Below are 462,761 nucleotides of genomic sequence, written 5' to 3'. Positions count from 1 at the left end.
ACAAAGAATGGTGTGCAAAGGGAAAAACATCCAGTATGCGGCAGTCCTGTGGGCGAAAATGCCTTGTTGATGCTAGAGGTCAGAGGAGAATGGGCCGACTGATTCAAGCTGATAGAAGAGCAACTTTGACTGAAATAACCACTCGTTACAACCGAGGTATGCAGCAAAGCATTTGTGAAGCCACAACACGCACAACCTTGAGGCGGATGGGCTACTACAGCAGAAGACCCCACCGGGTACCACTCATCTCCACTACAAATAGGAAAAAGAGGCTACAATTTGCACGAGCTCACCAAAATTGGACAGTTGAAGACTGGAAAAATGTTGCCTGGTCTGATGAGTCTCGATTTCTGTTGAGATTTCTGTAGAGTCAGAATTTGGCGTAAATAGAATAAGAACATGGATCCATCATGCCTTGTTACCACTGTGCAGGCTGGTGGTGGTGGTGTAATGGTATGGGGGATGTTTTCTTGGCACACTTTAGGCCCCTTAGTGCCAATTGGGCATCGTTTAAATGCCACGGCCTACCTGAGCATTGTTTCTGACCATGTCCATCCCTTTATGACCACCATGTACCCATCCTCTGATGGCTACTTCCAGCAGGATAATGCACCATGTCACAAAGCTCGAATCATTTCAAATTGGTTTCTTGAACATGACAATGAGTTCACTGTACTAAAATGGCCCCCACAGTCACCAGATCTCAACCCAATAGAGCATCTTTGGGATGTGGTGGAACGGGAGCTTCGTGCCCTGGATGTGCATCCCACAAATCTCCATCAACTGCAAGATGCTATCCCATCAATATGGGCCAACATTTCTAAAGAATGCTTTCAGCACCTTGTTGAATCAATGCCACGTAGAATTAAGGCAGTTCTGAAGGCGAAAGGGGGTCAAACACCGTATTAGTATGGTGTTCCTAATAATCCTTTAGGTGAGTGTATTTTCATTATGTGTTGACTAATGATCTGTCAGAAAATGGAATTTTAAAACAATTTATTTGTATTTTATTTTATGATTATTCTCATCATTGAAGTGTAGGCTACATGCGCGACTGTTCTTTGCTGTTTGGGTATGCCTCTGATCTTTATAGGATACCAGGCACACTCAGAACAACAGCCTGCTGTCACATGTACTGAACCCATTTGTGACCCATATGCAATCCCAATTCCAAGAAAGCCGGCTCAGTATGGAAAATGCTAATAAAAACAAAAAGGAGTGATTTTCAAATTCCATATTCTCCCTGTAAAATATTAAAAACACTACAGCACATTATTTGATGTTTTTCCATATAAATGTAATTGTTTTTTGTAAATATGCACTCGTGTAAAAATCTGCATGACTGCAACATGCTCCAAAAAAGTTGGGACAGTGGAGTGTTTACCTCTGTCTAGCATCACCACTTCTTTCCATATCACTTACTAAGCGTTTGGGCACTGATGACACCAGCTTAGCAAGCAGAATTATTCGCCACTCATCCATTATGCTGGTCTTCAGCTGTAGAATTGTAAGAGGGAAATAATTATTGTATTTTGCACTTCTTATAATCAGCTATTCTCAATTTGTGACAGGTCAGGACTGCAAGTAGGACAGTCTAATACCTACCGTCTCTGCTTACACAGCCATGCTCTGGTAATCCTGGCAGAACATGGGTTGGCGTTGTCCTGCAGGGTGCCTCTGAAAAAGTATCTGGATGGCAGCATATGTGGCTCCAAAACCGGTAGATATCTTTGTGTTTAAATGGTGCCCTCACAGATTAGCAAATTGCCCATGCCATGCCACTATAACAGATGCTGGCTTAGGACCTGACGCTGATAACATCTCAGATGAGGCCAATATGTGGTTGGCCTGATATGACCTACTGTATATGGGCCCTACCCAGGTAACCCATATGGGCCTGCCACTATGTAACCCAAATGTGATTGCCCTGATAAAACCTATATGGGCCCTACCCAGGTAACCCATATGGACCTGCCACTATGTAACCCAAATGTGATTGCCCTGATAAAACCTACAGTATATGGGCCCTACCCAGGTAACCCATATGGGCCTGCCACTATGTAACCCAAATGTGATTGCCCTGATAAAACCTATATGGGCCCTACCCAGGTAACCCATATGGGCCTGCCACTATGTAACCCAAATGTGATTGCCCTGATAAAACCTATATGGGCCCTACCCAGGTAACCCATATGGGCCTGCCACTATGTAACCCAAATGTGATTGCCCTGATAAAACCTACAGTATATGGGCCCTACCCAGGTAACCCATATGGGCCTGCCACTATGTAACCCAAATGTGATTGCCCTGATAAAACCTATATGGGCCCTACCCAGGTAACCCATATGGGCCTGCCACTATGTAACCAAAATGTGATTGCCCTGATAAAACCTACAGTATATGGGCCCTACCCAGGTAACCCATATGGGCCTGCCACTATGTAACCCAAATGTGATTGCCCTGATAAAACCTATATGGGCCCTACCCAGGTAACCCATATGGGCCTGCCACTATGTAACCCAAATGTGATTGCCCTGATAAAACCTATATGGGTCCTACACAGGAAACCCAAATGGGCCAACCCATATGTGACCCGGATGACTAACACTAATGGGTCCCAATTGAATTGCGCAGTCTAAACCAATGCTCAGTTACAACCCATAAAGCCCACATGGACATGTTAGCTGGGAAAGGGTTAATGCGTGGCCTATTTTAACTGGTAGCAGGGTTTAGGCTATGCAGCGAATACGTGGATAAATGTTTAATTTGTGCACCAACTTATTTTCCCATTCGGTATTGCTTTTTTTCTTTTCACAGTATTATTGAAGCAAAGTACATTTCCCATGGTACAATAAGCCCAACACTGTATTCGCTAACAAAGTTTAATCAGTTCAGTTACAGACCCAAGTAGGACGGGCTCCCCCTTTGAGTCTGGTTTATCCTAAGATTTTTTCCTTCTAAGTTTTTCCTTGCCATTGTCGCCTCTGGCTTGCTGTATATTGCAAATGTTGGGATTGGGCAGGAATAATGTGAAGTGTTTTGAGGCAATGTAATGTTTAAAATGTGCTATACGAATTGAATTGAATTGGATCCTGGATATGGCATTTAATTAGTCTCAAAACCCACGCACATAAAAACCATGTGCACGTATGCACTGGGGAGCAGAGAACCCATCCTCTGTATGCGCTCGCGCTGCAAAACACTCGGGCACTCAGCAATAATGTATGGCTGCAGCCACCTTTCTCAGGCCCTGCTGCTCTCAGGGCTGCTCTCAGACCCCTTCCGGTTGTGTTGACGCATCTGCAGACAACAGAGAAACATGTTCTTCATCCGTTTCACGAGTTTTCAAAGTGAAGTTTATCTGTTTAATGTGTTTGGAATAAAATGTCCTACACATATATTTGTGCATAATCTGTTTCATGATTGTCAATGTATTATAAATCTAAACATTTTATATCTTCATTTTATTTTTTTAGTTGTCTGCGATAACTTGTCAAAGTCGTGCCTAGATATTTATTGATCACTTAAAATCAAGCATTAGTTTAATTCTAACATTCTCAGTGTTATAATGATTTGGAAACATCTACATGAAATACGTTTACATCAGGATTAAAATAGTACTGAAACTTTGTTACTGAAATGTTGTTACATGATGAACATTTAATTCATTTATTTTATTCTGTTTTGCACATGTGGGGACATAAGAGTAGCGAGGCTTGAGAATGGCAAATTATTCTGTGGATCCATAAACTGGAACGGGCTTGAGAGCGCTCGCTCAACATCGCACATACAGTATAATGCATCGCGAGCAGAAAACCCACCCTCTCTTTGTGCTTGTACTCTACATGCTCACACAACACTCTCGGCAGGTTGGGTTTTGAGACTTTGAAGTGATTTCTCCACTTCATTTATCTGTAACTTTGAATCATGTGACTGGCTGTTTCCTTTGGAAGAAGACAAAGAAAATAATCACTGACCAGTCGATGACAAAACACCCAGTTTCACGCTCTGTCATGGTGTCAGAGCAAGAAAAACTAAGTTAACATTTTTCAGAGATCCTGTTTTAATATTTCATGTTGATACGCACGTGTGGATCAGGTTTTGAGACTAATTTAACACCAAGTGGGCGAGCGAGTGTGGTGCAGACGCGCGCGCATAGAAAGTTTGGGTTCTCTGCTCGCAAGCGCTTACGGGTGCATGGTTTTTATGTGCGCAGGTATTGAGAAAACTTAAACGCCATATCTGGATTACAGTTGAAAACAAAAGAAGAGTGACCTGTTATGTACTTTGTAATTTGTTGCTTTGTAAAATTACATCTGCCAGTCTACAGCAAAATATGTATGTATGATACCAAAGCCATTTTCCATGACATTTTGCCACACTGTTCTTAGTGCTACTGGAAATGTGGTATCTTGTTAAATTTTGCGAGAGAAATTGATGAATTGATGAACATGAATGCCATTAGGGCATCATTTCTGCTCCTTTTTAAATGGTCCAACAGTGCTTCAAGTTATAAAGAGTATTAATGATCGATTTCAGTGTTGTAAAGGTGATGCGTAGACATATTAATGAAAAAAATTACCAGGTTTTTTGCAGACATGAATAAGTAACTTTATTGACAATTTTTGCAGGACAATTCACAAGAAAGTCATATTATATGGTTTCTCGTTATTTTGTCTCATGTTATTTTCATCCCTCATTCGGCCTCCTTGCCCTTAAAAGAAATAAGACAATCAGTTAGAATGCTTTCGATTCTTTATACAGTATTTGCTTTCACAGTTATAGTAACACAGTTTATTATGCAGTAAAAGTTAAAAAATCTCTGGTAAATACCTCTAATATATTCAATATTATAATGATATAGAGTATGTGGAGTTAGCACAGTCCATGAGCACTGTAACCTCCCGCCTCCAGGGTTTAAATCCCTCCCCTGACTGTGTGTATGAAGTTTATAGGTCCTCCCAGTGTCTGTGTGGGTCCAGTCATTTGGTGGATTGATGTCTCTAAATTGCTGATAGTCAGTGTGGCAGACGAATATCCATCCGGGACGTACATTGCCTTTTACCTGACATCATTAACCATTGGGTGCAGTGTGATAGGCATGACTGGAACTTATTATACCTTTCCAGCTTCGCGGCTCTTGACTCTCAGCTTGTTGACCTGAGACTCAGCGATGTCGGCACGCTCCTGGGCTTCCTCCATCTCATGCTGCACCTTCCTGAACCTGGACAGGTGAGTGTTGGCCTGCTCCTCCTGTGCAGCAGTCAAAGACCTCATCAGTGAGTCAACTTTCCCTTTTAATATAATTATACAATTTTAAACTTTAAATCTTTTAAGACAGCCTGGATAAGAAAAAACTAACAAGCTGAACATTGAATAAATTCTACTCTTTAAAGACTCAAAATATAAAACATTTTAGAGATAATGTCTTGGTTCAAGATGCAGGTCATACAGTCATAATATTTCATCAGATGATCAGTGTTGTGTTGGACGGGACGAAGGACACAGGAATAGGGATCAGGGCAAAAACAAGATGGGTTTATTCTAAATCAAGATGCAGGAAAACACAAGGAAGCTCAAAACTGGGACTCACAACTAAACTAATAGAGATAGCAACATCAGTGTCAGAACTGGGGAGTTCAGGACTGGGAGGCACTTATAACAGGGACTAACGAGGGAGCACAACGAGAGGCAGGTGTAGTAAATCACAGAATGGTAGAAACGAGAGGTAAGACAAATGCGGAATAGGCGTGGCTCAAAACAAAAGAATCGGCTTGACAGGGCATGAATATGATCAGAATTCAACTTTTATGGAAATCATATTATTGCTCAGCTTTGGAATTAGGAAATTAGCATCTTATATAGAAAATGATACTTACAGCTTCCTCAGCCTGTCTCTTGTAGGACTTCACTTTCAGCTGCAGCTTGTCCACCAGATCCTGCAGTCTGTTCACATTCTTCTTGTCCTCCTCAGTCTACAGTAAGTATAGATTATTAGATACCTGCAGTCCTCACTTTAATTTTTGCCATGTTTCTGTAAACATTAACATAAACATTTATTGAAACATTTTGTAAAATCTACCTGGTAGGTAAGCTCCTTGACCCTCCTCTCGTATTTTCGGACACCTTTAACAGCATCGGCTCCACGTCTCTGTTCAGCTTCAACCTCAGATTCCAGCTCACGTACCTTAAATGTAAAAATTTAGATTTTTTTCCTCTGGCTTTCTCAAACATTTGTCAAATGGTAAGGCAGTAATATGCTAATAATATGCAAAATATGGATAATGTAAGTCCATCCATTTTTTTCACTTTAAAGTTACCAAATGATAAAAGATTAGTAGCCTTCTGATAAGCGCAGTTTATCAGTTGTACTGCTCACCCTGGCTTCCAGTTTCTGTAGCTGTTTCTTTCCACCCTTCATGGCCAGGCTCTCAGCTTCATCCAGACGGTGCTGCAGGTCCTTCACTGTGACCTCAAGGTTCTTCTTCATCCTCTCCAGGTGGGCGCTGGTGTCCTGCTCCTTCTTCAGCTCCTCTGCCATCATGGCAGCCTGAAAGGTTCATTCGCAATTTTTGTTTATACGAATGATGTTGGTCCTGGATATTCTACTTTGAGATCAGTACGATCTCAAAATAATTTTTGTTTTAATACATGACTCACATCAGTAATGGCCTTCTTGGCCTTCTCCTCTGCATTTCTGGCTTCCTGAATGGCATCGTCCACCTCACCCTGGACCTGAACAAGGTCACCTTCAAGCTTCTTCTTGGTGTTAATCAGGCTGGTGTTCTGAAAGACATTGATGTATTTTCAATATTATAACAAATACATTCAATTGCAGCAATGACTCCAGGGAGATCATACATAACTTTTGATATTTTAAACATACCTGGGAGTGCAGCAGTCCAACACGCTCACTGGCATCGACCAGCTCCTGCTCGGCCACTTTGCGGCCTCTCTCTGTCTGCTCCAGAGCAGCCCTCAGCTCCTCAATCTCAGCCAGCATCAGAGTGTTCCTGCGCTCTACCATGACAACCTGCTCCTTCATGTCCTCCTGTCCCCTAACTGCTTCATCAAGGTGCAGTTGGGCATCCTGTAGAATAACATGACTTCCATTATCTTCTTATTGAGAGATACACTCTTCCCTTTTATTGTCAGGATAACTGTATACATACCTTAAGCTGTCCCTGGACATTTCTCAGTTGTTTCTGGGACTCTGCAGCCTGACGGTTGGCGTGGCTGAGCTGAATCTCCATTTCATTGAGGTCTCCCTCCATCTTCTTCTTGACCCTCAGAGCATCATTTCTGCTCCTGACTTCTGCATCCAAAGTGGTCTGCATGGAATCAATGACCCTCTGGCTGTTCCTCTTGATCTGCTCCATCTCCTCATCTTTCTCAGCCAGCTTCCTGTCAATTTCACCCTTGACCTGGTTGAGCTCCAGCTGGACACGTAGAATCTTGGACTCCTCATGCTCCAGTGTACCCTGTGAAAATAAATGATAAAAAGATGCATGTAATGCCCAATGTACCCAAGCATTATTTTTTGTGGTGTTGCTGTATTATGGGTTTGATCAGGATACTGCTGGAGATTTTGTGCCCATAAAGCGTGTTGTATTGGGCCCCCAACCCAGACCAATCCAATTATGTTTGAAAATTTTTAGGGACCTGGTCAGCCAGGGGCCCTAGGAATGGGTGTAACTCCCCCCCACACACCTTTATGCCCCCCCTGGGTGTAATTACCTCAGCTTCCTCTAGAGCAGTCTGGATTTCTGACTTTTCTGTCTCTACTGACTTCTTGGCCTTCTCAAGCTCATGGATGGTCTTTCCAGTCTCACCGATTTGTTCAGTCAGGTCTGAGATCTCCTCTGAATAGTAAATAAATAGGTATTATCATGGAAGAAAATGAATCTAATTAATAAGGTTCAGTAATAGGGCATAATTAATGTAATATTAATGGAGATTTAATCTATCAGAATCAATATTGAAACATACGCTGCAGGTTCTTGTTCTCTCTCTTCATGGTCTCCAGGTGGTCCAGAGTTTCCTCATAGGAGTTCTTCATCTTGAACAGTTCAGTACTGAGAGAACGAGCCTCTTTCAGAGCCCCTTCCAGCTCTGCCTGACTTTCTTCATACTTCTGTTTCCATTCTGCCAGGACCTAGAAAATTTCAAACATAAAATCAAGATGAAGGCAGGTAGTTAGCATTAGAAGTAAATTTCTCCTTCATGTCTATGCTGGCAAACTGGCCAGGAATTCTCTCAATATATTTCTTTACCTTGTCAAAGTTTCTCTGCTTCTTATCCAGATTAGCAGCCAAAGAGTTTGCCCTCTCTACATCGATCATGAGGTCCTCCACCTCACCCTGCAGTCTCTGTTTGGTCTTCTCCAGAGAAGCACATTTGGCATTGACAGCCTCAATAGATTCCTCTGCATCCTGGAGACGCTGAGCAAGCTTTTTCCTGTGGAGAGTGAAATTTTAGTTTCACTGGAATTATCTTTACATAAATTTATGCAGTTAAGTGAATATATAGAATCAGTGTAGTTACTTGGCCTCCTCGAGCTCCTCAGTACGTTGGATGGCATCAGTCTCATATTTGGTCCTCCACTGAGCCACCTCACTGTTGGCCTTGGACATTCCACGCTGCAGTTCAGCCTTGGCCTCCTGCTCTTCCTCATATTGCTCTCTGAGGAGGTCACAGTCATGACGAGCTGATTGCACAGCGTGGGCCAGAGCGTTCTTGGCCTTAAAATGGAAAAAACAGTATGAATACATTGTTTCTTGGGCCGTCACTATCAATTATACCAAATATCTAGTGAATAATCTGATGATTACACCATGTACCCATAGTGCCACTGTGCCGTCCTCAATTAGGTTTGCACAAAGCACAATGTTAAAATATTGATTTGGCATTTCATGCTTAAGTAATTGTTACATTGCAGAGACTGCAATAGTCTGCTGGGTTCAAACCATGTGTAAGTTCCATTAAAAAACATTTCCTCAGTCACAAGAAACATAACTTAGCAAGCTTTGCAAATTTAATCATGGTTTCTTGTGAAAATGATGTAGTAGATGTTAAAAAGGAAAATCAGTCTAATGTTTTGCGACACTGCTTGTTATATGTGCCCTGCACGCACTCTCCGAGACAATCATAATCATTCTCGTCCTTGTTGTTGTACTCACTCATGGACCATGTGGCGAGTTTGTGAGAGATTAAACAAACATGAGTAAAATGGAAAAAGGGAAACAAAAACTGGCTGTGAAAAGACATTCATCTTCAGGTGTTTGGAAATATTCTGTATACCACAGAATCAATATTGAGGAAAAGCAAGTGATTTGTCTGGATTGCTTTGTGTCTTCTGGCACAGTCCAATGACAACACCACTCTGTTGGTCGATAATAATTTCTGCTTGATACAGTAGTTAACTTTTATCACTTCAATATCACAAAAACTTCACGATACAGCCCTAATACACAATACATTTACAAAACATGATTAATATTATGTGGCTATTATGTACTGTATTATATGAGATGATGCTGCTAAGGTATGGGACTAACCTTTGTTTAAAAGATATTATTTTGGCAAATTAGAATGATTTAGGTAAATTTTAGGACTAAGACAAGCTAGGCTACTCTCAGTGGCTAAATGGCACATCTATAGTTAACCTCATATCAGTGGGTGAGTCCTTCAACCTGAGTGCCTTATTTTAAGATATAATTGTATTGCAGTCCTGCTGTGGTGATATTTAATGTTTGCTTTGCAATATTGAGAGTCAACTGCATTTTCATTGACTTTTAATATGAAATGCTTCCACACATCTGATGCTTTCACTCTTTATTTGGACCCTCCTGCTCTACGCCGTCTTCCATCTACCATATTTCTTAGTATCTGAGAAAGAAATTTAGAATCGATACCTTTTAGTAATTGACTTAAATCGAGTAATCATGATGGCTCTTATAGCTTTTAAATCAGTATTGATTTGAAGGAATGCCTCTTACTCATCTTTCTTATTGGTAAATTTTAGAACTACAGTTCTAGTTACCTTGACTTCCTCTTCAACATGCCTCTTGAGCTCCTCAATCTGCTGTGTGTAGGCCTGTTTACCTCTAGTCAGCTGGGAAACAAGAGCTTCTTTCTCCTCAAGCTGACGACCAAATTCACCTAAATATACAAATGAAACAAAATCATAATACTTAGATATTACTCCTATTGATATTTATAAAAGTACCTAAAAGTAATCTATATTTTACCTACCATTCTCGGTCTGGAGTCTTGCTTTCTGTGCACTCATGTCATTTAGCTGACGAACGTTTTCATCATTCTTTGACTTAAGTTCACTTAGTTGATCTTCAACGGTGCGGCACATTTTCTCCAGATTGGCCTGTCAGAATTTTAATTTGTTTTTGTAAAAAAGTGTGATGTCCACAAATCGGCTTTAATCGGCTCAAACATCCTAGTTTCCTCATACCTTTGATTTTGCAACAGCCTCCATGTTGCTGCTCAGGTCATCGATTTCCATTTTGTATTCACTCTTCTCCTTCTCCAGCTTCTGCTTGACACGCTGAAGGTTGTCGATTTGTTCCCCCAGCTCTGCTACGCTGTCAGCCTGCTTCTTACGGAGGGCAGCAGCTGTAGCCTCGTGCTGCAGGGTGGACTCTTCAAGATCACGGCGCAGTTTCTGGAACTCAGCCTCACGTTTCTTGTTCATCTCGATCTGAGCAGATGTTGCACCACCAGCTTCCTCAAGCCTCTCACTGATCTCCTCAAGTTCCCTGGACAGATCAGCCCTCTGTTTCTCAACCTTGGCCCTGGCAGCACGTTCAGCCTCAATCTCTTCCTCCAGCTCCTCAATACGAGCCTAAAATACATGACAGTGTGTAAGTCATAGTACTAGATTGCTCCACATTGTTCATTTGAAGTACCAAGAGTTTACCTGCAGCTCTTTAATCTTCTTCTGAAGCTGAGCACCCAGTGTCTGTTCATCCTCAATTTTGCTCAGAAGCTGGCTAGTCTCAAAGTCCTTCCTGTGGACAGTAATCACACATTCCTAATATTCAGTATCATTTTTAAACTTGGGGACTTCTTGCAGTTCTATTTGATCAATATTCTTACTTCTTTATCTTCTCCTCTGACTGCTGCTTATCATTCTCCAGGTCCATTATAGATTCCTGGGCAAGTTTCAGGTCCCCCTCAAGCTTTCTCTTGGCTCTCTCAAGATCCATGCGTAGCTTTTTCTCTTGTTCCAGAGAGCCTTCAAGCTACAGGTAAAATCAAGTTATTGATCTGAAACATATTTTTTTCTGGTATTGGGAGGCATAATACATTTAACGGTTATTTTCCTTACGTCATCCACTTGCTGTTCAAGCTTGGTCTTGGCTTTGGTCAGAGTGTTGACTTTGTCTTCTTCTGCTTGGAGATCATCCAGGGTCTGCTGGTGTGACTCTTGGAGGGCTTTCTTTTCCTTGGTCAGCTTGGCAATGCTCTCATCTTGAGTGGCCATCTCCTCAGTAAGGTTTTTAACCTGAGAGGAAAGCATTCCATACTTGGTTACATAGAGTTAAGGAAATAGTCAAAATGTATAAGATTTTTCATGATTTAACATTAACCTTGTTTTCTGTGGCATGTTTCTCCTTCTCCACTTTAGCCAAGGTCAGCTCCAAGTCATCTATGTCTTTCTTTAGCTCAGAACATTCATCCTCCAGTTTCCTCTTCTTGGCAGTCAACTCAGCATTGATTTCCTCCTCATCCTCCAGCCTCTCATTTGTCTCTTTGAGTTTTGCTTCAAGCTGGATTTTACTTTTGATGAGTCCCTCACACCTCTCCTCTGCGTCTGAGAGATTCTCAGTTTCCTAAATGTAAAACAAATTAACCATTTTTTCAAATTGCAAGATCAAAATTCCTCTATACTAAACAGTTTTTACCAGTCATTATGGTTGGTTGAGTATTTTAATATCTCTATCCTGCAATCAGATTATTTACATACCGACTGCACTTGTAACAGCAGGTCATTCTTCTCCTGCAGCAGGGAAACCATTTTCTCCTCCAGCTCCTTCTTCTTGGCCAGTGCTTTCGTCAGCTCTTCTTTGGTCTTCTCAAAGTCCTCCTTCATGTTGGCCATTTCCTTCTCAGCTTCTGCGCTCTTCAGGAGTGGCTTGATCTTGAAGTACACTTTCATCCAAGGCCAGGTTTTAACATTCATGAATGAGCGGATGTTGTATTGGATGCTGTAAATGGACTCTCTGAAGCAAGAGCACAAGAGAACTTGGTCTACAAAATTTGTACAGATTGTCCATGTGTTGTTCAAAATGACACATTGTAATAATTGCTAAAATAACTGACAACAATTCACAGTAATTAAATGAAACTGAATTTAAAAATTGCATGCTACTCAATACAGCATTTTGCTACGTATACATCCATCTATGCATCTTCTTATGGCTTTTCCCAGCCAAGGTTTCCTAGGGATCCTTGAGGCTGGTAAGCATGGGCACATGACTGAGGTACACCCAGAATGGGATGCCACTCCATACAAGGGCACGTCAACATGGAAATTCACATACACAGTCATGCACTGCAGGCATTTTAGAGACTCTCCTATCTACATGTGTTTGAACTGTGAGAGGAAAAGTACCCAGAAGAAAACCACGAGACACAGGGTACAAACGTTCTAATGTCTTTAACAATTTACCTCCTCTCCATCATCTTTACAAACTCCCGTCTCATGAGGAAACCACGGCACAGGGCCTGAGTCATGGTGACCAAAGAGGCCAGTTTCTCATCTCGCATCTCCTCCAGTTGACCCAACAGACCGGCTTTGAAGAACACCTGGTAACAGATGTAGTAGATATTAGGCAAATAACAGGTTATGAATCCTGTAATGTGTGTTAGAAATAGCACGACACAGGTATCTTCAGCCTTTTACCTTGGTGTGGCCAAACTTGTACTGAGTGTGGTCAACATCTATTGAACCCAAGAGTTTCTCTGAAGCCTTCTTGTTATCAATGAACTGTCCTTCCGGAATCACACTGGCATTCAGGACTTTGTATCTGTGATTTATGTTTAGCTGTTATTAGTTATGCATCTATTTACCAATATTTAATTAAGAAAGATATTCTGTTTATAGAATAATTCATGAAAGAGAAGTGTGTGAAATGACCTCTGCTTGAAGTCACCGTAGATGATTCTGCTGGGGAAACCCTTTCTGCAGATCCTGATACCTTCCAGCACACCGTTACACCTCAGCTGATGGATAACCAGGAAGTTCTCCATCAGACCTGGAGGAAATAAAGGAATTATACATAAAATCAGATTATACAGCTCCAGCCAACAAATCCGATTAGACAAGAGGTGAGTGCTGTAATCAGAGTATACCTGTCTTCAAGGTATACTGTACCAAAGTATACCTGTCCTCAAGCATTTCAAATGAGATGTATCACTGCACTTTACAGATGTATCTAAGAACCATTATTTAATCTTAAATGATGCAAAGTAGTTGAGAGCGAGTGACCAGTGTTGTGTTGGAATGTAATCCAACAAAGTATTATCTGTTGTGACTAATTACTATTCGCTTCTAAATGTTACTCAGTGAACCATTGAATAAAAGCAATAACATACTGAAAGTCAAGCGGTTGTATTCCATGTCTGTGATTTGGTCGTAGGCACCAGGCCACAGGCCGAGATTTTTTGGGGTACAACCACACTCCTTCTCGTATGTTATTTCTTAAATAAACCTGGTGAAACTCCTTTAATCCTGATGTTTATGCACTTGATGTAATGTGCAGTGCTGGTCAAACCTGGTGTCTTTGATTCATTTGGAATCAGGCAGCGCACAAAGTGAGGGTGAGTGCTTCTCAGGTTGGTCATCAGCTTGCCCAGGTTCTCCTGTAGGATGACAGGATGCATGTCATTGACATAAGATGGAGGCATGTATAGATATTGCAGACAGTAACTGATTACAATATGTACTGTACCCTGAACAGAGCAGACACAGTCTGGAAGGAGCCACCCTTCTTCTTGCCTCCCTTCTTGCCACCACCACCCTCTGTTTACGTATAAAAGGTTTTTCATCATGATCTAATTTATTGATGTATATATCATTATGATTATCAGTCTTCCTGATCCTGTTATCTAAATCCTTTCTACAGTATATATATATAAATCTGAAATTATAAATACCGTCTCCTGCACCATGTGCTGCATACAAAAAGGCCAGTAATTTCAGCGCAGACTTCTGGTAGAGTTGCACTACAGAGTCATTCAGAGGATCCTTGTTCTTGTCCAGCCAGCCGGCGATGTTGTAATCCACAGTGCCAGCATAGTGCACCAGGGAGAAGTGGGCCTCAGCTTTGCCTTTGGCAGGTTTGGGCTTCTGGAAGGCGTTATTTTTGCCCAGATGCTGGTCATACAGCTTGTTTTTGAAGCTTGTGTCTGTAGCCTTGGGGAACATGCACTCCTCTTCAAGGATGGAGAAGATGCCCATTGGCTGTTGGAGACACAACAGATTATTGATGCCTAATGATGAGATAAGGGAGGAAGTTATTCACATACATCAATGTCCATTTTACAAACCTTCTCAATAAGCTCAATGCAGGCAGCCAAGTCCATACCAAAGTCAATGAACTCCCACTCAATCCCCTCTTTCTTGTACTCCTCTTGTTCCAGCACAAACATGGTATGGTTGAAGAACTGTTGCAGTTTCTCATTGGTGAAGTTGATGCACAGCTGCTCCAATGTGTTGAACTGATGAGAAAAACAGTACATATTATTCTACAAAGCAAATAAATAATATAATAATAAATGGAATGTCATTATTGTAAATAATAGATGAAAACACTGAAAACATTCACTCACATCAAAGATTTCAAAGCCGGCGATATCCAGCACACCAATGAAGAACTGTCTCTGCTGCTTGGTGTCCAACATCTCATTGATGCGAATCACCATCCACAAGAACATTTTCTCGTAGACTGATTTGCAGAGGGCGCTAACGGAATTGTTCACCTAATCATTGCAAAAAGAATATATTTTTTCTCTAAACTCTCATATATGGATTTACACATTAACATAGTAGCACTGTTAACCTTGTTTATAAAGAGAAGAATGTTTCTATGAGATATAATATTAATAATATAATTAAAATGAAATTTAACTCTTGTAGTGCCAAGTTTGTAGCAGTAGTAAGTGCAAATTATTCCAAACCTATTAAATATTTAGTGAATGTATACAATGTTAACGCTGCATTCCTTACCTGAGGTACAGTCTGCCCCTTGGTCACAAACTCATTCCCGACCTTCACTCTGGGGTAGCACAGAGCCTTCAGCATGTCAGCTGAGTTCAGGCCCATGAGGTAGGCGATTTTATCAGCCACTGAAATATGAATAACATGTTTGGTTAATGATCTATAACTCTGGGTAGATTATTGTATGGTTGAGGTTATCATATCAGTTACCCTCAGTGCCATCAGGTTCTGCCTGCTCCTCTCTCTGCTTCTGCTTGAACGACATGCTCCCATGATGTATCACTGCTCCAGTCAGTTTGTAGATGCCTATTTTCTCCTCAGCAGTAAAGCCCAAGATATCAATGGCAGTCTGCATAATTCAGAACAGAAACATGAATTTAACTCCAATAATGCTAAGACAGATTGCTGTTGTTACTGTGTGGTTAGAAGAACATGATGTGCATTAACCATTTACTCACATCTGTGGCTATAAATTCATCAACGTCATTGATACTTTTAACGGTAATCTCCCCTTGACTGATCATGGGGTAGTCGTATGGATTGGTGGTGATCAGAAGTGCCTCTGTAAAGATGAAGAAAATATTTGCAGATGTAAACTGCAGATACAAAACCCCAGTTTACCCCAGACACTCGGTACATACCAAGCAGCTCTGGTTTGTGGCCTGTCATAAGTTGATAGAAGATGTGGTAGCTTCTCTCAGCTGACAGCTGGAAAGTGACTCTTGACTTTTCTAGCAAATCTGTCAATAGGAGTTTGCAACATTGATTTGTCTTTCTGTGCTGAATTAAATAGAAGTAAATCATTTGGTAGATGAGAACTTACAAGTTTCAATATCAGCAGAAGCCAGTTTCCCTGTTGGCCCAAAATGGATTCTGATGAATTTACCCTATAATATAATGAAAGTATTAGAACTTTAAAACAGTAATTTTGCAGCTAATTCTGGGAGTGAAATTTAAGGAAAAATTTGATTAAATAACTTACAAAACGAGAGGAGTTGTCATTCCTCACAGTCTTGGCATTACCATAAGCCTCCAGCAGAGGGTTCGCTGCAACAATTTGATCTTCCAGGGAACCCTACAGGAGACACTGGAGCATTGAGACTCTTGCTTCTGTATATATGTTCCTTATTAATAGTCCTTGTTTTTCTCTCTCACCTGCATTTTTCCAGGAACAGGTTCAGCTTTTTTCTTGTCTGAAGAGCCGACTGTGGCAAAATACTGGATGACACGTTTGGTGTTCACAGTCTTTCCTGCACCGGATTCTCCGCTATGGGTGAGTATGGGAAATAGACTCAGGTGTAATGCGCGTTTTGGTTTTCAAGCTGGTCTTTTTTTGTTAAGGTTAGATAGCACTGAGATACTTACGTAATCAAGACTGACTGGTTCTCACGATCTGTAAGAATGATAAGGAAATGTGTTGTTTTATGTTTTGTAACCATGCATAGTTTTCACCCCTAAATAAACACATTGCATTACTGGCAAATCTGTTCATGTAAAATGTCCAATGTCGAATGACTGCTTATTGTACTAAAAATCATTAGATTCTCATTTTGGGTTATTCATACCTGTGTGCATGAACTGAAAGGCATTGTCAGAGATGGAGAAGATATGGGGAGGAGCTTCAATTCTCTTCTTGCCCCTGTAGCCGGCCACAACAACTGCATCGTACACTGGGAGCCACTTGTAGGGGTTCACAGTGACACAGAACAGCCCGGAGTAGGTCTGTAATACAGAAAGTGAACATTTATTCATACATGTACTTTTTTATATGAAAGGACGCATAAAACAGATTTAATGTAAAAACCTACATAGATCATCCATGCTGCGTAACGCTCTTTGAGGTTGAACAGCACAGCGGGCTCATTGAGGTGGGTCATCATGGCCATGTCCTCCATTTTATCGTACTTTGGAGGGTTCATGGGGTGAATATCATCCTCCTTAACTGTAATGGTCTGGTTTAAGAAGACACAGAGATTTGTCCCAAAAAAGTCACAAAAAAGACCTTTTAAATAAAAATGAATACATGAATTGCTTTATATACAAAACTGGTAGTGATTCCCATACTTCAAGTAGGACATATTTTAAAATGAAAAGCCTAATAATTTGTACTAATGATCTGTAATTAATCTGTTAGGTACACAGTTGTACTTACTTGCCCACACAAAGTCTTAACAGTGGCTTTGCCCCCTTCTCTACTTTGAAGAACCCCTTTGAGGTACATCTCCTTCGGTTCAGCCACAAAATAGGCCGTTTTGGCATCAAAGGGTTTGCTCTGGGCTTCAATCCTCTCTCTCTCTGGCTTCCGGAGGTAAATGGACGCCGGGCCAAAACACTCCATTTCTCCATCCCCCATGATGGCGGTTTACTGCAGAAGAAGATGGTCGAAGTTAGTACAGATTAAAAAACTTCAGTGCTTTAGCTGTATAGTCGATGATTATGTTTGGCAGTTTGAAATGGATATTTGACAGTAGGCTTCAGCATAGTTATACTGTACTTACTAAATTGATTTATTTATATATATTTTTAAGACTAATATTTAATAGATGACTACTGGTTGAAATCTATTTTCTTTACCTGCTTATCTAATGCATGGTCATGTTCAACTAAATCCTTTCTGTAAAACCCATTTGTAACTTTAAGAATGTTTTCCCTCTCGTCAATCGACAAAATATTTAGTCTTACCCTTCCTATCGAAGTCTTTTAGGTCTGAATTCCCATATGTCTTTATTTTGTTTTCAGCTACTTCTTGTAGTTTTTGATACTATTTTGACTTGCAGGTTTCTATAACTAGAGAATGTGTTTTTAGAAATAAAAAAATAAGGATTTTCAGTTGGTGTCTGATTTGCCACATGCTGTACTGTTCTCTTCCTTTTTATCACGGCTGTTAATAAAGGGAGCAGCTGTTATTTACCTCCTTGGACGACAACACAGAAGAGTAGAATCTAGGCTGGAATCTGAAATATATTATTGATAATTTTCTTATCACAGCTAGCATTAGTAGTATTGCATTTTACAGAAGGATGGCATCATTTAGTTATTAAGAGAACTACCCATACCAATCAATTTAGGGCTTTTACTAAGAATCCGATTAAAAAAAAAAAAGCATAACTGTGCTCTGGCCCAAATTTAGGATTGGATTGGATGCAGCTTCACATTAAGATTCACTCACCTGTGCTGGATGCCTAACAGTTCAGAGAAGATTCTGGAGCTGCTGCTTTTATAGAGACATGAGTGGTTGCTCAGCAAAAGGTTCCTGCTGTATTTGGTCATGTGTTTTCACACACTAACTGTAACTGCTATCCTTACTGCTGTACGAAGAGAAGAGAAATTATTTTTAGCTCTTAAACATAAGGATTTTATTATAAGGAAGTCATAAGGAAGTCTTGAATGGTGTATTAGATAATTTTTAGTGGATTAAATATGGATTCATTATCGATTAATTAATATTTATGTGTCTGATCCTTTTTGCAGTTTCTCTTAGTAATTTATGTTAATATTTTTATGGAAGTTTTGTTTGCTCATTTAACTATTCCTGTAAATATTTTATTTGCATTAATAATATTAATGTCATTACATCTTGTGTTTTAATTATAGTTTTATATGTGTTCTCTTGATTCTGAGCCATCTCATTAACAGCTTTGGCACAGGCAGAGCAGAGTGCCTAATGTCACATGCCATTGCAGGGAAACTGTGCAACTGTTCAGCGTTCTACATTTTACACAAATTTCCTGGCTATAATAAGTACACAGGCATGCAATTTAAAACAAGTTAAAATAATTACTTAAATAAAGCAATAAAAACAGCACAGCATTCACGCCAGTTTTTTTTGGTTAATAAACGTGTTGAATAATGAAGAATAGGTTTGTCACACCACAACAGAGCTTGTGGAATCTTAAGTAATTTAAATTGTGCTTCCTATGCCTTATAAACACTTTCATTTATATTTTTCCTTTATCATCTAATCAGCAAATGTGTGGAAACTCACAAATTCATACAGTTTTGATGTGTTTTTAAAGACATTTAATATTTTTATAATCTCGCGTTTAATCTGTTTCTCTCATAAGACATAGTTTGTATGAGACATATTGCAGTTATTAGTTATTGCTTGTGTCAAAGTCCCTGCATTGATGCTGTTTGTTTATAGCTGTCAGCACTCGTTATTTTCACTGACTTGCAAGCTAGAGTTTAGAGAAACATTTCCGCCATACTGTATATGTCAATATGAATATCACTGTTACCTTCAAACTTCTATTAATAATACTGCTAAGATATTTGAAATTTTCATTCATTATACAGAATCAGAATAATGGCACGTTAGAAATTGCTTTGCTGAGATTCATTCTTAAATTCAGTCTTTAAGGGGAATGTCAGCAATAGCATTACTCTACTTTCTATAAACCAGATGGGAAACATGGTGAACTTTATCATTTGTACTTCAGAAGTAGCACTGCAGCATGACCTTATTTTTCAGGCAAGTATATATGGCAGCAGGGGATCTGATTATACAATCCTGTTATAGGATTTATCCTCTGGTGGGGCAGTTTTTCTTCAGAGTGGTGATATGATACGGGCAAATGAAGACGGGGGAGTATTAAAAATTCTGGAGTGATTACACATGTGATAAAGTGGGATCAGGTCATATACCCCATAAAATGTAACACCTAATATCTTACTCATTGCTGTATGTTCTTATTAGGACAAAATACAAATATAGCTGCTTGATCAGGTTGGCTGTCAAAGCACCTCTGTCACTGTGTTGTGATGTTTATTGTGAATTTGCTTCAATCCTACAGTACTTTGATATTCGGCAGTGTGGAAGCTCGGGTCGTTTAGATGTTGAGTTTAGAGGAAAATCATGCTGAAAAGTAAGTGACCTTTACGGCTGAAATTTCTTTGAAATAGAAAATGAACTACATAAAAGATTGTGTTTTTTGTTTGTTGTAGAAAGATTGTGTAATGTTAATATGACTAATGCAGTTCTTTAATATGATACTATGTCCTTGCTGTATTGCTTTGGTTTTCAGATTATATCAATTAACAAATTAACCCCCAGTATCCATCCAGCTTTGCATCCATCCTCCATCCTCTTAGTCAGGATTTCAGGGATCCTGGTGCCTTTACCAGGCAGCAGAGGGTACAGAGGAAGGGACATCCCTGATGGAATGCCAGTGCCATCCAGGACTTACACATGCATGCACAATCACACACTGCAAGCGGCTTTGGACTGCAGGAGGAAACCCGTACAACATAGTGAGAATACATACACACACACATACATGCATAGCAAGAATCATGACAACCTTAACCCCTACCCAGCCCTAACCCTTGTAACCAAACAAAATACAAGATTTTTGGCATTTTTAGTTTTTTGATTCCTCTCAGATTTTTATAAAACTGAGTTTTCCCATTTTTTTCTAAAACAATGGTCCCCATGATGTCAAAACAGGTTTTATCACATTATGGGGACATTTGGTCCCCTCCCCAAACCAGATATCAAGCTTTTCTCCGGAGTAATTAAAGAGCATTGAACATTTAATTATTCACATGAAGCATGAACAGTTTCTTCTGGGTCTATTTTAAAAATGTGTAAAGAAATTCACTCAGGAAAATGGTAATTGTGCCATGCAATAGAAATGTGTTGGTAAAATTTAAGACTACATATATCTGTTGTCTGGTGTTATATTTGAAAAGTGTATCTTTCTGATGAAACTGAGTACAATATGTTTGAGTGGCAATCTTTTTTTCCAGTAGAAATCCAGGTTGTCAGGTACCATCCTATCCATAACTTTGAAGCAAATAAATCAGGACTTTGTTAATTCGACTTCCTCTGCTGACCTAGGGAAGATGGGTTCCCCCTTCTCCCTGTGTCTGTGGGGATCCAGTCGTTCGGTAGATTGGTGTCTCTAAGGGTGCTTTCCCACAGCACCAGGTACCATACTTTTGGTACTTCAAGAACATAACAAACATAACATAACGAGCACTGCATACATTCTCTAACACAGTCATAATCATTTTCATCCTTGCTTTTTAAATCACTTCTGGATGGGATCCTAAGAAATTTATGTTGAACTCCTTTTTTTGCTTTATAAACATCCCAATATTTATTACAACAAAGTCACATTGCGATGCTTTCTAATATAGTGCTGTCCTAGATTATTATACTTCATATTTTACGTCTTGTCATGCCATCCTGATCTTGTTGTTCCGACCACATCACAATTTAAGCTTTGATAACTTCATTTGTCCTCACATCCATTATTTTTTCTTTTATTTTGTTTACTTCATTTATTACGGAGCCCCTAAAGTCCCATAAGGTGAATTTCATTTTATCTTGTGTGCACAAGTTATCTCATTTTTGTGAAAAAAATACATTCTGTGCCGCAAAAAGCATTTAATAATGAAATCAAGTAATGCCTTGCTGCATTTTGTCCACATAGAGAGATTCTTAATGATGTAACTCCAGTTACATTTTATCCATGAAACCATAAAGACTTCACTTTCTTTCATGCACCGAAATCAAAAGGAATGTTTCATTTTGTGAACAGAATTGACAGCAGCAATTTGCATTTAATGGACAGAAGAAAGTTATTTCATTCACAAAATGCATTTTATTAACTAAATAAATAATTTTTTTGTACAAAATGCATTTTGAGAGTGAAATTTTGTGGATAAAATATATTTTGTTGACTAAACAAATTCTTTTTCTGTTAAAAATGCATTTCGTGAGTGATACTACTTCATTTTGTAGACGAAATGTACGTCATGAATCATTTTGTGGATGAAACTGATTCTGTGGAATTGCGCAATGCTTTTGTGGAACTATGAAATGCGTCTTCGTCTTTTGCCGAGTCACGAAAGGCCACGAGAGGCAGGCTGTTTGCATAACCAATCAAGAAAGAAAGCGTTTCAAGTCCCACCACAAAGTACCAAAGGTCCTGCAACTGGTACTTTTCATAGTGGAACTTTTAGGACTGGAACTTGATTCTGTGTCAATGGAAAAGGGAAAATACCAAAACTACCATAATACCTGGTGCAGTGGAAAAGCACCATAAAGTGTTGTGGGTGACAGACGATTATCCATCTGGGACGTACCCTGCCTTTTACCTGACATCCTAGACCACTGGGTGCAGTGTGATAGGCATTATTATACCTTTCCAGCTTCGCGGCTCTTGGCTCTCAGCTTGTTGACCTGAGACTCAGCGATGTCGGCATGCTCCTGGGCTTCCTCCATCTCATGCTGCACCTTCCTGAACCTGGACAGGTGAGTATTGGTCTGCTCCTCCTGTACAACTGTCAAAGACCTCATCATTTCATGTTGCCATTTTCATAGATCGACTCAATGATAATTCACGTTGAGAAATTCACCATCATCTGGACCATATTTTTGTTGTTACTGTATATAAGTGACGATTTTTAGGAAATATTAGAAACTGAAGCTGATTCAACTTTCCCTTTTAATATAATTATACAAATATAATCTTTTTACCTTTTAAGAGAGCCTGGATAATAAAAAACTAACAATCTGAAGATTAAATAAATTCTACTCTAAAGACTCAAAATGTAAAATATTTCAGAGATAATGTCTCAGTTCAAGATGCAGGTCATACCGTCTTAATATTTCATCAGATGGTTAGAAGAATGGGGACGGCATGGTAGTGCAGTGGTTAGCACTGTTGCCTCACACCTCTGAGACCTGGGGTCAAGTCTCTGCCAAGATTCCATGTGTGTGGAGTTTGTCATCCCCATGTCATCATGGGGTTTCCTCTGAGTACTGCAGTCCCCCCCCCCCACAGTCCAAAAACATGCTAAGGCTGAAATTGCCTCTAAGTGTGAGAGGATTGCGTGCATGCCCACCCTGCAGTGGGTTGGCACCCCATCCTGGGTTGTTCTCTGCCTTGCACCGATAGCCCCTGGGATGGGCTCCAGACCCCTTGTGACCCTGAATAGGTTGGGTGGTTTCAGAAAATTAATTGATTAGCAGGATGAGTTTAATACAGCTTTTGTGGAATTTATATTATGGTTCAGCTGTGGAAGTAGGAAATTAGCATCTTATATAGAAAATCATACTTACAGCTTCCTCAGCCTGTCTCTTGTAGGCCTTCACTTTCAGCTGCAGCTTGTCCACCAGATCCTTTAGTCTGTTCACATTCTTCTTGTCCTTCTCAGTCTGCAAAAAGAATAGATTATTAGATTTCTCATTTCCCATTTTCACGGGACTGTATGTCATGGTTACATAAACAATAATAAAAACGCTTATATAAATAATTGTAGAAATCTACCTGGTAGGTAAGCTCCTTGACCCTCCTCTTGTACTTACAGACACCTGTTCAGCTTCAACCTTGGATTCCAGCTTGCGTACCTTAAATATAGAAATTCAGATTTTTTTCCTGTAGATTTTTAAAATATTTGTCAAATGGAAGAGCAATAATTTGCTAATAATGTACAAGTGTCTATAATCCATTTTTTCTCCATTTTATATCCTTATATTTTCTTCAAGTCCACAAAGCACATGTAGACTGGTTGGCCAAACTCCCACGCACCCTCTAGGACCCTGCTGAGAGTATAGAGCTGGTCCACTGTTCCACCGCCAGTGTGAAAACACTGATCCTCCTGAATCTAAGGTTGGACAATCCGGCGGACCCTCCTCTCCAGGACCCCTGAATAGACCTTACCAGGGAGGCTGAGGAGTGTGATCCCCCTATAGTTGGAACACACCCTCCAGTCCCCTTTCTTGAAGAGGGGAACCACCACCCCGGTCTGCCAATCCAGAGGTACTGCCCCCAATGTCCACATGATGCTCCAGATGCGTGTCATCCAGGACAGCCCTGCAACATCCAGAGCCTGGAGGAACTCTGGGGGGATCTCATCCACCCCCAAGGCCCGGCCACCGATGACCTTTTTAACTACCTCAGTGACCTCCGCCCCAGAGATAGGGCAGTCCACCCCCAGGTCCCCAGACTCTGCTTCCTCATTGGAAGGCGTTTCAGTAGGATTGAGGGGGTCTTCGAAGTATTCTTTCCACCGACCCACAACGTCCCGAGCTGTGGTCAGCAGCGCCCTATCCCCACCATAAACAGTGTTCATGCTGCACCGCTTTCCCACCCTGAGCCGCCGGGTGGTGGACCAGAATCTCCTCGAAGTCGTCTGGAATTTGTTCTCCATGGCCTCGCCAAACTCCTCCCATACCCGAGTTTTTGCCACATTCCGCTTGACCTGCCAGTACTCATCAGCTGCCTCCTGAGTCCCACAGGCCAAAAAGGCCCGATAGGACTCCTTCCTCAGCTTGACGGCATCCCTCACCACCGGTGTCCACCAATGGGTTCGGGGATTGCCACCGCGACAGGCACCAGTCACCTTACGGCCACAGCTCCAGTCAGCCGTCTCCACAATGGAGGCGCAGAACATGGCCCATTCGGACTCAATGTCACCTGCCTCCCCTGGGACTTGGGCGAAGTTCTGCTGTAGGTATGAGTTGAAGTTCCTTCTGACATGGGATTTCGCCAGACATTCCCAGCAGACCCTCACTATACGCTTGGGCCTGCCAGGCCTGACCGGCTTCCTCCCCCACCAGCGGAGCCAACCCACCACCAGGTGGTGATTGGTTGACAGCTCCGCCCCCCTCCTCACCCAAGTGTCCAATACATGTGGTCTCAAGTACAATGACACAACCAAAAAGTCGATCATTGAACTGCAGCCTTGGGTGTTCTGGTGCCAGGTGCACATATGGACACCCTTATGTTTGAACATGGTGTTCATTATGGACAATCCGTGACGAGCACAGAAGTCCAATAACAAAACACCACTCGGGATCTATACCTTACATCTATATGCCTATATCTGGTCGGAACCTCACAACTTCGCACACCAGCTCAGGCTCCTTCCCTGCCAGAGAGGTGACATTCCATATCCCTAGAGCTAGCTTCTGCAGCCAAGGATCGGATCGCCAAGGTCCCCGCCTTCGGCCACTGCCCAACTCACACTGCACCCGACCCCTATGGCCCCTCCTACAGGTGGTGAGCCCATTGGAGGGGGGACCTACGTGCCTTCTTCGGGCTGTGCCCAACCAGGCCTCGCCATTGAGCCTCACCCCCAGGCCTGTCTCCGGGGGGGGGGGCACGTCCAGGCGAGGGAAAACGTGAATCAGTGTTGTTAGTCATCATGAGTGATCTAATGAGCCGCACTTCGTCTGGTTCCTCAACCAGGACCTGTTCACCTTGGGTGACCCTACCAGGGGCATAAAGCCCTGGGCAACTTAGCTCCTGGGATCATTGGAACACGCAAACCCCTCCACCACGATAAGGTGTCAGCTCCAGGACAGGCCTCTGCCATCATGTCAGCATGGTATGCTTTTCGTTGGCTCACATGTTAAGTGTCTTTGATCATAGATTCAGTTTGTGTTACTCCTTTGGAAGTGTCTAAACTATATTGGGTGGCTTTAGATCACTTGTTGAATCAAGTCTTCTACAAATGATGTTGGTTTGGGTTTCAGAAACTCTCTTCGAATGTCCAATAATAGGGCAGCTGCTGGATCTTCCATCCATCCATTTTCCAACCCACCTATCCTACTGGGTCGTGTGGGGTCTGGAGCCTAACCCGGAAGCAATGGGCACGAGGCAGGGAACAATGCTGGATGGGGGGCCAGCCCATCGCAGGGCACATTCACACACCAGTCACACACACATGCACACCTACAGTATGGGCAATTTAGGAACTCCAATCAGTCTCAGCATGTCTTTGGATTGTGGGGGGAAACCAGAGTACCCGGAGGAAACCCCACAACGACATGGGGAGAACATGCAAACTCCACACACGTAACCCAGGTGGGGACTTGAACCCAGGTCCCAGAGGTGTGAGGCACCAGTGCTAACCACCGCACCGTCCCTGCTGCTGGATCTTCTTGAAATCAAAAGCTCTATTTGATAGCCACTGTACCAGTTATATCTGGCAAAGTGCTTCATTCAGCAGTAGACTGAAGCAGTGTGCTGTGACTGGCCTGCAGGCATTCCCTTTGGGCTTTGGCAAAGAGATGGGATCTGAGGAGTTTGGCGACACTGTATATTTCTATATAAATAGGATTTCCTGCCATAGAACTGGAGCCCAGAAAGTGCTGACACCTGCTGCCGCTATGTTGGTAAGCCTGCCCTGCACATCCACTGCATGGTTTCTCCCATTGCTTTTTGGTTTTTGGAAAATTCCCCAGAAGACGGAAAACTACAGTGAAATCATAAATCCCTCTGTTTCAAAGCAAACAGTTGTCTGATTTTGCTTCTTGGGAATCATTTTCAATCATACAGAAGCCTCAGCTGAATCTAAAAAAAAAGTACAACAAATAGAGTACATTGACTCCACTCAGAATATCTTGGGACATCTTAATAAAAAACCATTATTTGTATAAATGTACCATTATTTTTGACAAAAAAGGAAAAACATTCTCTCCACAGTAGCTATCAAGTTTTTCTCTTAAGTAAGAAAAGATCATTGAGCATTTAAACATTCCTTCAAAGTGAGAACAGTTTCTTTTGGGTCTATTTTAAAGATGATGCAAAAAAATGAGGAGAAATTGATTTAGGAAAATGGTAATTGTGCCAAGTAATTGAAATGTGTTAATACCATGAACCTGAAAGGAATTTAAGACTACGTATATGTGTTGTCTGGTATTATATTTGAGAAGTGTATTTTTATGATGAAATCGATATGAATACAATATGTATGAGTGATGATTTTTTTTCTCCAAGAGAAATCCAGGTTGCCAGTTATCCTCCTGGATCACACCACTGTGGTGTTAATCCACAGCTTTGGAGCATATAAGTCAAGACTTTGTTATTTCGACTTCCTCTGCTGACCCTGGGAGGACGAGCTCCCCTATTAAGTCTGGTTCCTTCCAAGATTTCTTCCTACTTTTTTCTTGCCATTGTCACCTCTGGCTTGCTGTATATTACAAATGTTTGGCATTGGGGCACCGGCAAGAAATAATGTATAGTGTTTTGTGGCAATGTAATGTTTAAGTGGTGCTATAAAAGGGCAATCTGGTCTAATCTTTAGAGAAGCGCCTTTCTAATTGAAAGATTGCTGGTTCAAATCCCCGACCAGTGAGGTACTGCCCCCAAGCACTGCTCCCTGGGCGCTGAATTAGCAGCCCACTGCTCTGTCACATAGGGGTTAAATGCACAGAACACGTTGTGTTGTTGTGTACTGTGGTGTGTCAACAATGATCACTGATCAACAAATTCTACAAATTAAGTTGAACTGAATCTTTAATTACAGTTGAAAACAAAAGATGAGTGACCTGTTATGCACTCCAATTTGTTGCTTTGTAAAATTACATCTGCCAGTCTACAGCAAAATATGTATGTATGATACCAAAGCCATTTTCCATGACATTTTGCCACATTGTTCTTAGTGCTACTGGAAATGTGGTATCTTGTTAAATTTTGCGAGAGAAATTGATGAATTGATGAACATGAATGCCATTAGGGCATCATTTCTGCTCCTTTTTAAAGTCCAACAGTGCTTCAAGTTCTAAAGAGTATTAATGATCAATTTCAGTATTGTAAAGGTGATGCATAGACATATTAATGAAAAAAATTACCAGGTTTTTTGCAGACATGAATAAGTAACTTTATTGACAATTTTTTGCAGAAGGACAATTCACAAGAAAGTCATATTATATGGTTTCTCGTTATTTTGTCTCATGTTGTTTTCATCCTTCATTCGGCCTCCTTGCCCTTAAAAGAAATAAGACAATCAGTTAGAATGCTTTCGATTCTTTATATTTGCTTTCACAGTTATAGTAACACAGTTTATTATGCAGTAAAGGTAAGAATCTCTGGTAATGCTAAAGTATGTGGAGTTAGCACAGTCGATGAGCACTGTAGCCTCCCGCCTCCAGGGTTTAAATCCCTCCCCTCACTGTGTGTATGAAGTTTATAGGTCCTCCCAGTGTCTGTGTGGGTCCAGTCATTTGGTGGATTGATGTCTCTAAATTGATGATAGTCAGTGTGGCAGACGGATATCCATCCGGGACGTACATTGCCTTTTACCTGACATCATTAACCATTGGGTGCAGTGTGATAGGCATGACTGGAATTTATTATACCTTTCCAGCTTCACGGCTCTTGGCTCTCAGCTTGTTGACCTGAGACTCAGCGATGTCAGCACGCTCCTGGGCTTCCTCCATCTCATGCTGCACCTTCCTGAGCCTGGACAGGTGAGTGTTGGCCTGCTCCTCCTGTGCAGCAATCAAAGACCTCATCAGTTCAAGGTGGCATTTTCATAGATCGATTCACAGATAATCCATGTTGAGAATTTCAGTATTATCTGGACCATATTGTTACCTTTTTCTAAGTAAAGATTTTTGGGAAATATTAGAAATTGTACTGATTCAGGGTAACTTTCCCTTTTAATGTACTTATACTGTACAAATAAAAACTTTTTAAGACAGCCTGGATGAGAATAAACTAAGTAGTTCAAGATAAAAACAATTTGACTCTTTAAAGAAGTAAAATGTAAATCATTTTGGAGATAATGTCTCAGCTCAAGATGCACAATGATCAGAATGAGTTTAATGCAACTTTTGTGGAAATCATATTATGGCTCAGCTCTGGAATTAGGAAATTAGCATCTTATATAGAAAATCATACTTACAGCTTCCTCAGCCTGTCTCTTGTAGGACTTCACTTTCAGTTGCAGCTTGTCCACCAGATCCTGCAATCTATAGTAAGTATAGATTATTAGATACCTGCAGTCCTCACTTTAATTTTTACCATGTTTCTGTAAACATTAACATAAACATTTATTGAAACATTTTGTAAAATCTACCTGGTAGGTAAGCTCCTTCACCCTCCTCTCGTATTTTCGGACACCTTTGACAGCATCGGCTCCACATCTCTGTTCAGCTTCAACCTCAGATTCCAGCTCATGTACCTTAAATGTAAAAATTTTGATTTTTTTTCCTGTGGCTTTCTCAAACATTTGTCAAATGGTAAGGCAGTAATATGCTAATAATATACAAAATATGAACAATGTAAGTCCATCCATTTCTTTCTCCATTTCATTTTAAAGTTACCAAATGATTAGAGATTAGTAGCCTTCTCATAAACTCAGTTTAACAGTTGTACTGCTCACCCTGACTTCCAGTTTCTGGAGCTGTTTCTTTCCACCCTTCATGGCCAGGCTCTCAGCCTCATCAAGACGGTGCTGCAGGTCCTTCACTGTGACCTCGAGGTTCTTCTTCATCCTCTCCAGGTGGGCGCTGGTGTCCTGCTCCTTCTTCAGCTCCTCTGCCATCATGGCAGCCTGAAAGGTTCATTCGCAATTTTTGTTTATACGAATGATGTTGGTTCTGGATATTCTACTTGGAGATCGGTACGATCTCAAAGAAATTTTTTTTTAATACATGACTCACATCAGTAATGGCCTTCTTGGCCTTCTCCTCTGCATTTCTGGCTTCCTGAATGGCATCGTCCACCCCACCCTGGACCTGAACAAGGTCACCTTCAAGCTTCTTCTTGGTGTTAATCAGGCTGGTGTTCTGAAAGACATTGAAGTATATTAATTATTATATCAAATCAATTGAATTGAAGCGATAACTCCAGGGAGATCATAGATAACGTTTGATATATTCAACATACCTGGGAGTGCAGCAGTCCAACACGCTCACTGGCATCGACCAGCTCCTGCTCGGCCACTTTGCGGCCTCTCTCTGTCTGCTCCAGGGCAACTCTCAGCTCCTCAATCTCAGCCAGCATCAGAGTGTTCCTGCGCTCCACCATGGCAACCTACTCCTTCATGTCCTCCTGTCCCCTTATAACTTCATCAAGGTGCAGTTGGGCATCCTGTAGGATAACACATCTTCCATTATCTTCTTATTGAGAGATACACTCTTCCCTTTTATTGTCAGGATAACTGTATACATACCTTAAGCTGTCCCTGGATATTTCTCAGTTGTTTCTGGGCCTCTGCAGCCTGACGGTTGGCATGGCTGAGCTGAATCTCCCACCATCTTCTTCTTGACCCTCAGAGCATCATTTCTGCTCCTGACTTCTGCATCCAAAGTGGTCTGCATGGAATCAATGACCCTCTGGCTGTTCCTCTTGATCTGCTCCATCTCCTCATCTTTCTCAGCCAGCTTCCTGTCAATTTCACCCTTGACTTGGCTGAGCTCCAGATGGACACGTAGGATCTTGGACTCCTCATGCTCCAGTGTGCCCTGTGAAAGAAAATGATGAAAAATGCATGTAATGCCCAATGTATCCCAGCATTATTTTTGTTATTTCATGGTACTACTGAGAAAGCACTTCTTTACACAGCGTGTTGTTAGAGTATAGAATAGTTGTCATTTTAGTGTAGTTTGAGCTAAAACTTTGGGTTCCTTTTAATCATAGCGAGATAAGATTTTTCTACCTTTAAGCTAATAGTTGAATTCTCCCAAGTGAGCTTGATGGGCTGAATGGCCTCCTCTCGTTTGTAAACTTCTTGACTTCTTATGTGCTTATGTTTTATGGGTGTGATCAGGGGTACTGCTGGAGATTTTGTGCCTCATGAAAGCATGTCGTATTGGGCCCTTAACCCAGACCAATCCAATTATGTTTGAATATTTTTAGGGTCCTGGTCAGCCAGGGGCCCTAGGAATGGGTGTAACTCCCCCCCCCTACCTTTATGCCCCCCCTGGGTGTGATTACCTCAGCTTCCTCTAGAGCAGTCTGGATTTCTGACTTTTCTGTCTCTACTGACTTCTTGGCCTTCTCAAGCTCATGGATGGTCTTTCCAGTCTCACCAATTTGTTCAGTCAGGTCTGAGATCTCCTCTGAAGAGTAAATAAATAGGTATTATTATGGAAGAAAATGAATCTAATTAATAAGGTTCAGTAATAGGATATAATTAATGTAATATTAATGGAGTTTGAATCTATCAGAATCAATATGGAAACATACGCTGCAGGTTCTTGTTCTCTCTCTTCATGGTCTCCAGGTGGTCCAGAGTTTCCTCATAGGAGTTCTTCATCTTGAACAGTTCAGTACTGAGAGAACGAGCCTCTTTCTGAGCCCCTTCCAGCTCTGCCTGACTTTCTTCATACTTCTGTTTCCATTCTGCCAGGACCTAGAAAATTTCAAACATAAAATCAAGATGAAGGCAGGTAGTTAGCATTAGAAGTAAATTTCTCCTTCATGTCTATGCTGGCAAACTGGCCAGGAATTCTCTCGATATATTTGTTTACCTTGTCAAAGTTTCTCTGCTTCTTATCCAGATTAGCAGCCAAAGAGTTTGCCCTCTCTACATCGATCATGAGGTCCTCCACCTCACCCTGCAGTCTCTGTTTGGTCTTCTCCAGAGAAGCACATTTGGCATTGACAGCCTCAATAGATTCCTCTGCATCCTGGAGACGCTGAGCAAGCTTTTTCCTGTGGAGAGTGAAATTTTAGTTCACTGGAATTATCTTTACATAAATTTATGCAGTTAAGTGAATATATAGAATCAGTGTAGTTACTTGGCCTCCTAAAGCTCCTCAGTACGCTGGATGGCATCAGTCTCATATTTGGTCCTCCACTGAGCCACCTCACTGTTGGCCTTGGACATTCCACGCTGCAGTTCAGCCTTGGCCTCCTGCTCCTCCTCATATTGCTCTCTGAGGAGGTCACAGTCATGACGAGCTGATTGCGCAGCGTGGGCCAGAGCGTTCTTGGCCTGAAAAGGGAAAAAAACAGTATGAATACATTGTTTCTTGGGTCGTCACTATCAATTATACCAAATATCTAGTGAGTAATCTGATGATTACACCAAGTATCCATAGTGACACTGTGCCGTCCTCAATTAGGTTTGCACAAAGCACAATGTTAAAATATTGATTTGGCATTTCATGCTTACGTAATTGTTACATTGCAGAGACTGCAATAGTCTGCTGGGTTCAAACCATGTGTAAGTTCCATTAAAAAACATTTCCTCAGTCACAAGAAACATAACTTAGCAAGCTTTGCAAATTTAATCATGGTTTCTTGTGAAAATGATGTAGTAGATGTTAAAAAGGAAAATCAGTCTAATGTTTTGCGACACTGCTTGTTATATGTGCCCTGCACGCACTCTCCGAGACAATCATAATCATTCTCGTCCTTGTTGTTGTACTCACTCATGGACCATGTGACGAATTTGTGAGAGATTAAACAAACATGAGTAAAATGGAAAAAGGGAAACAAAAACTGGCTGTGAAAAGACATTCAAAGATATTCATCTTCAGGTGTTTGGAAATATTCTGTATCCCACAGAATCAATATTGAGGAAAAGCAAGTGATTTGTCAGGATTGCTTTGTGTCTGCTGTTGGTCGATAATAATTTCTGCTTGATAGTTAACTTTTATCACTTCAATATCACAAAAACTTCAGATGTGAACTTTTTCCACTATACAGCCCTAATACACAATACATTCACAAAACATGATTAATATTATGTGGCTATTATGTACTGTATTATATGAGATGATTCTGCTAAGTTATGGCACTAACCTTTGTATAGGAGATAATATTTTGGCACATTAAAATGATTTAAGTCAATTTTAGGACTAAAACAAACTAAGCTACTCTCAGTGGCTAAATGGCACATCTATAGCTAACCTCGCATTAGTGGGTGAGCCCTTTAACCCGAGTGCCTTATTTTAAGATATAATTGTATTGCAGTCCTGCTGTGGTGATACTGTATTTAACTTTTGCATTGCAATACTGAGAGTCAACTGCATTTTCATTGACTTTTAATATGAAATGCTTCCACACATCTGATGCTTTCACTCTTTATTTGGACCCTCCTGCTCTACGTCGTCTTCCTTCTACCATATTTCTGAGAATCTGAGAAAGAAATTTAGAATCGATGCCTTTTAATAATTGAGTTTAATTGAGTAATCATGATGGCTCTTATAGCTTTTAAATCAGTATTTATATGAAGGGATGCGTCATACTTGTCTTGCTTATTGGTAAAATTTAGAACTACAGTTCTAGTTACCTTGACTTCCTCTTCAACGTGTCTCTTGAGCTCCTCAATCTGCTGTGTGTAGGCCTGTTTACCTCTAGTCAGCTGGGAAACAAGAGCTTCTTTCTCCTCCAGCTGACGACAGAATTCACCTAAATATACAAATGAAACAAAATCATAATACTTAGGTATTACCCCTATTGATATTTATTACCTAAAAGTAATCTATATTTTACCTACCATTCTCTGTCTGGAGTCTTGCTCTCTGTGCACTCATGTCATTTAGCTGACGAACGTTTTCATCATTCTTTGACTTAAGTTCACTTAGTTGATCTTCAACGGTGCGGCACATTTTCTCCAGGTTGGCCTGTCAGAATTTTAATTTTTTTTGTAAAAAAGTGTGATGTCCACAAATCGGCTTTAATTGCCTCAAACATCCTAGTTTCCTCATACCTTTGATTTTGCAACAGCCTCCATGTTGCTGCTCAGGTCATCGATTTCCATTTTGTATTCACTCTTCTCCTTCTCCAGCTTCTGCTTGACACGCTGAAGGTTGTCGATTTGTTCTCCCAGCTCTGCTACGCTGTCAGCCTGCTTCTTACGGAGGGCAGCAGCTGTAGCCTCGTGCTGCAGGGTGGACTCTTCAAGATCACGGCGCAGCTTCTGGAACTCAGCCTCACGCTTCTTGTTCATCTCGATCTGAGCAGAGGTTGCACCACCAGCTTCCTCAAGCCTCTCACTGATCTCCTCAAGTTCCCTGGACAGATCAGCCCTCTGTTTCTCAACCTTGGCCCTGGCAGCACGTTCAGCCTCAATCTCTTCCTCCAGCTCCTCAATACGAGCCTAAAATACATGAGAGTGTGTAAGTCATAGTACTAGATATCTCCACATTCTTCATTTGAACTACCAAGTGCGTACCTGCAACTCTTTAATCTTCTTCTGAAGCTGAGCACCCAGTGACTGTTCATCCTCAATTTTGCTCAGAAGCTGGCTAGTCTCAAAGTCCTTCCTGTGGACAGTAATCACACATTCCTAATATTCAGTATCATTTTTAAACTTGGGGACTTCTTGCAGTTCTATTTGATCAATATTCTTACTTCTTTATCTTCTCCTGTGACTGCTGCTTGTCATTCTTCAGGTCCATTATAGATTCCTGGGCAAGTTTCAGGTCTCCCTCAAGCTTTCTCTTGGCTCTCTCAAGATCCATGCGTAGCTTTTTCTCTTGTTCCAGAGAGCCTTCAAGCTACAGATAAAATCAAGTTATCAAGTTATTTTTCTGAAAAATATTTTTTCTGGTATTGAGAGCCATAAAACACTTAATGATTATTTCCTTACATCATCCCCTTGCTGTTCAAGTTTGGTCTTGGCTTTGGTCAGAGTGTTGACTTTGTCTTCTTCTGCTTGGAGATCATCCAGTGTCTGCTGATGTGATTCTTGGAGGGCTTTCTTCTCCTTGGTCAACTTGGCAATGCTCTCATCCTGAGAGGCCATCTCCTCAGTCAGTTTTTTAACCTGAGAGGAAAGCATTCCATACTTAGTTACAAAGAGTTAAGGAAATAGTCAAAATGTATAAGATTTTTCATGATTTAACATTAACCTTGTTTTCTGTGGCATGTTTCTCCTTCTCCACTTTAGCCAAGGTCAGCTCCATGTCATCTATGTCTTTCTTTAGCTCAGAACATTCATCCTCCAGTTTTCTCTTCTTGGCAGTCAACTCAGCATTGATTTCCTCCTCATCCTCCAGCCTCTCATTTGTCTCTTTGAGTTTTGCTTCAAGCTGGATTTTACTTTTGATGAGTCCCTCACACCTCTCCTCTGCATCTGAGAGATTCTCAGTTTCCTAAATGTAAAACAAATTAGCCATTTTTTCAAATTGTAAGATCAAAATTCCTCTATACTAAACAGTTTTTACCAGTCATTATGGTTGGTTGAGTATTTTCATATCTCTATCATGCAATCAGATTATTTACATACCGCCTGTACTTGTAACTGCAGGTCATTCTTCTCCTGCAGCAGGGCAACCATTTTCTCCTCCAGCTCCTTCTTCTTGGCCAGTGCTTTCGTCAGGTCTTCTTTGGTCTTCCCAAACTCCTCCTTCATGTTGGCCATTTCCTTCTCAGCCTCTGCGCTCTTCAGGAGTGGCTTGATCTTGAAGTACACTTTCATCCATGGCCAGTGTTTCACATTCATGAATGAACGAATGTTGTATTGAATGGTGTAAATGGACTCTCTGAAGGAAGATCATAAGAGAACTTAGTCTGCCGAATTTGTACAGATTGTCCATATCTAGTTCAGAAAGGCATATTGTAGTAATTGCTAAGATAATAATTAATAATATGCTGTAATTAAATGAAACTGAATTTTAAATATTCATGCCACTCAATGCAGAATGTTGTTACGTATCCATCCATCTATACATCTTATAGCTTATCCCAGTTTCCTTGGGGACCTTGAGGCTGGTAAGCGTAGGGCACTCTAAACAAGAGCATGTCAACATACACAGTCATGCATTGTAGGCCTTTTAGAGACTCTATCCTACCTGCATGTGTTTGTACTGTGAGAAGAAAAGTACCCAAAAGAAAACCAAGAACACAGCGTGCAAACATTCTAATGTATTTAATAATTTACCTCCTCTCCATCATCTTTACAAACTCCCGTCTCATAAGGTACCCACGGCACAGGGCCTGAGTCATGGTGACCAGAATGGCCAGTTTTTCATCTCGCATCTCCTCTAGCTGCCCCAGCAGACCAGCCTTGAAGAACACCTGGTAACAAATGTAATAGATATTAGGTACATTACAGGATTATGAATCCTGCAATGTGTGTTAGAAATGGCACGACACAGATGTAAACATATAACCTTTAGATATACATAAATGTCCAGCCTTTTACCTTGGTGTGGCCAAACTTGTACTGAGTGTGGTCGACATCAATTGAACCCAAGAGCTTCTCTGAAGCCTTCTTGTTATCAATGAACTGTCCTTCCGGAATCACACTGGCATTCAGGACTTTGTATCTGTGATTTATGTTTAGCTGTTATTTGTTGCTTCTATTTACCAATGATATTTTATAAGGACTTTTTTTGATACATAGAATAATCAGTGAAAGAGAAGTGTGAGAAATGACCTCTGCTTGAAGTCACCATAGAGGATTCTGCTGGGGAAACCCTTTCTGCAGATCCTGATACCTTCCAGCACACCATTACACCTCAGCTGATGGATAACCAGGAAGTTCTCCATTAGACCTGGAGGACAAATGAAAGTAAAGGAATTATACATAAAATCAGATTATACAGTTCCAGCCAACGAATCTGACTGGACAAGAGGTGTTCTTTTAGTGCCATTATCAGAGTATACCCATCTTCGAGCATTTCACATGAGGTATATCTAAGAACCATTATTTAATCTTAAATGATGCAAAGTAGTTGAGAGCGAGTGACCAGTGTTGTATTGGAGTGTAATCCAGCAAATTATTATTTGTTTTAGCTTATTACTGTTACCTTCTAAATGTTACTCAATGAAACGCTGCATAAAAGCAAAGACATATATTATAAGTGATGCATTTGAACTCCATGGCTGTGATTTGGTCATAGGCAATAGGCCACAGGCTGAGATTTATTGGAGTACAACCACACTCCTTCTCGTATGTTATTGCTTAAATAAACCTGGTGAAACTCCTTTAATATTGAAGTTTACACAGTTGATGTAATGTGCAGTGCTGGTCAAACCTGGTGTCTTTGATTCGTTTGGAATCAGGCAGCGCACAAAGTGAGGGTGAGTGCTTCTCAGGTTGATCATCAGCTTGCCCAGGTTCTCCTGTAGGATGACAGGATGCATGTCATTGACATAAGATGGAGGCATGTATAGGTATTGCAGACAGTAACTGATTACAATATGTACTGTACCCTGAACAGAGCAGACACAGTCTGGAAGGAGCCACCCTTCTTCTTGCCTCCCTTCTTGCCACCACCACCCTCTGTTTACGTATAAAAGGTTTTTCATCATGATCTAATTTATTGATGTATATATCATTATGATTATCAGTCTTCCTGATCCTGTTATCTAAATCCTTTCTACAGTATATATATATAAATCTGAAATTATAAATACCGTCTGCTGAAGCATGAGCTGCATACAAAAAGGCCAGTAATTTAAGCACAGACTTCTGGTAGAGTTGCACTACAGAGTCATTCAGAGGATCCTTGTTCTTGTCCAGCCAGCCGCCGATGTTGTAATCCACAGTGCCAGCATAGTACACCAGGGAGAAGTGGGCCTCAGCTTTGCCTTTGGCAGGTTTGGGCTTTTGGAAGGCGTTATTTTTGCCCAGATGCTGGTCATACAGCTTGTTTTTGAAGCTTGTGTCTGTAGCCTTGGGGAACATGCACTCCTCTTCAAGGATGGAGAAGATGCCCATTGGCTGTTGGAGACACAACAGATTATTGATGCCTTATGATGAGATAAGGGAGGAATTTATTCACATAGAATAATGTCCATATCACATACCTTCTCAATAAGCTCAAATAAAGCAGCCAAGTCCATTCCAAAGTCAATGAACTCCCACTCAATCCCCTCTTTCTTGTACTCCTCTTGTTCCAGCACAAACATGTGATGGTTGAAGATCTGTTGCAGTTTCTCATTGGTAAAGTTTATACACAGCTGCTCCAATGTGTTGAACTGATGTGAGAATACATTAACATTTTTAATTGTGATTAATCACACAACTGTCCATAGTTAATCACAAATTAATCGCAAATTAAATTATGAATTCAACATTTACTATTAAGTGGTTTTTTTCAGGTGTTAATTTTCTCATCATGGCAAGACAAGATGCAAATGTATGCATTTATTATTGGAAATCAATTACCAAAAATAAACAGCAACAAAGATTGTCCAAAGGTCATCAGAAACCCTTCATCACTTAAGAAAAACTAATGCCTAACATCAGATCAGTACGTTGACCTGCTAAATTTTACATTTTACTTAGTCATATAAGCATGTATAGATCAGAGGTCGGCAACGTTTTTAAAGCAAAAAGCCATTTTATCGTAAATGTCTGACCCAAGATTTGCAAAGAACCGCAATGGATAGAGAAGAGGATTTGAGATACGATTTTTTATATGATATTGGTATATATGCATTTAACACAAAAACAAAACTTCAATTACAGTAGTACCTCAGAACTCGAACTTAATCCGTTCAGAGCTCTGGATCGAATCTTAAAAAATTTGAGTTCTGATCGAATTTTCCCCATAAGAAATAATGGAAAACCAATTAATTGGTTCCCGGCCCCAAAAAATTACACCTACATATGTTTTTTTTTTAGCATTTAAACACAAAATGAACAGGAAAAAAACAAGACCATATACTGTACTAAACATATCGAAGCACATTTATCAAAACAGTAATTTGTAAAGTAAGAAAATAAATGTATCCAAACAATGTGTAAAATAAAAAAAAAACAATGTGTCCTGCCCCGATCGTCCGCTCCTTCCATGTGCCACGCCCCCTCGTTAACCTTGTGTTTCAGTTTGTTTCACCAGTCCGGTCATTGTATTGTCCGTCTGCATTTTGCCTGCCTTACCTGTAATTAAACTTCGTATGCGCCTTTGTCTCCGTTCCGTCCCAGCTCCGCATGACAATATTATTATTATTAAATGTATTAATGGTTTATTATTAATATTAAAATAATTAATAATAAATTTTTGTTTTAAAATGTATTTTATTATATAATTATATAATTACTGTTATTGTCTAAATTCATTTTTACTGTCTATATAAATATATATATATATGTATTCAGCTAGTGTAAACATGCACGATGCAATCACAGTGAATGCAAGGCTGAGACTGAAGCGTTACCCTTTGTTTCCGCTGAGAGACGTGCCGCGTGACTCATTTCCCTGCGCGTACAAGTTATCTTAGATCGGCGTTCACGGTTCGACTTCTGAGATTCAGATCAAGTTCTAGGTAATTATTTTCAAAATGGTTGGTTTCACTTTTAAGAAATTTGAGTTCTAATGAGTTCGAGAACTGAGGTACCACTGTACTTACAAAAAATAAAGAAAAACAATTTCGGGGGGGGGGGGGTGGTTCTCAGTTTTAAATCACTCGGATGCATAAAAGCACAAAGGTGACTAATATCACAATATTGTTCAGTTCTGTAGCACTAGTCTTCACCCTCACCCAAGTTCATTTGGCTCTGCAGTTGTCTGCCCTTCACTCTCCACTTCACTACTGACCGAGCAGTACAAAATGTCCTCACCACTCCGAAATCAGCTGGCTATAATATGAAAATTGGAGAAAATATAATAATTTTACGAAGATCTGGGAAGATGTGGTGACGATTTACTACGAAAAGTATATGAAAGAATAAGGAATCCCAATAAACTTAATAAGCCTACATCCAGTTTCGGACATTGAAGAAAACTCTGGAAGGCATACCATTTGACCGGAGACATACTCTCGTAGAGAATGACTTTGAGGAGGATGTAAATTATGCAGTTAAGACATAACAAAAGCGTGCAACAGACCGCCTCATTTACATATAGCTAAAGAAATACCTAAATGAAAAATAATAATATTAACACATAAATAAATTATTTATATTTACGGAAGTATTATCATAATATGTTAAGACATGAAAATGTGAATGCGTCTGTTGTTCTGAGAAGAGCTGCAACCTGGTATGGTATTTAAGACTAGATTTCACATCGACAGTAACTGCAAATATCTTTGGTCTTGTCGATGAATTTTGAAGCTGAACCTGCCATTCAAAATACATTTTTCTTTGTTCATTATTTTTCCCGAGCTGCCATCCGACTCAACACATGTTAATGGCATCAAAAAAATTTGTCACGTTATAATGAATTCCTGTTGACACGCTATTAGTGTCACGCCTCGGTGGGCGGGGCCACATAACTAAGCCTCATTACGATCGCCTATTTAACTAGCACTCTGACTAACCACGGTTACGAAGTATTGTTGCTCTCATGTGCCCTACTAAGCATTCTACCTCTCTTGTCTTCTGTGCCAGCCTGCTCTGTTCCTCCCGGACGTGACAATTATCACGTTAACTTTGACAGCCCTAATTATTATATACAGCAAATAACAAATATCATAAAAATAAATGGAATGTGATCACAGTAAATAATAGATAACACTGATAACATTCACTCACGTCAAAGATTTCAAAGCCGGCGATATCCAGCACACCAATGAAGAACTGTCTCTGCTGCTTGGTGTCCAACATCTCATTGATGCGAATCACCATCCACAAGAACATTTTCTCGTAGACTGATTTGCAGAGGGCACTAACGGAATTGTTCACCTAATCATTGCAAAAAGAATATATTTTTTCTCTAAACTCTCATATATGGATATACACATTAACATAGTAGCATTGTTAACCTTGTTTACAAAAAAGAGAAGTTGAGCAGTAGGAAGTGCAAGTTATACCAAACCTATTAAATATTCAGTGAATACATACAATGTTAATGCTGCATTCCTTACCTGAGGTACAGTCTGCCCCTTGGTCACAAACTCATTCCCGACCTTCACTCTGGGGTAGCACAGAGCCTTCAGCATGTCAGCTGAGTTCAGGCCCATGAGGTAGGCGATTTTATCGGCCACTGAAATATGAATAACATGTTTGGTTAATGATCTATAACTCTGGGTAGATTATTGTATGGTTGAGGTTATCATATCAGTTACCCTCAGTGCCATCAGGTTCTGCCTGCTCCTCTCTCTGCTTCTGCTTGAACGACATGCTCCCATGATGTATCACTGCTCCAGTCAGTTTGTAGATGCCTATTTTCTCCTCAGCATTAAAGCCCAAGATATCAATGGCAGTCTGCATAATTCAGAACAGAAACATGAATTTAATTCCAATACTGCTAAGACAGATTGCTGTTGTTACTGTGTTGTTAGAAGAACATGATGTGCATTAACCATTTACTCACATCTGTGGCTATAAATTCTTCAACGTCATTGATACTTTTAACAGTAATCTCCCCTTGATTAATCATGGGGTAGTCGTATGGATTGGTGGTGATCAGAAGTGCTTCTGTAAAGATGAAGAAAATATTTGCAGATGTAAACTGCAGGTACAAAACCCCAGTTTACCCCAGACACTGGGAACATACTGTACCAAGCAGCTCTGGTTTGTGGCCTGTCATAAGTTGATAGAAGATGTGGTAGCTTCTCTCAGCTGACAGCTGGAAAGTGACTCGACTTTTCTAGCAAATCTGTCAATAGGAGTTTGCAACATATTGATTTGTCTTTCTGTGCTGAATTAAATAGAAGTAAATCATTTGGTAGATGAGAACTTACAAGTTTCAATATCAGCAGAAGCCAGTTTCCCTGTTGGCCCAAAATGGATTCTGATGAATTTACCCTATAATATAATTAAAGTATTAGAACTTTAAAACAGTAATTTTGCAGCTAATTCTGGGAGTGAAATTTAAGGGAAAATTAGATTAATTAACTTACAAAACGAGAGGAGTTGTCATTCCTCACAGTCTTGGCATTACCATAAGCCTCCAGCAGAGGATTCGCTGCAACAATTTGATCTTCCAGGGAACCCTACAGGAGACACTGGAGCATTGAGACTCTTGCTTCTGTATATATGTTCCTTATTAATAGTCCTTGTTTTTCTCTCTCACCTGCATTTTTCCAGGAACAGGCTCAGCTTTTTTCTTGTCTGAAGAGCCGACTGTGGCAAAATACTGGATGACACGTTTGGTGTTCACAGTCTTTCCTGCACCGGATTCTCCACTATGGGTGAGTATGGGATATAGACTCAGGTGTAATGCACGTTTTGGTTTTCAAGCTGCTCTTTTTTTGTTAAGGTTAGATAGCACTGAGATACTTACGTAATCAAGACTGACTGGTTCTCACGATCTGTAAGAATGATAAGGAAATGTGTTGTTTTATGTTTTGTAACCATGCATAGTTTTCACCCCTAAATAAACACATTGCATTACTGGCAAATCTGTTCATGTAAAATGTCCAATGTCGAATGACTGCTTATTGTACTAAAAATCATTAGATTCTCATTTTGGGTTATTCATACCTGTGTGCATGAACTGAAAGGCATTGTCAGAGATGGAGAAGATGTGAGGAGGAGCTTCAATTCTCTTCTTGCCCCTGTAGCCGGACACAACAACAGCATCGTACACTGGGAGCCACTTGTAGGGGTTCACAGTGACACAGAACAGCCCGGAGTAGGTCTGTAATACAGAAAGTAAACATTTATTCATACATGTACTTTTTTATATGAAAGGACGCATAAAACAGATTTAATGTAAAAACCTACGTAGATCATCCATGCTGCGTAACGCTCTTTGAGGTTGAACAGCACAGCGGGCTCATTGAGGTGGGTCATCAAGGCCATGTCCTCCATTTTATCGTACTTTGGAGGGTTCATGGGATGAATGTCATCCTCCTTAACTGTGATGGTCCGGTTTAAAGAGACACAATGATTTGTTCTGAGATATGGGCAAAGTCACAAAAAAATGACATTTAAAATAAAATTGCTTTGTAATTGATTGATTACCATAGTTCACGTAGGACATATTTTAAAATGAAAAGCTTAATAAAGTTTGTACTAATGATCTGTAATTAATCTGTTAGGTACACAGTCGTACTTACTTGCCCACACAAAGTCTTAACAGTGGCTTTGCCCCCCTCTCTACTTTGAAGAACCCCTTTGAGGTACATCTCCTTTGGTTCAGCCACAAAATAGGATGTTTTGGCATCAAAGGGTTTGCTCTGGGCCTCAATCCTCTCTTTCTCTGGCTTCCGGAGGTAAATGGACGCCGGGCCAAAACACTCCATTTCTCCATCCCCCATGATGGCGGTTTACTGCAGAAGAAGATGGTCGAAGTTAGTACAGATTAAAAAACTTAAGTGCTTTAGCTGTATAGTCGATGATTATGTTTGGCAGTTTGAAATGGATATTTGACAGTAGGCTTCAGCATAGTTATACTTACTAAACTGATTTATTTATATATATTTTTCAGACTAATATTTAATAGATGACTACTGGTTGAAATCTATTTTCTTTACCTGCTTATCTAATGCATGGTCATGTTCAACTAAATCCTTTCTGTCAAACCCATTTGTAACTTAAAGAATGTTTTCCCTCTCATCAATCGACAAAATATTTAGTCTTACCCTTCCTATAGAAGTTTTTTAGGTCTAAATTCCCATATGTGTTTGTTTTGTTTTCAGCTACTTCTTGTAGTTTTTGATGCTACTTTGATACTATTTTAACTCCTACTTTCAGGTTTGTATAACTAGACAATGGTGTTTTAGAAATAAGTAAATGATGGATTTTCAGCTGGTGTCTTTTGTGTGGTTTACCTGTATGAATTAGGGATCTGCTCAGTTAGAGTGGCAGATAATTCTACGGTGGGTCTATTGACTGAATTGACCTCAGATGTAATTGTGTGATTGTGATTTGCCACATGCTGTACTGTTCTCTTCCTTATTATCACGGCTGTTAATAAAGGGAGCAGCTGTTATTTACCTCCTTGGACGACAACACAGAAGAGTAGTATGTAGACTGGAATCTGAAAAACATTATTGGTAATTTTCTTATCACAGCTATCATTAGTAGTATTGCATTTTACAGAAGGATGGTATCATTTAGTTATTAAGAGAGCTACCCATACCAATCAATTTAGGACTTTTACTAAGAGTCCGGTTAAAAAACAAAGCATAACTGTGCTCTGGCCCAAATTTATGATTGGATTGGATGCAGCATCACATTAAGATTCACTCACCTGTGCTGGATGCCTAACAGTTCAGAGAAGATTCTGGAGCTGCTGCTTTTATAGAGACATGAGTGGTTGCTCAGCAAAAGGTTCCTGCTGTATTTCGTCATGTGTTTTCACACACTAACTGCTATCCTTACTGCTGTACGAAGAGAAGAGAAATTATTTTTAGCTCTTAAACATAAAGATTTTATTATAAGGAAGTTACCTCTTTTGAATTGTGTATTAGATACAATTGTTAGTGGGTTAAATATGGATTCACTATCGATTAATTTATATCTGTGTGTCTGATCCATTTACAGTTTCTCTTAGTAAATCATGTTAGCATTTTTAAAGAAGTTTTGTTTGCTCATTTAAGTATTCCTGTTAATATATTTTTTGCAATAATAATATAACTATTATAGTATCTTGTACTTTACAGTTCTACATGTGTTCTCTTGATTCTGAGCCATCTCATTAACAGCTTTGGCACAGGCAGAGCAGAGTGCCTAATGTCACATGCCATTGCAGGGAAACTGTGCAACTGTTCAGCGTTCTACATTTTACACAAATTTCCTGGCTATAATAATTACACTGGCATGCAATTTAAAACAAGTTAAAATAATTATAGAAATAAATCTATAAAATCAGCACAGCTTTCACCATCAATTTGGTGAATAAACATGTTGAATAATGAAGAATAGGTTTGTCACACCACAACAGAGGTTGTGGAATCTAAGTAATTTAAATTGTGCTTCCTATGCCTTATAAACACTTTCATTTATATTTTTCCTTTATCATCACATCAGAAAATGTGCAGGAACTCACAAATTCATCCAGTTTTGACGTGTTTTGCATACCTTTAATATTTTTTTTAATTCTCAGGTTTAATCTGTTTCTCTCATAAGACATAGTGTGTATGAGACATATTGCAGTTATTAGTTATTGCTTGTGTCAAAGTCCCTGCATTGATGCTGTTTGTTTATAGCTGTCAGCACTCGTTATTTTCACTGACTTGCAAGCTAGAGCTTCAGAGAAACATGTCAGTCGTATAAGTCAATATGAATATCACTGTTACCGTCAAACTACTATTAATAATACTATTAAGATATTTAAAATTAGCATTCAATATGTAGAGTCCGAATAATGGCAAGTTATACATTGCTTTGCTAAGATCTAACTCTTAAATTCAGCCTTTAAGGGGAATGTGAACAAGCATAGCATTGCCCTACTTTCTATGAACCAGATGGGAAACAGGGTGAACTTTATCATTTGTACTTCAGAAGTAGCACTGCAATGTGATCTCATTCTTTCCGACAAGTATATATGGCAACAGGGGATCTGATTATACAATCCTGTTATACGATTTGTCCTCTGGTGGGACGGTTTTCCTTCAGAGTGGTGATATGATACGGGCAAATGAAGACGTGGGAATATAAAAAATTCTGGAGTGATTACACATGCGACAAAGTGGGATCAGGCCATATACCCCATAAAATGTAACACCTGATATCTTACCCATAGCTGTATGTTCTTATTAGGACAAAATATAAATATAGCTGCATGATCAGCTTGGCTGTCAAAGCACCTCTGTCACTGTGTTGTGATGTTTATTGTGAATTTGTATCAAATCTACTTTGATATTCGGCAGTGTGGAAGCTTGGGTCACTTAGAGGTTGGGTTTAGAGGAAAATCATGCAGAAAAGTAAATGACCTTTAACGCTGAAACTTCTTTAAAATGTAATATAAACTATTAGATAAAGGATTGTGTTTTTCAGCAGATCTACAGGATGCAGTTTATCTGAAAGTGTTTATCTGCTTCATGTTTTTTGTTTGTTTTAAAATGATTATGCAATGTTATGTGACTAATGCAGTTCTTTCATATGATTCTATGTCCTTGCTGTATTGCTGTTGTTTTTGGATTATATTAATTGAATAATTCACCCCTATATCCATCCACGCATGTCTCCATCATCCATCCACTAAGTCAGGGCTACAGCTATCCTATACCAGGCAGCAGAGGGTGCAAAGATAGGGACAGAATGCCGGTATAACCCAGGACTGAGACATACAGTCATAGGCAAAAGTTTTAAGAATGACACAAGTATTGGTTTTGACAAAGTTTGCTGTTTCAGTGTTTGTAGATCTTTTTTCAGATGTTTCTATTGTATACTGAAATATAATTACAAGCATTTCATAAGTGTCAAATTCAATTTTATTTATCCCCGAGGGGCAATTAAGGATCAAAGGCTTTTATTGACAATTACATTAAGTTTATGCAAAGAGTCAATATTTGCAGTGTTGGCCCTTCTTTAACAAGACCTCTGCAATTCGCCCTGGCATGCTGTCAATCAACTTCTGGAATTTGTGGGTTTTTGGTTGTCTACCCACCTCTTGAAGATTGACCACAAGTTCTCAATGGGATTAAGGTCTGGGGAGTTGCCTGGCCATGGACCTATAATGTTGATGTTTTGTTCGCCAGGCCACTTAGTTATCACTTTTTCCTTATGGCACGGTGCTCCATCATGCTGGAAAAGGCATTGTTCATCACCAAACTGTTCTTGGATGGTTGGAAGAAGTTGCTCTCGGAGGACATTTTGGTATCATTCTGTATTCATGGCTTTGTATGAGTGAGCCCACTCCCTTGGCTGAGAAGCAACCCCACACATGAATGGTCTCAGGATTCTTTAGTGTTGGCATGACACAGGACTGATGGTAGCACCGATGGTAGTTTCTTGGGTGCCCTGAAGCCTACTTCACAACAATTGAACCTCTCTCCTTGAAGTTCTTGATGATCCGATAAATGGTTGATTTAGGTGCAGCAATATTCTTGCTTGTGAAGCCTTTATTGTGTAAAGCAGTGATGACTGCACATGTTTCCTTACAGGTAAGCATGGTTAACAGAGGAAGAACAATGATTTCAATCACCACCTCCTTGTAAAGCATCCAGTCTGCTATTCTAACTCAATCAGCATTACAGAGTGATCTCCGGCCTTGTCCTTGTCAACACTCTTACCTTGGTTAACAAGAGAATTACTGAAATTATGTCAGCAGGTCATTTTCTGGCAGGGCAGAAATGCAGTGGAAATGGGATTTTTGGGATTAAGTTCATTTTCATTGTAAAGAGGGACTATGCATCTGTTCACTCTTCATACCGTTCTGAAGTATATGCAAATTATCATCATAAAAACTGAGACAACAGACTTTGTGAAAACCAATACTTGTGTCATTCTCAAAAGTTTTGACCACAACTGTACACACACAGTCACACACTTTGGACTGTGGGAGGAAACCTATACAACATAGGGAGAATATTCACACAAGGACATTAATAGTGCAAGCGAAGATTAGTAATATCCAGTGCTTAATCTGTGCCAGGAACTTGCCAGAGCTCAGCTGAGGGACCTCTGGTTCAGAGCAGTCTGCATTCCAGCACCTCTCAGGTACGCTCTGCCACCTCACACACTACACCCAATATAATTACACTTAAAATTAGAGTTAAGATTTGGAATGTATATTTATAAAATCGGTTGTATTGTATGATTTTTTTACATGTCTATGCAGAAATTAGTATGTTTTGCTTATTTGACTTTTCATTTGACAGGGAAAAACCGCATCAAGCACACAGACAAAATCCACATTTTGGCCACCAAAATAGATGTAGTTACATTCTGGACCATTGAACTCTAATAGGGTTAGTCTGGGGTAAGATTCAGTTTAACGTAGCTAACAGGTATCGAAGAAAATATTGCATTGTTACGTGTACTACAGTGAAATCATAGATATTTTTGTTCAAAGCAAACTGTTGTCTAGGTTTGCTTCTGGGAAATCATTTTCAATCATACAGAAGTCTCAGCTGAATCTAAAAAAACTGTGCACAAAAATAGAGTACATTGACTCCACTCAGAATATCTTGGATCTTGCATCTTAATGAAAAATGCCAATGCGCCATTATTTAGTCAAAAAAAGAAAGAAAACTTTCTCTCTCCACACTAGATATCAAGTTTTTCCTCTAGAGTAGTAAAAGATTATTGAGCATTTAAGCATTCCTTCAAAGTGTGAACATCTGGGTCCATTTTAAAGAACATGTTAGAACATGTAAAGAAATTCACTCAGGAAATTGGTAATTGTGTCAAGTAATTGAAATGTGTTAATACCATGAATCTGAAATGAATTTAAGGCTATGTATATGTGTTGTATGATATTTCAAAAGTGTATTTTCATTATGAAATTGATAAGAGAACAATATATATGAGTACCGGTCTTTTTCTCCAAGAGAAATCCAGGTTGCCAGTTATCCTCCTGTCTGGACCGCACCACTGCGGCCTTAAACCACTTTTGAAGTTTGGAGCATATATATATCAGGACTTTGTTCATTCAAATTCCTCTGCTGACCCTAGGAGAACAAGCTCCTCCTTTGAGTCTGGTTCCTCCCAAGATTTCTTCCTGCTAGGGAGTTTTCACTTGTCGTTGTCGCTTCTGGTTTGCTGTATATTACAAATGTTTGGCACTGGGCAGGAATAATGTAAAGCTCTTTGAAGCAATGTAATGTTATTAAAATGCACTATGCAAATTGAATTGAATTGAATCCTAGGTTATATGTGAAAAAGAAACATGAATGACCTGTTATAGACTGTAATTTATTGCTTTATAAAACTATATCTAAGAGTCTACAACAAAATTTTGACAAGGGGTTTTTGGAAATCTGTATGATTCAAAAGCCATTTCCATGACATTTTACCTGTTTTAGTGCTATTGGAAATGTGGTCTTTTGTTAAATTTTGGGAGAGAAATTAATGTCATACACATATTAATGCCACACAATGCCATAAAAATTTTAGTTGCTTTTAAAATAGTCTGACAGTGCTTTAAGATCTGTAGAGTATTAATGATCGATTTCAGTGTAATAAAACTGATGCATAGACATATTAATGAAAAAAATTACCAGGTTTTTTGCAGACATGAATAAGTAACTTTATTGACAATTTTTTGCAGAAGGACAATTCACAAGAAAGTCATATTATATGGTTTCTCGTTACTTTGTCTCATGTTGTTTTCATCCCTCATTCGGCCTCCTTGCCCTTAAAAGAAATAAGAAAACCAGTTAGAATGCTTTCGATTCTTTATATTTGCTTTCACAGTTATAGTAACACAATTTATTATGCAGTAAAAGTTAAAAATCTCTGGTAAATACCTCTCTAATATATTCAGTATTATAATGATATAGAGTATGTGGAGTTAGCACAGTCGATGAGCACTGTAGCCTCCCGCCTCCAGGGTTTAAATCCCTCCCCTCACTGTGTGTATGAAGTTTATAGGTCCTCCCAGTGTCTGTGGGTCCAGTCATTAGGTGGATTGATGTCTCTAAATTGCTGATAGTCAGTGTGGCAGACGGATATCCATCCGGGACGTACGTTGCCTTTTACCTGACATCATTAACCATTGGGTGCAGTGTGATAGGCATGACTGGAGCTTATTATACCTTTCCAGCTTCACGGCTCTTGACTCTCAGCTTGTTGACCTGAGACTCAGCGATGTCGGCACGCTCCTGGGCTTCCTCCATCTCATGCTGCACCTTCCTGAACCTGGACAGGTGAGTGTTGGCCTGCTCCTCCTGTGCAGCAATCAAAGACCTCATCAGTTCAAGTTGGCATTTTCATAGATCGATTTACAGATAATTCATGTTGAGAATTTCACCATTATCTGGACCATATTCTTAATTTTTTATAGGTAAAGAATTTTTGGGAAATATTAGAAATTGGAACTGTTGAAGATATAAATAAATTCTACTCTTTAAAGACTCAAAATGTAAAACATTTTAAAGATAATCTCTTCCTTCAATATGCAGTTCATACAGTCATAATATTTCATCAGATAATCAGTGTTGTGTCGGACGGGACAAAGGACACAGGAATAGGGATCAGGGCAAAAACAAGATGGGTTTAGTCTAAATCATTAGGAAATTAGCATCTTATATACTGTAGGAAATGATACTTACAGCTTCCTCAGCCTGTCTCTTGTAGGACTTCACTTTCAGCTGTAGCTTGTCCACCAGATCCTGCAGTCTGTTCACATTCTTCTTGTCCTCCTCAGTCTACAGTAAGTATAGATTATTAGATACTTGCAGTCCTCACTTTACTTTTTACCATGTTTCTGTAAACATTAACATAAACATTTATTGAAACATTTTGTAAAATCTACCTGGTAGGTAAGCTCCTTCACCCTCCTCTCGTATTTTCGGACACCTTTAACAGCATCGGCTCCACGTCTCTGTTCAGCTTCAACCTCAGATTCCAGCTCGCGTACCTTAAATGTAAAAATTTTGATTTTTTTTCCTGTGGCTTTCTCAAACATTTGTCAAATGGTAAGGCAGTAATATGCTAATAATATGCAAAATATGGATAATGTAAGTCCATCCATTTTTTTCACTTTAAAGTTACCAAATGATAAGAGATTAGTAGCCTTCTCATAAACACAGTTTATCAGTTGTACTGCTCACCCTGGCTTCCAGTTTCTGGAGCTGTTTCTTTCCACCCTTCATGGCCAGGCTCTCAGCTTCATCCAGACGGTGCTGCAGGTCCTTCACTGTGACCTCGAGGTTCTTCTTCATCCTCTCCAGGTGGGCGCTGGTGTCCTGCTCCTTCTTCAGCTCCTCTGCCATCATGGCAGCCTGAAAGGTTCATTCGCAATTTTTGTTTATACGAATGATGTTGGTCCTGGATATTCTACTGTTTTACGATCTCAAAGTAATTTTTGTTTTAATACGTGACTCACATCAGTAATGGCCTTCTTGGCCTTCTCCTCTGCATTTCTGGCTTCCTGAATGGCATCGTCCACCTCACCCTGGACCTGAACAAGGTCACCTTCAAGCTTCTTCTTGGTGTTAATCAGGCTGGTATTCTGAAAGACATTGACGGGTCATGGAAAACCTAGAAAAATGTTGGAATTTTGAAATAATTTTTCCAGGCCCTGGATAAGTTTTGGAATTGTTGGATAGAGAGGAAAAGTTTTGGAAACTAGTCTTGTTCATTTTTGTTTCCCGCTTCGTGAATATATATGCATATGCATTAACGGAAATATGTGACTGGAAGTCAGTAGTTAACTACCTTGGTAAACATCCGTTTCCGCACAGATTTCGTGTATTTCAGATCGCTGCTTTTTTGCTCACTAATCCAGTTTTTATTGTTTTATTTATTTATTTTTTTGCACGTATTTGAATTTTATTGATCACAGTTTCCTGTCTTTGACTCCATTTGCCTCTACCAATCATAAGGTATGTATAATTATTTTAATATTTTCTTAATAATTGAATAATTTGCACATTGGTGAAGGTTGTCCACCATCTGTGTTTATTTGGTAAGCAGATTGACTATTATTATACCGGAAATTGAAATATTATTATCTGAAACTGCATGATCATTAAAGCAAAGTTGTGGGTTTTGGAAAATTTTCTTATGGTACTGGAAAAGTTTAGGAAAAGTCATGGAAAATTATTCTGCCAGAATTGGGGGAACCCTGCATTGATGTATTTTCATTATTATAACAAATACATTCAATTGGAGCAATGGAGCAGGAGATCATGCATAACTTTTGACGTTTCAAACATACCTGGGAGTGCAGCAGTCCAACACGCTCACTGGCATCGACCAGCTCCTGCTCGGCCACTTTGCGGCCTCTCTCTGTCTGCTCCAGAGCAGCCCTCAGCTCCTCTGTCTCAGCCAGCATCAGAGTGTTCCTGCGCTCCACCATGGCAACCTGCTCCTTCATGTCCTCCTGTCCCCTGACTGCTTCATCAAGATGCAGTTGGGCATCCTGTAGGATAACACATCTTCCATTATCTTCTTATTCAGAGATACACTCTCCCCTTTTATTGTCAGGATAACTGTATACATACCTTAAGCTGTCCCTGGATATTTCTCAGTTGTTTCTGGGCCTCAGCAGCCTGACGGTTGGCATGGCTGAGCTGAATCTCCATTTCATTGAGGTCTCCCTCCATCTTCTTCTTGACCCTCAGAGCATCATTTCTGCTCCTGACTTCTGCATCCAAAGTGGTCTGCATGGAATCAATGACCCTCTGGCTGTTCCTCTTGATCTGCTCCATCTCCTCATCTTTCTCAGCCAGCTTCCTGTCAATTTCACCCTTGACCTGGTTGAGCTCCAGCTGGACACGTAGGATCTTAGACTCCTCATGCTCCAGTGTACCCTGTGAAAATAAATGATAAAAAGATGCATGTAATGCCCAATGTATCTCAGCATTATTTTATGTGGTGTTGCTGTTTTATGGGTGTGATCAGGGTACTGCTGGAGATTTTGTGCCCCATAAAGCGTGTTGTATTGGGCCCCCAACCCAGACCAATCCAATTATGTTTGAAAATTTTTAGGGACCTGGTCAGCCAGGGGCCCTAGGAATGGTTGTAACTCCCCCCCACACACCTTTTTGACCCCCCCTGGGTGTAATTACCTCAGCTTCCTCTAGAGCAGTCTGGATTTCTGACTTTTCTGTCTCTACAGTCTTCTTGGCCTTCTCAAGCTCATGGATGGTCTTTCCAGTCTCACCGATTTGTTCAGTCAGGTCTGAGATCTCCTCTGAAGAGTGAATAAATAGGTATTATTATGGAAGGAAATTAATCTAATTAATATTGTTTAGTAATAGGGTATAATGAATGTAATATTAATGGAGTTTGAATCTATCAGAATCAATATGGAAACATACGCTGCAGGTTCTTGTTCTCTCTCTTCATGGTCTCCAGGTGGTCCAGAGTTTCCTCATAGGAGTTCTTCATCTTGAACAGTTCAGTACTGAGAGAACGAGCCTCTTTCTGAGCCCCTTCCAGCTCTGCCTGACTTTCCTCACACTTCTGTTTCCATTCTGCCAGGACCTAGAAAATATTGAACACAAAATCAAGATGAAGGCAGGTAGTTAGCATTAGAAGTAAATTTCTCCTTCATGTCTATGCTGGCAAACTGGCCAGGAATTCTCTCAATATATTTCTTTACCTTGTCAAAGTTTCTCTGCTTCTTATCCAGATTAGCAGCCAAAGAGTTTGCCCTCTCTACATCGATCATGAGGTCCTCCACCTCACCCTGCAGTCTCTGTTTGGTCTTCTCCAGAGAAGCACATTTGGCATTGACAGCCTCAATAGATTCCTCTGCATCCTGCAGACGCTGAGCAAGCTTTTTCCTGTGGAGAGTGAAATTTTAGTTTCACTGGAATTATCTTTACATAAATTTATGCAGTTAAGTGAATATATACTGTAGAATCAGTGTAGTTACTTGGCCTCCTCAAGCTCCTCAGTACGCTGGATGGCATCAGTCTCATATTTGGTCCTCCACTGAGCCACCTCACTATTGGCCTTGGACATTCCACGCTGCAGTTCAGCCTTGGCCTCCTGCTCCTCCTCATATTGCTCTCTGAGGAGGTCACAGTCATGGCGAGCTGATTGCACAGCGTGGGCCAGAGCGTTCTTGGCCTATGAATGAAAAAAGAAAAAACTGTTTGACTATGTTTCTAGGGCTGTCACTATCAGTAATATCAATAATATATGCATTGCAATTGGTGGGTGACAAGAACCGACCACCCAGTCACTGTCAGGTGCACACTCAGTCAGACATACAGTCAATTCAGACACTCCAATTCATTCTTGTTGCATGTTTTTGAAGGAGGAACAAAGTGAACGAGAACGGGTCACAAAAAGACATTCATCTTCCACTGTTTGAAAATATTATGTATACCATAGAGATGATATTGCTCTAAATCAATATTGACATGAAAACATGTATCATACTCGTTGATATTTTGAACTACAGTTCTAGTTACCTTGACTTCCTCTTCAACATGCCTCTTGAGCTCCTCAATCTGCTGTGTGTAGGCCTGTTTACCTCTAGTCAGCTGGGAAACAAGAGCTTCTTTCTCCTCAAGCTGACGACCAAATTCACCTAAAGAAGTGAAACAAAATCATATTATGTTGCACTTCTCTTGATATTTATTGCATAAAAGTAGTCTGTATTTTACTTACCATTCTCTGTCTGGAGTCTTGCTCTCTGTGCACTCATATCATTCAACTGACGAATATTTTCATCACTCTTTGACTTAAGTTCACTTAGTTGATCTTCAAGGGTGCGGCACATTTTCTCCAGGTTGGCCTGTCAGAATTTAATTTTTTTTTTTGTAAAGAAGTGTGATGTCCACAAATCAGCTTTAATCGCCTCAAACATCTTAATTTCCTCATACCTTTGATTTTGCAACAGCCTCCATGTTGCTGCTCAGGTCATCGATTTCCATTTTGTATTCACTCTTCTCCTTCTCCAGCTTCTGCTTGACACGCTGAAGGTTGTCGATTTGTTCTCCCAGCTCTGCTACGCTGTCAGCCTGCTTCTTACGGAGGGCAGCAGCTGTAGCCTCATGCTGCAGGGTGGACTCTTCAAGATCACGGCGCAGCTTCTGGAACTCAGCCTCACGCTTCTTGTTCATCTCGATCTGAGCAGACGTTGCACCACCAGCTTCCTCAAGCCTCTCACTGATCTCCTCAAGTTCCCTGGACAGATCAGCCCTCTGTTTCTCAACCTTGGCCCTGGCAGCACGTTCAGCCTCAATCTCTTCCTCCAGCTCCTCAATACGAGCCTAAAATACATGACAGTGTGTAAGTCATAGTACTAGATAGCTCCACATTGTTCATTTGAAGTACCAAGAGTTTACCTGCAGCTCTTTAATCTTCTTCTGAAGCTGAGCACCCAGTGTCTGTTCATCCTCAATTTTGCTCAGAAGCTGGCTAGTCTCAAAGTCCTTCCTGTGGACAGGAATCACACATTCTCAGTATTCAGTATCAGTTTTAAACTTGTGGATAAACTAGGGACTGAGGTTTTCTCACAGTTTTATTTTAACAATATTCTTACTTCTTTATCTTCTCCTCTGACTGCTGCTTATCATTCTCCAGGTCCATTATAGATTCCTGGGCAAGTTTCAGGTCCCCCTCAAGCTTTCTCTTGGCTCTCTCAAGATCCATGCGTAGCTTTTTCTCTTGTTCCAAAGAGCCTTCAAGCTACAGATAAAATCAAGTTATTGATCTGAAACATATTTTTTGGTATTTAGAGCCATAAAACAATGATTATTTTCCTTACATCATCCACTTGCTGTTCAAGCTTGGTCTTGGCTTTGGTCAGAGTGTTGACTTTGTCTTCTTCTGCTTGGAGATCATCCAGGGTCTGCTGGTGTGATTCTTGGAGGGCTTTCTTTTCCTTGGTCAGCTTGGCAATGCTCTCATCTTGAGTGGCCATCTCCTCAGTAAGGTTTTTAACCTGAGAGGAAAGCATTCCATACTTGGTTACATAGAGTTAAGGAAATAGTCAAAATGTATAAGATTTTTCATGATTTAACATTAACCTTGTTTTCTGTGGCATGTTTCTCCTTCTCCACTTTAGCCAAGGTCAGCTCCAAGTCATCTATGTCTTTCTTTAGCTCAGAACATTCATCCTCCAGTTTCCTCTTCTTGGCAGTCAACTCAGCATTGATTTCCTCCTCATCCTCCAGCCTCTCATTTGTCTCTTTGAGTTTTGCTTCAAGCTGGATTTTACTTTTGATGAGTCCCTCACACCTCTCCTCTGCGTCTGAGAGATTCTCAGTTTCCTAAATGTAAAACAAATTAACCATCCATCCATCCATTTTCTCCCGCTTATCCGAGGTCGGGTCGCGGGGGCAGCAGTCTCAGCAGGGAAACCCAGACTTCCCTCTCCCCGGCCACTTCCTCCAGCTCCTCTGGGGGAATCCCGAGGCGTTCCCAGGCCAGCCGAGAGACATAGTCCCTCCAGCGTGTCCTGGGTCTTCCCCGGGGCCTCCTCCCAGTGGGACATGCCCGGAACACCTCACCAGGGAGGCGCCCAGGAGGCATCCTAATCAGATGCCCGAGCCACCTCATCTGACTCCTCTCAATGCGGAGGAGCAGCGGCTCTACTCTGAGTCCCTCCCGAATGACCGAGCTCCTCACCCTATCTCTAAGGGAGAGCCCAGCCACCCTGCGGAGGAAACTCATTTCGGCCGCTTGCACTCGCGATCTCGTTCTTTCGGTCACTACCCACAGCTCGTGACCATAGGTGAGGGTAGGAACGTAGATCGACTGGTAAATCGAGAGCTTCGCCTTTTGGCTCAGCTCCTTCTTCACCATGACAGACCGATGCAGCGCCCGCATCACTGCGGACGCCGCACCGATCCGCCTGTCGACCTCCCGCTCCATCGTCCCCCCACTCGTGAACAAGACCCCGAGATACTTAAACTCCTCCACTTGGGGAAGGATCCCATCCCCGACCCGGAGAGAGCATTCTACCCTTTTCCGGCTGAGGACCATGGTCTCGGATTTGGAGGTGCTGATTCTCATCCCAGCCGCTTCACACTCGGCTGCGAACTGTCCCAGCGAGAGCCGAAGGTCAAGGTCTGATGAGGCCAACAGGACCACATCATCTGCAAAAAGCAGAGACCTAATCCTGAGGTCACCAAACCGGACACCCTCAACGCCCTGGCTGCGCCTAGAAATTCTGTCCATAAAAGTTATGAACAGAATCGGTGACAAAGGACAGCCCTGACGGAGTCCAACCCTCACCGGAAACAAGTCCGACTTATTGCCGCTCATGCGGACCAGACTCTGGCACCGGTCATACAGGGACCGAACAGCCCTTAAAAGGAAGCCCGGCACCCCATACTCCCGGAGCACCCCCCACAGGACTGCCCGAGGGACACGGTCGAATGCCTTCTCCAAGTCCACAAAACACATGTAGACTGGTTGGGCAAACTCCCATGAACCCTCCAGAACCCTGCGGAGAGTATAGAGCTGGTCCACTGTTCCACGGCCGGGGCGAAAACCACACTGCTCCTCCTGAATCCGAGGTTCGACAATCCGGCGGACCCTCCTCTCCAGAACCCCCGAATAGACCTTACCAGGGAGGCTGAGGAGTGTGATCCCCCTATAGTTGGAGCACACCCTCTGGTCCCCTTTCTTGAAGAGGGGGACCACCACCCTGGTCTGCCAGTCCAGAGGCACTGCCCCCGATGTCCACGCGATGCTGCAGATGCGTGTCAACCAAGACTGCCCTACAGCATCCAGAGCCTTCAGGAACTCTGGGCGGATCTCATCCACCCCCGGGGCTCAGCCACCGAGGAGCTTTTTAACCACCTCAGCGACCTCCGCCCCCGAGATAGGGGAGTCCACACCCAAGTCCCCATACTCTGCTTCCACATTGGAAGGCGTGTCGGTGGGATTGAGGAGGTCTTCGAAGTATTCCTTCCACCGACCCAAAACGTCCCGGGTTGAGGTCAGCAGCACCCCATCCCCACCATAAACAGTGTTGATGTTGCACCGCTTTCCCACCCGGAGCCGCCGGATGGTGGACCAGAATCGCCTCGAAGCCGTCCGGAAGTCGTTTTCCATGGCCTCACCAAACTCCTCCCAAACCCGAGTTTTTGCCTCAGCGACCGCCGAAGCCGCATCCCGCTTGGCCTGCCGGTACCCGTCAGCTGCCTCTGGAGTCCCACAGGCTAAATAGGCCCGATAGGACTCCTTCTTCAGCTTGACGGCATCCCTCACCACTGGTGTCCACCAGCGGGTTCGCGGATTGCCGCCGCGACAGGCACCGACTACCTTACGGCCACAGCTCCGGTCAGCCGCCTCCACAATGGAGGCACGGAACATGGCCCATTCGGACTCAATGTCCCCCGCCTCCCCCGGGACATGGGAAAAGTTCTGCCGGAGGTAGGAGTTGAAACTCCTCCTGACAGGGGATTCAGCCAGACGTTCCCAGCAGACCCTCACTATACGCTTGGGCCTCCCCACCAGCGGAGCCAACCCACCACCAGGTAGTGATCAGTTGACAGCTCCGCCCCTCTCTTCACCCGAGTGTCCAAGACATGCGGCCGCAAGTCCGACAACACGACTACAAAGTCGATCATCGAACTGCGGCCTAGGGTGTCCTGGTGCCAAGTGCACATATGAACACCCTTATGCCTGAACATGGTGTTCATTATGGACAATCCGTGACGAGCACAGAAGTCCAACAACAGAACACCACTCGGGTTCAGATCGGGGGGGCCGTTCCTCCCAATCACGCCACTCCAGGTCTCACTGTTATTGCCCACGTGAGCATTGAAGTCCCCTAGCAGAACAAGAGAGTCCCCAGAAGGAATGCTCTCCAACACCCCTTCCAGAGACAAATTAACCATTTTTTCAAATTGCAAGATCAAAATTCCTCTATACTAAACAGTTTTTACCAGTCATTATGGTTGGTTGAGTATTTTAATATCTCTATCCTGCAATCAGATTATTTACATACCGACTGCACTTGTAACAGCAGGTCATTCTTCTCCTGCAGCAGGGAAACCATTTTCTCCTCCAGCTCCTTCTTCTTGGCCAGTGCTTTCGTCAGCTCTTCTTTGGTCTTCTCAAAGTCCTCCTTCATGTTGGCCATTTCCTTCTCAGCTTCTGCGCTCTTCAGGAGTGGCTTGATCTTGAAGTACACTTTCATCCATGGCCAGGTTTTAACATTCATGAATGAGCGGATGTTGTATTGGATGCTGTAAATGGACTCTCTGAAGCAAGAGCACAAGAGAACTTGGTCTACAAAATTTGTACAGATTGTCCATGTGTTGTTCAAAATGACACATTGTAATAATTGCTAAAATAACTGACAACAATTCACAGTAATTAAATGAAACTGAATTTAAAAATTGCATGCTACTCAATACAGCATTTTGCTACGTATACATCCATCTATGCATCTTCTTATGGCTTTTCCCAGCCAAGGTTTCCTAGGGATCCTTGAGGCTGGTAAGCATGGGCACATGACTGAGGTACACCCAGAATGGGATGCCACTCCATACAAGGGCACGTCAACATGGAAATTCACATACACAGTCATGCACTGCAGGCATTTTAGAGACTCTCCTATCTACATGTGTTTGAACTGTGAGAGGAAAAGTACCCAGAAGAAAACCACGAGACACAGGGTACAAACATTCTAATGTCTTTAACAATTTACCTCCTCTCCATCATCTTTACAAACTCCCGTCTCATGAGGAAACCACGGCACAGGGCCTGAGTCATGGTGACCAAAGAGGCCAGTTTCTCATCTCGCATCTCCTCCAGTTGACCCAACAGACCGGCTTTGAAGAACACCTGGTAACAGATGTAGTAGATATTAGGTAAATAACAGGGTTATGAATCCTGTAATGTGTGTTAGAAATAGCACGACACAGGTATCTTCAGCCTTTTACCTTGGTGTGGCCAAACTTGTACTGAGTGTGGTCAACATCTATTGAACCCAAGAGTTTCTCTGAAGCCTTCTTGTTATCAATGAACTGTCCTTCCGGAATCACACTGGCATTCAGGACTTTGTATCTGTGATTTATGTTTAGCTGTTATTAGTTATGCATCTATTTACCAATGATATTTAATTAAGAAAGATATTCTGTTTATAGAATAATTCATGAAAGAGAAGTGTGTGAAATGACCTCTGCTTGAAGTCACCGTAGATGATTCTGCTGGGGAAACCCTTTCTGCAGATCCTGATACCTTCCAGCACACCGTTACACCTCAGCTGATGGATAACCAGGAAGTTCTCCATCAGACCTGGAGGAAATAAAGGAATTATACATAAAATCAGATTATACAGCTCCAGCCAACAAATCCGATTAGACAAGAGGTGAATGCTGTAATCAGAGTATACCTGTCTTCAAGGTATACCAAAGTATACCTGTCCTCAAGCATTTCAAATGAGATGTATCACTGCACTTTACAGATGTATCTAAGAACCATTATTTAATCTTAAATGATGCAAAGTAGTTGAGAGCGAGTGACCAGTGTTGTGTTGGAATGTAATCCAACAAAGTATTATCTGTTGTGACTAATTACTATTCGCTTCTAAATGGTACTCAGTGAACCATTGAATAAAAGCAATAACATACTGAAAGTCAAGCGGTTGTATTCCATGTCTGTGATTTGGTCGTAGGCACCAGGCCACAGGCCGAGATTTATTGGGGTACAACCACACTCCTTCTCGTATGTTATTTCTTAAATAAACCTGGTGAAACTCCTTTAATCCTGATGTTTATGCACTTGATGTAATGTGCAGTGCTGGTCAAACCTGGTGTCTTTGATTCGTTTGGAATCAGGCAGCGCACAAAGTGAGGGTGAGTGCTTCTCAGGTTGGTCATCAGCTTGCCCAGGTTCTCCTGTAGGATGACAGGATGCATGTCATTGACATAAGATGGAGGCATGTATAGATATTGCAGACAGTAACTGATTACAATATGTACTGTACCCTGAACAGAGCAGACACAGTCTGGAAGGAGCCACCCTTCTTCTTGCCTCCCTTCTTGCCACCACCACCCTCTGTTTACATATAAAAAGTTTTTCATCATGATCTAATTTATTGATGTATATATAATTATGATTATCACTCTTCCTGATCCTGTTATCTAAATCCTTTCTACAGTATATATATATAAATCTGAAATTATAAATACCGTCTCCTGCACCATGTGTTGCATACAAAAAGGCCAGTAATTTCAGCGCAGACTTCTGGTAGAGTTGCACAACAGATTCATTCAGAGGATCCTTGTTCTTGTCCAGCCAGCCGGCGATGTTGTAATCCACAGTGCCAGCATAGTGCACCAGGGAGAAGTGGGCCTCAGCTTTGCCTTTGGCAGGTTTGGGCTTCTGGAAGGCGTTATTTTTGCCCAGATGCTGGTCATACAGCTTGTTTTTGAAGCTTGTGTCTGTAGCCTTGGGGAACATGCACTCCTCTTCAAGGATGGAGAAGATGCCCATTGGCTGTTGGAGACACAACAGATTATTGATGCCTAATGATGAGATAAGGGAGGAAGTTATTCACATACATCAATGTCCATTTTACAAACCTTCTCAATAAGCTCAATGCAGGCAGCCAAGTCCATACCAAAGTCAATGAACTCCCAATCAATCCCCTCTTTCTTGTACTCCTCTTGTTCCAGCACAAACATGGTATGGTTGAAGAACTGTTGTAGTTTCTCATTGGTGAAGTTGATGCACAGCTGCTCCAATGTGTTGAACTGATGAGAAAAACAGTACATATTATTCTACAAAGCAAATAAATAATATAATAATAAATGGAATGTCATTATTGTAAATAATAGATAACACTGAAAACATTCACTCACATCAAAGATTTCAAAGCCGGCGATATCCAGCACACCAATGAAGTACTGTCTCTGCTGCTTGGTGTCCAACATCTCATTGATGCGAATCACCATCCACAAGAACATTTTCTCGTAGACTGATTTGCAGAGGGCGCTAACGGAATTGTTCACCTAATCATTGCAAAAAGAATATATTTTTTCTCTAAACTCTCATATATGGATTTACACATTAACATAGTAGCACTGTTAACCTTGTTTATAAAGAGAAGAATGTTTCTATGAGATATAATATTAATAATATAATTAAAATGAAATTGAACTCTTGTAGTGCCAAGTTTGTAGCAGTAGTAAGTGCAAATTATTCCAAACCTATTAAATATTTAGTGAATGCATACAATGTTAACGCTGCATTCCTTACCTGAGGTACAGTCTGCCCCTTGGTCACAAACTCATTCCCGACCTTCACTCTGGGGTAGCACAGAGCCTTCAGCATGTCAGCTGAGTTCAGGCCCATGAGGTAGGCGATTTTATCGGCCACTGAAATATGAATAACATGTTTGGTTAATGATCTATAACTCTGGGTAGATTATTGTATGGTTGAGGTTATCATATCAGTTACCCTCAGTGCCATCAGGTTCTGCCTGCTCCTCTCTCTGCTTCTGCTTGAACGACATGCTCCCATGATGTATCACTGCTCCAGTCAGTTTGTAGATGCCTATTTTCTCCTCAGCATTAAAGCCCAAGATATCAATGGCAGTCTGCATAATTCAGAACAGAAACATGAATTTAATTCCAATACTGCTAAGACAGATTGCTGTTGTTACTGTGTGGTTAGAAGAACATGATGTGCATTAACCATTTACTCACATCTGTGGCTATAAATTCATCAACGTCATTGATACTTTTAACGGTAATCTCCCCTTGACTGATCATGGGGTAGTCGTATGGATTGGTGGTGATCAGAAGTGCCTCTGTAAAGATGAAGAAAATATTTGCAGATGTAAACTGCAGATACAAAACCCCAGTTTACCCCAGACACTGGGTACATACCAAGCAGCTCTGGTTTGTGGCCTGTCATAAGTTGATAGAAGATGTGGTAGCTTCTCTCAGCTGACAGCTGGAAAGTGACTCTTGACTTTTCTAGCAAATCTGTCAATAGGAGTTTGCAACATTGATTTGTCTTTCTGTGCTGAATTAAATAGAAGTAAATCATTTGGTAGATGAGAACTTACAAGTTTCAATATCAGCAGAAGCCAGTTTCCCTGTTGGCCCAAAATGGATTCTGATGAATTTACCCTATAATATAATGAAAGTATTAGAACTTTAAAACAGTAATTTTGCAGCTAATTCTGGGAGTGAAATTTAAGGAAAAATTAGATTAAATAACTTACAAAACGAGAGGAGTTGTCATTCCTCACAGTCTTGGCATTACCATAAGCCTCCAGCAGAGGGTTCGCTGCAACAATTTGATCTTCCAGGGAACCCTACAGGAGACACTGGAGCATTGAGACTCTTGCTTCTGTATATATGTTCCTTATTAATAGTCTTTGTTTTTCTCTCTCACCTGCATTTTTCCAGGAACAGGCTCAGCTTTTTTCTTGTCTGACGAGCCGACTGTGGCAAAATACTGGATGACACGTTTGGTGTTCACAGTCTTTCCTGCACCGGATTCTCCACTATGGGTGAGTATGGGAAATAGACTCAGGTGTAATGCGCGTTTTGGTTTTCAAGCTGCTCTTTTTTTGTTAAGGTTAGATAGCATTGAGATACTTACGTAATCAAGACTGACTGGTTCTCACGATCTGTAAGAATGATAAGGAAATGTGTTGTTTTATGTTTTGTAACCATGCATAGTTTTCACCCCTAAATAAACACATTGCATTACTGGCAAATCTGTTCATGTAAAATGTCCAATGTCGAATGACTGCTTATTGTACTAAAAATCATTAGATTCTCATTTTGGGTTATTCATACCTGTGTGCATGAACTGAAAGGCATTGTCAGAGATGGAGAAGATATGGGGAGGAGCTTCAATTCTCTTCTTGCCCCTGTAGCCGGCCACAACAACAGTATCGTACACTGGGAGCCACTTGTAGGGGTTCACAGTGACACAGAACAGCCCAGAGTAGGTCTGTAATACAGAAAGTAAACATTTATTCATACATGTACTTTTTTATATGAAAGGACGCATAAAACAGATTTAATGTAAAAACCTACATAGATCATCCATGCTGCGTAACGCTCTTTGAGGTTGAACAGCACAGCGGGCTCATTGAGGTGGGTCATCATGGCCATATCCTCCATTTTATCGTACTTTGGAGGGTTCATGGGGTGAATATCATCCTCCTTAACTGTAATGGTCTGGTTTAAGAAGACACAGAGATTTGTCCCAAAAAAGTCACAAAAAAGACCTTTTAAATAAAAATGAATACATGAATTGCTTTATATACAAAACTGGTAGTGATTCCCATACTTCAAGTAGGACATATTTTAAAATGAAAAGCCTAATAATTTGTACTAATGATCTGTAATTAATCTGTTAGGTACACAGTTGTACTTACTTGCCCACACAAAGTCTTAACAGTGGCTTTGCCCCCCTCTCTACTTTGAAGAACCCCTTTGAGGTACATCTCCTTTGGTTCAGCCACAAAATAGGCCGTTTTGGCATCAAAGGGTTTGCTCTGGGCTTCAATCCTCTCTCTCTCTGGCTTCCGGAGGTAAATGGACGCCGGGCCAAAACACTCCATTTCTCCATCCCCCATGATGGCGGTTTACTGCAGAAGAAGATGGTCGAAGTTAGTACAGATTAAAAAACTTCAGTGCTTTAGCTGTATAGTCGATGATTATGTTTGGCAGTTTGAAATGGATATTTGACAGTAGGCTTCAGCATAGTTATACTTACTAAATTGATTTATTTATATATATTTTTAAGACTAATATTTAATAGATGACTACTGGTTGAAATCTATTTTCTTTACCTGCTTATCTAATGCATGGTCATGTTCAACTAAATCCTGTCAAACCCATTTGTAACTTTAAGAATGTTTTCCCTCTCATCAATCGACAAAATATTTAGTCTTACTCTTCTTATAGAAGTCTTTCCTCACCTATAAATCATACCCTCCTCGACTTTTAGGTCTGAATTCTCATATGTCTTTATTTTGTTTTCAGTTACGTAACGTCTTGTAGTTGTTATCCCGGTTTTGAAATTTACATGCACTCTGCTGGAAATTTCCTATTAAACTATATTTTACTAATTTTATGACTCCTACTTTCAGGTTTCTACAACTAGACAATGGTGTTTTAGAAACAAGTCAATTAAGGATTTTCAGCTGGTGTCTTTTGTGTGGTTTACCTGTATGAATTAGGGATCTGCTCAGTTAGAGTGTCAGATAATTCTACGGTGGGTCTATTGACTGAATTAACCTCAGATGTAATTGTGTGATTGTGATTTGCCACATGCTGTACTGTTCTCTTCCTTATTATCACGGCTGTTAATAAAGGGAGCAGCTGTTATTTACCTCCTTGGACGACAACACAGAAGAGTAGTATGTAGACTGGAATCTGAAAAACATTATTGGTAATTTTCTTATCACAGCTATCATTAGTAGTATTGCATTTTACAGAAGGATGGCATCATTTACTTATTAAGAGAACTACCCATACCTAACAATTTAGGGCTTTCACTAAGAATCCTATTAAAAAAAAGCATAATTGTGCTCTGGATAATGAATTGTCTCAATGGCCCAAATTTATGATTGGATTGGATGCAGCATCACATTAAGATTCACTCACCTGTGCTGGATGCCTAACAGTTCAGAGAAGATTCTGGAGCTGCTGCTTTTATAGAGACATGAGTGGTTGCTCAGCAAAAGGTTCCTGCTGTATTTGGTCATGTGTTTTCACACTCTAACTGCTATCCTTACTGCTGTACGAAGAGAAGATAAATTATTTTTAGCTCTTAAACATAAGGATTTTTTTAAATAAAGAAATCACCTGTTTTGAATTGTGCATTTGATAAAACTGTTAGTAGATTATATATGGATTAAATAATAACTGTGTTTCTGATTCTTTTACAGTTTCTCTTAGTAAATTGTTATCATTATTAAAGAAGTTTTGTTTGCTCATTTAACTATTCCTGATAATATTTTTTTGCAATAATAATATAACTATTATAGTATCTTGTACTTTACAGTTCTACATGTGTTCTCTTGATTCTGAGCCATCATATTAACAGCTTTGGCACAGGCAGAGCAGAGTGCCTAATGTCACATACTGTACCATTGCAGGGTAACTGCGCAACTGTTCAGCGTTCTACATTTTATAAGACATTTCCTGCCTGTATTAATTGCACAGGCATGAAATTTTAAAAATGTCAAAGTAATTATGTAGATAAAGCAATAAAACATCGCAGCTTTCACACCAGTCTTTAATTTGGTGAATAAACGTGTTGAATAATGAAGAATAGGTTTGTCACACCACAACAGAGGTTGTGGAATCTAAGTAATTTAAATTGTGCTTCCTATGCCTTATAAACACTTTCATTTATATTTTTCCTTTATCATCACATCAGAAAATGTGCAGGAACTCACAAATTCATCCAGTTTTGACATGTTTTACACACCTTTAATGTATATATATATATTAATCTCAGGTTTAATCTGTTTCTCTCATAAGACATAGTGTGTATGAGACATATTGCAGTTATTAGTTATTGCTTGTGTCAAAGTCCCTGCATTGATGCTGTTTGTTTATAGCTGTCAGCACTCGTTATTTTCACTGACTTGCAAGCTAGAGCTTTAGAGAAACATGTCAGTCGTATAAGTCAATATGAATATCACTGTTACCGTCAAACTACTATTAATAATACTATTAAGATATTTAAAATTAGCATTCAATATGTAGAGTCCGAATAATGGCAAGTTATACATTGCTTTGCTAAGATCTAACTCTTAAATTCAGCCTTTAAGGATTACGTCAACAATAGCATTGCCTTACTTTCGATAAACCAGATGGGAAACATGGTGAGGCAGCATAACCTTATTTTTTTCTGAAGAGTATATATGGCAACGAGGGATCTGATTATACAATCCAGTTGTAGGATTTATAATCTAGTGAAACAGTTTTCCTTCAGAGTGGTGATATGATACTGACAATTGATGACAGGGGAATATTAAAAATTCTGGAGTGATTACACATGCGACAAAGTGGGATCAGGCCATATACCCCATAAAATGTAACACCTGATATCTTACCCATAGCTGTATGTTCTTATTAGGACAAAATATAAATATAGCTGCATGATCAGCTTGGCTGTCAAAGCATCGCTGTCACTGTGTTGTGATGTTATTGGGAATTTGTATCAAATCTACTTTGATATTCGGCAGTGTGGAAGCTCGGGTCGCTTAGATGTTGGGTTTAGAGGAAAATCATGCAGAAAAGTAAGTGACCTTTACCGCTGAAACTTCTTTAAAATGTAATATAAACTATTAGATAAAGGATTGTGTTTTTCAGCAGATCTACAGGATGCAGTTTATCTGAAAGTGTTTATCTGCTTCATGTTTTTTGTTTGTTTTAAAATGATTATGCAATGTTATGTGACTAATGCAGTTCTTTCATATGATTCTATGTCCTTGCTGTATTGCTGTTGTTTTTGGATTATATTAATTGAATAATTCACCCCTATATCCATCCACGCCTGCATCCATCATCCATCCACTAAGTCAGGGCTACAGGTATCCTATACCAGGCAGCAGAGGGTGCAAAGATAGGGACAGAATGCCAGTATAACCCAGGACTGAGACATACAGTCATAGGCAAAAGTTTTAAGAATGACACAAGTATTGGTTTTGACAAAGTTTGCTGTTTCAGTGTTTGTAGATCTTTTTTCAGATGTTTCTATTGTATACTGAAATATAATTACAAGCATTTCATAAGTGTCAAATTCAATTTTATTTATCCCCGAGGGGCAATTAAGGATCAAAGGCTTTTATTGACAATTACATTAAGTTTATGCAAAGAGTCAATATTTGCAGTGTTGGCCCTTCTTTTACAAGACCTCTGCAATTCGCCCTGGCATGCTGTCAATCAACTTCTGGAATTTGTGGGTTTTTGGTTGTCTACCCACCTCTTGAAGATTGACCACAAGTTCTCAATGGGATTAAGGTCTGGGGAGTTGCCTGGCCATGGACCTATAATGTTGATGTTTTGTTCGCCAGGCCACTTAGTTATCACTTTTGCCTTATGGCACGGTGCTCCATCATGCTGGAAAAGGCATTGTTCATCACCAAACTGTTCTTGGATGGTTGGAAGAAGTTGTTCTCGGAGGACATTTTGGTATCATTCTGTATTCATGGCTGTGTATGAGTGAGCCCACTCCCTTGGCTGAGAAGCAACCCCACACATGAATGGTCTCAGGATTCTTTAGTGTTGGCATGACACAGGACTGATGGTAGCACCGATGGTAGTTTCTTGGGTGCCCTGAAGCCTACTTCACAACAATTGAACCTCTCTCCTTGAAGTTCTTGATGATCCGATAAATGGTTGATTTAAGTGCAGCAATATTCTTGCTTGTGAAGCCTTTATTGTGTAAAGCAGTGATGACTGCACATGTTTCCTTACAGGTAAGCATGGTTAACAGAGGAAGAACAATGATTTCAATCACCACCTCCTTGTAAAGCATCCAGTCTGCTATTCTAACTCAATCAGCATGACAGAGTGATCTCCGGCCTTGTCCTTGTCAACACTCTTACCTTGGTTAACAAGAGAATTACTGAAATGATGTCAGCAGGTCATTTTCTGGCAGGGCAGAAATGCAGTGGAAATGGGATTTTTGGGATTAAGTTCATTTTCATTGTAAAGAGGGACTATGCATCTGTTCACTCTTCATACCGTTCTGAAGTATATGCAAATTATCATCATAAAAACTGAGACAACAGACTTTGTGAAAACCAATACTTGTGTCATTCTCAAAAGTTTTGACCACAACTGTACACACACAGTCACACACTTTGGACTGTGGGAGGAAACCTATACAACATAGGGAGAATATTCACACAAGGACATTAATAGTGCAAGCGAAGATTAGTAATATCCAGTGCTTAATCTGTGCCAGGAACTTGCCAGAGCTCAGCTGAGGGACCTCTGGTTCAGAGCAGTCTGCACTCCAGCACCTCTCAGGTACGCTCTGCCACCTCACACACTACACCCAATATAATTACACTTAAAATTAGAGTTAAGATTTGGAATGTATATTTATAAAATCGGTTGTATTGTATGATTTTTTTACATGTCTATGCAGAAATTAGTATGTTTTGCTTATTTGACTTTTCATTTGACAGGGAAAAACCGCATCAAGCACACAGACAAAATCCACATTTTGGCCACCACAAATGTATTTTCAAATGTATTTGTATATATGCTAATAATATACAAATGTAGTTACATTCTGGACCGTTGAACTCTAATAGGGTTAGTCTGGGGTAAGATTCAGTTTAACGTAGCTAACAGGTATCGAAGAAAATATTGCATTGTTACGTGTACTACAGTGAAATCATAGATATTTTTGTTCAAAGCAAACTGTTGTCTAGGTTTGCTTCTGGGAAATCATTTTCAATCATACAGTACAGAAGTCTCAGCTGAATCTAAAAAACTGTGCACAAAAATAGAGTACATTGACTCCACTCAGAATATCTTGGATCTTGCATCTTAATGAAAAATGCCAATGCGCCATTATTTAGTCAAAAAAAGAAAGAAAACTTTCTCTCTCCACACTAGATATCAAGTTTTTCCTCTAGAGTAGTAAAAGATTATTGAGCATTTAAGCATTCCTTCAAAGTGTGAACATCTGGGTCCATTTTAAAGAACATGTTAGAACATGTAAAGAAATTCACTCAGGAAATTGGTAATTGTGTCAAGTAATTGAAATGTGTTAATACCATGAATCTGAAATGAATTTAAGGCTATGTATATGTGTTGTATGATATTTCAAAAGTGTATTTTCATTATGAAATTGATAAGAGAACAATATATATGAGTACCGGTCTTTTTCTCCAAGAGAAATCCAGGTTGCCAGTTATCCTCCTGTCTGGACCGCACCACTGCGGCCTTAAACCACTTTTGAAGTTTGGAGCATATATATATCAGGACTTTGTTCATTCAAATTCCTCTGCTGACCCTAGGAGAACAAGCTCCTCCTTTGAGTCTGGTTCCTCCCAAGATTTCTTCCTGCTAGGGAGTTTTCACTTGTCATTGTCGCTTCTGGTTTGCTGTATATTACAAATGTTTGGCACTGGGCAGGAATAATGTAAAGCTCTTTGAAGCAATGTAATGTTATTAAAATGCACTATGCAAATTGAATTGAATTGAATCCTAGGTTATATGTGAAAAAGAAACATGAATGACCTGTTATAGACTGTAATTTATTGCTTTATAAAACTATATCTAAGAGTCTACAACAAAATTTTGACAAGGGGTTTTTGGAAATCTGTATGATTCAAAAGCCATTTCCATGACATTTTACCTGTTTTAGTGCTATTGGAAATGTGGTCTTTTGTAAAATTTTGGGAGAGAAATTAATGTCATACACATATTAATGCCACACAATGCCATAAAAATTTTAGTTGCTTTTAAAATAGTCTGACAGTGCTTTAAGATCTGTAGAGTATTAATGATCGATTTCAGTGTAATAAAACTGATGCATAGACATATTAATGAAAAAAATTACCAGGTTTTTTGCAGACATGAATAAGTAACTTTATTGACAATTTTTTGCAGAAGGACAATTCACAAGAAAGTCATATTATATGGTTTCTCGTTACTTTGTCTCATGTTGTTTTCATCCCTCATTCGGCCTCCTTGCCCTTAAAAGAAATAAGAAAACCAGTTAGAATGCTTTCGATTCTTTATATTTGCTTTCACAGTTATAGTAACACAATTTATTATGCAGTAAAAGTTAAAAATCTCTGGTAAATACCTCTCTAATATATTCAGTATTATAATGATATAGAGTATGTGGAGTTAGCACAGTCCATGAGCACTGTAGCCTCCCGCCTCCAGGGTTTAAATCCCTCCCCTCACTGTATGTATGAAGTTTATAGGTCCTCCCAGTGTCTGTGGGTCCAGTCATTAGGTGGATTGATGTCTCTAAATTGCTGATAGTCAGTGTGGCAGACGGATATCCATCCCGGACGTACGTTGCCTTTTACCTGACATCATTAACCATTGGGTGCAGTGTGATAGGCATGACTGGAGCTTATTATACCTTTCCAGCTTCACGGCTCTTGACTCTCAGCTTGTTGACCTGAGACTCAGCGATGTCGGCACGCTCCTGGGCTTCCTCCATCTCATGCTGCACCTTCCTGAACCTGGACAGGTGAGTGTTGGCCTGCTCCTCCTGTGCAGCAATCAAAGACCTCATCAGTTCAAGTTGGCATTTTCATAGATCGATTTACAGATAATTCATGTTGAGAATTTCACCATTATCTGGACCATATTCTTAATTTTTTATAGGTAAAGAATTTTTGGGAAATATTAGAAATTGGCACTGTTGAAGATATAAATAAATTCTACTCTTTAAAGACTCAAAATGTAAAACATTTTAAAGATAATCTCTTGCTTCAATATGCAGTTCATACAGTCATAATATTTCATCAGATAATCAGTGTTGTGTCGGACGGGACAAAGGACACAGGAATAGGGATCAGGGCAAAAACAAGATGGGTTTAGTCTAAATCAAAAGACAGGGAAGCTCAAAACTGGGACTCACAACTAAACTAAACTAACAGAGATAGAAACGTCAATGTCAGGCTTGGGGAGCACAGGACTGGGAGGCACTTATAACAGTGACTAACAAGGGAGCACAACGAGAGACAGTTGTAGTGAATCACAGTAGGGTAGAAATGAGAAGTAAGACAGATGCGGAATAGACGTGGCTCAAAACAGAAGGATCAGCTTGGCAGGGCTTGACAATGGTCAGAATGAGTTTAATGCAAATTGTGTGGAAATCATGTTATGGCTCATCTCTGGAATTAGGAAATTAGAATCTTACTGTATATAGGAAATGATACTTACAGCTTCCTCAGCCTGTCTCTTGTAGGACTTCACTTTCAGCTGCAGCTTGTCCACCAGATCCTGCAGTCTGTTCACATTCTTCTTGTCCTCCTCAGTCTACAGTAAGTATAGATTATTAGATACCTGCAGTCCTCACTTTAATTTTTGCCATGTTTCTGTAAACATTATCATAAACATTTATTGAAACATTTTGTAAAATCTACCTGGTAGGTAAGCTCCTTCACCCTCCTCTCGTATTTTCGGACACCTTTGACAGCATCGGCTCCACGTCTCTGTTCAGCTTCAACCTCAGATTCCAGCTCGCGTACCTTAAATGTAAAAATTTTGATTTTTTTTCCTGTGGCTTTCTCAAACATTTGTCAAATGGTAAGGCAGTAATATGCTAATAATATACAAAATATGGATAATGTAAGTCCATCCATTTTTTTCACTTTAAAGTTACCAAATGATAAGAGATTAGTAGCCTTCTCATAAACACAGTTTATCAGTTGTACTGCTCACCCTGGCTTCCAGTTTCTGGAGCTGTTTCTTTCCACCCTTCATGGCCAGGCTCTCAGCTTCATCCAGACGGTGCTGCAGGTCCTTCACTGTGACCTCGAGGTTCTTCTTCATCCTCTCCAGGTGGGCGCTGGTGTCCTGCTCCTTCTTCAGCTCCTCTGCCATCATGGCAGCCTGAAAGGTTCATTCGCAATTTTTGTTTATACGAATGATGTTGGTCCTGGATATTCTACTGTTTTACGATCTCAAAGTAATTTTTGTTTTAATACGTGACTCACATCAGTAATGGCCTTCTTGGCCTTCTCCTCTGCATTTCTGGCTTCCTGAATGGCATCGTCCACCTCACCCTGGACCTGAACAAGGTCACCTTCAAGCTTCTTCTTGGTGTTAATCAGGCTGGTATTCTGAAAGACATTGACGGGTCATGGAAAACCTAGAAAAATTTTGGAATTTTGAAATAATTTTTCCAGGCCCTGGATAAGTTTTGGAATTGTTGGATAGAGAGGAAAAGTTTTGGAAACTAGCCTTGTTCATTTTTGTTTCCCGCTTCGTTAATATATATGCATATGCATTAACGGAAATATGTGACTGGAAATCAGTAGTTAACTACCTTGGTAAACATCCGTTTCCGCACAGATTTCGTGTATTTCAGATCGCTGCTTTTTTGCTCACTAATCCAGTTTTTATTGTTTTATTTATTTATTTTTTTGCACGTATTTGAATTTTATTGATCACAGTTTCCTGTCTTTGACTCCATTTGCCTCTACCAATCATAAGGTATGTATAATTATTTTAATATTTTCTTAATAATTGAATTATTTGCACATTGGTGAAGGTTGTCCACCATCTGTGTTTATTTGGTAAGCAGATTGACTATTATTATACCGGAAATTGAAATATTATTATCTGAAACTGCATGATCATCAAAGCAAAGTTGTGGGTTTTGGAAAATTTTCTTATGGTACTGGAAAAGTTTAGGAAAAGTCATGGAAAATTATTCTGCCAGAATTGGGGGAACCCTGCATTGATGTATTTTCATTATTATAACAAATACATTCAATTGGAGCAATGGAGCAGGAGATCATGCATAACTTTTGACGTTTCAAACATACCTGGGAGTGCAGCAGTCCAACACGCTCACTGGCATCAACCAGCTCCTGCTCGGCCACTTTGCGGCCTCTCTCTGTCTGCTCCAGAGCAGCCCTCAGCTCCTCTGTCTCAGCCAGCATCAGAGTGTTCCTGCGCTCCACCATGGCAACCTGCTCCTTCATGTCCTCCTGTCCCCTGACTGCTTCATCAAGATGCAGTTGGGCATCCTTTAGGATAACACATCTTCCATTATCTTCTTATTCAGAGATACACTCTCCCCTTTTATTGTCAGGATAACTGTATACATACCTTAAGCTGTCCCTGGATATTTCTCAGTTGTTTCTGGGCCTCAGCAGCCTGACGGTTGGCATGGCTGAGCTGAATCTCCATTTCATTGAGGTCTCCCTCCATCTTCTTCTTGACCCTCAGAGCATCATTTCTGCTCCTGACTTCTGCATCCAAAGTGGTCTGCATGGAATCAATGACCCTCTGGCTGTTCCTCTTGATCTGCTCCATCTCCTCATCTTTCTCAGCCAGCTTCCTGTCAATTTCACCCTTGACCTGGTTGAGCTCCAGCTGGACACGTAGGATCTTAGACTCCTCATGCTCCAGTGTACCCTGTGAAAATAAATGATAAAAAGATGCATGTAATGCCCAATGTATCTCAGCATTATTTTATGTGGTGTTGCTGTTTTATGGGTGTGATCAGGGTACTGCTGGAGATTTTGTGCCCCATAAAGCGTGTTGTATTGGGCCCCCAACCCAGACCAATCCAATTATGTTTGAAAATTTTTAGGGACCTGGTCAGCCAGGGGCCCTAGGAATGGGTGTAACTCCCCCCCACACACCTTTTTGCCCCCCCCTGGGTGTAATTACCTCAGCTTCCTCTAGAGCAGTCTGGATTTCTGACTTTTCTGTCTCTACAGTCTTCTTGGCCTTCTCAAGCTCATGGATGGTCTTTCCAGTCTCACCGATTTGTTCAGTCAGGTCTGAGATCTCCTCTGAAGAGTGAATAAATAGGTATTATTATGGAAGGAAATGAATCTAATTAATATTGTTTAGTAATAGGGTATAATGAATGTAATATTAATGGAGTTTGAATCTATCAGAATCAATATGGAAACATACGCTGCAGGTTCTTGTTCTCTCTCTTCATGGTCTCCAGGTGGTCCAGAGTTTCCTCATAGGAGTTCTTCATCTTGAACAGTTCAGTACTGAGAGAACGAGCCTCTTTCTGAGCCCCTTCCAGCTCTGCCTGACTTTCCTCACACTTCTGTTTCCATTCTGCCAGGACCTAGAAAATATTGAACACAAAATCAAGATGAAGGCAGGTAGTTAGCATTAGAAGTAAATTTCTCCTTCATGTCTATGCTGGCAAACTGGCCAGGAATTCTCTCAATATATTTCTTTACCTTGTCAAAGTTTCTCTGCTTCTTATCCAGATTAGCAGCCAAAGAGTTTGCCCTCTCTACATCGATCATGAGGTCCTCCACCTCACCCTGCAGTCTCTGTTTGGTCTTCTCCAGAGAAGCACATTTGGCATTGACAGCCTCAATAGATTCCTCTGCATCCTGCAGACGCTGAGCAAGCTTTTTCCTGTGGAGAGTGAAATTTTAGTTTCACTGGAATTATCTTTACATAAATTTATGCAGTTAAGTGAATATATACTGTAGAATCAGTGTAGTTACTTGGCCTCCTCAAGCTCCTCAGTACGCTGGATGGCATCAGTCTCATATTTGGTCCTCCACTGAGCCACCTCACTGTTAGCCTTGGACATTCCACGCTGCAGTTCAGCCTTGGCCTCCTGCTCCTCCTCATATTGCTCTCTGAGGAGGTCACAGTCATGGCGAGCTGATTGCACAGCGTGGGCCAGAGCATTCTTGGCCTATGAATGAAAAAAGAAAAAACAGTTTGACTATGTTTCTAGGGCTGTCACTATCAGTAATATCAATAATATATGCATTGCAATTGGTGGGTGACAAGAACCGACCACCCAGTCACTGTCAGGTGCACACTCAGTCAGACATACAGTCAATTCAGACACTCCAATTCATTCTTGTTGCATGTTTTTGAAGGAGGAACAAAGTGAACGAGAACGGGTCACAAAAAGACATTCATCTTCCACTGTTTGAAAATATTATGTATACCATAGAGATGATATTGCTCTAAATCAATATTGACATGAAAACATGTATCATACTCGTTGATATTTTGAACTACAGTTCTAGTTACCTTGACTTCCTCTTCAACATGCCTCTTGAGCTCCTCAATCTGCTGTGTGTAGGCCTGTTTACCTCTAGTCAGCTGGGAAACAAGAGCTTCTTTCTCCTCAAGCTGACGACCAAATTCACCTAAAGAAGTGAAACAAAATCATATTATGTTGCACTTCTCTTGATATTTATTGCATAAAAGTAGTCTGTATTTTACTTACCATTCTCTGTCTGGAGTCTTGCTCTCTGTGCACTCATATCATTCAACTGACGAATATTTTCATCACTCTTTGACTTAAGTTCACTTAGTTGATCTTCAAGGGTGCGGCACATTTTCTCCAGGTTGGCCTGTCAGAATTTAATTTATTTTTTTTGTAAAGAAGTATGATGTCCACAAATCGGCTTTAATCGCCTCAAACATCCTAGTTTCCTCATACCTTTGATTTTGCAACAGCCTCCATGTTGCTGCTCAGGTCATCGATTTCCATTTTGTATTCACTCTTCTCCTTCTCCAGCTTCTGCTTGACACGCTGAAGGTTGTCGATTTGTTCTCCCAGCTCTGCTACACTGTCAGCCTGCTTCTTACGGAGGGCAGCAGCTGTAGCCTCATGCTGCAGGGTGGACTCTTCAAGATCACGCCGCAGCTTCTGGAACTCAGCCTCACGCTTCTTGTTCATCTCGATCTGAGCAGCAGTTGCACCACCAGCTTCCTCAAGCCTCTCACTGATCTCCTCAAGTTCCCTGGACAGATCAGCCCTCTGTTTCTCAACCTTGGCCCTGGCAGCACGTTCAGCCTCAATCTCTTCCTCCAGCTCCTCAATACGAGCCTAAAATACATGACAGTGTGTAAGTCATAGTACTAGATAGCTCCACATTGTTCATTTGAAGTACCAAGAGTTTACCTGCAGCTCTTTAATCTTCTTCTGAAGCTGAGCACCCAGTGTCTGTTCATCCTCAATTTTGCTCAGAAGCTGGCTAGTCTCAAAGTCCTTCCTGTGGACAGGAATCACACATTCTCAGTATTCAGTATCAGTTTTAAACTTGTGGATAAACTAGGGACTGAGGTTTTCTCACAGTTTTATTTTAACAATATTCTTACTTCTTTATCTTCTCCTCTGACTGCTGCTTATCATTCTCCAGGTCCATTATAGATTCCTGGGCAAGTTTCAGGTCTCCCTCAAGCTTTCTCTTGGCTCTCTCAAGATCCATGCGTAGCTTTTTCTCTTGTTCCAAAGAGCCTTCAAGCTATAGATAAAATCAAGTTATTGATCTGAAACATATTTTTCGGTATTTAGAGCCATAATACAATGATTATTTTCCTTACATCATCCACTTGCTGTTCAAGCTTGGTCTTGGCTTTGGTCAGAGTGTTGACTTTGTCTTCTTCTGCTTGGAGATCATCCAGGGTCTGCTGGTGTGACTCTTGGAGGGCTTTCTTTTCCTTGGTCAGCTTGGCAATGCTCTCATCTTGAGTGGCCATCTCCTCAGTAAGGTTTTTAACCTGAGAGGAAAGCATTCCATACTTGGTTACATAGAGTTAAGGAAATAGTCAAAATGTATAAGATTTTTCATGATTTAACATTAACCTTGTTTTCCGTGGCATGTTTCTCCTTCTCCACTTTAGCCAAGGTCAGCTCCAAGTCATCAATGTCTTTCTTTAGCTCAGAACATTCATCCTCCAGTTTCCTCTTCTTGGCAGTCAACTCAGCATTGATTTCCTCCTCATCCTCCAGCCTCTCATTTGTCTCTTTGAGTTTTGCTTCAAGCTGGATTTTACTTTTGATGAGTCCCTCACACCTCTCCTCTGCGTCTGAGAGATTCTCAGTTTCCTAAATGTAAAACAAATTAACCATTTTTTCAAATTGCAAGATCAAAATTCCTCTATACTAAACAGTTTTTAGCAGTCATTATGGTTGGTTGAGTATTTTAATATCTCTATCCTGCAATCAGATTATTTACATACCGACTGCACTTGTAACAGCAGGTCATTCTTCTCCTGCAGCAGGGAAACCATTTTCTCCTCCAGCTCCTTCTTCTTGGCCAGTGCTTTCGTCAGCTCTTCTTTGGTCTTCTCAAAGTCCTCCTTCATGTTGGCCATTTCCTTCTCAGCTTCTGCGCTCTTCAGGAGTGGCTTGATCTTGAAGTACACTTTCATCCATGGCCAGGTTTTAACATTCATGAATGAGCGGATGTTGTATTGGATGCTGTAAATGGACTCTCTGAAGCAAGAGCACAAGAGAACTTGGTCTACAAAATTTGTACAGATTGTCCATTTGTTGTTCAAAATGACACATTGTAATAATTGCTAAAATAACTGACAACAATTCACAGTAATTAAATGAAACTGAATTTAAAAATTGCATGCTACTCAATACAGCATTTTGCTACATATCCATCCATCTATGCATCTTCTTATGGCTTTTCCCAGCCAAGGTTTCCTAGGGATCCTTGAGGCTGGTAAGCATGGGCACATGACTGAGGTACACCCAGAATGGGATGCCACTCCATACAAGGGCACGTCAACATGGAAATTCACATACACAGTCATGCACTGCAGGCATTTTAGAGACTCTCCTATCTACATGTGTTTGAACTGTGAGAGGAAAAGTACCCAGAAGAAAACCACGAGACACAGGGTACAAACATTCTAATGTCTTTAACAATTTACCTCCTCTCCATCATCTTTACAAACTCCCGTCTCATGAGGAAACCACGGCACAGGGCCTGAGTCATGGTGACCAAAGAGGCCAGTTTCTCATCTCGCATCTCCTCCAGTTGACCCAACAGACCGGCTTTGAAGAACACCTGGTAACAGATGTAGTAGATATTAGGTAAATAACAGGGTTATGAATCCTGTAATGTGTGTTAGAAATAGCACGACACAGGTATCTTCAGCCTTTTACCTTGGTGTGGCCAAACTTGTACTGAGTGTGGTCAACATCTATTGAACCCAAGAGTTTCTCTGAAGCCTTCTTGTTATCAATGAACTGTCCTTCCGGAATCACACTGGCATTCAGGACTTTGTATCTGTGATTTATGTTTAGCTGTTATTAGTTATGCATCTATTTACCAATGATATTTAATTAAGAAAGATATTCTGTTTATAGAATAATTCATGAAAGAGAAGTGTGTGAAATGACCTCTGCTTGAAGTCACCGTAGATGATTCTGCTGGGGAAACCCTTTCTGCAGATCCTGATACCTTCCAGCACACCGTTACACCTCAGCTGATGGATAACCAGGAAGTTCTCCATCAGACCTGGAGGAAATAAAGGAATTATACATAAAATCAGATTATACACTCCAGCCAACAAATCCGATTAGACAAGAGGTGAATGCTGTAATCAGAGTATACCTGTCTTCAAGGTATACCAAAGTATACCTGTCCTCAAGCATTTCAAATGAGATGTATCACTGCACTTTACAGATGTATCTAAGAACCATTATTTAATCTTAAATGATGCAAAGTAGTTGAGAGCGAGTGACCAGTGTTGTGTTGGAATGTAATCCAACAAAGTATTATCTGTTGTGACTAATTACTATTCGCTTCTAAATGTTACTCAGTGAACCATTGAATAAAAGCAATAACATACTGAAAGTCAAGCGGTTGTATTCCATGTCTATGATTTGGTCGTAGGCACCAGGCCACAGGCCGAGATTTATTGGGGTACAACCACACTCCTTCTCGTATGTTATTTCTTAAATAAACCTGGTGAAACTCCTTTAATCCTGATGTTTATGCACTTGATGTAATGTGCAGTGCTGGTCAAACCTGGTGTCTTTGATTCGTTTGGAATCAGGCAGCGCACAAAGTGAGGGTGAGTGCTTCTCAGGTTGGTCATCAGCTTGCCCAGGTTCTCCTGTAGGATGACAGGATGCATGTCATTGACATAAGATGGAGGCATGTATAGATATTGCAGACAGTAACCGATTACAATATGTACTGTACCCTGAACAGAGCAGACACAGTCTGGAAGGAGCCACCCTTCTTCTTGCCTCCCTTCTTGCCACCACCACCCTCTGTTTACATATAAAAAGTTTTTCATCATGATCTAATTTATTGATGTATATATAATTATGATTATCAGTCTTCCTGATCCTGTTATCTAAATCCTTTCTACAGTACATATACAAATCTGAAATTATAAATACCGTCTCCTGCACCATGTGTTGCATACAAAAAGGCCAGTAATTTCAGTGCAGACTTCTGGTAGAGTTGCACAACAGATTCATTCAGAGGATCCTTGTTCTTGTCCAGCCAGCCGGCGATGTTGTAATCCACAGTGCCAGCATAGTGCACCAGGGAGAAGTGGGCCTCAGCTTTGCCTTTGGCAGGTTTGGGCTTCTGGAAGGCGTTATTTTTGCCCATATGTTGGTCATACAGCTTGTTTTTGAAGCTTGTGTCTGTAGCCTTGGGGAACATGCACTCCTCTTCAAGGATGGAGAAGATGCCCATTGGCTGTTGGAGACACAACAGATTATTGATGCCTAATGATGAGATAATGGAGGAAGTTATTCACATACATCAATGTCCATTTTACAAACCTTCTCAATAAGCTCAATGCAGGCAGCCAAGTCCATACCAAAGTCAATGAACTCCCAATCAATCCCCTCTTTCTTGTACTCCTCTTGTTCCAGCACAAACATGGTATGGTTGAAGAACTGTTGTAGTTTCTCATTGGTGAAGTTGATGCACAGCTGCTCCAATGTGTTGAACTGATGAGAAAAACAGTACATATTATTCTACAAAGCAAATAAATAATATAATAATAAATGGAATGTCATTATTGTAAATAATAGATAACACTGAAAACATTCACTCACATCAAAGATTTCAAAGCCGGCGATATCCAGCACACCAATGAAGTACTGTCTCTGCTGCTTGGTGTCCAACATCTCATTGATGCGAATCACCATCCACAAGAACATTTTCTCGTAGACTGATTTGCAGAGGGCACTAACGGAATTGTTCACCTAATCATTGCAAAAAGAATATATTTTTTCTCTAAACTCTCATATATGGATTTACACATTAACATAGTAGCACTGTTAACCTTGTTTATAAAGAGTAGAATGTTTCTATGAGATATAATATTAATAATATAATTAAAATGAAATTTAACTCTTGTAGTGCCAAGTTTGTAGCAGTAGTAAGTGCAAATTATTCCAAACCTATTAAATATTCAGTGAATACATACAATGTTAACGCTGCATTCCTTACCTGAGGTACAGTCTGCCCCTTGGTCACAAACTCATTCCCGACCTTCACTCTGGGGTAGCACAGAGCCTTCAGCATGTCAGCTGAGTTCAGGCCCATGAGGTAGGCGATTTTATCGGCCACTGAAATATGAATAACATGTTTGGTTAATGATCTATAACTCTGGGTAGATTATTGTATGGTTGAGGTTATCATATCAGTTACCCTCAGTGCCATCAGGTTCTGCCTGCTCCTCTCTCTGCTTCTGCTTGAACGACATGCTCCCATGATGTATCACTGCTCCAGTCAGTTTGTAGATGCCTATTTTCTCCTCAGCATTAAAGCCCAAGATATCAATGGCAGTCTGCATAATTCAGAACAGAAACATGAATTTAATTCCAATACTGCTAAGACAGATTGCTGTTGTTACTGTGTGGTTAGAAGAACATGATGTGCATTAACCATTTACTCACATCTGTGGCTATAAATTCATCAACGTCATTGATACTTTTAACGGTAATCTCCCCTTGACTGATCATGGGGTAGTCGTATGGATTGGTGGTGATCAGAAGTGCCTCTGTAAAGATGAAGAAAATATTTGCAGATGTAAACTGCAGATACAAAACCCCAGTTTACCCCAGACACTCGGTACATACCAAGCAGCTCTGGTTTGTGGCCTGTCATAAGTTGATAGAAGATGTGGTAGCTTCTCTCAGCTGACAGCTGGAAAGTGACTCTTGACTTTTCTAGCAAATCTGTCAATAGGAGTTTGCAACATATTGATTTGTCTTTCTGTGCTGAATTAAATAGAAGTAAATCATTTGGTAGATGAGAACTTACAAGTTTCAATATCAGCAGAAGCCAGTTTCCCTGTTGGCCCAAAATGGATTCTGATGAATTTACCCTATAATATAATGAAAGTATTAGAACTTTAAAACAGTAATTTTGCAGCTAATTCTGGGAGTGAAATTTAAGGAAAAATTTGATTAAATAACTTACAAAACGAGAGGAGTTGTCATTCCTCACAGTCTTGGCATTACCATAAGCCTCCAGCAGAGGGTTCGCTGCAACAATTTGATCTTCCAGGGAACCCTACAGGAGACACTGGAACATTGAGACTCTTGCTTCTGTATATATGTTCCTTATTAATAGTCTTTGTTTTAATCTCTCACCTGCATTTTTCCAGGAACAGGCTCAGCTTTTTTCTTGTCTGAAGAGCCGACTGTGGCAAAATACTGGATGACACGTTTGGTGTTCACAGTCTTTCCTGCACCGGATTCTCCACTATGGGTGAGTATGGGAAATAGACTCAGGTGTAATGCGCGTTTTGGTTTTCAAGCTGCTCTTTTTTTGTTAAGGTTAGATAGCACTGAGATACTTACGTAATCAAGACTGACTGGTTCTCACGATCTGTAAGAATGATAAGGAAATGTGTTGTTTTATGTTTTGTAACCATGCATAGTTTTCACCCCTAAATAAACACATTGCATTACTGGCAAATCTGTTCATGTAAAATGTCCAATGTCGAATGACTGCTTATTGTACTAAAAATCATTAGATTCTCATTTTGGGTTATTCATACCTGTGTGCATGAACTGAAAGGCATTGTCAGAGATGGAGAAGATATGGGGAGGAGCTTCAATTCTCTTCTTGCCCCTGTAGCCGGCCACAACAACAGCATCGTACACTGGGAGCCACTTGTAGGGGTTCACAGTGACACAGAACAGCCCAGAGTAGGTCTGTAATACAGAAAGTAAACATTTATTCATACATGTACTTTTTTATATGAAAGGACGCATAAAACAGATTTAATGTAAAAACCTACATAGATCATCCATGCTGCGTAACGCTCTTTGAGGTTGAACAGCACAGCAGGCTCATTGAGGTGGGTCATCATGGCCATGTCCTCCATTTTATCGTACTTTGGAGGGTTCATGGGGTGAATATCATCCTCCTTAACTGTAATGGTCTGGTTTAAGAAGACACAGAGATTTGTCCCAAAAAAGTCACAAAAAAGACCTTTTAAATAAAAATGAATACATGAATTGCTTTATATACAAAACTGGTAGTGATTCCCATACTTCAAGTAGGACATATTTTAAAATGAAAAGCCTAATAATTTGTACTAATGATCTGTAATTAATCTGTTAGGTACACAGTTGTACTTACTTGCCCACACAAAGTCTTAACAGTGGCTTTGCCCCCCTCTCTACTTTGAAGAACCCCTTTGAGGTACATCTCCTTTGGTTCAGCCACAAAATAGGCCGTTTTGGCATCAAAGGGTTTGCTCTGGGCTTCAATCCTCTCTTTCTCTGGCTTCCGGAGGTAAATGGACGCCGGGCCAAAACACTCCATTTCTCCATCCCCCATGATGGCGGTTTACTGCAGAAGAAGATGGTCGAAGTTAGTACAGATTAAAAAACTTCAGTGCTTTAGCTGTATAGTCGATGATTATGTTTGGCAGTTTGAAATGGATATTTGACAGTAGGCTTCAGCATAGTTATACTTACTAAACTGATTTATTTATATATATTTTTCAGACTAATATTTAATAGATGACTACTGGTTGAAATCTATTTTCTTTACCTGCTTATCTAATGCATGGTCATGTTCAACTAAATCCTGTCAAACCCATTTGTAACTTTAAGAATGTTTTCCCTCTCATCAATCAACAAAATATTTAGTCTTACTCTTCTTATAGAAGTCTTTCCTCACCTATAAATCATACCCTCCTCGACTTTTAGGTCTGAATTCTCATATGTCTTTATTTTGTTTTCAGTTACGTAACGTCTTGTAGTTGTTATCCCGGTTTTGAAATTTACATGCACTCTGCTGGAAATTTCCTATTAAACTATATTTTACTAATTTTATGACTCCTACTTTCAGGTTTCTACAACTAGACAATGGTGTTTTAGAAACAAGTAAATTAAGGATTTTCAGCTGGTGTCTTTTGTGTGGTTTACCTGTATGAATTAGGGATCTGCTCAGTTAGAGTGGCAGATAATTCTACGGTGGGTCTATTGACTGAATTAACCTCAGATGTAATTGTGTGATTGTGATTTGCCACATGCTGTACTGTTCTCTTCCTTTTTATCACGGCTGTTAATAAAGGGAGCAGCTGTTATTTACCTCCTTGGATGACAACACAGAAGAGTAGTATGTAGACTGGAATCTGAAAAACATTATTGGTAATTTTCTTATCACAGCTATCATTAGTAGTATTGCATTTTACAGAAGGATGGCATCATTTACTTATTAAGAGAACTACCCATACCTAACAATTTAGGACTTTCACTAAGAATCCGATTTAAAAAAAAGCATAATTGTGCTCTGGATAATGAATTGTCTCAATGGCCCAAATTTAGGATTGGATTGGATGCAGCATCACATTAAGATTCACTCACCTGTGCTGGATGCCTAACAGTTCAGAGAAGATTCTGGAGCTGCTGCTTTTATAGAGACATGAGTGGTTGCTCAGCAAAAGGTTCCTGCTGTATTTGGTCATGTGCTTTGACACACTAACTGCTATCCTTACTGCTGTACGAAGAGAAGAGAAATTATTTTTAGCTCTTAAACATAAGGATTTTTTTAAATAAAGAAATCACCTGTTTTGAATTGTGCATTTGATAAAACTGTTAGTAGATTATATATGGATTAAATAATAACTGTGTTTCTGATTCTTTTACAGTTTCTCTTAGTAAATTGTTATCATTATTAAGAAGTTTTGTTTGCTCATTTAACTATTCCTGATAATATTTTTTTGCAATAATAATATAACTATTATAGTATCTTGTACTTTACAGTTCTACATGTGTTCTCTTGATTCTGAGCCATCATATTAACAGCTTTGGCACAGGCAGAGCAGAGTGCCTAATGTCACATGCCATTGCAGGGAAACTGCGCAACTGTTCAGTGTTCTACATTTTATAAGACATTTCCTGCCTGTATTAATTGCACAGGCATGAAATTTTAAAAATGTCAAAGTAATTATGTAGATAAAGCAATAAAACATCGCAGCTTTCACACCAGTCTTTAATTTGGTGAATAAACATGTTGAATAATGAAGAATAGGTTTGTCACACCACAACAGAGGTTGTGGAATCTAAGTAATTTAAATTGTGCTTCCTATGCCTTATAAACACTTTCATTTATATTTTTCCTTTATCATCACATCAGAAAATGTGCAGGAACTCACAAATTCATCCAGTTTTGACATGTTTTGCACACCTTTAATGTATATATATATTTTAATCTCAGGTTTAATCTGTTTCTCTCATAAGACATAGTGTGTATGAGACATATTGCAGTTATTAGTTATTGCTTGTGTCAAAGTCCCTGCATTGATGCTGTTTGTTTATAGCTGTCAGCACTCGTTATTTTCACTGACTTGCAAGCTAGAGCTTTAGAGAAACATGTCAGCCATATAAGTCAATATGAATATCACTGTTACCGTCAAACTACTATTAATAATACTATTAAGATATTTAAAATTAGCATTCAATATGTAGAGTCTGAATAATGGCAAGTTATACATTGCTTTGCTAAGATCTAACTCTTAAATTCAGTCTTTAAGGATTACGTCAACAATAGCATTGCCTTACTTTCGATAAACCAGATGGGAAACATGGTGAGGCAGCATAACCTTATTTTTTTCTGAAGAGTATATATGGCAACGAGGGATCTGATTATACAATCCAGTTGTAGGATTTATACTCTAGTGAAACAGTTTTCCTTCAGAGTGGTGATATGATACTGACAATTGATGACAGGGGAATATTAAAAATTCTGGAGTGATTACACATGCGACAAAGTGGGATCAGGCCATATACCCCATAAAATGTAACACCTGATATCTTACCCATAGCTGTATGTTCTTATTAGGACAAAATATAAATATAGCTGCATGATCAGCTTGGCTGTCAAAGCATCGCTGTCACTGTGTTGTGATGTTATTGGGAATTTGTATCAAATCTACTTTGATATTCGGCAGTGTGGAAGCTTGGGTCACTTAGAGGTTGGGTTTAGAGGAAAATCATGCAGAAAAGTAAGTGACCTTTACCGCTGAAACTTCTTTAAAATGTAATATAAACTATTAGATAAAGGATTGTGTTTTTCAGCAGATCTACAGGATGCAGTTTATCTGAAAGTGTTTATCTGCTTCATGTTTTTTGTTTGTTTTAAAATGATTATGCAATGTTATGTGACTAATGCAGTTCTTTCATATGATTCTATGTCCTTGCTGTATTGCTGTTGTTTTTGGATTATATTAATTGAATAATTCACCCCTATATCCATCCACGCATGTCTCCATCATCCAACCACTAAGTCAGGGCTACAGCTATCCTATACCAGGCAGCAGAGGGTGCAAAGATAGGGACAGAATGCCGGTATAACCCAGGACTGAGACATACAGTCATAGGCAAAAGTTTTAAGAATGACACAAGTATTGGTTTTGACAAAGTTTGCTGTTTCAGTGTTTGTAGATCTTTTTTCAGATGTTTCTATTGTATACTGAAATATAATTACAAGCATTTCATAAGTGTCAAATTCAATTTTATTTATCCCCGAGGGGCAATTAAGGATCAAAGGCTTTTATTGACAATTACATTAAGTTTATGCAAAGAGTCAATATTTGCAGTGTTGGCCCTTCTTTTACAAGACCTCTGCAATTCGCCCTGGCATGCTGTCAATCAACTTCTGGAATTTGTGGGTTTTTGGTTGTCTACCCACCTCTTGAAGATTGACCACAAGTTCTCAATGGGATTAAGGTCTGGGGAGTTGCCTGGCCATGGACCTATAATGTTGATGTTTTGTTCTCCAGGCCACTTAGTTATCACTTTTGCCTTATGGCACGGTGCTCCATCATGCTGGAAAAGGCATTGTTCATCACCAAACTGTTCTTGGATGGTTGGAAGAAGTTGTTCTTGGAGGACATTTTGGTATCATTCTGTATTCATGGCTGTGTATGAGTGAGCCCACTCCCTTGGCTGAGAAGCAACCCCACACATGAATGGTCTCAGGATTCTTTAGTGTTGGCATGACACAGGACTGATGGTAGCACCGATGGTAGTTTCTTGGGCGCCCTGAAGCCTTCTTCACAACAATTGAACCTCTCTCATTGAAGTTCTTGATGATCCGATAAATGGTTGATTTAGGTGCAGCAATATTCTTGCTTGTGAAGCCTTTATTGTGTAAAGCAGTGATGACTGCACATGTTTCCTTACAGGTAAGCATGGTTAACAGAGGAAGAACAATGATTTCAATCACCACCTCCTTGTAAAGCATCCAGTCTGCTATTCTAACTCAATCAGCATGACAGAGTGATCTCCGGCCTTGTCCTTGTCAACACTCTTACCTTGGTTAACAAGAGAATTACTGAAATAATGTCAGCAGGTCATTTTCTGGCAGGGCAGAAATGCAGTGGAAATGGGATTTTTGGGATTAAGTTCATTTTCATTGTAAAGAGGGACTATGCATCTGTTCACTCTTCATACCGTTCTGAAGTATATGCAAATTATCATCATAAAAACTGAGACAACAGACTTTGTGAAAACCAATACTTGTGTCATTCTCAAAAGTTTTGACCACAACTGTACACACACAGTCACACACTTTGGACTGTGGGAGGAAACCTATACAACATAGGGAGAATATTCACACAAGGACATTAATAGTGCAAGCGAAGATTAGTAATATCCAGTGCTTAATCTGTGCCAGGAACTTGCCAGAGCTCAGCTGAGGGACCTCTGGTTCAGAGCAGTCTGCACTCCAGCACCTCTCAGGTACGCTCTGCCACCTCACACACTACACCCAATATAATTACACTTAAAATTAGAGTTAAGATTTGGAATGTATATTTATAAAATCGGTTGTATTGTATGATTTTTTTACATGTCTATGCAGAAATTAGTATGTTTTGCTTATTTGACTTTTCATTTGACAGGGAAAAACCGCATCAAGCACACAGACAAAATCCACATTTTGGCCACCAAAATAGATGTAGTTACATTCTGGACCGTTGAACTCTAATAGGGTTAGTCTGGGGTAAGATTCAGTTTAACGTAGCTAACAGGTATCGAAGAAAATATTGCATTGTTACGTGTACTACAGTGAAATCATAGATATTTTTGTTCAAAGCAAACTGTTGTCTAGGTTTGCTTCTGGGAAATCATTTTCAATCATACAGAAGTCTCAGCTGAATCTAAAAAACTGTGCACAAAAATAGAGTACATTGACTCCACTCAGAATATCTTGGATCTTGCATCTTAATGAAAAATGCCAATGCGCCATTATTTAGTCAAAAAAAGAAAGAAAACTTTCTCTCTCCACACTAGATATCAAGTTTTTCCTCTAGAGTAGTAAAAGATTATTGAGCATTTAAGCATTCCTTCAAAGTGTGAACATCTGGGTCCTTTTTAAAGAACATGTTAGAACATGTAAAGAAATTCACTCAGGAAATTGGTAATTGTGTCAAGTAATTGAAATGTGTTAATACCATGAATCTGAAATGAATTTAAGGCTATGTATATGTGTTGTATGATATTTCAAAAGTGTATTTTCATTATGAAATTGATAAGAGAACAATATATATGAGTACCGGTCTTTTTCTCCAAGAGAAATCCAGGTTGCCAGTTATCCTCCTGTCTGGACCGCACCACTGCGGCCTTAAACCACTTTTGAAGTTTGGAGCATATATATATCAGGACTTTGTTCATTCAAATTCCTCTGCTGACCCTAGGAGAACAAGCTCCTCCTTTGAGTCTGGTTCCTCCCAAGATTTCTTCCTGCTAGGGAGTTTTCACTTGTCGTTGTCGCTTCTGGTTTGCTGTATATTACAAATGTTTGGCACTGGGCAGGAATAATGTAAAGCTCTTTGAAGCAATGTAATGTTATTAAAATGCACTATGCAAATTGAATTGAATTGAATCCTAGGTTATATGTGAAAAAGAAACATGAATGACCTGTTATAGACTGTAATTTATTGCTTTATAAAACTATATCTAAGAGTCTACAACAAAATTTTGACAAGGGGTTTTTGGAAATCTGTATGATTCAAAAGCCATTTCCATGACATTTTACCTGTTTTAGTGCTATTGGAAATGTGGTCTTTTGTTAAATTTTGGGAGAGAAATTAATGTCATACACATATTAATGCCACACAATGCCATAAAAATTTTAGTTGCTTTTAAAATAGTCTGACAGTGCTTTAAGATCTGTAGAGTATTAATGATCGATTTCAGTGTAATAAAACTGATGCATAGACATACAGTATTAATGAAAAAAATTACCAGGTTTTTTGCAGACATGAATAAGTAACTTTATTGACAATTTTTTGCAGAAGGACAATTCACAAGAAAGTCATATTATATGGTTTCTCGTTACTTTGTCTCATGTTGTTTTCATCCCTCATTCGGCCTCCTTGCCCTTAAAAGAAATAAGAAAACCAGTTAGAATGCTTTCGATTCTTTATATTTGCTTTCACAGTTATAGTAACACAATTTATTATGCAGTAAAAGTTAAAAATCTCTGGTAAATACCTCTCTAATATATTCAGTATTATAATGATATAGAGTATGTGGAGTTAGCACAGTCCATGAGCACTGTAGCCTCCCGCCTCCAGGGTTTAAATCCCTCCCCTCACTGTGTGTATGAAGTTTATAGGTCCTCCCAGTGTCTGTGGGTCCAGTCATTAGGTGGATTGATGTCTCTAAATTGCTGATAGTCAGTGTGGCAGACGGATATCCATCCCGGACGTACGCTGCCTTTTACCTGACATCATTAACCATTGGGTGCAGTGTGATAGGCATGACTGGAGCTTATTATACCTTTCCAGCTTCACGGCTCTTGACTCTCAGCTTGTTGACCTGAGACTCAGCGATGTCGGCACGCTCCTGGGCTTCCTCCATCTCATGCTGCACCTTCCTGAACCTGGACAGGTGAGTGTTGGCCTGCTCCTCCTGTGCAGCAATCAAAGACCTCATCAGTTCAAGTTGGCATTTTCATAGATCGATTTACAGATAATTCATGTTGAGAATTTCACCATTATCTGGACCATATTCTTAATTTTTTATAGGTAAAGAATTTTTGGGAAATATTAGAAATTGGAACTGTTGAAGATATAAATAAATTCTACTCTTTAAAGACTCAAAATGTAAAACATTTTAAAGATAATCTCTTGCTTCAATATGCAGTTCATACAGTCATAATATTTCATCAGATAATCAGTGTTGTGTCGGACGGGACAAAGGACACAGGAATAGGGATCAGGGCAAAAACAAGATGGGTTTAGTCTAAATCAAAAGACAGGAAAAGACAGGGAAGCTCAAAACTGGGACTCACAACTAAACTAAACTAACAGAGATAGAAACGTCAATGTCAGGCTTGGGGAGCACAGGACTGGGAGGCACTTATAACAGTGACTAACAAGGGAGCACAACGAGAGACAGTTGTAGTGAATCACAGTAGGGTAGAAATGAGAAGTAAGACAGATGCGGAATAGACGTGGCTCAAAACAGAAGGATCAGCTTGGCAGGGCTTGACAATGGTCAGAATGAGTTTAATGCAAATTGTGTGGAAATCATGTTATGGCTCATCTCTGGAATTAGGAAATTAGAATCTTACTGTATATAGGAAATGATACTTACAGCTTCCTCAGCCTGTCTCTTGTAGGACTTCACTTTCAGCTGCAGCTTGTCCACCAGATCCTGCAGTCTGTTCACATTCTTCTTGTCCTCCTCAGTCTACAGTAAGTATAGATTATTAGATACCTGCAGTCCTCACTTTAATTTTTGCCATGTTTCTGTAAACATTAACATAAACATTTATTGAAACATTTTGTAAAATCTACCTGGTAGGTAAGCTCCTTGACCCTCCTCTCGTATTTTCGGACACCTTTGACAGCATCGGCTCCACGTCTCTGTTCAGCTTCAACCTCAGATTCCAGCTCGCGTACCTTAAATGTAAAAATTTAGATTTTTTTTCCTGTGGCTTTCTCAAACATTTGTCAAATGGTAAGGCAGTAATATGCTAATAATATGCAAAATATGGATAATGTAAGTCCATCCATTTTTTTCACTTTAAAGTTACCAAATGATAAGAGATTAGTAGCCTTCTCATAAACACAGTTTATCAGTTGTACTGCTCACCCTGGCTTCCAGTTTCTGGAGCTGTTTCTTTCCACCCTTCATGGCCAGGCTCTCAGCTTCATCCAGACGGTGCTGCAGGTCCTTCACTGTGACCTCGAGGTTCTTCTTCATCCTCTCCAGGTGGGCGCTGGTGTCCTGCTCCTTCTTCAGCTCCTCTGCCATCATGGCAGCCTGAAAGGTTCATTCGCAATTTTTGTTTATACGAATGATGTTGGTCCTGGATATTCTACTGTTTTACGATCTCAAAGTAATTTTTGTTTTAATACGTGACTCACATCAGTAATGGCCTTCTTGGCCTTCTCCTCTGCATTTCTGGCTTCCTGAATGGCATCGTCCACCTCACCCTGGACCTGAACAAGGTCACCTTCAAGCTTCTTCTTGGTGTTAATCAGGCTGGTATTCTGAAAGACATTGACGGGTCATGGAAAACCTAGAAAAATTTTGGAATTTTGAAATAATTTTTCCAGGCCCTGGATAAGTTTTGGAATTGTTGGATAGAGAGGAAAAGTTTTGGAAACTAGCCTTGTTCATTTTTGTTTCCCGCTTCGTTAATATATATGCATATGCATTAACGGAAATATGTGACTGGAAGTCAGTAGTTAACTACCTTGGTAAACATCCGTTTCCGCACAGATTTCGTGTATTTCAGATCGCTGCTTTTTTGCTCACTAATCCAGTTTTTATTGTTTTATTTATTTATTTTTTTGCACGTATTTGAATTTTATTGATCACAGTTTCCTGTCTTTGACTCCATTTGCCTCTACCAATCATAAGGTATGTATAATTATTTTAATATTTTCTTAATAATTGAATTATTTGCACATTGGTGAAGGTTGTCCACCATCTGTGTTTATTTGGTAAGCAGATTGACTATTATTATACCGGAAATTGAAATATTATTATCTGAAACTGCATGATCATCAAAGCAAAGTTGTGGGTTTTGGAAAATTTTCTTATGGTACTGGAAAAGTTTAGGAAAAGTCATGGAAAATTATTCTGCCAGAATTGGGGGAACCCTGCATTGATGTATTTTCATTATTATAACAAATACATTCAATTGGAGCAATGGAGCAGGAGATCATGCATAACTTTTGACGTTTCAAACATACCTGGGAGTGCAGCAGTCCAACACGCTCACTGGCATCAACCAGCTCCTGCTCGGCCACTTTGCGGCCTCTCTCTGTCTGCTCCAGAGCAGCCCTCAGCTCCTCTGTCTCAGCCAGCATCAGAGTGTTCCTGCGCTCCACCATGGCAACCTGCTCCTTCATGTCCTCCTGTCCCCTGACTGCTTCATCAAGATGCAGTTGGGCATCCTGTAGGATAACACATCTTCCATTATCTTCTTATTCAGAGATACACTCTCCCCTTTTATTGTCAGGATAACTGTATACATACCTTAAGCTGTCCCTGGACATTTCTCAGTTGTTTCTGGGCCTCAGCAGCCTGACGGTTGGCATGGCTGAGCTGAATCTCCATTTCATTGAGGTCTCCCTCCATCTTCTTCTTGACCCTCAGAGCATCATTTCTGCTCCTGACTTCTGCATCCAAAGTGGTCTGCATGGAATCAATGACCCTCTGGCTGTTCCTCTTGATCTGCTCCATCTCCTCATCTTTCTCAGCCAGCTTCCTGTCAATTTCACCCTTGACCTGGTTGAGCTCCAGCTGGACACGTAGGATCTTAGACTCCTCATGCTCCAGTGTACCCTGTGAAAATAAATGATAAAAAGATGCATGTAATGCCCAATGTATCTCAGCATTATTTTATGTGGTGTTGCTGTATTATGGGTGTGATCAGGGTACTGCTGGAGATTTTGTGCCCCATAAAGCGTGTTGTATTGGGCCCCCAACCCAGACCAATCCAATTATGTTTGAAAATTTTTAGGGACCTGGTCAGCCAGGGGCCCTAGGAATGGGTGTAACTCCCCCCCACACACCTTTTTGCCCCCCCCCCCTTGGTGTAATTACCTCAGCTTCCTCTAGAGCAGTCTGGATTTCTGACTTTTCTGTCTCTACAGTCTTCTTGGCCTTCTCAAGCTCATGGATGGTCTTTCCAGTCTCACCGATTTGTTCAGTCAGGTCTGAGATCTCCTCTGAAGAGTGAATAAATAGGTATTATTATGGAAGGAAATGAATCTAATTAATATTGTTTAGTAATAGGGTATAATGAATGTAATATTAATGGAGTTTGAATCTATCAGAATCAATATGGAAACATACGCTGCAGGTTCTTGTTCTCTCTCTTCAAGGTCTCCAGGTGGTCCAGAGTTTCCTCATAGGAGTTCTTCATCTTGAACAGTTCAGTACTGAGAGAACGAGCCTCTTTCTGAGCCCCTTCCAGCTCTGCCTGACTTTCCTCACACTTCTGTTTCCATTCTGCCAGGACCTAGAAAATATTGAACACAAAATCAAGATGAAGGCAGGTAGTTAGCATTAGAAGTAAATTTCTCCTTCATGTCTATGCTGGCAAACTGGCCAGGAATTCTCTCAATATATTTCTTTACCTTGTCAAAGTTTCTCTGCTTCTTATCCAGATTAGCAGCCAAAGAGTTTGCCCTCTCTACATCGATCATGAGGTCCTCCACCTCACCCTGCAGTCTCTGTTTGGTCTTCTCCAGAGAAGCACATTTGGCATTGACAGCCTCAATAGATTCCTCTGCATCCTGCAGACGCTGAGCAAGCTTTTTCCTGTGGAGAGTGAAATTTTAGTTTCACTGGAATTATCTTTACATAAATTTATGCAGTTAAGTGAATATATAGAATCAGTGTAGTTACTTGGCCTCCTCAAGCTCCTCAGTACGCTGGATGGCATCAGTCTCATATTTGGTCCTCCACTGAGCCACCTCACTGTTAGCCTTGGACATTCCACGCTGCAGTTCAGCCTTGGCCTCCTGCTCCTCCTCATATTGCTCTCTGAGGAGGTCACAGTCATGGCGAGCTGATTGCACAGCGTGGGCCAGAGCATTCTTGGCCTATGAATGAAAAAAGAAAAAACAGTTTGACTATGTTTCTAGGGCTGTCACTATCAGTAATATCAATAATATATGCATTGCAATTGGTGGGTGACAAGAACCGACCACCCAGTCACTGTCAGGTGCACACTCAGTCAGACATACAGTCAATTCAGACACTCCAATTCATTCTTGTTGCATGTTTTTGAAGGAGGAACAAAGTGAACGAGAACGGGTCACAAAAAGACATTCATCTTCCACTGTTTGAAAATATTATGTATACCATAGAGATGATATTGCTCTAAATCAATATTGACATGAAAACATGTATCATACTCGTTGATATTTTGAACTACAGTTCTAGTTACCTTGACTTCCTCTTCAACATGCCTCTTGAGCTCCTCAATCTGCTGTGTGTAGGCCTGTTTACCTCTAGTCAGCTGGGAAACAAGAGCTTCTTTCTCCTCAAGCTGACGACCAAATTCACCTAAAGAAGTGAAACAAAATCATATTATGTTGCACTTCTCTTGATATTTATTGCATAAAAGTAGTCTGTATTTTACTTACCATTCTCTGTCTGGAGTCTTGCTCTCTGTGCACTCATATCATTCAACTGACGAATATTTTCATCACTCTTTGACTTAAGTTCACTTAGTTGATCTTCAAGGGTGCGGCACATTTTCTCCAGGTTGGCCTGTCAGAATTTAATTTTTTTTTTTGTAAAGAAGTGTGATGTCCACAAATCAGCTTTAATCGCCTCAAACATCTTAATTTCCTCATACCTTTGATTTTGCAACAGCCTCCATGTTGCTGCTCAGGTCATCGATTTCCATTTTGTATTCACTCTTCTCCTTCTCCAGCTTCTGCTTGACACGCTGAAGGTTGTCGATTTGTTCTCCCAGCTCTGCTACACTGTCAGCCTGCTTCTTACGGAGGGCAGCAGCTGTAGCCTCATGCTGCAGGGTGGACTCTTCAAGATCACGCCGCAGCTTCTGGAACTCAGCCTCACGCTTCTTGTTCATCTCGATCTGAGCAGCAGTTGCACCACCAGCTTCCTCAAGCCTCTCACTGATCTCCTCAAGTTCCCTGGACAGATCAGCCCTCTGTTTCTCAACCTTGGCCCTGGCAGCACGTTCAGCCTCAATCTCTTCCTCCAGCTCCTCAATACGAGCCTAAAATACATGACAGTGTGTAAGTCATAGTACTAGATAGCTCCACATTGTTCATTTGAAGTACCAAGAGTTTACCTGCAGCTCTTTAATCTTCTTCTGAAGCTGAGCACCCAGTGTCTGTTCATCCTCAATTTTGCTCAGAAGCTGGCTAGTCTCAAAGTCCTTCCTGTGGACAGGAATCACACATTCTCAATATTCAGTATCAGTTTTAAACTTGTGGATAAACTAGGGACTGAGGTTTTCTCACAGTTTTATTTTAACAATATTCTTACTTCTTTATCTTCTCCTCTGACTGCTGCTTATCATTCTCCAGGTCCATTATAGATTCCTGGGCAAGTTTCAGGTCTCCCTCAAGCTTTCTCTTGGCTCTCTCAAGATCCATGCGTAGCTTTTTCTCTTGTTCCAAAGAGCCTTCAAGCTACAGATAAAATCAAGTTATTGATCTGAAACATATTTTTTGGTATTTAGAGCCATAAAACAATGATTATTTTCCTTACATCATCCACTTGCTGTTCAAGCTTGGTCTTGGCTTTGGTCAGAGTGTTGACTTTGTCTTCTTCTGCTTGGAGATCATCCAGGGTCTGCTGGTGTGACTCTTGGAGGGCTTTCTTTTCCTTGGTCAGCTTGGCAATGCTCTCATCTTGAGTGGCCATCTCCTCAGTAAGGTTTTTAACCTGAGAGGAAAGCATTCCATACTTGGTTACATAGAGTTAAGGAAATAGTCAAAATGTATAAGATTTTTCATGATTTAACATTAACCTTGTTTTCTGTGGCATGTTTCTCCTTCTCCACTTTAGCCAAGGTCAGCTCCAAGTCATCTATGTCTTTCTTTAGCTCAGAACATTCATCCTCCAGTTTCCTCTTCTTGGCAGTCAACTCAGCATTGATTTCCTCCTCATCCTCCAGCCTCTCATTTGTCTCTTTGAGTTTTGCTTCAAGCTGGATTTTACTTTTGATGAGTCCCTCACACCTCTCCTCTGCGTCTGAGAGATTCTCAGTTTCCTAAATGTAAAACAAATTAACCATTTTTTCAAATTGCAAGATCAAAATTCCTCTATACTAAACAGTTTTTACCAGTCATTATGGTTGGTTGAGTATTTTAATATCTCTATCCTGCAATCAAATTATTTACATACCGACTGCACTTGTAACAGCAGGTCATTCTTCTCCTGCAGCAGGGAAACCATTTTCTCCTCCAGCTCCTTCTTCTTGGCCAGTGCTTTCGTCAGCTCTTCTTTGGTCTTCTCAAAGTCCTCCTTCATGTTGGCCATTTCCTTCTCAGCTTCTGCGCTCTTCAGGAGTGGCTTGATCTTGAAGTACACTTTCATCCATGGCCAGTGTTTCACATTCATGAATGAACGAATGTTGTATTGAATGGTGTAAATGGACTCTCTGAAGGAATATCATAAGAGAACTTAGATAGTCTGCCGAATTTGTACAGATTGTCCATGTGTTGTTCAAAATGACACATTGTAATAATTGCTAAAATAACTGACAACAATTCACAGTAATTAAATGAAACTGAATTTAAAAATTGCATGCTACTCAATACAGCATTTTGCTACATATACATCCATCTATGCATCTTCTTATGGCTTTTCCCAGCCAAGGTTTCCTAGGGATCCTTGAGGCTGGTAAGCATGGGCACATGACTGAGGTACACCCAGAATGGGATGCCACTCCATACAAGGGCACGTCAACATGGAAATTCACATACACAGTCACGCACTGCAGGCATTTTAGAGACTCTCCTATCTACATGTGTTTGAACTGTGAGAGGAAAAGTACCCAGAAGAAAACCACGAGACACAGGGTGCAAACATTCTAATGTCTTTAAAAATTTACCTCCTCTCCATCATCTTTACAAACTCCCGTCTCATGAGGAAACCACGGCACAGGGCCTGAGTCATGGTGACCAAAGAGGCCAGTTTCTCATCTCGCATCTCCTCCAGTTGACCCAACAGACCGGCTTTGAAGAACACCTGGTAACAGATGTAGTAGATATTAGGTAAATAACAGGGTTATGAATCCTGTAATGTGTGTTAGAAATAGCACGACACAGGTATCTTCAGCCTTTTACCTTGGTGTGGCCAAACTTGTACTGAGTGTGGTCAACATCTATTGAACCCAAGAGTTTCTCTGAAGCCTTCTTGTTATCAATGAACTGTCCTTCCGGAATCACACTGGCATTCAGGACTTTGTATCTGTGATTTATGTTTAGCTGTTATTAGTTATGCATCTATTTACCAATGATATTTAATTAAGAAAGATATTCTGTTTATAGAATAATTCATGAAAGAGAAGTGTGTGAAATGACCTCTGCTTGAAGTCACCGTAGATGATTCTGCTGGGAAAACCCTTTCTGCAGATCCTGATACCTTCCAGCACACCGTTACACCTCAGCTGATGGATAACCAGGAAGTTCTCCATCAGACCTGGAGGAAATAAAGGAATTATACATAAAATCAGATTATACAGCTCCAGCCAACAAATCCGATTAGACAAGAGGTGAGTGCTGTAATCAGAGTATACCTGTCTTCAAGGTATACCAAAGTATACAGTACCTGTCCTCAAGCATTTCAAATGAGATGTATCACTGCACTTTACAGATGTATCTAAGAACCATTATTTAGTCTTAAATGATGCAAAGTAGTTGAGAGCGAGTGACCAGTGTTGTGTTGGAATGTAATCCAACAAAGTATTATCTGTTGTGACTAATTACTATTCGCTTCTAAATGTTACTAAGTGAACCATTGAATAAAAGCAATAACATACTGAAAGTCAAGCGGTTGTATTCCATGTCTGTGATTTGGTCGTAGGCACCAGGCCACAGGCCGAGATTTATTGGGGTACAACCACACTCCTTCTCGTATGTTATTTCTTAAATAAACCTGGTGAAACTCCTTTAATCCTGATGTTTATGCACTTGATGTAATGTGCAGTGCTGGTCAAACCTGGTGTCTTTGATTCGTTTGGAATCAGGCAGCGCACAAAGTGAGGGTGAGTGCTTCTCAGGTTGGTCATCAGCTTGCCCAGGTTCTCCTGTAGGATGACAGGATGCATGTCATTGACATAAGATGGAGGCATGTATAGATATTGCAGACAGTAACTGATTACAATATGTACTGTACCCTGAACAGAGCAGACACAGTCTGGAAGGAGCCGCCCTTCTTCTTGCCTCCCTTCTTGCCACCACCACCCTCTGTTTACATATAAAAAGTTTTTCATCATGATCTAATTTATTGATGTATATATAATTATGATTATCACTCTTCCTGATCCTGTTATCTAAATCCTTTCTACAGTATATATATATATAAATCTGAAATTATAAATACCGTCTCCTGCACCATGTGTTGCATACAAAAAGGCCAGTAATTTCAGCGCAGACTTCTGGTAGAGTTGCACAACAGATTCATTCAGAGGATCCTTGTTCTTGTCCAGCCAGCCGGCGATGTTGTAATCCACAGTGCCAGCATAGTGCACCAGGGAGAAGTGGGCCTCAGCTTTGCCTTTGGCAGGTTTGGGCTTCTGGAAGGCGTTATTTTTGCCCATATGTTGGTCATACAGCTTGTTTTTGAAGCTTGTGTCTGTAGCCTTGGGGAACATGCACTCCTCTTCAAGGATGGAGAAGATGCCCATTGGCTGTTGGAGACACAACAGATTATTGATGCCTAATGATGAGATAAGGGAGGAAGTTATTCACATACATCAATGTCCATTTTACAAACCTTCTCAATAAGCTCAATGCAGGCAGCCAAGTCCATACCAAAGTCAATGAACTCCCAATCAATCCCCTCTTTCTTGTACTCCTCTTGTTCCAGCACAAACATGGTATGGTTGAAGAACTGTTGTAGTTTCTCATTGGTGAAGTTGATGCACAGCTGCTCCAATGTGTTGAACTGATGAGAAAAACAGTACATATTATTCTACAAAGCAAATAAATAATATAATAATAAATGGAATGTCATTATTGTAAATAATAGATAACACTGAAAACATTCACTCACATCAAAGATTTCAAAGCCGGCGATATCCAGCACACCAATGAAGTACTGTCTCTGCTGCTTGGTGTCCAACATCTCATTGATGCGAATCACCATCCACAAGAACATTTTCTCGTAGACTGATTTGCAGAGGGCGCTAACGGAATTGTTCACCTAATCATTGCAAAAAGAATATATTTTTTCTCTAAACTCTCATATATGGATTTACACATTAACATAGTAGCACTGTTAACCTTGTTTATAAAGAGAAGAATGTTTCTATGAGATATAATATTAATAATATAATTAAAATGAAATTTAACTCTTGTAGTGCCAAGTTTGTAGCAGTAGTAAGTGCAAATTATTCCAAACCTATTACATATTTAGTGAATGTATACAATGTTAACGCTGCATTCCTTACCTGAGGTACAGTCTGCCCCTTGGTCACAAACTCATTCCCGACCTTCACTCTGGGGTAGCACAGAGCCTTCAGCATGTCAGCTGAGTTCAGGCCCATGAGGTAGGCGATTTTATCGGCCACTGAAATATGAATAACATGTTTGGTTAATGATCTATAACTCTGGGTAGATTATTGTATGGTTGAGGTTATCATATCAGTTACCCTCAGTGCCATCAGGTTCTGCCTGCTCCTCTCTCTGCTTCTGCTTGAACGCCAAGCTCCCATGATGTATCACTGCTCCAGTCAGTTTGTAGATGCCTATTTTCTCCTCAGCATTAAAGCCCAAGATATCAATGGCAGTCTGCATAATTCAGAACAGAAACATGAATTTAATTCCAATACTGCTAAGACAGATTGCTGTTGTTACTGTGTGGTTAGAAGAACATGATGTGCATTAACCATTTACTCACATCTGTGGCTATAAATTCATCAACGTCATTGATACTTTTAACGGTAATCTCCCCTTGACTGATCATGGGGTAGTCGTATGGATTGGTGGTGATCAGAAGTGCCTCTGTAAAGATGAAGAAAATATTTGCAGATGTAAACTGCAGATACAAAACCCCAGTTTACCCCAGACACTCGGTACATACCAAGCAGCTCTGGTTTGTGGCCTGTCATAAGTTGATAGAAGATGTGGTAGCTTCTCTCAGCTGACAGCTGGAAAGTGACTCTTGACTTTTCTAGCAAATCTGTCAATAGGAGTTTGCAACATATTGATTTGTCTTTCTGTGCTGAATTAAATAGAAGTAAATCATTTGGTAGATGAGAACTTACAAGTTTCAATATCAGCAGAAGCCAGTTTCCCTGTTGGCCCAAAATGGATTCTGATGAATTTACCCTATAATATAATGAAAGTATTAGAACTTTAAAACAGTAATTTTGCAGCTAATTCTGGGAGTGAAATTTAAGGAAAAATTAGATTAAATAACTTACAAAACGAGAGGAGTTGTCATTCCTCACAGTCTTGGCATTACCATAAGCCTCCAGCAGAGGGTTCGCTGCAACAATTTGATCTTCCAGGGAACCCTACAGGAGACACTGGAGCATTGAGACCCTTGCTTCTGTATATATGTTCCTTATTAATAGTCCTTGTTTTTCTCCCTCACCTGCATTTTTCCAGGAACAGGTTCAGCTTTTTTCTTGTCTGAAGAGCCGACTGTGGCAAAATACTGGATGACACGTTTGGTGTTCACAGTCTTTCCTGCACCGGATTCTCCACTATGGGTGAGTATGGGAAATAGTCTCAGGTGTAATGCGCGTTTTGGTTTTCAAGCTGGTCTTTTTTTGTAAAGGTTAGATAGCACTGAGATACTTACGTAATCAAGACTGACTGGTTCTCACGATCTGTAAGAATGATAAGGAAATGTGTTGTTTTATGTTTTGTAACCATGCATAGTTTTCACCCCTAAATAAACACATTGCATTACTGGCAAATCTGTTCATGTAAAATGTCCAATGTCGAATGACTGCTTATTGTACTAAAAATCATTAGATTCTCATTTTGGGTTATTCATACCTGTGTGCATGAACTGAAAGGCATTGTCAGAGATGGAGAAGATATGGGGAGGAGCTTCAATTCTCTTCTTGCCCCTGTAGCCGGCCACAACAACAGCATCGTACACTGGGAGCCACTTGTAGGGGTTCACAGTGACACAGAACAGCCCGGAGTAGGTCTGTAATACAGAAAGTAAACATTTATTCATACATGTACTTTTTTATATGAAAGGACGCATAAAACAGATTTAATGTAAAAACCTACATAGATCATCCATGCTGCGTAACGCTCTTTGAGGTTGAACAGCACAGCGGGCTCATTGAGGTGGGTCATCATGGCCATGTCCTCCATTTTATCGTACTTTGGAGGGTTCATGGCGTGAATGTCATCCTCCTTAACTGTAATGGTCTGGTTTAAGAAGACACAGAGATCTGTCCAGAGATGTAGGCAAAGTAACTTAAAAAAAGACATAGCTTACAGTAAAACTTATTACATTAAATGGTTCCATGTGCAAAACTGGCAGTGACACAAAAAAGTCACAAAAAAGACCTTTAAAATAAAAATGAATGCATGAATTGCTTTATATGCAAAACTGGTAGTGATTCCCATACCTCAAGTAGGACATATTTTAAAATGAAAAGCCTAATAATTTTGTTCTAATGATCTGTAATTAATCTGTTAGGTACACAGTTGTACTTACTTGCCCACACAAAGTCTTAACAGTGGCTTTACCCCCCTCTCTACTTTGAAGAACCCCTTTGAGGTACATCTCCTTCGGTTCAGCCACAAAATAGGCCGTTTTGGCATCAAAGGGTTTGTTCTGGGCTTCAATCCTCTCTTTCTCTGGCTTCCGGAGGTAAATGGCCGCCGGGCCAAAACACTCCATTTCTCCATCCCCCATGATGGCGGTTTACTGCAGAAGAAGATGGTCGAAGTTAGTACAGATTAAAAAACTTCAGTGCTTTAGCTGTATAGTCGATGATTATGTTTGGCAGTTTGAAATGGATATTTGACAGTAGGCTTCAGCATAGTTATACTTACTAAATTGATTTATTTATATATATTTTTAAGACTAATATTTAATAGATGACTACTGGTTGAAATCTATTTTCTTTACCTGCTTATCTAATGCATGGTCATGTTCAACTAAATCCTTTCTGTAAAACCCATTTGTAACTTAAAGAATGTTTTCCCTCTCATCAATCGACAAAATATTTAGTCTTACCCTTCCTATCGAAGTCTTTTAGGTCTGAATTCCCATATGTCTTTATTTTGTTTTCAGCTACTTCTTGTAGTTTTTGATACTACTTTGATACTATTTTGACTTGCAGGTTTCTATAACTAGAGAATGTGTTTTTAGAAATAAAAAAATAAGGATTTTCAGTTGGTGTCTGATTTGCCACATGCTGTACTGTTCTCTTCCTTTTTATCACGGCTGTTAATAAAGCTGTTATTTACCTCCTTGGATGACAACACAGAAGAGTAGAATCTAGGCTGGAATCTGAAATATATTATTGGTAATTTTCTTATCACAGCTAGCATTAGTAGTATTGCATTTTACAGAAGGATGGCATCATTTACTTATTAAGAGAGCTACCCATACCAATCAATTTAGGGCTTTTACTAAGAATCCGATTTAAAAAAAAAAAAGCATAACTGTGCTCTGGCCCAAATTTAGGATTGGATTGGATGCAGCATCACATTAAGATTCACTCACCTGTGCTGGATGCCTAACAGTTCAGAGAAGATTCTGGAGCTGCTGCTTTTATAGTGACATGAGTGGTTGCTCAGCAAAAGGTTCCTGCTGTATTTGGTCATGTGCTTTGACACACTAACTGCTATCCTTACTGCTGTACGAAGAGAAGAGAAATTATTTTTAGCTCTTAAACATAAGGATTTTTTAAAATAAAGAAATCACCTGTTTTGAATTGTGCATTTGATAAAACTGTTAGTAGATTATATATGGATTAAATAATAACTGTGTTTCTGATTCTTTTACAGTTTCTCTTAGTAAATTGTTATCATTATTAAAGAAGTTTTGTTTGCTCATTTAACTATTCCTGATAATATTTTTTTGCAATAATAATATAACTATTATAGTATCTTGTACTTTACAGTTCTACATGTGTTCTCTTGATTCTGAGCCATCATATTAACAGCTTTGGCACAGGCAGAGCAGAGTGCCTAATGTCACATGCCATTGCAGGGTTACTGCACAACTGTTCAGCGTTCTACATTTTATAAGACATTTCCTGCCTGTATTAATTGCACAGGCATGAAATTTTAAAAATGTCAAAGTAATTATGTAGATAAAGCAATAAAACATCGCAGCTTTCACACCAGTCTTTAATTTGGTGAATAAACATGTTGAATAATGAAGAATAGGTTTGTCACACCACAACAGAGGTTGTGGAATCTAAGTAATTTAAATTGTGCTTCCTATGCCTTATAAACACTTTCATTTATATTTTTCCTTTATCATCACATCAGAAAATGTGCAGGAACTCACAAATTCATCCAGTTTTGACATGTTTTGCACACCTTTAATGTATATATATATTTTAATCTCAGGTTTAATCTGTTTCTCTCATAAGACATAGTGTGTATGAGACATATTGCAGTTATTAGTTATTGCTTGTGTCAAAGTCCCTGCATTGATGCTGTTTGTTTATAGCTGTCAGCACTCGTTATTTTCACTGACTTGCAAGCTAGAGCTTTAGAGAAACATGTCAGCCATATAAGTCAATATAAATATCACTGTTACCGTCAAACTACTATTAATAATACTATTAAGATATTTAAAATTAGCATTCAATATGTAGAGTCCGAATAATGGCAAGTTATACATTGCTTTGCTAAGATCTAACTCTTAAATTCAGTCTTTAAGGATTACGTCAACAATAGCATTGCCTTACTTTCGATAAACCAGATGGGAAACATGGTGAGGCAGCATAACCTTATTTTTTTCTGAAGAGTATATATGGCAACGAGGGATCTGATTATACAATCCAGTTGTAGGATTTATAATCTAGTGAAACAGTTTTCCTTCAGAGTGGTGATATGATACTGACAATTGATGACAGGGGAATATTAAAAATTCTGGAGTGATTACACATGTGACAAAGTGGGATCAGGTCATATACCCCATAAAATGTAACACCTGATATCTTACCCATAGCTGTATGTTCTTATTAGGACAAAATATAAATATAGCTGCATGATCAGCTTGGCTGTCAAAGCATCGCTGTCACTGTGTTGTGATGTTATTGGGAATTTGTATCAAATCTACTTTGATATTCGGCAGTGTGGAAGCTTGGGTCACTTAGAGGTTGGGTTTAGAGGAAAATCATGCAGAAAAGTAAGTGACCTTTAACGCTAAAACTTCTTTAAAATGTAATATAAACTATTAGATAAAGGATTGTGTTTTTCAGCAGATCTACAGGATGCAGTTTATCTGAAAGTGTTTATCTGCTTCATGTTTTTTGTTTGTTTTAAAATGATTATGCAATGTTATGTGACTAATGCAGTTCTTTCATATGATTCTTTGTCCTTGCTGTATTGCTTTTGTTTTTGGATTATATTAATTGAATAATTCACCCCTATATCCATCCACGCATGTCTCCATCATCCAACCACTAAGTCAGGGCTACAGGTATCCTATACCAGGCAGCAGAGGGTGCAAAGATAGGGACAGAATGCCGGTATAATCCAGGACTGAGACATACAGTCATAGGCAAAAGTTTTAAGAATGACACAAGTATTGGTTTTGACAAAGTTTGCTGTTTCAGTGTTTGTAGATCTTTTTTAAGATGTTTCTATTGTATACTGAAATATAATTACAAGCATTTCATAAGTGTCAAATTCAATTTTATTTATCCCCGAGGGGCAATTAAGGATCAAAGGCTTTTATTGACAATTACATTAAGTTTATGCAAAGAGTCAATATTTGCAGTGTTGACCCTTCTCTTACAAGACCTCTGCAATTCGCCCTGGTATGCTGTCAATCAACTTCTGGAATTTGTGGGTTTTTGTTTGTCTACCCACCTCTTGAAGATTGACCACAAGTTCTCAATGGGATTAAGGTCTGGGGAGTTGCCTGGCCATGGACCTATAATGTTGATGTTTTGTTCTCCAGGCCACTTAGTTATCACTTTTGCCTTATAACACGGTGCTCCATCATGCTGGAAAAGGCATTGTTCATCACCAAACTGTTCTTGGATGGCTGGGAGAAGTTTCTCTCGGAGGATGTTTTGGTAACATTCTGTATTCATGGCTGTGTATGAGTGAGCCCACTCCCTTGGCTGAGAAGCAACCCCACACATGAATGGTCTTAGGATGCTTTAGTGTTGGCATGACACAGGGCCGATGGTAGCACCGATTGTAGTTTTTTGGGCGCCCTGAAGCCTTCTTCACAACAATTGAACCTCTCTCATTGAAGTTCTTGATGATCCGATAAATGGTTGATTTAGGTGCAGCAATATTCTTGCTTGTGAAGCCTTTATTGTGTAAAGCAGTGATGACTGCACATGTTTCCTTACAGGTAAGCATGGTTAACAGAGGAAGAACAATGATTTCAAGCACCACCTCCTTATAAAGCATCCAGTCTGCTATTCTAACTCAGTCAGCATGACAGAGTGATCTCCAGTCTTGTCCTCATCAACACTCTTACCTCGGTTAACAAGAGAGTCACTGAAATGATGTCAGCAGGTCCTTTTCTGGCAGGGCAGAAATGCAGTGGAAATGGGATTTTTGGGATTAAGTTAATTCTCATCGTAAAGACGGACTTTGCATCTGATCACTCTTCATACCGTTCTGGAGTACAGTATATGCAAATTATCATCATAAAAACTGAGGCAACAGACTTTGTGAAAACCAATACTTACATCACCAAGTGCAATGCAAAGCATCGGATGCAGTGATGTACTGTAAAGTACGCCACCACTGGACTCTAAAGCAGTGGAGACGTGTTCTCTGGAGTGACAAATCACGTTTCTCTGTCTGGCAATCCGATGGATGAGTCTGGGTTTGGTGGTACTTGCCTGACTTCATTGTGCCAAGTGTAAAGTTTGGTGGAGGGGGGATTATGGTGTGGGGTTGTTTTTCAGGGATTGGGCTTGGCCCCTTAGTTCCAGTGAGAGGAACTCTTAATGCTGCAGCCATTTTGGATAATTTCATGCTCCCAACTTTGTGGGAAGAGTTTGGGGATGGCCCCTTCCTGTTCTAGCATGACTGAACACCAAGGTCCATAAGGACATGGATGAGTGAGTCTGGTGTGGAAGGACTTGTCTGGCCTGTACAGAGCCTTGACCTCAACCCAACAGAACACCTTTGGGATGAATTACAGCAGAGATTGCGTGCCAGGCCTTCTCATCCTTACAAATGCTCTCCTAGAAGAATGGTCAAAAATTCTCATAAACACACTCCTAAACCTTGTGGACAGCCTTCCCAGATGAGTTGAAGTTGTTATAGTTGCAAAGGGTGGGCCAACTCCATATTAAAGCCTTTGTATTAAGAATGGGATGCCATTAAAGTTTATGTGTGTGTGAAGGCAGGTGTCCAAATACTTTTGTCAATATACAGTAGTGTATATAGATCAATACATATAAAAATATATATTCCCTTAATTGTATATAAGAACATAAGAAATTTACAAACGAGAGGAAGCCATTTGGGTTGCTTAACTAATAGCTTAACTAATATATGCATGATATATTTGCAATATTCACTACTGTTCAAAGGTTTGGGGTCACTTAGAAGTTTCCTTGTTTCCCAAAGAAAAGCAATTTTTTTGTCCATTAAAATAAAATCGGTTAAACAGAAATACAACGCAGACATTGTTAATGTTGTAAATGACTGTTGAAGCTGGAAATGGCTGATTTTTATGTAATATCTACATTGGCATAGTTTATCATTTTAAAAGGCAAATCTTATCATTAGAAATCCCTTTTGAAATTATATTAGCACAGCTGTAAACTGTTGTGGTAGTTAAAGAAGCAATAAAACTGGCCTTTTTTATATTATACTCAGTGACAAAAAAGGTTAAGTTAATTACAATATCAGGTCAAATGGATAACAGAGTTGGCAGTATGGGCACACTGCTGGTCCCATATCAGTATGGTGTGGCACCCCCCCAGGCCTGAATATATGCGGCAATACGGTGTGGAAGAGAGTACAGCCGTTGTATCCTCTCCTGTGGCATGTCGGCCCATAGCTATTGTAACTGGCCCTTGAGATCCTGCAGACTGGCACTGGGTCTGAGTTGATGTTCAAGCTGATACCCCAATGTTAGATTGGGGAAAGATCGAGAGTCCTGGCTGGCCACTGGAGGACCTCAACATGACGCAGGCGGTCCATAGACACACATAGGTCCATAGTGTGTGGATGGGCGTTGTCTTGTTGAAATACTGTACCAGGATGTCACTGATGAAGCGCTGTGCTTTTAGGGTTCCCCAAATCACTACCAGAGATGACTTGAAGTCATACCCTATGGCTTCCCACACCATGATGCCAGGATTAACACCGGTGCGCCTCTCCACAGCATTGGCAGGATTGGTCCTCTCCCCTTCGGCGCTGCCACACGATGGTCATCCATGGTAATACAGAACTGAGATTCATCGCTGAACATGGTACGATGCCACTCGTCATCAGTCCATGCCTCCCGGTTATGGCAGGACTTGAAACGCAACCGTCTCTGCGCTGGTGTTAACAGCAGCCTTCGCATGGGACGGTGAATCCATAGTCCAGCTGATGCCAGTCATCGAGACATGGTGCAGGATGACACAGAGTGTTGTAGAGAGTCCAATACCTGTGTCCAGATGGCAGGCACAGATGTCACGGGGTTCTGTAATGCTTGGCGCACATTACAACGATCCTCTCTTGGCGTGGTCTGTCTTGGGCGACGAGTGTGGGTGCCCTCACATGCCCATTGGTTCCAACATCGGGTGACTGTGATGTCTGCATTCCCCACAGGCCGGGCAATTGCACAATACGACCACCTGACCTCATGCAAACCCAAAATGTGACCCCTATCAAACTCAACATCAAGAGCTGGTAATACTGTGTAATGCATCTACGAGACATACTCTGTGTCTGGTGACTAGACATGCCAGCTCTTTGCAAATCGAATCATTTACATATCCACTGCTGGTCTGCATGTGTACCAAATTACATTCAAATCGGACCATTACTTCTGGGTGTTTAACTTTTTTTGTCACTGAGCATACATGAGTATCTGGAGCATCAGCAGTTGTGGGTTTGATTAAAGGCATCAAATGGCCAGAAACAAGAAACTTTTGAAACTCATCAGTATTTTCTTGTTCAGAGAAATGACAATTATTCCATGGGCAATTTCTAAGTGACCCCAAACTTTTGAATGGTAGTGTATATAATTTTATTTATACTCGTAAATATACAATATATTACAGTATACATAAGTTATTGCTGGTTTTCATGTATGGTATATGAATATGAATGTGGCAAAATATTATATATGTACTAGGGGTGGAGCCGAACCCGAATACGGTATTCGGAAAGGCACAAATAATGTGTTTTTTACGAATACTTATTTCGAACAAATACTTTAAAAAATATTTGTATTCGGGAACAAGAAAAACTTTATATTAAAAAGCTGCGTTTCCTCTTGAGACCGCAGAGCATGCCCGGATGAGTGAGTGAGTGAGTGAGTGAGTGAGTTCAGGAGTCGGGGGGGAGTAAAAGAGGTGACTGACACAGGCTGCTCCACAGAGCAACAGAGAAGGCTCGGCTGAGCGAAAAACAGACTTAACTGTATCACTGTTTTTGTTGAATAGATTTTTGTACCTTAACTGGGTTCCGGAGGCAGTTTATAACTTTCGGGAAGCGGAGTTTGATCGGGAGATTATTCCATTACGCTGCATTATTGACGTCTGCAGTCAGGTGTTCTCATGTTCGCTCTGTTAGCTCGGTAATTTAGACAATAGGCTGTTGACAGAGTAACGTTAACGTTTGGTTAAAAAGGTTAAAACAATGCTTGTGTAGTTGTGTCGAATTGTATGCACTTAAGAACATAAGAACATAAGAACATAAGAACATAAGAACACTTGTAGGAGTTATATGGTACGTTTAAGTTACTCTGTCTACTGCATATCCATAATTATAATTAAAGAATACTTACACTATAACGTAAATTAGAAGTGCAACGCAAAAAAACTGGATTTTTACGCCTATTTTGAATTTTACTCCAATACGAATACAAATACAAATACTTTTCCCCCCTCAACAAATACAAATACAGATACAAATACCGGCTGCTTTGCACACCCCTAATATGTACACACATTTGTGATGTAATATGATGATGAATGAAGTGTGTGTGTGTGTGTGTGTGTGTGTGTGTTTGTCATTTCACATTTCACATTTATATGGGGACATGTACAGTATGTGCAATACATGTACACAATTAAAATGAATATATTACCATATATTACCACAGAGAAATGGTTAATCAATTAAGAAAATACTTTAATTCTGTTCTGAAACATACAAAATTATTTTCCATCTATGCATAATGGTTATAAAATACAGTATTTCAAAGCCATGCTGTCAGACTTATTATTTGGCGATCAGCCGTCAAACTTTAAATATGAGCTAGAGGCTCAGAACAAGGAAAGAAAAGAAAAAAGGACCCAAAAGAACAGTCTGTTATCCTATTTAAAAGTCCATCTTGTTTCTTAACTTATTAAAACAAATTGCAGAACATGTGAAGAAATCAAGAAATGAAGAACAGTCTGTAATCCTATTGAACTTGCTCCTGTTTGTCCATGCTTCTTTTTCACTAACTTCAATATTTTGGCCCCTGGACAGTTATGTAAAACAGCATCTGTGGAAGAGAACAATAACAAATAGACATTCACAAAAGACAGCAGGAAATACAAGGACATCCATAATATCTACATTAAATCATGAGCAAGCAGTCATGATGTGACTAAAGTATACAAACACAATTCAAGAACCAGATAATGCCATATTAATGTTGAAAAGATGTTTTTACTGCCTCGGGCAGCTGATTCTAAATCAAAAATAGTCTGGATTTTTTGAAGTGGGGTTGTAAGGGGTAGGGTTGGCCAATATGGAAAAATATTTTATCGTGATAATTTTTTTTAATACAGTGGTATCTCAGTACTCGAACTCATTAGAACTCGAATTTCTTAAAAGTCGAACCAACCAGTTCAAAAAAAAGACCTAAAACTCGATCTGAATCTCAGAAGTCAAACCATGAACGCCGACCTAAAATAACATGTATGCATGAGGAAATGAGTCATGCAGCACGTCTTTCAGCGGAAACAAATGGTGACGCTTCAGTGTCAGCCTCGCATTCGCTGTGATAGCATCGTGCATGTTTACACTAGCTGAATACATATATTTTGACAGTAAAAATACATTTAGACAATGATAAACAGTAACAATACTTATTATAATATAATACATTTAAAAATAAAGATTTCTTATTAATTATTTTAATATCATTAATAATAAACTATTAATACGCTTAATTATAATGATATTGTCATGCCGAGCGGGGACGGAATGGAGACAAAGGCGCAGACGTCAGGGTATCGGGGAATATGGGGTTTAATTACAGGTAAGGCAGGCAAAACGCAGACGGACAATACAATGACCGGACTGGGGAAACAAACTGAAACGCGGACTAAATACAGAGGACTAATGACAACAACCAGAAACAGCTGATCACACGGGGATTCCACATGGGGTTAACGAGGGGGCCTGGCACACGGAAAGAGCGGACGATCGGGGCAGGACACATTGTTTTTTTTTAACTTTACACATTGTTTGGATACATTTATTTTCTTACTTTACAAAATACTGTTTTGATAAATGTGCTTAGATTTGTTTAGTACATTATATGCTCTTCTTGTTTTATCCCGTTCATTTTGTGTTTAAGTGCTAAAAAAAAAAAAAAAAAAAAAAAAAAAACATATATAGGTGTAATTTTTTTGGGGCCCCAATTAATTGGTTTTCCATTATTTTTTATGGGGAAAATTCGATCAGAACTCGAACTTTTTAGGATTTGAACCCGAGTTCTGAACGGATTAAGTTCGAGTTCTCAGGTACCACTGTATATAAAACGATATCGATAACTTTTTGCTTTCGTGTCCCTTAGAATTGTCCTTGAACAGTTTCAGAACATGAAAGAGATGACAGATTGATTAAACTACGAACTGAAATCTAATTTAAATAAATAAATCATATAAAAATAAACTTTAGTTGTTGGGTATAACACTAACAAAATGCCCACAGTACATTTCTTTGATTAAAGAAAAATCTCCTAGAAGAATGGTTTGGTCTGCTAGGAGCAAAACAATAATCTCTTTTCCATAATTTTTTTAATACAGTGGTATCTTTTTTAATACAGTGCGCCAAGGGGCCATCTTAGGCGTGTCGATGCAGCAAAATCAGCAGTGTTAAAAATAGCACTCTGAATGTTTATTTATGTCTTGCTGGACTCACGTAAACACTATCAGTGTTAATATATCCAGTTCTGCTGTTTGGTCTCCCAGGATCTAAGACCAGCAGGGTCAGTAGCCCTCAATTTACAGCCAGACATCCTGATGAGGTGGCAGTTTAAGTTAAATTAATTTATATTATTAAAATATGAAAAAGTTACAGAGATCTAAAAATGTAGATAACAAGCTTTCTGCTTTGTAGAGTGAATGGCATAATTTTTCCTGAATTTTCCTCCAAGAATGAATAAAGTCTGTCTGCCTGTCTGTCTGCCTGCCTCTCTGCCTGCCTGCCTGCCTCTCTGTCTGCCTGTCTGTCTGCCTGCATCTCTGTCTGCCTGCCTGTCTGTCTGCCTGCCTCTCTGCCTGCCTCTCTGTCTGCCTGCCTGTCTGTCTGTCTGCCTCTCTGTCTGCCTGCCTGTCTGTCTGCCTGCCTCTCTGTCTGCCTGTCTGTCTGTTTGCCTGTCTGCCTGCCTCTCTGTCTGGCCTAGCTAGCTGCCTGGCTGCCTGCCTGATGTAGTCTATATGATGCATGCACAAAAAAAAGTAGGATGCAAGAGGAGATGGGGTCTCTGTCATCTAAGCTCCAGGAAGTCAGGTGACAACTAGTCACAATCTCAGTTAAACCCAGGCCTGGGTTGATCAAATGCAGTTTTGATCAAAATGTTGATCAAATGCAGGTTTTTTTTTGGTGATTGTAAACAGGCAGGAAGCTAGTCATTTTTTTAATGACATGATTTTTGAATTTAAATTATTTGTTTGCTTATTTTGAAAAAAAAATGTAACTAGTAATCATTGACATTCAGCCACTAGAGGGAGTTCTAATATTTCAGTTTCCCACAAGAGACTGATTGGTTTACCAGAGACATAAGGTTGACATTTTAGGAGGGCATTGGGCTTCTCCCAAAATTTGGGGTTTGGTAAATGACAGGAACATTTGTTAACGAAGTGCAAAATGTCACAGCTGACACTCCCAAGAGGGATATATATAGCATAATAAGTGAAGGAGGCCTGGATTTGGCCATGCATCTACTAAAAGCTAAAGCAAATAAGTAAATACTGTATTGTGTAGTGTATAAGCAAATTAATATGTCAGTCAATAAAACCGAAGAACAGGCCTGTGGCATAAGCAGTATCCTTATAACGACTTATAAGCATAATGAATTTTATATAACAGTTATTTATATAACAGTTTATATATTTTAAACAGTAACCAGTGCTCAGTTTGTGCCGGATCCTGCTGGAATGCATTTGTGCAGAACCAGGAGCTCAATGGTTAAAAACAACAAAAACATAAAAAAAACTCCAGCACCTTCGGATTAAGAAATTAAGCACTGGGAGTAACATAATTAGAAATATAATGCAAAAGCATTCGCTTATATTTTTGTCCACCAACATTATATAGAGAACCCAAACAAAAATCAGAGCACAAATTTTTATTCATCCATTAAATCCTGATTTTTAACTTTTTTTGTCAATAACCGCTATTAAGTTTTAATTTGTTATTCTCAGTTGAAAGGTCACCATAACTAAATTATGAGAAAAAAGTTTCATTGTCATAGTTGCTGAGTTATTGACTTTCTATCCATTGAAGTAATGTTGGCAACAGCTTAAGATCTAGATTTGTCAGTTATACCTTTATTTTTTACCAGACTTTATATACATTAAGTGATTTGTTATATAATGATGCAATATTATGATGAATGAAACATTTATTTTAATTAAAAACTGAAGGTTAAATTGTACTTGTTGGGACCTCTGCTTGACAATGTGTACTGATTGACCTACTTTACAGGTTAGATGTCTGTTATGTATGAATACACACACACACACACATATTATATATATATATATATATATATATATATATATATATATATATATATATACACACACACACACACACACACACACACACACACACTATACATTCATACAGTACAGTATGCCTCTGGTTATGTATTACAAGCTTTGTACAGATACACTTTGTTAGATTGTGACTGTAACTATTTGGAAAAGACTATAGCAATCCATAGTGATTTGTTAAAATATTTTGCATTTCACTAATTTCCATGAAAATATTGTGGTGTCATGGTGCAGTAAATCAAAGTGTGTATCCATTACAGTAAAATAGTATCTGTTCTAATGATGAAAGTGTTTTTTACCTGAGTCGTTCTTGATGGTTTATAATAATCAGATTTTGAAATATTGTCAAAGTTTAGTTTTTGATCATTTTCTGGTATGTAGTTACCTTGCATGGCAGCCTCCACCACCGGCGTGTGGACGTGTGTGTGGATGGCTGAATGTGAGGCATAAATTGTAAAGCGCTTTGAGTATTCGTAAGAGTAGAAAAGCGCTATATAAATGCAGTCCATTTACTTCTAACAATATCACTTACACTTATAACTGGGAATTCGCTTGAGGCACAGTCTCACTGGCACTGGCTTTGCCTGTCTACTGTCTACAGCTGCTGAGTGTTATGTGTCAGTCCTTTGGGAACCTGACTCTAATATCCTCACATTACCAGCATGGCTGGTAACTCTAGGACAGGCAACAGGTGAGGAACTGATAGTCTATCCAAATCAGTCTTTTTTGAACAACAGTATTGTGGGGTGACTCAGTGGTGTGGTGGCTGTGCCTGTGATTGTGATCAGAATGTTACTGATTCAGTTTCCAGGGTCAGCGGAGTGATGTCACCATTGCGCCCCTGAGCAAAGTCCGTAACCCCCCAGCTGGTCCAGGGACCCTGCTGTCTCTAATGATCCTTATAACCAAGTAACCCTGTAATGCCCTTTAAAACTACTTTTCTTTGTGCCAGTGGGTTTTGAAGGGGAGTGTACAGTAATTAACTAGACATTTTTCTGTTTTCACTCCCTCATTGCTTACCCCTCACCTCAGCACCGACAAGAGAAGCATACAGACAGACATAATGATCAGTCAGACTCATCGTTTTATTTAACATTTTCACAAACATTTTCATTTAAACATTTCCATGAGAATTAAAATAGTCTGAGATGCCATGTATTTACAACACCAGCATACTCACATGTTCAGGTATTTAAAAGACAAACAGACAGGAATATTAAAGCCATAGGAAAAAAAAGTGAATATGAAAAAAAGTGACATATTAATGAGCAACGTTGTCACTTAGGATAGTTTTACTATGGTTATTGTAGGGATATACAGTTAGCAGAATATACAAAAAAACAGCCAATCAGAATTCAGACTGTAAATACACATCATATACATTTTAACATGCATGTCAATGCATCAGATAACTAATTTTAATATTTTATAATATATATGATACAAATATACAAATATATATATAAAGAATACGTAATAAATTTTTAAATCTTGTTAGTAGATAATTATAGTGAGAATTTTTTCGATACCTTACCTGAATTCATGAAAAGTTCCTGTAAATGCCGTTCAATCAAACACGTACTCATGGAGCGTTCAGTTTTGAAGGTGGTTCTTGGTCTACTTCAGTTTAAGACTTACAGCACTGTCACTGGAGCTGAACAAGCAGATGTATTTATATTCTGACAACAAACCCTGTCAGGGATCATGTTACCATCATTCCCCCTAGATTTCTAAGTGCTGCTCTGTATCACCAGCATTATGTCTTTCAAATGGAAAACAACCAAGCATTCATTTATTTTGCATTTTATATTATATAATAGGTATCTGAGATATAGCACAGGAACAAACCAAATGTTTTAAAATCAAGCAAACATTTCAGCGGGTGATATATACTGTAACTGGAATGGAAAGTGGATGGATTCTGTGATTACTTTTAGTTATTTATTACTAAGGAATAAGGATTTCCAAGTACAAAAAAGTTGTTTGAGGGCATTTTTCTGAGTAAAAGAGTACTTCTCCAAACCCCCAAGAAATATATTTAGTCACTGACTAGATTATGGATTACCTGGAGTCATCATACATGACTGTACTCAATGGAGACTAACGCAACTGTTTCATGTGGACATTTTTTTCTTTTCTTTTTTTTGATTCTCTTGAAAAACCATTATACTTGTATCATGCTTACCCTGGATACCAATGTAATGGAACCTGAGATTGTGCCCTTGTGGCGGCTCTGACCTGGCCATGTTTGGGTACTGTAACACAACAGCTGTGTACAGTTCACAGTCCTCATGAACCATGGCAGAGTGGCCCCTCTGGCTATCATCTGAATATTACATGACATATTTTTACAAGCAAAGTACCTCTTGGGTAGCCCCATCAAGCATAGGATGCAGAAGCAATTAAATTTGCTTAGATTTTCATGTATTATATATTTTGGTTTGGCACATTCTAAGTTTACTTCTTTCTCAAGAGTTTTTCAGATCCCCATCCATATGGATAAAATGACTGATTGCTAGATAGATCAAGTTTTAAATTAACAAAATTTGATAGCATTCCATTTTGTAAACTATCCTCTTCTTCGTTCCTTTAACTTTTAAGTTCCTGCTTTGAATGTAACTTAACCCTGTAACATTCTTTCATTGTAAGTTCCCCATTCCTTTCATGGTCAGATCCCCTCCCTCTCAGCTGCTCCCACCACATTTTAGCTCACAGTCTAGTCCCAGCTATCTCCTTTACCTTCTTTATTGCAGTCTTGCAAATTATTTATATTTCCTTTTTCTTCTAAACATAACCCCTAAATTTTGACTGTCTACAGCAGAGTGGTACAGTCCTGACCTTTCCTTGCCATCTTCAGAAAAATACGCTTCACACCTTTCTTTAAAAACAAAGGCTGGTCAAAGATTGTTGTACCAAAAAACCAGCCAGTAATCTTTCTCTCATCTGTCAAAAACAGGAGCTTGTACCATTAAATGAAAAATGTAATGTGCTATAACAGAATGATATTCCACACCATAACTATCCAGGCCACTATCAAGAGACAACTCTCAAAAGCTCCATGCATTGCTGAAGAATTTATTTGGTGGTGGGAAAAAACTTGAGCTGTTTATACTACCCCTCATTAAAGGCAGGACTACAGTGAATGAGTGTATATTTAGGATATGTAATGTCTGGTTGTTCTCGTTGTCTCATAATCCATGTTAATAAAATTTGTGCTAAAAAAAGAAGAAGCAAGTTTTGACCCGCCATCTCCCACAATGAAAGCAGGATCCTTACCAGCCCAAGGAGGAGGCATCAACCCGTTAACGATGCGCCGAGAAACATGGACCTCCTTCCATCTATTATCACCATCATAATCTAGAAACATGGATATGGGGATACAAACCTATGGTTCTGCAAAATGTAGTTCCTTTCCCAAGTTCTGCAAGAAGAACCCTGTGGCTAGACACAAAGCTTGGTTTCGCATGCTGAAGACACAGATCTTAACCGTGTTACCTATTGCTTGGCTGTTGCTGCTCAATGTTACAATATTCAAAATAAAGTTTATAGTCATGAAAACGTTGATGGCTACACATCACACAACACAATAAAACTATACTAGAACTATATCACAGTGAGAAGCTGATCGTTTTACCTGGAGATATTTGACAACGGTATTTTAATTATTAGGTAACACTTATACGTTACCTGACTGGGCACAAATACTTAGTAATAACTCAGTTTCTTTTCAAGTACAAATTATGAACAAATCAATATAGTCACTACTTGAAATAAAAGATTCATCACACTTCATTAATGATGAACAAACATGAGGTTAGTATTTCACTACTTGTTCCTTTAGTAGTACCTTCGGTAGTTTACAGAATTAACAGATATATTGCCAATATAGTAACTGTTTGGGATGAAAGAGGCATCATGATTCATTAATGATGAATGAACATGAAATCACTATTTAACTTATCACGACTTGTTCCTTTAGTAGTTCCTTAATTAGTTCACAGAGGTTTTCAGAATTAACAGATATTGTAACAAATATAGTAACTGCCTAAGATAAAACATGCGTCACAAGGCATTAATGCTGAATGAACATGAGATCAGACTTAGTTAATGGTTAATTAATACATACAGAATAGTATTTTATTTGTGCCCCGTCAAGTAAAGTGTTACCAATTATGAATTATAACACATACTGTGTAAAAATTTGTTGCAAATAATTCCCATTTTTAGTTACTCATCATACCTTTCTATAATATGCCTGGTTGTGGCAGAAACCATAAACTAAAATTTGGAAAAGATTCTTTATTTGTCTCAAGAAAATGTTAATTTGTAAGAGAAAACTCCTTGCTACACCTGCACAACAGATCCAAGAACTAGTCATTGAGGATTGGAATGAGGTTCCATATCGGCCCCAATACTGGTGCTAGTGACTCCTTCCCATTTCTAGGCAGGACATCCTGGAGTCTTTATGAGGAGTTTTAAATGAAAAGATGACAAGGGAGAGTTTTAATGTTTTAATGCAGTGTACATGGGGTGTAATGATTTAATGCAGTGTAGGTGGGGTTTAATGTTTTAATGCAGTGTAGGTGGGGTTGCACTGAGGTGTAACTATCACTTCTACAATTTGTGTAATTGTTTTTTTTGTTGAAGTATAAAACTTACATAACTCTTTATATCCCATATGAGAGTGGGACAGTGCGAATGTACTGTGCCTTTAAATTAGCATTTAATAGACTCATTAATTATGAGAAACCCCTTAAAGTTTCATCATCAATCTTAAAGTTCAAATTCCAAATGACTTGTCACCCATATGAACTATGATATACAAATCAAAACTGTTGACTATCATGTGAGTATTTTTGGTTTTGTATAGATTTTGCTCTTTTAATGGCACTGAAGTCTTTGAAAACTTGTCTGGGTTTTTACTGTTAAAGTCAAGACATAGCCAAGAATAAAAATTCTGATTATAGATGCTCAAGTAAGACATTAAAATACATCATATAACTCGTTTTATTTGAACAATTATAAATATTCAAATGTACACACGCTCAGTAAACATTTGACTGAAGTTTCTCACTCTATGAATTTTAATAATAATGAAATATTGGATCATGTGATTCTGGTTAATATCATTTAATTAAGTGATAGAGGAATTCAGATATTTGCTTCCCTGCATGTGTCTGGTTTGCTCATGAATATCTAATGATCAGATGTGTTTTTGCTATGAGCAATTTGTAAAACCCTGATCATCAGCTAACCACTTGGTAAAGTGTTTCAGACGGTTACAGCGTGGTATCTGCCATTCCTGGTTTTACCTATTAATAAAAATGCAAGACTAGCAGGAGTCTTGCAACAGTATACCAATGACATCTGTGTGCTGCAACAGAGATAAACTAGATCCTAACCACAGGACCTAATTTTAATTGTCAGTCACATTGTTTTAATGAACAGTTTGGATTAGTCTAATTCAATTAAACTGTTATGACACTGAAGCATGTGCAGTCATCTTTAGAGAGAGAAAAGAACCTACCTTTATCATTGAATAACTGATAAACACACACTTTTCCAGTGAAATACAATTTCATTTAATAATGTTTAATCTTATCAGTCTTGCTATTATGTATCTTAATCTTACTATATATATGTAAGATGTATATTAATAAGGATATATTAATGATTGACATTATAATATTGCTAATATAGAGTAATTACATTTTTAAAATAAATTATTGATATTGCAAAGTGGATTGATGTTCAGTTTATTATGTTCTGCAGGTCTTGTGCAGAATTAAATCTCATCACATTTTTTTGTAATTCGATTTCATTGTCTCTTTATTTCAATAATTGTTGTGTTAATGTCTCAGTTGTAGATGCCTTATTTGAAGTTAATATCATTTAGTTATTGGTATTTACAATTCTTTTAATAACTAATAATATTAAGCTCAATTAAGGCATGTACGCTTGAGACTTTCTTTATGATAAAAATAATGCAACTGTGAGCAATATAGGAGGCTCAGTGTAACATACCAGAGTAAGGGGCTGACTGACATGACCAAATAGAGCAGAGTGTTTTTGCTGAGCAACCACAAAGCTTCCTATAAAAGCAGCACCTTCAGACCAAGAAGCGAAAACCATCCAGCACAGGTATGTACTGTATGTGGTCATGTCAAGCTGTAACGTGTCCAAATCAAACTCACCTACAGGAAAGGCATCCTGTATTTTAACTGCTTAATTTTTCTTTTTCAGCGCCCAACACCGAAACCTCAGCCGGCATCAAAGAAGGTAAACTGCTGCTTGTAGCCAGTCATAAGATTCACTTTAATAGTAGCCAAATTGTGAAATGTGCCATGAATTTGCAAATTCTATGCAGCCAGGACTTGACATGCAGTTAAGATAAAGTTCCTGTTTCATGTGAAATTTATAATGTGTTTATATTTATTTTAAAAAAAAAACATTCAGATATTTCATTGAAACAAGGTTCAGCCTCGAATCCCAAACATCCAACTTATTTTCTTAACATTTTAGCAATATTAAATGAAACAACAACTGAAAAGGATGCATTGTTTAGGTTGCTAATTGTTAGATTTTTTTTTTTAATTGTTCTGCATTTTAAACTTTAATGTTAAATGATTATTATATGAAACTCTCATGGAGGAAATAACTAGCAATTATCTAAGGTCCATGAGAGTAATTTCTGAGATATATGTCTGACTTTAAATGGGCACTGAGAAGAATATTTTACTATTCCTATATCGGAATAGTATCAGAAATCCAGCTGTTTTATATTTGTGATCAATTGATCACATAATAGAGATACAAAATACATAGCTATCTATGACGTTAACAACAACAAAAAAACCCTGCAACATTGATTAAAGCCAAGGACATGTCCCAACCAATATTGTGGAGAACTGTGTGTATGAAGGGGACGGGGGGACTAATTTGGTTAATACCAATGACAAAAACAAACCTACACCTTTGATTAAAACAATCAAGATATTACATTGTCACAATCATTCTACAGATAATTCAGAATAATATCTTCACTAATTTCAACTGTCTAATTTGTCAGGAAACTGTCATCATGGGGGATGGAGAAATGGAGTGTTTTGGCCCGGCGGCCATTTACCTCCGGAAGCCAGAGAAAGAGAGGATTGAGGCCCAGAACAAACCCTTTGATGCCAAAACGGCCTATTTTGTGGCTGAACCAAAGGAGATGTACCTCAAAGGGGTTCTTCAAAGTAGAGAGGGGGGCAAAGCCACTGTTAAGACTTTGTGTGGGCAAGTAAGTACAACTGTGTACCTAACAGATTAATTACAGATCATTAGTACAAATTATTAGGCTTTTCATTTTAAAATATGTCCTACTTGAACTATGGTAATCAATTATAAAGCAATTCATGTACAGTCGAACCTCGTTACAACGTACCCCGTTTATAACGTTTACACCAATACAACGTTCAAATTTCGATGTCCCGAATTCGCGTAATGCATTATTCCATTTGCCGGTATCGCTTAGAACGTACACCTTTACAGCGTAAACTTCGATATAACGTATGATTTTCAGAGGAAAATAGGCAAACTGACCTTCGTTACAACGTACAGCCTCATCTTCCGAGCGCGCGCACAATTCAGAATCGGCTGTTGCCGGCCATCTACATCGCTTAGCAACGCCTAACTGTATGAACCTATCCTCACGAAGCATTCCACGCCGGCCGGACTCCTTGCATGCAGCCCCCGTTTTTTCATGGTTTTGCATGGTGTCATGCTGCCGCATATCAAGCAAGATGCCTGCTAAAAGCAAACGGATTTCGCTGACCGACAAGGTGGAAATAATTCAGAATTATACATGGCAGCCTTATACTGCCGACGCGAACTAAGTTCTGAAACTGTGTGGTTATTGGGGTAATTGTGTGACATATAGTGAAAGAAATTAACAAAAGACAGATGTCTAACACATGTATCGAAATTTATTTCAGCCAATTGAATCATATACAGGTGCATAATTTTGGTTTGACATTAGGTTACAGTAAGGCGATTTGAACGATAAGCCGGCAGTGGATTTTGCGTTATGTCGGCTGTCTATGAGTAACTGATATTAACCTAGTTTGAAGAATAAAGTTCCTATTATATTCTTCAAACTACACAACCTGTATGTCATAGTGTCTACTTGAGGGGTGTTTTCTAAAAGTTTTTTTATATACATTTTGTGTTCTATCATTCATTTTGAGGGACTTGGTTACAACGTACTATGGTTATAACGTACAAATTCTTAATTCCCCCGAGGTACGTTGTAACGAAGTTCGACTGTATTCATTTTTATTTTGAATGTCATTTTTTTGTGACTTTGCCTATATCTTGGGACAAATCTCTGTGTCTTCTTAAACCAGACCATTACAGTTAAGGAGGATGACATTCACCCCATGAACCCTCCAAAGTACGATAAAATGGAGGACATGGCCATGATGACCCACCTCAATGAGCCAGCTGTGCTGTTCAACCTCAAAGAGCGTTACGCAGCATGGATGATCTACGTAGGTTTTTCCATTACATCTGTTTTATGCGTCCTTTCATATAAAAAAGTACATGTATGAATAAATGTTTACTTTCTGTATTACAGACCTACTCCGGGCTGTTCTGTGTCACTGTGAACCCCTACAAGTGGCTCCCAGTGTACGATGCTGTTGTTGTGTCCGGCTACAGGGGCAAGAAGAGAATTGAAGCTCCTCCCCACATCTTCTCCATCTCTGACAATGCCTTTCAGTTCATGCACACAGGTATGAATAACCCAAAATGAGAATCTAGTGGTTTTTATTTAAATAAGTAGTCATTTGGCATATTGGACATATTATCTCTTGAAAACTGCTAGTTATGCAATGTGGGTATTTAGGGGTGAAAACTATGCATGGTTACAAAACATAAAACAACACATTTCCTTATCATCCTTACAGATCGTGAGAACCAGTCAGTCTTGATTACGTAAGTATCTCAGTGCTATCTAACCTTAACAAAAAAAGACCAGCTTGAAAACCAAAATGTGCATTACACCTGAGTCTATATCCCATACTCACCCATAGTGGAGAATCCGGTGCAGGAAAGACTGTGAACACCAAACGTGTCATCCAGTATTTTGCCACAGTCGGCTCTTCAGACAAGAAAAAAGCTGAGCCTGTTCCTGGAAAAATGCAGGTGAGAGAGAAAAACAAAGACTATTAATAAGGAACATATATACAGAAGCAAGAGTCTCAATGCTCCAGTGTCTCCTGTAGGGTTCCCTGGAAGATCAAATCGTTGCAGCGAACCCTCTGCTGGAGGCTTATGGTAATGCCAAGACTGTGAGGAATGACAACTCCTCTCGTTTTGTAAGTTATTTAATCTATTTTTTCCTTAAATTTCACTCCCAGAATTAGCTGCAAAATTACTGTTTTAAAGTTCTAATACTTTCATTATATTATAGGGTAAATTCATCAGAATCCATTTTGGGCCAACAGGGAAACTGGCTTCTGCTGATATTGAAACTTGTAAGTTCTCATCTACCAAATGATTTACTTCTATTTAATTCAGCACAGAAAGACAAATCAATATGTTGCAAACTCCTATTGACAGATTTGCTAGAAAAGTCAAGAGTCACTTTCCAGCTGTCAGCTGAGAGAAGCTACCACATCTTCTATCAACTTATGACAGGCCACAAACCAGAGCTGCTTGGTATGTACCGAGTGTCTGGGGTAAACTGGGGTTTTGTATCTGCAGTTTACATCTGCGAATATTTTCTTTATCTTTACAGAGGCACTTCTGATCACCACCAATCCATACGACTACCCCATGATCAGTCAAGGGGAGATTACCGTTAAAAGTATCAATGACGTTGATGAATTTATAGCCACAGATGTGAGTAAATGGTTAATGCACATCATGTTCTTCTAACCACACAGTAACAACAGCAATCTGTCTTAGCAGTATTGGAATTAAATTCATGTTTCTGTTCTGAATTATGCAGACTGCCATTGATATCTTGGGCTTTAATGCTGAGGAGAAAATAGGCATCTACAAACTGACTGGAGCAGTGATACATCATGGGAGCATGGCGTTCAAGCAGAAGCAGAGAGAGGAGCAGGCAGAACCTGATGGCACTGAGGGTAACTGATATGATAACCTCAACCATACAATAATCTACCCAGAGTTATAGATCATTAACCAAACATGTTATTCATATTTCAGTGCCCGATAAAATCGCCTACCTCATGGGCCTGAACTCAGCTGACATGCTGAAGGCTCTGTGCTACCCCAGAGTGAAGGTCGGGAATGAGTTTGTGACCAAGGGGCAGACTGTACCTCAGGTAAGGAATGCAGCGTTAACATTGTATGCATTCACTAAATATTTAATAGGTTTGGAATAATTTGCACTTACTACTGCTACAAACTTGGCACTACAAGAGTTAAATTTCATTTTAATTATATTATTAATATTATATCTCATAGAAACATTCTTCTCTTTATAAACAAGGTTAACAGTGCTACTATGTTAATGTGTAAATCCATATATGAGAGTTTAGAGAAAAAATATATTCTTTTTGCAATGATTAGGTGAACAATTCCGTTAGTGCCCTCTGCAAATCAGTCTACGAGAAAATGTTCTTGTGGATGGTGATTCGCATCAATGAGATGTTGGACACCAAGCAGCAGAGACAGTTCTTCATTGGTGTGCTGGATATCGCCGGCTTTGAAATCTTTGATGTGAGTGAATGTTTTCAGTGTTATCTATTATTTACAATAATGAGATTCCATTTATTATTATATTATTTATTTGCTTTGTATAATAATATGTACTGTTTTTCTCATCAGTTCAACACATTGGAGCAGCTGTGCATCAACTTCACCAATGAGAAACTACAACAGTTCTTCAACCATACCATGTTTGTGCTGGAACAAGAGGAGTACAAGAAAGAGGGGATTGATTGGGAGTTCATTGACTTTGGTATGGACTTGGCTGCCTGCATTGAGCTTATTGAGAAGGTTTGTAAAATGGACATTGATGTATGTGAATAACTTCCTCCATTATCTCATCATTAGGCATAAATAATCTGTTGTGTCTCCAACAGCCAATGGGCATCTTCTCCATCCTTGAAGAGGAGTGCATGTTCCCCAAGGCTACAGACACAAGCTTCAAAAACAAGCTGTATGACCAACATATGGGCAAAAATAACGCCTTCCAGAAGCCCAAACCTGCCAAAGGCAAAGCTGAGGCCCACTTCTCCCTGGTGCACTATGCTGGCACTGTGGATTACAACATCGCCGGCTGGCTGGACAAGAACAAGGATCCTCTGAATGAATCTGTTGTGCAACTCTACCAGAAGTCTTCGCTGAAATTACTGGCCTTTTTGTATTCAACACATGGTGCAGGAGACGGTATTTATAATTTCAGATTTGTATATGTACTGTAGAAAGGATTTAGATAACAGGATCAGGAAGAGTGATAATCATAATTATATATACATCAATAAATTAGATCATGATGAAAAACTTTTTATATGTAAACAGAGGCTGGTGGTGGCAAGAAGGGAGGCAAGAAGAAGGGTGGCTCCTTCCAGACTGTGTCTGCTCTGTTCAGGGTACAGTACATATTGTAATCAGTTACTGTCTGCAATATCTATACATGCCTCCATCTTACAGGTATGTCAATGGCATGCATCCTGTCATCCTACAGGAGAACCTGGGCAAGCTGATGACCAACCTGAGAAGCACTCACCCTCACTTTGTGCGCTGCCTGATTCCAAACGAATCAAAGACACCAGGTTTGACCAGCACTGCACATTACATCAAGTGCATAAACATCAGGATTAAAGGAGTTTCACCAGGTTTATTTAAGAAATAACATACGAGAAGGAGTGTGGTTGTACCCCAATAAATCTCGGCCTGTGGCCTGGTGCCTACGACCAAATCACAGACATGGAATACAACCGCTTGACTTTCAGTATGTTATTGCTTTTATTCAATGGTTCACTGAGTAACATTTAGAAGCGAATAGTAATTAGTCACAACAGATAATACTTTGTTGGATTACATTCCAACACAACACTGGTCACTCGCTCTCAACTACTTTGCATCATTTAAGATTAAATAATGGTTCTTAGATACATCTGTAAAGTGCAGTGATACATCTCATGTGAAATGCTTGAGGACAGGTATACTCTGATTACAGCACTCATAAAACACCTCTTGTCTAATCGGATTTGTTGGCTGGAGCTGTATAATCTGATTTTATGTATAATTCCTTTATTTCCTCCAGGTCTGATGGAGAACTTCCTGGTTATCCATCAGCTGAGGTGTAACGGTGTGCTGGAAGGTATCAGGATCTGCAGAAAGGGTTTCCCCAGCAGAATCATCTACGGTGACTTCAAGCAGAGGTCATTTCACACACTTCTCTTTCATGAATTATTCTATAAACAGAATATCTTTCTTAATTAAATATCATTGGTAAATAGATGCATAACTAATAACAGCTAAACATAAATCACAGATACAAAGTCTTGAATGCCAGTGTGATTCCGGAAGGACAGTTCATTGATAACAAGAAGGCTTCAGAGAAACTCTTGGGTTCAATAGATGTTGACCACACTCAGTACAAGTTTGGCCACACCAAGGTAAAAGGCTGAAGATACCTGTGTCGTGCTATTTCTAACACACATTACAGGATTCATAACCCTGTTATTTACCTAATATCTACTACATCTGTTACCAGGTGTTCTTCAAAGCCGGTCTGTTGGGTCAACTGGAGGAGATGCGAGATGAGAAACTGGCCTCTTTGGTCACCATGACTCAGGCCCTGTGCCGTGGTTTCCTCATGAGACGGGAGTTTGTAAAGATGATGGAGAGGAGGTAAATTGTTAAAGACATTAGAATGTTTGCACCCTGTGTCTCGTGGTTTTCTTCTGGGTACTTTTCCTCTCACAGTTCAAACACATGTAGATAGGAGAGTCTCTAAAATGCCTGCAGTGCGTGACTGTGTATGTGAATTTCCATGTTGACGTGCCCTTGTATGGAGTGGCATCCCATTCTGGGTGTACCTCAGTCATGTGCCCATGCTTACCAGCCTCAAGGATCCCTAGGAAACCTTGGCTGGGAAAAGCCATAAGAAGATGCATAGATGGATGTATATGTAGCAAAATGCTGTATTGAGTAGCATGCAATTTTTAAATTCAGTTTCATTTAATTACTGTGAATTGTTGTCAGTTATTTTAGCAATTATTACAATGTGTCATTTTGAACAACACATGGACAATCTGTACAAATTTTGTAGACCAAGTTCTCTTGTGCTCTTGCTTCAGAGAGTCCATTTACAGCATCCAATACAACATCCGCTCATTCATGAATGTGAAACACTGGCCATGGATGAAAGTGTACTTCAAGATCAAGCCACTCCTGAAGAGCGCAGAAGCTGAGAAGGAAATGGCCAACATGAAGGAGGACTTTGAGAAGACCAAAGAAGAGCTGACGAAAGCACTGGCCAAGAAGAAGGAGCTGGAGGAGAAAATGGTTTCCCTGCTGCAGGAGAAGAATGACCTGCTGTTACAAGTGCAGTCGGTATGTAAATAATCTGATTGCGTGATAGAGATATGAAAATACTCAACCAACCATAATGACTGGTAAAAACTGTTTAGTACAGATAAATTTTGATCTTGCAATTTGAAAAAATGGTTAATTTGTTTTACATTTAGGAAACTGAGAATCTCTCAGATGCAGAGGAGAGGTGTGAGGGACTCATCAAAAGTAAAATCCAGCTTGAAGCAAAACTCAAAGAGACAAATGAGAGGCTGGAGGATGAGGAGGAAATCAATGCTGAGTTGACTGCCAAGAAGAGGAAACTGGAGGATGAATGTTCTGAGCTAAAGAAAGACATAGATGACTTGGAGCTGACCTTGGCTAAAGTGGAGAAGGAGAAACATGCCACAGAAAACAAGGTTAATGTTAAATCATGAAAAATCTTATACATTTTGACTATTTCCTTAACTCTATGTAACCAAGTATGGAATGCTTTCCTCTCAGGTTAAAAACCTTACTGAGGAGATGGCCACTCAAGATGAGAGCATTGCCAAGCTGACCAAGGAAAAGAAAGCCCTCCAAGAATCACACCAGCAGACCCTGGATGATCTCCAAGCAGAAGAAGACAAAGTCAACACTCTGACCAAAGCCAAGACCAAGCTTGAACAGCAAGTGGATGATGTAAGGAAAATAATCATTGTTTTATGGCTCTAAATACCAAAAAATATGTTTCAGATCAATAACTTGATTTTATCTGTAGCTTGAAGGCTCTTTGGAACAAGAGAAAAAGCTACGCATGGATCTTGAGAGAGCCAAGAGAAAGCTTGAGGGGGACCTGAAACTTGCCCAGGAATCTATAATGGACCTGGAGAATGATAAGCAGCAGTCAGAGGAGAAGATAAAGAAGTAAGAATATTGTTAAAATAAAACTGTGAGAAAACCTCAGTCCCTAGTTTATCCACAAGTTTAAAACTGATACTGAATACTGAGAATGTGTGATTACTGTCCACAGGAAGGACTTTGAGACTAGCCAGCTTCTGAGCAAAATTGAGGATGAACAGACACTGGGTGCTCAGCTTCAGAAGAAGATTAAAGAGCTGCAGGTAAACTCTTGGTACTTCAAATGAACAATGTGGAGCTATCTAGTACTATGACTTACACACTGTCATGTATTTTAGGCTCGTATTGAGGAGCTGGAGGAAGAGATTGAGGCTGAACGTGCTGCCAGGGCCAAGGTTGAGAAACAGAGGGCTGATCTGTCCAGGGAACTTGAGGAGATCAGTGAGAGGCTTGAGGAAGCTGGTGGTGCAACCTCTGCTCAGATCGAGATGAACAAGAAGCGTGAGGCTGAGTTCCAGAAGCTGCGCCGTGATCTTGAAGAGTCCACCCTGCAGCACGAGGCTACAGCTGCTGCCCTCCGTAAGAAGCAGGCTGACAGTGTAGCAGAGCTGGGAGAACAAATCGACAACCTTCAGCGTGTCAAGCAGAAGCTGGAGAAGGAGAAGAGTGAATACAAAATGGAAATCGATGACCTGAGCAGCAACATGGAAGCTGTCTCAAAATCAAAGGTATGTGAAGCCTGTACTCTAAAAATTTTCAAGTTACACTGTCCATATGGTTACGATATTCACATGCATTTTTTTTTGCAGGCTAATTTGGAGAAAATGTGCCGCACCCTTGAAGATCAGCTAAGTGAACTCAAGACCAAAAATGAAGAAAACGTTCGCCAAGTGAATGACATGAGCACTCAGAAAGCAAGACTCCAAACAGAGAATGGCAAGCTGATTAGCTAATTCATATATGACAATTTTACCTATTTTGCTATAAATTTAACCTTGTTATTGAACTATTTTAAAAATTGTCATGCTTTAACTTCTTTAGGTGAGCTTAGTCGCCAGCTTGAGGAGAAAGAAGCTCTTGTTTCCCAGCTGACTAGAGGTAAACAGGCCTACACACAGCAGATTGAGGAGCTCAAGAGGCATGTTGAAGAGGAAGTCAAGGTAACTAGAATTACAGTTCTAGAGTTTACAAATAAAGGATTCATCCTTTCATATTAACTCTGAGAAAAATGAAACAGGGTAGCAACAACTATTTAATATTGATTCAATACTAATGGAATCACATTGTTTTTTTTCTAGGCCAAGAACGCTCTGGCCCATGCTGTACAGTCAGCCCGCCATGACTGTGACCTCCTCCGGGAACAGTTTGAGGAGGAGCAGGAGGCCAAGGCTGAACTGCAGCGTGGAATGTCCAAGGCCAACAGTGAGGTGGCTCAGTGGAGGACCAAATATGAGACTGATGCCATCCAACGTACTGAGGAGCTCGAGGAGGCCAAGTAACTACACTGACTCTATATATTCACTTAACTCCATAAATAAATGTACAAATAATTCAGCTGAAACTAAAATTTCACTCTCCACAGGAAAAAGCTTGCTCAGCGTCTACAAGATGCAGAAGAATCAATTGAGGCTGTTAACTCTAAATGTGCTTCTCTGGAGAAGACCAAACAGAGACTGCAGGGTGAGGTGGAGGACCTCATGATCGATGTAGAGAGAGCAAACTCTGTGGCTGCTAATCTGGATAAGAAGCAAAGAAACTTCGACAAGGTAAATAAATGAAAACACACTCTCACAGAGTCACCTTATACACCAGGAACAACCAAACAACCTTCACTCATCAGACAAAACTGTTTGTTATTAACATGCCTTCACCTTTGTTTCAATAAATAACATTTTATGTTTCATTTTTCTAGGTCCTGTCAGAATGGAAGCAGAAGTATGAGGAAAGTCAGGCAGAGCTGGAAGGGGCTCAGAAAGAGGCTCGTTCTCTCAGTACTGAACTGTTCAAGATGAAGAACTCCTATGAGGAAACTCTGGACCACCTGGAGACCTTGAAGAGAGAGAACAAGAACCTGCAGCGTATGTCCCTCAATCAGCTGAGATTCGTTATAATAGCATTACAGAACCACAGACGAAATCATGATTATTTTTAAACATATTGATGTTTTCTTGCTTTGTTTATTGACAATTCAGAGGAGATCTCTGACCTGACTGAACAAATTGGTGAGACTGGAAAGACCATCCATGAGCTTGAGAAGGCCAAGAAGACAGTAGAGACAGAAAAGTCTGAAATCCAGACTGCTCTAGAGGAAGCCGAGGTAATTACACCCATAAAACAGTAATAACAGGAAATAAAAATAATGCTGGGGTACATGGGGTATTACATGTATTATTTATCATTTACCTTCACAGGGTACACTGGAGCATGAGGAGTCTAAGATCCTACGTGTCCAGCTGGAGCTCAATCAGGTCAAGGGTGAAATTGACAGGAAGCTGGCTGAGAAAGATGAGGAGATGGAGCAGATCAAGAGGAACAGCCAGAGGGTCATTGATTCCATGCAGAGCACTTTGGATGCAGAAGTCAGGAGCAGAAATGATGCTCTGAGGGTCAAGAAGAAGATGGAGGGAGACCTCAATGAAATGGAGATTCAGCTCAGCCATGCCAACCGTCAGGCTGCAGAGGCCCAGAAACAACTGAGAAATGTCCAGGGACAGCTTAAGGTATGTAAACAGTTATCCTGACAATAAAAGGGAAGAGTGTATCTCTGAATAAGAAGATAATGGAAGATGTGTTATCCTACAGGATGCCCAACTGCATCTTGATGAAGCAGTCAGGGGACAGGAGGACATGAAGGAGCAGGTTGCCATGGTGGAGCGCAGGAACACTCTGATGCTGGCTGAGATTGAGGAACTGAGGGCTGCTCTGGAGCAGACAGAGAGAGGCCGCAAAGTGGCCGAGCAGGAGCTGGTCGATGCCAGTGAGCGTGTTGGACTGCTGCACTCCCAGGTATGTTTGAAACATCAAAAGTTATGTATGATCTTCCTGGAGACATTCCTCTAATTAAGTTATATATGTTATACTGAAAACACATCAATGTCTTTCAGAACACCAGCCTGATTAACACTAAGAAGAAGCTTGAAGCAGACCTTGTTCAGGTCCAGGGTGAGGTGGACGATGCCATTCAGGAAGCCAGAAATGCAGAGGAGAAGGCCAAGAAGGCCATTACTGATGTGAGTCACATATTAAAACAAAAATTACTTTGAGACTGTAAAACAGTAAAATATCCAGGACCAACATCATTCGTATAAACAACAATTGCGAATGAACCTTTCAGGCTGCCATGATGGCAGAGGAGCTGAAGAAGGAGCAGGACACCAGCGCCCACCTGGAGAGGATGAAGAAGAACCTTGAGGTCACAGTGAAGGACCTGCAGCACCGTCTTGATGAGGCTGAGAGCCTGGCCATGAAGGGTGGAAAGAAACAGCTCCAGAAACTGGAAACCAGGGTGAGCAGTACAACTGTTAAACTGTGTTTATGAGAAGGCTAATAACCTCTTATCATTTGGTAACTTTAAAGTGAAAAAAATGGATGGATTGACATTCGCGCATTTTATGTAGTTTTATATTTCACATTATTAGCATATAATTGCTTTACCACTTGACAAGTATTTGATAAATCCACTGGAAAAAAAATCTGAATTTTTACATTGAAGGTACGCGAGCTGGAGTCTGAGGTTGAAGCTGAACAGAGACGTGGAGCCGATGCTGTGAAAGGTGTCCGTAAATACGAGAGGAGGGTCAAGGAGCTTACCTACCAGGTAGATTTTTACAAATATTTATATAAACATAAGAAACATACACTGGAAACTGCTGGTATCTAACAATCCATACTTGTTGCAGACTGAGGAGGACAAGAAAAATGTGACCAGGCTGCAGGATCTGGTGGACAAGCTGCAGCTGAAAGTGAAGGCCTACAAAAGACAGGCTGAGGAAGCTGTAAGCATGAGTTTCTGTTCTATTCATTCACATTGCAAATACATAGAATTTTGTCAGCATTATTAATCCATAATCAAACAGACAGACTTTTATGGAAGACTACAAATTTTCTGCAGATTTTAAAGACAACTGATAATTGCCGTTATGGATGTGACATTTTTTGTTATGGATTTGACCAGTCTTCTGCAGACTATAGAAACCACATGCTTGCATGGTTAACTTTTATATGAAACAATTGAAATACTAATTGTGAAAAAAATGAAAATATATGACATATACACATATGTACATTTTGATGATTAGATTAGATTAAATTAGATTACATATTGGGTTCCTGTATTTGAATAGACTGGGATCTTGAATTTACTTGTAGGTATGGTGTGATCTACAAATGTAGGCATGTTGAAATACAAATAATGTTTTGTAGCAAATAACCACCACCATTGTCTGATTATGAATATGATATTTTTTACTCCACATATACAAAATACACCATAAAACTTCTTGCTATCTCTCAGTAGTAGCCTGTTGCAATTAAAGCTCTTGGTCCAACAATGATTCTGCATGACTCTCATGGTTTGATCTTTGATTGCTGTACAGGAGGAGCAGGCCAACACTCACCTGTCCAGGTTCAGGAAGGTGCAGCATGAGATGGAGGAAGCCCAGGAGCGTGCCGACATCGCTGAGTCTCAGGTCAACAAGCTGAGAGCCAAGAGCCGCGATAGTGGAAAGGTAATTTAATTTTGTTACCTGTTGTTTAGATTTTAAAAACATTACAATTTTTATGCTGTAAATTATTTTTCCTATTCTATATTAAAATAACGTAAGAAATTAATAAAACAATATTGTAATAAAAGTACAAAAATACTGAAAAGACATAAAGGATGAAAGCATGAGTATAAAATAGGGAGGGGAAGGAGGGGTTGTAACCCCTCCTGCAATTAAAACCAGCCAATACACGCCCTTGGACCCCCCTTAATGGGTGGAGACCTTAACACCCCCATTGAATGAAAGCGTAGTTATTACAGGACAATGCTCTAAATCTTTCTATTTCATTTGTAGGCTAAGGACGATGCAGAGTAAGGAATAAAAACCCAACTGGAGCCACTAACAAGCTATCATACAATATGAATTTCTTGTAAAATGCTTCCAACACAATAAAGAATCCAGTCTTGTGATCCATTTGTCTTGTGTGTTTTTGATCATTTGTTGAAGTAATATCAGCAAGTAAAATGTCAAATTACATGAACTGAAGAGACATCAATGATTGGTTGTTAATAGCATATTCATGAGATTCAGAATAAGGCTTATATATAGAATCTTGGCATTAACCACAGAAGCACTGCTTTGCAGCACAATGATATATTTAAGAAAATACAGCGGATTTCATAATTATGTGAACCAATTCTACCTATAAGTACACATTAAACTTTCCTTTAGTTATCTTCTAATTAGGGAGTAGCAGAAGGGACCCATCTAAGATAATAATAATTACACTTAACCCAATAAAAACTAATTGCATTATCCAAGTAGAATTAAGAAGGGTTCTAACACATGAACTACAGAAAAATAAAACTAACTCTGGATTATCATGCTAAAAAGCTAAATTTATTATTATTTATAAATACATCTTACATCACAAAGCAGGAACCTTTTACGAAGTGACTATTGTATGTGTGCCTATCAGCCATGGTGAACCAATAGCCTATTTTTGTACCAATATAGCCTATTTTTGTAGCTGCAAACAGGATTAAGCACGGATGGTGAAAGGGCTCGAACCTTAAGAATGATCGGTGTGCATGGCTGCCTGTGTACTGGACATCAATTTGAAACCACCTGGCTTGCTTTTGTTAAAAAGATATTTCAGCTGGAGAACCAAATATCGAATAAGAGGCTAACTTTACCTCGGTGCAAGCTGTGTATATAAAGTAATGTGATTGGTATAGGTTATATCATAATTTTGACTTAGCACCTAAGAACATAAGAAATTTACAAACAAGAGGAGGCTATTCGGCCCATCAATCTCGTTTGGAGAGAACTTAACTAATAGCTCAGAGTTGTTAAAATCTTATCTAGCTCTGATTTAAAGGAACTCAGGGTTTTAGCTTCCACTACACTAGCAGGAAGACTATTCCATACTCTAACTACACGCTGTGCAAAGAAGTGCTTCCTCAAATTCATTTTAAAATGTTCTCCCGCTAATTTCCACTTATGGCCATGAGTTCTAGTATTTAAACTAATATTGAAATAGCCATTTGGCTGAACAGCATCCAGACCTGATCAGCTCAGCTAACCTCTCCTCATAAGACATTCCTCTAAGACCAGGAATCATTCTCGTAGCCCTACGTTTCACCATTTCTAAGGCAGCAATGTCCTTCTTAAGGTATGGTGACCAAATCTGCACACAATATTCTAGGTGGGGTCTTACCAAGGAATTATATAATCGTAGCATCACCTCCCTTGACTTAAACTCCACACACCTAGAGATGTATCCCAACATTTTATTGGCCTTTTTTATTGCTTCCCCACACTGGCGAGAGTGGGACATGGAAGCATCAACATACACACCGAGATCTTTCTCGTAATCAGCTACCTTTATTTCAGTGGAACCCATAAAATATCTGTACTTTATATTTCTGCTCCCTGCATGGATTACCTTACATTTGTCTGTGTTAAATTTCATTTGCCAGGTATCAGCACAGTCCCTAATTAAATCCAGATCCCGTTGTAGCCTCTCTGCTGCTAGATCAGTATCTGCTACACCACCCACCTTGGTGTCGTCTGCAAATTTAACCAGTTTACTGTATGTATTGGTGTCAATAACATTAATGTAAATTAGGAACAATAGTGCTCCTAAAATTGAACCCTGCGGTACCCCACTATGAATGAAGGCCCAATATGATATTGTGTCTCTAATAACTACTCGCTGCTTCCTGTCAGTTAACCAGTTTTTGATCCAAGCTGCCACAGTTCCTAAAATCCCTGCAGCTTTGAGCTTAAGCAAGAGCCGTTTGTGGGGGACAACATCAAAGGCCTTCTGGAAATCTAAGTAGATCACATCGTAGGCCTTTTGTGATCAATTTCTCAACATCAGAAACATCAGAAAAACTGTTATCACTGGAACATTGATTCTGAAATTAAACTGTATTTGTCCCAGCCTGCAATTACTGCTGATGCTGATCCACTGGTTTGGTGGAAATTTCTCACCTCATAATTATGAGCCCCTGAAAGGTGTAGGTCCCCTGAATCTGCCAGGGTATACATACCCCTCTGACACCTCTGCATATGAATATATTTTTTTGATATACTGGACCCTGGCATACTACTTAAAATGTTAGTAAACTTAGCTCTTACCAAATTCAGATTTTTTTCCAAGAGGGAGTTTGAAGGGAGAAACTATGTTTATAAAACTTATTGTAAATGCAAAAGTACAGCTTCATTTCTGATCAAGCCAAATAGTAACTGAGTCAGTGTACCACAATAATAACATACATACTGGAAGAACTGCACATGGCTACTGGTTTCTTTCTAAGCTAATTTACTGACAGTGCTGGTCTAGCCAACAGAGGAAAGCAGAGTAGACCACACCCTTCCCAAACACTGCCTGTATGCTAGCAGCCTAATTACTATTATATTTACAATGTGATTACAATGTTTGAATGTATTCTGCATAGTATTATAGTTAATAATAATAATAATTATAATAATAATAATAATAATACATTTTATTTGTATTGCACTTTATATTTTAGCAATCTCAAAGTGCTACGGAGATAAAATAAAAATAAATAAATAAATAAAACAGGAGAATCTATAAGTAGTTTCTATATTCTATAATCAAACTTGCAGCTTGACTAAAATTAATTTATTTACCTGTATTTTACCAGGAAGTTCCATTGAGATAAAAAATCTTTTACAAGCGAGAATTGGCCAAGGTAGCAGCCGTACATATTTATGACACGTTAAAAATACAACACATTACCGTTATTTAAACACACTGACCTCTCAGGAAGCACAACATGTCTCCTTCACCAAATTCTTTATGACGCCCTTAATTTAATTTGGTTAATTTTAGGTTGTTCTGCAGATTATTCAGTGTCCATGTGCATAGTAAGAAAAAGCAGTTTTCGTCACACTGGTCAAAACTGGGGTACAGTGTAAAGTAACCACTAGGAGGAGTGTAGTTGGTAACTACCAGAGCTGAGACAGAATAGGGTACAGAGGTAAGCTGCCAATTTACCCAGACTCTTCATAGACAGAGTTGGGTAATTCAGGTCCAGAGAGCAGAAGTCCAGACCGGGATTTTGTTTAAATCAACCAGTTGAGTACTGACTCTTTTGGTTGAAACAAAATCTTGGTCTGGACTTTTACTCTCTGGACCTGAATTACCCAACTCTGTCTATAGATAAAAATATACCAGTGCTGTTTTCTGCAAGTGGTCAATAAAGGTACGGCTCCTTCCACAATTATTGGCACCCCATGTAAATATTTGTAAAAAGGGTTAGAAAAAATCCACCTTTTAGTGAAGCAGCTTCATGTCAGAAAAATTCAGAAAAATCCAACCTTTTATTAACATAAATTTATTCCAAGGAAAAAAAATCCTTCATCAAGAAATAATTATCTTTAACAAAAACACATGAGTGACAGGGCTGCCAATAATTGTGGATGGCACTGTGCTTGGCAGCATTCGTCTTTCAATTTGCCCTCTGATCAACTGGCACATTGTGTTTTTATGTAAAAAGCTTGCAAAAAATCACCATGCAAAAAAGATAGAAGTACCCACAAAAATGCTTTTACCCATTAAGAAATTGCCTTTGCAAAACTATACTCAGATATGAAAGCAAAATTAGACTGCCAACATAACACACACTTCATAAAAAAAACCCGAAGGCTATATTTATGTTTTAAACCTAATGTACGAATATGCAATATTAAAAATCAAAATCACAATTTTAAAAAACAAAACTTTTCAACTTCACATTCCTTCAATACACAATTAAATCAGTGAGTTACCCTTGAAGCCAAATATCCTTCTTATAAATCTGTCACGGTACTTCTAATCCAGCCACTGAAGTGCACAGATGAAAGTAAAGTTGTCTCACCAAAGACATTCCAGAAACACTGAACACTGTGACCCTGCGGCTATCACTGAGCTAGCAGCTATACTTGTATTTAATGCAACACAGAGAACACAGTGGTAATTTTCCACCGTGACATTGTTCTGAATGTCTCAGCTTTTGTATCACATGGATAACAGAGTTAGAATTTAATCATAATAACTGATATCTTTATTGATCCCAGAGGGGAAATCGTCTTTATGCCTCCCTCAACTTGCTCTTTGCAGAGTAAGCTGTCTGTGAAGGGCAGCCACCTGTTGTGGTGCCCAGGGAGCTGAGGATTAAGGGCCTTGCTCAAGGAACTGCAGATGTATTAAGGCTGAGTTGGAACTGGTGACCTTCTGATTACAGGCACACAGGCTTAGCCCACTGAGCCACATGCTGACCACACATCACTGCCCTTTCCTCCATATAATATTTCCTGGGCAAAAAATCTGGGTTGCTACCAGAGGCAGAGCTAGACTTTTATGTAAGGGGTGGCCAAAGGGTGAGCAAGGGTTTCTCAGAGCGGTCCATATAAATATGATAAATGAAGGAAAAAAATATTTTTCTCGTACACACTCATAATAAACAACGAGTTTGTAAATGTTTGTTGAATAAACACAACATTTACAAAATCATAAACACCAATCATAAAGTCCAAGCCTAATCTAATTAATTAAATGCTGCTATTTTTTATGTACTGCAAGTGTGAGACCACCTCTCATTAGGAAGGTAATACAGTGTAATATGTTATAAATACCTGCTTAACTGTTATCAATACCGCGGGTGTGTTTTGGATCATGTAGGAACGCGTACCACTGGCAGAGCTTTTAGCCAGTGACATGTCAGTAAGCAGCACGCACAGGGTACTGCTGCGTCGGGATGCCTTCAGGACCACTCGGAAATTACAGTTTTCCGCTCAAATCTTTGCCCGATCTCCTCATTGGTATATTTTAATGTTTACCATTTCCAGCGGGGTGGCACTGGGGGTGGCAAGGGTACTGTTGGGGGTGGCAATTGCCACCTCTGCTACCCCTTTTTCTCCGCACCTAGTTGCTATGTGATAATCCAGAAAATTTAACTGTATAACCTGCTCTGATTGGGTAATTTTTAAACCATACCATAAAAAGTTTTAAAAATCCAGGTCACATGCATATCAGTATATGCTAATTTGGAATATAAATCATGGTATATATTAGAACAAAGAGCATTAGTTGTGGTTTGTTCACTGGACAACACTATAGGCCTGAATCATTAACTTCTTTAGGTTCAAATTTAAAGCATATTGAATGTTTTTGTAATATTCACAATCTAGAAACCATTTAACAACATTAACTACTTTTCATGCATAATTAATATAATGTATCCAAAGTACAAATATACAACAACGTGCTTTCAGAGCATCTCTGTCCAGGGAGCTATTTTTGAATCGGCTTACTTTGGATAAAGTGTGCTGCTAGATCTTGCTTTTGGATCATTTAATTTGATCCCTAGATGACTATTATAAATAGTTCAAGGAAGTTAATACTTGAAATTAAGCTATAGTAAAACCCAAAATGAATTAACCCGTACCGCAAGCTTTCTATATGACTACGTAAGTTACCTTCACAAGCCAGGTTATCATACAGCATAGAATCTGGACTTTGGTGGTACCTGGGACATTACCTGCTTTTTCAGAGCGAAAAGTATCAAGTAACCATGAAATTCTCACACAAGCTTGTACAGGTCTTGATTTTAAAATTCCTAGAACAGGTAAAACAGCAATAAAAGCACAATTTTTGATATAGTAAATGCACCTACTGATTTGCATAAGTCTGATCTGTCCTGGTATACAGAACATAGGGTTACTAAACATAAATGAGGCTACTAAGGATACCTAATACCAGCCCTAAATTTTCTACAAAAACAAAATGATTTGTGTGGTATATTATGTCACACATTCCAGTGTGGTGTACACTTTTGTCAATACCACAGAAAAATAATGCTAAAACGATAACTGGACACAATTCTATCAATTTCTGCATGAACATATTAAAGGGGATATTAACAAACAGAAACCAATTATTCTGTTTTTGTTTAAAACACCATCTTTTCAATCACCTATAACCCAATTGCCATATCAAAAATATCAACAATTGCAATTACTAATTAACTGCAATTGGTATGCCACTAATTTCCATGTTATTTCTTTTTAAGACTTATGTCTAAAAGATGTGTTGAATGAATCATTTGGGGTTAACAAGCACCTCTATAAAAAGTGTTCCAGGTTTGTAACCAGCACGTTTAAGCAGTTTAATGTAGAGCCACAGATATATAAACTCTACTAATATTTATACTGCTTCTAATACTACTATTAGTATGACTACTATTACTAATACTATTTCTACTAATGATAATAACAGATAATTAATTATAGTTAAATTATGTACCGTTTTATGTTCCATGTTTCTCAAACACTACTACAGCAAGCCATACCTGCTTCTCCTGTGAAAACTACTAATATCTTTAGTCTTTACTGGAACAGGGGATATTTACTGTAGTTTATGATGTCTTGAGCAGCTTATCTACCTTTCATAACATAAGTTTTTTGCTGAGGTTATTAATGATAAGAGAAATGGCTGCTGTTGCCAATGTTACCTATTGTTACCTATTATTAAAAATGCAAGACTGGCAGCTCTTTGGATACAGTATACCAAATGACATCTGAGCAGTTCTTTGCAGACACATGATGCTTCTCCTTTGTGCATCATAACATTTTCACAATTTGACTTACATTTACTGAACATTTAAAATAAAATTTAATTTAATTACAAACTATTATCATATTCCAAATCATGTACTGTAAGACCATTCACAAACATGCTTCAAGTTAATCTTTTCAAATCCCATCCTGTGAATTCTTCAACAATTTTGCACAAACATGGAGATGGTGCTATTATATGTCTCAATGATAAAAAAGCAAGCTCATCATACAGAATAAATGGCTCATTAATGTGGGATGACACAGGCCCATATAGAGCAGTGTCCTTCTGCTGAGCAGCCAGCTTTGCTTCTATAAAAGCAGCAGCTCCAGACCGCTCCCTAAACTGGCAGGCATCGAGCACAGGTAAGTCAGTTTTTCTTGATTGCTTTGGAGCATTTCTCAAATGAAAATTAACATTTGTAAAACAACAAGTGTAATACCCGCACCATAATGTCACTTCTGCGCACAATGAATGTATCAGAATGTCTCATTCTGAAACAATGAGAACATCATTTCTCATAGTTTCACACAAATGTCCAAATGTTTTACTTCATATATGCAAATGGTTTTGTACAATTGTTAATATTTGGTACAAATTTCGGTTGCTTTAATCTTGTTGGTCAAATTAGATGACAGTGGTACCTCAGTACTCGAACTCATTAGTATGAATTTCTTAAAAGTTGAACAAACCAGTCCGATGAAAATGACCTAGAAATTGATCTGAATCTCAGAAGTCGAACCGTGAACGCCGACCTAACTTTTATGCGCGAGGAAATGAGTCACGCAGCACATCTCTCAGCGGAAACAAAGGGTAACGCTTCAGTCTCAGCCTCGCATTCGCTGTGATAGCATCGTGTATGTTTACACTAGCTAAATACATATACTTAGACAGTAAAAATACATGTAGACAATGATAAACAGTAACAGTAATTATTATTATATAATAAAATACATTTAAAAATTAAGAGTTCTTATTAATTATTTTAATATCATTAATAATAAACTATTAATACATTTAATTATAATAATATTGTCATGCCCAGCGGGGACGGAAAGAAACAAAGGCGCAGATGTCGGGGTATCGGGGAATACGAGGTTTAATTACAGGTAAGGCAGGCAAAACGCAGACGGACAATACAATGACCGGACTAGGGAAACAAACTGAAACGCGGACGAAATACAGAGGGTTAATGACAACAACCAGAAACAGCTGATCACACGGGATTCCACAAGAGGTTAACGAGGGGGTGTGGCACACGCGGAGCGGACGATCGGGGCAGGATATATTGGGGTTTTTTTTAACTTTACACATTGTTTGGATACATTTATTTTCTTACTGTTTTGATAAATGTGCTTAGATGTGTTTAGTACAGTATATGCTCTTCTTGTTTAACCCTGTTCATTTTGTGTTTAAATGCTAAAAAAACATATTTAGATGTAATTTTTTGGGGCCGGGAACCAATTAATTGGTTTTCCATTATTTCCTATGGGGAAAATTCGATCAGAACTCAAACTTATTAGGATTCGAACCTGAGTTCTGAACGGATTAAGTTTGAGTTCTGAGGTACCACTGTATGTAGTTTCCCTGTATTAAATTTTCACCCAGAACAATATATGCATCGTGTTAACCACCCCATGCAAAACAGTTAACCAAGCTGTCAAAATGATTCCATAAATTGCAGTGACACAGCATTATTGTGTTTTTGCTTCCTACAGTACAACATTCTGTTGTCATTTCGTTGTTCTAGTATTGTGATTTTGCTGATTTGATGTTATAAAGTACTGTGTGATTTTTTTGTTTGCTATCATACTATGTCTTGAGATCTGAAGTTGTTACCTTTTGATATGCCATGGTTAAAACTGTGCTGACTGTACTTTTCATTTTGGTGGCAATGACTAATTCATTGGTGGAATTATTTGCTTTTGAGACATAAATTAATTGTTCTTGGTAAGTTACAGGCTTTAGCAGATAAATAATACTGTTGTACTATATGCATGAATTGTTTTGAGAAATCCTCTTATAATGTTGAAGAATTAAGTATGTTTCATGAAATGTGCCAAAGCAACTATTTACATTTACAGCATTTAGCAGACGCTCTTTTCCAGAGCGACTTACAACAGTGCTTTGTAGTCCATGACTGTTCTTCGATCTATAAAGCTAGATCTGAAATCAGCAATTGTCATTAAAACCAAGTTAACGCTACGTACGTTGTATAAAAACCTTATTAGGGAAAAACAGTGCACAGACAAACATTGTTAGTGGGATTTTTATTTATTTATTTTAAATTGAGAAAAATTGTAATCTCACAGTACTGGATCTGTTTTATTGGCTTTGTGAAGGTGTTATTGCAAAAGCTATTCAGCCATAGGCTCCTTATAGCTTCGTATTTTGTCACTAGCAATGTATCTATTGTTCGATATAAGGTATAATAATGCATAGCATCTTTCAAAAGCAGTCATATTTTATTACTCATATTTTGTAAAAATGGACATTTTTATCCAGAAAAAAACACAGGGGTGATATTGGTAAAATATTTTTCACCAAATATAGCAAAATAAAATTAAATAAAAGTGGAATACATTTGGCTGATTTGGTATCCATTTCAAATCAGAATGGTTCTTAACTGACTTTTAATTTGAAATAAATAAATTAATTATTCTATCCCTGTCTCCCTTTCATACTTAATTTGTGACCATGAAAACATGTTAGGGTAACTAGTACCAGTAAATTAGGGTTAGGGTAAAGTTATTATACTGATAAATTAATGTTTGGAAGCTTATGTAGTCATGCCTTTTCCATTTTCCTTTTATTGAAATAATCAGATTAGTTTAATTTTTATTATGTAGAAGATTGTTGGTATAACGGCTTTCTAAAATATATTTTGTTTTATTCCACTATAAGCATTTAAGATTTAAATCATGAAATTAAATTTCAATGCATAAAATTTACAGGTCTGACCTTGTAATTGAAAAGCATTCAATCAACATGCTTTTCCCTACAATTCACATTTAAAATTCTTTTTGTCTTTTGTAACCAAAGACGATCCACTTCCACCTTGTGTGTTAGCGATAAAGAAGGTAAATTAGCAATACTTTAAGTAAAATGTATTGATCCTAAACCATGCTAATATACATTTACAATTATATACAATTAGACACTATCAAGTTCACTGTGGTGGCTTAGCATTTGATTCCTGCCCTTGTCTAAGCCCATTTATCAATCTATAGTAAAATATTAGTATTAATATGGAGGGATTTATAATAAAGAAATACAATATTATGTAGTGCTGAAAATGCATGAAATCTCAATATGAATGAAAAACCTGATAGATGGCTGGTTATATTCACTTATTAAAATCCATTAAATAAAGGCGTAACGGACATAAGAGATTTGCGTGATGTATGACAAATGATTTTCCCATTGCTCAGTAAACCGCCATCATGGGGGATTCGGAAATGGAGTGTTTTGGCCCGGCGGCCATTTACCTCCGGAAGCCAGAGAAAGAGAGGATTGAGGCCCAGAGCAAACCCTTTGATGCCAAAACGGCCTTTTTTGTGGCTGAACCAAAGGAGATGTACCTCAAAGGGGTTCTTCAAAGTACAGAGGGGGGCAAAGCCACTGTTAAGACTTTGTGTGGGCAAGTAAGTACAACTGTGTACCTAACAAATTAATTACATATCATTAGTACAAAATTATTAAGCTTTTCTTATTATAGGAATCCATATCAGGATTATAATAATGGTATAACTACCACTTTTACACATACGATGGTGCTTTAAAGTTGGAAGTGAATTTTCCATATTGCTGCATAAATTTGACATAAAGCATCATCAGATCTTCACACAAGTCCTAAAAGTAGGTGAAGAGAACACAACTGAACAAATGAGACAAAAAATATCATACTTGGTTATTTATTTATACAATGTCACTAATCTGTGAGTGGCAAATGTATGTGAACCTTGCAGGTAATTCGAAGGTGAGATTAGAGTCAGGTGTTGTCAATGTGATGACAATCAGGTGTGAATGGGCGCCCTCTTCGTATTAACAGAACAGGCTTCTACCAAGGGCTTCATCTTCAAACATGTTTGTGCAGTATCAGCGTATCATGCCACATTCAAAGTACAGTTTGCAGGCCCTCAGAAAAAGAATTGTTGATGCTCATTGTGCTGAGAAAGGCTAAAATTCCTGCAAGCTGATGAGCAGGACAGATCAAGACCGACTGAAAATGTTTAGTTGCAGTTATTGCTGCAAAAGGTGATCATACCAAATAGTAAAAGCAAAGGTTCCCATACTTTTGCCACTCACAGATTTGTGACATTGGAATATTTTGCTCGATAAATGAATGACCAAGCATGATATTTTTGTCTCATTTCTTGAACTGTGTTCCTTTCGCCTACCTTTAGGACTTGGGTGAAAAACTAATGATGTTTTAAGTCATATTTATGAGAATATGAAAAATTCTTAAGTCTTCTGAACTTTCAAGCACCACTGTAAAGCAAAAAAAACAACAACATTGTTATTATAAGGTCTTTTGTTGTAAGTTACATTTTTTACATCTCGGGACAAATCTCTGTGTCTCTTTAATACAGACCATTACAGTTACGGAGGATGACATTTACCCAGTGAACCCTCCAAAGTTTGATAAAATGGAGGACATGGTCATGATGGCCCACCTCAATGAGCCCGCTGTGCTGTTCAACCTCAAAGAGCGTTACGCAGCATGGATGATCTATGTAGGTTTTTCCATTAAATCTGTTTTATGCGTCCTTTCATATAAAAAAGTACATGTATGAATAAATGTTTACTTTCTGTATTACAGACCTACTCTGGGCTGTTCTGTATCACTGTGAACCCCTACAAGTGGCTCCCAGTGTACGATGCTGTTGTTGTGGCCGGCTACAGGGGCAAGAAGAGAGTTGAAGCTCCTCCCCACATCTTCTCCATCTCTGACAATGCCTATCAGTTCATGCTCATGGGTATAAATAACCCAAAATATGGATTTGTTTTGTAAATTTGACGTACTACCTCACCAAAATTTCCAGTTATGCATTATTTGTATTGTAGGGGGTATTATTGGCTGAGAATTACAAAACAATATATTTCCTTATCATTCTTCTTGCAGATCATGAGAACCAATCCCTCCTGATAACGCAAGTATCTGGATGCAGAATACAGATCTTAATAACCAATGTTGAAAACCAAACAAAAAACTGAAAACTAAATGCCAAAATAATTAACTTGAAAGCCGAATACAAAATAAGTCACATGCATGTCTTATACCTGAATCTATTTTCCATACTCACCCATAGTGGAGAATCCGGTGCAGGAAAGACTGTGAACACCAAACGTGTCATCCAGTATTTTGCCACAGTCGGCTCTTCAGACAAGAAAAAAGCTGAGCCTGTTCCTGGAAAAATGCAGGTGAGAGAGAAAAACAAGGACTATGAATAGGGAACATATATACAGAAGCAAGAGTCTCAATGCTCCAGTGTCTCCTGTAGGGTTCCCTGGAAGATCAAATTGTTGCAGCGAGCCCTCTGCTGGAGGCTTATGGTAATGCCAAGACTATGAGGAATGACAACTCCTCTCGTTTTGTAAGTTATTTAATCTAATTTTTCCTAAAATTTCACTCCCAGAATTATCTGCAAAATTACTGTTTTAAAGTTCTAATACTTTAATTATATTATAGGGTAAATTCATCAGAATCCATTTTGGGCCAACAGGGAAACTGGCTTCTGCTGATATTGAAACTTGTAAGTTCTCATCTACCAAATGATTTACTTCTATTTAATTCAGCACAAAATGATAAACGTAACATGTTGCAAACTCCTAATGACAGATTTGCTGGAAAAGTCAAGAGTCACTTTCCAGCTGTTAGCTGAGAGAAGCTACCACATCTTCTATCAACTTACGACAGGCCACAAACCAGAGCTGCTTGGTATGTATCCAGTGCCTGGGGTAAACTGGGGTTTTGTACCTACAGATTACATCTCAAATATCTTCTTCATCTGTACAGACGCACTTCTGATCACCACCAATCCATACGACTACCCCATGATCAGTCAAGGGGAGATTACCGTTAAAAGTATCAATGACGTTGAAGAATTTATAGCCACAGACGTGAGTAAATGATTAATGAAACATCACGTTCATTTAATCATAGTATTACAACATAAATTTGTCTTAGCATTCAGTAAATTATAAATCATGTTTTTCTTTTGAATCATGCAGACTGCAATTGACATCTTGGGTTTTAATGCTGAGGAGAAAATGGGCATCTACAAACTGACTGGAGCAGTGATGCATCATGGGAACATGAAGTTCAAGCAGAAGCAGAGAGAGGAGCAGGCAGAACCTGATGGCACTGAGGGTAACTGATATGATAGCCTCAACCATAAAATAATTTACCCAGAGTTATAGATCATTAACCAAAAATATTGTTCGTATTTCAGTGGCCGATAAAATCGCCTACCTCATGGGCCTGAACTCAGCTGACATGCTGAAGGCTCTGTGCTACCCCAGAGTGAAGGTCGGGAATGAGTTTGTGACCAAGGGACAGACTGTACCTCAGGTAGAAATTAAGCCACATTCTATTCTGATTAGAGTGATTAAAGAATAATTCAACAGTATCTGTCATGAGACAGATCGGGCACAGGGGTCCCAAACATTGTGCAACCAAAATCCAGAAGAAAAGAATCAAAATCATGGTCGAGAGCAGAAGTTGTAAAGCCAAATAATCTATCCTGGAGAGTGAGGGGACAAGCAAACACCTGTTATGACATGGGGAAAGTGGAACTCTCAGGCACACCTAGACAGGGGTCCTAATCAACACTTGCATGGGGAACAGGGTCCTGGAGAACAGGCACATAAAATAACACAGGAGTATACTCACGCAACCTGGGAAGAACAGTGCGGAGAAGCACTCGGTTGTCAGGCATATAAAGATGAAACCTTGCAATGTGTAAACCGGTTCTCCTGGTTTAATACTACTGATTAGATTTAAAACAGGGCAGCTTTCAATACTTCAGTGAGTTAGATAGGGCTATGGGACGTGGTTGCAGCAAGCAGTCCAAGCTCCTACACATAGTATGATTGTGAAATTTAACTGAATATATGGTACTTAATATTAACAGCAAATCTCATGAAACATACATTTCTCTTTTCATTTTTGTAAACCAGGTTAACAGTACTGCTATGGCTTTGTGGTGATTGGTCTATGAGGACATAAAGAAAATTTGTATTTCCTTTTCGCAATGATTAGGTGAACAATGCTGTTAGCGCCCTCTGCAAATCAGTCTATGAGAAAATGTTCTTATGGATGGTGGTGCGTATCAATGAGATGTTGGACACCAAGCAGTCAAGACAATTATTCATTGGTGTGCTGGACATTGCTGGATTTGAAATCTTTGATGTGAGTGGATGCTGCTAATACAATTAAATATTGTTTGGAATATGTCATTTCCATCTTAATGAGGCATTAAAAGTTTACTTCAACAATAGCTCAACAGTTTGGAGCAGCTGTGCATTAACTTTACCAATGAGAAACTGCAACAGTTCTTCAACCATCACATGTTTGTGCTGGAACAAGAGGAGTACAAGAAAGAGGGGATTGAGTGGGAGTTCATTGACTTTGGTATGGACTTGGCTGCCTGCATTGAGCTTATTGAGAAGGTATGTGACATGAACATTGCTCTATATGAAAAGATTCTCCCTTTATTGTCATTTTTAAAGATTCTGCTTATTTGTGCTTATTTAATTTTTTGTGTCTCCAACAGCCAATGGGCATCTTCTCTATCCTTGAAGAGGAGTGCATGTTCCCCAAGGCTACAGACACAAGCTTCAAAAAGAAGCTGTATGACCAACATATGGGCAAAAATAAAGCCTTCCAGAAGCCCACGGCTGTCAAAGGCAAAGCTGAGGCCCACTTCTCCCTGGTGCACTATGCTGGCACTGTGGATTACAACCTCACCGGCTGGCTGGACAAGAACAAGGATCCTCTGAATGAATCTGTTGTGCAACTCTACCAGAAGTCATCTGTCAAACTGCTGGTTCACCTCTGTGCATCACATGGTTCAGCTGAAGGTATTTACAATTTTAGACTTTTGCTTATGTCCATTGAAAAAGAAGAGAGTGCTTTCATCAGGAAGACGAATAATGGCATATCACTATATACTCACAAATACATTGGTGTGTGATGTAAAGACAATTCATTTCTAAACAGATGCTAGCGGTGGCAAAAAGGGAGGCAAGAAGAAGGGTGGCTCCTTCCAGACTGTGTCTGCTCTGTTCAGGGTACAGTACATATTGTAATCAGTTACTGTCTGCAATATCTACAGTCATGTGAAAAAATTAGGACACCCCATTAAATGTTTAGTTCTTTATTAAGAAATATCAACATATCACTATTAAATCTTCTTTCAAATCATATGTGTAGATAAAGGTGATGTAACTGTATCACTTATGCAAAAAAAGAAACAAATTCACTTATTTAATAGAAATAATGCCAATTTCCATTTAGGAAAAAGTTAGGACACCTTCACATCCATTATTATTTAAAATGCCTAGAGTTAGATTCTGGTACACCACATCAGGTGAAAATGATTAGAACATTATTACAGAGCTTTATTTTGTGGAGCCTGTCTTATTTAAACCATAGACATTTAATTTGGTTTACTCTTGATTGTTGAAATGAGTGGGATTACCATGGTGAGATCCAAAGAGCTCTCTGAGGCCTTCAGAAAGAAGCATGTAGATGCATATGAGTCTGGAAAGGATATAAAAACATCTCAAGAGAGTTTGGAATCAGCCATTCCACTGTCTGGAGAATAATTTACAAGTGGAGAATAGGGTGACCACCTAATCCATGTCAGGAGGGACACTATGAGCTACTTCAGCTTTTACGAACTACTTTAAAGCTGAAAGGATTCTGTGCTCTGCTAAAATGTTTGGTTAGTTCCTAGATTGAAAGACTCATCCAGCTGTTTCGCATTAACATTACTGACACATATGCATGATTATAGGAGACTGACCAATCAGCATACGGCAAGAACCCAGTGCTTAAGTGAAATCCTGGTCCTTTTAATTGAAATGTATGAAATGGTAGTTTACAAATCCTGTTGTAGCTCATAGTGTCCCTCCTGACATGGATTAGGTGGTCACCCTAGTGGAGAACATTTAAAACAACTGCCAGTATGGCCAGGGCAGGCTGTCCTAGCAAGTTCAGTCCAAGAGCAGACCCCAACATGCTGAAATAAGTCTCCAAAAATCCTAAAATGTCATCACAGGTTATACAGGAAGCTCTTGCCACAGTTGATGTCAAGGTACATGCATCTACCATCAGAAAGAGACTGTGCAAGTTTGGTTTAAAAGGAGGAAACCCTTGCTGTCAAAAAAATACCAGGGCAAGACTGAAGTTTGCCAGAGACCCACCTAGACAAAGACCAGGACTTTTGGAACAATGTGTTTTGGATAGATGAATCTTAAATTCAGTTATTTGGACATAGTAACAGAGGACAGTTTGGTGTGAAACAAAGACATATTTTGAGCAAAAGAACCTCATGCTAGCTGTGAAGCATGGGGTGGAAATGTCATGGTTTGGGGCTGCTTTGCTGTTTTCCTGGCTCATCATCATAGACTCTACTATGAATTCTTCATCATATCAGAGGATGCTTGAGGACAATGTGAGATCATCTGTCCAAAAGTTGAAGCTGAAGTTGGGGTGGATCATGCAAATGACAATGACTCAAAACATTCCAGTAAATCTACCAAGGAATGGCTTACAAGAAAGAGTTCTGGAATAGTAAAGTCAAAGCCCGGATCTGAATCCTACTGAGATGCTGTGAGGTGATTTGAAGAGGAACTGTATGCAAGACACCCTTCAAACATCACACAGCTTAAGGAATTCTGCATTGGAGAGTGGGGAAAACTTTCTGCCAGTCAATGTCAGAGATTGATAGATGGTTATAGGAAACATCTCATTGAAGTTATTTCAGCCAAAGGGGGAAATACTAGCTATTAGGGCACAGGGTGTCCTAACTTTTTCTTCAGTAGGCATTGGCATCTTAGTTAATTTTTTTTGTGAAACAAGTGAATTTGTTTCTTGTTTTTTCAAGATTTAGTATTGATATGTTGATATTTCTTAATCAAGTACTAAATATTTAATGGGTGTCCTAATTTTTTCACATAACTGTATATATGCCTCCATCCTATGTTAATGACACACATCCTTTCATCCTACAGGAGAACCTGGGCAAGCTGATGACCAACCTGAGAAGCACTCACCCTCACTTTGTGCGCTGCCTGATTCCAAACGAATCAAAGACACCAGGTTTGTACAGCACTGCACATTATATCAACTGCATAAACATTAGTATTAAAGGAGTTTCACTAGGTTTATTCAGATTTTACGTATAATTCCTTTACTTTCATTTGTCCTCCAGGTCTGATGGAGAACTTCCTGGTTATCCATCAGCTGAGGTGTAACGGTGTGCTGGAAGGTATCAGGATCTGCAGAAAGGGTTTCCCCAGCAGAATCCTCTATGGTGACTTCAAACAGAGGTCATTTTAAACACTTCTGTTTCATGGATTTCTCTATCAATATAATAGCTTTTCAAATGAAATATCCTTGGTTTTTTCATCTATAAATAATTGCAGTGAAATATGAATCAGTGTCATGCCTCCCCCTTGTGGGAATGTCGGCATGATCAGGATCTCACATTCAGTGCGAGATATTGTTGCTCCCATGTGGTCACGTACTAAGCGCTTTCTGTTTTTCTGTTGTACAGCCCTAACCTGACCTACCCTGCATTTTCGTGTCCATGCTCGTCTGCCCCGCATCCCTGCTCCGTGTTACTTCCTGTCCAGAGTCCCCGTCAGTGTAGGATTGATCTCTTCTGGCTTCCAGACCCCTCTTCACTTCATGAACCCGACAGCATCCAAGTCTTGTGTTTCTGTTTTTGGCTGCCTCAGTTTAAATAAAACCTGTCTTTCTTTGCCTTTCACATCTGTTGGAGTTTCTGTCATGACAGAATGCCTTACTGAAGACATGACGGGCCTGGCTGATCTCCAGAAATAGCTCCAGGATGCCCTGGCACCGAATGATGATTTTACAACCTTAGTCAATCAGTTATAGCAAGGCATCGCTGATGTTTGTCCCGTTCCTGAACACACCTCCGTGGGGGGCCTCAGTGATTCCCGTTGCAGTGCCAGAGTAGTAAACTGGAGATCCCAATCGCTGCCGGGCATTTTTAATGCAGTGTGGGCTTTACATTGATCATCACCCTGATATATTTCAGGGAGATACTGATCGGGTGCATTTCGTAACCTCCCTGTTATCGGGAAGAGCCCTTCAGTGGGCTATCACCCTGTGAATGGAGAAGAGCCCCTTCTTGCTATCTTCAGTGCCTTTCCAATGAATGTTCAGTGCAGTCTTTGATGACCCAGAGGTGTGACATAATCTTGGCGATCGCATAGCAAATCTTTGCCAGGCGGCTTGATCAGTGACAAATTTCACGCTGGAATTCCGCATGCTCGCTGGGTGGCTGGATTGGCCACCCTTCTGCCTCCAAGTGCTGTTCAGGCAAGCTCTGCGCCCCGATCTACAGATGGAGCTGGCACGTAAAGGGATAGCCCGGACCTTCAAGGAGTATGTCCAGTGGGCCATGACCCTCGATAACACCATGCGAGAGTGCCAGTGATCCTGGCCACATCCAAAGAGCCCTCGGAATCTGCCCTCTCTCCCTGCCCCAAAGCCAGAGCCCATGCAGTTGGGAAGAACCCCACTGACCCCATAGGAGTGTCACAGTCAGTTACAGCAGGGACTCTGCTTCTACTGTCGTGAGCCAAGGCACATCCTTCATTCCTGCTCAGTCCATCCTAGGAGAGCACCAGTGCTCTCCACCCAGGTATGGGTCCTAAATCCACTTGCCATTTCCCACAGCTAGATGTTTGTTTTGTGTCTGCTTGTCCTGAGCTCAGGGGCGCTTGGTGGAGAGCGCCCTAACTGACTCCACTGTCACGGAGAATTTTACTGACTGTCAGCAGGCCCTGCGGTGTGTGGTACCTCTAGAACCGCTCTCTGCTCCCCTTGCAGTTCAAGGGATGGATGGGGCTCCCCTCGCCGACGAGAAGGTGATCTAACTTATCACCATACTGCAGATGCAAGTAGGGGTTATCCATAAAGAGGACATCCAGTTTCTTGTCCTTCTAAGAGTCAGTGACAGGATTATCTTGGGGTACCTGTGGTTGCACCTCCACAATCTACAATGAGACTGGGCCACAGGGGACCTGAACACATGGTCTCAGTCTTGTTTTTCCACCTGCGTCTCCGGTCCCCGAAAGTAAGTCCTCAGTTTCCCGTGTATATGAAGCCTTCAGGGATAACCTGGTAAATCCCAGATTTTTCCTCATCGGGAGTCAGACTGTTCGATTGAGCTGGCGGATGGGGCATTGGTGCCAAAAGTACATCCTCGCACTGTCCCAGCCACAAGAAGAAGCCATGAAATCCAACGAAGTCTCTGGCTCAAGGCATTAGCCATCCATCTACCTCTCCTATCTCTTCTGGTTTCTTTTTTGCAAAGAAAAAGGATGGAGGTCTCCATCTATTCATTGACTGTCAGGCACTGAACGCCATTACTCTCAAGTTTCGAGTACTGCTACCTCTGCTACGCACTTCTGTGTGAACGTCAGACCCAGTAGACATCCTCGACCCAGTCATAGTGGTTGTCCTCCACCAGTATCACCCTGACAAGCCTGCTTGCATCCCCAGGGTCAACCACGTTGCCAATCTCAGCCTCCTGGAGGCAGCGGTCTTGGAGGGGGTTCTGTCACGCCCCCCCTCAAAGGAATGCTGGCATGATCAGGAAGAGAGCCGCACTTGTCTAGCTCCCTTTAAAACCACAAGTGATCTCGCAAGATATTGTTGCTCCCATGTGGCTACGTACTAAGTGCTTTCTGCTTGTCTCTTGTGCAGCCCTAACCCAACCTGCCGTGCGTGTTCCTGTCACCACTCGTCTGCCCCAGATCCTCTCTACATTTAACTCCTGTGCAGAGTCCCCTTCAGTGTAGGATTGATCCCTGACAACATCCAAGTATTGCGTTTCTGATTTTGGCTGCTTCGGTTTAAATAAATCCCGGTTTTCGCTGTCATTCAGATCTGCTGGAGTGTTTTCTGATGTAATTATCATAAATATAATGTGCAACATAAATAATTTTTTAAAAATGTACTACCTCAGATACAAAATACTGAATGCCAGCATGATTCCAGAAGGACAGTTTATTGATAACAAGAAGGCTTCAGAGAAGCTCTTGGGTTCAATAGATGTGGACCACACTCAGTACAAGCTTGGCCACACCAAGGTAAAAGCCTGGAGATCTGGAGAATTTGTGTCATGTTATTTGAGACACATAATACAGGACTTATAATCCTGTTATTTACCTAATATCTACTACATCTGTTGCCAGGTGTTCTTCAAAGCTACTCTGCTGGGTCAACTAGAAGAGATGCGGGATGAGAAACTGATCTTCTTGGTCACCAAGACTCAGGCCATGTGCCGTGGGTACCTTATGAGACAAGAGTTTGTAAAGATGATGGAGAGGAGGTAAAAAGTTAAATATATCAGAATGCATTTTATTTATTTTCTTCTGGGTACTTTTCCTCTCACAGTCCAAACACATGCAGATAGGATATAGTCTCTAAAATGCCTGCAGTGCGTGACTGTGTGAATTTCCATGTGCCCTTGTGTGAAGTGGCATCCCATTCAGGGTGTACCTGAGCCATGTGTCCTATGCTTAACAGCTTCAAAGTCCCCTGGACAACCTCAATGCCCCCGGGATAAAGCATAAGAATACAGTATGTTTAGATGAATGGATATGTAACAAACTTCTGCACTGAAAATTTTAAATTCAGTTTCATTTAATAACTGTGAATTATTACCAATTATTTATTTCAACAAATGATTACTATACCTTGTCATTTTGAACTATACAGTAAGTCCCCAAGATATGAACCCTAGGCATCCAGCTGATGCTCCAACCCCCAACTCCAATTAAAAATATGTACATGTGCAGCTATCTGTGCATAAGAAAATATTTTTAAAAGTTAATATTTGTATTTTTTGTTATACATTTGTGGTGTATTTTAACAAGAAACTGTCATGCCCAGCTCATCTGATCCTTCCGTGTGCCACGCCCCCCTCATTTATCACGTGTGGAATCTCGGTGCTCCCAGCTTTTTCTAGTTGTTGTTAATTAGTCCTGTATATTTAAGTCCGCGTTCAAGTATGTTTCCCCATCCGGTCATTAACGTTGGTTGTTCTGCGTCTGTTTGTCCGCTATTAAATCCCGTGTTTACCGACTTCCCGACTCCTGCGCCTGATACCCCGAAGACAAGAGGACACACCAAGTGTTTTCCTGGGAGCCGTCTCAGTCTCCGCTTCTTGCCCTGCAGCATGTCGGGAGGAGCCCCTCCCGAGTCTTGACACAGAGGTGTTCACGTCACTGTGATTCCCTGCGGCTTCGCTGCCTGCGCCCGAAGCCCGTCTGCCCGCTTCTTCGCTGCCTGTGCCCACAGCTCACCCCTTAAAGAGGACGCACCTGGCCTTAAAGGGGGCCATGTCTATTGGGGATGCCATCCCGCGGGTCCCCAAGCCCCCTAAAATGGTGGCGCCTGCTGCCGAGGCGCAAACCCCAGCTCCGCCCCCCATGGTTCCGCCCCCCGGCGGTTCTTGCACCGGCACCCCTGGTTCTTGTCCTGGCGGTTCCTGCTCTGGCGCCCCTGGTTCCTGTCCCGGCTCCTGAACCCCTGAGCCTTGCTCCAGTTCCTGCTCCCATGCCCCCGGCTCCTGATCCCTCAGACCCTGCTCCTGCGCCAGTTTCCATGACCCCTGTCCTCGAGGAGGTCCCGGACCATCGGACCACCACTCCTCCCCCCATGGAGATGGAGCAGGAGCTTCAGTGGGACCCCTCAGGGATTTCCCTGATGACTGCCCCAGTGCACCCCTCCGGTGGGTCACCCCAGCCACCACCCCAGCGTGGCAGATCCCAGCCAGGACCCCGTCTTTCGGTGTCCCAAAGAGGGAAAGGACACCTACGCAGGCTTGCCTTCAGTCCCCCTGGCTTTGGCTCAGCGGTCACCTGTGGTCCCCCTGGCTCCTGCTCGGCGGGCACCTGTGATCCCCCTGGCTCCTGCTCGGCAGTCGCCTGTGGCTCCACCTGCGGTGCCTCGTCGGGCGGCTGCAGTCCCGCCTTCAATGCCTCGTCGATCGCCTGCAGGTCCCCCTGTTCTGACTTGTTGTTCGCCTGTGCCTTCGCCAGCTGTGGCTGCGCCTTCGCCTGCCATGGCTTTTGCTCCCTCCTCGCCTCCTCCAGTGCCCCCTTCTCCTCCCTCCTTGCCTCCTCCATCTGTCCCTCCGCCTTCCTCCTGCCTTGCAGTCGCCGAGGGTCCCTCCTGCTCCTGCTCTCTGCCTGCCGGGGTTCCCTCCGGCTGCCTGCTTCCCCCATGCTTTGCTTCCTTTACCCTGGTTTTGTGCCCCCTGTGTTTGCTCCTCGTCCATTTGCTCTGCTCTTGTTCCTCCTGTGGGTTTGTCCCCTGGTGTTGTCCCCCTCCTTGGGTTCTGTTTCCATCGTTGGTGCCTCTGTGTCTGTCTGCATTCCCTGTAGTGTGTCAGTTGGTGTCTTGGTTGCTGCCCCTGAGCCTGTTCTGTGTGTATGGGCTGTTTTCCCAGATCTTGTTTTGTCCCTCCAGTCCCTTTAGGCGCGTCTGGAGTGCGCACCTTTGGGGGGAGGGTTCTGTCATGCCCTGCTTGTCTGATCCTTCCGTGTGCCACACCCTCCTCATTTACCACGTGTGGAATCCCGGTGTTCCCAGCTGTGTCTAGTTGTTGTTAATTAGTCCTGTATATTTAAGTCCACGTTCGAGTATGTTTCCCTGTCCGGTCATTAATGTTGGTTGTTCTGAGTGTGTTTGTCCGCTATTAAATCCCGTGTTTACTGACTTCCCGACTCCTGCGCCAGATTCCCCGATTTGTGCCTGAGCGAGTTCGTAACAGACACTGAGAAATTTTTTCCATTACTTTCTATCAGCTGATCTCGCTGTTCACAATTATCAAGCTAGCCTACACTACAGATACACACCTTGCCTACCTCTCTCTCCTCAACTCCTATCAAAAACATTCACATAAGAAAATGCTTTTAAAAGTTAATATTTGTATTTTTGATTCTGGGTGCATTTTAACAACCAACAAATGAGAGTTATTTTTTCCATTGTTTTCAGTCAGTTGATCTTTCTTAGCACTAGGGAGTGAGCCTACGTTACTGTGTCAAGAATATTCATGCACGTCGATCTATCTCTCTTCCCCATACCCCCTCAACTCTGAAAACACACTAGTTGTACTGTACAGAAGAAAATGCTTTTAGAAATTAATGTTCGTGTTATTTATTTATTTATTTAAAATTCTGGCACAATTTTTATTTTGCCATTATTTAAGCAATTTTTAATTTATTTGACACGCACATTCACATCTTTGAAAGTCCGCATCTTGAAGATTCATATGTAGAGGATTTTCGGTATATGAACAATCTAATATCTCGTGTTCTTGCTTCAGAGAGTCTATGAACACCATCCAATACAACATTCGTTCATTCATGAATGTGAAACACTGGCCATGGATGAAGCTGTACTTCAAGATCAAGCCACTCCTGAAGAGCGCAGAGGCTGAGAAAGAAATGGCCAACATGAAAGAGGAGTTTGAGAAGATCAAAGAAGAACTGGCAAAAGCACTGGCCAAGAAAAAAGAGCAGGAGGAGAAAATGGTTTCTCTTCTACAGGAGAAGAATGACCTGCACTTACAAGTACAAGCGGTATGCAAATACTCTAACTGAATGATAGGGATATGAAAGTACTCAACTAACCACAATGAATGGTAAAAACTCTTTAATTCATTTTGATTTTACACCTTGAAAAATAACTTTGTAATGTGTTTTATATTTAGGTAACTGAAAATCTTGCAGATGCAGAGGAGAGGTGTGAGGGACTCATCAAGGCTAAAATCCAGCTTGAAGCAAAACTCAAAGAGACAAATGAGAGGCTGGAGGATGAGGAGGAAATCAATGCTGAGTTGACTGCCAAGAAGAGAAAACTGGAGGATGAGTGCTCTGAGCTAAAGAAAGACATAGATGACTTGGAGCTGACCTTGGCTAAAGTGGAGAAGGAGAAACATGCCACAGAAAACAAGGTTAATGTCAAATCATTTAACAATGTGCATGTTTGACTAATTTTCATAACTCTTTGTAACCAAATATGGAATGCTTTCCCCTCAGGTTAAAAACCTGACTGAGGAGATGGCCTCTCAGGATGAGAGTATTGCCAAGTTGACCAAGGAGAAGAAAGCTCTCCAAGAGGCACATCAGCAGACCCTGGATGATCTCCAAGCAGAAGAAGACAAAGTCAACACTCTGACCAAAGCCAAGACCAAGCTTGAACAGCAAGTGGATGATGTAAGAAAAATAATCATTATTTTATGCCTCTCAATACCAGAAAAATCAATCAGAAAAGATCAATAACTTGATTTTATCTGTAGCTTGAAGGCTCTTTGGAACAAGAGAAAAAGCTACGCATGGATCTTGAGAGAGCCAAGAGAAAGCTTGAGGGAGACCTGAAACTTGCCCAGGAATTTATAATGGACCTGGAGAATGATAAGCAGCAGTCAGAGGAGAAGATAAAGAAGTAAGAATATTGTTAAAATAAAACTGTGAGAAAACCTCAGTTCCTAGTTTATTCCCAAGTTTAAAATTGATACTGAATATTGAGTATGCGTAATTGATGTCCACAGGAAGGACTTTGAGACTAGCCAGCTTCTGAGCAAAATTGAGGATGAACTGTCATTGGGTGCTCAGCTTCAGAAGAAGATTAAAGAGCTCCAGGTAACCACTTGGTACTTCAAATGAACAATGTGGAACAATCTAGTACTATGACTTACACACTTTCATGTATTTTAGACTCGTATTGAGGAGCTGGAGGAAGAGATTGAGGCTGAACGTGCTGCCAGGGCCAAGGTTGAGAAACAGAGGGCTGATCTGTCCAGGGAACTTGAGGAGATCAGTGAGAGGCTTGAGGAAGCTGGTGGTGCAACGTCTACTCAGATCGAGATGAACAAGAAACGTGAGGCTGAGTTCCAGAAGCTGCGGCATGATCTTGAAGAGTCCACCCTGCAGCATGAGGCTACAGCTGCTGCCCTCCGTAAGAAGCAGGCTGACAGCGTAGCAGAGCTGGGAGAACAAATCGACAACCTTCAGCGTGTCAAGCAGAAGCTGGAGAAGGAGAAGAGTGAATACAAAATGGAAATCGATGACCTGAGCAGCAACATGGAGGCTGTTGCAAAATCAAAGGTATGAGGAAACTAGGATGTTTGAGGCGATTAAAGCTGATTTGTGGACATCATACTTCTTTACAAAAAAAAAAAATTAAATTCTGACAGGCCAACCTGGAGAAAATGTGCCGCACCCTTGAAGATCAACTAAGTGAACTTAAGTCAAAGAATGATGAAAATATTCGTCAGTTGAATGATATGAGTGCACAGAGAGCAAGACTCCAGACAGAGAATGGTAAGTAAAATACAGACATCTTTTAAGCAATAAATATCAAGAGAAGTGCAACATAATATGATTTTGTTTCATTTACTTATTTAGGTGAATTTGGTCGTCAGCTTGAGGAGAAAGAAGCTCTTGTTTCCCAGCTGACTAGAGGTAAACAGGCCTACACACAGCAGATTGAGGAACTCAAGAGGCATGTTGAAGAGGAAGTCAAGGTAACTAGAACTGTAGTTCAAAATATCAACGAGTATGATACATGTTTTCATGTCAATATTGATTTAGAGCAATATCATCTCTATGGTATACATAATATTTTCAAACAGTGGAAGATGAATGTCTTTTTGTGACCCGTTCTCATTCACTTTGTTCCTCCTTCAAAAACATGCAACATGAATGAATTGGAGTGTCTGAATTGACTGTATGTCTGACTGAGTGTGCACCTGACAGTGACTGGCTGGTCGGTTCTTGTCACCCACCAATTGCAATGCATATATTATTGATATTACTGATAGTGACAGCCCTAGAAACATAGTCAAACTGTTTTATCTTTTTTTCACTAATAGGCCAAGAACGCTCTGGCCCACGCTGTGCAATCAGCTCGCCATGACTGTGACCTCCTCCGGGAACAGTTTGAGGAGGAGCAGGAGGCCAAGGCTGAACTGCAGCGTGGAATGTCCAAGGCCAACAGTGAGGTGGCTCAGTGGAGGACCAAATATGAGACTGATGCCATCCAACGTACTGAGGAGCTTGAGGAGGCCAAGTAACTACACTGATTCTATATATTCACTTAACTCCATAAATAAATGTCAAAATAATTCAGCTGGAACTAAAATTTCACTCTCCACAGGAAAAAGCTTGCTCAGCGTCTGCAAGATGCAGAGGAATCTATTGAGGCTGTCAATGCCAAATGTGCTTCTCTGGAGAAGACCAAACAGAGACTGCAGGGTGAGGTGGAGGACCTCATGATCACTGTAGAGAGAGCAAACTCTTTGGCTGCTAATCTGGATAAGAAGCAGAGAAACTTTGACAAGGTAAACAAATATATTGAATGAATTCCCAGCCAGTTTGCCAGCATAGACATGAAGGAGAAATTAACTTCTAATGCTAACTACCTGCCTTCATCTTCATTTTGTGTTCAATATTTTCTAGGTCCTGGCAGAATGGAAACAGAAGTATGAGGAAAGTCAGGCAGAGCTGGACGGGGCTCAGAAAGAGGCTCGTTCTCTCAGTACTGAACTGTTCAAGATGAAGAACTCCTATGAGGAAACTCTGGACCACCTGGAGACCATGAAGAGAGAGAACAAGAACCTGCAGCGTATGTTTTGAGACTGACACTGATAGACTCAAACGCCATGAAAATTTATTTAGCAACACTCCATTCATGGACCTGAGACTGTTGATTTGTTAAAATGAAAGCATAATGATCATGAAATAGATACATTTTTGATATAATATGTATTTCATTAATATTCAGAGGAGATCTCAGACCTGACTGAACAAATCGGGGAGACTGGAAAGACCATTCATGAGCTTGAGAAGACCAAGAAGACCGCAGAAGCAGAAAAGTCAGAAATCCAGACTGCTCTAGAGGAAGCCGAAGTAATCACACCCATAAAACAGTAATAACAGGAAATAACAAAAATAATGCTGGGATACATGGGATGTTACATGCATTATTTATCATTTACCTTCATAGGGCACACTGGAGCATGAGGAGTCTAAGATCCTACGTGTCCAGCTGGAGCTCAACCAGGTCAAGGGTGAAATTGACAGGAAGCTGGCTGAGAAAGATGAGGAGATGGAGCAGATCAAGAGGAACAGCCAGAGGGTCATTGATTCCATGCAGAGCACTTTGAATGCAGAAGTCAGGAGCAGAAATGAAGCCCTAAGGGTTAAGAAGAAGATGGAGGGAGACCTCAATGAAATGGAGATTCAGCTCAGCCATGCCAACCGTCAGGCTGCAGAGTCCCAGAAACAATTGAGAAATATCCAGGGACAGCTTAAGGTATGTATACAGTTATCTTGAAAATAAAAGGGAAGAGTGTATCTCTCAATAAGAAGATAATGGAAGATGTGTTATCCTACAGGATGCCCAACTGCACCTTGATGAAGCCATAAGGGGACAGGAGGACATGAAGGAGCAGGTTGTCATGGTAGAGCGCAGGAACACTCTGATGCTGGCTGAGATTGAGGAGCTGAGGGCTGCTCTGGAGCAGACAGAGAGAGGCCGCAAAGTGGCCGAGCAGGAGCTGGTCGATGCCAGTGAGCGTGTTGGACTGCTGCACTCCCAGGTATGTTTGAAACATCAAAAGTTATGCATGATCTTCCTGGAGTCATTGCTCCAATTATTAGCATTTGTATTAATATTAAAAATAAATCAATGTCTTTCAGAACACCAGCCTGATTAACACCAAGAAGAAGCTTGAAGGTGACCTTGTTCAGGTCCAGGGTGAGGTGGACGATGCCATTCAGGAAGCCAGAAATGCAGAGGAGAAGGCCAAGAAGGCCATTACTGATGTGAGTAATCATAATTTGCATAATTCTGAAACATTTTTCCATAACGGAACCCAAAACAATCCAATTTTTACCACAGTCAATGGCCTCTAGTATTGTTTATGTACTTCCCAATAAGACTAATAAAATCTATGATCAGAGATACCACAACATTGTGGCCAATGTAGAACATGCCATGTACACATTTTAGGCAGCCATGATGGCAGAGGAGCTGAAGAAGGAGCACGACACCAGCGCCCACCTGGAGAGGATGAAGAAGAACCTCGAGGTCACAGTGAAGGACCTGCAGCACCGTCTGGACGAGGCTGAGAGCCTGGCCATGAAGGGTAGAAAGAAACAGCTCCAGAAACTGGAAACCAGGGTGAGCTGCCTGATATGTACTTAGATGTTTAATCACAACAGAAAATGAATACTGACACTTCACTTTTTGTAAAATTTCCAAAACAAATTTTTTACATTTTTCAATTTCTGTATTGAAGGTACACGAGCTACAATCTGAGGTTGAAGCTGAACGGAGACATGGAGCCGATGCTGTTAAAGGTGTCCGTAAATACGAGAGGAGGGTCAAGGAGCTTACCTACCAGGTAGATTTTTTACAAATAACTATATAAATGTTTATATTAATGTTAATATGGACACAACAAACATGCAATGAAGATTGCTGGTATCTAATAATCTATACTTGTTGCAGACTGAGGAGGACAAGAAGAATGTGACCAGACTGCAGGATCTGGTGGACAAGCTACAGGTGAAAGTGAAGTCCTACAAGAGACAGGCTGAGGAAGCTGTAAGTATGATTTTCTGTAATTTGTGTATATGTCTCATAACTTTATTATTTGACAAATTACACCATAAAATAAATGAAAATGTCGATCAATCTAAAAACTCGGTACATTGCCCAGCCCTACCTTACAGCATGGACAAGTTTAGTTTCAATGAGTCATTTTGCATATATGTCCATCAAACCTCTTGAGCTGATCCTCAAAATTCTTATATCAATTTTGATTAGGGGTGGGACTCGATTAAAAGAAATAATCTAATTAATTAGAGGCTTTGTAATTAATCTTGATTAATCACATTTAATCGCACAAGAAAATTTGCCACAAAGCGCAAAGGGTTTTAGTGGGCGACAGAATGAAATCATAGACATGGACACGAATATTGTAAACTCAAGCTCTTTTAATTTCTGAAAAAAAATGCATTTAAATTGCATTTCAATTCAAAACAGAGAACAAAAATAATATCCCTGGCCAAAATTGGGCAGACTTATAAAGTGCTATTTTAAGTATTTTAAGTGCATTTTCAGAATGGTATTGCAGGATTTAAATAATAATAATAAAAATTTCAACATAAAATGCCTTGACATTTTAAAATATTTCACCTATCTAAAAAACATTTATCCCAAAGTGTTACATTTGCTTTTATTCAGCACAAACTCAGCACCAATAATCTGAGACCACTTAGAATGTTATTCTATTTTTTGTTAAAATCAACTTCAAACATATGCTTTTCAAAAACCTATTTTCAGACATTCTGAGAAATTGTAAAAAATCACATTATAGACATTTCTAGCCAACACTTTTGAGCTCTGAAGCTTATAGACACAGGGGTTGGCTACACATAGGTGAAAGAGACATTCTGAAATTTTATGTGGTTTGATAACTAAAGTGTTAGAACTTTAGAGTGACACTCTTTTTCTCAAAGTCAGTGGCCTGCACAATGAATATTGATGGGATAGGTGTCCCCACATCTGTAGTAGTTTGCATACTGTCAATGGCCCATCAGTCTGGAATGTCACTTCACCCCACACCCATCATTTTGGAAAGGTAGTTTGAAACGCAAGAAAAGTAGCAACAATCCTTTTCACAGTTTATTGGTAGATGGAATGAAAAATGAAAAACTGTGACCATATAAATATGATGCAGTGCCTATGCAGAGTTGACAGAAATAAAATAATTAACTATTATTAACACTCTGGAGACGAGGGCATCGTGGACCGCGTATCTTTCTCGTGTATTTCAGTTTATATCTCGCTGAAATCATTATGTAGAATCATGAAAAAAACACTGACTAAATCCATAATCTATCTTATTTTCAAAACTTCCATTGTCGGAAGTATTTAAGTTTTTAAAATTAGGTTAAATTGGCAAAAAACACAAACCACATCACCTTTCTTTGTTTTATCTGCATCGGGGGCATATAGTACCCAGATGAAGATCACTATTCACGTTCTAAATAGGCTGGGTTTGAACTGCCAACCATATGATTACAGGCATACAGGCTTAGCCCACTGAGCAATGAACACAGGTATGAGAATCGCTGCTGAAAGTGGCAACACTGGCGCAAAGCTTCAACGGCAGCGACGTATCTGTGTGCCATTTTGTAGCCGGTCAGTGTAAACACTACCCAGACATGTGCTCTTGTTTATTTCAATCACAATGGGCGTATTCATATATTTCTTTACCCAATACTAACTGTCGGATTATCATGTTATTATCATGCGAATAGCGTGATTTGCAAGTGGGTGGGCGATCAGAGCTGCTTCGAGACGCAGACGCTTAAGTCAGTCACTGGTTATTTCTATTCGTATCACGATGCTGTAAAAATATATTTAGTTTCTACCTATATATATTTGAAAAGTAGACCGTCCAAGGTTTCTGAGGGTGTTTTTAAAATGTGTATATGACAAAAACTCACAGAGTTATTTAAATGGTTTCTGTCAAATAAATTTCTGTCATATCCCGCCAACAGGATAGCGACTCCAGAGGGTTAAATGCGTTATTTTTTTAAACGCATTATTTTTTTCAAATTAATTAATCGTAATTAACGTGTTAAATTCCCCTAATTTAGATGTTACAAATACATAGCAACTGAAATAGTAATGATGAAAAAAAGTATGATACGAGAAATATACTCATAAGTGAACATTTTAAAGATTAGATTAGATTAGGTATTGGGTTTCTGTATTTGGATCTTGAACAAATGCTTGTAGGCATGGTGTGATCTACAAATGTAAATATGTTAATGATGATTAAGATGTTTGAAGCAAAGAACCACCACCATTGTCTGATCATGAATATATTTAAAAACTCACATATACAATATATACAGATAAAACTTTTGTAATCTCTCAGTAGTAGCCTGTTGCAATTAAAGCTCTTAGTCTGACAATGAGTCAGCATGACTCTCATGGTTTGCTCTTTGACTGCTGTACAGGAGGAGCAGGCCAACACTCACCTGTCCAGGTTCAGGAAGGTGCAGCACGAGCTGGAGGAAGCCCAGGAGCGTGCCGACATCGCTGAGTCTCAGGTCAACAAGCTGAGAGGCAAGAGCCGCGAAGCTGGAAAGGTAATTTATTTTTTGTTTTGTTACCTGTTGTTTAGAAATTGCATTTCACCAAAGTAAACCTGTTCTGGCAGATCATATACCTGTAGATGCAGATTACAAGAATAGCATTTTTTTAAATGTCAAGTTTAATAACAGATGTTTAAATATACTGAAAAGGATTAAGGTACAGGAATTAAATGCTATGAATGCTTCTGTTTTTATTGTAGTACGAGGACGAAGAATAAGGAATGAAAATCCAATAGAAGATTAAAACAAGCAATCATACAATATGAACTTCCTGTGAAATGCTCCCCAGGAAAATAAAGAGAACTGTAATGCACTCACCTTTTTTATTCAATGGCCTCTAGTAGTTAATGGAATTTTTATTTGGATGTTTCAAAACAATATGGTAAAAAAAACAAATCTAATTAGTTTTTCTTGATTGCTTTGGAGTATTTCTCAAATGTCAATTAGCATTTGTAAATCAACAAGTGTAATCCCCACACCATAATGTCACTTCTGCACAGCAGAACATCATTTCTGATTGTTTCACACAAATTTCCAAATGCATATGGAAATGATTTTGTACAATTGTCATCATTTGGCACAATTTCCAGTTGCTTTAATCTTGTTGATCAAAATAAATTATGTAGTTTCCCACTGTAATAATTTTACACCCAAAACTATATATGTATGTGATCATCATGTTAGCCACCCCATGCAAAACAGTTAACCAAACATGCAAAATGATTTCAAAATATATTCCATAAATTGCAGTGATACAGCATTGTTTTCATTTCTGGTTCCCGCAGTACATGGTTTTGTTGTCATTTTGCTGATTTTGTGTTATACAGTGGAATGTGAAATTTCTTGTTTGCTATTGTACTGTGTCTTGAAATCTGAAGAAGTTACATGTGCATGCGAGTGCTTTCTCTTGCCAGAGAATGTTACATACCACAATTGCTTTGCCGCATTTTGTGAAACTTACTTAACATTCTCTATAAGAGCATTTCTCAAAACAATTCATGCATATAGCACAACATGGATTAGCTGCAAAAGCTTGTAACTTACCCAAAAGAATTACGTCATATCTCGAAAGCAAATATTTCAACCCGTGCATTAGTCAGCGCCACCAAAATGAAACGTAAAACCAGCTTCATTTTAACCATGAGTCAAAATGCTTAGATATATTGTCAAAACGTCAGTGTAAGTTTGCCCCTGAGCTCCAAAATTCTGAATAGTAGACCACTTCCTCATTGTCACTGACTGATCATTGTTCTTTAGCAAACTGTTACTTATTCATGTCAAATACACCAGTTTCACACATTTCTCACATTTGCAAGGCTCTGCATTACAGTATATAAAGTTCACAGCCAAGAGAAAGGACTCACATGTACAGGTAACGCCTTCAGATCTCAACAGTACAATACCAAACAAAAAAGTCACACAGCACTGTAGAACACAATAACAGCAAAATGGCAATACAAGAACAACAAAGGAGCAACAAAATCAAGTAGGCCTACTATGGGAACCAAAATCACAACAATGTAGTATCATTGAATTTTAAGAAATATATTTTTAAATCATTTTGAAAGCTTGGTTAACTGTATTGCATGTGGTGGCTAACACGACGATCATATACATACACACTTTTGGGTGTAAAATAATTACAATGGGAAACTACATAATCTATTTTGACCAACAAAACTAAAGCAACTGAAAATTGTGCCAAACTATGACAATTATAAAATCATATGTATAAAATCATTTGCATCTGTGTGAAATCTGTGTGAAGCAATGAGAAATGATGTTCTGCCGTGCAGAAGTGACATGATGGTGTGGGGATTACATTTGTTTTGCAAATTTTGTCACTTGAGAAATGCTTCAAAGCAATCGAGGAAAAACTGTAATACAGTGCTTTTTACACAGAATGATTTCCTCGTAAATATGACCACAAAATAAAATACTGCAATCCATATATGCACTGTAATTCGGCATATGTAGTTTCGCAATAAAAGTTCAATGATTTCCTCGACTCGGCGTTTCTCAGACAAATATACGAACAAAACTCGATGTTTCAACATTTCGACACAGCTAATAGTTAGTCTATGTACCAAAAATAACGTATTCCGTGGCACAGTGAGTGAATTTAGCAGACTAAATTAAATAATGTATTAGTTAAATTTAACAGACTAAATTATTTCAGTTTCTCATATAGGCTTTTTCGGGTTTGGGTTAAGCTGGAAACGCCTTTAAAATAATGAAATTTACGGTTGACGGTGACGGAAATACATGGAAGGTATTACAATACAGGGAAGGAATCTTACAAATTATTATTAGGAACTTTTCGCATTACAATTAAATTAAATATATATATATATATATATATATATATATATATATATATATATATACATATATATACATATATATAGTTATTATAGGCTACTATAGTGACGAAATCTAGACCCTATATATCACTTTCCCCCTCTATATACTTCTATAAAAATTAAGATCTGCAATATATTATCACAGAAGATTTCACATTAAATCAGTTTTCATTAGATCATTCAATGTTTCATCTCACATAAAATATCAACAGCTACATACCCCGAGAAATGTAACATACCCCGCATCTGCATCCCCGGCTTTGATCGCGCTACTGTCTCAGACCCCTTCAAAGAAACGAGCTACCGTGCACTGCTGCAAGGAAGGACCAATAGGGGAGCTTTCATGCAGCGACGCATAGTTGGCTGAAGAAGGCTGTTTTGCATTTTGTTCCTATATGAAAAACCGTGGGGAGTTAAGTTTCACATGTGACATTTGAATTGAATGTGTGAGCCCATTTTATCACATGTGTAAACTCTTCAGAATTTAACTGCCCTGTCCAATTTTACCCATCATATCAACTTTCAGATAGATGCAATATATGCAGGAAAGTTATAAATCTTTCATTTAATTGTTTAATTTGATACTCTCTTTACATATATGCAGTAACTGAAATATATTGTCCTAGATTTTAAAAGGAGGACTAGGTACATTTTAAAGGTTGCCCTCTACATTTAATTATATCATTTATATCCTTCACATCTCACCGAGTTATATCCTTATATCATATGACTCATGTGACTAACTACATATAGACAAACATAAACTTCACTGAGAAGCTCCGCTGGTTTATCACAAGAAAAAGTCTTAAAAATCCACCATAAAGCTTTATGTCACTATGACTGTTTTTTAAAAAGTACTATGCCTGTATGATGATCACTTCGTAATAATACATGAAATGGTTTTTAAAAAATACTACCTAATTTCTTTAATTCTTTTCAAACATCACCACAGCCCCATAGTGGGCAAGCAGTTAAGGGAGATGAATGGCATGAGGGATTTCCAAAGGATTTTACACTATACACCATTTATTTTTTAAGGAGATGCCCATAAGAGTGCTTGTCAGCATAGCTGTCAGATGGTCCTGTCACCATTCTGGCAAAAGTCCTCAAAGCTGTGAATAACAGGACAGCTGGAACAAGACCAGGATATCACATGCTGGGGAGATGAACAACTGTAGGATGAAGGCTGAACTGCATAAGCATTTTTAGCAAACACTATGACATTAAAGAAACATGTTAAAGTCCGTGCACCTTCCTATGGTTTAGGAAACCCAGGTAGCATAGCACAGCACAAGGCTATGTTAAAGTTGAAAAGGACAAAAAAATTGCCTTTGAGCTCCGAAGTTATGGGTTAGAATCTAACAACATCTCTGAGAAGAGTTTGTATTTCCCCATTTACAGTGTGCAAAAAAGGACAAAGTGTACTCTGATGAGGCCAGGACCCATCGTTACACGTACATGAAGCACTGCTGAGCTCTGTGTGCTGCTGGAGTAACTAATCTCACTAATAAGTCTATAGATGTCAGAAGTCAATATTTTATATCCAATAATATAAACGGAAAACAAGGAAAATATCTGTAACTATACAGCATGGATATCTGAGATGTTTCCTGTGTGCAGCCATGATCCTTTAAAATGATTGATTTGACACTAGAAAAATGTATCAGTTTTATTATGGCCCAATTTGCACAATTATATTTAGATAGTGTTAAACATGCCTTAAAAGCAAAGTTTAAATTTTTATTACCCATAATGAAAGTAGCATTAATACTAAAATAAAAGGCAGTTTGAGCTCTTAAAATGTTACTTGTTTCACCAGTTGCATATTCCACAAACCTGAATTGGCTCACACCTTGTTTAACAGATAATTAACAAAGTTTGAGTATGTTGAACATAAACTTTCATCCATCAGATCCACTGATCCATTTTCCATTACTGTTTATCTACTGCAGAGTCACAAAGCACATTGAGCTTTTTGCTAACAAACACATGACAAAATCTGAACAAGATGATGATCCACCACAATGGCACACACATGCAAAAGCAGTATCGGTTAGACATGTCCAGCCAAACAGGAAATTGAAATTCCCATACATACAACTGCAGGAGGAATCAAACAAACCATCCCAGAGGTGTGAGACCAATAAGCCATCATTTAATTACTAAATCATCCCATATAAAGCAAACAAAAATCACCATAAGCTTAACTTACGAAATAAATATGTGCAAATAAACACAATTAAAAAGGAAATATTAATACTGACAGATTTTCCAGCCAATGTATCAGCATCCAGTGATTCAAATGCAAACAATGAACTTAATTTAAATAATTTCAAAACATTACATATTGAAATTAACTTCAAGGAAATCTGCTGACACCAAATTTGTTGAAATGTCACAGGGGGCTGTACTGGAACACCACGAGGAGCACGTTTCTCATGCTCAAAGAATGACAGCTGTCAGTCCCAAATGTGCTTATTTATAAAGATTTACAAGTAGCAGAAGCTCAGCAGTAGCATGCCAGCAACAGGTGTAGCCTTCTCCACAGCTAAATTGACTCTTTGCTGAAGTGTGCATAAACCCAATATTACCTGATTGTACGTTCATCTAAAAAAAAAAAGTGAACAACACACAATGTTTTAAAAAGGCTTGAAAACTATTATAGATCATACATCCCATAGCTAAATGATTCGGTGATCTGTGTACTTAACATGTATCAAAAACATTTTCCAAAATGTACGACATTCCTAATGTGTATAGATGTAAGTCTTTTGGCATATCTAATGTCACGATACATTAAATACAGTATATTGAAATCATTAAACTTTACAGCACAAGACATTAATACAAAGACATTCTTCATAATATTTTATTATATAACATCTACCAGTTTCAAATTGAAGTTTTAAATGCCCAGGGTGTAACATAAGATAAAAATAAGTCTAGGGGTCCGTGATATAGAACTGTTGTTTAAAGGGCCTAAATACATGACCAAATAGAGCAGGGTCTTTCTGCTGAGCAACCACAAAGCTCCCTATAAAATCAGCAGCTCCAGACTCCTCCAACAGCTGACAGACACCCAGCACAGGTATGTGCATGAAAACACTGTTTCTGTATCATCTTAGTTATTTGTTACATTGAATAATTACTTTTAAATAATAACTTTAATATTATGTATTCTAACTGTCAATACCATGGCACAATAATAATAATAATAAATACATACATACCTCACATTCAGGTTTCATACATTAACATTCATTCATTACATAAGTACATATGTATGTGTGTTTATGTATATATATACATATATGTAGATTCTGAGACTAGTAATTTCTTGCCACATTAAGATAAAATTGATTCTTTTTGAACAAAAGCATGTAATGATTATATCTTTCAATTTTCAGCATCAAAAGAAACTAACTTCCCTTCTCTTGTTTTGGAACCAGAAAAGGTAAATTCTGTATCTTACATATAAAACATCATTTGAAAACAGCGCTGATCTGAAAATCCACAGCTATGTTAAAAGCCATGTGGCTACCTGTCTAGTTGTAATGCCATTTTAAATTTCTTTTTTTTCTATTTTGGCTTATAATATTTATTCTTATCACCATATCCAAAAAAAAATATATCAAAGGTTGTTGAATCAATCAACTAAATGTCAAACATGTTACATTTCAGATAGGCTTCATGAAACTATCATGAAAATAGTTTTGAATGAATCAAAAAAAAAATCAGATATTTAATATGAATGCAACACATATTTCATTAACAGAATTATGTGACTCGTGATTGTGCCTAATCATAGATTATTGATAATTGCTTTTTAAATTCCTCAGTAAACTGTCATCATGGGGGATGGAGAAATGGAGTGTTTTGGCCCGGCGGCCATTTACCTCCGGAAGCCAGAGAAAGAGAGGATTGAAGCCCAGAGCAAACCCTTTGATGCCAAAACGGCCTATTTCGTGACTGAACCGAAGGAGATGTACCTCAAAGGGGTTCTTCAAAGTAGAGAGGGGGGCAAAGCCACTGTTAAGACTTTGTGTGGGCAAGTAAGTACAACTGTGTACCTAACAGATTAATTACAGATCATTAGTACTAAATTATTAAGCTTTTCATTTTTAAATGTCTTATTTGCATTATGGTCATGGTAATCACTACCAGTTTTGCACATAAAGCAATTAATGTATTCAGTTTTATTTGAAAGGTCTTTTTGTGACTTTGCTTACATCTCTGGACATATCTCTGTGTCTTCTTAAACCAGACCATTACAGTTAAGGAGGATGACATTCACCCCATGAACCCTCCAAAGTACGATAAAATTGAGGACATGGCCATGATGACCCACCTCAATGAGCCTGCTGTGCTGTACAACCTCAAAGAGCGTTACGCAGCCTGGATGATCTACGTAGGTTTTTCCATTAAATCTGTTTTATGCGTCCTTTCATATAAAAAACTACATGTATGAATAAATGTTTACTTTCTGTATTACAGACATACTCCGGGCTGTTCTGTGTCACTGTGAACCCCTACAAGTGGCTCCCAGTGTACGATACTGTTGTTGTGACCGGCTACAGGGGCAAGAAGAGAATTGAAGCTCCTCCCCACATCTTCTCCATCTCTGACAATGCCTATCAGTTCATGCTCACAGGTATGAATAACCCAAAATACGGATTTGTTTTCGTGAATTTAGAATATTACCTCTCCAAAATTTCCAGGCTGAGAATTATTGGCTGAGAATTGTAAAACAATACATTTCCTTATCATTCGTCTTACAGATCGAGAGAACCAGTCAGTCTTGATTACGTAAGTATCTGATTGCAAAATAGAGATATAAATAACCAATGTTGAAATCTGACGAGAAAACTAAATAGAAAATAAGTTATATATGCATGACCTACATCTGAGTCTTTTTCCCATACTCTCCAATAGTGGAGAATCCGGTGCAGGAAAGACTGTGAACACCAAACGTGTCATCCAGTATTTTGCTACAGTCGCCATTTCAGGGCCGAAGAAAGCAGAACCTGTTGCTGGAAAAATGCAGGTCAGAGAGAATAATAATTATACTGAATAAGTAACAAACATATAGTAGCAAGAGTCTTAATACTCCAGTGTCTCCTGTAGGGTTCCCTGGAAGATCAAATCATTGCAGCGAACCCGCTGCTGGAGGCTTATGGTAATGCCAAGACTGTGAGGAATGACAACTCCTCTCGTTTTGTAAGTTCATCTAACTTTATGTCAAATGTTACTCCCAAAATTAGTTGCAAATATTACTGTGTTTTAATATTCTAATTCTTCCACTATATTATAGGGTAAATTCATCAGAATCCATTTTGGGCAAACTGGAAAACTGGCTTCTGCTGATATTGAAACTTGTAAGTCCTCATCTCCCAAACTGCTAGCTTTAAGATTGATGAAAAAATTATAAATGTAACATGTTGCAAACTCCTATTGACAGATTTGCTGGAAAAGTCAAGAGTCACTTTCCAGCTGTCAGCTGAGAGAAGCTACCACATCTTCTATCAACTTATGACAGGCCACAAACCAGAGCTGCTTGGTATGTACCCAGTGTCTGGGGTAAACTGGGGTTTTGTACCTGCAGTTTACATCTGTGAATGTTTTCTTCATCTTTACAGAGGCACTTCTGATCACCACCAATCCATACGACTACCCCATGATCAGTCAAGGGGAGATTGTGGTGAAAAGTATCAATGATGTTGAAGAATTTATAGCCACAGATGTGAGTAAATGATTAATGAAACATCACGTTCATTTAATCACAGTATTACAACAGAAATTTGTCTTAGCATTCAGTAAATTATAAATCATGTTTTTCTTTTGAATCACGAAGACTGCAATTGACATCTTGGGCTTCAGTGCTGAAGAGAAAATAGGCATCTACAAACTGACTGGAGCAGTGATGCATCATGGGAACATGAAGTTCAAGCAGAAGCAGAGAGAGGAGCAGGCAGAACCTGATGGCACTGAGGGTAACTGATGAGATTCCCTTAACCACAAAATGATTTACTCTGGGTTAAAGAGCATGAACCAACATATTGTTTGTATTTCAGTGGCCGATAAAATTGCCTACCTCTTGGGCCTGAACTCAGCTGACATGCTGAAGGCTCTGTGCTACCCCAGAGTGAAGGTCGGGAATGAGTTTGTGACCAAGGGGCAGACTGTACCTCAGGTGAATTATATACATTTATAATGATTTCTTGTGCAGCAACACAGAAAATATGATTATATCTCATGTTGTTATGTAAGTGTGCAAATGCAGCAGTTTTATACATTAAGGAATTTTAAAAACTGTTCGAACGGTTTAAGTGAAAGGCTGAAGAGTCAAGAAAAATATCTTTTTTTCGCTTTGCAATTATCAGGTTAACAATTCCGTAAGTGCCCTCTGCAAATCAGTCTATGAGAAAATGTTCTTATGGATGGTGGTGCGTATCAATGAGATGTTGGACACCAAGCAGCCGAGACAGTTCTTCATTGGTGTGCTGGATATCGCCGGCTTTGAAATCTTTGATGTGAGTTGATATTCCCAATGCCATTAAATATTCAGTTCCCTTATAAGATGAAATATTAAATCTATTTACTCTGAAAATCAGTTCAACAGCCTGGAACAGCTGTGTATCAACTTTACCAATGAGAAACTGCAACAGTTCTTTAACCATCACATGTTTGTGCTGGAACAAGAGGAGTACAAGAAAGAGGGGATTGAGTGGGAGTTCATTGACTTTGGTATGGACTTGGCTGCCTGCATTGAGCTTATTGAGAAGGTATGTGACATGAACATTGCTCTATATAAATAGATTCTTCCTTTATTGTCATTTTTAAAGATTCTGTTTATTTGTACTTATTTTATTTGTGTCTCCAACAGCCAATGGGCATCTTCTCCATCCTTGAAGAGGAGTGCATGTTCCCCAAGGCTACAGACACAAGCTTTAAAAACAAGCTGTATGACCAGCATCTGGGCAAAAATAACGCCTTCCAGAAGCCCAAACCTGCCAAAGGCAAAGCTGAGGCCCACTTCTCCCTGGTGCACTATGCTGGCACTGTGGATTACAACATCTCCGGCTGGCTGGACAAGAACAAGGATCCTCTGAACGACTCCGTAGTGCAACTCTATCAGAAGTCATCTGTCAAACTGCTGGTTCACCTCTATGCATCACATTCTTCAGGAGACGGTATTTACAATTTTAGACTTTTGTGTATGTGCCATGAAAAAGAGAGTGATTTCATCAGGAAGACTAATAATGGCATATCACTATATACTCACAAATACAATTAATTTCTAAACAGATAGCGGTGGCAAAAAGGGAGGCAAGAAGAAGGGTGGCTCCTTCCAGACTGTGTCTGCTCTGTTCAGGGTACAGTACATATTGTAATCAGTTACTGTCTGCAATATCAATACATGCCTCCATCTTATGTCAATGACATACATCCTGTCATCCTACAGGAGAACCTGGGCAAGCTGATGACCAACCTGAGAAGCACTCACCCTCACTTTGTGCGCTGCCTGATTCCAAACGAATCAAAGACACCAGGTTTGTACAGGACTGTACATTATATCAACTGTGTAAACTTCAATATTACAGGAGTTTCACTAGGTTTATTCAGATTTTATGTATAATTCCTTCATTTCCTCCAGGTCTGATGGAGAACTTCCTGGTTATCCATCAGCTGAGGTGTAATGGTGTGCTGGAAGGTATCAGGATCTGCAGAAAGGGTTTCCCCAGCAGAATCCTCTATGGTGACTTCAAGCAGAGGTCATTTTACACACTTCTCTTTCATGGATTACTCTATCAAAAGCACTTTTCATAAATGGAATATATGTACTGTATGTGTGTGTGTGTGTGTGTATACATATATGCACATACTGTATAATATGGCATATTTATGTGATATTACTTGAAAATATTGTAAAATTATGTACATCTATTACATAAATTAAAAGTCGGATACATTATTTTAAATGGTTTTAAATTTAAAATATGGTTTTAAATGTATTTCACCTCAGATACAAAGTACTGAATGCCAGCGTGATTCCAGAAGGACAGTTCATTGACAACAAGAAGGCTTCAGAGAAGCTCTTGGGTTCAATAGATGTGGACCACACTCAGTACAAGTTTGGCCACACCAAGGTAAAAGCCTGGAGATATAATCTGTGTCATGATTTTTGTGACACACATTACACTGCTATTTACCTAATATCTACTACCTCTGTTACCAGGTGTTCTTCAAAGCTGGTCTGTTGGGTACTCTAGAGGAGATGCGAGATGACAAACTGGCCACTTTAGTCACCATGACTCAGGCCCTGTGCCGTGGTTTCCTCATGAGAAGGGAGTTTGTGAAGATGATGGAGAGGAGGTAAATACTCAGCATATTATTTCTACAACTAATAATTCCAATTTACTATTAATTAAATAACTATTTAGATTTAATTTCACTGGGATGAACTTAAAATGCATGTAAAACTTACATTGTTTTCCAGTTTCTAATTGTTTATATGGGTATTTTGTCATTTAGTAAATCTTTTTTTTTATTTAAATGCTGACTATTTCTATTCATATTGATTAGCTGAATAGCTGTTTAATAACTGGTGTGTTTTTCCTTTAAAAAGGGAGTCTGTATTTAGCATCCAATACAACATCCGGTCATTCATGAATGTGAAACACTGGCCATGGATGAAGCTGTACTTCAAGATCAAGCCACTCCTGAAGAGCGCAGAAACTGAGAAGGAAATGGCCAACATGAAGGAGGAGTTTGAGAAGACCAAAGAAGAGCTGGCGAAAGCACTGGCCAAGAAGAAGGAGCTGGAGGAGAAAATGGTTTCTCTTCTACAGGAGAAGAATGACCTGCAGCTACAAGTACAGTCTGTAAGTAAATCATGTAAATAAATGGCAAGAGTGAACATCATGATATAAATACAAGAAGTTATTTTTATAACTTCAGTGATTTATTTTCCAGGAAACTGAAAATCTCACAGATGCAGAGGAAAGGTGTGAGGGTCTCATCAAAAGCAAAATACAGCTTGAAGCAAAACTCAAAGAGACAAATGAGAGGCTGGAGGATGAGGAGGAAATCAATGCTGAGTTAACTGCCAAGAAGAGGAAACTGGAGGATGAATGTTCTGAGCTGAAGAAAGACATTGATGACTTGGAGCTGACCTTGGCTAAAGTAGAGAAGGAGAAACATGCCACAGAAAACAAGGTTAATGTTAAATCATTTACAAATGTGCATGTTTGACTAATTTTCGTAACTCTTTGTAACCAAATATGGAATGCTTTCTCCTTAGGTTAAAAACCTGACTGAGGAGATGGCCTCTCAGGATGAGAGTATTGCCAAGTTGACCAAGGAGAAGAAAGCCCTCCAGGAGGCACATCAGCAGATCCTGGATGATCTCCAAGCAGAAGAAGACAAAGTCAACACTCTGACCAAAGCCAAAACCAAACTTGAACAGCAAGTGGATGATGTAAGGAAAATAATCATTATTTTATGCCTCTCAATACCAGAAAAAATATGTTTCAGATCAATAACTTGATTTTATCTGTAGCTTGAAGGCTCTTTGGAACAAGAGAAAAAGCTACGCATGGATCTTGAGAGAGCCAAGAGAAAGCTTGAGGGAGACCTGAAACTTGCCCAGGAATCTATAATGGACCTGGAGAATGACAAGCAGCAGTCAGAGGAGAAGCTGAAGAAGTATGAGTGTTGTTAAAATAAAACAGCAAAAAATCCACAGTCCCTAGTTTATTCCCAAGTTTAAAATTGATGCTGAATATTGAGTATGCGCAATTGATGTCCACAGGAAGGACTTTGAGACTAGCCAGCTTCTGAGCAAAATTGAGGATGAACAGACACTGGGTGCTCAGCTTCAGAAGAAGATTAAAGAGCTGCAGGTAAACTCTTGGTACTTCAAATGAACAATGTGGAGCAATCTACTACTATGACTTACACACTGTCATGTATTTTAGGCTCGTATTGAGGAGCTGGAGGAAGAAATTGAGGCTGAACGTGCTGCCAGGGCCAAGGTTGAGAAACAGAGGGCTGATCTGTCCAGGGAACTTGAGGAGATCAGTGAGAGGCTTGAGGAAGCTGGTGGTGCAACCTCTGCTCAGATCGAGATGAACAAGAAGCGTGAGGCTGAGTTCCAGAAGCTGCGTCGTGATCTTGAAGAGTCCACCCTGCAGCATGAGGCTACAGCTGCTGCCCTCCGTAAGAAGCAGGCTGACACCGTGGCAGAGCTGGGAGAACAAATCGACAACCTTCAACGTGTCAAGCAGAAGCTGGAGAAAGAGAAGAGTGAATACAAAATGGAAATCGATGACCTGAGCAGCAACATGGAGGCTGTTGCAAAATCAAAGGTATGAGGAAATTAAGATGTTTGAGGCGATTAAAGCTAATTTGAGGACATTCCCCATTTTTTAAAACAATAATTTCTGACAGGCAAACCTGGAGAAAATGTGCCGCACTCTTGAAGATCAACTAAGTGAACTTAAATCAAAGAATGATGAAAACGTTCGTCACCTAAATGACTTCAGTACACAGAAAGCAAGACTTCAGACCGAGAATGGTTAGTAAAATACAGACTACATTTTAAGCAATAAATATCGCAGAAAAAAGTGAAACATAAGTACTATGCTCTTTTTATTTATTTAGGTGAACTTGGTCGTCAGCTTGAGGAGAAAGAAGCTCTTGTTTCCCAGCTGACTAGAGGTAAACAGGCCTACACACAGCAGATTGAGGAGCTCAAGAGGCATGTTGAAGAGGAAGTCAAGGTAACTAGAATTGTAGTTCTAATGTTTGCCACTAAGCAAGATGAGTCAGATGCATACTTTCATATGAAAACTGATTCAAAAGCAAATTCTTTAAACTAATTTTTTTTTTTAAGGCCAAGAACGCTCTGGCCCACGCTGTGCAATCAGCTCGCCATGACTGTGACCTCCTCCGAGAGCAATATGAGGAGGAGCAGGAGGCCAAGGCTGAACTGCAGCGTGGAATGTCCAAGGCCAACAGTGAGGTGGCTCAGTGGAGGACCAAATATGAGACTGATGCCATCCAACGTACTGAGGAGCTTGAGGAGGCCAAGTAACTACACTGACTCTACATCTTCACTTAACTCCATAAATTTATGTAAAGATAATTCCAGTGAAACTAAAATTTCACTCTCCACAGGAAAAAGCTTGCTCAGCGTCTCCAGGATGCAGAGGAATCTATTGAGGCTGTCAATGCCAAATGTGCTTCTCTGGAGAAGACCAAACAGAGACTGCAGGGTGAGGTGGAGGACCTCATGATCGATGTAGAGAGGGCAAACTCTTTGGCTGCTAATCTGGATAAGAAGCAGAGAAACTTTGACAAGGTAAACAAATATATCGAGAGAATTCCCGTCCAGTTTGCCAGCATAGACATGAAGGAGAAATTTACTTCTAATGCTAACTACCTGCCTTCATCTTGATTTTGTGTTCAATATTTTCTAGGTCCTGGCAGAATGGAAACAGAAATATGAGGAAAGTCAGGCAGAGCTGGAAGGGGCTCAGAAAGAGGCTCGTTCTCTCAGTACTGAACTGTTCAAGATGAAGAACTCCTATGAGGAAACTCTGGACCACCTGGAGACCATGAAGAGAGAGAACAAGAACCTGCAGCGTATGTCCACAAACTGATCCTGATAGATTATAAGATTAATTCCTTCCTTATTGAATCTCAGACTGACAATGAAGTCATAATTTTTTAATTAAATACATTTCTAACCAGCATGAAACAGATTCATGCTGTTCTATTTTAAAATGTATCTGTGTAATATTCAGAGGAGATCTCAGACCTGACTGAACAAATCGGTGAGACTGGAAAGACCATTCATGAGCTGGAGAAGGCCAAGAAGACAGTAGAGACAGAAAAGTCAGAAATCCAGACTGCTCTAGAGGAAGCCGAGGTAATTACACCCATAAAACAGTAATAACAGGAAATAAAAATAATGCTGGGGTACGGGAGGAATTATTATTTATCATTTATCTTCACAGGGCACACTGGAGCATGAGGAGTCTAAGATCCTACGTATCCAGCTGGAACTCAACCAGGTCAAGGGTGAAATTGACAGGAAGCTGGCTGAGAAAGATGAAGAGATGGAGCAGATCAAGAGGAACAGCCAGAGGGTCATTGATTCCATGCAGACCACTTTGGATGCAGAAGTCAGGAGCAGAAATGATGCTCTAAGGGTCAAGAAGAAGATGGAGGGAGACCTCAATGAAATGGAGATTCAGCTCAGCCATGCCAACCGTCAGGCTGCAGAAGCCCAGAAACAACTGAGAAATGTCCAGGGACAGCTTAAGGTATGTACAGTATACAGTTATCTTGACAGTAAAAGGGAAGAGTGTATCTCTGAATAAGAAGATAATAGAAGATGTGTTATCCTACAGGATGCCCAACTGCATCTTGATGAAGCAGTCAGGGGACAGGAGGACATGAAGGAGCAGGTTGCCATGGTGGAGCGCAGAAACACTCTGATGCTGGCTGAGATTGAGGAGCTGAGGGCCGCTCTGGAGCACACAGAGAGAGGCCGCAAAGTGGCTGAGCAGGAGCTGGTCGATGCCAGTGAGCGTGTTGGACTGCTGCACTCCCAGGTATGTTTAAAATATCAAAAGTTATGCATGATCTCCCTGGAGACATTGCTCCAATTATTTGCCCCTGTATTAATATTAAAAATAAATCAATGTTTTTCAGAACACCAGCCTGATTAACACTAAGAAGAAGCTTGAAGGTGACCTTGTTCAGGTCCAGGGTGAGGTGGACGATGCCATTCAGGAAGCCAGAAATGCAGAGGAGAAGGCCAAGAAGGCCATTACTGATGTGAGTCATGTATTAAAACAAAAATTACTTTGAGACCGTACTGATCTCAAAGTAGAATATCCAGGACCAACATCATTCGTATAAACAAAAATTGCGAATGAACCTTTCAGGCTGCCATGATGGCAGAGGAGCTGAAGAAGGAGCAGGACACCAGCGCCCACCTGGAGAGGATGAAGAAGAACCTCGAGGTCACAGTGAAGGACCTGCAGCACCGTCTTGATGAGGCTGAGAGCCTGGCCATGAAGGGTGGAAAGAAACAGCTCCAGAAACTGGAAGCCAGGGTGAGCAATACAACCGATAAACTGTGTTTATGAGAAGGCTACTAATCTCTTATCATTTGGTAACTTTAAAGTGACTCTGAAATGGATGGATTGACATTTGTGCATTTTATGTAGTTTTATATTTCACATTATTAGCATATAATTGCTTTACCATTTGACAATCATTTGATAAATCCACAGGAAAAAAAATCTTAATTTCTATATTTAAGGTACGCGAGCTGGAGTCTGAAGTGGAAGCTGAACAGAGACGTGGAGCCGATGCTGTGAAAGGTGTCCGAAAATACGAGAGGAGGCTCAAGGAGCTTACCTACCAGGTAGATTTTTACAAATATTTATATAAACATAAGAAACATACACTGAAGACTGCAGGTATCTAATAATCTATACTTGTTGCAGACTGAGGAGGACAAGAAGAATGTGACCAGGCTGCAGGATCTGGTGGACAAGCTGCAACTGAAAGTGAAGGCCTACAAGAGACAGGCTGAGGAAGCTGTAAGTTCTGTAATTTGTGTATATATCTCATAACTTTGGCATTTAATTACACCGTAAAATTAATGAAAAATGACAGATTATTCTCATATTCATCCCCTGCTTATCAGTCAAGTAAAGGGTGACTTACACGTACAACAAATTCATACAAGACAATTTCAGAATTATGGATGTGACATATAGACTCATAGTGGCATAACAAAATGCCTCAGAGCATGGACAAGCTTAGTGTCAATGAGTCAATCTGCATGTATTTTTATCTTACCTCTTGGGTTGAATATAGAATATATGAATCCTCAAAATTCATATATTAATTCACACTGTAAATACATAGAATTTTGTCAGCATTATTAATCCATAATCAAACAGACAGACTTTTATGGAAGACTACAAATTTTCTGCAGATTTTACAGACAACTGAAAATTGCCATTATGGATGTGACATTTTTTGTTATGGATTTGACCAGTCTTCTGCAGACTATAGAAACCACATGCTTGCATGGTTAACTTTTATATGAAACAATTGAAATACTAATTATGAAAAAATTATGAGATGAGACATATACACATTTTACAGTGTATATGAGTATTAGTGTACATTTTAAGGATTAGATTAAATAACCACCACCATTGTCTGATTAGGACACTAATACTCAACATATACAATATGAACTATAAAGATTTTTGTAATCTCTCAGTAGTAGCCTGTTGCATTTAGAGCGCTTGGTCTAACAATGATTCAGCATGACTCTCATGATGAGCTCTTTGACTGCTGTACAGGAGGAGCAGGCCAACACTCACCTGTCCAGGTTCAGGAAGGTGCAGCATGAGATGGAGGAAGCCCAGGAGCGTGCCGACATCGCTGAGTCTCAGGTCAACAAGTTGAGAGCCAAGAGCCGCGAAGCTGGAAAGGTATTTGACAGTTCAATACCACTGTTACATTTATATTTATTTTTGAAAAAGAAAAATAATGTTATGAGACATTATTTGATTAGGTTACATAAACTTTATTGATCCCAGGGGAAGCAAGACTCATTTTACAGTATTGGGATTTTTAAATTACACTTCAACATAAACATGTGGGGTGGAGAGGTGGCTCCAAGATTAGGACTCTGTGCCAGAAGGTAGACAGTTTGAATCCCATGAATGCCAGGAATGATTCTACTTTGTTGGGCTCTTGAGCAAGGCCCTTAACGTGCAAATGCTTCATCCTGGGTATGACATTGATCTGCAACCAGGTCCACCAACTTTCAGGGAAAACTTGGTGGTAGGATTGGCTTTCCATTTGCCAGAAAAAAACTTCAAACATCTCAATTCTATTTGAACTAGTGTGGTGCTGATGCACTGCGCTCTGGTTCTTATCCCTGAGGTGGTTAGTCGTGCGGTTGGTGCAGCAAAACACAGTAACAGAACACGTTCCTTATCTCTCTCTCTAAAACATAACCCAATGATTAGCCAAACTGCTAAAATGTGTATGCCTTATTGTATTTTATGGATAAGGTGTTTTACTTTAATTTATTTTCCTCTCTATTTTAAAGGGCAAGGATGACGCAGAATAAGGAACATCATTTGAAACACAATTGCAAGTTATCATAAAATATGAACTTGTGAAATGTCTGCATATACATTTACTAAATAAAGTTTGTTCATTTGAGTACTCCAATGTCTGTTTTTTATGCCTTTAAACCATACAAAATAAATTATGTACAAAGCAAGACAAAAATGGGACATTTCACTTTCAAAACTCCAGCAACTGGTCTCCTCAGTTCCCAAACATTTACAGAGTGTTATTAAAAGAAGAGCCAATCCAACACAGTAGTAAACATGCCCCTGGCCCAACTTTTTTGGAAATGGGGTTGTATATATTACAGAAGAAATTAAAAATTCTTGAGAATATCCTTGTGAGGGTCATGGTGGAAGCATGAACAAACCTCTCCTTCCCAGACTATTTGCTCATGCTGGTGGATCACCAGGCATTCCCAAGCCGTTTGGGAGATATAGTCCCTCCGGCATGTTCTGGGTCTGCCCTAGAGTATCCACCCAACAGGGACAGCCCACCAGGTGGTTTCCTTAAAAGATGTCTGAACCCCATCAGCTGGCTCCTCCTGAACCGAAGGAGCAGTGGCTCTTTTTCAAGATCCTTCCAGATCTACTAACTCCTCTCCGTCTCCGTCAGCTAGCCTAGACACCCTTCACAGAAACCTTGCTTTTTCTACTCATAATTGAAATTATGTTCTCTCGGTCATTACCTATAACTCATGACCATAGGTGATGTCAGAAAAGTAGATTGACCAAAATATTAACTACATACCAATTATTAATAACTGCTGAAATGTGAACCCACATGAATACCTTGATGCAGGAACAATCACAGACCAGTGTTACTTCCTGACTTATGTAAGAGCTTGAATTGTTATGGAAGGCTTGCAAAGAATCATCGAAAAAACTGATGTTGTCATTCCTGAAAAGCACTAATAATGCTTAAAAACCATCATATAAAGCTACCATTTAATGTTACCGATACTGAGACAAAATAGCCTAATTCTGGGTGGTCTGTATACGTTACTAATACATATCATAGGCGCCGAGCGGACCGAGACATCGCGAGTGAATCGAAGGACAAGGAGACTTGCTTGCCGGTGTTCCGGACAATTCAGTTTCCCTATGTTTCCCCTGTCGCGCGCTGATTTGTACACGGTTTCACTGTTGTTTTCATGTCTTTTTACGAAGCTCTTGAGTTAAACAAGCCGTATATTTTAAAACATCACATGCCTTTTCGATGTTTTTTGTTTTTACAGATAATAAATGAAAGTATTTAATTCGCTGGATAGACATATTTCTTGATGAAAACGGTATAGTATTGCTTATAAGACTATATTATGCGTGACGATCTACTTTATTCACATGTAATAATGTACCTGAGTGATTTTCAGACATCTCACATACATATTTGCCTAAATATTAGGGGAAACATTATTTCCTGACATCCAGGATATTTGGTTCCCCCCTGTTAAAACAGGTAGGCTATAGGCTACAGCAACTCTGGGCCTCGGTACTAATAACAATACAGTATATTCACATGTAATAATGTACCTGAGTGATTTTCAGACATTTCACATACCTCTTTGGTTTAATATTAGGGGAAATATTATTTCCTGATAGACAGGGGAAACATAGGGAAACCGAATTGCCCGGAAAACCGGGATATGCTGACCCCCGTCGGCGCTACAATATAATAAAATGAAACAGTACTAACTTATTTTTTAATCCATTTGCCAAAAGTTGTTGAATGTTTCTTCAGGAAAAATGCTAAGAAAAACACTGTTATAGATCTGAGAGCATATGAATATTAGCTTTCCAAAACTCACTCAGTCCACGGGATACATTTTCCAGAAATATTCTGTGGACTTTCTGAGTTGGAATGATCAAGAAATCAAGAGGCTCGCCAATTTTATTACGCAGCCTTTAATTTAAATTTAATACCCCTGGTATATATTTACTGGTCGCATAATGTATTGTATAGCTGTAATATAACATTTACATGTGCCAATTTTCTCACCTCTTTAAATTTTATCAGCAATAATTAACAGAACCATCTTACGGACAATAACAAATTTTAAATTCTCATTTTTTACTACATCTGAAAAACTGCACTGAAGGTCCGGCTTCAAGGTTCCCATAGTTACTGACTCACCTCCAATTTAGTCCAGGGAAGCTGCCAAACCTAAATACCCTTTTTATCGCTATAACCAAACAACCTAAAAACCGTTACATCAACCCATGTAATGTGAATTCAGTCATCTAAATTTCCGAGAACAAAGCTTGACTAAATAATTTTTTAATTTAAAGTAGATTACTATAACTAATTAATTGTTCTTCTATATTGCCGACAAGATAATTATTTGCTTTTTCAAACAATTTTAGTTGAACTGCATCCCTACAGACAGTTGCCAGAGTATCCCCGGATCGGCTTTCTCGGGTTTAAACTACTCCCAGTCAAAGATCGCCATCTACTGTTTATTACACGTATCAAAGGAAGAACGCAATAGGCGGATTCAAAGCCCGCCAAAAAGACTGCCGTTTAGAAAAACCCAAATATTTTAAGTACTTCATATTTTATTATGTTACAATATTGCTAATATTATTCCATACGCCACCACGTGCAGGAGAAGCAGTTGACATTTAAGGTAATTTCTAGAAACGGGTATTTTTGCCTTCGTGTGAGAACGAAATATTTTCTTCACATAAATAGCTGAACAATGTTTTACTAGGCTAGCACCCAAACAGATAAAAGACACGCAAATATAACCGATAAAACTTAAACTTTACGGCAGCCGTATAGACTGTGGAAACCTAAATATTTAAGGGTTTTTAAATTAAATGTTCTTCGGTATTCCGAAGAATAGCATCAATTGGTATCAAACAACGCTAAACTAAAGCAGTTTATACTGAAGTAAAATGAACACAGTTGCCAACTCACATATGGCGTAAATATAAACATCTGTATAAATTTTACATCTGACAAGTAAAATATACCTCCCTTTAGTGTTACCACATTCAATTGAAAGTCGCTAAATGACGCACCAATCAGCGCATTGGTTGCTTTCTGTCTATAGTGTCAAACGGTGTCAGCTTTAACACAGAGGAGTATAATAAGTCCTTAAACACTACGACCTACTCCTTTTCTCACTATAGTATTATCATTAGTTTGTCAATTTTGCGCAGGGACCTCAACACTTTGGGTTGGCTTAGGCGCAAAGCCCATTCCGACCTGCTTCACATTGAAGTATTTCTCCTGGACCAGATGAAACAGTATGACATGCTTCGCGGAAATAAGCTTGAGGATGTCATTAATTCGGAAAAACAGAAGTGATTTTTTTCCAGACGAATGCAATACGCACCCAGATTAGCGATTGATCCTTGGCAGCGGTGTATTCATTAACACTTATTCACATCTAGTGGATTGACTGTGCTGCTCCCGTCGCTCACTGAACAGGGCAGACGAAAGGACTGGTGTCCCTTGACTATTTTCTGGAACGTATCTATTTTTTCCGAAAAGTCTCTAGATTTGTCGCTAGAGGTTTTTTTTGGGGGGGGGGAAGGTCACCAAAGGGTTCTGGAAAGTTGCTAAATTTAGCCACAAATTCGCCAAATTGGCAACAATACCTTTCTGATTCTAATGCTGCTAGTCAGGTTTTAAGTCAAGTGCTAGTATTCCCATAGGCAGTTGCACCTAAGTTTATAACATAGACAAAACCCAGAGGAAAAAGGGAAACCATAAAATAATGAGAATAGTAATAATCATCCTATTGCCTTTTTCTAAATTAAGATAAAGGTTAATTTGGATTTTAAAACATTTTAATTGATGACTACTCAGATATTTAAAAATAAATCTGTACTACACAGTCACTCCTGCTCTGTAGCTTAACAAAACTTACAGCTATAACTGATCCTGATCCTGGTCCAGTATTTAACAGCTGTTGTCCTGCCAAGGCTCTTGAGTAAAAAGTTGAGGTTGGGATTGGTTCCCTAAGACAAAATACAAAGATGGATGTATATATTTTATATAAATAACCATGTATAAAATCATAAAGCATGGATAAATATCCTCACTTTTGTAGAACTGTAGAATTCAGTAAAACTGCATCTAAGAGTTCTAAAATGCAATAAACAATCATGCCTAAGTATTCAGAAATACTATAAAGTATATTGTAGAATAAATAAATCAATGTCATATTTAAAAATATATATATATAATAAATCAAAACACCATTACTTGCCCCCGCGACCCTGACCAGGATAAGCAGTTAGAAGATGGCTGGCTGGCTGGATGGATGGGTGGATAAGTACTTGCTTTGTATAAAGTTCAATTTGGACTGTCTTCATATATATGAAAAACCTAATGCAACTCTGCTTCTGACAGTCACATATAGGTTTTAGCCTCAAGTTCATTTCAGTGAGATGGAAGGTTGACTTTGACATCAACCCTTCACAATAAACCTTAAAGCGCAATGTGACAAATACCAGTACCCTTAAAACAGAGCTGAGCAAGCATCTATTTTTGTATTTTCTCCTAATAAGAACATACTGCAACAGCAAGGTTATCTAGTGTTACATTTTATTAAACATATAAACCCATTCTCTTACGTGTGACTACCTCAGAATGCTCATCAGCATTTTCTAGTATCGTCTTTCAACTGGAAGACAGTAAGCATCTTGACAATGCCATTTAAATTCCTTAATGTTATTATTAAACTAGAAGAGAACAGATGTGAATGAGATGCATAGGCTCTTTGTTTACATTAAACACTGACTACTATGCAGTATATGGTGGATGATAACTATAACTTAAATAAACAAGGAAAACACTATAAAACAATGAAATTGTGTGATGGTAAGTATTTATTTGGTTTTAAATATTTGTCTGGAAATAAGCTGGCTACTAACATACATTATATATCATATCTACAAATAACTTTAAATGATTAAGTTTAGACTACTCACATTGCTTATAAACAACAGACCAAAAATACCTGTTATGAAATTATGATATTAGTCACCTAGGGCAGTCCTCCGTTTCACAAATTAAATGGAAATCAGCCATTAAAATCATGCTCAGGTTGACATTTTAATGTTATTCTGAATGAGGTGATTATCCTGAGATTTTTCATAAAACACATTTCAACTGCCTGGATTAAAATGGACCTCTACACCATCTGGGTTCAGAAAATACCGACTGTCACCCCTGATTTTTCAAGTGAAAAGACAAGCAGGGGTGCTGCAACAGTATACCAGTGGCATCTGTGAGCTTCCCCACAGCCAAACCACACCTCCATTTAGTGCCAGTTTCCATTACAAAGATGGACTGGTCTCCAAATGTTGCTGTCACATTGTCTGACCTTGAGTACTGCATACTGCTAAATATATTCAGTGAAGTATCCTGTGAACATAAAAATACCACACTTTCATTATGATAAAGGTTTATAACAAACACAAAACCTTTATAATTTTTTATTTCTTTCCCTTATTGGCCTTAAAGACATCATTGTTAAAAAAAAAAAAAAGTTTTTTGGGGACAAAAGCAATAAAAAGGTACAGACTAGCTCCAAAATACTCATTTTTGAGAGATACAAAGCTTTTACAGCAGCTGGACATCCATGTAGTACTGCTTAGATGTTTGACCAAACATGTAAAAAGTGCTATAAAGTACTTGCAACTAATGATCAATGTAGCACCACATATCATCACAGCAGTTACACAACAAACGGTATCATCAAGCTTTCCCCAATCCATTAAAGGTTTAAAATAAGAGTTAAGCTGTGATTAGTAGGATGGATAACTCCAACTAACTAAGCAATGCCCAAGAATTACTCGCATTAAAAATAATTTTCTTGTGGGCAAGCGAGTGAAATATATCAGGGTAGGGGGCAAAATGCATGTCCAAATAGAGCAGGGTCTTTCTGCTGAGCAACAACAAATGTTTCTATAAAAGCAGCAGCTCCAGACTTATTCAAGGACTGCAAGACATCCAGAGAAGGTGAGTGAGTCTTAACATCATTTGGCAATGGAACTCATGTTTAAAGCCCTAGTTTGATGCCTATAAGATGTCTCTCTTAAAAAGTACATTTCAATAAGCTGTAAACTGTACAAAGTAATATTTAGGAATTAATTTTAAAATGAAAAACATTTCTATTAACAAATGATATATTGTAATGACAATGCACTATCAATTCTGATAATTTTATTGAAATTTTAATTTTATTGCTTTGTCATTAGTTAAAAAGTCTATAGATTAGACAGTATCTGCACTACCTAACTAATCACAGTGAATTTCTCCATATACTTGACACTTCTCTTCCAGCATCCAAAAGGTTGCCATCCACTGCCATTCTCTCTCGGCATCACATCAGGTAAAGAACTTCTGCATGTTGGAAATCCACATATTCACAAAGACAAGCTGCTTTCCTAATGCAGAGGCAAAGAAAGAGTGGTGTGATAATACCTAAGCTGATGATAGCATGATACCACCCATCTTCTAGCTACTTATCCTGGCAGGTTAGCAGGGGAGGCTGGAGACTATCCCAGGAAGCAAAGGGTAAAAGGGATGCCAGTCCATCTCAGGGCACATACCTACACATTTAATCACACACTACAGGTAGTTCAACAAGAGTTCAACACTCAGCTCTAGAGGGGTGAGGCAATAGTGGTACAGTTTTCTGGTAAATTTTTATAAAAATTGCTATTTCTGACAAAAATAATTAATGTCCTTTGGGTTGAAAGAAATACTTGTCAATAATTAGCAAAACCCTCATGGACACAAATTCTATAATTTCTTCGATTACTAATGGTTCACTTTCGTTGTTATCTCATTGTACTTAAAATACTCTCCTTGACAACAACCAAGCCATCTAACCAGTTTCTATGTATCAGTTCATTTCTGATGCAAAGTTATTTCATGGAGCATTTATAAAGGAAGGTTTGTCTGCCAAAACACACAAAATCATGTTCTATTTGAATGAAACAGAGCAGAATACACTTTTTTACAATGTAGAAACCATTTAAACAAAGCATTTCAGAGCTAATATGGATCAAAAGATCACTATACTAAATCGAGTCTAAATCAGGTGATGGACTTTAAATGAAGGCACAGCAATTGTTTAACTTACCAAGTGTAATATATGCTTTATATTGAAGAAGTAACAGATTTGATAAATGATTTCTTATCCCTCAGTAAACTGTCATCATGGGGGATGGAGAAATGGAGTGTTTTGGCCCAGCGGCCATTTTTCTCCGGAAGCCCGAGAAAGAGAGGATTGAAGCCCAGAACAAACCATTTGATGCCAAAACATCATATTTTGTGGCTGAACCAAAGGAGATGTACCTCAAAGGGGTTCTTCAAAGTAGAGAGGGGGGCAAAGCCACTGTTAAGACTTTGTGTGGGCAAGTAAGTACAACTGTGTACCTAACAGATTAATTACAGATCATTAATACAAAATTATTAAGCTTTTCATTTTTAAATGTCTTATTTGCATTATGGTCATGGTAATCGCTACCAGTTTTGCACATAAAGCAATTAATGTATTCAGTTTTATTTGAAAGGTCTTTTTGTGACATTGCTTACATCTCTGGACATATCTCTGTGTCTTCTTAAACCAGACCATTACAGTTAAGGAGGATGACATTCACCCCATGAACCCTCCAAAGTACGATAAAATTGAGGACATGGCCATGATGACCCACCTCAGTGAGCCCACTGTGCTGTACAACCTCAAAGAGCGTTACGCAGCATGGATGATCTACGTAGGTTTTTCCATTAAATCTGTTTGATGCGTCCTTTCATATAAAAATATGTACATGTATGAATAAATGTTTACTTTCTGTATTACAGACCTACTCCGGGCTGTTCTGTGTCACTGTGAACCCCTACAAGTGGCTCCCAGTGTACGATGCTTCTGTTGTAACTGCCTATAGGGGCAAGAAGAGAGTTGAAGCTCCTCCCCACATCTTCTCCATCTCTGACAATGCCTATCAGTTCATGCTAACTGGTAAAGAAAACTTAAAATGATAATAATCTTTATAATTATGTTGCTTTTCAAATGAATTTAGGACAAAATGCATTGTGCTTTCCATAAAAAATTCTTAGAATTAATCTTAATACCCAAAATTAACTAAATGAATGCCCAATTTTTCCTTGCAGACCGTGAAAACCAGTCAATTCTGATTACGTACGTATTAATATTTTTACACACAAAATATACTAAATTAAATCAGAATAAGCACTATAATAGGGACATTTCCTAATAGTAAAACAAAAACAATATTAAGGAATGAAATATGATTCATTAGATTTACAGCAAAATTCAAAACAGCAAATTCAAGGTAAATACAGACAAACAGAACTCTCTGTCTTTCCTCAGTGGAGAATCCGGTGCAGGAAAGACTGTGAACACCAAACGTGTCATCCAGTATTTTGCAACAATTGCAGTTTCTGGACCAAAGAAAGCTGAGCCTGTTGCTGGAAAAATGCAGGTCAGAGAGAATAATAATTATACTGAATAAGTAACAAACATATAGTAGCAAGAGTCTCAATGCTCCAGTGTCTCCTGTAGGGTTCCCTGGAAGATCAAATCATTGCAGCGAACCCTCTGCTGGAGGCTTATGGTAATGCCAAGACTGTGAGGAATGACAACTCCTCTCGTTTTGTAAGTTTATCTAAACTGATGTTAAATTTTACTCTCAGAATTACCTGCTAAAATCAATGTTTTAATAAATGTTTTGATGATCAAATACTTTCATTAAATTATAGGGTAAATTCATCAGAATCCATTTCGGGCAAACAGGGAAACTGGCTTCTGCTGATATTGAAACTTGTAAGTCCTCATCTCCCAAATGATTTACTTCTATTTAATTCAGCACAAAATGATAAATTAACATGTTGCAAACTCCTAATGACAGATTTGCTGGAAAAGTCAAGAGTCACTTTCCAGCTGTCAGCTGAGAGAAGCTACCACATCTTCTATCAACTTATGACAGGCCACAAACCAGAGCTGCTTGGTATGTACCGAGTGTCTGGGGTAAACTGGGGTTTTGTACCTGCAGTTTACATCTGTGAATGTTTTCTTCATCTTTACAGAGGCACTTCTGATCACCACCAATCCATACGACTACCCCATGATCAGTCAAGGGGAGATTGTGGTGAAAAGTATCAATGATGTTGAAGAATTTATAGCCACAGATGTGAGTAAATGATTAATGAAACATCACGTTCATTTAATCACAGTATTACAACAGAAATTTGTCTTAGCATTCAGTAAATTATAAATCATGTTTTTCTTTTGAATCACGCAGACTGCAATTGACATCTTGGGCTTCAGTGCTGAGGAGAAAATAGGCATCTACAAACTGACTGGAGCAGTGATGCATCATGGGAACATGAAGTTCAAGCAGAAGCAGAGAGAGGAGCAGGCAGAACCTGATGGCACTGAGGGTAACTGATGAGATTCCCTTAACCACAAAATGATTTACCCTGGGTTAAAGAGCATGAATCAACATATTGTTTGTATTTCAGTGGCCGATAAAATTGCCTACCTCTTGGGCCTGAACTCAGCTGACATGCTGAAGGCTCTGTGCTACCCCAGAGTGAAGGTCGGGAATGAGTTTGTGACCAAGGGGCAGACTGTACCTCAGGTGAATTATATACATTTATAATGATTTCTTGTGCAGCAACACAGAAAATATATGATTATATCTCATGTTGTTATGTAAGTGTGCAAATGCAGCAGTTTTATACATTAAGGAATTTTAAAAACTGTTCGAACGGTTTAAGTGAAAGGCTGAAGAGTCAAGAAAAATATATTTTTTTCGCTTTGCAATTATCAGGTTAACAATTCCGTAAGTGCCCTCTGCAAATCAGTCTATGAGAAAATGTTCTTATGGATGGTGGTGCGTATCAATGAGATGTTGGACACCAAGCAGCCGAGACAGTTCTTCATTGGTGTGCTGGATATCGCCGGCTTTGAAATCTTTGATGTGAGTTGATATTCCCAATGCCATTAAATATTCAGTTCCCTTATAAGATGAAATATTAAATCTATTTACTCTGAAAATCAGTTCAACAGCCTGGAACAGCTGTGTATCAACTTTACCAATGAGAAACTGCAACAGTTCTTCAACCATCACATGTTTGTGCTGGAACAAGAGGAGTACAAGAAAGAGGGGATTGAGTGGGAGTTCATTGACTTTGGTATGGACTTGGCTGCCTGCATTGAGCTTATTGAGAAGGTATGTGACATGAACATTGCTCTATATAAATAGATTCTTCCTTTATTGTCATTTTTAAAGATTCTGTTTATTTGTACTTATTTTATTTGTGTCTCCAACAGCCAATGGGCATCTTCTCCATCCTTGAAGAGGAGTGCATGTTCCCCAAGGCTACAGACACAAGCTTCAAAAACAAGCTGTATGACCAGCATCTGGGCAAAAATAACGCCTTCCAGAAGCCCAAACCTGCCAAAGGCAAAGCTGAGGCCCACTTCTCCCTGGTGCACTATGCTGGCACTGTGGATTACAACATCTCCGGCTGGCTGGACAAGAACAAGGATCCTCTGAACGACTCCGTAGTGCAACTCTATCAGAAGTCATCTGTCAAACTGCTGGTTCACCTCTATGCATCACATTCTTCAGGAGAAGGTATTTACAATTTTAGACTTTTGTGTATGTGCCATGAAAAAGAGAGTGATTTCATCAGGAAGACTAATAATGGCATATCACTATATACTCACAAATACAATTAATTTCTAAACAGATAGCGGTGGCAAAAAGGGAGGCAAGAAGAAGGGTGGCTCCTTCCAGACTGTGTCTGCTCTGTTCAGGGTACAGTACATATTGTAATCAGTTACTGTCTGCAATATCTATACATGCCTCCATCTTATGTCAATGACATACATCCTGTCATCCTACAGGAGAACCTGGGCAAGCTGATGACCAACCTGAGAAGCACTCACCCACACTTTGTGCGCTGCCTGATTCCAAATGAATCAAAGACACCAGGTTTGTACAGGACTGTACATTATATCAACTGCATAAACATTAGTATTAAAGGAGTTTCACTAGGTTTATTCAGATTTTATGTATAATTCATTTACTTTAATTTGTCCTCCAGGTCTGATGGAGAACTTCCTGGTTATCCATCAGCTGAGGTGTAATGGTGTGCTGGAAGGTATCAGGATCTGCAGAAAGGGTTTCCCCAGCAGAATCCTCTATGGTGACTTCAAGCAGAGGTTATTTTGAACGCTTCTCTTTCATGGATTACTCTATCAATAGAAGAAATTTCCTAATGAAATATCCTTGATTTATACAGCTATAAATGATAACAGCTAAATAGGAATCATAAATATAATAATAATAATCTTAATTTAAATAGCACTTTTCATATATGGATTTTCACATATGAGATTAAAGTAAAACCAAAGACAAAGAAGCAACTACAGTACAGTACAGGTCAGTGAAATTATAGAAGGATGGAATAAATGTAAAGTGAAATAAAGCTAAACAAACAAATATAATGAAATAAGATTAAAATGTTGACGTTAGAAAAGTATATTTTAGTAAAAAAAAAATGGAAACAAGCAGCATAAATAATTTTTTTAAATGAACTATTTCAGATACAAAGTCCTGAATGCCAGCGTGATTCCGGAAGGACAGTTCATTGATAACAAGAAGGCTTCAGAGAAGCTCTTGGGTTCAATTGATGTGGACCACACTCAGTACAAGTTTGGCCACACCAAGGTAAAAGCCTGGAGATATAATCTGTATCATGCAATTTCTAACACACATTGCTGGACTCATTATCCTGTTATTTATCTAATATCTACCACATCTGTCGCCAGGTGTTCTTCAAAGCTGGTCTGCTGGGGCAGCTAGAGGAGATGCGAGATGACAAACTGGCCACTTTAGTCACCATGACTCAGGCCCTGTGCCGTGGTTTCCTCATGAGAAGGGAATTTGTGAAGATGATGGAAAGAAGGTACATCAGTGATACAATAAAATAATTTGTGTTTCTTGAGATGTAGAATAATCTCACCAATATTTTCTAAGATAGTCAACATGTACTTTTGCACTGACGTGAGGAAGTATAAAAGCACCTTGTTATGAAATTCCTTAGAAGTTGGGATCTTGTATGTACAACTATCATTTTCCAAACTATGTACTACGCTCCACAAAAAAATGAGATTACTCCAACAAATCAAATTAACAATAACAAAATATGCCACTGTTTTTGAGAGTCACTGTGCAGTTAATTTGGATAACATGCAAAATTTTAATTGATCCACTGCTTAATCCAAATTAATCTACTGATTCCCAAATTCTAATAAACTGTATAATTTTATTCTGACAGAGAGTCTGTTTTTACCATCCAATACAACATCCGCTCATTCATGAATGTGAAACACTGGCCATGGATGAAGCTGTACTTCAAGATCAAGCCACTCCTGAAGAGCGCAGAAACTGAGAAGGAAATGGCCAACATGAAGGAGGAGTTTGAGAAGACCAAAGAAGAGCTGACGAAAGCACTGGCCAAGAAGAAGGAGCTGGAGGAGAAAATGGTGTCTCTTCTACAGGAGAAGAATGACCTGCAGTTACAAGTGCAATCAGTATGTAAATAATCTGATTAAGTAACAGAGATATTCAAATACTGAACTAACCACTATGACTTGTTAAAACTTATTGAAGTTTGTAATGACTTAATGAAGAGTCATTTTGATCTTACAGCTTGAAAAATAACTTTAATTTTATTTATACTTAGGAAACTGAAAATCTCACAGACGCGGAGGAAAGGTGTGAGGGTCTCATCAAAAGTAAAATCCAGCTTGAAGCAAAACTCAAAGAGACAAATGAGAGGCTGGAGGATGAGGAGGAAATCAATGCTGAGTTGACTGCCAAGAAGAGGAAACTGGAAGATGAATGTTCTGAGCTGAAGAAAGACATTGATGACTTGGAGCTGACCTTGGCTAAAGTGGAGAAGGAGAAACATGCCACAGAAAACAAGGTTAATCTTCATTCATTAATCACTATATATCTATGAATAATTTACTTAACTCTCTGTAACCAAATATGGAATGCTTTCTGCTCAGGTTAAAAACCTGACTGAGGAGATGGCCTCTCAGGATGAGAGTATTGCCAAGTTGACCAAGGAGAAGAAAGCCCTCCAAGAGGCACATCAGCAGATCCTGGATGATCTCCAAGCAGAAGAAGACAAAGTCAACACTCTGACCAAAGCCAAGACCAAGCTTGAACAACAAGTTGATGATGTAATTATGATCAGCTGATCATCAGTGCTTCAATTATCACATATAAATATACATGCCAAGAATGAATAAAATGAGCTGTTCCAATCATGATATGCTACTATCGAAGTCATGGTCAAATGTGGTAAAATATGAATTTGCTTACTAAACCTCTTTTGTTGAGACTTCACTTTTATGGTAGATTCACTGAAGCACTGGAAGATTCCAGTGAAAGCTTCTCCAGTTTTGATTTAATGCTTGTAATGTCACTCATAAACAAAATATGACACCCGAAAGCTTGTCAAAGGCAGGGCAAAAATTTACGTGTTGCAGTTAGATAGGTGGCAGAAATGACAAAAATCTTACTAAAATTACAATGTAACCAGATACTTTTCAAATGTAACAGCTAGAAGGGTCACTGGAACAAGAAAAGAAGCTACGCATGGATCTTGAGAGAGCCAAGAGAAAGCTTGAGGGAGACCTGAAACTTGCCCAGGAATCTATAATGGACCTGGAGAATGACAAGCAGCAGTCAGAAGAGAAGCTAAAGAAGTAAGAGTATTATACACAATGCCATTTGAAAAATATCAAGTCTGCAAAATATATCAAAGTTTCATACCTTCTTAGTTTCTGATGCTCATCTGACTGACATCCACAGGAAGGACTTTGAGACTAGCCAGCTTCTGAGCAAAATTGAGGATGAACAGACACTGGGTGCTCAGCTTCAGAAGAAGATTAAAGAGTTGCAGGTACGCACTTGGTACTTCAAATGAAGAATGTGGAGATATCTAGTACTATGACTTACACACTCTCATGTATTTTAGGCTCGTATTGAGGAGCTGGAGGAAGAAATTGAGGCTGAACGTGCTGCCAGGGCCAAGGTTGAGAAACAGAGGGCTGATCTGTCCAGGGAACTTGAGGAGATCAGTGAGAGGCTTGAGGAAGCTGGTGGTGCAACCTCTGCTCAGATCGAGATGAACAAGAAGCGTGAGGCTGAGTTCCAGAAGCTGCGCCGTGATCTTGAAGAGTCCACCCTGCAGCATGAGGCTACAGCTGCTGCCCTCCGTAAGAAGCAGGCTGACAGCGTAGCAGAGCTGGGAGAACAAATCGACAACCTTCAGCGTGTCAAGCAGAAGCTGGAGAAGGAGAAGAGTGAATACAAAATGGAAATCGATGACCTGAGCAGCAACATGGAGGCTGTTGCAAAATCAAAGGTATGAGGAAACTAGGATGTTTGAGGCGATTAAAGCTGATTTGTGGACATCACACTTTTTTACAAAAAAAAAAAAATTAATTCTGACAGGCCAACCTGGAGAAAATGTGCCGCACCGTTGAAGATCAACTAAGTGAACTCAAGTCGAAGAATGATGAAAACGTTCGTCACCTAAATGACTTAAGTGCACAGAAAGCAAGACTCCAGACAGAGAATGGTAAGTAAAATACAGACTACTTTTAAGCAATAAATACCACAAAAGTGAAACATAAGTACTATGCTCTTTTTATTTATTTAGGTGAACTTGGTCGTCAACTTGAGGAGAAAGAAGCTCTTGTTTCCCAGCTGACTAGAGGTAAACAGGCCTACACACAGCAGATTGAGGAGCTCAAAAGACACGTTGAAGAGGAAGTCAAGGTAACTAGAACTGTAGTTCTAAAGTTTGCCAATAAATAGGTTGAGTGAAATGCATCCTTTCATATCAAAACTGATTCAAAAGCAATTTATTCAAACTGATTTTTTTTAAGGCCAAGAACGCCTTGGCCCATGCTCTACAGTCAGCCCGCCATGACAGTGACCTCCTCAGAGAGCAATATGAGGAGGAGCAGGAGGCCAAGGCTGAACTGCAGCGTGGAATGTCCAAGGCCAACAGTGAGGTGGCTCAGTGGAGGACCAAATATGAGACTGATGCCATCCAGCGTACTGAGGAGCTTGAGGAGGCCAAGTAACTACACTGATTCTATATCTTCACTTACCTCCATAAATTAATTTCAAAATAATTCAACCAAAACTAAAATTTCACTCTCCACAGGAAAAAGCTTGCTCAGCGTCTGCAGGATGCAGAGGAATCTATTGAGGCTGTCAATGCCAAATGTGCTTCTCTGGAGAAAACCAAACAGAGACTGCAGGGTGAAGTGGAAGATCTAATGATTGATGTAGAACGTGCAAATGCATTAGCTGCCAATCTAGACAAGAAACAAAGGAATTTTGACAAGGTAAATACATATGATACAAATTCTAAAAAAAATACTTTGATAAAATAAAAATAAAAACTGTAGTTCTTTCTCTATAATGCACCAGATAGCTTGCAGCAGCACAAAATTTCTGAGTAATAATTAGTGTGTTTTAGAACCCTTTTTTTTACAATCTTAATCACTATAATTTACTTTCTCTCTACCTGAGATCATAAGGCTTATAAGGATTCTAAAAGGTTTATCGTCATTTATACTAATACAAGCACTGAGTACGATGAGATGCTTACTTGCGTGTTTCCTGCAGACAGACACTGGGTATCAACACATAGGAAAAACACAAATCTGTTCAAAATAATAGCAGTCCAACATCACTAACCTGATCAAACACTGTTTTTGGTAAAAATTATATTTCTACATGGCAAATAATTTACTAGTAGGTGTAGTTGAGTAATGGAAAACCAACAGACTCAATAGTCATGACATGCATGCTGCTGATTCTGTGTAACAGAATCATTACTTGAAAGGGGCGTGTTCAAAATAATAACAGTGTGAAGTTCAATTAGTGAGGTCATTCATTCTGTGAAAAAGTAGGTGCCAATTATGGGCCTTATTTAAGGAAGGAAGGCAGCAAATGTTGTACATGCTGGTTGTAGTGCATTTCTCTCTGAAATTCTGAGTAAAATGGGTAGTTCCAGACATTGTTCAGAAGAACAGCGTACCTTGATTAAAAAGTTGTTTGGAGAGGGGAAAACATATAAAGAAGTGCAGAAAATGATAGGCTGCTCAGCTAAAATGATTGCAAATGCTTTAAAATGGCAACCAAAACCTAAAAGACGTGGAAGAAAACCAAAAACTACCATTCGAAAGGATCGAAGAATAGCCAAGATGGCGAAGCTCCAGGAAGATCAAAGAAGGACTAAAGTTACCTGTGAGTTCTGTTACAATCAGATGACGCCTATGTGAAGCCAAGCTATCAGCAAGAAGCCCCTGCAAAATCCCATTGCTGAAAAAAAGACATGCTGAAGAGGTTACAGTTTGCCAAAGAATATATTGACTGGCCTAAAGAGAAACGGCCACATTTTGTGGGCTGATGAAGACAAGATTGTTCTTTTTGGGTCTAGTGGCCACAGGAAGTTTGTCAGACGACCCCCAAACGCTGAATTCAAGCCACAGTACACTGTGAAGACAGTGAAGCATGGTGGCGCAAGCATCATGATATGGGGATGTTTCTCATACTATGTATTTATCACATACCAGGGATTATGGATCAGTTTGAATACCTCAAAATACTTGAAGAGGTCATGTCATCTTATGCCGAGGAGAAAATGCCCTTGAAATGGGTGTTTCAACAAGACAACGACCCCGAACATACCAGTAAACCAGCAACATCTTGGTTCCAGACCAACAAGATTGACGTTATGGAGTGGCTAGCCCAATCCACGGACCTTAATCCAAAAGAAAACTTGTGGGGTGACATCAAAAATGCTGTTTCTGAGGCAAAACCAAGAAATGCCGAAGAAGTGTAGAATGTAGTCCAATCATCCTGGGCTGGAATACCTGTTCACAGGTGCCAGAAGTTGGTCAACTCCCTACAACACAGATGTGCAGCAGTTCTGAGAAGCAGTGGTTATACAACTAAATATTAGCTCAAAGATTCAAAGGAATTCAAAATCTTAAAACATTTTTCAGTTCATACTTTACAGTTTGTAAAGAAGAATGTGGACACTTCTATTTTTTTGAACAGCCTAATATTCCCTTCCCTTCCCTTTCTGTAAAAGAATAACACAAATGTGATGAATTTCTCTTCTTGTTTTGATTTGGAATAGAATTTGTCGTGTTCCCGATGCATTTGCTTGTATGGAAATAAAAACTATTATAAGGATTTTCAGCTTTATTAACTTTTTTAGACACACTGCTATTATTCTGAACAGAACTGTATGTTTTGTTTTTTCAGGTCCTAGCAGAATGGAAGCAGAAGTATGAGGAAAGTCAGGCAGAGCTGGAAGGGGCTCAGAAAGAGGCTCGTTCTCTCAGTACTGAACTGTTCAAGATGAAGAACTCCTATGAGGAAACTCTGGATCACCTGGAGACCATGAAGAGAGAGAACAAGAACCTGCAGCGTATGTTTCCATATTGATTGATAGATTCGGATTTCAGGAACATGAGATTAGCCTCCATTAGACTCAAGATCAAGTCATAATCATTAAATTACCCTGCTCTATAATAATGAGTATTTGTTTAATCCTCAGAGGAGATCTCAGACCTGACTGAACAAATTGGTGAGTCTGGAAAGACCATTCATGAGCTGGAGAAGTCCAAAAAGACAGTGGAGATAGAGAAGTCAGAAATCCAGACTGCTCTAGAGGAAGCTGAGGTAATCACACCCATAAAACAGTAATAACAGGAAATAACAAAAATAATGCTGGGGTACGGGAGGAATTATTATTTATCATTTATCTTCACAGGGCACACTGGAGCATGAGGAGTCTAAGATCCTACGTATTCAGTTGGAACTCAACCAGGTCAAGGGTGAAATTGACAGGAAGCTGGCTGAGAAAGATGAGGAGATGGAGCAGATCAAGAGGAACAGCCAGAGGATCATTGATTCCATGCAGACCACTTTGGATGCAGAAGTCAGGAGCAGAAATGATGCTCTGAGGGTCAAGAAGAAGATGGAGGGAGACCTCAATGAAATGGAGATTCAGCTCAGCCATGCCAACCGTCAGGCTGCAGAGGCCCAGAAACAACTGAGAAATGTCCAGGGACAGCTTAAGGTATGTATACAGTTATCTTGAAAATAAAAGGGAAGAGTGTATCTCTCAATAAGAAGATAATGGAAGATGTGTTATCCTACAGGATGCCCAACTGCATCTTGATGAAGCCATAAGGGGACAGGAGGACATGAAGGAGCAGGTTGCCATGGTGGAGCGCAGGAATACTCTGATGCTGGCTGAGATTGAGGAGCTGAGGGCTGCTCTGGAGCAGACAGAGAGAGGCCGCAAAGTGGCCGAGCAGGAGCTGGTCGATGCCAGTGAGCGTGTTGGACTGCTGCACTCCCAGGTATGTTTGAAATATCAAAAGTTATGTATGATCTCCCTGGAGACATTGCTCCAAATATTTGCACCTGTATTAATATTAAAAATAAATCAATGTCTTTCAGAACACCAGCCTGATTAACACCAAGAAGAAGCTTGAAGGTGACCTTGTTCAGGTCCAGGGTGAGGTGGACGATGCCATTCAGGAAGCCAGAAATGCAGAGGAGAAGGCCAAGAAGGCCATTACTGATGTGAGTCATTTATTTTATTAATTAAGTTCTCCCCAAATGAGCTTGATGGGCCGAATGGCCCCCTCTCGTTTGTAAATTTCTTATGTTCTTATGTTCATTGAAAATATGACATATTTAAACCCAGAACCAATGTCATTTGAATAAACAACTTCATCATATGATCCTTTCAGGCTGCCATGATGGCAGAGGAGCTGAAGAAGGAGCAGGACACCAGCGCCCACCTGGAGAGGATGAAGAAGAACCTTGAGGTCACAGTGAAGGACCTGCAGCACCGTCTTGATGAGGCTGAGAGCCTGGCCATGAAAGGTGGAAAGAAACAGCTCCAGAAACTAGAAGCCAGGGTGGGTTTGTGTTGGCATTTGAAATGCGAAATGACAGTAATCAACATAATGGCCATCAAAAGCATTAATAAAAGCAAAAAAAATATATAGTGATATATGCCCAAAATAACACAAAGCCATTTCCAGTTAACAAACAAGCATGAAATATTAAGATGACAGGGTCTTTTCTACCATAACACTTGGTAAAAACCTGTTTTCCAGGTGCGTGAGCTGGAGTCTGAGGTTGAAGCTGAACAGAGACGTGGAGCCGATGCTGTTAAAGGTGTCCGTAAATACGAGAGGAGGCTCAAGGAGCTTACCTACCAGGTAGATTTGGAGTATTCTTTTAAAATCAACTGCAATGAAGACAGTTAAAAAATCTATTCATTATCTTTACTATTCATAGGCTGAGGAGGACAAGAAGAATGTGACCAGACTGCAGGATCTGGTGGACAAGCTGCAACTGAAAGTGAAGTCCTACAAGAGACAGGCTGAGGAAGCTGTAAGTATCATTTTCTAAACAAGATGCTAATTTTCTAATTCCAGAGCTGAGCAATAATATGATTTCCACAAAATTTCATTCTGTAATCATCTGATTAGATATCTACATTGCATAACCTGCACCTTGAACTGAGACATTATTTCTGAAAGATTGAGTCTTTAGAATGATTGAGAATTTATTATTATTATTATTATTATTATTATTATTATTATCCAGGCTGTCTTAAAACATTAAAAAAAAGTTTATACGGGGGTATCTTGGAACAGAATCTTGGTTGAGGTTCAAGTTAAATTTCCCAATAAGAAATAATGTAAATGAACTTAATCCATTCCAGACCCCCAAATTGCCTGTTTAAATCAATCTACCTACCTAACTAATGATAAAAAGCATTAACAATCAATATAAAACTAATACTCACATGAAAAAGCACACATACAAAAGCAATAAACATGAAATATAAATGACAATTTATGAGTACTTTATCTGTATTGATGTGAGCTGATGGCATACTGGAAGTGGCAGGTGGAGAGAAGGAGGGATGGGTGGTTATTGTTTGGAAGGGGAGACGCGTCTTGATCCATACCAGTTTTAGCAGCTCTGTTTTGTTTTGTCATGTTGCAAGTTTTCAGTTGAGTTGCGCCTAGATTTTTCTCGACCGACCTGTTCGAGGTCCGAATTGGTAGAGTTGAACGCGTCTCGACCCATACAAGTTTTAACCTGTTTATAGTTTAGTACAACATGTTCATACGTAAATTGGATATTTATTTTTAATATCATGTCTAATTGTTGCTAATTATTTTTTCATGTTATGACACATATGAAGAAGTGGACTGTTTACAGTCTTGACGTGAAAGCTTATATAAAAGCTTCCGGAAACACCCTGTAGGCAACAGGATGTGGAAAATTAAATGATGCTCACAACCTGGAGCGCCGGAATGAAACGGAGCCTGTCACTAGCTCCATCACTGGGTCTGCCACCAGGACAACCTGCTGCACTTGCAGGCCATTTAAACCCTCTGGACAACAATTATAGCCTACATATTCTAAAACCCAACGTTCCTTTTTAATCAATATTAATAATTAAGTACAAAAGCATTTAAAATACTGTCATTTGATTTGTGGATGGTTCAGTACTATTAAATATGCTATGTATATAAATATTTTGTAAGATGCAATGTATTAAATTGAAATTAAATATTGTATTGTGTTAGGGCTAATAGTGTATTTCAGCTCAGTATCTCTAGAGTATCCCACATTTTTGACCGAGTTACAGCTAGATTTTCGACTGACCCATTCAAGTTGAAGGCGTCTTAACCCATATAAGTTTTAGCAGTAACGCTCTATTCCAAGATTTCAGTCAAGGAGTCGAAGTCGAAAAAAAATTGACAAACCCGTTCGACGTCTGATGCCAACTGATGAGGTCTTTGACTGCTGTACAGGAGGAGCAGGCCAACACTCACCTGTCCAGGTTCAGGAAGGTGCAGCATGAGATGGAGGAAGCCCAGGAGCGTGCCGACATCGCTGAGTCTCAGGTCAACAAGCTGAGAGCCAAGAGCCGCGAAGCTGGAAAGGTCATTTTTCGCATGTAGTATCTTGCTAATCATTCACATCTACATTATTAAATTACTGCTAATTGAATTGCATAGTATTTCTATATTAATATACTTAATTTAATGTAAAAAGAACATAAGTTTTAAAATAGTTTTCCAAATACAAAAATATTGCCTATATTCATCCTGCAAGTTATGAAATTATCATTTGCTTTTCATTTTAAGGGCAAGGATGATGCCGAATGAGGAACGAAAGAAATCATACAATGAATCTAATTTAATTGTGAAACCTAATTAATGCAATTAGTCAATAAAGCTGACTAATGGAATTTTTACTTTGCATATTGTTTTATTTCCGCCTTACCATCCTTTTTATTACACGGACTATGCACAACAGTAACCAAGTAATTTTTAGATCTGCATATAAATTAATGTTTATTCACATATAATAGTTTTATATATCTTTTGTTTGTTTCAGACTTGATGCTTTTAATCTGTATACATTGTATTTATTGGAAACATGCCTACCCAAATTCTTTTTGCTATTTTAAAGGATCTTTCTTATCATAAACATATACTAGTTTTCTAAACTTTAATTACGATCCATCATATGATTCCCTTTTTAATGTGGAATTCTGATGGTAAACTATGATTTTTGTTTTCCCCACTAATCACAATGCAGCTCCATACCAGTCTGGCACCTGCCCAGTCCTCACATCCTTTTAGCCTGATGTAGAGCTACATGATTTATAACTGTGCTCAAGTTCAGTGATACCTTCTAAAGCTCTGACACTCATTTCTGTATTTAGTCCTGAGAACATCGCATCGTGGGTAAGATATCAGGTGTCATATTTTTATTGAATGTACTAGATTATTCTGTCACATGTCTAACATCTGTAGAATTTAACTACCCCATCTTCCTTTGCCAGTAGAATATTACCTTTCTACTAGGAGAAACTATAAATCCTAGACACAAAATCCATAAATTGATCTGACTATCCATCCAAAACCTGGAAGAAGGTCATGTTTAAAGGTTACCTCTAAACGCTAAACCTTTACTATTTCGGTACACAAAACACAGTTTTTGATTCTATTGATGCAAAATCTATTTTCAGATTCTGCCATGGTCATTCAGTAGCTGAATAAAATTTTGAATATTACTCCCATGTTATTTGTATATATTTCGATAATATGCCTCAGGAGACATGACTTCTGATACAAGATAATGTTAGAAATAAATGTTGATTTTTCCCAAAATATGATATGCATTATTCAACGTGTCATGCAAATCAGGTGGAAATTCCTTGAAAAGATCAGGACAAGAAACAGCTAAAGAGAAATACATTGGATTAAATAATCTCAGTCTGATTGAAAAGGTATCTATTGTAAAAATGTGTATGAATTTGAAGATTATTAAAGAAAAATCAACTGACAGATATCAACTAAATCTCAAGCTAAAAAGAACAAACCTACCATTTGATGGATCACTAGACACCGCAAAATGCATTAAGTGAAATGTATTAGATTACAGGATCAATTCTGATCACTAAAATTGAACTTGAATAAATAAATGAAGAACGTTAACAAAAATCACTAAAGCGATGCACTCAGACTCACCTCAGGCAAACTTGCCATGTAAATTTACAAGCATTGTATTTCTCACTGCATTTTACCATTGGTTTAAGAAATCCACACTAAATTTTCAGGCTAGAAAACATCATCTAGTAATAGATATTTTGTCAAAATGTTGTTCTGGGAACAAAAAGCTGCCACTCACCTTGTTTTGGTCAATCTCATATCATGACATGCCTTAGGAACCCTTAGGAACTTATGAATTGAATTATATTCACATGCTGGACAAAGGAACACAAGATTCACTCCACCTGGTAAACGCACAACAACCTAACATCTCTGACATAAGGCAATGTCAGACCTGTGTAAGTAGCTATTTTTGCATTTAGTCCTAATAAGACCATACTGCTGTGGATGTGATCAAGTTTCACATTTTTATTGAGTGTATGAACCCACTTTGTGACATGTGTAACCACTTCAGAATGTGATTTAGCAGCCAATTACTTTTATACCCCTATCAGATGATCCCACTCAGGGAAATCCAGGCTCCTAGAATATACATGCAACATTGAAATTTTATAATGCGATCTCATGTTTACCACACATTGATATTGCAATGAGGGCCTGAACCACCACTATTCTATAGGATAGGAAAATATATCCTTATATCCATAAATCTGATGAAGATAAACATTGTTTATAAATGGAAATTAGATTTTGGTTCAAGTTAAATCATTCCTGCTGCTCAAACCAAAACTAGATGAATACATTTATATGAAAGATTGTAACTTAATGAATCTATCTGACCTTGCTTACTCTGGCATGCATCTTTTGCATCATAAATTTATTCCATTTTCACAGCCAGGTATATAATGAAACATCACTAAATAACCAAATATAAAAGCAGTTAGGTACCTCTTGAACAGCCTACCTCCTGCAGTATCCACTGAGAGTCCAGACAGTCATTAAAAGGTGTTGTGTTACACCCAATACCACATGCTCATCTAAATTATTCTTCCTCCCATTTCCAAGACTGTGCCAATAATTACAAGACCAGAAGTCATCAGCATGATCTTCCCTCTCTTCATATGAACTAGCATCACATGTTCATCCGTATCCTCATCTGCAGCAGAACAGTGAACTACTCAACACATCTGTGTAATTATTGTACTGTGCTAGTACTGACAGAATAGCTGGATGAGTTTTAACTTAAAGGTTGATGTAACTTAAAGTGTTTCATCATCTACTTTACTAGAATTTCTCAGCATTATTCACTAAACTCTTTTTTGTATCATGAGCTAATATGGCTATACTAGACAATATTGCTTTATTCATTCCACAAAAGATCAATAATGAATAATGATGTATGTGTGTGTGTGGCATGTTTAGGAATGTTTACCTCTTTTTTTTATATTCTAAATATAAATACGTTCTCAATGCTCTAAAATTCATAAAGGAGCCAAAACCATAAAAATGATTTTTAAATTGCAAAATTAATTACATCGTAAAATTAATCAAAATTACATTCTTCCACTTCCTTCCATTTTTAAGGTCACATAAAATTGTCTGCACTTGATTAATAAAGCTGCCATTTAAAAACAGCTATAGTTACATTTATTTATAGAAACACAAGTACATGTTCCTGGGTGACCACAGTGCCTTATGGGAGCCCTTTCCGGCTGCGCTAGTCACCATCATTTCTGCAGCCAGCATAAGTACCTTTTGTGTCTCACCGCAGAGGCCCGCTATACATGAGCAAAAGTTGTGGGAAGTCAAAGAAAATTATCCTTGAATGTTGCTGTATAACTATGACATTACAGTTTGTTGGTCAAAATGTGTCAACTTAGTCATTTCAAAACCTCTCTTAAGTCACCCCAGTATTTGCACCAACCATCCAATACACCACTGCATTTTTGACCTCTACCATACCAGATCTGGCTAATCAATACCTCATTGAGTTATATAACAACTGTGATTAATTAATTGAACTAGTAGTGAAATTTAATGAATACATAGAATGGCTGAGGTGTCCCTGAGGTCTGGGAACTCAAGTGTTCTACTAGACATCCAGCAACATATCAGTAAGACATTTTTGTGCTGCATATTTTCTAATATTCAATTGTTTTTTTCTGAGCAAATATACACTTACTACCCAGAAAAATAGCTTTAAACATTTTCTTTGACTGCCTAATACTATTGCATAGTACTGTATGTACATGCATGCATACATGCATGCATACATGCATGAATATATACACATGCTTGTATCACTGGATATCTAGCTTTTTATCATAAATAATACACCAAAAAAATCATAAATTATCTGGGTCACTTTCACAGCATGTTGCACATCACTAAACATTTGCATTAAAGTATGTAAAGCTAGGAGGATTTGGTTATGCTTTACATTAACTGTATCTTCATAATGCCTTTATAATGGATTAATACAACATTCAGTGCACCTTCATAGTGCATTTATAAAACATTTCAAAGCAGCATGTACGTACACCTTAACATCCTAATATACCTAATCAGCTGTAATATACATTAATAACAAACATTATACAATAATAAATATTATACTCATATAATGCTTATTTAATGTATATTAAAGTTGTTAAAGAATGTTAGGATGTTAAGCGTTATGAAGGCATAATGAAGGTGCAGTCAATGTGAAGTGTTACCCAAGATTTTCATCATAATATTTTATCATTTTCACCATGTACCAAAAAATACACCTCACACCAATATGAAGTGAAAAATATTAACAATATTTAATAATCAATTCTGTAAACAATTTGAAAATATTTAATATTTTACTAGAGGCAGACAATATCTTACAAATCTATCCTTTAGTCTTGTAATTGCCATCTATACAAAAGATGATTTGGAGATTCAAGGAGTTAAAATGTTGCGAAAAAAACAATTTATCTGAAATTAATAAATATTAATACTCTTCATTTGCAGTCTTTTTTGTCGTGCTTTTTTAAGTCGTAGCACATATCTCAAACACTAGAGGCAATTTTCGTACGAGCCATTGTAGCTTGAGGCCAAGCTCCTGCAGAATCATGCTTGGGTAAATGCTTACAGGTTTCTTCACAAACATTGTTCTCTCTCCTTGAGAAGTATTAATCACCAACTGCTCCAAGCCAACTAACAGTTTTGTTCCCAGACTCCTGTGCCTATTTCACACCTGATCCTGCATGTAGGTGAAAATGACACTCAGATTTAACAAAATAAAATACAAAAATCCATGAGTGCACTTAAACTCCATTGAGTGCACTTTATTAGGGAAAAAATTTCATGAAAATGCACAAGATCAACAGTATGTGTCATTTACTCGCTCCTCCCCGCCACTTGCAACCTCCCACACCCTGATTCAGCAGCCACCCCCCCCCCCAATCCCACAAATGCTGCAAACTCCAACACATATCTTCTGCAGGTCCTCATCAGAGGCACCAGCGGTTAGCCAAACTTTATCATGTAGGTTTCAGTTGCATTTCAGTCTTGCTGATGAACACTGTATCTCATAGGAATCTGGGAATGCATACATAATTGGAGCTGAACTTTATACAACAAAAGAAAAGCGTTTGGACATATAAGCTTCACAAAAACTACACAAGGCATAAAACTCAAAGGTCTATCTAAAATCCCAGGCAAAGGAATAGCAGTCATTGTCACACGTTCTGTTCTAATACTTGAATCCCTCAATTGGCCCTTTTTGACTGGGTGGTACAGTAGAATGGAACTCAGCTGGAGGCATGATGGCAGTGTGGCAGTTTCCATTCCCCAACAGTGAGGGCGGTGCTGACTTAGCTTTCAGGAGCAGGACTGAGGGATACGTCAGGGTAGCAGAATCAAGAGTCAAGACCCTGTGGTTTCATCTGCATCTCTCCAGAATGAGAATGGGCGAGGGGGTTGGAAAACAGTAAATACAGGTAAACAGACTTCCTGCTACGAACAACTGGTGGTTCCTTCACTTGAGTCAAGCAGTCAGAAAGGTACCTCTGATTAGCAAATAGCCTTGTCTTGGTTAACTTCCGACTCTACAGGTTACATGTTCCATGACGACGCTCGCGACAGTTAAAGCAGCTATGTCAAGGGTACAAGGGTAAAATGTCCCAAGAGGACTTAAAAGTGTACAGCGCTGTAAGCCCTTACAAGGGCTGTTCGGCTGGTGGCGTGCACCAAGGCACTATTGGGTGGGACAAAGGGTGTGTGAGTCATGTTCTCTCTACTGTCTTTCTATATACTTAGACACACACACATACACATACACACATTTTAAAAGACATGTAAAAGTCATTTTAAATGTTAAAAACCTTTCAGTCATTCGCTCGTAAATATCAAACTATATTTAGAAAATCCACATTATACTGCAACACCAGGGAAGCTGCGGAGTTGGATACTAATGTTATTTTCGGCTCCTTTTAGTTTGTCTTTCATGCAGGAACTAAAGCAAGCCAACAACCACCCCCCCCCCCTCCCCCCCCCCGCCCAGGATAAGCTAAAGCAAATGCATGCACCCTTACATTAAAGTCGGCAGTTCCCCGTTTTTATTTCCTTCCTTTAGAAAAACGGTTTAAAAAGCAGATTAGTGGCCAGAGGTCTCATGATCTATATTTATTTGTTTGGCCAACACCATTGTGCTATGTAGCTAGAAGCTGGAAAACCTGGGCGTCACAGGCCAGAGTGACGCGGGTACGAACTACACACGGATGGAGCACTCAGTGACACGCACAGACACGCTTAGTCACCACATGTCGCAGGGCTGCTGAATTTCACGATTATTACTCTTGTGCCATGGTAGAATAGGATCTGTTGACTCTCTGTCCCTTAATTCTGGAGGTAATGTCCAGACCACAGGAAGGGTCACATTTTAGAGAGAAGTATATGCATAATTTGCGTTCTCACTGTTAAAGACATTCTTTGCAAATTATCATGGCTACTTGTGGCAGATTCAGAGGTGTGCTGTTCTGTATCTATATCACTCATAAATTAACCTCCACGGGGGAGGGAGGTAGTGAATTATGGCAGGGAGGCTGGAGGAGAAGGAGGAGGAGGAGGAGGAGGAGGAGGGAAAGCTGTTGCTAGGCATCGACAAAACCCAGCGAGACCCTTCGGTAATGACTCACAGAAGGGGGTGGGGTGATAATGGAAGATGTTGAACCACAGAGGGAGAGTCAGAAAGGATGTGGTGGGCGAACAAATGGGTGTAAACCAGAACCAAGATGGAATCAGGTGAAGCCTAGAGAGATGCTGACAGATACAGGAGAAGTAACTGGAAATACAGGAGGACTCCTAGCGTCGGTGTAATGGAGAGGCCCCTGCCACATTCTGAGGTGTTTTCCTGGGGTAAAAAGGGGAGAAATAGAGACGTGTATGAGTGCAATCACTCCAGCCAGGCAAGTGTTAATGTACAGCCACAGTACGGAGTGATCCCACAGCTCTAATCTGCTTAGTACTGCGTCTCACCTGGATGTTGTAGTCGAAGCAGGTGGCCGGGCCTTTCCGGTAGCGCGCCAAACTCAGCAGTTCACATGGGTTCTCTTCTTGGTCTGGATGGCTCGGCTGAGGATGCTTAACTGGCAAAACTCCCCATGCACTAAGTTGGCATACGATAAACTTTGATCCAATGCTGTGGATACAGCTTAAATTTCACCTACTCCATACACTGAAGAAACTGGTGCAGAACACAAAAAAATATCTGGAACTTTTTAGAGACAGTGTGCATATCAAGTTTAAATTGGAAAAACTGACTGAGCAACTATTATGTAACTGAGGGTTAGGATGTCTGCAGCTGAAACTGCACCTTCATTATGAATAGTTAAGAATACTTCCTACATAATGCTTAAAATGAATATTTTAGATGCAGTTGACACACTGGAACAGAGTGTAATGTTATTAGGATACTGCTATTGAGATGTGTTTATTCAATGAGGTGTGTGTTAAACTCTTTCTGGTTGCTGCATATGGCTAATGTGAAATTAAGCGTGGCAGTTTGTTCTGATGTGACTGCTGTATCAAACAGAAATTATTTCAGTTACTAATGTTTAATAGTTTTGTAGTTAATTGTCGTATCATTTTGGGGAATGGGGGCCTATGGAAAATGTAGCCTAGGGGCCCCTGAACTGGTTAATCCGCCACTGGGGAAGGCACTTTGTCACTTTCAGTTGTAGGTACCAGAAGGATACACTGTGTCTTAACCCGAACCAGCTTCTCCATCTCGCAAAACTTGCAGGGAATGTCTGCCACCACAAAAAGCAAGTTGGTCTTCTCTATCCTCTTCGCATGGAACAACCTCCAGTGGAAAGGCACAGATTACACCCAGTTTAGCAATCACACTCACAATGACGATGATGCATGTTCATAAAGGCTGCCCCAAGTTGTCTCACACAAACACGCACCTGGAACAGTTGCCGCAGTCCTGCAAGGTGTTGTAAGAGTTTGTGGTATTGGTGAAATAGAACTGGCTATAAGTGGTCATACAGCTGCTATCCCGGAAGTCTATCCCCTCGGCCTCCACGTCACCTAGCAGAGTAATGAAAATCCGCTAGCTGGGCCTCCATAGTGATATTCCAGAACTGCCTGAAGGCTGAACTGGCCAACTGGATCAAACTGACCATCAATTATACGTTACAGTATCTCTAAAGATGAATTTTAACAGTTACGTTCTTCTTTGCCTAGTGATGCAAAAGGGCCACAGTCATTTTTAAAGAACGACCTATGAATACACAATGGTTGTGACTAACTAAAGACTAGTAAGCAGCTAAAGTTTGTTAGATGGGTTTGTACACACTTACCACTGTTGAACCAGCTATGGTACACCAGTCCATGCAAGAGGTGCTGAAGCAGAGACCTGAGTAAAAACAGAGATACGAGTAATTAACCCATGAGCTCTCATGATATACTGTATCCCTAACTTCCACTGCGTTCCCAAGTCTGTTGTGTTCTGCTAAAACTGACAGGCATGATTGACAGAATCCAAACTGACTCCTAATAACCATGACTGCTCTCACAGTCAATTACAGTATTATACTGTCAAAGAAAGTACCATTTTGTACCTTTGAGGTTACAATTACTTGTGAGTGGGGCTGTACCCTCCAATTGTACCCTAGCTGTAGATAAATGTTTGGTCTAATTTATGGTACAGAAATGGATTGTGAGGAACATTTTTGCACCACTGGGGTTACATTAATGTTGTTTGTACCTTGGAGAACAAAACTCTACCAGGGCTGTACCCTTTGTCTGACAATATACAGCTTTGAAAAGGCAAGCACTGTTTGAGGATGCAAAACTTTACAGCCGGTCCGCCGAGGCAAACCCCTGAAGTCTTACCAGGTTGCGGTTGACGTCCACCAGGCAACACTGAGGATATCTGTGATGGTCGGCTTAAAAAAACGACACAAGACATGAAAACGTTGTGCTTTCTCAACCGAGTCACCTGGGAGGGGCAACATAGCAAGCAAGGGAGAGAGGGATCATATTGGAAGGGTGAACAATGCTACTCACCACGAAGACTCCCCGTCGGGCTGCCCCCGTGTGGCTGCTTGCTGTCGGTTCACATGCTGACTGGTAGTCAAAGGACTGCTTACGGGCATAGATGGAGCTGGTGTACAGAGCATACATAAGGGACGGATCTACATCTCCAAAGAAGTGTCCCACCTAGTTTAGAGATGGATGAATGGACAGTCAGATACCCAGGCAGAAGAAGACAGACACCAGACTTTTCAAGTATAACATGCAGTTCATTTGGAAAAAAAACACAACATATTAAAATGTTCAAAGCTTGAAAAAGGCTTAATTAGATTTTACTCTTGTAACTCCCATTCTCCATGGCTAAATGTATGGTTTCAAGTCAGCTACAGAGGTGAGAAACGACTTAATTCCAGCTCTAACATGTTGATCTTTGCTGCATTGTCACCCATTGAAAGTCAACAGAGAGCCAATAACAAATAATGATTGCGGCTTTTCATCTGGGTCCTTCCTATGGTGACCAGATTTTCAAAGTCCCAAACCAGGATACTTGTGTAGCACATATGTATGTGTCCAGCCATATCAATACATTTCCAAGTGACCAAAGGGAGGTAGGTTTGAATCCATAATTTTGTTTAATGACTGATCCCCACACCAGATGGGCAGCTTGTTAAAGCCGGGACATATTGTTTTATTTCAGTTATTTCTTGGGGCAACAGGACACATAAGCTGATATCGGGACCATGCCAGTCAAACCGGGACGCCTAGTCACCATATTCCTGTCCCCAACAATCCTTCCTTATGATTACTCCAGTAGGTTTAGACAAATTACTAACTAGGGAACCTATAGCAGATCCCTGTAACAATATAAACATTCATGTACCTTTTTCCAGTGGTCTTTCTGGTTGGACATAATTAGGAATCCTCCATCGTCTATCAGGTAACAGAGTAGATCCTACAGAGAAGGGCTATCATAGGTAAAATGACCAAACAGATGACTACATCCCTAACCCCACTACCATTCCCCAAAGCCATAAGATGCCTGAAAAAATATGTACTATTGACCAAAGGTACAAATAAATCATACCAGGCACAAAGATATATGGCCATGCTCTGTATAAATTGGTTTCTGTTTATTGTAAACAGTTGGGTAACAGCAGGTTGTATAGAGATTAGGACATCGACCAAAATGCTGCCCAATCCTTGAAGGGCTCTGGCTGTCAAATCAAGTACCAAAGATAATTCAACTGCATAAACAACAAAAGTGCAAAACTGCGATGCATGCAAATTCCTTGGGGCAGAAAGCCTGTCATACAAACTATACATAACACTAGAGTACACCAAACACCATATACCAAACACCATATACCAAACAAAAACAAGCATTAGATCTCAAATTTTCAAAACAAATGTTTCCAGATAAATCTGAATCTGTTCTGTTGCTGCATTTTCTATGTTCAAGTGTTGTAAAAGAAGGAAATTTGGTCTTACATCACTGTTGACTTCACAGTCCATCTCACAGCTGCTGGATGGCCCACACTGGTCCGAGACAAAAGACCATCACCATCAATCAGCACAGCAATGCTGCTAGTGTGTGTGGGAGGGGAGAGTTCTCATATATATATATATATATATAAATAAATTACACTAATTACCTAATCTGTGTGTGTGTGTGTTATGTTATGTTATGTTATTTTGATGTTGTGGGAACCAGTTTTTGGTCTCTTTTTTTTTTTGCTTGGTTACTGGTGGTGAAGGTTAAGTAGGGGTTAAGGTTGTCATTGTTGGGGTTATATTCCCATAGAAATTAATGCATTCGTGTCTTTGTAGGGACTGCCCAAACACGTGTGTGTATGTGTGTCTGATTAACACAATGTTATTATCATTAAGGAATATTGAAATACTGAAACGAAAATGATTCGAAAAAAAATTAAATACTAAGGACAGAAACATTAGGAGAAAACTGGAATATATATGAAACAGTACATAACTACAAAACTCACATAGGCAGGAATAACCAGAAACAGAGATACAAAAAGCAAGGACCAATAAAAGAACATAATTAACATGGAAAAACAAAACTAATCACTAACAAATATAAAACATAGTCAAAGTCTGGCCAGCCTCAACCCTACAACAGCAGTAATGCATGGTTCTTAGCTCACAGCTACACAGCAGCCTGAGGAACAAGGGAACACACTGGGGACTGTAAAAGGTACCAAACACAGGAAAGAAGGGAATGGCCACAACACCTACATATTGGTTAAAATATCAGTACTGGACAATATTTGTTAAAAATGAAGATATTGATGTGTGTCAATATTGGCTGATATTTAAATTATCAATATTCAAAGTTAGGATCACCAGAGCTAAGACATAACTACTACAGTAATGCAGCTGATTGCATTGGACAATCAGCCATTTTCCATACTGAAGGACGAGGGACTTCATAGGCTCATTCACCACGTAGATGATGTCACAGAGTACCAGCCCATAATGCGTTCATAATTCATTATTAAATCTGGTCAGCTGATCGATTTTTTATTTTCCACAGAATAAAAAACTATGTACGGTAATTTCACTAATCTGCGCCGGTATGATTGATAAGTTCCATTGTTGGAAACCATAAGGGTTAATATGCACCCAGGGTAAACCACAGAATATGTATCTGCAAAGATTTGACCCAGACCAATCCCCCTTGAAATATATTTTAACTTAACCACCGGGGATGACAAGCAGGTTGTGTAAAATGTTGACTTTCATACTGCAGGCCACTGCTAGAGTTAACAATCTGTACCCTGAACAGATACACTACAACACGACTGAGAACTGCTAGAAATATATATTTTTATGGCTATGTTGTAAGGCAGGGGTACTCAGTTGGTGTTCGGAGTGAAACACAATGTAATCCAGACCCCCCCCCCCCCCCCACCCCGTCGGCAAAATCTACCAAGGGCCTCTAATACAAAACTAAAACTTAAATGAAAACTAAATTATGAAACACAAATTATGAAATATAAACGGAAATAAAAATGGATAAAAACTAATAAAACCAAGCTTGAACAAAACTGCAAAGGAAAGAAAACTAAAAAAAACATACTAAAATAAAAACTAATAAAAAAAAAATTCTTCACAATTACCTTCATTAAAAGGCATGTGATTCTTTGTCAATTTCTGAGTGTAAAAAGGTGAACATTAACATGTTGAATAGTGTACAGTCGTCCCTCGCCACTTTGTGCTTCGACTTTCGCGGCTTCACTCTATCGCGCTTTTTTGTCTCGATTAAAAAGTTGATCGAGACAATGAAAATGATACACCGCTACGCATCGGAAGCATCTTTGCTCTTCGTAATTAAATGTACAATAATAACAATATGATATTTATAACGTCTAATATTTCTTATTTTCTATTAGTTTTTCTAATATTTTGGGTAATATGAGTGTAATTGTCATGACCTGCCTGTCCGATCCTCTTATACATGTGTGTCACGCCCCCTTATTAACCACATATGCAACCCCGATTGTGATCAGCTGGTTTGTCAATTTGATTCAGTTTGAAGTCCACGTCAGTGTCTAAAACCCCAGGTCTGTCATTGACGTTTTGATGCTACATGTTTCTGTGTCCTGCATTTGGAGTGATTCCAAATAAACCCTTCAATCCTGATTCCTCGTCTCCCCGTTCCTGCTTCCGTGTCCAACAGTCATAAAGTAATGGTGACTAAAGGGTGTTATTTCATGTCTAGAGGGCTCTAATAATGTTAAAAACCGTATTTAGAAGGTCGTAAACAGGTTTCCAATGCTCTAACTACGAAAATATTCGATTTATAAATAAAGAATCATACTTCGCGGATTTCGCCTATTGCGGGTTATTTTTAGAACGTAACTCCCGCAATTAACGAGGGACCACTGTATATGTTTTTGTGTGTTCATAAAAGCACAAGTCCCCTCTATAAGTGATTACAGAAAGTATGCATGTGTTTAATCAAGTGACTGTGTATGGGGCACCTTATGTGAACCCTGCCGATTGTCGGACTGGTTGCTGGCCAAAATCTTGAACTTGTCCACCCAGGCTTCCAGGTCCAGTTTCACACCCACAACTGGTCCGACATAGCACAAGAAAAAAAAAATGAAACAAACGCATATATTTTTTTACATTGCTTAGTCATACATTCCAATAAAATTCCTCAAGACACAGCATGTTCCCATACCTGCAGGTTTAATAGTCTTGCCACCTACAGATACTTCCACCGCAGTGCTGACCAGAACACTGGCAGTGCCATTGTCCAAGTTTGTGTCCTCAGTAGCTGGGGAGAAAGTCATCTGTCATTGGTACTATAAAGTGTACAAGCTGTGAAGATACTTTTCGGCTGCCCAAATTTAGGCTGCAAATAAGACTGTTTAAACAGGAAATTACATCCTCTAGTCATGCACTAACACTGTACCACAACCTGAAATAGACTGGAGCCATTTTGGAAAAGGAACTGGTCTTTTTTCCAAGCTAATGCTGCCACCTAGTGTTAGTTATTATTATTGGGCTCACTCACGCTTTTTCCGAGGTACATGAAAGATGAATCCTTTGTTGTCCATGGTGCGGTGGTAGTAGTTGGCATTGTAGGGCTCTGGGTCCTCAGCCCATGAGTCAGCAGCCCTGAGAAACAGAAAAGCCAATAATCATTAGATAAAAAAACACATTAAAGAAATTACCGAAGCAGAAGGTGTAAGACCACCGTAATATCCTCAGCTCTACGCAAAGGCCAGTTTATGAACACAGTGGACTATTTATCTGTCTCAAAAAATAACACGTCTAAAATCTTTAACACAAATTATTATAAGAACATGCAAGTGTCATTCGACATTAACTAATAGTGCAGTGACTGCTTTCCCATTCCGCTGGGAGACTCACGTATTGGGGAATATCCGAGTGACACCACCGTCTGTGGACACGAAGAATGCCAGAAAGCCATATCTGCAGGCCAAGAAGGGAAGAAAGCAGTGGAGATGGAACCATGGCTAATCGAAGCCCATATAGTGCTCTAAGCCATACCTGTCAAGTTTTGGATTTGAAAATAAGGGAAATTTTCCGGCACCCACCGCGAGCCATCCCACCACCCCAACCAAGCTCCAGTATCCAGTATATTTTAAGACAGGTGTACAAGAAATCTAAAATAACCACCTGTCATTTACATTTTATTTTCATTACACATTTTCTTTTAACTTCTCATGTTCACTCACTAATGACTTATTATACAGATTTGTTGCAGACTTTGTATCCTTGTTGAAGTCGTCACAGAAGGTGAAAGTAACGTTGTTTTTGGCACACAGCATTGCCATTTTAACCTCCGCATTTACGACCTGGTTAATGTTGTAAATGACCTGCAGACTACTGCAGGTGGCAGTTCTCGTGAGGCTACTGACAGTTCAGTTTGGAGAGGCAGAGGAATTATTTTTTTTTAAATGATATTATAATACGGGAGATTTACGGGAAAATACTAATATGGGAGGACGGCGGGAAAGAGGGGCAAAATACGGTAGTTTCCCGGCCAAAACGGGAGACTTGACAGCTATGCTCTAAGCTTCACCAATGACCCCCTAAGCCCCAACCGCCCCTAGATTTGTGGGGTCTTTGATGGCCACCCATGCTGTCTATAGTATCGACTGGCCCTGCGTGGGACAAGCGAATGAATCCGGGCCATCCCTGCCTGCTAATATGCTCTTCTTTCTATGTAGGAAAAAATGTCATTCATAACTAGCAGATTGGAGTCATTAAAAAGCTAGTAGTTCACATATTCTTGTATCAGATTTAAAGTCATCTGTCAATCAACCTGTACATCTTACCAGTAATTTATACTCCAAACTCCACTATCTTACGAGACAAATTGCATGTGTGACGCTAGCAAAGGACTGCTAGAGGAGAAATATTAATGCAACCAGATGAAAAATGCATCCCTCACATTATGAGATGCTGATATCGCGTGGGTGTGTTAGTGTGATTGTCATCCTCATCAGTGTGCTTATACACCCATGCAGCTGCGAGGGAAAGAAAAAGCCTTCAAGCCTGTTTGCATGCAGTTTTAACGCAGAGGAATCTTAGACCATCACTTCTGAGTGTCAAAAGGCAAGGATTCCCCAACCCAGGTACTGCAATTGAGCTCACAAATGCAGCATTTAATCATCCTGCTTTTTTTTACTTGTGTCAAAAAGAATTCTGTCAAGACCTATATTTGGTGAAGGGGTAGTACAGTATGTTGTGAGTCTTGCTGTACTTACGTGGTCAGATCTTTGTTCTTCCATACTCTTGCTGCCAACTGCCAGGTTATGTCAGCTTCCAGGATGAGGTTGTGAATGAGAACTTGATTACCTGATTTACACACACACAAACACACACACACGCACACACACACACAGATTAGGTATGTATATCTTTGTGGGGACTCTCAGTTCATTTCTCTAGGCAAATCCCTAATCTCATCTATGACAACATTAACCCCTACTCAGCCCTAACCTTAACCATAAGTAATCAAACAAAATCACTCAAATCACGAGACGCAGAGATTGTTCAGTAGCACCTCGATAGAGGCGCAGGGATTGCTGGGATTGCTGCGAGGATTGCTGGGATTGCTGCGAGAGAGTGGTGTTGAGCTGCAGCGATTGTTTGGGATTGTTTTTTTGGAGTGTTTTGAGTGTTTGTGTGCTTTACCTGTTTACGTGGGTGGCTGTTTATTTCTATTTATTGTTCTTATTTCGGTCAGCGTGAGTGCTTGTCTGTCCTGTCTGTTAATCAACAGCGCGATTATTACCGACGGAGAGCTGCGGGTGTCGCGTGCGCGGCGTTTTTCTGTCCGCGTTTAAACTCCGTAACGAACACCCGCGGGGCGATTATAACTAACAACATCTAACGTCGGTATCGCTACCAAGCGTCGGAAAAGGACAGTTGCTCCTGAGCTTTGCTCGGTCGCCAGTCGGGGCCGGGAGGACATTTTCCACTTTTTTCCCGCTCCGGCAGTAGCCTGCTGTGAGGGGGTTTTTGTGGTTTTTCGACCTCCCAAGAGCAACTTCGATTTCGCCTTGTTTTTAGTTCATACTTGGTTCAGGCAGAAGTTCTTCTGGTAAGTAGTAGTAAGTTTATCAGGTTTAAAATTTTTAATAAAATAATAATTAAGTTCCGTTTTAACACAAGTAATAACTTATTTTAGTGTACTCCGCACGTTACTGCATTTATTGTTACGCAAATTAATCTTTATAGTTAAATACACTATATAAATTTACTGGGCTGGGAGTACGGGGTCATAGTGAGTTAGTTAATTATGGGGCCAGCTCAGTGTTGCGTTTGCAAGATGTTTGCCCTTCTGGACGTTAGTGTCCAGTCGGACTTCATCTGCGAGCGATGTAAGCTAGTGGACTCACTCATGGTCAAGGTTCGCGACCTTGAGGAGCAACTGGCTCGCATCCAATGCAACAGTGAGTTAGATGAGCTAGTTGATACGCCGTTTAGGGAGACGGTGTGTACGCCACTAACGGGGGGGAGGGAGAATGAAGAGCAGAGAGGTCGAGAGAGCTGGGTGACCGTAGGTCGTAGACGCAGGAAAAGGCGTACACACGTTACAGAGGCGGCATCACCTGAGGTGTCTGTGTCTAACAGGTTTCAGGTGCTTCCAGCTTTAGAGCCGGAAGGGACTGGGGAAGCAGGTGGGCCCTTGGGCACTGAGGAGCCCCCTCCCCCCAGAAAGAGGGAGGTTGTGGTAGTGGGGGATTCAATTATTAGGGGAGTAGACAGTTATGTGTGCACGCGTGATAGAGGGTCCCGTACGGTGTCTTGCCTGCCTGGTGCCCAGGTAGGAGACCTTCCAGATCGTGTGGACAAGCTTTTGGCCCCAGCTGGGGTGGATCCAGTTGTCGTGGTGCATGTTGGCACCAACGACATAGGCAAGGGTAGAAGGGCTGTTCTGCAGGATAAATTTATAGAAGTCGCCAATAAGCTTAGAAGCAGAACGTCCATGGTGGTATTTTCCGAAATACTCCCCGTGCCACGCGCAAGTGAGGCTAAGTTAGCTGAGATAAGGAGATTAAATGCGTGGCTAAAAGGATGGTGTAGGAAAGAGGGGTTTAGGTTTATGGGGCACTGGAGGACCTTCTGGAACAGGTGGGACCTGTTCAAGCCGGATGGGTTGCATCTGAACCGGAGGGGAACCAGTGTACTGGGAAGGCGTATTTGTAGAGTAGTTGAGGAATGTTTAAACTAGGGACTGGGGGGGCAGGGAGGTTAGTTAAGTATGTAACTGGGGGGAAACGGAAAGCCCAAAAAAATCATATTATAAGTAGGCACTGTAATAAGCCTACCCTTTGTTGTCTGTATTTAAACGCCAGGAGTATTAGGAATAAAATTCATGATTTAGAGGCTCTTATCTCATTGGACTCTTATGATATTATAGCAATAACTGAAACGTGGTTGAGTGATAAGGATGGACAAGAATATAATATGGATGGTTACACATTGTTCCGTAAAGACCGTATAGGTAAGAAGGGAGGTGGTGTTGCAGTATATGTAAAGGAAATCTTGCAGGCAAGGGAGCTTACTGATATAAGTAAAAGTACGGAAGCTATATGGGTAAAATTAGATGCTACAAACTCAAATAGCCTAATTGTCGGTGTTTGTTACAGAGCACCCAATGTAGCTGCTGAGGAAAGCAGATTGTTATACAGTGATATTAGGATTATGAGCAATAAAAATGATGTGGTAGTTATGGGTGATTTTAATCTACCGGGGATACAGTGGGACATTGTTGCTGGCTCTTCTGAAAATGAACTTGAGATGGTGGAATTAGTACAGGATTGTTTTTTTACTCAGTTTGTTAACACCCCTACCAGGGGAGATGCCATTCTTGATCTTGTTTTGTCTAATAACCAGGACAGGATTGGTAAATTAGATGTTTTAGAACCACTTGACAGTAGCGATCATAACATGGTTAAATTTGAGGTTAAGTTTAGTGCCCGAAGAGCAAAGTCCAAATCAAAAATATATAATGTTAGGAAGGCTAACTTCAATTGTATGAGATTAAAACTAGAAACCGTGAACTGGATGGAGTTAAATAACAAAACTGTTGAAGAGGCATGGGAATTTTTTAAAAGCACATTATTGCAAGTACAAGAGGACTTCATACCTGTTTCTAGCAAGAATAAATCTAGGAAATTGCAACCTAGGTGGTTTAATAGGGACATAAAGTATAAAGTAAGGAGGAAAAGGGCTTTGTTCCAGAGATGGAAAATAACTGATGATGACATAATAAAGCAAGAGTATCTAAATCTACAGGCTGAATTAAAAAATGACATTAGACGAGCTAAAAGGAATGTCGAAAGGAAGATCGCATTGGAGGCTAAGGATGACGTTAAAAGTTTCTTCCAGTATTTTAACTCTAAAAGAGCTCTAAAAGCTGAAATTACTAATCTGCAGGATAGTAAGGGTCTTATAATTGAAAACGACATTGACATAGTAAATGAGTTCAATGATAGTTTTGCACGGGTATTCACTGTCGAGGACACTAGTAACTTACCAGTTCTTATTACTAATTCAACATCGTCTATAACTAATATATATATAACTGAAGCTGATGTTTTGCAAAGCCTAGCTAAGCTCAAAATAAATAAATCACAGGGCCCTGATGGCATCTTACCTATAGTGTTAAAAGAGATGAGGGATATTATTTGCCGACCCTTAACATTACTGTTTCAAAAATCCTTATCTGAAGGTGTGGTACCTTCTGATTGGAAGCATGCCAACATAACGCCCATTTTCAAAAAAGGGGATAGAAGTAATTTGTCAAACTATAGGCCAATCAGTCTAACTTGTATAACTGGTAAAGTTATGGAGGCTATAATCAAAGAGAAAATGGTAGATTACCTGGACTCAAATAACATTTTGAGGGATAGCCAGCATGGATTTAGGAGAGGTAGATCCTGTTTAACAAATCTGTTGGAGTTTTTTGAGGAAGCTACTCAGGAAGTTGATGATAAGAAGGCCTATGATGTCATCTATTTAGATTTCCAAAAGGCTTTTGATGTTGTTCCCCACAAGAGGCTCTCACTTAAACTCAAAGCGACAGGTATTTTAGGAACTGTAGCGACTTGGATTGATAACTGGTTAACGGATAGGAAGCAGCGAGTAGTTATAAGAGGCTCGATGTCACAGTGGGCCTGCGTTCATAGTGGGGTACCGCAGGGTTCAATTTTAGGACCACTTTTGTTCCTAATTTACATAAATGATATAGACACCAATATATACAGTAAACTGGTGAAATTTGCAGATGACACCAAGGTGGGTGGTGTAGCAGATACTGAACTAGCGGCTCAGCAGCTACAGCGGGATCTTAATTTAATTAGTGACTGGGCTGACACCTGGCAGATGAAATTTAACATAGACAAATGTAAGGTACTCCATGTAGGGAGCAGAAATATAAAGTACAGGTATTTTATGGGACCTACTGAAATAAAGGTAGCTGATTATGAGAAAGACCTTGGTGTGTATGTTGATGCTTCCATGTCTCATTCTCGCCAGTGTGGGGAAGCAATAAAAAAGGCCAATAGGATGTTGGGGTACATCTCCAGGTGTGTGGAGTTTAAGTCAAGGGAGGTAATGCTAAGATTATACAATTCCTTGGTGAGACCTCACCTAGAATATTGTGTACAGGTTTGGTCACCATATCTTAAAAAGGACATAGCGGCCTTAGAAAAGGTGCAGCGTAGGGCCACAAGAATGATTCCTGGTCTTAGAGGAATGTCATACGAGGAAAGGTTATTTGAGCTAAATCTGTTCAGCCTCAAGCAAAGGAGACTGAGGGGGGACATGATCCAGGTCTATAAGATTCTAACAGGTTTGGATGCTGTTCAACCGAATAGTTACTTCAGCATTAGTTCAAATACAAGAACTCGTGGCCATAGGTGGAAATTAGCGGGAGAACATTTCAAACTGGATTTAAGGAAGCACTTCTTTACACAGCGTGTAGTCAGAGTATGGAATAGTCTTCCTGATAACGTAGTGCAAGCTGAATCCTTGGGTTCCTTTAAATCAGAGCTAGATAAGATTTTAACAACTCTGAGCTATTAGTTAAGTTCTCCCCAAGCGAGCTCGATGGGCCGAATGGCCTCCTCTCGTTTGTATAGTTCTTATGTTCTTATGTTCTAAATTAATACTTTCAGTACTACAAGGTAATTACAACAAGTTCAGTCCAGAATAAACAATTATTACCATGAACATTTACTTTGTTTACACATATCTAAGTGGTACAGTAGCACTCACAGTCCTTGGACTCTGCTGTGATCTCCACCATAAGCGAAATGAAGTTCTCCAGGAAGAGGGTGTTGTTCTCAGTGATGCGCAGTTGTGTGCAGTAATCCCTGAAGAGGCAGCGTCACCAGCCAGAGAAAGACAAGCAACCTCAATCTCTACAAACACTAATGAGACTCGCATTAAGACAAAGGCTCACCCCCCATATTCAGCTACAAGAACACATGGACAAGGTTAGCAAAATGTTACGGAGAGATGACAATGACTGTCAAATTAGAAGCACAACCTCCAGTTGTGTCGAAATAACTACAGAAAATCAATTCTGCATGCACATACCAGCATTATTTTGGAACGTAACTTTCATCTTTTATATAGAACTTAAAAAAAAATAAAAATCTCATAACAAGTATTCACACTGTCAACAACATTGTACAATAAACAGAAGTTATTTACGCAGAATCTGCCTTTTCTAAATCCTTTTGTATATGCTAAACTCCCTTACATGCTTATTAAGATCAGAGATGGAATTTTCAGGTGCAGAAAGTTAAAATCCAGACCAAGATTTTGTTTCAACCAACCTGTTGGATATTCTATGAATGTGAGGCTTGGTTCAAACCAGTGGCTTTTCAGTGTAAAAATCTGTGGAGAAACAGCAAAGCAAACTAACCCCATGACTCTGCGTACCTGGGAGCAATGAAGACGTGTCCCTCAGACTCAAAGGAGCTTGGAAGCATGGACTCCAGATCTGAAAGTGAAGGGGTCACACAGAAGAAGCAGTGCCTCAGATATGCCACGAGAGGCCAGAGAATGGTACAGAGACCAGGCACGGGACATATTTAGGGATATTCAGTTAGACAGGGTGTTTTAACCAATGCATTCCATATGTTTTAATTGTAAATCATAACAGGCTATTACAATATCAATGTAGATGTTACATCAACAAAGAGTCAAGCTACGTAAAATATGTTACTTGATTTAAATTCATCACCCATGTCCTTTTCCAAGACTGTATTATATTCAGGTTTATTGTCACATCACAATTTACACAGAGTAAAAATGGAGTGAAATTCTTACGTTAAATTTTTATATGTAACATTAACATATGCTGAAGTATTTGGTAATATATCTCCACAATTTATGCTGCTTGAATGAGGAAAAAAATAAAGCAATACCAGCATATCAATAAATCATTACATATCAGTATCAATAAATCAAGACGTGCTTTTCCTGCATGTACACTGATTGTGCTTTAAAATGCCGAAGCAGTTCCACCCACAGTCAGGTGGAAACTGACAGGAAGCAGGACAGGATGGGGACATGAGTGTCATACTCACACTGCAGCTGGAGCATCTCATCGCTGAGGTCTGCGCGGAGATAGTATTCATTGTATGGAGGCAAAACTAGACCCAGACTGGCGGACGGGGGGGGGGCACAAGATGAAAAAACAAGCTGATTCTCAAAAAATAATTTAAGAAGCATACATGGCAATAATTCATCAGGATACATCACCGGCAAAGATGCCTGTGTCATCCTAAAACAACTCTGAATGCACCCTCTCACCATAATCTATACCCTAAACATAAAAGTACCAGCTCCTATGATGTAAAAATAATCTGATATTTCAGAACACACATGCACAATCAAATTCAACAGAACTTCCTTTTTGCCATTTACTTTTGACAACAATTACTGCTAAAGTAATGTAAGTTGATATTATATATATAAAGAATATATATATATATATATATATATATACACACAGCAACTAGAGTTTACCATAAGCCTTCTCAACACCTCCTACCTATACCTCAGTTTTTATTTATACTGTCGATCTCACCTTATAATATAAAGTAACACCACCTAAACACAGCGACTCCCACCAAAGAGAGCAATACACTTTTTTCCTCCCACCTGTAGTCAGTGCCATTAATGGGCATCCAGGTGTACGTCCGTCTGACTTCATCAATGTATCGCTGAAGATCAGAGAGGAGGCCTCAAAACTCACATCACTCATAGCAAGTTTTATTAAGGACAAATGCGGGTCACGTGACCAGCATCAGTTTGGTGAACCAGAACAGAAATGGGGACTTGCCTCATCAATCGACTTGACGAGAGTTGTGATTGTCGCCTGGCCAGGCCGCCCGTCGATCATCTGCCGACGGATCTGGAGGGAAGAACAGAGCAGAAGATATGGAGTATAAAGATGGTCAGTCTGAAGGTGATGGTGTTGGACCCACAACCAAGACAGAGATGTCCTGCTATCTAAGCAAGGAGCTTCATCAAAAAAAAAATCAGATATAAGCTTACAAGGCTATATAAGATGCAACATCACATACAAGTTTGTGGTTTATGTGAAGCAATTTTTTGGGTATACTACAGTGACTAAACTGTTCCCAGCAGTGTGGAGGAAAAAGCCCGGAAAATTCTGAGACCACAGGTTCCAGATCCTCACCTCCTGTTTGCTGGCATCCTCAAGCTCAGCATCCAGGAAATCCAGGGTTACAGGTTCGGGCAGGTTCACCATCTGGGGTGGGGGTGGAGGGGAGGACACCATCAAGTGTCAGAGATGCTGATGTAGGCTTCTTCCTCTACTCTGACTATGCCTGCCAGCACTGGGATTCACTCCTGTGTCGGACTGGGTTAGACCCCTACGAGGACAAACCTACATGCACATCCTGAATGTAGAAATATTACAAGCTATGCATTCCTTAAAAATCACATGGCTGGGAAGCAGGCTAAATACACCCCATTTTTATAGATAAAAACTTACCAAAGACTCCACCCCCCCGACCCCCCACAGCCCTGACCAGGAAGATGGATAAAGTTACCTAATCAAAACATAATATACTTCATACTTTATATTTTACTAGTTTGAAATATTAAGCATAAAAATCATAAATTCTTAATCACGATCTTGCAAATCATCTTTAGTCATATCTCAGTTATTTTCTTTTACAAAATGATTTGTCTAATGATGGAAAACACACAGTAAATTCTGACAATATATTAATTAAAGATCTCTTTACGAAATCCATTATGGCAATTAAAGGAGGTGGAAAAAATGGATCCGAATGCAAATATTTTAAGAAGCTCAATGAAACGCTGATAAAAGTCCAGGCAAGTGCCCTAAAATGGCTCATCTCATTGGCTGCTGTGTCATCATCCTTGTTTTATTCATCGTTTTCCCTAAGGTCAATAAATTACCGTCACTCTTTCAGGAGTTCTTAAAACCTCTTACTTTTTTGCATAAGGACTTTAATTGAGCACCCATTTGATGGGCCTAATTTGTAAATAAAATGAGTATCTAAGTATATAAATAAACTTCCTTGTGTGTTAGGGGTATAACGCTTCATTCTGTATTCAGAATCACACATTTCATTACAGGTACTGACTCGTGAATTAGCAGCACAGTGAGAAACAAAGTGTGCGATACTTCAAAAAAGCAGGTCCATCTTGGACAGGCCCGCAGCGAATCACCACTGTCACTGTGACTCTGCGGCCCGGGGAGAGTCACTCACCTTCGGATGCAAGTTGGGGTGCAGGAGGACGTATCCGTTCGGGTCAATGGCGAAGATGTATCCATTCGCACCCAGCTACAAGAGAACAGGATTGTTTTGGAACATATACAAATACATCATCATTCAAGGTACGGTGCAGCAAGAGAACATAGTACACATCTGTCTGGGCCACAAACAACATTCAGCAGGTTAGGATACTGTGCTTGTAATCAGAAGGTCACCAGTTGAAATCCTAGAATCAGCAGAATGATTTCACTTTTAGGCCCTTGAGTAAGGCCCCTAACCCCCCAGTTGATCTTCCTTATGTTGCTTTGGATTAAAAATGTCTGCTAAATAAAGAAAATGTATATGGAATTCTGGGCTACACGTTCCTCATGATCACAGCTGCTTGTAAGGAATGTTTCGGACTGAACATTGAGGCGATACATCTATCTGTGCGGAAGCAGACATGTCCGCTTCATTCAGGGCTCTGTGCGCACACATTCAACCTGGCCAGCATGAGTCCTACACATGCTGAACTGACACTTCCTGGCTCGGGGCCAAGGCCTGGCATCTTAGCAGTGTGACACGTGTGTCTCCAAGTTCCCACAGAAGTTCCTGGCAAGGTGGGGGGATAGGGAGGCTAATTCGCCAGCTGCTTTTCGTGCAGCTGTCAGCACAGCCCTGGGGGCAGGGCGAGCGGTCGAGAGGTCACTCCGTACTGCTGTCAGACCTTCCTACTCTGTTATGACAGAGTGGAGGGGGGCACAGACAAGGAGATGATCTGTCAACCCCAAGACGCAGCCCACCCTGGACATTTCTCTGGGCGCTCGGTACACCTACATTGTAGCGCGGGGTAAGCTTCTTGATCTCGTCAAGGTGGACATCCACACCCATCACCCCCAGAATGAGCTGGTTCTACAAAGGATAAAATGTCGGAGAAAACACATGAACATAAGGTCAGGTCTAGAGGAGTCAGACTCTTTTGTTATGGACTTAATAATACACATATTAACCATTTAAATAGACAGCACGGATTGGCCAACTCTACCTGTGAGTTTCCCTCCATAGTGAGGTTGAAGACGGGCATTGTTCCAGTCACTACCAGTCCCAAACCCTAAAAAGTGCCCAGAGAAACTGAAAATCAGGGGGCTGATCTAACACCAGGTATGCGGAGGTTTGCTGGTACACAATGCAATGCAGCAACCGAAACAGAACCTTCCTCTAACCAAAGAGTTTAACCAAATTTTGGAGGTGCTCTCCAGGACAACAGGCTGCACTGGCCCAGGGTTCCCTGGCTTACCAAAGCATCCTGGTATACATTGGTCCACTGGACCTGCTTTGCCCGGTTCCCTGCCAACACCATGGGCCGTCCCAGAACATCCAAGTATTCCTGGCCAGAGGGACAGAGTCATTAGTCTTCACAGTTGTGCTCTGTGCTTGCCAAGAAAGTGTTTTTATCAAAACCAAGCTGAACTGTGCTACAGGTCAGCAGTTAACATAACCCATAAAGAACTGAGGATTTATTCAACGGCCAATGGAGGACCTTTTCTGCACGATCCTGCGCAGTAAACCAGATGCTGCATATCAGCCCCCTCAAGCACAGCAAGCCACCTTCGTTATACTAACCTGTGTGTTGGTTCTAATGGCGCAGATGGAGCGGATCTCAAAGTAATACCCTGTAAGACAGATGGAGGGAGGGGGACAGGCCAAGAGAGAATGTGAGTAGTGGAACTTGAAATAATAGCCAGGCACTGACAGGCGCCTGACATAGTTCCAAACCCGTATCTAATAGCCAACTTCAAAGCTCAGCTGTCGCAGATTCCAGGGACAGAATATGAAGAGAGGTGACGGGTCATATTCTCACTTGACCTTTGATTCTGCAAGCCTGAAACTAAAGGAGGTGCAAGGGGGGAGTGAGAAGACAAAGGCATCCCGCCTGAGATTTTTCTCCCCATAGGGGTTGAGGGAAACGTCGGTCACCAGCAAGCCCACACACACACATAAATGCACAATTGGTCCCCACAATATAATATATACAGTGGTACCTCAGAATTCAAATTTAATCCGTTCAGAACTCCGGATCGAATCCTAAAAAGTTTGAGTTGTGATCAAATTTTCCCCATAAGAAATAATGGAAAACCAATTAATTGGTTCCCGGCCCCAAAAAATTACACCTAAATATGTTTTTTTAGCATTTAAACACAAAATGAACCGGATAAAACAAGAAGAGCATACACTGTACTAAACACATCTAAGCACATTTATCAAAACAGAAAATAAATGTATCCAAACAATGTGTAAATTTAAAAAAAAAACAATGTGTCCTGCCCCGATCGTCCTCTCCTTCCACGTGCCACGCCCCCTCGTTAACCCCGTGTGGAACCCGTAGTTGTTTTCATTAGCCCTCTGTATTTCGTCCGCATTTCAGTTTGTTTCCCCTGTCCGGTCATTGTATTGTCCGTCTGCGTTTTGCCTGCCTTACCTGTAATTAAACCCCATATTCCCCGATACCCTGATGTCTGCGCCTTTGTCTCCGTTCCGTCCCCGCTGGGCACAACAATATTATTATAATTAAACATATTAATGGTTTATTATTAATATTAAAATAATGAATAAGAAATCTTTATTTTTAAATGTATTTTATTATATAATAATAATTACTATTACTGTCTATCATTGTCTTAATGTATTTTTACTGTCTAAATATATGTATTCAGCTAGTGTAAACACGCACGATGCTATCACAGCGAATGTGAGGCTGAGACTGAAGCATTACCCTTTGTTTCCGCTGAGAGACGTGCTGCGTGACTCATTTCCCTGCACGTACAAGTTATCTTAGGTCGGTGTTCACGGTTTGACTTCTGAGATTCAGATCGAGCTCTAGGTCATTTTTTTCGAACTGGTTGGTTCGACTTTTAAGAAATTCGAGTTCTAATGAGTTCGAGAACTGAGGTACCACTGTACATGCTCACACGCACACACACCCATGCACACACTAGTGGTGGGCGATATGGCCTAATATTATCATCACAGTATTTTTCACTCTTTGGAGTATTATATCATGGTATTTTTTCCAAGTTTTGGGAGAAGCAGCAAGTCCTGTCCCTTTGTGTAAATAAAAAAATGTTTCATAATATATTAAGTACACTTAAATTGCTATTACAGTTGGGTATGGGTGGTCTTATTTAGAAAAGATATAAAAAGTGACATAGGTAATGTTCTCATATTTGTTTTATAGTTGTTGGATTCACAACGCAATGGAATGACAAGCTGCTTCAGCTGAAAACAGTGCATTTTACAGTTCATTTCAAATAAAACAGCGTTGCCAACTTTGGTCAGCTGGCTGGAGTGAGATTTTCAATACAAGACGAATCACAAGGCACACACACTTACTTGTATGTAAGATTTTTTATCTTGTAAACAGTCTGTAGGGTTTGCAAACTACCCCAATGATTTTGATGTTGCTGATTTTAGGTTTATAATGGAATAATATAGATTTGCCGTAAGATTCCTTCCGTGAGTCAGACAGTATGAGAGTCACGCCAGATGCGTGAGAGTTGGAAACCTTGAGCATACGTTATTTAATTGTTGATTTTATTAAAAAAAACATTACATTATACAGTTTGTTAAAAATGTGAACTTTACCGAACTTTGATGAACATGAAATCACCAATAAACTACTTCAATTTATCCAACATTTTATAAAATACATACTGTGTTTGAAGACTTTTCACTAATGGCACATTGGCTCAAACCAAAGGGCTGCATATGCAGAAGTACATCTTGCTTGGAGGTTAAAGGAGTTTAATGTTCATTGGCGTGGTAAACAGGTGGCTCTAGTGTTAATTGGGCAGTCGTGCCTTCTGCCATGAACCTCGCGTGAAAGCAGCAGCGTGTATATATGCTGATCTAGCAAATATATTTTACTTTTTCATTTGCTACTATATAAGTAACCAGCTTATTTCTGTCTGATGTATACGCTGTGTATAATTGCACCAGATCTGTTTATTTTGAATTTGATAATTTGCTATCATGACACAGCGTCAGAATGTGTTTCATAGAAATTTCACACAACACAGATACACCGGTTACATACACTATATAAGGACAAGTATTCAGTTTACGACTGAAGCTTTGAACGGAATAACATGGTTTATTTTTATAAACAGGCTGTTGTATATTTAGGCTGTTAACTTCTCGTGGTGTTAACGGTATAGTGCAAAATCATGGTGCACAATCAGACCGGTAATGACTGTGGCACCAGTGTACCACGCTCACACACATTAGTAACAGGTTTGAGACGGAGCGACTGACCTTTATTGGCACAAGCTATCCACTGCAGGGGAGTGACATCATAATTGTGTTGCCCGACAGAAAAGGTAAACACCCGTACCTGGAAAAAAATAAGAACAGGGGAGTGTGCATTTTAGCTTTGATGCTCCTACTTCAAAAACAGTTTACAGTGTAATTGCATGTACTGTGTTGTACCTTCTTGACACCGTCTATTTACCAGCTAAATAAATGAAACACTGCGACCACTCAGGAACTCTGAGAATTGACTTCAAGTCTAACAAACAAAAAGGCCAGTTCCGGATGCCCTTGATGCTCAGACATTTATGTGGTTCTGGTTTGATTTAATATAATGACCACAACAAAACTAGAAAGTGTTTTTACCATCAATGCTACAGAAATTTTCCTTCTCTTGATATAAACATATATGCCCAAGTAATTTCTGTTTGAGGCCTTGAGCTCTTGAATGAACACCGTTTAGTCAACAGACTCGTGATTTTGTGTTGTTAGATATAGCAAAAAAAAAAAAAAAGACATAGCAGCTCTTTAAAGAGACAATTTTGTAAGTGTTTCCTCATTCTTATTGAGAATGCAAACAGAATTCAGTACTAAAAGTAAAAACATATTAACCCAATAAATAAAAAAAATTTTTTTTCTTTTCTTTCATTTTCTGGTGTGAATATCACAAACTGTTTGGCACAACATTAAACCCACAGAATTGTTTGTAATGGTTTGAAAATGTTTAAGATAACATTAGATGAGATAACCGTATTATCTTCCAGGGGGGGAAATTTGTCATCTATTTGCGTTAAAAAATAATTCCCAGAACAATAGTCTCCCCTAAAAAGAAAACCGAATCATTAGTTAAAATACAAGAAAATGAATCATAGTGCAGAGGTGTACAAATGGGGCAGAAATAGATTTGCAAACATGGAAGATGCTTAATTTAGTGCAAGTCAGTACTGTGACAGGTCAGAGTTGGGTTGTGTCCTCCAAGCTGGGTGGAGTTAGGATCATGGAGACTGGAAGCGCCGAACAAACAAATGACAGCGAACACAAAAGAAGGCCCAAAGGACTCACTCGTGCATTTCGGGGAACACAATCATTGTGCAAATTTCACAGAATTGGTGAGCTGGGATAACAGAGACACAAACCGTCTTGTTGGGCCAGTTGTACTGCTCGAAGACGTCCTGGGCACGGTCCTCGCCTCCATCTGTGAACAGCATGATCACTTTGTTGCAGTTGGCCCTCGGCACATTTGTCACCTGCAGGGAAGAAAAGGAGAAGGAGGAGGAGCAGGGGGAGTGAAAGCAGATACCAGGAAAACCAGGGAAGTAGCAGTTTTATGTCACCATCACCAGCATGACTCCCATTCAAACACACAGCATTACACTCAATAAAACAGAAACACACACACACTCACTAATGCAAACCCATACAAACATGAACACACGGACACTTCATAAATGCGTCTTCAAGGGCAGTGCCCATGTCTTACATTCAGCAGCTGTTGGAATGCAAAGTGGAAGCCCGACTTGTAGTCAGTGGTGCCCTTAGCTTGCATGAGCTGCACGGCCTGCTTGAAAGTCCTCTTATTTCGGACGTTGGCCTGGACGAGATGCTTGAAGCAGGGCACCACCGGATCTGCCTTTTCGCTGAACTGCCAAAGACACCATTACACACACCCTCAGGCTCTAAACTCACTCTCCTATTCCCAAAAGGCATCAGAGCAAAAACGGTGTGCTTCACTGAAATGTCACATTCGCAATCAAAACGTCCAGAAAATCCAAATTTTCTTTCTAACTAATTGTTGCAACTGAGTACATAATGCACTGTGGGAACTGAATTGAGATTGTAATTATGTGATACATTCACAATGAGACCCTGCCGTAGTAAATGCCTGGGAAAATGGTAGTAAATGGCGCCAGAACGTGCTACTAACCAACCAACCAGAAACTGTGCCAAACGGGCACAGGAGGAATAGTGTTGACTTATTAATTCTGGCCCTAAGAGGATAAAGTTCTTGAAATAGAAGAGAAAGGCCTGCCAGACGTCAGTGATTGACTAAAAGACTATCTCCTAGCGATCGGCCACTACTTGACCCACTTACACTGTTAGGGTATTGTAGGTTACTCCCAACTGAGGAGCATCCCACACTGAGGCAATGTGAGAAGCAGACAAAAGCACATCCTCTCCATGTCACACTGTGAGAGGTTATTGGAATTCTGTTTCGGTCAGGGATTTCCATTTGCAGGTTTGTGTGCTTCTAGTTTATTGGGCTACTTTGGTGCACCGCTTAGTGACAAGACAGAAGCATGGGCAGAACAAGAAAATGGGGTCACTCAGTGGTTCAGAGAGGGAGGCAGATCAAGGATTTGAATCAGCAGTCTTTCTGCAAAAACCCCAGTCCTTAACCTCCACTGACCAACCGCCTATCAATATCATGGAAAACTAGTCTCCCCCTGGGAAAAATCAGCCAAGAACAAAAAACACCTTGTAATTGAGAAGAGCTTGGGAGGCATTTAGCAAGTCACTTGTAAAGGGCAGAGCAGAGCCCTTGTTGGCTTTAACAGCTCCCCAAACTGCATACTCACCCGGGCCACGTTGACGTAGTCGTCATCTGATAGCGTGTCTAGCATCTCTATTACAGAGGCCTTGATGAGCTTAAGAGTCAAGCCACTTACGCTGCCACTCCTGCAAGAGGACAATGTGTATGGATCACACAGACTTACCAATTACATTTGAAAACCTCATAAACCCCTGATTCAGGGACCTGCATCTCACATCCACTCCTGATGACAAAATAGAGAATGCGAGCCAAGGTCGAAAATTAGTTTGTCAGTTTTGACATATGACATTAAAAACAGCTAGGCTGCTACAGGTTCTAGCTATAAATAATAAGACATATTTTCAGGCAGTAAGACCAATATTTCAGAACACCTTTTTAGAGTCATGCCTGTTATGTAGTCTTCCAGCCAATAGAGGGAGAACTTACACATCCACCAGAATAACCATGTCTTTCGGTGAAGATGCTCCCTGGATGTACCTAGGTTAGGAAAACAATCCCTATATTAATTGTAAATTGTTTCATACATTTTAATGTATATTGTAAAATAATACAACAACACCACAGCCAGTTTCTAAAACATTGAGAGTTCTTTTATTGCATTGAACAGGTTTAAAATGCTGCAGTATCAAACTTATTTGTCAAAAATTATTTGTCAATCTGTATAAACTCAATTGCTTAACAACAAGAAACATATGCACACAAAACTGGTAACTGAAGAATAATAATGTGCTTACCATGAACGCCTCCGCACATCATATAGGTCAATCTTGTCTGGGGCTCTCCACGGGGTGGCTAGAGGAGAAGGATGAGGAACATGAGTCTACATGCCAAGTTCTACTAAATTTCAGATGAATTATCTTTGAACTCACAGATAATACAAAGGTGGAAAAACCCCAGATTTTCCTTATACGTCTCCTTTGGGAGTTTTTGCTTTTAAAATCGTTGAAGGCTAAATAGTCTTCAGTTCATTTGTAAAGCTACATTAATTCTATTGGTTTTGCATTTATTATTCTGCAGCAATTCTTTGGGGTGGCTGTGTTGGGAAATTGCTAAACGAAAATGTATTGAATTTAATCATGGAAAACTAGTCAGTGGGCTCCAGATGGAGCAGCAGTCTTGTTGTGTTGACAAAAAAAAACAGCCAAGACTGTGTGGCAAACCTGGGTAATATCTGGTGACACCCGTGGCACTTCCAAACACCTGCCACAGCAGCGACGGGTCATCACGGCTGTTTTCAATGAAGGTCTTTTCCAGTGCTTGGGTCCAGTTCAGCTCATTCAAAATCACTGGAGCTGAAGGCAATTGGAAGTCGAGTCATTCTGAGCATCTGTGCACAGGCTTTTATTTCAGTTGAGCCCAAAGATCTAAACTTTTCACAGTTTTTTTTAATAAAACTGTTCATTTCCTATAAATTCTCACAACCACACAGATGTGTCACTAACAACCACAGACACGTAACTCACAGCCCTTGTAGATGTCAGTTGGGATCTGCACAGCAGTGTAGGAGTAGTTGACGTTATTTTTGAAGTTGGGGTCATAAACAAACTCCAGCTTCAGGGATGATGAATGCGCTGAATTTCCATCCCCATCGCTGTCCTGCAGAGCATACTACACAGAAGAGCAGCACAGAGGCTGTAGGTAATTACAGCAATCATCTTCCACGGAGTTATTTTGCAAACCATCATCATGAACTACTCATGGAAGAGCGCAACCAAAATGCTGTAAGTGTAGGACTTAGCAGTGATTAAAACATTATTCCACATGGTTACTTTTGTAGCTGGGTTATTTCAGTCCCAGCAATGACTGTGTTTTCAAACGGCATTTGAAATGCATTTAGATGAGTTAGGTGCAACCTCAGCCAAATCACACCAACAACTACCATTTAACTAGGGACAGATGATCACTTCATTTAGCTAGAAAAACCTAAAAGCATTCCTTCAACCTCATATTTTAATTATTTGACATATTTTTTGGCCACCAACACAGAGACATTTTTTCAGATGGCCGGTTGTATTCATAACAAGCCGCCATTTATGTTGTACGACTACAAACATTCAGCCACATGATGGATTAATGTGGTCTGCTCTATTATGTGATTTGGTGACCTCGCCTGACCTCAGCTGACTTACATAATCCATGTCAGCTTTGGAGTCGTAGTATTCCATATCCCATTCCTGTGAAAAAACAAGGAAAAATGTAATTACTGACCGACAAAAAGACTAATAGAAGCTGCCCTTTGGAATGCTGGGAGACAGTATAGAGTACCAAATACCTTAAGACTGTCTTTCCAGGTGTGCTCCTTCTGTAACCGCTCAGCTTCTCTGGTCAGTTTCTACAGAAGACATAAAATAAGTTTGTCAAGGTATTGTAACCCAACGTGTTGCTGAGACTGAGAGGAACTTATGCCGTCATGTTGTTCAGAGTATGTCACACACATAAGCCTTCAGGAGTCTGACTCCGTAGTTTAGCACAATTTTCATGCAGGGCAATTAACCGAAAACTAATCAAAACCGACATGCAGAAGCTCTAATCAACATAATCTTGCCCATGTCAATAACTTTGGTTTTTTTTAAAATTCTGTTAATACTTAAAAAACAATCGTTAATACTTTCCCCAGTGTGTGTTCATGTACTGTCCCCTTAAAAACACATGTGTGGTCATGTGACTCCGCCCCGTCCAGTCTGTGACATGGAAGACCCATAGAGGGGAACTCAAATACCGAGCTGACTGAGCAACTCCAGCAACCTGTACCAAAGAAAAATGCCATGCCCGTCGTGTGGACGCATTGTGGCATTAGTGAAGAGGACACCGAACAAAAAGAGGTCAAGTGTAAACACTGCAGAAAAACAGTTTCAGCTACCAAAGATAATACCACCAATTGGTTTCAACACTAACAATATTTAAAATACAGTGGAAATCGCTTATAGTGTTCAACTACTTAAATGGATCGAAAAGCTTGGGACAGAATCCTTCCTGCACAAATACTGCTTAAATAATTAACTTATAGTAATCAAGTAGTGTGCTGACAGTATTCATTTAGGGTCTTTTTATACATAAAATACGTAAAAAATTTAAATTATGATGATCCTTTTTTTTTTTTTAACTTGGCTACTCTGCCTTGCGGTAATCCGTCTACTAGCTACCTGAAGCTAATGCTGCATGAACAGACACCACGACGGGAAAAAGAAAGTAATTTTCTCTCAATTATGAATATAGATTCACCAAAGTTTATCATAAACTGCCAAAAAACGAGCCAACGAGATGTAATATCGAAACAACAATAAGCTTTATTTCATGTACAGTACTGTACTGTATTATAGCCTATTTGAATTGTGCACAGTTCAGTCATTTAATTTGTGCAGTACTGTAATTTATAAAGAATTTGAAACAACTATCCTATATTTTGAGTCAGTAAAATTCTGTAAATACTGACGCTGTCTGATTTATTACCTTATGCTCTTGTAATAAATATACAGATGGTAATCTACCTGAGACATAAGGAAAAGGGAGAAAAATGGTTATAATAATCATCCACTTATTGTGATCAATTTCAACCACACAGACGTGATCACTATAAACAGTTTATTTTGTTTGCAAGAAATGCACACTATTTATTTTCTACTTTTTTTTAAGGAATTTGCTTTTATTTAAATATGACCTTTTTCATAAGATGCTTTAATTTCAAGCGATCTGTGCTTTGATATCAGTTGTTCAAAATATTTGATAAATAACCAATAATTGATGAGAAATGGTTCATCTGTGTTTTTCCTTCAATTATTTTATAATCATAAAGATAAGATATAGTCTTTCATCAGAAATATCCCAGCTTCAATAGTTCAGTATATTTACAGTACAACCCTTGTCAATGAAATATGAGAGCAAAACAAAAAAACAAACCTAAAAAAATTAGGTAATCGAGGTAAAATCTTCAAATAATGGTGATATTGATTTGAGGTTATATCGCCCAGCCCTACATCAGCACACGCTGACTGACATAAAAAATTTAGCATAGTGCTCTAATTAGTCTCTCCAAACTATGTCTGCATTGATGAGCAAATCGAGGCATTTACTCCAGCATAGCACAGCTAACACGGTAGAATCCAGCCGTGTTGTCAGAGGAAAAGCACAGAAAAGTCGTGTTACATGGGAAAGTCACTGAAATGCTGAACAAGTTCAGGACAGGAACATGGGATACCCGGAGAACCTGTTAACCTTTGTGTGTGGGTTTTTATTTTTTCCTTTCCGTGAGTGACTTAAAATGCCCCAACCAATCGTAAAATGAAGAACTGCACCAAATCTAAATCCTAAAAAAAAACATGTATCAAAGTTAAATATAAGCACCATTAGGGACTAATGACTGCAAAAACATTATCTTGCATTCTGACCCAGAACCCATAAGATATTGAACTACTGCTCCAGATAAAGCTTATACACACACGCGCACACACACACATACATATCTTACACATTGAACATCTATTGAAACGATGTTCAGACAGCTGTCTTTAGTTTGGTTACCTTACCATTCAGAAGAAAGCAATAATCAGCAATAATACAGGATACAGCCTATGTTTTAGTACTCAATCGTTGTTATGTCACGTCAACCACCTGAAAAGCAGACACAAATACCTGAGTTTTTTTAAACGCTCCCAGGGTAATGAATACGTTTCACAATGGGATTTTCTGCTTTAAACTATCACTATTTTAAGCTATCAGCTATCACTTTTAAAGCCTAACAGTTAATGTATTTGCAGGCCAAGGCAAACATCCGCAATAGGCTGCAGGGAGACCATCTTGCAGCCTGCATGCGGATCTCAGTAAATGGGCCAGACGTTTCTGACTTCCCATATCAAGAGGCTCTAGAAATGTTCTTCCAGAATCCCAGAAAGATACAATGCAGTGACAAAAGCTGCACACTTTGTGGATAATTGTCATAAAAAGAAATGTTCTGATGTTTAGTTCAGTTGTTATATTGACTGCTGTCAGAACACCATAAATCCTGTTGGTGTTAGTCTGCCCCCCCCCAACACTAACAGGTCTATGTATGTTTATGTTTTGTTGACAGTTTTTTTTACTCTTACAAGCATACGGGAACCTATCAGCAGTAACTTCCCCCATTTTGCTCACCCACCTCCTCAATCAAAACTTATATCCTAGGAAGTCTCCTCCTCTACTTATAACCCCATGTTGCTTCATTCCTTTTCTCAACCTTTCTTCTGTCTAATCTAATTCCAATATTTAATAATTTAATACGTATGGGCGGGGCACAGTGGTTAGTGCTGCTGCCTCACAGCAAGAAGGTCCCAGGTTCGGTCCCGGGTCCTTTCTGTGTGGAGCTTGCATGCTCTCCCCATGTAGTTCCCAGGATAGGCTCCGGTCCCCACAATGACCCCAGTTGGGATTAAGCAGTTTCAGGAAATGGATGGATAGATGGAATAATGCCTATTCCATACTCCATGCCTATTATTTAAGTCTCATTGTAAAACTGTTTACAATGACATTTCCAAAGAATATATCCTCACCAAACCCCATTTAACCCAGTGCTCCTAACCCTTAATGTTTTCCCTTTATGTTCAATACATTTGTTTGATTTTATTTATTTGCTTTTATGTTCTTATAGCACATTGTGTAAGTTCATGTCTCTGACTACAATACAAATTTCCTTGGTACTGCCTGTAAATATTACTATATAGGAGGAGTTGGATCCTCTGCTAAAAAAAACAAAGATATTAAATCACCTAAACAAATTAAGATATGACATTGACTTTATTCAAGAAATAGATTAGCCTGACAGATATGTTCCATTATCCACAACTTGTACATCATTCCCAGCAGTGATTTTATTGCATTCTCATGAACAGGGTATGCGCAAGACATCACAGTAGGCGGAAGTCACTGCGGTGACACCCACTAAGTAGCAGAAACACTGAGTGGAAGTGTTAGTGTTCTGTTTGAATATCGCTACAACACATCACATTGATTGTACAAATAGATCTAAGAAGAAATCAGACAAATATTTTCACAGACTGCAGAAAACTAAAGAAAAGAAAAGCAAATTGATAGGGTACCGAAATGTGGATTTGAGCTTGTCGGTTTGTGTCACTTAGGCCTATGTTGGATTTTTGGTAAAATCCTACCTTAAAGGGGCAGTTCACCCCAAAAGTGAAACAGTCATGTTTTAGAGGGGCTTTAGTGCTATCTATCCATCTAAGTTATTCTGCTGGGAGTTGCCTAGTTTTGGAGATACCGACCATAGAAATGTCAGGCTTCTCTCAAATATGATTGGACTGAAAGGCGTTCTTTCCGTGGTGATCAAAGCACCAAAAAATAGATTTGAAAAATTCCTCAGCAATGTCTCTTACCAGAAATCTTGACCCGATTACAGCAGATAATCCACAGACTTTGTAGTGAGCAGTTTAATGTAGGAACTGTTTTCTACTACTGAACTTCATACACCAATCATATCACTGCGCAGAAGATATCGCCGGGGTGCTCGTATTGACTACTCATCAATTAAATATGTAGCATCATTCATTTATATTCTGTGTAATGTACAGGATGATGAGTCTTGTATTCTACAAACAAAGTGGGGGATTATTAAACAGTGTTAGCTAGCCAAGATGAACCTTTTCCTGTAGTGGTCAATGTAATAGCTGCCAATAATGTAATATTTTTTCCATTCTAAATGTAATAGAAGCTGATAACGTAATAACTTCCCAGCAACAAGGGATGCTGACGTCCCCATAAGCGTGTTTTTATAAGGTTCACTATCAAACATTTAGAGGATATTATTAATGTTTTCAACAGGTATCAATTATGTCCTAGCAGAACGTTCCAAAAAGGATTATAGATCATTTAAAGGAACTCAGGCTGCAAGAATTTGCTGGAATAAGTAACATGGATTGATCTTTTGTTTTTATTTCGGTGAATTGGTACTTATTTTATTGATAAATTCCATTTGTCCTTCATAAATTCTGGAAAATGGTATGATGATCACCAGGAAATGTGAAGATCCTCAGCTCACTTGAGAAAGAAAGGTAAGGCACTCTACACGGTTTGAGGTAATGGGCTTTCATAATTGTCTGTTGAGGATTCTGGTGTTATATATATAATATAGTTAATGATTCAGTTAAAACCATACCAGTGCTACAGTACATCGCTTCATATTTAATGTAATGTATTGTTACATCCAATGAATGAATGAACATATAAATAAATAGGCCATGCCATGATTCTTTGGATTCTGAGAATCAGAATAAAGCGTGCACATGGTCCTTTAAATGCTGACGGAGTAAAGGAATCAGGTTTGCGGGAAGTGGAAGTGTTTAGAGCTGAACAAAGTGGACATCGATAATGTTATAGACCTACCTAATAATTTCAATGTAACTTTAACTAATTCACTGCAACCGTATTTAATAAAGAATAGCAATTCTTTTGGCTAAGCTAAGGAAGTTTAGCTTACGTTACATGTACGTAAAGGCAATTCCACCTTTTTGATGAAGCCACCATCTAGCTATTCGTTATGACTAAGCTAGGAACTCGTTACATGATTGTGGTAATTGTAGAAAGGTAATTTTGCCTTTTTTCGATAAGGCCATCATCTAGATCTTCATTATGACTGAGCTAGGTGTTGGTTACATTTATGTAAAGGCAACTCTGTCTGAGGGGCTTTATCAATACAGACAATTAAAAGTAAGCAGCCATTTTATGATGGGCCTCAACTTTCTACAATTAGTAAGGATGCATGTTTAGCAGATGGTCTAAAGTCCTTCATTACTTGAATACTTTAATAGTTTAACACAGTTAACTCACATTGGTAAAGCATACACGACTCAAATCCACGGTTGACTCATCCTGCAGTGATAACCTCCACCAAAAAGTCCAAACACTTTCTTAAATAGTATGTTGGATATTAGACTGATAGATATTTGGAAACTGAATAACCCCAATGATGAATATTCATAATGCTTTCCCTACTATAAAATATTATCCTGAATCAATTTCTTCCTGGATAATTATCACACGTAAAGTAATCCATCCAATAATCCATTACTATCTCAGATCATGGCCCCATCAGTATTGTGTTGCCTGCACCAATATAACTCCCTCTCCAGATGCTGTTTTAATATCTCATTATTTAAAGAATTTTGACTACTTTAAACAAGAATGGACAACCTTTTTGAAGACCAATAATACATCCGGGATAACAGCATACACACTTTGGGAAACCACAAGAGCAATTATGAGAGGAGTAATAATATACTGTCCACATAAAAGGAAATGAGAAACAGTAAGACACACTGGCAGCTGAGGTCAAGACTGGACCTTCTGGCCACTGGAACAGCTACTGATTCATTCATTGAAGACCTTCTAAAAGCATGAACTCAGTAACACAATGAATAAAAAACTGAATAAACACTTCTCAGACTCACGTAGCAGCACTTGGAAAAAAACAGGTTGATTAATTTCTATCAACTTATTTAGGGTTAAAAGCCTTGCTCAAGGACCCGAAGGTGATATCACTCTGCCAGCATCAGGATTTGAACCAATACCCTTATGATCATAACTCCTAACTGATAGCGCCACACACCACCCTTACCAAGTCAATTTAAACAACAAACAGAAACCCATCTAGTAATAAATACATCCCAGAACCCTTCCATAATCAATGACTCTTTTAGAAATTTCTATTGAACTCTTCATACTCCGCATCAGAACACTTCCACAGGGGAAGTCATTTCTTAGGAGGCTCTTCCTTCGAAAAACGAACCAAAACTCAAATTTATGAAGAAAACTCTTCACCCTAGCAGAAATTTCTGAACTGCTCCATTATCTCCCCAGCAATGAATCACCTGCCCCAGCTGGTTATCCAGCAGGATTCTATAAAAAAAATTCCCTCTGATTTCACCACTATTTCCCCAATTGATATCTGAAATGCATTAAACATTCCCATATACACCATCACATGAACAATGCCTATGTCACACTCAACCCAAAACCAAACACTACACTCATTGTCTGAGTACCACTGTATATCACAATTGACACTAGAAAAATCATTAGCAAAGTTTTCAATTAGAGTAGAATCCATAATTTTGTTACTAATACACATGGACCAAACCAGTTTCATTAATGTGAGACATTCCTCAAATAATACAAGATGAATCAATTTAATTCTTTCCCATAATAATACTCCCTCCCCAGACAACATATCCATTATTAAAGCTTCCCTTTTTGCTGAAAAGGTGCTGGATAGGACTGAGTGGTCTTTCCTCTTCACCTCTCTCAACCATTTTGATTCAAGGCATACTTCATCAAGTAGATTAAAATGTCACACATATCAGCATCATTTCAACTACAAAGAGGTACTCAACAAGGATTTCCATGATATCCTTTCCTGTTTGCATCTTTTATTGAAGCCTTCTCCTTCAATAAGGCAGTGTGACAGTATCCAATCAAAATCATGCCACCACAGAATCAGCTTGTATGCTAATGATACCTTACTATATTGTAGCGCCGGTGAGATCTGCACATCCCAATATGCCTCATGAGTGCTCATGTATATAGCCCTGTGTCTGTGTAATTGTAAATTGCCCTTGTATTGTTCTTATGGCTATAGTTACCACCCCGATAGTGGCGTGTATGTTTACCCGTGTCTTGCATGCACCTTGTCCGATCCTCCCGTGTTCCTAGCTTGTATAACTCTTCCACCGTGTGTGCACCTTACAGTTTGGCGTCTGACCGCCTTGGGTTTCGGCTGTGTGTATTTGGGTTTGGTGCTCATTGAGTGCCTGCTACAGTCCAGCTAAGGACAATAATAAAGACCTTATTCTTCTCCGGCAAGTAAGCCTCCTCGTCCTATGCAATGCTCGTGATGTCCTGGTCTGTCCAGCACTACAATATTTTATGAATCCTTTATCATATCTCCCATCAGCCCTTAATCTGATTAGTAAGTACAGCAGGGAGTCTGGCTACTCCATCAACTGGATGAACTCTAAGATTCTGCCTATATCCACATTCAACTAGGATGCTGCAATCAAAGGACTTCCCTTTCAAGAAAGTACACAAATGCATCAAATACTTAAGTATCTGTATTTCATCAATCCGGAATGAAATAAATAAAAGATGATAATGAAATATGAAATAAATTACCTCTCTACTAGGCAGAATATCTGCAGTAAAAATTAACATCCTCCTAAAAACAAATAACATTTAACCTTTTTTCCATGATCCCAAGTAAATAGAAACTGCTGTCAGCTCCTCTATATCTAAGGCACTCAGCATCATGTTTTTTTCTGCAAAACGGATGAGAGTCCATTCTTCAAAGTCTTAGTTCAAGTCTTAGTTGCTGACCACAATTAAAATTCAACAATACCAGAACAATAAAAATATGATTGGGATATTACCAATGGAATACCACAGACACGTTGAAAAGAAAGCAATTATTTTTAAGTCTACCATTAATTCAGATCAAAAAACAGAACAAAAAAAAAAGGATTTTTTTTTATAATTAATGGAATTGCAAAATGAATTGGCAATATAACACAAAAAGGAACAAGTTTTCATGTGTCAGTTGTGCTCACAAAAGACGTCATTGAAGGGTTTGCCCATGATAGCTCTCATTAGAGTGCTTTCACCTAGCAGCTAGTTGTCCATGGACTAACTTTAATTGAGCCACCACTATGACTACTTACATTAAAACACTAGAACTCACTCACTAGATCTTAGTTCTGGCTCCACCACAGCCACAAAATGACATCAATTGGCAAACTATATACGATAACATTTTCACTATCCAGCTACAGTACAATGTCCTTCATGTAACATTTATTACTAATCATAAACTCTACCACACGGATTTCACTGAAAATAACATATCCACACTGTCAAGCCTCTGTAGGCAATCCTACATGCCCCATCATTACATTATATGGGGACAATGTCACGTTACATCTGAAACAATTTCACAAACATCTGAAACCCCTCATTTTCCATCGCAAAAAAACTATATCAAACTGAGAAGACAAGAAAAAAAACATAAATCAGCGACTCAGTTGCTAATTAATCACTATAACTTGGGGAAACTCACACCATTCCTGAATGATGACAAAAAAATCCTTTGATACCTGGTTTCATGCGAGCTGAGAAGGGGGAGCTTCAAAGTCCTGAGTGCCAGGGGGCCTAAAAATTTGGAACATAATAAGATTGGTCTGGGTTGGGGGCCCAATATGATTCGCTTTCATGGTGCCCAAAATCTCTGCTGACACCCCTGCCTGGTTTCCCTTTTTACAAAACCTGATTCCTCTTTCCTCTTGTATGTAACAGTAATATATCCACACAATGTGATACCCTTTTCCTCATTTGAAAATGTTTTGGATTTGTCTTGTCTCATATCTCATATTGTGTTGCATTTGTGTATAGTAAAAAAAAATAAAAAATTTCACAAACCTCAGCACAACGCACAACACTCAAATCATGACAGGATAAAATAATTTGTTCACTGAAAAGAGAAAATCATCTTATATATTAACACTGTCACGCCCAGCTCTGCATTCCTCAAACACATCTCCCAGCATTGTGCTAGGTTGACACTTTTTCATATTTAAAATTAATGTTACAAAAGAAAGTATCCGTTGAATAAGACCAGTGTTTCTGCCACACAAGAAGGGACCTGGTGACAAATGACTGTGACTTAAATAATTAATTTTGCAGAACATTGTTCCTATTTCTCAATTTTGATGTTATCATTGATTAAAACTATTTTGTATTATGGAAAAACAATGTCACACTCAAAATATGCCACAAAGCTCAAAAATAGAAACCTGCATATTGTCCTTCTTACTTACAAATGTTTAAAATCCGGCCCAGTTTGGCATAAAGAACCACAGACATGGCAAATCTGTACCCAGCCACCTGCTCCACAGCTTGACACCTATACTGTGACTGGGGGAGCTTACCAATTGGTGAATGATGAATGGGGCCAGATACTGGTATGTATGGCACTCAAGGCCAGTTGGGGAGGGGTTTAAAATGAGGTATCATCCAATATAATGTACCAGGGACAAGTTTTTATGCTATACTGTAGAAGGACATGAAGTATCACATTTTAAAGGAAAAATATTGGAGGCCTAGGTATCTTTGTACCATTGTATCACATTTTTTCCTGTTTTTTAGAATGCCCAGTGTCTGTTATATTCACAGCAGACGTTTGATTTTTTACATATTTACACTATACTCTTGAATCATCTTCAAAGCCTCTCATTCCGACATTCTCAGAAACACCTCGTAAAGTTCTGCACCATTCTTCCAAGTGTCTTGAATGGGACCATCCTACTTACCTCAAGCGCCTTGCGCTTCTTTCCCAAGAGCCTCTCAATGTCTGAGGAGACCTTCTGCACCACGTCGCTGGGCGTGTTCTTCACCAGGCCGAACTGACGCCTCTTCTCATTGTAAATCTGCAAAGGGAACATCTCTTCAGACTGCCATATACCGCTCCATAACTCCTCATTCATAATTTATGAGCTACTGCAATCCATAAGATAACAAAATCCATTCTGCAGCCTCAATATATCTTGTACAAAATAACCAGAATGAAGCCCAGGTATCTGACTCAACCAACCACTGCTCCAAGTGCTGACCAAAGGCCTGTGTTTTGGTAAAAGGCCTCCATTCTAGCTCCCATGTCATCACGCAGGGTCAGGCATGGTGTTCCCAGATCATGAACCAATACAGGACACAAATGACAAATCCCTGGTAGACACATCAACTCTAGAAGTCTATATCAAGCAAGTCAATAAGCCAACCAATAGGCAGTGGGCCAGAATATGGTAAAGGCACTATCACTATTAAAATACATTATCATAGGCATGATACCAAAAAATGCACGACTAAATCCAACAATGGTGTGTTATGAAATCTGACTATAAATCCAAAATGAGAAAATTAGGAACACATCACAAACATCAACATTAAAAAACCCTTTGGAGTTCTATATGAATTTAAAAATATGTAAACATCAAATTTTATTAAAGTAATTAAACAAAGGTGATTAAGCTCAGGAGTCTCTACAGTTTGTGTGTGACAGTTTGGTTCACATGTACATGGGTATTTTTTAAAACATAGCTTTTTCTATGCGTTTTGGCCTTTTGTCCATACGCAAAGGGTGTTTTAGGTTACTCAAAAGAGAGCTTTTGCAAAACTCCATCCAGGGTGAAGATCAACATGTCACTGAAAACAGAGTTTTTGGCTTGTGACATCAGAAGGAGCACCATTATCTACTTCATTTGACACCAGAATGTGCGCCGTTCGCTGTTTACATTAGCTGTTTTTAGCCTAGCATAACTGGTATTAAGGCTTATGATTGGCCAACACAGTTTGAGGGATAGAGTTATATTGCCCCCTGTTGATTTGGCATGCTCTTGACAGCGTGGTTTAGCATTTTTGTGTGGACGGAGATTATTTTTTAATAACAGAGAAGGAAAAACACAGTTTTTAAAAACACCTGTTTACATGTGGACAAGGCCTAAGACAAAGCAGAAGTTATGCAAAAACATAACAGTGAATTAATTTAATGAGTATTTTGCATGGAATTTTAATGAAGAAAAATGCAAAAGATCTGCTTTAATTCCACTTCTGTCGAGGTATCAGAACACATCTTAATCTAATGAACTAACGGACCGAGACAGTCTTTATAAAGTTCCCACAGACTGGCAGTTGGCAAATACAGCATCTGTCTTCAAACCAGTCATCCAACATAGCAGGGGTTTTCAAGCTGGGGTGTGTATCACAGTTCCAGGGGGTCCGCAATGCAGTATTCACACACCCACTCACCCACCTCCAGACTCAGAGTCAAAGTTTCATTAAGAAATACTAAAAGCGCCTGTCTTTAATCGTTAGTTATGTGATTCTGTCCGTAGCTCTGGTCTGTTTTCATTTGGGTGGTCTCTGGTTTAAAAAAGGCTGAAAAGCCCTGCACTATAGAATGACGCACAAACACTAAATGAAACTTACAGATACCAACTGACATAGATGCAAGTTTTTGAACTGAAGAAACCCACACAATTCAAGGAATACATACAAGCTCTACCCATACACAGAAGGGGGGGGAAACAGGATTCAAACCCAAACCCTGGAGCTATAAGGTAACAGTGCAACCCCATAACCACCATGTCTTCCTATTCACAGCAGCTACAAGCGCTATGCCTCATTGAAAACAAATACCGATCAAGTTCCTTATAGTATCTATACTGATATGAAGGCTATCAAGTTGGAAACCATTTACAAACTATAGTACTGTTTATGTAGAGGCAATTCTAACCATGGCCAGGATTATTTTAAAATGAAAGGAAAATGTGATTTATTTTAACTTCCATCTGTCAAAGCTGATCCTGGTAAAATGAAAAGTAAAATGTAAAGTTAAATAACCGAATGTGCACACGTGGATATAGACCAGGTATTTTTTAAAACAGTGGTACCTCGGTTCTCGAACTCACTAGAACTAGTTTGACCTAGAACTCGATCTGAATATCAGAAGTCAAACCGTGAACGCTGACCTAATATAAATTGTATGCGCCACGAAATGAGTCATACTACAAAGCAATTCTTACTTGAATGCCTTCTTCACAGACTGGACGATTAACCAAATAAAGCAGCGCAACATTACAGTAACTAACAATAAATAAACCACTAACTTACGTGTACTATTAGAGCATTTATGTCATTTATTTAAACTTTATTTGACCAGGTAAATTAACTGAAAACCAGTTCTCACTGCTTTACGTGATATTCGGGAGAAATAGCAGATTACGTATCGGAAGTTCGGAACTGCCTGGGATACAAACGTCATGCGTGTAACTCTTCAACCAATAAGGGCAAAGGTGTGTAGTCACGGAGGCGGTTCCAGTTTGTGCAGCCGGGTGAGAGGTCGCAATGCATCTAACCGTAATGCATTGCGTCAGGATCAGAATGCGTTGCTTTAAGCCAGCGTTGTAAGCAAGTCGAACGCGCCCAGTGACCGGACTGGGGAAACAAACTGAAACGCGGACGAAATACAGAGGACTAATGATAACAACCAGAAACAGCTGATCACATGGGGATCCCACACGAGGTTAACGAGGGAGCGTGGCACACGGAAGGAGCGGACGATCGGGGCAGGACAGGGGTAATGTTGGGATAAGATCTTTATCGTTTTGGAAGCCATTAAGAAAAAAATGCTGCTCTTGTTTTATCCTGTCATCCTTTTCATTTTGTGTTTAAATGCTTAAAAAAAGAAAGAAAACGGATTAAGTTCGAGAACCGAGGTACCACTGTATAAGGCAGATATGATTTCTAGTTGACTTTATTTATATGTATACTGCCACGATAACAGCGCAGAGTTAAAGAAATCCGAACTATATGAACAAGGACCTGTGCATCGTGCACTGTCTGAATATAAAGGCCACGCCCCAACCTGTCAGTAATTTCCTCATTGGCAGGAGAGCCTTCTAACACCCAGTGTTTACAGGACGTGAGCTACTGACTAAGAGGAACGCAGCCAAGATGGCAGGGAACTCAAAATGCCGAATGCAAACAGGTCAGGCAAAAGATGAAGTCATACAATTAAGCAAAATCAGCTAGCCTACAAACAGTAACCGACACGTGAAAGATAATGAGGAACAGAATAAATAAAACAAATCCCAGTCACAGAAACAAATAAAACCAGAAAGCCAGGCCATGAGAACAGACTACTAAAAGTGAACTGGAAAAACTAAAGACTGAGACGCTGACCAGAATGAGCTTAAATAAACTTATTTCAGGTGGAGGTGATTATACACCAGGATCACTTGGAGGTGGGTGTAGCCTGTGGCCGATAAGTTTTGCACTTGATTCAGGGCTGGGTGTGATATGTAGTACAGTGGTTAAATTCACTAAGGAGTTAAGTAGCAGACACAAAATAAGCAGCCTAATAAAAAAAAGTGGAGTGGGTGGGAACTTTCTCAATTATATTCAGTGAGAATAAAATCAAGAAATCTTCTCCAGAAAAAGAAATTCACCCTACAGGAGCTTACATACTATGATAGCTTCAGATCAGGCTCCTGGAAAAAGCTTGAGCATTTACACAGATGATTGCCTGGATGCTTCTCATTGCAAAATAAGGTCAAGAAAAACAAGTCACAAAAAATGCAAAAGTATAATCAAAACAGAAACGATAACTACACAGAGAAATCACAATGAGAAGATCACGGCAGATGAAGGATAATGTACCTCCTTTCGGGCACTCCTGTGACATATGGAGGACTGTGTCATGTGAGGGATCATGAGAACTTCCCTGGAGAGACACTGCTGGTACCAATGCCACGGGGCAAACCATTTTATACCATAAGAGGGGTTCCCACTTGCTTAATAACTGCAGCATTCCAGCTACAGCAACAATGCTAATGTCATTTAAAAAAAAAGACAAACCGTTCTTGAACAAAAACAGGGAAAGCCCAGTGTGTATTGAGACTGAAATACTCCTATATTTTTCCTAGTGGAGACAATGCTATTCAAGCGCAAGAGGAAGGAACCATTATAAATGGCACAGGGGTACACCAATGCAAATGGACGCTGTTTGAGAGATTACAGTATACAACAACATCAGCTAGGTTCATTTTTACTGGGTATTACATATGGGTGGAAATGTTTAAAGATGGAAACTGAAATCTCATGAATATCATGTGCCGTGCCATGCTGCTCATTTTAGTTATCGAGCAGAGCATGCTGGCTCAGTAAGTAGTGTTGTTGCCTCACACCTCCTGAGTTACGGCTGTGACTTCAGTGTTAGCTTCAGTTATATACGATCTGCCGATACACATGTGAGTCTGCTCCATGTCGCCTGCGTCCCTGTTAAGCTGCTTGGTGGCTGATAATTGATTCATGTGTATATGTGTGAGGGGACCGGCATCTTGCCCCCGCCCTGTTCACTATGCACACAGGGGTTGGCTCACTGTGGCCCTGACTTGATAATATGAAGCCAAATTATCAACATTCCTACTAAAGCCATGAGCACTTTGAAGCTGCTATACTCGAGGACACTGAAGCCCCAGTATTTACAAATGAGACACTGAAGCTATTTAAATACCATCATCATTGGTCTCCCTGTTTGACATAAAACAAACCATAATTCAGCTGGCTGAAAAAAAACTGAACACTCTATACACATTGTGCAATCTAAATTGTGTTTTTTGGAAACTGAAGGAGGAGGCTGCACTTTGACGGAGCGGCTCCTTATCTAGAGTGTCCCCTGCTTAGCGCCCTGTGCTTCCTGGGATAAGCTTCAGGGTGGCTGTGGCCCTGTACTGCACAAATGGTTATGGAAGATGGATGGATGGAAATAAGAGGCAAAGATAAAGCAACCTGCCCAAAAGGTAAAAATGCATCAGTACTGAGAAAAGGTGCCAGTAAACTGTGGAAAGTCCTCCAGCTCTATCACATGTATATAAATGAATTGTTCTCAGCTTTGGAATAATGAGAATGACACAGGGCGAAATAACAGGCTTGAACAACAACAAGACATGGTTGGGCTGGCCCTGTCTCCTAATAGCAGAGCAGATACTATAATAAAGCCTGTCACTATTTGAACCAAACTGTCACACACAAACTTGAAAAATGAGTGTGCTTTCCCTAAGCTGTTCCCACATCTCCCAGAACAATATATCAAATGGAAATGGCTCTTGGTCAAGGAGTCTTTTGATGGAGTGCTAGTCCCACCTGGTGGTCAAATGGGGTCTTGGCAGCTGGATATCACTTGCCATTAGCAGCTGTTGTCTGCCTCTAACTAGGACCAGGGCTATAAATACTAGTGGTGAAGACAGGAGGTGGCATAACCGTGACCTTAACATATGCTGTCAAGCATCCACTTCCTGGTGTCCAGCAACAAGCTCGCCACTAGGCCTCTCTCAATGTCTCTCACACTTCAACTCCGCCCACTACTCTTTTCGTATTGTCATATTTCTATCATTATCATATTTTTCACAATCATGTTTCATGAGCATAAGAAAAACATATATTTCTGAAGTGGGAAGCAGTTAACCAACCAGTAACAAGACTTTTCCTTCCTGTTTTTCAACAGCGTTCAGTTTGATAGTGAAGGGTGCACCTGGGTGGCAAGGCCTGAGTTACACATACTGCACGCTTCATTTCCCAACTACAAGACCACTCTGGTTTAGTAAGATGCATTTTTTTGGTATGACAATCCTTTTGAGGACCACTGGTGGCTCTGTGGTTAGTGTTGATGCCTCATATCTCTAGGATTGGGGGTTTAAATCCCACTTCTAGTCTGCATGTATATGTATGTTCTCCTGATATCATATAGGTTTCCTCCTGCAATCCAGAGACATACAGCTAGGCATACTGGTGTCTAGCCATTATGTGAGTGGATGTGGTATGTGATGGGCTGTCAAACCAGCCTTGTCCCCTCTACTGATCCAGGTAACCCTGTCCTGCATAACATGGACGGTTTTCAATCTCTATGTCTGTGTGAGAGATGAGGTTGTTGCTCTGTCGCTGCTAGAGAGCCGGAGAGGAGGTGGAGAAAACAGACAGGCAGACTACGGGAATTTCAGACTGAGCAGTGATTATCCGACTTCACCGCAGGGATTTAGAGTAATTAGAGAACCCAGGTCAGAGGCACTGACATGACGGGCAGTGGAGGTGGAGTGCCAGGATTTCATTAAGACACAAGGATGCAAATATCCGACTGAGCAGAACAGCCACGCGCTCCAAGGCTTTCAGGTCTTCTCTCACCCGTGTCCATCCCAGACGCCGCAGCCCTCCTTCTGACATGGCCGGTCCAGATGGCCGCTCGCCCCGGGCAGGAGCACGTCCTGTGCAACCACCACAAAGGACACGATCTTCCCCAAAACCACTCACACTGGCAGTCCACACACAAGCCCATACAAGCTTTGTGACGTAGGCAGACTGTGTGCACACCTTCCCCCACAAACAATGCTGCCTGTGCTTTCTTACACAAACTCCATACTTCCATGCACAATGAATAAAGGCATCTGGGCTTTGTGTTATTCAACGCATCTCCTTCCAACAACAAACAGGTAAATGACTATAGTGAAACGTGGGCTGTGTGGTGCAGGGTGGATTACAGATGGAGGAGGATGAGTGTGGTAGTTGCTAGCTTGTTATACACTGTAGGGTATAGCTGGCATATATGTGGCAAAAACTGGCAGACTGACTGATTATATGCTGGGCTGTGATTGGTGGATAACAGATGATGCGTGTTAGGGGCTGGAGATGGAGAGTGGCTGTGACTTTCTTACCCAAAACATATGGCATGCTCTCCCGCAAGAACTACACACAAATGTGGAAAGCCTTCCTGCAAAGACAAACTGTGCATGCACTCCCATACCTTGCAATACAAACCGGGCCACTCCTGCTATACCACTGGGACTTGCATGGTCCCTTGAGTAGGTTTGGCCAAAGAACCCACCCCCCCCTTTCCCAATAACTGAGTTGGTATGAGAATGAGCAGCTTCCCAAGGGAAGGAAACTGTTTAAAACACCCCGTGGGAGCTGCGCTTGAGATACCAGGGAACAGTCATTTTTAGCAGACGCAGAAAAGTCAGTGCTGCACAAAAAAAAGATTACAAAGAAATTCCACCACAAATGGTTGGGTTAGGGGCAACCAGGGCATCACCTGATCATCTTTTTGTGCCACTTCTCCCCCCATGTGATGCCGCACACATTTGGTCGAAGGCAGTTACATACTTTCCTCGCAGCATTTTAACTAAGAGCCATCAGCAATACCTGGCTCTAGAATTGTTATTGTAAAACAGTGGACTTGGTGTCTTGCTGACCTGACTCATGCTCTTGAGTGTGGGTCTGCGTCTCATCTCTTACTGCTGTAATATGCCCATGGGGTGAGATTCCTCATAGCACTTCTGCCTCCCTCCCACAAAAACCCCACAACTAAGCAGAAAAAGTCGGTTTTCCTCTCTGCAGGACCCTCATGTTCATTTTTTTTTAACTACAACTATGAGGCTGACATGCATCTGGTGTATAAATGAACCACTGATTTCACCAGTCTGTCAAAAAGGCCATAAGGCAGTTTGGTACTGGTCTGCAGTTAAGGCACAGCAACATTCCCAATCCATGCTTTGAAGCAAAAGAGTCCTGGTACTTAATGTCGATATAAACAGTAAAAGACTGCAGCAAGCCCTTGCTCTCTTTGTAATTATTTTCATTTTGTAAAGTACGCTGTCACATATACAGCCTTAGCTGTATATCTGGCATGCAGACCTCTTGTAAAGCATTGAAAGGAACTAAATAAAGGCTTGAAGGCTAAACAGTTAGTGAAGCACCAATTACCACGAAACACACTGTGCCTGGGATAATTACATGCACCATGCAGATGACTTTCAAAACTATGTGCTGTAAAGGCCTTGCCTCAATCTTTTTAGCTAGGTTAGAAAACGCCTGCATAGCTTTCACCCCCAATGCACAGCTGGATTTTCCCTGAAATCGACACAAGATAATGCATGAAAGATAATGCAAGATAATGCATTCAAAATGATGCAGTGAGTGCATGAAGGAAACGGCAAGCAAATACTCTGGGAATGGCAGAGCCGCACTGTCTACACTTCAACTGCAGCCCAGGCACCATGAGTCTTAGGTGTCAAAAAATATAAACATCTGCCTTTAATGAGCCCTGCTGACCACTGAGTCAGCAAGAAATATCCTACACAGGAGTCAAGACAAAAGTGTGTTAAACAACGGCTAAGCAGGAAGCATGTAACACAGAAGCCAAGACGAAAGAGTTTTTAACAAAGGCAAAGTCAGAAGCGTTTCACACTAGAGCCAAGATGAAGGTGTTTCAAACAGTGGATAAGCCGGAAGTGTGTAATAGAAGCCAAGAAGAAACTGTTTTAAGTGACTAAGCAAGAATTGTTTCACACATAAAACAAGACAACGGTGTTTTAAACAATGGTTGTAAAGGGTTTTACACAAAAGCCAAGATGAAAGTGCTTAAACAACAGATAAACAGGAAGTGTTTCACACAGAAGCCAAGACAAAAGAGTTTTTAACAAAGACTAAGGAGGAAATGTTTAGCAGGAAGTGTTTTACACAGAAGCCAAGATGAAAGTGTGATAAACAATGGCTAAGCAGTAAATATTTTACATGAAAAGTGCAATAAACAAAAATGTGGTAAAGGCTAAGCAGGGTGGATTTTACACTGAAGCCTAAGTTAGCATGTTTTAGGTGGAGGCTAACAGGAAGGGACCTCCATTACACTTAAACCCATTTCCCTGTAGACCGAACCTCTTCTAGTCGCCTTATCCTGGACCACAAGTCGAAGTCACACACGAAAATTCACACAGACTGGTAAGTGCCGTGACATGCTAATCGTTCTTGACACCGTGTTAAAACTCCAGCCAATGCTACGGAGTGGACTTCCGATCCCTGGTAAACAAACACGCCACCACACGGCTCTCATGCCGCCTTGACACAGAGCTCTCTCTCTCTCGCTTGCCTGCTGGCAAACCATCTGCTCAATGGCAGGCGGAGATCAGGCTATGCGCCACTTTCCCTGTGCCAGGAGGCCCCACATCCGTCCTGGGTCAAGGATTCAGTGAGATCAATGATAATTTCATCACTCCCCAAACCAGGCATCCCCCGGAGAGTCCGCCTGCTACCGTCATGCATCCGGGGGCCAGAATCTGCCTTACTTTACTGCTCTGACATGGGACTGGGAAGCCATCCTGGAGGGAATTCAGCTGGAGGACTAAGAGCCGGGAGAGAGAACAAGAGAAGGCTGACCATTGCCATCGGAGAAGACTCACCCCTCTCAGCTGCTGGGAGCTGGCATGCTGAAGCACTCTGTCCAATTCCTGCTCAATTCGTCTGGCCCAGTACATCATTCTGTGGGAACACAGAGAACATTACCACAAGGGGCTTTGTGTAGCACAGCGAGTTGCGAGATGTATACTCATGTCCGGGAGGCCATTTGTTTGAATCTCATGGCCATTAGTGTAATATCGCTGTTTGGTCCTTGAGCAAAGCCCTTAACCTGAACTGCCCTAGGGGCTCTAAGCCCAAAACTTTTACTCAGCTGTATATACAATCCCCTCATCCCGGGTAAAGATGAGTAAAGAGGGTTATGATAAATTCACCTTTTAATGTATCAGCTTATCTCAATGAAAGAAAAGAACAAAAAGTCCAACCTTTAATTAAAATAAACTTATTCAGAGGAAAAAATCCCTCATCAGGAAATAATTATTTTCACCAAAAGCACATATGCCACAATTATTGGCACCCCTGCATCTAATACTTTGTACAACCTCCTTCTGCCAATAAAACAGCATTTAGTTCTCCTATAATATCTCATAAGGTTGAAGAATACAGGGGTTCTGAGACCATTCCTCTTTAGAGAATCTCTCCAGGTCATCCAGGATCCTAGGTCCTCTTCTGTGGACTCACCTCTAAAGCTAATCTCACAGGTTTACGTCAGGGGATTACGTTGTACATGGCAGAAGTTTGATTTTGTATTATATTAACAATTTTGGTGTTGATCTGTACATATACAGTGGTACCTCAGTACTCAAACTCATTAGAACTCGAATTTCTTAAAAGTCGAACCAACCAGATCGAAAAAAAATTACCTAGAACTCGATCTGAATCTCAGAAGTCGAACCGTGAACACCGACCTAAGATAACTTGTACGTGCAGGGAAATGAGTCATGCGGCACGTCTCTCAGCGGAAACAAAGGGTAACGCTTCAGTCTAAGCCTCACATTCGTTGTGATAGCATCGTTTGTTGGTGATAGTTTTTTTTTTTTTTTTTTAAATATCAGGTAATGCACTGTACTTTATATCATTTTGGTAGCCATTGCTCACCAAAAAGTTATGCAATAGTTGTACAAATGTTACAACCTAAACGTTTGCGATTTACGAACAAATTAACAAATACAGGGGCATGGCTTGGGGTAGTGTTGGGGTACATTCTTTATCGTTTTGGAAGCCATTAAGCAAAAAATGTTACGCACAGCGTAGTGTTGGCACAGTGTTTGCAAGACATTGTGAAAATGTGTTTAGTATATGCTCTTCTTGTTTTATCCTGTTCATTTTGTGTTTAAATGCTAAAGAAACAAACATATTTAGGTGCAATTTTTTGGGACCGGGAACCAATTAATTGGTTTGCATTATTTCTTATGGGGAAAATTCCATCAGAACTCAAACTTTTTAGGATTCGAACCCGAGTTCTGAACGGATTGAGTTCGAGTTCTGAGGTACCACTGTATTTCAGATCATTGTCCTGCTGGCAGAGCCAATCATGATGCAGTTGTAGTTTCTTGGCAAAGGTAGCCAGATTTAGATTCAAAATATCCTGGCCTTTCATGGAGTCCATGACGCCACGTACCCGTACACAGTCCCCAGGGCCTTTAAAGGAAAACAGCCCCACAACATCACAGAACCTCCACCATGCTTAACAGTGGGGGTTCAGGTTCTTCTCAGTATAGCCATCCTTCTTTTTACACCAAACCATGAGTGTTTGTTTCCAAAATCACTTTTTGTTTCACCATAAAATACGGTCAAAGTTGCAGTATTGTTTACCAAACTCCAGGTGCTTACACGTGTGGAAGGGCTGTTTTTCTGGAATCCCTTCCAAATAATCTGTTAGCATGGAGGTGGTGTCTGATTGTCATTTTGGAGATGTGGTTGACCCCACGATGCTGCTTCGATCCTTGTGGATTTTTTGTCCTATCTTACCAACCTCCTCAATGTGCGTAGGTGAAAATAAGCTTGAGTCCTCTTCCAGGCAAGTTTGTAACTGTTCCAGTTGATTTGAACTTTGTAATTATTGCATGAACAGTAGAAACAGGCATTTTAAGGCAAGTAGCTATTTTAATATCATTCCTTGACTTATGAAGGTCAACACCCTTCTCCTTCATTTGATTTGTATGTTCGCTTACTTTTCCCATGTTGATGAATGATAAGAGAATTTGGCTTCTGTGTGACCTTAAAGTTTTACCCCAGTGAAGCAGGAAGTCACAGAGTACTGCTTGACAGTCTCTATACACTCTGATCAATTTCAAAATGTAAGATACAAGTGGGGAAAATGCGCTCATGGTAACAATCGTGGTATATGTGGTTTTGTTAAAAAAAAAAATTCTTGATGGGGGTTTTTTTTTTTTCGAAAAAAAAAAAAAAAAACTTTCCTGCGCATCACCGATTCTTAAATGCATTAAATGGCTATATCTGTATACAGCTGTCGTGTTCCCACATCAATGAGGCGAGAGGGGGTGAGCTGTAATGAAAATTAAAAAAAAAAATTACTTGAATCATTGGTTGCATTTTTCTCCTCTTTTTACAGATTAAGCTAATTCAATAAAAGGTAGATTTCTGATAACAGTTTTAACTCATCATTACCAGCATCAATAATTGTGGTGGGGACTGTATATGTGTGTCTGCTGTCTGTGTCTGCTGCTCTCTCTCATTCAGAGCCACATGAGATATGCAAAAAATTGCTGAATTTCCCCACAGGGAGGAATAAATTACTGCTATTCTATCCCTACAGAACCATAAAGAATAGACATGGATGACTTATCAGCACACTTCTCAAGAAGCATAGAGAATAGATTTCAGTCAGTAGCCTGGACTTCCGCTTCTGAATAGAGCTGAATGTATGAGTAAGAGGCTCATTGAAATAAAATACCTCCAAGCGATGTTTTGACTCCAATGTGTGCTACACACAGTTCCTTAGTAAGTCACACATTACTGTGGCCTAAGCAGATTGTCCCCTTTGTAAGCTACATTCGTAAGCAAAATGTTGCTGCGGTGTCAGAAATATGTTACTCCGGTATAATTAATGTGAAAGTCAGTCACAGGCAGCAGACTAGGCAGGGAATGTCCTCGCATGTGCATGCAGCAGCAACCAAGGACCCACGTCACCGATTGATATAGCGAACATGGCTACAAGGGGGTGAATCGGAACGTGCCGCCGGAGTCTGAAGACCTGCGCAGAGTAATGGATACAGAGGCTTTTCCTGAGTAAGGATTGGGGCTCATCATGTACGTCGGGGATCGCTGAGAAACAGACACTGCTGGTGTCCCATTCTGACAAACCGCTAAATATGCATAGGATCAGTGGTGTGAAAAAGTCTGTGAAATTTGTCATAATCTGTCTACATTCCCTCTGTATGTAAACAGACTTTGTCATTTAACATGCTTAATTAGAGTCAGGTTACTGTGATAGCCTGCTTGGATCAAGACCTCAAAGATACAGCAACCGGTTTACCATTGCTAAGCATACGAGACACCTGAGATGCAAATCAAGAAAAAGATTCTAAGCAGCTGTGCAATCAAAATCGCTAAAAGAACAAATTAGACTCAGAACGTGGCCCAGAGTAACATACAGGGATCGGCTGTGAATCTCACCTTAGCTGATGTGAGTGTTCACAGCTCAACTGTCAAAAGAACACCAAACACGAATGATGCTCATGGAGAGAGAAAATGACCACTGTTCAAAAAGAGTTATCTGCCCACTGTTAAAAACTACCCACAATCCTCAGCGCACATACAATACACAAAGAGCAAGAGCAATATTCCCTAGAAAGGGATTTAACTGCAGAACTGTTTGGCCTCAAAACAGAGGAACCTCATGCTGACTATCCAGCTACTTCATCAGAAGAAAAACACAAGAATGAATCACTGAGCTACCTTATGAGGAAAACCATAACAGGAAACGTTCACTGGAAAACAGCTGAAAATGCCAAAAACCATGAAATCCCTATTTTTAAACCCTGCATCATTCAAATGCACCATTATTTTTTTCCCCTCTGCCCAGATCAAGTATAAATACCAAGTATCAAAAATCTATTTCAGATAATGGGAAAAAACTATGAAAACTGTGTCTTGTTGATCCCTCGTTGGCTTTTAAACAAACCAGCTGCCATCTTCTCACACTCAGAAATAACAGGGCCATTTTTGCATGCCTTGCCAGTATATGTATTTATATCCAGGTATAGTTCACAGTGGAAATGCATTTAACATAGAGCACTGTACACTGTAGTTCATAGACTGTGGAATTCATTTAATTTAGGTAGAGGAACTCAATTTACAGTTGTACATTATAATTATTCATTGCGGGACTAATTCGCATTATAATTTTTTTGCATTCAGGAAAAGGCAAACAATGATTGAGCTTATACTTGCTACTTATATTATAAAACAGAGCTATATTGTGCATTATGGGCCTTAACACTACTGTGTACACAGCTTGTGAAACTTGATGATGTTTAGTTTACTGCCACTTAGCAGTTAACCAGATTAAAAACTAGCATGGTAGTGGCTGGAAGATTAAAGGGTTAAGCTTCTTCTCATTTTACTTGAGGTCCTGTCATATATATATATTATTTTTTTTAGATTCTCCCAGAGCAGAAAGAGTGGGCTGCTTCAGTGTGTGGGCTTCAGCTAGACAAGAGGAGAGGAGATTTTCATAATAATTTGTCTTAAGTAAATTGGAGTAATGACAGGTTTTATTCATTCAATATTTACAGTAACTTTAATGAAATGATGCTCATGAATTAAACAGGCTGTTCACAATTCTTTATCTTAAAAATGTTTGCCCGTAATGCTAAAAACACTTCTTGTGGTTAACGATCATCGTGATGCTGTCTACCGAGGTTTTGTGAAACCAGGGCAGTACTGAAGTTTTTTGGCAGTTGATGAACAGTACCTAAAATTAAAATACTAAAACTACTTGAATTTATTTGACAGGTCAGGATATCCTCCTGCCAAATGTTCAATTAAGTCTGAAGATTTACGTTTCTGATTTGTGTTTCTTTTTTGCATTTTGTTACTGACCAGCTTTGATGAATCAATCATTTTGCCAATTTTCGTCCACACGAAAAACAAAGGATCTCCAAACTGTCCGTGGAACCGTCCATTTCAATAACCTAATCAACTTACTTTTAATTGACTTTCCTTACAGTCACTTGTATATTTCTCAGAATAGTAACATGAAGAAATAAAATATTTGTATGGTAGCAGTGAAAGGACAATTTATAAGAAATTAACTCATAGATTCCAAGATGCAGAATTCTGATTTGGTCAGATAAGTATCTGGTAGTACCATTTAAACAAAACATCTCCATTGCAGTTATTGACAAATTCATCATCACGTTTAGGACATTTCTCATTTGCTAACTAAAGTATTCTTCCCACAGACCGCAAGAGCATGTGACTGTAATATGACTCTTGTTGTGTGCACTACTGCGTCTGCTTGTTTGCCTCTTGCTGAAAACACCAAGCTATACGTTCCCCTGAGCATCCAAGTCATCTTCTCCAGATACCTACACCATATGGGATGTTCATAAACCACAAATTGTGCACCCCCACCCCCATGTGCTGTTCCAAGCATAAAATATATAATCTGAGCAGTTTCTGTGCAGGCGGTAAAGCTGTCACAAGCTCCCAGTGACAGCGTTCATCTCGGCCTCTCTCCCATCCAACAGCAGGCGCAACGGCAAGGCCAACGTTGGAATCTGGGGACTCCAACTCCCACCTCCTGCTCCCATTTCAAGTAAATGTTGGCAGGACATCCCTGTCACGGTCCCAGCTAGATACCCAAAGTGGCACAAATACTGCCAATATAAACCCATTTGATTCCACCTGCACAGCAAGCCCAAAACAGATATTTCACTCCGAGCCACTTAATGTATTTTACCAAACATCACAATAACATTTTCCCTCAGTGACATGCAAGGTCCAAATCGACGGCAGAATTTTCAATGTAAAAACAACACAAAACGAACTAACGCAAGAGTGTATATTATCAAAAGAATAAAGCTGAGATTCCATCAAGAAATACAGCAAAGTGTTTTGCAGTTAAATTAATCTTGCTTATATCATCTCCATTAATATTGATAGGAAGGCAACAGTGCAGGTCTCCAGTGAGCAAGCAAGGAAACATGGGTGAAAAAGCAGCAGACTCGAGCAAGTGAGAGAGAAAGTTCTAGAAGGTGCAGTGGTGCATAATTTAAATGAAGTCCATCTACATTCCATTCTTGCATGATATCTCTTAAGGCCCCCCCCCCCCCAGCTTTGAACCTGAGCCTGAGAATGACAAATATGACTGAAGGATGGGTACATGTTTTTAACTTTCAGTACATTACTCAATAAATTACATGAGATATTCAACACATAATTATAAAATAGGCTTTGTGTTAATAATAGTAACTGTAGTAACTGTAATTAACTGTAGGCTAATATCAGTGTTTTAAGCATCTTTAAGGTAGACTAGGCTAGGCTATGATGTCTGTTAGGTTAGGTGTACTGTATTAAAATGCATTTTTCCCATACGATATTTTCGTCTTACGATTAGGTTTATCCTAACGTAACCCCATCGTAACCCGCGAAACATCTGTATTCAAAACTCCTATTTTGTTGTATGTTTCATAGGGACCTGCAGACATAGAGATTCAGGTGAAACACATGCATTCCTAAGAGAGTTTGGGAGAATTTCGAAAAAGTAAAGCCAGGATGTGCTGCTTCGATACGGTCCCGGAAAAACCAATTGCTGTCTCAATTAAGCTCATCACATTTCTCATTGCTGACAACTGGAAAACCAACAGGCTTTGAGCACCTTGACCTTCACCTAAGTCCCTTTGGCACTAGTGACCTTCAGTGATGTTATCCTTCCACAGCCTGTAGTTACTCACAGTTAACTGCTGAAATCAAAACATGGACCAGATCCTCATGGTAAAGGTCTGACACCTTTGACCATTTAACTCAATGATGAATTCATCAGTATTATTTTTCAGCTCAGACTGCTTATCTTGTCAGACTTCCTGTCAGACTTGTTGGCAGATTGAATCATATAGTCTATTGATTTGTTATTTACACTTGCCTACCATAGGATACCTTGTGAGTTAAAGGTAAAGGTTTTGATTGCTGGGAATGGGTGGAGTGGTTTTCGAAATGGTGGCTTTCTAAATGGACATTTTGTTTTTAGGCATCCAGGAGCAAAGGAGCTATATGTAAAACCAGAGATATAGTTTTCACAAGTCAAAGTAACGCAAGACTCAATGCATCAGAAACAAAGGAACACAAATGTCAAAGCACTTATACAAAAGGTGTGAATTAGCAACATGTAGATACAAAAATGGGCGGGACTACAGTGGGTGGTAATGGGGTTGGTACAGGAAGTGGTGCTTAAATGCAGTACAGTTATAATTATATGTGCATCCAGATACTGAAAAGGTAAAGAAAGGAAAAGGTGTGTATCCAACAGGCTCATTGAAGCATGGAATTCTGGGACAAACTGGCAGCTAATCCTGCTGATTCTACTCCACACAAATCGCAAATATCCCCAGCTGGGGTAATGCTACCTGCCCACCTTCCGTGTTCATTCTGTACACCTTTCCCTGCACATGTAAGGTCCACACTTCCTCCACTAGTGCTGCCATAGGAGCTTTGAGAAGGTTAGGCTGGGCCTTGTTAGCATCACCCCTGTCGCGCTGCGTGAGACAGATGGAACTACATAACACCACCTGCTCCATATTCCAGGACTACAACAGGATGCATCACCATTCAAGAATATCTCCCACCCTCATTAGATAAGTGCATGTTTCAAAGCACAGTTAAAGCATGAGTTATTTTTACAGCATCCACTGGACAGGGATACAGTTTTCCCAGGAGATATTAATGAATGGCAGATTTCAAATGCCGTGCAGAAACATAAAATAAAGCAAAATACATAGGGCTGTCACTATCGATTATATCAAAAATCGAGATGTCTATCAATTATTCTGATGATTCATCGAGTAATCTTTTAAACATATTATATTATATCATAATTAGCAGGAGGCCAGAATCAACCAACCACTGCAGGGTGCACGCTCAGTGACACATACGGTCACTTTAAGCACACTAATTCATTTAATTTGCATGTTTTTGGACAGTGGAAGGAAACGGTAGGATCTGCATGAAAGCCACCACGCAGGGTGAGCATGTAAACTCCACACACACACAGGAGCGGTGTGCAGTAAGATCACCACGCCACGCCATTTTGCCGCCCTGACAGGCTTGCACGATGCGAGATGTTAATATCAACATGGCATTTTCATGCCATGCAACTGTCACATCTCCAGAACCGCGATTGTTTGCTAGGGTCAAGCTTCAACAAGCGAAAAAACTGTTTTTAACTCAGTCACTGGAAACGAAACTCAGTCAGCTTTATTTTATTTTATTTTAATGATGGTTTCTTTTCAAAATGATCTAGTATGCCTATATTTAAAAATAAATAAATAAATAAATGGAATCGGTCTAAAGTTCACCGCCGCTGCTTTTGCATGACCTCTGCATGCACATTATGTAATACAGGGCTGGCAACTCTCACGCATCTGGCGTGACACGCTTTCAGACTCTCACGCTCACGCAAGAAATCTTACGGCAAATCTATATAATTCCATTATAAACCTAAAATTAGCTACATTTAAAGCGTTGTGGTAGCTTGTAAACCGTACTGAATATTCACAAGGTAATACAACTGTTACATAGATGTAATAGCGTGTGCATGTGCGTGCAGGCTTATCTCGAATTGAAAATCTCACGCCAGCCAGCTGACCAAAGTTGACCACCATGTGTTGGGTAAGATGATGCGGCTAATTAAGTGACAGGGCTGACCTTCGCTTTTGCACCGATTATTTTGACACGTGCCTACGGGAATCGTAGAAAGTCAATTACGCAAAATAATTTAAGTCAACGTGATGACAAAGACAGGCTAGGCTACTCCGCTAGACTAAACGGCACATATCATATCTATAGTTAACCTCGCATTATTGATTTTCCCGAATGTTTTCTTTTAAGATATAGGCCTATACTTGAATTGCAGTTATTCCGTGGTGATATTTAAGTTCTGCTTTGCAATACTTACAGACGACTGCATTTTCATTCACTTTTAATGTGAATTAAATTACCTGGACCTCCATACTCTATGTGCGTCTTCCTTCCGCCACATTGCCGAGTAATCGAGAAGGGAAAATTTAATCGATGCTTTTTAGTAATCGGGTTTAATCGAGTAATCGTGACAGCTCTAAAAATACACACACAAAACTTTAATTAGTCCACAGCCAAAATTACCTTGAAATAGTTCATAAATTACAGTTTAATAATAAAATAATCAGTTGGTTTATTTTTTAGTGGTTTGTGGTTATTTTAACATTTCAGCAGGTAACACCACAGAACCCTTTCGTCGACCATATTCCACATTAAAATATACATAGCAGATTGATGCTTCCAATATCTATTGCAAAAGCTCTTAACAACAGAAATACTACTGATAATGCGTATATTCGGTATATTTGCGTTTACTGTCATATTATTTCAAATGTCATTGGAAACACAGCACACAATATACATCCACAGTTACTGCAGGTGGAGTGTAACACTGTGCTCATTGAAAACAGCGTCACTTTCCTGGGAGTTTTTCAGATCTAGAACACACTGGATGAGATAGGGTACACGACCCCAATCAAAACATATATTTGTCTAGAAAAAATGGGGTGAGATTTAAATAACGACGGTGTGTTGAATGGAAACTGATCGGAACCGCGAGTGGACCGCATAGTACATTATGGAGAAGCACGTGAAAATCCTCACATTCCCAATCGTCTCTGTCACCGACACTACACGTTTTTGATTATCAACCGTATGCACAAGTTATCGCCGTAACAAAGAAATAAGTGCACAGACCTAGCAGCATCTAAGGTCCCAACCTATGAAAACCCTACCCTAATAAACGGCGTACTTGGAGGCACCTGTCCCGTGCCGCAGGGTCGGTTCGAGCCTTGCGGTCCATAAGGTTTGGGTCCGGTTGCATACTCACGTATATTGCTGAGGAAAGCTGAGGCTGTCCGTCCCCGGTGAGGTGACACTAATAATGAAGACAGTCTGCACTAACACCAAGCAGAAGGTGCTGCAGGACTGAGTAGAGATCGCCATTTTTCCATTAGCCAAAAAAAACGAATTTAGTAAATACTACTATTGGATGAGATTCTTCTTAGATTGAGAAACAGGACCCCCTTTGACTTAATCAAAAATCACACAGATCGATGCAAGCATCAATTGTCAATTTGACATTCGTGTGGCGCAGGTTGGACTGCCTACAGGAAGACGTGTGCATGCATTGATGCTACTGTGTGAGCTGTGCGATCCGCCTGCGCTCTCACTCTCTCTCTCCTCAGTAGCGAGCCTCCTGAGCGCATTAAATCCCGAGATTAATCCTGGCCTTTATGCATAACAGTGGGAGTGAGCATCCCCCCACCCCTGCTCATCTGTTTATTCTATTTATCCCATTCACCGGGTGCGCGCGAAAAATCGCTGCGTTAATATTCAAATATCGTACTTATTAGTCATCTTTCATCAATCGGAGGTTACGCGCATTAAAGTTAAGTTAAAATACACACAACTATACAAAGGCAAAGTCGATCGTTTTTACATATACACATAGTACGTAAACTATTAACTGCAATTAAAAATGGAGGAAAGAGACCTATTTTGTATTTATTTTGTATACTAATTCCTAATATAATTATTTGATATGAAACAACAAATACGTGATCATTTAACGTTTTTTCCCCTTTCCTTTATTTTACGAGGCATAGGGGGCCTTAGCTCTTTGTCCTTGCGATTATATAAGCGGTAACCTCCGAAAGAGGTGTACAATAAACCGCGCAAAGCGCAGATGTCAAAGTCAATGTCCAGCACCAGAGAAAAGATTTACTGAACCCGAGGCTGACACACACCTCCAGTCATCCTGCAGTTTAACATGACATGGAACTGTCAAAATATGCTGGGAAAGCGAAACAACTGACGTGCGCCATCCATTAAATCATGAAAAGGCTCAACTGAGGGCAGCGGGTACCAATGAGTAATGAATAATTAGGCTTGGCTGTTTCCAGGTCTGAATAAAGTGACAGGTTCAGTGCTTTCACTTAACCAGCAATGAGTCACTTTCACACACAAACACTGAATGCCACAACATTGTTCACAGCTGGCCCTGGAGGGTCTGCGAGACTAAGCACATCTCCATCTTTGTCAACTGCTGCAGGTTCATCTCTACTGACGTTCTGATTTCAGGGCAAAATGTTTGTCAGCCAACAGATAAAGCCTAAACAGACCGGGACAGAAGTGTGTTTCTGCACAGATGGACCAGTTACCTCACGAGAAGGATGAGCAGGCATACACCTTGAAGCTGAAAATGGAAAATGTATGCACTTGTGGCAAAAATATTATAACCACAGGAGGTCACTGTTTTTGAGGTGTCCATTTCAAGAAAGCAATAAAAACCCAGCATAGTGTTCCTGTTGCCAAAGCTGTTTTTTAAAAAGGCACCCTTCTGATATATTACGGTATATTAAATTAAAAATGGGTAGTTCAAAATGGGAAACCATAGTGCGAAGCCTGAGTTTGGATTCTGACAGATGGAATTCTCATCTGCACATGCCGAAGAAAATTTCAATGGATACAGTTAATTTCAAAAAGTTAAACACAATCAGGAAATTGAGATAAGGAGGTGAATGACAGCAATGAGTGCAAGATGGACTATTTGAAGAAAAAAAAGAGCATTCCAATGTATCTGTACTCATACTTTTGCAAATGGAAAATAAACCATCATTTCATTTCATTGCAGCTGAAACGACTGATGGTGCTGAAATGGTTAAGAATCCAGATGTGGCCAAGAAGGTTGCTGGTCATATTCCCAAGGGATGAGTGCTTTGCTATTGTTCCCGTCAGAAAGGCACCGGGCCTGGTTTTCATTCAGTGAAATATCCAGCCTTACAGTATATAAATGGTCACTAAAAATCTGCTAACTATGTGCTACAATTTCACTTCAGTACAAGTGCCTCCTGAAAAGCTGGATAATACATAACAGACCACTGTGGAACAGCTACAGGTACATTTCCTAGCTTATTCGAGAAACACCAAACTAGGCCATTTTGATTCAAGCACATTCACTGCATCTGATCCTGGGCCTCCAGAGGAGTCTTGCTGATTCTCCTCCGCCTCCTCCTTCCACTGGGCTGTACCACACCTGAAACAGGGGTGTTCAGGCTGTCGATTGAGCACAGCTATGTGAGATTGGGGGGGGGGGGGGGGGCGGGCGTAGGCAGAGACCAGCGAATCTCAGTGGTGGGGTGACATGTGCTGCCTCATAAACACAACATGGTTTTTCACTGCCTGTAAGCACAGCCTCAGCAATGCTAAATATGTATAACTCCTTCATACATAATCAAAGAGCAGGTTGCAGACCCATATTAGCCGAGATCCTTGGGATTTATGGTGGCCCTTTTGCATTCCTGCCCGTGTCAACAGAAAGATCCGTGACGTTCTCTGATACATCTAGAATAAGGGATTATGGACCCGTGTGTGTCTGTGTGGCTACATGATTTCTGTGGCTGATTTGGTTGAAAAAAATACCATTTTTAAAAGACAGACTGCATCATGGCTGATGACTAGTACAGAGACACAGAGATCCCTTTATCAGAGCACCCAAGCTTCAAATACTTTTAATGCATTTTATTGGCTGCTCAGCAGAAAGCATTGCAAAGTTGGATTCTGGGTAATGATAGCTGCTCGGAATCATCTGCCTATTCAGACTCCATTAACCTTATAGTCAATGTTTATCTGCATGGCAACAACAAGAGCAGGGAAACATAATTCCCACCCTCCTTCATCCAGACATTCAGCAGCAGGAAGTATCGAAGAAGCTTTTTGGGGACTAAGTGAGTAATAATCTGGGTATGCTGTTGTGGGGTTTTAGCTGTAATATTCCATAAAACTCAGTACACTGCTCATTTGTGGTTTTCTTAAGTAATTTCTGGCAAGATAAAGAAAGAATTTGCCAGGGGGTTGATTTTTTCAGTGATATTTTTCCTTCAGACCACAGTGTTGGTGTTTACTTCAGCTAAATAACCTAGATTCAAAGAAGCTGGGAGCTCAAACGAAATCTCGAATGACCGTGGTCTATGGGCCATCAGTGTTAACACATAACACAAATTTACATGCATTCAAGCAGTCACTGTTGGTTTTCCAACGCAAATACTGCATTATACATGGCCCTTGAACATTCTCGGATGTTAAAATTCAATCACACAAGGGTAATACAGCCCGGGGAACTTGAGGGGCCTTTAAGTCAACAATCAAATTACTTCATCGCTAGATGCCACCTGCTGAGGAAAACGCAGCAACACTTTTGGGGGAACAGATATGCCTCAAATCTCTAGCTGTTATTAATAGGGAAAATACATGTGACTATTTCACATCACATACCTTGAGGTCACTAACAAAGATGGATAAACGGAAGCACTGAATGGATTTTAATTCTGTGACCGCAGAGGAGAGGAAACGCAATCAAAACAGACCCCAGTGGGAGTCACCATAGCGACAGAAACCTTTCCTCATGGAGAGACAAAGGGCAAGAACAGTAAACAGAGAGGTGGAGGTGAGGTGATTCAGTTAGGGTGTACGTTTTAAAAGCAGAACTTCGTCGACTCAGTAAATATCCAGGGTGACATTTATTTTTACGAACACTGCTGTGATACCATTAGGAAATAAAACCAAGAAAGGAAAAAAAAAAAAACACATTATTCATAGGCTTTCACGAATAAGAGAGAAAGTCAAATTGTGCATAAGAAGCATTTTTTTAATATCCCATGTAGCCTAGCACTTTTTCTGAAGCAGAGGGTCATATTGATGGAGAAGCCAGGGCTGACGACCACGCTTGTCTGGACCTACTCTAAAGCATTCATGCTTTGTGGCTTACAAACATTCACATGGTAGAGAGTGTAGAGGGTGTATCTCTGTCAACAAGCAGGAAGCTTTTTACTGCCAGCTAAGACGACCCTCACCAAAAAACCAGGCTGATGTCTGACAGCGCGAACGCTGCCTGTTTTGCGAGTGACTGAGGGGCCATCCATGGGGGTGCGTGTGTGGGACGTCATGTATCTTATTTTTCTTGATATGCTGTCTTGTAACTATAAAAAGCCAGCTGCTCTGCAGAAGATAGAGCTTATACTGCCTGCATAAGAAAGGAATGAATGACAAAAATATGGAAGACACTGGGTGAGGTGGACAGAAGGGATTAGTTACTTTTCAAGCAAAAATGTGCAAAAAAATTTTTTTTTGCTCCATCCCGTCTTCATGTTATGAGGCTATACTTATTCTTCTTATTGACTCCCAGCTTCATCACTGAAGCATGTCCTTCCTGGAGAAATGAAAGGGATGCGACTGCTTTAATTAATCACATCGTCTCACTTTACCTGTTATTCATGGCCAAAAGTCATCACAGGCGAAAGGTCACCAGGAAAACACAGCTTTCCACGTCTGACCTAAGCTGTCAAGCCAGAGTCATTGTCAGGGGCTGTAGTGTGGTGTAGTGTATGGCACAGCAGCGCCCCCTATGACAGGAACTGGGAGGAACGGCGACACGGAGCACTGAAAGTACGAGATACTGCCCATGCAAAGGCAGCTTGCGCTGAACAGCCCATTACGAGGGGCCATATTGCAAGTGCATGTGGTCCAGACTCACCCAAACAACGCTTGGAGGTGCAACTACATGGGTCATTTCCGCTCCAATAATACCTGAGTCCAAGCTTTCCACAAAAACACAAACAGCCGTAAGTGTGTGAAAGCAAATGTTTATTCAAATCATCAGATCAGTGCTACAAAATCAAATGAAATAAACAGTATAATTTGTGATGCATAAAAAATTAAATAAAAATTACTTATCTGAAAGCTACAAAAATGTCCCTTTTCTTTAAAAAGGTCAGGGACGCATCAATAGCATCTTTTTCAGACAAAGTACCGATGCTTGCTTTCCGGTACTCACCGATACCAATTTGGACTGAATGATGTCTAAAAAATTATATTTTAATTTAAAAACATTAGAATAAACGATCATTGCTTTTTACTCTGTGGGAAATAATGATTTTCATTATGATTTAAAAACATCACCTCTAAAACTGTCTAAAGCAGAGGTCCGCAAAACCTGCGCGCCACTTCATCAGGTGTTATGCTTTCTGCGTACCACTATTATGACATTATGTTGAATCGTCAAACACAATATACTACGTAATATACTTCTGTTTTTTTCACTGCACAAGGGTTATCATTTGACATTTTCTCGCTCCGTGCTCGTGTTTGCTGCGGAGTATAGCTGGTGCAAATTTCGTCATACTATCCGTTTCATTTTTATATCTTTAATTAGCTTATTTGTAGTGTATTAACTTGTTTTGTGCCTCCTCTTGATATTTTAGCAGATCACACTTTACAGTCCACTTTCCTTTGGTTTTTGCAGCTAATTTTGATGTACCATACCACAGAAATTATGTGGTCCCGTTTGTTTCGCTTGTTAACGACATCACTGATATGTCATCACGTGGCATCTGGTATAGGTATCAGTGCACTGTTACAAGAACATGAGTACTGTATTGTTCCCAATACTAATACTAGTATCGGAATCAATGCACCCCTAAAAAAGATACAATAAATATAAGCTTTGGATTATAGCCATGTTATGAGGGTTCATTAACCCCCCAGCACCCAATAATCTAGCACATCTGAGTCAACTCAGTTAGCCGCCTGCTATAGGTCACATGACGAAGAGCATACTACCAGCTCTCTCACCACCAATTGCAGACAGTGAACGGATTTGTCGGGACTCCCAGCAACCGTGGGTAGAGTATGCGACTCGAACAAACTACAGTTCGAACTATAGGCCTTGCCAGGCTGGGACATTTGGATTGGATGACTGGGGTGACTGATGAGCCATCAACAGGGGGTGTGAACCTGCCGCAAGGCCAAACTGCCAGGCTGGCCTTGAGATAGGGAACATAGCAGCTAGAGGAATGCAAAGTCCTACCATTTACCCGTTAAACAAACCCGAAGTCTCAGCAAAGACTGATCGCACAAAAACTTCCAAGAAGGAGCCTTGATACAGACATTTCATCTAAACAATAATCCTTCAGGAAAAAATATGGTTGTTCTAATGAGTGAATCACTGATGTGGATTGAGGAAAACAAAGATGAGGGAAAGAGCTGTACGAAACTTATTTTGACTGCGAGGAACACCGAGGCAACGGCACAAGAACAGTAAGCGCGAGCTGGCCAGACACACCCTGAGTTAGTTGTCAGAGAGGCAGGAAGAAACCAAAGAAAAAAAATGTGAAGAAAGAACGTAAAGGAAAAGACGATATCAAGCCTGGGACGATATATCGCAATTTAAATCACTACTTTGACATAATTAATTTCATCGTAATATACTACTTGTACTGTGGGTTAATCACTCACCAATTCTGCTCTACTGTTTGTCAACAATCATTAACCGCTTATCAGGTGAGAATCACTAGATGGTAACTCCATCTATAGCCAAGAAGCACCTTTTGCAAGGGGGAAGAGCGGGTAAGCGAGAGAGGAGTAAGCAAGCGAGTGAAAGCACCGGGCACGCTGTGGCACCTAGGCCTCTCCGACAAGACGTGGCACACTGGCCAGGGAGGCCACCAGCTGCTCGTACACCTGGATGCCGCGCAGAAACACGTCCTCATTGAGGAACTCGTTGTGGTCGTGTAGCAGGATTGGCGTGTGGTTCATTGGGGAGAATCCGATGGCCGGAAGGCCCACCTGATGCAGGATAGGGAGCAGAAACAGGGAGTGAGCCACGTGACACCTGCTACCTGTGATTAAACACAATGTCTCTCTGCCTCCCTTCCTTTCTTGTTTCCACTACCATCCCTCTGACACGCACACAGTTGGAAATTGACATGAGCTGGTCTAAAGCTACAAAGGGTGATTAGCACATACCCAAACCCTTAACCTTCTTAACATTAAGATGCAATTAAAATGCGTGTAATTCAACCGAGGGAAACAGCCTGGTTGGACACACCCCGGTACCCGTTACGGATGAGGGGGCGCATACTTACGGCCCGGATAAAACGGCTGTCGGTGGCAGCTGGGAAAATCTCCGTTTTCAGCTTCATGTTCCTGCAGGTGCATAACAAGACTTCAGGACAAAACACGGAACTAGTGCTTCCAGGAACAAAACAAGATACGGCTTGGTAGTTTATCGATTCATTCTAACGGTATGATAGAGCTTTTTCATTGAACAATTAGCTGAAGATAAAATTAGAACTGTCACGATTACTCGATTAAACTAGATTACTAAAAAGCATCGATTAAAATTTTCCTCCTCGATTACTCGTCAATGTGGCGGAAGGAAGATGTGCATAAAGTATGGAGGTCCAGGTAATTTAATTCACATTAAAAGTGAATGAAAATGCAGCCGTCTGTAAGTATTGCAAAGCAGAACTTAAATAACACCACGGAATAACTGCAATTCAAGTATAGGCTTATATCTTAAAAGAAGACATTCGGGAAAATCAATAATGCGAGGTTAACTATAGATATGTGCCGTTTAGTCTAGCGGAGTAGCCTAGCCTGTCTTTGTCATCACGTTGACTTAATTATTTTGCTTAATTTAGTTTCTACGATTCCTGTAGGCCCATGTCAAAATAATCGTTGCTAAAACGAAGGTCAGCCCTGTCACTTAATTAGCCGCATCATCTTACCCAACACATGGTGGTCAACTTTAGTCAGCTGGCTGGCGTGAGATTTTCAATTCGAGACAAGTCTACACATGCATTTATATGTATGTAACAGTTTTATTACCTTACGAATATTCTGTACTACACCAACAAATTAAATTTAGGCAAAATTTAGGTTTATAATGGAATAATAGAAATTTTCGGTAAGATTTCTTGCGCGAGCGTGAGAGTCTGAAAGCGTGAGTGTTACGAGAGATATGTGAGGGTTGGCGGCCCTGTAATACATAAGATACATGCAGAACTCATGCAAAAGTAGTGGCGGTGAACTATAGACTGATTTTATTTCATCAACATATACTAGATCATTTTGAAAAGAAACCATCATTAAAATAAAATAAAGCTTACCGGGTTTCGTTAAAAAACAGTTTTAGCGCTTATTGAAGCTTGAACCCAGCAAACAATTGCGGTTCTGGAGATGTGACAGTTGCATGGGCATGAAATGCCATGTTGATATTAAAATCACGCATCGTGCAAGCCTGTCAGGGCGGCAAAATGGCGTGGCGTGGTGATCTTACTGCACACCACTCCTGTGTGTGTGTGGAGTTTGCATGCTCACCCTGCGTGGTGGCTTTCATGCAGATCCTACGGTTTCCTTCCACTGTCCAAAAACATGCAACTTAATTGAATTAGTGTGCTTAAAGTGACCGTATGTGTCACTGAGTGTGCACCCTGCAGTGGTTGGTTGATTCCTGCCTCGTGATATTATATAAAACGATTACTCGATGAATCGTCAGATTAATCGGTAATTACTCAATTTAATATAATCGATAGTGACAGCCCTACATTAAATACAGCACTACAGAGTGAACTGGACTGCATGTAAACTGTAATATATTCATGATAATACTGATCAATTGAACAGCGAACTGGGGCAGAAGACTAAGGAGGCTTGACACTCACATGGCTTTGCATGTCATGCTGAAGGCATTCCACCAGGGGTCGCTGTCTGCCGTGGAGGTCACAGACTGGTTCATGTGTTTCTAGGTAAGGGGAATGAATACCTCAATGTAGGCTGAGTCCACTCTGACCCAAACAGAATGTCGACCCGTTTGGAGGAGGCACAGTAACTGTATGATAACCACTAAATCCTAACTGCCCTTCTACTTGGCTGAGAGAGACGTGCGAGTCTTTGGGACCATCCTTGAGCCAGACAGCAGATGCTACGCTACCACTGGCTGACCCCCAGTACACGAGTGGGCAACCAGCCCGGAACAGCTTCTTCAGAAACCATCAATTAAGCTGGAGCATAACCTACCGCCATTTTATAAGGTCAGAACAGCTGGTCATCCAGGCTCAGGTTTACTTTTCTCTTTTAAGGGCCTGACATGGGTCTTCTCAGGTCTCCTGGCTTCCTCCACACTCATTTTACAAGCTGGTTTTGGATGCTCTTGACCGTTAAGTCTATTCATAACAGTCGTATATGTTAAGCACTCTGGGGCTGCTTTTGGCACGGGCCCAATTCTAAAAATGTTAATACAGGTTCACCTCAAAGTTCAATATACAGCTCAGAGACCACTCTGTATTTTTCGAACAAATCTGCATTTTTAAATCCTGGTTTAATCATGGCTACGCTGAGCGGCAGGTTACTTCCAGGTTCAAAATTTCTAAGACGGCAGTACATAAGAACAAGGTGAAGCAGGAGACACTGGGAACGACCAGAAACCAGGTAAAGGGCAGAAACAACTTTCTAATGCCAAAGATGACCATCAACTTATCCAACAGTTTCTCATGAATCAGAGGATGACATCGAGTGACCTTCATAAGGAATGGGAAACGGTGCAGGTGTGAAGTACACTGCTAGGACAGTGTGTATCAGGCTCCTAGAAGCAGGTCTCATAAAGCAAGGAAGAAGCCCTTCAATAATGAGAAACGGGAGGCTACAGTTAGCAAGCAAATAAATAAATAAATATTTTTTCTCCTCCCACAGAAGAAGCACACCCATAAATCGAGAAGTGAGTGAAACTGAAAATTGTGTTGTGGTCTCAATTTTTTTAACAGCTGTATGTGACGTGCAACTATTCATACTTACAATCAACATCCCATTATCCTTAATTATTTTCAAGTCACGGAGGTGAGTCCTTCGGACTAATGCTAGTTACTTGGTATGTGGTTTGATTAAATGGTTACCTACTGGCAGTGGTAATGGATACTGGCAGCTTTGTTTACATCATTTGGTTTGTGGGTGTCGGTGTACGTACACAGATAAAAGTGTCCGGAGTGCTTATGTCTGTTTGCTGGATACTGTGTCTTTGCTGAGAAGATGGCAAGCAAAAGAAAAAGTAGTAGTTCTGGTAATAAGACTTGCTTGCACTTCCATACTTTATAATGTTTGACTCACAACTAAATCGACTTAGGGTGTAGTCACCGTAAACTAACTCCATGGAGGAGTAATTGTATGTTGTGATCATTATTAAAAAGATGCACAATAGACGATAGTACTATGGTGCACCAGTAACTGGACCAAAACCACTGAAATTAGAAATACTATAAAGATAAAGAGAAGAAAAATTAAGTATCAGAAGGATCCACATCACGTGAGCATCCTGTCCAAGATATGCAGTTAGAGGATGGATGGACAGATGGTGAGTGGATGACTGGATGGATGGATGGATGGTTGGTTGGCTTCTGACTAACCTGAGCAAACTTGTATGACACACCATCTCCGGCTTCCTTGCACCACTGCTTAATCCGTTCTTCAAATTCCTGGAAGAGAAGATGGTGGATGAACCAGCAGGAAGAGGAAAGAAGAACTATTAAAGATGTACAGTTGGATGGCGTATGGATAGTTCGGATGTATGTTACCGAAAAGGCACATCAGGCTCACTCGCACCTGCAGGTTCACAGTGGGGGGGATGCGCAGGTCGAAGCTGACATCCATTTCGGCAGGCACCATGTTATAGGTCAAGCCACCTTTCACCATGGTCATATTGACGGTGGTGACGTCACCCAGAGTGAAGCACTCACTGGTGTTAAGCCTATGAGGGAGACACAGTGCTGACCTATACTCTAAACAGCATCCAGTGAGAGAGGCAGTTCTAAAACAGGGATCTTCAGCCTGAGGAACTTGTCAGCCACTGCAGGGGACCTGCAGAGACTGTCCAGGAACTGACAAAATATCATGTAACGATTAAGCACACATTAGTGCCAGAGGGGTCCTCTAGGGGTCGTTAGTTTAAGAAATGTTGAGAACCCCTGGTTCACAAGGTTAGCCAATAAGCCAGCTTTTACTCCTGCCACCACCAGACACAAGCTTTAATGGCAATGTTGCCATACTCTTATCCTTAACCCTGAAACACACTAAGCCAATTTTCAGCCATCAAAAGCTGTCAGTCTACCAGAGAGAGTCAGTGACTGTCTAGTTTGCGCCTGTGTGCGGCACAGCCAGATATGGTCAGTCACCGTTGGCGCCATTTTGACCGTTCCAGCATGTTGAATTGGCATCGAAGCTAGTTGGTAATACTGAGCTCTCTGATAGGGCTGTATAAAGTCACCTCTAGTTGTGCCAGTGTGTTTCAGAGCAAATTTTCACAATCAACAAGAGCCAACCATTCGCCAGCCTTCGTTGGCGCTAGTTTTTTGCTGTTGACATTGTGTGTACCCAGCTTTCGTCTTACAAAGAGACACAAGGGGGAGCTCACCGCTTCTTCTCCGTTTCTCTAAAATCTAGGAAGGTGTTGATTACTCGGCGCTGAGGAGAGACACAGTGGAACAATGAGTCTGACTGACACTCAGGCAGCTTTCAAGTTTTATTGGATCCGTGAAGGCCGCCATCATCCTCCTACTCCTCGTCTTCTGGGACTCACCAGTTTCTCAGCTGCCGTGTTCTCCACAAACCTGGATCCGTGGCCTGGGTTCCCTGGACACGTCACGGTAATCCCTGGAGGGACCAGAAAAGGCCAAACCAAGCGTGAGCGCAGGCTCCGCGTGGGTGTGTGTACGTGGTGAGACAGCAGGATCATAAGACAGGCCTCGTGATACATGCTGTACATAAAAACGGGGAAAAACGACTGAACAACTAACATCCTACAGACCCTCCAGTTCTCCGCAGTGTGTGTGATAAGAGGAACACAAGCAAAATGTCATATCCCATCAGCAATCTGCCGGCTGCATTACAATGAGGAGACTTTGATGTCTGTCAAATACCAGAAATACTACATTTGTTCAATTTCTTTCATCATTTATAACGCTAAAATGTCACTAAATTGGCTTAAGTTATTTATAATGACACTGATGGCATGAATGGACTTGGAAAAGGTACGAGTGTCCGTGTATCACACAGACCGACACTTACACCATGGATTTTTCTCTCCATAAAACACAGTGAATGACTCCCCAGGATTAGCCAAACCTGGAAGGACATGGAAGACAATGTTCTCTTCTGATGAAAGGGTTAAAATCTAAACGTTAATGTGACAGGAAGGTTCTATGTAGTCAGACTTCAACCACAAGGTTTTTGGCAGATGTGATTAAGTTATGTGATTAAGTTTATATTTTATGTACATGCAATGCGATTTGCTTTGGATGTCAAGCAACAAGAACAAGAACATGGGAAAAAAAAATAATGTCACCTTCATCCAGTGCAAAGCCAATATTCAGCTTCTTAAATTCAGGATGCTCCACAAATTTCTCCATCCCTTTCTGACCTCCTACCTCCTCATCTGAAAGCAGGAGGGCAGAATCAACACACAGGAACTTGAGAACAAAATCAGAACAAAATGCTTGGGCCCCTTTGTAATGTTCATGCTGATCTCCTGCAGCCGGATGAAAGCAAGAAACTAGTTCAGGGGTCTCGGCTCTGATATAGCCCTGCACTTGCAGCTTAGGAAAGGCAAAAGCTCTTGAACGCTACTTCAATTGTTGGAATTTAAAAATGTGCTGTTTAGAAATGGGTGGATCAATAAAAAGACTAGTTGAGAGAACGATTAACCATTCACAAACCAGCTGACAGACAGATTAACCAATAACAGACTAAACAGCAGCTTGATTAACCAATAACATCTACTGAGGGCTGGCTTTAGCAGTGAGGTGGAACGCACCTGGAACAAACATCATGTGGACAGTGCGAGACAGAGTCTTCCCCTGGGATTTCAGTCTGCGAATGGCTTCGATGTACCTGGAGGAAGACAAAGGCAAGACTCATCAAGGCCACCAGAGCTCATGTGACTGGTGAATGCAGTTATAAAGAAAGCAGCTGGGGTTGAATAGGGGCACTGATGTATTTATCAGAGGTAGAAATGGAATAGCTACAGTGATCTGTGATGCCTCACTCACTGTATGGTCACGCACTTCATGTCCTGGGTCCCCCGGCCATAAATGTTTCCATCCTCATCTTTGATTGCAGCGAAGGCATCATACTTCCAATGCTCCTGAGGAACAGAAAGATGGGACAGAGAAGCAGCTTTGAATAAAAACGTTACATTTTCCTACTTCTTAAGTTCTCTTAAATCTGTCCGTAAAATATACTTGGGCGTCATGGGCATTGCGTGAAGAACTATGGGGGCCTTACCTGGTACACCGGTACAACATCCGTGTGGGAGTTAAGCAGGATCGACTTCAGAGCAGGGTTGGCACCAGTCCACGTTATGATGGCTATTACCCTCCCTGGGCAGACCTGTGAAACCCCACATGCACCAGTCACACATCCTTGCGCACTGTTGCCCATGTGAGGTAGCGCGCCAAGAGCAGTATGAGGTTATAGATGGAAGCTGCTTGATCACAGGGCTGGTACAGTACCTCCACCTTCTTTATGGGGAGCCCCAGTTCCAGGGCTATACGGTCCAGGAACTGCAGCGCAGCATCTGCAAAAAGGTGAGGGTCAGAGGTCAATGCTTGAAAAGTGAGACTCTTGCACTTAGCTAGAGGCAGTGTTCAGTGCATTAACATAACACACTACCTAACAGAACAATGCTTTCCACAAACACTAGCATCATCTTACCATCCTAGCTGTCAACAGAACAGTTACTGAATGCAATCCATTCCTTTGCTCCATAATGAAATCTAAATGTGCATCACAGATATATTAAAATTGGGGTTTCACTATCATTATTCAGAAAGCTATGAAAAATATAGGCTTCAAATGACTATAAAGTTCAATATTGAGTGAGAAAACTAAATTAAAATTATTTCCATAGTCTGATTACAGTGCAGGTACAGTGAAAAACTACAAGCATACACAATCAGAACAAATCCCTTTAGATAGTTGCGTGCCTGAGAGTCCTAATGTATCTAAGTGTTTGTTCCAGTCAACGCCTTAAGAAAAACAGCTGACAGAACCTGAAAGGTCTTTCAGCACAAATGAAAACAAATACATGAATGTTGTATACATAAACCTATTCACAATGGGGAAAGTTAGTATATTTAATAAGCAAAATGCATCTAATTGTTTAAGGCCTAGGAGTATTTAATTCACAAGCTGAAATAATGGTTTAGTAATGAGTGAAATTTAAAAATGTGTTGTTTTATTTTTACTTTAGTCATCTTCTCAGCAGTCATTCACCTCCAGAAACATTTCTCACAAGGGTCATTTTCCTATGTTACTACACTGGAGTTTTGACAGTTTAACTACATGGTCAGTTATTCTTCATCTCTCGTGACACTTTGATGCTCAGTGCTGCTCTGGTGCATCATTAACAAGCCTCTGAACTGCCATTAGTGATAAACCCCACAGGACATGCTGCCCGTGTCAGACCCCCTACCATAGTCAGGCTCCGGGTGGACAGTCCTCAGCCGCAGGTACTGCCTGAAGAGGGTGACAGCAGGATCCTCAGACCTCACAGGACCAGCCTGGCCACCACCCACTCCGCTTGGCTCATCCTTGTCTGGTAGCATGCCGTGTGTGTGTGTGTCTGTGTGTGTGTGTGTGTGTGTGTGTGTGTGTGTGTGTGTGTGTGTGTGTGTGTGTGGTTCACGCACACTGTGGAAGAGAAAGTATAACACTAATACTGATTCTCCAGTAGAACTGGACCAAGCAGACTAAATGCACACACAGACCGCAACTAGTGTTATATCCTCTAGTCTATACCCATATAGACACAACACATACACAGTTACAGTCTGGAAAAAAATAGCTTAAGCAGATCCCCCTCCTTCTCCCCCCACCGCACCACCCCACCCCGGATTGCCTAACCACGTCTGTGGTTATGTGACACACATATATACATAAATGTCAAGCATAACAGACGTAATAAATTTATAAAAACAATGAATTACAGAGGACCATCACGAGAACAATCTATTCCTTCCCCTCAGATGTCCTGGCAACTACAAATGACCGCTTTAATAACTACTTAGTTATCCTGACATGGAGAAAGAAAAGAAACATAAAAACAGCATGTAAACAAGACACTGTGACTCAAGCGACCCATCGCGGAGCTGGCAAGTATATACGTACAGGTATGGCCTCTTTCACCTGAGGGACGCTCCTCTGAGCTGTCAGCGAAAGGACAAGTGCACAGATATCACCAGGAGCCCAGCTGCACGGCTTCCAGTACGGAGGCATAAGCCAAAAATAGGCGCGTGCAGCGGTCCAGCACTGTCACAGTGAACTGTCAATAGCTAAGCTACCTGTTCCCCAGGGTCCGGAGCTGCGGATCAAATGACGAGCGGAGCTCCGGAAAAAGCGGCTCCGGCGGAGGCTGCAAAGAGAGAAACGATCAGACAGTTGTCCCGTCCAAATGTACCTTGTCTCGCAGTTACAATAGGTGCAAACTTCACTTCTTTTTCAAATCTCGCTACTTCCTTTCCTTCGGTATATTTAATTGGTAGGAGGAGTCTTAGCGATGCGCAACACCGCCACCTAGTGTCCGGAGTGAAAATGCGGTAATAAACACGGAAACTTGTTTATGTTCCAGCTTAATAAAACCACCATGACAGTACGATTTTGGTGCCCACGTCAACAGAGAAAGAGGCTTTGCCATACAAATTGCCCAAGGTTTTCCTTAACCATCGCACGGCTGGCAGTAGGTTTCAAGGGAAATAAAGGCATAGTAAACCTCAACTGAAAGAAGGTTCAGTAAGATTTTCTGGTTACTGATACCTGCGCTGACTGATATAAAACCACTCAAAATCAACAAAAGTACAATGAAAATGTGTTTCATATTCCTTAATGATAATAATTATAGTTTCTAACAGAAAAGTATGATGATGTGTGAAATGAGTATGGGATGTGGAAAAAAAAAAGAGGAAAAGAATTACAAAGGCAAAATAATTAGTAGCAATATTATTCTTTAGTTTTTACATATCCAATCATACTCTGCTGTTGGACCCACATATACAGGTGAGAGCAAAGCCTGGGGTCAGAGTCCAAGGTCAGCCATTTATCCAGCAAACCAGGAGCAGATTCAGAAAGGTGATATGATCACACCACCTACGGAATTTGAACCAGAGAACTTCCAGTCTTGGTCAGAGTCCAAACCTGCAGTCACACCCAACAATATCCGTAAAGTAAAATCATATAATCACTAATGACGTGAAGAAAGCACATGACCATGCATGACTTTTCAAAGAGTTTGCAAATTAATCATTGTCTAATTCCTTGTGACAATTACGCTGGCATATAGCAGTCGGTGTTGAAATTGACAGTAAAACTATTAAAACAAAGAAATCAAAGATCATTTGAACAAACCTTGTGAACCTTCTACAGGTGCTTAAACAGTTCATTAGGTGTTCATGCATCTTTCGATTTATTACTTATTAGCCACACACCCCCCCTTGTTTTTTTTAACTGGTCTCCCAGTTTCCTGAAAAACGGAGTAGAAAGTACATTTCTGTTGAATGACACTGGTGTTTGCCTACATAACTCAACAGTACAACTTTACTTCTGTGTGTAAAGACAAATGTATGCATTAATTTATAACACTATTAAATGCAGACATTACAACAGGGGTGGCCAATCTGGTCCAAAAAGGGCCATTGTGGATGCAGGTTTTTGCTACAAAATTAGATTACTAATTGGAAGTGATTGGTCCTCACACCTGGGTTTGAACACCCCAGGTTATCCCATACACACCCCCATACACACCCACACCCACACTTTATGGATAAGATTTGCCATCCCTGCATCATGAATATCTAAACTTTACCTGCTAAACCAAAGTTGGAGCATCACCGATTTCAAAGTGTCATGGTTTGTGTTGTAATTACATATTTTGACAAAAACAAGCATGTGTTCAAAGTAATGGGGAAATCAGTAATACTCATAGTCCCCACAAGACTTACCCCAGTACTTGCTTAATATTCAAAAACAAGCATAAAATCAAATCACTTCAAAATCACCAAAGACACAGCTATGTACAAGATAAGGAACATCACACATGGCAAAAAACATGCTGTCTGTAGTCACTCTTTGCCATGATTAAAGGGGGATTTCTAATGGACTAAATATCTTGCTGCCATACCTTATGAAAGCACAACAAATAGCTGTAAAGTAAAAATGCACACACTATTCAGATATTTACAATATTAATTTAATGGTGAAAAATGCAAAAAAATACAGCAAAAGATGTACAATGCAACCCCTATAATATATATATATATAGCTCTGTATTGAACATAAATATAAATAAATAGTGGTCATACATCTAGTATAAGCCAAATATTCCATTACACATTCTGTGTCTGCCCAGTATTTCTTGGCAAATAAGGTTATTTGTAAAAATGTGAAAAATAAGAAACCAGACATGTCAACAGCCCTACTGTATCAATAAGAAAGCACTGAAATAATTCTTACATTTAAGTCGTGCACTTTTAACTAACTGTACAACAAAGCTACTCTGCAATAGCAGGTAAATTTCTAAACAAGATTCCAAGTACAGTAAACACAAAGACGACACTTGAAGGTTTACCAAGACTGCAACTGTTGATTTGAAGCTTATAACAAACCGGAGAGTCTAGAGGAAGGACAGAATCTTTACACCCAAACCTGAGAACACATTATCTTTCCTTTGGCTTCTCTCACTATGGCATGGGATGCAGGAATTTAGTTGTAAGAGGCAAGCAGGATGGGTGAGGTGCTTACATCACACTGCCCCTTTGTGTCTTTCAGCTTCCAGCTATATTTAAATCCCAGAATTTCCAGGTACACTGCTCTCCAACTGGGGCCACTACCTTATAGTCAACCAAATGACCATACTCACCTCATAGTCAATAAGCTCCATACCCCACCCATCATCACCCAATCCCAAAGCCAATCAGGAAGTCCAAATCCACCCCACCTAAAACCCCGCCTGGCATCGTTCTCTGGTCCCTGGTTTCCTCTCTCACTCCAGCTTGCTGAGGAAGTCCAGCAGGGCCTGGTGAAACTCCCTGGGCTTGTCCAGATAGCAGGCATGGCCTGCCCCCTCCAGCCGCACCGTCGAGCTCCGGGGAAGCTGGCTTAGATTCTTGTAGGACTGAGCTCCCAGGTTGGTGTCTTGCTCCCCGTAGACAATCAGGGTTGGAGTCTGTCCCAGGGGTTGGAGCAAAGCATTGCTTTAAAAAGTGACACATCTGAGGTCACATCTGAGGACTTCAAGAACAAACTGTGCTATTACCAAAAGTCAGAATTTTAACATATTATGTACTCGAATTCTTCCATTATGACTGAAGCGGTTTGAAGTGTCACGTCAAATGTTTTGTATATTATAAGAACAATCCTTTGACAAACAGATAAAATGAAGAAATGTCTAAGGTTGTGCACCACCAGAGGCTGACGTCACACAGCTCCCTAACCCTAACCCTAACCCTAACCCTAACCCCTAACCCTAACCCCTAACCCCCAACCAAATCCTCAATGGAACTTATTCTGAAATATGATGCATGTTCCGTACACAAATTTATGTTGAATATAGAAAGTTTGGAAAACCATCAAAAAAAAAAAAATCTTTAAACAGCATATGCAATGTAGGGTCACCAGGAAGGATAAGGCACGAAGCAGAGTTACAGCCTGGATGGGATGCCAGTCTATCACGTGGCTCACACACACACACACACACACACACACACACACACACACACACGCTAAGGGCAAATTCAAGTGCTAATTTATCCTAACATCCTGGGTGTTTCTCGAAACCAAAAACAACATGCTTGTGTTCCTGCCAAGAGCATTCTTGCCAGCCTGCCTCCCTATAACGAACTCGGGATGCAATGAATCACGGGACGGTTCTCGTGGTAAGGATGCAACCGATGTATCCTTCATATTTTTATTGTTCTCCATACTTCTGTTCTTTAGTACTTGAACTGTACTTCAGCAATGAAAGATGACATCAAACAGGTACACAAGAACACAAGTATGGTGAAGTACGCATATTGACAGGCACCTCCCCCGCACCCCCCCCCATGTCTCCGAACTAAGAGAGGAACCTTCAGGCAATAGTACAATAAAGGACGTGCTGAGGTCACCAACATGAGACAGCAGCTTGAGGTCATCGATGTGAGACTGCACCCAATGTGACACGTGTGATGTGACAGTCACCTGGATTGCCTGGTACTGCTGCGCTGAGAAGTTCCGCGTGCCCACGGGCGCAATGGGGACGAAGCCGCGGAGCTGCGTGCCACGCTGCACCAGGAAGGGCAGGGAAAATCGGCCACTCATGGAGGGGCTCAGGAGCACGGCCGCACGCACACCCAGCGCTTCCAGGAAGCGCTGCAGCAGGGCCACGCGTTGCTCATCCGTCTTCAGTGCAGAGTCGGGGGAGTTTCCGAAGCCTGCAGGACGAATAGAGGCAGGCTTAACTTGCGAGGACCAGTGACACACTACACAGGCTCGAGGGATGGTGTGTCTTTGGGCTTTTTGGCAAACAATGTTTCCCAGTGAAATAGTTTTACATACAGAATTTCAGCGCATCAGCTATGTATTACATTTGTTTTCGACCACCAGACTTCACAGAAAACAGCTCAAACCTTTTTGGCCCCAAGGAAAGTACTTATCAAGTATCTTATTAACTATAGCATTTTTGTCTAATGTAGGAACTGCACAAACATCCATATTTTAATATATTTATTCGTTTTCATGTATGTATGTATATATATATATATATATATATATATATATATATATATATATATATATATATATGTGTGTGTGTGTGTGTGTGTGTGTGTGTGTGTATATAATGTGTGGGTAAATACTTTGCTGTACAGGCGGCTTGGCCACCCAAACCAGGTGCAGCCCTCACCGGGAAGATCCAGCGCCAGGGCCTGGTACCCGTTAACGGCCAGCAGCGCCAGGGTCCCCAGGTCCTCCCAGTTTTTGGAGGTGAAAGCCTGGCCATGCAGAAGAACCACCTGCAGCCTGAGAAAGGCGGAGAAGCGAGTCGGTATCGAGCACATCGTTTAAAAATGCATTTTTATCCTCTTCAGCGAGCTTTGCTTACTGAAGGGAGACAATTCATAAAGATGACGTCGTGGTTGGTTATCATTCAGAGCGCTTCCTCGCGCCGTTCGGTCAGTAAACGTAACCCTGGCAACAATTCGATAAAGGAACTCACAAAACAAACATGTACACATGGAACTAGGAAGTGTAGCAGGACGAATGCATATGAACATTAAGTATTTGAAGGAAATGGTAAGGTGTTTAGTTGGCAATTTCACATGGATTTCTTTATCAAGATAATTCTTATTTTAGCAAAAATAATCATGCAGCCATCATGTGTAATATACACACATACATACACAGATGCTGCATAACAACGTTACAGCTTAGAAACGGTAAAAAGCGAAGATGAAAGATACGAAGCCCGGCCTCACCTGGGCAGGATCTGTCTCCCCGCGGCGTCCACGGGCAGCGCCTCCCTGAAGAAGAGCGGCGGGTCTCCAGGCAGCTGCCCGGTGCGGACGGTCACATTGACAGCCGGCGGAGGAGCGAGGGAAGACGAACCGGCGGCAGTCAGCCTCTCCCGTAGCTTGACTCGCTGCACGTCCAAGGACGGCTCCATGCTGCCCTGGCGGATGGCGGGCAGCAGCAGGTACAGCAGCACAGTGGCCAGCAGCACCAGGCCGAGTACTACCAGCCGGTTGCGCAGAAAGTTCATAGTTAAAAAGCCGCTTATCTCGTATAAAAAATTTAAACCTTTGTAATGGGACACCCGGAGGAAACAAACAGATAATATCAGCTTTCGATGGCGGACGAATCGTGCAAAGGGAAAAAAAACACTAAACCTGCGGTTTTTTTTTTTTTTTACGTGAGCCGACCCATTGGTGTGCCGCTCGATGTTAATTATCTAACAGCGTCCGCCACTCCGTCGCCATAACCGGCCTACCGTCCGCTGCGGCCGCTACTGTTGCCGCCATGTCGGCCGCGTCGACAATTATCGCTCTCGCAGCTACCGCACCCTCCGTTCGCTAATCCGCCGGACAACGGCGGTGCCCACCCGCAGGGTCAGCCTGCTCAAGCGCGGCGAAGATCCGGAGCACGTCACCAAGCAGGCGCCTGTCACAGCGCAGCCTGCCGGGAAGGTACGGCGGCGCTAGCGTGGTGTCCTGTGGTTTGTGTCGGTGCCCCTAAGTCCGCACTCAGCCACTAATTAATAAAATGATCGCTAATCAAACTATCTGTGATTATTGCTGAACATATTACCGAAGGTACTCTAGCGGAACCCTGAAGATAAATCTTCCTGCATCCGCAGCAAAATTTAATACTTTTACCCCTGATTTACACTGGATGCGTATCCGCTGCGGTGCGGCTGCGCTGCATTCGCATTCCGTCCGAGGCCGTCCGCCAATTCACACTGGACGCGTTTGTGGTCCGTATCTGATCCGGCGCGCCGCTGGTTTGCGAGATCACATGACCACGGGAGAATAACATTTAACATAACATGTATCTATGTTTCTATGGATAACATAATGTGTCACTCCCATATAGGTTACTGAACACTTTATTAGGAGTTTACAAGTACTTCCCAGTACTGGTTACTTTCATTAATTAAAAATCAAGTATATACATAGTTAATTGGAAGATTCAACTTACCGTCAAATCCCAAAACTTCTTAAGTTTCATTCCACGCCTTCTCCTTTCTACTATTATCCTTGTAAAAAGGATGTCTGGGGTCGTACACAATTCCGTGTTTTTCCACCTCCAAAATTAACTTTTCGTTGTCCATGATGTGAAGGGAAGTTGGCGCATGCGCTCTGTGTTGCGTTCTTGATCCGTATCCGTCAAAAATAGACTTGATGCGCATCTCGACGGACTGCCGGACGTGTGACGGAACAGAGACGTAGCGGAGACGCAACGCAGCGGATCTGGTGTAAACTGATGCATTGACTTTATTGGCGGCGATTGCCTGCGGCTGCCGTGTCGGAAACGCACCGCAGCGGATACGCATCCAGTGTAAATCAGGGGTAAGTCTTTGCTGAATAGAGAAAGTTAGACGAATTCTGGGTAGTGAGTATTTCTCGTTAAAGATGTACAATATACAATAAGGAAACATTTCCTTACTGTATGTGCTCTTAAGTAAAGCAAACTAAACGTCAGTCACATACGATGACTTTCCCCAGTTCTGTTACTTTTGTACTACGTGACTTTAGTTCATGACTTAGTTTAAATTAGAGCCTGGAAAATCATATGTTAAACATAAGATGGAAGCTCACAAGCAGTTTCAATTATATCTCGTTGTTACTTATATAGTCTTTTGTTTTTTCCTCCAAGAATCTATCCCCCTGGATTCCCAGAGCTGGAAGATAGGAAAACAGCAGGGATGACTGAATGGAAACCTATCATTGATATTTTAAGAGATCCAGAATTAAGTAAGGAATATAGGAGCTATGTTATTAAGTACGGCAATGGACAGCACTACTGCTTCATGAGCGAGAAGCTCTGAATGCAAGCAAGACACCTAACAAAAGCTTCTGATTCACCTGCATCTTTCAGAGAGTAACTGCAAACTGATGTCACCAGCTTGCCACAGGAAAACCTCCATTGGCTGGCAAGTGGAGCCTCCTTGGAGACAATGCCTGGGTAATCAGTAACTGTTCCATGTAAGTCCCATCATAGCTGACATCTGCTTTAACTGCACCCAGGGCCGCAATGTTCCTGATGAGAAGTCAGGCTGTGATCGATGCTGCATGATACACTGTTGCAGTGGATGGGGCTGAGAGAGCGATCAGCCATGAGTGTATGCAGACTGAGGACATCACTCACCTACAAACTGTTTTTAACAAGGTTTCCAGTAAACAGCCAATCAGCAACCACTTAGAAGCCGAGTGGTTGATGTAATACGGTGACCTACACATACACCATCGTCTCCCACCAACACAGGAACTTATTTCCTAACATTTGACAGAAACACTACAAGTAAAGGTCATTTGCACAGGTATGAGGTGTGGATGGGCTTTGGAGGACACTCTGAAAAGTCAGAATCTTACTGGAGCAAATCTGATGGGATGGGAGAAAAAAATCATAAATGTCAAGCATAGACCAAACTTTGATAATGACCACAGCTGTTTGTAACTTGTACAGACAGAATAGGCACACACGTCAAATTTTCTGTCAAAAGTTAATACTGTTAGTATCATAACAGTTGACAATGAAAGCATGTATACAACAGGTATTTGTAGTTAGGCCTATATTCTTCTGTCAATACCAGGGAATATTAGGGAAACCTTTGAACAGTTTTCCTCAAAACAGAAACCGGCCCTTTAAATTTTTTGTATATATTGGGGGAAACACCGGATGTAGTCAAAGATTTTAAGTTCACAGATACAGAAGTATCACGCAGTGCCACTATTCAGAACACATTAATGAAAAGGATTAATACTACAGGCAGTTAATTCCAAATGAAACTCAAATGAAAATTTCTTAAGGTGCTCTCATCTTTGCTTTTGTGTCTGCGTGCAGCAGTAGATTTTGTTACTGGAACATTCATGGCATTTTCCAGGTTTCTAGGTCTCCACTTGTGCTCCTCATGTTCTCACCCCCACATCCCTCGATTCACTTGGGTCTGCTGCAGACTGTGGCAAGCTCAGACAGGCTGTCTTTGATTCCCTACAGCTTAGCTCAATCACAATTTAATTCTTACAGTGGAAGTAATGGGACTTGTGGCTCCTTGCACAGCTCCTTCTGTTGGACACCCGTGACCTACGACCTCTTCTCTGTGCACCGCGGCCCTCCCCATCCCGGGAAGCACTGGCAGTCAAAGCCCGCCAGCATGTCGCGGACGTAGCCGTTACCCTGCCGCGTTCTCAGGCTGTGCCAGCGGGCCCCGTGTGGCCCCACGGTCCGGACCACGCTCCAGCTCCCCGGATCCAGGTGGAGGTGCGCTCCAGGGAAGGTGTCTCCCCTCCGACACCGGCCCCGGCCGGAGCACACAGCCTCGCTGCAAAGAGCAGCGGCGCTCGTCACGTTGACCAGGTAGCGGCCCAAGGTGCCTTCTAGGTTGCTCTTGATGGCGATGCAGGTAGCCTGGGATGAGAAACACAAGGCTGACACACTCCGACCTTCCCCCATCACTATTTTAAATAAGTTAATTCCTAAAGAAATGGCTTTTATCTGAGGTGACGTGTCTTTTTTTTTGTCCTTGCTTAATTACGTAAATGGATGCGTTGGCTAATTGGACAGCACTGTAACCTCTCTCCTCATGTGGGTTCGATTCTGCCTCTGTAAGTGTGTAGTTTGGATATTACCCCCCTGCTCCAATTCAAACCCCTCCAGTTTAGGGGCACAGGTTTCTCATAATTTCCCTGTGACTATGTGGATGCCCAGTGGTGGTCTGACATCCTGCTCAGGCTGTATCCTGCCCTACACACTGTGACAGTAGTTTGGCTTTCACTTTACATTTGTGTTCTATTTCACGCTCAGGCTAATTTTTGTTTGATGTTTTTGCATTACTCTTGATAAATATTAATGTACGTGGCACCCATTGTTTACCAGACAAGTCGTGGGCCCCCGAGACCCTGTTATAAGTGATATAGATGAATGAAACAAAGAAAATACAAATGTAGTATTTTTTTTTTATGCTTTCCTTAATACATACTTTAGATTTATTCTATTCAGTGGACACTATTTCAACTCTCTGACTCATTACTGTACTGTTCCACCTGCAATAAATTATTCATCTTTCACGTTAACAAGGCATGCTTGACCTCCTCTGAACCACCTGCGATGTATTATGGACTTCTGTGTTAATATTTGTTTTTTGTGACTACTGTGTAGCAATAACTTTTTGGGATGCTGTTGAATAGCAAACAAAATGCACTCTAGAGATCAATAAACTTCCATGTATTGTTTAACCTTATTTCACATTTCTGTTCATTTTTTCAATTAGAAGCATTCACATGTTAATATTTGATAAATCTAGTGATTAATATGTATATATAAAGCACCCATGTCAGGTGGCTTCCGTACAAGGCTGGCCGCTTCCTAAATTTCGAAGCAAGTTTTGATTTTTCTGTGCGATGACTTTTCCCCCATGTTGTTTTAAAACATAATTGAACAATGCAGTCCTGTTCCACTGCTCTAAAGAGTCGACACGGGCTGCGGCGATTGTGCGTCAATGCACATCTGTTCTTATGTCATCCACCCCCGCTGGGCGCGCCCGTCAGGGAGCTCCTCCGAATTTAAAAGGGAGATCAAGATGCTGCTGGGAGTGTTTTACCATGCAAACAATACGATATGAAAGTAGCTAATGTGGGACGAATTATGTACTGGTGATGGGAGTAAAGAGTAACCCACTTCATGCTGGAGACCTTACTGGTTTATTGGGAAAAATAAAAGCCCATGCATGTCCCCTGCTGATGCATTAGGGGTAGAGGGGTTCCTAGAACTAGTCTGTTTTTATTTGGAGGTCCCTGGTTTAAAAAAGGCTGAAAACCTATGGGATAAGCAAAACAGTGTCTCTATATTGCCTATACAGTGTGTTTGGGTAGTGTGTGTGTGTGTGTGTGTGTGTGTGTGTCTGGTATCTCATCCAGGATGATTATTTGAATATATATCCCGTTCCTTCATTCATATTTTCAATGGTGGCACTATTTTTTCAAATGCACTAATACTGGTTTTTGAAAATCTGTTTTCTTTTTCTTGCATCGGTGTATGATGTTATGGTTGAGTAGCATGAATGTGAGGTTTAACTGTAAGGGCCCCTTCAGGGAGTTCGACGCTCAGCGGGTCTGCTGACTGCTCTTTTTAAGCCCGATGCCCGGATACCTGCAGCACAGACATTTCAGGGCCTTTCTGTCGCGTTTTCACACTGCAGACGTCAGCAGCAAATTTGACACCTGGGGTTTACAGCTAGTCTGCAGACTGATACTGTCACATCCTCTCGAGAAACTTTAGCCGTTATAACAGGAAGCTGCGTGCCTGGTATTCCCGTACAGGTGCTGCCTCTGTTTCTGGGCACTGCAAGCAAAGGACCGTAACTATATTTGTACAACAGTGAGATAATCCAGTTCAGCTAATCAACTTAAGCGGCATCCCTGAATGAAACATGTATATCACAGCAGACTGTGCTTCTGCCTCTGAACAGAGATTTTTTTGGAGAAATTTTGACAAGATCCAAAAATGATTATTGCACCAAAAAAGTATTACTAATTTGTATATGGTTTTATCTCCTTTGCTGACGTGGGGAAACAATCAATGGTCTGAATTGGAAAGAGTCAATAGTAAGTCACCAAAGTTACAGGTGGTTCCATGTCAAGTGTGTAGGTCTCTGCTGCTTCCTACCTGTGATTTGGCAAAATAAGAATCACCCCAGAGCACCACCCCAGCGGCTCCAAGCGCGGCACTCTCCCCAATGGTGTGGACCAGGTCCTCCTGTGACACAAAGAGTCCGAAGAACCATCAGCCATTGTCTGAGAAGGAGCACAACAACCAAGAACAGCACTGTAACAGATCACGTGCAGCTTTGTTTGAAGTGTGCCCATTATTTGCATGATTAAATACCGTCAGCGCTCACTCTGCATGACTTGCCTCAGACAGGAAGTTGAGGGAGTAGGTATAGGCGATGCGTGCATAGGGCAGTACTGGCGGAGCTGCTGCTGCTGAAACTTGACTCGCGACTCTCAGGGCTTCCAGCACGCGATAGCGGGTGTAGCGGAGGATGGCCTCCCCCCGGCCCTGCAGCGACAACTCCAAGTAGATGTCAGGGTAGAGGGCAGAGCTGATATTCCACAACCAGCTCAGCTGGTTGTTCCTCTGCACTTCTTCTTGGGGGCAGACCCCTGTGTAGTTGGCTGTAGCATTCTTATATTGATTGTTGTAGCAGCTTGGAAACCCATAGAAACCCCAGAGCCCCCCAGGCCGAAGGCTGCGGCCTAGTTTCAGGGTGTCATCCATAAACGCCCGTGCAGCTTCTTCAAACTCCTTCTGGGCCTCAACCTCCACTTGCGCTGGGCTCCAGTCTGGATGCCGGGCCCTCACCAGTACCCTGGAGCCCGCCCAGTATACGCTCTTCGAGTCCCAGTTTCGAGACCATAGGGGCCTCCAGCTCTCCCAGTCCACCACGGCCAACCCAGAAAAGTCAGACTGGGGGATGTCAGTCAGGATGTTGGCCTGGGCAGCTTGCAAGTGGAGTTGCAAGCTAGCATTTTGGGGCACACCGCCATTGATGGCCACGCCCTGGCCATTGTAGTATGGGTATAGCCCTAGCTTGCTCTCATAGAAAATGGTGATGTTTCCACCCATGAACGTTTGGTTCTCATTCACTGCAATGTCAAATATGCCCAGGTCCAGGTCTACACCGTACTTGGACTTACAAGGCTCTGTTGGGGCATTCCAGACAGTGAGGAAAGGGATATTAGCCAAAGAGGGTGAGGCGTTAGGCTTGTACCATCCTGAGATGGGCACCCCAATCCACAGGAAGATAAGGATTAGACGCACCATGCTGCTCCTTCACCCATCGAGGGAGTAAGTCCGTCTGTGGTAAAGCAGTAAAACCAACATTAACACTCTCATGGCATTAATATACTTGCAATGTTCTATGCCTATAGGCAAAAGTTCATTCATGAACCCAAGGTTAACTTAACATGCCTTATGTGCATTACTTTCACTGCTGGAAAAAAATATATATAACCCGAATAAGTGTGTGTTTTTTTTTTTTTTTGAAAGTCCATTTTGGACATTGGCTTGTGACTGGACAGTTACAGCAATGCAATAGCCAAGAAGAGTTTCAAACAATTACAATACATATTGGAAGAGACTTTCATTGTCTAACTAGATACGCTGATTTAAGGTGAGTTTAGTATGTTAAGCTTACTAGCTAGTATTGGCTCGTTCAGCGTGAGATTTACGCAGAACTATATAATACAAACTAGTTAGTTTAGATAACTCATTCCTGGACAGCACATACATTAGTGATTTTTGACTAACTTGTAACAACAATTAAACATATTTTGTTTCGTTGTGAATATATGTATGGCAGTTAAAACTAAATTTCTTGTATTATTTTCGCAATATGATATCGCCACACACTGCATAAATCTGGCATGGCAAATGACTAACATTTTGGATGGGTTACATTTTAAAGTTTTATCGTGAGCATAAAGCTTAGCCTATTTGAGCATTTCGTGACCCTCATTTAGATTTAGCTCCGACTATCAATCCAGAAAAAGCCGGGTGACAAGAAGAAGAACGAGGGGAAACGCAGGAAGAAACACACCAAATAAGCAGACACTAAAATGGTCGTGTGATTAGTTATAAACAGCACGCCTGCTTGTTAAAAACAGACTTATTTTGGATAATGCTGTAAAATAAACAAGCTCACAATCAAACAACCTCAGAACAAACTAAAGACGCCGCCACTAACCAAGACTGCATTAAAAACCTGAAACTTTTCATTAACTCCGTTCTATGATACTCGTTTAAGAAACTCAGAAGACGAACTTGGCTTTACACATTGACGAATAAACTCGGTCACGCGATTATTATTACTGGCGGTGCCACTGTAGCATAATGTCTAGATGACGGTTTTCGGGACGTGTGTGTTTGTGCTCTGAGGTACTTCGTTACAGACGCGGAGCTCTTTACGAGTCTGCATCCAAAACAAAATTACGAATGCCAAACTACGGCGTTAAAGTTTCTCAAACTTCCCAGGAATATCTCTGCTTTGTTACTTACCGTTGAAGAAGACGCAGTTGAGTAAAATGGGGGTTGGAAAGTCCAACTTTAGCAGAACATATGCGTTACGTTTCGAAAACTCTTGTTCCCATATAGAAATATACACGATCCGTAATCCCTTTCTATCAAAAACACCGAGGACTGAAACTACTAACAATTAAGTTTAAAATATTACTTAAACGTTATTTTAAGTGATATTTCTTGCTTTTTCATTACCCCGAAAGGCATACGTACAGCGCTCAGAGTAATAGTGCCGTGCACCATATACTACCAGAAACACCTATTGTATGCGCCTTTTAGCATTTTGAAGATGTACAATCTGTTAATGATAATCAAGTCCGACGTATTAAGATGATTTTTATTTTAATTGTGTTATGGATTCAACCTAAACATTCACTTCCTCGTTCCCTGTGCTTCCCGGAGGCGGCTCCTGGCTGACCGTGCAGCCTCACCGTACAGCAGAAGTGTCATGGTCTCGTACAGATTTGTGAGAAACGTATGGACTGCTTTCGTTCAAATGCTAGGATGTTAGCGGTAGCCGTATGAAACAAAGGCATCGAGATCATCACGCAAGCAACCACCAGGGTATGTTACTCAGTAACACAACCACCATTAATCTTCCAATAGTTTATCCCGCTCAGGTTTGTATGGGGGTGGAGCTAATCGCAAATTACATAGAGCACAACGTTTGGTCTTTACCCTGAAGGGGATATGTCAGTCCATTGCAGGACGGACCCACACCAAAGCAATTTAAAGAAGCCAGATCGCCTAACTGCTTGTCTTTGAACTGCAGGAGGAAATTTGCATGATTCAGGACATCATACAAACTCCACACACATAGACTGTCCAAACCTGAACATATGAAATAACCATCCCAATCCACAACCACTAGTGATCTTGTATTTGGTTTTGCTACTTTCTGTAAAATATTTAGCAGATTCAGTAAAATCCTCCCTAGATCTACATATTTAGCATGTGTAGCATCTTGACAGCATGACATTTTTCAATGTTTGCAATGTGCTATTGGCAGAGGTGGGGACTTGAGTCACTCACTCTCAACTCGACTTGGACTCTAGTCACAAATTTGATGACTTGTGACTTGACTAGGCAAAACTGTTGAAAAGACTTTGACTTGAGGGCAAATGACTCGAGTCTTGGACCCGAATTGGACCCTATGACTCGAGAAGACTTGAGGTTGTAATCCCCCCACTGGATAACATAACATTCATTTTATAATTTCTCTGTATGTCTGCATTTTCAAAATGCAACGTATTCTGAGATAGTTTGTTGGAATGAAGCATCACTCCCTGCATATACGCAGACATAAAAACTGTCAGGACAACACTGAGTGGACACTCTCTTTTCAACCCATCTCTGCTTATAAAGAACATATCCTACAATGTACTGTGGTAGATTATCAGCTGCAGCAACTTTTAATCACTAAAGGTAAAAAACTGACATAAGTAGGGACTGAAGCTACATGACTCACAATTAGACTTGGACTCAAGTATCAAATTTGATGTCTTGTGACTTGATAGCAAAAATGATGGAAAAACTTGGACTCGACTTTGACTTGGGGGGGAAACGACTCAAGACTTGACTCAGACTGCAATGTTTTTACTTGAGACTTGTCTCGGACTTGGATAAGGAATGACTTGTTCTCCTCCCTGGCTATCTGCCTCACTTATAGGTCACTATGTGCTAAATGTGTAATAGCTTAAGACAAAAAATTGGCAGTAATTATCACAATATCACAGGTGCTATAAAGTCTACTGTTAACAGAATATGTGTGCTTAAACCTGCCACTTTTATAATTATGTAATACATGGTAAATGTAATGATTAAGGTTGCAAAATTCTGGAAATTTTCCTGTTAATTCCCATATATTCCCATGGAAAGTTTCCAATTTGTAGTATTTCCAAAATTCCCCAGCTTATCTTCCCATGGAATGGAAATATTCTGCAAAGTTTCTGGAAATTTTCCATCCCTTTGCAACCCTAGTAATGATAAACCTTTGTCTCAAATTATAGATTTGCATTCCTGAGGAACATTTGCTGACATGTAACATTGGGATTTAATATCAAGAATATGTGTACAAGCCAAAGGAAATTTTGCTACTAGTTCCAATGACTTTTAATATCAGCCAAGAAATATTCAATGTGCCCCTCAGTACATGAGCTGTAATACACATTCCGTACATTCACATGGTCATTTGGCACAATACCCTAATCAAACTCATAATCATCTTCTGTAGTAAATATGAGTGCCAATATATTCAGTAGTGGTTGCAGAGACTCACCAATGGCAGGATAATTTATTTATATAATGTACTTCTGGATTTTAGTCACTTGAATTAAAAAGTATCTATACCACAATTTTGTTAATTTTTATCCAGACGTCGAGAGAGCACTGGAGATTCATTTCTCAGTAGATTACCGCAGACTGGTCTTTCCCCACCAAGGGTCAAAGGGCAAAGCGGCAGTAAACCTGCGGAGACCCCGAGAAGCATGGCGCCCGTGTCTGGAATGAGTTAGGAAACAAGGCTCACTCTGTATTTTCAGGCCAATAATATTGCTTTTGGCACCAGTGCTTCACCATTCCAAACTGGAAAGGATCCCATAGTAGAAAATCACTGCGGTTCCATCAGTCAGCAGAGAGATGCTTTAGGAACCTGGTGGGAGGCAGGGAGACCTGGGGTCTCTTCAAATAGTCATGGGGGGGGTATGGATTCCAACTACTGTTACAGTATCGCTCCAGCATCTCACCGGGGCAATCAGCAAGATTCACTGCAAGACAGCTCACTGATTTTTATAATAATCTATGGTTAGTCTCTTGCAAGAGACATAATGGTGACATAATTCCCGTACTTTGTATATATTCTATGCTTACCATTAACTAGAAAGATTTTTAAACCATACAAACATGCATCATCAATGTATACATTTGACATCAATTAATAATAGTGCAACCATCTCTCAAAAGAAACCTTACATGATTTATATATTTAGAATTGACTTCCCATAGCAGCTGAAATACTGCAAATTCCAAGCTGGATAAGACTAGCCTAGTATTCACCAGTAAAGGTACAAGAGGCATTAAGGAATATTCTTCCATTTTCCATCTCTGAGCAGTCCAGGACACACAAGAGAACATCGTATATTTAAAGCTTAAGGCTTTAGGCCCAGAAAATGTCCTGGGTGGTGTTTTTTAGAAAGGTACTTACCTCTCAGTTAACAAGCCAGCTGTGCAAGGAAATGAAATGTAATTATAATCGCTGGAGCTTTTTGAGTTTTATGCTTAAAAGCTGCTGTGAGGAACCAGGCAGATTTAAGAAAGCAGACGGATCTTATCTCCGTGACAGATGGTCCCATGAGAAGGTCGTCCACAAGTGATGGAACATTTGATCTCAAAGCCAAAAATACCCAGAAATGTCTGACATTTATCTCATCCATGCTATGATGTGTAGTTGGTGTAGTTTTTTCCAGAGGGATATCAGGTAGACAAAACAAAGACAGTTTGGACTGAATATCGCATATTTGGTGCTTTTAACGTCAGAAATCTATGAACACCATCTGCAAATGCCATCAGCGGCTACAGCAGAAGTGAACACCAACCTTGATACAAGGCATGCTCAGTAACAGAGAAACCAGCAACAGTGTGAAATCAGTTTAATTATAAAATCTCTTTAATCTGCCAATAATAATAATATAATAAAAAAATAAGCAGCTTCATGTAATTAGTGCATCCAGCAAATACCTCATGGAAATCTGTCCAGGGCTGAAGGTAGCTTTTGTGGGCTAAATTCCCAGGAGAACCTGGAAAAACCTTTGGGTACGGAAGGGGTGCAGTGCTGTCTAGGCCCTTCCTAGCCTAGAACTGATGTGTAAATCATGGTTTATTGGTCACACCCACCAGCAACCAGACACGTGAGCAACGTAAAATGCATTGAAGTGCATATTAAGTAAGGAGTGAACAGGATACTGATGGCAGCAATAAAGCTGAACTGAAACACGTGACTATAGTGGAAGGCTCAGGAAGGGGAAAGTTATGCAAATTAAAAACAAACACATGCATCTACAAAATGCTGGACTGAAAGTTTATGATTAAAACATGGAAAAAGAATCATTTTAAAATTTTGATTTAAAACCTCTGTACCACATTTGGCCAAGACAGCTGAGTTGGGGAGGGTAAATTACTGTACCTCAACTTTCACTTCTGCCCAACAGAGTAGTTCATTCACGGCTCAGCTAGACCATCTCTCCCCTGACCTTTCCAAGTGCACCAACTTTTAAATTATTCCTTAAATGGGCACTGGATTGAGGATCGCTTATATAAACCCAACAAAGGGATGAAACAGGTACAGAACCACACAGGCGCAAAGTATTCTCTTAATGTTCCAGTTAAAATAGCAAAAATATACAAAAGACAAATGAAAGCATACAAAGAGCATGGTGCTTTCTCTTATTATCAGGGTCCTCATTTTCCAGGAACCACCGATTCCCAGAAGAGCAGCAGAGGAAGGTTTCCACACTTGCACAGGAAAAACAAACATGGCTGTCCCTTAACTGAGATAAAGAGACACAGGTTGACATATGATATATATTTGTACAAGTGAGCTACACACTGACTCACAGGCACCTCTATACAGTCACACACAGAAACAGGTGGAGGAAACTAAAGTTTACTCAACACAAGAAAACCAGAACCACCCCCATAAAAAACATCTAAACCATCTGGTCACGCTGGATTTCGTTCAGTGAAAGACAGTGCTGCTGTAAGGACATTAACAATTGCACCGCCCTACTCTGAGCCTCTGAAGATGGTTCATGCCTTCTTCAGGCAGGTGGTGTGGGGCTCAGCAGGTTAGGGTGCTGTGCTTGTGATTAGAAAGTCGCTGGTCTGAATCCCCTTAGCAACCCCAACTGTCCCAGTTAAGGGTTGGTGACCAACTAACCTGCTTTCTTTCAAAAATGTCCATCGCTTTGGATAAAAGTGTCTCCTAAAAAAAATCAAGATCATGAGATGTGATGATGCATAGGTCAGGTGTATGCCACAAATGGAGTGGTCCTTTATTTCTGTGGCCTGTGGGATCTACCCATTCCCCTTTGGTTGGATACACCATCCCAGTCATTCCCCAGATCCCTTCCCCAGCTCTCACCAAGGATGACGTCCAAATGGAGCTTGAGGCTACAGCTAGGACCTGAACTGCTGTCAATCTCCAGGTCAGTGGAGGAGGAACAGTAGGAGCAGGGAGAACATAACCGACACCCACGTCGCCCCCATACTAGAGGAGGCCCCTGGTGGTCCAATCTCCTTGGAACAAGAGTCGCCCTGGTAGCCGCTGTAACACTGGCACTGGAAATCCCTTTTGAAGGTCTCTCTGTCACCAGCCCCCAGCTGCCCTCGAACCTGCAGCCGCCTGCCAGTACTCTCCAGCGAGAAGCTCTGCGGGTTCAAGTGCAAGTAGGAGTCGGCATCCGCGAAGCGGCGAAGGCAGCGGCCACGGGAGCTGCAGCGCGACTGGCTGCAGTGTTGTGCGGCCGTGGTGACGTTGAGCAGGTACTTGCCCAGAGGACCCTGCAGGTACGAGCTGAGGTTGGAGCAGTTGGCCTGGGTAAGGGAAGACAAGAGACCCACAGAAGAGCTTCATGTTAATGATCAAGGCGATGAGGAAACAGAAGCCAAGGTGGGATAGGAGCAGATGAGGCAACTTGCATTGCTGCTGGCGTAGGCGGTGTCTCCCCAGAAGATCACCCCAGCTGCCCCGAGGGCCACGCTCTCCCCGATGGTAGAGACCAGGTCCACCTACAGAAAGACACACCAAGCTCAGAACATGCTTTTCAGGGGACTATTTATGTGCATCTCTCCATCTGCTCTACAAGGAAAGTTCACCAAGAGGCTATAGGGCAGGGTTATTCAACTCACGGTCCTCGAGGTCCGAGCACTGCTGGTTTTCCAGCCTTCCTTTATCTATCAGTCAGGTGTGAAGCCTCTGACCAATCAGAAATTATTAAAAAAACTACCTGGGAGAACTGAAAACACGGCCTGGATTTGGAATCGAGGTCCAGAGTTGAAGAACCCTGCTACAGGGCTAACGATGCACAGGTATTGAGGGTTTGGTTAGGGAAGAAACAGTGGGGTTAGTGTGTCATGTGGGATGGTGACCATGGGAGGGCGTGCACACACCGTCTTGCTACACACACTTACAGGTGAGTATTATACAGGTGAGTGTTACTGGCCATGTCACCCCTTTTGAAAAAAACATGACCTTTACTTTGTTTAATACTGCAAACAAGAGCAACTGAAATCAGACATTAGAAATGGTGTGTGTGACTCTGTGGGTTAAATCTCTCTGTCCAGAGGGTCATCAATTCGAATCCCATGGCTGGTAGAGTGATGCCACGGTTGGGCCCTTGAGGAAGGCCCTTAACCCCAACTGCCCCAGGGGTGCTGGACACTGTCGACCAGGTGCTGTGACACCCCACAGAAAACTGTTCACTTATATATTTATGCCTCATGGAAAGCAAGACAGGATAAGTCAGTAGTCACCAACCCAGCTCCTGGAAATCTACCATCCTTCAGAGGTTAGGTGCTGTGCTAATTTAACACACCTTACACAGATAGGTATTGGAGTTTGCTATGTCGAAGCTAAGTTGGCTCTACTACCAACATGCTACTCAAGGGCCTGATTACCTGTACCAGGTGTGTTAAATTAGGGCTGCACATAAACTTTATAGGGTGGTATAAAGGGTTGGTGACCTTACATTTAATATTATTTGTTTTATCAGCGAGCAAGAGCTCATCAAGTTAGGTCCATTTAACCTCTACGCAAAGTATAAATATATATGTATTTTTTTCCTGTTCTATACCACATATGGGCAATTTCCTCTTTATTAGGGCAAAGTGTATATTTCTTTTTGACACTTGATATTCCCTGACTAGGAACTGAATCCAAACCAAGATGGTGAGAGCACCAAAATGTGACCACTAAATCACGTAGGGAATTAAACAGAACTGCTCCGCCCCAGGGATTTTGGCCCCATTACTATTGGGGGGGTTCCCATAATTTACTCATCATGGACAGAGTTCAAGGAGGACTCTTAAATCACATGACCCAAGTCTGCCCAGATACGACCTTTAACCTCCACAGTTTCACCCCAATGCCAGCGGCTAACCTCTCCCCTATAAAACCACAGACAATTTTTTCCCTTACCCAACCTGGCAACAGATGTTCCTGCAGCAAGGCTCCATTTCGTTTCTAATTTCACTTTTAAATTTTAACAGGTTATCCCTCATCTATTTATCTCAAGTGTATTATGAGTTTGGGAAGCTCCTCGTCTAATGCCAGCAGAAGCTGTCATGCTGGGTTAAACGATTGAATGAATCCCATCACACATGTGCTTCACGGTTTCGCAAACAGGAAGGCGGGAACAGGGGCCTCTGTGCATCCACATGGAAATCCAGGAGGAAAATCATCCAGGTCTCAAAACTCATTCATTCTTCATAATAACTTGTTACTCTAGAACATCAAAATATGAGTCCCTAGGGTGTCCATAAAGCAATAGCAGTTGCATTTATATACTACTCAATTTGCTTAATTTAGATAATCTTATAATAAGTAAATGTCATTTTAAGTATCTCTGTTGAAATGCAAAATGAACTTTGCAAAATTTTTTAACCATCTTTTGCAGATGACCTTTGCTTCCCTTGTTGGTAGGTCTGAATCTGCTGTCGCTGGCCTCTCTCTGTGAAGGCCACAAACAGCAGAAGAAGCTCTCAAGCAGACGGCCATAAGGCCCTCGCAAATACAAAGACCCCCGTTTTGATTGGAAATGTGAGACCCGGGCCCAGAATCTGAAGTCGGGGGTGTCTGTGCTGGTCAGCGTCAGGTAGCATCGTTCTTTAAGGCCACAGAGAATCTTCAAGAGAAACAAAGGGCTCACTGTCTGACAGAGATTCCATGTTCAATGCCAGTTTAATCTGCCCCAGCGTATCGGCAGGCTGACAGTGTTTACTGCCAGATTCCCATAGGGCCTGACATTGCCAGGAAAATGTATCTGAATTACAACCACTAAGGTATACTCTGAATTAGAGCTCTGTCTTGGCTAAATATCCCAATATACACAATAAATCATTTATTTCTCATACGCATGACTTACATCACCCAGAATCCCATCTGATAAGAGGGAAAGTCCGCCTACTTGACAATAACTCTAGTTGCCCCATTCGTACGTTGCACAGCATCCTCTCCAAAACTGCATCTATAAATATACAAGCAGAATGGAGCACAGACCTCGATAAGGTCGATTTATGCAACGCCTGCGGTCCAGTGGCCAAGAGTCGGCAGACATGCTGCCTACAAGACGGAAATCACAGCTAAAGACCGAGTTGCCAGATGGAATCTATTACGCTGATATCCTAGATGACATCAGGGCTTAACAACTAGGCATCCCGCTAATATTTTCTCTTGTGGAAACTCATAACTATACATAAATGCATAATGAATTCACTGGAGGGAGAGAGGGGTGTTGTACTGCAGCTCTCGAGGGGGGAGAAATAACACTGGCGTGAGGCTCAGGCTTTTAGCATGTTTTTCTCGGTATAGAGGTTACTGGGGCCATCCTGTAGGTATCGTATAAGGTAGCAGTGAACATGAATTTGTAACCTGAAGTGGGCTTGAACTTGTACCCAAAAGCATGGCGTTCAACATAATTCCTCCAGGAAAAGACGCGGGAATGTCAAGGGGTGAGATTGCTGGCCACTTTGAATAAAACAGCTGCTGGCGTTTTTATTCCGCACATCGGTTTACCTCTGTCAGAAGCGACATCTCGTTGGTGTAAGTAGGCCGCGTGTAGACGAAGACGGGCCGTGTCAGGCCTTCGCCCACCGCCGCCAGTCGCATGCCCTCCTGCACGCGGTTACGCACGAACTGCCGGCCCGACGGCGTGGAGCGCAGCACCGCCGGCATGTAAACCGACGGGAAGAGCGCCGTGCTCTCAGTCCACAGCCAGGCCAGCTGGTCATTGCGCGTCACCTCCACGTGCGGACAGCGGCCCGTGTATCCGGCCAAGCCGCCCTTGTAATCATGGTTGTAGCAGTCAGGAAACAAGTAGAAGCCCCACAGCTGATTGGGCCGTTTGCTCTTGGCCGTCCTCAGAGTGTCCAGCATGAACCTGTGAGCCGACTGCTCGAACTCCTGCTGTGCTACCCGTGCAACTTCCTCCTGGGTCCACTTAGGGTTCTTCTGGGAGACCAGCTCACGCGACTTCACCCGGTAAATGTCCTTGGCATCCCAGTTGCGGATCCACAGAGGGCGCCATTCCTCCCAGTCGATTACAGCCAGGCCCCGGATACTGGGGTCACGGATGTACTTCTTCAGGTCTTCATTCATCTCATCTAGGTGTTTGGTTAAGCTGGCAGTTTGGGGCAGACCCCCATTTACAGGAGTGCCAGAGCTCTCAAAGTAAGGGTACAGGCCCAGCCGGTCCTTGTAAAAGATGGTGAGGTTTTGTTTGACGAAACCTTCAGTGGGCGACGCCACGATGTCGAACAGGTCCAGCCAGAAGTGGACGCCGTGGCGAGGTGTGCACTCCTCCGTAGGAGCATTCCAGGCAAGCAGCACGGGCTTCCCAGAAACCAGGGGCCACTGGGTTGGCTTAAGCATCTGGCCCCAGAGAGAGTCCCATAGCAGGAAGATGAGGAGCAAAGGCCTCCCGTCAGGCCAGCTCCACAGCCAGAGAGACATCACTGGTGGATGCAGACGTCAAACACAGCTCACCTAGCTACTGTGTCATCCTGTTAAAGAAGGACAAAGTACATTAAAAAGCTACATAGTGCCATCCAGAGACCAAAAAAAAAAAAAAAAAACTGAAAGCCACTGGAAAACGAATATAGTAATATAATACAAAGATACGACAAAAAATACATAAGGAACTGAAACTGAGACAGCAAACGATGCCTGAAAGTGCCTGATATTATTATTATTATTATTAATAATAATAATAATAATAATAATAAAGGTCCATATTGGGCAAATAAATCATCGCAAAATGCAAAAAGTGTCAGGGTTAGTTAAAATATACAGGGATACAAAACTGCATCTTAACCTGTGCCAGTTCTTACCTTGCATGGACACCCGGTGTAGTTCGCTTTTCAAGGGGGAATACAATAAACAGCTACAAAAACACTACGCAAAAAACACTAAAACGTTTATAAAATAACCTGTGCGTGTGAATATACCTGCAGTTACTGCCGAGCAGTGATTTAGCCACGTTAAATCTTGTATTTCACACAAAACGGTAGACCATTAGCAAAGTTGTAAGAGCAATGCTGAGGGATAAAGAGAATAAAGATCAAAGATCTCAGCGTGGCTCGCCTGCTTCCGAAACCTGAGATTCACTTTAAACGGTATGTTTATCCGTGATAAAAAAATAATAACAATAAAAAAACAAGCCGGCGTTAATAATGCAGTTAGGTTTCAAACGGTGTCCTCTTCAGCCAAACCGTCCGGCCGTGTGCTTGCAAGTAAAATGCCCCTTTAAACATCAAAATGAGCATGCGATTCCGGGCTTTTTTGTTCCACTAAGAAAAACTTCACCAGCAAATCGGGGAGAAAAAAATATTCCAGGAGAATGCCGGTCTATTCCACGCCAAGCGCCAGCACTTTTAAACAAGCAAAAACGCGGCATGTTTTATTTGGTGGACTGGTTTCCTACACCGTTGTTCTCACAAAGCGAAATATCGGAACAACCTCTTTCTTCTGCATTTTCGTCAAAGCCAGCGAGCCAAGAATGATGACACACCCTCAATTCCAAAGAAGTCAAACTCCAGCACAGTAATGAAGCCACCTTTCGCTCAGTGGGGCAACTCAATGCGCGAGGAGTCGGGTTTGGGACTCTTCTATGTTGTTCGAAATGGGGGAGTAGTGATGGAACACATGCGGGAACGTATTCAATTAAATATTACGGCCGCTTTCCATTTTATATACACTTTCTTTTGTATGCCACCAAATAATACATATGCGTCTTTATTGATGTAAAAACTACTACTGCTTCTCGCATTTGACTAATACTTTATTCCACATCTACCCCCCACCTAAGACATAGTCGCTCCGTCCACAGAATTCGCTGCTGGGGATGAAATCGTACTTTGGCTACCGCTACCTTGGGATCAGATGAAGTTGGTTATGGCTTCCGCGTTATTCGAAGTATTATTTCTTCAGTTAAAGATATATTCTGGTCTTCTATATGTATATATGTCCTGAGTCGTTCGGTTATTGTTCTGAGAACACTATATAATAATTAATTATATATATATATGTATTCTAAGGGTTTAAAAACGCGCCGTATCGGTAGCATTATCTCATCAGATGGCCGGACATCGGGGATGCATTAAGTCTCTTTTGGAAACATGACACTTCAACTTTAACCTCTGAATGGGTCATCGATTATCCATTAGCTGACGCTCATAAAACGTACCTCTAAGTGTTTTTTATGGTGGCGTGGATGCAGTGGAACTGCGACATACAGCTGGTATCACTTACGTGATTTTATGGGCAGGAAAGATTTCAATGCTGCTGCTCGGAAAGACGGATGCATAAACTGCTGAATATACAGTACAGTATATTCGTGCAGCATGCATATAGTAGCCTCATGTTTTTGAAATATCCAAGATGTGATCTTTACGATTCTGCATGTTTTTTTGTGGGGAAATGATTAAACCTAGTTTTCTGTTTTGAGTGTATGAATTAAGTATGTAATTTGAACGAATGCTTAGTGCTAAACAGTAAAAAAAAAAAAAGAAGCTGTCATTGTTCTTGAAAATGACACAGGTTCACTCTGCATGCCTGTGCAAAGGTCAGAAAAGGTCAGTGGCGCCACCCTTCCTATACAACATTTAGCCGTCACTGTGCAGTCAGAAAGCACCCAGGTCTCTGAACCTCCAGCTCACTCTTTATATATTAAATAAATATATTGAAGAATAATATGGAATAAATGGACAGAAGGTCAGCAAATTACCTCAGAAAGAAACAGGATTACTACACTACTAGTCTTAGTTCTTGCGTGCTTGCTTCAAACACACAAACATTAGTGTGAATCTCCTCTATGTGCACAGAAATGTGTTAACAAAAGAGTAAGAAACAAAAAGTATATTAATTTAGAACCAAGATAACACAGAGCTAAAGTAAAACAAAACAAAACATGGTACTGTGCTTCTATGCACCCATTTGTAAAGCAATAAAAAATTAACCTAATAAGTCAATATAAAACATCAAATTTTAGAACAACTGGTGAACCAGAGTCAGGACCTTTGCAAATTAACTTTTGTGGCAGGTTGCAGAGTTGGTATCTGCCACAATGTTGAATAAAGAATCAACAAGCCAGCTTCAACCAAACAAAAGCACTTAAACTAGTTTAAACCTTTATACAACAAGGAGACACTTTATAAAATCCTAATACACACTAAATCGTCCCTGTACAAAGGCACAAAATAACATTCCCCCAGGCACACGGTGCAGCATACAAACATCAAGTGATAAGAGGAGGTTTCACAGTATGAAAAGTGCAATAACAAAGGACAGCGTGAAATGGACTGTACACAAGAGTTTATATGCAAATGCAATATATATGTAAAAGATAATCAATACTTTATTGATCCCTATAGGGAAATTCAATCTTTTGTGCCCAGGGAGCTGGGGATTAAGGGCCTGTAGATGGACTGAGGCTGGGTTTGAACCAGCAACCTTGTGATGACAGGCACACAGGCTTAGCCCACTGAGCCACACACTGCCCCTATGAAACATAAATATTTAATAATTTACTAATTATATAAATTCTGCTGCAAAATGGGGTGGAATAAATAGATTAAAATCTTTCTTAATTTTCATATTGTTTTCATAGAGGGCTGGTAATCACGTCAGTATTGCCTTCTTAGGAAAACATACAAACATGACACGGGATTAACAAAGTAGCTCATCTTTTTACTATTGGTTAATCTCCTCATAGGTTATGACACTCACCAACTTAGGGGCTCTCCTTCCTTTTTCTGGTCGGTCGTCTTTCCGATCTGCTGAATACGACACTTTTTCAGAAGCGAAGGGCACATGCGGCAGTTTTTTCTGTAAGCAATGGGGAGCCAGGCATCAGGCAGCTTCCTGTGAATGACAGTGACTTCGTTCTGAGGCGATGGGACTCACGAGCAGCTCAGAATCCTGAGGTACCTCTATTTATACCTGCTAGGTCCAGATGGTCACCTCCCACCCCTGCCTCCCAGGGGGTTCAACTGAATGCCACACAACGTACATTGGCATAAAGTGCATATGTAATCATTGTTTTGATTATTTTAGCAGAAGCAGTACAACCACCTGTGGGATTGTCAGGTTTATCATTCTTTGATGTAAAAGATTCTTTCTGTTGGTGCAACCCTTTTGACCCTCAGTGTGCTTCAAGGACTGGACTCTGAATTTAAGACAAGCACTGCATCCTGGACAAGATGGAGGTTTGGGTTTGGAAGAACATCACCAAAGACTTAGCAAGCCAGTGAAGAGTGTCTGTGGTACATCAAGCACTAGCCCAACCTGAGCTGACACTCGGCGTGGATGCAGATGTGTTTTCCCCTTATCACTTGCTGTTTGTATGCCACACTGTGGTTCTGGGGGACTGTTACTTGATACCATTGTGTACCTGTATATAGGTGGTACGACAATAAAGCCCACTTGTCTTACAATTTAAAAAGCTATGCTAAGCTCCCATAGGCTGAAATCTTACAATGAGGTGATGTGATGTATACATATCACAAATGAATGTCAGGAAAGAGGCATGTTAAAGATCTACTGTCATGTCCCCAGACTGATGGTATCCCCAGGCCATGAACAAAATCCCTAAGTCTGTCTTTAAGTTGTATTTATAAGTCGAAAAAATAATAATACTGTAAATAATAATTATCATTCTTATAATAACACAGTGATAGTAAAAGTAAATAAATAGGTACTCTGAAGCTGAGCAGTATGTAACCTGATTTGTTTTTTTTATATAATAAGCTTTATGGCCGTATGGAAGTCATCCGTAAGTCAGACTTTCTTAACCCAGGCAGGGTCTGTATAAACTTGACACTTTGCCTGCTCCTTCTCTTCCCCAACATTCTGCCCAAACAAAGCACACAGAGTCAGATGGGAAGCCCATTGTTTGGTATGTTAGTTCCTGTAAAGCTTCAGTATTGGGGGAATATAGTGCTTAGTGGTCTTGTCAAATGAACATGATGTCCTTTTGATTTTCCTTTTTCTTGCTCAGCTCCATCTGGATGATTCTCAGTGGAATGGACATCTAATGACAAATCATCAAGCCGCTTTATTGACAGATGTGGGCAGTTAGCCAGTCGGCCATTTGACTTTTTTCATAATTGACGTACTTTGTGACTGTGTACTGGTTCTGGGAGAGTGCGTGGGGCAGAGTGGGATCAGCAGAGCTCCAGAGACCCGACTGTGGTTCGGGAAACACCGGAAGCAGCTATGGCTCTCTGCCGAGGCATGTTAAGGAGGGTGAAATTAAATGCAGTAAGACAGTAATCGTTGAATCTTTTCCCCTAGACAATACCACACATGGAGCTTTTCTCTCAGGGGCTCAAGGGCAGAGTTCTTGTCCCTCATCTGGGACAAGGAGAAGGTTCACAGGACTTGTTTCACCCAGGCCATATGCTTCATCCTACGGTGGCCGACCATGCCATTGTGACTTGTGAGCCGCAGACCTCTGGCTCATTGTAAACAGCTCAGGCACCGGTGTCACTCACAGGAAACATATGACACACTGTAGACAGTAGGTCAGCTGTCAGGTGTCATTTGTGCCAGCCATTTAGTCTAGGCAAAGTCAGAGTTCACATTGCTGTCATTCGCAGCTGCAGGAGACACACATGTTTGCACAGTGGAATGACATTTCATTTCATCAAGGCCATAGCATAGCAGAGAAATAAAAAGTACAATGGCACATAGGCATGTTAAACATAGAGGTATAAAACAGTAATAGAGGCCCATAGACCATTAAAGGGAGTAAACATGACAAGATTAATTCAATACAGGATCCATTCAATACATTCAATAGACTGAAAATAAATCTTCAAGTGACACCCTGAGGCCATTAGAGTATTTTGCGCTGGAGGGAGATACAATTGGTTGGGAGGGGTGGTCACACCTTTTATTAAGTACAGACAAAGATTGTTAGGGGCCCATGATGTTTAGGAGCTTGACAGTTTCCCAACACGACCATTTTGGGTTTGGGGCTAGAACCTGAGGTTAGAGAGAAAGGGGCTAAAAGGTCGTGAGAGGAGAGCAGAGGCTATGGCTTGCCTCAGTTACTGCAAGAAGTTGAGGGGCCTTCTTGACCAGGAAGGATGTGTGCTGGGTTAGGGAGAGGCCCTCAGTAAGGTGTGGTATAAGGAATGTAATATTGTTTACTCTACTATGACAGAGCCTCTGATGTGCCGTGGCTTGTTCTGCTGTCATGTTCCCCTGAAGTCTATTGTTATTTCCTTAATTTTTATCACACTGAGCAACAGTATACTAGCATGACTCCACAAGTTTACTAATTGATCCACTTCCTGCCTGTATTCACTTTCATAACTATCACTTAGGAGGACAATCATGAGTCATGAAGTACCAGAGTGTAACACAAAGGCTTGAGGACACACCCAGGTATCTGCATTTAGTTTGATGGTATCTCACACTTTATTGCCAACCCTGATTGATTGTGGTCTCCCTGCAAAAAGTCCAGAATTAAATTGTATAATGAGGTGTTTAGGCCAACCTGGGACAGCTTTTGGATCAGCGAATGTAGGATTGTGTAGGATCAGCAGATTAACGCACCCTAAAATAATAACTTCTGCAATACATTCATTCTCAATGACATAACTGTAATGAGACCCACCTCAAATGATCCAAAACTAAATAAATAGCTAGCGCATAGAATCAGAAGATGGTAGCTAGCTTGCTGGTTAGCATAACATGCTGCTTCAGCATCTCCTAAATAAGCAACATGTTTATTTAATGTTTAGTGTAGTGACTGTTGGAGGCCAACAGGGGGCCCAAATTTTGGGCCCCCACACAAATGTGTGGTTTGAGTGGTGGTAAACCCCACCACTGATGAGACTATACCAATAAGGTCCAGCCAAAAACATAGAACCAGACATGCAGACAGACATCTCGATCAAAATCTCACAGCCCTCTGACCCTTTCCATCACCAAAGAACAGGATAAGAAGCCTCATCCCTACTGAGCTGCTGTGTAAATTGGTTTTTCTGAGCAGCTAAGCTCTTACGTAGCCATGTCTGGACAGTTAATTTAATATATTACATCAATAAAATCGCATTAAAGATTGAAGATGGCAAACTTATTTTTAAATTTCTTATAACTTACAATTTGACTATGCTATGCATTTTTAAAATGTTACATTTAACGTCATGGACATGACTTTTATAAATGAATATTTTTCTTTTTAACCAAAATTTGATAAGTGCTTTATAATCTATTTGCATACAAAAAGGCTAAGAATGACTATTGCATTCAGATAACATTTATTAAAAATTACATTATTCATTTAATAGCCGATAAGTAAATGCTTCTAAACAAAAACCATTTCACCATTGGATATATTCCTTCCATGAGTTAAACAACTTGAGTAATAAATTATGGCCAGCCCTCTATAAATATGTTTTAGTTGCTATTTAACATACGTTAAAGCCTAGTCCACAGCCAAACCCTGTGAGGTACATAGCCTATGTGACCAATGTTCTCAAAACACAGAAATCCACCAGACAATTACTCTGCTGACAGTGGCACTGAAACAGAAAGCAGCTGAAATGATAGTAAGCTAATGGAGGCCCATGACCCCAAAGTGGAGGAAGCACGTAAACGGGACCTGGCAGGGGTGATGGTGGGGTCATCCGTCAGCAGTGACAGATGCTTGGCACAAAGCTGTGTTCTGACCTCCACTCTGCCGCTGTCATGTGACTCTGCCTGGCCTTGCTGAACCTTTAGGAGATGTTTCAACTGTCAAGACAGGAAGTGTGGCGATGCTGCTGACCAAAAAGACACCAGAGACGTGGGTCGCACCAGAAGTGACACGCAGAGGAAGAATCCATCATGACTCGTTTCGTGTTCCACACGCTTCCTTCATCTGCTAGGGAACAGCTCAAACCTTCAAAACATGCATTGCGCAATCGCTCTATTCACACTGTAATTTCAGTGAGCTGAAACTGACGGCAATGTTTGATTCTGTTGCCACAATCATGTGCCCACCTAGGCCGTCATCTTTTGAGGGTGTGCCCAGTTAACAAGTCATTTTTACTTTGTCTCAGACCAGGAGCGCTAGCAGCAAAGCTTGAAATTTAGAATAAGGTGAGAAGTGTAACACACACCCTTTTTCACAATCGTTCCCAAAGCTCCACAAGGTGATGAGACATGAGACCTTTGATGCCTGTTTGCCTCACTGTTGCTCAAGCACATTTACCCTCCAGGCTGACAAGTGTTGCTCAACTAAAACAAAAATACTCATTGTGGTTTTGCAGGTCCAAACCCACCCTGTAGGTCACAGTGCTGGAATTTACCATGTTGGACGTCAGGAAGTTTGGGGGGACAATGCTCAGTCAATAGTGTCACAAACAGGAAGTCCCTTCAGTGAACGGGGGGGGGGGGGGGCAGATTCACTTAGTTCAGGAAAATTTATTTCAAAGCATAAAAGCTCCAAGACTGGACGTCCTGAAACAAGAAAGTCTTAGTCCCCACCTCCCCTGGATTTCGTAGCAGGGATCAGAGGTAATTGGAACATTCCTGAAGAGACACTTTGTTATCTCCCTCACTTACCGTTTTTGTTTCTCAGAAAGGGCAGATATTTTGTTCCTACACGCAAAATGATATTTCTGCCATGAGTCAACAGAATAACCTTACATTTCCCACCCGGCAGTCCTTATAAACTCACAACTAACAGGAACAGGCTGGAAGTCAAACCATCCTCAAACTGGCATACAAAATAGAGGACTGTGTGCCTAATAAACTCAATCTCAGCTGCAGTTCAGCCAACAGCAAAAACTAAATAGTTAACATGATGGAAAGCCAGCAAGGGTTTATTATATAGGAACTTTAGGGAGCTGGACTTCAGCCAAAAAGGCTGGTGACTACATACAGGGAGGGGAATGTCTCTAACCAGGTTACGGAGTAAAACCGAAATGTGGAAAGATGCAAAAAAAATATTATCACTCAACCAGGCCTTTGGATGAACTTTTATCGGTTTACACAGCTGAACGTTATTTAGTGATATCTCTCTGAGATGATAGCCTAGCATCAGAAGTCTGTACTGTTTATCTCTGCATTACCTGTTGTCCTCAATGTCTTCGAGTCTGAGAGAAATAAGCTGAATAGGAAATGAACTGGCTTGAACTGGGAAAGGAGGACTAAGCATGTTTCCCCATCACACGCCGTGTTAGAAGGAATACAAGGATCTATATCTGATCCACATCAACCACAGTAGCTCCAAGCAGTGTTTTAGCTGGCAAGTGGTAAGTAGGAACAATGAGGCCCTGGAGCAGAATGTCATGCTCATGGAAGAGGCTGACACCTAGTGGTGGATTTTAGCTGTTACAACTTGCTGGCTTCCGTGAAGATCCGTAAGGGCTTTAAGCACACGGAGATGGAGATGCATCCACAAAGCCCTTGCAGGGATGATTTACACAGCACAGATTCACCATAACAGTGGTCCTGTCCTTCTTATTTATGGAAGGAACTACACAAACAAATACATTTATTCCAGTATTTTATATTTTAAAAAAATCAACAGTGATCAATTAATAGTAAAATAAACCTCATATTGTCATGAGAAAACAAAATATTCCATGTGAACTTACAGCTACTCTGTGGATCTGGACAGCGGTATGGTAGGTTTTCCAGGTTTAACATAACTGACACCTACTGGCCACCACTGTCTTAAACAAAAACCTTTCCATGCACAGCATAAACAGAGAAGCGTTTTTTCCCCATTGGATGTCTAATTTTTACCAACCATTTGACACCTAAACACAAACTGGATTGTGAACAATCTGTGTCTCAGCTTAACACATCCATAACAATGAAAAGCACACACAGCGAAGCAAAAGCCCACCCCCACCTCAGGTCGCAGTACAGCATCTCTTCCCCCACCCCACACACACACACACACACACACACACACACACACACACACACACACACATATATATATATATATATATATATATATATATATAGGTCGTCCACATTAATCCTTTTATCCTCCCATGATCCACTCTGACTCTGAAGCAGACATTGCCTGCCACACCGCAGAGAGGATTGCATTGTAGATGGTTCACAGAGAGGTGGTTTTCTAGGCCAGTGACACTTCCAAACCACCCTGTGAAGCTACACTCTCTTCTGTTGAGATTCCTCTGGTCCGCTGCCATCCCTGATGGGACCACAGCACCTGGATCAGGCCAGCTGTGTGGACTCCAGCTCACAGAGGGGGGTATTGGAAGGTCGCACACAGACGGAGGGGGGCCCATGGTGAGGGTGGGAGGGTGGATGGTGAGGGCAAGCTCGACACAGCGTCCTGGAATGCCCTGGGCTCTGTCAGATCTCGCAGAGGACGACAGGGAAATCTACGTGGATGCAAGGGATCTCCAGCTTTACGATGCCCTTCAGACAGAGAGATGGCGTGAGGTGCGTGGATATGATTAATGACCAACAATACAGCAATCAAAATGAAGCACTGAGTAGCTATACTCTTATTAGGTGAGTAACAGGGCTAATTTTTTTTTTTTCAGTCAAACACTGAATTTGAATGAAACAGAAAAAAATGCTTCAGCCAAATAAATGGCTGCTGTTAAGGAAATAACAGGCAAATGTAGAAAATCTCAACAACTTTTGACTGGTAGTGTAGTGGCAGTAATAAGGAAAGATCAAATTTTTTAACAATTGAGAATTTGAGCGTTAAGAAGAGCTTCCAGACTTTAAAGCTTCATTGGGTACTATAGCAGCTTGTCAAGAAACACACAGCCCAGTGCTGGTAGCTTATTGCACAGTCTGGTTTGTTTTACACCAAAACACTTACAGTAAACTGCCTTGAATGAGCCATTATTAAAATGAAACAACTGAAATCATGCTAGAAACAAAGCATGTTCGCTGAGGATTCCCCATAGAATTTTCAGTCCTTATCTGGATTAATTAATTAATGAAAGATACAATGAAACAAAGTCCGACAGCAACTCTATTAACAGCTAGGATCTCCTGTAGAGCTTTCAAGCTGACATAGTGACAGAAATAGACAGAGGTGCATGATGTCCCCACAGCGAGTGAGATAAAGTGAATACTGCCCCCTACTGGCCTGACAACACATAACTTCAGGCCACCTACAAAAGCTACCAACATGAAACACCGAACTATTAAATTTGCTTTCATTTTCATAAACCCAGCACTTGGAGATCACTGGAAGTCATTTGCTCTAAAAGTCAAAAGCAGAAGTTAAAACACTATCAGCTGAAGTTCTCAACTCTGCTGTGAGCATGGTTAATTGACGAGATCAACACTAAAGATGTGGAAGGAAAACTGAACAGCAGTTTGCCACATCAATGAGTCAATGTCATTACATCTCTGCAACCTGTGGTAAGGTTATGACTCATAAATTATACAGTGCCATGACACGCATCCACTTCAGTAGGGATTTGTGTGGGTGGCCATACTTTAAGATATTTTAAGAACTATATGCCTTGATCTTGAGCTGGTTACATTGTACATGGAAGGCAGACTCACCTGTGGTATTAGATTCTTCTCAATTTTCTTTAATTTGGCCCTTTTGCGTCCGTTTTTCATCACTATGGTCTCCTCGTAAAACTCGTGGGCCAAGTCTCCGTCCTCATCGTAGCACAAAGAGCTGCAAATAACGCAATGATTTGCAATTGGTAATAAAAACAACCGTTATGGCACGGTGACGTAAATAACGCACTGTCAATAACCAGACAATTAATAAAATGTCTAGGCAGCAAAGCTATTCTAGGAATCGATGTGATCCTTGAAATGTTTTGGGGAGCCTTAATCTTGCATGGGCATCACAGATAGATCAACACATTCAAGAACATGAATACACACACACACGCCAAATAAGTGTAACAAACACATATCTTGTAACGTGGGTCTATATTTACCTCCTCCTCGTAAACACGAACGGTGTCGCATTTCGGAAATCTCGGGGCCGAGCCAGAGACTGTGCATTTCTATCTTTGGTCGCATCGGAGCCGGTACCTGAACCGGCAAAAGGCCAATAACCCCTCTTGGATCCACTGCCACCCATCTTCAGCCTTGAAACATTATTACTGCGGGCGACAAACGCCATTTAAACGAATACACGGCTTATCCTGTGTTATCAGGTAATATAATGAATAAGAAGCTAGTATGTAAGCATTCACTGACAGCAAACCATAGACTTCAAGTCAGAGAAGGCAAGACATTACATGTTGGTTTTAAGAGACTGACACTGCTATTCAAATTATTTAGACACGGATACTGAGGCAAATATTTAGTTGGTACTTTTCCAGCCAAAAACTGATTTGAAGCGAATAGTGCGATGACAAAATATTATAACAGCGTGACCCATTACCTTACCAAAGCGTTAGGGTTAGATTTTCGGGTGTCCGTGAAGGATAGAGTTTGCAGACAGCGCAGGCAAGTGTGCAGATACAATTTATGCAAGATACAAAACAAAAATCGGGCAATCACAGACTGTTCAATCGCAAGCTAGCTACTGAAGCATAAATATTTGTCAAATGGTTGTGTCTATATACTTTACTATAATTCAAGCAAACACTGAAAATCAAGAAAAAAATTGTTGACAATAAGAAAATGAAATACGAGGTAGCAAACTAACCCAGCATGACATGTTAAACTGCCACTATAATAAAACCGGAAGCTCTTAGACGTCCCTTGCCAGTCTTCAAAGTTCAAAGGTTTTGTCCTTAAAAAATAAAAAACTGCCGTTAACGTCATTTCCGATGCGCACCCCTTGTCACATGACAGAGGAGTGCCCTAAAGACGTCTACTAACCACCACTGTCTTAAACAAAATTCTTACCATGCACAACGTAATTAGGGAAGCAGTGGCATCCTTAGGGCTATTTTAGGAGGGCTTTAGCCCCCTCAGTAAATGTGTATCTATTGGCTTAACTCATGAATAGCATTTTATGTTATATAGAATTATATCATATACAGTACATACTGTAATCTATCCAAACGTAACATCGCTTCTCCAAATTCATGCTACCGGCGGTATTTAGGACCCGGGGGAAGGGGATGCCCTAAACCAGTAACGTGTAGGGACACAGGTTGCAGCGGGACTTCTGAGCAGAACCGTAAAAAAGAACGGAGGTATATTAAGACAATTTTTAGCCAAAGCGGGAAATTTATGAAGCTTTGGAAAACTTGATAATGTGAAAAGGAAAACTATATTTTAAGTAGCCAATACAGTAACTTTATACTGAGCATATTTGGCAAAACAGACCAATAGTAGGAACCTCTCATGTTACCTCAGGATGTCTAAAAATATATTTTGAAAAATGACTTTGAAAAATAAGCCAAATTTCTGCCTAAATAAGACAAATCATTATAATCATAATAACAAGCATTCCATCTGTACAAGACTGAAGGGATGTATTTACTAATTTCTGCAACTAAATGAATGGCCATCTGAATTTAACCAAAAATTGCAGTATTATTTAACATTGTGTACTCAAAATGAATTATGTTATTGTTATGATGGTTACTGGGGACTGGTGAAATTCCTAATTGTCCAAGGGACAACAAACATATAAATGTTGAAATTAATTTCAATTTTAATTTCTTTTTTCTACTGCACATTTAAAAAAAAAAGCATGGCTATGATATGTGGTAGTTGTGTATGTTTTATCAATGCTCTGAAGAGTCTTACTGATAGTATATCTTAGGACATTAAAAGTACTTAAATGACCTGTGTAGAATAACCCATATGTGCTGGCTTTATTTCCATAAAGGTTTTAATTAGGCTGTGGTTGTCGTCGGCATCATCAGTAAAGTGAGAACAATAAGTGTCATAGAGTAATAGAGCTATGCATGAATCCATAGACCTTTCAAACAGATGAATCATACTCATCATGCTAGTGTGCTGTTGGAGTGTGTTGGAGCAGGAAGTTGAACAGAACCACAACCTGGAGCTGAAGCAATGAGCAGTACTGTATGTTTATTTGTAATAAAATCATAATTTGGATAAAGACAGAACTGACATACCGCAAGTACAAAGGACTTTGGTCTGGGATACTGATGGATATGGAAAATACATACCAACGCTAATATGTCTCACAATACTCCTCATACCAATACTCCTATCTCTAAAGTGTAGTAATGTATAGAATACATCATATTTTGCACACATTATGTCTTGACAGAACTTTGAAGGTCTCCTAGTCATCAGATAAACATTCGGAGTGAAGTAAAAAAAAAAAAAAAAGAATGAATAAAAACGGTTAACAAAAATAAACAGATTCTGTTTCAGGCAACAGAAGCAGATGTATTAACTTCAATATACTGTTGATATAACTTATCTGTGGTTGAAAAAATTATATTTCACCTTCTTCTACAGCAGAGAAGTTCCAGCTACCAATGTTCACAGACAGCCCTAGTAAATCTCACACACGCTCCCTCCACCTATCATTACACACTCAGTTCCTGAAGGCCTTTGTATCTTATAGTATGAAGCAGCCAGCCTTCACTTCACCAGTTCATGGTTGTTAGGTCACTCATTCCCTCAAATTCACTACGTACATACCGCAATTTGTATGATTTTTGGATTCTGGGTGCCCCCTGATGGCGCTGTTCAGACACATGAGTCATATCAGTCTGTGTGATGCTTGCCAGCGCCTCCTGCAGGTGGTCCCTAGCACAGGCATAACCTTCCACTATTTGCCTGATGTGCTCCTCTTCTTCAAACTGCAGGATGTGTAGGAAGTTGCGTAGCTCTGGCTCAGTGAAAGCTTCCCACTGCATGTGTTTGTGCGTGTGTATGTGTGGACGACAGTGAATTAGTTGCTAACCCAGTACTGCAATGGAGTGACCCAGTGACACTCCATTGTCAACAACAATAGGCACAAAATAGCAAATACTTTTGACCAGCATTACTTATTTAATAAATTCTGCTTGTGCGGATAAGTAGTGATGGGCAAATGAAGCTTCATGAACCATTTGCTGTATTTTTTGACCCCACTAGATGGTGCTCTTTGTTTGCTTTGAGCCCTTTTTTGAACAGAGAGCGCCTAGAGGGCATCTAGTCGGATCAGAAAATACAGCAAATGGTTCCTGAAGCTTAATATGCCCATCAGTAGTTATAAGCCATCCCACTGTAATATATGTGTATGCATTTTGGGCATTGTCCACAATCATTAACGATTAATGAGGCCATGTATTAGTATTAAATGTGCCATGTATTACCAGTGATCAGATGCTGGTAGAATGGCTGTACTTACATTGATCTCACCAGGGCTGTTCTCCTTCAGCACCAGGCTGAGGGACTTTTCACTAGGGCCAGCACATATCCGCAGCAGCAGGGGGCGCTCTGAACCCTCCAACTTCCTCTGGTACACTTTGGGGACAAAGAGACAGCGACATCCCACTAATTCATCCTTTCTATTTATTCGTCATGTTATCCACATCATATTCCAAGTCCCCTCCCCCAGTCATATCCAAGATGAGCTATTCTCATAAGTTCTGCACTCCCCTGCGATCTTTACAGGATAAGCAATTGGAAGATAGAAGGATTCAATAACAGTTCCTACTACAAAACAAAGACATCGAGCGCAGTCATGCCCAGGTACTATCTCACCTTGGTCACTCGGCTCTCTGTGTTCAAATAGGGCAAACTCGCCAGGGTTGCCTGTCACACCAAATGTACTAAGCAACGCGCGGACAATGTCATGGGCCTGGGTGGACGAGCTGATGTGCAGGGGCATGGCTGTGTCCAGCTGATAGGAGCTGCAGAGCCTAGGCCTCATACCCTGGCTTGGCACAGACATGGAGCACTTCAGTCTGACCCAGACTTTGATGACACCAGTAAAGGAGCCATCTTTATTCTGCATGGAAGCATGTCAAAACACCACCTCCATTAGTGTGCTAAATGTACGGAGATGTGACTTAAAGTTAAGATTGTTCCTCAAACTATACTGTGAATTATTTGTATTTCTGCATGCTTGGCCTGTGTGTGTGCATGTACTTCATGGATCAAACAAGTGGGTTGGTAAGTGTGCAGATGTATGAAAGAGCATCAATAGATGCACTTTTGTGCTTTTGGGAGTGTGCAGACTGTCAGTGAGGTCACCCACCAGGACTATGTAGAGATCTCTGTTGACCTGAGCGTTGAACTCCCTCACCTTCTGCTGGAGCTCAGTGAAGGACAGCTCGCCTACCCTCCATTCCATTGGCTCATCCTTTTTGGGCACAGAGAGAAGCCCATTGGACAGCCATCAAGCCCTTTCCCCACAGATATATTGGTGCTAGTGATGGTGATACTGCTGGTTATACATGGAAAAGTGTGTGTAAGCAGCACAAACACCAGCTTTAGATGCATCAATAATTAACAGCACGTTTGTAAACCATAAGGGGACCACCAGCAGGGAACCGAAGCCCCCCTGTTTACCACATTGGTGTCCGCCTCCACTGAGTCCTCCGCCAAATCTGATTGGTTGGCGAGGGCCCCGCCTTTCCAGCTGCAGTCTAACTTGATGAAGGCTCTGCAGCGGTAGTGGCAAGTGAATCTGCAGACTGCATTACAGAGCAATGAATGAGGTCAGGTGTATAATTAACACATTGCTGAATCCATCTCACTGTCTCTTATCCAATCATCTAAAGGTTATCAAAGGGAGAGCACAACCTGGATTTGATGAAATATGTATATAAACTTTTAATACTAAATTAAATTGCAAAAGTAAGTGTGGCTTAATGTAAATGTAATGTGACTCCTTATCCTATGATTAACTTATAACGAACGAGCCATTCGTGTGACTGACCTGTTTGGGCAGAATAGGTGAGTCTTCCACACCCACATACTCACTCCTACATCTTACATTATGTCCCCAGCTGACCCTGCTTCTTGGAAATGCGTATCTCCATAATGACTCTCCACCCCTAAAGGCACTGCAATTTCCCCCCACAGCGCACTGGATACAGTCTTGACCCGACGCCCATGAAAACAGAACCTTAGGGTGATGGGTAGAAGGCTCACCCTCTACCAGAAGACCCTACTGCTCTGGTTCCCAGCTGCGGATCTCAAGGCCTGATTTGGGGTCGAGCGTGAACCATGTGATGAAACGTGAGTCGGCCATCACTTTCCCCACTTGCCTGCGTTGGGCGAGTTTATACGCCGGGATAGTGTCTGGCTAACAGGCGCCACTGCCAGAAAGTAGGAGGCCTGTGAGTCGTGTTTATCAGCGTATGCTGTACATCTGGGGGCACAGAGATACGTCAAAGCAGACAGACAGAGAGAGGTGGCATGGCTGACAGGCAGGCAGGAGGGGAACGAGAGCCGGAAGGAAGCACAGGAGGAAGTCAGACATGAGGGAGACGGAAACGGACACACACAGCCGGGGAGGTACTCACGTGTGCAGCGCAGGCTCTGTTTGTACAACCCCCAGATGAATTCTCCACACAGGTCACACCAAGTGGGCTGGGCAAGGCTGCAGGGCTCGAAGGCGTGGCCCTCCCCTGGCCCCTCCCAACACAAGCCACCATCCACCAGCCGCACGGCCCGCACCCTCTCTGAGTCGTGCTGTCGCCCTGTCACGGGGCGGGGGGCCACCAGTTCGATGTACCCCTCTGGTGTCAGGGCCTGCAGCTCTATCATCTCATCCTGAGACATGCCACCCCCAAGGTGACGTCAGCCCTTCACCTCCGGGTTGCCGTGGGGACACACATCCCAGAGGTGACTGACAGGCTTATCTCTAAAGCACCTATTAGGACACCTTGATTAGAATATACTTGGTAACACTACATTAACTTCCTGTCCGACTTCTGCAATCTGTACATTCTGACTAGGTGCTTATTACTATTCTCTCAACAAGGACAGCTTGAAGCGACAGACAGACAGACAGACACCATAGTAAAGCTGAGTGCCTGTGTGGTACAGGAGACCCCAACCTGGAGTGTCTCTTTCCCAATAGGACGACAGAATGTCTCCCTGCCCCGGGGGTTCTCCAGCTTCATTCTTAATTCTGTATCGCCAGATTGCAGAGAGACTTTTATAGTAGCTCAGTTTTCATGTTTTTTCCGCTTTCGTTTAATTATCTAAGATTTAATAAACTCTCCACTAGGAGATCCTAGCCGCGACGAGCCAAAAGCAGATTATGCTGCGTCGATCACGGCCGCTTCCATAAAGGTTGATTTAACAGCATGCATAACTGAACAGCCATCTGTACGTCGATTTTTAGACGAAAGGTTTCACCACCAAGAAAGGAGGTGAAAGCGAACAAATGATTTTCTATAAAACTTAACGATAATTCAGAGTGCCTATTAGCCATCTTTTTAATTTTGACTCCTAGATGTGAAAATGCATTTCCAAGTCCTTTATTGTTGCCAGAAATTATGCACCATCTGATCTCATCGTCGTTCGATTATTTTATTTATATTAAACTTTTGTTTATATTAAACTGATTTCCGATTTATACCGGTTATGATTGAATTAGGCCTAATTAATGCCTGTTACTTTAAATGAGAATAACGTACTGCTTTAAACGCTTTTGTCGAAAGTAAAGTGAGATTAAGGATGGTATTTTAAACTATTCACAGATAATGCAGAATAAAAAAATCATCTATACATATACTAAAGCATGACATCAATTATACATCGCAAACAACAAACAAAATTATTTAACCAGATTTTATGGTAAATTACTTCAGTTTGGCGCACAAAACTAGATTATACACAATTGCAAAGAAATGGAGAGAGATGTTAAGCTTAATACTTTCCTACCGGCGTTATAGCAGCGCCTTCCCCGTACCCCGGGGTGTATAGAGCAGCACTACGCCCGATCTCCGCGTCTTCATAGCGAGACGCCGGCACGTCGCTCCACTTTAATTCGGTGAGAATAAAACCTTTCAGGAATTTTAACAGGCACATGTGCTTTTCAGCGTTTTATAAACCAACAAACAAACCCGTTATATATAGGAACATTTTCTTTCTACAAATATCCACTAAAATTGTTGGAGATGTCTGAACAAATGAAAACTTGTGTCTTTCCTGCCGCGGGGTCATGCCTGTCGCCGGGTCCTCGCTAAAAGCATTGGGACGCCGCTGTACACTGCCTTGAGTCCCGCCCCTTGAGAACAACTGTAAATTGGAAAACAAAAAGATCAATTCATTATTAATGGTCTAGGATCACAAAGAATAGTACAGCTTCCAAGATTACTTCAGAACAGTGATAATTTCGTTGACGAAATATTTTCGTTATAATTTTCGTCAACGACAAATTTTCACTGACGAAAACGAGACGATAACTAAATAAAAATTAAGTGATGATGACGAAAACTATAATAAAAATATATTGACATTTTCGTTAACTAATAAAAACGAGACGAAAATGTGAGTGAGGGACGTTTTTGGAAATGATCCAATCAGAATTAATCTTGGTGCGTGGCGCGGTGAGACGCACACGCACATTTGGAAAATTAAGATACTGATTCACCTTGCGACGCGAGATGCGACAGTACATCTTGCATACATTGGTGGGTGTCTGTCTGACTTAAACTAAAATGACATGGCAATGGCTGGGAGAGAAAGAAGATAAGATATATGGAATAATTTCACGTTTGATGTCAAGACAAACAAGACCTTGTGTAAACCGTGTGGAGCGGAAATCGCTGGTAAAAATACAACAAATCTAAAGCGACATCTGCAAGGTAATTTTTTCAGGTCATGCAGTATTTGCAATGGCATTACTGCCAAATACAGTTTTTCTTTTAAATAATTTGGAGTTGCACTTTTGCTTTACAGAATGAAGAATGTCATATGCAAGTTCTAAACAATGCATATCTAATTTTTGGTTTTTATGGAAAGACGATATTCCACATATTTAATGAGACTTGGCTTTATTTAATTTTAAGTTAGAATATTTTGTATATTACCACGGTTTAACTAAATTACATTTAAATTAAACCCAATATATTTTAGTCAACTAAATCTACAGTAGATTTAGTCGACTAAAATCTTATGCTTTTTAGTCGACTAAAACTAGACTAAAACTAAAACAAAACAGATGACTAAAATATGACTAAAACTAAAATTGCATCTTAGTCAAAAGACTATGACTAAAACTAAATTGAAATCTGCTGTCAAAATTAACACTGCTTCAGAAAAACCTTTCTACACATTAGTGTTGTTCTGAGCTGTTATTTTTGCACTTGTGACTTTCCTGTTAGCTTTAATGATGTGTCCTGCTTTGATTCCTCTCACTAACAGAGAAAAGCCATTGAGTTTTTTTGTTCGTCACACCTTTTTAGGAAACTCCAGCTACTGCAGTGCATCTCAGGAGGATATGTGCATGTGATGTAGCTTATGTGTGTGTGACAAAGAGATGGTAAGAGAGACGGAAATTATTCCACATCAGACTAGCAGGTGTGGCAAATGTGAATGGCACCTCCATCAGTGTAACAGCATGTTGGGATGGTTGCAACAACATATTGCAACTGGCCCTACACTGACAGTCACAATGAAACTTGCTATGCTAGTTTGACACAATTGAAACATGCTAGCAATGCCTGTTAGAAGATTAGAAAACACAGATTAAAATAATGTGACTTTACAATGCTTCACGCAAACAATTTTGACAGTATGACAAAAAACTTTGATCATAAAAAAAATACTTTTTTACCTTGAAATATATTCCTTGCAGAAAGAGTAATCATCTGTCTCTGCCCTCTTCCAGGAAGAAAAAGGGGCTGACTGAGCATGTGCAGTATGAACATCATTACTGTAGCTCATTTCTTATTTTAGGGATAAGCCATGTTGCAACTATCCCCACTCTATCCTACTGGAACATCACGTGCACCTCTGTGTTCACAATGACACCATGTTCAAAACCACTTACGTCAGTAGCCTTAATCACTGAACAGTAAGTGAATCTCTGAGTAGGCCTACTATGTGTATTAATTATGTAAAAGAAAAACAGAGAAGTTGGTAATTTTACATGAATTTTTATTTGTTTATATCAGGGAAAACCAGCTCAGGGAAAGACACTGACTCCTTGTGTGTCCTGAGTCACCAGGGAGGAATTCAGATGTGCAGTGTTCTAATTGGCACTGTGCGTCTCATTTACTGTGGTTTGCAAGCTTACATAATTAATTAAATTACTCAAAGTATTTTAAAAACACAAAATCCTTAGCAAATATTGTCCTGGTTAACTGAAATTTACTTGAAATATAAAAAGCCTTTCTTTAACTGAAGTTAAAACAACGTGATTTATTCTTAGGAATGATTTGAACACATTTGAAATGCTGCTCCATGTAAAATAACTAAAGGCAGAGAGCAGGTTAGTTAAAGCTTGAAAGTTTAGGATTACAGAATTATTCCTCATCTGACCACACCATGCAGCTCTTACTTTGTAATATTTTGCTGAGCTCATGGTCAGTGCTACAGTGTTTGATATTGGAGGTACATGTCTTAATAAGTTAAATGTTAAGTTCAATTTTTTTGGAGGGACAAATTACCCTAATTAAATCACGCCCCTGCTCATCAGTTGATCCAATGGGAAAACAGACTGGAGTATATAAGTCAGCTGCCCTCTGGTGGACAAAAGACCATGTGCAGTTACCAAATGAATACAGACACTCCTTTACTTACAAACTTTCAACTTACGAACTTTCAGACATACAAATGAAGAGGACTGTAAGTCCAAATTGTGTTCATTGGGCTCCCGTTTCCTGTCCCTAACATAAATTTTTTTTCCACGCGCCAATTGCACCTAGTATGACTTCTGGCCGCTACTCCCGCCACACAGCAGCGTAGCGTAGCGTACTGCCAGCATCCTAGTTCTTTGTACTTGCGTGTACCCTTAAAATGATGTTTAATAATGACACGAACAATTCAAGTTACGATCGGCCGTTCAGAACGTATCTCATTCGTAAGTAGAGGAGTGTCTGTATACATAAACGACATGCTTGAGGGGGGGGAAAAAAAATCTTGCATTGCTGTGTGAAAAAGAGATTGCGCCAACGGCACAGCATAATAATATTGGTACCAGCAATTATACATCTTTCTAGATCTTCATGACTAACATTAGGGCCAGTGTTGTGGAAATTTCGCGATGTAGGACTCAGGATAGCGTGAAGTCTTTTCAGCCTTCAGTTTATTGTGGTATCTTACAGCACGGGCCCAGTGAGATACCTCAGGAGTTCTCCCTCGAGCCTCTTCTTACAATTCTTTTTATCCCTGTGTTCTACTGTATGTTTCCATATATGGTTTGTTCCGGTATTTCAGTGCTCGCTATTTCTTGACTAGGGCCTGATGCTATCATCCGACCTTGAACACATGGTTCCTACTGGCCTAGTGCATTCCTCTATTGCTAGGAGATTATACATATACATAACATTCACTACTTTTGTATTACATTTGGATTTTTCTCTCACACCAGGATGGCTCAGTGGGCTAAGCCTGTAATCAGAAGATTGCCAGTTTGAACCCAGCCTCAGCATGTCTGTGGGTCCTTGAACAAGGCCCTTAACCCCCAGCTCCCTGGGTGCCGCAACAGGTGGCTGCCCTTTGCGGATAGCTTACTCTACAAAGAGTGTCATGCTCAGCTCGTATGATCCTTCCGTGTGCCATTGACATTACATATTCTTGTGTTCCTGTGTAAGGATTGAGTCAGAATAAATCCTGTTTATTTGTATCTTTGGCTCCCTTCGCCTGCTTATCTGCTCCTGACGTGACAGAATGACACCACTCAGAGAAAAGGTACCCCCCCCCCCAACGAGGATCGCTACCTCGGTCTGGTAGACGAGGTAACCTACTGGCTCGGCCAGCCCGAAGTCCAAGGGGATCCCGAGGCTTTGCCGCTAGCCAGCAGAAACTGGGACATTCTTGAGGGGATGTCATCGGCAGCTGTTGTGGAGGGTGGCAGAATTAAAGACCCGTGCTACTGAGCTACCTCCAGCTTCGCCCTCCAAGCCACCAGAAGCACCCTGGACTCCACCCTAAGCTGCTAGCCGGAGGAAAAAGAAGCGGAGGCAACAGCAACCAGAGGACAACCCGGTAATATTTCTGGGGGCTGTCTCAATCTCCGCTTCCTCCCACCGCCGATTCATCCAAGCAGGCGAACAAAACTCCCATCACCGCCGCCTTGCTGCGGGTGTTGACAGCTCACTCCTCCCTGGGGACGTACCTGGCCGTTAAAGGGGCCAGGACAGTTTGGGATGCCATCCCACGGATCCCCAAGGCTCTTAAAGGGGCAGCTCCAGCTCCCACGGTTCCTGAGGCACCCCCCCAAAGTCCTTAAAGGGGCAATGCCAGTGACTAAGATGCAAACCCCGGATGCTCCGCCCCCCCGTGGTTCCTGCGCTGCTGCTACCGGCCGAGGTTCCTGTGCCGCCGCCCAAGGTTCTTGGGCCTCTGGCTGATGCTCCGCCCCCCACTGTTCCTGGGCCAGAGGATGATGATCCTTCCCCCGATTTTCCTGTTCCTGCTTTGCCCCCTGAGGTCCCTGCTCCACCTATTCCAGCTCCAATCCCCCCGGCCCCAGTTCCCCAGGTTCCTGATCCTGCTTCCGCACCACCTGCTCCCCTGGCCCCAGTCTCTGTTCCCAAGGAGGTCCCTAATTGCCAGACCATCGCTCCTCCTCCATTGATGGAAGGAGAGGAGGAGCTTGAATGGGACCCCTCTGGGATTTCTCTGATGAGCCCATTGAACCCCTCTGGAGGAGTGAGTCCTACTCCATCACTACCCCAGCATGGTAGATCCTGGCGGGGCCCCCACCTTTCGGTCTCCTGCGCCGGGGTCATGTACTGCCCCGCCCCGCCCCCTGGCTCGCCCTCGGTCTCTTGGGCTGTGGCTCGAGGGGTGCCTGCGGGTTCCCCTCCGACACCTCGTCAGTCATCTGCGGGTTCCCCCGCTTCGACTTGTCAGTCGGCTGTGCCTTCGCCGGCTGTGGCTGCGCTGTCGCCTGCCGCGGCTTCTCCTCCCTCCTCGCCTTGGCCGAGGTCCCCTTCATCTTCCCCCTCTGACTTCCTCCTCGTCTCCACTGCCTGTCCCTTAGTCTTCCTGCTCGCCCCCTCCTACTCCTGCCTTGTGTTCGCCGAGGGTCCCTCCAGCTCCGGCCTCCTGGTCACCTGCGGCTGCCCCCTTTCACCCACTGGGGTTCCCTCGGGCTCCCCGTTTCCCCTCGTCTGCCTTCCTGCCTCCCGGTTTTGTGCCCCCTGTGTCTGCTCCTCGTCCCTCCATTTCTCCTTTGTTCACTCCCCGCCCCTTCGTTCCTTCCGCCGGTGTTCCGTGTCTCCATTTTTGCTGCCCCTGTGCCTGTTTGCTTTCCTCATCATTTGTCAGTTGTCTCGGTTACTGCCTTTGTGTCTGTTCTGTGTGTTTGTCCTGTTCCCAGTGCCCCATTGATGTTTTGCTTTTGTTTTCCAGGTCCCATGTCCCCAGTCTCGTCTCCTCGCTCCCCTTAGGCACGCCTGCTGTGCTCGCCTTTGGGGGGGGGTTCTATCATACCCAGCTCGTATGATCCTTCCGTGTGCCACGCCCCCCTCTTTAACCCCATGTGGGATCCCTACGTTTACCAGCCGTTCTACGTTTCCTGCTATTAGTCTTGTGTATTTCAGTCCGTGTTCAAGTCTGTTTCCCCAGTGGTGTCATTGACATTACGTGTTCTTGTGTTCCTGTGTATCTTTGGCTCCCTTCGCCTGCTTATCTGCTCCTGACGTGACAAAGAGCATGTTGGGGGAGCTGTAAAGACAATTCCCCCCACAGGGATTAATAAACTATCAATTAAAAAAAAAACCTTTAACCATGTGTTATTAAAAACAGATTGAGATTTTTAGACAAATTCTATTGTATGGAACTGCATACAAACATTGGAACGGGTGAAGAGCTGGCCACTCACTGCTTTCCACCAAATGAACTGCAGGCCCCTATGTGAGCCAGTTAGCGTGCACTGGGCACCTCAAATGATACCTGACACAGAGCAGCAATTGCACTGAAGTGCTAAAGACTTAATAAAAAAAAATATATATTATATTCATATTTTGATGACTGTTGGGATATAAATGTATTGAATCATTACAACCACTAGTAAACACAAGAGACGGTTATATCATGACGAGTCTCCAGAGTGATGTCAGAGTCAGAAACTTCAATTAAGTGAAAAACTGCAACGCCCATTTTTATACATTACCCATCAAACTACCCACATTACCCACAAAGCCCTCAAATACCCACAAAACAATACACTAACTGTGGATCTTAACAAAATGCTGGCTTTATTTTCTTCCAAAGAGCAGACTTGCACTAAGACCAAGGAGAAATAAGCTCCACACTTTGTTTTGAAATGTTTTTCTAAGTCATTCAAAATAAACATAGAATAGTATCAACAAATACATCAACCAACAGGTGCGAAGTTCGCAAATATCAGTTACAGGCAGAGGGGGAAAGTTCAGCTCCAGAAAGTACAAATCCAGCCCAAGATTTTGTTTTGATCAACCAGCTCTTTACTCTGTGAATGTGAGTCTTTATGCTCAATTGGTTGGTTGAAACAAAATCTCAGTCTGGATTTTTACTTTCTGAACCGGAACTTTCCACCTCTGGTTACAGGACACAAGAAACCCAAGTGCTGCAGGACAAACAAGAAGAACTCATCTGCCGAAAGCAAACACTTTATCTTCTTGTGAATAAGACCATATCAAAGCTTGTTCTTCAAGATAAAACAGATGTAAAACATTCAGCTTCATTAAAGTTTAAAAATAACATTTGCATGTGTCCTTGTGGAGAGTTGCAGTTATATTGGTGTCAGAGAAATTCATGCAAGTTTTGTCGGATTAAAAAAAAATCTAACAATTTAACATTGTCTACAAAATAGGCAAGAGTAGGTCCAAAAATAGTCAAAAACACAACATTGGTCAAGGGTGGCACGATGCCGCAGGGGTCCTGTTATCAGCATCATGGTCTGAATGGTGACCTTGCAATGGCACTTCTTTCAAGACAGGTACAAAATACAGAGCGTGGACATTTCAGAGGAAATCCCTGATAGGAAAGTTCTGTGTCTCTCCCAGTGTTGAATCTGTCACACCCACACAACACACACATCAATACTGCAGCGTACTGGCTGAACACACACACGCGCACACACACACACCCTTTGGCAGACTCGAAGGGCTACAATGTCAGTTCACAGGATCTATATACTCCGATATTCCCACAGAACGTACTAAGCTACAGATTCATCCACGCTTTTAATGCTTCTGAGTGATAGTGATAGCATACATCAGGGAGTTTGTGTGAATGTGTGTATCTCCATGTCTCACTACATACATGGGACTGAACGCGTGTATGTACGCAGGAGCATGTATGTACGAAGAAGGCCTGCATATCCGCGTGCAAGTGCATGAGCAAACGCGGCGTGTCGACAAATCACAGATGTTCAGTCCCGCAGGTCCGCGCTGGAGCCAAACAGCGCCACCAGCTGCTCCTCGTAGGTGGCAATGTTCCTCTGCATGATCTCCTTGCAGGAGCCCAGAAGACGCTCAAATGCCTGCACATCTACGACTGAGAACGAGGGAGAGAGAAAGGAGGACAGGGCTGAGAGGGACAAAACAGACAAGGAAGAGGGATAAAAGCAGAAGTTTCTCTCTCTCATGCACATGAACAGGGGGGCTGAGGATCTTACTCAAACACTTGACCCCCCCCACAGCGTAGACAGAGGCAGCCCGGGGCTTGTTGGCGACCAGGGCCAGCTCGCCGAAATACTGCCCCCTGTGACAGCGTGCGATCTCCACCTCTGCGTTGTCCTGCTGGTCTGCCTTAGTCTAGATGCAACGGCAATTTCAGGAAAGATCCACTCATGAAGATGCTCAATCTGACAGGCCAGAAGATGAATTGGGATGTGGGGGGGGGGGGCAAACTCACTTTACTCTTCATCATGATCTTCACCTCCCCCGACTCCACGATGTAGAAACAGTCGGCTTTCTCACCCTGAGAAGAGGAGGCCCGCCAGCAGACATTAACTCATATGCAAGGAAGGCCTGCAGACACATGCAGGGAAGCCCGCGTAGCCAACGCCACCCTACCTGCGTGATTATCCGCTCCCCGTCCTGGAACGCCTTTCCCCCTAAAACATCGACAAGCTTCATCCGCTCCGACGCCTGAGGTAGAGAGTTTGGGGTAGATTCAGTCGAAGGAAAATCAGTATGTCTTTAAATGTGAGTAAACGCAGAGCCAAACAGGAACACACGTCCAAAGATGTGAGCAGGGAGACGGACTCGATGAAGGTCTCGTACATCCTCCTCTTTTTCGCATTGTTCTTCACTATCAATCTGCGGAACGTGGCCCGGTCCTGAAACACACAGACACTTGTGGGCATTCTGACCGTCACACATCTGAAAGTGTTGGACTTGTATGGGTAACACTTTACTTGAAGGGGCAAAAATAATACAGTATTACACTATCACTTATGTATTAACATTTTAAACATTGCGAACTGTTCAATCATCCATGGAGTTGTTCATGATTATTTCAAGCATGCTTTACTGAAGCCCCTGTTAGACACAGCTAACCTTAATCCACTTGTTCTTACACTCTATAGGCTAATCTCCCAGCTGCCATTTTCTTCCAAGACTTTTGAGTTATTTATGATCAGTCGCTGGCATATTTAAATGCCAATGATATTTACGAAACGTATTAAAACATTTTATAACCTAGAAACAGGCCTGTTGAAGGTTCTTAATGATTTATTATTGATTGTTCATTTTGGTGATTCTGTTATCTGGTCCTTATGGACCTAACAGCAGCCTTTGGTACCGTCAACCCTGGAATTTTGTTGGACTGTCTTGAACATGTTTATATTTAATGGTACTGCCCTGGATTGGTGTATATCACATTGGAGTGACAGGAGGTTTTCTGTTAACTTCAAAAAGGACAAGGTCAAGAGCCTCTTAGGCTTGGGCTTCCTTAAAGGTCAACTCCTGGTCCTGTTTTATTTGTGCTATATATGCTCCCTGTTGCAATGATTTTTAAAAAACCAATGTATTTCTTTACACTCTTATGCTAATGACACATAGCTTTATCTTCCTCTGTATAATAGATTGGTGAAGTCACTACTAGAATGCCTAGATGTTCTGGAAGGCTTTTTAGACATGAATCAAGACAAAACAGAAGTTATTCTTTTTAGTTCTGGAACAGCTACATATTTAGTTCCTCTTTGTTTTGCTTCCCTAGCTGATTTATACCAGTCGCAGGCAAGAAACCTTGATATTTTTGACAACAATCTGAATTTTGACAAATTAATTTGGTGTGCTTTTTCCACATAAAAACACTAAGATTAAACGGTTTGAATCTAACTATGATTAAATCATGGATTTAATCATAGTTAATCATTTCTTAAACTCGGATTAATGCAAATCTTTACACCCGAGGGTGGGTAAATCTTTATTGCCTTGTTTGCAGCTTGTACAGAATGTCACCGCTAGACATTCATGTCGAAAGAAAAAAAAAAAAGGGAACATATTATGCCTATTTTAGCATCTTTACACTGGCTGCCGGAGAAGTTTAGGGTAGGGCTGCACCATTCTGCGGAAAAAAATGTGATTTTTTATTTTTTTTTGCTTAGAACGGAGTTCATGATTCTTTGTAATGATTTTTTTTCTCTCAAATTTAAATGTTTATTGAACTCATTAATCTGCAAGAGGAAACACAACTTAACGTGATTTTGCCAAACATACCATTCATCCAGGACCGGATCATATCAATTTCTGACAGCAGAAACAAAAGGCTCAATTGGCCATTCAATTAGGGTAACCAAAACAGGCAATCCAGTATCAAACGTGCCAGTGGGTTCTTTTTTGGCACTTTGGGGTGGGACTTTGTTAATTGGTTATGCAAACAGCCAGTCTCAAACACAATAAAACTGCCGTTTTAAAAAACAGTTGTGAACAATGACAAACACGGTAAAAAAATGTAATTAAAATAATGGATGTGTGGACAAAGGAAGTAATCCAAGGTCAGGATTAAAATCTGTTGACCATGCATTGGCTGTTACTGCACCCCATCTATGGAATGCCTTACTGTTGAAAATCACACTGCGCTATTTTGGTGTAGCTTGATTGAGGATTGGAACAATTGGGATACTTTAGTATTTTATGGGATTTTCTTAGTTAATTCAATGTCTGTTATTTGATCATTTATTTTATTTGTTATCTGCTAACTGGAGTTTTATTATTGCTGCTCAGCATTTTTGTTAAACCTGTCGCGTTTATTTTAAATATGCTATAGCAATAAACCTGACTTTGACGACATCTGCTACACACGGCATCCAGGGTGCGACCAGCTACTTTAGTTCTGGGCAATGTGATTCATGGCACCCCTGCCCCACTCCACCCACTCAGCGAACCAATGCCTGCTCGGCGAAATGAATAAATGATCATTTAAATTACAATTTAATTGATAGCAGCAACCAGTAAAATTGTAAGTCACCTGTCAAACTCAGAGGGTAGGCTCTAAAACAAAACCTAACATCTGATTGATAACCGCATTTATATCTTACTTTGCAATGTAACCAATCAGAATTCGTTCGACTAGGTGAGATTGATCTGTTGTGACAGTTTGCAATTTAAGCAATTAGAGGTTTTGTTTAGAGACCTCCCACTGAGTTTGATGGGTAACTAATAATTTGTACTGGTTATAACTGAATTTTAATTATTGCTCGTATCATTTACATTGCAATTTAAAAATAATTTTAATGACATTCATTTACTGAATATTGTCATTAAAAACTTTCCATATGGTTTGGTCCAAAATCACACTAATAATAATAATAATCTGATACATAAGCACGAACCAGCACACCAAATAAACAGTACAAACAGACGTTGTTCACTGAGTTACCAATAGATGGCGCTGTGGTTGCACTTTTTACAACGACCTAGTTAAAAAAACCCACAAAACAACATGTTAGAGGTTAGCGAAGTGAGAGCCTGCTAGCGTGACAGCCTCACCAGCCCCCATAGGGCTCCCTCAGTGGTGGCGATGATGGTGGCGGCGCGCGGAGTATTGTACATTAGGGCCAGCTCCCCAAAACTGCCCTTGTTGTCGTACTTTCCCACACAACAGCCGACGCCATCCTTTCGTACGACGATATCGTACACCCCCCTGCAGGAGAGAGAATAACAGGGAACAAGCCTGCAGCTGAAGGTTCGACACCACAACGCATTGGGTGTTTTATATGGAAAACAAGCTGCTAGAAGTAAAAACAAAAAAAGGAAATAAAAAGAAACACAAACAGTAGCCTCTCATTACAAATTAATAAAACAAATATAAAAACTCTAGTTTAGTCAATGCAGTGACTTGCTCTCACATGCACGCAAATGCGCACGTGCACACACACACACACACACACACACGCTCACCTCTCTATGACATAGAAGTTGTCTCCATCATCACCCTGGTTGATTATGTGCTCCTTGGTCTGGACCCGGACTTCAAACATGGCATCCAGCACTTCTGCAAACTGTTCCTGTCACAGGTCAAGAGATGTAAGAGGGAGTCGTCATTACAGGCAAAAAAAAAGCAAAAGGAACTCCACACCAAGGACGATGCTAGACACTGTGTAACTATCTCAGACACAAAGCCATTACAAAAAAGCTTGGACACATAGAGAAGGCAAATCAGTAAAAACAAAAATGCAAAGATGCATTCTCATAAGTCCCAATGTGTGGCAGTGCCACAACTGCAGGCCTACCCACTGCCAGCCATCACACACACACACACACACACAGAAGCTGTCAGGATCAGGTCAATTACAGTCATGTGCAGAGCTGTCCCTCTCTAACAGAGCTCCTGAGTTATTTCTCTGGCATGAACCGCAAGCAGAAGAGGGGTCGGCATGTGGAAGGAGCTTTATGTGCACATATGACCAAGGGGGGAGGGGGTCACCTCCAAGAAAGGGGATTCCCAAGTTGCTTCAGAAAAATGTCTAAAAGAATAGATATGAAAAAGCAGGCAAATACAGGCAAGGGGGTCTTATGGTGTTTTGGATAAAACCTATAGCAAAGCTATCATGAATAAAAACATCTTCCCGGATGGATTCATTTTTGTTCAAACATGGATTTTATCAATGGTCAAAGTCAACAGTAACACTGTTCAGGAATCTCAGAAATGCCTGGGTGATCTTCTCTTTACACAAGAGCCTGAAGGTTTAACAGTAAAAGCTTTGCTATAAAAGGAAATGTTTAACAGCTCCGAATGAATGAACTTCGGAACGAATAAGAGAGAGAAGCAACAGGTTTAGCATAATCACACTGCACAGGAAAAAAACAGAATCGTAGGAAATGCAAATGCCATGGGTCTGGCTGAGCATTTCTGAACCGTATTTCAGCCTTTCCATATAAACAGGCAGCAGAAGTGTTATTAATAATAAATAATAATAAAATCAGGAAGACCTTTTGAGATCTCTTTTACAAAAGGACCTACTGTAGCATGACAACAGAAACAAAAACAAACACAGACAACAGAAGCATACAATAAAACAAAAATAAATATTAAAACAATTAAAGCAGCACATTAAAAACAATTACATGAACAACATATCGGTTAACATATCGTATCGGGCCGATATTTGTTCACTTTCTCAGTATCAGTATCGATCTGAAGTCTCAATCTTAGCTGATATTGCTGGCCGAGATTTAAACTTTATCAATATTCAAAGCTAGCAGCAGCAGAGCAAAAGACAACTGCTAAAATAATGGAGATGATCGCATTGGACAATTAGCCATCTTCCATAGTGGAGGATGAGGAATTCTGGCAGTTCATTCACCACTTAGAAGTACGGGTCCCACTTTCAAGCTGAAGAAATAAGGGGATGCTGTGATCCTAGGTCCACAATGATAGTTGGCTATTGATATCAGCGATGTTATCAGTTCAAAATACCCATATCGATATACTAACTCAACCATGCATTTGCAAGGGGCCCCAGAGTTTTCACTACACTAAATTTGATATAAATGCGTTCCTTATTTAGGAAATGCTTAAGTAGCATGTCCTGCTAAAGCCGCTAGCCAGCCACAATCTTCTAACTCTACTCACTAGCTATTTATTTCTTTGGTGAAACATCTGAGGGTGGTTTTTGAATGACTTGACTTTTTGACTGGGGCCACAGAAATAACAAATCAACCCCTGTGTGAATGTGCATCTAACACAGGCGCAAACTGTCTGACTTCAACTTCTATGCTCCTGTTGTTCCTTACTATAAATCAGGAGAGCTCAACTAAGAGCAGTGTTAATAAATTTTGTTCAAGACAACCACATCATAATAAATCATAGAGTTATTATACAATTAATCATCAGCACTGCTAATACAGCAGCCATCCATCCATCTTCCAACTGCTAATTCAGCCCACGGTTCCAGTGCTCTATAGGTTTACAACTTGTATCTCTCTACATATCTCTCTCTAAATGTTTACTGATTAGTGACTACAACCAATCCTCATTTAGCGAATGAATTCCTTTTCAATGACCAGGGTGCTAAGCAAAATGGTTGCCAAGGGAAACACAAGGTCACCTAGGCATGACCGTGCTTATGACTTTACTCCGGCATTCCAGTTTCTTTTATCCTTCATGAAGTGCACATTTGTAACAATATTTTAGACATTCTACCTCAAAGATCTCACTACGACATGTGATAAATGCACGCATTGTTCGGAAAGTGATTACCGTCATATTTGCGAATGATCCCAAACTACGGTAGTCGCTAAAGATGGAGCGATTGTAGAGACGCTGTGAACAAACCGGCAGCTAGTCAGCTGTTTAAAGGGACAGGACCCCAAGATGTTCTGCACATACCGTGTCGAGGGTTTTGAATAGAAGGATGTCCCTGCAGGCCTCCTGCAGTCGAGAGCGCTGCTCATCCGTTTTGGGGTGGACGACACGGGTCTCTGCGTCCTCCTCTTCTTCATCAGGGTTAAAGGCTTCGGCACACACTGGGGACATGCAGACACAAACTTTGACCTCCCAAATGTCAGCTAGCGCCCCTAGTGATCATTCCACCACATGAGAAGTATCAGTCTAAATTGGGGTGGGCAATCTTATCCACAAAGGGTATGCAGGTTTTTGGGATAGCCTTTAGGTCAGCTGCTCAAACCCAAGTGTGAGGACTCTTCAACCAATCAGTAATCTAATTCAGGAGTTGCAGTTAAAACCTGCATACACACCGGCCCTTTCTGGATAAGACTGCTCTCCCCTAATCTAGATGGTTCTCCTGTGTGGTTCCTTGGTGGTGGAACCAGCTACTCATCCACATTCCGTTAACATGTTCCACTCAGCCTTCAAAAAATGCCACAAGAGCCATCTTGACTAACTCAGCCTATCACTGACCTGCTCTCTGTCTTCACTGGCTATTCCATGGTTACGATCTCTTGGCAACCCCATATGGTCTTTTCTTCTATTTCGCACTTATCTAGCAGAAACCAGGTCCTCCCGGTGTCTTGATTTGAATGGTTCTTCTATAAGCTTCTTACAATATTTTGTAATGCATAGCTCTTGCACTAATGCTAACTTGTGATGCGAGGAGGAGACAATATTCAGACAACATGGTACCTACCTGATACCCTGCGGCTGAATCGACTAGGAGGCGGCGCTAGAGATACAGAGAAAGAGAGTGATATTATTCACTACTTGCGAAACAGCCTTAAGCGAGGTACATTCCCCTCCAGGGTCCCAAAACTGTAAACATCTTATTCATTAACTGCACAGTTTTGCTGCTTTCATGACATTAACATAAAATGTAGTTGTGACAAAGTATTCCAGGAAGCCGCCTGGAATAGGGGTCATATAATATTCAGTCCTGAGTTCTCTCAACCCACACAAATAATGTTATACATAAGTCAAGGCGGGAAATCCATTTAAAACAGAAACACTCCCTTTTCTAACCCAAACCTGTATGAATCCGCTTGCTGTTGTATTTTTTGGTTCTAGTTCCTTATTTTTTAATATTAAGGCTTTAAACTCCACTGTGTGTGTATTCCCAGGCCTGAGACTTGGTCAATGTGCGTAGGCGTGTCGCAGTGTGTCTGAGTGTGTATCAGCATACAGGGGTGGTGTGTGAATCAGGCCAGCGAGCATGACAGGCCGCACGCGCACGTGTCACTACCATACCCAGAGTCGTCACGTCGACAGTAAACCTAGAGTACCACCAGAGTGGCGGCCGTAACGCAAATGAACTCCTCTTCCAAAAATGAATCATCACCCTGTCAAGTTCCCTCACCGTGACATTAAGCTCCCACGCCGCAGTGTTAATTTCCCACACCTCACTGTTGAGACTCTCAAAAGCACTTAAAATGCACTGAAATGGATCTCTGGCGTTGTTCTCTTTTATGTGTGTAACTTGTCACTCAGGGGATTCGGCCCTTGGTTTTCCACTGGCTACGTTTCATTGCAAGTCATTTTACATTTTCTTTATTTAGCAGACAGTTTTATCCAAAGTGAAGTATATTTTTGAGAAAACAGGGTCAGACGAGGCCTTGCTCAGGGGTCCAATGTCGAAATCACTCTGCCAACCCTGGGATTTGAACAGACGACCTTCCGATCATGGGCACCAAGCCCTAATCCGTCCAGCCACACATTGCTTCCCAGAGTTTTGATCCAGAAAGACAAATCTTATACACAGCTGGCATTTCACCATGCGGCAAACACAGGCCAGATGAGGCACTCCTGATGTCAAAAAACACAGAACTGGAGCTAAAAATGAACGGTTGGAATTTTGTGGCAGGGCTGACAGATAGAACTCTCCAAAACTCAGGCCATAAGTGCGTTTCAAAGAGGCACCGTGCCAAAATGTATTTTCTCAAGAGTTCAATGACAGTTCCCCTTCTGGGCTTTGAATACGCAGCAGTTTAGGCAGGGGGAAAGCAAAAAAACACTGCTTGTCTGGTTATTTTTGCATTTAATAAAAGGCTCCATTTTCACATCTTATTTAATTGGTATTTGGCTGCCTAATAGGATTCCAGCGTGGATTAGCTTTTCCATGATGGCGAGGATTCATGGGAAATAGAGGATTAGAGAAAAAAATACTATAGGAACCTTCAATTCTAATATAATAGAAATGTAAAAAGCTTGACAGAACTGCAATATATAAATGTTGTTTTGAGATGAATACCTCAATTGGGAATAGTACTGGCATCAGTTATAGAAGAGATTACAAATAGCTTTTAGGTTTAATGTCCCAGTCAGGTAAAGCGAAAGATTTAGCTCTTTGTTTCATGTTCCCTCAGTAAAATTCCCTTTGGCTATGTAGGATGTTATCCGGGGACAAACAGAACAAAATTCAGCACGGTTCCTGCGAGGAATTCCCCCTCAGACGTGCATTAGGAGTGCCATGTGAAGTGGATCGGGTTGCCAGGCGACAAAACATGGAGAGAAACCTCTTTCTGTGTATCCATAACAACACCTCCTTTAACGACTGCTCAGAAAACACAGACCCCCAACCAGGCCTGACCCCTTAAAAGGCAGTGGCTGACCATAATTGCAAAACAAATCTAATGAAAAGAAAATAAAAATCAGGCTAAAACATTGTTTGACACGATTCATTGTCACCATTCGGAAAGGTGCGCATTTTGGAGGATGCGTCCAACATTATCACGGGTAAGGAGTCTGTTATCATGCTGTTACCGCCGGTTAAGGGCAACAGCAAGCCGTCATAATTAGTGTCATGGGTGTCAACCTGAGTTTCACTGGGAAAAATGTCTTCAAAATGTTACTGTGCAAAAGCAGAGGACGTCTGTAAACGACACGGGCGTTGTGACAACAGAACCTGATAAACAAACAGATTGTAACAAATACCTTCTTTTAAGAACATAAATCAGCTGTGAATGCAGGAAAGTGGAGAGCAGCTTGTGGTTATGGGAAAGAATTTGATTATTGACAGAGGCATCGAAAAAGGGCTCTTAGAGCGGTAATTAGGTCAGTATTTCCCCTTTTACTTCCTGGCCATGTTAACGGTTGCCACACAATATAAATGAAGCCAGCAATATCCCTGATCACATTATTCTTGTCCATGAGATGAGTGCATGGCCATACTCAAGGGCTTGGGAGAATATGCCTGGTCAATATGTGATTGGACAATGTAAAATGGACGTGGCTAACAGCTATCAGACAGGGCAATTAGGAGAGACCACGGAGAGGTGTTATCATTGGCCAAGAGCAGCCGTGCCCCCCCCCCCCCCCCCCCCCCGAGGTTGTATACAATAGAGAACCACTAACAGCCGAGCAGACAATTATGAAACTGCAGTGTAAAGAAATATTCTTGATTACATTAATTTAATCAAGAATATTTTCAGCAACCAAATTACTACAATGAGCAGTTTTTTACCAACATATTTGTCTGTGGTACATCATTAATTTTTTATCAATCCATCCATCTTCTCACTGGTTACCCTTGGGTTGGGGGATCAATTATATAGTCATTATGGCACTGAACATTATTCACTTAGGCTATAGTTATAACCTGTTACAGTCGAGGAATCACTCTTACACTCAATGTTTTAGATGTATAGAGTAAATAAAATTAAAATTAATAAAAAAAAAAACATGGGCAGAAATGCAGAAGTAAGAGAATTAAGCAGGCTAGCCTCATTGTGAAAGCCACGTTTCCTATCAGGGCAGAGATAAGAGCCATTTTATCCACGGAGGGGTTTATGAGCTTAGCATTGCAGCCAAGTCAAGGGACTCAGTATGAAGGCTCCACTGCAGAGCCTATCCACTCCAGGCAGCACAGGCCTTGCAAAGGACTCTTATCCCCAAATATGTGTTTATGCCCCTGACCTAAGATGCGTCAGATCAGGAAGTGACTATAAGGAATGGCACGTGTGTGACTAAACGCGCGAGTGAAAACGTGTGTGTAGATACTGCGTGTGGTCACAGATTTAGCAGTGCTGCCTATCTGGGAATCGAGTGCCGAGGGGCATAAGTAGCCTAAAGCTAGCCTGACAGGGAGCATGAGATCTGCTAATAAAACTACTGCGATCTCGCACGCAAAGTATGAAGTATGTCGAAGGTCCCATCACTTATGGGGATGCCTAGAGGAATTACTAGCACGAATACTTGAATTCAACAACAGATGGAAACCAACATGAAAATGAACACTTATCGCCACTGGTTCAGGTCCCACACACGCAAAGGGAAAAAAATAATGCACGATGCTGGTGAGTCATTAGAGCAGCAAGCATAACATTAACTATGGTGCATAAAAATGATGGGAGCCGTTCCTGTCGGGTGCCACACTGCTTCTAATTGGAGTTTTTGCTTCAAAGAAGACTTTCATATCGATACGTCCCTGCAGCGCTGTCATGCACGGTCCCCTTTTTCTCCAGGGGGATTTTGTCACCATTTCAAACGACCCCCATCTGCCCAAAATTTGGTGGAAGAAAATAAATCGTCAGGTGTATCGAAACGCCAGTGGAGCCATTTGCAGTAAGAAGCTTTGCTTGAAAAAAAACACGAGTTTCTCGAACAAGCAACCTTCTCATCACAGGTCCAGGCAGCCTAGCGCCTACTGCCGCGATCGTATGGTAATTGACCCCCGCCATGCAAAGGCGGAAGGCGGATTAAGCTGTGTATGAAACCGAAAACGCTCACGGCCGTGCATGTGCCGGCTGCTTTTCTTATGCAATGTTTTCTGGTGGATTACAAAGCATAGACAACGAGTCTGTTAGAAAAGACACCAGTAAAAACAATTGAATAAATAAGAGAAATAATATTACAAACAGGGTAAGACGATCTTAGTCTGTAATTTAGTATGTTAACATTTTCAAACAGCAAATAATTACGAAAGAGTCAGACACACCGTAAAGGAGGGTAAATCATGCGTACAAGTATTTGCTCTTATTAAAACTAGCCATCTAACAATTTTCCCAGTGAACCGGCATGATGACAGCAGTGTACATATACAAGCAACTAGATGCATGCAAGCATTTATAACATTTTAGTGTAATGCAACTTTAAATCTTGAGGTAATTTGCCATCTTGGAGATTAAAAGATCAGATGCTGGGATTTTAATTAAAGGCCTTCATGTATAGGCAGCAAAGTGACAAAGCTGGAAAAACTCACGTTCAAAGTCCGAGTCCTCATCGTCATCATCATCCTCATCTCCATTTGGCTCAGGCTGCACGAGCTCTCCGTCGAAGATGATCCCCTTGCCCCCAGACCCGGCTCCATCCTGGCTCCGGCTTTCCCGCAGACGGGTGAAGTACTGTACGGCAAACTCCACCAAATCGGACGGTCTCCGGCGGAGGACCTCCAGAGTGTAGCCCTGCAGCAGCTCGGTCAAGCCGGCTGGTATTTCGATACTCATGGCCAACGCGTCTGTCGATGTATTTCTTGTTCTCACCTATTAGAAGCACCGAGCAGAGTTTTTTAAAAACGAAAAAAAAGGGAAGAAAATCGACCTCTTTTCAATCCATGTAATTTAACCAATACAGGCACCTAGTAGCTTCACTATATAGCTGTACTAAGATGTAGATTAAGTATAGTGTGTTGAACCGGATCGCTCTCTCGTATCACTTTTTACTCTGAACTTCTGCACTGTCAAACACTGCCGGTTACCGGATACAGCCAGCCCTCCACAACCGCTACTCTGTATCATCCACTAGCTTTTACTTTCCCTTCCGAAAAGCATCATCACCATACCAGCACCCCCAGCTGACTGCGCACCGTGCAAAATCCAATCCCAAAAGCCACCTTGTCTTTTCAAATGCATTCACTGTATGCCAAGCTAACCAACAGGATAGTAAGGTGAGTTGGATTGCATGCAGACGGCTATCTAGGCCAACACCCTTCTGATGGCAGAGCAATCAAACAGCACGACGGAGTGCATAATAACTTCATTATAGGAACCAGCAAGTCAGCGAACTACCGGCGCGTTTCGTTCAAAGCACACATTTTTTCTTTTACTTTTATCTGCAAAAGTGGTTTACTTTTTTTAAGTTTGGTATTTTAGAAGCGTCCGCGGCTGTCTATTTTCACAGTTTCGCTCTGCTGGTGCTTCCTGCTGAATGTTTTTTTCTTTCCTTTTTGGGTTGGGGCTTCCTCACTCCTTATCTTTTTCCCAGTCCATGCCACAAGGCCTCCGTTTAACTGTGGCGTTTCCAAGAGCCAGCGCCAGCTGCCGACCGCAGATCGCATCCGAGTCGGAGCCCTGGGAGCGAGGGGATGGGGTTAACAGTCGCTTCCTTGGTTGTGACAGCAGACGCTCGTCGGGGCGAAAGAGTTGCAGCTGGAAATAAAAATGAAAGGGTTGTTGATCGCTGCAAAGCGCAGAATGCAATGCCTGTGAGGAATCTGCTAACGGCAAGAGTAAACCGCGCTGCACTGAGTCCAGTACCCAGCTATAACGCAGCTCTAGTGTATATTTCTTCAGTTCCTGTGAACGAGAGGTTATCTAAACACGAAATAAACCCATTTCAGGAAAAAAAAAATCTAGTTCAGAACGTTAAGTTCTCGATGTGTTTTGGGGTTAACATTTGATAAATTGGCTTTGATATATAATTATTAGTGTATTAAAGATCGCCAGGGTTGCCGATATTCCGCAATTTACTCTGTGCCTGTGAGTCACTCGTGCAACAGGGCTGCCAGCAATCCGAGTAGAGTCCCCGTATTGGTAAACTTATTTTATGGAGTGAATATAATACCACACGGACTTTATACTGCCTGATTTACTTCCACGATTTGCTTTAAAACGCGTGTATTTTAAGTATTAATTTAATTATAAGGCCAAATTTTGGTGTTCATTGTAATACATTTTCAATTAAATAATAAATACCCACTATGGCAGCCCTTTTTTTAGAGGCGTGGTCACAGGAACAGCGCTGCAGGGCTGCCATGGAAACCACGGCCTAGCCAATGAGGACTGACCACTCGTGAGCTTGCAGTTTTAAAAGCATTAGCGGTCAGGCTGGTGGGGTCTTTCTGTAAGTGGATAAATTGCAGTCTTACAAGATTTTAACGCAGACTGTGGCAATTTACAGTAAATAGATTTACATATGTTAAAAAACAGGCTAACTACACTGATCATTTGCACTACACGTAGCCCCTCTCTCCATTTCAATTAAGTTAAAATGAACAATTTTAAATTCTGGGTCTCAAATATTTTTGAACAATAAGTTAACGATTTTTAAACGTTTGTTTGCCTTTAGATAAAATGCAAATATGTCTTTATATGCGCGGCATAAAAATCAGTAACATCTAGTAGTAGTACAGTGGTACCTCGGTTCTCGAACTTAATCCGTTCCGGACTCCGGATCGAATCCTAAAAAGTTCGAGTTCTGATCGAATTTTTCCCATAAGAAATAATGGAAAACCAATTAATTGGTTCCCGGCCCCCCAAATTACACCTAAATAAGTTTTTTTTAGCATTTAAACACAAAATGAGCAGGATAAAACAAGAAGAGAATTTTTTTTCTTAATGGCAACATTACCCCTGTCCTGCCCTAATCTCCTTCCGTGTGCCACGCCCCCTCGTTAACCTCGTGTGAGATCCCCATGTGATCAGCTGTTTCTGGTTGTTGTCATTAGTCCTCTGTATTTCGTCCCCGTTTCAGTTTGTTTCCCCAGTCCGGTCATTGGGTGCGTTCTACTTGCTTACAGCGCTGGCTAAAAGCAACGCATTCTGATCCTGACGCAATGCATTACGGTAAGATGCATTGCGACCTCTCACCCGGCTGCACAAACTGGAACCGCCTCCGTGACGACACACCTTTGGCCTGAAGAGTTATTGGCTGAAGAGTTTAGTTACACGCATGACGTTTGTATCCCAGGCAGTTCCGATGCGTAATCTGCTATTTCTCCCGAATATCACATAAAGCAGTGAGAACTGGTTTTCAGTTTTACTTGGTAAAATAAAGTTTAAATAAATGACATAAATGCTGTAATAGTACACGTAAGTTAGTGGTTTATTTATTGCTAGTTACTGTAATGTTGCGCTGCTTTATTTGGTTAATCGTCCAGTCTGTGAAGAAGGCATTCAAGTAAGAATTGCATTGTAGTATGACTCATTTCCTGGCGCGTACAATTTATATTAGGTCAGCGTTCACGGTTCGACTTCTGATATTCAGATCGAGTTCTAGGTCAAACTGGTTTGTTCGACTTTCAAGAAATTCGAGTTCCAGTGAGTTCGAGAACCGAGGTACCACTGTATTTGATACTTTATTGATCCCTGTGGGGAAATTCTCTTTTTTTGTCTACTCCATTTTGCTCTGAAGGTGAGATCAAGCTAGCCACAAAGGGCCGCCACATGTAGTGGCACCACGTGGTGGCATAATGGATAGGGAAGTGCACTTGTAATTGAAAGATTGCTGGTAAGAATCCCCGACCAGCAAGGCACCACTGAGGTACCCTGGTCAAGGTACCGCCCCCAAGGCGCTGAATTAGCTGCCCCCTGCTGTGTCACATATGGGTTAAATGCAGAGGACACGTTTAATTGTTGTGTGCTGTGGTGTGTCAACACTGATCACCTAATTCTAAAAATTCTAATTCAGCGTGCTGGGGGTTAAGGGCCCATATACATGGCAAGGCCAGGTTTGAACCGGCGATTTTCTGATCACAAGCACAGAGGCCTAAGTCCCTATGCCTGTGATCAGAAGATCACAAGTTCAAGCCCTGGCCTTAGCAGAACAGTCACATATGTCTGTGGGCCCTTCAATAAGGCCCTTAAGTAGGTTTTCCACCCGTCCCTTATAATATGGGATCATCACGCATTGGAAAGTAAACTGATGTGTCCCCTATTGTACAGGATGGTCCTGTATTAATGATAATGATAATGAACACTTTATTAATCCCCGTGGGGAAATTGTTTTTACGCCTCCCTCAACTTGTTCTTTGTAGAGCAAGGGATGGGTGGAAACCCTAGCCTTAACCCCCAGCTGTGACCCCAAGCTATGGAGAGCAAGATGGGGTAGGCGAAGAGAAGCATTCCAGTGTGCCTGTGCTTGTGCAAATGGATAAATAAAGCCTGTTTGTTTGTTTGTATTTTGATATTACTACTCCCCGATGCTGCATTTCAAACATGACACTCAACTATTGATTATATCTGTTAAACTGTTTGATTCTTATGGTCTGTACCTGAATACCACAAAATTGTCTTTAACTCCGAATTATATTCCCAAATAACACTCACTCTAGCTACTTACGCCACATTATCAATTTTGACTTTATTTACAGCCATAATGCTGAGGGCTTTGTCCCCTACACAAGTTTACACAACTGTGAAAATTCTAAACACGTCTGTCCTGAGGCTGAGCCAAAGTGCTGAGGCATCAGTAAAAATAGACAGAACATGACAATGGTGCAGGAGAACCAGGGTTAGATTGCCAGTGTCAGCTCTGATATGTGTTTTTAACCTGATATCCTGTTTGACAACTGGCAGGTCCAAAAATGCACAAAGAGCATAGGCGTATCTCATTGGACCATGTCCAGAAGATTGTTGGTTCAAATCCCATTAGTAATTATATCATTGTCAGGCCTTTAAGCAAGACCCATAACTCCAACTGCACTGTTAGCCTTGCAGTCTGACCCCAAGCTCTTCTCACTTGTTTGGGGTTCCGCAGGGTTCAATTTTAGGACCACTATTGTTCCTAATTTACATTAATGATATTGACGTCAATACATACAGTAAACTTGTTGTTGATGCTTCCATGTCCCACTCTCACCAATGTGGGGAAGCAATAAAAAAGGCCAATAGGATGTTACATCTCAAGGTGTGTGGAGTTTAAGACAAGGGAGGTGATGCTATGATTATATAATTCATTGGTAAGACCCACCTAGAATATTGTGTGCAGGTTTGGTCACCATACCTTAAGAAGGACATTGCTGCCTTGGAAAGGGTGCAACGTAGGGCTACGAGAATGATTCCTGGTCTTAGAGGAACGTCTTATGAGAAGAGGTTAGCTGAGCTGAATCTGTTCAGCCTCGAGCAAAGGAGACTAAGGGGGGACATGATCCAGCTATATAAGATTCTAACAGGTCTGGATGCTGTTCAGCGAAATGGCTATTTCAGTATAAGTTTAAACAGTAGAACTCATGCCCATAAGTGGAAATTAGCGGGAGAACATTTGAAAATGAATTTAAGGAAACACTTCTTTACACAGCATGTAGAGTATGGAATAGTCTTCCTACTATTGTAGCACAAGCTAAAACCTTGGGTTCCTTTAAATCGGAACTAGATAAGATTTTGACAACTCTGAGCTATTAGTAAAGTTCTCCCCAAATGAGCTTGATGGGCCGAATGGCCTCCTCTCATTTGTAAATTTCTTATGTTCTTATGATACTTTGGACAAAAGCATCTGCTAAATACATGTAAGAAGGCTTTTAGAATTTGTTCTTTTTGTTTAGTCTGACTAATGAAGTGGCTGGTATCTCAACTCGGCACAAAGAAATTACAAAGATTACCGGGGATGGGTCTGGTCCTACCTACCTGCAAATGACGCTTATTCCTTGGCTATAACTCAACGTGATGAACATGAAAGCGTAAATGGACTGTTAGAGCTTTGTCATGATCACCACTTGAGCTCCAGCCTCATGAACCTGATCAACATAAGCTTTTCGAAGATGGATGATATTATTGTCAGATGAAAATACAGCGAGACCTGGTACAACGCATATCACACCAGCAATCTAACACGATTGATACAAAACCCAAGTTCAATACAGTGCGAAATCGCATTTGTAATTGCTTTCCTCTCTGACTGAAAATCGTGCAAACTACAACATAATATGGTCTTAGTGAGAAACACTACTTACAGGCAAAAACAGCGATCCACATGAATATCCGATAGCGATATCCGATTCATGAAGAAATCATTCTTTTTGCACCTCTTCTTTTCAGTCAAAATGGTTTTCAAATCTAAAAGGATCAAACTTTTTGTACATCCACATATTGCACAGGTCAAAGTCTTAGATTCTAAAAATCTACTAATGATGACCAAAACATCGCCTCATGAACCATGTGCTATCTCTTCCGACCCCACTGTTTAAAAAAAAAAAAACAAGAAAAACAAACTTGAAGCATGCCCCAAAGTAAACCAAGAGCACCATCTGGTGGGAACAGAAAATACAGCAAATGGTTCATGAAGCGTCATTTTGGCCATTACCACTCCCAATTCATCGCAATCGGCAAGGTGATGAGTTTAGCAGTTTTGGTTGAAGCAGTTACTAGGCAATTCTCGTGAGATTATGTTTATGATATAATTTATTAATGCATTATTATTATTTAAAATATACCACCCTGGGGTGTTCCTTGCCTTGCACCTGGAGCCTGCGGAATAGGATCTGGGCCCCCTGCAACCCTTAATAGGATGTTACAGAAAATGTATGGAGGGATGGATGGATTTAAAATACATATAATTACATTATTGACCACTGGTATTACTGATTCTATTATTTAATTCATGTTGCTTGGCCTAAGTTACGTTTTGGAGTTGCATTCCCCAAATCCCGGTTTTCCAGTTGGATACGAGTATTTTGGTTCGCGATTTTAGTGAACGCGAGGTTTTGGAGGAACGCATTGGTCATGTTCTAGCAGGACTGTAAACCCCAGCACATTGGAGCTCACCTTACACCCATCACGTAAAACAATTCAGCATGTGCTATCTGTCAGTCAGTCTGTTTTCCATCCATCCATCCGTTTCAGCATTCTGGGAACCCATGCATGTGTGAAGTTGACATGGTTACAAATACAAGCCTACATAACTAAGTCAGCCAGGTAAAATGTCTTCCAGGAATACAAGGCAGTTGAACTGCTTCTCAAAAGTTTGCCCTCTCTTGCATTACTGATAGACCACTCCAAGTGATACTGGGTATTCGACCCTGATGCCTTCTGTTTCCATGTAGACGTTTGTTTCAAATCCCACAGCGCTTAAGACATAAAACATAATAGAACCTATCACATTGCTACATAGTAGCATGTTTGTTCTCATATTTATTAATGTCTCGACATGTGGTGTTGCATCTCTATGGCCAGTGGCAGCTACGTGTTAATGTGACGGGCACCTGCGGTCCCGATCTCAAGATTAAATGTATTAAATGTCAATCTTTGGAATTAATTAACAACAGAATGATAAATTATAATAATTACCCTTTGTGTGAATTTCAGCAAAGCTGTCCCCTTAGAGACAGAACCTGACATTTAGTGACATGGACACAGAAACACACTCAGAGAAATCAGAGATGGTTTTACAGTCGTACTATAGACCGCTGCAGAACTGGGAGCTAATGGCTTGTCCCACACAAACAGAGTGCATGTGCATTGAGGAGACACATTCAGACAGTGTAAGGCACCTGTGTCCAATTCCCCCTTTGTTGTTTAAAAAAAAAAAATAGAATTAAACTTCAAGCAAACGAGAACAGGTAGCTAGACGACTCCAGCTGTCACGCCCATTCCTCCATCAGTCCTACTTAGCCTTGGTGTGACTGTGTTTTTGGGCGTGAATCGGTCCAAATCAGAGGTTGGGGGGGAAATGGGTAGGGTGGGGTCACAGGTTCGGCACGGCCCAGTTGAGGAACTTCATTGCGACTTCAAACCCAAGGAAACAGGCCTGCAGGGAGACACGATCAGGAGCCTCAGAATATGCCCTGTGTGAAAGTGAGCTGCACAGTAAGGACTGCAAATGAGAATTTTTTTTTCATGCTTGCATAAGGAGGGGGTGAGGGGATGCGGGTGAGTAACCAGAGTGTTGGCAGGAGGCCTGGGAGGGGGGGGGGGTGTGAGTAGCAGGGCTATGCTGATAACTGCACAGTGTTGCCAGCAGATGTGTAAACAGTGCTGACGTGAGTCACAGGTTATAAGCCACTGATGAATATGAGGTGCTAGCGGCCGTTTCGAGCGCTACATCATGGTGATAAAGAGGCACAGTTTGGACGGGGCGTGGTGTGTTTGTTTGCGGGGTCGATGATGGGTACGCACGGCATTGGCGGGGAAAGCCCTCAGCATGACGGCCGTGAAGCCCTTGTATAGGGAGCCCACGCCTTCTTCTCTGAGCAGCTCGCGGAGGACGTCCCGAAAGCCGTTGGGGTACTTTCCTTCAGGAGCTGGGGGGGGGGGGGGGGTGCGGGGAAGGTCAGCATTATTTACAGCAGGTTTTTCCTGGGGATACCTCAGTCTGTTTTAACTATGAGATATAACATTATGTTAATGATCATACATTTCCCAGGAAGGAGTCTTGTTTTCAGATTAAGTTTTGACTTAATCTTATTTTTGCATGTAAAACAGACTCTAGAAAAGCAAGAGCTACAGGTCCTCTGCATGCTGGATCCCAACTAGAAGACCACCTGGATGACTTTTTCAGACCTGCCTCTCTCCACACACACACACACACACACACACACACACACACACACACACACAAATTCTGTTCCCTCCAATTCAGTAACTCTGCCAGCCCGCACCCAACGGCCACGTGCTTGTCCGCGATCAGAGAACCCCCCCGTGTCCATTGCCCATCCTTTCCCGCTCCAACCTCCCCCCCCGCCGCTGAGCGCCCTGTCCCATTAACGAGGGTTCGGTGGCGGCGGCAGGAGCAGTGATGTGATGCATCCCTGGCACCTGACAGACACGGCAAGCTGCAGAATCCCTTAGCAGGTTAATTCTCTCCCGCTCGTCACAGAATAGGGCTAATTAATGGAGCCATGATCACTGCTAGCCAAAGGGAAAAGGTCCATCTTTAACTAAAGATACCAGACATGAACCAACTAGCTAATCTGCATAGTTCTGTGATAATTTATACTCGAGACCCAGCATGAGGAGATGCTTATCAGGGTCAGGACTCATCCTCTTTCCTGGGGTGGGGGGGGCACATTCTCACATTCTAGTGTTTTTTTCTGCAGTTACATGGACCTCTAAAGCGGTGTTTCTCAAACCAGTCCTTGGGGAAAAACGTGGACCATCTGGGGTTTCCCAAGGACTGGGTCGAGTAACACTGCTCTAATGGAGACCGACCAGCGACGGCATTTCCAGCAGTGCACTGTACAGGGTCTGTCACGCCCACCTTCATCATCAGCAATGAGCAGAGACACAGACCTGTTAGAGGCTGGGGGCGTGTGTGTGTGTGGGGGGGGGGGGGGCTCACCTGTCTGGAAGCGGGACTTAAGCACATCAGGTGGGATGGCCACGGCCCAGTTGAAGATGCCAGCCATGCCGCCGGCGAAGAGGATGCTCGGCACACTCAGCTCACTGGGGCTGTAGGGGGCGCCACCGAGACATACTGCATTTTAGCGCAACATTACCACAGTACCATACATCATATACATGAAACACATATATGCCTTGTATATTAAAATCCTGTACTATATATTTTCCACTATTAATTCATATACAACATATAATATTTTGTACATATATTATTCTTATATCGTATATAATTACTTAGCTGCCCCCTGTATCCCCCAACACTTCCTATGTAATATCTTTACATCCATGAAAACAAAATGCATTATTATTATTATTATTATTATTATTACTACACCATCTTCCAGCTCAGATTCAGTGTTGCATATCACTACCTGCATGCCTGCAGATCAGGACCTTATTAAGAACGAATTTCCTAAGCAGACCTGCAGTTGCTGGGGCTCCCTACACATCATCTAGTGGCCCATGAGACAGACCACTTTGTCAAAGGAGCCATTTGCTTAAAGGGCAATTTCAGCGCACGCTGGCGGACGCCACACCGACCTCCGGCCTTCTGGTGTCAAGATGTTCTTCAACCACTCATAAGTCATGAAGTACATCCCGCTGGCCGGCACATCTGAGACAGAGAGGTGGGGTCAGTCACCCTGTCGCCGGCTGCCAAACAGCAGGGAAACACCTCTGCGGCCGACAGACGGATGGACGGACGGATGGTACCCCTCATGAGAGTCAGCCCAGTGCCTTTGTAAACGCCCCGGATCCCACTCTCCCGGTACAGCTGCTTCACGCAGTCCATGGGCCCAGCATACTTAATTTCTCCCGATGAAGCCTGAATCTGTGAGAACACACACACACACACACAGATTGTGCAATGTTGAAATTCACTGGGAATGCAAAGACTTAATGTCCCAAAGGACAAAGTATTAAGTTCCAAATGGATTTAACATAAGATTGTACATTTATATACAGGCACAAGCATATGAAGCACACTGGTACACACACACACACACACACACACAGAAAGTAAGAATGGGAACAGTGATTTGCAACCTGCAAGAGACACTTGATCCTCTCCCCGGGAGCCATGATAGCAGTAGTGAAGATCCCTGACAGCATTCCTGCTGCAAAGAGCTGCGGGTACCTGGGGACAGATGGCCAGTCATGGAGGGTCTTAACGGGAGAGTCTGGAAAAGCAACTGGCATGCAATCATAAAGAGGTGAGAGGACAGGCAGCCAATGATGACGCGGGCGAGTGATAGTGCGGGCCAATGACGGCATGGACCTGTCAAGACCAGCTCAAGTAGGAGCTAAAACATGCTGCCGCAGTGAAACCAATAACCAGCTATTATACAATCAGAATGTATCCATACAAATATACCTCATGTGATACTACAGTCTATAACAATGGTAGCTGTATTTTACGGACTACATGTGACAAGCTGCACAACTAGGCAGTAGCTGTAGTCATGTTATACTAATTATTTTCTTAATGGTCATTTAAGACACAAAATGGGTTGATACTTAGGCATCAGGTAAGCGCACGCTGCTGACAAGCCGCTGACACGCCGCTGACACGCCGCTGACAAGCCGCTGACACGCGCACGCCGCTGACACGCGCACGCCGCTGACAAGCCGCTGACACGCGCACGCCGCTGACACGCCGCTGACACGCGCACGCCGCTGACATGCCACTGACACGCGCACGCCGCTGACACGCGCACGCCGCTGACAAGCCGCTGACACGCGCACGCCGCTGACACGTTGCTGACACGCGCACGCCGCTGACACGTTGCTGACACGCGCACGCCGCTGACAAGCCGCTGACAAGCCGCTGACAAGCCGCTGACAAGCCACTGACAGGCACACGCCGCTGACACGCCGCTGACACGCCGCTGACACGCCGCTGACACGCGCACACCGCTGACACGCCACTGACACGTTGCTGACAGGTGCACGCCGCTGACAAGCCGCTGACAGGCGCACGCCGCTGACACGCCGCTGACACGCGCACGCCGCTGACACGCGCACGCCGCTGACACGCGCACGCCGCTGACACGCCGCTGACACGCGCACGCCGCTGACACGCCGCTGACACGCGCACGCCGCTGACACGTTGCTGACAGGCGCACGCCGCTGACACGCCGCTGACACGCGCACGCCGCTGACACGCGCACGCCGCTGACACGTTGCTGACACGCGCACGCCGCTGACAAGCCGCTGACAAGCCGCTGACAAGCCGCTGACAAGCCGCTGACAAGCCACTGACAAGCCACTGACAAGCCACTGACAGGCACACGCCGCTGACAGGCACACGCCGCTGACAGGCACACGCCGGTGACAGGCACACGCCGCTGACACGCCGCTGACACGTTGCTGACACGCGCACGCCACTGACAAGCCACTGGCACGCCGCTGACAAGCCGCTGACAGGCGCACGCACTCCCCAGCACACTCACGTCAGCACGTCCTCAGGGTGCTTCTGCTGCAGCTTCTTGCCCAATCCGAAGCCAAAGAAGCAGATGGCAAACATGGGTGTGACTCCGATGATGGGGGCCGCCATGCCTTTGTAGAGTCCTCGCACACCCTAAAAGGAAGACGGGGCATAGGGGTGGCAGGAGCAAAAACCACAGGGGGTGGGGGGTATTTACCTCAGTGCTGCCAGTGTGGAATTATTCAATTATGTCTTATTCTATCAAATTAGCAGTTATTACCAATTATGTAGATGACAGAACGATGACGATGAAAATACTCTGTACTGTGAATCGGGATTACGATTTAGTCGAATCAAGGAAGCATCCAGTGGCCAGTGCGCTAAAGCAGGCAGCTGAATGCACACAATAATCCCCATCACTATGGGCTGCTCCCATTCCCCATCACTAGAAAAAGCTGCCCGCCCATTCCCATGGGCTTTCTGATGCTGCTGACCACTGAGTTTTGTCTGATGAGGCCGGCCAACGTTCGCCGAGCCAGGCTCTTTGAAAAACTGGACCAGTTAGCATTACATGCTAGCAGATCTGTTTGTCCAAGGCCGTAGCCATGGAGTCAACACTGGGGGGGGGGGTGTGGGGGGAGACCAAGGCTGTAACACATACTGGGGGGGGGGTGTCGCCGACCCCAGCTTGCTCTCCATAGCTTGGGGGTCATGACACAGGGTCAGCTAATGTGCAGCATCCCTGGAGCTGGGGGTTAAGGGCCTTGCTCAAGGGCCCACGGACATGTGACTGTTCTTCCGAGGCCGAGGCTCGAACCACGATCTTCTTATCATGAACAGAGGGATTTAGTCTGCTGAGCCTTGAGTTTGGCTTAGGGAGCAACTGTATCAGAAGGTCTGAGAGACTGACTGGCACGTTATGCAGAGCAGCTCAGCTGCATTAAAGCTGTACTCTATCATTCGGCACGGATTTCGGGTGTTTTCCTTCTCACCTCCCTGGCAAAGGTCTTCCTGAAGCAGTCGAAGGTGCCAGTGTACAGCAGCGGCTGGCCTGGACTGGGCTTGGGTTGAGTCTGTAGGCGCACCTGGATAGACCACATGGCTGAGCATGATACAGCCAAATCTCTGTGCATAAGGTCATGCTTCACAGAAATCCTGACATGCTAAGGCGGCACTTTTTAGAGATGTGGTTACCGCATTTGCTCAGACAGCAGTGGTAACCATCTGAATTAATCATTTAGAATATCTCTGCCGCCTACACAAGCCTGAAAAACCATAATAAATAACTAAACTGGGTAAATGCATTTGCAGGGTGGCCAACTTTGGTCAGCTGACTGGCGTCAGATTTTCAATTCGAGACAAGTCTGCACACGCAATTACATGTAAGTAACTGTTTCATCATCTTGTAAGTAGTCTGTAGGGTTTGCAAACCACCCCAACGCTTTTGATGTAGTTAATTTTAGGTTTATAATGTAATAATATAGATTTGCCGTAAGATTTCTTGCGTGACTGTGAGCCTGAAAGCCTAACTATCATGTCAGACACGTGAGAGTTAGCAAACCAACATTTGGCAGCGCACCTTCTAAACAATGTGACACCACAGGTTAAAAGGTCACATATTTCTACTGCATATTTACAGACTCTTTAGTGTGTCAAAGGTCGATTCGTGTTTCTGAACGCACTCAGTAAATTGATGCGTTAATAATGCATTACAGGATAAGGACTTTTTAGAAATGGCAAAAGAAGAATTATCGTACAAAATTCAACAAGGCATATAAAATATAATAATCTGTCATTACAGTGTCTAACACTACTACAAAATTTAAAGTTAAAGTACAAAATTTAACGAAACTATTTCAGTTAACAAAAAGCCTGCAGATCAGCCATTCACGGAAGTGCTAAACATTATTGTTTCACAAAATTACAATATTCATTATATTTTACAAATACAATTTTACCTTTATGGTATCAAGGGGGTGCCCAGCAAAGACCAGACAAACGCCTCCGAAGCCGCCAGCGAAGAAATTTTTTAATGGGCTGATCGGTTGTGGTTGTTTAGACATCGTTGCTGTTGAAAATAATTACAGTTAATTATGAAGTCGACGAATCAAGTCTACGACACGACCTGGCTGCCCCCGTAAAAGTGCTATGACAAGTCGTCTGAAAAACAGTTGAATACAAACCTATCTTTGCTGGCACCCCCCCTCAAAACCCCTGGTCACCTTTGTCCTATATATCTAGTCGGACTAAATTGAGGGTAACATCGTCGTGTGCATCTTCCTTTATTGTCCGGCTTTTACGGCATAAAAATCTTAGTTTTTTTTCAATGTTCCGCTACGTTACACTTCGAGATTTAATAATTTTTTAATATATACTGCTATTATACCGTCCTCTGCTCTCCAGAAGGGTGCACACATAAACAAGCCAGATTACAAAAATTAAAATATTTTATTTGAATTGATCATGGATTGTTATGTAGTACGTTAACTTCCTTAAACAGAGAGAATTAAAAGGGGCAGTTACATGAATTAGGATGAGCCCAACACAGCAACGTAATATTTATCAATGTAGTTTTTGAACTAGAACCTCTATGTACCTGCGAGGTACTGCACCTGATTATTGCACGGGCTTGTTGAAAGGCGCGTGAAGCTATGACACTGACCACTATACACCACTAGGTGGCACGACGACAGAGGAGAACGCTTGCTGTGAAGCTGAAGCACACGGGTATTTAGGGAAGCGACCTCGTAAGTCACTGTTTTGAAACAGTCCCCAAAACTTAACGATAACGTCTTTAGTACAGTAACAGCTTCTGGTCTACAGTTGTTTTCACTGATAGTGCCTTGTGGCAGGTATTCCTGAAAACAGCCCAGCCCTTTGTTGCTGACTATACAGGTCCCTTCATCATGCCTACATTCTGGAATGTAGTCTGTCATACCAGAGATCAGTTAGCTGTTCCACATTAAGATTGTTTGTGCGATTGTTTGTGAGTTCCTGCTATGCCTTTTAACTTGTCATGTATGAGACAATTCCATCTCCACTGAGCTAACCTTTTAAAACATTTTCAGGTTTGACTGAAATAGTTGTCTACCAAAGAAATGCCCCAAAGGGGGACCCCCCAAATAAAATTCATGTCCTCGTACAACCTGGTTCTGTCATTGTGAAATGTCATGCTGACATAATGTAATGTGTGCAATATCTGGAAATTATTTCCAAGGATCCAACAATAGCTGGTATCTAGTGTAACGCTACACTGTGATGCACATCTCATAAAATGTTGGATCGAGACACTTCAAATGCAAAGAGTTTTGAGTTCAGCTGATGAATATTCAACAGGCCTGTTTGTATTCTGACCCTAATTGCAGAATACTTATAGCTGCCAAACATTTACACCCGAAGCACCCAGGGACTGCACTGTTCTCAGTGGAGTTCAGTGCTCATATAAATGTTAATTAGGTTATGTCAGTCAGGTTGCAGGCCTGTCTCACATAAAAATGAGGTCGACCTGCTACTTGCGGTTGCACATTTGTGCACATTTATGCTGCTGAACAGCTTGTTGTTCCTGTTAATGCATCTCTGATAAACGACAGCTATGTGCAAAGCTTATATAGGAAAGGAGGGGTGATGAAGGCTGTAGCACGTGTAATGGTTGCCGGTTCTTTTGGTAATTCTCAGTATAAGCTACCTTTGGGATCCTGTAACTTCCAAAAAAAGAATATAGTTTTAATGTTAACGTTTATTATGTTATTTAGACCTTAGACTACTCAGAAAACGTGCCAAGCTTAACCACTTTTTATTTTGTGACAGTAAGCAGAAGTTTTGTAGTTCAACCACAAATAATGACCACCCCGTCACAGACAAAAACAAAAAAATATTAAGAGTATTTCCATGACATTCTGTCATGACCTGTCTGGTCCATCCCCTGGTATGATCAGCCAGGGTCGCTGCTGGCCCTTCGGGTCCTTCGAATCCCCCCCCATTCTTTCCCAGATGTATCTTTCTCATGACCCCCTACCCTATTGTGCTAACCATTTATATAACCATCACCTGCATCGTGTCAGCCCCTCGTTAGTCCCATATACAAGTCCTTCCCAGTCCTGTGTTCCTGAGTCTGATCATTGACGTCACTCCTCTTGTCTGCCTGAGTCTTCCCCCATATTAGCCTTCTCATTTTGACCCCTCACAGTCGTTTTGTTTCGCTGCCCCCATTTTGTTTAAATTTCAGCCCACTTTCGTTCTCCCAACACCTGCCCTCGAGTCCTTTGATTTTTGACAGAAATGCCATTTTCAGAGAATTATTGTGTCCCTTTCTCAACAATAATTCTTTTTGTTTGTTGAAATCTTTGTGAATTATGATTTATTGATAAAATTAGTTCCTTTCATGTAATCCACAACAGTTGTGCTTTCTGCTCTACACAAAAATGAACAGAAAAGAATACGTGCAAAAATTCTATTGATGCTATGCCTATTTATCCCCTGTTTAAGAATAATCCATTTTTTATTAGCTGAAAGAAATTAATGATTTATTTTGTTGAAACATGATGTTCAGGAACATATTTTAACTGTTTATACATTTATAATAGAACTTAGGGGGGAAATATTTTGCGATATTTGAATGAAATCATTATACGGGGCACAACAAAGGCACCCCATACTGAGAATGACCCCTTCAATAACATTTGCGGTGTAATTGACTCCAATTTAGTTTAATGTCTGTAATGCTTAGTAGCTGTGATTAGATAGTATACAAGTAATGTGTGTTAGTTTACTTTAAATACGATGCTATCATGTAATTTACCCTGGCTAACAGAACATTTGCACTATTACAGTTTAAATGTATCTAAAAATGCCATATCTTACCTAACTCATTTTCTAATGTCGCGACGCTGATCGGCACATTGTCGGAGAGCCGGTGTCAGCAGTGATTATGGGAGAGGAGAGGGCAGTCACTGCCTGGGCTTTAAATAGACGTTTTGCTTTTGACACCCAGGCAGTTGGCATACTGTTGGAATTTGTACTTCGCTTTTACAGAATTCATGCACACATGTTGGAAACCCTGCAGGAACTCTAAGGCTGGCCATCTTTCGCTTCTCAGACTGGTGTCCATCTCCGTTTGCTTGTAGCTCACATTTTAACATTGGTACCTTAAAGCGCTATATGTTACATGTTTTAATCAAATGTGCATTTACCTCTCAGGTCTATATAGGAAAACAAAAATTATTTGAAGTGATTCTCTTAGCTAGGCTGATGCTCATTATTTATTAGATAGTAGTAAAACACTACTATTCTTAATATAATAATAATAATGAAATGTTAGCAAAATTCTTAATATTCTCAGTATTCTTGTTTTATCATAACCATCTCAACTCAGACTCAATGCTTATTGCGTAGAAACCTTTTATTAGCCTTCATAGACAAGATCTACCTAACATTTTGGCCACCACCCATCAATCCAGGTTTACTACCTCCTAACCCCAGCAGTGTTTACACTGCTGGAAGCAGGGAACCAGGGGGATTTGGGCCGCTGACTGGATGGATGGCTCCAGAATGAGGTGAAGCAGAAGACAGAATCAAACACAGAGGGCTGAAGATCCTGGAGTAGAAACTGGGGAGCTTAAAAGGGGAAGAACACAAAAACCAGGACACACAGGTAGAAAACCCCAAAAGCAGGACACCAGTGACACGGCACACCAGCTGTGGAATGTCGGCTCCTTGGGCTCATGAATCCCTAAACCAGAAACCAGCCAACCAAAAGCACAGAGCAAGATGCTGGTCAACAAGATCCATGACCTCCAAGTCACCCAAACTACCAAGCCAGTACCTACTGGCAACTGTCAAGCTCAAAGGAAAGAGACCGACTCCATCTGGCCCCATAAAACAAACCTCTGAATGAGAGCCAACTGAGCCCTATGCTCTAAGACCAATGACATATACAATGGATTTTCAGAAGGGGCGACATTGTCCTGGCTTCTGGCTGCGTGAGCATGTGTCTGTATCTGTCTCTTAAGCGTGGGTGAGAGGGGGCAGAGTCAGTTTCCGTGGTGAGAATGAGCTTTTCAGCCCACTTTGGAGTTCCTGTAGTTTAATTTTAGGATCCATCGTCATGTTAGACAGCCCCTTGTGCTCTGAATGCCTCTAGCCCAGAGTAGTCTCAGTTACCTGATTAGTAAATTAGGGATAAGTTTGACTTAACCACTCTCATCTTACAATATTAGATGTTAAAACATCTTAATTAATTACTATTTTCTGATTTTCTTAGATTAAAAGACAATTCTAATGGAATTCTGCTGTTAGCTGAATAGTTTGGTTTGTTGATAATCATTAATATCTGCTTACAGTGTTTTTATTCAATTGTTGAACTGAATGCATACAATGTAACACAGATAACAAGCTGCTAATGGGGCCAAAACAATGGCCCTTGTCCTTAAGCACATAAACCCAATCCTCTGGGTCTCTGCCATTCTTGCTCAGGCCAAAACCTAAATTTAATAAAGTAAAACACTAATATACTTCACCTCTCATCCATAACCACGTATCCAGTGCAGGGTCACAAGGAGCTTGGGGGCTGTTCCAGACAGTACAGGGTGCGAGGAAGGGGATGTCCTGGATAGGGAGTCTGTTTACCGCGGTGCGCACATTCACAGACTAATGGTGATTTAGAGATGCCGACTCTCCTAACTGTATGTTTTTGTCTGTGAGAGGGAACCAGCACAAACACTTACAATTTACATATTTAGCAGATGTTTTGGTCCAAAGCAACATACAAGTCAGGCAAATCGCAAATATTGTTCTTTCAGGGACTCGACTAGGCATTAGTGGGGCTAGGCTGAGCTTCCGGTGAACACCCAGTAACAAGAATATTGTAGAAACGCCACACAGAGTGCCTGGGATGGGAAATGAGTCCCCAGTTCTGGATGTCTGAGGCTACGGAACTAAGCACCACAACTTTATGTCAAACACTTATAGAACAAAAATAAAATAAAAATAAAACAGAATTTCCTTTAAATTCTTTGAATGATGTACTACGCAGTAGATGTCAGAGGCAATATTCAGGGCCATTTTTTTTCAAAATATACAGATTTATTTATGTTTTAAAATACAAATGGTTAAATCGTTTAAATACAAGTACTATACATACATTTTGTTAATATAATAAATATGTAAAACAAATAGGTATTCCAAACCATGAAAATACAAACATTATAAATGCAGGATGTTAGGGTGGGTGTTTCTGGGATTTTCATTCTGTCAGGTTGTTACCATATGATATTTTTTCTAAGTCAGCTACTCTAGAGGTTTCTGTGGTTGTGTGTTGCGGTTATTTACTGAAAATGGTAATTGGTAACAAAAGCAGTGCCGAAAGATGACAGTGAGGAAGGATTCTGTGTGCTAGCAAATGATTACATGGTCAGTAATACATTTGAACGTATGATCTGTCATTATTACATTGCTACAACTTGTAAATTTATTTAAAAAAACACTGTACACCTTTGAGTAATGATAAATCAGTTTGCGGTAAAATAATGCCTCTCACATGGTTGACATTCTAATGAAAAATGACACTCATGTCACGTAAAGGAAATCCTGTACCATTCATGTAAAACCCCTTAGACCACCAGTCATGCATATCGCTAAGGAACGATGAACTGGTAAATGTGTGTCTCGGAAGTACTGAGTAATCACACAACTTGGTGGCCAGGACTGATTAGTGGTGACGAACACAGCCAATGCCCACAACATGGCGGGGGAGGGGGGCACAGATTGTGTGGCGGGTGTTACAATGGTAGAACAGCAGGACGTACACGAACTAGGGTGGGGGGCGGGAGTAAATGGGGGACTTAGGAGCCGGATGCAGCCTGGTCTGGGATTCGCCCCACGACCCAATCGCCGATGTCCCTCAGCACGGAGTCTGTCGTCTCTGGCAGCTCGCGATGCAGCGCATGGTAAGCTCCACTATAAACCTGGGGGGGGGGGGGGCACATACACACAGGTACACATCAGGGCCACACAAACCGGTGATGATGCATACATATGCATGCACAGTGACATTACGAGGCTGCGATCCTTATTTTATTGTCGGTTTGCAAGGGCAGTCGCCCTGCAGCACTTAATGCAATATTTACTAAAAATGAAGCAGATTTACCACAGACAGACACAAAACCGATTAATATTCTACTGTCTAAGACAACATAGAAAGATCTGTCTAAGGAGTCAAATCAAAAATACCCAGGATACAGAAACAATTACGCAAAATAGCAATGCTAGAATTTACAGCTTAGAATTGATCTGATTTATATGTAATGTTATATCATTTAGATCCATCCTATATTTTTCTTGTTCAGGATTGTCGGAGATGGGGAGTATATCATGTTTGAGTACACAGCATTTACTACTAAAATCGTTTGTAGATTTCACTCCGTGTTCATATGACAGCACTGCTAAGGTACTATCATTAAAATCCGTTTTCATGACTACAAAGCCTTTTCCATTGAGAAAAAACAGACAGTTTGCTATAAATCACGTATCTCAAAGTAAATCTAATGTTGCTGAAGCCTTTGGAAATTTCTTTGAATATTACCCTTGATTATACTTGTGAGGGAAATTTACTGAAAATGACATTTTTATTTGCTGAACGATTATCTCATGTGACTGTATGGATATATATCCGATTTTAATGACCATCAGCTGGCCATGAGGCAAGAATTTTAACTTCCTATTCTAAGTGTAAGTAGCTACACAGCTGGTTAGCTAGCTAACTAACTAGCTAGGCCACAGCTACAGCAAGGACTTCTAAATAATTCTCAGACACTTATTGCATCTCTTTGATGCAAAAATAGTTGTAAGAAGCTGATATTTAAAGCACTGTCACAGTTTATACATGTACACTCTTAAGACTGCTCAGTATAAACACAGACATTCACATTCTATATATGGAAGCCAGACTTAGTACAAATGGATGATTATATTACACAGCTCACATAACTGTTTATGAAGTGTTCACACTTTTTTTCACACATTTTTTCAGTGCCTCTATAATATAGTTTACTGTGAGTGACGTTAGATGAGTTCAGCTTTTCATGTGGATGTTGTGCTTTTAAAATCCTAATGCGGAAACTGTCAGTACTCACGCAAACCTTGCCAAACACTGTACAGATGCACACTGTAATCTACCAGCACAAACCTTCCTGGTAAACATACTTTTAAATGTACCTTTTAGTTTATAAATACTGAAGCTAGTCCTGAAAATACCCCGCAGTAGAGACAAATGTTAGTGCTAAACACTTATAATTGATCAAACGTAAACTATACACACTCAACTAAAAGACGTGAAAAGAAATATATCCGAGTCTAAAACATCTCTGAATCTGAGCAGGAGAGGGAGATTAACTAAAGCACAAGTCAGCAATAGCTATTCTGAGATCACTGTCCAAACAAGAGAAGACAAACACATGAAGAATTACAAAAGGCTTCAGTGTACAGATTTAGGGCTAATAAACACTAATGTCCAGTGGGGTTGTTCCAAATTCCTCTAAAGCTTAATAAAAAAATTCCAGACAGTCTTTTTAAGTCTCCGACACACAGAAGCTCCCCTGGGGAATTCAAACAATGAGCAGGACTGGATTCAGGTTTTAACTCTCGCTAGGACAGCCCTCAACACCAAGCTGGCATGTTTGATAGGGCACCGGAATGTGGGCGTGGCCAGAAATGCAGATGGACAACCACTGAATGTACCAGCAAATGTAGCAAGATACTGGAATGGTGACATCACATTTCCTTAGTCCTAGCTAATAAAAATGTGGTCACAACAATAAGTGACCTGCCATACGTAGACTCAGTTCAGCTCAACTCAACCTCTACATGTATCACAGCAAACAGGCTGTCAGCAGATAAAGGAAAGGCTGAAGGCTTTCTCGGTGACTTCCATTTCCTTGGAAACCAACTCGTCCACATGTCCATCAGCGACTTTTTGAGCAATTACCCAAAGGAACACAATGTAACATGATTTAACTGTCAGCGAATGGTTGAGGATTGAACATTACAGGTACGTAAGGTCTCAGTGTCATATCCCTGCCCATTTCATCCCTGTCATGGCCCTAACAAGCCACATCTATCGCCCCCATCAGCCCTCTCATTCCTAACCCTCATGTGGAAACCACTCCCAATTGCCTCTTGTTAGTTCCCTTATTAGTCCTGTATATATGTGCTTCCCAGTCTTGTGTTTCCCAGTCCAGATTTTGACGTTGAACTTTCTTGTTGTTTGAGCCCTTCCTTGTTCCATGACTCTTGTTTTTTGACGCCTTGCAATCCTGTTTATTTCCAGTCTCTATTCATTGAGTTCAGTAAACCTCATTATGTTTTGTCACAATACCTGCCCTCCAGGTTTTTGTCCCGCAAGTCGTGACAGTATGACTGGACAGTATGACCCGTCCAGGTGCTGCATGACCTCTACCCTGATTAGTCAAGCAACAGCAACTCGGGAGAAGCTGAGGAGATTGTGGACTTCCTTACCCGGTTCAGTGCACCGCCTGGCTTGGACACACAATGGCTGGGTTTCCGGATTGTGGACCTGGATGAGAAAGGGGTCCTCCTGCCTGAGCTGCTACCCATGAAATCGGATGCTGAGCAGGCGGCCGAGATGTGGGCCCCAGCCTGAATGTCATTGTACAGTCCAGAGTCCCCCCCTACCAGGACCCGAAGCAGAGGGACAGAGAAAGAGGTGGAAGCCACCACAGCCAAAGTCTTCCCCAGGTTCTCTCTCCACTGCACATCAGCAGGCCTCAGTCCTACTTTCCACGGCTCAGCCAGCCCACGTCCCGCAGCTCTCCACTTCCCTGTGATGTGAAGCTGCTCTGCCTGCCAGCTCTCCGTAGTGTGAAGCTGCTCTGCCTGCCGGCTGCCCACAGCTCGTCGCGGCTCCACCCGTCGGCTTGCCACAGCTCCACCTGCCATCTCCAGATGCAGGACGAAGAAGCGGGGGAAGCGGGTTGTGTCTGTGGCTGCCACCATGCCTGATCTGGTGTCTTGAGAGCCGTACCCATGGGAAGCCGCCACCGTGCTTCCAGAGTCCTGCTCAGGAGAAGCCAGCACCCATCCTGAGTCTCCTGAGCTCAGCCCAGAAAAGGCCACCTCTCATCCCGAGCCCTCAGAGTTTGGCAAACATGGGCCAGCTCTGCCCATCCTTGCCTCTGCTCTACCCCCAGAAGCCATTCTCCCATTTGCTGAGCCCCCAGAGGCTGCATTCCAGACTCCTAGCCCTGTGAGGGCCAGTCCACCTGAGTCTTCTGCTCCCACCCCACAGGGGGCCCCCTTCGCCTTGCTCGCCTCCAGGTGCCCCAGCTGCACCCTTCTCTCCTCCAGGTGCCCCAGCTGCACCCTTCTCTCCTCCAGGTGCCCCGGCTGCACCCTTCTCTCCTCCAGGTGCCCCAGCTGCACCCTTCTCTCCTCCAGGTGTCCCGGCTGCACCCTTCTCTCCTCCAGGTGTCCCGGCTGCACCCTTCTCTCCTCCAGGTGCCCCGGCTGCACCCTTCTCTCCTCCAGGTGTCCCGGCTGCACCCTTCTCTCCTCCAGGTGTCCCGGCTGCACCCTTCTCTCCTCCAGGTGCCCCGGCTGCACCCTTCTCTCCTCCAGGTGCCCCGGCTGCACCCTTCTCTCCTCCAGGTGCCCCGGCTGCACCCTGCTCACCTCCAGGTGTCCTTTCGGCTCCAGCCCCGTTTCCTGATGTCCTGCCAGTACCCACCTCGCCTCCTGATGTCCTGCCGATGCCCGCATGGTCTCCAGTTGTCACCCTGCCACCCACCTTATTTCCAGTTATCAACCTTGGCGCCCACCTTGTCTCTTGTTGTCATTTTGTTGCTTGCCTCGTCTCTAGATAGCACCATTCTGCAGGTTGTTGCCAGTCCAACACCTGACTCGCCGGTCGCAGCCAGTCCATCACTCAACACCCTGGTGGTCGCCAGTCCCATGCCCGACTCCACAGTCACTGCCTCACCAAATTGGAGGAATCCGGAAGACTTAGAGCAGGACCCTCTGGACCTCATCCTGAGTCCTGATCCATGGGTCCCCCCATCAGGTCCACACTGGCCCGATCATAAGTCCCGGTGTGGTCAGTGATGTTGGCTGGGGCCCAAGACAGGGATTGGCTGAGTCTACATTTCCCAGAGGGGGGAAAAGAGGCACACTTTCGGTGCTGGCTGCCCTGACTCTCACTTGCTTGATGTTGCCTGTAGAGGCCCAGAGGAGAGGACCCTCGGTGCCCGCCTGCTCCTGCCCTGTATTCCCTTCAGCGCCCTCCTGCTCCTGTCCTGCAGTCCCCTCAGTCCCTTTGCTCCATGTGGCGCACTCCAGCTTGGCTGTCCCCTCAGCACCTTCTGGCCCAATGGGCCCCACAGTGCCCTCCAGTCCTGCTGGCTCTCCAAGGCCCTTAGGCCCTGTGGTCCAGATGGGCCCCGCCTCACCAAGGAGTGGGCCCTGGATGACCCATATCCCACGTTCACTGCCCAGCTCTCCAGGATCCGACAGACTGCCCAGACGTTCCCCGTTCCCTCTGGTCACGCCTAGGCCCCTATTCCGATACCCAGCCCTGCCCCTGTTTTGCCACAACCCGTGTCCTCTGTGGCCACCTCCTATGTTTCCGTCCGTCTCTGTTGTCCCTTCACTTCTACTGTCCCTTTAGTCCCTGCCTTTGTCTTTGTCTGTTCCGTGTCCCTAGTCATGCTACATGTCTTGTCCTGTATCCATGATCCTGTCCTTCTTGTGTCCTCTGGCCTTGTGTGCCTGCCCTGGTCTTTGCGTTTTTGGTTCCATTGTCCCTGCCCTGGTGTGTGTTGGGTCTCGACCCCCTGTTGATGTCCTATCTGGTGTCTGGTGTACTCTGTCTGTACCCCCGCGCAAAGAGTGTGCGCCTCGGGGCGGTGGGGGGTTCTGTAATATCTCTGCCTGTCTCCTCCCTGTCATGGCCCTACCAAGCCACACCTATCGCTCTCATCTTGCCACTTAATTCTAACCTTCATGTGGAAATCACTCCCATTTGCCTCTTGGTAATTTTCTCATTAGTCCTGTATATATGTGCTTCCAAGTCTGGTGTTCCCCAGTCCGATCATTGACGTTGAGCCCTCTTGTTTCCTGTGCCCTTCCTTTTTCCAGTCCTCCCATTTTTTGATCTCTCACGACCCTGTTTGTTTCCAGTTTCTGTTCATTAAGTTCAATAAATCCCATTTTCTTTTGCCACAGTGCCTGTTTCGAGTCTTTCATCAAACGAGTCTTGACACTTAGTACCGAATGATACTTGTGTAGCAACTGGAATTTACACTGGTAAATCTGTACATTTGTGAATGATACCCCAACAAAAAGAAACAGTCCCTTCAGCAAGGGCTAAGCACATAGAGCTGTAGTGGGTGGTAACTAAGTTAGTTGGAAAAAAACAACACACAAAGTCATGCACCATGATTGCATGAATAATCTAACAATGACAGGAAAGAATGTTAGATAGAGAAACATATATGGTGGAAAGAATTTAAAAGGAATGAAGTACAGTCTCATTCCATACTCAAACTGGGTTGACAGCTTATTGTACACTTAACAGGTTTAATTTTAGAGACAAAAGGCTGAAAAAACACAAAAATATTTCATATACAGGGCGTGTTTGCACATTCACACCTGCCAGCTCAGAGAGAAATGCCCCACCTGTCAAAAAAGAAAAAAGGTCACTGGCGATTAAACTCGTGTCAGCCAGTGTTAGCCACCACCAAACAGAACCCACAGCCATGGCAATGTGTCACCAGAAAAAAAGCAAATACAGACACACACATACCCACACAGTCCCTGTGGTTTGTCAAGGGTAAGGCTGCAGTTGCATGTCACTGGGGAGATCTTGTGCTGCCTTTGGTGTTTGCCAGTGTGTGTGTTTGTGCATGAGTCTGGTTAAGTCAGTCACACACTACCTTCAGCTGCTTGTCTGTGCTCTGAGCTTTCTCCAGCATCATGTGGGAGCCGCTGATGTTACACAGCTTATCCGCATCACCGTGGAGGAGCAGAAAGGGCCAGGTCACAGTGGGGATTGCCCTCTCAATGAGCCTGGCAGCCCCCACCAGCTGCATAGCAAATGCAACGCTCAGACCGCCGTGGTGGTTCAACTCGTCTTTGTCATACGATTCCACCTACAAGGCGAGACAGACACTGCTGACCCACACTAGCACATGCCAAGCATTGTATGCTGTATAAGCTGTTCTGCACATGCTCATTACTGATCCACACTGCATACTATACAAACTACACTGCACATGCTCATTACTAACCCACACTGCATACTATAAGTTTCACTGCACACATTCAGTAGTGATCCACTCTGCATATTATAGAAGCTGCACTGCATATGTTCAGTACTGATCCACACTGCATATTATATGGTCTACACTGCACATGGTCATTATTAATCCACACTGCATACTATACAAGCTACACTGCACATGCTTAATGCTAATCTACAGTGCTTGCAAGAAGACCCACATTGCACATTTTTAGTTCTGAATCCTACAGATACATGACATTTACTTCTCAAGCCTTACTTCTTTCTGGTCACGAGAGATCCACTTGGAATCAATTGAACCCAGACTTAGGCTTGGAAGCACATGGTTCAGGAGCTTTGCCATAAACACCTGCCAAAACGTTTGACAGAATATGCAAAAGGTGTAGTAACAGTACTGCAGTAGGAAGCAAAGTACAATATGACATTCTACCACATTGTGAAACTACAGAAATTTCATTTCCAGATGTGCAACATCATAACCTTTGTATAATAAAGAGTATTTTCTACGCTCGAGTACATAGATCTGGTGTAAGATATTCTGTCACTCAGGAACAACCCTTTGCGATTCCAGGAGGACCCGTCCTCACCTTAAATGGTGATGCTGATTCCGGGTTGAGTTGTACCATGGGCGAAATCAGTACTACTCCAGTGAAATCACTGGGTCTCTCACACGCACAGAGGATACAAATGGCCCCACCCTGCAAGAGGGAATGACAGTGTCACGTTACATGCGTCAAGTAACGCCCAATAGCATTGTGTTACAGATAAGTCACGCAATCCTCATGTCATGTTAAACCAAAAGCTTACCATCATTATCAACTACCATTTAGGACCAAATGAGTGAAATATTATGCTTTTTGAAATGTTACTTTTTCATCCATCCATCTTCAAAAAGCTAATTAAGTACAGTATTGTGGAAAAATCAATAAGTGGTGGAAAAATTGGAATGATCGTTAAGTATGACAACTTCAGCAAGTCACTTTTGACTATATAACAGTAACAAATTACTGTAATAATCAATTAAATACTTGACCTAAACCATAAATTCCCTATTAATTTAATACTGTTTTACTTTTAAGATGAAGAAGACATAATGAAAAATAACATACAACTTGCATTTGTCCCATAGCTGAGAGGTAGAGAAGTTCTAGAAATGTGTATCCGCTCACAGATGCAGCAATTAAAGAAAAAAATGTTTTTTTTCTTGGGAAAATGGGTATTATTCTCATTCTACAGATCCGTTCCATAGAAGAGGAAATATTCAAGAATTTTTATTTGTCACATGCAAGGTATATAGTCATACTGTAACCTGTAGTGAATTGAAATGTGGTCAACTCTGCTGTAATAAAAATAATAATAGCTAAAAGAGTAAAACAGAAACAAATATAAAACACGGATGGCATGTTGGCAAAGCTATGGGGTCTGATCCAGACACAGCGGCTCCTCAATATTATCTGAAGCAGAGCCCCATCTGTTAGTCTCAGGATAAATTCTGAGGGCTCGGAGAATTCACAGGACATCTCTCCTGGAGCTCTCCTGGACCCCCTCCTGGAGCCGACACCTTATCGTGGTGGAGGGGTTTGCGTGTTCCAGTGATCCCAGGAGCTAAGTTGCCCGGGGCTTTATGCCCCTGGTAGGGTCACCCAAGGCAAACAGGTCCGGGGTGAGGAACCAGACAAAGTTCGGCTCAAAAGACCCCATATGATGAAAAAGATTTTGGAAACACGTTTTCCCTTGCCCGGACGCGGGTCACCGGGGCCCCCCCCTGGAGCCAGGCCTGGGGTTGGGGCTCGATGGCGAGCGCCTGGTGGCCAGGCCTATACCCATGGGGCCTGGTCGGGCACAGCCCGAACAAGGCACGTGGGTCCCCCTTCCAATGGGCTCACCACCCGTAGGAGGGGCCATAGGGGTCGGGTGCATTGTGAGCTGGGCAGTGGCCAAAGGCGGGGACCTTGGCGGTCCGATCCTCGGCTGCAGAAGCTAGCTCTTGGGACATGGAATGTCACCTCTCTGATGGGGAAGGAGCCTGAGCTGGTGCGCGAGGTTGTGAAATTCCGGCTAGATATAGTCGGGCTCACCTCGACGCACGGCTTGGGCTCTGGAACCAGTCTCCTTGAAGGGGGTTGGACCCTTTTCCACTCTGGAGTTGCCTGCGGGGAGAGGCGCCGAGCGGGGGTGGGCATACTTATTGCCCCCTGGCTGGGCGCCTGTACATTGGGGTTTACCGCGGTGGACAAGAGGGTAGCCTCCCTTCGCCTTCGGGTGGGGGGACGGGTTCTGACTGTTGTTTGCGCTTATGCGCCGAGCGGCAGTTCAGAGTACCCACCCTTTTTAGAGTCTCTGGAAGGGGTGTTGGAGAGCATTCCTTCTGGGGACTCTCTTGTTCTGCTAGGGGACTTCAATGCTCACGTGGGCAATGACAGTGAGACCTGGAGTGGCGTGATTGGGAGGAACGGCCCCCCCGATCTGAACCCGAGTGGTGTTCTGTTGTTGGACTTCTGCGCTCGCCACGGATTGTCCATAATGAACACCATGTTCAGGCATAAGGGTGTTCATATGTGCACTTGGCACCAGGACACCCTAGGCCGCAGTTCGATGATCGACTTTGTAGTCGTGTCGTCGGACTTGCGGCCGCATGTCTTGGACACTCGGGTGAAGAGAGGGGCGGAGCTGTCAACTGATCACTACCTGGTGGTGGGTTGGCTCCGCTGGTGGGGGAGGAAGCCGGCCAGGCCTGGCAGGCCCAAGCGTATAGTGAGGGTCTGCTGGGAACGTCTGGCTGAATCCCCTGTCAGGAGGAGTTTCAACTCCTACCTCCGGCAGAACTTTTCCCATGTCCCGGGGGAGGCGGGGGACATTGAGTCCGAATGGGCCATGTTCCGTGCCTCCATTGTGGAGGCGGCTGACCGGAGCTGTGGCCGTAAGGTAGTCAGTGCCTGTCGCGGCGGCAATCCGCGAACCCGCTGGTGGACACCAGTGGTGAGGGATGCCGTCAAGCTGAAGAAGGAGTCCTATCGGGCCTATTTAGCCTGTGGGACTCCAGAGGCAGCTGACGGGTACCGGCAGGCCAAGCGGGATGCGGCTTCGGCGGTCGCTGAGGCAAAAACTCGGGTTTGGGAGGAGTTTGGTGAGGCCATGGAAAACGACTTCCGGACGGCTTCGAGGCGATTCTGGTCCACCATCCGGCGGCTCCGGGTGGGAAAGCGGTGCAACATCAACACTGTTTATGGTGGGGATGGGGTGCTGCTGACCTCAACCCGGGACGTTTTGGGTCGGTGGAGGGAATACTTCGAAGACCTCCTCAATCCCACCGACACGCCTTCCGATGTGGAAGCAGAGTATGGGGACTTGGGTGTGGACTCCCCTATCTCGGGGGCGGAGGTCGCTGAGGTGGTTAAAAAGCTCCTCGGTGGCCGAGCCCCGGGGGTGGATGAGATCCGCCCAGAGTTCCTGAAGGCTCTGGATGCTGTAGGGCAGTCTTGGTTGACACGCATCTGCAGCATCGCGTGGACATCGGGGGCAGTGCCTCTGGACTGGCAGACCGGGGTGGTGGTCCCCCTCTTCAAGAAAGGGGACCAGAGGGTGTGCTCCAACTATAGGGGGATCACACTCCTCAGCCTCCCTGGTAAGGTCTATTCGGGGGTTCTGGAGAGGAGGGTCCGCCGGATTGTCGAACCTCGGATTCAGGAGGAGCAGTGTGGTTTTCGCCCCGGCCGTGGAACAGTGGACCAGCTCTATACTCTCCGCAGGGTTCTGGAGGGTTCATGGGAGTTTGCCCAACCAGTCTACATGTGTTTTGTGGACTTGGAGAAGGCATTCGACCGTGTCCCTTGGGCAGTCCTGTGGGGGGTGCTCCGGGAGTATGGGGTGCCGGGCTTCCTTTTAAGGGCTGTTCGGTCCCTGTATGACCGGTGCCAGAGTCTGGTCCGCATGAGCGGCAATAAGTCGGACTTGTTTCCGGTGAGGGTTGGACTCCGTCAGGGCTGTCCTTTGTCACCGATTCTGTTCATAACTTTTATGGACAGAATTTCTAGGCGCAGCCAGGGCGTTGAGGGTGTCCGGTTTGGTGACCTCAGGATTAGGTCTCTGCTTTTTGCAGATGATGTGGTCCTGTTGGCCTCATCAGACCGTGACCTTCGGCTCTCGCTGGGACAGTTCGCAGCCGAGTGTGAAGCGGCTGGGATGAGAATCAGCACCTCCAAATCCGAGACCATGGTCCTCAGCCGGAAAAGGGTAGAATGCTCTCTCCGGGTCGGGGATGGGATCCTTCCCCAAGTGGAGGAGTTTAAGTATCTCGGGGTCTTGTTCACGAGTGGGGGGACGATGGAGCGGGAGGTCGACAGGCGGATCGGTGCGGCGTCCGCAGTGATGCGGGCGCTGCATCGGTCTGTCATGGTGAAGAAGGAGCTGAGCCAAAAGGCGAAGCTCTCGATTTACCAGTCGATCTACGTTCCTACCCTCACCTATGGTCACGAGCTGTGGGTAGTGACCGAAAGAACGAGATCGCGAGTGCAAGCGGCCGAAATGAGTTTCCTCCGCAGGGTGGCTGGGCTCTCCCTTAGAGATAGGGTGAGGAGCTCGGTCATTCGGGAGGGACTCAGAGTAGAGCCGCTGCTCCTCCGCATTGAGAGGAGTCAGATGAGGTGGCTCGGGCATCTGATTAGGATGCCTCCTGGGCGCCTCCCTGGTGAGGTGTTCCGGGCATGTCCCACTGGGAGGAGGCCCCGGGGAAGACCCAGGACACGCTGGAGGGACTATGTCTCTCGGCTGGCCTGGGAACGCCTCGGGATTCCCCCAGAGGAGCTGGAGGAAGTGGCCGGGGAGAGGGAAGTCTGGGTTTCCCTGCTGAGACTGCTGCCCCCGCGACCCGACCTCGGATAAGCGGGAGAAAATGGATGGATGGATGGATCTCAAATCATCAATACATTAAAGTTACTGATAGATTTACTATAGTAGTACTAATAGTGCAGCTGTCTTTCAACCATTTATCCTGGTTAAGGTTATGGGGAGTACTGTACATATTTTTCACTCTATTATGTATACTGTAAACTGTACCAGCATAGCACTTTGCTCAGTAAGTTAAGGATATGTGTCTGGAAGGTTATGAGTTCAAATCCCTTGGCCGACAGAATAATTATATCACTGTTGGGTACTTCAGCAAGGCCTTAACCCTAACTGCACCTGGAATGCTAGCTGATTCTGCTCTCTGACCCAAAGCTCCCCTCAGCTGTACGCTGCATTGAACAAGAGCAACTGCTAAATAAATATATGTGCTACAACCACACAAACGAACCAAGTTGTAAATAACTTCACTACGCTACACTGCAATATGATAGTATCACTAATTTGATCCGGGGAAGAGAGCTTCAGCAAAGTGAGCTGCTCATCTTGAGCTCATACCTAATTCAGCAGAAATGTAAGAGGTAAATGGGGGCGGGGGGGGTGCACTCACCATAGAGTGACCCAGGATGAACAGAGGCAGGTCAGGGTACCGTTCCCTCATGAGATCCACATGCTGCAGGGAGTCCCTGATGAACACCTTGAAGTCCCGGACCATCATCCTCTCCCCTTCGCTGAGCCCGTGGCCCACTGAGAGAGAAGGAGAACAAAGATGGACAGATCAGTTCAGTTCAGTTCAATTTTATTTATATAGCACATTTAACAACAACCGTGGTTGACCAAAGTGCTTAACAATATCTGACACTCACACATAAACTAGCCAAAAACAATTATTATAAGTCACGATATCTCAACTCAGCTCGAAATAAAAGCCAAAGAATACAGATGGGTCTTAAGCAACGACTTAAATGTTCCAACAGTCTGAGCAGTTCTTATGTGTACAGGTAAACTATTCCACAAATTTGGTGCCACCACTGAAAAAGCTCGGTCACCTTTATTTTTTAACCTTGCTCTTGGAACATCAAGGAGCACCTGATTGGTTGTATTGATGTAGGGAGAATGAGAGGGGATGGGTCGAGGAAGACCAGAATGATGGGGGGGGGGGGGGGGGGGGAGTGAATGGAGAAAAACAGAAAGGCAGGAAGGAAGGAAAGAAGGAGATGGGGGAAAGAGGAGAAGAATAACGGTTGAGGCAGAAAGGAAGTGAGGAAGGCAAAGAGAGGGATGAAAAGAGAAATGAGGGAGAGAGAGAGGAGAACAAGGGAAGTGATATATTTTTAGTCTGTCAAAATGAAACAGGAAACAACTAAAACAGTGTATTTCTGCACACACTAGGTCAATTCATGACAGACATGTATGTATATGCGTTTCTGTCTGTCTGCCTGTCTGTCTGCTTGTCTGCCCTTCTGTCTGTCTGTCTATCCATAAGTCTGACTGTCTGTCTGCTTGTCTGTGTATGTGTCTGTCTGTTTACTTGTTTGCCTATCAGTCTGTATGTCTGCCTGTCTCTCTGCCTGTCTGTCTATGTTTGTCTGCCTGTCTATATATATGTCCGCCTGTCTGTCTTTCTATGTGTCTCTCTGTGGGTATTTTATTAAAGTCCCATTGCTCCAGACGTTCTATTTATAACTCAGTAAACTCAACTCCAGCTACAGCTGTCCTACATTCAAACGAACACACTACTTGTGCTAATACCGCAGACTGCGTAAACTGAATGTTTATGCTGAACCGCGTACAATCCTCAAGGTCACGTGGAGACGTGACTGACAGGAAGTGAGGTCAGTCACCGTGGTCATGTGCGAAGACCATCAGGCCCCTTCGGCTGAGGCTCTGGGCCAGAGAGCTGTACCTCCCGCAGTGCTCCCCTACTCCATGGGCCACAAACAACAGACCTCTGGAAGAGAGCAGAGAAGCCACAGTTATACATATAAAGCACATGCGTGTGGCCACACCTGCATACACATAAACGCACAATCAGGTCAGATGCTGTTATCCACTTAAACATAAAGTATCAGCTTATTTATTTTTATTTATATTAATTTCCTTGATAGTTCATTTTTCAGAATATATGTTCTGTTTGTGTATTATGTTCTTTTTACTTTATTTAATCTGTATATTCACTTTGTCTGTATTGCATTATATGTTTGTTTGTCTGTACCCTACATACCTTGCTGCTGTATGCACAAGAATTTTTTTATCTTGTCATCTTATCTTACAATTGCCAGTGTCAGTCAAGCCACTAAGCGACATAAGCAGCCACCTAGTGTGCCACCTTTTGGCCAGAAAGGGGGGCACTGGCGGTGAAGCTTGCCTAGGGTGCCACAAGGGCTTGGACTGGTACTGCCAATCGCCCATATATCTGCTTATCCTGTATTGGTGGGTTGGCCAGGGTGTGTGGAAGTGCTGGGTGGTATTTGTGCAAAAAAAAGAGTCCTTGATGCCACGATCAATGCCATCACACCGAACCAGGTCCCGTAAGCACAAAGACCTTAGTGGAGACGGGCATTTTGGCACCGTGAGGGTTAATGGAATCAGAGTAGAATCAGTCCGCTGAACACAATCAAGCACACTGTTGAAAACCATTTACAGGAACTCCACCCACAAGCACACTTGTGCTCTCTCATCTCTCACTCTCTCACTCCCTCACCCGCGCCGCCATGACCCACGCAGGCTGGTAATTCGCTGGCAGGCCGACCGAATCCACAAACTAGGAAAGACGATTAGGTCATTCTCTTATCACGTCCGAAATAAGAAAATAAATCTTCAGCATGTCCGCGACTATCAAAAACAACTGGTTTCCCCTCTGAGCACAAACAGGGGAAGACAATAAAAAGATAAAATTAAAAAAAGAACAGGCACGCAGATGCGTACAGTCGCGCACATGCACTCATCATGAAAACAGTTTGACATGCTCTGCAGCAGGAAGTGATTTGTTGCCATGACGACTCTGGTTAGACAAACTGTCCTATTTAGCAGCATACATCTCTGCCTGTGTCTGGCTGTCAATTTGAGAGCTTTCACTGAGGCCTATGAATACCGCGGAGTGAAAGATGCTGGCCTTTCCCTCCGCTGAAGCCCTGGGTGCTAAACATGCAGAGCGATGTAGCCGTCTCCCCCTCAGGCAGTTTTGGGGGGGGGGGGGGGACACTCTTTGTTCCACTCGGCTATAGCCTCTGCTGTTCGGCCACTAGGACATCCTGACTGCTGGCGCGGGCTTGGCGGCTCTGAATGGAGCTGAATGAGGCTTCTCTGAGCGCGGCTTTGTGCTGCGGGAATGTTTACAGGGCAGCGCGGAGCCCCGGCCTCGTCACGTACACTCACACACACATCCTCACCCTCCCGTACACACCTCCTCAAACACATGCACCCTCTCACTCACTGAGTCACTGGGATGCTGGGAGACAGTCACTCACCCCCTGAACGACACACTCACGCAGCCCCGCTAGCCCACACAATCACTCAGGCACACGCACCATACCCCCCCCCCCCCCCCCATTCACATGCTTAGATAATTCACATATTCACTCACACCCTCCCTCAGGCACTCGCTGGCTGGCCATCCCAAACACACACCCCGTGGGCCACACTGCATATCTGCTTCACAGTCAGATCAGGAATCCAATGGTCCACTGAGCCCGGTTGGTGCCTCCACTGGATTAAGCTCCACTGGCATGGTCAACTGAGTACAGAGACACACTGCACCTCTGTCACCCCTAGGGGGACAAAGACTGCTCTGTTTGGATTTTTTTCTGATCGTAACTGTAAAGCATATTCTCTATAACTGCTTACATGTTTGTAGTGCCTATATAAGTCCCATAAAGCAGTTAATACTCCTGGACATAAAAAACCTTTACTGTAAACTATAAACGCGCCGGCTGTTTACAGTACGATGACTATGAATATGCCAACTTTACGCACGCGGACTGTCAGCACAACTGCTGGGAATCTGTTAGTACAGTGACTATTTGCACACTGACCATCAGCTCCCAGACTGCACAAATGAGCCAGGAGACACGGCACTGCGCTCTTTTTACTGTCCCAGCAGTGAACCGCAGACGCCCCGTATGCTTCGAAGGAAGCCCGGGACATGCTGTTTACAGTCACGCTCCAATTAAACATTTGGGAGCAGCAAAGAGGACTCAGACTTCCGGGACTGACATAAAAACTCACCCACATGGTCATACAAACGCTGCGACATTTTCCCTGCCTCTCCCATTATATTTATATAGAGCTGTGCATACATATTGATGTGGCGAAAATAAAGTAAAAAATAAAGTCACATCCATAAAGTAACCTTTTGGAATTACGAACAGATATCTGAAATATCAATTCAGTTCAAGTTCAATCATGGGACTTCGGTCACATACGTTTTCTTTTTTTAAATCAATTAATGGGGAATATAAAACAGTTCTTACTACAAGCTGTTAGGTGTAGAGCTTCAGTACATTTCAATGGATCGCATTTTTAAAGCTGCCGGCATGCTTTGATATCCATAACCCAGCTTTTATATCTGAGCTCACTAACCTCGGGGGTACCTCCGGTACCCAGGAGCGGCAGAAAAGGCGCTGTCCGTCGGCGTTGACGATATGGTCCTGCCTCCTGTCACCCTGTGGTGTCACCCCTGACTCCGACATGATCAGCCCGATTTACACAGTAAATAAAAACAGCTGTCCGCCGTCCTGAAATGAGAGATCGGGGCAGGGGAAAAAAATGTGATTAATGAATCTCTGGAGCTTCAGCTGTCCGCCTGTGGAGCAATATTGCGAGCTTCATGGCTTGGCGTTAAGACGCCGCGTGTCACTGGCCCTCCGCGTGATTTCGGTGCCGGTTACAGGAGCCGGACTCTCACTCTCATACTTTGACCAGACTGATGCCAATCATGAGGAGATCTCAGATTTAAATGCCAAGGGTGAACTAATGTGTAGCCTAAAAAGAAGAAGCAAAATGCTTAAGGAGAAATATAGCTATTGGGGTGAAAGCTGTAGAGATCGATTTGGATAATCATAGGCTAGCCGATCTATTATTGTGCACACGATAGCAGATAATAATCATAATAAATATAGTAATAATAAATATAATAATAATCAGCAGCAGCAGAAGATGTAGGCCTAAATTCGTAAAAAACTGAAATACATGCCTTCGCTGTGCTTTCAGTGTTTCATTGTTACATGACGGTATCCATCAAAATCTTAATTCATGAAGCGAGTGAGGGGCGAATAGGCGCCACCAATAGCCCGCTGTACAGTAATGTCTCCGAGGGGGGATGTGTCCGGTGAACGCGCGGCAGATTTAGCCGCAGGTGCGCCGGTATCAAACAGCAAACAGTAAAAGTGCTCTTGTGGAGATTGTTCCCCCCTGTGCATGACAGCGGGCATGTCGCCTCTTCATGCCTGATCTCTATCGATCCGTCATACGAAAAGGGATGACAGGAATGCGATTCACTGCCAAAAAAAAAACGTCTATCAGCTTGGAGACACAAAGAAAGACCCCCATTACTACATTCCCAATTACACGATGACCCTGCAAACAAATCGCAGCATGTCTACTTCGTTTCATTTTGACTCATTGATACATGTTAGGAAGACCAGTTTGTCCGGTGTCCAAACTCAAGTAAACTAATAGGCTATATTACAGAGCTGTAGATGTAGTACGTTAGCAAAGAACAAGAAAATCGGTTTTTATTTATTTTGTCAACACGATGCCTTTTCATTTGTATAATTAACTAGCACAAGCACATTTATCATATGCATCAAGTTCAAACACACTATAACGTAAGCATATTTCCAAAACACACCTTATTTTCCAAATTACACAGAGACTACACAACTCCCACTCAACCACAACGACTTTGTGCTATACACCTCATAAAACTAGAAAATTCAAGTGTCTTAAATTAACGATAAATTAAATTACACCGCGTATGCAATGTCGCGTTTTAGAGAACACAGAGCTGTTCAGCAACTTCTGTGGAAAAAGAGCTGAATGTGAGAGCCAAGAGGAAAGTCGAGACGCGCATCAGCGTTTCTCACAGGTTGAATTTGCGGCTGTGCGTCTACAAGAGAAGCGGCCAACCTGCTCTTTCTGGATCGTCCACCTGGCGTGATCCCGGGAGTCCGCAGGGTCCGCTTTGCTGCATGCACTGCGCCGGGGATCCCGCAGAGCGATCAGCGACCGGAGGGATCGCCTTGACTGGAGGCGGAGGGAATTGGTTGCCGACAGATAACCCTCAAGGACCGCTCCCTTAGTTCCGCCCATTTTTCTCAACCCCCAGTTGTACCGGTCCCTATAATTGCATTCCTACAAGGAGACCGAATGGGTTGATTTTTAGAACAGGGTTCCGATATGTGATCTGTGAAAATGATGCGAGAGAATGGCTCCGGATGCCCAATCTCACCATTGTATAACAAATCATTATAAGGAATCTCGACCTATTTGCATTTTTTTTGTATTATATTTGCATATGCGCTGCTCACGTTGATTCGTGCTCTGCAAAATGGATGCATGATAAAGTACATGTCGTTTTTATAACAACACGGAAAGCCATTCATCATGCGACAGAGATAACATCTGTTTAACATGCAGTAAATAAGAAATACAGACTTAAATTATCATCATCATCATTATCATCATTATCATTACCATTGCATAATTCTTATTATCAAAGCTCTAGACCTCAAGTTTGCAAGCTTTAGAAGGCATTTCGTTTGCAGCTAATTTACACTTTAAATAGTAGATTGGGAGGCTGATCTGGGAGGGCAGGGAAGAAGCAGGAACGCCCTTGACCGGATGTGGACTCAACAATTCAGAAAAACCAATTAAGAGTTCAGGGTTGGGGAAATACCCATAAAACTGCAGTGCTGGAAAACAACAGTATATTACTGCATAATTGGCTTAAATAAAGCAGGGATGAGCAGTTTGAGTCTTCAAAGGCCCGAGAGGGTTTTTCTATCTCATGTTTAAACTTATCTGTAAAGTCCTTTTAATTATGAATGGTAGCTCGTGAAACATTACCTGGTGCACTGCACAATAAAGGGTACAACCCTTTTCCCCTAAGGTACAAAAAACATTAATGTACCACCAATAGTACAAAATGTTCCTTAGAGTTCTGAGTACCTACAGCTAGGGTACAGCCCCAGCGACAAGTAATTGTACCCTCAAAGGTACAAAGTGGAACTTTTTTTCTGACAGTGTGGGTCAATTCACTATTGACTAAAAACATGCAGTGCTGCAACTGGTCAACCTCACATAAGGAAATAAACATTTACCCAGGGTGCCTCCTACTGGCTAAATCGGAGAATTGTTCATCTGGGGAACGCTGATCCTCGGCAAGGTTACATCTTCTTAAAATCAGTGTGTATATCATGCCTATGTTGGCGACTGATGGAGCATACGGTGAAATTTCTGGATTGTGGCAGCGGGTCAGATCATATATAGTGTGGCACAGACATACGCAGCCACACATACTAGGTCTTCTGATTCCACATTGGTTTAAATGTTTTTAAAAGCCTTAAAAAAATGCTTTAAAAGCAAAAAAAATAAAAATTGATTGTACCTGAAAGCACATGTAGGCCTATTTTGTATTCTAATAGGTTAACATATTTGTTCTTTGTGAATTTCTTTATATATATATATATATATATATATATATATATATATATATATATAGAGAGAGAGAGAGAGAGAGAGAGAGAGAGTTGGCACTGGTGCCTGTGGTTAGGGGAAATTAACTACAAAAGCCAAAGCCACTCAGAAAATTATTAGTAATTGCCTTCTGTGGTCTAGGTATTATTCTCCTAGCAACTGACCTTAGATGTGATCATCTTTAGAGGCAGGAAATAACCGGGGGCTGTGCTGTACAATCATCATGTGGCTGCTGAGGTGCTTCGCTGCAGATTGCCTGGGTGCCAGCGGTCCCCTCCAACGACTGTTTGGAATTCATAAAAAAATTATAATTGCTCATTTTAAGAATTCTGCCATTTTAATGATTCCTATGTTGCAGTGCGATGTGACAGGGAGGAACACAAAGTTTTCTTGGATTGCGGTGGGTTTTGTGGTGGTGGTTTTGTCCTCGAAGTGAAGTATAGTGAAGCATGCTGGAGGGGGTCTGTGTTGGGCACCGGAGAGGATATCTGGATACTCGGATATGGTACCATTTTCACTGTATGATACAAAAATAAATGAGGAGACCTTGCTTTTTACACATGTATAAATGACAGGAACGAGTGAATGTGAATATTTGGGTGCTTTGTGTTTATTCAGTAGTTTGTTGCAAAAAATCCACAACATGTTGATTGGCCCATATCCTTACACTAAAGACTTCCCAGGAGGCAAACATTCCTGGGATTTTATTGTGATTTTTTTAACCACCCTTATGAGGGTTGTTTTTTCCGCTGGCAGAGGCTGATAATCATTGCATAGTTATTATGAAGTGACCAGATGAAGGGCCTATTTCCTCGTGGCTTTGGCCGGCTGCCTGAGCCAGTCTGAGGTGCCTCCTCCCAAGCAGCCACAGGGCGTTAGCAGTATTAACTGCAGACCACCACAATAGGATGGGCTTTAGCCGCAGGCTTCAAATCAATAGAACTGTTATTGGTTCAGTTTCGTTTTGCAGGCATGTTTTTCTGAAAACAAATGAACAACTTGATGTTTTACCACTGCAGTACAGGGTAGCCCGATCAGGGGTAGAACAATACAGTTTTCCTAGAATTTTAACCAACAATTAACAAGGTTACTGATATATGTGCTTAATCACCATGCAGTTGAGTTGAATTGTCTTCCATTAGGTCAGCTGACCACCCCTCCCCCCAAACCTAAGGCCTTACTGTGATGGCACAGTGATGTCTTATAGGTCATTGATGAGAAAAAACTTAAATACGTCCAACTGCAGGAACAAGCTACGTTTCACACAGTGATACATTTCCCAATGGAGCAGCTTATATTCCTGCTGAAAAGGGAATAGACTCACTCGAGCAATATTCTCCATAAACGGTAATCTCACCCAATCAGGCTTCCATTAATGTCAATAGAAACAAGCTAAGACTCAAATAACAAGAATTCATAACTGACACTATCATGCCTCTGTTGAGTTCCAGACCTTTGGGCAGATGGGATGTCATCATTAATTAGTTCGATATGTAGCGCCTTTCACAACACAGTTCGCCCAATCCACTTAATGAGAGTGTGCTATTAACTATTAGTTTCTGGATGCTAAATTATACATGATGCAGGGAAAAGAAAGGAAAGAAGAAAAAAGGGAAAGCCGGAAGGCAATCGTGGAGACAAAATCTCCATGCAGATCCCAGCATGTGAGGAGGAAAAAGGTATGGATGTGTAGCAGAAAAGATGTGTAGCAGTAAAGATGTGTCATGTTCATGGTTGGTCTATCCGGATGTGCATCGTGCCATTTCTTTAAATTGGTAGTAATTACCAGCTAATTATCATATGAGGTTTTTCTGTAAAAGGTCCAGCAGCGGTTCTTGAAGGTTATGCCCGATGCTGATTGCGTTTCCCATGTCCAGTTTACCTGAGCTCCACCATTGTCACAGGTCCTCTTAGTGTGGATCCTTTGTCAGAGGCTCTTGTGTACCTCTGCTGGTAAGAAGCGGGTACGAGCAGGATATTGATAGGCTCACACCTTCCCTGAGTTAAGATGCTCAGGACTGGGACTGCAAGGTTCGGTTGGTGTTTGCAGTTTGACTGGGATGCTACTCTGTGCATATGTGTGGGTTATGTATATATTACATTGTGTGTGTGTGTGTGTGTGTGTGTGTGCGTGCAAGTGTTTTGAACTTTGAGTGCCTAATATGTAACTAAAAGAATTTAGAACTTTAGAACTTAGTCCTGTACTTAATGGGGAACTAAGAAGGGGATTATGTGTTCATACTATCTGCTCCTAGTGACAATGCTAGTGGCTGCATTTTGAATATACTGTACGGTGTTAAATGTGCAGTGTGTGTTCTCTGACAGCAGAACATTACAGTAATCTACCCGGCCGTATATAAAAGCAAGGATTATTTTCATACCTTCAATACTGCATCAATATGATATTTGAATGAGAGGTTTGTATCTAAAATGACACCAAGATTACAAGCCAAGCTATTGAAGCAAGAGTTCACACACTCAGAGCTGAGTGCAAAAATTATAGTTCCTCAGATGATGCACTGAGATGAACTGATATTTATTTTCTGGTCAGCACATTAACTTGAGCTATTTGTCTACCATTTTCTGGAATATTTTTGCAGATCTGAGAATCAGTTCGCAGTACTGGTCTCTGAAGACCAGCCCCTGCACAGTGCCTAATTACGGGTAATCAGGGTGATAAATTTTGGAAGGAATTATGGGGTTGTAACGCCTCCAATAATCAAAACTGGCTAGTACAACCCCCCTCAATAATCATGCCTTCCCCTAAAAGGGTGGAGACCCCAACCCCCGCAATGTTCAAACCAATGCGATGCCCCTTAGGGTAATCATTTCAGCAAGATGAGCTGCAGCCAGAGAAGTAACTAAAAAACAGATTTTCACAGAGGCCATGTTACACGCAGGCTGCTCCAGTCATCGATGAGTTTGATTTGGTGCAGAGCTCCAAACCGTCATTGCAGTCACACAAAACGTTAAGGCCTTACAAAATCCACTGAGTTTACCTATGAATTATAGGGGGCTGAATAAAAGTTCACTAAAGGAAATGTTTTACATTGCTTTCATACATAGTGACAAACAATAGACAGATATATTTCAATCAAGGGTATAGGTTTGGGTAGGAGCGCGTAGGTTTAGCTAGGGACATGTTGTTACCAATATTGTGGAAGTACTGTGTATTTTTAGGTGACAGGGGACTGGAGCTCATTTAGTCTCTACCAGCCTTGAAACCAAACCTATGGCCATGATTTTTTTACTCAGAAAGTATATTTCCTTCCTGTGAAGTATTGTTTTGTGGTCTGAATTGCTTATTTCTTGGATATCTGCTGGACAAACAAACCACATAAAAGCCTGATTCGAATCAGCATGTGCTGGCCTTCTGACTTGTGTCCTATGCTGCCTAGGCTAGGATCCAGCACCATACCAGTATGTTACATGACACATGTTTGAGACTGTAGCCTGAGACTGGTGATCAATGGAAAACAGGAGAATAACTGTTTGAGATATTATCGGAATGGAAATGTAGGCTAGGATTTCACACATCCTGTGGGTTTTGGCAGGGTAAGTATGGTTTGGCATTTTCCAGCTTGGGTGGAGAAATTATGGTGGATTCTGTTTCCAAAATTTAAACAAATTCTCTCTAAAGGAGGCAAAATCAGGTTCATGTCCAGGTTCATGATTTCTCGGTTTAAGCTTTAAAGGAACCCGGTAACTTTGACCTTTACCCTCAACCTTAAATCCACCCTTAAAAAACAGATACGCGATTTAAATAACAAATACTGCGCTGACACAAAACAGCCTTGACACCTTGTTCTGGAAAACAGTTGTGTTATACTCAAAGAGTATGGAAACACCCAGTAAGGATGATACATCATTTATATGTTTGGTAACCACAACAATATTTTATTTTAGTGCAATGTTTTAATATTCCTAACTGGTTGAATCTTATTCCCATGGAAACAAGCAGCAGGGGTGAGTGATCACTCACATGGGCACTCAAAACACCATCCTACTAAGAAAACACACCATGATCCAGTTTTTGGCTTAAAAAATATAAACAAACGAGAAACAGAAGTGCTCATTAAAAAAAAAAAATGTTATTTTATCACTGTTTTCGATAGTAATTTTCAGGAAAACATTCCTCTGTACTTTGAGGCTTAATATTTCACCTCAATCAAATTAGGTTTCTGATTCTGACAAAAAATAGGGTGCAAAATATATTTTTGTTCGGATATGCATATTGACACTTGCAAACCCACACACACACACACAATACAGTATATCTTTATGGGGACTGCTCATTTATTTCTGTGGGAAAAATGCTAATGCTAACTATGACAACCTTAACCCCTACCCAGCCCTAACCTTAACCAAAAGTAACCAAGCAAAATAATTTTTTAGTTTTTTCATTGCAGTCACAGATTTTAATTGAATTGAAAAAAAAAAAAATGGACATTCATCCCGTTAGGTAAGGTATACCCGCTCACACACACACACACACACACACAGACATACACAGTCCACATACTCAGTCTTTATGGAGACTCTCCATTCATTTCTATGGACGTAACCCTAATCCCAACAATGACATCCTTACCCCCTACCCAGCCCTAACCTTGACCAAAAGCAATTAATCATAATACAAGGCTTTTGGCAAAAATACAGGTTTTTATCACATTGTGGGGAAATCTGGTCCTTGCAATGTCCTTACAATTACAAAAACGCATGCACACACACATAAGGGCCTGAAGTCATTATCATCACGGGGGGGGGGGGGGGGGGGCTCCTAATCCTTTTTGCGTGAAAGGGAAACATGCCTCTGTCACTTTCATTATCGGGGGGCATCTCAGGGTGTCTAACGGCTGCTTGTATCTCAGCCTGAAGTAGCTCATCAGCAAAGCTGCTCATTTCTATGAGTATCTATCATGGTGTATGTAAGTGTTACTCAATATATATCCCATAAATACTGTTGGGTGATTAACCATACAGTATAGTATAGTATAGTATAGTATAGTATAGTATAGTACATCACATGAAATGCTACTGTATATAGTAGCATAGTGTTTCAGTTTAAGAGTCAGTGCATCTCACTGTGTCTCTGAGAGAGTCAGTGAGAGAGTGGGACAGGGAAGTCACAGAGGAGGTCACACATTCTGTAAGGGCTAAGGGGGAGGACTCTGGCTACGGCTTCGCAGAGTCAACAAGAAGTAGGAGTGACCCTCCACTCTGACAGTGGAGAATTGCATCATGGAGACAGTGAAATGTGCAGCCGTCGGAAACCCCCTCAGCGAAGAGGCCACCCTTCTAAAGGCTCGCCACGGCACAGCTTGTGTGTATGAGAGAGAAAGAGAGAGAGAGAGAGAGACACGCACACACACACACACACACACATGCTGAGGGTGTCGGAGTGTGATATCACTCACTGTGTTCATGACTCCTCAACATTGCACACTAATTCCATCACACTTGAAATTAACACCCCCTCTCACCATCAGTGACACTTGCATAGTAACACCTTAGTCACCAAGAGACACACAGCACTTAAAGAGAATGTAACCGTGTCACCTGCCCACAGAAACTGATTGAATTATTTCATGTTACACGTCTAAATACACATTAACAATTACTTAGGTGAACCGTAATGTTATTTTACGCAAATCTTCATTGTCATGTCAATACTTTGTAACAAAAAATACTGGAAATGTTTTGTTTTAGAGCTATAGATATTTTACATTAGGAAATTAGTAACATAAAACCCTGTAGGTTGATGCCCATGTGATACCCTTAGATGAGTTTCACCACCCTAATTCATATTGACTCAGATGTGAGGGGGAGGGGGGGAGGCATTAATTCGATAAGTTGGGACCCATTCAGGAAACAGTATGGCGAATCTTTTTATTGAAAAAACTGTATTTTGCCTATCCCATCCTGTTCTCCATGAGCCACACAGACACATAGAGTGAGGTGAGAGCATGGAGGGGTCACATCCCAAGAATAGAGGGGTCACATCCCAAGCATGAAGGGGTCACATTCCAAGCATGGAGGGGTCACATCCCAAGGGCAGCCAGCATGAGGCCTTGATTGGGAGCCCAAAGGCATTATCATTCGGCCAACATTCAGTCTCAGACCGATGACCTTCCGATCATGGGCACAGGTCCTAAGACCCTGAGCCACACAACACTTACAACATCTAATGGGCCTGACCTAAAAACTATTTGTAAATAATCTTAATTGCATTCCCTGATTTCAATGAGTGTATGGATTAATTTACAGATTGCTTCCAAAATAAATCGCTGTTCTATAGTAGAAAGCTTCTTAATAATAAACCATCCTAGATATGTATGAAGTCACCATCCAGATCTATATTGACTTGGCACAGGCGAACTACAGTGATTAATACTTACCCTGACAGCCAGAGTGGAGCACCTCTACTCTAATATCCCTGAAGGTCATTTGGATCTGGATGATGGAAGAAAATGGGAAAACTGGCACTTCATTAAGGAGACAGACAGTCGGAAGGCGAATGGACAGAAAACACAGTGACAGACACAGGCGGAGAGGAACACAAACAAGGACTGACAGCCAGGAACAAGAAGGGCCGGATAGATGAGGGAAGGGGGAGCTGTAATGGCCAGTGATACGGGCAGGTGGGTTTCTCACACGGCCGAGTGTCCTGACAGCCACCACGTCCAGGAAGTCAACCGCACTGAAGTGCAGAATGATGGCCGGAGGAAGCAGAGCATGTGCTGCAGCCCCACTGTGTCCCTGCAGGGACTCAAACTGGGGGGGCTGTCAGCCAAGGAGGACGCCCCGCTGTCTGCGCCGCTCCTGTCATCATCTACCAGCTCTTTACTGACTCTTTGTTCCACGTCACACAAAGACGCTTCCCCCTCCCACACAGCCAGCTCTGGGTCGCGTGGCACCATGCAGAAGTGTGCAGGAAGAAAAAACATATGCAGCTGTCTGATGGACCTGTGTGTGTGGGGGGGTGGGGGGCTCACCAAGCCGACATCCAGCACCTTATTGGTCAGCAGCTGATTGGTCGTTCATGACTGCGATCAAGCTCTACACACGCATTCTTACACAGATTCACACACACACCCTCCGTCTGAGCTATGCACACCTACACCCTAATGCACACACAGTATGTGTGTGCGTATAGTGTACAGTATACTGTGTGTGCGTATAGTGTACAGTATACTGTGTGTGCGTATAGTGTACAGTATACTGTGTGTGCGTATAGTGTACAGTATACTGTGTGTGCGTATAGTGTACAGTATACTGTGTGTGCGTATAGTGTACAGTATACTGTGTGTGCGTATAGTGTACAGTATACTGTGTGTGCGTATAGTGTACAGTATACTGTGTGTGGCTTAGCAGTTTAAACCCAGTAGCTGGCAGAGTGAGAATCTCACTGCCTTTGACCAAGGATCTTAACCCCAACTTCTCCAGAGAAACTGTAAAAATGGCTGACCCTGTGCTCTGACTCCAACTTGTTCATGAGTATGTGTTAGCAGGGGCGTTGTTAGAGACAAATGGATAGGGAGTCTTTATTGGGGGGGTGCATGGCAAACATATATATAAAAAGCTATTTGTGACTTAATCCAATAAATACACATTTATTTGGGGCTGCTAACTCTGATGCTACATATTGAAGAACATAATAACCTGTGGATACTGCCTCAGTTAAGGTGGAATGTGCACTGTGTGTGACTGAGATAACCAGAGACAGGGAGGGGCATGCAAGTATGGACTCCTGCAATATCTGCCAGGGCATCAGTATACATGGATCCATTTTCTGAAACCGCTTAATCCCAACTGGGGTCACAGGGGGAGCCTATCCTAAGAACAATGGGCACAGGTGGGACCCAGGAACCCAGGACCTCCGTGCTGTGAGGCAGCAGCACTAACCATTGGACCACTACACCGCCCCAGTATACATCTCAGAGTAGGTAAAATACAAAGTAGCAGAGGAATGGAAGATCACCAGGTCTGGCACTGGCTCCACCTGCAGGAAGAACCAGGTGCTGCATGTGGGCCGGGGTATGCGGGTATCTAGACCGAACCTCCTACAAGCATGTGTGTATTTGGAGACATGGTTCTGAATGGTTCTTTTTCCTAGGTATGTGTTTGGTTTCTGTGGAGTGTCTGTTATACCTACCAGGCTGTCCTCTTCCACAGGATTGTAGATGTCGGTCCCGTGAACCTGCCCAAGGATGGAGTAAATTGGGCTGAGGAGAGTCAGAGAAAAACAAGCAGGTCAGACCATAGCTTGTAGTTTGGGGTGAACAGCTAAGACTAATTTCCCAAAGATTAAAATTCAGTTTCAGGTGGTGATGGTTAGCCATGTGGTCTAAAAGCTGGCAGTTCAAGCCTCAAAAGAAACTCCTAGATAAAACCTAGTAAGATGCATGATGAGCTGCTTTGAAAAGGATCTGCAAGATATTGGTACAATAATAACATACAAAGAGGAAAGACAGGCCTTTATGTGTATCTGTGTGTGGCTGTATGAGGGTGTGTTACCCTGTGCTGTGTTTGTTTAAGATGTGTGACGTAGTGGGGGCATTTGGGCTTGAGGGCGTGGAGCCTCAAAGTTGAGGTCTGAAAAGGAAGGTCAGAAGGGAGAAAATGACAGAACCCTCCAAGCTGAGATTCAGGTTGAGGAGCAAGGTGACAATGAGGGTCACCACCCACACCAGCTGCGAGGAGATCCAGGGAAGTTCCTGCAGGAGTGAGCTCCTTATTGATCCCACACAGGATGGCCAGCACAATCAGTGATGCTCAGTGATTTCCCCGATCAGACTGCTGAAAGATGAAGAGTCCAGCCAATCAAATTAAGCAGTGATATAGTGTTCAGATTGTAGAGGCCAGTCGTATAAATGATCACTGAGAGGCCTTCTTTTGACCCTCATGATTGCTCCAAACAGGACCACTCAGACTGAGCTGATGTCTTTCCAGTCCAAGTACAAATTCAATCCGGAAATTATCTTCCTCTGAATCTGTTGGTTATGTCAGTCCATTTTCTAGGGCTCATCTAATTATGTGAAATATGGACCTCCATATAGACCTCAAGTGCTAAAACCAAAACTCTGGCCAAACGCCATACCTCCCAAAAATCTTCTCTCTTGCCCCCCAACCCCCCATCCCCGCCCTCCCATGCCCTGCTTCTCACCATCTCTACCCAGCTGTTCCTCCATAGTGACAGTACATCGGTGGGTTGTTTCATCATCCTCCACAGGCCAATAACTTTGACAACCAATATGACCTGAGGACAGCAAATACACACATGCATCATGGCCTGGAGACAGAACATACACATGATGTACACATATATCATGGCCTGGTGACAGCACATACATGTGCTATACACATACATCAAGGCCTGGAGACAGTACACACATACACACAGCACACTGCCACATACAAATAAACAGCACAGTTTCCGTCATCTGTGTGGAAGGGCGCCAGACTCACCTTTGGCAGCTGCTGGAAAAGTTCTCTGATCTTCAGCAGGACAACCAGAATGACCAGAGCTGAGACAACACTGGCCATCTGGGAAGCAGGAAGGACACAGGAAGTGGCTGGAAGTGGAGAACAGGGGAGCAGTGCTCTCCAGTGCAGAACTTCACACAATGCCTTGCAGTCCAGCCCTTAGGAAATCTCACTAACTAGTGAATTACTATTATCACATTATTACCATCAATTCAAATGATCATTTTGCCGTACTATATGTTTATTCAGTGCTCATTGCTGTAGTGTCTTAATTCAGACTGACTGATGCTCAGTCGTTACATTTACCCTAATCTTGTATTTAAGGCTGTTTGACTAAAGCACATTCATACTGTACCATAAGCAAGGTAATATCTTGATATAGTACCTGGGTGTTGTCCCCGCTGTTGACCTGCACCTTACATCATGACATGAAGCAGCTGACCACGAAACACTGGAAGATCCCTCAACTACGTTACTGGGTCTGAGAGCCAGCAGCTCCTACAGGACAATGAATGAAGGCCCTTGTCATGCAGCACAGACACACAGAGCCATACCAATTCATGTTATAATGCCCCTGACTTGGTTATTGTCCACTGTGTAGCCATATTTGAGAATGAAGGACTGGTCCATAGTGATGGTTATACCATGTCCAAACCACAGCCAGGGCTAACGCATCACAGAGAACCTCAAAGAGAGACACCCAAGGGAGGACTGGGGCCTGGAGGCTGTGGAACAGTGAGGCAAGGAGGTCACTTTTCCTTTTAGGAAAATGGGACATTCAGCACCCTGGACAGCAGCATGGCTGACTTGGATTCCAACACCTGGCACAGGTTAAACATGAGTTTAGCCGCTTCAAATCCCATCAGCAGTTTAATGATACAGTTATAGCTTCCAGCTGTGGTGCACCACTCACTTCATTAATCTCTCATCCAAGAAGATCGCCCCCTGGTGGGTGGGAGGACCTGTACTATGGAGAGGCTATAAAGGTAAGATTTCTTTCCTTTTACAGTGATTCATTTAGTCTGTCTTTTAAATGCATCAATGGATTTAAATAAACACACACATGTACACGTCATGAATTTATACATACATAAACATACACACAACTCACAGGCAAACACATGTATAAAAAGACACAAACATACAAATCCCCAGCACACTGGATAGACAGTGTGCCTTCTTACCCCAAAGGTACGTGACCACTACTCCCTCTACTCCATACAGGGTATCCAAATCCAGCTTCCAGGAGATTAGGGTGCTGATAACAATCTGAAAACAAACACAGGAAGTCAATGACACCTTGGTGGCCCCAGCAATTCCTCATCCTCCTCACAGACCCTGTATTGGCCCCTTTCCTGCAATTATTGTTTGTGTGGAAGATTTTTTTTTCCAAATCAGCTTACAGAGCTCACAATGTGCAATATATATACAGTAGCAGTCAAAAGTTTGGACACGCCAAGCCACCTACAAAGAAGATTGATAGAGAACTGAAACTGGTGTAGAGGAGAAAGTTTAGAAGAGACAGCAGGGTCAGCCAGTCCTTGGATAAATTGGGGTTAAGGGCCTCGTTCAAGGGCCCAATGGGGGGATCACTCTGTCGACCACGGGATTTGAACTGACAAACCACCCACAGAGATGACTCACCCCCCCAACAAATTATTATTTTTCTTTGATACTCTGTTGGTGAATGCATAATGTTCTTTTATGGCTTTGATGTGTATAATTATTCGAAAATACAGAGGAAAATAAAAATAAACTGTTCTATGGGGTAGATGTGTCCAGACGTTTGTCTGATACTATATAACAACAGTACATACTGCACTTGATCCTTAGATATTATTCAGAAGCAGAAAATCATTTGTGGTTTTCTAGTGCTCAATTTTTAATTATTTGTTGGTTTGCTTGTCTGCCAGTCTGTCTGTATATCAATCTGTTCATTCATTTAGAAATCTCTTTTTTTCTTATGCTTTTACATCCATGTAAAGCACTTTGACTTATTTGTGTCATACAAATGCACTTGCCCTGCTATTTAAGGTTAATAAGCAGACTTGGATTAGTATCACATAGGAGAGTCCCAGGTGAGTGAGGCAGAGACACACCCGGCAGCTCCAGTGGTGCAGTGTGTTAGCATGTGGCACTTCCATGGCAGTGGCCCGCAAAGTCATACTAAGCCAACAAGTTCAAGTCTCACACAGAACGCCAGATTTTAGAAGAGCTGCTTGTTACAGTAGCGCGACTTTGACTGGGACAGAGGGTTGAGTTGAATTTTATTTTTAATCGCCTTGTAGGATTTAAAACTGCTAACTCAAAATGAGATTAACTTTATTGATGCCAGATTCTGAATGATATGCATACTTCACACATGGGGGCAGTAATGTGCCTAATTGGGCTGTTGATGTGGTCAGTTAATTAAAGGGCCAAGTTCACTGTCCAGATGACACTTAGGGTGTACTCACACTTGGCCCAGTTGCCTTGTACCGTGCCCAAGCATGACTGTCCCCCCTCCCTACATGCTGCGCACTCTTTCCTCATCATTGTGTGACTTTTTGCAATGAAGAAAACATAGGAGGAAAAGAGCTATAGCACAGCACACTGGAATTTGTGATCAATGTCGTCATTTTGTGGCTTTTGGGAGTGATGACACACGGCCCTCAATCATTTATTGAGCATGCAATGCAGTGATTTTCATTCCATTGTGCTTCATGTATAAGAAGATAGTCCCGTATTTTACCAGATTTCTCAGAGTTTTTGTTCTGCATCCATTTGTTTCTGGATGCTCTCATCAGCCCAGATTTCCAGCAAACACTGCACCTCTGCCTTGCTGACCACCGCGTAGGTTCCTCAAAGGAGACAGAAAACTCAGCAGCCCTGTGACAGGAGATGGTCTGAGTTCCCATGCAGGCATGTCAGCCAGGCTTCGTTTGTCATGAGACCCTCAACACATATTATTCTCTGTTTCTGATACCCCATCCCAGTAACATGCATGTATTATATATGACAGGGTACACGCCTACATATATGCCTCTACAACTGTAAAATGAAATAAAGCTTTTTTTGCCATTTGTACAAGTTTGAGTACAGGTACATTGGAATGCTTTCGTTTTCACGTGTCCCATCTTGCTCTCCTTTAAGACACACAAACACACACAAACACACATATGGGTTAGAGTGAAGCTTTGGGTCTGAGCACAGGGTCAGTCATTTATCTTGTACCCCTGGAGAATGTTTCATGGAGTTTATGGCCTTGGTCATGGGCCCAATGAAAATGTAACTATTCTATTCTGCCAGGTTAGCTTGATAAATATGCTATGCAGGTATTTAAGCATAAGATGCAGCTCTTGGGGTGGATGGCATGTTAAGTAGGATGAGGGGGAGAGGAAGGCAAGTCCTCAGCAACCGAGATGGGCCAGGATGTCCCCAGGGCAACGTAGACAAGCACGGGGTGGAGGGATGAGTACAGGCCGAACACAATAGCCAGTATGGCATAGGCCACTCCTGGGAGTACAGAGACACAGACACGGCCATATCAGGGGTATGAACAGGAGTGGAGCCACAGTAGCACTGGTCCCCAGAGTGGCCCCCAAAGAGCCCCCTCCCCTGTCACTCACCGATTCAAAAGATATGATTGGCTAATGATAAGGGTGGCCCCTCTGTAGGAATTATGCCCCCTCTTAAGCCCTCCACCTTAAAAAAAACCTAGAATTGCCCCAAGCCCACATAAACTACCACTGTTTAGAACATTTTAGTATGTGATTTAGGCACTGAATACAGCAGAACCCAAACATACTCATAATAAGTGGTGGCGTTTCCCGCTACTCAAGCTCACATTTACACGGGGCCCCCAAGATCCGCGGGCCCCTGTTAGCCACAAATAATCACAACACTGGGAAAGGGAAGGATTGGGGCCCCCGAAGTGACTTTTTGAGTGGGGCCCTTGTGTATTAAAGTCACTCCTAAAATAACCAGAGATTTGGCTGGAATTATGAGTGTAATTTATCAAAGCAAGAGGAATTACTGTGATTTTATATGCAACTCTGAACTTCCGACCTCTTCTGAGTAATTTAGGAAAGTGAAATCTGGGGGGAGTGTATTTGAGTGAAATAAAACAGCTTTGATTGACTTATAATAGCTCAGTAAAAACCCTGAACTATTTTAATGACTGTCTTCTTACATGCGTAACAATATCACCCCTGGCTGTGTGTGGGATTTTCATTCTCTCCCTCACATTCATTTAGCAGACAGTTTTGTCCAGAGTGACATACAAGCACGGAGAGCAGGATCAGCTAGCATCCAGCACCCTTGGAGCAACTGGGGTTTCCCTCAAGGGCCCAATGCCGATATGACTATATCACTGACCACAAAAGTCTTGTGTTTTGCTTGGTTACTTATGCTTAAGGTTAGGGCTGCGTAGTGATTAAGGCTGTCATAGTTGGAAATAGGGTTTTTTCCCATAGAAATCAATGGAGAATGGCCACAAAGATATGAGTACAAACATGTGTGTGTCTTTGTGTGTCTGTGTGTGTGTGTGTGTGTGGTGGGGGGGGGGGGGGGGGGCACTGTAATGCACTGAGACCCCTGCCTTGTGCTTTGCCCGACCTTAACTCCAGGATCGGCATGCAGCTAATGTGTGAATGGAGAGATGGAGCATGATGCTTGTCACCTTTACTATTGTTATAATTGATTTCTTTAAATGGTTTTATTAAGGCAAGGTGATTTGATTAAGGGTAAGATATGGCTAAAATGGAAAAGGATGCCAACCTACGTACTATAGAAAATGTTCAGATGCCAAATCACTTAAGTGCTTGCATTTGGACTCAGGAAGGAAACTCGACATGAGGAGAACATGCAAGCCCCTCCCACAGAAAATAGGGGCGCGGTTTATACGCCCAACCCCAGAGGCGTGAGATTACAGTCCAGCCCACTAATGCACCACGCACCATCATTAACACAGGGCCTCACCCTGCGAGAGGTGCATGATACCCACGCTGACACCAGTCCCCTGTGACACAGTCGTTCAGGGAGTAGTAAGGCAACCAGGAGAAGAGGGGAACGCAGGCCAACACGTGGTGTCTGAATCTGGGCACAGAGACCCTGGAGAGACAAAGACACTATGACAGAGTAAGACAATGAGACAGTATCAGACACAGACACAGAAACTGAGACAAAGTCAGGCACAGACATAGGCATGGAGACAGAGTCAGGCACAGACATTGAGACAATGTAACACATAGACACAGGCATAGACACTGAGACAAAGTCAGGCACAGACATAGACATGGAGACGGAGTCAGGCACAGACACAGATACAGTTATGCACAGACACAGAGACAGTTACGCACAGACACAGAGACAGTTACGCACAGACACTAACACAGACTGTTAATTACAGTGAGACACTTAGGCACCTTACAGGAAATATAACTGATGCCCTGACAGTGAGGCATTGACAGTGAAGCACTGAGAGAAATCGTTGTGACTCTGAATGGGCACTGTCGGAGCTCTTCTGAGAGTGGTACCCCGCTGTTATCCATAAGTCACATGCTCCTTCTCTGCCACCGCCATCTCCCTGTTCTGAGAGGTGTCTGTGTGCCAGTTTTTGGGTTCAGTGGTGTTTCCACCTCTAAAGATATGACTGCACATCCAGTTTTGGTCACAACTCTCCCCTCTCATCAACTGAAATGGCCTGGACTGAAAGATCAAAATTCCAGGCTCTGATTCATATTAACTTTCTGCTGTCCCGCTTCTAAAATTAGCAACACATCTGGCCATTTCGGAGAAAATGAGCAGCGGAAACTCACCGACAGACTCAAACATACAGTCAAAGTAAAAAGCATATGAACCCTTTGGAATTTTCTATATTTCTGTCTAATTACTAGTGTTGTAGTCAAGACAGCCTAAACCGAGACCAAGACATTGCCGAGACCGGAGGGTATCAAGACCAAGACACTGCCAAGACTTGAGGGTACAAAGACCAAGACCAAGACCAAGTCCAAGACCAAGACCAAGACACACTAAGGCGAGACCAAGACCAAGACTGGTCAAGACCAAGACCAAGACCGAAAACAGACTAGGGCTAGAATCGACATCATATTGCTCAGATCAACTGTAGAGAAAAAAGGCATTGCTGTAAAGTGTCAATTCTCATTAAATCAAATTCATGTTATCTTTTCAATTATATTGTCCATATGTCCATATATCTCTCATTTAAAATCTCCCAGATTTGTCATAGTTACGAGGCCTGATGGAAAATAATATTCTCAGCAATCCTCTCCTATAACCATTTTATCAGACCTCGTCAAGGGAAAGAGATGGGATGTACCAGAAAGATGTTCATATTAAGTACCAGGGAGAGAGGCCTCGGGTAAGCTATGAATACCGCTATGTGATGATCCTCTGCTTTGAATTGAAGAGAATGAGCCTCCAGATTGACTTGCACCTCCAAGACCATGCTTTCTAATGAATGTGAAATGCCTAATTTAATTGAATTATAACTATGCTATTAGTGCTTGGAGATAAAACGATCTCGATTTTTTATCAATAAAAAATAAGGACGATCACGATGATACACACAGACTATAAAACTCGATCAACCAAATTTGCTCCGTTTTAGAGAATGCGCTGAGACAGACAACTCGATGGCCTATTGAGCAGAGGTTTACTGAACGCCAGCACAACAGCCAATCACCGACGACGTTTGCCCATCCTCCCTTAAAGAAGCAATGGGTGCGTTCGACTGCAGCTGACGCAACGTGGAGCGTGATCTGCCGGCGGCTGCAGGGGTGGAGTATAAAGTGACTGCAGCCAAGTCGGACAACTTCTACTCCTCGTAGTCTGTGAGACCTGACTGCAATGGCAGCACTGCCAGAAGGGTGTAGATAAATCTATACAAATATCACCTGCATGCCTTCTTCACAGATTGGACGATCGGTATGTCTTTCTGATAGGTATGTCTGATAGGTATGTCTTTCTGATTGTTATGTCTTTCTGATGGGTATGTCTGTCTGATAGGTATGTCTTTCTGATGGGTATGTCTGATTGATATGTCTGATTGGTATATCTTTCTGATGGGCATGTCTCATGGGTATGTCTTTCTGATGGGTATGTCTTTCTGATGGGCATGTCTTTCTGATGGGTATGTCTGATTGGTATGTCTTTCTGATCGGTATATCTTTCTGATGGATATGTTTGATCGGTATGTCTTTCTGATGGGCATGTCTCATGGGTATGTCTTTCTGATCGGCATGTCTGATCGTTATGTCTTTCTGATAGGTATGTCTGATTGGTATGTCTTTCTGATGGGTATGTCTTTCTGATTGGTATGTCTGTCTGATCGGTATGTCTTTCTGATGGGCATGTCTCATGGGTATGTCTGATTGGTATGTCTGATTGGTATGTCTTTCTGATTGGTATGTCTGTCTGATCGGTATGTCTGTCTGATGGGTATGTCTTTCTGATGGGTATGTCTGATGGGTCTGTCTGATGGGTATGTCTTTCTGATGGGTATGTCTTTCTGATTGGTATGTCTGTCTGATCGGTATGTCTTTCTGATGGGCATGTCTGATGGGTCTTTCTGATGGGTATGTCTCATGGGTATGTCTTTCTGATGGGCATGTCTCATCGGTATGTCTTTCTGATTGGTATGTTTTTCTGATAGGTATGTCTGATTGATATGTCTGATCGGTATGTCTTTCTGATCGGCATGTCTCATTGGTATGTCTTTCTGATGGGTATGTCTGATAGGTATGTCTTTCTGATGGGTATGTCTGACGATTAAACAAATAAAGCACAACATTACAGTAACTAACAATAAATAAACCACTAACTTACGTGTACTGCTAGAGCATTTATGTAATTTATTTAAACTTTATTTTACCAGTAAATGAACTGAAACCAGTTCTCACTGCTTTATGTGCTTTTCGGGAGAAATAGCAGATAACGCATTGGAACTTCCTGAGATACAAACGTCATGCGTGTGACTAAAATCTTCAGCCAATAAGGGCAAAGTTGTGTCGTCACGGAGGTGGTTCCAGTTTGTGCTGCACGGTCTGTCTCAAGTCGTCTTGCTCTCGCGAGGATTTTGTACTATGGTGATGTTTTGGAACATTTCTTTGCCGACTTCGCTATCATGCGATGTGTATGAAGTGTGTGGACTGTGAAGCACTGTGTCCATTGAGAAAATGTATACAATGTAACGTTTTTAAAGTAGATGCATCTGACTGGTTGCATTTGAATTGAGGCGCGTAATGAATAATGATACTGTTCTGTGAGGATGTGCTGTTTTCTCTTTTTTTTTTCCCCATCCCATCGAGACCGCTATGTCCGAGACCAAGACAAGACCGAGACCAAATAGGGTCGAGACCAAGACAAGACCGAGACCACAAAAAATTGGTCTCAAGACCGGTCTCGAGAACTACAGCACTACTAATTACCATATGAAACATGGTCATATCTTCATGTAAGTCACAATAATGGACAAACACAGTCTCCTGTAACTAAAGATACACAGATTTTCAGAGAATTTTGATCATATTGAATAAATCATTCAAACTGTGAAACTGAAGGTTGGAAAAAGTAAGTGAACCCTATGCTAATGACTTTTTAAAAAGCTCATTGCAGTCAGAATTTAGTACACTTGGAGTCCATTTAATGAAAGTGTGTGGCCTAGAATAACTTTGATTGATAAAAAAACACTAAAAAGTTTGAGTTTGAGCTTTTGACAAGAAGCATATCCAGATGGGAATCATGCCTCACACAAAAGAGCTCTCTGAAGAGCTACAATAAAGAATTGTTCATTTACATAAGGCTGGAAAGGGTCACAAAGTCATCTCAGGTATTTTAGATATTCATCAGTCTACTGTTAGGCAAGTTGTCTATAAATGGAGACAATCTGGTATTGTGGCTACTCTGCTAGAAGTGGGTGTCCCGCCAGGATGACCCCAAGAGCACAACGCAAAGTCATCAATGAGGTAAAGAAGAACCCTAGAGAGACAGCGAACGACTTGAGGAAGTCATTAGATCTGGCTAACATCCCTGTTCATGATTAAACAATAGGCAACACACTGAACAATAATGGAGCCCATGGCAGGACACCAAGGAGGAAGCCACGGCTGTCAAAAAAGAACAATGCTGTATTCCTGAAGTTTGTGAAAGAGCACTTGGACACACAATGGTACTGGGAAAATGTCTTGTGAAGTGTTGACACCAAAATTTAACTATTTAGGAGAAACAAGCAGAACTTCATTTGGTGTAAAAAGGGCACTGCATATCAACATGAAAACATCATCCCTACAGTAAAGTATGATGGAGGGTACATCATGATTTGGTCCTGCTTTGCTGTGTCAGTGCCTGGACAGCTTGCCATCAGTGAGGGGAAAATGAATTCCCAAGTTCATCAATAAATTCTCCAGGATAATGTGAGGGTGTCTGTCCGTCAACTGAAGCTCAGGAGAGGCTGGGTGATGCAACAGGACAATGACCCCCAACCAGTGATTAAATCAAAAGGTTCACTTACTTTTTCCACTGCCACTGTAAACGTTGAATGTGTTTGTATAATAAAGACACAAAAAAGTATAATTGTTTGTGTTTTATTGGCTTAAGCTCATTGTGTATATCAATACCTGTGACGTAGATGAAGATCAGATCACTTTATATGACAAATTCATGCAGAAAACCAGATAATTCCAAAGGGTTCACATACTTTTTACTTTGACTGCATTGTTTTCTACCTACAGCTCTTCCATGAACTCCAACTAACCTCTGGACTGCATCTTGTCCCAGTGTACAATCATTCATTAATGATGGAAAAGCGCAACAAAATGTGGAAGTGCAGTAGAGCTCAGTTAATTTTATTTGTTTCCTGGTCCGATAAGGAGACCCGTATCTATTTGCAGTTCAACTCGGCTGATGACTAAAGCAAATAAACCTATGCAAACAGCAGACATGTTTATGTAATATTGTTTATTAAATTTTACTAATTGTAGTGTGAAAAGTACCATTAAATTTAACCTGTGGGACTTACATTGCCATAGCTGACTGTACACGTTGTTAATAAAATTCATAATAGATATAGGGAACATAAATGCTGGTATTGCGGAGATTAAGCGGAATCCAGAGAAAATAATGTGCTGGCATGCAAATGCACTTTTAATGTCAATCATAGACAGATTCTGCAGACGCTGCCCTTAGACTGCCCCTACATAGAGCTGCAGGATGTTTCGATGCATTGGGTATCTGCTTCCAGAAATCAGGTTAAGAGCACCAAACACAACAGGCACCAAACTGAAAGAAGTATATATATACATATATATATACACATACATATATATATATATATATATATATATATATATATATATATATATATATATATATATATATACGCACAAACACACACTGGTTTGGTGGTTAATATAAAATGCCTGATTTATTTTAGTTTTTTATTTGTAAATTTCATTAGCAAGAATGAAAAAGGCGTGCACATGCCTTTTCCAGGAACTCCAGCCTCCACAGGCATTATCGGGAGTATTACCCATCCCTGTATACTTTATAGCTAAATTAATTAACTGGCTCGATCTCCACGCCCACTTCAGGCGAAGTCGCCGGTTGCGCATGCGTGTACAGAGAGGGGCCTGAAATATTATATGAGAAATTATTAATAGATTATCCCTTACTGGCACTCCTAGTTGAGTGTGGAGCGCTCAGGCACCATTAAACGCGGAGTGGGGGTTACATAATGGATCGGAATATGTATTACGTTAAACGTGACACTTCTGTCATATGGATAAAATACCGTGAGAAACTCGTCAAGGCGGTAACTAGTTCCACGAAAGACGGAGACCGGGGGACACAACGGATGTATTTGTACGAGTTGTACAGAGACCGTGAAAATTGTTCTTGCACATAACAAATTTTAATTCATATCCTTAACAAAATATACATCGAAGCATCTGTACTTTTTTCCGCTCTCATCGCAGAAAGATGTTGTTTTATTCACTGTAAAAGTTAAAAATTTGGTGAAGAAGAGACGACATTTGGAAGTAATTTTAGGAATTAATAATAATAATAATAATAAATGGATAATATAATAATATAACGGAAAGAGATAGATAGTTTCTATTAGGTTAGGCTATCTATTATACCGCACAATTCCAGGCTTACGGTTAAAGCACATGCATTTTTTAAGTTAAATACTTCCAGAGACTAAAAGTTACATGAAGTGCTGTCAGTCGTCATGGTGCTGAAAATCCACGGTCTCATTTACAAGTGATAGCCTGTCGCCTTTGTAGAAGTGATTCCCCTATGAGAGACGGGAAATAAAGGCTGAACTGCAGTTTGATTTTTGGGGGTTGATATTATTGCTTCGCGCTTAAGTAATATAGCAGCATCTGCAAGTGTCGCATTTCTGCCTTAAGGACATCGTGCCAGTATAAGGAGCCTTTTTTAGTTCATAGATGGTATTTTGGTGTCCTGTTTACCGAGATGGTATCCTGTAACACAGCGATTTAATTTGCACTTGTTTTTTTCGATATTTCTTTCTAAAAAGGAGACCGCATAATCAATGTATTTGTCTATGTTATTACATAATAAATGTGAATATGAATATTAGGCCTATAAATATGAAGTGAATATGTTAATATGAAAAACGCTCTTTGCAATTGCGTAATTTTTATTAGGCTCCATCTATTGCGTTGTGTGCGATCCGATTCAGTGTATCCCCCATTCGGAGAGCAGCCTTAGTACTGTTCACTTTCACTGGAAACACAAACGCAACGGTGTTAAAAAGCTAAATTAAATTAAAATCTCACTTTAGCGGCAGCGGGGGTCCGGCACCCACACAGCTCACACGTTCATCACACTTAGGCCTACAATTCGATTTTGGGGTGTTATTAATTAAATAAATTATCTAAAATGAATCAAATTATCTAAATTAATAGCCTACCTGAAGTTTTTTTTCCGATAGGCCTATGTGAGCGAGATGTAGTGAGTCGATCATTTAGATAATTAGATCGAGTACAGCCGATACATTAGGAGTGACAAGACAGCAATGTTTAGAAATAAAATTAAGAGATGACCCCGAAATGCGATGGCTGCTCGAAGAGTACGGCCATGAGAGTTAGACCTCATCTGTAATGTTAAGTTTTTATATACATTTTCTATATAGATTTTAAAGTCATCATTTTCTTTGACACGCGTTTATTGTTTTTTTTTCTCGGTTTGTTCGCCAATTTATCTTAATAATTACGGCTACCCTTAATTAATACCTTAATTTAATGTGGAGAGTAATTCTGACTTATCCATATGAGAGTGATTATTTATTGCTTTCCTTTACAGGCAAGATGAAATGCTTCTAATTTCACAGAGGGCCATTTGCATTTTTAATCTCCTTAATCGTTCACAGGGAGACCAGGGAAACATAGGAACCGATCCCAGTCTCCCAGGCAGACGCAACGGCGCACCCTGCTGACAGCCACTGCTGAACAATGCCTGAAATTAGCACTTGTACTTGCGTTAACCCAAAAGTAAGTGCTGCAGTGAAATTTCCTGGGGCTACCGGGAAATTTAGCTGAAAGGGACTCCGGCTGGTATCTAAAACTGCAGACTGGTTTGCCAGGGGGATGGGCAACCTGATCCTACAATAAACCATATGGTCAAGAATGATTATGTTAAGGAGATTAACTAAACTCATGGCCATGTTTATTTTACATAAATATCTTGGACAGGCTGATTTAGGATGTCAATCAACGCCATACCTGATTAAAACTATTTTGTGCATACGTAAGACATTTCAGATTTTTGCCTATTGGCAGTGCCAAACATAGCCTGCAGATACTTCTGTGCAGTGGTTGCAGTTCATGCCTGTCATGTTTCTCGTCAGTGTCGGAAAGCTCCGGAAACGAGTCACTGTGAGGCAGTAGGTGACAGTTGGCATTTGTGTCCCTGTCTCTCTGGGAAGGGGGGGGGGGGGGTTAGCAGCACCCCCCTCTACACACGGAGTAGCTGAGCTAAACCTGACTACTGCACACGGATAAATCTCACACCACAGGAAGGCCTCCGGCGTGTAACGAAATGCCACAGACCTGGGACAAGTCTGATCATTGCCCTCTGGACGTTTTTCTAGGTAAATTGGACACATTGTTTCAAACTGTCCTGATTTTCAATCATCTTAACTTTCATGCACACCTACATTATGTGACTTGAACTGTTATTCCACAGAGCTTAAGAAAATGTGTCTGTCCAAGCTGTAAGTCCAAACGCAAATTAAAATGGAGAGCAATCTGTGCTGGTAACATGACACCCATGAGAACAATTTTCTTGTTTTATTATTTTAGCATTATTTACGAAAATACACTCTGTCGACATTTTCCCCATTCAAAAGACCCTTAAACTCTTGGGAAAACATTTGTTAGTTCAAATGTGAGACCTATATTTACTAAAGCAAAATATACTGCTGTAACTTCTCACATTATTGTATGGATACATCAGAGATTTCTGTTAATGTCATACATTCACCCAAGAACACATGGATTAGCATGTCTTTCGTGTTGGGAGTGTGTGTGTGTTACTGTATAAATAAGACTGTATAGTGGTTACAGTTTGTCAATACCAATACTGAGCATGTACGTATGAGTTGGACCAAGTCTATTTGTGTGTAGTGTGTAGCGAGTGTTAGAGTTTGTTATGTGTGCATTGTGCGAGACTGATGTTGCACATGAGTGTGTCTGGATGTATGCACTGTGCATATTAGCGAGCGTCTGCTTGTACGTGGGTGTGCCGTTTAACACCACATGTCGAGTTATTCTCGGGTCATGAACACTTAGCGAATACTGGGATTTAATACTAGGACTCCAGCAGCACCTTCCTGAACACCAGCAGACAGACTGGTACAGACTGAAAGACGGATGCAAACAGACAGAAAAAAGAAAATTCCAATAAAATATCCCAGTAAAATTTTTCAGCTGGACTCGAGCAGGATTTTGGAGAGGCAACAGTTCATTGTCAGAAGTCAGTTATAGTCTATTGGTAATTGATACGAATAGTTCAACTAGTGAGCATGCAGACCAGTTCATACTGGTTGAAACCAACTGATAAGGCCTACTGGTTAAAAATTAAAAGGTACGCTTAGTGAAACAGAAAGTTTAAGAGACAGAAGCAGACAGACAGGACAGCCAGAGGAAGGCTTATTCCCTCAAGGCCTCGTCCTCCTCTTGTTGTTGTTCGATCTGAGGAAACTCCCGGAACATCTCCTGTACTATCAGCCTGTCCATCTTCCTGGCTGCATCTCCGCCCTCAGAGACATCCCCCTCCCCCTCTTCCTCCTCCAGGATGCGTGCCAGCGCTCTCCGCAGGTCAGGCAGTCGGTGGCGGTGCTCCAGGTAGTCCGTGGAGCGGATGACGGCATGCATGAGGCTAAGGTACTCCATTCTCAGCTGGCGGTGCAGGGTTGGAACGGGAGAAAACGGGAATTAATTCAAAAACTACTAAATTTTCTTCAATTAAAAACAAATGCATAATGAACATCCTTCCATCTACGGGTAATTTATTCAATACAGGGTTGCAGGGAGCCTGTCCCATAATGCACAGGGCAGAGGACACCCTGGGCAGGATAGCAGTCCACTGCAGGACACACACAGACATTTTCAACACTTTCGAGACGCCAATTTGCCTAAACACACATCCCGCATCTCCTTGGGAGGATGACAAGCACTAGCCAGCCAATGACAGGGAGGCCATCAAACACTGAGCTGTTACTCCAAAGCCAGAACTGAGAGGCGCTCAGCCTAGAGATACAGCAGTTAAGGAACTAAACAGACGACGAAGCTGGGATCCCGGGAGGGACTCTGCTGTGGGACTCGAAACTTAAGGAAACAAGCATTTATTTAAAAATAAAAATAAAACATATTTTACGCTTATTTAACAGACACTTTTATTCAAAGCACATTTTAGAGAAAGCAGGGTCAGCAGCCCGTGGAGCAATTGGGGGTTAAGGGCCTTAGTGAAGGACCCGACTGTGATGTCCCTCTGCTGCCTCTGGACACCGCATACCCTCTCACCTTGTCCCCGGGGGAGAGGTCAGAGATCTGTCGCACGATGATGTCGATCATCACCATCATGTCAGTCCGGTAGAATATGTGGCCGGAATCGCGACTGGCGAAGACGTCCTGCAGGAACTTCAGCACCGCATTGGGGGCGGGGGGCTCGTGCGTGAACATGCACACAGGGTCATCTGGTGAGAGCGCAGCACAGTGTGTCTTTAGACTCAATAGAGCACCGCACACACACACACACACTTTGTATTCATACTTTTGTGGGGACGGTCCATTAAGTTCCATAGGCATAACCCTAATCCCAACAATGACAACCTTAACCCCTACCCAGCCCAATCCTTAACCATAACTAACCAAACAAAATACAAGACTTTTGGTATTTTTAGTATTTTGATTGCAGTCACAGAATTTCCCCTTCAACTTCAAAATGACAGGTTTTTAATCACACTGTGGGGACATTTCATTCCCATAATGTAACATATTCATAACCAATCACACACACACACACACACACACACACACACACACACACACACACACACACACACTAATGACTTCTCCCTCTGAATCCATATCACTGGACACAGTTTCAGGCTATGAACAGTTCAATTAACTCTCTAGTTTGAAACAAACCAATCGTTAATGAGACTATTCATTCAGTTGAGAGCTATTAAATATGATCAATAAACAATTATTTGGCACAAAGCTAAAATTAAGAAAAAAAATGTTCAATTGTATTCAACAACATTAAAATAATATGACGCATCATTTAAAATACCTTATAAGAACGGCAAACGAAACAGCTTGAGACAGTCAGACAAACAGGGAGACAGTCAGACAAACAGATGGACAGCTGGCCCGTAACAAAACAAATCACAAACAGACTGGCCCATACAGTAACCCAACTCACAGACAGACAGTTGAGTAGGCTGGTGCCACCTCACCTCCCCGGTTGAGGAGCAAAAGCACCTTCTCCGTCAGGGTCTTGGCGTTGAGTCTCCTGATGAGCGTCTGCATGACGATGTTGCTGTCGGGCACTGAAGGCGGCGGGAAACACCTCAGCGTCTGTCCCACAGGCCCCGCGCTGACAGCACCACCCCACCTCCCCCTAACCCTCTGCACAGAGGCCACTAGTAAATCCACAAGTGAAATGTAGCTCAGACTAAAATAAACATGACGCAGAATTTTAATTTAACTCTCTGGGTGCTCATCAGATGACAGACAGGCGAAGAGCCACCCGGGGGACGAATTGGGCTGCTTAAAGCCACGCACGCACGCACGCACACACACACACACACACACACACACACACACACACACACACACACACACACACACACACACACACACACACACACACACACACACACACACACACACACACACACACACACACTTCATATATTACTATAATTGTGGGGACTCCCCAGCCATTTCTATGGGCATAACCTTAGTATTGCCCATGATCACCTTAACCCCTACCCAGCTGTAACCTTAACCATAATAACCAAACAAAGCACAAGACTTGTGGTATTTTGGTTTTCTGCGTGCAGTCACACATCACTGAAAAAATGGATCTCACAACGTCAAAGAACCGGGCTTTTAAACACGTTGTGGGCACATATGGACACCACAATCTATATATTATATATATTTTATATATTATATATATATATGACCTACACACAGAGGCACACAGACCTGTGAAGTGCAGGTTGAAGGCTAGCAGCAGGTTAACAAAGAGATCGGGCAGCTGCTCCGTGGCGTCAGACGGCAGCCCGTCCTCAATGACCTCCATGAGGAACTGCACGAAATTCCCATTCAGCTGGTCTTCGAGGAGACACAGAGACAAAGGCTATTTCAGACAGTCCTTAAAACCAAACAGCAGGATCACACCCACTGGCGTCCAGAGCTTCACGGCTCCCTGAACAGGACACCCCCCCCCCCCCCAGTGAGGCATGAAGCCCCAGGATACCGTAGTGATGGAAGGGGACCTGCTCCCCCATCGAGAAGATCATGGAGAGCACCAGAGCAGAGTAGCACATCTTCTGATGCTCTGCAGAGGGATGCGGGCAGGAGGAGAAGAGAAGACAAAACAAGAACATGTGAAAGAGAGATGAATAATACATTTATATTAAACCGTCTGACCTTTGCGGTCTCATCTGCTATACAGCTAAACTGCCGGCTATCAGCAAGTCTGAAAACATCATAGCCTCATACGGCCTCCAACTGTACCAAAAATGCTACCAGTCAAACACACACCTGCTTAACACTTTCAGAGTTTATCTCTAGAGGTTTTAAGCTAAATAAGTACGTAGTAAGTACTTTTACATACATCAGCGTACAAGGACACTGGAGGAAGAGCATCTGTTCTGCTAACTTTGAATATTGACTGAGGTGTAAATATCGACATCTACTGAGACTCGCGCAGCAGACCAACGCCGACACCGACACGTCAACCGACGGGGTGGTGCGTGCGTGGTGCTCACCCTGGGTGTTGGTCTGCAGGTCCCGGGCCAGCTCCATGGGCAGCACCGAATTCAGGAGGGCGGAGATCAGGGCGGCATCCAGGCTGCACATGGCACCGAACACCTTAAGCAGCAGCAGACGCAGGGTGTTGCGGTGTTCCTGCCAAACGCCGGGGGTCAGGAGAGTCAGAGTCAGGCAGTACAGAGAGTAACAGCAAGACTTTATCCAGCCCTGCAGCAAAATTGCGTACAAGAACTGCTTATTTCCCCAAATGCCCTCGCTCAGTTGTTCCTTCCAGTTACCACACATTACCTCACTGTCGCAAATGACTCACCGCCCTTAATATATATTACTGTACATTTTGTATTTCTCATTGACGTCCCGAGTCGATAATGACCAGAATCAGGCTGGATCCAGGCATTTTTTTTTTTTTTTAAACTGATCAGTATTGGCCTGATCCATTTAAATATCCAGCGTCTGCCAAATTTACATCATTGGCGTAAACTGTAAGGTTCCGTCACATGCCGCGATATGCCTGAGATACATGGCTTGAAACTGCAAACTCGACATATCAGCCGAGTGGAAATTCTTTAATTTCCAAACAGAAAGTGGCCCAACGGCTACCTGAAATGTTCGGAATGCCACCCAGCATGCAGTTTCCGAAATATCATTAGGAAATACTGTGAAACCTTGAAGCTTAGTCAGACAAAGAAGGAACAAAAGCCTACTATGCGTATGTATATTTAAATACTTATTAAAAGATTGGACTGGATGGGTCAGATTGGATCTGGGTAACAAAAAAGTAGATCAGGAGATGCCTAATATTTATTCCACAGTTCTTGCACTGCACCCCTGCACTTTTTGCCCTTATCAACCATGCATGCATCTTGTATACATCAACCAGACTAATTGACCATTAGAACCAGGTTAGAACCACAGGGTTCTAACCTGTAGAATCACACAATGAGGTAGAAGAGAGTCAAACAAAATTAGCTTAGCCGCTGACACCAAGACCAACACCTGAAAAATCACTTACACAGATCTAGGACTATTTAAGCCTACAGTAGGTACACTTACATGCTGCATACACTACAGCACGTAAACGAACCCTAACTAAAGAATATACACATCTGATGCTTTCTGAATGTAAAATTTAAAAGTATTCGTAACTAAATAGTACTTTCAACCGGAATTAGATTATAAACCTGGTAGTAACAGCCATTAAGGTCTTCTTGGGGAAAGGATCATTTAAACTTCTGCATAAATTCTACATAGTCGATAGTCACATTGCTGCATACCCTGCCCCACACGGGCCCAGAGGGGACGCCACTCAAGGTAGCAACTTGAGCAGCCAGCCAATCAAACACATTTTCTGCATTTCTGGGTTGTTACCAAGAAGCAGAACAAGGCTTGATCCCCAGCATGCTGACGCAATGCAGTCTGGATTTTGTGGTGACGTGGGCCTGTGTTCACAGGCATGCCTTTGTGGGCGGGGCTTCAGCGTCAGGCGTACCATCTGGTAGTAAGTGACGATGGACAGCACAGGTTCAAACTGGTTGGCTCTGCACATACGCCGGCACACCTCTGGATCGGCATCCGTCTGGGGAAGATGGCAGATGGATTCCAGTGAATGTCACCATTACACTGTAACACAACACAGTGTGAAGGAAGGGGGCAGGGGGTACCAGCAGCCCACAGGCATGGCATGTGTGTGTATGTGTGGGTTATGTATATATTACATTGTGGGGACCAATTGTCCACAGAATGCAATAAAAGCTTGCTATTTTGACAGTCAGGGGAAATTCAATTTTATAAAAATCTGTGACTGCAATCAAAAAACTAAAAACTAAGTCTTGCATTTCGCTTTATTACTTACAGTATGGTTAAGGTTAGGGCTGGATAGGGGTTAAGCTTGTCATTGTTGAGACTACAGTTTGTCCCATAGAAATGAATGGAGGGTCCCCACAAAGATATGAATACAATGTATATGTATGTATGTGTGTGAGTGTGTGTGCAGGTACACTTCCAGACAAAAAACTTTTGAACACCCTATAATTTAGCATTTCTGGTTAAACTTTGAGCAATGGGCTCACTGTTACACCGTTTCCACCAAAGTACTGCATGAGCTAGTGCTGGGCTAGTCCCAATCCGGAAGTTTCCGTACATTGACCGAAAAAAAATTGACACTGTGCCAGGAAATATGACTCCAGCATGGCATCACAGAAAAGCTGGTCTCAGAATTTGCAAAAAATTTGATTGATAACCGATTGACAGTGCTTATTAGCGAAATAGAGTTGCATCTTTTTTTTCCTTCTGTGGAAAATGAAAGTTTTATCTGCTGGCCAGATTTAATGATAAATTATAAACATATTGCAGGTCCAAAAATATAATACTGCAGTCCTCAAGTGGCAAAGAGATCATGAGCTGAACAGCAAAGTTCAGTGCTTAGAAGACTATTACTGCGCAATCCTTAAAGGGACAGAAGTAAAACAGCGAGTAAGAATAAACATACCTCAAAATGGGGAGAAATACAGCGTTTAAGGAGACAAAAGAGGATACAGGCAATAGAGAAAAAGTGTAATGAGTAATACTCTGAAAACTGAGACTTGTCTCCTTAAAGGTTCTTTTATTTATTTATGGTTTGGTGGCTTATAAAAACAAAATTCAAAACGGATCAAAATAAATCCAAAAAACAGAATTCATATGGACCTTTACTTTACTCTCACTTCTGCCTATGTAACTTTCTTTCTGTTCTTTGTTGAGACCAGTGGAAATGCGGGCAGGTTCTTAAAAGGTATCAAGTGAGAACCAGCCCAGAACCAGCACCACCTCTGCCTCCATGTTGGTGGAAACGATGTACAAATACCCTGTCCAACCTATCTGAAGAAGAAATATGAAGTAAAGCAATTCAATATTCTGCACACTCACCAGACCTCAATCCCACTCTAATTTACAACGAAATAGGGAGAAAAATCAAAGCTAAACAGCCAACAAACACAGTCATGTGTGGAGAACTACTCCAGCAGTTTTGGAGTGAATTTTCAGAAAAAGACCTTTAGTCTTTAATAGGATGATTAAATAATAGCTGACAGCATACGCGCAGTGAACGTGCTCTCCCACCAGAATCTGCAGGAGTTCCTCCAGGTAGCAGGCGATCAGGGCGTGGTCCTCGTATAGAGCCCAGCTGCGCTGTTGGGCGTCCTCGCGGTGCCGGGCCAGGTCGGCGAAGATCACCTCAAGCCTCTGCTCGTCGTGGCACACCTGGCCCCGTGGCAACTCCATGCCTAGGTCCTGCAGGGCAGAGGTGGAGCAAGTCTGGAGAAAGGCATGGCTTATTTTTTGAAAATTAACCATATCCTCTGCTAAACCACCCCAGCATCCCACGGCCCGGTGAGATACTGGAGAATCATCACACTAACCCTCATAACTGCTGAATGTGAAAAGCAGCCTGTGGATCTGAGTAACATGGGCACCAATCACACTTTTTCAGTCCCGCTACCTTCTCCAGGTATCGGGATCGTATCGGGCGATATGAGTACCAACCCGATACCTGAACTCTTTTTTTAAACTAGTAAATACAAATGAAAAAAAAACGTATGCCAAAAAAAGCTGTTAATTAGGCTACTGGAAACATACATAACATGCGGTTCCACCTTGTTTGTACATCGTTTTAAGCATTTCAGGCATTTATTGTTCAGTTTAAATATCTTCCAAGAGAGGATGCACAAGTTGAAAATGCTTAAAATGCCCCACAATCTCTCCCACTGGCAACAGCGTCACTTACACTTCATTGCCATAACAGCTCTTGTGTATCAGAAGCTGAAGCGAGTGTGCAAAACAGCCCAAGCCAGCGACTCCCAAATCACCCGCTGCCGTTTTTATATATTACCCGCGTTGTCCTGCACAATTCTGTGCAGTTTGTTTAGTGGGATTTTGCACAACGTGGCGCTTCCAAAACTCTCAAAACTTTGTTTTTACAAAGTTGAAATCACTGTCCTACTAATTGTTGTTAAAAGCATGAGATACTTCTAGATCGTCACCCTGTTATCTGATGTTCTTACACTTCTACTGCGAAGAGTATGCACATGACGTCACAGCAGGCAGAAGTCACGGCACTCAGACCCACGAGTGGCAAAAAAAAACTGAGTGGCAGCATTAGAATTCAGCTTGAATCTTACAAAAATCATCTAAAACAGGAAAGAGCTACTGTGCCATTTATTGTACAGATCGATTTAACAAGAAATAGGAACTTTACAGACTCCCGAAAACTAAAGTAGTAAGTACTGGACATGGATTGGTCACATATGGCCAATAACCGATCTGTCTAACTAGGTATGGATCTGTGCCAATACCGATCCCGTATATCGGACTGGGGCACCTCTAATTTGAGCCCAGCAACCTTGTGAAGCAATCATAAGGAAACATAAAACTCAGCAGCATTAAATGTTGACATGAGGCAGCCGAATACGAAATATTCCCCCTGAGGGACTAAAGTCAACCAAAGCATCCAGTGGCTTGAGTGATCCCGCAAAACACCGTACAGACAATTTCCTGAAGATTACATGGGTTAAAGGGGTTTGGGTCACCGTCCAGTCAGTGCTAGTGCAGTGTTACACTACTTAACAATACCAATATTTATGTGAATGCTATACTAGTAACGACCGATACGGAACAGCTTTTACAGCAGTCCAAACATGACCCCGCAAACCATCTAATTCAGCAGCCCATCACATATTCCCATACAGGGCATTCACAAGTCACTCCCGAGTCACAAGTAGAATCTCGCTTCGTCAGCCCTTGACAGGCGACTTCCCTCCTTTAGAAACAGGGTAAAGATCACACCAGTAGGACTGACACTCTTATTAAGAAGCATCTAGGGTGCGGGGTCAGTCTCGCTTGAATTAGAAATTAAAATTAAATGCTCATTTTAATTATCGTCATCTTAGGTAGCAGTGCACAACCAGGTAATGGAAGACCAAGCTACAGACACCGCCCACCACCAATGACAGGAGGATTCCCAGACCAGCTCCGCCCACTGACCTTGCTCTCCACCAATGACAGGAGGACTTTCTCCAGGGCTGGGGCAGCTTGTGGGATTGCAGTCTGCAGGTGGCCCACAACCACACCCACAGCGACGCGCGACAGTTCGTAACTGAGACTGGTGTTCTTGCGCACAAGCTCTATCAGCTCCGCCCCCATCGTCATGGGAACATGGACTCCATTGGTAGGACTCCCTGAGGGGCTGATGGACTCAGGTGCCTGATCTGCAGGGCAGGCCAACTGGGGCTGCTCCTGAATGCTGGACACGGAGGAGCCAGGGGGCTGAGGCGCGTGACCCTTTTTCGGGAGAGAGGGTTGAGATGAGGGAGGGGAGAACTCAGGAGTGGTGTGGGCAGGGGGGGGCGGGGCCGAGACTTTCACACGGCTGGGCACTGGGGGAGGCGTGCTGCTGGCCACACTGGGCAGGCTGACGTCCGAAGATATGGCTGAGTGACAGGAGCTGGAGTCCAGTGACACGGAGCTTCCACAGGAGGATGGGCCGACACTGGCAGGAGGGGCGGAGCCAGCCGCCATCGAGGAAGTCCTAGAGGGAACCTCTGCTGCAGTGCCACAGGAATGGGGGGGGGGGGAGGGGGAGGGAGAGAGAGAGAGAGAGAGAACGGAAGGAGGAAGCAGGGTGTAGAGGAAGGGTGAAGGTCAAGATTTACTATGGAAAGCACAGCTGTGGTCTTCAAAGCTGAGCAATCACTTCAACAGTAGCAGGTGAGTAGGCAGTGTTTCCCAGCACAATTCTTGGGGACCCCCCCCAGACAGTCCAAATTATTGCTCCCTTCCACTGGGAAGCACTGGTCTAGTGAAACACACAGAGGAAGCACAGGGAGACGCTTAAGAGGAGGGGTAAAGCTGCACCCGCAGAAGGCGAGAGAAGACACTCAGAGAAGCTGTAAAGCTACATTGATGAGGGACCGGAGCAACAGGATGTGACGTCATGAGTCTGAACAGACTAGAGAATCAGAGCAGAAGAGACGCGATTCGCTCATCAAATTAAACAAACAGCTTTTGTTGAGTTAATAAATACGACTTCGACAAAGGGCCAGACAGCAAATAACACAGTTAAGACATGGCTAGACAGTTAATTACAGCGAACAGAGTCAGACAATAGCTTGGCCCCTTTTACAGATTTGGGCCGTAAATAGAACCATTATTGCAAAGACCGACAGTACATTAGCCCAGCTGTGATGATGAGTTAGACAATCCAAGTTCAGACAGTGAAGACGCTTTAAGGACTAGTATAGGACGCTGGGGGGGGAGGGGGGGGGCACCTACCTGCTCTCCGGACACCTCTGCGCTTCTCAGGGGGGGGTGGGGTAATGGGGGCCGCACGCCGAGGCTGAGGTGGAACCTGCCAGGGGACAGAGATACGCGGATTCAGACTATCTGACAGAAGCAAAGGGGTGCTCTGTGACTCAGAGGGTCAGGCTGCTTTGCCTGTGATGAGAAGGTCACTAGTTTGAATCCCAGGTTTGGCACAGAGATTTGGCTGTGGGGCCCTTGAGAAACTACCTGACTGCTTTCAAAAATGAATGTTGGCATCTGCTAAAAAAAAAGGGTAAAAGTTTCGATACCTAAAACACTGCAAAATATGAGATGACAAGCAATGTATGAGGAATATATCATTCTACATCAATTTATTAACAGTCTGCGGTACCTCGTACAATCCCTGTTCTCCCTGTATACTCTCAGGGCTCTCTGACATCGGCTCGCTGGCCTGGCGCCCATATGAACGGGTCAGCCCATTTGGAGGCTGGGAGGTATGGCCCAAGAAAAGGTCACTGGTGGATGTTGGCAGGCCCTGCTTGTGGTTAGCTGGAGTCGGGCTCCGACGGGAGAGAATCTCCTTCCTGTGATGGATCAATTTCCTGAGACAGAGGAGGACAGGCGTCATCCTACGTAGCTGCATTAAATCAAGGGAGTCAAGGCCAAAGCAGCTATTCACTAATCAAAAAAGAAGAAAATAAGACACAGAGACAATAACCTTGCAGTTATACGTAGGAATCTACAACAAGGGACAGAGAGGCACCTGAGAAGGACAGAGAGAGACCACTTACAACTAAAGAGATATTAAGGAACTTCAGGAGAACCAATTGGGACCACGTGTCTCCATTTACATGGAGGACTCTAGGGCAAAAGCAGCCGCTTTCATCCCACAGAGAGACTGCAGCTGCTCTGGCGTGAAGGGATCCATTAAGAAGCTACAGCCGCTTGCTCTGACGGCCTGGATCTAAAGGTTAAAGGAGCTTTACTCAAAGGCCTGAGTGAGCAAGGTACTCACTGTAGCACCTCTCTCTGCTCCAGGTTGTACTTGCCCCCACTTTTCATGGCCCTGTTATGGATGCCTTCGATCGCCCGGTCAATCGACTGTAGAACCTCATCCTGTTCTGGGGCCTGAGCAGGAACGAACGAGGGCGAGAGGAAGGATGTAATTCTGCTGCATCAACAGAAAGTCAGCACATGCGATAGAAAGACTGAACGGTCACAGAAAATAAATCTGGCTTCAGCGTAATCCTGTGGAAAGGAAACCAGCTGACGAGACCTTAATAAGCCGCTTCTCGGCAGTTACAAAGTGGTGGATTTGACGGCTTTGATGTCTGAACTGTGATCTGATTCACCTGCATGCAAACAATTAAGCACAGTTACATTCGCGCAGATTATAAGTGGAGTGACACCACAGTCCTGTGGTGGAGAAACAGTGATGGAAAAGACACAGATAGATGGATGAACAGGCAAACAAATGGAAAAAAAAGGTGAAGGCCCATATGCAGTGCTTTTTGACAGCATGAGGACCAAACTCCCCCTCCACAGCAAGCAGCCTGACACCTTCCATTGGACAGCAGAGATAATGAAGGCCAGTGAACACGTGGCCTGGGGGTAAATGACCTGAGGGCAGAATCATCTTAACGTTGTTTTAAATATCTCCGTGGATGCTAGATGGAAGGGAAAAAATGTCAGCAGCTCTAGTAATTAGTACAACTGGAGATGGTTTACAGTGGAGACCAGGCAACAATCCATGCTTTTTTTGTTTGAGAATGACGGAGATGTCAGTCATGAGCAGCGGCTACGGCCTAAGATCGGTGCTGCTCCTTGCCAACCCCATCAAAAGGGCCCCCAAACAGACAGCCACACTCTGTTAATGGCCTCGTTCTGTTGCCTAGCAGGGAAAGTGCTGCAGGGGATCCCCGGCTGAAGAGGCACTGACAGAGCTCTCCAGTGGCTGAGAGTCTAGACAAGAACTCCCCCAAGTGAAATTTAAGTGTACACTTAAACCCTCACAGAAAGAGTCAGACTACTTAATAAAGTTCCTGAATTACCCAGTCTGATTAAAGTCCCACTCTGTGGGGGATTTTCTAAGATTAAATTAAATATTCCTCTACTTTCTCTGCACAGGATCAATGAGAGACCCATTGTGGCTCACTGCAGGTTCCATCTGATCCGGTGAACCGTTTTCTTGTAAGAATTACAAGAATCTTCAGCCCTCCAAAGCCACAGCTCGTCATTGGTTGAACCCCTTGGCATTGTTTTTTTTCCCCCCTCTTTTCTCCCTGGCGTACGACCCTATAGGTCTCGGAGCACACACACCAACCCTAGGGGCGAACACTCAAGCAATATTACTCAAAAAGGCAGGAGGGAGAGGGAGAAAGCATAGCCTAACAGTGTGTGACTCGGAGGGTTAGGATACCTGGGTCCACCAAACACAACACTGTCCAAGTCAAGACTATCTTTGATAAAGTGAGTCTGATTCAAGATCGAGCCCAACAGAGGGATGCATCCGAGATGTCACAGTTCATTTGTATACCATGAATCTGAATTCAAATAGCATAAATTGAAGAGAAATTTTAAATGATTTATCTTAAATGACCACCAACTAATAAATAATTATTCTCAACTGAGAAATAAATGATTTAGCAAAGATAATAAAAACACACCTCCACTGCTTCCTGTAGTAATTACTAAGTTCAGTGTAACATGACTGTACCCTGCTCCACACATTTAAAATTGGTTCTGGAACCAGACATGACGACGACGTAATTTAACTGTGTGGGTGGAGGCACGATGTTGAAAAATATCAACGCTAATATAAGAAACCAGGGGGTGGTCTACAGCCACTTACAGACTGCAGGCATAATCTATGGAATCAGGAAAGTTTTTCGAGTCACAAGTGTTCAGTTCAGAGTCAAGACCAAGTTAAAACGAGATTCCATTCATATGTGGACTCAAAACCGGACTCAAGTCCAACTCCAAACTCAAGTACCACAACTCTGCAGCAAAGTTATTTCACTCTTGATCCCCTGAGTGAGGCCACCATTTCCTCCAGGGAATGTCTGACTCTGCTTTCACTGAAAATGTATGTCATGTTGAATAAAAGCATCTGCTAAATAACTAAAAATGTGAAGTAAATGTATAGTGAACTAATGCTCCCCCTGTCCAAATTATCCACACAGACACACAACAAAATCACAAAAATGAACCAACACGTGCAAAGGGGTGGCTGCACGGATCATGAGGAAAGCAGATCCCTGCTCCAGGTTATTATGAGGGAGATGAGCGACACAATCAGAATATCTCAGCAAATATGGCTAATTAAACTGGCTGATCTGACACGACGCATTTCCAGAAGGTCTTGTCAGCACAAAAGTAGATGCATATTTTAGTGAAATATTGTGGCCAAGAATCAACATGAACTTAGCAGCTAATTTCATTAGTATGAATGAAATAATTTCATTCTTTAGCAAAGGCATTAGTTCAAAACACAACGATTAAAAATCCCTTGCACCAATATCAGCCTGATCCACACTCTCACCTGCAAACAGCTCAACAGCATCTCAGACACACGCCTACACTAACCACCTCCTCATTAAAACACTGATATATACTGGAGTATCTGAACCAGTTCTGCCAGAACAGCTTAGTTCCAGGGGTCGTCAAGACCCTCCCCAACCAGCCAGAGCCTAAAATGGACCCATTTCCCTCCCCAATGGCACTGCATTTATCATTACTCTATAGGTAATTTTTGCTGCTATACTTAAAGCTCAGGGTTTATTTAATCTACCATTCAGCATTTTTTTTTGCTCTATGCTTCCTTGGGTTGTTTGTACTTAAAATATCCAGCGTATGTATCATGTGTTGTTGTACTTCTGTTTTTACTTGCACTATGCATAGTCTGCAGTCTTAAGCTGAAGCCTCTTGCCGTTCAGTCTTGCACACAAGTCCATATACATAGAACCCCGTTTCGCCCGCATGTTGCACTGTACACTTCTATAGGGACAGCATGACAAAGTCCCAGCTGAATGAAGATGAAAAATCCGACCTTTGTCGATAATAAGAAATATCCAGCTATCTAATTATAAAACTGCGATACAGTCAAAGAATAAACAAACTAATTAGGCCTTGGTGGCTGCCTGGAATAACCAGGAAGGCCTCGGGGGAAAGTGCAGCGTCCCTGCATCAATACACCAAAAAAAATTAAAATAAAAACCACACCGCCGCCGCAAAACGATATGCTAATTCCGTTCTGTTAATCCGCTGCTTTGAAAGAAGGGCAACCGGGCAGGAGAGTCGCCACAACATGTCATGCATGTAACTGGGGAGAAAAAGAGACATGCACATTTTACAAAGGAAAAAATCTCGGCAGCAACTTTGCCAGACTTTGTTCACACCTGGAATTTGTGTCGAGTTATATTTCACTGCGCCAGGGCATGACATCAGTCCATCGGCGTTTTGGCATAGTCGCACTTTTGTTTTATTCTTGATATGTTTGCTTATTGTTTTATTATATGTGCATTTTGCTGGTCACAAATGGTTATTCTATTATAATTATTTACGGCATTGAACCACGTCATTCTTGGGACAGAAATGGTGCCGGATGGCTTCACCCTGCCAGCCCATGGTTCATTTTCCGCCGGCTTTGGGCCCGTCACCGTCCCCGAACGCGATAAAGCGTGACATTTTCCAGCTGAGTTTTTCACCAGGTGACACAAAAAAAGTCCGGATCAGTACATAGGTACTTTATTTTTCGGCGCACTGGATGACAGAATTTCACGGTGAAGGATCAGAAACACTTCGATACGCACGCCGATGTGCGGGGGGAAAGTCCACTCCTCAAGGTCCAGAAACACTTAACCAAAATTCAATACGGGCGTAAAAGAAATCGGTTCAACTCAACCGGGTCACGGCTCTCACATTCCCTTATGGATGTCTAACATCGCCCACCAAAAATCCCCTTTTCTTGGACTGACGCTACGAAAAGACCCGTTTCACCTGTATTCTCTCGATGTAGGACGCCGGGATGTAGCCGGTTTCGCCGGAACTGCAGCGAGAGCCGAGCCACCAGTGCTGATTGCTCCTCTCCAGGATGAGGAAAGTCTCGCCGACAGCGAAGTGGAGCGAGTTCGGCTCCGGAGAGCGGAACGAGTACAGGGACCTATACATAGCTAGCCTTACAGTCTGAACTTCGCCGTTACACGATTGATTCCTATTCGCAGCGCGTAAACACTCCGTTTCGGGCTTGTTCCCCGGCTATAATTACATCACTATATTAAGTGCTACATTGGTGGACAGATTACTATGGGCTGCAGGTTTCTCGTACCATGAATACACTTAAAACTCCTGCCTGTAAACAGGGGGCGCGCACGCAAATAACAGCTCACGCGGGCACGCCCCTCGGGCGTCCAGGACGAGTAATCAACGTCCGAGCGATCGATGCGTATTTTTCAAATAACACCGAAAGGTGTCAAAGTTTGAGTTAGTCAGTATCTCTGCTTTTAAGGAAACCCGTATTATCTATCACTGACACAGTATGTTATGCCCCGATAATAAAGTTACAAACTTAAGGGGCCCAACAATTCTTGCAACGCCCATGATCGCCACCTTCAGGCTCTCTATGAGCCTGACCAGGATAAGCGGTTAGGAGGCGCGTGGAAGGATGGATGGATATCAAAACGACATATTTAGTCTCTTGTTCTAGTTCACTAAGTATACCTAGTATCATGCTAACATTACCCTTTGGTAAAATCAGAAACTTGTGTCGTACGTTTTATCACCCATATTCTAATTCAAAGCAATCTACTCATGTGAAAAAGAAAGTAGCCTATACTGTCAATTCTAAGGTTTTACGTATTAGGACATAAAAAAATCATCTGGTCCTTATCGGGTCTTAAAATTACGTGAATGCAACCTCAGATGAACAACAACATACAATATTAAATCATGTCATTATTTATTTAACACAAAGACAAAATGCAGATGCAGTGTGTGAAAAATTAAGTTAAATTAAGCTTCCACAGGAATTAAGAGGGTAAGTAGTAGTGAGGTGCTGCTAATCAAATGCACTTGATTAGTTGATCATCAGCAAGTATGACCACATCTATAAAAGCAGAAGTTTTGGCAGCTTGCTGGTCTGGAGCATTCAGGTTTGTGTTACCACAATGCCAAGGAGGAATGACATCAGCAGTGATCACAGAGAAGTTATCGTTGCTGCCCATCAATTTGGGAAGAGTTATATGGCCATTTACCAACAATTTAAAGTCCATTATTCTACAGTGAGAAAGATTATTCGCAAGTGAAAAACATTCAAGACAGACGGAATGACCGAAAAAGAAAAGAATCAAGGTGTTTTAATAGACCAGTCAAAGTCCAGACCTCAATCCAATTGAAATGCTGTGGTGGGACCTTAGAGCTGTGCAAAAGCAAATATCTGCAAACCTTAATGAAATGAGGCAACATTGTAAAAAAAAATGGGCCAAAATGCCTCAACAATGATGTGAGCGATATAGAAAATGATTACTTCAAGTTATTGGTACTAAAGGTGGTTCTGTAAGGTATTGAATCATGGGTTGTACTTGTTTTTTCACACATGACGTCTCCATTTGTGTTATGACCTGCCCGTCCAACCCTCTTGTGGCCACGCCCCCCTCGTTAATCTTGTGTGGATTGTGTGTCTGTGTGTGTATCTGGTGAGTATGCATGTTCTATATGTCTGCATGTATGGCCTGGGATGGGGAAGCACGTGGGTGATGGGGGGGTGGTGGGGTGTGAGTGTTTGGTGAATGTGGGTATCTGTGCATGAATGGCTTGTCGGCGACGCCTGCGCAGATGAGGCTCCAGATACCTCCTCGGGTTGGGGCGGGGGGCGGTGGTGCCCCCCTGGGTGTTGGTGCCACGCGTCCGGGCGTGTCTTGCCTGATGCCCGCTGCCCTGTGGCGTTATCACCTATTACCCCATGCCCTCCCCAGCCCACATCCACCTACACCACACATAGGTAATGGGGAATCATCAGCTATTCACCCCCCAACTCTTTTAACTACACCGTGGGGCTCCTGGCTCGTGCTCATCGGTGGGGGGGCGCCCTGTACCTCCCCCCTCTGCCTCCTTGGGTGGACGCCCAGCCCTCCAGTGGCCGCTGTGTGGCGGCTGGGTCCATGATCGCTCGGGGCTCTCCTGGCTGTCTGGGGGGCCCCGGGGCGGCATTGTTGTGGCCTCGCACACTCATTGGGAATCATTCCATGTTAACCTGCACACTCATACATACACTCACAACACACAAACATACACACATGCGCACACACAGATGCACACATACACCCAGACAAGAAGGGGAGAGAGGGATAAAATAGGGCAAGAAAGCCCTGGGCTATCTTGTATGTGCGTGTGTGTGTGTGTGCGTGTGCATGTCTATGTATGTGCGCGTTCTTTGTGTATGTGGGTGGGTGTGAATGTGTGTGTATGTGTGTGCGTGTCCATATGTACGTGTGTGTGCATATATACGTGTGTGTGTGTGTGTGTGGCCTCCCACCGTTCTTCTCAGTTCCTGTTGGTCTGCTTATGTATGTTTTTCTTTGGTATTAATGTATTTAATTCCAGAAGCAGATACTGGCACAAGCTTATTCTCTGTCATAATGGTACCACTGGTTTCTCTGTATGTATACTGTTTGTGTGGCACCTGGATCTTGTTTTTCAGATACAGCAGCTGGTGTGATGATACAATGCCCAGTACTAAGATGCAGATGCTGTCCTTTTGTTACTCTTTCTTTTTGTTATGTATTATTTTTCTTTCCTTGTTTTTCTCTCTCTATCTGACCCCCTCCCCCCTTTTTTTTCTTTCTCTCTTTTCCTTCTCTTTTTCCCTCTCTTCTTTCTCTCCCTCCTCTCTTCCTCTCTTTATCTCTCCTATTTCAGTTAACTTTCCCTGTCGGCTCCGGCTTAATAGCGCGATAATCTAAAACGGCGAATAAAGAGTATACCTCAAGTAACAAGAGGAGCTTAATCCGAAGCTCCACTTGGCAAAATAAAAGTGTTGGCACAATAAAGCACCCAGACTAACATCCTGCTTGCTAAACTGCCGGACACAACAGGGGTAAAAAGAAAAAAAAACCCTTGTGTGGATTCCCCATATCAGCTGTTTCGGGTTGTTTTCATTAGTCTGGTGCATTTAAGTGCATGTCAGTCTGTTTCCCTAGTTCTGTCATTGTATTGTTATACTGTTTGTTCCTTTTGCCCCTTTGTTTACCTATTAAATCCTTTTACCCCTGTCCTTATCTCCTTTGCCTGCTTCCCTGGTCCGTGCCTTGTAACTCATGACAATTTGGGGTTATTTATTTTTGTTAAATAACCAATGACACAGTAGAATTGTATGTTTTACACCTGAGGTTAGATTTAAATAATTTTAGAATCTGGTAAAGACCACCAGCAGAGAAAAGGCCTACAGGGACACTGGGGAGATGGACTGAACGTTTACAAAGTCAAAGGTGCGTTGATAAGGTAAAGCTACATAAGTGTTCAGACATATTATCAAGCCAAATTGTCTTTTAATAGGACAAGACGCACTCAGAATAACTACATTTTTGCTAGCAAAAATAATGTTACTAGTTAACTTACTAGTTAAATTTAAACTTTTCCTAGTAAGAATACAAATTCCAGATAACTATAAATCAATTCTGACTAATATGAATCCTTTTTACATGAACTGTATTGTTACTGGTAAAAATTCATATTATAGATATCTATAATGCAGTTTTGTTATATTTCCATTGACTTCCAATGATTTTTTTCACTCTGGATATGTTATTTCAGATCTTACAATGTAATTGTAGAGATCAGTATTTAAATTTTTACTAGTTAAAACTCAATTATGGATATGTAGACCTGGAATTCTTAGTAGTCAAAATGTAGTTACAGATACCTACAATGACTTCTTACTAGTAAAATATTAAATTAGATATCTACAATATGAGTTTTTACTAGTAAAAATTGAATTTAGAATATGTGAGGCAAAAATACAATGGAAGTCAATAGGAATATATGACTAGTATAAACTGAATTGTAGACCTCTGTAATATGAATTTTACTAGAAAAATACAATTCTAACTAGTCAGAATTGCAATGTAGATATCTTGAATTCATATTCTTTAATTAATGATTGTCACGCTACGGCGTGCAGGCGAGCGGGGAAGCAGCAGAGTAAGCCGGAAATACTCGAAAGGGGTTTTATTCAGGGCTAACAACAGGCAAACAAGACAAAGCATGACACCACAATGACAGATCTGGGGGATAAAGATTGAGACACGGACTAAATACACAAGACTAGGCAAAAGGAACAGGCAACAGGTGAGTACAATCAGGGATTAACACGAGGTAACGAGGTGGGCGTGGCACACACGAGGATCGGACGGAGCTGGGCGTGACAATGATGCCTTATTCCAAAAGAAAGACAATTTGGCTTGCCATACAGACACTATGTAGGGATCAAACGTGTCCGTTAAGGTAATTTGTGTAACTTATTTCTAATTCTATTTCATCCCATGTTTGCATAACTTAATTTGATCCCATAGAAAAATGCAGCAAAACCCCCACAGTATTGATTAAGAACCACTGACAGTAATTGCGCGTGAATCATTATACACTTCTGTTTCGCAGTTTAGTTATGTGCTTTCAAGGGCCACAAGCAGGCTCAGCTTTGACGTGGCTTACTTTTAACTGCATGTTTATCTTCTTCAGATCCACTGATGTGAATCACCATCTCTGTAACTGGTTTAGCCTGTTAGGGAGAGCAGTGTCTTCTTGTAAGTCTTGTGTAAGCTGTTGGATCCCGTTCTGATTGTTTAACTTTATTCTAAAGTATTTTTCTCATTTTGGTGTGATATACACTGACAACTTTCAAGTTTGAAATGAATTATAAGCATTACTAATTCACTTTACTTAATTATTTATGATCCAAAACCACAAAATAGCTTTTAATATGTAATTGCTACCTGTCTGTTCAAGAAAATATATGCTTCAAAATACACCGACTCAGACTGTTTTTCTCAATTTTTAAGCGCTGTTTCTATTAATTGAAAATAAAACCTTTGATGCCAGTCAGACAGCTTTGTAATGTTATTGGTCTTAGTATTGTCTCCCAGTGTGAGTGTTTGACAGATGTCATGTGACAACACATGGATGAGGAAATGAAGTTTCTCAGTTCTCATCACTGTGGTTCAATGTCTGCCATATTTCTGTAAATTTGCCCAGAAAACAGAAAATGTAGAACTCCGCAGAAAGGCTATTTCCTTCCGTCATGTTTTTCTTTCATAATACTGATTCTTTGATCTGTATGAAAAAATAAGGATGCAAAAATAGACATCAGATACAAGATGTATTTGAAAGCACTTTAATTCGCTTCTAGTAGAAAACGAGATGAATGAAGAAACATTCCCTTTGTATTCCTCACACATTTTCAGGGTAAGTCTATCTAACTGCTCATCTCCCCATCAGAGCAGAGGGCTGCTGCGATTGGTGGTTGCCAGCCGTCACTCTTGGCTGACACGAATTTCCCGATGGCTCTTGTTGTCTGGCGAACCGGGAGAAAACGTGTCATTCAGGAACGCAGCTCACATGTTGATCAAATGTCGAGTTCTTCAAGTGGAACTAGAGGTTGATTACCAACCCCCCCCCCCTGCATCCAGCAACCACGCACACCCTGAGCACTGGAAATCCCCTGCTATATCTCTTTCACTTTCTCTTTACATAGCACCAGACACACAGATAGACGGATACACACACATACAGATAGAGAGTAACACAGAAATCTTCTTCCGTACAGTACAGATATACTCTGCTACATACTCAATCAGACACACCTGTAGATATATGTATATAGTGTATATATAGATGTTCAGAAACAAATATGTAGATCTATGTGCTTGTGTGTGTGTATATATATATATAATAATAATAATAAGGCACACATCTGCTAAGGCACATTTTCTCACGCTTACAAATGTACACGCAGAACCAGACCGACAGATTCATGTACAGATACCATCATAGTGAAATGGTTCATGTCGCCTGACATACAAATAATTATCATTCTCTGTCCCACAGATACCACTGTATCACAGCACGGATATGCGCACATACAAGCCAGCTGGGCATGCATGTACGTCCATGTAGGCAAATAAGCCATCACGCAGAGAGACACACCAAGCACAAACTCGGAGCCTTCCTGCCCTTTGCGTGTACAGATAAATGGCACACACTCATACATCCTTCCGTTTCATCCGTCTCGCCCCCTAGGTTAACAGCCAGGTCCCAGCTGGGGTTAGACAGGGAGTCAGTATCTCTGGGAGTGTCGGAAGCAGGTGGAAACGGAGCACACACGCAGCTGCCCAGCTCGACACCAGCTGCATTGTGGGTTCCGTTACCGCCACCTCCCGTAGGTACGCCGTACGATGCATCTGTAAAATCACTGTGCACGACCTCCATGCAGAAAGAATATGGCAAAGCGAGCGACACACAAAGATTCACTTATTGTTGCTGTAGTTTCCCAGTCACTCATCACCCATATCAGAGTAGCAATGTTTGTTTATCCTGTAGCTTAGTCTTCCATTTATTCAGAGTGTTGCCTACTATTACTTTGGAATCACACAGGTGTATTATTAAAGCTGAAAGGTCTTTGTAACCAAGACAGTGTCTGCTTATAATGTATTTTTTGTGAGATATAGAAAGCGGCCTGATAGGTATTTATTTCTGTGAGGACGAAGTTGGTGGCATGTTTTCTTGTATATGGAGTTAGATGCACGCAGAGGCTGCTTGCGATTGTTCCTGAGTGAGGCGACAGGTTGGTATGTCGGTGCGCACAGCGTGCGGATGAGTGTGAGCTTGTCTGAGAGTGCGTAGGTGTGCCTGAGGGACAGCGATAAGCTGGTACAGGCTGTTGCTGGTGCGAGAGCACAGAGTGAGCCTGGGAACTATCAAGAGGCAGATGAAACAGGAACAGAGAGGGCTTTTATAATATTAGGTAAAAAGAGAGCAGGAGGAAACCAGGAGTTCGACGGCTGGGGGAGATTTTACCTCTCTCTCGCAGGTTTCTGGTTCTTTCTTTGGTCCGTGTGTCTTTGCGTGTGTGTGTGTGTCGGGGGAGACACTCAGTAGTGGCCATCTGTGTGTCCCTGAGCCTCTGTGTCCGTCTCTGAACCGGCGACTCTCCGCTGTCCTCGGCTCCTTGCTTGGCCCTATTTATGAGTCCTCACTTCCTCCAGCTTCTGCCAGTTAACAGCAATCGTTTCGCTTTCGTTTTTCTCATTGAAATCCGATCCTCCCCAGACACTCCCTCATTCCCCCTTCTCCTGGGCCCCCCGTTCATGCTTTCTCATGAATAAACAGGGTTATATCAGCCACATATGTCGAAGCGATGTTAAAAGAACAATGAAAAACACTGAAAATTATGTTTAATGGCTTGGTATCGATTTGAGTCGTAACATTTCCATGTGATTAGTCAGCTGACATTGATCAGTGATAAGCTGAGGTAGTAAAGGCTGAACAAGTATGTCCGTTTCTTTTTGACATGGCTTTAGAACCATCCAGAAAGTCTTTATTGATTTTACATATGAAGTGCTCCTGCATCCTCACCCATAAGCCCTGGTCAGTGGCATTTTGGAGCTTTATGTACCACATAGTATTTCTGTATTTTTCAGAGTCTGCTCAACGTGATTCTTATCAGTGTGGCTCAGGAGTCAGGCCAGTTTTTTACTTCTGAACACTACCCAAACCACCTGAACGCGCTATACCGCTTCTAGACGAATTTCTCCAATCATGGCCAGTAGTTGAAGTGGTACTTTTTCAATTTCAAAAGATGTATAAACCACCTGAGAAACTATATCTCAGTGTAGGGGGGAATGAATGGTGTTCAACATTATGACTTGGGAGGTGTCCTGCACCAGTGTGAAGTGTTTTTGCAGCAGATAATTAACCACTTCTTAGGGGTTAAGCTGTCTGCTGTGACTCTGTTTGGGGAATCATGGAGTGCAGACAGTCCCCAGGTTACTAACGAGATCTGGGGTGAGTTTCCCGAAGCCTTTTTATGTTAAACGATAGACCTAATCAACTACGCAGTATTAAGGCCTCGGGAAACAGTCCTGTTTCCCAAAGTCTGTCTTTAAGTCAAATTTGTAGGTAAGTCAGAGAAATTAGTACATAATAATTATAATTATGCAGTAATAATAAGAGTAACTACATACAAACTGCTGAAGCCACACAATGTTTTCACAAAGTAGTGTGTGCATTCGTTATTATGAGTCATTGTGCTTAACCCACATTCTTTTATGTCCATCCATTTTCTGTAACCACTTTTCATGTTCATGATCACGAGGGGTCCAAATCAGAGCCCCTGGAGGAAACCCCACGACGACATGGGGAGAACATGCAAACTCCTCACGCGTGGAGCCAGGTTGGAGACTCAAATCACTGTGCCACCATGCCACCCCAATTTTTTGTCTATAAACTGGACTTTCTTAGCCCGGGGACTGCCTGTCCAGCAAGTCTCCGTTCTGGGACCATGTTTTTTTATATAAATATTTCGGTCATATAAATGGGATTGATCCCTGTCCCAGGCTCTGTGTGTGTGGGGGGTTTGCGTGCTCGCTATATGGGTGAGTGGGTTTCCTGCCGCATTTTAAAATCATGCAGTCAGGAATATTGGTGACTCTAAGGGGCACCCCATCCCTGGGGTCATAATTCCTGGGCAAGGAAAAAGGTTTATGGATGACAGATGGCTTTTAGATAGAAAGATGTAATTAAGTGATTATTGTGTTGAAGTCGGATATCTGAGTCACTTAGGCAGGATTATTTAATGTGTACAGACTTACAAAGATACAGTGTGAACATGTTTCAGGTGTATGTGTGTGTGTGTGTGTGTGTTTCATTGTAACAAAAATACAAGAGATTTCCTTAGATCATTTCTAATATATAAATTGTATCAATTGCATTTAAGTGCCCGTGTCTCATTAAGCATATTTTATAATTACTATTCAAAATTTGTGTGTCTCAAAAATAATGACTAGTGCATATCAGATACACACATAGTTCAAAGATCAGGGGAGCTGAAAAGGACACGATCGCCTTTGAAAGTCTCCCCTCAGACTTCCAGGGGGGGCTCTAAAAATGTCCACTTTTGTGTTATAGGTTATATTTTATTTTCCGTATATTAAGGTTCTCGAAAAAAAAAAAATAGTACAAATGTGTCAGTGGTGTGTGTTTGTTGTGTGTGTTTTTCGCAATAACCCTGTTATTGACCACGCAGCCACACACACATATGTCTGCGTGTGCATGTGACTTGTGTGTCACACTGAACAATAGGGCTCCCCGAAAAGCCACTGTGTAATTTGAACCCTGGATACAATGATGGTTTAACTGAGTGTTTGGACTCTCCATCACATGTACAGGTGTGTGTCAGGTAGACAGTGGGGCTCAGGAAAGTCCCGGGATTCTGGACATCTGAGATGGCCTCCTGGGAGGAGTGTCTCATTTCTCAATGCTCCTGCCATCTCTTTACCTTCCTATAAATAAGACAGGCTTCTCCATCCCTCTTTCTATATCTCCCCTTACCTCTATCGCTCCATTGCTCTCTCCTTTCTCTCCATCTTTCTACCTAGAAGTAATACACATATCCATTTATCTCTCTCGCTACATCATGTATCTCTCTCCCAGTATGTCATAGACATGTAGCATGGATGACTCTGCGTTGTGCTGTATGAAATTAACTTTGGAAGCAAGAAGTCAGCCCAGTCATTTATTCACCTAGCAAAAGCAGCAACATACAGGCTGGTGTCTGCAACACAGAATGGTAAATAACATTTCACTTGCTGTAGTGCAAAGGAGGGCACATAAATGATTGTAGAAATGATTGTTTTTGCTTTTGAAAAACTCTAATGTACAGTATTCTATTGTTTTATGGGAGTTTGTTCCACCACAATCTACCACTAGCATGACTGGAAAGACCTTTAATCTAAGTCCAGAAGAGGACAGGAATCAGCCAATAAGATTACACACTCCACACAAATAAAACAATTGGCCAATCATACGACCAGATAAGTCTGCATGTGGGAGAAACACTTTATTCTGTTACACTCAGACCTCTGTATCTCTCTCTCTATCTCTCACCCTTGTTTTTCAGACTTCCCCGTGTCCCTCTTTGTCATTCTCTACATGCCTCTCTCTCCTAATCTGTGTCACATGGCTCTCCTTCTTTCTGTAGCCACACGTATCACTTGCCAACGCAGTTCAGCGTGTGTGCATAGGATGCCTACGTACGGTCCGCCACTCCCACTGGAATGTGTCCATGACTGGAATCTCTCTCACAGTGTGTCAGTCTTGTACACTACAGTGTGTCACACACACCAAGGCAGTTTCCCCTTATTGCCTGTGCCCATTTTTGGCTGATAAAACCATTGAGACAGAAGTAGTGAATGATGGGGATTCTTCAGCCTTTGTACTTCCCTCTGCTGGTGAGACCACGTCTCACTACTTCCTCTTTCTTCACTAACCAGCAGGAAGAGCCACCTTGGCCCATTCCCCTAAACAGTTTCTCACAGGAAGACAGCCTTCCCCTCACACACCTACACACATTCACATATTCTGGCCCCAGCTGGCGACGACATGAATGAGCACTTGCTCCTTAAAGGCTGGGGATTTAGTAAATTGTTTGGGCGTATTTTGTGTGTGTAAGGAACACACGCCAGTCAGGAGAAATACTCACAAGGCTGAGTATATTACAGGAGCGAGGCAAGCAAGCAGAGTGAGGGCAGGCAGAACTGTGGCCGGAGAGGCGAGCTGGATCTGAGCCGGAGAGGAGGGAACACGGCGATCACAGGTGAAGTTGGGATCCAGAGATGTAGTCGGGAGAGCGGGGTTAGAAAGTGCAAGAGCCAGGGAGGTCAGTCCGTTGACACAGAAAAGGCACACGAGGATGTTGCAAGAAGGACGAGGGAGGAGAGGGAAGACTGGAAAGGGCTTGGGCCAGAGGAGCGGGCAGATCAGGCAGGGCAAGCAAGGTGGAGCGGAGTTGAACAAAAGACATGGGTTAACGCGCTCGGTATGTCTCATGGAGAATTTGACATTACCTCGCACTGAGCTGGAGTTTGGACCAGGCTTAAGTCTACTTTTTTGTCTGTTTTAACACCGATTGCAGGCAGCTGTGTCTGCCCGAGGGTGGGAGGGCGTGACAGTGTGAGTAGTAGTTCAAATTAAATCACAGAATTCCAAAATCTTAAGTGTGGTTACCTTGAATGAGATGGAATTCCACAGGGCTGCTGCATCTGTGAGAGATTCTGTCATTATGCTGAGCCTTTGGGAAAATTGTAACAGATGTCAAAAACCTACAAAGGTGTCTAGTATATATACACACAACAGTTGAGTAGAGCTGAATTAGGCAAAATTATCAGATTAAGTTTAAAGAAGACAGAATTAGTTTAGTGGACCTGTGATTTCTATAAGAAATGTCTGAGTCTGAGTCTGAGGGACCCCCCCCCCCCCCCCCCCAAGATGAACAGGCACTCAGTACAATTCAAATACACACACAGTGGTGTTTCAGCACCTCTCAGTAAAGCCAGCATATTCTTTACAAAGCAGGAATTTCAACAGCATTCCAGACTTTCAGGATGCAAGTAATAGCATAGTATTTTATTTTGCCATACTTATCTGCAGAGCCCCATACATGTTAGTGCAGATTCTGTCCGCCTTGCTCAAATTCAACTGCATCTGAAGAAGTTGGTGTTATTTATTTATTTTAACTTATACAGGACATCTTTAGTGCAAACCATTATAAAGCCTTTGACGTCAGTTGATGCCTGTCAAATATGTTTCTGCTTAAAACTATAATAACAAATATTAAGTTGTGTAGCAGTTGCCTTCATACTCAGAGGTTTACGTGACATTTTTATCAGACAGCTCAGCTAAATGGTTCTTACCCAGGCATTTACATTTACATTTACATTTACATCATTTGGCAGACGCCCTTAGCCAGAGCGACTTACATAAGTGCTTTAAGACTCCACAATGAATTTCCCGATACTAACTAACTCATTTAAACGCTTACAAGATCTTTTGTTCCATTTCCTATTATCTTATGTCAGACTAGTTTTCTAAAATACCACTGTAAATATGTTACGTTGTAAATATTTTTAGCCAAAGGATTACGGTGAATGTAGCAACAGTATGCAGACAGGATTGCAGATCACAGTGATCAACTGCTTTGGTATTTGTCGGAAATGTCTTTGCAGGCCTGTGGAGCTCTTACATTCTTGACAAAGATCTTTCAGTTTATCGTCAAGACGAAGAAAAGGGTGAAATGTGAAACAGAAAGTTGCTTCAGGAGCTCAGGCTAGAACCTCATAAACAATTATATCAGCAATATTAAACGGTAGTAGCGGTGGGGAGACACTACATCTTCAGTCATAAATGAGCGAGTGTGATTTATCGCCACGCTTAAACTAGCTCAGAAACTAAACGTGACATAAGAAGCCTATAAGGTCAAAAAATGCGGCTACAGAAGAGCTGAGCAACCAACAGGTCTAGTAGCGGAAGTGGATTTTGGTTTTGCGAAGTGATTTTGTCAGCGCCCGATTCTGACAGTTGCCGAGTTCGGTCGGCAGGTGGCAGCACCCTACAGCGGCGAGTCGCAGATCTACAGATCTACGTGACACACCGGAACAAACGAGCAGCTCTTCCCACCAGCATGGCCACTGTGTGCTACGCCAGGCTGTTTCCCCGGGCCGCGCAACACAGGCTGCAGCTGGGTCCTCAGAGATATCCAGGTTTTATGAGGTATTGATGGCACTTCATTTTGATTCTGCACGCCACTCTCTCTCTATATCATAAATTAAAATACGTTTTATGTTGTCTGACAGATATTCCCAATGACCTCTATTTAGCTGCCTAGTATTCAGAGAGGCTTCTGATAACTGCCTTAGTTATTACTAATAACAAACATAAGTAGAGCACCATCAAATTGTAAGCTGGCGAAATAAGCATGATTTTTAAAAATATATACTACACTGGGAAGTACTTAGATCACTACGCATGTAGTGGTTATGTTGTAAGGCTAAATGCAAAATCCGTTGTCTAGTGTTACTTTAGTATTTGTGTATAAATTATCTGCGATTGACTATTACATCCTGCATGCTTCACACAAACCTTAGTATGTAACATGCGAAATATGTAGTATGGAAGCCTAATATACCGTGTGGGAGTATGCTTATAGTACGTATACTGTTCCCGTAAGAAGTAAATGAAGCGTACGGTTGTAGAGGAGTCACCTTGCACCCGTGTCCCGTAGCCCTGCCTTGGTGCGCGGACACCGCCTGGCCCCTACTGACGATGAACTGTACCAGCGCACCACGGTGTCAGTCATGCAGAAGGAAGCGGACAGCGATCTTCTCATTCACAGCTACAGCCCTCGGGGCTTTACTATCGGGCGGAACCGGGTACTGGGACCGTGCGCCGTGCTTCCGCCGGCCATCCTGCAGTGGAATGTGAGCCTGTTTTTTTATTATTATTATTTATTATTTTTATTATCATTATGCAGTTATGTAAGGTGAAACAGTGATAGGATTAACATTGTTCATTATGCCCATGAATAACTACCTCTGGCTAATGAGTGAGGTAAATGAACGTTACTGTTTCAGTAAAATATGCAGTTTTAGTTATCAGACATCCTGAGTATATGCACCTCTTAAGTAAACAATTTACATATATAATTAATAATAATTAATCGGTAAGAGTTGATATAGAATTTGCCTGAATTCTGTCGCCCTCTGCAGGTAGGCAACTATAAGGATATCTCAGTGGAGAGTTTGGCTTTATTCTACCTACTAGAGCCTCGCATCGGTAATATACCCCCACCCCCACCTCCACACCACATGCAGATCGTTAATATCCGTTAAAAGCAGCAGGTGATGTAGTACTGAAGTTTCAAACATAACCAGGACATTGCTGTTGCATGACTGAAAAGGCATTTCTGCTGAAATCATACGTTTTTGTTTTTTTTTAATTAACAGCACCTAAAAAGCAGCTACAGGTATCAACACAGAATAGTGAGTTTCAAACCAAACAGCAATCTGATCCACAGCCAGCTCTGAATCTTTCTGCTTCTTACAGAAGTTTTGGTCCTGGGCACTGGGGGCCAGGTGGAGCAGCTTGACAGGAACGTTCTAGACTTCTTGAGGAAGAAGCGCATTGCAGTTGAGATTCAAGACACGGTAAGAAATAAGCCATGAGGCCACTTAACCTCCCAGTGCCTCCACAATCAGGGTCATACCTGGTGATCTGAAAACTCGCTACACTAGCCTAAAAAAAGTTTTTCTCACTCCCCCAACAGCCCAACGCATGCGCCACCTTCAACTTCCTGTTCAACGAGAGACGAGCGGTCGCAGCTGGCCTAATCCCACCACCAATCAGCACGAAGGACCACCTCTAACAGGAAGTGATTTGAAAGCTCATTAAGTGATGCAATAGAAAGGCTGGTATTGGCTTCGCTGATGGACGTCCTTCCCTGTGAACTACTTGTGGGGCTTTCAGCCCTACTTAACTATTAGGCGGAGACCAGAAGAGACTGAATGTCAGAAGATGTTAGACAGGAAGTGTCCTGTTTGCGAGCTCGTCTGCTTGTAATGGTCCACCCCCTTTCAGAACACAGAAATACAACTTGGGTGGGGTTGCATTTACTGTATGTGCTGGGATCTAAGTAAGTAAAGCACACTATTTGTGTCTGAACCTTGATTTGGCATCAGTATGTCAGAACACCTTGGATGCTCTGCTACTATATTTGGGGTAAATCCATCGTCAGAGGACCGTCTGCATTATACTGCTCCAAGTGGTCGGCCTGTTGCATTTTTTAAAGGCAGCACCACTGCTTGAAGTGGGGAAAAAAACAGGTGCTGCTACTCCACTTGTGTGATTCAGTGCCAGCAGATACTGAGAGGTGTTGGTACTGTGTAGTGGTGAGTACCAGCCCACTTCAAGCACGGGGCATCACCATCAAACTCAGCTGGTACAAATGCTCCTTTGTAAGCATCGTAACTGCTGCAGTGTGGAGCTGCAGAAAGACACAAAAGGAAAAGATGTCATATGTCACAGGACAGGAAGCCAGGGCACCCCAGTCTGAGAGCAACGGGCTGCTGTGTACAGAATGATGTCGTCTTCCACAAGAATGTCAAGCAGCTCCCATCTGGTTAGAGGAGATGAGAAACGCCACTAGGATATAGCTGCTAAACTGAGCTCAAATCAGCCGAGTGGTCTGACAGACCTGGCAGCTGGGTAACACAAGGGTCATGTTCATCGAAGCACCATGTGCTCAGACGTGCTCCACAGCATGGAAATCCCCTTCCTCAGACGTACTCAGGCAGTGAGGTAAAAAACAAGGGTGAAAATTATGAGCCAGTATTACTACTTAAGGATTAGCACTGATGCTAAAGGATCAAAAACACGGCGGGAAGATGTGGATCATGCTCCAGCATCACCAAATGCCAGCTCGTTAGGTTGGTGCCATAAATGGACTCATTAGTTTGACTAAAGGTTCATAGAGCATGCAGCTGACCAGCTTACATCCTTCTGCTGGCCAAACACTTTGCACAGATGGATTTCCCACTCGCTCTTCGTGGCTCGGTGCCCTACAGCCCTGCATTCAGTTACACTTTAGCAAACCACACATGAGAAGTTCATTTAAAACCCTTTAAGAAGTCTATTAATACACAACGGCTGGAAAATACAGCATTTTTATACCACTCCCCCCCCCCCCCCAATGTTCCAAATGATCGAAATATGCAACAGCCAGAAAAATGGGGAAAATATACAAAAAAACAGAGTGCATTGGTTTAGTGTCCTGATCGAGTATCTTTGTCTTCAGAGGGCAGGTTGCACTGGTGTCGTGGTGAGTAAAGAAGCCTTTTTGTGCAGCCTCTCTGTCCCATTGGGTTTGTGCACAAGCGCGAGGTCTGCAGGCAGACCGGGGATAGCCAGCCGTTCCGAGGCACTGGCCTCCTCACTCCAGCTGGGGTCGCTGTTGAGGTGCAGGAAGGTTAGTCTTAAGTGTCATGGAAGTCCTTGAGCAGCGTACGTCTGTGGTGCTCTGCGATGTGCATCTGGATCTCCAGGTCCTGAGGGAGTGCAGTATTTGGTACAAATCAGTTTGAAGTCACATTAAACTGCCCAGAACATCATCATAATGATTCTGCTGCCTCAAAGCTCAAAGAGACACGCCTCTACTGAGTGTCTACAAGATATGCGGTACTGGAGACCAGACCTAACTATGTCAGCTGACAAACTTCAGGTCTCTGTGTTTCTGTAGAAAAAGACTCAGCAGCAACTAGTCAACATTGTAGGGACGTGAGCCCAACTGGGATCACATGATAGCCTTGATCACATGACATGGCCCAACTACATGCATATTGCAACCCCCAGCATTAGCTGCTTGAGCAATTTATGAACTCTGCTTTATCATGGGAATATCACTGACTTTAATACACTAGTGGCCAAAATTGTGGAAACACTTCCAATTTTTAGAGGTTACAGAACTCGATTCAACTGTTGCTCCAGCTACTTATTTAATCATCCAACGTATGCTATTTATACTATTCTTTGATTGTTTATAAACATTACCGCCACTATTTCTGTGGAAATCTGTAAAGCCCTTTGTCTGTTTTGGCACCTTATGTGCTGTGCTGCCTGTTCTCGCTGTTGTAAGCACCAGGGACCTGTATCACAAACCAGGATTTCTTACCCAGGATTTCTTACCCAGTACTGTATCACAAACCCAGGATTTCTAACTTGTTGGATTTAAGGTACACGAGTTTAAATGGACTTTATTTTCATTCACTTACATTTGGCACAGACTACCTTAAAATCAACAAGTTATCTGGTTAAGCAAGAAATCAGGCCCCAAAAGACAACATTTACAATACAGTTACACTGGTTTAGTGGACACCTTTTTACATGCCACTCCATTGGCCGGTTACAGCCCCCTGCCGATCAGCCCCCCTGCCCTCACCCCTTGGTCAGTGGCACTCATTCCTCCTGCCGCTCCCGCTCGCTCATAGCCGTCGGCTCGCTCCAGCTTCCACGACAGGTTCTCGATCTCAGCTTCCAGCTGCGCCTGCTGGTATTCAAACTGGAAATGGTGTGGGGGGGGGGGGGGTGACTTCAAGCAACATTAAAATGCCCAATCAACACCCCACACCCCATCTCAGGCACCTACCAGCCCGTTCTGGTCCATGCTAGATTAAACTGGCAAAATTCCGGTTTTATTCAGCTCATGCACGCACGTTGCTCACCAGTTTCTTGCGGGGTCCAGGCTCCATGTAGTAGGCATAGGGGTATGTGTACTGCAGCGTGTAGCGGCACTGGGGACACAGGTGAGATGCTGGGGGTCAGACGCCGACCAGGGTGATGCGGACGGTGATGGCGACAGAGACACGCTACCTTGGCCAGCAGCATAGCTGCGTTCTGCATGTACTGCCAGTCGATCCAGGTGCCCAGGTTGTTCATCACACGGTCCTGGATCTTCCTCTGGATCCGCTGGTATGTCTGTGCCTCCAGCTGGAGGCTTTTGTTGTGGTTCTCCCACTGCAGAGACAGTGAGAAAAAGGGTGGTTTTCCACTGCACCAGGTGCGGTACTTTCGGTACGTTCCCTTTTCCATTGACTTCCAGGTGAGTACCAGTACCAAATGTTCCAGTACCAAAAGTGCCAAACCAGCTGCAGTACTTCTTTGGTACTTCACTACTTTGGGGTGGGACTTGAAATGCTTTCATTGTTGATTGGTTATGCAAATAGCCTGCCTCTGAAACACCATACAACCACAATATTAAAAAGAAGTTACCAGCTAAGAAAACAAAGATGAACTAAGTAAAAAATAATAATAATTGCAATCTGGTGGGAAAAAGAGATACAAAAAGAAAGTTCAGGGTGGCATGACAAAAAATTTAAAAAGTGTTTTGTTTAATATACCTGGACTGCATGCATGTAGCGTGCTATCCTAGTGATGCGATTTTGTTGTAAAAAATATTGGGATATTTATAAATCAAAAAGGCCTTCATACATTTCTCATAAACCCGTCTAGGAGTGATTTAAACAGCAATGATGAAAATAATTATGATTATCTCTGAGAATGTATGCAGCGCTCATGCAAAAGCAGTAAAATGTCCATACTGAATTTAAAGTAAGAAGAAGCCCGATCTTAATCTTACTAGCGATGTGAGTGCATGTGCATTGCACGTGCATGAAATGCAATGTTAGTCGTAATATCACACATCGTCCAGCCCTATAATATACTGCATCCATTTTTCAAATTCAGCACAAAATACCCCACCTCGCCTTTGTGATACCAGTTTTTTCACCAGTGGAAAACCAACGCCTTGAAGTACTGTTCTTTTGGTACTTCGAGAAACTACCAAAAGTACGGTACCCGGTGTGGTGGAAAAGCGCCCAAAGAGAGAGAATGAGCATAATATGTAGAGACAGCGTATAATACGATACATAATGTGATATATAACACAACATTAAATATGTACACACCAGGCCCCATGACCCTGAGTAGGATAACCAGTTAGAATATGGCTGGATAGATGGATGGATATTTGAATGGATTATGGATGGATAGATAGATGGATAGATGGATGGATTGATTATTGATGGATGGATGGATGGATAGATGGATAGATGGATGGACGATTTGATGGATGGATAGATGGATGGATGGATGTTTGAATGGATTACTGATGGATGGATTATTGATGAATGGATGGATTATTGATAGATGGATGATGATAGATGGGTGGATGTTTGAATGGATTATTGATGGATGGATGGATAATACAATAATAATACTTGTGCCCCCGCCTCACCCTCTCAAAGTAGAAGAGGTACTTTTTGAGGGCCTCCCTGGCCTGGGCCTGCTGGCTCTGGTTGGTCACCTCGGGGTTCTCCTTGTAGCGGCTGCACTCATAATACTCACTGCCGTGGCTCTTCCAGTCACCGAGGCACATCCAGCAGAAGTCTGCACACGTGGGGACAAGAGGGCTAACTGGCAGGTGAGGAGGATGGGGGGGGACAGGTGGGCTACCCAGCGGCGGGAGGAAGGGGGATGGGGGGGACAGGTGGGCTACCCAGCGGCGGGAGGAAGGGGGATGGGGCGTCGATCATGGCTGGAGACTTACCGTGTTTACACTTGGAGCATTGCTGAAATAGAGGAGGGGGGGGGGGTCGTTAGGGTGCCATCCTATTTCAATAAACCAGTGTTAATTATGCAAATTTTTATTTAGTTTTAGTCAGTCTTTTGACTAAAATGTAATTTAGTTTCAGTCATAATTTAGTCATCTAAATTATTTTAGTTTTAGTCTAGTTTTAGTCGACTACATATAAGATTACAGTCGACTAAAACTACAGTTGATTTAGTCGACTAAAATTAAAAGTGCAAAGAATAATGTCTAAAGTTTCCCTTCGATTTCTGAAACTCATTATGTTCACCGAGAAAGAAATGAAACAAATGTTAAGGAATGGTATTAAGGTCTGACTGTGCAGAAATAATTGTTTATTTAACCGGAATCTGAATACTGTCAAATCAGGAGTGCCATTAGTGCAAAAATAATAATGCCACCAGGCCTGCTCTCTGAATATTAAAATACATATTTGTAATATTTTTATTTGCTATTGTTCGCTGTTAATTGTTTCACCTGAAATTCTCAAATATGTTTAAAGAAAAACACCAATAATGGTCTCAGGGATTTATACCCATTATCAAGAAAAAAAAATCCAAATATTGAAAACATACTTCTCAAGGGCTATCAGTAGCAGGAAGTGCAACCGTTCTATTTTAGCATTTTCAACAGCAATATAATTACCTCAAGGCTACAATTCTATTAGTGTATTGAGCCAAAAATCAACTCTCCTCACTTTCAGGTGGTTTCATGTTCATTGAAGTTTCCGCTTTTTAACAACTGTATAAAGTAATGTTATTTGTTATATAAATCAACTCAAAAAAATGTACGTTTTCAGGGTTGCCAAATCTCAAGCTTCTGGTATGATACTCACGCTTTCAGACTCGCGCAGGAAATCTTACGGCAAATCTATATTATTCCATTATAAACCTAAAATTAGCTACGTCAAAAGTGTATTTACACAGTTAAATACAAAAGCAGACTATTTACAAGGTAAGAACTGTTACATGTGTGCGGACAACTCAAACTGAAAGTCTCACTCGAGCCAGGTGGCCGAAGTTGGCAACCCCGCGTTTTATTTGAAATGAAAAGTGAAATGCGCTGTTTTCGCCTGAAACGGCTCGCCATTCTGTTTGCGTTGTTACTCCGACAAATATAAAGCTAAAATGAGAAAAAAAAAATGTCACGTTTTATAATATGTTTCAAAATAATATGACCGCCCATATCCTACTCTGAAAGCGATTGAAGTTCGTATGTATTTATATTAAAACCAGACTTTAAATTTTATTACCGGTGTGGGATTATGGAGACCAATACTTAAATTCATGAACACTAAAATAAATGACATAAAAATGATTGTATTAGGATTTTACGGTTTAAGTTAAACACTTTATTCAAACATGCACAATTTTCACATTTTATTTTATCCCATTTTGAAATGCAGCCCTACTTTTAAAATGTCCTTTTAAAACTAGTAAATGAGAAAACATTATACATATCGGAAGTCATACATATATATTCAGCTCTATGTCACGTGACAATAAATATTGTCAAAATGTTTTTGAATTGTACTGAATTAATTTGATTTGACAGTCAGGTATTGATTACATGCAATGTTGATATAACTAACTACTTAAATATATATCACACTAAATAGTACATTACGATCTTCCGGACCTTTGCTTCAAGAAATATTCTCTAACTGGACCTCTTTAAATTTTAGTTGAATACCCCTGCCTTACGCGAACGACATTAGTTCTGATTATATCTCGTCTCTGGCAAACATTTTCATCTCGTTTTTATTAGTTGACGAAAGTGTCAATACACTTCGTCATAGTCTTAGGTCTCGCGAAATCATTTTTATTTAGTTATCGTCTCGTTTTAGTCTGAAAATAAAGGTCGTTGACGATAACGATGATGAAAATTTTTCGTTAACAAAATTAACACTGCAATAAACATTTCAAGAAACTGAAAAGATACCATGAGGTGGACTGACCATGTGATTGCAGCCTCCATTCTTCTCAATGCAGATGTTGCATTTTGGACACTGAGAGGAAGAGACAGAGAAAGAGACAGACAGACAGAGAGAGAAGGGAGGGGAAAAAAGCTATAAACATTCCAAAGTAATAAACAAACAAATAAATAAACAAATAACTGATACCAAGACAAAGACCGTTAAGATCTCACTGAAAGGTCTGTTGTTCTGTCAGGGTAGCACCACACACACACACATGCATGCGCAGACACTCACACACACGCACAGCAGTGTCCCTCACATATTTGGTGTGCGCGCTGATGTAGTTGGCAGTCTCTGAGTCATCTGCGCACTTGGTCAGCCACCTGACCACGGTTGCGCAGTCAGTGGGGGCGTGGTACATCTGCAGGCACTTGAAGCTGGGGGCGGGGAGGGAGAGCAGATTAACAGAAGGTACAGGATGGCAAGTGCTAGATTCAGTGGACTGCGTCGTTCACGTGACATGGACTACGAGCGCACACTGCTGGTCTTTGTGTGTGCACACGGGTACACACGCCTGCCCACTTACAGTGGATCACAGGTCACGTGTGTAATTGAGCATGCATGTGCATGTCTATGAGTCTGTAAGCACTTGTGTTGCATGTAAAATCTATTGTAGTTCAGTATGTGTAAACTGGAACTCTCTGCGACACTCTGCGAACAGACAACTCGTCTGGTTCTACGATCCAGAGCTGGTTCCATGACGTGCAGCTGGTAAAGGACTGGCTGCGGGTCACGTCCTGAGGCCGTAATCCTTGTTTTTTGTTTTGATTTTTACTTTCCTAATTTTGACATTTTTCACTGATATATGTTATTTCTTTTCTCCTCAGTTTTTAGCTGCGCTCTTTGGGGCTGCGTGTGCCGGTGACCATTGTTGGTCTTCTGTTTCTTTTCCTTTGAGGTGCTGTCTCAGGGTGTATTGGGGGGTGGGGGTGGAGTGTGTTCTGTTCTGTTCAGACATGTTCTTTGTTAAAAAAGTCTCCATTAAATATTTGACCACAAAAAAAAAAAAGTATGTGTAAACTCCGGAGCTTGGTTGACTATAGCGCTCCTTTGTTGCTCACCAGAATTCCTGGCTGCAGCCTCTGCACTTCACCCGTCCTGCGCGGGGCTGCTGCACCTGGATGACGATGGGACAGTCAGGCCCAGGGCAGAGCTGCAGCTGGGCGTGGCTCTGGAGGCACAAAGGAAGAAACAAACACACACAGGGCAGCTCAGTGTCCCGATCTCACAAGAGCTCCTCGCACCTCCCGTTCCCCGGTCTCTCCACCAGCCTCCAACATCTCCGGCCCCCTAAGGGCCTCAATCCCCACGAGGCCTTATTTTTAGCCAGAAGAACAGTCTGCCTCAGCACAAGGCCGCCCGCTTTCCCCTCCCCTGTGGCATTCTCTGTTTTTGTTCCTGCTGAGAATCTTAAAACTCAGTGACGACGCAGCCCACAGGCTAAATCATTGCCAGAACCAACAGAGAGCAGCGCAAAGGTAAACGCAGAAACAGGAGAGGAGAACATGCATCGAGAGAGAAGATGCTGGACTGACACTGTACAGGGGGACATGGACTCCCAGGAAACCAGAGGTTTGAGGGCCCACAGCACAGGAACTCCTTAAACACCAAAACACACTGCAATACTACAGCAGAGAGTACCAGTGAAAAGTCTGAACACACCTACTGAAAATCAGCACGATAACAACCTCAAGATTATGGAATAATTATTATTTTGTGATGAAGGAAAGAGACAGAGTGCTGTTACAGAAGACCTGGACCTGGCACCTACAATCCCCCATCCTAAAACCTATAGAGCTGGATTGAAGAGTAAGAGCAAGGTAGCCGACTTGTGCCCAGAACTTGTGGAAACTCCTTCAGGACATTTGGAGAAGCATTCCAGATGGCTACATCTGGAAGCTGGCTAAAAGAATGCTAAGAGTCTGCAATACTGTCATTGCAGAAAAGGCGGCGTATTGAACACTTCTCTTGGTCGTTTCAATATTTGAAATGTATTACTTCATTGGCTCAAGGCATTTTACTCTAAGGTGAATAACATAGCTAAAACAGAGACAAATGCATGTGACATGATGACTCTGCCAGCTATGAGTTTTGAACCCACAACCTTCTGGACACAGGTACAGACCCCCAAATCGCCAAGTTACACATAACCACTTGGGTTCTCCCTGACAGCAGATGCTAATCTATCTAGCACCAATGACATTCTGGTGCAATATTGGAACTGTGGACATAGGGCAGGACAGACCTCCACATGGTCCCTGAAGAGGTAGCGCCGATATCTGTCCTTCAGGTCCTCACTGGAGAGAAGAGGGAAAACAAGGTCCTCGGGCACGCGGAGGGAGCAGTCCTGGGCCATGCATGAAATACCTGAGGACACACAAGCACGCAAACACCTGTTAGACGCACACATGCATACACATATCATACATGCTCACTGCAGTGCCCCCTACTGACCAATTCCTGTTCCTTCATTGACAAGCACGGTGCAGTGCTGTTCCCAGCATGCTTTGCAGAAGGAGTGCTGGCACGACAGAGCGAGCAGAAAGTCCTTCCTGACCAGCTGCAGACACACGCCACACTGGGGAGACTGGGAGTACTGGGGGTAGAGAAACACAGCATGATGACGATTACCTATGAAGCCCACTGTAGAAGGGTCCGGATCACACATCCGCACACCCAGAGTGACTCACCGGTACAGATCTGCCTGCACTGGGCTGGACTCGCGCTTCACACAGCATCTGCAAGAAGCTGGATTTGTACCTGAAATCAAATGAAGATACAGTTTCATCACTGTAATCACACTTTACAGATGCTTTTTACCCATTTATCCATCCGTCTAACCAGTAAACCTCGTCAGGGTCAATCTGGGGGGGGGGGAGGGGGGTGGAGCCTATTCCAGGGAGCACAGGGCATATGGCCAAGGTACACTGTAGATGGGATACCAGTCCATGACAGGACCCACATCGATGGCATGATGGCAAAGACGACGCATCAGCGATATGGCCAGCTGATCACAGAGCGACAGCGGAGCGACCTGATACTCCATCTGTGGACTAAATCTGAAATCCTTCAGCACATATTCGGTGACATAGGATCACGTACAAGCTGGTCTGTGGCAGCATCTGTCAAAAACAAAAATCAAAGAAGGGCCCACAGCAACTATAAATTATCCATAAATAGGGGGGTGCGCAGCTCAGAAGGTTACGGATCTGGGCCGGTGACCACAGGGTTCCTAGTTGAAATTCTGACACCATGAACCCCAAATGGATGGTGCTGTGTGACCCCAAAACTTGCTCTCACCTGTGTATACATTTATGTCTGTGTCTTTCATGGAGAGCAAGATGGAGCATGAGAGAGTTACCCAATTCCCCCACGGGGTTCAATAAAGATGAGAAAATTTAAGTTTTTAAGTGTGTGTATTAGTAGACAGTGACATTGACATAGAAAAATAAGCCACTTCACCTGTCGAGTATCACAGACACCTGCCAGCGGAAATGAACGAGGACAAGCTTAGCAACAGCAGGAGTGACCTAGAAGGACAGAGCAGCAGACGTGAGACCCTAAGCACCTTTAAAGATCCACACACCTACTGACGCCCAAACCTGCCCCCATCCATGCATCTGTACTGCATAGGAACCGACCCAAGTCCGCAAACTGCTGAGTTCCAGCACTAAGAGTTGCGTGGCTCAGTGGATTAGGATGCTGTGCTCGTGACCAGAAGGTTGCCGATTCGAATCCCTGGGCCTTTAACTCCAATGGCTCCAGGGATTGTCTGTCCCTAATTTCTCAAAAACAGACGTCACTTTGGTACAAGCATCTGAAAAATATATATGGTGCCCGCAACCAATACCCAGTTAAGAAAGCAATGAACTCATTTTACCACAAACTGGTTTCCTCATTTCATACAAAGGGCCTTCATTTGACCTCCCACCCTGAACACCCATCGCACCCCAAATAACAGACCGACACACACCTTCAGGGCACCAGCCACGATGGCCACATCCTGCGCCAGCACCCTCTGACTCTCCCAGTATGAAAGACAGGTGAACTGATAATCCTCCGGGTCGTAGGTGTCCTGCAGCTCCACGTCATCATGCACGTCGTCATAGTAGTTTGGTATGTCCCCCGGCTCCTCATCTTCCTCATCCTCCTCCCCACCTTCACCCTCCACCTCCTCGTCAGAGTTGGTGCAGATGTCACCTTCGTTGCCGTCCGACACTACAGACATCCTTCTAGGAGCTACCACGTGGGAACCACGAATCCCAGCAGCCTCTGGGCTCAGCAGCAACGAAAGAAGCAGAAGAAGTGGCAATCCCAGTCACTCATGAAGTTACGATTGGCTGCCAGGTGTCAGGTGATGCAAACTGGAAATAGAGGGGGCGGGGCCAAAAGGAACACATTGCGAAAGGAGGAGAAATCATTAGTCCTCAGTGTGTTGATTCAAACATCGCCTCTGACGTTGGGTTCTTGCTATGTTTTACTGTATAGCTCTTGCTCTGATATCAACTTACACTTGTTACTGGCATTCACAGGTGTCCCCATTGTAATGACTACTTGTGGCCATAAGAGGGCTCCCAAATCTTGGGGACCCAATGCAAATGCATAATTTGAGTGGTGGTAAACACCGCTGCTGGTCACTCATACGTATGTCACTTTAGACAAAAGCAACTAAATAAACAAACACATGCGTTAATTCCTTATAGACACTTAAATTATAACAAGAGCATTAAATAACTACTAAAATAAACTTGTAACCATCAAGTCATCCCATGACACAGTCAGAAGCACTTAAAATGATCCAGAATTACCAGGCATCAAGAGATGCCTACATGGTACAGACACTAATTAATTTACAGCAGAGGTTCCATAATAACAAGTTTCCCTGACATGCTACAGTGTAATAAACGCAATATTTCACACCACATCCGTTTAAGGTATGGCAGCTACAGAGACTGATCCGTGGATTTCACCCACGTACACAGTTGGATCCTGCTTCACCAGGGGCGTAGGATGAGGGAGAAAGGGGGACGACGTGTACCAACCAATATTTAATTTGGATTAATTCATCCCCGATAAAAAGACATTTGTATTTAAATTAAGTTATATCCCAATACTCCATCCTTCGCCGATGTGATACCCAGCATCCAAACGTTCATCATTTTCAAAGCACACAGCCCAGTCGGCGTTCTGCTCCTTGGTAATTATTAACCTTTCCTTTGTCAGACCTGTGGGAATGGGCTCGATCAGGGCAGAGGATCAAATATAAAGAGCTCGCTTTTGTATTTCCTCGATGCTCGGACCGCCGGGCGGCACATAACCAAATCAGCGCCGTGTCATTTTCGGGAAGCTGAGGACAAAAAAAATCCCCGACTGCAAATTTTAACTCGCTACTATTATTACGACAGATCATTAAACTTAATATGTTGCGATCTGGGATAGAGAGTTGCATGGTTAATCTAAAAGAAAATACCCATCCTTGGCATTCAGTTGCGTTAACACGTAAACACGTAAAAAGCAGCACGATCCCCTCCCCCCTTTCCCAAAGTGTAGCTATCATATAGTCACTAACTGGAAACATCTTAACAAATCCTGTGAAAAGCACCGCTGTTTCTCCCGTATCCATGCGTTAACGCATGCCGTCACTGCCGTCAGGTGCGGACAAAGCGGCGTCCCGCCGAGCGGAGAGCCGGCCCCGCAGCACTCACCCCCCGGGAGCCACGTCTGGTCAGGTCGGGACCGGCCGCCAGCGATGTGCTTGGTTCCGATCGCAGCCAAAACGGGGAACTACCAGAAGTGACTCTGCGTCATTTCCGAACCGACAGAGGTGTGGCTTTTTTGGGCCATTCGGGTAAAACGAGGGTGAGTGGCAAGCTGGCACGTAGACGATAAGAGGGGCTGATCGCGATCTAATAGACCTAATGCATGCCTGTAATGTGGATTGACATGATTGGATGAATGATTATGAGGACTTTTAAAAATCCATCTTCCAAACACTTTTCAAAATATAATTTATTTATGATTTAATAACGTAATACGTATGAGAATGTTCATAATACTTTCATCTGAGCGTGTTCATATAGTGATAAGCTAATATGTCAATGCTGGTGAGTATAACTCCAAATGAAGAAACGTATAGAGACAAAAAACGTACATTTTTCTCTATAGCCTATATGTTGATGTAGTAATTTATTTACATGCTTTTGTGCCTATTTGCATAATAGTTGTGAATTTTAAGCAGCAGCGATCCATCCCTGCTTCCCGCTTGTCTAGGACTTCCTCTGCAAGTCTATCTCACTAATCGGAGAACTCGCCGAGAGTAAAGCGCTGAGACTCGCCGGCCTGTAACCTGTCCTGGCTCGCTTCCCTGCTGCGGGAGCTGAGCTTCCTTCTGCCTTTCACACACATAGATTAATTCTCGTAAATCCTGCCAACCCCTTTCTCTCTTTTGAATGCAAACATTTTTAATTAAGATATTCAGCGTACAATCGGCAGTATCTTTAAGTACTGGTCATAGCACCTGTGTTGAGCTTTTGTAGCTCAACAAGTAGGCTAGAACATTGTGCTAAAAATACATAAGTTGTTGGATCAAGTCTTAGGGAGCCCACACAAATTGTAATTCATTCCCTCTACTTTAAGCTGCTTTGGATAAAAGTGTCATAAATGTTACAGTGCAGCTAAAACGCCCACATGAGCTGAATGTACAGTTTTTTGATTCTCTTTCTCAAACAATACACTTTAACACCCAGACACACATAAGTATGTAAAAAGCACACACTACGCCATACTATAGTAAATGGTATATTAAACAAGGTGATGCCGGAGGAACTGAGTGGGACCTAGCATGGACCTTACTCCATGGTCACATGGTCCTAAGCAGACCCTGGGTGAAGTTGAGAGGGTAATCCTGCTCTTTCACTGTATGCCAACAATGGATCCCCACCACTCGTCACCATGCCAAAATGTCTAGACTGAGTAAATATTCATATGTACATATTATTTAGAAAACTTGTAAGAGCTCCTGACCAATCATTTTCTCTGATTGCCAGCATGAGCATAAATTGGGGAGGGGGGGGGGTTACCCCCACAATAATCAGAACCAGCCAATACACCCCCCCCCCCCCCCAAAAAATAATCATATTGTCATGAATGGGGTGGAGACCTCAACCTCCCCAATGTTCAATCCAAAGTTACACCCTTGATTACCAGGCAATGCCCATGCATGTTTAGTGGCTTCTAACAAGTACCTGTGACAGCTTTACTGCATTTGTCTTTATGTACCACAGTCTCCTGTGTGAAGTGCACTAACTACTCCACTGTGCACACAGCTCTAACTGCAAATTTGCTGTTTTGGTTGCCCAAATACATCTCATATCTCCCACAAATACCACAAAATCAGTGGGTCAATTAGCTAGTTCCTTATCAGCTAGTTTTAATAAGATCATAAAGGGAAAAGATCAGTTTGGTTGAATATGTCAGCCCCTTTTTCTGTGGGCCCATCAGCTGCAGGAGAAACACTAAGTGTCTGTTGCAGAGACCTTGGCGGACTGATCCTTGGTTAGTGAAACTGGCTTTAGGGGCATGGATGTCAGTCCTACTAAAACAAACCCAACTCTGTTTCCCCGACTCCTTTTTCCGTCATCTGTGGGGATAAGCAGGTCACCGATAGACAAAAACCTGTGGGACAATCATAGTATAAATTTTGTAAATACTCTATATATACCATAGTATAAATGTAGTAAATATACATAACGTGTTGATCCAAATATAAGATAGAGAGCTGGCAGCCCTGCCAATATGTGTGTTTAGCCTGTATCCCTGAGTGTCGTGAAAATTGTCGGCTTCCCTGTCTGTGACGCTGCTAGTATTAAACCAATAGTGGCTGTTAATAGAGTGACATTCATTTTAAAAGAGCCGTCATAGCATTTATTAATATGGCTTAATCTTTCTCTGCAATATGTTTTTTACCCTTTTCATGTGGGTCTGCTGCTTCGAAAACATGCGGCACCCTCAAGGGTTGTGCAGGTAACATTCACTCTCCCCACCCCCCACCCCCAAGTAATAATAATCGATACTTTATTGATCCCCTTGGGAGCTGGGGTTAAGGGCTGTGCTCAAGGACCCACAGATGTGCTGAGGCACACAGGCTTAGCCACACGCTGCCCCTATATATTTGTTTTTTGGAATGTTTGCTCTTTAATACACCTATTGTAATCCGACTGCCTGTGGTTGCTTTTTAAGCTGTGGTCAAATAAAATTGTCTTTATAAAGGTAAGATTTGGTGTTCTAAAAACTTTTCTTTCTAAAAAATAGCTGAAAAAATGGGTTGTTGTCTTATGATTGGATTTGTCAAGTGGGTCAATACGGTATATACCATAGTATAAATGTTGTATAAATACCATAGTGTAAATGTAGTAAATACTCTCTATATATACCATAGTATAAATGGTGTATATACTCTCTATATACCATAGTTTAAATGTTGAATATATTGTATGTATAACAGTGCCCAGTCTGATGGCACAAACAGAGAGAGGTCATGAGGAGCAGGTTATGCTCAGATCCAGACCCAACACAGGGCTGTGACTGTGCTGCCTGTTAACTCACAACCATGAGGGTATTATTTAGAAGCAATCATGCAATTTGAGATGTTTGGGATACCCTGGAAATTGAATTGACTAAATATTTTGGGATCTATGGAAGGTTATTGTTGGGGTGATGTGGATATTGAGCAGAAGCCATCAGGGGGTGTCAGTGAGAATGAAAGTGGGTGGCACGCTACCCTGTCCAGTGACACAGTGGTATTATTTACATAAGGCTTTCATCGCTGACTATCATTATTGTCATACTTTGGCCTTTCATCAGCTGAGATTTTCCATGTGTTAAAAAACGAATAGTTAATACTTTAAGTCAGAGATTACGCAACATAAAACTTATCTTAATTCATTCTTCACATTTAATTTATTCAGAAGTAGTGATGGCCGAATGAAGCTTCATGAACCATTTGCTGTATTTTTTGGCCGCACTAGATGGCGCTCTTGGCTTGCTTTTGGCCATGTTTTGAGCTTTTTTGTTCATAAAGCACCATCTAGTGTGGTCAGAAAACACAGCAAGTGGTTCATGAAGCTTCATTTGACCATCACTATTTAGAGGACACTCTTTTCCAAAGCAATGTACACTTTTTGAGAAAGCAGACTCAGGCAGTTTCTGGGGGTAATTGAGGGTTAAGGGCCTTACTCAGAGATCCAATGGGACATCACCCTGCCAAAACCGGGATTTGAATCAGCATTACCCACTGAGGCACTCACTGACCCCCATTGTCAAGGAAAGAGAGGTTAAAGCCACCTAGCAAATCCCTGTGGCTGTTCTCCCAGGCTGTAGAGTAGGTACAGTGTGTGGAGCAGTGGGCTAAGCCTGTGTATCTGTAATCGGAAGGTTGCTGGTTCAAACCCAGCCTTGTTATGTCTGTGGGTCCTTAAGCAAGGCTCTTACCCCCAGCTTCCTGGGTGCCTGCCCTTTGCGGACAGTGTACTCTACAAAAAAAAAGAGCAAGTTGAGGGAGGCATAAAGACAATTTCCACACTAAAAAGTACCAATCATTGGAAACAAGACAGTATACTAATACACAAATGTAGTATAATACACAAACAATATGATTTCCACAAACCGTTCTATAATATCGTAGTAATGAGTCCCCACTAGCACAATGGTAACCTCATTTGCTGTGTAGAAGTAGGGCAAGGATGTGGTCTGTGAACTCATGACATTGCATGTGCTGGAGTGCCAGGGTTCCATGCTATGGTGGGTACAAGGGTGGATCATGGTGACACCTTACACCCATCTTATGATGTCATAATCAGTGTCCTCACCTTTAACATCCAGGTTTCCTCACCTTCATTCCCAATTGACCCCATGCTAAAGATAGTTATACACAGTAAATTGTATATATATATATATACACAGGGAATAACAGATACATGAATACAAATTCAAGTAATTTTATTTTTATATAGCACCTTTCCAAACAGGTTTGTGCCAAAGTACTTAAGAATCTATCAATAGTGTCACTGGCTTAGGTATATATTTATATTAAACAGTTTTGTTCAAAGTGACATACAAGTGAGGAAAACTTGGAGTCAGAGCACAGGGTCAGCCAACATCCAGTGGCCCTGGGGTAGTTTGGGTTAAGATAAGATAAGATAAGAAAGACTTTATTGATCCAACACTGGGGAAATTCACTTGTTGCAACAGTCAGTAAATAAAAAGCAATAGAAAAGAAACGGACCAAAAAAAATACTGTACAAGTACAATGTGAGTGTTACCGACAGCCGCGGGCGCGAGTGGCGTTTCTGTTTGCGTCCTTCGCATCAAACACCCGCGGGTAATATTATCGAACATCGGTAACATTAACTCTAAAAGGTCAGTTGCTCCGGAGCTTTGCTCGGTCGCCGGTCGGGGCCGGGAGGACATTTTCCACTTTTTTTCCCGCTCCGGCAGTAGCCTGCTTTGAGAGGGTTTTTGTGGTTTTTTGGCCTCCCTAGAGCAACTTCGCTTTAGTTTAAGCTAAACGTGGTTCAGCAGGAAGTTAATCTCGGGTAAGTAATTGTAAATTTGGTTATTTTAAAAGTTAAATTTAAAGGTTGTTATCGCTGACGCTGCCGGATAATTTATAATAAAGTACCGATTTAACGCAAGTGTTAATTTAGTGTTTTAGTGTACTCGGCACTTTGTTTTAACTATACGTTAATTAGATCAACTAAAAGTTTATATATTCTCTATTAATATACTGGGCTGGGAGTAAAGGACGGGAACATAGTGAGTTAGGTAATTATGGGGCCAGCTCAGTGTTGTGTTTGCAAGATGTTTGCCCTTCTGGATGCTTGCGTCCAGTCGGACTTCGTCTGCGAGCGATGTGGGTTAGTTGACTCACTCATGGTCCAGGTTCGTGACCTAGAGGAGCGGCTGGCTCTCATCCAGCATAGCAATGAGTTAAAGGAGAGAGTTAATACGCCTTCTAGGGAGACTATGTGTACGTCACAAGCGGGGAGGGGGGAGAATGATGAACAGGTAGGTCGAGAGAGCTGGGTGAACGTAGGTCGTAGAGGTAGAAAAGGACGTACACAGTTCACAGAGGCGGCATCACCTGAAGTAACGGTTTCTAACCGCTTTCAGGTGCTTCCAGCTTTAGAGCCGGAAGAGACTGGGGAGGCAGGTGGGCCCTTGGGCACCAAGGAGCCACCTAACCCTAGTAGGAGGGAGGTTGTGGTAGTTGGGGATTCAATTATAAGAGGTGTAGATAGTTATGTGTGCACCCGTGATAGAGGGTCCCGTACGGTGTCTTGCCTGCCTGGTGCCCAGGTAGGGGACCTTCCAGATCGAGTGGACAGGCTTTTGGCCCCAGCCGGGGTGGATCCAGTGGTCGTGGTGCATGTTGGCACCAATGACATAGGAAAGGGCAGAAGGGCTGTTCTGCAAGATAAATTTATAGAAGTCGCGGATAAGCTCAGAAGCAGAACATCCACGGTGGTATTCTCTGGAATACTTCCCGTGCCACGTGCAAGTCAGGCAAAATTAGCTGAGATAAGGGGATTAAATGCGTGGCTAAAATGGTGGTGTAGGAAAGAGGGGTTCAGGTTTATGGGGCACTGGAAGACCTTCTGGAACAGGTGGGACCTGTTCAAGCCGGACGGGTTGCATCTGAACCATAGGGGAACCAGTGTATTGGGGAGGCGTATGTGCAGAATAGTTGAGGAATGTTTAAACTAGGGACTGGGGGGGCAGGGAGGTCAGTTAAGAATTTATGTGGGGAGAGACGGAAAGCCCAAATAAAAATTAAAAGTAGACACTGTAAAAGGCCTACCATTAGTGGTCTGTATTTGAATGCTAGGAGTATTAGAAACAAAATTAACGACTTAGAGGCTTTAATTTCTTCAGACAATTACGACATTATAGGAATAACTGAAACATGGATGAGTGACAATGATGGTGATGAATATAATATGGATGGTTATACGTTGTTCCGTAGAGACCGGATAGGCAAGAAGGGAGGTGGTGTTGCAGTATACGTAAAAGAAAACTTGCAGGCAAGGGATCTCACTGATAAAAATAAAAATTCAGAAGCTGTATGGATCAAACTTGATGCTAAAGATTCAAATGGCCTAATTGTCGGGGTTTGTTATAGGGCACCTAATGTGGCTGTAGAGGAAAGCAGAATATTATATGATGATATCAGGATTATGAGTAATAAAAATGATGTGGTGGTTATGGGTGATTTTAATTTACCTGGGATACAGTGGGACACAGTCTCTGGCTCTTCTGTAAATGAACTTGAGATGGTGGAATTAGTACAGGATTGTTTTTTTACTCAGTTTGTTAATACTCCTACCAGGGGAGAAGCCCTTCTTGATCTCGTTTTTTGTAATAACCAGGATAGGATTGGAAAATTAGAGGTTTTAGACCCATTGTACGGTAGTGATCATAACATGGTTAAATTCGAGGTTAATTTTAGTGTCCAAAGAGCAAAGTCTAAATTAAAAGTATACAATGTTAGGAAGGCTAACTTTAATGGTATGAGACGGAAATTAGAAACTGTAAACTGGACAGAGTTAAATAGCAAAACAGTAGAAGAGGCATGGGAATTTTTCAAAAGCACATTGTTGCAAGTGCAAGAGGACTTCATACCTGTTTCCAGCAAAACTAAATCTAGGAAACGACAACCAAGGTGGTTTACTAAGGAAATTAAGAATAAAGTCAGGAGGAAAAGGGCTCTGTTCCACAACTGGAAAATAACTAATGATTTCAAAATCAAGCAGGAGTATCTAAGTCTACAGGCAGAGTTAAAAAATGACATTAGGCTATCAAAGAGGGATGTAGAAAGAAAAATTGCATTGGAGGCTAAGCATGACAGTAAAGGTTTCTTCCAATATTTTAACTCCAAGAGAGCACTAAAAGCTGAAATCACTAATTTACAGGATAGTAAGGGCCTTATAATTGATAACGAAATTGATATGGTAAATGAGTTTAATGATTATTTTTCAAGGGTGTTCACAATAGAGAACACAAGTAACTTACCACCAATTAATACAAATACAGCATTGTCTATGACCAATATATGTATAACTGAGGTTGATGTGATACTAAGCCTAGCTAAACTCAAAATAAATAAATCACAGGGGCCTGATGGCATCTTACCTTTAGTCTTGAAAGAGATGAGGGATATTATTAGCCAACCTTTGACTTTAATATTCCAGAAATCGTTATCTGCGGGTGTGGTACCATCAGATTGGAAGCATGCTAATATAACACCCATATTCAAAAAAGGGGATAGAAGTAATCCGGCAAACTATAGGCCAATCAGTTTAACTAGCATTACTGGAAAAATAATGGAAGCTATAATTCAAGTGAAAATGGTAGATTACCTAGATGCAAATAACATTATAAAGGATAGCCAACATGGATTTAGGAGAGGTAGATCCTGCTTAACGAATCTGCTTGAGTTCTTTGAGGAAGCTACAAGTGAAATTGATCACAAAAAGGCCTATGATGTGATTTACTTAGATTTCCAGAAAGCCTTTGATGTTGTCCCCCACAAACGGCTCTTGTTAAAGCTTAAAGCTGCAGGAATTTTAGGAACTGTGGCAGCTTGGATCAAAAACTGGCTAACTGATAGGAAGCAGCGAGTAGTTATTAGAGGCACTATGTCACAGTGGGCCTCCGTTTATAGTGGGGTACCGCAGGGTTCAATTTTAGGACCACTATTGTTCCTAATTTACATTAATGATATTGACACGAATACATACAGTAAACTGGTTAAATTTGCAGACGACACTAAGGTGGGCGGGGTAGCAGATACTAATCTAGCAGCAGAGAGGCTCCAACGGGATCTGGATTTAATTAGCGAATGGGCTGATACTTGGCAGATGAAATTTAACACAGATAAATGTAAGGTAATCCATGCAGGGAGCAGAAATATACAGTACAGATATTTTATGGGTTCCACTGAAATAAAGGTAGCTGATTACGAGAAAGATCTCGGTATGTATGTTGATGCTTCCATGTCCCACTCTCGCCAATGTGGGGAAGCAATAAAAAAGGCGAACAGAATGTTGGGTTATATCTCTAGATGTGTGGAGTTTAAGTCAAGGGAGGTGATGTTACACTTATATAATTCCTTGGTAAGACCCCACCTAGAATACTGTGTGCAGGTTTGGTCACCATACCTCAAGAAGGACATTGCTGCCTTAGAAAAGGTGCAACGAAGAGCTACGAGAATGATTCCTGGTCTTAGAGGAATGTCTTACGAGGAGAGGTTAGCGGAACTGAATCTGTTCAGCCTTGAGCAAAGGAGGCTAAGGGGGGATATGATTCAGGTCTATAAGATTCTAACGGGTCTGGATGCCGTTCAGCCAAATGACTATTTCAATATTAGTCTAAATACTAGAACTCGTGGCCATAAGTGGAAATTAGCGGGAGAACATTTTAAAACAAATTTGAGGAAGCACTTCTTTACACAGCGTGTAGTCAGAGTATGGAATAGTCTTCCTGCTATTGTAGTGGAAGCTAAAACCATGGGTTCCTTTAAATCAGAGCTAGATAAGATTTTAACAACTCTGAGCTATTAGCTAAGTTCTCCCCAAACGAGCTTGATGGGCCGAATGGCCTCCTCTCGTTTGTAAATTTCTTATGTTCTTTCTTATGTTCTTATGTAATAAATAATAAAATTAGTGCACTCAAAATTGGTCCTTCAAGGGCCCCTAAACCCACTACACTGCTGATCGTGGGATTCAAACTCACAACATTCTGGATACAGACACAGATCCATAACCAACTGATCTATAACTTCCCTATGTGTACAGCTGTCAAGAAAATTAGCACCTTAGCATACTACATAGACCCAGGTCAAGCAAAAACCTGGAGCAAACAAATATTTGTTGAAGGGATATGGATAGGGTAAATAATGGGGTTCGGGATATGGATAGGGTAAATAATGGGGTTCGAGATATGGATAGGGTAAATAATGGGGTTCGGGATATGGATAGGGTAAATAATGGGGTTCGGGATATGGATAGGGTAAATAATGGGGTTCGAGATATGGATAGGGTAAATAATGGGGTTCGGGATATGGATAGGGTAAATAATGGGGTTCGGGATATGGATAGGGTAAATAATGGGGTTCGGGATATGGATAGGGTAAATAATGGGGTTCGGGATATGGAAAGTCTTTATTGTCATTATACTGGAGCACAGATGCTACTTGTACAACGAAATTGCAGATATTGGCTGTAGAGAGATCAAGGCCCTGCTTTTTCCAGAAGAAAGATGGAGGCCCTTTCTCAACCATAGTAAAGGTTTTGACTGATTTTAAGAATCCTCTTCCCATTCACTGACATGATGCCTGAAGGTATGCACTCCTGATGAGGAGCAGAAATAGAAAGAGGGAGTCAGAGAGGAAGCAAGAAAGAGAGAGAAAAAAGAGGTAAGTTAAATATCTCCCTGGTTGGCAGCTGGGAGGGAGCAAAACGTATGTATGGGGGAGGGGGTCCCTGGGGACCGGGTTGGGAAAACACTGCCATAGGGACAGAAAAGTAGTGATATATCTACATTAAACTGTCTTACAGCAGAGCTGGCAGCCTCACTGAAGTGCCAGAGCTTTCAGAATCGTTTTGTTTACATGTCTGAGTGCCTCTGCACTGGAATATGTGTCATCATGTCTGTTATAATAATTTCCCATTAAAACATTAGGTGGCGCTATAGCACCACAAGCAAACTGAAAGCTTACCAAGTACAACATTCAAGCCCCACTACACAAATACTTATCTTAAATATAAATATTTCAATATAAAACTGAAAACACTGAAGTCTCCAGGTTTTTCCAAGCCCTTCATCGCTGTCTTCTTCATGTGGATGAACGGTGGGCTGTAACGGAAGCTGCTGTACGTTGCCGCTTTTTTACGCAGCCCATTTATCGCCAATAATTACAAGTAATCGAAAATACCCAGGTCTCAATCTCTTTGCAAGAGCTGCACATTTACCGTATACATTCATGTACAACATATTGTCGTCCAATGAAACCTTTGCTTTTTCTTTTAAAAAAGTAAAAACATAATGCTTTAAATTAAGTTTAAGAGCAATATCACATACTTTAAAGAGCTCAGTGACACCTTCACTCCAGTACCCTGGACAATGAAATCTTATTCTTCCGTATTTATGGTTCTTGACTAGTCTAGACTGCTATAATTCACTATTCAGGCTGGTTTATGCTCTGACTTAACGCGGGTCTAACAGTGAAACCTCCACGGGCAAGTGGAGATGCTTCACTATGTGAATGTGTGCAGGCAGGAATCGCTCAATCCCCTTGCAGACACTCATCTCAGCTTTTAACATGAAAGCGTGGGGATTGTGTGTGTACTTGATTGCGTTTATGTATCTCTGTTAGCATGAGCATCGGAGGGGCATGGATACCATGGCAGATTCAGGGATTCAGCACTGTTCAGCACCCCCGCTCAACAAAATCGACTGAGAGATTGAAAGCCAACCCAAGCAGGGGCCCAAGGTGACATCTTCTGAGGGGAATGTCTGGCTATTCCCCTGTCTGTAAGTGATGTTTCTGGCACCCAAAGATGAGACCACACGGTTTGGTATGCTGTCGCCATCCGTTAAGCACATGACACATGAATGTATATTGTGTAAATCCTTTCGCTATAGTATTTTCACCTGCGATTCGAAAACCTGGGGGGCGGGTCGGTTCTTTTTGTACGGACTATATTTCCCAGCATGCACTTGCGCTGAGCCGGGAAGTATTCATCCAATCGGGGTACAAAACGCGTAGAACTTCAAGTCAGACAGACGTTTGTAGAGTTTCCATGTCTTTTGCAACGAAGACTTTATCTTTTGTAGCTTGTAGTTGATTGGGGGTGTTCTGAGTTCCTGTTAGTTTTTTTTTTAATCTAAGCGGATCTCTGTGAATTTCTTTAACCCAAACTTTCATAACATAAGCTTGGGTGTGGAAACGAAAACAATGTCGACGCATGCAGTAAGTTGCTTGTTATTTAAATTTATTGGTTATTAAGCAGCTATGCATGACATGTACGTATACTGCAAGTTAGTACGAGATAGGGTACCGGCCAGTGTGCTCCTTCTTAATTGTCTTGTGTGACTTCCTTAATAAAGAAGGCTAATGCACTTTACTTTTACATATCCCAATGTTACAATCTAGCAAGTTTTTCCAGAAGTCCCCATGGTATAGATCGTAATGATTCTAGTTAAACTGGAAGAACTGAACGTGGGAGTGGAATAGAAATATTTTGGTGGTGAGGCGGCTAAAAAGGGTGCTTTGACGTTTGCCATTTGAGAGTGCTTTTTACACCTGATCCTTAGAGCAATGGTACACTGACAGTGTGATGGTGGATGTCCCCGGCGTGTTTCACGCAGATGCCCGAAGCCGCGCGCAGGGATCAGCATTCCCGCGTTAGCAGCCGCGCGACGCCAGGATTCCTGGAGCGTTTGAGCGACACGGCGGGGGGGATGCTGCTCGGGGTCGGCGTGTTCGCGCTCTCATTTTACGTACTCTTCACTAACGAGGTAGCTACCTTGCGATGGCAAGTCATGTTTGTTTTCTTATCATGGCAGCAAAGACTTTGCCACATCCTCAGCGGTATTTAAGTAATTTGTTTGCAGTAAAGTCCCCCCTCCCTCACCGCAGGGCAGAGCTTTGCGTACCACAACCTCTTTGAACGAGGGCCTCTCAAAGGTTGTGCCCCTGAACCCTGCATCTGAACCAGATTTCTTGAATAACAACAAACTGGTCCACCTGTCTGCTGTCCTGCAAACATCCCAGGTAGCTATGCTGCTGAACTCTTGCACGTTTTAACCTGCGTGCATGCATGCTTGCGCAGACACAGAGCTACAGAACTGCATCTTTCCCTCTAGCCGCTGCATGATCCCAACTACAGAATTGAGGTGAAGGCGGTGAAGCTGAAGAGGGAGGTGGAGATGTACCAGTGGGTGGAGCAACAGGAGAGCCGGTGAGAGCCACTGCAGGGGAGGGAGGTGGGGGCGACAGGTAGTGGGCCCCCTTATGGAGGGCGGAGCTGTCATGTGGTCTCCGTGTGCTCATCTCTTGCAGGGACTACCAGGAAGATGGAGAGACCAAGACTGAAACCACATACACTTACAGTGAGTACACTGCCCCTTAAGTGATGAGCAGGGGAAATGCAAGGACAAGCCATGAAACATGACTGGCGGTTAATATGCAAATTTACTGGCCATGCATGACACCAGTGGCCTGTACGGCGAAGCGGGGTTACTGGCTTATCGGAGTAACTTGTTGGATTTAAGGTAGACTGGGCAAAATGTAAGTGAACGAATAAGGAGTCAATTTAAACTGTGGTACCTTAAATCCGACAAATTACCCCGATAAGCCAGTAACTCCGCTTCGTAGTACAGGCCACAGGTACCTTAGTCCTGTTACCAAAAAACTCATAATTATGCTTTATTGTGCTGTCCAGGATTCCCAATTTAACAATTGCCATACTGGTCTTTTAAGAGTCACATGTATATTTTATTGAAATCAAAGGGTTGATATTTTCTTTTGTAATTTGTCTTATTTTTGCTCTTTTAAAAAGTTAGATGCATTACAAGAGAAGTGTTCTATGTCTTGGAACATTTATCATTGAATATAAAATGTTTCATGGAGTGTAGAAATACTGGTAGATTTAATATTTGGTTGCTATTCGAATAAAGCAGGTGTTCCTTTTCAAATGTCCCATTTGTTATCTGTCAATTAGCCACAGAGTGGAGATCAGAGGTCATCAACAGCCGGAATTTCGACAAAGAGATTGGTCACGTGAACCCCAGGTAATATGACCCTGTGTTAGGTATCCATCTTCAAGGTAAACCGCCTTGGTCTTAGCGTCTAGTGACATCATGGATGCGTAGCTTTGGTAGGGGCACAGCCTCCTGCTGGTACCTTTTATGGTGACCATAGTGCCAGGAGGGGGCAGCATGGTGGCGCTGTAGTTACCACTGTTGCCCCACACCTCTGGGACCAGGGTTCGAGTCTCTGCCATGGTTTCTGGTATCTCCCCACAGTCCAAAAACCTGCTCAGATTAACTGGAGTTACCAAATTGCCTGTAAATGTATATGTGTGAGTGAATGGTGTGTGAGTGTGCCCTGTGATGGGTTGGCCCCCCATCCTGGATTGTTCCCTGCCTTGCGCCTGTAGCCTCCAGGATAGGCTCTGGACCCCCACAACCCTGAAAAGGGCAGACTGTTACAGAAGATGGATGGATGGATATTGCCAGGAGGACTGATTGTCTGTTGCCATGGTTACAGTGCCATGGCGGTGGAGAGTGTGACTGTGGTTGCCCCAGATGTTTGGGTTGGAAGCCTCTCTCTGTCCAAAGGTATGGCGATTGCATCATCTAAATCATGCGTGGATTTGAAATGAGCACAATGGCTGTTTATGCCTCTGAACACGTTCTGCCTTTTCAGGGCTAGTGGACAAGATCAATAATTTCCAGAGGCTTCATTTGGGGCCCCTGTCCCCTGATCCCTTCCTTACTGTTCATGGAGATTATTTCTACCACACTGCCCAACCCAACAGGCCTGAGGTTTGTGCTCTCACACACTCTCTCTCTCTCTCTCTCTCTCTCTCTCTCTCTCTCTCTCACACACACACACACACACACACACACACACACACACACACACACACACACACACACACACACACACACACACACACACACACACACACACATACATACATATATACATAGACTGACACTATTGTTTTGCATTGCCTCAAGGTTGGTGATGTAAGAGTGAGCTTCTCCTATGCAGGACTGAGTGGGGAAGAAACCTACCCAGGGTCTGCTCAGATGGTGAGTACAGTGTTCCTCTCTAGATGGCCCATAGGTGGCAGTATGTATGGCGGAGAGTATTTATGGTCATGGTTTGGTATCTGTCCAAGTCAGTGTTGCCCATGTCCGTGGTCTTTCTTCAGGCCGGTATGGTCACTGTGTGTGTGCTCTCCAGGTGAGCGTGGTGGCCATGCAGAAGGATGGGCAGCTTGTGCCTTATAAGACCACATCTGGGGACCACATAGAGATCCTGTACCTGGAGGAGCTGTCTGCTCAGGTGAGGCAGCTTTCCGATGCCGTGTGTGTCCTGTGATGGACTGGCATCCTATTCTGGGTGCCCTCTGCCTTGTACACTGTGCTGCCCAGGATTACATCAGGGTTTGCTGTAACCCTGCATTTAAGCAGAGACGGAAAATAGATGTAAGGGTCTAGAAACTGCATGAGTGCAGAGTTTTGCTGTATTTTTAACACTTTCCACATAAAGGTGAGGAAAGGCACAGGTGTTGTGTCCCAGAATATCATTGTGGACCAGTGGCATTTCTCTGTGTGTGTAGGAGGTGTTTGAAAGAGAGCACCAGATGAACTCCATGAAGACCTGGGCTCTGAGGGCTGCTGGCTGGGCTCTGATGTTCTTGGGCATCAGTCTGGCCACACGCATCGTCCACACATTGGGTAAGCAGCAGCCCCAAACCCCCTCCCCCCCCCCATGGTGTCAATCATCCTATACACTTGCTGTAGATGGCAGTTTCATATAGGTATTGGAATAATATTACATGTGTTTGTAGATCTGTTTTCAAAATAGACATTTAATTCATGTTTAACTGGTTTAGAAACAGAGGGCAGACTTAAGCAGTTTCCAGCTGTAACAGGAGCTGCCCCATGGCACTCAGAATTGAGGTCATTTGCACACGTGTGCTGAGAGCAGCAGGTGAGGAACATGGATCAGGACAGTTCGTGTTAAATGACCCTGTGTTTCCAGTGGACTGGTTGCCCCTGGTGAGGGACGTCGTGAATATCGGCCTGAGGCTCTTCGCTCTCTGCGTTTCCTGCTCGCTGTCCCTCCTCACCATCGCTGCTGGTTGGCTCTTCTACCGCCCTCTGGTGGCCGGAGGAATCGCCGCACTGGCACTGCTACCAGTCCTCCTTGCTCGCTCCCGGGCCCCAACCAAGAAGACAGAGTGACTCTGAAGCCCAAACAGGGTAATTAGCCACTGATGTCACCAGCACCTCCCCATCTACAACTGCCCAGAAGGGCATTCCAAAGCCCAGACTGTTATTTGCATCCTTGTGATGCACTGTGACCTTTGACCCTTTCCCAAGGTTAAGCTTCAGCATAAGGCAAGTTCATGTCAGCTGTTCCGTTCAGAATTTGATTGTGTTTATGTTTTTTTTTATGGTGTGTTGCACTTTTCAGGAGTTTGACATATGCAGTAATTTGTTAAAGGAGACAATCTGTTGAAGGAGAAGTATGGAGATGTCATTTTTTCAGCTCTTTTCAGAGGCATAACTTTATTTGTGTTTTTTCATGGTAGACAGTTTCTATGGTGAAAGGTTAAATTATAGCCATTGTTATAGCATTTTAATTTAAAATAAAAGGTACGTTTCAGTGCAGGAACAGATCCAGGGCTTTTGGTAAACTTTGCATATTCATTTCTGCTGTAACTTGCACGTCTGTCCCTTTTTGTGTAATTGCAAATATTTAGTATAATTCTTATTCAAAACAGAAACAGCTTGTAGGTAGGGTATGGAACATGTTTTGCACATAGGAACACCCTGTCAGTCTCCATAAATGTCATTCACAAACAGCTGCTTTAGTTTTTCCAGTTTTTAATGTTATTTTAAAATATACATTAATGACAGACAAAAAAAAAACTTAAGGAAAAAGCTATTTACACAAGGTGCTGGATGCACAAAGACAGTAATTGCAGTGAGCACACCAGTGCCTCCCTCCACGCACACGCATGCACATTTGTTTAGACACTCGTCCCCACAAGTAAACATGCACGCATACACTCAGACAAGGACGGGCAGTTGGGTAAGTTTTAAAGGAGAATTCTTGTGCATTTGTATGACTGCATGTTTTCTGGGGGTGGGGCAGTGGGTGGAGTCTTATGCAGGCAGCCCGAAGTATCACTGGCTGTGGTCTGGTTATTACCGGGGAAACTGGTGCAGTGAAGTGCATCTCACTGGTGAGCAGCAAGGTGGGGCGGTATGAACGGCATGTCCATGGCTACTGGAACGACATCACCATGGCAACCAAAGAGGCATCACTTGTGTCAGGGTGGCACCACAGTGCTGATGCTATTTGCAGAGTGACTCCATGGCGTCCAGGGTGCGCTTGATGGCTCGGATCTGCTTCCCGAGGACGTGGATGGGCTGCATGCAGCGATCGAGCTCCTCACAGCGGGCCATCAGCGTGTACATCCCCTACATGGGACACCGAGGGCTTTTACATACATCATCACACACACACATCCAAGCATGACCATCCTTCAGTCCCTCACCTTGATGCTCATGTCCACCGCTTCCCCCAGGCTGTCCACAGAGTCTCTGTAGGTCTGGATATAGCCCACGCTAAGCGCCGTCATCTGAACACATAAACACACACACACACAAAGTTAGATGCTCTGGGTGTGAGTTTACAGAGGGTCACAAACTGTCACAAACCTTCAACCAGCTATTTTCAACACATTTTTTAACTAAATCCCAGCAGGAGTCATATACAGTACTGGACAAAGTCTTAGGCAAAGAAAATCTTTAAATGATGTTAATGATATTATGTCTTAAAGTATGCCAGCTCTCCTATAGTCACCTCAGTATTAGCAGCAACCATCCAATACACCCATGTATTGTTTTAACTATATATATAATTTCCATATTTGTAATCAATATTTCATTGACTTTAACAAATTAATCAATTAGGTAAGCTGGTGATGAAATTTTATGAATATAGGGAAGGGCTGAGGTGCCCCGGAGGAGAGGTTTGGGAACTGAAGTGGTCTTTTAGTTATCCAACAAGATATCAGTAACTTTTTGGAGCACAGAAGGAATTCTTGTTGGTTCTTATTGTGTTACTCTTACATTTACATTTATTTTTATTTAACAGATGCTTTTATCCAAAGCATTGTACTTTTGCATATGTTCAAACTCTTTTGTTTTTTTTCTGAGCAAATATACACTTACTACCCAGATAAACGTTTCCTTGCCTGCCTAAGACTGTTCAGCACTGTAAATGTGACAGATTTATGGACATTAAAGTGCATTTATAGTGTTTCTATGACGACGGGTGGTAAGGAGATTCAGTAGTGCTTAGCGGTATGGGATGTCCCTCACGTTCTGGATGGTTCCATTGAGGCTGCGCATCATCAACTCCACACTGTGGGCCACTTCCTGCGTGTGCCTCTGCAGGTCCAGCAGCACACCGGGGTCGATGGGGGGGATGTCGGCTGGGCGCCGCAGAGAGCCCCGGCTCCGGCCCAAGTAGCTGGCTAGCAGTTCGGCCGAGATGTATATATTTTAGTTTTCCTCAGCTGGGTACCATACACCAGCATGAACCACCACTATTGCTCCCTGGATACTGGATTAACAGCGAATTTTCACTGCTTGGGATCTCCACAGCCTACCATTTCAGTATGAACACTGTAAACTTCTGCATCCTGCCAAATTCCTGGTATAAATATATATGACCAATGCACCTTATAAAATGTTTGCACCTTTTAAATGTTATGCTATTTATTTTACTCTATTTCAATGCCATTTCTTCATGTGATTCTTGCCTACTATCTCATTTGATTTTTCTTACAATGAAAGTTGACTGACAAAATCAAACATGATCATAATAAAGTTTATATTTTCCCCTTGTGTACCTTCCTGCCTTTACTTATGGGCCAGAAGACCCTCTATCATTAGAGTGCCACCCCAGACGCTCTTGCCCTCTTGGTTTTCCACCCAGTCCTACATCCCCACTCTTAAGGCAAACTCACAATCTAGGCTGCGTCTGGAGCTCATCTTGATCTTGTGCTCCAAGTTCCTGGTGATGAAGTGTGTTAGGTCTCCCTCGTGACTGACCGTGCCCTCCAGCTCCAGGGCGCTGGAGATGGTGGCCCTGCGGCCCTCAGGCTGCCCCAGCCGGCCCCGGGTCCCCGCACCCCCACACGCATGGCTGATCTCATCCAGGCTCTTGCTGTCCTGCATGCCACGCACGATGCGCTCACGCTCCGGCGGGTTCCGTACCCGCACCTGTGCCATCACGTGGGGGGGGCAGGGACCAGTGGGGCTTGCACAGCCCAGGGTCTCCGAGGCAGCTGGTCTCAGGGACAGCTGGAGGAAACA

General features: G+C 41.6%; 23 protein-coding genes, 4 long non-coding RNA genes and 1 pseudogene across 49 annotated transcripts in view; 8 read left to right on the top strand and 20 right to left on the bottom strand.

Annotated features, from left to right (window-relative positions):
- Positions 1-4,586: 4,586 nt before the first annotated feature.
- On the bottom strand, positions 4,587-17,591 carry LOC111856187 (myosin heavy chain, fast skeletal muscle-like). The gene is made up of 39 exons (XM_072715607.1): positions 17,391-17,591; positions 17,047-17,190; positions 16,804-16,960; positions 16,604-16,631; positions 16,394-16,505; positions 16,221-16,313; positions 16,062-16,125; positions 15,880-15,978; positions 15,697-15,800; positions 15,449-15,587; positions 15,248-15,366; positions 14,851-15,000; positions 14,569-14,739; positions 14,176-14,482; positions 13,971-14,041; positions 13,794-13,881; positions 13,157-13,274; positions 12,923-13,046; positions 12,689-12,825; positions 11,984-12,239; positions 11,607-11,849; positions 11,345-11,521; positions 11,113-11,258; positions 10,934-11,024; positions 10,469-10,858; positions 10,255-10,381; positions 10,043-10,161; positions 8,545-8,741; positions 8,274-8,457; positions 7,990-8,155; positions 7,738-7,862; positions 7,173-7,481; positions 6,887-7,090; positions 6,661-6,786; positions 6,380-6,550; positions 6,083-6,187; positions 5,880-5,975; positions 5,122-5,253; positions 4,587-4,714 (listed from the first exon to the last, which is right to left on the bottom strand). Exons 1-39 carry the CDS (start codon positions 17,589-17,591, stop codon positions 4,697-4,699), a joined length of 5,808 nt encoding a protein of 1,935 aa, XP_072571708.1. The 3' UTR covers positions 4,587-4,696.
- Positions 17,592-27,831: 10,240 nt separating this feature from the next.
- Positions 27,832-42,652, bottom strand: LOC111856175 (myosin heavy chain, fast skeletal muscle-like; annotated as a pseudogene).
- Positions 42,653-48,892: 6,240 nt separating this feature from the next.
- On the bottom strand, positions 48,893-64,666 carry LOC140592306 (myosin heavy chain, fast skeletal muscle-like). The gene is made up of 40 exons (XM_072715609.1): positions 64,620-64,666; positions 63,660-63,872; positions 63,316-63,459; positions 63,073-63,229; positions 62,873-62,900; positions 62,663-62,774; positions 62,490-62,582; positions 62,331-62,394; positions 62,149-62,247; positions 61,966-62,069; positions 61,718-61,856; positions 61,517-61,635; positions 61,120-61,269; positions 60,841-61,011; positions 60,448-60,754; positions 60,243-60,313; positions 60,066-60,153; positions 59,434-59,551; positions 59,197-59,320; positions 58,962-59,098; positions 58,257-58,512; positions 55,324-55,566; positions 55,062-55,238; positions 54,837-54,982; positions 54,640-54,730; positions 54,175-54,564; positions 53,960-54,086; positions 53,761-53,879; positions 53,217-53,413; positions 52,941-53,124; positions 52,657-52,822; positions 52,405-52,529; positions 51,838-52,146; positions 51,552-51,755; positions 50,718-50,843; positions 50,443-50,613; positions 50,145-50,249; positions 49,942-50,037; positions 49,426-49,557; positions 48,893-49,024 (listed from the first exon to the last, which is right to left on the bottom strand). Exons 2-40 carry the CDS (start codon positions 63,858-63,860, stop codon positions 49,007-49,009), a joined length of 5,808 nt encoding a protein of 1,935 aa, XP_072571710.1. The 5' UTR covers positions 63,861-63,872; positions 64,620-64,666; the 3' UTR covers positions 48,893-49,006.
- A 5,161-nt stretch (positions 64,667-69,827) lies between these two features.
- On the bottom strand, positions 69,828-83,383 carry LOC140592305 (myosin heavy chain, fast skeletal muscle-like). The gene is made up of 40 exons (XM_072715608.1): positions 83,292-83,383; positions 82,332-82,544; positions 81,988-82,131; positions 81,745-81,901; positions 81,545-81,572; positions 81,335-81,446; positions 81,162-81,254; positions 81,003-81,066; positions 80,819-80,917; positions 80,636-80,739; positions 80,388-80,526; positions 80,187-80,305; positions 79,790-79,939; positions 79,511-79,681; positions 79,118-79,424; positions 78,915-78,985; positions 78,738-78,825; positions 78,107-78,224; positions 77,870-77,993; positions 77,635-77,771; positions 76,930-77,185; positions 76,553-76,795; positions 76,291-76,467; positions 76,066-76,211; positions 75,869-75,959; positions 75,404-75,793; positions 75,188-75,314; positions 74,989-75,107; positions 74,445-74,641; positions 74,169-74,352; positions 73,885-74,050; positions 73,633-73,757; positions 73,066-73,374; positions 72,780-72,983; positions 71,946-72,071; positions 71,671-71,841; positions 71,373-71,477; positions 71,170-71,265; positions 70,361-70,492; positions 69,828-69,959 (listed from the first exon to the last, which is right to left on the bottom strand). Exons 2-40 carry the CDS (start codon positions 82,530-82,532, stop codon positions 69,942-69,944), a joined length of 5,808 nt encoding a protein of 1,935 aa, XP_072571709.1. The 5' UTR covers positions 82,533-82,544; positions 83,292-83,383; the 3' UTR covers positions 69,828-69,941.
- A 5,071-nt stretch (positions 83,384-88,454) lies between these two features.
- On the bottom strand, positions 88,455-101,899 carry LOC140592307 (myosin heavy chain, fast skeletal muscle-like). Its single transcript, XM_072715610.1, has 40 exons — positions 101,830-101,899; positions 101,072-101,284; positions 100,636-100,779; positions 100,393-100,549; positions 100,193-100,220; positions 99,983-100,094; positions 99,810-99,902; positions 99,651-99,714; positions 99,467-99,565; positions 99,284-99,387; positions 99,036-99,174; positions 98,835-98,953; positions 98,438-98,587; positions 98,159-98,329; positions 97,766-98,072; positions 97,559-97,629; positions 97,382-97,469; positions 96,745-96,862; positions 96,508-96,631; positions 96,273-96,409; positions 95,564-95,819; positions 95,187-95,429; positions 94,925-95,101; positions 94,700-94,845; positions 94,503-94,593; positions 94,038-94,427; positions 93,823-93,949; positions 93,624-93,742; positions 93,080-93,276; positions 92,809-92,992; positions 92,525-92,690; positions 92,273-92,397; positions 91,703-92,011; positions 91,417-91,620; positions 90,583-90,708; positions 90,308-90,478; positions 90,010-90,114; positions 89,807-89,902; positions 88,988-89,119; positions 88,455-88,586 (listed from the first exon to the last, which is right to left on the bottom strand). Exons 2-40 carry the CDS (start codon positions 101,270-101,272, stop codon positions 88,569-88,571), a joined length of 5,808 nt encoding a protein of 1,935 aa, XP_072571711.1. The 5' UTR covers positions 101,273-101,284; positions 101,830-101,899; the 3' UTR covers positions 88,455-88,568.
- Positions 101,900-103,254: 1,355 nt separating this feature from the next.
- On the top strand, positions 103,255-132,285 carry LOC111860019 (myosin heavy chain, fast skeletal muscle-like). Of its 2 annotated transcripts, XM_072715604.1 has the most exons (41): positions 103,261-103,729; positions 118,980-119,015; positions 119,806-120,018; positions 121,124-121,267; positions 121,354-121,510; positions 121,685-121,712; positions 121,811-121,922; positions 122,003-122,095; positions 122,191-122,254; positions 122,340-122,438; positions 122,518-122,621; positions 122,731-122,869; positions 122,952-123,070; positions 123,318-123,467; positions 123,576-123,746; positions 123,833-124,139; positions 124,272-124,342; positions 124,438-124,525; positions 125,020-125,137; positions 125,251-125,374; positions 125,473-125,609; positions 126,059-126,314; positions 126,449-126,691; positions 126,777-126,953; positions 127,033-127,178; positions 127,285-127,375; positions 127,451-127,840; positions 127,922-128,048; positions 128,154-128,272; positions 128,411-128,607; positions 128,695-128,878; positions 129,025-129,190; positions 129,305-129,429; positions 129,524-129,832; positions 129,915-130,118; positions 130,217-130,342; positions 130,447-130,617; positions 130,825-130,929; positions 131,012-131,107; positions 131,708-131,839; positions 132,170-132,285. In XM_072715604.1, exons 1-41 carry the CDS (start codon positions 103,589-103,591, stop codon positions 132,188-132,190), a joined length of 6,000 nt encoding a protein of 1,999 aa, XP_072571705.1. In that variant the 5' UTR covers positions 103,261-103,588; the 3' UTR covers positions 132,191-132,285. The 2 variants fall into 2 exon arrangements, with proteins under 2 accessions (XP_072571704.1, XP_072571705.1); XM_072715603.1 differs by having other exon boundaries at positions 103,255-103,729; positions 123,318-123,746.
- LOC140592310 (uncharacterized) lies at positions 113,803-131,829 on the bottom strand. 2 transcript variants are annotated; one of them, XR_011992675.1, is made up of 4 exons: positions 125,447-125,586; positions 124,947-125,086; positions 121,805-121,908; positions 113,803-121,430 (listed from the first exon to the last, which is right to left on the bottom strand). It is a non-coding gene; the product is annotated as an uncharacterized lncRNA (long non-coding RNA). The 2 variants fall into 2 exon arrangements; XR_011992676.1 differs by lacking the exons at positions 124,947-125,086; positions 125,447-125,586 and adding an exon at positions 131,729-131,829.
- A 7,012-nt stretch (positions 132,286-139,297) lies between the features above and the next one.
- Positions 139,298-163,639, top strand: LOC111860020 (myosin heavy chain, fast skeletal muscle-like). 2 transcript variants are annotated; one of them, XM_072715616.1, is made up of 40 exons: positions 139,298-139,312; positions 142,379-142,591; positions 143,540-143,683; positions 143,770-143,926; positions 144,073-144,100; positions 144,260-144,371; positions 144,452-144,544; positions 144,640-144,703; positions 144,790-144,888; positions 144,967-145,070; positions 145,182-145,320; positions 145,403-145,521; positions 146,212-146,361; positions 146,451-146,621; positions 146,726-147,032; positions 147,172-147,242; positions 149,190-149,277; positions 149,390-149,507; positions 152,183-152,306; positions 152,412-152,548; positions 155,552-155,807; positions 155,939-156,181; positions 156,267-156,443; positions 156,527-156,672; positions 156,779-156,869; positions 156,945-157,334; positions 157,424-157,550; positions 157,635-157,753; positions 158,102-158,298; positions 158,386-158,569; positions 158,688-158,853; positions 159,013-159,137; positions 159,235-159,543; positions 159,626-159,829; positions 159,930-160,055; positions 160,243-160,413; positions 160,532-160,636; positions 160,744-160,839; positions 163,269-163,400; positions 163,607-163,639. In XM_072715616.1, exons 2-40 carry the CDS (start codon positions 142,391-142,393, stop codon positions 163,622-163,624), a joined length of 5,808 nt encoding a protein of 1,935 aa, XP_072571717.1. In that variant the 5' UTR covers positions 139,298-139,312; positions 142,379-142,390; the 3' UTR covers positions 163,625-163,639. The 2 variants fall into 2 exon arrangements, with proteins under 2 accessions (XP_072571717.1, XP_072571716.1); XM_072715615.1 differs by lacking the exon at positions 139,298-139,312 and having other exon boundaries at positions 142,376-142,591.
- Positions 163,640-169,612: 5,973 nt separating this feature from the next.
- LOC111860009 (myosin heavy chain, fast skeletal muscle-like) lies at positions 169,613-181,541 on the top strand. The gene is made up of 39 exons (XM_072715150.1): positions 169,613-169,821; positions 170,034-170,177; positions 170,264-170,420; positions 170,548-170,575; positions 170,702-170,813; positions 170,894-170,986; positions 171,081-171,144; positions 171,228-171,326; positions 171,406-171,509; positions 171,621-171,759; positions 171,841-171,959; positions 172,150-172,299; positions 172,381-172,551; positions 172,653-172,959; positions 173,075-173,142; positions 173,232-173,319; positions 173,424-173,541; positions 173,793-173,916; positions 174,006-174,142; positions 174,396-174,651; positions 174,743-174,985; positions 175,071-175,247; positions 175,329-175,474; positions 175,581-175,671; positions 175,747-176,136; positions 176,219-176,345; positions 176,432-176,550; positions 176,664-176,860; positions 176,948-177,131; positions 177,250-177,415; positions 177,577-177,701; positions 177,790-178,098; positions 178,186-178,389; positions 178,490-178,615; positions 178,726-178,896; positions 179,106-179,210; positions 179,293-179,388; positions 180,166-180,307; positions 181,417-181,541. Exons 1-39 carry the CDS (start codon positions 169,621-169,623, stop codon positions 181,539-181,541), a joined length of 5,922 nt encoding a protein of 1,973 aa, XP_072571251.1. The 5' UTR covers positions 169,613-169,620.
- A 6,575-nt stretch (positions 181,542-188,116) lies between these two features.
- LOC111860008 (myosin heavy chain, fast skeletal muscle-like) lies at positions 188,117-202,055 on the top strand. The gene is made up of 38 exons (XM_072715149.1): positions 188,117-188,329; positions 188,542-188,685; positions 188,774-188,930; positions 189,083-189,110; positions 189,303-189,414; positions 189,495-189,587; positions 189,692-189,755; positions 189,841-189,939; positions 190,019-190,122; positions 190,234-190,372; positions 190,454-190,572; positions 190,765-190,914; positions 190,996-191,166; positions 191,268-191,574; positions 191,690-191,757; positions 191,847-191,934; positions 192,047-192,164; positions 192,549-192,672; positions 192,774-192,910; positions 193,283-193,538; positions 193,691-193,933; positions 194,019-194,195; positions 194,578-194,723; positions 194,830-194,920; positions 194,996-195,385; positions 195,475-195,601; positions 195,683-195,801; positions 195,912-196,108; positions 196,196-196,379; positions 198,313-198,478; positions 198,608-198,732; positions 198,824-199,132; positions 199,215-199,418; positions 199,519-199,644; positions 199,815-199,985; positions 200,187-200,291; positions 200,371-200,466; positions 201,906-202,055. The coding sequence occupies exons 1-38, from the start codon at positions 188,129-188,131 to the stop codon at positions 202,053-202,055; spliced, it is 5,805 nt and encodes a 1,934-aa protein (XP_072571250.1). The 5' UTR covers positions 188,117-188,128.
- Positions 202,056-208,081: 6,026 nt separating this feature from the next.
- LOC111860018 (voltage-dependent calcium channel subunit alpha-2/delta-2-like) lies at positions 208,082-264,928 on the bottom strand. 2 transcript variants are annotated; one of them, XM_023843260.2, is made up of 38 exons: positions 264,556-264,928; positions 254,510-254,588; positions 245,039-245,155; positions 234,973-235,032; positions 234,830-234,874; positions 234,164-234,308; positions 233,861-233,992; positions 233,435-233,492; positions 233,127-233,177; positions 232,726-232,825; positions 231,630-231,791; positions 231,286-231,396; positions 230,156-230,234; positions 227,468-227,517; positions 227,142-227,231; positions 226,890-226,955; positions 226,682-226,756; positions 225,860-225,934; positions 224,794-224,865; positions 224,434-224,505; positions 224,253-224,314; positions 223,676-223,752; positions 223,026-223,086; positions 222,354-222,451; positions 217,331-217,421; positions 215,967-216,029; positions 215,608-215,711; positions 215,272-215,367; positions 215,069-215,160; positions 212,556-212,603; positions 211,948-212,019; positions 211,101-211,253; positions 210,927-210,979; positions 210,392-210,447; positions 209,996-210,119; positions 209,783-209,889; positions 209,064-209,146; positions 208,082-208,938 (listed from the first exon to the last, which is right to left on the bottom strand). In XM_023843260.2, the coding sequence occupies exons 1-38, from the start codon at positions 264,669-264,671 to the stop codon at positions 208,837-208,839; spliced, it is 3,297 nt and encodes a 1,098-aa protein (XP_023699028.2). In that variant the 5' UTR covers positions 264,672-264,928; the 3' UTR covers positions 208,082-208,836. The 2 variants fall into 2 exon arrangements, with proteins under 2 accessions (XP_023699028.2, XP_072571703.1); XM_072715602.1 differs by lacking the exons at positions 254,510-254,588; positions 264,556-264,928 and adding an exon at positions 247,307-247,467.
- A 4,424-nt stretch (positions 264,929-269,352) lies between these two features.
- Positions 269,353-280,088, bottom strand: LOC111860026 (aminoacylase-1). Of its 4 annotated transcripts, XM_023843274.2 has the most exons (16): positions 279,893-280,087; positions 279,720-279,757; positions 279,025-279,242; positions 278,063-278,127; positions 277,836-277,940; positions 277,601-277,695; positions 277,366-277,442; positions 276,898-276,987; positions 276,621-276,677; positions 276,133-276,206; positions 275,968-276,017; positions 275,160-275,304; positions 274,964-275,032; positions 273,230-273,309; positions 271,649-271,709; positions 269,353-271,349 (listed from the first exon to the last, which is right to left on the bottom strand). In XM_023843274.2, the coding sequence occupies exons 3-16, from the start codon at positions 279,155-279,157 to the stop codon at positions 271,185-271,187; spliced, it is 1,266 nt and encodes a 421-aa protein (XP_023699042.1). In that variant the 5' UTR covers positions 279,158-279,242; positions 279,720-279,757; positions 279,893-280,087; the 3' UTR covers positions 269,353-271,184. The 4 variants fall into 4 exon arrangements, with proteins under 4 accessions (XP_023699042.1, XP_023699044.1, XP_023699043.1 ...); XM_023843276.2 differs by lacking the exon at positions 279,720-279,757 and having other exon boundaries at positions 280,009-280,088; XM_023843275.2 differs by lacking the exon at positions 279,720-279,757.
- A 1,691-nt stretch (positions 280,089-281,779) lies between these two features.
- Positions 281,780-285,339, bottom strand: abhd14a (abhydrolase domain containing 14A). Its single transcript, XM_023843271.2, has 4 exons — positions 285,056-285,339; positions 284,485-284,600; positions 283,782-284,014; positions 281,780-282,768 (listed from the first exon to the last, which is right to left on the bottom strand). The coding sequence occupies exons 1-4, from the start codon at positions 285,337-285,339 to the stop codon at positions 282,586-282,588; spliced, it is 816 nt and encodes a 271-aa protein (XP_023699039.1). The 3' UTR covers positions 281,780-282,585.
- A 343-nt stretch (positions 285,340-285,682) lies between these two features.
- LOC111860025 (uncharacterized) lies at positions 285,683-289,536 on the top strand. Of its 2 annotated transcripts, XR_002841944.2 has the most exons (5): positions 285,683-285,763; positions 286,473-286,645; positions 286,953-287,050; positions 287,175-287,281; positions 288,357-289,536. It is a non-coding gene; the product is annotated as an uncharacterized lncRNA (long non-coding RNA). The 2 variants fall into 2 exon arrangements; XR_011992674.1 differs by having other exon boundaries at positions 287,175-289,536.
- Positions 287,941-293,957, bottom strand: hyal1 (hyaluronidase 1). The gene is made up of 4 exons (XM_023843269.2): positions 293,352-293,957; positions 291,207-292,152; positions 290,961-291,050; positions 287,941-288,704 (listed from the first exon to the last, which is right to left on the bottom strand). The coding sequence occupies exons 2-4, from the start codon at positions 292,116-292,118 to the stop codon at positions 288,381-288,383; spliced, it is 1,326 nt and encodes a 441-aa protein (XP_023699037.2). The 5' UTR covers positions 292,119-292,152; positions 293,352-293,957; the 3' UTR covers positions 287,941-288,380.
- A 3,045-nt stretch (positions 293,958-297,002) lies between these two features.
- On the bottom strand, positions 297,003-304,481 carry LOC111860027 (hyaluronidase-2-like). Its single transcript, XM_023843277.2, has 4 exons — positions 303,474-304,481; positions 302,161-303,146; positions 299,067-299,156; positions 297,003-298,961 (listed from the first exon to the last, which is right to left on the bottom strand). The coding sequence occupies exons 2-4, from the start codon at positions 303,094-303,096 to the stop codon at positions 298,575-298,577; spliced, it is 1,413 nt and encodes a 470-aa protein (XP_023699045.1). The 5' UTR covers positions 303,097-303,146; positions 303,474-304,481; the 3' UTR covers positions 297,003-298,574.
- A 7,651-nt stretch (positions 304,482-312,132) lies between these two features.
- Positions 312,133-315,359, bottom strand: LOC111860010 (tumor suppressor candidate 2-like). Of its 3 annotated transcripts, none has more exons than XM_023843247.2 (4): positions 315,263-315,359; positions 314,544-314,696; positions 314,152-314,272; positions 312,133-313,038 (listed from the first exon to the last, which is right to left on the bottom strand). In XM_023843247.2, exons 2-4 carry the CDS (start codon positions 314,687-314,689, stop codon positions 312,973-312,975), a joined length of 333 nt encoding a protein of 110 aa, XP_023699015.1. In that variant the 5' UTR covers positions 314,690-314,696; positions 315,263-315,359; the 3' UTR covers positions 312,133-312,972. The 3 variants fall into 3 exon arrangements, with proteins under 3 accessions (XP_023699015.1, XP_023699016.1, XP_023699014.1); XM_023843248.2 differs by having other exon boundaries at positions 314,544-314,711; positions 315,001-315,351; XM_023843246.2 differs by having other exon boundaries at positions 314,544-314,711; positions 315,263-315,342.
- Positions 315,360-316,585: 1,226 nt separating this feature from the next.
- LOC111859998 (ras association domain-containing protein 1-like) lies at positions 316,586-323,412 on the bottom strand. Of its 4 annotated transcripts, XM_023843232.2 has the most exons (8): positions 323,276-323,410; positions 321,379-321,735; positions 320,010-320,359; positions 319,051-319,175; positions 318,737-318,841; positions 318,241-318,487; positions 317,885-318,000; positions 316,586-317,402 (listed from the first exon to the last, which is right to left on the bottom strand). In XM_023843232.2, exons 3-8 carry the CDS (start codon positions 320,266-320,268, stop codon positions 317,136-317,138), a joined length of 1,119 nt encoding a protein of 372 aa, XP_023699000.1. In that variant the 5' UTR covers positions 320,269-320,359; positions 321,379-321,735; positions 323,276-323,410; the 3' UTR covers positions 316,586-317,135. The 4 variants fall into 4 exon arrangements, with proteins under 4 accessions (XP_023699000.1, XP_023699001.1, XP_023699002.1 ...); XM_023843233.2 differs by having other exon boundaries at positions 318,785-318,841; positions 320,010-321,735; positions 323,276-323,412; XM_023843234.2 differs by having other exon boundaries at positions 318,241-318,412; positions 320,010-321,735; positions 323,276-323,411.
- On the top strand, positions 321,439-323,395 carry LOC111860000 (uncharacterized). The gene is made up of 3 exons (XR_002841941.2): positions 321,439-321,487; positions 322,905-322,981; positions 323,330-323,395. It is a non-coding gene; the product is annotated as an uncharacterized lncRNA (long non-coding RNA).
- A 4,440-nt stretch (positions 323,413-327,852) lies between the features above and the next one.
- On the bottom strand, positions 327,853-342,310 carry LOC111860021 (cAMP-dependent protein kinase type II-alpha regulatory subunit-like). 2 transcript variants are annotated; one of them, XM_023843265.2, is made up of 11 exons: positions 342,183-342,258; positions 340,697-341,861; positions 336,194-336,229; positions 335,437-335,573; positions 333,006-333,112; positions 332,595-332,748; positions 329,837-329,938; positions 329,673-329,747; positions 329,512-329,577; positions 329,273-329,411; positions 327,853-329,151 (listed from the first exon to the last, which is right to left on the bottom strand). In XM_023843265.2, exons 2-11 carry the CDS (start codon positions 340,938-340,940, stop codon positions 329,027-329,029), a joined length of 1,185 nt encoding a protein of 394 aa, XP_023699033.1. In that variant the 5' UTR covers positions 340,941-341,861; positions 342,183-342,258; the 3' UTR covers positions 327,853-329,026. The 2 variants fall into 2 exon arrangements, with proteins under 2 accessions (XP_023699033.1, XP_023699032.1); XM_023843264.2 differs by having other exon boundaries at positions 340,697-342,310.
- A 4,501-nt stretch (positions 342,311-346,811) lies between these two features.
- Positions 346,812-354,483, bottom strand: slc25a20 (solute carrier family 25 member 20). Its single transcript, XM_072715598.1, has 10 exons — positions 354,375-354,483; positions 354,150-354,259; positions 353,184-353,276; positions 352,217-352,344; positions 350,811-350,901; positions 350,478-350,595; positions 350,307-350,379; positions 349,705-349,814; positions 348,543-348,667; positions 346,812-348,174 (listed from the first exon to the last, which is right to left on the bottom strand). Exons 2-10 carry the CDS (start codon positions 354,252-354,254, stop codon positions 348,112-348,114), a joined length of 906 nt encoding a protein of 301 aa, XP_072571699.1. The 5' UTR covers positions 354,255-354,259; positions 354,375-354,483; the 3' UTR covers positions 346,812-348,111.
- Positions 354,484-359,269: 4,786 nt separating this feature from the next.
- LOC111860005 (monoglyceride lipase-like) lies at positions 359,270-377,848 on the bottom strand. 2 transcript variants are annotated; one of them, XM_072715595.1, is made up of 8 exons: positions 377,468-377,806; positions 375,920-376,074; positions 373,183-373,289; positions 371,949-372,085; positions 367,084-367,194; positions 366,756-366,845; positions 366,132-366,347; positions 359,270-360,152 (listed from the first exon to the last, which is right to left on the bottom strand). In XM_072715595.1, the coding sequence occupies exons 2-8, from the start codon at positions 376,027-376,029 to the stop codon at positions 360,030-360,032; spliced, it is 894 nt and encodes a 297-aa protein (XP_072571696.1). In that variant the 5' UTR covers positions 376,030-376,074; positions 377,468-377,806; the 3' UTR covers positions 359,270-360,029. The 2 variants fall into 2 exon arrangements, with proteins under 2 accessions (XP_072571696.1, XP_072571697.1); XM_072715596.1 differs by lacking the exon at positions 359,270-360,152 and adding an exon at positions 365,767-365,874 and having other exon boundaries at positions 377,468-377,848.
- Positions 377,849-401,823: 23,975 nt separating this feature from the next.
- Positions 401,824-417,767, bottom strand: LOC111860022 (NCK-interacting protein with SH3 domain). 3 transcript variants are annotated; one of them, XM_023843268.2, is made up of 13 exons: positions 417,352-417,767; positions 413,369-413,481; positions 412,745-412,955; positions 412,363-412,438; positions 411,076-411,632; positions 409,156-409,326; positions 407,549-407,635; positions 406,056-406,194; positions 405,542-405,622; positions 405,268-405,396; positions 404,511-404,603; positions 403,573-403,745; positions 401,824-402,948 (listed from the first exon to the last, which is right to left on the bottom strand). In XM_023843268.2, exons 1-13 carry the CDS (start codon positions 417,520-417,522, stop codon positions 402,700-402,702), a joined length of 2,250 nt encoding a protein of 749 aa, XP_023699036.1. In that variant the 5' UTR covers positions 417,523-417,767; the 3' UTR covers positions 401,824-402,699. The 3 variants fall into 3 exon arrangements, with proteins under 3 accessions (XP_023699036.1, XP_023699035.1, XP_072571695.1); XM_023843267.2 differs by having other exon boundaries at positions 411,076-411,635; positions 417,352-417,766; XM_072715594.1 differs by lacking the exon at positions 417,352-417,767 and adding an exon at positions 416,751-417,335 and having other exon boundaries at positions 411,076-411,635.
- Positions 417,768-422,721: 4,954 nt separating this feature from the next.
- On the bottom strand, positions 422,722-424,675 carry LOC140592304 (uncharacterized). The gene is made up of 2 exons (XR_011992673.1): positions 424,420-424,675; positions 422,722-422,917 (listed from the first exon to the last, which is right to left on the bottom strand). It is a non-coding gene; the product is annotated as an uncharacterized lncRNA (long non-coding RNA).
- Positions 424,676-428,112: 3,437 nt separating this feature from the next.
- ndufaf3 (NADH:ubiquinone oxidoreductase complex assembly factor) lies at positions 428,113-432,114 on the top strand. The gene is made up of 6 exons (XM_023843259.1): positions 428,113-428,215; positions 429,996-430,167; positions 430,679-430,874; positions 431,163-431,229; positions 431,500-431,600; positions 431,720-432,114. Exons 2-6 carry the CDS (start codon positions 430,079-430,081, stop codon positions 431,816-431,818), a joined length of 552 nt encoding a protein of 183 aa, XP_023699027.1. The 5' UTR covers positions 428,113-428,215; positions 429,996-430,078; the 3' UTR covers positions 431,819-432,114.
- Positions 432,115-433,057: 943 nt separating this feature from the next.
- On the bottom strand, positions 433,058-444,406 carry LOC111860014 (E3 ubiquitin-protein ligase ARIH2-like). Of its 2 annotated transcripts, XM_023843255.2 has the most exons (15): positions 444,275-444,406; positions 442,543-442,933; positions 442,032-442,099; positions 441,260-441,329; positions 441,024-441,165; positions 440,815-440,936; positions 439,631-439,740; positions 438,829-438,946; positions 438,549-438,599; positions 436,553-436,574; positions 436,241-436,392; positions 434,818-434,961; positions 434,670-434,738; positions 434,387-434,506; positions 433,058-433,496 (listed from the first exon to the last, which is right to left on the bottom strand). In XM_023843255.2, the coding sequence occupies exons 2-15, from the start codon at positions 442,795-442,797 to the stop codon at positions 433,425-433,427; spliced, it is 1,515 nt and encodes a 504-aa protein (XP_023699023.1). In that variant the 5' UTR covers positions 442,798-442,933; positions 444,275-444,406; the 3' UTR covers positions 433,058-433,424. The 2 variants fall into 2 exon arrangements, with proteins under 2 accessions (XP_023699023.1, XP_072571690.1); XM_072715589.1 differs by lacking the exons at positions 442,032-442,099; positions 444,275-444,406 and having other exon boundaries at positions 442,543-442,663.
- Positions 444,407-455,363: 10,957 nt separating this feature from the next.
- LOC111860015 (transmembrane protein 43) lies at positions 455,364-460,048 on the top strand. 2 transcript variants are annotated; one of them, XM_023843256.2, is made up of 12 exons: positions 455,365-455,598; positions 455,997-456,146; positions 456,268-456,402; positions 456,495-456,589; positions 456,691-456,740; positions 457,352-457,421; positions 457,900-457,970; positions 458,059-458,177; positions 458,376-458,450; positions 458,605-458,706; positions 458,984-459,101; positions 459,409-460,048. In XM_023843256.2, exons 1-12 carry the CDS (start codon positions 455,584-455,586, stop codon positions 459,609-459,611), a joined length of 1,203 nt encoding a protein of 400 aa, XP_023699024.1. In that variant the 5' UTR covers positions 455,365-455,583; the 3' UTR covers positions 459,612-460,048. The 2 variants fall into 2 exon arrangements, with proteins under 2 accessions (XP_023699025.1, XP_023699024.1); XM_023843257.2 differs by lacking the exon at positions 455,997-456,146 and having other exon boundaries at positions 455,364-455,598.
- A 191-nt stretch (positions 460,049-460,239) lies between these two features.
- Positions 460,240-462,761, bottom strand: part of LOC111860016 (BLOC-1-related complex subunit 6-like) — a 4,009-nt gene continuing 1,487 nt past the window's right edge. For all 4 annotated transcript variants that reach the window (XM_023843258.2, XM_072715590.1, XM_072715591.1 and 1 more), the window contains exons 3-6: positions 462,413-462,749; positions 461,763-461,917; positions 460,934-461,017; positions 460,240-460,856 (exon numbers count right to left, since the gene is read on the bottom strand). In XM_023843258.2, coding sequence (XP_023699026.1) covers positions 460,731-460,856; positions 460,934-461,017; positions 461,763-461,917; positions 462,413-462,749 — 702 coding nt within the window. In that variant the 3' untranslated portion in view covers positions 460,240-460,730. The remainder of the gene's footprint in view (positions 460,857-460,933; positions 461,018-461,762; positions 461,918-462,412; positions 462,750-462,761) is intronic.

Source organism: Paramormyrops kingsleyae, chromosome 8, assembly GCF_048594095.1.
Source record: "Paramormyrops kingsleyae isolate MSU_618 chromosome 8, PKINGS_0.4, whole genome shotgun sequence".
Lineage (NCBI taxonomy): Eukaryota > Metazoa > Chordata > Actinopteri > Osteoglossiformes > Mormyridae > Paramormyrops > Paramormyrops kingsleyae.
This window is presented reverse-complemented; position numbering and strand designations above follow the sequence as displayed.

Coding starts and splice junctions, on each gene's coding strand:
- LOC111856187 (XM_072715607.1), bottom strand. CDS start 17,591: ATGGGGGATGGAGAAATGGAGTGTTTTGGCCCGGCGTCCATTTACCTC. Junction 16,632..16,803: donor CTTTCAGTTCATGCACACAG/GTATGAATAACC, acceptor TCATTCTTACAG/ATCGTGAGAACCAGTCAGTC. Junction 15,367..15,448: donor AGAACCTGATGGCACTGAGG/GTAACTGATATG, acceptor TTCATATTTCAG/TGGCTGATAAAATCGCCTAC.
- LOC140592306 (XM_072715609.1), bottom strand. CDS start 63,860: ATGGGGGATGGAGAAATGGAGTGTTTTGGCCCGGCGTCCATTTACCTC. Junction 61,636..61,717: donor AGAACCTGATGGCACTGAGG/GTAACTGATATG, acceptor TTCATATTTCAG/TGGCCGATAAAATCGCCTAC. Junction 54,565..54,639: donor AGAAGATTAAAGAGCTGCAG/GTAAACTCTTGG, acceptor CATGTATTTTAG/GCTCGTATTGAGGAGCTGGA.
- LOC140592305 (XM_072715608.1), bottom strand. CDS start 82,532: ATGGGGGATGGAGAAATGGAGTGTTTTGGCCCGGCGTCCATTTACCTC. Junction 81,255..81,334: donor CTGTTCCTGGAAAAATGCAG/GTGAGAGATTAA, acceptor TGTCTCCTGTAG/GGTTCCCTGGAAGATCAAAT. Junction 76,796..76,929: donor TGCTGTTACAAGTGCAGTCG/GTATGTAAATAA, acceptor TTTTACATTTAG/GAAACTGAGAATCTCTCAGA.
- LOC140592307 (XM_072715610.1), bottom strand. CDS start 101,272: ATGGGGGATGGAGAAATGGAGTGTTTTGGCCCGGCGGCCATTTACCTC. Junction 98,588..98,834: donor AGGGGCAGACTGTACCTCAG/GTAAGGAATGCA, acceptor TGCAATGATTAG/GTGAACAATTCCGTTAGCGC. Junction 90,479..90,582: donor CCAAGAAGGCCATTACTGAT/GTGAGTCACGTA, acceptor TGAACCTTTCAG/GCTGCCATGATGGCAGAGGA.
- LOC111860019 (XM_072715603.1), top strand. CDS start 103,589: ATGATCAGCTTGGCTGTCAAAGCATCGCTGTCACTGTGTTGTGATGTT. Junction 121,268..121,353: donor ACGCAGCATGGATGATCTAC/GTAGGTTTTTCC, acceptor TCTGTATTACAG/ACCTACTCCGGGCTGTTCTG. Junction 126,692..126,776: donor AACATGCCACAGAAAACAAG/GTTAATGTTAAA, acceptor CTTTCCTCTCAG/GTTAAAAACCTTACTGAGGA.
- LOC111860020 (XM_072715616.1), top strand. CDS start 142,391: ATGGGGGATTCGGAAATGGAGTGTTTTGGCCCGGCGGCCATTTACCTC. Junction 147,243..149,189: donor CTGTGTCTGCTCTGTTCAGG/GTACAGTACATA, acceptor TTCATCCTACAG/GAGAACCTGGGCAAGCTGAT. Junction 159,544..159,625: donor ATATCCAGGGACAGCTTAAG/GTATGTATACAG, acceptor GTTATCCTACAG/GATGCCCAACTGCACCTTGA.
- LOC111860009 (XM_072715150.1), top strand. CDS start 169,621: ATGGGGGATGGAGAAATGGAGTGTTTTGGCCCGGCGGCCATTTACCTC. Junction 170,421..170,547: donor CTATCAGTTCATGCTCACAG/GTATGAATAACC, acceptor TTCGTCTTACAG/ATCGAGAGAACCAGTCAGTC. Junction 173,320..173,423: donor AAACGAATCAAAGACACCAG/GTTTGTACAGGA, acceptor CATTTCCTCCAG/GTCTGATGGAGAACTTCCTG.
- LOC111860008 (XM_072715149.1), top strand. CDS start 188,129: ATGGGGGATGGAGAAATGGAGTGTTTTGGCCCAGCGGCCATTTTTCTC. Junction 192,673..192,773: donor ACAAGTTTGGCCACACCAAG/GTAAAAGCCTGG, acceptor ATCTGTCGCCAG/GTGTTCTTCAAAGCTGGTCT. Junction 194,921..194,995: donor AGAAGATTAAAGAGTTGCAG/GTACGCACTTGG, acceptor CATGTATTTTAG/GCTCGTATTGAGGAGCTGGA.
- LOC111860018 (XM_023843260.2), bottom strand. CDS start 264,671: ATGGCGATCTCTACTCAGTCCTGCAGCACCTTCTGCTTGGTGTTAGTG. Junction 224,506..224,793: donor AGGATGCCAGCAAACAGGAG/GTGAGGATCTGG, acceptor TCTTCCCTCCAG/ATCCGTCGGCAGATGATCGA. Junction 212,604..215,068: donor ATCGGCAGGGTTCACATAAG/GTGCCCCATACA, acceptor GTCTCGGACCAG/TGTGGGCCATCCAGCAGCTG.
- LOC111860026 (XM_023843276.2), bottom strand. CDS start 279,157: ATGCTACCAGACAAGGATGAGCCAAGCGGAGTGGGTGGTGGCCAGGCT. Junction 277,696..277,835: donor ATGTTGTACCGGTGTACCAG/GTAAGGCCCCCA, acceptor TCTGTTCCTCAG/GAGCATTGGAAGTATGATGC. Junction 277,443..277,600: donor ATGAAGTGCGTGACCATACA/GTGAGTGAGGCA, acceptor GTCTTCCTCCAG/GTACATCGAAGCCATTCGCA.
- abhd14a (XM_023843271.2), bottom strand. CDS start 285,339: ATGAACTTTCTGCGCAACCGGCTGGTAGTACTCGGCCTGGTGCTGCTG. Junction 284,015..284,484: donor CCTGGCGCTGGATCTTCCCG/GTGAGGGCTGCA, acceptor TTCGTCCTGCAG/GCTTCGGAAACTCCCCCGAC. Junction 282,769..283,781: donor AGCAGTACCAGGCAATCCAG/GTGACTGTCACA, acceptor CCCCTGGGACAG/ACTCCAACCCTGATTGTCTA.
- hyal1 (XM_023843269.2), bottom strand. CDS start 292,118: ATGGTGCGTCTAATCCTTATCTTCCTGTGGATTGGGGTGCCCATCTCA. Junction 291,051..291,206: donor CCCTCAACTTCCTGTCTGAG/GCAAGTCATGCA, acceptor TTTGTGTCACAG/GAGGACCTGGTCCACACCAT. Junction 288,705..290,960: donor CTTATTTTGCCAAATCACAG/GTAGGAAGCAGC, acceptor TTCTCATCCCAG/GCTACCTGCATCGCCATCAA.
- LOC111860027 (XM_023843277.2), bottom strand. CDS start 303,096: ATGTCTCTCTGGCTGTGGAGCTGGCCTGACGGGAGGCCTTTGCTCCTC. Junction 299,157..302,160: donor AGATGTCGCTTCTGACAGAG/GTAAACCGATGT, acceptor GTCTTTCTGTAG/GTGGACCTGGTCTCTACCAT. Junction 298,962..299,066: donor CCGCCTACGCCAGCAGCAAT/GCAAGTTGCCTC, acceptor TCCCTTACCCAG/GCCAACTGCTCCAACCTCAG.
- LOC111860010 (XM_023843247.2), bottom strand. CDS start 314,689: ATGGGTGGCAGTGGATCCAAGAGGGGTTATTGGCCTTTTGCCGGTTCA. Junction 314,273..314,543: donor TTCGTGTTTACGAGGAGGAG/GTAAATATAGAC, acceptor CGTTATTTGCAG/CTCTTTGTGCTACGATGAGG. Junction 313,039..314,151: donor AGAAGAATCTAATACCACAG/GTGAGTCTGCCT, acceptor CTCTGTCTGAAG/GGCATCGTAAAGCTGGAGAT.
- LOC111859998 (XM_023843232.2), bottom strand. CDS start 320,268: ATGTCTCAGGATGAGATGATAGAGCTGCAGGCCCTGACACCAGAGGGG. Junction 318,488..318,736: donor GAGATCTCTACATAGTCCTG/GTGGGTGACCTC, acceptor GCTTCCATGCAG/AATAAAGATGGCTCCTTTAC. Junction 318,001..318,240: donor CAGAGAGCCGAGTGACCAAG/GTGAGATAGTAC, acceptor TTGTCCCCAAAG/TGTACCAGAGGAAGTTGGAG.
- LOC111860021 (XM_023843264.2), bottom strand. CDS start 340,940: ATGAGTATCGAAATACCAGCCGGCTTGACCGAGCTGCTGCAGGGCTAC. Junction 335,574..336,193: donor ATTCAGCCGCAGGGTATCAG/GTAGGTACCATG, acceptor GCATGTCCCCAG/TGTGTGCCGAAGCCTTTAAC. Junction 332,749..333,005: donor AACTTCTATGTCATAGAGAG/GTGAGCGTGTGT, acceptor TCTCTCCTGCAG/GGGGGTGTACGATATCGTCG.
- slc25a20 (XM_072715598.1), bottom strand. CDS start 354,254: ATGTCTAAACAACCACAACCGATCAGCCCATTAAAAAATTTCTTCGCT. Junction 353,277..354,149: donor ACCCCCTTGATACCATAAAG/GTAAAATTGTAT, acceptor TGGTCTATCCAG/GTGCGCCTACAGACTCAACC. Junction 349,815..350,306: donor TTGACACCAGAAGGCCGGAG/GTCGGTGTGGCG, acceptor CGCCCCCTACAG/CCCCAGTGAGCTGAGTGTGC.
- LOC111860005 (XM_072715595.1), bottom strand. CDS start 376,029: ATGTCGGAGTCAGGGGTGACACCACAGGGTGACAGGAGGCAGGACCAT. Junction 373,290..375,919: donor GTACCGGAGGTACCCCCGAG/GTTAGTGAGCTC, acceptor GCTCTCTTCCAG/AGGTCTGTTGTTTGTGGCCC. Junction 366,348..366,755: donor TCTCTCGTGACCAGAAAGAA/GTAAGGCTTGAG, acceptor CTCGCCTTGTAG/GTGGAATCGTATGACAAAGA.
- LOC111860022 (XM_023843267.2), bottom strand. CDS start 417,522: ATGTATAGGTCCCTGTACTCGTTCCGCTCTCCGGAGCCGAACTCGCTC. Junction 413,482..417,351: donor CCTACATCGAGAGAATACAG/GTGAAACGGGTC, acceptor GTTCCTGCTCAG/GCCCCAGAACAGGATGAGGT. Junction 405,623..406,055: donor CCTGCAGACCAACACCCAGG/GTGAGCACCACG, acceptor ATCCCTCTGCAG/AGCATCAGAAGATGTGCTAC.
- ndufaf3 (XM_023843259.1), top strand. CDS start 430,079: ATGGCCACTGTGTGCTACGCCAGGCTGTTTCCCCGGGCCGCGCAACAC. Junction 430,168..430,678: donor AGATATCCAGGTTTTATGAG/GTATTGATGGCA, acceptor CGTGTCCCGTAG/CCCTGCCTTGGTGCGCGGAC. Junction 431,601..431,719: donor CAGTTGAGATTCAAGACACG/GTAAGAAATAAG, acceptor CTCCCCCAACAG/CCCAACGCATGCGCCACCTT.
- LOC111860014 (XM_023843255.2), bottom strand. CDS start 442,797: ATGTCTGTAGTGTCGGACGGCAACGAAGGTGACATCTGCACCAACTCT. Junction 440,937..441,023: donor CAATGAAGGAACAGGAATTG/GTCAGTAGGGGG, acceptor GTGTGTCCTCAG/GTATTTCATGCATGGCCCAG. Junction 438,947..439,630: donor GGCTGCAGCCAGGAATTCTG/GTGAGCAACAAA, acceptor CCCCGCCCCCAG/CTTCAAGTGCCTGCAGATGT.
- LOC111860015 (XM_023843256.2), top strand. Junction 456,590..456,690: donor GTGGAGCAACAGGAGAGCCG/GTGAGAGCCACT, acceptor CATCTCTTGCAG/GGACTACCAGGAAGATGGAG. Junction 458,707..458,983: donor TGGAGGAGCTGTCTGCTCAG/GTGAGGCAGCTT, acceptor CTGTGTGTGTAG/GAGGTGTTTGAAAGAGAGCA.